Genomic DNA, 540000 nt, shown 5'->3' with positions numbered 1-540000 from the left:
TCCAAATTTTCCCCTCCTTTCCCCCACCCCTTCCCCTAGATGGCAGGTAGTTTAATAAATGTTAAATATATTAAAATATATGTTAAATCTAACATATGTATACATATTTATACAGTCATCTTGCTGCACAAGAAAAATCGGATCAAGAAGGAAAAAAAAACTTGAGAAAGAAAACAAAATACAAGCAAACATGAACAGAAAGTGTGAAAATGCTATGTTGTGTTCCATATTCTGTTCCCATGGTTCTCTCTCTGAGTGAATATGGCTCTCTTCATCACTGAACTATTGGAACTGGTTTGAATCATCTTATTGTTGAAGAGCCACGTCCATCAGAATTGATTGTTGTATAGTCTTGTTATTGTTGTTAAGAATGATCTCCTGGTTCTGCTCACTTCATTCATCATCAGTTCATATAAGTCTCTCCAGGCCTTTCTGAAATCATCCTGCTGGTCATTTCTTACAGAACAATAATATTCCATAACATTCATATACCACAATTTATTCAGCCATTCTCCAGCTGATGGGCATCCACTCAGTTTCCAGTTCCTTCCCACTACAAAGAGGGCTGCCACAGACATTTTTGCACATGGGGGCCCCTTTCCCTCCTTTAAGATCTCTTTGGGACCCTTAATTTTTTGCTTTTAATTTAGTATTTCATTTTTACCCCAGTTATATGTAAAAACAAATTTTAATATGCATTTTTAAAACTTTGAGTTCCAGATTCTCTTCGTTCCTCCCCCTTCATCCTATCACCTATTGAGAATGCAAGCAATTCGATATAGGTTATACATGTGTAGTTGAGCGATGGACCTTGTGATATAATTGGTCTTCTCTGAGAACAAAGGATGGTCCAAAGCAATCTCAATAGACTTTGGACAGAAAATGCCATCTGCATCCAGAAACAGATCTAAAGAGACTAAATATAAATCAGCACACGTGATATTTACTTTTTTCCTAGTTTTTTATCTCTCCCTTAGTTTTTCCCTTTTGCTCTGGTTTTTCTCTCCCAACAGGGTTCATAAAGCAATGTGTATTAAAAATAAATAAATTTACTAGAGAGAACAAAGGATCAACAACAAACAACAATAGCAATAGCACCTTAACATGTGTATAGAAGAACATGAGACGATCCAAAATATGAAACAATAAATGTTCATTTCAAGAAAACCTATGTAATAAATTCTATACATTGGGTTCTGAGCTGCCCATCTTTATTTCCTTGTAGAAAATCTACCTTTTGTTGTCTGATGTACACTTTTTACTTAATTTTTTTCCCCTTTCCTGATGTGATGTCCTATGATGACCACAGCACTGGTTCCCAGCTTTTCCAAGAATGTTAACTGTTTTTCAATGTTAAAAAAAAAAAAGAATTCTTTGGAAGATTCTCACACTATAGTTGTTATTAGTGTTTGTCCTTTATTTTTTTTTTGTTTTTTTGTCATTTATTTTTGAAGAGCACCAATGACATCATTGGGGGATGTCTTGCCTTGCCTATGAATTAGATTTAAGTGAGGAGGAATTGTACAAGGTCATTAGCCTGGCTCTCTTCCAGTCCTTGAGTCTGGTGACAAGACAAACATCAGGACGACCAGTGATGGCCCAATGACCTTGGGGTCTTTTACGTCTGGCCAAGCTCTAAGAGTTCCCCTATGGCAGCTTCAACTGCTCTCATGGCTGTCAGAACAAACTGTTCTCATCTGCTTATTCTGCCAAGAGAAGCCTTCACATGCTTGGGATAGACAGCCACCCTCACTCACCAATGGATTTGAGATCTTTTGGCTACCCTCAACCTTAGTTAGCCTGTCTGCTAAAAGGGTTGATGGGATGTGGCTACTATAAGTTTTGGAATCCCAGGTGAGATTGCCAATTGGACACCAAAGATGAGCAAATAGCCTTATATCCTTTTGAGTACCTAGGGAACACAATGAGAGTTGAGTAGTTTTGCCTTCACTTTAGCATCCTTTATTATTTGATCCACCCTGAGCTGCAAATTTTTTTGTTCTCTCTCTTCTCACCAAAGAGTCATTTCTATTGTCCTTTGGGTTTATTCCCAAGTTCAGCTCATACTGAGCTTTAGCATTCAATGCTTTTCTTACAAGATCGTGTCATTCTTTTGTATTCACTGACCATTATTGCTTTTGCTTCTATGTCTTGTATGTGTCTTTTTAAAAAACTGAAACCAAACTAAACTTGGTGAATGAGTTCCTTTATGAATTCACATCACTCTTTTTTTTAATTGAGGCAATTTAGGTTAAGTGACCAGAATCACATAGCTAGGAAGTGTGAAGTGTCTGAGGTCATATTTGAACTCAGGTCCTCCTGACTTCAGAGTTGGTTCTCTATTCACTGTGCCACCTAGCTGCCTTTCTCAACACAATCATTTATGTTCATATCATTTGAATTTTGTTCTTTTTTATGCCAAAAGAGTTTTTCACTTTTTCCTTTTTAAAAAACATTTATTTTTGTTAAAAATTTTATTATTTTTTATTTTTTCTGTTTATATATGCATATTAATTTTTTTAAATACACATGTTTTCATGAACCATGTTGGGAGAGAAAAATCAGAGCAAAAGGGAAAAAACCACAAGAACAAAAAAATAGGGAAAAAAATGAACATAGTATGTGTTGACTTACTTTCAATCTCCATAGTTCTTTTTCCAGATACAGAAGGCTATTTCTGTCCAGAATTTATTGGGATTGTCTTGGATTGCTGAACTGATGAGAAGAACCAAATCTTTCATAGTTGATCTTGCTATTACTATGTACAATATACTCCTGGTTCTACTTGTTTTGTTCAGCATAAGTTCTTTCCAAGTCTTTCTAAAATCATGTTATTTATCATTTTTAGAACACTAATATCACATTATTTTCATATACCATAACCTATTCAGTTACTCCCCAGATGATGGGCATCTACTCATTTTGCAATTCTTTGCCACCGCAAAAAGAACTGCTATGAATATTTTTACACATGTGGGTCCTTTTCCCTCCTTTATTACTCAAAAACTTATTTAAAACTTAAATAGAAAAAGAAGAAAAAAAACTTACCATGTGTATAGAAAAACATGAGAGGATCCAAAATATGAAACAATAAATGTCCATTTCAAAAAAATCTATATAATAAATACTATACATTGTGTTCCGTGCTGTCCATCTTTTCTTTACTTCCTTGTAGAAAACCTATTTTTTGTAGTCTGATGTACACTTTTTACTTTATTCTTTTTTCCCCTTTCCTCCGTCTCTCCCCAAGAAGGCTACAATTAAGCAGAGATATATTGATATATACATATACATATGTATATATATATATACACATAGATATCTATAATCATATACATGTACATTTATATATATTTATATCTGTATAGGGCTATAGTACCCTAATTTATCTTCTGTTTTTCTGTTTTTTTATCATCCTTCAGAAGTCTACGTTTTTGCATATTTTTATAAATCCACTAACTCATCATTTTCTACCCTACAGTGATATTCCAACCTTATATTGTGTAGTTATTTTAGGTAACTTAAAACAATTTTGATTAATGTGGCTGACATAGAGTGTAGTTTCCCTATTTTTCTCTTTTGGTTAAATCTGTTAGCTTTATCTTTGCCTGAGATCAGTGATTACCACCCCTACTTTTTCCCTAACATATTCTTCTCCTGATCATTATTTTTAGGTTTATGTGTCTCTCTGATTTCCTATCCCTACTAACTGCTCTGCTTTACTCCTACCTACTATCTTGCCTTGCTATTATTTTACCTCCAAGTATTCCTTCCTTATTCTCTCCCCCAACCCTATTCCTCTCTCTTTATCCCATTCTAGAATTTTGTTATTGGAAAATTCCCATTTCTCCTACCTACAGATGTTGAGCAAAAGCTTTCTTTTTGAATTGGGGTGACCTGAACATATTTGCAAGAGGTGGGAGGGAGCCAGTAGAGGAGAAATCAAAAGTTTATAAGCTAGAGGGGAGCCCAGTATGGATAGCATCCAAGATAGTGGGGCAATCTTAGAAAAGACTAGGAATCCTTCTCTTGAGGAATGGAGGGTGGGAGCTGAGACCAGATTGTCACATGATCTCAATCTTCTCCAAGAACTAAGAAAAGTGGTTTTTCTGTTAATCATGGCAGGAAGTAGGGTACAGTTGATGATGGAGAAAAAAGAACAGTCACTCTGAGGAAAGAGATCACTAGGGCACTAATAAGAGTAGCAAAGGAGGACTGATCATTATTTTGGTGGAGAAAATAGAAACAAAATAGAGGCTCTATAATTTTACCTTTTTTCATCATTTGTTGTTATCATCTGAGTCACTCTCAACAGCCTTCCTATCCCTCCTTTAATCTTTCTTCTTTCCTCAATACGGATTTTTTAAAAATACAAAAAATAACCCACTTTTGTTGCTGTTGTTGCTCTGAGTGTTCATTGATAGCTTCAGCTCATCCCGAGTTTAGGAAACTTTTTTTTTTGTATTCATTCCAGTATCTGCTGTTTATGTTTATGTCCTTTTAAAATCTGAGGCTGTTAAGCCCCTCAATCCAGGTACTTCTATTTTGGCTCCTAAAAATCCTCCTTCCCTTTTCTTTTTTCCTATCAGAAGCACAGGATCCTAGAACTAGAACTGGAAGAGATTCTAAGGCCATTAAGTCCAATCCCCCCTCACTTTACACCAGAATCTTAGAGCAAGTGTCTGAGATGGGGTTCAACTCTGGGTCTTCCTACCTCAAGACCCTCAGGATTCCCCCACTCCCTAATAATGCTTAATCTATCATTAAGCTCTCATTGCCCCTGCAGTTGAAGGAGCTGACTCTGGGGCCACTTGCCGAGCCGACCCTTACCTCCTATGTGATATCGAGTAAATTTCTTGGGGTTTATTGACCCTAATTTTCTAGTGGGGCTTAATGGTTCCGAGATCCATGCCAGAGCTGAATCTGTGATGTTTAAAAAACACAAGGTGACTGAGGGGAGTTTCTAGACATTGAGGGGATGAGGAAGGACTTATGTAAAAGGCATTCCTGAGAGGCAGACATAAAGGGGGCACGAGCTGGGCAAAGAAAAGACAAACTGGACTTTCCCCAGCAGGTGAAGATCCCAACACATCCCCCCATCCTGCCCCATTTCAGCTTTGGGGTTTCCATCAAGGCCTTGGTCACTAGCTGGATGGGCATCTGAACATCCTCCCACTAGAAGGTCACCTCAGGAAGGTAGCTCCAGGCACAAAGGTAATTGGCCCTGTGTTCAAATTGACTATGTCACTTTGGGTAAACTGAGTCATCTTTCATGCTTAGAAGGCTAGAAACTTCAGAGTAGATGGTGATCTGAATTGATAGAGGGAATTTCCTCCCCTGGAAGTTTACTATACCAATAAAACTGTCAATTATCAATCCCTCCTCAAAAAACCCCAAAAAAACAAAAAAACAAAAACTACCTCTCTCTTTCTCCTTTAACCCTAACCCTAATATTCTTTTTCTCTGCTTAGAATTATAGATTTTTGACACAAATGCAAATCTTTTTCGTGTAATTTAGCATCCTCGTTGTAATTCCATCCCCTTCCTCTCAAAAACTCTATTCCAGTTTGGAATCCTAACCCACCAGGTCTCAAAGACATCTCTAAGGTTCCTTTTCCCTCCCTGCACTAAGAACTTTTCATTCCCTCAGACTGAAGTAGAGATCTCAGTCTCCAGGGACAGTTTTTCTTCCTGCTTTGCTTCTGGTGGATTACTGAGCCCCATCTCCTGCTATTTTCCCTTCCCAATGTTTTTTCTTGCAACCATTTTAGCAGCTGTGATTTGGCACTGTGACTCCCTCTTGTTTGTCAGTCTGAATCCCTCTCCATCAGCCCCCATAATCTCCATTCTTCCTGGCCTTCCCTAGCTGTGCTCCCTCCTTGGCTGGGAGCCCACCAGTCCTTTATCTCATAACATGGTCCAGGAAGCCAAATCCCATTCTCTGGCATAGCTCATTTCTCATTTCCTACTTTCCCCTTTGAGGGCACTTCCTCTGATCATCAGCAATGTTGAGAAGACCATCTGTGCTCCTTAGGACTGGCAGTCTAAAGGTCTTGGGCCTTGAGGGACCCTTGCTACATCCGAACACTGAGGAGGATTTCACAGAGGGCAGACACAAGGGTATCCTTCAGTTCCTCCCTCTGTGGGTTGAAGCACCAGTGATTTATTTTATTTTTATTTTTATTTCCCCCCACTTAATAGTATTTTGTTTTATTTTTCCCACTACATGTCAAGGTAGTTTTCAACAATCATTTCTGTAAGATTTTAATTTCCCTCTTTTTTTCTCCCTCCCTCTTTTTCTTTCCCCCTCTCTAAGTCAGCAGGCAATCTGATATAAGTTATCTATGTACAATTATTTTAAACATTTCCACGTTATTGATGTCGTGAAAGAAAAATCAGAACAAAAGAGGAAAAGCATGAGAAAGAAAAAAGAACAGAAAAGTAAAAATAATGTGTTTTAATTTGAATTCAGCCTTCATAATTCTTTCTCTGGAGCAGATGGCATTTTCCACCCCAAGTCAATTGGAACTGCCTTGGGAAACTATAGAGCTAAGTCTACCATAGGGGATCATCACATAATCTTGCTGCTGCTGTGTACAATGTTCTCCTAGTTCTGCTCGCTTCACTCAACATCAGTTCATAAAAGTCTTTCTGCAGTGATTTTTCAAAAGAAATGTCAGAATTTACATAATAAAATGCATCCTGTTTCCCTGTATATAACACTCCAGCTTTTCCCTCTAGACATTTACAAGGGATGTGATAAAATTATAGGATTATGGGGAAGGGATCTTAGAGGCATCTGGTTCAAACTCCCCACCTTATGGAGGGAAAACTGAGATCCAGAGAGGATTAGAAGGATCATAGATCTATCTAGAGCTGGAAAAGCTGTTGGAGGTCACCCCCTTCATCTGACAGATGGGGAAATTGAGATCTGGGGAGGGGGAGTGATTTATTGAAGTTCATAACAGCCAACAACTAAGGGGGCAGGAGTTGATCAGTCCAAAGGCTAGCCTGTGGCCATCAGCAGAGGGACCAGGATGATACAGAAGAGGCAGTTGCCTCTTGGCTGTGGTGCTTCCATGGGCTTCTCTCCCAGGTGAGACCCACACCCCATAGAACCAATCTGGAGGCTGACCATCCTGGGAACTGAAGGAGTGGCTGGGAGTGCCTGGGCAGGATACAGTCAACAGAAACTGAGGTCAAGGATATAGGAGATTAGGAACCAATGGCTCAGCCAATGTGTAGAATTAGTTACAGGGATCCAGGAAGAGATCCTTGGGTCAGACTCAAAAAGCCGACTCCCAGAAAGGAAGAAATTGTCCAAGAACCATCAATACCTAGCTTGTACTCTATCAATCTGGGAATGGGTTAGGAGGAAAGAAGCTAGTGAAGGGGGGAAGAAAAGAGAGGAGGGGAGAGTGAAGGAGGATGAAAAAAGGGAAGAGAAGGTGGGAGTAGGAAGAGGAAAAGGAGGAGAAAATGATGGAGAAGAGAGAGAAGGAAAAGATGGAGGAGAAAAAGTGAGGGGGAAGAAAGGCAGAAAGGAAGAAATGATGGAGTAGTATGATAATGGAGTGGGAAAGGAAGAACAGAGAAGAGAAGATGGGAAGGAGGAAGAGAGAGGGAACAAGCATTTGTTAAATGCTTACTATGTTCCAGGCACTGTACAAAGTATTTTACAATTATTATTTCATTTGACAAAGATGAAGGAGGAATGGGTTGGAATCCTAGTTCAAACGGCCCCTGGGTGGCTAAGGGGAAGAACCTCTTAGGGTCTCAGTTTCCTCTTCCACAAATGAAGACAAACAGGATGAACTCTAAGGTCCCTGCCAGTTCTTAATCTGTGAGTCTCTGTCCTAAATCGTATATTATTCTGTGGGATTATTGCATAGAATGTTGATCATGAAAGACAACATAAATGTTTATGGAATGGGGACTTAGCCCCACTTTGGAGCTCGAGGTTGATTACCTGAACTAAGGATTTTTGTGTCTCTCTTTTCCCTCTGGCAAAGGGGAAACTGAGGTCATGGATATAGGAGATTGGGAGCCAATGACTCAGCCAACGTGTAAAGTTACTTACAGTACCTTTATTTCTATTTATTGACCTGACTTCTAAGCCCACTGCTCCTCTGACCCCCAGAATTCTGTGTCTGTGTATCTAAAATACCTTCGAGCTAAGGATGTGTAACCAGGACTGATTGTCAAATTTTCATTGCAAGCATTTATACCTCAAGAAATTGGCAAACAATATAAACCAGGGCTTGATTTATTATTTCTTTTTTTGCTGAGGCAGTCAGAGTTAAGTGACTTGCCCACGGTCACACAGCTAGGAAGCATTAAGTGTCTGAAATCAGATTTGAACTCGGGTCCTCCTGACTTCAGGGCTGGTATTCTATCCACTGCACCAGCTAGCTGCCCTTGATATTTCTTTTTTCTTTTTCTTTTTTTTCTTTTTCTCTTTCTTTTTCTTTCTTTCTTTCTTTTTTCTTTTTTTTTTTGCTGAAGCAGTTAGAGTTAATTAAGTGACTTGCCCAGGGTCACACAGCTAGGAAGCATTAAGTGTCTGAGTTCAAATTTGAATTCAGGTCCTCCTGACTTCTTGATTTATTATTTCAATGATCTATAAACTGAAGAAAGTGGGAGAAAATACTAAAAGTATTGTTAAATGTTTACCTGCACACTTTTGCTTCTTAGTTTAAATCTGAAAGCCTGTGGTTATCAGAACTCAAGCTGAAGAGGGAGGGGAGGCTAATGAGAAGAAGGAAAGAGTTAGGGATGGAGAGAAGATGGAAAATGGAAATGAAAAAGGGGAAGAGAGAAAAGACAGACCGGATGAAAGCCAGGATGCAAATGTCATTTGGCTTGAAGCTGGGGAGGCACTGATGAGCTGGGGAAAGATTAATTTGCTTGCCTGGTTGAGAGCAGCTGAGAGAGAAGAGGGAATCCAAACTTGGCTATGGCACTGAAGTGGAAAATACCTGCCTTTGAATCACTCTCACCCTTTGCTTGCTTTGTAGGTAGTTGGAGAAATTTGGGTGCTAATTGCATTTGGCAAAAGCCTCTCGTGTCCCCTGGTTGGGCGCCGTTTGTTTGTGTGGGCACAGGCACGTGGCCGGGAGGGCTGCTCTCCTCTGCCTTCAGAGTGTGGAGAGCTCCCGTGCAGATGTATGAGCCTGTGTGAGCGCACATGCAAGAATACATGTTTGTCCTTTGTGGGTTTCTGTCACTACATGTGTTCCAGAGTATTAACTCTGATCTATTGAGCTGGTCTATTACTTAACCATAGAGGATGGGAAATCATCATAATTGGCTAAGGATTTGTACAGTACAATGGAAAGTAAATGAGCAGGAACATTGGAATAGAACTGCAAGGGATGCCAGGGCCGAGAACAACTGCCTTGGATTTTATGGATGGAGGAAATGCACAGATTGAGCCATAACCAAGGGCTCCTCCTCCCCCCTCCGTGCTATACTTTGAGAACCATTGAGCTAGAGGAATCAGGAGAAGCCTTAGGAAGAGGGGCCATTTGATCTGAATGAGATGGGAAAAGAAATAGGGCTTCCGAGAGTAGTGAGGAGCGAGGAGTGCACCCTAGGGAGGAGGTACAGCCAGCCTGAAGAAAGGCAGAATCGGGCAATGGAGCATCATGTAAGGGAAGCAGAAAGGGGCGCAAAGAAGGCAAGCGATGGCACAGAATAAACGCCTTGCTTGGTTTACAAGGGAAGGTTTTACAAAATAGCTTGGGAGTGTAATACCAGAGAAACTGAGGCAGACAGAGATTGGTTTTTTAATCTTTAATGTGGAGAGTTTAAGCCAGCCAGACTCATGGGACTCTTGTCCAAAGCATTTGGCACCAATGAACTGAGACAGGGAACTTAAATAGGGTTTTAGCTAACTAGGGTTTGCAAACAATATACACAACCTGAGTATGCCATATTATAAGGGGAAACAAAGGCAGATAAAGGGGGCGAGGATACTGGGAGTATGGACAAGTCATGATTCTGGGAAAGGATCATAAATTAATCCTGACAGGATAGAGGTCAAGATAAGAAGGTCTAGGGCAGGAGACAACGAGGCGAGGGGCAACCCTCAGATGGAGGGTGAATTATCCTAGCAAGGATTGAGATCATTCATCTGGTGTTTATGACACAATAGTATGTAAAGGTGATTGAAGCTCTTATGGAGCTAGGATTCTAGGGTTTCAGGATGATGGGGTCCCGTTTCTGATAATCCGCAAGTTTCAGGGTCACGGATGGTTCCCCGAGGGTCTAGTTCTGGATGCATCAGTTTGCTGCACCCAGGCAGCCTCGGAGCATGAGGGAGGCTCTCTGAGGTCTTTGCCTACACTTAATGTCTTCCCACTCCCACAGCTCAGCTGCCTTAGCCTCCCTCAAAGCCATGTGATGGTAAGAATGCAGGAAGAAGGGGAAGCTAGGTAGTGCAGTGGATAGAACAGCAGCCCTGAAGTCAGGAGGACCTGAGTTCAAATCTGGTCTCAGACACTTAACACTTCTAGCCGTGTGGCCCTGGACAAGTCACTTAACCCCAATTGCCTCAGGGACAGAAAAAAGAATTCAGGAGGAACAGAAGAATTGGACATCATCTTAGACATCATCTTGCCTTGCTCCCTCCTAGTGCCACAGAGTGATTTAGTAAGTATCATGGATTCAGGGTGGCCTTCCCTGGTCCCCAGCTGCTTCCCCTTCTGTGTACTCCATATAAATCTTGCACATGATGAGTTATTGATATACAACTACTGATCGACTATTGATATGATATCGATAAATGACAATATATCAATAACTCCTTTATTCGACTGGGAGCTCCTTGGAGGGAGAGACTGCTTTTCCCTTTCCTTAGATCATTATAAGGTCTTAATAAATGTCTGCCGACCATCTAATCGACTGATCCTGCCATGAAGAACAGAGAATGAATGGGTAGGAAGGGGGTAGGAGGATGCAAAAAAAAAAGGCTTCATTGAAAAGCCCCTTCCTGGTACAATGTTTCCCTCACAGCAATAGCTCATGACAATTGGAAGTAGTAGAGTAGGGAAGGGAGACAGATGGTGGGATCTCCTTGTCCAGTTCCAGCAGATGGCCAATGTACTGTTTAGTGGAATAAACTAAGTAAGGGTTTGCCAATCGTTCCTAGGGTGGAATGGCAGAGGGAATTTGGGGGCACGAATTTTAGTCTTTGCTCTCCATCTCCCCCATGGGTGGAGGGTCCCATGACATCTCACCACATTGGACAGAAGCTAGTATAATGGTGAGTGGTGAGAGCTGTTTAAGTCATGGCTCGTCCACCTGCCCTTGGGATGTTGGCCATGTCTGGGAGTCCGTTTCCTCACTTGAAAAATAAGGCAGCTGGACTGGGTATCACCTAAGGTATCTTCCAGATTTAAATTGATATTTTGGTGATCTAAAGAGCTCCCTATTATTTAAAATGGTCTATACAGCACAGAATGATCAGCTCTCAGGGAGGGATTGCTGCAGTGGGAAGAACATCGATGGCTTCTCGGGTCCCTTCCAAGGCTGTTTCTCAAGATTGGAATATAAGATCTTTAGATTCTAGGATTCCTTAACCATCTTTTTAAGATGGTAGAGTTCTGTGATCTTTCATAAGCTTTTATGGAGCTGAGATTCTAAGATTCCACAAATCTAAGATTTTTAGAAATAACATTTTAAGGTTGTAAAGGAACAATTCCATTGTTCCAAGAATTCTAGGATTCTATGGACTTGCTCCTAAAATTGGACAAATCTGGAATCCTGAGATTCTTTTGTTCCGATTCTAAGATTCTAGGATTCTAGGATTGCGTTTCTAAGATTCTAGGTTTATGTGGCCCTTTCTGATCATTAAGGGATGGAAAGAGTATAGAAATGTACGTCAGTTCAGAGTGGACCATCTACTAGCCGTGGGATCTTGGGCAAATCTCTGAGACTGCCATTTTGGTTTGATTTAAAAATAATAGTAAGCATGACAGTCTTGGTTTCCTCGTTTATGTTTTTGTTTCTTTTAGAGAAAATGCACTTTAAATATATATATATATATATTTAAAGTATATATATATATATATATATATATATATATATAAATATAATATTTTCCCCTCCCTGTGTAACCCAAAACAGACTTCCAGGAATTTCATGACAGCAGCATCGTGGGTGTTGGGTCTCATGATGGCCCGGGGCCAAGCCTGCCTCAGCTCAGTTTCCAGCACAGCTGCTGCCTGGAGGAAGGAGGAAGAGGACTCCATCACTGTCACTGCAAACAGGCTGTGATTGATGGGTACCTATTTTTCTGCATACGAGAAAGAGGCAGGTGGGAGGAAGGAGGAGAAAAGAGGGAGAGACTGAGAGAAGTCAGAAAGGAGGGAGGAGGTGAAAGAAGAGGGGGAGTTTTGGGGTGGGTGGCAGCCACTTTCATCACCTAATTTGTTTTCCAGGGAATAAATGAGGTTTCTGAAGAAATGAACCAGCTCTTCCAGGGAAGAGCTAGTGCTTGGGCTCAATTCCCACTAGTAGATTGAATACCTGAAAAGGAGAGAGACTGCACCATCCCTGGCCTGAACAAATAACTCCTGACAAGTCCTAGAATGTTGGATCTGGGGATGTCAGAGCTGGGAGGGGGCTTAGAACAGGGGGTGTCAGAGCTGGGAGGGGGCTTAGAACAGGGGGTGTCAGGGCTGGGAGGGAGCTTAGAACAGGGAATGTCTGCAGCTAAAGGACCTCAGAGGTGACCTAGGTCAAACACCAGGTTTTGTGAATAAGGAGCGAGTCTCAATGACTAAGTAAAGCTCAGTTAGGGAGCCAAGGATCTGATTCCCTTCCTCCCAGGTCAATGTGATGGAGCTGCTTCCCAGAGCCCTGGGCTGTAGAGCCGATAGTTGGGGTTCCTGAGGGTTTGCTCTGTTCTCTCTCTCTCTCCTCATCCACCTGAGGAGATACCAAAGCTGGAAGACTTAATCTGCCAGAGCTGGTCTAGCTCCACTGTGACATGGACCTCAATGGGCTTCCGTTTCCTTTTAGAATATCCAATTAAGCAAATGACAATATTCCTTTAAAAATCTAGGATTCTATGATCTTGTATAATAAAAACAGCGATAATAACTCTAGCATTTCTATCCCACTTTGAAGTTTGTAAAGAGCTTTACAATTATTATTTCATTTGATCCGGGAGGTAGGGCACTATTATCTCCATTTTACAGATAAGGAAACTGAGGCTCAGTTTAAGTAACTTGTCCAGGGACACAGCTGAGTATGTTAGGTATGATTCATGATCGTGAATCACAGAACTGAAGCTGAGAGGCCTCTTATAAACCCCAACCTTTTCATTTTAGGGAGGAGGAGGGAGAAAAGTTACACAGGTTCATTAAATTCAAATCTAGCCCATTTTCCACCTCTCTGGAGGATAGGATTAATAACTGAGATCCTTTCTACTTTGAGATCTCTCATAGTATGAACCTAAATATCTCAACTCTCAGCCTCAGTTTCCCCATCTGTAAAATGAGGGAGGGGGTTAGACTAGGTAGTCACTGTGGCCCCTTCTAGTTCTAAATCTGTGGTACTAGAATCTTGAATTTATCCTCTAGGCCCAGGGGTCCTCAAACTACGGCCCGTGGGCCAGATGCAGCAGCTGAGCCCTCACCCAGGGCTATGAAGTTTCTTTATTTAAAAGCCCACAAAACACTGTTTTTGTTTTTACTATAGTCCGGCCCTCCAACAGTCTGAAGGACAGTGAACTGGCCCCCTATTTAAAAAGTTTGAGGACCCCTGCCTAGGCTTTCTGAGGCAGTATAGTTTATTGAAAGAGCTCATGGCATTGTACCTCTCTTAAGTCTCAGTTTATCAACTATAAAATGGGAGGAAGAGGACTTGCTATCCGAGGTCCTGACTCCAAAATGCATGCAGAAGGAGGCAATAGGAAAATCCTGAGGTCAAGAATACTGGACTCAAGTTCCAGCTCTAGCTTTACATTCTTGTAATGTATGAACCTTTTATGAACCTCAGTTTCCTCATCTGTAAAAATGGTATTTTCCCTATTCCCCCATAACACAGTAGAGGAAAAAGCTGCTTAAAGCTTAAAGAATTATGTAAGCTATTATTATTCTCTGATTGTCTTACCTTTCTCCTACCCTCTTCAACCTCAAAATTTCCATTGGAAAAGGACCAATAAAATAATTTACACCAAGGTGTTAGTGACTGGTGCTGACAAGGTGTTAAATCTTCTGAGGAGATTTGCATCTTAAAAGAGGACAGCTTCTCTGTGGAAAGAAAAAATCACAAATCCACAGCTGGAAGGACCTTAGAGGCCAGTTCGTCCAACCCCCATGTTTTACCGTGATGGGAAACTGAGGAAGGAAGAATGGAAGTGATTTCGAATCATAGTCTCAAGGAAGACATCTGTTCCAAACTGCCCATTTTACAAAGAAGCAGATTGAGACCTCTAGAAAGCAGAGACGCTGATGGGTCATTCTCAGGCATTAGTGAGGATCCTCTCTAGAATTCACAAATATCTTAGACAAATGGCCTCTGCAAAAAGCAACATTTATTTCTCTTCCTCCTCCTTTCCTTCTTCTTCCTCTTCTTTGTCCTTTTCCTTCTCCCTTTTCTCCTTCGCATCATTAATATCTACTGCACCTGTGTCCTGGAAAAACCTGAGAGGCAGAGGCTCACCCATTGCAATGCAACAAGTCTCTAGGGTGAGGAGACAATATATCAAAACAGGCTGGAGGAGATGGGGGAGGAACTGGAAGGAGACTGGGAAGGGATGGAGAAAATTGATGGGCAGTGTTTGTCCATCCTCCTACCTTCCCCCTCCCCAGGCCCACTGAAATAAGGCCATCCTTTATTAGTGGGGTAAGCGAGGGTGGATCGAACACCGTCAGGGAGCCTCATATCTCACTGCTTCATCATCATGGAGCCATTCTGTTCCATTGACATTTACTGACCTCCAATGTGCCCGAGAGATTTACAGATGAATAAGGGCTTGTCCTGTCTCTGGAGGAACAGGCCTGATAGTAGGGGGAGAAGATGTGTTCATAAACTCCAAATATGGGAAGGACCCAAGGTTTCTTCACTCCTTGTTCAGTTGTAGGAACTCTCTGCTAACATTCATATCCAGTTCATCTATGATTCATTCTGTTTCAAGTCTCTCCCTGCTTCAGATCATCTTCCACTCAGATACCACATCCTTCTCCTCTTCTTCGCTCCTGCTTTTCCTTCTCCTTCTCCTCTTCCTTCTCTTCCTCTTCTCCTGTCTTTATCTCTCTTTTTCTCATTTTTCCTCCTTTTCCTTCTTTTTTCTCATCCTCCTCTTCCTCTTCTTTCTCCTTTTCCTTCTCCCTTTTCTCCTTATCATCATCATTATCTACTGAATCTGTGTAGAGAGCATCAGGTGCACCCTTATTTCTCTTTCTCCTCCTCCTTTCTCCTCCTCCTTTCCCCTCCTTCTTTTCCTCCTCCTCCTCCTCCTCCTCCTTTCTTTTTTCTTCCTCCTCTTCTTCCTTTTTTCCCTTCTCCCTTTTCTCTTTGTCATCATCATTATCTACTGAACCTGTGTAGAGAGTACCAGGTGCACCCTTATTTCTCTTCCTCCTCTTCCTTTCTCCTCCTTCTTTTCCTCCTCTTTCTCTTCTTTCTCATCTTCCTCTTCCTCCTTTTCCTCCTTTCCTTTTTCTTCCTTCTCTTCTTTTTCCTTTTCCTTCTCTCTTTTCTCCTTATCATCATCATCATCATCATCTACTGAATCTGTATAGGGAGCATCAGGTGCACCCTCATTTCTCTTTCTCCTCTTCCTTTCTCCTCCTTCTTTTCCTCCTCCTCCTTTCCTTTTTTTCCCTCCTCTTCTTCCTTCTCTCCCTTGTCCCTTTTCTCCTTATCATCATCATTATCTACTGAACCTGTGTAGGGAGCACCAGGTGCACCTTCCACAGCAGATCCAACACTGGTTCTGAAATGTAGAGACTTAAACAGTTGCCCTTAAAGTTAAATGATTTACCCTTTTGTTGTCACACAGACAATATGGAGGACCACAGATTTTAGAGCTGAAAGGAACATTAAAGGCCATGAAATACAGCTTCCTTATTTTGAAGATGAGGAAACTAAGGTACAAAAAAAGTAAAATGATTTGCAGGGTCACAAAGAGTGATGGGTGAGAACTAGCACTTGAAGCTGTCATTCTAGCTCAGACCAGCTGGATTTCTGCCGGCCCATGTGGCCTCTCTAGGACCCTCATTAAAACAAGTAGAATCAACAGGACTTAGCACACACTTGGCCTTGGGGAAAAAGGAGGTGAAGAGGGGTTTGTCACGTAGGTGAAATAGAAAGTATGACCACTCACAGCCAGTCAACAAACATTTTTAAGTACCTATTTTGTGCTCCCTCTTCTCAAGGAGCTCACAGTCCAGTGGAACTTTTCCCTATCACCAAACACTCTAGAGATCATCCAACCAGCTTGAAGAAGAGGCTTAGAATGGACATCATCATTTGCCCCAACCCTTTCCCCACTATTAATAGCAGAGGAGGGCACTTGCTAAGCATGGAGGAGGGAAGAAGGAGGATGGGCTTAGTGGCAAGGCTGGAAAGAGCTTGGGAGACTGGGAGGAAGGTATTTATAGAAGGGGAAAGAAAACACTGGATTCTAGGTCAGAAGGACGACAGGAAACGAGCCAGTGCAGGAGAGGGGCATTTCTCAGGACGGAGTGGGTTGCTATTTTGATTTTCCCTTTTCAACACCCCCTCCCCTTCTCTAAGCCACCATCCCCCTTTATTTCTAAGCCACAAAAGTGAAGAGAATTTTGTCCTTTGGAGTTCTTGTAACCCTTTTGAAGAGATAGTAGAGTAGAACACAGAGTGAGAAAATAGATGAAAATTTTGATTTGGAAATTTATTAACTGTGTTAATGAGAGCATGGTAGTGTGGAAAGAGTCAAAGGTTGGGTTCAAATTCTATCACTTACTTCCTGGGATAAAATATAAGCGCCTTGAGGGCAGGAACTGTTTTATTTTTGCTTTTGCATCCTTGAGCATAGTACCTGGCATGTGGTAGGTACTTACTAAATGCTTGTTGGATTAAATTGTTTAGGTATGATGGCTAACATACCCAGCTTCCCTTGGGCCTCAGTTTCAAATGATAAAATTTGGGAATTGAATTAGATGACCTCTAAGCTTTCTTCTTTGATGTTAAGATCCCAGTTATTATTCATATGACTTTGAGCAGCTCCCAGCCTCAGTTTCCTATCTGTAAAACGGGGTAGATGATTTCTGAGGACCCAGACCTAAATGAATGACCCTGTGGCCATGGACAAATGTCAGCCTCCCTGACCTTCAAATTTCCTTATCTTAGAAGTACTTGCCAACTCACTCCTTGCGGTTAATACTCCCTAACTAGGATCTCTCAACCTTCTCTACCATACCATGAGCTCTCCAAACTGAATTAATCCTCAGGTCTTCAGTTAGGCAATAGATATCTATTAAGCTCCTACTATGTGCTGGGTACTATGGTAGATGTTCATGTCTGACTGGGGCTGTAAATGTCAACCCCTCCCTGTGGCATTTGAGGGGTCTGGAGTGGGTAAAGCTTCAGTGCCTTAATGTAAAGAGTGAGAGGGAGTTAGGGGAAATTTCCAGCACAGTGACAGTGAGTCCAGTTGGGGGCAGGGGTGGAGAGAGTGGAGGGGGGATATTTTGGGCAAGAACCAATTCTATGCTTCTCCAAATATATTTCTCACACCCTATAAGCAGGTGACTACTCTGCCTTGCCGTAAGGCTCATTTTGTGAACTTCCCCTGTGAAACATCTCCTAGATACGGGGATTGGGCTAGGACTTAAGAGGTGCTCCCCAGTGGGGGAGCAGGAGACCTGTGTCCTTCTTTGTGTTCTGTTCCTGACAGACTGGGCAAATCACTTGTCCTGTCTCTGCCACCGTTGTCAAATGAGGGAGTTGGATCAGGTGCCTTCTAAAGTTCATTCCAGTTTAAGATATGTGATCCTTTGGCCACTCTGTGCCTCAGTTTCCTCATGTGTAAAATGAGATGTTTAGCCCAAGATCGAAGAAGCTTTCAGTTCTAGGGTTACAAGCTTCAGTTTCTTAGATTTCTTAGTCATATGTGCAACGTCTACTTCATAGCATCATCACATAAAGGTCATAGATTTAGAAAAGAAAGGGATTCCGTGTCTATAGATCCCACTTTCCTTATTATATAGATATTTGGTGGTTGATGCAGGAATAAAGAGAACCAGTGTCAAACGTCTTGAAGTTTATTGCATCCATTGACAAGGATGGAGACTCCCCAAAGGAACAAAAGGGCAACGTGCACCTTATATATGCCTTAAGCCACAAAGGAGAAGGGAGATTTCAGCCAAAAGGAGATTGGATTGGGACGGGATGTTGGAAGGCTGATTTGATAAGATACCTTGACCTGAATGACCCAGCCTGAAATTAGGAAATCTTTAGGAATTAATTAGATTAATAAATTAAATCAGGAAGTCTCCCAGCATAGATGTTGACACATAGGATGTTCTTGCAGAGGGGTCATGGCCAGAATGGCAATAGGTCCTTTAATATGTGAGCTAATGCTTAACACAAGATGGAGGGAGTTGTGTTCACCAAGATGGAAGCAGCTGTGCTTATTTCAATAAGATGGAGGCAGTTGTGATTACTTCACCAAGATGGAGGCAGTTGTGCTCAGTTTGTGATTCATGTATCATAGAAGCAAGGTCAAAGGTAGACAGGAAAAGATGGACTTCTGGGTCTTCCCGACTCCACGTCCAATGAGCTAGCCCTATACCAGACTGACTCTCTAGGATCAAAGCTGGTTCACGAGCACGTAAGGTTTGGGAGAAGAGCAGACTTGATCTTTCCATGAGTTGTTAAAAATGAGGGGGTGATAGTGACCCCAGTTCTGGTCATTTATGAAGCAGCCTGGTCTTCTGCAGATTAACTCAACTGGTTTCATCCACATTATAAATTTCTTGGTCTTAACTTCTTTCCATGTCATTTCTACCGCCACTGCGGCTCTCATTTGCCTCTCCTCTCCACTTTGCTGGTAGCTGCATCCTAGGGCAGATTCTCGTCCCTTCTTACCTGGGCTACTGTAATAGCTTCTTAATTAATCTCACTGCTTCAAGTCACTCCCTGCTGTAATCCATCCTCCATTCAGCTGCCAAAGTGATCTTAAATTATCTCCAGGATCAAATATAAAATACTCTGTTTCTCACTTAAAGACTTTCATAATTGCCCCTTCCTATCTTTGTAGTCCATGCACTCTAGGGTGCAGCAACACTGGTCAGTTTGATTCTTGCACTGCAGGCTCCAATTCTCATTTCCATGCCTTTACATTGTCTTTCCCCAAGGCCTGGAGTACGCCTCTTCTGTCCTCCGATCCTTAAAAATAGGAATTCTTCCTTAACTTCCTTCGACCCAGCTTAAATGCTTTCTTTCTCCCAGACTCCTCTTCTTTCAGCTACCAGAGCCTTCCTCTCTATTTACTCTAAATCTATCTTTTTTGGTTTGCCATTTCCTTCTTCAGTTCATTTTATTTTTTAATTAATTAGTTAATTAAATATCTCCCCCAGTTATATTTTAAACAATTTTTACATTTGTTTTTAAAACATTGAAGTTCCACATTTTCTTCCTTATTCCCACCCCCAACCCTTATTAAGAAACCACATGTGAAATTATGCAAAACATTTCCATAAAAGTCATATATTGTAAAAGAAAACATTGATCACCTACTCTAAAAGCAACCTAGAAAAAAAGTGTGTGTGTGAAAGAGGAGGGAAGGGAAGGAGAGAGAGACAGAGACAGAGAGAAAGAAAGACAGAGACAGACAGACAGAGACAGAGACAGAGAATGCTTTAATGTATATTCAGAGACAATCAGTTCCTTCTCTGGGTATGGATAGGACTTTTCATCATGAGTCCTTCAGAGTAGTCATGAATCATTGTATTGCTGGAAATAGCAAAGTCATTTATAGCTAATCATCCCAGACCATTGCTATTACTTTGACCATAGTACATTTCACTTTGCTTGAATTCATGGAGGACTTTCCAAGCTTTTCTGAGAGCATCCTGCTCATCATTTCCCATAGAACAATAATATTCCATCCTAATCACAATTTATTCAGTCATTCCCCAATTAATGGGTATCCCCTCAATTTTCAATTTTTTGCCCTGAGAACTACTATAAATATTTTTTAACACATTGGCCTTTTTACTTTTTTCCCAAATCTCTTTTGGGATTCATGCTTAGTAGTGGTATTCTTTTGATCATTTATCAATTGAGACAAGGCTTTTATTTTTTATAAATTTGACTCAGTTCCCTCTATGTTTGAGAACTCAGGTCTTATCAGAGAAACTTGCTTCAAAATTCTTTTTATAATTACTATTGCTAACTATATTCCCCCCATTTATTCTATTCTCTTTCCTTTCACCCTGTCCTTCCTCAAAGTATTTTATTACTGACCACTCCCTCTCCCAATGTCTTTTTTATCACCCTACCCTCTTCCCATACTCCAATCCTCTCCTACTTTCCTTCAGAGTAAGATGGATTTCTAATCACATATTGAGTATGTATGTTATTTCCTTTTTAAGTCAATTCTCTATTCCCCCTCTAGCTCTCTAGTATAAAAGCTCTTTCTTGCTTCTTTTTGTAGCATATAATTTATGCTCTTCCACTTCTCCCTTGCCTTTTCTCCTATTACATTTTTCCCCTCACCCCTTGCTTTCATCTTTTAAAGGTATTATCGGTAGAGGGCCAGGAGGTAAGAATGCGTTCCAGGTCTTAAATCTTCTCGTAACTTGGCTCACCAATCTCTCTTTTCTTTTTTAATAGCGGAGATGTGCTTGGTTATATTATAAATTGGGATTCTAGTGAGTGAAACAAAATGCAAACACTACTCAACAGACTAAAGGTAAACCTTTGAATTTAGAGCAGGAAAGAATGTCCACAAGGAGACTAAAAGAATTTGGAAGAAGGGTACCTTAGATAATGGAATAATACATTTTACACTGCATCTCAACTATTTACATCTCTAAATAACCAAGATTTGGGGTTTAAGGGATTTAATCATTTACATCATAATAGATTTTGTTAGGTTATGAGAATTTTAATAGAGTGTACTTTGTTTCAAACCTATAAAGCTATAAGCTATAAATCTATAAGCATTTAAGGTATGGTCCTGATCAATAAAAATTGAAGTTTTAATTGAATTATTTTGCCTGGTCTCCTGATTATCACACTCTTCATCTCATACCCATGTCCTCTGTCTATATATAATAGACTTCTAACTGCCATAATAATGACAATGTTCTAATGAGTTAGAACTATCATCCTCCCATGTAAGAATATAAACAGATAAACCTTATTAAGTCCCTTATAATATCACTTTCCTGATTGCTTTCTTACGCTTCACTTGAGTCCTGTATTTGAAAATCAAATTTTCTATTCAGCTCTGGTCTGGTCATCATAAATGCTTAAGAATCCTCTATTTCACTGGATTTCCACCCTTTTAAGATTATACTCAGTTTTTTGGATGCCCATCAGTGGGGGAATGACTGAATAAGTTATGGTATAAAAATGTTATGAAATATTATTATTCAGTAAGAAACGACAAGCAGTATGATTTTAAAGAGTCCTGGAGAGACTGACGTGAACTGATGCTGAGTGAAATGAGAAGAACCAGGAGATTATTGTACGCGACAATATAAATATCATAGGATGATCAATTCTGATGAATGTGACTCTTTCCAACAATGATATGACTGAGGCCAGTTTCAATGATCTTGTGATGAAGAGAGCCAGCTACACCCAGAGAGAGGACTGTGGGAACTAAATGGGAACACAACATTCTCACTCTTTTTCTTGTTATTCACTTGCATTTTGTTTTCTCCTTCATTTACTTTCTTTTTTTATCTGATTTTTCTTGTGCAGCAAGAGAATTGTATAAATATGTTTATACATATTGGATTTAACATATAGTTTAACATATTTAACATATATTGAATTGCTTGTCATCTGGGGTGGGGGGGAGAAAATCTGAAACGCAAGGGTCAATGTTGTCAAATTATCCACGCATGTGTTTTGAAAATAAAAAGCTTTATTAAAATAAATTTTAAAGAATTATACTCAGTTTTGCTGGGTAGGCAATTCTTGGTTGTAATCCTAGGTCCATTGCTCTCCAGAATATCATATTCCAAGCTCTCCGGTCCTTTAATGTAGAAGCTGCTAAATCTTGTGTTATCCTAATTGTGGTTCCACTATAGTTGAATTGTTTCTTTCTGAATGCTTGCAATATTTTCTCCTTAATCTGGGAGTCTGGGAATTTGGCTATAACATTCCTGAGAGTTTTCATTTTGGGATATCTTTCAGAAGGTGATCAATGGATTCATTCAATTTCTATTTTACCTTCTGGTTCTAGATTATCAGGACAGTTTTCCTTGACAAACTTTTGAAGGATGATATCTAGGCTTTTCTTTAATCATGACATTCAGGAAGACCAATAATTTTTAAACTTGAATCAATTTCCAAGTCAGTTGTTTTTCCAATGAGATATTTCATTCATTCCCCCCCCCCCATATTTTTTCATGTCTGTGGTTTTGCTTTGGATGTAGGAGCTTTGACTTTATTGCCTTCTTTTGAGTGTGTTTTGATCTTCCTTGTCACCATAGTAACTTTCTATGATCAGAAACTTTTTATGTTGTCTGCTCATTTCTCTAACCTATTACTTGGATTTTAACCCTTTGTTAAAGTAGGGCTCTGTTTCCAGGAAGGAGGGTGTATGTCCCAAGCTTCAGGGATTTTGTGTGACTTTTTCCAGGGATCCTAACATGAAACTGTTAAGAATGTCCTCCCAACTTTGTAGTTATAAAATCTGGTGTGCTAGGGAAAGATAATGATGAATGCTGGAGGGGATGTGGGAAAACAGGGACACTGATACATTGTTGGTGGAATTGTGAACACATCCAGCCATTCTGGAGAGCGATGTGGAACTATGCTCAAAAAGTTATCAAACTGTGCATACCCTTTGATCCAGCAGTGTTACTACTGGGCTTATATCCCAAAGAGATTTTAAAGAAGGGAAAGGGACCTGTATGTGCACGAATGTTTGTGGCAGCCCTTTTTGTAGTGGCTAGAAACTGGAAACTGAGTGGCTGCCCATCAATTGGAGAATGGCTGAATAAATTGTGGTATAGGAATGTTATGGAATATTATTGTTCGGTAAGAAATGACCAGCGGGAAGATTTCAGAAAGGCCTGGAGAGACCTACATGAACTGATGCTGAATGAAAAGAGCAGGGCCAGGAGATCATTATATACTTCAACAACATTACTATATGAGGATCAATTCTGCTGGACATGGCCCTCTTCAACAATGAGATGAACCAAATCAGTTCCAATGGAGTAGTAATGAACTGAACCAGCTACACCCAGGGAAAGAACTCTGGGAGATGACTATGAACCACTACATAGAATTCCCAATCCCTCTATTTTTGTCCACCTGCATTTTTGATTTCCTTCACAGGCTAATTGTGCACTGTGTCAAAGTCTGATGCTTTTTGTGCAGCATAATAACTGTTTGGACATGTATACTTATTTTGCATTTGATTTATACTTTAACATATTTAACATGTATTGGTCAACCTGCTTTCTGGGGGAAGGAATGGGGAGAAGGAGGGGAAAAATTGGAACAAAAGGTTCAATTGTCAATGCTGTAAAATTACCCATGCATATAACTTGTAAATAAAAAAAAACAATAATTAAAAAAATAAAGTTTACTAAGTGATTTATATTAAAAAAAACAACAATCTAGCATGCTGAAGAAACAGAATTCTTCCTCAATAGTTGCCACCACCTCTACTGTTCACCCCGGTCTTGCTGACAAACCTCTTCTTCTGACCTTCCAAGTCATCTTTGAAGTCTCTGGGCTGACAGGTCTGCAAGTCATCAGTATTAGTGCTGACTCAGAGATCCCAAGGCCAGTTCCTGCTTTGCTAGCCTGAGATCGGGTCCAGGCCTGTTCCAGAACTGCACCCTGGATGCCCACCTTGGTGCCATAGACCTTTCCTGATGGCCCTTGTCTTCAGCTGGAAAATGTTCTACTCCATCTTTGGGGGGGGGGGTTCTGATGCTCTAAAGTTTGTCTAGAGTCGTTATTTAAAGGAATTTGGAGCAATTTGGGGGAGAGGTTGGGCCAGTCCCTGCCTTTACTCTATCATCTTGGCTCTGCCCCTCCAGCTCATTTTATCTGGGTCTTTCTTATATACACTTAATTCATTAAATATAAGTTCACTGAGGGATGAGACAGTTTCCCCTTTTCTTTGTGTTCCCAATGTTTAGCATAGTGCTTGGTACATGCTTGTTATTCAGTCATTTCAGTCCTGTTGACTCTTCATGACTCCATTTGGGGTTTTCTTGGCAAAGACACTGGTTTGCCATTTGCTTCTCTAACTCATTTTACAGATGAGGAAACTGAGGCAAAGAGGGTAAAGTGACTTGCCTAGGTTCCTATTTCCTTCTCAGCTCATTTTACACGTGAGGAAATTGAGGCAGATGGGGTTAAGTGACTTACCTAAGATCACACAGCTCTATCCACTGCACCTGCTTGGTACATAATAAGCCTTTAAGAAATTTCTTTTAATTAAGAACGAGACTTGACTGGTATCGCCCACCTGTCTGGGTACACTCAGATGATACCTCCTTTCCTTCCTTTTATCTCCTCTTCATCATTCCTGGCTGGCTGGGGTGGGGGAAGGGGAGGGAGAGTCATGCTACTGGATCTCCTAGGGAAAGCTCTGATCAGCTCTGGGCTGTCTGCATAGAGATCTGGTTACTACACCTTCTCTGTCATGCTAGCCTGGAACTTGGACCATTAAATCCATCAACAATCCTATCTCTGTCTCCTCTCCCTCTCTCCTTTTCAATCCTCCCTTCCTCCCCCTCCCTTTCTCCTTTTCTCTTCTTTATAATCCTTTCCTCCTTCCCTCCATTTCCCAAGAATGTCTTTTTTCTACTGATATCTTTAAGTACCTTTCAGACTCTTTTTCACCTTATTCACACTGGTCTGCACACTTCACCCTTTATTATTTCCTATATCTGTGACTTTACTCTCCCCTAGCCTCAAATGCACCCTATCTCTCTCCTCTGGTGGAATGGACCCAAGGGAACAATTCGTTCCTGTGACCAAAGAAGGAGGCACTGTGGAATCCTGGGAGCTTGGCCAGCCATTGAGCACGCCGAGCTCACCCACTGCATCCCAGGTCATTGCAATCATCCTGATTTTTGTCATTCTCTTGGGTTTTCATGACTCTGGAGGAGAAAGTGAGACTGACAACTTTGTACACTTCTGAGTCACTTAAATCCAATTTACACTCACATCAAGATGTCACGAGTGATGTCATTGGTCCCCTCCTCATCTCAGCATCTCAGAATCCTTGATGTCTTTCAAGATCTAATCCATCTGCCGCTTTCCATGGAGAGCCTTTTTGATCCCTTTTAGCTGCTGGTGTCCTTTCTCCCCAACCACCATCCATTTATTTTGTACATATTATGCAACATAAGCGTGTTGTCTCTCTGGATATAATGGAAGGTCCTTGAAGGTGGGACTCATTTCACTTTTTATTTTGTTGCTATACCAGACATGCAGTAAGCACTTGGTTAATGATTGCGATTGCTTCTTCCTTCCCTTTTGTGGTAGAGAAGGAGGTGATATGGAGGCAAGAATGGTGGGTTTCAGATTAGGAACCTTGGGTTCCAGGTCAAGCCCTGACACTAATTAGCTATATGACCTTAGACAAGTCACTTCTACTCTCTAGGTTTCATTTTTTCTGTTTTATAAAATGAGGAAATCTTTCCCAAACTAATCCAATCAGGAAATACTTGGTAAATTGAAATATGTATGAAAGGAAATTGTAAATGCTGGCTTAAAAGAAATGACAGTAAAGAATAGCACCCCACTCCCAATTCTACCTTTCTGAACTCCCATGGGACAGATGGAATCAGAAAATATGTAGGTTCAAATCCTACTGTTGGCCTGCAAGTCACTTAAGTTTCTGAGTCTCCATTTATGCATTTGTAAAAGGAGTTGCAAATGACCAAGTTTAGGTCCAAAGAAGAGGAGGGATGTTCCCCCTTTTTTCCCCCTGAGGCAATTGGGGTTAAGTGACTTGCCCAGGGTCACACAGTGAGGAAGTGTCTGAGGCCAAATTTGAACTCAGGTCCTCCTGACTTCAGGGCTGGTGCACTATCCACTGCACCTCCTAACTGCCCCCCCCATTTTCTTTTTAAAGATGAGGGACTATGAGTGTGGAATACTGCATACAACATCAGATTTTTTTTAATATGTTGATTAATTTTGCTGAATTGTTTTCATTCTTTTTTCTTCTTTGTTATAAAGTGAGAAAAGCTAAGACTGGAGGAAGGAGGAGATGTAAAAACAAAAGAAATTACCAAAGCATTAATATTTTTAATGAAGGAGTCAAATTAGGGAAGAGGTCATTTATCTGAACTCACACAGCCAGTTAGTGGCAAGATTAGGAGAACAAATTGGGTCTCCTGACTTGAGGCTCAATACTCTTGCCTCTCTCCCATCTTTTTCCCTTCTGCAAAAGGGTGGATACATCTGTGATCTTCCAAGACTAAAGATGGGAGGAATAGAAGATGGGGTTGGGGAGGGAAAGAGCAGAATAAAGGAAATCAAGTCACATGGCTGGCACTCCTTCCCCAACTGCTGTGTATCGCAAGCCTTTCTGATGGAGGAGATGCTATATTTAAGATTTTCGAAGAGTAAAGATCACTGGTATTGACATCTTCTCACAGAACTGGGAATACCGTGGCTTCTTGGAATACTAGGAATCCTGTGTCATACTAGGGTTTCTTGGAAAGTAAGCTTCAGGAATGCTTTACTCGATGATCTCCCAAGGTCCTTTCTAGTTATTATTGTTCCCCGGAGGGAGAAAAGTTGACAGAGAAATTCTCTTCCGGTGAGTTTGTTATCCTTCCGCAACCCCCTACTCTTTCTTTTCCTTGCTATTGACCTTTAGCTCATTTCCTTGACCTAAACTTTCCAGAAATTTAGAGAAAATCATAGAATCCTGCAATATTCAACAGGGAAGAGACTTGAAAGACCATGCAGTCCAAGATCCTCACTTGGTTCACTGAGACCTAGAGAGAAGAAAAGATTTGCTAAAGATCACTAAGACAAGATTAGAATCCAGGCCTTCTGACAGGATAGGGGTCAAGATAAGAAGGTCGCGGAGAGGATACAGGGAGACAACTCGAGGGGGAATTATCCTAGCAAGGATGAAGATAATGCCCCTGGAGTTTATGACACAGTGGTATGTAAAGATGGTCAGAGAGTCAGGGTTGTTCCTGGGCTCTTTTTTAAAACTCAATTTCCAGTCTAATGGCAAGAAAGTCGCTCCACATCCATAATCTCGGATCGTTCTCTTGATTCGGATGGCATTTTCCATCTGAACTCTATTGGAATTGTCTTGACTTGAGAAGAACTAAGTCCATCATGGTGGGTCATCATCCAATCTACCCATTTCTGTGTATCACATTCTCCTGGTTCTGCTCTCTTCACTCAGAATTAGGCCATGTAAGTCTTCCCTGACTTTTCTGAAACCAGCCGCTCATCGTTTTTTACAGGACCATCTGCCAGAGCGTATTGATTTCTTGATCACTTAAGTCGGTGAGACAGAAGCAGCCGTATGTTCAAAACTGCCACTGTTTTGGGGGAGAGGGGGGGCAGTCATTTTCCCACTTGTTTTTGGGGAGAGAACTGCTTTTTCAAAATTGCAAAGGAAAAGAGAGAGCAACCTACTTCATTCCCACCCAGCAGCCTCTGAGTCATCAGTCCCTTTGGTTTAATAGCAAATTGGAAGACTTTCTGTCATCACATAGTATGGGACTCTGAATCATCTCATGGTATGGGGCCGAAATCAGACATATGCATCTAAGACTGGCTTTCATAATCTATTCCACCCATTCTAAACTCCAATATCTTTCTATTGCCTCTAGGTATAAATGACTTTTTTTTCCCCTTGAGGCAATTGGGGTTAAGTGACTTGCCCAGGGTCACACAGCCAGGAAGTGTCTGAGACCAAATTTGAACTTCAGTCCTCCTGATTTCAGGGCTGGTGCTCTATTCACTGAGCCAACTAGCTGCCCAGTAAATTACTTTTAAAATGATTCACAATCAGTTACAATCTTATTGCCCATTATTTCCTTTTCCGCATACCATAATCCAGCCAAGCTGTTTTTCCTGATTTTTTTTTTTTTTTAACACTTATCAGTTTATTTCCCACCTCCATGCTTTTGACATTCCCCACTCCCTCCTCAGGCCAGGAATTTACTCATTCCTCACCATGGTCTCTTGGAATTCTTTATTTCCTTCAAAACTCTGCCCAAGTGCCATATTTTTTTCCACATGAAATCTTTCCAGATTTTCCTAGAGGTTAGTGTTAAGCCCATAGCCCCAACCCCCAGGAAAACTAGGTTTGAGAATTTAAAATGATTCAGCAATTCCAAACTCCCTTTTGCACACCTGAAAGACCTTTGTTTCCTTCTCTGTCAGAACCCTCCTGCATAATTGCAACAGAAATCTCATAGAAAGGGGCAGCTTGGTGGTGCAGTGGATAGAGCACCAGCCCTGAAGTCAGAAGAACCTGAGTTCGAATCTGTATCAGACACTTAACACCTACTAGCTGTGTGACCCTGGGCAGTCACTTAATCCTAATTTCAAGAAAGGAAGGAAGGAAGGAAAAAGGAAGGAAGGAAGGAAGGAAGAAAGGAAGGAAGGAAGAAAAAAAAAAGGAAGGAAGGAAGGAAGAAAGGAAGGAAGGAAGAAAAAAAGAAGGAAGGAAGGAAGGAAGGAAGGAAAAAGGAAGGAAGGAAAAAGGAAGGAAGGAAGGAAGGAAGGAAGGAAGGAAGGAAGGAAAAAGGAAGGAAGGAAGGAAAGTCTCATAGAAGACTGCTATCTTCTTGCCCTTGTCATCCAACAGGTGCCCTGTCCTTACTTCCCCTAATTGACTTTGTCTTGATCTTGTATATTGCTTTTCCTCCCTATAGCCTTCCAGATAAAATGTGAGCTGTCAAGAGTAGAGATTGCTTTGTTTTTGTTCTCTATACCTGGTATGCAGCAGGTGCTAGATAAATACTTGCTTGGAGAGGCAAGGATGGATGGGAGAGAGATGACATACACAGAATCACCAGGGCTTGGTGACTGATGGTACCCGAGGGAGATAACTTCAGAGACAGCCCCCAGATTGGAAACATGGGATTCTGGGTAATTGCTGAGGTCTCTCTGAATGGAGACATTCTGTGATTCTGACTAAGGCTTGCTGCTTCTACTTAGTCACACCTTGTACACTAAACAGCCTGAGAACATTCCTCCACAGACATGTGCAGGGAGGGACAGGCTGTGCTCAAGGAAAGCTGGAGGTGGGGGGAGGTGGAACTTCGAGGAAGTGGAAGCTGGGGGACTTGGCTAAAGGGAGAAAGGCTGCCCCTTGAGAAGGAACAGGGAGGGGGAGCTCAGAGCCTGTCCCAGGGGAGCTCAGGAAAAGTGCTCCTTGAGGGAACCAAAAACTAAATGTCTGGAGCTAATAGAAATCAGAGGCCCCTAGCTCTGGAGCTGCAGACATATCTCATTTGTAAGAGAGGAAACTAAGGTGTCTTCCCCAGGGTCATGCACTGAGTAAGCACCTTGAAGTTGAATTTAAACTCAGATTTTCCTGACTCCAAGCCCAATCCTTGGCTATATAGATGCCTAAAACACTGGAGAAATAAGACTTGATGTCATATCCCTGATTCACAATCCAGGTGCACTGTGTTCCCAATTGCTGTACCCCTGAGTGAAGAGGTCCTGAGGTTTCTGAGTGCCAGGGGACTTAAATATATTTCTTGGGCACATGGATCTATGTGGGTGAGAGATGTCTACAGGCAGACTCCTCAGCTTGGCATTTCTTTGGCAAGCTTTCTTTCTATTTTCTTTCTTTCCTTCTTTTCTTCCTTCCTTCCTTCCTTCCTCCCTTACTTCCTCCATCCTTTCTTTTTTTCTCTCTCTCTCTTTCTTTCCTTCCTTCCTTCCTTCCTCCCTCCCTCCTCCTTTCTTTTTCTTTCTTTCTTTCTCTTTCTTTCTTTCTTTCTTTCTTTCTTTCTTTCTTTCTTTCTTTCTTTCCTTCCTTCCTTCCTTCCTCCTTCCCTCCCCCCTTTCTTTTTCTTTCTTTCTTTCTTTCTTTCTTTCTTTCTTTCTTTCTTTCTTTCTTTCTTTCTTTCCTTCCTTCCTTCCTCCCTCCCTCCCTCCTTTCTTTTTCTTTCTTTCTCTCTCTTTCTTTCTTTCTTTCCTTCCTTCCTTCCTTTCTCCTTCCTTTCTTTTTCTTTCTTTCTTTCTTTCTTTCTTTCTTTCTTTCTTTCTTTCTTTCTTTCTTTCTTTCTTTTTCTCTCACATCCTCCTGACTTCAGAACTGGTACTCTCTCCCCTGGATCATCTAGCTGCCTCTGACAAGCCCTGTTCTAAGCATCCCCTACCTCTGACATGCTCTATTCTAAGCTCTCTATTAACTGACATTCCATGTTCTAGGACCCCTCCTGGCCATTATGTTACATGTTCTAAGCCTTGTTCCTACTCTTCCATATACAATGTTATCAGGTCCCCTCCCACAATCAGACTTAGTCAAGTCTACTGAGGAAAGGAAATCTTCTGGAAGAAATCCAGAAGTATTTCCAAATCAAACAGGCATGGACTGGTCTTTATCCCGAGTTTTGGATTACTCTAATCATAGCTTCCCTCCATCAGCAGGGAGGGTGGCCTTTTTGTACACAGCACTGGACTTGACCATTAACAAATACAACACCCAAAGCTGCAGGGGCCAGGAACACCCAGGGCTCAGTTTTCACTGCACCAGACCCTTCCACCAGTGTCCCACTTCTACCCGCTTCCTACCCCTGATCTCGCTTTCTGTTCTTGAAAATTCCACCAATGTAGTTCATGTCTGGAATCCATTAACCCAATTCAGATCAGAGCCAAACCCAGAGAGAAGCCAATTTATTAAACTTAGTAAGAAAGACTATGGGGACATCTCCCAGCAAAACTACAAAGTAAGTTTTTATGAAGGCCGACCCATGATAAATCTGGAGCTCCAGAGCTTCAGCTGGTAATGGCTTTGGAGCACGTTCCCTGGTTTTGGGGATGCCCCTTCCTTCGCTTGCAGCCATCTGGTACGTGCTCATTGAGCAGCAGGAAAAAGGATGCTCCTTCTCCCATGGGCACACATTTGAGTCTGTATTTTGACATTTGGCTTGCCTCTTCTCAGTCATGCTCCTTGACTTGACACAGAGAGAATCTGGATTCTGGCAGCAAGAACCACGCTCTTGAAGTCGGAAGAGCTTGTATTCTAGTTCTGGGTCTCAGTTACACCCCTCAATTAGACCAATTATTCTATAAGAACAATGATTAATGTGTTCTCTTCCCAAAATTACTTCATGTTTATGTGGCATTTAGTTCACATTATCTTGAGAGGGAGTTAGCAAAGTGACCTGACCTGAGATCAAGGAAAACCTGGACTTAAGTCCCAACTCTCTGTGGGACCCTGGGTGAGTCACTTAATATCTCACTGCCCCAGGAATTATCTGAGACTAGACATGGAGAAGTAGGTGCCAACCTGTGCTGAAAAAATATGCCAATAAAAGCAATTATGTCCCAGAAAAAAGTGGATTTATCTGCATATATATTGTTTTCTCTATTTTTAAGTTTTTCATTATTATTATTATTATTTTTTATGGAGGCAGTTGGAGTTAAATGACTTGCCCAGGGTCACAAAGCTAGGAAATGTTAAGTGTCTGAGATCAAATTTGAACTCAGGTCCTCCTGATTTCAGGGCTGGTGCTCTATCCACTGCACTATCTAGCTGCCCATATATTTTGTTTTCTCTTAGAAGAATGTAAACTCCATGAAGGCAGGGGTAGTTTCATTTTCTTTTGTAGTCCAGCATCGTCTTAGTGTCTAGCCTAAATCTGCTTGATAAATATGAGACTTACTTGGATTAGGAAAAAAAAATGCTTTGTAAATTTTAAGGCATTATAAAAGCAGGTCATAATATTTGTGATGATTTTCTCTATACTGACAATTCAATTCCACAGACATCCATTAGGCACCCACTGTATACAGTGTTCTTTACAGCTACTGAGAGAAATCTGGAAATTTAAAACAAAGTATAATTCCTACACCCCAGGAACTTCCCCTTTACTGCTAGGAAATAGCAGATAAATAAATGCATTTTTAAAAATAGGGAACATGTAGGATGCTTTATAACAATAAAATCACAGATTTGGTGCCAAAAAAGAATGTGACAAATGTTTTACTAAGCACTGGTAATACAAAGAAAAGGGGAATGGCATCAAGTGGGTAGGGGATGAAGATGTTTAGGGAAGATAGCTGGATGAGATAGGAAGTACAGTCTGCCTTTGAGTTAGCCAGACATGCTGGACTTCATGATGGGCTTGCTAAGTCTCAAGGCAGATGTTCCTAGGAAGAATGGCTCGATTCTGGAGGTCTGGTTCCTAGGGTACAATGCCAAGAAGACAGCTAGGGTAGATGGTTAGGTGGATTATGAAGCACAGTCTAGTCTGGGGCCAGGCAGTAGGAGAGAAAATATCTTTTTTTTCTTTTGAAAAAAAAAACCCAGTATTTTTCCAATTATATGTAAAGGATGTTTTTAACAAGATTTTTGGTTCCAAATTTTTCTCCTTCTCTCCTTTCCCTCCCCTCATCCTAAAAAAAGAAAGCAATGTGATATAGGTTTTATATGTGCAATCATGTAAACCATGTTTTCATATTACTCACTGTTGTGAAAGAAGAAACAAACCAAAAAAAGGGAAAAAAAAACAGGAGAAAGATAAAGCAAATGAAAAAAATACAGTTTCATCTGCATTCAGAGTAGAAGTAGATATCATTTTCCATCATGCGTCCTTTATAATTGTCTTGGATCATTGTGTTGCTGAGAAGAGCTAAATTATTCAAGCTTGATCATCACACAGAGTTGCTACTACTGTGGCCAATGTTTTGGTTCTGGTTCTGCTTGCTTCACTCGGCATCGGTTCATGTAAAACTTTTCAGGCTTTCTGAAGTCTGCTTAATTAATTAATTAATCTTACAATATCTACTAAATTTCTCTAAATTATCTCTAAATTTCTTATAGGACAATTGGATTCCATGACATTCATATACCACAATTTGTTCAGCCATTTCCCTCATTTCAAATATTTTACCACCACAAAAAAAGCTGCTATAAAGACTCTGTAATCAGTTCCAATAAAGCAGCAATGAATTGAACCAGCTACACCCAGGGAAAGAACTCTGGGAGATGACTATGAACCATTACACAGAATTCCCAATCCCTCTATTTTTGTCCACCCGCATTTTTTATTTCCTTCACAGGCTAATTGTACACTATTTCAAAGTCCGATTCTTTTTGTGCAGCAAAATAACTGTATGGACACGTATACATATATTGTATTTGATTTATACTTTAACATATTTAACATGTATTGGTCAACCTGCCATCTGGGGGAAGGAGTGGGGGGAAGGAGGGGAAAAGCTGGAACAAAAGATTTTGCAATTGTCAATGCTGTAAAATAACCCATGCATATAACTTGTAAATAAAAAGCTATAATAATAATAAAAAAAAAGACTTTGTACACGTGGATCCTTTTCCCTTTTTATAATCTCCTTGGGATACAGATCTGATGGCAGTATTGCTGGATCAAATGGTTGCCTTTTGGGCATGGTTGGAGAAAATATCCCAGGGAAAATCAACTTCCAAGGTGGAGCTATCCTTTTACTATGGTTGGATGGGGTATTTCGGGTTGGGGGAGATATGGTTCTTCCATGTCTCCTCTGTTTAGTCTCAATAGTCAGCTTCTGCTCCACCAGAATAATAATTAACATATGTTGTTGTTAATATTGATTCTTGAGCCTCGTTACTTGCTGAGACTCTCCTAAGGGGAGGACAAACATCTGCCGCCAATGAGCGGAGGGAACACTACACAATGGACAGATGGGTAAACACAGCCAAGGCCAGGTGGTCCAGGACTCAGGTATGACTTAGATGCCCTGGTGGGAGGGAGAGTGACTCACATCCAGGAATGCCTCTGGCTTCTTAGTGGACCGAACTCTGTTGCCACAACAACAACAAAAAAATTTACAGGAAAGCACCTTGGCTTGGGGATGACAGAAAAAAAAAATCTCACTAACAAGAGAGCCAGCCAAGAATAGAACAGGTTGTTAGCTTGGGAGGTAGTGAGTACCCTGTGTCTGGCACTCTCCATAAAGAAACTAGATAACCACTTAACCATGATCTTGCAGGAGGGGATCTCTGTTTGGGTTCAATTGAGCAGGGTGGCTTCTGAGATCCTGTCAAGGGAAAGATCATAGAATTATAGATTTAGCAGTGGAAGGTCACTCATTGCAACCCCCCCTCCTCATTATTATGAGGTATGTGACTTAGGATCAGAGATTCAGGGATGGAATCCAATCCCCCCATTTTCTAGATAAGGAAACTGAGGCACAGAAAAGCTAAATGACTTGAGCAGGTTCACACAGTTAATAAATATCTGAAGTATCATTTGAACTCAGCCCTTTATGACTCCAAGTCCAGTATTCTGTATCAGTTCTGCACTCCTTAGCCACATCCTTCTTCCTTCCCCTATTCATGTGTGTTTTCTTTGGCAGATGCTAGACAGCTCCATTGTCCCTCATTATTGTGTGTTTATGTGTGTGGGGGGCTGTTTTCTGAACTTCCTTTGGATCAGAGATTCAGGGATGGAAGAGACCTTAGAGGGCTCTGAATCCAATCCCCCCATTTTCTAGATAAGGAAATTGAGGCAGAGAAAAGCTAAATGACTTGAGCAGGATCACACTGCTAATAAATATCTGAAGTGTCATTTGAACTCAGCTCTTTATGACTTCAAGTCCAATATTCTGCATCACTCCTTAGCCACATCCTTCTTCCTTCCCCTATTCATGTGTGTTTTCTTTGGCAGCTGCTGGACAGCTCCATTGTCCCTCATTATTGTGTGTTTATGTGTTGGGGGTGTTTTCTGAACTTCCTTTCTTTCCCTGGGGAGAATGGAAATAATGTTTATCAACTAAACATTTATCAAGTGCTTCCTATGTGCCAGGCACTACACTAAGTGCTGAAGTCAACCCAAGGGAAAGAGTTCATTTCCTCTTGTTAATTTTGATAGTCCTGAGAACTAGAAAGTTCGGAGAGAGACAAAACAGAACGAGGCATCCATCCATTCTCTTGTTCATTTAACTGAATCAAATGAAGGAATCTGGCATGGTGAATTGGAGAAGAGTAAACTCAAGGTAGTATATGATGACCATCTTCAAGTATCTGGAAGATCATCAAGTGTAGGAGGGATTCATCTGAAGGGCCCAGAATCAGGACCAATGGATTGAAGCTACAATTTAGATGTCAGAAAAATCTTCCCAATAATCAACTGTCCCAGTGTGGAAGGGACCTCCTGAAGAGATAGCCAGAAAAGGGTCGTTAAACAGAGTCTGGATGGCCGTGTGTTGGGTGTACAAGTTGTATAGATTGGGAGAGATGGGTGAGAATGTCTCATATTCTGTGACCATGATTTATTAATCACATATTGCATACAAAGGCATCAGGTTTCTTGCTGAGGGGAATGCAAAAATGAGCAAGATATGGTCCTTGCCTCAGGGATTTTAGAGCCTTCCATTGGATTTGACAGGGACATGAGTAATATTAACATATGTTTGCTTTCTTTTTGTTTTCTTTCTCATTTTTTTTCTTTTTGATCTGATTTTTCTTGTGCAGCACGATAATTGTGGGAATATGTCGAATTGCACATGTTTTACAGATACTGGATTACTTGCAGACTGGGAGAGGGGATGGGGAGAAGGGAGGAAAACAAGCTTTTGCAAGGATGAATGTTGAAAACTAATTAACTTTTGAAAATAAAAAACTTTTAAAAAGTAAAGGAAAAGAAAAAAAAGTAATATTAACATAATCATAGCTGATTTCCCATAGTACTTTAAATCAATCAAGCAACCATCATTTATTAAGGCCTTACTCCGTGTGTGGTCCATGAATATGCACAAAGCAGACCATGGAGAGGAGGGATAGGAAAGATCTGAGACGAGAGAGACCACTTCCCAATATTGGAACCATAGAGGAAATGGCATGTAAACCAATCCTTGAAGGATGAGGAGGATCTGAAGAAGAGGCACTATGGCAAGATGTATTTCAAGCGTAGGGAACAACATGAAAAGGAGATTGGGGGCGGTGGGGAGAAAACAGGCTATGTTTTAGAAGAGGGAAGGACCCAGTCTGGAGCAAGGAGCTCACCTGAAACAGGCTGGAGTGGGGGGTGTGGGTGGAGAAGTATTAGATTAGGAAAGATCTCAAAAGCCAGGCTGAGTAATTAGGGCTTTATTCCATAGGCAGCGAAGAACTATTGTGGATTTTGAGCAGGGGAAGGATGCAATCTGAGCTGGGCATTAGGAAGATTAATCTGGCAATGAGTCTAGGATGGACTAGAGCAGGGAGACTCCAAGAGAGAAGGATACCAGGCAGCCGCCAGGTGATTGCAATCCTCCAGACTCATTAAATGAATGAATGAATGAATGTAACCGAACCCCTCGAGCTCTTGCTGACATTTTGGACCCACTTCTCATCTGCTCACTTTCTTTTTTCTTTTCTCCATCCCTTGTCCCACCTGCTCCCCTTCTGCTCCCCTCTCTCCCTCCTTTCTCTCCCCACCCTTATCTCACCCCTCCCCATTCTCCTTTTTCCAGGAGCACCTCTTTGCTCCCCTCCTCCCACTCTTTCTGCTGAGCTCCCAGGCTTACACCCACCAGTGAATCTCCTTGGTCCTATTGTTCAACCTCTCTGTGTTTGACCCCCGGCCTCAAAGGAGAAGTGATAAAAGGGCCCCTTTAAGCCTTCTCAATCCCTTCCTGCATCTCCACCCAACTAATTAGGGAGGGCCCCTCACCCTTCCAGCCTTGGTGAGCCAGGAGAGCCTCACCTTTCCAAACCTGATTTGGGGTTTTATGAGAATGGAATTGTAAAGCTCTGGGTTGCTATGGTAACTGCCATCCCCGGATCATTCTGTTATTCTCCCACTCTATATGAAAAGTGTGTGTGAGGGGGTGTACATAGTTGGGGGGTGGGGTTGTCAGAGGCTGTTGCTCTGTCCTGGAGCCAGAAGGAAAAGGGGGAAGGGTAGTCCCTTGTTCTGAGAACTGAGCTAAAAAGAAAGAGAGACCGAGGAGTATTGGGAAAAGTACTTGTGCCGGGCATATAATAGGAGCTTAATAAATGCTTTTTGATTGTTGATTGGGGGCTGAAACTGTATTAGCTATAGAACTCTGGGCAGATCCTTTGGCCTAATGAGCTTTGATTTCCCTGTCTAGAAAACAGGGATAATACTGGCACAGCAGTAGGAGTTTAATAAACGCTTGTTGATCAAGTAATTGGATTCTGATGCTTTGTGAGCTGGAATTTCTGAAGGAGTCACTCCTATGCTGAATATCAATTTCTTCATCTGGAAAAGGGGAATAATAATACTAATCCTACCTGTGGAAGAAAGTGCTTTGTAATCCTTAAAATAAAAGAAATAGAAAATGATTTGGGGCCATGGAGAGATGGAGGTGGGGAGGAAATGCTTACAGCTGGGTTTCCCCTTTTGAAAAGCGGGGATGATAATGACACTTATAGTAACTGGTGGTCGTGTCTAGAAAAGTAAGGTTTCACTTCTTATACATCCTGGGTGTGAGAGAGTGGAACAGTCATTTCCAGATTACTCTCTGACTATAGGTCACTCCCTCTCCCAGGGCCAGAGGGAGCTTTATACTAGAGATATCGTAGATATTGTTTAAAAAATTATGGAACCTACCATAGACAGGAATCCTAAAGGGCCAGTGATGGTAGAAAATCTTAAAACTCAGAGATTTCAGAAGTCTTCCAGTCCTTCTTTCTATTTTTATAATTGAGGAAACTGAGACCTAGAGGAAAAAAAAAGTTTCATGAGGGTAGAACCCAGGTTATAAGAACCAAACATCTGACAGAAATAATCTCAGACACCATCCAGATGGGTTTGGAATCAGAATTTGAACCCAAATCCCCAAATCTATGATCAAAAGTGAGTTCTGGATCTTGGGTGGGAGTTGGGGGGTGGGGGTTGAGGCTCAGGAGGCTGGGGCTTGGCAAGCGCCCCAGATGTCACGGTGACCCTAACCGACAGAATCCCTAAGTCAGCAGAGAGCCTGGCTGATGGCACCGGGCAACGTGACTTAACTGAGTGGGGCCCTCATTTCCAACCCTGAAGCCTCTTGACACAGCTAATAGATGTGAAGGGCCATAAAGAGAAGCAGGACCAGCTCAGTCCCTTGGCCCTCTGCTGTGAAAATGGAATAAAGTGCCAGACTTTCCTCTAAAATGAAAAATAAAGGAGGGATGGGAGGAGAAGGGGGACAGGTCTCTTAGCTCCAGCCCCGGGAGGGCACATGCACATCCACGTACTCGGTACTGGGAACAACATCTCTGTTCAGGGGGCTCATGGGTTTTTTAGGGACAAGAAGGAAAACAAGCAATCTTAACTTTGCTGGCAATTTGTTTTTAAAAGCTTTGACATTTTCCAAACTAGGAGATGGCGTTAATCGGTTCCTAAAACCTCCTGGGGGTTGGGGAAGGGAATTAGCTAGGTGGGGAAAAGCTTCTACCAAGGGAAGAAATAAAATGATGGACTTAAACTAAAGGGAGCTGTATATATGTATAAACTATATTGAATTGTTTGCATTCTCAGTACTGGGGGAGGAAGGAGAAGAATCTGGAACTCAAAGTTTTAAAAACAAATATTAAAAATTGTTTAAAATTTAAAATTGTTAAATTTTAAATTTAAATTTAATTTTAAATTTTAAATTGTTTACTGGGGAAAATAAATTACTAAATAAACACCCCCAAAAATAAAACAAGGGGACTTGTACACATGTTTAATCTATATTGAATTACTTGCATTCTCCTTCAGAAGGAAGAACTCAAATTTTAAAAAATGAATATTAATAATTATTTCACATGTACCCTGGGTAAAATATAAGGAGACTTGTACCCATGTATAAGCTATATTGAAATGCTTGTATTCTTAGTACTGGCGGAGGAAGGGGAAGAATCTGGAACTCAAAGTTTTAAAAACAAATGGAACAAATTTGTTTTTACATGTAACTGGGAAAAATAAAATACTAAATAAAAAATAAATTTAAATTTAAAATTTATTTTAAAAATTAAAATAAAATAAGGGGACCCCGATTTTAATTTGACCTCTGAAATTTAATTTCTGGATTCTCTTGGGCATATGATCCAACTTCTCTGAACCTCAGTTTCTTTCTTTTGGCAGCTGGATGGCATAGTGGGTAGAGCATCAGCTTTGGAGACACAAGGATCTGAGTTCAAATTCCCCCCTCGGATATTTACTAGTTATATTGACTTGGGTAAGCCCTTTAATCTTTCAGCCCCAGTTTCCTCATCTGTAAAATGGAGATAATAATAGCAGCTAGTTTACAAGATTAAATGATATATTTCTAAAGTACTCTGCTTTAGAATCTTAGCCTGCTTTATAAATTCAGTGATAATGACGAAAAAGAAGGGATAGAATTAAATTGTCCACATTGTGCTTTTCAATCCTTTATTATTTTGCCTTTATTATAATGCCTTTCAATCAAATTTTGCTGTTAAGGGGGAAATTTGTCACAGGGGTCACTGGGTAGAATACAGAAGCAGCGTGAAGCAGTGGAGACTTATACTAGACTTACTGTCACGAACTACCTGGGTGACATTTGGCCAATCTGAACCTCAGTTTCCTTTGTAAAAGGGAGCAGATTCCCTGAGCCCTAAAGTCTTTCTCACTTCCGATATTCTCTGTTCTATGGCCTCAACCCCCTAATCCTGACATTCTGTGTTCCCAAGGCCCCCAATTCTGATGATATTCTGTGTCCTGAGACCCCCAACTCTGACATTCTGTGTCCTGAAACCCTCCAACTCTAATTGTGTGCTGCTTGAGGAAGGCACCTGCCTTTATCATCTCCTGAATCCTCAGTATCTGGCACATACTAAGTGCCTCATAAATGCTTGGTGGGTGACTTAAGGGGATGAAGTTCCCTCCCAGCTCCACCCACACCACGTTCTAAGGACCTTTCTCGTTCTTAAATTCTGAACCGGCCTCAGCTCCTTGACCTTTCCTCCTGAACCCCCTGCAAAACTAAGGCTTCTCTGCTCTCACATCCAGTGCCACAGAACAAATACAGGATTATCCTTGGGTGGGAGCCACCTTCCAACCTAAGACCAAAGACTAGAGGCTGATGAGAGCCTACCGCTTGGAGGTGGGATCTGGGAGAACTAGGTACTAATGTGATTTCTGCCACTTACTTGATGTGACTCTGTGCAAGAACCTTCTCCTCCATTTGCCTGGGTTTTCCTATCCCTAAAATGGGAATAAAAAGTTTTATTAGCTCCTAGTGTTATTGCATGATCAAATGAGCTAATGTGGGGCTCATAATTGGCAAACTACACAGTACCAGGCAAATGCAAGGGCTGTCTTCATGGGGATCAAGACCCTGCCCCAGACTTTACCAAGTGCATTGTCTTCCTATGATTACCAATGGCAGAATGTTCTCTCTTCCTCCTTTTCTTTCTCTCTTTGCCTCCCCTACCCTGTCTCTCCCTACCCTGTCTGTCTGTCTGTCTGCCTGTCTCTCTCTCTCTCTCTCTCTCTTTCTCTCTCTCTCTCATTCCCTTTTACTCTCTTCTTGTTCTTTTTGTTTTTCTCCTTTTCCTTCTTCTCTTTCTTCTTCCCTTTCCCCTTTCCCTTTCTCTTTCTCTTTTCCCTTCCCCTTTCCCTTTCCACTTCTTCTTCTTTTCCTTTGTTTCTGTCTCCCTCTCTCTCCTTATCTCTTTCTCTCTCTCTTTCTCTGTGTGTTTTTCTGTCTTTCTGTCTCCTGTCTCTGTTTCTCTTTCTGTCTGTCTTTTTCTGTGTATCTCTCTCTGTCTCCTTTGTCTTTGTGCCTGTCTCTCTCTATGTCTCTCTGTGTCTGTCTCTGTGTCTGTCTGTCTGTCTCTCTCTCTCTCTCTCTCTCTCTCTCTCTCTGTGTGTGTGTGTGTGTGTCTTTCTCTCTCTGATTCTCTATCTCATTATTATTTTTGTCTCACACATTCTCTCCTCTCCTCTATATGCCCTCTTCTTTCTACTCTATATTTCTATCTGTCTGTCTCTTCTTCCTAATCATATACATTTCCTACCTCTTTCTCCCTTCTCTTTTTTCTCTCTTTCACCTCAGCTCTTTCTATATTTGTCTGTCTCCTTCTATGCTTCTCTGTCTCTTGTTTCTTTGTCTGTTTCTATCTTGCTCTGTTCCTATCTCAGTCTCTATCTGACCTCTTCCCTTTCATCCATATCTTGTTCCTCTGCCTTTCTCTGTTTCTGTATCTTTCTCCCTGTCTCTCTCTGTCTCTGTCTCTCTATCTCTGCCTATTTGTCTGTCTTTCGGTCTCTCTGTTTTTCCATTTCTCTAACCCTCCTTCTCTTCCTCTCTTTCTCTGTCTCTTTTTCTCTATCTCTGACTGTCTCTCTGTCTCTCTATTTCTCTGTCTCCCCCTCTCCTTACCTTCTTTCCTTAGCTGCCCAAGGGGGTCTTGGGGAGATGTGGGTGGGATTACCCGGCCAGTGCTTAGAGAGCCCGGCTTGGGTTCCTTTCCCGAGTCCTCAATGAACTCAGACAAGCTTAGAGTCCTCATCAGCTTAGAGTCCTCATCACTTTCCCCAGCTGGTCAGGTCAGACTCAACTGGTTTAAATCAGAGGCTTCTTGGGGATTCAAGGGCCAAAGGGCCGGGCTAATGCAATCAGCAGTGAGAGGTGCAGACTAAGAGTGAATTTCCAAGCATGAAGGCATGTCATGTCGGTGAGATCATTTTGTCAAATGAGTGATCAATCAGGCTAGTCCATTACCAGGTCAATTTGACTACAGAGTCAAAGTAATTTCGGCTCTTCTGTTCAGGAAGTCAATGCAAAAGAAAGGCTCTAAAATTGATAATAATGATGATAATTTTTCTCATTTCTCCCAGTGCTTTAAGCTTTGAAAAGCCATTTCCTTATCAGCTTTTGAGAAGTAGATAAGACAGAGATTAATGTCCCCATTTTACAAATAAAGATACTAATACTTCAGAGGAGAAACAATTATGCTGCTGACAAAAAGCATCCTGAGATTTAAAGTAGGCGAGGGTCATCTAATCCATGTCCTCCTGCATGGCCATCAATCCCCATGTTACAGTTGAGGAAACTGAGGCCCAGGAAAGAGAAGTGACTAGAAAGGGTCCTAGATTTGGAGCTAGAGGGGTCTATATTGGATTCCTGGTTCTATGTGATCTTTGGCAAGTACTTTGTTCTCTCTGAACCTCAGTTTCCTTATCTGGAAGAAGCTGGACAAAGTGACCTCTAAGTTCTCTTCCTGAATTGGATCTGTGACAGAAATGTGAGGTCATTTGGCCCATTTTACAGATGGGGAAATTGAGGTCCAGAGATGATAAAGAACTTGTTCAAGATCACACAAGTAGAAAGTGGCAGTTAGACAGCTAAAGGCAAGGCTGACCACATCAACTCTGTTCCCCCCCCTCCCGTTCAACAGGGGTCATACCACCGGCTTCCTCCCGGATGAGAAGAGGCAGCATCAGGAGGGACTTTGAGCTCCTCCTAAGAAAGTGCCTGAAGGACAGAGCAATGTTTATTTCTTTTTCCTAGTCCCTATTTAAATCACTAAATAAAAGAAAATTTTAAATTAATTATTTTTAGAAAGTGCCTGATCTAGCTCCTAGATTATTTATTTAGAGGAAGTAAGACACCAGAGCTCAAGGAATTAGGACTGGAGACCAGTAGTCCTAACTTCTCACTTCAGATCAAAAGCCATCCCCAAATAAAAAGTAAGAAGGAAATCCTCCCAAAGGGAACACCTACAGAAAATGTCTGTGTACCTAAAAGTTAAAGGCAGCATTGGAATAGGGATGGGGAGAGCGGGGAGCAAGTCCTGAGTTGCCAATAGCTGGATATGTGAAGCTGAGTTCAAATCTAGCTTCAGACACCCTGGGCAAGTCCTTGCCCCTCTTTGCCTCAGTTTCCTCATCTGTAAACCAAACTGGAGAAGGAAATGGCAAACCACTCCAGTAATTTTGCCAAGAAAACCCCAACTAGGATCATGAAGAGTTGCACATGACCAAAAATGACTAGCTATGTGAATCTGGATGAGCACCTCTTTGGCCCCTAGTTTTCTATTAAATGGCAGGAAGGGGAGGGGAGAAGGTGTTAAATTATTTTTAAAATATAAAGTCATCTTCATCATTAGCAGTCTGATTTTGAACTCTCTTCTCTCTCTCTCTTCTTTCCCCTCCTCCTCTTCTTCCTCCTCCTCCTGCCACCTACCTAAAGATAAAAAACAAAAGCTTTTCCCATAAGTCAGCTTAATTCAGAAAATATATATCAGCCAGCATCTGTAAATACCTACTATGTGCCAGGCATTGTACTAAGCACGGGTAATATAAAGATAAAAGTGAAATATTTCCTGACCTCAAAAAGCTTCTATTCTAGTAAAAATCCACAACATATAATACCTGTGAAGAGGCAAAGATGAAAAAAAAAGGTGATAAACTCTCTGAGGTCGAGAGAGAATTTTAGCTGAGATTTCATCCCCTCCCCCCCTTCTCTTCTCCCTTGTCTGAACTTCTCTAAACTTTGGGAGGCTGGTTCTCTAATAACAGAATCCCTTTTGCCCCCAGAATTTTAGGTTGATAAGATCGATACAATTCACACTCTGCTAGCATAGCCCAGAGATGCCCAGGGTTACCTCCATACTACAGTGACTTATCAGAGAAAGACATTAGAGAAATCTCTCAATAAGCACTTATTAAGCACCTGCTATATACCAGGCACTGTATTGGGTATTTGGGAAATAAATACAAAGGATGAAACAAACCCTCCTAACAAGGTGGGGTAAGGAAGGACAAAAGGGATTTAAGTGTTGGAATACAGAAGAAATATCAAAAGAAATAAATTGTCATTCAATTGTGTCCAGTTTTTTGTGATCCCCTTTGGGAGTTTCTTGGTAAAGATACTGGAGTGGTTCATCATTTTCTTCTCTAGTTCATTTTACAGGTGAGGAAATTAAGGCAAACAGCTAGGAAGTGTCAGGCTGGATCAGGTCTTTCTGAACACTGGGACCAGCACTCTGTTCACACCTAGAATCCTGGAAGCGACCTTAGAGGTAATCTAATCCAACTTTGAAATCATTACAGAGCATTTCTATCTTACTTGTCTTACAATGAGACTGTTATACTTTGTAACCTCCACATTGTACAGTTATTAATGCACCCTGAAATTGTTTTAGCTCTGTAAGTAGTCATATCACATAGTTGGTTCACATTTAATCGGTGGCCAATTCTATTCCCTAGTTTTCTTTAACATGACTGTTGAAATACCAGTTTTCAATGGTATTCTTAGAAAATTATCTCTATCCAATTGCCTTCATTAAACTCAGGAATTCCTGTAAGTGGTGGAGTGGGAAAGTTGGCATATCATGTCATCATCAACCGTTAAGGAGCATGGAATGATCCTATTGCAGAATTAGACAATCCCAATAGTGGAAGAGGTATTAGAGGAGGTCATTTTGTCTAAATCTTAAATGATATATATATATACACCTCCCTTTAAAATTTGTAAAATTCCCAGAAGAATCCATTTAACTGAAAGAAGCTTTGGAGATCATGATATCCAAACCCATCATTTTACAGATATAGATTCTGAGGCCTAAAGTGACAATATTTTGCCCAAGGCCAAATAGATGTGGCTAGAGACGAAGCCAAATTATAATTTTGCATTTAAGAAATACTTCAAAAGATTACCTTTCCATGTATAAAATATATGAATTCATAGCTTTCCATTGCATGTTGCTTTCTTTTTCAAATGTATATAATAAATTGAACTTGCTTCTTCCCAGCTTGTCTATGCTTCTTTCTGAACTTCTTTTTGAATTCTTCTGGATATTTTAAAAAGAAAAATTCTATTTTATTTTATTTTCAGATTTGTATAGTTTCCCTTCCACTGCTCCTCATATGGAGAAAGCAAGAAAAACAAAACCCCTTACAAGCATAATTAGTCAAGCAGAACAAATTTCTGCATTGTCCATGTCCCCCAAATATACGCTTCATTGTGGAATCACCACTTCTTCATCTGGAGATGGGCAGTTTATTTCATCACAAGTCTTCTGGAATCACGGTTGAACATTTCATTGACCAGAGTTCCCAAGCTTTTCACAGTTCTTTGGCTTTACAACACTATTATGATATAAATAGTTCTTGTTCTCCTCAGTTTATTCTGCATCAACCTATATAGATCTTCTCTATTCTCTGAAATCCTTCTTTTTCATTATTTCTCAGATCACAGTCATGTTTGACTACGGTTTATTTAGCCATTCCCAAATTGATGGTACCCTCCTTCAATTTCCAGTTCTTTTTTTCCTCCCCTTTCATCTCTAGTTCTCTTTCTCTTATATCATCCTGTATCCTTCCCACTCAATGACCACAGCTTCAACTTGAACATCTCTAGTGATGGAAAACTTATTTCTTCCTTAGGCATTCCATTTCATTGATAGGTAGCTATAATTATTAGGAGGCTCTCTCTTCTACTGTCTCCCTTTAACTTCTATCCCTATTTTCCTAGTTTTAGTCACAGATTTAAGTGAGGCTCTGATGTCATGGGGTAATAATAGGGGGAACTAGAGCTGAGGATGAAGAGAGAGAAAGACAGAAACAGTAAGGATGGGGGAAACATGAAACAGAGGAAGTCAAGAAGTATCATCGTAATAATAGGTAAGATCTCATTTAGAATATTGAGCTTACTTCTGGAGGTCATCTTTAGAAAAGACATTGACAAGCTGGAAAGCATCCAGGGAAGCTTGACCAGCCTCAAGTTGGCCCCAGGAGGATGGGCTTGAAGAAAGTGGGATGCTTTACCTAAAAAAGAGAAGACTGGGAAAAATAGCATCATTATTAACTCTATATTTTTGAAAGACTGTTTCATGGAAGAAAGCTTAAAGGATGAAGATGTCCTTGGAGACCATCTAACCCACCATCTCCATTTTTCAGATGAGCAAACTGAGGTCAGAGAAAGAAAAGGATTTGCTCAAGGTCATATATGGCTAGACTGAGGATTTTGAAATCCTCTGACTCCAAAATCATATACCAAATTGCCGCTATAAAAACAAATTTGTTCTGTTTGGCTTTTAAAACATTTTTTGTACTTAATGTTTTTATATCACCTGCATTTTCCAGATTATCCCTTCTTCCTCCACTCCTACATCTTCCAGAGAACCATCCTTTATAACAAAGAATAAAAAAGAGAGGAAGAAAAAACAACAAAACTAGTCAAACCACCAAAAAATCTGAACATTAAAAAGTGTTCCATACCCGTGGTCCTCTACCCTTGCCAGGAAAGGCAGGAAGGGTACACTCATAGCTCATTCTTGAAGCCAAGCTTGGTCATTACTATTGTACAGTGAGGGGAAGGGCATAATAGAAATGGACAGTTGTACATACAAAATGAAAACCCCAAAAGAACCATTTCATGGTAGAATTTTCTTTTTTAAAGAGAGAAAAGAGGAAGGTGGAGGGAGGGAGGGAAAGAGAGACAAAGAGACAGAGACAGAGAGAAGGGGAAGGGAAAGACACAGAGACACAAGAGAGAAAAAGACACAGGGAGGAGAAGAAGGAGAAGGAGGAGGAGGAGGAGGAAGAGAAGAAGAAGGAGAAAAAGGAGGAGAGAAGAAGAAGCAAAAAAAAGAAGCAGAAGAAGCAAAAGAAGAAAAGAAGAAGAAAAGGAGAAAAGAAGAAGAAGAAGAAGAAGAAAAAGAAGAAGAAAAGGAGGAGGAGGAGGAGGAGGAAGAAGAAGAAGAAGAAGAAAAGAACTAACCCCATGAGGAGAGAGACCATAAAACATGAGTGCAGCAAGAGCTAAGCTTTGGCCAGCTTCTTTGACCCCAGTGACTGCTTCCCCTCTAAGTTCTATTTCTGTCCCCATAAAGCTTCCTTTTGCGGGTCCAAGCTTGTCTTGATGTATTGGGCAATGGTGAGGAGGGTAAATATTCACCTTCCCAACCTCAATCTGGGCCCTGGGGCTTGTGTAATCAAAGGGGAAGAAAAGGCCAAGAGGGGCACATGGAAAGGTGAGTCAGGGGATGCAGGATGTTGACATGGCTGGCTGGAGGTCTGGGTCTTGCTTGCCTTGACACTGTCAAATGGAGGCAATAACTCTTGCCCTGACTGTCTCAAAGGGATATTGTCAGGATCAAGTGAGATGATGAATGGGAACAAGCTTGGAAAAGAAGAAAGCTCTCTGCATTATTATTGTTGGGAGTTTTTAGAACAAAGATAAATCATGTTTTAGAGAGACACAAAAAGATAGGGCAGCACAGATAGATGCACCAATAGAAAGACATACCGACAAACAAATGAGGGTCAGACTGGCAGGAGGCAGACAGAACAGCAAAACAAAGACTAAAAAAACAGACAGACAGGCATATTCAGAGACGCAGAAAGATAAACTCACAGACAGACAGACAGACAGACAGAGAAGCAGGACAGATAGGCAAGTATTCAAACAGAAAGACGGCTCTAAATATACCCAAAGACAAATGGACAAATAAAAGTTAAATGACTTGCGTGGAGTCATAGTCGGTCAGTTTCCAAAAAGAATTTTGAACCAAAGTCAATACTTTCCCTATCAAGAGGTATTAATGATGAAAATTATATTTTCTCAAGCACTTTTGTGTCTTGTAATAATGATGATGAATAATTGATGCTATAATAATAGGCATATAATAAAGATGACTATTAATATTAATAGAAGTTCCCAATAGATATTGCTAACCATTCCTTAGTCTAACTCTGTCTCTTCATGCTTCACTCTCCTAAATTTATTCCTTGGTTGTTATTAACTCTCTCCCTCCATAATTTCCCAGACCATTACCCCTGTCCAGACTTTACTTACTTGACTCCCTTCCCAGTTTTGACTCTATAATTTACCAATTCAGCTCTATACTAGTCTCTCTTCTTAACTCCACTGTTTTTGTGTCCCCACTTTCCTGCTCATCCCTTGCCCGATGCCAGACCTAGATTACTCCCATCACCCTCCTCTTTTCCTCATACTCAGACGTTGATGAATGCAGCTGGAAGGGGTCTCACGATTGTCTGACTGCTATATTATAAATTCACATTCTCCAATTTCAACTGGGCACACACTGCAGTAATGCAAGTCTATTTATTCTTCCCTAATTGATTTTCTATTTGACTCCCATAGAAGTTACGCCAAATTTTCCTCTTCCCTTCTCTAGCTTCCCATATTTTGGCAAATTTTTACAGCTATAGATCATTTGGCATATGGCCTCAATTTCTCAGTAAATAAATGAATTAATGAATATAATGAATTATTCTGAAAAACCCTCTCAAAACCTTCATTATCACCCCCCTCAAACTATTATCTTGTATTTCTTCTCCTTTTCTCAACCAAACTCTTAGGAGGGAAAAGATTGTTTGCACTTGTTGCCTCCATTTTCTCATGCTTTTCAGTCCTTTGCAACTTAGCTTCTAACCCCCTCACTCAATTAAATTCACCAATAATATCTTAGCAGCCAAAGCCAAGAAGCCCTCTCTGTTGCTCCTGACACTGTGGACCATCTTTTTTCCTTAGATACTTTCTTTAAATTGGGTTCTCATGACTAAACTCTCCTGGTTCACTGTGAAGTTCGGGCTAGCTCCCTGGAGGCCTCAGGATCAGCCAGAGGCAGGATAAGTAAAATCCTTGGCTTTTAGGGGGATAAGTGAAAGAAGCAGGCAAACTGCCCCGAGACTCACCAAAGATGTATCCTGGATTCTTGAGTCCAAAGTCACCAACTTCTCTCCTCCTCGTCCTGCCGCAAAGTGCCTCTGATCTCTGTCCCTTCACCCTCTAATCCTTGCCTACGATTATCTTATCACCAAACATTGAGCCAGCATCAATTGTGAGAAGAGCCATTTATCCAACATATGCTAATAGAGAGATTGTCTCATATCGAATAGGTAATTAGCCTTGAGTGCTCAGTTGTCTGATTCAAATACACTTATTCAGAGTTTCAGCCCTCTACAATTCACTTTCTACCTATTTGAAGGCTCCTTCTCAGCCTCCGTTATCATGATCCCTTACTTTGAGTGTTCTCCAAGGCTTTCTATCCTGGCCTCTTTTCTCTTCCTTTTTTTTTTTTTTTTTTTTTTTTTTTTTTTTTTAACTATCTCTCTCTTCCTCCCTTTCTCTTTCTCTCTGTCTCTCTCTTTTTCATTCTCTCCCTTTCTTTTTCTTTTTCTTCTTCTTTTTCTCTTCTTCTTTTCTCTATTCTCTCTGTCTCTGTCTCTTTCTTTGGTCTTCTCTCTCTGCCCTAAACTCATTGCTTCCAGAAAAAAGCTCATTCTTCCTTTGAACTTGCTTATTTCTATTGAAGTCACCCTTATCCCACTCTATCTCAGATTCATAATCTCAGCACTGTCCCAATTCCTAATTCTTCTCAGCTCCATATATTGAATCAGTTTTGAATTTGTATCATTTCTCCCTTCATAGACTCTTTCACCTGCCTTCTCTCCTTCCCCATTCTTCCACTCACACAGCTGCCACCTTAGTCCAAGCACTTATCACAGTCTCCTTTTAGTTTCCTTGTCTCAAGGTTTTTTCCACTCAAGTCGAGAAGTATCTGTATGATGAATACTGTTCTAAGCCTGCAGATACAAAGAAAGACAGGAAAACAATACTTGTTCTCAAAGACCTCACACACGACAATGTCCAAACAACACAGATACGAGATCTATTGAAGATGATCTCAGAGGGAAATACAAAGTGATCCAACTGGTTTTGGGTGGGGCTTGTTGAGTTTATAGAGAAAAGCAAGACCTCCATCCCAAACTGCTTTTATCACTTAATGCTTGTTGCTTTATTGTTGCTCAGCACAAAGTAGGCACTCAATAACCTTGGCACAGTACCTGGCACACAGTAGGCATATGGCAATTATTTATAAACTAACAACCTATCTTTTCATTTTTTTTTTGGAATTGCTTAGTCAAATTGCTTAGTACACATGGTTTTACAGTTTTCAGAGAATCATCCCAAAGTGATCTCTAGAATGGTTGAAGCAGTATACATTTCCAGCAGTATACATTTCCACCAATAGAACTACATTAATGTTTTAATTTTTCCTATATCCCCTCCAACATTTGTCATTTTCCTTTTCTTTCATATTACAATCTGACAGGTATGACATAGTAGCTTGGAATTCTTTTAATTTGCATTTCTTTCATCAATAGTGATTTAGAGCATTTTTAAAAATATGATGATAGATAGCTTTGATTACTTTGAAAGCTCCCTGGTCAAATCCTTTGACCACTTATCAATTGAGTAATGGCTCTTATTTCTGTAAATTTGAGTCAGTTTTCTATATGTTTGAGAAATGAAATGTTTATCAGAGAAAATCACTATGAATTTTTTCACAGTAATGATTACCATCTATGTACTTCCCTCCATCCTATTTTTCTCCTTATCCCACTCTCTCCATCTCTTCTTTTATTCTGTCTATTCTCAAAAGTGTTTTGCTTCTGACTTTTACCTCCCCCAGATTGCTCTCCCTTCTATCAGCTTCCTTTTTCTTTTCTTATCCCTTTCCCTTCCTGTACATAAGATAGATTTCTACACCCAACATAATGTATATATTATTGCCACTTTAAGCCAATTCTAATGAGAAGAAAGCTTATGTACTTCCCCACCCTCCCACCCCACCCCCACCAATCTCTTCTTGGTAGTTTAGCTTTGCTACTGGGACAAAATGAGACATTTAAGGTCATTTAACAGAATAGTTAACAAAAGGAGATTTACTTGGTCACAGCAGAAGATACTCAACAAAGATAGACATTGAGAGCTCTTAGAGTTGATTCAACTGAATGAAATTCCATCGCCTGAATGTTCTGTTAACTACACCACCATTTTCCCCATTTCCCCCTTCACTGTAAAATCTTTTTCAGGCCTCTTTTATGTCAGATAATTTATCCCATTCTATCTTTTTTCTTTTTCCTTTTCCCAATGCATTATTCTTTCTCATCCCTTGATTTTATTATTTGTTTATTTGTTCGTTTGGTTTTTTGTGAGGCAATTGGGTTAAGTGATTTGCCCAGGATCAATCATAGCTAGGAAGTGTTAAGTGTCTGAGACCAGATTTGAACTCAGGTCTTCCTGACTTCAGGGCTGGTGCTCTATCCACTGTGCCGACTAGCTGCCCCAATTTTATTTTTTAAGATTATCATGACTTCACTTTCAATTCACACTCTGCTTTCTATTAATATATACTCCTTTTAACTGCCCTAATAATGGGAACATTTTTAGGAGTTATAAATATTTTTCCCATGTAGGAATATAAACAGTTTAATCTTATCAAATCCCACATGATTTCTTTGTTCTGTTTACAAAAGTCAAATTTCCTATTCAGTTCTGATCTTTTCATCAGGAATTCTTGAAAGTCATCTATTTCATTGAATGTGCATTTCCACCTTCTCCAAAGGATTATACTCAGTTTTGCTGGATGGTTGTAATCCTAGCTCTTTCGCTCTCTGAAATATCATATTCCAAGTTCGCTGATCTTTAACGTAGAAGCTGCTAAATTTTGTTATCCTAACTGTGGCTCCATGATATTTGAATTGTTTCTTTTTGATGACTTGTAGTATTTTCTCTTTGATCTGGAAGGTCTGGAATTTGGTTATGGCATCCCTAGGACCTTTCATTTTGGGATCTCTTACAGAAGGTCATTGGCAGCTTTCTCAATCTCATTTTATTTGATTGTTTCCTAATGTCTCAGAAAGTCATTTGCTTCTATTTGCTCAATTCTAACTTGTAAGGAATTTATTTTCAAGGAGCATTTATATCAATTTTTCTATTTGGGCAATTATTCTCTTTAAGAAACTCTCCAGTAAATTTTTGCACATCTTTTTTCCATTTGGCCAATTTGGCTTTTCAAAGCATTCTTCTCTTCACTGGATTTTTGTGCCTCTTTTACTATTTGGCCTATTCTATTTTTTAAGGTGTTATCTTCTTCAGTATTTTTTTTGTGCCTCCTTTACCAAGCTGTTGACTCTTTTTTCATTATTTTCTTATATCATTCTCATTTCTCTTCCCAATTTTTCCTCTATCTCTCTTATTTGATTTTTAAAATCCTTTTTTTATTTGAGATTTTCCATGGCCTGAGGCCAATTCATATTTTTTTTGAGCTTTGGAGGCAGGGATTTTGACTTCGTTGTCTTCTTTTGAGTATGATCTTCCTTGTCATCATATTAATTTTCTATGATCAGAATTTTTTTCTGTTGTTTATTAACTTTCCAGCCTATTTCTTGACTTTTAGGTCTATGCTAAAGTAGGCTTCTGCTTTCCAAGTAGAGAGAGCACTGTCCTAAGCTTCAGGGTTTGTGCATAGCTGTTTCAGAGGTAATTCTGGGGTCCTGAAAGTTTCTGGATCTTCTAAGATATAATGATGTATAATGAGGTGTTTATTACTTTCTGGTACTGCACACTAGTTTGTAAATGATCACAAGCACTCTTTTCAACCCTGCAATTGTGACCAGGATCCCTGCTCCCTTGCAACCCCAAGTTCTATCATGTTAGTGCTCCTTCTTGCACTAGAACTAAGACCCAGGACTGTGAACCTGATCCAAGTACAAGCAATGCAACGGAGTCTTGGTGATGCCAGAAGAGGGATTCCTTTAAATTTACTTCTGAACCATTGTCTGATCTCTTTGCTGTCTGTGAGCTAAGAAGTCTGGAAACCACCAGTGTTTCCACTGATTCATTCACCTGCTCTTGGTTTGCTGGGTCCTTCTGTACTGCTGTGGTCTGCACTAACCTATTTTTCTCTCACCCTGGTGCAACAGACCTCTCTGACTGACCTTCTAATTTATCTTGGACTGGAAATTTTTTTTACTCCATCTTTTTATGGGTTCTGCCACTCTAGAATTTGTTTAGCATCATTATTTTAAAGTATTTGGAGGGGAGTTCAGGTGAGTCCCTGCCTTTACGTCACCACCTTGACTCTACCTCCTCTGAAGAAGACTTTTGAGAGTCCCTTGGATAGCAAGGATATCAAATCAATCAATACTTGAAAAAATCAATTCAGACTATTCATTGGAATGTAAAATATTGAAGCTGAGACTTTGACCAATGAGAAGATGGGACTGACTCATTGGGGGGAAAAAAGCCTGATGTTAAGAAAGATAGAAGGCAAAAGGAAAGGGGGGCAGTAGAGCATGAGATGGATAGAAGTGTCATGGAAACAATGAACATGGACTTGGATAGACTTTGAGAGAGAGTGGAGGATAGAAGGGTCTGCTATGCTGTGATCCAGAGGGTCAAGAAGAATAGGATATGAGTGAATGACTGGACAATGATTTCCTTAAGAGGAGCTGAAACCATCCTGGAGACTTACTTAGCACAGGAAGTAAGGGCCCTAAGTCCCTAGGGAACTTCCTGGTTCAACAAGTACAAAGTAGGTAGAAAATGTCTCCATTCTCTCAGTTGTTTGACAGAACATTCAGGCAATGGAACTTCATTCAGTTGAATCAGCTCTAAGAGCTTTCAATGTCTATCTTTGTTGAGTATCTTCTGCTATGACCAAGTAAATCTCCTTTTGTTAACTATTCTGTTAAATGACCTTAAATGTCTCATTTTGTCCCAGTAGCGAAGCTAAACTACCAAGAAGAGATTGGCCTGGATTAGACCAAGTCAAGATCAGAGGCATTCTTAATAAAGGAAAGGAGAAGACAATCAGAGTGGGGAAAGGATAGTCAGCAAAGATACAGCTTTGATTCAAAGGAGCCTGTTTGTAGCCCATGGTGGTCTGCCAGTGAAGGCTGAGGAGCAGCAAGAGCTCCTCCTCCCTTGGGGTTTTTCTGTTCAGCTGCCGCATGCACCCTTGATCCTCTCAGCTCAATACCTTTCCAGGATTAATATTTTTTAAAGAAAAGAATTAGTAACTCTGGTAGGTAATCCTCTATGACAAGAGAGTTTTTGTTTTATTTGTTGTTTGTTTGTTTGTTTTGTTTATATAAAAGACCTTGCATTTCTACAAACCATCCATAAAATTCTTGCTTCACAAGAGGTCAAATCTGTCTAAGGCACTTGATAGTTTTTTAGTTTTATAGTTGTGTAACTCCAGGCAAATCACTTCATCTCTGTCTGCCTCAGTTTCCTTCTCTATAACTGAGGACACTGGATCCTATCATCTTTCTTCCAAGCACTAAATCTATTATCCTATGAACTGGGTGGGGGTGAGAGGTGGACATCCAGTCCAATTTCACACTTTCTTAAGCAGCAAACCAGGTCCCCTTCTCTGCCTTAAAATTCAAGTCTTCTTGCTCCTCTCTTTACTACTTTGTTTTCTTGGATATGCTTGGATGGGAAAGAAGGAGGAGGGGGAGGTTGTTCCAGGTGGGGAGAAATTGCCATCTGTTTATTTAACACATTTAATTCAAAATTCAACAGACTGAATTATTAAATGTCTAATATGTGTCTGGCTTTGTGCTAGGACATAGGGAATGAAGACAACAATTAAATAGTTCTTGGTCTCAAGGAGCCTACATTGGTTTTGGTGACAAAATAATGTCTAATCCATCAATCCCAGAAGCATTTATGAAGCTCCTTGTTGCATATCAGGCACTGTGTCAAGTGTGGGGAGCATTAAAACAAAAAAGAAAAGCATCTTTGCCTTCAAAATACTTCCATTCCCTCCAATCATATTTGCTTAAGGATGACATAGGCATCCCAGAGTTAACTGGTCCCTTTCCTAGGTCAGAATCAAAGGGTTGAGTTGCAGACAAGGAAGAAATTTCAGAGGCCATCTTGTCCAGTAGTCACAAGAAGCTTGAAGCAATAACCTTGAAGCTGTCCCTGTCATGTCCTTCCAAGGTCTGGGCTCAGCCTCTCATAAGACAGAAAGACCTTGGTCTCATAAGGTCTGTGAAAGGAAGGAGAGAAAGGAAGGGGAAAAGAAGAAAGGAATAGAAAGAGGGCTACAAAAGAAAATAAGGAAGAAAGGGAGGAAAGGAGAGAGGGAAAACAAGCAAGCAAGGAAGAAAATGAGAAAAGAAGGAAGGAAGGAAGGAAAAGAAGAGACAGGACAAAACACTAAATTTGAAGTCTAAGAGAACTGGGTTTAGCAAATGTTTTTGACTGATATGACCTAGGACAATTATTTAGCTTTTCTGAGCCTCAGTTTCCTTCTTTGTGTGATGAGTGTTGGGCTCTATGACCTCAGGGATCCCTTCCAACTCTAAATTTTATATTCCTATGCAGCCAACTCCCATTTCATCTTTTGACAAGCTCCAAAGTGACTTGTTACCTCCTTCCTCTCCTGTTTCCCCGTGAGCCCTTTTACTTTTTCCCTGTGTAACGAATACAAAAACACACTTTGAAATTTCTGAATAGAAGGAAGTCTGGAAGCTAAATGCTTTTTACAAAAAGGACCAGATGAACAGAGAGTTTGCCAGCCAAGCCATCTGTCTCTCTCTCTCTCTAATCTTTTTCTGTTTGGAATCTTTCTGTGTTTCAGAAGTCATAATGTGGTGGTGGCCAAAAACAATGAAACCAAAATCAAAATTCATTAGAAAGCTATCCCTAGTGTTGACATCATTTCTTTTAGGTAGTGGTTCACCTACCCATTTACCACAGCTTCTTTCTCTTTATCCAGAAGTAGGGTCTGGAAAAGTAGAAATGAGCCACATGTTGCTGGAGCTTGTCCTGACATCCCAGGAACAAACTTTTCCCTCTCCCCCACACTCTTTCTCTTCTCTTTTTTATCAGAAAAAAATGTTTTGGATTATTATTATAAGAAGGAAAAGAAAGAAGAGGAGGAAGAAAAAGAGAAAGAAAAAAAGAAGGAAAAAAGAAGAGGAAGAAGAGAAAGAAAAAAGGAGGAAGAAAAAGAAGACTAGAGGGAGGAAGAGGAAGAAGAGGAGAAGAAGCAAAAGATGTTCAGTGGATGATAACAATAATATTGACAAAGAACCTTGAACCAATAGCTGTCATGCAAACTTGTTTACAATCATATTGTTTACAATTCAATACAATAAGCATTCATTAAGTGCCTGCTACTACTAATCACATCTTCAGGAACTTCACCATTCTACTAGACTACATCAGACTTGCTACTCACATCTCATCCCTCAGGCCTCCCTGTCCTTCTGATTGGGGAGCAGAGGGATGAGTTCTTTCCAAAAATTTTCATTTAAAGAAGGTGTCCAGGTCATCTATCTCTTTAATCCCCACTTTGCAGCTCTCCTTTATGCTTTCTCATCAGGTCCTAGTTCCTGATACCTTTCTCCTTTTTAATTTCCTTTTGCGTGTTGTTTTCCCTGGTAAGAGTAAGCTCTTTGAGGGCAGGAGCTATCTGTCTTTTTGTGTTCATATCCCTAACACTCAGCACAGTATCTGGTATACAGTAGGTGCTGAATACGTATTCATTGACTAGCCACATGCCAGGCACAATGTCAAATAATGGGGATACAAGGAAAAAGACAAAAACATAACAGAAATGGGTGATAACAATCTGAGACCAGGCCACTAGAAATTACATATACAAAAGTTACCTATTAAATGAGAAAACATAAAGTACTTTGCAATTAAATAACTCTAAATGCTATTTTTTTTCTAATTACAGAATGGTTATCTTTAAGGAGTCTGAACTTCCTAACTGCTGCTGATTATGAAAGGGAAAAATAGAAACTATGGGAGATATTGTTGCAGTCAATCAGCAAGTGTTTATCAAGCACCTACTCTGTGCCAAGAATTGTGCAAGGCCCTGGAGATACAAAGACAAAAATGAAACTGTTTCCTTCCTGAAGGTGTTATTTTCTCTTGAGGAAGACAATCTGTATATAACAAATACAACCGGGCATTTACCATGGTGCCTTCCTGCTACCAGTCAGCCAGGTGTACTCTTGGGGACTTTGTATATTGAAGCTGCTGGCTGCCACAAGATCTCTAGCTTGAAAAATTAACCATGTATATATTTTGAAAATAAAAAGCTTTTAAGTGAAATGAGAAGAACCAGAAGATCATGTAAATGGCAACAGCAAGATTATATGATGATCAATTCTGATGGATGTGGCTCTTCTCAAGAATGAGACAATTCAGGCCAGTTCCAATGATCCTGTGATGGAGAGAGCCATCTACACCCAGAGAGAGGACTGTGGGCACTGAATATGGACCACAACATAGTATTTTTACTTCTTTTGTTGTTGTTTGCTTGAATTTTATTTTCTTTCTCATTTTTTTTCCTTTATGATCTGATTTTTTTTTTGTGTGCAGCAAGATAATTGTATAAATGCATATGCCTATATTGGATTTACATGTATTTTTTCTTTACCATGTTTAACATATATTGGATCACTTGCCATCTAGAGAAAGGGATGGGGAAAAGGGGGAGGGAAATTGAAACACAAGGTTTTGCAAAGGTCAATGCTGAAAAATTATCCTTGCATATAATTTGAAAATAAAAAGCTTCAATAAAAATGTTTAATTAAAAAAAGAGAAAATAAAAAGCTTTAATTAAAAAAAAAAAAGATGATCAGCTGCGAATGACTTAGCTGTTCTTAGCAATACAATGATCCAAGTCAGCTCTGAAGGACTTATAATGAAAAATGCCATCTATCCCCAGAGAAACAACTGATGGTGTCTGAATACAGATTGAAGTATACTTTGTTTGCTTTCTTTATTTTCCTGGAGGTTTTCTCTTTTGTCTGTTTTCTTCCACATCATGACTAATATGGAAATATTTTGCATGACTAAGAATGTATAACCTATATAAAATTACTTGCCTTCTCAATTACAAGATAAAGTGAAGTTGGGAGGGAAGAAGAAAAAGAATTTGAAGCTCACAGTTTTAAAAAGAAATGTTTAAAAATGTTATCACCTGTAACTGGAGGAAAATAAAATGCAAAATAAATTCAACAAAAAAGAAAAAAAAAAGATATCTACCTTAAGAGGGAGAATGATCCTACCTTGGAGATGAAATGTAACAATGCCCCTTCAACAGTCTTGCAAATTGTTTTTCATTCCAATATTCGAGCTTCAACCTCCTGGGAGAATATAACAGTAGTTAATTACTTACAGCAAGTTTTAAGTCTTTATTAATACACTTTTATAAGAGCCTTTTGTATTAAACATTTCTTTGTAGGTAAGAAATTAATACTTGATTTGTATTGTACATGGAAAACCTTTCTATTCCCCTCATTAGAGAGAGCCTGGACATAAGCCAAACCTAAGTTATAATTAACTCTTTTCCTGAGTTACTGGGATAGGTGTAGATTGAGCTAAAGAAAGTGGAAAGAGAAGTCTCATAAGAAAAGAAGAGAAAGCTTCCATGGACTGAACCCAGTAATCCACTGAGATTAAGTAATTCAGCTGAGAAAGGTCCAGGGAGCATCCCCACTTCATTGGGTCCAGCAGCAGTTATGAAAGTCAAACCAATATAGATAATACATAAACAAAATAAAAAAGGTAAATTGTGCAGGAAATGAGCAACTGAGAGGCTCAGGAAAAGCACCATGTAGAAATTAGTGTTTGAGGAGAATTTCAAAGGAAGTACAAAATTCTAAGAAGCTGCAAATAGAAACTGGGTTCAAACACTGAATACTGGAAGAAGTTTGAAGTTGAAGAGGGGAGAGATTCCAATTAAATTGTAATCTCCTAGAGAGCAAGGGCCTTGGAATATGTTAGGTTAACTCTAGAGAATCTAATTTCTGCCATGATTGTAGATCCCTAAGAAAGTCATTTGACTTTTCAGGGCCTCAGTTTCCTCATCTGTAAAATGAGAATTAGATGGTTTGTAAGGTCCCTTTCAGCTCTCAAAACTATGGTCCTGATCGGGGAATGGAATTGAGACCAGCAGCCTGGAAAGAGCCATTTCCCATCATAGTCAGTCAGTTAACAATAATGGAACTAGGGTCTGAGTATTATTTTCAGGGCTATCTAGGTTGGCTTTAAGCAGTATTTTAAGCATGAGAGTGAATGAGGGTAAACAGATGCAGGCTGGTCTGTAGAATGAGGCAGGAGTACTCCTGATACTGAGGCAGAAAGCTGGGACCTCTGGAAATCTTGACAATTCTAACAGAAACAGATGAACCATCCTTTAAAATTATTTAGACATCAATATAAAAGTGGCATCGAATTTCCCCAAATTTCAGACCACTGCTGTGAAACAATCTTGCACGTACACGTACAATGCTCATATGTACACACAATACCTTTCATGTCCATGTATGCACAATGCTCACGTGTAAATACACAGTGCCCAGGTGGGAACACACGCTGCCCATGCACATATACACAATGCTCGCACATATATACACATATGTGCACATATAACGGCCACACACATACTCACAACGCCCAGCATACACATTCGTTGCCCAGAATCTTCAGACAATAGTCTGAGAAGGGCTTAATCTTATTCTTCTCCTGAGATCTCTCTCCATTCCCCTAAAGATTATGCTGTTATTCCAACAATAACCTTGCCAACTTCCCCAGATTCATAGCTTGAGACCATTAAACCTAGAAGAAAATGTCTCAATCCAGGCGTCACAAGATTGGATTCTATTTTTGGCAAATCCAGGGTAGTTGGCGAGCCTAACAAATGAGCCTTTCTCAGCTCAGAGGAAATGAACCATTATTTTAGGCAACACAAACAGACATTAAAGGTTGAGATCAAGGGAGGTGATAGCCCTGGTTTTCTCGCCTGGGACAAGCAAGAGTAGCGTGCTCAGTTCAGGATATGACCTTTGAGAGGAACACTGATGGCGGCAGCAAAAACTTGACATCTTGACAATTAATCAGGCGATGGGAAGCCATGAACCCGAGACCATCTCATAGGAGGAATGATTGAGGGAACTGGGATGTAAAGCCTAAAGAAGATGTCCTTGACCTCCTGAACAGACTCTTTGATGGGGTTTCACCCTAGGTTCTCCTACCTGTCCTTCTCACTCTTGTTGGATCATCATCAAGCTAAACCTCTTACTTGTGGTGTTCCCCGTTGCTTTACACTGGGCCCTTTTCTTTTTGTGCTCTACACCAAGAATTCTTGACCTGGGGATAAATTTCATTCTGTCTCTGACTTTGGATAGGAAAAAAAAATTCTTGACTTTCATTCCCCTCTAACTAAAATTGACCATTTCCTTTGATTATTTAAAAGCATTTTCTCTGAAGGGATCCCTAAATTTTACTGCCAAAGAGAACCATGACATGAAAATGTTTATAACCCCTATCTCAGCTTCTCTGCCTGTTTCTTTCTGTCTCAGTTCTCACGTATTATCCTCTCTGTATAAATGATTCCCAGATCTATATATCCAGCCTTAGTCTTTCTCCTGAGAGAGACTGCCTTCCCACTTGACTATCAGATATTTTAAACTGGATGTTCTTTAGCCATCTCACACAAAGCATTCAAAATCAAACTCATTATATTCCTGCCCTTCTTTCCCTTTTTCGAAGCATCCCTATTGCTGTCAAGGGCACCACCATTTCTCCAGCCCCATCACATTTGTAAGCTTAACGGCATTCTTGACTCCATAATTTCCCTCCCCTACATATCTAATCAATTGCTAACTCCTAACAATCTTAGTTCCACAGACATTTCTTGCATATGCCCTACCTCTTCTCTCTACTAGCACTAGATTGGGCCACCATCAACTCTCATCTTCTCTCTCTTTCAGTAATCTTCTATTTGGTCTTCCTGACTCAAGCCTTTCCTTCCTCCACAAAACAGCCTAAGTGGTTTTTTTTCTAAAGCAAAGATGTCAAAGACCCAACTTGACCAACAATACTCCCTAGTAGGGCCTAACAAGACTAACTTGTAATTAGAAAATATTTAATAAACTACATAAAAACACACTGACACATACATGATTCTAATTTGTGGGTTTCTAAGTCAATATGTGACTTTTTTTTTATTAGATACCACTGTTATAAAGTACTGTGTTGCTTCAATCAACTCCCACTAGCTCTTGCTTCCTTCCTTCTAGTGTGACCTAAAGACTACTGTGAAGGACTTTGAACTACAGATTACCTGAAGTGTGATCTATGTAATATGAACTACAGACAACTTAAGACCCTGCATGACCTGGATCCAACTTCCCTGTCACCAATTCTGGACAAATTCATCAACTACAGGTTATACTGGATTTTTCATTCACAGAATTTCATTCATTTATTTATTTATTTTTGCTGAGGCAACTGGGGTTAAGACTTGCTCAGGGTCACACAACTAGTTAGTCTTAAGTGTCTGAGACCAGATTTGAACTGGTGCTCTCTCCACTGCGCCATTTAGCTGCCCCATTCACAGAAATTTTTGAAGACTAAGTCACAGAGCGGCTGTGATTTATGCAAAGAATTTCCACAGCAATGAACTCACAAATCCTTGGCTTATTAAAACAGAAATATAAATTATTGATAATAGCTTATGTTTATTTAATATGTATAATGGTTTGCAAATCATTATATATTCATTTTAATGCATATTCATTTCTTTCAAGCCACACAACAAGCCTGTGGGGATAGGACTTAAAGGTATTGTTGTTCATCCTCATTTTACAGATGAAGAAACTGAGATTCAGAGAGGCTAATCTATTTGTCCATACTCACATTTCTAGTAGCTGACAGAGGCAAGATTTCAATCCAGGTCTCAAATCTACCACTTGATCCACAGCACTGTTTCTCAGTTAAATGAACACTGGGGAGAATATATGACTGTACTTTGAAGAACTCTTGTTTCCTTGTCATATTGAACCTGGAAACCAGCACTTCCCTAAGAGTTAGCTACTTGCTTGCTTTACAAGCTCTCAAGTTAACAAGTCTTAAAAATGTGGAATGGCAGAACATAAAGTAGGGAAAATAAAGGCTACAGAGAAGCATTCCAGTGGAGGAAGAAAGGGGGGAGGATAGGGAGTAGGAAGGAAAGGGAAGAAGATGATAAGTACAAAAGAGAGAGAGAGAGGAAGACGATAGCAGAGAAATAAAGAAGAGAGAAATGAGAAGGCAGGCTTATGATTTGTACTTAAAAAAGAATTATAGCTAGTAATTCTGCAACCTGGACAAGAAACCACAAAATGTGCCTAGAGTGAGCTAGAAAGAATAGCCTCCTATTGAATTTTAAAGGCAGATTTCTTTGTGTTTGTTAGGGAAGTATGGGAAGAACCAGAAAGAGAAACCTCAGAATTTGGACTACCAAGAACAGTGGATGGAAAATCCCAGGGATGCTATGAGGCTGCTGCTGGGTGGACCATTAGGGGAGGGAACGAGACAAGGTGCTAGATGTAGGGCATTGATTTATAGTCAAAAATACCTGAATTCAGATGCTATTTTGGATATTTCTTAGCCGTGTGACCTGAAGCAAAGTTAATTCATTTTTCTGGTCTCCTTTTACTTGCCTACAAAATAAAAGAACCGTGTTTAACATACTCCAAGTTCCTTTCCATTCCTAAATTTATGATTTGATGACAGGACTAGGCAGGAAATATTTCACCTAGGGTATAGCAACCAGAGGACAGATGTATATCATCTGTTAGGGATGACTTGCTCCTTGTGAAGCTCCACGGTTCCTACCTTCTGAACAAAAACAATGCCCTTTAAATTTTAGTGCCCTAGAATGAAGCTCTGATTGCCCCACCATAGTTACGGTCCTACCCAAACCTTAATAGTGCAAGTAGAATCATAGATTGGGAGTTAGAAGGGATCTCACAGGTCAATGGCTCCATTTTATAGAGGAAGAAAATGGGCCAGAGTAGTACAGCAACTTGCCCAACTTCACATAGGTAGTAGGTAATAGATGTGGAATTGGAACTCAGGTCCTCCATATCTCCATATTTTACTGTATCGTGTCATTGAATGACAGAGTCAGGACACTTGGTTTGTGATGGGGATATCCTGAAGTCAGTTCACACTGGCTTTGAATAAATTTTCACCGGAAGCATTTATACCTCAGATTTGGCAGATGTTACGTATCAGAATTTGATTTATTACAAATTGTCTAATCTTAAGAAAATTGTGGTTAAAATATGAATAATTCAGATTATACTTAAAAATGAGTCCTTTTCCTCCCCAGAGTCAGTTGCTAAACTTGTGAGCCCTGTACCCCTGATTCTGTTCTCTGTCTTTCTCTATGTGACCTTAGAAAGGTCACTCCCCTTCCTAACTTTCATTTTTCCTACATTGGGAAAGATTGGATTTGATGATCTCTTAGGTCTTTTCCAGCTTGGATATTCTCCAGTTCGATGAGTGCGTATTTCCCTAGCTCATGCCTACTTCAGTCTTCTTTCCCCCTTTACCTCCCTCTGTGCTAAGAGTATGACAAGGGTTCTTACACAGCCACATTATTTCTTCCTCAACATTTATGTAGCATTAAAGTCCTCCATTACTGTCATCTTTCCAACTTTCTGATTAGGGTTTTTTTTAAGTCCTTTCATTACAAAGTAAAATTATGTATGATCCTGTACAATCCTTAAATAGAACCAGTAGGGACAAGATTTCATTGTGGTAAATTTCTCCTTGGCATCTTCCATTTCTATTTTTGTTGTCTTTCTTTTCAAAAGCAGAGGTAACTCAGTTCCTCACTCTGTTCTATAGAACAATGTCTGTGGTCTCTTGGACAATCCCTGCTGCCTAGACCTTGGAGTGCTTTTGGATGGCTTGTCTATGGATCTGAATCAAGAGGATGTATTTCTTGGACCCACCCTGCATGGATCTAATGCACTGAAATAAACTACTTCCTCAACTCTGCCTCTCAAAACCTCCTAACTTCCTTCAGAGCCCAGCTGCCTTTTTTGATTCCCCCTCTATTATATCTATTTATGCATTGTATCCATCCAGGAGAATGGAAGCTCCTGAAGGCAGGGACTTTTTCATTTTTGCCTTTTTATTCTTAGCTCTAGCATTTTAACTGGCACTTAATAAGGGTCAAAAAAGATTTATTGAATTGAATTGTAGTGTACTGAATCATAAATGAACAAGAGGAAGAGAAGGAACTGGCTTGCTTTTGGGAAATGACGGAGGGCACTCCCAACGCACAACACTCCAATATTTTGTCGTAATTTCTCTTCGGAATTTGTTTTCAGACAATAGTCCCTTCCAAAAAGCCCTTAAATAATGTTTCCCCTCCCTGACGCACACATTCCAGGAAAACTGCTAGTTAATTGGAGTGCGTAGGGGGTGGAGAGTGAAGGAGAAGAGGTGCCTTTCATATTGATTGTATGGTGCTAACCTTGAAGCAAGTCCTTGTAAAGTCCCAAATATTATCAAGCAAATCCTCTGTCAAAGATGTCTGAGTGTGAATCTGGGACAGCACACTCTGAAGACTCTGAGAGAAATGAAGGGACATGCCGAGGGCACCAGCAAGCTGCAGCATATTACCATCTTTGACCCTCCCATGAGAATTGGAATAAGGAATAATATGGAGGAAAGTGATGGTCAGATAATGAGTTGTCCAGCCACCCAACAAGGAAGACTGAGAGGTGGATAGCCAGTTGCTGGAGGGTACCCAAGAAACTGAAAGAAACACAGAAGACCTTTAGTGTACTGAGTAGAGATCTATCCACACCTCCAAGTTATGAATGATGTGGGCTTTGTACCATGTAGATCATATCTAATATCATAGATCCATTGGAGTCCTGGGGGAAATGGATGAATCAGTGATGTTAGCAGCACCTTTCAAAAGTAGGTGCTTGTTAAATTTCTTTTTCTAATAAATTTTTACGGGTCTTTTCTGTTCCTTGGTTCCTGTTCGTCTTTTTGTCCTTTTGTCCCAGATGGTTTTCTGGGAAGGGAAGGATAACCATGATTATCCCAAGTATGCCTCATCTTTCCCTTCCTAGAAAACCATCCTACAAGACAAATAGTATTTTTTAGAGAGGACAGGTAACAGTTAGTTAGACGTTGTTAAATGTTGAAAAGAAGGAAGGCGGGAGAGAGAGAATTAAGGACAGAGAAAGAAGATGAAAAGAAGGAGGGAAATAGTGAAGAAAGTAAAGGAAGAGGAAAGGAAAAGGAAGGGAGGCAAAGGGAGGGAAGTTTACTTGGATAAGTCTCTATGTCTCACTTTTATCATCTGTAAAATGAGAACAGAGATTAGAGGACCTTTAAAGTCTCCTTCAGTGCCAAATTTATTTATAGTTTTCTTCTGGGTTTCACCCTCATCTGTATATAGAATTTCTTAATTTCATTCCAGATTTGAGGTTTTGTGATTCAGAATTCATTTTGACTCAGTCTTTTCTAGGAGTCAAAGGTACCGGGGGAGGGAGGGAGCTGTTGCCCATCCTCCAACTCCCCACCCCATCCTGAAACTTCTTTAACTACCAAATTCTCTCAGGAGAGAGCACTTAATAACCACATCAGTATTAATGGCAGCACTTTTATTTGCCAAGGACATTGGAATCATTTTGTAGTTAATTTTGTAGTACATCCCCTCAATCCTCCCCTACTGATATGCCAACTCACACCTCCCTAGAGGAACAGGGCCAGAGGCTAATGACTGGGGACCAAAAGCCCATGGTGACTCACAGGAGCCCTGGGTTCGTGCTGTCTAGTTGCACTACAGCCAGAGTATCCTGAGCAATGGGCAGATGAGAACAATTTGTTCCAATGGCTATGAAGGCAGTCGAAGCAGGCATTATGGAGCACTTAGTGCTTAATCAGACATTGAAGAATCCAAGGTCATTCACTGCATCCTGGCCATCACTAGTCACCCTGACTTTTGTCTTAATGTGGAACATCAAAGATTCTGGAAGAGAGAACAAGGCTGATGACTGAAATCCAATCCATGAGCAAGTTAAGACATGACCCTCCGTTGTCACTGGTCCTCTTGAAGGATGAAGGACAATTAAAAAAAGAAAAAAGATTTATATGTACAAAAAACATGGATAGCAGCTCTCTTCTCAGGGAAAAAAAAGAAATTGAGGGGATGCCCATCAATTGAGGAATGGCTCAATAAACTGTGTTTGTGATTGAATATTGTTGTTCTATGAGAAATGATGAGCAGGATGCTCTCAGAAAAACAAAAACATGGAAAATCCTCTATGAACTTAAGCAAAGTGAAATGTCCAGTATACAAAGTAATAGCCATGTTCTGGGATGACCAGATGTGAATGACTTTGCTATTAACAATAGTACAATCATCCATGACTGTTCTGAAGGACTTATGATGGAAAATCCTATCCATATCCAGGGAAGGAACTGATTGTATTGAATACAGATTGAAGCATTCTCTCTTTTCTCTATTTCTTTTTTTTTTTTACTTAATTTTTTTCTTGAGGGTTTTTATTTTCATTAGAATGAGAGATCTATGTTTTCTTTCACAATTTGACTTTTATGAAAATGTTTTGCATAACTTCACATATGATTTCTTAATTGTGGGTGAAGATAAGAGAGAGAACCTAAAAACTCAAACAAACTTTTTAAAAATGTTTTTTAATGTAACTGAGGACAAATATTAAGTAATTACATGTTTTTTAAATGAAGGATAAATAACAATCACAAGAGTCTGAAAGGGTCATTGACCACAAGGGTCTGAAAAGAAATGAGAGACATGGCTGACAAGCTGAGGAAAGAATAAAGATGGGGGCGGGGGGCGGGAGCAGATTCATAAGAGGCAGTGTTTAGCTTTCAACCTCAGATTTATCACTCACTAGCTGGGTGACCTTGGGAAAGGAACAATGGATAGAGTGTGGAATCTGGACTCAGGAAAACTTGACTTTAAATCTGAATTGACCAAGTGGATCTTAATTTTCTCTTCCAAGGAACCATCCATCAAATACTTGAAGATGCCTTGTCTTCTTCTAAACTCTCATCCATCCATCAATCTACAAATATTTGAGTGTGCTCTTTGTACCAGGCACGATGCTTGGTGCTAGATATTCAAAAACAAAAAATAAGACAGTCTTTGCCTTCGGAGTGTGTACAATTGATTGGCAGGGAAGCAAAATGCCTTTCCAGACATTTCTAAACCATGTCACTTCCTTCCATGGTACTTGTCTGCATCAAAACCTTGGACTCTGTCTCTGGGACCCGGTAGCCCTAGTTTGCAAGGATCTAGGCTTTCACCTCATTTCCTGGCCATTTGCAGACCAGAGTGGGCTTACCTCCTTCCATTCTAGCTCCCTTTTACACATTATCTTCCCTCATTAGATTGTTAAATGCTTTGGGGTTGGGGATTATCTTGGTTTTTTTTGGCAAAAGCTGGGGGATGAGGGGGACAATAACTAGAGTGCTCTGCTCACAATCAGGAAGACCTGAATTCCAGTTCAGCTTCTGACACTTACTATGGATCTTCTATAAGTCACTTAAAATCAGTTCACCTCAATTTCCTCATCTGTAAGATGGGGATAATAATGATTGCTGTGAGGATCAAATAAGATAATAATTGTAAAGTGCTTAGCATAAGTGCTAAGTGAACCCTATATAAATGTTAACTATTTATTTGTACAACGCCTGGCACACAGGAAGTACTTAATAAATGTTCTATCAATAGTTATATCTACCTATGCATATATTAATCAACCACTTTTCATTATTCCAGGTACTGGGAACAACCAAACACAAGTTCAACTGATTCTGTCCTCAAGGAGTTTACATTCTATTGGTGGTTACTTATGTATATGTCGATCAATCAATACCTGAAGCATTTATTAGGCAACTATGTTGTACCAGGCACTAGAGATACAAAGAAAACAAATGAAATCGTTCCTGCCCTCATGGGTCTTCCAATTCTCTTCTAGAGGGTAACATCTCCAGTTCCTTCATCCAATTTGCTTATGGTCTGATCCCTGATTTAACATACATACAGATACCTCAATCAAGCAGTCAATGCTATTGTTTGTCATTTGTTCTTAAAGAGAACCATAGCATCAGGGAGACGATACCTTGACTTACAAACAATTTGGATTGAAGTGAGGAAGGGCGGCGCAAGGTCACCAGCCATAGTGGACTTACCTCCTTCCACTCTAGTTCCCCTTTACACATTATCCTTTACACATTATTTCTTCTCCAGAGCCATCTGGGTCCAGTGGCAAGATAAAGAGCAGGGCAACTGGAGAAAGAAGTATTCAATAAACATTGATTAAGTACCTACTATGTGCCAGGTACTAAAATCCTGGGGATACCAAAGGAGGCAAAAAACAGCCTCTGCCCTCAAGGAGTTTACAATCTAAGAAGGTACAATCAAATCCCATATATTTTAAGAGGATCTTTGAATCCATTTAATGGAGACAAGGGAAAAGAAACAGGAAGGGTGAAGAAAACTGGGAGAGGTATGAGATGGCGGATGTTTGAGTTGACCAATGTTTGAGATGGTAGATGTTTGAAAGGGCTAATGTTTGAGATGCCGGTTGTTGGTTGATGACTCACAGGCTCCAAATGGTTGAAAGATGAAGCTTGTTAAATATTTAACAGCTCTTTCAGTGTCTGTCATGGGTTGAGCCAATTTAATTGCCTTCATTTTGTTCCTGGCTGCTTCTGCTTCTGGGTGGCATTCAGGGAGATAGCCTCCTGTCTCATCTGGCTTCATCTTGCCTCATTGCCTAGAAGTGCTTCTACCAGACAGCTGCCACCTGGCCTGGTTGGGCTCCTACATCTCTGCTTCTTTTCCCCATCCCAAGAGCTCAACTGGGGAAGCGGTGGACTCCCCTCAAACCCACCAAGTAGAGTTGAATTCATTTCATCTGCAGGTCTGTAAGAGGTAGCTACATCTAGTCCCTCTGCTTCAGTAGATCCTCCCAAAGTCGACCCTGTAAGTCAAGTAAAACCTGTTCTTATTCTGGACAGAGCCAGAGTCAGTAAAACTCATTGGACATTGACCCAATGCCCTTAATTTATAGATGAAAAGACCAAGTTCCAGAAAGTGAAACAGAGCCTTTTAAGGGAAGTGAGATTATAAACTCAAGCATTTAGAGATGCAAAGGGCCTTGGATACCTGCCCAGAGATTTTTAATCTTTTTTTGTATCATGTTTCCCTTTCTAATCATGATACAGCCTTGTGAAGCTATGAATCCCTTCTCCAAATAATGTTTTTAAATGCATAAATTTTTTTTCCAATTTTTTAACATTTTAGTTTAAAATTCTGAATTCCAAATTTTATCCCTCTTTCCTTTCCCCTTCCTGTGACAGTTTGCAATTAGTTATAGGTTATACATGTGCAACTATATGGAAAAAATTTCTTTATTAATCATTTTGTACAAGAATACACAAAGAAAAAATGAGAAAAAATGAAAAATAGTATACTTCAGTCTGTGTTCAATCAATATCAGTTCTTTCTCAGGGGATGGATAGTGTGCTTCATCATTAGTCCCATGGGATTATCTCAGATCATTGTATTGATAAGAATAGCTAAACCAAGGGCAGCTAGGTGGTGTAGTGGATAGAGTGCCTGGAGTCAGGAGGACCTGAATTCAAATCTGGACTCAGACACTTAATACTTCCTAGCTGTGTGACTTTGGGCAAGTCACTTAACCCCAATTGCCTCAGCAAAAAAAAAGAAAAAAAAATAGCTAAACCATTCACAATTCTTCTTGAATATTATTACGGTCACTGTGTACAGTGTTCTCCTGATTCTGCTTACTTCACTTTGCATCAATCATGAAAGTCTTTCCAAGTTTTTCTGAAATCATCTTTCTTATCATTTCTTATGACACAATAATAGTCCATCACAATCATATACCACTGCTTGTTTAGCTATTCCCCAAATGATGAACGTCCCTTTAATTTACAATTATTTGCCACCACAAAAAGATCTGGTATAAATAATTTTGGAGAAATAGGTCCTTTCATCTTTTTTTGCATATAGACCTAGTTGGATCAAAGGGTATGTACAGTTTTTAAATGCATAAATTAAACACACAGGATTACAAAACATAGAAAATTATATTAAAAGAGTTATCCAAATTTTTTTTAAGTTCTTGGATCTTGGATTAATCCATCCCTTGTCATTTTACAGAGGAGAAAACTGAGGTCAAGAGAGGAGCAGTAATTTACCCAGAATCACCTGGTTATTCAGTTATTCAGGATCTAAGAAATAAGGGTCTTTCGATTCCAAATTCACAGAACACAAGTTTTTTTTCTATAGCTGTCTTAATTATTATTTAACTTTCCCTGTGCTTTTAGGAATCAATCAGTGTGACCTTGGTTAAACCAGTGACTTCAGTTTGTTCATCTGTGAAATGGGGAGGGGAGGGTCCTGAGATCTCTTTCAGCTCTAGCTCTTGTTTCTTAGGAGTATATGACATGAGTTCAAATGCTGGCTCTATTGCTTATTACCTGTGTGATCAAAACTACCCTGCCTCAGTTTCCTTATCCATAAAGCTTTGTAGATGACTTCTAAGTTTTTCTAGTTCTAAATCAATGAGCTTATGTTCCTTTTCAACATTGAAAAAAAATCCTTGCTGAGGATGGCCTGGTCCATCAGAACTGGTCATCATATAGTATTGTTGTTGAAGTATATAATGATCTCCTGGTCCTGCTCATTTCACTCAGCATCAGTTCGTGTAAGTCTCTCCAGGCCTTTCTGAAATCATCCTGTTGGTCATTTCTTACAGAACAGTAATATTCCATAATATTCATATACCACAATTTATTCAGCCATTCTCCAACTGATGGACATCCATTCAGTTTCCAGTTTTTAGCCACTACAAAAGGGCTGCCACAAACATTCGTGCATACAGGTCCCTTTCCTTCTTTATAATCTCTTTGGGATATAATCCCAGTAGTAACACTGCTGGATCAAAGGGTATGCACAGTTTGATAACTTTTTGAGCATAGTTCCAAACTACTCTCCAAAATGGTTGGATTCGTTCACAGCTCCACCAACAATGCATCAATGTCCCAGTTTTCCCCGCATCCCCTCCAACAATGATCATTATTTTTTCCTGTCATCTTAGCCAATCTGACAGGTGTGTAGTGGTATCTTAGAGTTGTCTTAATTTGCATTTCTCTGATTAGTAATGACTTGGAGCATCTTTTCATATGACTAGAAATAGTTTCAATTTCTTCATCTGAGAATTGTCTGTTCATATCCTTTGACCATTTTTCAATTGGAGAATGGCTTGATTTTTTATAAATTAGAGTTAATTCTCTATATATTTTGGAAATGAGGCCTTTATCAGAACCTTTGACTGTAAAAATATTTTCCCAGTTTATTGCTTCCCTTCTAATCTTGTCTGCATTAGTTTTGTTTGTACAAAAACTTTTCAGTTTGGTATAATCGAAATTTTCTATTTTGTGATCAGTAATGATCTCTAGTTCTTCTTTGGTCATAAAGACCTTCCCCAGGCCATCCTCAGCAACGAGATCAACCAAATCATTTCCAATGGAGCAGTAATGAACTGAACCAGCTATGCCCAGAAAAAGAACTCTGGGAGATGACTATGAACCATTACATTGAATTCCCAATCCCTATATTTATGCACACATGCATTTTTGATTTCCTTCACAAGCTAATTGTACAATATTTCAGAGTCTGATTCTCTTTGTACAGCAAAATAACGTTTTGGTCATGTATACTTATTGTGTATCTAATTTATATTTTAATGTATTTAACATCTACTGGTCATCCTGTCATCTGGGGTAGGGGGGGGGGGGTAAGAGGTGAAAAATTGGAACAAGAGGTTTGGCAATTGTTAATGCTGTAAAGTTACCCATGCATATATCCTGTAAATAAAAAGCTATTAAATAAAAAAAGAAAAAGAAAAAGAAAAAAAATCCTTATGCCTAGAAAACAACTCTTTCTCTTCTACAGTGGACCCAACTCCCCTAAGCAGACTGGGAAAATCTCCAGGATGTCTGGTCCCTGGGTGATTGGGCTGGATTCATTAACTACAATTCCAGGAGACTTGGAACCATAACATGAGGGAGGGAGGGAAAGTGGAGAAAGTAAATTAAATGGTCCCTGCGGGCCAGACAAAGAAACATCCCCACTGCTGCTTTTCTTCTCTTTCCTCAACATTCAGGTCCTTTTCTCCCACCTTCTCAGACCTACAAACACATACTGTTATCACTCTTGGGACTTGTACTGATTCCCCTGTCCCTCCCCCTATGAAAGCACTTGCAACCACCTAACATCCCCAGAGATAACTGTTGGAAGCAACCTCACTTCCCAGTTTCCCTCAGTTGTAATATTTTACTTCCTTAGACTGATACTAATGGCTCTCTTGGGTTCAAGGAAATGGGTTATTGCTGGATAGAGTCTCCCTGGCCAAGCAATAGCGATTTTACATATGGGTCAGAAGGGATACTTCTTTGTTCAACTCACTCCAGCAACTTCTGCTCATCACGGTCCATGAGCAATTTTTTTTCTTTTCTTTAATACTTTTATTTTTCCCGGTTACCATAAAACCATTTTTTTACATTTGTTTTTAAATTTTTGAGTTTCAGATTCCCTCCCTTCCTCCCCACCCTCACCCCCTCATTAAGAAGGCACATGGAAAATTATACAAAACATTTCCATAAAATTGTGACCAATTTTAATATTGCAAGAATGTGCTCTCTCCTCTAGGTAAGCAATCTCTCCACTCACACAGATTTCTATACCCCTTTCCCCTGGTGCCCCAATAGTGCATTTCAACTGTAAGTTGTGTAGCTGAAAAGAAAATCTTTCCCAGTGACCCATGTTGAAGGGCCCCTCTGAACTTATCAAGGCTAATCCTCAGGGGGCAAGCACACAGGACACCTCTAGGCTCCTCCCCAAAGCTGATCCAGCTTGGGGTAAGACCCATCAGACTTCTGCTGTCACGACCTTTTAAAACTTGGGATTGTCCCCACACTGTGAGGAGGCAGAGATATTGGTAAGTGAAGGCACAATCACAGGACCACATGCATTAGAACTGGAAAAAAGTCTTAGAGAAAACTAGGAATCACAGGAGCTGGGTTGGAAATCCCACCTATGTTCCTCACTCTCTGGGTGATTTGGGCAAATCACTCCACCTATCAGCCTCAGTTTTTTCATCTGCAAGATGAGAGAGTTGGGACAGCAAAACTCTTAAATCTCTTCTGGATTTTTATGAACCTATAAATTCTAAACTCATTCTAACTCTCATAGTACAGATGAGAAACTGAGGAACAGAAAGAGATCATGTACCAGTAAGAACCTTTGTATACAACTGGAATCCACTCCCTATTTCTCTTCCATGCAGATTCTCCAGCTTCCTTCAAAGTCCATCTAAATTGCTTCCTTCTCCATCAGACCTTTTCCTCTTGAGTTAACTTTGTATGACTTGCTGTATACTCTGACACAGTATTTACTGATTTCTGTATCTTCCTTGTAGAATATAAGCTGCTGGAGGTAAAAAATAGTCTTTGTTATTTCTAGAATTTAGCAATAAATCTGATACAAAGTAAAGACCTATTTATCTGAACTGAATTGACTCCAGATTCCCTTTCTGCAACCCAAACAAGCAAGCAAACAAACAAAAAATACCAAACTGTTTTCCTGATCCAAGAAAATTTCTTGAGACCAATAAAACTAGAGGGGTGGAGAGGGAGAGAGAGAGAGAAAGAGAGAGAGAGAGACAGAGAGAGACAGAGAGAGAGAGAGAGAGACAGAGAGATGAAAGAGAGAGAGAAAGATGAGAAAGAGAGAGATGAGAGTTAGAGAGAGAAAGGAGAAAGATGAAAGAGAGAGAGAGACAGAGACAGAGACAGACAGAGACAGAGAGAGATGAAAGAGAGAGAAAGATGAGAGAGTGAGAGAAAGAGAGAGAGAGATGAGAGAGAGAGACAGAGACAGAGAGATGAAAGAGAGAGAGAAAGATGAGAAAGAGAGAGATGAGAGTTAGAGAGAGAAAGGAGAAAGATGAGAGAGTGAGAGACAAAGATGAGAGAGAGATGAGAGAGACAGGGAGAGAGAGACAGAGACAGAGAGAGATGAAAGAGAGAGAAAGATGAGAGAGTGAGAGAAAAAAGAGAGAGATGAGAGAGAGACAGAGACAGAGAGATGAAAGAGAGAGACAAAGATGAGAAAGAGAGAAATGAGAGAGAGAGAAAGGAGAAAGATGAAAGAGAGAGTGAGAGAGAGATAGAGAAAGATGAGAGGGAGATGAGAGAGAGAGACAGAGAGAGAGATGAAAGAGAGAGAAAGATGAGAGAGTGAGAGAAAGAGAGAGAGAAAAATGAGAGAGAGAGAGAGAGAGAGAGATGAGACACACAGAAAGATAGACACAGACACAGATAAAAGGACAGAGCTTGACTCAGAAGTCAGGGTGCCTGCCTTTATTTTCAGCCATATGAGAATATCACTGTTTCTTATTGGGAGAGTCACAAGCCCCCTCTGGACTCCCAGTCCTTACTATATAGTTAAATATTTCTGCAAAATCTTCATTCATTCAATCAATAAGTATTTACTAAATGTCCACTGTGTACCTGACACTGTGTTAGGTACCGGGTACACAATGACAAATGATAAAATATTAAAAGGGCTTTTTAAATCTGAGGTTGTTTCATCTTTCAGCTGTTATGAAACATCATGGTAGCTACAGCAGAAATGTGCAAAACATAGACAGGTTTCATTAGATTTCCAGAGGCTGGAAAGATTAGGAGAGAGGAGAGTACAGAGAAAAAGCAGCCAGTGAAGAACAGGGACATCAAATCTCTGATGTCTAAATATAAGGAAGTTGGGTCATGGAGCTCTGTGCTGGTAGGAAGGAGGGGGGAGGCCTGGAGAGAAGGGGCTGGTAATCACGCGCTGAAAATCACGGAATCTTTAAGGACTCCTGAAGCAGAGGAAGAGAGAGAGAGAGAAGGAGTGATGCAATAAAGAAAGGAAAAATATGGCTGCTCTGCTGTGCTCAAGAAGCCCCACTAGCTCCCTGCTGTCTCTGGGACTAAACATAGACGATTGTATTTGCCATTTCAAACCTTCCACATCCTCTCTTCCCAAACTGATTCCATATTACTCCCCTTCAAACCCTTTCTGGTCCCCCTCCTCCCTCCCCAGTTGGGCCAATTATTCCTTAAATATTCCACCCCATCTCCCCCCAGAGACACAGGCCTTTGCAAATGCTGCTTCCTGTGCCTGGAATTCGCTCCCTCCTCATCAGCACCCTTTAGAAACCCGGATTTTCTTCAAAGCTCGGCTCAAAAGCTCCCTCCTACATGTAGCCTTTCATGATTCCTGCCCTTCCTGCCAATGCCATCCAGCTGGCACTGTCTCCCCCTGAAATCTCCCTGTTTCTACTTCATATACATTTTGTGTATCTTCTCATAGGTGCTCAGGCTGTGGCACAGATAGAACGCTAACCTCTTGAGGATGGGGACTGTTTTGTTTTTGTCTTTGCCTAGTGCTGTCTAGGCAAAGCGCCTAGTCCTGAAGCAGATGCTTACAAAATGCTTTGCTGATTGCTTTCACCAAGTCAGTTCTCTCTCTGTCACTCTCCTTTCCCCCAAAATGAGGTCCCAGCAGGAACCCTCCTTTCCAGCTGGACAAGGTTCTGACTAAGTCTTGAGCGCAATCAGATCCCGTTGAACTCCCTACTCTCTCCTGGGAGGGGAAGGTAATAGCTCTGTAAATGCTTGTGGACCTGACTTGATTCTCCCAATCTCCTTGGAGGAAGGATCTATGTTCATGGATCCAGAGCTGGAAAGAATACAAGAATCCTCCCACCCAATACTCCCATTTAATAGTTGGGGAATCTGAGAGCAAGATTCAGTGACTTGGGTCACAATGAGTTGAACACAACTGAAAAATGCCTGAACAACTTGGATTCGAGTCTCCATCTCACTGTATCCTGCTGCCTCAACTTACCTCACGCGTCTCTCGAGCCCAACTCTGAGAAGACATTGGCCACTAGTCTTGGATAAGGGCAACAACCCAAGGGATTTGAAGCTAAAATGGACCATTCTAGAAGATGAAGGAGGAACTTTCCCGTGTCCACAGAACTAGAAGGCTGGGATTCAAATCCAGCTGTCTCCACGTTGTGGGCTCCTCCCATTTTGATCTATCCCCTGTCTCCCAAAAGAAAGCCCCCCCACAGGGACCCAGGGAAGAAGGGGCAGCAACACTAGACATGACTTTTCAGATTTCTTTTTTCACTTTCAAGATGGGTGAGATATTTTCTCCCGGTGCCCATTCCCAAGTGGGGAAACAGAGGCCCAGGAAGGAGACTAAAAACCTTACTCAAAGTCACATAGTTCCTAGCAAAGACAAACCTCGAACTCAGGTTTCTCTGTGGATAATCGAGCATTTTTTTTCTTTATAGCTGAAGATTCTCGGGGTGAGGAAGCAGGAGCACAGAATCCAGGCAGGCAGCAGGATGCCCTGTGGATTTAGATGTGGATTCGAATCCGAGATTTGCCACTTTTTACTTATTAGGCAAGTTCCTTCCTCAGTTTCCTCTTCTGTAAAATAAGGGGTTGGACCGGATGGCTTCCAAGGTCCTTCCCAGCTCTAAAAGGAAGGGCTGGACTAAAGTTTCTCTGCAGCTCTAAATGTGCGTCTCTCTGAACAAGGGGAGCGGGGGTGGGGATGGGAGAAAGGGTGACCGGCCGGCTCGGGCTGCCTCCCCATCCTCTCCAAGCTGAAGCCTGGGAAGGGCTGGCCAAGGTGACCCGGAGCCCCTTCGCAGGAGGCACGTTCCTTGCCATGTGCTCCGCGTGGCGGGCTCGGATATCCGAGACCGGAGTGTGAGCCAGGAGGAGGAGGAAGAGGAGGAAGGCAGAGGCCGCCCGTTTCTCGGAAGACAGTGGGAGACTTTTATTAATTTTTTATTGGGGGGGGGGCGTTTCCCACAGGGCCGGTGGATCTTCCTCCGCAGCTGGGGCGGGGGCAGTGGCTCCGCCGCGACTGCTGGGTCTGGCCCCCGAGGATGCTCCCGACACTCTCCGGGAACAGGTGATGCCCGCGCCGGCTCCATCCTGCGTGTGCGCTCGCCCGCCCCCCCATCCTCACCTGTGCGGGCCCGGGCACGGCAGCCTCGGCGAGCCCCAGTCACGGTGCCTGCGCTGAGGGGCCGCGGAGCCGCCCGTGTCACAGACCCCCCCTCCCCCTCGCCAGCCCCCGCCACACGCCGGGACACGAGGACCACGCTTACTGCGGCGGGCCAGGCGGCCGGGGGCGTGCCTGAGGGGAGGGAGGGGAGGGGGCGGGGCCGAGCTCCGGCCCCGGCCGCTGATTGGAGGAGGCCAGTGCTAGGGGGTGTGGCGCTGGCTCGGGGGAGGGGAGGAGGGCCAGCCGGCTATAGAGACCGCAGTGCCCGGAGCAGCGGCTACAGCCAGAGCTGGGCCAGCGGGCGGAGAGCTTGGGGAAGCTCCGCGGGGCGGACGCACAGACGGGCTGGGATCGCACGGGCCGGGCGGCGGCGCGGGCCCTTCCTGCAGCAGAGACTTTAAAGGCGCGTCCCCCCCACCGGACCCCCGACAGCCGCGTCCGCCGCCCCGGGAGGAGAGTTAGCGGGACAGAGCCCGGCAAAGTTCCCGCGGTGACTCGGGGGCCGGGAGGAAGGGCCAGAAAGAGCCGGGGGGAGAAGGAGCAGCGGCCTGAGACCCAGGCCGGGAGAACTTTGAGCGGGGCAGCCCCCGAGGGGCCTCCTCTCCTCCCCCATCCCCGCAGAGCCTCTGGGACGGCCTCTCCCGCCCCCCGGGGGTCCCGACGTCTGCTCCCGGGCGGCCGGTCCTCCCAGCTGCCCAGCGCTTCGGGCAGTGCCCGAGACCAGCCGGGGGCCGGAGGAAGGAGCCCTCCCGGGGCCGCCGCGGGGTTTCTGGGTCCCGAACCGGTCAGCCCCGACGGGGAGCGCAGAGGACCATAGCTTCCCTTTCCCCCGGGCAGAAGGGAGGAAGGGGGGACCCTTCCGAGAAGAGGGGGTGCAGAAACTGGCCCCGTAGATCCGTCCGTACGAAACGGGAAGAACTGAGGGAGCTGGGAGGGAAACTGTTTACCAGGGCGTCTGTGTCAGCTCCCGGCGTTTTATAACCCCTGACACCTGCCTTGGGTGAGCACACGCTGTTCTCCGCCCCCCCCCCCCCTCGCGGTTAGACTAGAGATCAGCCAGGGCAGACACACCCCCACCTCCGCCCCCCCTCCCCACCCCACCTGCCAGTCCCCGGCTGCCGGCTTTATTCGCTCTGCTTGTTCGAGGAAGAAGCCGACTTGGGGAGGCTTCTCAGAGGCCAGCAGCGCCCTCGGAGCGCGCCCCATGGGGCTCAGGGCTCCGGAGCCTTCGCACCCGTCTCCGTCGATCCAGGCTCGCCCAGCAGCCGAGAGACCCCGGGGCCAGTGACTCGCGACCCGGGCGAGAGCATCCGATCGGTCGCCGGCCGCCCCGCAGCCTCCCACGGGTTTCAGGACAAACCACTGTCGCTGCATCAGGGGGTCGGGACTGCCCCCTCCACACCCAGGTAAGAGACAGGGAGACCCCCCAGTGCAAGGTCGGAAAGGGCCGTCTCCCCTAAGGACGTAGCATCCTAAACTCTGAGTTGAAAGAGAGCTTAGAGATCTCCGATCGCACCCCTCCCCTAGTCTGCAGATGAGGAAACAAACGGTCTAGGGCCGTTGGATTTGCACAGCTCGTATCTGCGGGAGAATCTGACAGCGCTGAGCCCAGTCTTCTCCAGAGCCCTTCCCAATACACTGTCTCTCCTTCTGAGAACCAAAATTAGTGGGGGGAGGTCGGAGGTGGGGGGAGAGAACCGAATCAATCCCCAAGGGTTTCTGTCCTGTCCGAGGTTTTATTGCAAATGTCAGACTCAGAACCTTCGCAGGGAATTTTTACCTCCAAAGGAGACATTTCTGAATGCAAATGCGCTTCTCTCTCTCTCTCTCTCTCTCTCTCTCTCTCTCTCTCTCTCTCTCTCTCTCTCTCTGTATGTGTCTCTGTTTCTCTCTCTCTTTCTTTCTCTTTTTTGTCTGTCTCTCTCTCTGTCTCTCTGTCTCTCTTTTTTGTCTCTCTCTCTCTGTCTCTCTCTTTTTTCTCTCTCTCTCTTCCTCTGTCTCTCTGTCTCTCTCTCTCTCTCTTTCTGTCTCTCTATTCTCTCTCTCTCTCTCTCTCTCTCTCTCTCTCTCTCTCTCTCTCTCTCTGTCTGTCTGTCTCTCGCTTGCTCGCTCGCTTTCTCTCTCTCGATTTTTCTTGGGGTTTTTTGCCTTTTTTTTCTTGCCTTTTCACATTGTAAGGACCATCAAGGAGAGGAAGGAGACTCAGTTTCCTCCTCTGTAAAATGGGGGGGGCTGTACGTTATAAACTCTGGGGTTCCATGTAACTCTAGATCTATATTCCTGTCTTTCTCCAGAAGCTGTGTGGGGCCCCTGGAGTGGACTGGGCTTGGCTCTGGGAGAAAATTCTTATTGGGCTCTTTGAATCTGAGCCAGTTTGCCCTATATAGATAGAGGTTTCAATAGCCTTTAGTTTAACAAAGACTCTCCTTCCTATCATCCCCCTTTAAGGTCTGCAAGGCTCTTTCCTCACAACCATATGAGGTGTGTGTGGCGAGGGGGAGAGGGTTATTATCCTTATTTAACAGATGGGGAAACTGAGGCCCAGAAAAAAGGAAATGACTTTCTCAGGACTGAAGGGCTGGTATATGTCAGAGCAGGAATTTAAACCTAGGTTTGACTAACTTTAAGTCCTTTGCTCATTTCACTGGCCCATGCTGCCTCTCTCATCCTGCCAGGGGTATATACAGCAGCAACGGTAGAGAAGGTTCACTTCAGTTGGAACAGAAACTAAGGTTTCAAGCAGAAGGGTTTCTGGGTGGATCAGAGGTTCATGGGATGAGAGATTTAGGTCTCTGAAGAGACCTCAGAGGCCATTTTCCGAGGCCTTCCTTCCGAGAAGGAAACTGAGGCACAGAATATTGTAGTGATTTGCTCAAGATCATTTTATGAACAGTATTGGAGTTTGAGCTTGAATCTTATGAATTATTTAAAAAGGGTTATGATTTTCCCCCAAGATTTCATAGCAATACAGAGATACAGTAGGGAAAATAGAATAGGGCTGAATTTGAAATCAGATATCCTGGTTTTGAAACTCAGGCCTCCCATTATGTGTCAGAGGTTTCCTTTCCAGGTTTCCATTTTCCCCCTCTGTAAAATAAAATGGCCAGGCTAGACAATCTTCCAGTTTTGTGATCCTACACCTCTTTTCTTCTCTGAGCCTCAGTTTCCTGATCTGTCAAATGACATGCCAATGGCTTTTGAAATTCTGCTTTAAGTCTGTGATCCTATAATTCTGTGAAAAAGGAGTGATCAAGGGAACTTTAAGATAAACAGATAAAGAGGAAGAGACAGGAAGAGACAGGAGGAACGGTTCAAAATGGCCAATCAAGGCAATGCTCCCAAGCCTGCTAATTTAGACATCAGACTCAAGGATGTCATACTGCCCCTTCTAGAAAAATATCTTCTCATGAAGCATCATGGTAGCAGGTGCCATCCCAGCTGTGTGTTATGGAAGAAATGTCACAATGAAGCTCCATGGGACTGTCTGCACCGGGCAAGCTTGTCTGCCCAGTGCAGACAGCCCAAGGAAGGTTCCAAAGTAATATAATAATAGAGTGTCTATTTCAATGATGCTGGATGGCAAAAGTCACCTCAGTTCTCTACCAGGGAACCATCCAGGGTAGGGGGTGTCTGAGGAGACCACTTTCCCAAGAACTGGGGGTCATTTTCACCCATGGATGATCTTGGACTAATAGAAAAGACCCAAGGTTCCAAGAATAATCCTCAAGACATTTCTATTTGATTCTGGAATCAGAAATCATTGAGATGGAAGAGACCTCGGAGGCCATTGTGTCCTATCCTTCCATTTTACAGATGAGGAAACTGAGGCCTAGAGAGGTTATCAGACACTTGTCTCAAGTCACCTAGGTGGTAAGCTTCATAGGGACTTGAACCCAGAACCTCTGACTTCCCAGCCTCCTGCTAACCTTACCCTGGTTACACATTAGCAATGCTTATTTCTTTGCTTGGTCACATTTTAGATCATTAAAAGGTCAGACCCAAATCTGTGATTTTGTTGAACTTTAATATTCTCATGGTCTGGAATCCAGGCAGACTGCTCAGGAAAAAGGGACCACAGTTAATCCCAGGATTTAGTGTTGGAAGAGACTTTTGAAATCTCCAAGCCTTCTTTTGATAGATGAGGAAACTGAGGCCCACAGAGGGAACCTGGCAACTGGATTTGAAGGTAGACTGGTTGCCAATCCCTCAAAATGCACAGGAACCATTCCATTCCTGTCTTTCTATCCCCTCTGCCTAGAACCTTGCTGGACGCATGGGAGGGATTTGTTGAGTGAGTTATTGATTCCTCTGAAAAACCAGTTGTAGATTACTGAGAGCTGATTGAAGCAGGTTCTTAGAAGCTGCCTTTGATGAGAGATGAGGGATGAGAGATGACGGTCACTCTCCTGCAGCTCAGGAGCCTCACCGAGTCATTCTCCCCATAGGATGCTAAGATTGTTTTCATCTAGTCTGGACCTGTTTCTAAATGACTCTAGCAATTGTGTGGGTGTGTGGGTATTTGTGTTTGTGTTGGGGGGGAGAGTGTCTATCATTCTCTTGAGAGAAATTAGGAAAGAAGCTAGTGCTCCATACTACCCCGCTCCCTTACCTTTCCACTGGACAGCAGAATGAAGAAGCAGAAAAAGCTGGGAGCCTGACATTGGTTTCAAGTCCTGATCTTGGACTTGAGCCCCAACATTCTTATGCTAATCAGTGCTGGTCTCATAGTCTTCAGGATAGGGGTCTCCCCAGGAGATATAGGAGGGAGAGGTGGGAAATTTCCCAGACATAGTAGCTTCCCTCCCTTTCTCTTCTTCCCATCTTCTTGCTTCTCCCTGTTTCTTTCTTTAATCTCTCTCCTTTTCTCCCGGTTCTTTCTTTTTCTATTTCATTCTATCTTTCTTTCATCTCCCTCTCCCTCTCATTTGTCTCTCTTCGCTCTCTCTCCTCACTGTCTCTGTCTTTCAGTCTTTTTCTGTCTCTCTACCTGTGTCTGTCTATCTCTCCCTCTCTGTCTCTCTCTCTCTCTGCCTGTCTCCCCTCTCTCTTCCTCTCTTTCCTGCTCTTTCTTTTCTCTTAGCTGGAAGGCATCTTAAATGACCAGAAATGAAATGGACCTTAAAGCAAGAGATGTTTCCTTCTTCCTCCTCTCTTTGCCTTTTTCTTGCTCCCTCATCTTTATCTCTCATTTCTCCCTCTCACATCCCTCTGTCTCTTTTCCTTTCTCTCTGTCTCTCTGTCTCTTTCTCCATTTCTCCCCTCTCCCTCTCCTCTTCTTCCCGCTTTTCCTTTATCTCTTTCTCTACTTTCTGAGTTTCTTTCATCTTACTCCCTTACCCTTCTATTTCTCTTTCTCATTTTATCTCTCATTTGTCTCTTCTCTTTTATTTTATTTTCCTCCCCATCCGAACTTCCTTCCTTCCTTCTTTCCTTCCTTCCTCCCTCCCTTCCTGTCTCTTTCCTTACTTCTTCCTTGTTTCTCTCATCTGTCATTCTATCTTTTCCCCTTCTTTCATAATGAATGATTGTTAACTGATTGACATGCTTCTTCTCACACCTTCCTCCTTTGTATTTATCTCTCTCCTTTCTTATTCTCTCCCTTTCATCATCTATCTTTATCTATTTCTCTTAAATTTTATTCTTTCTAGCTCCTTCCCATCTCTTTTCTTTTACCTTTATCTCTCCCTCTTCTATTTCTTTCCCCTTCCATTTATCTTTTCTCTCCTTTCCCTCTCTACCAGTTCTCCTTCATTTCCTCTTTTATCATCTTGCCTATTGTGCTTTCATAATTCTGGATCCTTGCTGAGGATTAAGAGATGGCACGTGTAGGGTAGGGGTGCTGTTTGGGATTGTTTTCAGGGGATACTACCCAGAGAAATAGCCACCTCTAATTGCCTCAGGTCTTCATTTGTCTCCATTCACCCACTAGCCCCCTAGTCTCAGACCCAAGGTTGAAACATTGGTGAATCTTTGTTGTTCCTTAAATGGAGATGCCCTAAGTGGCAGATTTCTTCCAGCTCCAGGAAGAATCTGAATAGAGATTTATCACCTTAGATAGGGGAGGCATAGAGCCTGGGGAGTGGTTAAATTATAAACCAACCAGAAAACCTACTAGTCCCTACTAGAGATAAAAATGAGACTCTTCCTGACTTCCCAGAAGCTTATATTCTTTTAAGGGAATACAACATATTTGCTGATAACTAAATAAAGAATTGTATAATGATAAAATAAAACTAATATTTTTGGGCGAGTCAAGAAAGAACTAGTAAGTGGGGAAAGTACAAAAGATCTCTTGAATGAGGTGTTCAAGAAAGCACTCGGGCTGGGAGCATTTCATGCCAACCTGTGCAAAGGCTTAAGATGGCAAATGGAGTATGAATGGCAAAGTATGGTGGGAAAAGCACTGAGTTTGTTTTCCTTGGATGTGGGTTTATAGGGTCACAGCATCTTGGTATATAGAATGAAATCATCTAATCCAATCCCCTTAATTTGACAGAGAAGGAAATTGGGGCTAAAAGGAAGGAGGTGACTAGCCAATGTCATCCACTTAGAAAAGCAGAAAAGGGACCCCAACTTTTGACTCCTAATTCCAGTGTCCGGGAATGGGGTCGGGTGAGAATAGAATATCTCTTCTTAGGGAGACAGTAAGTGAGACTTTGGGTCCCTAGAGAAAGCAGATTGTGATTCCTGGGGCAAGGCTATATCAACAAAAATGTCCATTTTCCCAGCTCCCTCCAGCCCAAAGGAAAATTAGCATCAGCCTCAGACCTGCTTGACTGGACCAACCTGTCTGCTGCCCTGAGGGTCAAGGAAGTCTGAGGTCTGGAGTTCATTTAATGAAACCATGGTCTGGTTGAGCCAGGCTGAGCTCAGGGAAAGGGGGAAGGGCAGAGTGGCAAAGACTTTATTGCAACTACTTTGAATTTCTACCTTGACTTTGAATCCTATCTCCCATGTCCTCTCCTCCAGGATGCCTGCCCTGATTGCCTTTTTAAAAAATGGATATAGTATTAATATGTAAAGCTTGTCTTGATTCATCTTCATAAACCTCCTAGTATCAGGAAGAGTGCTCTACCCATGAGGTGCCCCATATCTGACAGTCACACACAGGTGCAGTGCTCAAGGGCACCTCACAGGCTCTGATGCTAACCCCCTTATATTACAGATGAGGTCCACAAAGGGTGTGTCTTGCCAATGATCACACAGCTAATAAGCTTCACGAGCAGTTTCTGGGACTACAAACCCAACGGTCTTTTCGACATATCCCAATGAATGAATTATTAATATGACGAATATTTATCAAAGACCTACAATAAATAACAATAATACTTGCCAGCTTTTATAGAGTGCTTTAGATTGCAAAAGCACTTTGCAAATATATTTTCATTTGATCTTGTCAACACTTCTGTGAAACAGGAGCTATTGTTATCTCCCATTTTATAGAGGAGAAAACTGAGGTTGAGAAAGCTGAAGTTACTCCGCTAGCATCACCCAGGTAATAAGCATCTGAGGCAGGATGGCCCTCTGACAAGAGTGCCAGGCTTTCTTCCCCTGTACACAAATGAATGAATGAAAGATTCCTGGTTTTTTGGGAGACTCAGATGAAATAATGTATGTAAATCACTTTGCAGGCCTTCAAGCACTATAGAAATGCCAGCCATTATTATAATTTTATGCTAATAATCTAGTGGGAGAGAAAGAATAAATATTTCTTCTAACAAGGAGACAAGGAAGGACTCAACAAATTCCATCTACATGTATATGAACCAAAGTACTGTATAAGAAATGCAGGAGAGATGATTCTGACTGGGGGCACAAAGGCAATCAAGGAAGGCTTCCTGAAAGAGGTGACAATTCGAGGGAGGACTTGAAGGTGAGGGAGGATGGGATGGAAGTGGGCTGGCAAAAGAAGCTGGAGAAGCAAATAAGGCAAAATGTTTTAGGAAGAGGGAATGTTAGGAGCTCAAGTTTTGTGGAACGATTCCAGGAATATCAGTTTGTCTATGGGAGATAAGTCTGCAAAGGTAACCTGAGGAGGATTTTGAATGCCAGGATTAAGTGTCTAGACTTGCTCTGGTAGGGAATCAGAAGCCCCTCGAAGGTTTGTTTTCTGTTTCTGGATCTGAGTTCATAAGTATTGATAGAAATGGAGATAATTATAACTTCCATTTATATAATGCTTTATGACCATGGGAGATAAGTCTGAAAAAGTAAACTCTGGAGGGCCTTGAATGTTAGGATTAGGCTCTAGAGTTGTTCTGAATAGGGAATCAGAAGTCCCTGGAAGGTCTGTTTTTTATTTCTGTTTCTGAACACATGAGTACTGACAGGGATGGGGATGATTATAGCTACCATTTGTGTGATGCTTTAATGTTTGCAAAAACATTTTACATTATCTCATTTGATCCTCATAATAAACCTCATAATAAATACTATTATTATCTCCATTTTACAGATGAGGAAACTGAGGTAAACAGAAGTTAAGAGACCCCCAAGATTATACCAGTAACTGAGGCTGAATTTGTACTCAGATCTTTTAAACTTCAAATCAGGCCTTCTCTCCACTGTGATGCCTCCAGATGCTTAGCTTGTTTTTTAAAGACTCCTAGCATAAAGTTTTCCCAGCTGAGCTCATGTGCCCATTCTAGTATTTAATAGTCCCTGGGGAAATTTATTCTTCCTCTCTACCTTTAGTCTCTCCTGATCAGGGAATGAATATGGATCTTCCTGCTCCATTATTTTCCATGGCAAGAGGAAAAACCTGAGTCTTCTTAGCCCAGTTTTAGCCCAGAAAAGAGGCTTAAGGGAGGGGAGGGCAAAGCCTGGGGTTCTTTGGGGTTTGGCAAGGCAGAGGAAGAGGAGGAAAAAGACACCCAAGCCCTGCACCAAAGACTAAACCCTCCCCATTGAGATAGAAGGTTATTTCCTCCCCACCAAACTCCCCTCTTCAAACCCCAGTCTAAATAGAAACAATAGAAAAAGTCCAGAGATGGCAGTCACCCTAAAAACCTCCTTATGTGACTCTGTCTAATAAACTCATTCTTAGGCTTTTTCTATGCCCTGATCCCAGACAGAAGATTAGAGCTAGAGGGGACCTTAGAACATGGAATGTCAGAGCTGGGAGGGAGCTTAGAACAGGGGATGTCACAGCTGGGAGGGGGCTTAGAACAGGAGATGTCAGGGCTGGGAGGGAGCTTAGAACAGGGGCTGTCAGAGCTGGGAGGGAGCTTAGAACAGGGGGTGTCAGAGCTGGGAGGGAGCTTAGAACAGGGGGTGTCAGAGCTGGGAGGGAGCTTAGAACAGGGGGTGTCAGAGCTGGGAAGGGACTCGGAGCAGGGGGTGTCAGAAGCTTAGACCAGAGAGCGTCAGAGCTGGGAAGGACCTTAGAACACAGCATATTCGAACTGAAAAGGAGAAATCACAAAAACCAAAGGGCTAGAATGCATCATAGAAATCATCTAGTTAATTCCTTACCTGAATAGGATTTCTCTCACCAATCTTCTCAATGAAACAATCACTATAAGTAAACCACTGAGCTGGAAGAGGCTACCAAGAGTGTCTCCCCTCTAGAATTTAGGCCTTTTCATTCATGCTTTTCACACTCTTTTTTCCCCACCAGCCCCAAGCTATGATGAAGACGACGTCCAGTGGGAACTGCGCGCTGAGCGTGCCCGCCAAGAATTCCTACCGCATGGTGGTCTTGGGGGCCTCCAGGGTGGGCAAGAGCTCCATCGTCTCGCGGTTCCTCAATGGCCGCTTTGAAGACCAGTACACCCCCACCATCGAGGACTTTCACCGAAAGGTTTACAACATCCGGGGGGACATGTATCAACTGGACATCCTGGACACATCAGGCAACCACCCCTTCCCAGCCATGAGGAGGCTGTCTATCCTCACAGGTGAGGGCCTGGAAGGGAGGAGACAAAGGGTGGTAGACAGTGGGCAGAGGGGGGGGCTACCAAGTACTTTCCCTCTCAGCCTCAGTTTACTCTTCTATAACATGAAGGAGTCATCTTGGTCTTAAGACCACAATCCTCCTTGGCCATCCATATAATGTTGGTGCTCCGGGCTTTGAAGGAATAAGAAATAAGAGACCTCAGAGATCATCTTGTCCTGCTCCATTTTTTTTTTCAGATGGAGAAATTAAGATGGGGGAGGTGGTTCATGGGGAGAGGGATTCATTTGTCTAAAGATACTCTTTTGGTAATTAGAGGAGACAAGATTTGAACCCTGTTCCTCCAACAGTGCTCTTGCTTCTGTCTGGGGTGGTCATGGACTTGAGTTGGATATTTAAGGCTAAGTAGGGTCTGGATGGGGAAAGCAGTGATAGTTTAAGCAGAAGGAAAGAGACAGAAAAACAGAAAGCATGTTAAGCAGTCAGTGAACGAGCATTTATTAGGCACCTGCTATATTCCAAACATTCTGCTGAGCACTGGGGAATTCAGAAAGAGGCAAAACACATGAAAAAAAAATCTTAGAATCCTAATTCTCCAGCCATTCTGGAACAAATCCCTTTCATCAATCCATTAGAGACACAATTCCTGTGTGCCGGACACTGTGGCGGGCACCATTGATCTAAAGACAAAAGGCAAACATTTCCTGCCTTCAAGGAGCTTACAGTCAGCCAAGGCACTGCCTCCTATGGTTTGGCTCAAAATCCATCCATTCCCACTTATCTTGGGTAACTCTGGTCAATCGATCAGTCCTAAAGCATTTATTAAACACCAATTATATGCCAGGCTGGCCCTGGAGATAGAAAAAGGAAAACCAAACAGTCCCTGCCCTCAAGAAGCTTTTATTTAAAGGCTCAGCTTCCTCATGTCCATGTCTCATTTGACCTTGGCTGTAGCAAAGGCAGAAGGGGAACATTTCCATTATTGAGGTACAGAAAGCTTAAGGGACAGGTAGGAGCTGGGGGTGTACCCCAAGTCTCTAGATTCTTTATGAGGGCCCCAAGTAAGGTCACTCGGGACAAACCTATCACCCCAATTTGTTGGGAAAACAACTCCGAGTGCCAGCCCCAAAGTGAGTCAGCGCCAGCGTTTCTGTATGCAGAGGAGAGCACAGTGACTGATGGGTACTCACTGGAGCTCACACGCAGCCTGCGGAATATGCCCCATTAATATTGCATGACGTTGTGGGGGAGGGGGAGAGCTTTCCCTGACACTACAACTCATCTGGGGCTAAGACCCAAATACATCCAATTGAATAAATGAAACATGCATTTCTATACTTAGTGCAGGCAGTTGGGGGGACAGGGAGAAGGGCATAGTGGGGGGAGTGGAAGGAGCCAGATCATTTCCAGTAATTCTCTGGGGCTCAGCCAGGAGGCTGGAAATCATCCCGGGATGAGTCGCTGCCATTTCTCTCAGCCTCAGTTTCCTCCTCGTGTAAAATGCATGAGCCCTGATTCTAATCTCTCTCCAGCCCTGAATTCTGGGAGCTAAAAAAGCTCTGAGAAGGATCATCCTGATCTGAATGAACCTTGATGGGGATAAGGATTCTGAGAAGAAGCCCACACTGTATTATGGGGGATATCTCAGCAAAGGGAAAACAGGCTGAGCATTTGGGCAGAGTGATGGGATTTGGAGTGGGGGAATGAGAGGAAATGGGAGAAAAGGCAGAAAGTCCTCCCTTCCTCCAAGATATGGTGAATCCAGGGGTTCATTCTGAAGGCTTTGCCTTCTCTGCCCTGAGTGGAGACTCGGGCAGAAAGGAGGGCTCCCAAAAAGAGCCAAAAAGAGGCTCCCTTTATTGCCCCTGGTGTCTGACTGCCTCTTCCATCAGACAACCTTTTTTTTTTTTTTTGGAAGGCACTTGTGGTTAAGTGATTTGCCCAGGATCTATCACTCAGCTAGTTCAAATGTCTGAGGTCAAATTTGAATCTTTTTTTTCTGAATCCAGGGCTGGTGCTCTATCCACTATAGAAAGATCTTGAGATCTTTCACTCTGCTGACTCTCCTTGTGACAGTTTTCATTGTCCTTATTAGAGACAGCTAAGGGCTAGGTCTGGCGTCAAGAAGCAGGCATTGACTACCTCCATAATCTGTTTACCTTAATTTCCTCACCTGTAAAATGGGGTTAATAATAGCAGCTACTACTCAGGCTTGTTGTAAAGATCAAATTAAAAAGAATTAGCACATAGTGACCCTATGTTCGAGCCCTACTTATTATACATTGGAGTATATTATTATTAACTATTTATTCATTATTAACTATTTCTTTCTTTTTTTCTTAAATTCTGGTGCCTTTTGCTCACTGGGATAGAGAATGAAAACTTAAACTTTCCTAGCCCCTGGGCATTATGTTTCTCATAATGTGACTGGTGTTTTCTACTGTTCAATCCCCTAAAACTCCCAAATCTTTTTGTGAAAGAATTCTGTCCTTTCATGCTTCTCATAGTTTGTTTCCATGAAATTGATTTTTTGGACCCCAAGAGATATACTTTACATTAATCCCTATTGTATTTTAGCCCAATGATCAAGCTAGATCTGGGGGGGATCTCGAACTTGTCATCCAGGTGCAAACTTTTCCTTCCAGCTTTGTGTCCTTTGAAAAGCAGAAGGGCTCGAGTCACTGACACAAATCTTAAATCAGATGGGGCCAAGAATAGATCCCCGGGACATTTCACTGGAGACCTCCTTCTGAGATGAAATATAGCCATACACGGATTCTTGGAGGCTAGCCATTCAACCTGTTCCAGATCCAGCTAATTGTACTAGCGGTTCTCAAACTGTGTGGTCTCATGATCCCTTTATACTCTTAAAAATTACCAAAGACCCCTTTCAATAACTTAACGACTCACCTCAAAGAGCTTTTGTCTAAGTGGGTCATATCTACCAACATTTGCCACATTAGAAATTAAAACATTTTTGTTGTTGAGTCATTTCATTCATGTCCAACTTTTTATGACCCTGTTTGGGATTTTCTTGGCAAAGATTCTGAAGTGGTTTGCTCATTCTTTCTCAGCTCATTTTACAGATGAGGAAACTGAGGTAAATAGGGTTAAGTCGCTTGCCCAGAGTCACACAGCCAAGAAGTATCTGAGGTTAGATTTGAACTAAGAAAAATGAATCTTCCTGATTCCAGGTCTGACACTATCCACTGTACCACCTAGCTTCCCTAATTTTATTAATACAAAATGAGTTTTGTTCTTGCAGATCCTCTGAAAGGGTCTCAGAACGCACTGTGGGTACTACTAGACTGGACCCTATGGCATCATAGATTTACAATTAACTGAAAGAGCCCTCAGAGGCCAGATAGTCTAACCTTGTCATTTTACAGATAGGGAAACTGAGGCAAGATATCTTGGGATTATAAAATCTCAAAATGGGAGCTAGACAGGATCTCAAAATCTGTGTAGCTCAACTCCATCATTTATAGAGGAGGAAACTCAAAGCCTGCATGGGGGCCCAAAGGCACACAGCTAAGCAGGAATTTGAACCTAGGTGTCCTAACCGCAAATCCAGCTCTCTTTCTTTCATCTCTCCATCTTTCCAGAAGAAGAGTCAAATATTTTGCTCCAATTTAAACAAAACTTAAACAGAGCCCTGATCTAACCACTTAGTGACCCTGTTACTAAAGAAAATGAGATTTATCTTGCATGATCTGTTCTTTATGATTCCTTCCACTTCCCTTAGGGACAAGCTTGGGAACAAAGAAAACCCTGAAATTATTTCAGGGCAGGGGACAGCCGGGTGGTGCAGTGGGTAGAACCCTGATCCTGGAGACAGGAGGACTTGAGTTCAAATACATCTTCAGCTACTTGACAAGTGACCAGAGGCAAGTCACTTAATCCCGTTTGCCTCAGTTTCCTCATCTGTAAAATGCAATGGCCTTGAAGGAGCCTTCCCCCTCTGATTTTTCTCTGAGCCCACGATTCTCTGTTAGGGAAAACAGTTGCAGAACAACAGCTGGAGAGAGAGAAAAGGGAAGGACTGGGGAGCCAAAGTGTGTCTAAAGCAATTCTGCATTCAGCACCACATCCAGCGTGCCATTGGTTTGCAGGAAACGCTAAAAAGAAATCAATTCAATAGCATTGTTCTCCCCAGCTGCGAGGCAGGGCTCCATTTTGGAAGGCCAGAATGTGGTGAGAGGCGGTAGCATCCTCGGGGGTGTGGAATTATCACAATAGGACACGGCCTGGCAGCCCGAGTGGAAAATACTGCCAGGCTGACATTGCCCACAGCTCCTCTGAGAAAAAGCCATGGTAACCACAGTAAAACCGGGGAATTATTAACAATAACAATTGCTTTTTATAGCACTTTCTTCCTTAACAATCTTGTGAGCAAGGCGGTGAAAGTTTTATTATCCCCATTTTATGGATGAGAACAGTGAGACTCACCTATAACATCAGAGAGAGCAGGAAGGAAGCTTAGAGGTCATTGGGCAACTTGCTCATTTTCCGAGTAAACCCATTGGGTTTTCTTGTAAATGTCCCCGAGGGAAAGGTGGACAGATGAGGAAGCTGAATGTTCAAACACAGATCCCCGTTTTACAGATGAGGAAGCTGAGACCGGCAGGAGACTCCTCCAGGATCACAAACTAGGAAGTGTCTGAGGCTGGAGTCAAGAAGACCCAAATGAAAATCCCAACTTAGAAATTTACTAACTGTGTGATCCTGAGTGAGCTTTTTAATCTCTGACTGCCTCATTTTCCTCAATTGTAAAATGAGGATTAGAGTAGTCTGTACCTCCTATGGTTGTCATGAAGGTCAAATCAGATAATATTTGTAAGGTACTTAGTACAGCCTGGCACATAGTAGATACTTAATCAATGCTTATTTCCTTTCTCCCCTCTTTTCTCCCTTCCTTCCCTTTTCCCTCCTTCCTTCCTTCCTTCCCTCCTTCCTTCTTTCCTACCTTCCTTCTTTTCTTTTCCTTTCTTTCTCCCTTCCTCCTTCCTTCCTTCCTTCCTTTTCTTCCTTCTTTCTTTCCTTTTTTCTTTCTTTCTCCCTCCTTCCTCCCTCCCTTCCTTTTCTTCCTTTTTTCCTCTCTTTTCTTCATCTCTTCCTCCCTCTTTCCCTTCCTTTCTTTTTCTCTCTTCCTTCCTTCCTTCCTCCTTCCTTCCTTTCTTTTTCTCTTTTCTTTCATCCCTTCTCCCTCCTTTTCTTCCTTCCTCCTTCCCTCCAAACCTCCCTTCCTTCCTTTCAGCCTTCCTGCCTTCCTGCCTTCCTGCCTTCCTCCTTCTCTCCCTCCATCCTTTGCACCCTCTATCCCTTCCTTTCTTCCTTCCGAGTGCCCTATCCACCACAAGCTAAATCAGAAAAGTAAGCACCTTGTTTCATACCACACATCCAAAAAATGGGTGGAGACAGTGTTCAAAAATAGATCCGGTGCCTTTTCCCAGGATCCTACCGTCCACTTAGACCAGCCTTCCTCTCTGCTCTCTCCCGCAGGAGACGTCTTCATCCTGGTGTTCAGTCTGGATAACCGAGAGTCCTTTGACGAAGTCAAACGTCTCCAGAAGCAGATCCTCGAAGTCAAATCCTGCCTAAAGAACAAGACCAAGGAGACGGCCGACCTGCCCATGGTGATCTGCGGCAACAAGAACGATCACGGCGAGCTCTACCGCCAGGTGCCCACCACCGAGGCGGAGCTGCTCGTCTCAGGGGATGAGAACTGTGCCTATTTCGAGGTGTCGGCCAAAAAGAACACCAATGTGGATGAGATGTTCTACGTGCTCTTCAGCATGGCCAAGCTCCCTCACGAGATGAGCCCCGCCTTGCACCGCAAAATCTCGGTCCAGTACGGAGACGCCTTCCACCAGAAACCCTTCTGCATGCGCCGGGTGAAGGAGATGGATGCCTACGGGATGATCTCCCCGTTCGCCCGCCGGCCCAGCGTCAACAGCGACCTCAAATACATCAAGTCCAAAGTCTTGCGGGAGGGCCAAGCCCGGGAGAGGGAGAAATGCACCATTCAGTAGGAAGAGAGGTGTCAGGAGGGCAGCCCACCCAAGCAGTGCCTTAAGGGAGATGGCTCTGGAGGATGCCCCCAGCCGTGCCAGGAGGAAGTGAGGGGAGTGGGCAGCCAGACTGCCCTCTCTCCCCTTGCAGTTGGGAACCCAACTGCACTGGCCACAAGGGCAGCAGCCCCCTGGGCTCTGTAAATATTTCTGGGTCTTCTCTGTCGCCTCCCCTCCCCCTCCGATTCTCCTTTTTTTCTTCCTGGGATCTCCGACTCCCTTCACCTGGCAGAAGAGGGTCTCTCTGGCAAGGAGGAAACAGGAGAGATCTCAGCTGGGAAGAGGTGGATGCTCACTCTCCGCTCCTACAGGAGGCTACCTTGTCACACACAATTCCCACGGGCCTTTCTCCAGAACTCAATCCAACTGAGCCTCTGAACTGGATTTCTCTCTGGGTCTGGGGACGTTTGGGCTGTCGAGGTCGAAGTCCTCAGCTTTGAGGAGGGGTGCTCTCCGCAGGAGAGAGGTGACCCCTCCCCACAAATTTGTGATCTTATTTTCTGCTGTTGATTTTTTTCTCTCCTGATGATCCCCCTTCCCCACCCCCCAACCAAAGTAGTCATGTTTGTGTGTTTGCTATGAAGTGTGTTTGATGTACCAAGAACATTTATCTTCTGAAGCTTCTTGTTTTTAATCATTTGTCCTTATTCCTGTGGCTGTTGCCCCTTGGATGAGGATAGAAATGGACTCCCACATCATCGAACTGGACCACCATCCTTAGCCAGGCCATCTGCCACCTGTTCCCTTGGGGAGCAGGGGACGCCCTCCCCAACAGCCCCACAAACCACCTGCCCCTTCCACAAACCGGGCCCCTCCCCCAGGTCCTTGCAGAAGCAGCTCATCCTAACTTCTCTTCCCAGTGGCGGTGGTCTTGGACAGTCTTTCTCTGCTAACTTACCTGATTCATAAAAGGGGTTCCTTTCCTTTTTAGACACAGATTTGTAAAGATTCCCAAGAGAGGTTCCATGGAAAAGTCAGGGGATTTGGAGGCAGGGAAATCTCAGCTGGATTCCAGCTTTCCCACTTATTGATCATTATGACCTAGGGCTAGTAGTCATGTTTACTCTGTATACCTCAGTTTCCTCATTTGTAAAATGATGAGATGAGTCTGGATGCCCTCAAAAGCCCTTTCCAACTAGGATTTAAAAAAAAACAAACAACTGCCCATCCAATAGTGATTTATTGTTTGCTAAGTGTTTTCCTCGTGAGGGAAAAGGATGGGAAGTAAGTGTAAGAATCCCCCATTTTCCAGATTAGAAAGTCGATACTTAGAATGGGCAACTGACTTGACTGGGGTCATATTGCAAAGTGGAGAATTGAACTGAAATCTTCTGATCACAATCCCGGGGGTTCTTTCCAGAGCACCATCCCAAGAACCCCCATCTTATCCCGATGGGAGTGGCCCATGTGGACACAAGGGGTAGGATCCACCCATGAGTTTGTGGCAAAGGGAGGTGCTTTATGATTGAATTTGATTATATTCCTAAATTTGAAGCTCCGGAGATCACAGATTTAGAGAACCGTGGAGTTGGAAGAGACTTTAGGGATCATCTAAGCCAATCCTTTCATTTACAGATGGAGAAACTGAGGCTGACAAAATCCTTCTTTCTCCTGCATTTTAAGGTTTACAAAGCACTTTCCTGCTGATGACTCAGGAAGACTGTGCAAGCATTAAACAAAAACTTCATCTTATAGATGAGAAAACAGAGATTCATGTGGCAGCTGAGATTTGAACCCAAGTGTCCTGACTCCCAGCAAAGAGAATCAAGATTCTAGCTCAAGTCCTCTGATTTCAGAGGAAAAGGGACTGGATTTGGAATCACAGGACTTGGTTTCAAATCCTAGTTTGAAACTTACATGGGCATGGAGGATTAATTTAACTGCTCTGAGACTCAGTTTCCCCAAATGTAAAATGAGGGAATTGAACTAGAGGGATCTTTAAATCTGTGCTCTTACGATTCAAATACAACGTTCTTTCCATTTCCCTCTGCTTTCTGGCTAAGACCAGAGGACTGTGGGGTGGGAGGGAATGACTGACCCAGCATCCCACCTTGTGCTTTCAGCCAGCTCTGGCCCCTTTGCCCACCCACCTGCCTACCCAGGTGCACAAAGCCAGTAAATTGCAGAGCGGAGATTTGAACCCGGGTCTTCTGGCCACAAGCTTTTCGGCTCAAGAACCTGCATCATGTCCTAAGAGGACTGTAGACTTAGAGCTAATCCATTTTACAGATGAGGAAACTGAGCCCCAGAGAAGTTTCCCCTATTTACAAGCATTAGTTATAGGATGTGAAACTCTCCTGAATCCAAAGCGCTCAGGTTCATAGAATTTCAAGTTAGAAAGGACCTTAGAGAGTACATTTTATATTAGTCCCATTTTACAGCTAAGGAAACTGAGGTACAGTGGTTTGACCAAAGTCACAAAGATAAGAAGTAGTGAAACCAGATCTTTTGACTCCAAATTGGAAGTCTTTCCCAAGCTTAAGGTTCCCCCCTTCACATTCGAGTTGTCTGTATATGGTGTAAGCACAGATTCAAGTGGAGAGACACATGCACACTTCAGCCCCAATCCTATGTATATTTTGCTCATGTTGGGGATCTCTTCTCCTGTCCCTGGGCACTGCCCCTGGGTGCTACCCCTGGGCATCTTCTGCTCTTGGGCACTGCCCCTGGGTGTCTCCGACTCTTGGGCATCTCCTGCCCCTGGGCATCTCCCTGATTCAGGCAGGTGAGTTCGCTGAGACACAAATGCCCTCTCCATTGGGCTTTCACCCATTTGGATCCGAGGGACTAAGGCCGGGGACATTCCCACTCTTCCCCCCAGCCTCCTTTTTTTCATGCAGTCCTGGCTGGCAGGGGCACATGCCCATCCAGTAACAGGACTGGGGGCTGATTATCGAGTTATCAGCTGAGCCAAGGGGTCTCTCACTGCACCTCATTATCCCAAGGGAGAGCCGATGGGGGTGAGCACCGGGATCACACAGGAGGCAGGCAGTGAGCCCAGATCTGACTCAGAGCCAGGGAGCTCTTCCTACGATCCCGAGGGAGCAGCGCCAACCTAGTCTCGATGTCCCCGCGTGAGGGTCTTTTGGAGACTTCACTGTCACAGAATAAATGCCGGCTCCCCTGGAGTACAGATTTCTAAGCAATTACAACAACAACAACAATAACGGCCGTGTCCATAGCCGTGTCAGCTGGGCACATCTATTTCCTCAGAAAAAATTCACAGATACCAGTGTGAGTGTTATATTCCCATTTTACACATGAGGAAATGGAGGCTCACAGAGGTCAAGATGTACATTCTCATACATAACCAGGAGAAACTGGACCTGCATTTGGGGATCTTCACCATAGGTCTGGCTCTGCCCACCACGCTGTCCTGTCTCTGGGGTACGATACAAAAAGTGCCCCTGTTTGCCCCCCAGCCCACCGCCCACTTTGCCCCAAGGAGGCCCCTGGGGCTTTCTAACTGCCTCCCTTCCCCCACCTCTCCATCTCCCCCAATGTAAATATATACTGTGGATAATTAAAGCTGACTTATTTATAAACCTCTCCCTTGCCTTGTATTTCCTCTCCTCCCCAGACCAGACTTCTCATCTGGGTCTCAAACACAGTACAGGTCAGGGAAGCTGGGAAGATATTGTTAATGATAAAAATAACACTATTGAGAATATTAATATTGTTTAAAGTAATATTATCCAGGATATTCTTAATGTATTTGAATGTTGTTAATGATTAAGGATGCTCTTAATTGTTATTAATATTATTCATCAGTATTGAGAATATTTTTAATATTTATAACTCTTGTTAATATTCTTAATACTAAGGATTTTTCTCAGGCTGGGTCTTAATCGCCAATAGCCTGAGAATTGGAGGGGACCTCAGAGGGCATCTTCACCCCTTTTTACAAATGGGGAAACTGAGGCCCAGGGAAATGAAGAGGTTCGTTTAAGACCATAGAGCATTAGAAGGTTGCTCCTCTGACCTCGGAACCCGTGCTTTTTCTTTGTCCCACTCTTCTTCCTCATGACCTTCCCACATCCTGCTGGTGATGCTCTTTTCTCTAGCTCTCCCATTGTGACAATCTCAAGCAGACCAGACGTTGGGATCCCATCGAGCTTTTGGCTTTCGGCTCCCGATGTCGGTGGCGGCCAGAGGGGACACTGAGCTAGTTCTCTGTCGTATGTGCGATATAATACAGTGTGATATGTCACGGCCTGGGTGTACCACCACTTAGACTGTCAGCCCTCTGAGGGCAGGGAGCCAGTCTATCTGTGTGCTCTGTATAGCGTCTAGCCCTACTGTGAGGAGCTCAATAAATATTGAACTGCAAGACCATCTTCTTTGTCTCTGAAATAAGAAGCAACGTGGGTTTGGGGCAGAAGTCCAGTTGCATCGTTTGGAAGGAGAATCCTCCAATAGTTAAGAAAAGAGTTTCTTGGTGGCTGAAAAAATAACAGCGCTACATCAAGTCTATTTCCATGCTAACTTGAACTTGGGAAGCCCCAAGTTCAAATTCCATCTCAGACACATACTGGTTCTATAAATCAAGACAAATCACTTCATTTCTCTCTTCTGTAAAATGGAAATCATAATTGCTGAGTTGCTGTGAGAAGCAAATGAGATCATCTTTGTAAAGTGCCTTATAAAGCTCAAAATATCATATAAGTGAATTATGAATCAGTTGATTAATTATTAAATTAAGTTTGGGGAGACTAGTGACTTAATTTCTCCAGGTCTATTTTATTTTCTAAAAAAGAAAGAGAACAGCATTAGGCCTCTCTGCCTAACCTGCAGAGGTGTTTTGAATCTAAAAGTAGACAATTCATGTGCGGGTTTCATTTCAAAATATAAAAAAGGATGTCTATGAGATCATAGCTCAAAGATTTAAACTAGAAGAGACCTTAGATGCCATCCAGTTATTTTTACAGATGAGGAAACTGAGGCTCAGGGAGATTCAGTGACCCAGATCACTCGGCTAGTAAGGAACAGAGCTAAGATTCGATTATTATTAATAAGTTATATAGACATGTCTTGGAATCTTCCTACCTCTGCTTCCCTTGACAACCTTAGAATGTGAATGTCAGGACCCAGTCTGCTGGCTTTCCACAAATAGACAACATGACGTGAGGAGAGGGGGAAGCACGGGACTCCAGATAATGCAACTGGGACTCTAATTATTCATCCAGCTCTGCTGCTTCTTTGCTGAGTGACCTCGGACCAAATCCCTAACCTCTCTGAGTTCCATTTCCCTCATTAATAAAGTACAGGGGTTGGAAGAGTCACTTTCATCTTTTAAAAAAAGAGTCAATGGGCTTCTTAGGATTTAGAGGGAGAAAGAATCTCAGAGATCAGCTGATCCAGGGATCCTTAACCTTTTTGTTTGTTTCGGATCCTTCCTTCATGTAGGATCCTTCGTATAGTCTTGCTCAGAATAATAATTTTAAGTGATTAAAATAAAATACATAGGATTGCAAGGGAAATTAAATTATGCTGAAAAATTGTTATTCAAATATTTTTAATATTAAAAATTAAAATTAAATTAAAATATTTAAAAAAGAAGATCACAGATACCATGCTCTGGTTCAAACTCTTCATTTTGCTTCTCTGAACACAAGTCCGGGCTCTTTCTGGTACCCCAGCACTGCCTCTGGATAAAGGGCCACCGAGTGCCCAATCCATGAGAAGGGGAAGATTTATAAGAGAAAGAATCTCAGGATGATGGCAAGGACAGGATGAGAGAGGGAGGGAAAGCTTCCATCACCATGAACGTCAGTGACTCAGGCACTTTCCAAGATGAGCGATCCTCAATGGCCAGAACTTTTTCAGATCCTCTCTCATGTAACAGATCATTTTCACAAGGGAAGGATTGGGCTGTTTATCATGGTTTGGAGAGAGAACACTCAGCACATCACAGGGCCCGTTCCCACCTCTCCGTCTCAGAAGGACCAAGCAGAGCTTCGCCTTCCACTGATCAGCCCCTTCTCTGAGGACAAGGTCACCTCCACACCATGCTGAGACATCCTTGATGAGGACAGGGGAAGATAACGGGGCTATTAGGAAGGACACGAAATTAAGCAGAGCAAAGGAAAGCTGGAGTAGAAGTAGCATTGATTGTGATACAGTCACATAGAGGAGGGAGGGGGAAATTTCCATATGATGATGCAAATGCACAAGCAAGGGAACTAGAAGGGGATCCAAAGGGAATCTGTTGTTTTTGTTGTGAGTGAGTTAATGTATGTTTTTTATTCTAAATGCAATATGATTATGATTATAGTAGAGAACAGAGTAGGGATAAAATTGTATATAAAAATAATTTAAGAATAAAATTCAATAAAGTAAAAAGGTGTAAGCGAGATGATCACAAAAGTCCCTCCCAGCTCTGACACTGCCTATTCTAAGGGTCGTCCCAAGTCTAATATTACATGTTCTAAGGCCCTTCCTATCATTGACATCCCTGTTCTAAGCTCCCTCCCAGCTCTGACATCCCTTGTTCTAAGCTCCCTCCCAGCTTTGACCTTCTATGTCCTAGATTCCCTCCCAGCTCTGACACTCCATATCTGATATTCTATCACCCACCAGAACAAAATCAGAGCTCCAAGGACAAGCTTCAAGGTGAGCATAAATGGTTTCTGTCTTTCCCCTACTGAGTTTAGACACTTCTCCCTATTTGCTGATTCCTACAGAATGGTAAAAGACTGAGGCAATTGATTTTAACAGGATTTTATTACAGAAAAAGTGCTGAAGGCCCGTTAGGCTGGTAATCCCTGGGTCTGTCTACCTATCATTGTATCTCACAACTCTGTTGACCTGACTCGGCATTGGTTGAAAGGGACCTGAGAGGTCACGGGGTCCCAGATTTGTAACCAGAACTTAAAGGCCATCCCCTCATTGTCCAGATTAGGATACTCAGGCCCAGAGAGTAGAAGGTCCCCGATCTTGGAAGTAATATAGGACAGAGCTGGGATTTGAATCCAGGTCTCTTAATTTCTCCTAGTTCAAGCCTATGTAGCATCCCCCAGATACAGTATCAACGGCACATGTTTTTTTCACCTGTGCTCAATTGAAGCCCTCCATCACCTCTCAAGACAGCCCAGTTCCTTTTTCGGACAGCTCTAACTTAACCAATTGTTCCTTAATTTGAACCCCAACTGCCTCTTATTTGATATAGTGGAAAGAGCATTGATTCTGGAGTTCAAAGATCTGAATTCAAATCCCACTTACTATCCAGTGGAAGATGAAGTAAATAGGAAAATGGCTGAGCCCTGTCTCTATAAAGAAAAGAAACTGCCTTCTAGTCTTCCAGCCTTGGAGGAAAGGGACCTGAGGATGCCAAGGAGAGATTGAATATCAAAATTCGATTAGTCTCCATGTTGATGAGACTTCAGGGGATGAGCTTATCCTGGGGAAGAGATGAAGTAACTGAGGTTGAAACCAAGCAAAGCAACTGATGAGACATGACTCTGGATGGCTTCTGCGATCCCTCCCAGTCCTGAATCTATGATGCCGTAAACTTCTACCCATGGATCTGCCACTTGTGGCCAAGGAAAAAAAACCACATTATAATTTCTCATCCAAATGTTTACAGATAGTTATTACCTTCCTTCCTAACACCATGTTCTCTTCTCCCAGTAAATCATCATTCCTTCAACAGTCCTTCCATAGACAAGTTCTTGGCTCCCTCATTCTTTTGGCCACCTTTCAGGTTGCCTGGGAAGGGTACTCTTAATTGAAGCAGAAATTGGATCAAATGGAGAGCTGAGAAATTAAGCTGCTAGGGGAGCTGGAATCAGAAAGACTCTTAGTAGCTAAGGCATTGGGCAAGTCATTTAACTTTACCTATTTACCTCCATTTCCTCATCTGCAAGATGGAAATAATAATAGCACCTACTTTCCAGGATGGTTGGGAGATCAAAGGAGATAATATTTATAAAAATGCTTTGCAAACCTTAAAGTACTATGTGAAGAATAGCTATTTACCTCAATTTCCTCATCTGCAAAATGGAAATAATAATAGCACCTACTTTCCAAAGTTGTTTGGGAGATCAAAGGAGACAATATTTGTAAAAATGCTTTACAAACCTTAAGCGCTACAGGAATAATAGCTATTTACCTTATTTTTTTCTTCTGCAAAATGGAAATAATACTAGCATCTACTTTCCAGAATTGTTGGGAAATCAAAGGACACAATATTTGTAAAAATGCTTTACAAACTTTAAGTGCTATAGGAATAATAACTATTTACCTTAATTTTTTCATCTGCAAAATGGAAATAATACTAACACCTACTTCCAGGATTGTTGAGAGATCAAAGGAGATAATATTTGTAGAAATGCTTTACAAACTTTAAGTGTTACATGAATAATAGCTATATAAAGAACTTCTTTTCTTCAAAGAGTTGTGTTTCATTCCACCTCTGGTAAAGATCAGTCCTGCATATTTTCTGAGTTTCTATACTTTCCCTTATCCCTGCTCCAAATCATCCCCCTTGTATTCGACCTTTTGGTGATGATTTCCTCCAAACTAAAATACTCTGCTCCTCAAAAAAGTCATGTGGCTAGAAGGTCCTAGAAGCTATAAATGCAACCTCAGGGGCCATCTTGTTTTACAGAGGGAGAAACTGAGGCTTAGGGAGATAAATCAAATGATACCCAAAGTCACACGGTCAAGTATTTGAAAGGCATTCCAAAGTAATCTGATCCCACTTTGTCATTTACAGATAAGGAAAATGAGGCAGAAAAAAATAAATATTTTGTCAAAAATCACATATTTGGAGCTGAAAGGCGCCTGGTTCAATGCCTTCATTTTACAGATGAGAAAGCTCAGGCACACTCAAGTCTGAGAAATCTGGCCAGTCATCCCAGTAGGCACCGGCTGACTCAGGATTTGACTCCAGGTCCACAGCTTCCGGGTGAGTTGTTCTTTTCACTAATCCTTCTTATCTCTTGGCTCATCACTGGACTTGCACTCTAAGTCTTTCCCACTTGGAAGGACTTGGCAGTTTGTGTCCTGCTGGCTTAGCCTTCAAAACTGACAAAGTAATAATTTTATACAGATCTTGTGACTCAGCTCTCTGTTTTTATATATGAGCAAACTGAGGGCAAGGGAAGCTAAAGTATATAACGCATATACCCAGCCATAATATACCAACCCATGGCCAGATGAGCCATCAAAGAAGGAACTTAATAGAAGGAAGTTTTTTCAGAACCTCATAAACCTCTAGTTAAGAGCAGAGTAGATCTGGATGAGACGAGTTGGAAAGAACCTCAAGTCTAGCCCAGTTGTATCAAACAGAAAGAGAAAGAGCTTGCTGACCACATATTGACTTAGGAAACCACAAATTAGTATTATTTATGTTGTATTGTATTTTTATTTATTTTGTCAAACATTCCCCAGTGACATGGCTTTTACATCTCTGACCAGCTCGATCCCCTTATTTTAGGGATAAGGAAGTTGAGGACCAGAGAGATGGAGCCATTTGGCTGAAGTCAAACAGAGTCCTAGTATCAACAAATGAGGTGGTGAGAAACCATGATTGAGAAATCATGTGACAAAACGAATGGCACATTGGCCCATAGATGGAAAAGACCTTAGGGTTCAAGCTTATTTTTCCATATGAGGAAGACATTGGGTTCAAATTTATTTTTCCTTATGAGGAAAATGAGCTTTAGGAAATATTTTATCCAATACCACAAGTAGTAAATATCATCTGTAGGATTTGAATCTACTTTCCGGGGTTGTTAGGAGATCAAAGGAGATAATATTTATAAAAATGCTTTACAAAATGAATAATAGCTATATAAAAAACTTTTATTCATCAAAGATCTGCGTTTCATTCCACCCCTGGTAAATGATACCTAGGTCTTCTGATTCCAGAGCCTACACTTGTGATGGTATCATAATGGCATCATCAATCAATTTATTAAGTGCCTACTGTGTGTCAAGCTTGGTTCTAGGCACTGGCAACCATAACAAATTTATCAACAAATATTTTTTAAAGCACTTTCTTTGAGACACAATTCTAAGCATTTGGTTTATAAATAAGATTATAAAACTATCCCTGCCCTCAGGAAGCTTCCTTTTTAGAACAATAGCTAGCATTTGCTGACACTTTCACTTCAGGTTGGTGAAGTACTTATTCTTCACAACAACCCTGTGAGGCAGGTGCTATTATTGGCATCCCCATTTTAGAGATGAGGAAACAGAGGTTTAAGTGACTTGCTCAGGATCATACAGCTAGGAAGTATATGAAAAGGCTTTGCATTTTCCTGACTCCATGTCCAATACTTCACAACCCAGCATATGCATATGGAAGTGTCCAAAAAGTCTCGGTGCAATTTGAAGCCTTAATAACCCAATAAGCACCAGCCCTGAATTCAAATCCAGCCTTAGATACTTAACATTCACTAGCTGAACACATCACTTCATCCCTAGTGCCTCGCCAAAAAAAAAATCATAGTAAGACTTGGGCATTTATAGGTACATACAAAAGAGATCCTCTTATTAGTCAGTGTGAGAGAGAGTGTTTGAACCCAGAGCCTCAGTCTCCCCACTCAGTCTCTTTTCACTATGGAGCCACTCATGGGAATTAGGACCGAACTTTTCTTTGCTGGACCAGTTGTCAACAAATGTTGAAAGGAAATGTTTGATGTCAGTCATCTCTCCCCCTCACTGCTTCTCCTGAGGGCAGGATGCACTGGCTGCAGAGAGGAGCCAGGTGTTTTAGGTTATTAGCACTTTGCTTTCAAATGAGCTCACCAGCAGGACCTGGAGGCAGGGGGACCATGGAGTCCATCAAAGAAGCCAATAGACTGAAGCCCCCTCCCGATCCGAAAAGCTCCTTGCAGGCAGAAGGCTGTAAGTGGGTATTATCCTCTGGTTTCCATAGTAACCCTCTCCTCTCTCCTCAAGGCTGACAATGGAAACCTTGTCACCAGTCAGGCGGTTGGCGACATCTGAGTTGCGTAGCCCCTGATGCACCCCAGCCGCAATCCACTTGATGGCAGAAACGAGAACTCAACCGTGACAGCTGTCAGTGGTTCTTGAGGGGTGGGAGGTAGTGGGACGCGCCGAGAACCAGGATGATTGCAGAACTCCTAAGGGGCTCCGGACTTTGCCCAAAGCAGTATCCATCCGCCAGACGGGTGAGGTAGGTGGGAAAGAGCATTGTCAGCCCCATTTTAGTGGATGAGGTCATGGTGAGCTGATGTGGGCTCCAGAGCTAAGAAATGAGAGCCAACCCTTGAACTCAGCTCTCCTGGCTCCAAATCTAGACCTCCTTCGCCTCATCATACTCACCCCGGCCATCACCAACAGGACGGTGGACATCTGTCAACCCCAAGGACGCTGCAGAACCCATCCTCCCAGTTCCTAGGACAACATCTTTCTGCTAAATCCAAACTTTCTTAGTCTGTCATTGAATGATCTCCCAACAACTCTGTAAAGTAGTTAGAGTAATCCTCAACTCCATTTTAGATATGAGGCTTAAAGACATCTACACTGACACAATCAGTAAATATAATCACCAGTAGTTGAATCCAAACCTTATGTCTTTCACCACATATCCCATGATTCTCTGTAGATCCAACTCCAAACCTTTTCATTTTACAGATGGGGAAACTGAGACCCAGACGGCTCTTCCAAACAGTACTAGCTCACTATATAGATCTTTCATGTAAAGTGCTTTAACTCATATATTCCTCACAATAATCCCACGAGGTAGGTGTTATTATTATCCCCATTTTAAAGATGGGAAAACTGAAGCTTAAGGAAATCTAGTGACTTGTCCAAAGTCACATAGCTAGTATGGGAGAAAGGATCAACTTTCTTCCCACCAGCTCTAAAGGCAAGTTTCAGAGAGACTGAGAAAATGGCAGTCTCTGAAAGGGACTATTTTGAAAGGTACAATTCCCACCCATTAATGTCTATTCATAAGATCATAGAAGAATGGACTTATAAGGGATGTCCCAACCCCCTTCACTTTACCCATGAGAAAGCTGAGGTCTAAAGGTCTTGCCCAGGGTCACACAGGAAGTAAGTGGAAGAGCCAGAATTTGAATTCAGGTCCTATGACACCAAAATGAACACTTTTCCCATTGCATCACAGAGTTCTGATGTATGTACTAAAAAAAAAAAAAAATCAATGTCATTAATTCATCTCCTGGGCCTGTATGCAGGAAAATTGTCCAAATGGAGCTCCAGAAATAGCTACAGGACATGGAAAGAGGGAATTCAGAACTCTGCCCACAGAACCACAATCCAATCCAAATATCTCCCAGTGATCTCTAAGCCAGGCTTAGATGATGGTATATATATATATATATATATATATATATATATATATATATATATATATATATATATATACACATATAGTCTTAGAGATGAAAGATACTTTTAAAAGCATCATACCGAAATAGAAACTGCCCCTGTAACATCCCACAAAATGATCTTCCAACTTCTCCTTGAAGAGATGAGGTGATGAGGAACTCATTACCTCATGAGACAATCCATTCTGTTGTTCAATAGCTCTCTTTGTCAGTTAAAATCAACTTCTCTGAAAACTTTAAATATGGCTCTTAGTCCTGTTGTCTGTGATCACTTTGATTCACTAAAGGCAAGAAAGGTGACTGAGGGGAAAAAAAACCGCTCAGATTTAGCAATTAAGAGATCACTGTAATCTTTTTCTTTCTTTTCCTTTCTTTTCTTTCTTTCTTTTTTACTTTTCTTTCTTTCTTTCTTTCTTTTCTTTTTTTTCTTTCTTTTCTTTCTTTCTTTCTTTCTGCTGAGACAATTGGAATTGAGTAACTAGCCCAGGGTCACACAGCTAGTAAAAGTTAAGTGTCTGAGGCCAGATTTGAACTCAGATCCTCCTGACTTCAGGGCTGATGCTCTATCCACTGTGCTTCCTAGCTGCCCTGAGATCACTGTAATTTTATAGAGAACAATTTTCAACTGAGAATCAGTCATGAAAGCCTTTGCCCAATGCTTTGCTGAAATACAACTATGTTGTATCTATTCTATGATTTAATAGAATCATATTCTTGCCAGAAAAATGAAAGGCTCCTAGACCCTTGCTTCTTAAAGAGAGGAGGTAGAGAGGGTTTTCTTGGGCATCTCAATTCCAGATTCTAGACTTCTTGGAAGATAAAGGGGAGGCGGGAGAATTCTTGGGCAACACCAGTTTCTGGGGTTATTTCACCAGCAGCCCCAGTTCTAGAGCTCAGGATCCATCACCCTTCTATTGAAAGAAAGTCAATTTTTTGAGCAGTGTGCCTCTTGATGAGAGAACAAGGTCATGTGGGAAGACCGGCAAAGAACTCCAGCTTCAATATGGTAGAACAAGAGACTTGAACTTTATGGTTCTTATTAGTTGAGTTATTGGGATGCTACAAGTCATTTGGGAAGGGAATTACCTATCTAGGACACTGAGGTAATTCTTCCCTTCTGGGGGAATCTAAGACACAGGGCAATGTTATGAATCTGGATGACTTTAGTTCCCTAGGAAAAGTGGGACTTTTTGGAGTGGGAGGAGAATTATATTGATTGCTTATAGACTATTCCAAGTATTTTTTGTGTTTTGCTGCATTTCAAATAATAATAGACATCTAGGTGGCACAGTGGATAGAGCAGTGGCCCTGAAATCAGCAAGGTCTGAGTTCAAATAAGGTCTTAGACACTTAAAAATTGTGTGACCCTTTGGGCAAATCACTTAACTCCAATTACCTTCAAAAAAACCTAACATTTACATAATATTTTATAAATATCTCATTTGAGTCTTCATAATTTTGGAAGGTAGGTGCTATTACGATCTCCATTTTAAAGATGAGGAAATGGTGATAAAGATTAAAAGACTTGCTTAGAGTCATCTAGCTAGTAATTATCTAAAGCAGGATTTGAATTAGGGTCTTCTTGATTTTAAATCAAACATTTTATCTATAGCACTACTTAACTGAATCCTCTTCTGTGTATTTATATTTTTTGTGGGGTAGAATATAAAATGTCCTGCCCTCTGTATATGAGTTATTATTCTGAGTGCTTCTATGGGATCCAATGACCCTTTCCCCCATGTCTGTGGAGTCCCAGATACAAACTGTATTCTGCAAGATCACCCCAGAATGCACTCTGGTTGGGGACATAATAATCCTAAAAAAGATAGGATTATTTGAGAGAAACTTCTCCCCCCAAAGTGAGCCTACTCCAATAATCCCAGTGCTTGGGACCTGGGGCCATGGATTTCTCTCCCAAGTCATGATCCTAGCTGTGCTTTAGAAGAATTAATCTTCAAACTATTTTGAGCATTAGCTCCAGGCTCTGCTCCCTTTCACCTCCTCCCCTTCGGAGCATTTTTCAAGGAGCAATCTTGGATTGACGTGCATGTCACGCATTCTCTCACTGACTCTCATTTCTCTCTCAGAGCTGCTAATGAACAATTTGATCTTCCAAGAGAAAAAAAAATCATTAGCCCGTGAGGAATTAGGAGAGTTGGATCAGAGGAATTAGAGGAAAAGGAGATCTCAAAGGTCATTTAGACTAACCCCTTCATTTTAACAGGCCTGGTCATTGAAGCCGAGAGAGCCTCAGAGCAGAAAATGGACTTTTCCAGCTCCGTGATAAATGAAAGCACCATGAATTCAAATAATGCCTTCTTGCTGCCAACCCATGGGTCTTTCTACCACACCCCGTGCCAATTCCTGAGGCTTAACCCATTTACCAAGACGTATATCTATCTTTAGTCTTGATATTGGAGCAATAGGGAGGCAGAGAAGACTCCAGAGCATGAGAGAAACATTAGTAGACATACAAGATTCTTTGAAAGATACATCAGTAACTAGTCATCATTAAGTACCTCCTATGTACAAGACATTGTGCTAAACACCAGGGCAGAGAAGATGACATCTTTTCGAGTAGTTGGCAATAAAGAAGATGAAGAAGGGACAAAGACAGAGGGACATGGACTTTCTGATGGAAAATGATGAAAATTAATATTCTCAACAACATGGCTCAAAAGAAGTAAGGTCTGCATTTGAAAAGGGGCAGCTAGGTGGTACAGTGGATAGAGCATTAGGCTTGGAATCAAGAAGTCTCATCTTCCTGAGTTCAAATCTGGCCTCAGAAACTGTGTGACCCTGGGTAAATCCATCAACCCTACTTACCTCAGTTACCATCTGTAAAATGAGCTGGAGAAAGTAGTGGAAAGAACTCCAGTGACTTCACCAAGAAATCTCCAAATGGGATCACAAAGCATCACACATGATTCAAAAATGACTCAATGGTTAGTGTCTCAAGCTATTGATGTGACAAATCTTGTTGGTCCCAAGAGATAAGTTCTGAAGATACCTGAAAAAAGAAAAGACTCCAAATGATCCCCAGCATCATAGACATTATTGTCACTTAAAATCCCAAAAAAAGTGACGAAGAAAATATTAGTCAGTAATTCCCTGTACAGGGACAGAGTTGGAAATGAAGGTAATGCAAAAAAAGACATTTTTTAAAGACTAAATAAGAGAAAATATTAGTAACTCCTGACCCTTATCTCTATTTTCTCATCTCCGTTAGAAAAAAAACCTTTATGAAAATAATTTGCACATATAGAAAGGCATCCTTGATGAAAAAGGCAACAGGTAGGTAGGTTTTCACAAAAAATTATTTTCTAGCAGCTCATGACAGCCACCCAATTACACTGCCAGTTAGAAAGAAAGCAAAATCCCCCTTGAGCCTATTGTTTATTGACTATAAAAATGTCTTTTACTCAGGAGAGCAAAATGATTCCCCAGAGGTTCTCCTCCAACAAAGTGTGTCCCATGCCTATAGCAACATCATACAAGATTCTTTGAAAGACACATCAGAACTAGTCAAGTCATCAGGTATCTATTAAGCACCTCCTATGTACAAGACATTGTGCCAAACACCAGGACTTCAAAAAAGATGGGAAAGGGCTAAGAAACAATCCCTGGTCTTAAAGGGCTCACAGCTAATGGAGGAACTAGCTTGAGCAAATGCCTAGAGACAGGATTTTAGAATTTCAGGCTTGAGGAACAACAAGAAATCCGGTTTAGCCGGAATGAGTATGTGAAAAGGATGTTGGAGAGGTAGCTTGGATTCGGGCTGGAGAGCACATTGAATCCAAGTTTAAATGCCCCTCAAGAGCATATTTTTTTGGCCGGGAACCAACCACACCCTATCCTCACGTGATCAAAGATCTCAAAGGAGCCTTAGATATTTTGCAACCCAACCCCCTCATTTTATAAAAAAGAAAGCTGAGGTCCAAAGAAGGGCTTTAACCTTCCTATGCACATGTTCCTGTGACTTCTCAAGCCCGAGGGCCAGGACAAGAAATGAAGTCATCTGACTCACAGCCCAATCAGAGGTCCCACTAAAGTTGGACTGAAGAGCCTCTTAGTAAAACTCCCAGCACCAGAACTACCCTTAAGAGTTTCCACAGATGCCTCCTCCCTTCATGCCCTACTTTCCCACTGCAGTGATTTATCCTTTTCTTTCTTTTTTTTTTTATTATAACTTTTTATTTACAAGTTATATGCATGGGTAATTTTCCAACACTGACAATTGCCAAACCTTTTGTTCCAGTTTTTCCCCTCCTTTTCCCCACCCTCTCCCCAAGATGGTAAGTTGACCAACCCATGAAAAATGTGTTAAAGTGATTTATCCTTTTCTTAAACTAACACAGCTCTCTCTTCCAAGATGTTCCAGCTCGTGGCTGAAAGTTTCCAGCTTTCTCCCAGAAATTATTTTACCAAAATTTCTAGGCTGTGTCATATACATACATACATACATACATACATATACACACACATGTATATATACAATACACATATACATATGTACACATACACATATATGTATGTATGTATGTGAATATGTGTGAATACATGTATATATATATATATATATATATATATATATATATATACAAGCTGAAACAAGAATAACAACTGCAGCTATTTCCCACTCCCCAAATTAATGCACTACAGTGCCAAGGTGTAAGTGGGCTACCTATCCCCACTGGATTCCTCCACTGCTCCTCACTGTCTTCCTAATGGCCTTGGAGTGCTCTGTATTCAATAATAATAGAAACAATAATAACAAACTAATGAGTAAATAATAATCATACACAAGGGTTGTCTGGTGCTTAGGAGCTTGGACTGGCAGGTGAGAAACTCAGCTCGTAGCCCTCTAACCATCAAACACTTGAAATATGGCCATAAATAGAACCAGAAGAAACTTGAGCATATAGAATGTCAGAGCTGGAGGGACCTTAGAACAAGAAATGTCAGAGCTGGGAGGAAGCTTAGAACAGGGAATATCAGAACTGGGAGGGAGCTTAGCACAGACAATGTAAAAATTTGGAGGATCCTTAGAACAGGAAATGTCAGAGCTGGGAGGGGCTTTAGAACAAGAAAGGCCTGAGCTAGGAGGGAGCTTAGAACAGGAAAGGTTAGAGCTGGAAGAGATCTTAGAATAGAGAATGCCTTAGAACAGGGGTCCTCAAACTACGACCAGCAGGCCAGATGCAGCAACTGAGGACATTTATCCCCTTCACCCAGGGCTATGAAGTTTCTTTATTTAAAGGCCCACAAAATAAAGTGTTTGTTTTTACTCTAGTCTGGCCCTCCAACAGTCTGAGGGACAGTGAACTGGCCCCCTATTTTAAAAGTTTGAGGACCCATGTCTTAGAACAAGAAAGGTCTGAGCTGGGAGGGAGCTTAAAAGAGGAAAGGTTAGAGCTGAGAGAGATCTTAGAATAGGGAATATCAGAGGTAGATAGGGGCTTAGAACAAGGAATGTGAGAACTGGGAGGTAATCCATAACCAAAGGCCAAGAATCAAGATTATTGGTTCACACAGACCAGGTTCAATCCCTGAGGCTGACTCCAGGAGTGTCACTTTCTCTCTTTGACTAATTTCCCCCATCTGTAGGTATTCCAGGAAATCTCTCAAACAAGTATGAGTGTATTGTATCTAGAATTCTCCAAATGTGAGTAAAAGTGCTTCTCAGGCTCTGACCAAGCCCACTGGATGATGCAAACAAATTCAGTACGTATCAACCTTTATTTTACCTTTATTCTATTTCAAGAGCACAAAAAACTCACCAGACACTTAAATAAAGAAAACACAATGCATTTCAAGAGCCAACACCTCCCTTCAGAAAGAGCTAAACTTTGGGTGGTAAGCAAGGCAATCCTTTGCCAATCTGGTGAATCTTTCTTTCCCACAAAGTACTACAAAATCGATCCTCCCCATCCAAGATTCATAATGCCATCCTAAAGTTAAGATTATCCTCTGGTAGGTATGCATTTTTGATGGCTGCTGAATAAGCAATCCCATTTATCCTCCTAGGTCAGGGGTCCTCACACTTTTTAAATAGGGGGCCAGTTTACTGTCCCTCAGACTGTTGGAGGGCTGGACTATAGGAAAAACAAAAACTTTGTTTTGTGGGCCTTTAAATAAAGAAACTTCATACCTCTGGGTGAGGGGGATAAACGTCCTCAGCTGCTGCATCTGACCCACTGGCCATAGTTTGAGGACCCCTGTCCTAGGTCTTTCCATGGATCTGTATGACCTTACTCTCTTAGTAGTAGGTAGGACGTTGTTCAGAAATAAGGTAGCTCATCATGCCGATCATCTCTCTCCAAGGTACATGCTACACTGTGGGAGGGAGAGAGAAATTCCCTACTCAATCCAGAAAGTCTTAAACTTGAAATCTTTTAGCCCATAAAGTAATTATAATAGGCACTAATAAAACATTTTATTATTTCAAACCACTTTGATTCACATTGTTTCATCTGATCCTCATAATAGTCCCATAAGGCAGCTAATACAGGCATTTTTATTCCCATTTTACAGATGGGTAGTATGGGAGCCTGTGTGGTACTGAGAGCTGGCTTTGGAGCCAAGAAGACTTGGTAGTTTAAGTCTGGCTTTCCTGGTTGTGTGACTCTGGGCACGTCACTTTTCAATGTCCTAGGCAAAGCTCTCAGATAATAAACTTTCAGGATGTTGCTGCTTTGCATTTAAAAAAGATACTCTCTCACCAGAAGGCAAAATCACAGTTTGAGAAGAGAAATAAAATCTTACAGATAAGGAAACTGATACCAAGACAAATGAAGATCCCATAGCTAGTAAGGGGCAGACCCAAAACTACCTGAGGTGTTCTGACCCTGGTAGTTCTGACCCCAAGTCCAGCACTTCCCCACCAAACCCCAAAATATTCCTCTTTGGTAGAGAGCCTAGGAACCGGCCAAAGACTTGCAATAGAGACAAATTCTGCTACAGGTAAGGCACTCTGGAGGTGTGGAGAGTAGGGAGGCACAGTGGTTGGCACCTCAAAAGGGACAAGAAAGGGACTGATGGATACAATCCTGCTCCAGGCTCAAGGATCCTTAGGTATAAGCAAGCCTGACAATTTAGTGTTTTCTAATTCTTGGAAACTTTGCTCATGCAGGAAAGATTCCAGGTGTAAGTCCGAGTTTCACCACTTACTAGCTTCAGACAAGTCATTTCTGCTTACAAATCCCATTTATAAAATGAGGATAATGATCCATGCATCAAACATCAGGTAATATACGTGAGACCCTCCTTGTAACCTGAGGGTATTATTGGGTGCCAGTAATTTCATGGTATCTACACCCTAACCACCAGTCCACCCAGAGAAAAACACTTAGTCCAATTATTAGTGTCCTTTCTCCTTCCTCCAATTAATGTGAATTTATTTCACATCCTAGTCTATATTTAATTATCTCCATTCATGAGCCTTGCCCAAAATAAGTTTTTGTAAATGCTTTTTCATTTATTTATTCAGTAGACTATAAGCTTCTGGACGGTCAAGAAAGGTCTCACTTTTAAAATTTGTATCAGCAGCACCTTGGACAGTACCCAGTGTAGAGTAGGCACTTTAATACAAAGTAGTTGAGAGTGCTGACTTTGAGGTTTCCATGTTGGTGTTCAAATCTTTCCTTCTACTTTTTAAATCCCTATAACACCAAGTCTTTGTGAAATCAGGGAGGATTGGTCTAAATGTCCCCCCAGCTCTAAATCTACGAGCCTACAAATAAAATGCTTGTCCATTGATGGATTATGCTACAGAATTGACGATTCTCAGAGAAAAAGACTCATAGGTTGTGGTCTGTATGTGAGACAGATCTAGAGGAAGAGAGAGAGGGGAGGAGATAGAAATATATGAAAAAAAATTGCCCTAAATCATTATTGATTAGAGCAGTGCAAATTAAGACAATCCGAGATATCACCTCATACCTCCCAAATTGACTAAGATGACAGGAAAAGATAAGGATAATTGTTGGAAAAGATGTGGAAAAAAATGGTACCCTTATGCATTGTTAGTGGAGTTGTGAAATGATCCAACCATCCTGGAGAGCAATTTGGAACTATGCCCAAAGAGCATTAAAATTATGCATGCCCTTTGATCCAGCAGTCTCACTATAGGTCTGTATGCCAAAGAGATTATTTTTTTAAAAGAAGAAAGGACCCATATGTGCAAAAATATTTATAATAGCTCTTTTTGTCGTGATGAAGAACTGGAAATTGAGTGGATGCTCATCAGTGGGGACTGGATGAATAAGTTATGGTATATGAAGGTAATGCAATGTTATTGTTCTATAAAAAATGATCAGCAGGCAGATTTCAGAAACATCTGGAAAGATCCACATGAACTGATGCTAAGTGAAATGAGCAGAACCAGGAGATCATTGTAACCGGAAACAAGATTATGTGATGATCAACTCTGATGGACCTGGCTCTTTTCAACAATGCATTGATTCAAGGCAATTCCAATAGACTTGGGATGAAAAATATCATCCCCATCCAGAGAGAGAATTGTGGAGAATGAATGTGGATGGAAGCATAGTACTTTCATCTTTTTTTCCTTATTGTATTTTTTCCCTTTTGGTCTGATTTTTCTTGCACAATATGGCAAATATGGAAATAGCTTTTAAAGAATCACATGTATTTAATCTATATCAGATTGCTTGCTGTCTTGGGGAGGAGAGAGGGAAGAGAGAAAGGAAGAAAAATTTAGAACACAAAGTTTTACAAAAATGAATGTTGAAAACGATCTTAATGTATATTTGGAAAGACTATAGGGAAAAAGGAGATAGAGATAGAGACAGTGAGAGGGAGAAATGGATGGGGGGAAGACAAAGATGATTTGTATGTGTATATATATATATATATGTATGTATGTAAGAGAAATAAAGCCAGAGAAGAGAAAGGGAAATAGAGACAGAAACTTGGATTACTAGATCTGGAAAGGACCCCAAAATTTATTATAATCCATTGTAAAAAAATATTTTTCTGATGTTTAAGCTAAAAATGTATTGTTTCTATTATGCTAATAATTTCTGGAAATGCCATCCCCTCCTAATTAACTCCTTCATTTCATACATGATAAAGCTAAGACCCAGAGGAAGGTGGTTCCTGATGTTGGCCACAGACTTAGACCAGAGAGGAGGCTGAAAGGCTGGACCTAGAGGAGTGGGTGGCCAGTGGTTGTTGTTTTTGTTTTCATGGCTGTGACAAAGGCAGGCTTCACAGCTGCTATGAAATCCTTTTTCCAGGAGGCCACCACGTGGGAGACATTCAAAGGCTGGCCACCGCTCAAGGCCGTGGCTTCCTGCCCAATCTGAGCACTAGAAAGCTGGATGTTCTTCTCATAGACTATTCTTAATCAACTTCTGGGGAGATGAGAAAGGGCTGCTTCTAGCATCTCGCTGTCCACTCCATCCGTGGCATCTATCTGTTCCTGCATTCATTCTACACACAAGTCTCTCCACTCCATCCACAGATGGGAAAGTGGAAGGTTTGTCTGTATCCAGCAGCTGGGAAGGATTGGTCCCATCTTCTGCTTTTCAGAGCCAAGTTTCCTTTGAGGAATATACAAACCTTAAAGGATACTGATCTATCCACACTTGGGAAATGAGTGGAAACTTTGCCAAATCACAGAAGACAGTGATAGGACCTCTGGGATGGATCTGGAATCAAAGAACCTCCCTCTTTGTTTGCTGCTTATCGCCCTTGTGACTTTAGACACTCTGGACCTCAGTTTCCACATCTGTAAACTTCAGGCTAAATGGTCTTTGAGGTCCCTGCTTTAAATCTATGACCTTGTAGACTTTTAAATATTGTGTTAAGATTTAGAAAGCAATCATTTGATCCTCAGCAGCTGAAGGGCAGGTGAAGATGGAATTTACACACACATACACACACACACACACACACACACACACACACACACACACCAAACATAGTGACTTATAGGGCAATCCATTGAGGTGTGGAAGTGGGCAATTTGAATTGGTGAAGAGAGTACTTAAACTGAAGAAATTACAGCTCTTTCAAGTATCAAAAGGAGGTAGAATGGTGTATGTATAATAATAACTAGTATTTATAGAGAGTTTTAGTGTTTGCAGAGCTCTGTACAAGTTATCTCATTAGGTCTTCACAACAACCCCAGGAAATAAGTGCTATTACTATTATTCCCATTTGACAGATGAGCAAACTGAGGCTGAGCAAGTTCAAATGACTCGCCTAGAGGCCGACAACACAAAAAGGCCAGCTTGAAGTGGTGAAAGGGAGAAAGGAGTCCTTGGTTAGGAAGATCCCTTGGAAGGGATCAGGGTAGCTTGTGAAGAGGAGGTAGAAAAAAGGATGTAGACTGTAAAGGAAGATGAGCTTTGTGTGGGAGCCAGCTCCAAGTGGAGAAAGATGGTTAAATTTTCAGTTTGAATATTTATACCTTTGAAATCAGCAGATGCTACAAATAATTTATTGATATTTTTTGTTTTGTTTTGTTGATTTCTAGGCTTAAGAAAGTGTTGGAGAAAATGTTAATGCAAATGAAAAGTGTGCTCTCAGGGCTCTGACATTCTATGTTCTAAGGCCCCTCCCAGCTCTGACATCCCTGTTCTAAGCCCCCTCCCAATTCTGACATCCCCTGTTCTAAGCTCCCTCCCAGCCCTGACATCCCCCGTTCTAAGCTCCCTCCCACCTTTGACATCCCCATTCTAAGCTCCCTCCCAGCCCTGATATCCCCTGTTCTAAGTTTCCTCCCAGCTCTGACATCCCCTGTTCTAAGTTCCCTCCCAGCCCTGACATTCCCTGTTCTAAGCTCCCTCCCAGCTCTGACATCCCCTGTTCTAAGTTCCCTCCCAGCCCTGACATCCCCTGTTCTAAGGCCCTCCCAGCTCTGACATCCCCTGTTCTAAGTTCCCTCACCCCTGACATCCCCTGTTCTAAGGCCCTCCCAGCCCTGACATCCCTGATCAAAGGCCCTCCCAGCTCTGACATCCCTGTCTAAGTTCCTCCCAGCCCTGACATCCCTGTTCTAAGTTCCTCCCAGCCCTGACATTCCCTGTTCTAAGGCCCTCCCAGCCCTGACATTCCCTGTTCTAAGGCCCTCCCAGCTCTGACTTTCTACAATAATTATACCCTTCTATGAGGCTGGGTCACTTACAGACTGAAAGGGAATCTCACTCACAAAAAGTCAGCCGGCACAGCCAGACTCACCTCATTTCTCTTTTGATAGAGTTGTTAGGCTTAGCGGGTCAGGGAAACAAGGTAAATAGAATTTGCTTAGGTTTTCAGCAAAAGGATTTACAGTCTCATAAATATTTGTGGATAAAAGGAAGCTATTCGGATGAACTCGACCAGAGGTGTCAGAACTCACAGGCTATGAGCCAGCAAAACTCCCCAGTGCCGTTTGGCCCAGATTGAAATGTCATTGAGAAATGTTTAACAAAATAAATAAAAATACAATATAGATAGTGTTAATTTGTGGTTCTCTAAGTCAACATATAGCTGCAGATGTCACTTTCTATTTGAGTGTGACTTACTGGGATAGTATAGATTAGTAGGTAACTGAACAATCAGACTCAAATGACTCCCGATGATTAATTAATAAAGCAACGTCAGTAGGGTAGGTCTATAATGGGGGCTCCAGGGAGCTGTGATTGGCCCTTTGAAATTTTATATTTTGGTTGGTTTTGGGATATTCTCAGAGGATCAGTGAAATCACCATATTAACACACAGTATGTCTGACAGTGGCTGACTAGACCAGTCCAAGCTCCAAAGGCTTCGCCACACATTGGGCCTAAATATGAACATTTGGAATTTTAAAGGCAGGGTGGGACCCCCACTTGCCATAGGAAGTAGTCCAGGGTCGGGTAAGCAGATAATTTGGGGGGGCACCTTTTCTAGCTCCTTCCTCACACCAGGAGGTGACGAGTGAGGTCCTTAAAAAGCTACTGAGACATTCAGGGGACTGCCGTATCCCCCTGCTGCTTCTGTCTGGCAAAGAGATGGCCCCTCAGCCTGGACTGTTCAGGGTTGCGACTATAGCGTTTTGCCGCTTTGTCAGTTGCCCATTACCACAGGACTCCGAGGTAGGCAAAAAATGGTAAAATGGTATGGGTTCTATTTTTCGATTTGCACATAAATTGGATTTAAGTGAAGCAGAGTGTTAGTTATCAGGCTCGCTTTTGCTTCCAAAGACATCATCCTCCAGCGGCAGGAAAAAAAGTCAGGATGGCTGGTACCAGTCGGGTGGCAGCGGATGATCTTGGCGATTGCAATGTCTAACTAAGCTGTGAGCGCTCCACGGCTTCTGCTTCTGCCTTTGTGGCAGCTGGAACAAATTACTCCCATCTGCCCAGTTCGTGGCGGGAAGTCTTTCTGTGCTGGGGGTGGATACCCCTCTAACTCCCTGACCCCTTGGCTACCCGCAACCCGGGTTAGCCCACTTGCCAAGACGGTTTTCCCGTGTTGGAGTTGTGGTGAGAATGGGGTGACAAGTGGGGTGAAGCAGCCCTGAAAATTGCTTCACAGCCTGAAGATGCTAGTCATTCCTCCCCAGTTTTACATTTAATAAAATGATCTGAATATGCTCGTAGATAGAGTGCTCTAACCGGAGGAAAGCGGAATGAGTTAACTTAGACATTAAATGATGAAGTTAGGGTCCAGTTTTAGCCTCCTAGAATGGTGGGCCTGGGATCATTCCTGTTGGAAGTTCACCATTATTGTCCATCTTCCCGGCTGGAGAGCGTTGTCAAGGATGTTGGAGAAGGTAGAGCCAGATCAGGTGGTCGCCAATGTTCTATCATGGTGGCCCCTCTCCCCAATTCTCCATTTTTTTCCCTAGGAGTAATTTCTCTCCATCTGGTGGATCCCTGCCTTATTCCACTAGAATTATTAGAGGTATGTGGAACACTGGAATTCATACAGGTTTTGAGCAAACTTAGATGATGCCCCTTCCCTGTGCCTCAGTTTCCTCATCTGTTAATGAGGGGAGGGTAGTTGGAGGGACCCGTCAGCTTCAGATTGATGGTCGTAGGATACCCTAATAGAAGCCGAAGACATTTTCAGGGCTTTGTATCAGCTCAGCTTGGCGTTCCTGCCCCTGTGGGACTAGGAGTACAAGAGGTCAGGACATTCAGGAAGGAGTCCAGAGAATGCTGTGCTTCTTGGGGTCACGTTCCCAAAATCTCAAAGAACTCTCTCCCATCTGCAGCCCCGAGCTGGAAAGAAAACAGCCAGCTGCAGGGTGAGGCTTCTCACCTCCCAGCAACCCCACGCTCCAGCTCCCATCGCTCCCTCCCCTCCGGACCACCCGCAAGGCCCAGACCCCTGACCAAGCTGTGTCTCTCCCCAGGAAAGGGTCAGAGCCGACCTCCCCCAGATCAGACCTTGCGGCCACGCTGGAAGAAGCGGGCTCGACCGAGGGACCCTACTGTGTCCTGGTTCCACCCATGATCCCTTTCCTACGTGAATCCTGTCAATCACCAGGGAGCTGCTCTTCTCCCTCCCACCTTCAGTTTCCATCCCACAGCATGGGGAGCCAAGAGCATCTCCAGACATTGAGGGAGGAGGGAACAGGGAGAGCTGGGCTCATAACACAGTGCTGCCATTTATACCCCAAAGGGTCCTGAGTGAGCTTATCCCGGCTGAGCTCCCGATAGAGAGAGGGTTGGGCGAGGTGGCTCCTGAGGCTCCTTCAGATTCAAAATCTAACATTCTGGGCCTTGAGACTAAGCTTTGCATGGCGGGGGGAGAAGAAGGAGCCATTCCTTGTCTTTCATATACCCTAACAGGTCCTCAGGGAACCCTGATCCCTAGTGATGTCGCTATAGAACTCTAGGAGGAAACTGAAATCCAGAGAGACCATGGGACTTAGTCCTAGCTCTGGCCAAATCAGGCGCCAGAACACAAAAATCCTCACCTTGACAGACGCTTTTCCTGGCAGTATCAGAGATTTAAAGGTAAAAGGTACGCGACTGAAGCCCAATCTACTAAATTTACAGATGGCTGAGGCTGAGAGGAGGTAAGTGACTTGCCCCAGAACACAGAGAGAATGAATGGCAAAGATGGGACTCAGATCCAGAAATTCTGAATCCAGGCTCTTCCCTGTACAGTGACAGAATAAGGGATCTTAGGGGTCCATTTACTTCATCCTTTCCCATTCCACCATTTTACAGATGAGAAAACTAAGGCTCAGAAAGGGATTAGAAGATTCTGGTTCTGGAGCTCTAAGGGATTCTCCATCTTACAGGAAGGAAAGCTAAGGCCCAGAAAGTCATTCCCTCTACCCAAAGTCACAGAGAGAAGTAACACAATAGGATTTAAACTCAGGTCACCTGGCTCCAAAGAAGAGAAATCATAGAAATATTGAGTTGGACGTGATTTTCAGAGATCATCCAAAACACTCCAAGATGGAGAAACTGAAGAAGAGAGAGGGCAAATTATTTGTGGAAAGTCACAGAGCGAGTTAGTGGCAGGGCCAAGGTTCTCACTGGGGTCTCTGCCACTGGTCCTTCAATTATATTATAATGAAGAGGAAGGAAGAAGAGGAGAAAGCAGAGAAAGAAGAGAAGAAAAAAAGGGGGAAAGAAAGAAGTAAGAAGAGAATGAGAAGAGAGGGAAGGGAAGTCCCAGAGGAGGAGGGGAGAAGAGGAAGCTGTCTAGGAGGAGAAGGGGAAAAGGAAGGAGAAAGGGGAGAAGGGAAGGGCACAGGAAGAGGAAGGGAGATGGGGAGAATGAAAGAAAGAGGAAGAGGAGGACTAAAGGATTTGGGGATGAGGGGACAAACAGAGATGCCAATTCCAATAGTGTTCAGGGCTCCCTAAAGCACAGCCTTTCTGCCTGACACGGCCCCAGCTGGGAGGCAGAGAGGGGAGTCTGAGCAAACAAATCCAGTTTGCTCCCCTGTGATTTCTTTGCGCCAGAAGCACAAAATGTCCTTCTTGCTGAAAAGCCATTGATGGGGGCTGGGTGGAGAACCTGGTATGTGTATAGGGGGAGGTAGTGTGGAAGGCAAGTTCATCGATCACAGAATCCTAGAACTGAGATTATCCAAGCCAGTCCATTTTACAGAGGAGGAAACTGAGGCCAGGGAGATGAGATGATTTGGTCACTCAAAATGTCATGGCAAAATCAGACTTTGAATCCGGATCCCAGTTTCAAATATCCCTTCAGTATAGAGATACGGGGATGTCCCTTCTCACCACTGGTTACCCCTAAACGTCAACCTAGAATCCAACATCAGAAGTCAAGAGGGACAAGGGTAAGAAGACTTACCCTTCTTGGGGTCCGTTAACAAAATCTCAAAGAATTCTCTCCCATCCACAGCCCTGAGCTGGAAAGAAAACAACTTTTCTGTTTGAGTCTAAGAATGAAATCGAAAGCAAAACGCAGAACTCCTGGCTGCTGGGCTGAGGTTCTTCCCAAGAGGTTCATAGATTGAGAGTTGGGGGACCTTAGATGTCATAAAGTCAGCTGCCCCCTTCACCCATTTTACAGATTTGTAGATAAGAAAACTATAACTGACCGTCAAAAACTGAGAAATGAATGAGAAAAACAACACGTGATCAACTGAGTGAACCATGGTCAAGTGGTAAAGAAAAAGATGGCGGGAGAAAACACAAAGGAAGGACAAATAGGGCTGCTCGTGCCTTTCTCACCCTGGAAAGTTTACAGACAACCCTATGGGTTGTCATTCTTCCAGATGAAGACCCCAAGCTCCTCAGGATCATGGAGCTCGTTAGTAGCTAAAAGACTTGAACCCACATTCAGACCCAGGGTTCCAAGTCCACAGCTCTCTCCACAAGCCCAATCGGACCCAGGCTTATGAGGTCACCAAGCCTCTCTGCAAAGTTTCTCCAGTCCCTTGAGGGAGGAGGTAGAGATCCAGGAGAGACATGCAAAGCGGAAACAATGAATGAATGATTCATGGATCTTCCCCAAGCATAATGGACGGCACGTCTCTGGAGTTTCATTAGAACACTGGAGAGAACTGAACGGAACCCTGTGAGCTAAAAATCATATGGGAAAATATCGGAAACCAGAAAGTGGAAGCCGGCTCAACTTCTTCCTTTTACAGAGAAACTGAGGAACTCACCGAGGGTCACATGGCTGCTATTTCTAAGGCTCTGACATTCTGTGTTCTATGTTCTGATCTTTGGGAATGTCCAAGGGCATTCTGTGTTCTAAGGTCCCTTCCAGTTCCAACATTCTATGTTCTAAAGTTCCTTCCAGCTCTGCTATTCTGCATTCTAAGGTCCCTCTCACCTTTAATATTTTATTCTAAGTACCATTCTAAGATACTTCCCCACTCTGATATTTTATGTGCTGAGGATCCTCTCAGTTCCAACATTTCATGTTCTAAGGTCCCTTCTAGTTCCAACATTCTATGTTCTAAGGTTCCTTCTAGCTCTGACATCCTCTCTTGACTAAGGGCTCCCTCAGCTAGAAACACATTATGTGTCCTAGAGTCTCATCCATTTTTGACATGCTCTATATTAAGTTTGCTTGGAGTTTTGTTCTAAGGTCACTACAAGGAACATTATATGTTCTAAGACACTTCCCAGGTCTGGCATTCTAAATACTAAGATTTTTTTTCCAGCTCTGACTTTCTATGAATTAGAGAGCCTCTTAGCTCCAAAGTTCTGTGTTCTAAGATTCTTTCTAGCTCTGACTTTCTATATTCTAAGGGTCCCCTCAAGTTTGATATTCTATGTCTTAAGGTCTCTTCCATTTTTGATATTCTCTCTTCTACCTTTCCTTCAAGTTCTAAGGTCCCTGACGTTCTAGGTGCTCAGGTCCTTCCGTGTTCTGGTACTCTATGTTCCAAGATCCTTTCCATCTTTAATATGCTGTGATTCTTCACCAGTAAAAAGATGACAACTCGGAGAAATTTGAGGAGTTCGGTTTCCAGGGTTATACTAGGAGCCCGTGTCCCTAAATCGAGAGGCCCAACAAAGGCTAGCAGCTGTCCAGAGTTGAGACAGCCTGTAAGATCGAGGGGAGGGGCAGGGACAGGAAGGGGCAGTATTTTTCCCAGGGTTGCTTAGCCAAGAGAGACTTTCTCACATTCTTCAGCCACAGCTGGGGTCTGGGCTCCTCATGTGGCTTTCCCAGACCCCTCCTTGCCCTGCCTGCGGAGGAGTAAACAGCAAGGATGCTCCCTCAATTAGGGAAGGACAAGGCAAGAGTTAGGAAGGGAGGGCTTTTATGCTCCATCCTTCTATTTCCCAGCCCGGGCTCACAGCTCCCTCCTGTGGCAGGGCTATTTCCCCTCTCCCAAACCTAGCTTCCTCATTTATAAATCAAAAGCTAATGAATGAGAATCATACGTTCATAGCCTTATAGAATAGGCGAATTTAAAGTTCCATAAGGGACCTCACAAGTTCATTTTGTCCAGTCCCCTGTATTTAGGCACATCGTAGAAAGAGTCAGTCTCAAACTTAGAAGACCTGAATTTATTTTCTGGTTCTATTGTTCACTGATTTTGGGCCTGTCAATGAGATCTGTGTGAGATCTATAAAATAAATAAAATTGGGCAAGATCTGTGTGAGATCTATAAAATAAATAAAATTGGCCAAGAACTGGCCCCTCCTGCAGTGAGTCTAGTGAAGTCTATGGACACTTCCCAGAAGCATGTTTTAACATGGATAAAATAAAATAGAGGATTACAAAGTGAGGGACTATTCTCTTAAATATTCTTTTAAATTAAATTATTCTATTCTATTAAAATATAGTTACTTTAAAAAAAATCATGGTCCATCCAGGTTAAGAACTCCTGACTAAATGTTCCCTGACACCCTACTTAGCTCTAAATCTATGTCTATGACTTTGAGTAAATCATAGTATCATGGAACTAGAGATGGGAAGAGACCTTTGAGGTTAGCACATCCAATCCTTCCATTTTACAACTGAGGAAGCTGAGACCCAGCTAGGTTTAGTGACGAGACTAATTCAAACCAAGTTTCCTTGAGTCCAAAAGCAGCATTCTTACCATAGTACCATTCTGTCTCAACCTTTCTGAGTTCCATCCACTCATCTGTCAGATGGGGATGATGTCATCTGTATTGCCCAATTCCCATAAGCCCATTTCAAAAATCAAAAAGTGAAAAAGATAAAAATACAAAATGGCCCCAAGTTCTGGGTGGCTACTTTCTGGTTTTATAGGTTTGGGGAAAATTGGCAGCAAAAGTATAGAAATAATATGAGGTTTAGATTAACTACAAAAATTAATTGGAACTCTCTCACAAATATACAGTTTTTACCTAAAGATCATGGCTGGCCAGGAGCTTAGTGAAGATGCTTCAGATAAGAGTATTGGAAGCACATGAAAGTTGTCTTCAGAAACTGAGGATCCCAGATCTAGAGCTTTGGGGTCATTTAGGCCAACTGCCTCTTATTACAGGGGAGGAAACTGAGGCTCAAGTAAGTGAAGTGACTTGCCCAGGTTGTAGGCAAAGCCAAGATCTGAACCCAAAACTCCTGATTCTAAATCCAAAGCTTGCTTCACTATCTGAGGACGAGGGACTAGCCTGATTCTGATCCCAGAAATAATGGTGGAAGGTACAAATCTTCACATTTAGTCTTAGAACTTCCAAACAATTAAAACTTTCCAGGTGTAGAATGGACTGCCTCTGGGGAAAGTGGGTTTCTCTTCAAAGGAAGTCTTTAAGCAAAGTCTGCAGGACCAGGAGCTTCTATTTTCATCATGGGTAGAACTGGATGGCCTCTGACCCTTTTGCCAATTCTAAGACTTTTCCATCAAGTAAATCCCATTCCCCTTCACCAACTCTATATTCCAGTCAAAGTGACCTATTAGCTGTTCCCCAAGTACATTTCTCCACCTCCTATGTCCATATATCTTTAGAAACCCTTTCCCCTGCTTAGAGCACACAGCTTTCTCATCTCCATCTTTCAAAGTCCTGGTCTTCCTTTAAAGTTCACCTTCACCTCCTCAATGAAACTTTCCTGGTCCCCACAGTTTTTCATGTTCCCTTTCCTAAATTTTCCTTAGCATTATACTTTTTATGGACTTATCAATAAAATGAAAGCTACTTGGGGGCAGGGACTATTTTATTTATCTCCTTGTATCCTCAGTGTCTCGTACATAGTAGGTGCTTAACCAATCATAAACCTATAGCTGGAAAGGATCATAGAGATCATTGAATCCAAACTCTTCATTTTACAGATGAGGAAACTGAGGGGCAGTGATTTCCCTAGAGGCAAATAGCCAGGGAGCATCCGAAGCACAGTTGAACCTTTCTTGGAACTACTGTCTTAGACTGAACTGAATTAAGTTGACTTAAATTGGGACACCTGAAACACAGTTGAACCTGGTCTTTGGGATTTCAAGTTTAGGCCATATCTACTTTCTTGGAATGAAGTGAATGAAGTTGGCCTAAATGTTAAGTCATGAGGGCTTGCAAAGAGTTGGTGATTAATAAATGTTTGTTGAATTGATTTAAATCCTCCACATTATTTAACAGGTACCTCCGTAATCAGCGATTTTAGCACAAAGATAGATTTGCAGAAAAACCAAGAGTGATTAGAAATCAGAATCACAGCATCACAGAATTTAAGATTTAGGAGGAAGTTCAGGGGTCATATAATACCATCCATTCAAAAAAGGAATCCCCTCTGATGCATGGATAGCCAGTCTCCTCTTGAAGACTTCCAAGGAAGGACAGCTCCTGAGGAAGCTCATTCCACTTAGGACAGCTCTCATCACTAAGAAGGTTTTCTTGACACTAGATTAATTTTGTCTATTTGTAGCTTGTGCCCATTGCTTCTGCCTTGTCCTCCAAGACCGACTAGAACAAGTCCAATCTCTCTTCCATGTCATAGTTCTTCACAGTTAGTGTGTTCCTTCCCAAAATTCTTCTCCAGGCTAAATAACCCCAGTGCCTTCCACTGATGCTTAACATCAGGGTCTCAGGGCCCTTTAGCATCCTGCTTACCTTTCCCTGGATGCTTTGCAATAAATCAACCTCCTACCCAAACTATAGTCAAGCAAATGCAAATCAACAAGCATGTATTAACAGTGATCCAAGATAATTCCCATAGACTTTGTATGGAAATTGCCCCCCATATCCAGAGAAAGAGCAACTAGACTGAAAGCAGATCAAAACATACTTTTTGTGGTCATTGTTTTCTTATGGGTTTTTCCTTTTTTCTTTCCCAACATGATTCATAGGGAAATATTAAAAATTAATTGTACAGGTATAACCTATATCAATTTGCTTGTTTTGGGGAAGAGGGGAGGGAAGGAAAAATTGGAATTCAAAAAATCTTACAAAAATCAATGTTAAAAAATCATCTTTATTTGTAAGTGGAAAAAAGATATACCATTAAAATAATTTTTAAAAACAAGCATGTATTAAGTGCCTACTATATATCAGGCACCATGCTAAGTGTTAAGAATGCAAAAAAAAAAAGCTAACATAATAAAAAACACAAAGTAAACACAATTCCCTAGGTGCAATCTGACCAGGTCAGGTTATAAAACAGAAAGCTTCCCAAAGCTTGTAAACTCAGAAGCATAACACTTATAAATAAGGAATCCTTCCTCTAAAAAGAGTCTAAAGGTACATGGGAAAAGCACTGGACAAGTGTCCGATGACATCAGAATGAATGAAACTGATTATATATTAATAAGCAGGAAATTACTGGCCATAGATCCTGAGATCATTAGAATTGGCAGTCTAGCTGCAATCAGATTAACCATCAATCAGGCCAAAGACCAAAATGAATGCCAAATTAGAAAGAAAAATAAAGGGATTCTGGAAGGGGACAAGCATGTTGATATCTAACTGAACTAGTGGAACAAGAGACTGAATATACAACTGGGAAATGGACAAACAAAAATATATTGATTCTTATTCTTATTTCTTAGAAAAGTTCTTAGGATCATAGGTTTATAGCTCTAAGGAACTTAAAAGTCATCAAATCTAATCCCTTTATTTTTCCTTGGAGGAATCTGAGTTTCACAGACTTTTGTAGAATAACACAGATCCAGATCTTCCTGATTCTAAAGTGAGAGAGAGACTGGCTCACATCAAAAACACACAGAAGTCCACACCAAAGGCAACAGTCTTAAGGGTTCTTGGAGACTCATTTTTAAGATTTTTTTTTAAAAAGGTCACCAAGAATTAACCCAAATAGGTGATTTCTCTTGGGCCAAATATGAAAATTTGTTTGTAAGAATTTAATTTATATTAGATTAATTGCAGTCTGGAAGGGGAAAGGGAGGGAGAAAAATTTGGAACATGTGATTTTGCAAAGGTGAATGTTGAAAAATATCTTTGCATGTATTTAGAAAAACAAAATAGTATAAAACTGAAAAAAAAACCATAAATACTTTTGCCAAGGGAAAAAAAAGAATTCACCAAATACTCATTTTCTCAGCTCCATAAAATCTTTATAGAAGAATTCTAAGCATAAATTAAAAGTATCCTTGATGCAAACATAAGGAAGGAACAGGCAGTCTTTCTCAGGTGACTTTCTATAGCAGCCCAGATCTTCACAATAACACAATTGAGATGAATAAAAAAGAGACAACCCGATGTGAATGGCGTTGGTTGACTTCCCACAAAGGAGTTTGACTTGATATAAATAAAATGGAATCGCAGATAAATCCTTATCTTTTAACCCACATGTGCAAAAATGTTTGTGGCAGCCTTTTCTGTAGTGGCAAGGAACAGGAAACTGAGTGGATGCCCATCAGCTGGAGAATGGCTGAATAAATATGGTATATGAATGTAATCGAATATTATAGTTCTATAAGAAACAATCAGCAGGATGATTTTGGAAAGGCCTGGAGAGATTTACAAAAATTGGTGCTGAGTGAAGTAAGTAGAACCAGGAGAACATCATACAAGGCAACAAGTAGAATATGTGATGATCAAAGTGATGGACGTGGCTCTTTTCAACAATGAGGTGATTCAGGGCAATTCCAATAGACTTGGGATGGAAAATGCCATCCACATCCAGAGAGAGAATATGGAAACTGGATGTGACTCGAAGCAGCGTATTTTCACCTTTGTTGTTGTTTTTGTTTGCTCACTTTCTTTTTCCTTTCTCATTTCTTTCCCCTTTGATCGATTTATCTTGTATAGCGTAGTAAATGTCAAAATGTTTAGAAGAATTGCACATTTTTTTGTTTTTAATTAAAGCTTTTTCTTTTCAAAATAAATACATAGATAATTTTCAACATTCACCTAATATAAAATATATTTTAATTAATATATATCACATATATATGTGATATATATTAATTAAAAAATATATATATATTAAATTTTTCCCTTCTTTCCCCCCAACCCTACCCTAGACAGCAAGTAATCCAATATATGTCAAACATGAGAATTGCATATATTTAACCCATATTGCTATGGGTTAGTATAACTTGCTATCTAGGGGAGAAGGATGAGAAGGAGGACGGGAGAAAAATTTGGAACACAAGATTTTGCAAGGGTGAATGTTGAAAACTATCTTTGTGTGTATTTTGAAAAATAAAAAGCTATTATTTAAAAAAAATAAAATTTTGGAAAAAAGAATAAATAAATGAAATCCTATTTTCACGGCCCTCTTAATTATAGTATCTTCCCTCTGTTAATTATTTCCTATTTATTTTGCACATGGTTTGCTTTGTATATATTTGCTTGGATCCCATTAGTTTGTAAGCTCCTTAAGGGTGAAAACTGTCTTTCGCCTCTTTTTGCATCCCCAGGGCTTAGCACAGTGCCTGGCACATAATAGGTGCTTAATAAATGTTGATTGATTGATTGTATCCTCCAGTTTTTAAACATAGGATCTGGTACCCCATATTAGCCGGCTTGAGTGAACCCCAGTTCTTGAGACACCCAGAACTTCTTCCATAACAGTCCCTGGCCAGAGTTCCTACACGAAATTCTCCAATAGCCAATCACCTGCCCTGATGCCGGAGGGGAGGGGAGGGCCTCTCAGTCCGGCTCCCGGGGACCTCTGTCCACATTCACTCAGGACTTTTTAAGAGGATGTCACAAGGATGTTTGACGCAAAGTCGCCATCTAGTGGTAGCATCTTTCCCCAGTGATTTTTCAAGGCAAGATGGAGTTCTTTAAGAAAGAAAACCCAAATGGGGCCAGGATGTAGAGAGAGAGAACGGTACAGAGTCCCTGAAACTTGAGAAGGAACCCTGAGAATACTAAGTATTGACGCCATTATCGCCTGGAGGGGCTCCCCTTGTATTTGGGCTCCTACAATCTGACTCATAGAATGATGGGACAGATCGTGACAAAACTAGGAGGAGCTTTTGAACAGGGAAAGTTGGCTCAGGAAGGACGCAGAACAAACTTAAAAGTCATTTAGCTCAACCTCCCATCTTATGGTTAGCGGAAAATAAGTCTCAAGGTGATGTTTATTTGCCCAAGATCGCACACGATTGGTTAATCTCTATCCTGTAGGCAATGGGGAGCCATTGAAGGTTTAAGAGCAGAAAAAACGATGTGGTAAAAGAGGAAGCTTCTTTCAGAACTAGGACAATGCTTTCCCTTCCTTTCGTATGTCCCTAGAGTACCTAGAACTGGGCTGACCTTACCATAAATAAATGAAATATGATTTTTTTTACCAGAAGTCTCCCCCAACCCCTCTTCATTCTAGTATCTTCCCTCTAGTAATTATTTCCTATTTATTGGTTTTTGTTTTGTTTTGTGCTGAGGCAATTGGGGTCAAGTGATTTACCCAGGATCACACAGCCAGGAATTTTATCTGAGGCCAGATTTGAACCACTGCTCTAATCAGTTCACCATCTAGCTGCCCTGGATTTATTTTGTGTGTAGCTTGCTTTGTTTGGCTGGGAATGAGCCTCCTCATCTCCATCTGCTAAAATCTTCTTCTTTCTTTCTTTTTAAAAAATTAATTAATTGATTTTAAATAGCTTTTATTGACAATCTTCTTCTTTCGAGGTCAGGACTTAGTCTTGGGACAGCAGTTGCTCAGATGACCCTTGCAGTCTTTTTAGCTTGATAGAATCTGCCAGCGTTTGAGGGTTGCTTTTGAAAGAGAAGCTTCACCTCTCCACATCAGAGGAGGATGTCAGGGGAAGATTAGTGCTGATGAATAATTAATAATAATACCTGTCATTTAACAGCTCTTTAAAGTTTATAAAGGTCTTTCCCTCTCAACAGCCCTATAGGGAAGGAAGGTATGACTCATTATTCCTATTTTACAGGTGAGAAAATTGAGGCTCAGAGGAGTGAAGTAATTTCCTTCTACTCCCTCAGCTAATGAGGGCTGAAACAGGCTCTTCTGGGTCCTCAGACTATGAAGAGGTCACAGTCAAGTTCAAGGGACCACCCGAATGTAAGTGGAAAAACAGCCAACAGTACAGCCAACAACAACAAGCCAAGTGCTAATTACGGGGGCAGATCAATGAATCAGAGACTTTGCTGGCAGTGTGCCCGGGAGGTAAGTAGCATGGCAGCCGGAGGACTGTCTGTCTGGGTGGTACTTCCTGACAGCCAGGGGAATGGAGTATAAAGAACACAGACTTGGAAGAAAGCTCTGCTCCTTTTCTGGATCCCAACACTTAAGAGCTGTGTTGTTCTAGACAGGTGGTTTGCCTTCTCTGAGCTTTGGCTTCCTGGTCCATAAGTTTGGGGAAATAGAGTCAAAGAGACCTCAGATCTCCCGTGATAGAATCTGTCTCATTTTACAGATGAGGAAACTGAGACCCAGACCGGGGGGAGGGGTGTGTGATTCTCTCGAATGTGAATTATTATTTTGGAGATGTTCATGATGGGAGTGGGGAGACCTACAATTTCAGCCAAGCTAGCTCATTGACTTCCTGTGTCAATAAGGACTTATGTTTTCTGACACTAAAGAGCATCAGAATGGTCTTGGACCCTAAGACTGGTTGGATGCTTCCTCCTCAACTTCAAAAGTCAACCCATGACCAAAATGGGCCAAAGAAAATGGAAGGAGTTGAGCCTTTGATCAGCCTTGGGCAAGTCGGGTCGGGAATTATGGGAAAGATGGAAAAATAGGAAGGTGTTTGTTCTTTATATGCATTTGATTTTTCTACAGGGGACTCATGGAAGGCAAGAGGGAACTGAGGCTCCCTCAGGGGAAGTGATTTGTCTTGGTTTATAGGGGTAGAAAGCCATGAATCCAGCTCCTTCTACATTATCCTGATTCCCACATCAGTAACAAGTGCTATGGGAATACAAAGGAGGTGAGGGTGGGCAGGAGCCATCGAGGAAGACCTCATGATGAAATGAGACTTGAATGGGATCTTAAGGGATGAGCAACAATTTGAATCACAAAGGCAGGATGGCGTATTCCACTCACTTCTAGGGCTAGCAAGGTTTAGGGTCTTCTTGCTCAGAAAAGATAAATGTCTCTTTTCCCAGATTTGTGGACGTGTGGACTCAGGTGGTACAATGGTTGGTGTACTGGTGCTGAAATCAAGAAGACTCATCATCCCGAGTTCAAATCTGGCCTCAGATATTTGTTAGCTGTGTGATCCTAGGCAAGTCACTTAACCTTGCCTCTGTTTCCTCATCTATAAAATAATCTGGAGAATGAAAAGACAAACAATTCAAGAATCTCTGCTTTAAAAAAAAAAAAAAAAAACACTGAACAGGATTGTGGACCATTGAATATGATTGAAAAATAACTTAACAGTGTATCAGAAATCTACTGGATAATGAGTGGCCTGACTTTTGGTCCTGAACTTCAATCCTGGCTGTGATTCCTCTTCTTTCTCGCTGAACTGGCTGATTACATGCATAAATGTTGTTTCCTCTTACATGAATTGATGCTAAGTGAAACAAGCAGAACCAGGAATGCATTGTACACAGTAATAGCAAGAACGTGCTATGAGCTATGAACTATGAAAGGCCTGGTTCTTCTCAGTGGTTCACTGATCCAAAGCAATCCCAAAAGACCTTGGACAGAAAAGGCTATTTGCATCAGAAAAAGATCTATGGGGATTGAATATAAATCAATATATTATGATCACTTCTCTTTTTCGTTTTTTTTTCCTTTTCCGTGGTTTTCCATTTTTGTTCCGATTTTTCTCTCCCAACATGATTCATAAAGAAAAGTGTATTTTTAAACAATTAAGTTAAACTTTTAAAAATGTTGATGAATTATAAACTCCTTGAGGGCAAGAACAATTTTTAAAAATCTTTTATCTCTAACACCTAGCGTAGTTCCAAGCAGATAGAGGAAAGAGAGATAAATATGGATGGAATGAATGGGGAGATAAATGATTGGGTGGATAGATAGATAATAGATAGCTCTAAATATTTGTTTATTGGTTGATTAGAGACAAATAGGTCAGGGATTTAAGAAGGAAGGAGAAGGAAAGAGAAAGATACCATTTCTTTTTTAAAAATGTATTTATTTTTAATATACATTACTTTATGAATCATGTTGGGAGAAAAGAATCAGAGCAAAAGGGAAAAACATGGGAGAAAAAGAGAAGAAGAAGAAGAAGAAGAAGAAGAAGAAGAAGAAGAAGAAGAAGAAGAAGAAGAAGAAGAAGAAGAAGAAGAAAGAAAGAAAGAAAGAAAGAAAGAAAGAAAGAAAGAAAGAAAGAAAGAAAGAAAGAAAGAAAGAAAGAAAGAAATGAACAAAGCACATGTTGATCTACATTCAATCTCCATAATTCTTTCTCTGGTTGCAGATGTCATGTTCTGTCCAAAGTCTATCGGGATTGTCTTGGATCACTGAACCATTGAGAAGAACCAAGTGTTTCATAAGCTGATCATCACACATTCTTGCTGTTACTGTATACAATGTTTTCCTGATTCTGCTTATTTCCCTCAGCATCAGTTCATGCAAATCTTTCCAGGCCTTTCTAAAATCAGTTTATTCATCATTTTTTATAGAATAATATTCCATTACCTTCATGTACCACAGCTTGTTCAGCCATTCCTCAACTGATGGACATTCACTCTTTTTCCAGTTCTTTGCCACCACAAAAAGGGCTGCTACAAACATTTTTGCACATGTGGATCCCTTTTCCTCCTTTAAGATCTCCTTGGGATGAAGACCCACTAATGGCACTGCTGGGTCAAAGGGGTATGCATAGTTGGATGGCCTTTGAGCATAGTTCCAGATTGCTCTCCAGAACGGTTGGATCATTTCACAACTCCACCGACAATGCATTAGTCTCCCAGTTTTCCCACATCCCCTCCAACATTTATCATTATTTTTTCCTGTCTGAGAAGTGTGAGGTGGGGAAAATACTGTTTCTATGGGATCAGGTACAATTAAAATCATTTCACTGAAGGAATGGAAGGCAGGGAGAAATCAGCTTTCAGTAGAAAAAAATCGAAGGGGACAATTGAGCAAAATAACAAGAGATTTAAGAATAGGGAGAGGGTGAGTGATGGCCCAGAGGACAATCACTTTAACAGCTGCCAAACAAGCAAATAATCAACTTAAGGGAGGGAAGTGATACTGTGTCTAATATTAAGCCTTGCAAAGGTTGGGATAGAAGAGACTGGTGACCCGCTGAGGAGTGACCCAAAATACCACAAGATAAGGCTCACTCATGGAGTGATTTGGCAGGGCTTCTTTAGATATTTGTTTGACTGTTTGACTTTGGCTGGGATCTGACAGATCAATTGAGCTTTTGGAAGCCATTTTCCCTGGGCTAGTTATGGTTCCAGCTAGCTAGAGTTTCAGAATGATGCACAGAGCTGATGTCTGAAAACCTTCAGTCTCAAATCCCTTTACCTTTCAGGAAAGTAAAGATGGGATAGCCATTCTTCTAAGGAGCTCAAAGCACTTAGCTCATTATTCCTCCCAGAAGAGCAAAAAGGAGTCAAATGTGCCCATTTTACAGATAATAGAATTGAGGTAGAGAGAGAATGGATTTACTCAGGTTCATTCAGCCTTTAGAGGGAAGAACTCAGAAAAAATCCCACAATTCTTTGTACAGAGCTCTTTATTAAGTAACCAGCCTGGGAAAGATACAAAGGAAGGCAAAAGAAGGACTCTTGACCCCATAGCGCGTTCACTCTATCAATAAAGAGAAAAAGGATGGAATAAAATCATATTGTGTGGAGACAACCACAGTCCTAGACTCGGTTTCAGACAATGGGTTCAATTATTGTCTCTCCCTGCTTATGATTCTTGGCGAGTAGAACTTCCTCTCCATCTTCCTTATTTGTGAAAATGGGGATTAATAATGTTTATGCTGCAAAACTCTTGGTGGAAAACAAATGAAATAATGCGTAGGAAGTACAGCAGTTTTCTTTGCTGGGGAGAAGTAGGACAGAAGTTGCCAGCTCCACAGTGAGGCAAGTTGGGGATTAGGGGGAGGAGGGTAAAGGTCTCTAGCTTTACCAGCCCAATCAGGCCATTTTTCTAGTCTTCCTCCTAAGGGTGATTTGTATGATGACTGGGACTATAATGGTTTGAATCTCCACCCAACTCCTTTAACAATTTGTTCAGTGAAAGTACCAGGATGATTTGCAGTGACTCAGGCTGCAAATTCAGGCAATGATACAAATGAAAAGGACTTTCTTGCTGTAAGTTTAGTCTGAAGGAGTCTGAGTGACAGCAGGGGGAATTCAGTTTAAATTCAGTTTAAAAGTCAGACAAAAAGCTTTCCTAGAAGCACGCTGACTGACTGCATATGGCTGGGGTCTGAAAGGAGAAAGAGCTAAATAACCCTGGGGCTATTGATCAAGGAGAGTGATCCACCCTTGCCCTTAAGGGGGAAGGGGCCACCCAGCTGTTGAAAACCAGCAGATGGCAATAAAGAATAATAGAAAGACCTAGCAGAGATATTATCCAGGAGTAGTGGGTTAGAGCAGATCTGAAAAAGGCAGCTGCATCAGAGACAAATAAAAGGGTGATATTGTGCTGGATCGTGGCAGGAAAATTGTTTTAACAGTATGAATTCTCCCAGCTTTATGTTTTCTCTGGTTTCCTTCTCATGCGCTCCCTCCTTGAGTAACACACCCATGGTGAGAGAGAGATTTCTATCATGGGAGATGGGAACCTTAAATTGCATATAATCTGCAAGGATTTTTTGCTCAGAAGTATCACCACATCCATGGACAGATTTGGAGGAGAATTGGGTTTAAAGGGAAGGTTTGAAAAGGGGGGGGGGGGGGAAATGGAATTGGAAGGTTGGGTGTAATGAACTAAAATGGAGAATGGGGAAAAATTCGGTTTTTTTTTTTATTTTCAAAATTGAGATTTTTAAAAAAAGAAACAGGAAAAAAAAAAAAAAAAAGGAGGGAGGGGTAAAGTTAAAAAAAAATAAAACGGTTTTGAGAAATAAAATAGGTAGCTTAAAAATTGTGATTCCATGAAGAATACAGACACTAAAGAAGAAGTAAATAAGGCTATAAATCAAAGATAAAAGTCCAAAATAAACAGATAAGAGAACTAACATAGAAAAGAAGGGAAAGAAATCCTTTTCACTTGTAATAAAAATTTTAAGTATAATAAACAGGAAGGAGAAGAGGGATTGTACTTGACTCCTTAACGGAGAGAAAAAAGAAGAAGAAATTGATAATTAGATAATTAGATTAGATAGAAAGGAAGAAAGAAAAATAAATAATAAATTGAGCAAAATCCATTTTATATCTTATTTTATTTTAATTAAGTCCCCTTTATAAATGTTCCTTGGCCACTTCTCTTCCACTGGTGGTATGGAAACCTGAGGGAAGGTATGCATGTGTTGGTTTTTGAGGGTTTTTTTTAAACTTAGTCTTATTTTATTAAATAAACCTATTTATTTTTGATTAAGGATCTTTTGCTTTGAAATAATGATTTCTGTTATGGCAAAAGAAAAATTGGTGGGGCTTGAAGTTAATTTGAAGGATGTTTATACGACGAGTAGTTTGAGAAATGCAATGATGAAAATAATAAATATAACATATGTGTTTTGGATGTTTTATGGAATGGATTTTTTTTTAATTAGACATAAACAAAGAATATGAATGGACAGATTTGAATGGGAAATTTTGCTTTTTTTAGAGTCTTTTTTTTCAGCTACAAAATCAGAGAATCAGAGTAAATGATTTTTTTTTTCAGTTTTAAATGTAAGAAAAATTTTAATAAATATGGGAGGGAAAGGGGGGAAAGGAAAAATGATTTTTGTTTTTTGAAAGGATGGAGAAGAGATTTTAATTTCAGCCTTTTTTTAAGAGGAGGGAAAAGGGGAATTTTGGTAAATGGGGCAAAAAATGGTTTTTAGGAAAATTTTTGGTTTTTTTTTTTTATGGGTTTTCCCTTTCCCAATTTCTATTTGGGAATTTTTTTCCTTTTTTACTTTTTTTTTCCCCCTTTCGGGGCCCAAGGTTTTTTGTTTTTGGGGTTTTTTTTTGGGGTCCCTTTGCTGTTTTTTAATTTGGTTAAATTGTGGGGGTTTTTTCCCATGCCGGGTTTTTGTTTTTAGGAGATTGGTGAGTTTTCTTAGGGGGGGGGTTTTGGGGGGGTTTAAAGGGTTTCCCTGTTAAAGTTAAGAAATTTTGGGTTTTGTTTTAAAAGGGGTGGTTTTTGAAAATAGTTTCCCCGTTTTTCCCCAAATTGGCTCTTTTTCCGGGGTTTCTTTTTTTTTTTTAAAAGGGGTTTTTTTTTTTAAGGGTTTTTGTGGGGTTTTGAAATAAAAGGGGGGGGTTTTTCCGGGGGGGGGTTTTTGGGGGGAAGGGGGGTGGGTGGAAGGGGGTATTTTGGGTTTTGGTTTTTTTTTTGTAAAATTTGGGGTTTTTTTTTTTTTTGGGGGGTTTTTTTTTTTTTTTATTTTTTTTTTGGGTTTTTGGGGGGGGTTTTTGGGGTTTTTTTTTTTTTTTTTTTTTGGGTTTTTGGGGGTTTTTTGATTTTTTTTTTTTTTTTGGGGGGGGTTTTTTTTGGGGGGGGGGTTTTTTTATTTTTTTGTTTTGGGGGGAAAAGGGTGGGTGAAATTTGAATGTTTTGGAGTTGGGGGTTTTGGCCCCGATTTTGTGGGCTTTTGTGGGGAGGATTTCTTTTTTTGGGTTTTTTTTTGGGGGTGGGTGTTTGGTGGGGTTTGTTTTTTTTTTCTTATTTTTTTGGGGTTTTTTTAGTTTGTTTTTTTTTTTTCCCTTTTTTTTTTTGGGTTTTTTTTTTTTGTTTTTTTTTTTTTTTTTTCCCTTTTTTTTTTTTTTTTCCCCCCCCTTTTTTTTTTTTTTTTTTTCCCTTTTTTTTTTTCCCCCCCCTTTCCTTTTTTTTATTTTTTCTTTTTTTTTTTTGTTTTATTTTGTTTTTCCTGTTTCTTTTTCTTTTTTTTTTTCCCCCTTTTCCTTTTTTGTTTAAAATTTTTCCCGGGGATTTTTGTTTCCCTTTTCTTTTTTTTTTCCCCCCCTTTTTTTCTTTTTCTTTTTTTTTTCTTTTTTTTTTTTTTTTTTTTGTTTTTTTTTTTTTCCTTTTTTTTCCTTTTTTTTTCCCCTTTTTCCTTTTAATTTTTTTTCCCCCCTTCCCCTTTCCCCTTTGTTTCTTTCAGGTTGGGCAAGGACCCAAGGGGGGGTTTCTTTTTCCCTAAGGGGTGGGCCCGTTTTGGAGGGGGGTTTTTTTTTTTTTTTTTCCCCCGGTTTTTTTCCTGTTAGTTTTGTTTTTCCCTCCCCCTTTTTTAGGGCCCCCCTTTAGAGGGCCATCCGCCCCAAAGGGGAGGTCTTCCCGGGTTTTAGATTTGCCCAAGGGGAAAGAAAAGGAGTTTACAAAAAAAAAAAACAAGGGAATTCCAAAATGGGAAAAGGGGAGGAGGAGAAAGGGGGAAAAACAACTAGGGGGGGAAATTTTTGGGGGGAAAGGGGGGCCAGGGGGAAAAAAAATGATTTGGGCTCCCAAGCCAGAAGGGGGGAACCTGAGGATTGGTGGGGAGGAGGGGAGGGAGGGGAACAAGGAGGAAAGGAGGGGAAGGAAGGGAAGAAAGGGGAGGAGGGGAAGGGAAAAAAGGTGGAGAAAAAGGAAAGGGGGAGCCAAAGATGGGTGCAAGGTGGGGACCTGAGACCCCCCCGAAAGGGAGGAAAGAAAAAGGAGGGGGGAAAAGGGAAAAGGGAAAAGGGGGAAGCAGAGAAAAGAGACAAAAAGGCCAGAAAGCAAAGCAGAAGGAAAAAAAGGACAAGAAAGAGAGGACAAAGGGGAAAAAGGGGAGGGAGAGCCAAGGAGGGAGGGAAAGGGAAAAAAAGGGCGGACAAAGAAAGAGAGAGAAGAGGAAAAGGGCCCCGGGGGGAATATAGGAAAAAAAAAAGGGGGTTCCAGGGCCATCTGTCTCCTCTCTCTCCCCCTCTCCCTCCTCCACGACACCCCACCCCCTCCAGCATCTTGTTATCTTCAGCTTCAGACGAGCTTTGTTTTGTCGAGGATCCTCTCCCCACGATGAGCTTTAGCATCTCTGTCGTTGGCTGAAATTGGAAAGAAAAAAAGGTAGAATAATAACCCTAAACACACACACACACACACACACACACACAAGCACAGATGTTCACACGTGCCACAGGAGTGTCGGGCAGGAGAGAACGTTATTAAGCCTTGGAGAATCTCACTAAGGGAAATCGCTGAATTGTTTAAAAATGGGATAAAGAAGCTGGGCACCAGAACGCTTCTAGACACAATCCTGCCTGAGAGTGGGAGCTCCCTGAAGGTCCAGAACGGGGACCGGGAGGGGGAAGGACTTGAACATGGGATGTCAGAGCTGGGAGTGAGGAAGGAGGGGGAAAAAGGAACAAAAGAAGGGGGAAAGGAGAGAAGGAAGGAAGGAAGGAGAAAGAGAAAGGGGGAAGAGAGAAAAAAAAAACACGTTTATTAAACACAATGGCCTACTCACTCAGTGGAGATAAACCCTGACCTTATTTCTGTTCATTTGCAAAGGATGGTGACAGGAGGCTGACAGACTGATTGAACACTTCTGATGTCCCAGAATGCCCCAGTGGCCAGGGGGGGAACAGGATCACTATCACGTAGCCCCTGGGCCCACATAGGTCATCTTGACATCCCTGCCAGGCAGAGAGTTCCAGCAGTCACTCTCTGTACCCAGTGTGCCCAGAATAGCAGGTGCAGAGATAGGAACCTATTTAAGGGACAGGAGGTACAAGCCAGGAAGACCCTAGGGAAGGAGATAGCAGGCAAGGCATCAGCGGTCAGATAAAAAGCTCTGGACCCATAGTCAGGAGATCAAGAATCTGGTCCCAGTGCTGCCCCTCTTGGGTTCGATGACCTTGAGCAAATTAATTACTCTTGGGGGCTCAGCTTGCCCATTTGAGGTGGTGAGGTGGCAAATGATAAGACCCAGCAGAGTGTTTGGCTGGAGTCAGGGAGACCTGAGCTAAAATATGGCCTCAGACTCTTATTGGCTGGACAAGTCACTTAACCTCTGTTTGCCTCAGTTTCCTCAACTGTAAAATGGAGGTAATGAAAGCATCTACCTCATAGGGTTGTTGGGACTATCAAATGAGATATAATTGTACAGTAGTACAGTGTTGGCACATGGCAGCTCCTATTTAAATACTTAATCCCTTCCTGATCCTTTCCCCCTCTCCCATCTGTAAAAGAAGGAAATGAATGAAATGAAAGGAAAGGAGGAAGGAGGAAGGAAGAAAAGAGGAAGAAAAGAAGGAAGGAAAAGAAAGAGAAGGATGAAAGGAGGGAGGGAGGAGGATATAAGGAAGGAAGAAGGAAGAAGGAAGGAAGGAAGGAAGGAAGGAAGGAAGGAAGGAAGGAAGGAAGGAAGGAAGGAAGGAAGGAAGGAAGGAAGGAAGGAAGGAAGGACTTATTAAGCATGTATTACAGTCTGGCACTGGGCTGAGTGATGGGACTGACTTGAGGAGACAGCTAGTGTCCCTCTGGGTATGACTGTAGGTCCTGCAGCCCCAGCTGCCCGGAAGCTGGGGCTGAGCCCAAGAGCTCTGGGCTACAGCCGGGGAAGCCCGTCGGGAGTCCGCACCAATCTGGCACCAACATGGCGAGCTCCCAGAAGAGAGGACCACCAGTCTCTAAGGAGGGGAAAGCCACCAGGTGTGTCTCCCATGCTGCTTAGCAGTGGGATCGGGCCCATGAGTAGCTGTTGTCAGGGCGAGAGGAGGAGAGCTAGTCTCCCAAGCCGATAACCAGCCCTTCTGCTCGTGGCAAGTCCTGTGGGCCGGGCAGACTGAAGGCAAGGAGCCCAGCAGAGGATCATGGTGGTACAAATGGTAACAGCTTCTCCTTACCAGAAATACTGTCATGGGTGACTCCATCCTCCTTCAGGAGACTGGCCTAGGAGAGCCCTGCGGTCGGTGACCCTCCGACCCCAGCCGTGAGCCTGACATTTACTCTGAGCGCATGAGATGACTGGCTTTGGGCTGGCATCTTGACTTCTGGGAGGTCGGGGTCTGCACCAGACAAGGGGCGGGGGAGTCTTATTTTATAATTTACTGTAATATATTTCATTGTTTATTGTTTATTTTATAATCCCATTTTCTTGATGGACCCATAGGAAGGTTGAGGGAAGGGGCTTGGAAACACTGGAGGGAGGGGGATTACCATCCTTGTCCTGGGCTTTTGTGACCCATTCGGCCCTTGGGTGGGGCGCACTGGGAAGGAGAGAATGGGGCAGGGAGGATAAACGCCCAAGGTGCTTTCTCCCTCTGGGACCGCTTCCCTCCCGGCCGACACCGGGACCCTCCGGGGCCCACGCCGCTATTTCGAGCTCTTCTCCGCCTTCTCCGGCCGTGAGCCGCTTCCCAGCGGGCTCCAGATGGGGCTGGGACCAGAGAGCTTAAAGCTGAGCTTCCCCAAGCACAACGTTCCCGGTGTCTCAGGGACACGTAGGAGCCGGAGGGGCCGGGGGAGGACGCGGGGCTGGAGCTGCCCGGGCCGTTGGAAACAGGGTTTCCCTCCCTCCACACGAAGGGTTAAATCTGACCCCCAGCCCGGCCGGGTGGGACGCCGGGGGTGGGGGGATGGGAATCATAGCGCCTCTCAGGCCTCAGTTTTCTCATCTGGAAAATGGGTTAACAAGAACAGCGATCGCTGGATCATTGTATCGATGACTGGCGGGGGGCTCCCGGCCCTGGGGGACACCTCTGTCTGCCCCAGCTTCCAGAATAAGGCCCCTTCCGGCTCCGAGATCACAGTCAGGAGGGGAGTACAGCTCGGACATCCCTGTCTCCTGAGAGGGAGCAAAGGGGAAACGGAGGCGCAGACCACCGGCGGCCGGGCCGGGGCCCCGCGCGCGCGCCTCCTCAGGCGGCCCGGCCCGGGGGGAGGTGCTGGAGGGGACCGGGCGGCCCCGGGCCCAAGCCCCCCTCTCCCCGGGCGGACCGCCGAGCTGCGATGGGCCGGGCCGCCACGCGGGGGCGCGGGCAGCCCGGGGAGCTCTCCTGGCCGCCCGCTCCCGCCCGGGCCTGCACGGACCCACGGGAGCAGCTGCCGGCCGGCGGGGCCCGCCTCCCGGCCTGGCGAAATGGGGCCGGGGCCGCTTTGTCCTCCGTGGCGGGGGCTGCCGGGCCCACCCACCGAGCCTGCGCGCCGCTCCGAGGCCCGAGCCGGAGCCCGCGGGGGCGGCCCCGTCCGGCCAGAGCAGCCCCGGGGGGTGGGCTGGAAGGGGCAGGGCCGGGCCCGGGGGGGAGGGAAAGGGGGAGAGGGAGGAATGGAGAAGAGGAAGAGGAAGGAAGAAAAGGAAGAGGAGGAGGAGAGAGGGGGAGGGAAAGGAGAGGAAGAGAAAGGGAAAAAAGGAGGAGATGGAGGGAAAAGGGAGGGAAGAGAAAAGAGGGGAGAAGAGGAGGAGATGGAGAATTTGGCAGCTGCTCTGGTGGCCAACCTGAGGAGCAGCTGAATAGAAGGAGAAGGAATGGTCTAGAAGGCTTCAAGGACATTCAGATGCTACGGTTTCTTCAGATAACACGCCCTGTTCTAAGGCTCCTCCCAGCTCTGACAGCTCCGATCTAACTCTCACATCCTTTGTTCTAAGGTCTTTCTCTGTCAAATTTCATACCTTCTAAGGTCCCGTCTATCTTTGACTTTCTCTAATTGTTTTCAAAGAATTGCACCAGATCCCACTGCTTCCCATTCCTGAGCCCTTTCTGTCTCAAAAACCTCCAGCCTAAGCCAGAAATCTGGGATTGGAGAGGTCAGTGAAGGTTTTTATTCCTCTGCCTTTTCCTCTCTGTCTTATGTTCCTGATATCCCAGTTGTTATTCTCTATTTCCAGGCTATTGGGTAATAAATGACCTTTTTCCACTGGACCTCCCATAGGCCTTTGATTCACCCCCCCCCTTCACTCCCCCCCTCCCCCCAGCCAACATCACAACCTGGTATCTATTATAAGCTGTCAGTGCATCTTGTCTTCCTCCCCTGAGAGCTCCACAAGGACAGAGGCTCTGTCTTACAAATTTTGTATCTCTCGGGTCAGATCCTGGTATACAGCAGGTGCATAATATGTTTGTTGTTACTGTAACCTGCCTGGCCCAGCCCTTCCTGAGAAGAACACACTTCCTTAAAGACATTTCCCAACGCTTCTTCCATGGGGATCCCAATCAGATGCCTCCTAGTCCATAAAGCTTGACTTCCCCCCACAGAAAGTGATTTGCCCTTGAATTTTCTGAAAGCGTGTTGTTTGTGTCTCCTTTGTCCATATCTCATTCTCCCTACTATAATGGTTATTTATATACTTGGAGTATCTTTTCATTAGATGATCAACTCCCTGAGGACAGGGACTGGGACGCTTTTTGTCAGTTGAATCATCGGTGTTTCACACTCAAAGGTGAATGGTCCTTTGGGTCCAGAAGTCAAAGACTTCCATTTCTGCCATTAACAGCCCTTGGGATTGTTATAACTGGAATCCCAAGGTCTGTCTCGGGCCTGTTTCCTCAGAAACTGTGCCCGGTGATCCAGTGTTATGGGAATTTGTTCAGTCTCCTTAGTAGGGGGAGATCCCATACTGGCCTTGGCTCACAGCCCTGGAGAGCAGCCCAATGCTGGGGTCACTAGAAAATCCAGTTAGATTCCAGACCAGTTCATGTCATCCCAGCTGGAGTTATCCAGGAAATTCCAATTTGGGAAGCCTTTGAATGAAGCCGAAGGCCCAGGGGGTTCCCAGAGGCAGGACCTCTGGCGAGAGCCAGCTCAGGACTGGAATAAATCTAGGTAGCTCAGTCATGGAAAGAGGATATGGGATCAGACACAGGGGTGGCTGAATTTGTCCAGGCTTCTGTATTTGTTATAATTCATCAAATAACAGTTTCATATCTCCGAAACTGGAAAGTCCTTAGCAGTCATTTAATGCAAACCCTATATTTAACAGATAAGGAAACTGAGGCTCAGGTGAGGAAAAAGGTCACATGGTTACATAAGTGAATAAGTGTCAGAGCTAGGATTCGAATTCAGGTTACACGACTGAGGGTAAATGTCTTTCCATAGCTCCACCCTGCCTCCAATTTGGAAGTTGACTAGCAACAGGCCGCAGCCAACCAGTATCTTATAAAGAATGGAACTTTGGCCAATGACTTACTGATCATGACTTCATAAGACCCATGATTTTATGGGTTTCTTAGGAAACAAGGGAAGAAAGAAAGGGAAGGGAAGGAAGGAAGGAAGGAAGAGAGGAAAGAAGGAAGATAGAAAGAGAGGGAAAGGAAGAGAGGAAAGAAGGAAGGAAGGAAGAAAGGAAAGAAAGAAAGAAAAGAAGGAAAGAAAGAAGGAAAGAAGGAAAGAAGGAAAGAAAGAAAGAAAGAAAGAAAGAAAGAAAGAAAGAAAAGAAAGAAAGAAAGAAAGAAAGAAAGAAAGAAAGAAAGAAAGGAAGGAAGGAAGGAAGGAAGGAAGGAAGGAAGGAAGGAAGGAAGGAAGGAAGAAGAGAAAGAAAGAAAGAAAGGAAAGAAGAAGGGAAGAAAGGAAGGAGGGAAGGAGGGAGGGAGAGAGAATGTTGGATTTGTCAGAATCTCCAAACTTGAATTCTTACTCTACCACTTTTGTATAATATTGGACAATTAATTACTCCATCCTGGGTCATAGTTTCTTCATCTGTAAAATGAGGGGATTAGATCCAGGAACTTCCAGCTCCTGCCCCAGAATCCTACACATCCACCCACCCACATAATCCCCCCACCCCGAGTCTCCACTCTGGACTCTGGGATTGAGGGCAAGGGAAGCCTGGAGGAGTGAGACCTGATTTATAAGGAAACCCTCCCCAGCCTGGGGACCTGTAACCCCCAACATACAAGCACGTCTCCTTTGCCCAGCTGCCAAGCACCATCTTGGCCCCTAGTTGGTCTGGACCCTTCTCAGGCACACAGGTTTCAAACGTGTTTGTTCCTTTTAAGAGGCAACCTGCTTTACACTGACTTTTCTACCCACACACAAGGTTCTCTGGGACTGACATCAATGGTACTGCCTGCCCACCAGCTCCAGCCTTGTCCATAGCTCTGTCATGTCTCTCCTCCCAGATCTCATCCATCTTCTCTGAGGGGAGGAAAGCACCAGGTCCAGACAGACAAATTGGTTGCAGGTCCTTTATTAAGATCAGGAGAGTCACACCCATTAACTGAGAACAATCCCTTTTCCTTCTCCCTCTTCTGTTCATTCTCTCTCTCTCTCTCTCTCTCTCTCTCTCTCTCTCTCTCTCCCCTCCTCCCCTCCCACCCCCGGTGTCTCAAGTGTCTCGAGCTCTTTCAGGAACCATCTGTCAGAGCCGCCATTCCCCAAGGAATTCTGGGGGCACTGCCTCTGACAGCCTTGGGGGAGAGAAAGAAAAGGAGGAAAGGAAAGACTCTACAGTTGAAGGGCTAATCAAAGGCAGGATGGAAGCCATTAGGAACCCAGATGGTGGGAAGAAGGAAGGCTGAACCGCATTACTGTACTCCTTCCCCCATTCTCTCTCCAGCCCTTCCTTCTCTCTGCCCAGTAAGGAGAAAACTACCCTGGCTTCCCAGAAAGGAAGCCAAGAGTTATATCCACAAAAGCGCCTCCTGGAAAGATGGCCAGTTACTTGTTTCCAAGCGCTTACGGAGGCCAAGGAGAAAATGAAAACTAAGGACCTTGGCGGAATTACCCTGGCCAGTTAGTGCAGATGAGAAGTGTCCCCTGACGGCCTCCCTCTGCCCTTCCATTGCCATGTCTCAGTCACATGGGGTATCCCCAAACCCAAAACTAGGTACTACTTTGACAAGAGCTAACTACTTGACCTGGGGGGTGGGCAGGAGAGGGGGACAGCCAGCGGAGGAGTCTGCCCACCATCCGGCTCAACGCAAAACCTGCTCTAACCCTGGAACCCAAGCTCCTTGTATTTGGCCGCCATGTCGTTGCGGAAAAGTTCCAGGGCCTTGCGCATGGCAGCTTGGGCATCCCCGCCGAAGTCTGCAGAGTGCTTGCTCTGGATCACTTGGATAATGGCCTCTGAGATGAACTGCCAAGGTGGAAAAAGAGAGGGAGAAAGGAGGGGGGAGGGGAGAGAGAGAAAAGGAAAGCAGGGTCATTGAAGGCACAGGGCCAGCCAGCGCCGGCGTGGAAGCCGTTAGAGATCCAGGGGGGAGGAGGAGGAGGAGGAGGGAGGTCGGTGGCGAGACCAGCGGAATTCAGAGGGGAGGGAGGGGGGACGGGACCAGATGCTTGTATTCAAACTGTGGAGGGAAAGCTGAGGGTTGGAGGACAGAAGCAGGAGCGGGGAGAGGCCTCCTGGGCAGGGTTCTCGGGTTTCAGGCGGAACATATGGAACCAATTTTGCCCAGAGGAAATGGAAGGGAAGCTACAAGCTGTATAACCAGACTGAAATAGCGGCTCCGTCGAGTCCTGGAACCGTGAAAGAAAAGGGGGCGAAGCAAGAGCAACGGATTGAGGGCCAGGCCTGGGTTCGAGAAACCTGGCACGTAGTAGGAGCTTATGTAAGCTCCTACTAATAGGAGCGTAATAGTTATACACATGTTAACTATTATTATTATTATTACTACTAGTTGGATGGTCCTAAGCAAGTCGATCGGCCTCTCTAAGCCTCAGGCTTCTCGGCTGTACAATGGGAATGACAACATTAGCCCCTACTTTTCAGGGTTGACGGGATGAATTACAGATATAAAAGCGCTTTGCCAATCTTGTGACACAATATTTGCTAGCTCCTGTTAGACTTGGGAGCCTGGGGGATTTGGTGGGATCCCCACTGCTGGGCAGATAGGCAGGGAAGGTAGTTTTTTCCCTCATTTTACAGATGGAGAAATTGAGGCACAGATGAGTGACGGACCACTTTGGGACAAAAAAGGCACTCCGATTGTACTTGGCCGATTAATATTGTTATTATGTAGTGAGACGAGCTCAACCTGGACCAAGGAGGAGTGAGTTCACATCCCACCCCTGCATCTTGCTAGCTCTGTGATCCCGTCAAATGATGGCCTTTCAATACAATGTAGGGAAAGCACTGGATTTACAGGCAGAAGGACCTGGATTCAAAATCAAGACTACAGGTATGACCTTAGACGGGGCGTTCACTTTCTTTGCTTCTGAGTTTCCTCATCTACAAAGTGAAAAGTTGGATTAGATGTCCTTTAAGGTCCTTTCTGGTTCTAAGTCTCACGTCTCCATGCCTCAGTTTCTCCATTTGTAAAATGGCAGAAATAATATCTGCCTCCCAGGTAAGTCGCTCAGTGGATAATATTGGACTCGGAATAAGGAATACTTGATTCCAATCCTGTCTCATCCTCTCATCAGCTTTGTCACCTTAACTAGACAAGTCACTTAACACCTCTCTACCTCAGTTTTCTCATCTATAAAATGGGTATTATCGTGCCCATATCCAAGTTGTGAGGATTAAAGGAGATAATATCCAAACCCCCCTTTGCAACCATTAAATCTTGGTGTAAATGCAAGCTATTATTACTTCATGACATCACACTAGACCAGGATTCAGGACACCTGGGTCCAGTGGCCAGTCCTACCACTACTATCTATGCAACCTTAGGCAAACCCCGCCCTTTGTCTCATTTTCCTTAACTGTGGAAGGGGAAAGTTGGGCCACGTAACTTCTGCCGTCTCTATACAGCTCCAAATTCTAGGTTTCTAAATATGTGACAAACCCAAACAGCTGACTGATCCAGTAGCCCTAATTTAGGGGAGCATAACTGGAAGAGCTCTTGTCTTCCTTTCACGCTCATGAGTCCAGAAAATTAATTACATCTGCTAAAAGCCGGAAATTAAATAATGTTCTTCGATACTTATAAAACCTCTCCGCTTATCAGGATCCATTGGTGGAATACATGGGTGGATGGATGGGATTGGATATAGCTAGAAATATATATGTGAATATATATATGTGTGTGTGTGTGTGTGTGTGTGTGTGTGTGTGTATTCACATATACACATGTATATGTCCCTCTGTGTATACGTATATTCATGTATGTGACATTTCTATTTTTATTTTACGTAGAGTACTCCCATTGAGGAAAGTCAATACATCAATAAACACGTCCTCTGAAATTTAAGCTCAGAGAGTGGATTGGGGACATTGAAAGATTAACTGGGGTCACCTGATCCATATGGGTCGCATATGAGACTTGAACCCAGATCTTCCCGATTCTGTGGCCACTGTAATCTCTCTTCGGGTAGATATAAGCAAACTTAGCTTATAGGCGAGGAAACAGGAGTTCAGGAAAGGGCACTGATAGCCTAAAATCAGTCACCACGCCCCTTTTTAAGGCATAAGGTTTATAAAGTACTTCCCTTCACAACAACCCTGTGAAACACTTAGTGAGACTATCATCACCATTTCTACTTTGACAGATGAGGAAACTGAGGCTCAAAGAGCAGTGACTTGTCTGGGATCACGCAGTGGTTAAGTGTTTGAGGCAGGGTTCCTGACCCACTGCTTGTTCTATTATGGTGGATGGCTTTCAGAAGGGGACTTGGGGCTTCTGGGAAGAATCACTGTAGAGAATGAACAGATGGGCAGAATTCACAGGGGTTGTCCACAAGTTGGTCCCTTCATTAAAAATTAAAAACAAACCCTCTGGAAACAGGAGGCAAGGAGAAGTAGCCGCACTCACCAGCCTTCCTGTCATGTCCCTTGGGAGATTACTCTTGCCCCACAGTCCATTTCATCTCCAGCCCAAGGGCCCCCACTTGTCCAACAGGTTTCTAGCAATAAAATACTTATGGCTCGCCGTGCTATCTAGCTTCGCAGGTGACCTCACGAGACTAGTATCGATTGCTTGTGTTGGAGTCTGTGAGAGCCTCGCTGCCTCTCATTTGTGAAAACATCAGGACTATTGGGTTAAGAAATCTAGCTCCACTCAACTGGACCTCAAATCGTGAGAGATCTAAGTGTGTTGGAAGTGAGAAGAGGCAGCAGGAAATATTGGGGTGATTGCTGGACCTGAAGTCAAAGGACCCGAGTTCAAATAGGGCAAGTTGCTTCACCTCCCTGTGTCTCATTTTCCTCACCTGTAAAATAAGGAAGGGTGGACTCAGTAGCCCCTAAAACTCCGGCTAGTTTTAATTCTATGATCCTGCAGAATTCTGGTTCTGTCACTTGCTACCTAGGCGACCTTGGGTAAGATATTTGTTTCCCCATCTGTTATACAAGGGGATTGGTCTAAATAATCTTTAAGAGGAAAGAACACATTGGAAAGAGTGTCAGACTTGCGGCCAGAGAAAAATCTAACACTTCTTTCTTCTTTGACATTGGGCATTTCTCTCTGTGCCTCAGTTTCCTCATCTGTAAAATGAGGGGGTTATCCTAGATGACCCATAAGACCCTTTACAACTTGAAGTTAATTGTCCCAACACTAAGGGCTTGTGTCGTGTAGGATTGGCCCGGCCCTTCCCTCCCGCCCCACTCCCAGTACTCTTTTCTCCATCCCTACAAGTTGGCCCCTGCTCTGACCTCCAGGAACTGGACGGAGATTTTGTGCTTGGTGGCGTGGGACTGGGCCAGAGGCTGCAGCTCTGCTTCATGCTGGCCCTTCTTCTTCAGGATGTTCCCCAGGGCGGTGAGCACTGTTGAGCCGTGTTTCTTAAGGTCTTCAGATGCCTTCATCTCATCCTCAGACTTGAGGTGCTTAAATTTGTCAAACTTCTCCAGAGTCTCAGGATGGCCCTTAAAGAGTCTGGGAACCAAAGGAGAGACGTGGTTCAGGGAGGAACAGGGAGGGCCGTGGAGTTTGGGAAAGGCCAGGGGGTGGGGATCATGGGACTTAAGGCACTTTGGCTATCTTGGAATGTGAGTTCAGGGCCCAGCTCTGCTACATGAGCACTGTGAACTTTACAAGTCACCCCCTCTTTTTATGATCTATTTTTTCCAGAGCAGCTAGGCAGCACAGCCCTAGAGTTAGGAGGGCTTTTAAATCTAACCTCAGTCACTTGATACTTACTAGCTGTATTACCTTGGGCAAGTGATTTAACCCCAATTGGAGAGAGAGAGAGAGAGAGAGAGAGAGAGAGAGAGAGAGAGAGAGAGAGAGAGAGAGAGAGAGAGAAGGTGGGGAAGGGGGGAAAGATAAGGAGAAAGACAGGAAGAAAGAAAAAAAGAAGGAAAAAGAAATAGAAAGAAAGAAAGAAGAAAGGGGGGAGGAAGGAAAGAAAGAAAGAAAGAAAGAAAGAAAGAAAGAAAGAAAGAAAGAAAGAAAGAAAGAAAGAAAGAAAGAAAGAAAGAAAGAAAGAAAAAGAGAGAGAGAGAGGAAGGAAGGAAGGAAGGAAGGAAGGAAGGAAGGAAGGAAGGAAGGAAGGAAAGAAGGAAGGAAGGAAAGAAGGAAGGAAGGAAGGAAAGAGAGAGAAAAGAAAAAGAAAGAAAGGGAAAAAAGAAGGAAAAAAAAGAAAGGAAAGAAGAAAGGGAGGGAGGGAAGAAAGAAGTAAAATGGGCTGGCAATAGACTATATGTGTATATGGTACATAATTTTATATACTGTATTTAATTTTCTATTAAATTAATTAAGCACTTAATAATGCTTCTTGATTATATTTAATATGTATAGCTGTTTATGTGTGTATTATATATACACATACATACATATACACACATGATTTTATATATTATATTTAATTTTCTATTAAATAAACTAGGCATTCAAATGTTTGCTGATTGTATTTAATGTGTGTGTATATATATTTATATTGTATTCCATTTTCTATTAAATTAACTAGACACTTAAATGTATATAATGTGTGTATATATATAGTATGTATATCTATATTTGTACATTTATATTATATTTCATTTTCTATTAAATAAAACTAGCCACTCAAATGTTTGCTGATTGTATTTAATGCATGTATGTATATACATACATACAAGTATATATACATACATACATACGTATGTGCATGAAATGTATCTTTGTACATGTTCACGTTAAGCTCCATACAAATGCAAGCTTGCTGCTGCTGTTGCCGGTCATCGTGGGCACGGAAAGCACTGGCCAGCCCCGAGCGGCTGTTGGCACACTATGGGTTCTCCATGTTCTCTTTGCGCCACTTTAGTGCAACGACCAAGTGAGTAGGTGTTTGTCGAGGGGAATGCAAGGACGTGTTCCGCGTCACTCCTGACAGTCCAGCGGAGGTGTCCTCATGCTAAGATAGGCCTGCAGACGAGTCCCTCATAAAGCTGGCCTGGAGAAGTTTTATTGTCCCTGCGATTTGTTAACTTTAGTATTTATGAAAGGGCAGTCAGGAGCCTGGAGCCGGGCTGAGTCGGGTTCCCCCCCAGCAGATGGCCATCCCTCCGACCAGACCTGCCGCAGAGTCACTCCGGCCAAGAATGCCACCAGTCTGGTTCTAATCTCCATTGGCATGTTGGGAGCCGTCCTGGGACTAGCTTGACTACGTTCTTAAGATAACAGAAGGAGAACAGAGGGGGAAATGGGGATAAGGAGGATTCGAGATCGGGGCTCTGTCCACCTTGGGGCCCACATGGAGCTATAACTAAAAATATTCTCACATGGGTGGGGGAGTGTGGTGACAGGGGCATTCTGGCCAGTGTCAGCCTAGAAATTGGCTGGGTCCCTGATGACAGGACCTTGGAAGCATCGGAATCAGAAAGCGAGGGGACAGGAGTCTCTGAATCGCCCTGAGGAGAAAGCTGTCCCCCCGAGGCAAAGATCCAGTTACTGTCCTATTTACTGGCTCAGATCCAACATACCCACATAAGATACATATTATATATGTGTTGACACACAGGTAAACAGAGCAACACTAACACACCGAGACCCCAGACAATAAGTTACATTTACTTTTATACAGATAACAAAGTACTTTAGATGAGTGATCTCATTTGATGCAATGGAGGCAAGAATTGACTTCATCTCCATGCATATGTTTTGAAAATAAAAAACTTTTTTTAAAAAAAATTGACTCCATCTCTTGCACCATTAGTTACTAGCTGTATGATTTCCCTTCTTTGGGATTTAGATGCTTCATCTATCAAGTGAGACTATGAACTCGTTAAAATGTAAGCTCCAAGGAGCAGCTAGCTGGTACAATGGATAGAGCACCAGTCCTGAAGTCGGGAGGACCTGAGTTCAAATTTGACCTTAGATACTTAACATTTAACACTTCCTGGCTGTGTGACCTTGGGGAAGTCACTTAACCCCAATTGCCTCAACAAAAACAAGCAAACAAACAAATAAATAAATAAAATGTAAGCTCCTTGAGAATTTCCTATTCCTGTTACTTAGTACCATAACTGAAACAAATGAGGTCCCTAGAAAGTCCTTGCTGCATAAAATTAGATTGAGGATAATACTTGTTTTGGGATCACAAGAACTCAACACAATACCTGGGACACAGAAGGTATTTAATAATTGCTGGTTGATTGATTATTGGTATCATCTCTGGTATTCATGGAGTTGTCAGGAAGAAAGGTAAATTGTGAAGGGCTCTAGAGCTGTGAACAGCCATGATTATCTCAGGCCCACTTCAGAGAAGGAAAACTGAGGTTCAGAGCTGAAACGATATGCCTCAGATCATTTAGCAGACAAGAAATAGAGTAGTAAGTTAGTTGAAATCTTGGTTATTCCAAATCCAGTCCCCCCCACATCTCCCATCGTCCCCTCTCACCGAGTCTTCTCTTTTCCAAGCTCCCAAGCTTTGGTCTCAGACATAAATATTCCCACGCCATGATTATTAGTATCAGAACAGATGCATCATTATTATTCACTCATCTAATTAAAAACACTATCCTACACTTTTAAAGTAGCCATCCCGGGGAAAGTCCAAGATTTGGATTTCAAATCCTGCTGCTTTTTTATGCTACCGGAGGTAAAGCCCTTCTCCTGGGGCTGCCTCTTGCTGTACAGGTTTAACTGGATGATTTATAAAGTCTGCTCTAGGACTTCCTCGAGCCTGGAGAAACAGCAGGAGAGCTTCTTTAAGGACAGACCACTCTGGGGGAGGGCTTCCGCCGGCTCTGCTCGGCCCCAGAAGGCAGGATCAAGTGGAAGCCGCCCAGTCGCCGGATTTCAACTCTGCGTGAGGACAAACGTCTGAACTGTCCAGCAGTGGAACGGGCTGGCTCAGGAGGCCGGGTATTCTTACCCAATGCAGAGCCTTAAGCTTCGTCTGTCAGCAAGCGCCACTCCATTATATCTGAACACATGTTGCCGCCCTCCCAAGGAGAGTTTAAGGTTAAGGAATATTAGAGGCTTGGGTTCCATGCTTCTAGCGGTTAACAGTGACCAGCGCTTTCCTCAGCCCACCTAAATGTGACTCTATCAATGTACGGAACCCCGAGCATGGAAACTCCTACCAAATTAGCAAGTCATCCCTAGTTTACTGCCTAGCGGCTTGAGATGTTAAGATTTCCTGAAATCAGGAGAACCTGAGTTCAAATGTGACCTCAGACATTTAATACTTCCTATCTGTGTGACCTGGGCAAGTCACTTAACCCCAATTGCCTCAACAAAAAAAGAAGAACAAGAACAAGAAGAAAAGAAAAGAAAAAGAACAAGAATGGAAATAACAACAACAAGAAGAAGAAAAGAAGAAGAACAAGAAAAACAAGAAGTTAAGATTTCCCCAGGTCTAACAATTTGTGTACAAGTCCTGGAACGCAGGACTTTCTGATTCTGGTCTCTGAACACACAGTAGATGTTTAATAACTGCTTGTAGAAGGAATGAATAAATGGATAGACAGATGTAAAATGGGTCCTTGTTCAGATATCCCTTGGACTACATGGCACTGGAGGACCCTGTATTTTGGAGCTTCTCTGAGTCTATTATTAGACACCCACATACAGTTATAATTAGACACCAAGATACAGAGATACACAATTATCATTAGAGTGGCAGCGAGACAGCCACACAGCTATTGTTCATACGTGCATGCACACACACACACACACACACACACACCAGAATCCTGAACTTTTCCGCAATCTTCTGCTTTTGGCACCGAGCCTCTGCTTCGGGCCAGACAAGACCTCCCGGCAACTGTGTCCAATGTTAGATGATTCCAATGGAGCCCCCATCCAAAGGCCACATGCGTCACTGCCTGCTTTCATCCTGTACCTTTCACCCAAGGGTCTCGAGCTCATTACTAATATTATCAGGCAGCCACTATTCTTATCCTGCTCTTCTGACAGTGGGAGAAGCCAGAGCTGAAGGAGGGGAAGGGATTAGGTCTCTCATTCCAGAGGGAGCCTGGTCCAAAAATAATAGGACAAGGGCCTAGGGCACCTCCTGGCGAGGGCAGAGGGAGGCAAGACAAATAATTAGGGAACTTTATGGGTTTTTGTCTGTTTTGTCATGCCTCCTGTTTCCCTTGGAAACAAAAACCACAAAAAAAGACAAAACCCAATCCCATTTCTCTCTTAGTTGGCCTCTCTTTGTCTCTCTCTGTACCTTTGTATTTCTCTTTCTCTCTATCTCACAGCCTTCCTCTTTATCTCTTTTCCTATCTTTTTGTCTCTCTCCTTATCTTTCTCTCCTTGTCTCACTCTCTTTCTTTCTCTTTCTCTCTGCTTCTTTGTCTGCCTCTCTCTGTTTCTTTGTGTGTGTCTCTGTGTCTTTCTCTTATTTTTCTCCATCTCTGTATATGTCTCTGTCTCTCTTTCTTTCTGTGTGTCTCTGTCTCTTTCTCTGTCTCCCTGTGTGTCTCTTTCTCTTTGTCTGTCTCTGTCTCTGTCTCTCTGTGTTTATATGTCTGTCTGTCCCTTTCTGTCTCTTTGTCTCTCTGCTTCTGTCTCCCTGCCTCTTTCTGTCTCTGTCTCTATATCTCTGTGTTTCTGTCTCTCTGCCTCGCTCTTTGTCTCTGTCTCTATATCTCTCTATGTCTCTTGGTCTTTCTGTCTCTTCCTCTCTTACACACACACTATAAAAGTCTAAGGGATCTCCATTCCAGACTCAGCTTATCCACTAGGTCCCCAGGGGATCATGGGCAAATCTCAATGGCTTTCTGAGCCTCCATTTCCTAACTGGACAAAGGAAAGGGCTGGTGGACCTCGGAGATGAAAGGACCTCACAGCCCATTTCATCCAAGCTGTCTCTATGCAGGAGTCCTCTCTAGAATTTATAGGCAAGAGGGCCACCCATGCCTCCGGCTTCTAGCCGCCCTCTAAGGTCCCTTTCAGGCCTCCCATTCCAGGATTCTCAAGCCTTTCACCCTGTTCATGTTCAGGCCCCATTCAGCCCCTCCCCAGCCCACTCCACCCCATCCTGGGAGGGCTCAGGCCTATTTTTGAAGATGTGCTGGAAGGACTTGGCTAATAAGAGCACCTGCTTCCCTGCCTGCTGAATGATCCCGGCATAAACACAGCTGCCTCCCTGTCACCCCTCACCCCACAGCTGGTGCCTCTGAGACATAACAAGGTAATGTGAGGCTGGCACGGACCACGGGCTGCGGACCCGGGAGGGCGCTTGCTGGCCGGGAGGGGAGCCTCTAGCCGGAGCGGAATCCAACCATCCTCGTCTCAGTAAATGGAACTTCAAAGATTTTTCAATCCCAGATCATTTTTTTCTGTTATTTATCCCCATTCTCCCTGGCAGTTGGCAAGAAAGTCCTTCTGACGAGCCAGTGTGGGGGAGTCAGCTTCCCAGCCACCCATGAAACAAAGACAGGCAAGACAGGAGGCAGCAGAGAGACACCCCCCACCCCCATTCCCGAGAAATTTCTAGCCTTCTACCGACACAGAAAAGAAAGCCTTTCAAGGGATCTGGTGGAAATACAATGACTCAGGGTCCTTACCTGTAAAATGGGAGCACTGGACTAGATGGCCTTGGAGGTCCCCACCAGCCCTGTATCTATGGTCCTACATGTGGCCTTGGATAAGCAAATTCCTTTTCCCAGGCCTCAGTTGCCTGCTCTATAAAATAATTCAATGACTTCTCAGGTCACTTCCCTCTTGAAATCTACCATCCCACGTTCATCATAGGGACAGAAAGTAGGGGGAGGACAGGATCAACAACCCCTATATTCATTGAAGGGTTGGGGGAAAGAGGGAGGGCTGGACCGAGAGGCACCAAACGTTCCAATCTTGTTTCTCCCCACCGGCTCGCTAACTTTGGCCGTGTTATTTAACTTGTCTCCCCTACAAAATGAGATTGAATGAAGTGATGTATCTGAGGTCCCTTTGAGCTCCATTATTGAATATAGAATATTGAGGGTGGAATGGAAATGTTAAAATATGGCAATAGTACCATCCTCATCATTCTCGTCATCATCGTGACATCTCTACAGTGCAAAGTGCTTTCCATTCATTATCTCCTAAGACCCTCCTAACAGCTTCTGTGAGATAAAGATTCCAGTGGTACTGGAAATTGGTGATTTTCCTTCTCCAGGCCCCAGTGGCCTTGCATCTGATGAGGAAACTGCAAGACTCAGACTAGTTGATCTCTGAGGTCATCCTCAACTCCCAAATTCTAGGACCTTGGGTCTTTTAGCCAGGTTTCTAAAACACAAAAAAAGCAATAAACCTGTTTTTCAAATGAGGAAAACTGAGGCAAGTGAATGGACAAATAGAGACAACTGGTCATTTTCCTTGTATCCGATGAGGAAACTGCAAGATGACTGAGGTCATCCTCAACTCCCAAATTCTAGGGCCTTGGGTCTTTTAACCAGATTTCTAAAGCATGAAACAAACAACAAACTTGTTTTTCAAATGAGGAAAACTGAGGCAAGTGAATGGGCAAGTAGAGACAACTGGTCATTTTCCTTCTCCAGACCTCAGTATCCTTGCATCTGATGAGGAAACTGTAAGACTCAGACTAGTTGATCTCTGAGTCATCCTCAACTCCCAAATTCTAGGACCTTGGGTCTTTTAGCCAGGTTTCTGAAAAACAAAACAATAATCTTGTTTTCCAAACGAGGGAAACTGAGGCAAGTGAAATAGACATGGTTTAGAGGGAGGAAGCCTGGATTTGGAATCCAATGAGTTGGGTCAGAAATTCTCACCGTTACTTACTCCCCGCATGACCAGGCAAGTGACTTTTCCTATCTGAAGTCTGCGTCCTGTTTCAGACATTCACTAGCTGGGTGACTAAAATGAGACGTTGGAGTAGATGGTCTGGCAGGTCTATTATCTTCTGGCCTCTCTTGGCTTCCATTTTCCCATCTAGAACACAGAGGGTTAGATCGGATGGCTCCTCAGATTCCCTCCAGCTTGATCTCTAAAATCAGTCAAATAAAAGGATCTGAAATCTAGATTCTTTGCTCCTATGATCTGTCCAAAGTCCAGAAGCAAGACCAGAGGCCGAGACCGGAATAAGCCTAGAATGGATATTGTCAAGGTTCAAAAGCTATGCTTATGTGAATACCGAGCTGTCTCCTCTCTTTACTTCTGACCCCAAGAAACGCAAATAGCCACTCTCAAAGAGAAGACACACTTGAACTTGGTTCCACCAGAGCCAGAGCCAGGGTATCATTCCCAATGACTCCTTTGCCATTATAATCTGAGACATAGAACAAACAAATGATACCCCAGCAACTCGGCGGTCTTCCAGAGCTGTCCTCTCCTGGGCTTTGCATGGACTTTTAAGCCCTTTGGAAAGCCTCCTGCCTCTTGTGTTCAATATGATCCCAGGGAGAAGAAAATGTTTCCAAGAAGACAGCAATCCCTGGGTCCCCGGTTTGGGCGCCAAAGCCATGTCCTTTCAGAAGGCACAGTCTCTTCGGGTAAGGGAGGAGATTCCAGACCTCTACCAAAAAAGAGCAGTTCAAAGACTCCCCTATTCCATCCCCCACACTCACCAGGACTAGAGATTCATAGACTATCAGAGTTATAAGGGAACTTAAAACAGTATAAGAGTTGGGGGGAGAGGAGGAGAAACCTTAGAATCTAGAATATTGGAATCTCAGAGGTAGGAGAGACGTTAGACAGAAAATATAAGAGTTAGAGGAACATTAGAATGAGGAATATCAGAGCTGAGAGGGACACAAAATGTTCTAACTAAAAGAAACACGAGAAATCATTTAATCCAAGGCTCTTATTTCTCAGAAGAGGAAACAGACTTAGAGAGGAGAATGACCATCAGCTTGGGAGCTCCATGAAACCAAGAACTAAGAACCTTCACTAAGGTGCGGGAGATTGGCTGGTGGTCCTCACATTTCTGCACAGCCCCCATGTGTGGCTTCCTTGTTTGCCCCACCACAATATGACTTTTGTCTCTCTCTCTCTCTCTCTGTCTCTGTCTCTGTCTCTCTGTCTCTCTCTCTCTCTCTCTCTCTCCCCTCTTCTCTTTCACACACACACACACATACACACATACACACACCTATTTGCTTAAAGGATATTTCATATATTAATATATTAAACTATTTGCTTAAGACATATATATGCCATAATATATCACATATCTCATATATATTAGTATATTAAATTATTTCATTAAGGCATATATATCATATATAAATGTACTAAACTATTTGCTTGAGGGATTATTTCATATATTTATATATTAAACTATTTCTTTAAGGCATATATATGCCATTATATATCACATACATCAACTATAAGCATATTAAACTATTTGCTTAAGGCATATGTATATAATATATTAACCCACTAAATTATTTGCTTATGGCATATAGATATCATATGTTAATATATCAAACTAATTGCTTAAGGCATTTAAATATGTAATATTTAAACATATTAAACTATCTGTTTAAGGTATATATAATATTATATACTCATGTTATATTATAATAATATAGATGTGTTATAATAAATGTCATAATAGAAGCCTTAGAATATATATATATATAAAAATATATATATAAATTTTAACTAATGAAATGGGAAATCAGACCACTCCTACTCACTCTAATAGTATTAATAATTCCCATGTCTAAAGAGCATGAATGTTTATAGCTGAGTGATTGTCGACTAGATCCCAAGCTGGCCCACAGAGGATCTGGTTGGGAATAAGGAAAGGGAAGGAAAACTCCAACTTTGAAAGCTAATGTGGTTCCAGTTACAGATTAGTGAAGACCAACCACGAAGACAAGACAAGGTTAATTAGAAGCAAAAGACAAATGAAGTCCAATCGGGAGCCAAGTCAAAGTGTCCCTGCCATTATAATGAGAAAAGAATCTGACCCTTGACACTGGCTTTACAGAAAGGGAAGATGAGACCCAGGGAATGGAAGTAACTTGCTCCAAATCACCCAATGAGAGACTCAAGAACCTGGAAACTAAATTACAAAAGGCTGAGGTCGCTCACCGTTTTTTCAGGGGCTTATCAACTGAGAAGTAAAATACAAAATGGAAGAGGAAGAAGAATCGCTTTTCCAACCGCTCTGGAGATCAGATAAATCACAGTAATTCCCACCTGCACATCATACTTTTTCAGACTTGGGTCTTTGTGAGGGTCTGCCCGGAGGACAGCCTCCAATCTCTCTTCCCATTAGGCTATTTGTAGAGTTCGATGGCTGGGGAGCTAAGACTCCTGGCTCTGGCCCCCAGTCCTACCTATGATTTCCTGACATATTGCATTGGAAAACATTTCAACCAGACCTGGTTCTGCCAGATTTCTGTGTGATTTGGGGCCAGCTGGAGCCTCATTTTTTCTCTCTGTTAAATGGAGTTCTAAATGATCTTGAAAGGGTCTAGAAACTCTGCATTTGGAGACTGAGGATAAGTGTTAGAATCTAGACCCTACGACTGAATGGTTGCTACTCCCCTATCTGGGCTTTTATTTCCTCTGTCTGCCAAGGGTGGGGTAGGGAGATGCACAAGATGCTATCTTAAGCCTCCTTCCAGTTCTCAATTATCCCTCGATTCTGGGTGCAGACCCCCTTTCTTCTCACCAATCCTTGACCCAATGGCAAGAAAGGGTAGGAAGCTGCTTGGAGACCCTCACTCAAGGCGGTGGGACTTGATCAGCCAGTCTGTGGGTGGGTGGGTGGCCACGGTCCGCCCTTCCCTTTACCTGATCAGCACCTCCTGTCCGTGGCCAGGGATATCTGCCTCCACCTTCCCCCAGACGGTCAGTACCAGTTGCCACTCTCCATCACTGAGCCCCATGGCGCTGTCCAAAGAAAATGAGCAAGAAGTGTCAGTTGTCCCCAAGCCTCGAGTTTATGTTTGGGACAGCTCTGGCCTGCGGGGGCCTTTATACCCTCCCTTGGGTTCTGGCCACTCCTATCAATTGACAGCCCCAGCCTTGCTTTCCCTGTCATCCCAGTCTGGGTTATAATCTCTTTCTTTCTTGCTCACATGGAAGTTATTTTGGGGCAGGTGCCATTGTGGGAGCGCCCTGAGCTCGGGCCACGGGCTGGGAGGAGGGGGGCAGGGAATCTGGGGCTAACGCCCTTCTGAGGCAGGCAGAAAGGGCACCGGCCAGTCCCCTGCCAGAAACCTGTAACCCAACTCTCCCCCCGACCAGGGGACTAGAAAAGGCCCCCACCACGTCTCCGAGCTCAGAATTCCAGCTTCTTGGCCCTGACTTTGGGGCCACAAGACCTGCTTACCTTATTTAGAACCTCTTCACTGACCTTCCTGAAGTGGTTTTAAAACTCTGAAGGGGACAGGGGGAGGAAGGTTCCCCCCCCCCCCAAAAAAAAAACCCAGCCATTTCTCTTCACCCGGCCGTTCTAAAAACTTTGTTAAGCACCTACTATGTGCGAGCAAGAGTGTTTAGCATGGAAGAGATCCATATGTTATAGGATCATAGAATGGAGCTAAAAAGGTCTTTGGACATCATCTAATCCAATCTCCCACCGATTTCACAAATAAGGAAACTGAGGCTGAGAAAGAAAAGAATGCAAGAGTCCTGCGGGTGAAAAAAATAGCAGGTCCAAATTCAAATCCAGGTTTATTACTCTAAATAGAGGACTTTCCACCATTCCTCTGGCCCCTCCAATATATAAGAACACAGAGGAGAACCAAATAATTAACAAGCATTTAAGTGACTATTTCGCTGTCTTTTGGGCTGGGCTGGGAAGACCTGAATTCAATTCCTACCTCTGATACTAGCTCTATGACTCTAGGCAAGTCACTTAACTTCAGCCTCAGTTTCCTCACCTGTAAAATGGGGAGAAATAATAGCACCTCAACTCATAGGGTCGACATGAGGATCAAACAGGACATTAAGGCATTTATCAGAATGTTAACTATTATGATTGTCACCACGATGCAGGTACCGGTTCAAGGCCCTGGGCGGGAAGTTAAGCTGAGTCACCGAACATTTATCAAATGCTTATTTATTACCTGCCAAGAACTGGGCATTCAAAGAAAGGCAAAAAGCCAGTTATAGGTACGGGTTCCAGTCCTGACTTCTCGCATTTGCTAGCTGATGGCTTTGAGCAAGTCACCCAAACCAGAGCTGTGGGTCTTTGAGCTAAAGATCAGTAGCTTTGTCTAAGATCTATATTTATCTCAGTGTGTGCTATCTCCCCGTGGCCTTGGGAGAATGATAACTGGATGGAGCCAAGGCAGCTGGTGATGAATGGGAGGTGGCCAGAGAGGGGAGGGGAGCCCGGAGTGAGGCAAGTGTGGCTGGGCCCCCGGGAAATGGGGGTCTTCCCTAGGAATTCACTAGTCACGAGAACGGGGTCTCAAAACAGAGGTTTTGCCAGAATGGGCAGTCCGGAGAAGGACATAGGAGGGGCTTTGGAAGTTACTGGGTCCAGTTCCTTTATTTCACAGCCTGGGAGAGGAGAGGAAAGAAAAAGAAAGAGGGACCTCTGAGGTCCCAACCACTACTGAATCCGGACGCCATAATTTTCTATGTCTGTTTCTTCCTCTCTCAACGGCAGGGGAACAAAGTGGATAACTTTTGGGGACCCTCTTAGCTTTAACTCCAAGAAGGATCATTAGGGGAATAAAGGGGAAATGGAGGGCTCCTTCCGGCACGGGACAGAGAGAGACAGGGATGGATGGGCCAAGCCGAGCCCAGGAACCCCAGGAGGAAATTTAATAACATCTGGTGATATCTGCTCCTCCAGATTCCAGAGGATCCAGGAGGCTGCCGGGATATCTGGAGCCTCCAGGGCCCGTCCCAGCCGTGAATGTGTTTAACAAAGAGCTGGCTCAATGCCCACTGCTTCCTGGCTCCCGAGCCCCCCAACCGGGAAGCCCGTCACCCCTGAGCACGGCTCGACAACTTTTTACCATTTAAGCAAATGGAAAGACCCTGAAACCTGGTTCTATTTCTCCATCTCCACAACAGAGCGGCCTTGCCCAGCGGTTGCCATAGAGACCCAGAGCCTCCCGCTCTGTTTTTATCATATAATTACCAGAATGACAGCTCTCAGTATGCCAGGATCAGGCATGTGGGGGGAGAGAGGTTCTGGAAAAGTGGATGGAATTGCAGGGAAAAAAATCTCCCCTCCCCCTCTGCCTCTTACACAGCCTTTTATTTTCCACCGATGGTTTATTAATTAGGTGGGTTTCTAACCGAGAGAAGCACAGTACAGAGAATCTTGGTTCTGGATTCGTAGGACCTGGGTTTAAATTCCACCAATCCCATGACTAGTCTGAGCTGGACAAGCTATTTAACTCCTTTTGTTCTGTTTCCTTCTCTATAAAATGAGGGGGTTGGACCAGATGGCCTCCAAGGTTCCTTCCAGCCTATAATCCTATGAAGTCATTTAACTTTTCTGTGCCTCTGTTTCCCCTTCTGTAAAATGAGGGGGTTGGACCAGATGGCCTCCAAGGTTCCTTCCAGCCTATAATCCTATGAAATCATTTAGCTTTTCTGTGCCTCAGTTTCCCTCTCTGTAACATGACAGGGTTGGACCAGATGGCCTCCAGGGTTCCTTCTAGCCTATAATCCCACAAAGTCATTTAGCTTTTCTGTGCCTCGGTTTCCCTCTCTGTAACATGACGGGGTTGGAGTAGATGGCCTCCAACATCTTTTCCAGCTCTAGAGCTAAGCCCTTCAAAGCCACATGGCACAATGGATGGGGTCAGAAAGATCTAGATTCAGATCCCACCTCTAAAACTAGCTCCGTGATCAAGGGTAGGTCACATAACCTCTTTGAGACTCAGTTTACTTATCTATAAAACGGAGACAGGGCTGTCGTGAGGCTCAAATGAAGCAATAAAAAGAATCCTGAAAGAGTGTAGTATTAATTCAGCCTCTGCCACGTTTGCTACCTGTGTAATATTAGGTGAGCCAGTTCATTTTTCTGGGACTCGGTTTCCTTATCTAGAAAATGAGGAGGCTTAATGATCTCCAAACTTGCTCCCACTTATAATCTAAGCTGATTAAATTGTAGATGGGGATGTCTAGTTGAAGTCCAGAGGGAGCTAAGTAAGTGACAGGGTCAAAGCTCAAACCCAGCTCCTATTGCCTTAGTTTTTCACTGAACACCATGTACTTTCTAGGCTCGTTACAGGAGGGAAGGACCCATTTTCTGGTCACTTTACGTTTTGTCCCTCCTTGTTCTGGGCAATCATGGCAAGGGATTAGTTTCCACTCCCTCCTTCCCCTCCCCATGGGCCCCTCCAGTGATCTCTGGGAGGGGGACAGGAGGGGAAAGGTCAGAGAAGGGAGTGTCTTCCCAGAAGGTCTGGCTGGTAGCTCCAGCCATAATTACAGCCCTCTCTCATCCTCAGCCTCGGCGACCTTGAGAAGTCATGGAACACTGAACAATGTCCGAATTGGGAGGAACCTTAGAATATCTTAGGGATTTATCAATTCAAGCCACTCTTTTTGCAAGTGGAGAACCAATCCACGAGAGCTCCAGAGTAAATTCTCCAGGCTCACACAATTTAATGACACAGGTGACACTAAATCCAAGCTTTTTTTTTTTTTTTTTTACTTCCAAAAATCTCAGAATGGGAATATCCCATCATTCTTGGGACTCCCCTAAATTGGTGATGAGGAAAATGTCTGGGGAATCGTCCACCTGGAGAGGTGGGGTTCAGAGACAGGGACAGAAAGGCAGAGAAAGGGAGGCAGGGACAAGGAACAGGAAGATGCCTCCTGATCTCAGCCACTCCATTTAGGGCCAAGATATCAGGGACAGGCGAAGGTCATTTTTCCCTTTATTTTTCAGATGAAAGGGGTCCCATATGAAGTCCCCTCTGGGGCAAAATTTTAGGGGAAGGGATTTTTTTTTGTTGATTAGAAGTTAAACTGATGATGGAATCCCGGGTTTGAAGGGTTGGAAGCCAGGGATCGGGTTTTCCCTGGTGTTTGTTTTTTTACCCATTGTTTTCCCATTTCTTAGGAAATTTGAGTAGTATGGTTTTTTTTTTAGTTTAAAGAATTTGTTTCCTCACTTTTTCCTCTTAGGATTTTAATTTTCAAAATTTTTTTATTTATAGAGTCATGGGTATTTTTTCCTTTCTTTCCTCCTGTCCTCCTTCCTCCTTCTTCTTTCCCTTCTTCTTTTTCTTTCCTCCTTCTTCTTTTGGGTTTTGGTTTGTTTTTTTTCTTTTTTTTGTTATGTTCTTTGGTTTTTTCTTTTCTTGTTTTTGTTTTTTTTTTTCTTTTTTTTCTTGTTTTTGCTTTTTGTCCCTGTTTGTCTTGTGTGGTTTCTGTGATTCTTGGTTTTCTTGTTTTCTTTTTCCTTGTTTTTTTTTTTTCTTTCTTTCCTTCCTCCTCCCTTCTCCTTCCCAGTATTTTTTTCCCCCACAAAGAATTATTAAAATCAGAAAAAAAGATTTGGGTCCTTTTTTTTAATTGTGTTAAAAGAAAGGGTTTTTAGTTGTGGAATGTATTTCAAATTTCCATACCTGTAAGATTATTTTCGGGCCTTTTTCTTATTTGAAAATGCAGGGTTGGACCGAGGGCCTTTCGTGGTTGGGATCCTTGGGGGTTTTAAAAAGACAATGGAGTTTTCTTTTCGGGAAAGGGTCCACCTTGAGGAAAGTGAGGAAGGGGGGAGGAAGGGGAGGGAAGGAGAGGGGACAGGGGGAGGTAAGAAAAGGGAGGAGAGGGAGGGGAAGAAGGGGAAAAGAAGAAGGGGAGAAAGGGGGAGAAGGGAGGTAGGTGGGAGATAGGGGAGGGGGAGGGGAGGAGGAAGGAAATGGAAGGAGGGGGGGGAGGAGGGAGGAAAGGAGAGGAATGAGAGTGGGACACAGGGAACCCCCAAGTGATGTTTCCCCTTGGGGTCCCCGGCACTCCCTTTGTCCTCCCCCGTTTAGGTTCTGGGGGCTGGGCCTTTTTCCTTCCCCCCCAATTTGGGCAAAGGAGCCGGGGGGGGCCAGGGGTGTTTCCAAAAGGTGGGGGAAAATTGGGTTTTAGTTAGACCCAGGGTGGAGGGTGGTTGCCCTGCCAGTTCCTTGACAAAATCCTGCCAAAAAAGGCTGTCCTTACCCGCCTCCCAAATTTGGAAAAGTGGGGATGGGAGAGGTGTCCCAGCCTAGGAGGGGGGGGGGGGGGGGGAGAAATACAGAGAATAAAATAAAGTTTTAAATGAAATTTTTGGGCTGGTGGGGAATGGGGCCCCGGTGGGGTGGAGTGGGGGTTTTTTCCACAGAGGGAAATGAATGGAGGAAAGGGACCCCGCCGGGGTGAGGAGAGGGGTGGGAAAAGCCCTTTGGGTTCACGGTGGGGATGATGGAGAAAGGTGGTTTTTTTTCCATCCCGGGTGGTAGTCCCCCCTGGCCTGGGAATGGGGCAAGCCCCGGGGGCCCTATTGTTGTAAAGCCAGGGGGAAACCAGGATAGCCACCCCAAGGCCCAGAAGGCTGGGGGGGTGGGGCCAGAGAGAAAAACTTGTGGGTTTACTGGAGGGGCCCAAAGTGTGAGGGGAAGGTCCCTGCCTGGGAGAAGGGAGAGGCGGGGGGTTGCTCCATTGGGTGGGGTGGTGGTGGGGTGGTTGTGAGGGGGAAGGACAGACGGACAGAAGGTACAGAGACAGGGGATGGGGAGGGGAAGGAGAGAGAGAAAGAGACAGAGAGGGAGAGGCAGAGAGACATACGGGGAGACAGAGAGAAGGACAGAGTCAGAGAGAGAGAAAGAGAGAGACAGAGAGGGAGAGACAGAGAGAGAGACAGAGAGAGGGAAAGGGAGAGGTAAAGAGAGAGAGAGAGAGAGAGAGAGAGAGAGAGAGAGAGAGAGAGAGAGAGACAGGCAGACTGACAGAAAGACAGGCAAATAGAGAGAGGCAGACAGACAGACAGAGACAGACAGAGAGACAGATAAACAGAGAGAACCAAGCAGACTGACAGAGACAAACAGACAGACCAATAGGCAGACAGACAGAGAGACTGACAGACAGACAGAGTCAGGCAAACAGACAGGAAGGCAGACAGGCAGACAGCAGAGAGACCATAGTGTCATAGAGCTGAAGTGAAGAGAGAGAACTTGGGGAGTCCATGGGGCAGGAAAGGAGAAAGGCAGTGTCAGGGAGAGGGGCATTGTAAGGAAAGGCAGGTGGGGGGGTAACCGCAGGGCCTGTTTAGGGGGTGACAGACAGGAACCCCGCTGGCTGCAGCAGAGCGTGAGCGCAGGGAAGGCAGAAGGTCATGGGTCACCGTGGCAGAAGGGGCAACCCTTGAACACTACTAAAGAAACGTGAGCTTTGTTCCGAAGGCAGCAGGAGGACGAGAGGGAAGAGCTTACCTGGGAGTGAAGAAGATCTGGGCCCGGGTCTAACCCCTGGGCCTGCACTGGTTATGTGACCTTGAGCAAATCCTGCACCTTCGGGGGCTAAAATTGAAGAACAACCGCTAATCTGTGCTGGTGAAAGGGCTTGCTCAGGGGCAGCTGCCAATGAAAGGGGAGGTCTGACCCCTATCTCTGTAACTTTCCCAGCCAGACTAGGATGAAAGTTCTTATCTATGTAATATTTTCTAGTTTGTTAAATGCGTCTTTCTCCCCTGTAGGAGCCATGGGGTTATTGGGTCCATTTTGTGATGAAGAAAGACTCAGTTTGTCCAGGGCCCCCAGGAGACAGACAGAGAGAGAGGAAGAGAGAGAGAAGGAGGAAGGGAGGCAGCCAGCTCGTCTACACAAAGATCTGGCAGAGGCAGCCAGGACCAGAACCCAGGTCTCTTCCTTCCAAGTCAATGGCACCCCCTGGGACAGCACAGCTCCCGAGTCACGGCTCAATTACAATAGGACTTCTAGTTTACAATCCCCTTCCCCTAGAACCTCTGTGAGGAGGACTATAAAGAGGAGACGGGCGGTGATGTTGGGAGAAAACTGGATTTGGTGCAGAGCGTGTTTGCTACTTGGGGTGATATCTTACAGGTGGGGAAACTAAGGCCCAGAAAAGTGCAGAACTGCACACAATGGAAGCAGCATTTGAATCCAGGTTCTACAGGGTCAAAGGCAAGTAAAAATAGACAGAAGGAAGCAGAGACAGAGAGAGAGAGAGAGAGAGAGAATAAAATACTGATCTGGAGTCAGGAAGGCTCATCAAAATTCATCTTTTTGAGTTCAAATCTGACCTCAGATACTTAACCAGCTGTGTGATCCTGGGTAAGTCATTTTATCATATTTGCCTCAGTTTCCTCATCTGTAAAATGGCCAACCACTCCAGTATCTCTGCCAAGAAAACTCCAAAATGGAGCCATGAAGTAAACAACCACAACAGCTGTCTGGTCTTGGACAAGTCACTCAAATTCTGTGAAACTTCTCTTCTTATGCAAAATGAATGGGTGAGTCTCCATGGCTTCAGAGGTTAAACCCATAATCACAGAGCCCATCTCTGACACTTCTATCGCAATCCCTGCCCACACTAGTACATTGGGTTCCGAGAGCCGAGTGCTACTTCTTCTCCTCTCAGAGCCCAGAGGCAGCCCCGAAGCATCAGAGCCATCTTTCTCTAATGTCATAGAGCTCATGAGCCCCCATCGGTGTGCTACGGTTTTCAGTTGCTAGCGAGCAGCCAGACTTCATTAAGTTTTAGAAAGAAGTATTTTATTATGTTTCTATGATTGCTTTATTTTTAAATCCTTAAGTCAGGGAACACTCTCCTATGAATATACTGTTGGAAAGATAGAGAGTGGACTCAAGTACAGGTGGTAAAGCAATAACTCACAGCTGCTGGGAGTCTTTTTGCTGGAGTTCTCAAGATGTTTCCCCTTAGGCAGGTTGTCTCCTTTTTTTTTTTTTTTTTTGGCTGGGCTATTTGTAGTCTTGAATTTCCATTAAATCTGTCCTTGGCCACCGATGCAGACAGTGCAAACAGCTATTCTGGGGCTGCTACTAGGACAAAAGCCTAAATCCTCCGGATCTCCAAAGTTCACCAAAGCTTTCCGGTGCCATTAGTGGTGAGACTGAAGCCCTCCCCTCCCAAGGGGAGAAGCTTGGGGCTCCCTTCTCTGTCACCACATCTGATTCCAATCAGTTTGCAGTTTTCTACAGGACTCAGAGGGCAAGACCAAGTCCTTTAGCCAATTCAAACAGATTTCTTGGGACACCCAAGGCGGTGCCCGAGCTTCTTTCACCCTTAGCAGACAAAGGAGACGGGTTCTCCCCTGATAAATGGAATGGGGCAGAGCATTTATATGCTTACTTCAAGTGGAATGGGTTAATTGATTTACCAACTCTAACTTTCCATATATAAATAGAGTGATCTTCACTTTACTCATAAGAAATTAGACTCTGAAGGGTCTTGCCAAGGGAACTTCGTTCTAGTGATTCCATATCTGGAGGATCTTTGCAATATGCTTAAGCTCCCTTTCCTAGGAGGGATTGATCTTCCCAACTCAGCAAAGAAATCAATTTGGAAATCCCTTTCTCATTGGCTGGGCGATGTCCAAGTCAGATCTTCCCAAGCAGACTTCAAGCTCAGGTACAGGTGGAAAGCCTGGCCACCTACCCTGAGCAGGATACAGTTTCTCTTCCTGAGCCAAGGTTGGAACTCTTGGATCTGTTTTGATGCATCACCAAGGTGCCCCTGGCAAGCACCTTCCCTGCTTCAGGTCACAGTCCTTACTTGGTATTTGCTCTGAATTGCCTTAAGTGATGTGAGTCATTGTTCATTCCTGTCTCCCTTTTGTAGACAGGGGTCGCCTGGGGTGCCAAGTGAAGGACAGAACAGCACCTGAAGGCCATGCTGACCCACCCCTCCAGACTGGGGAAGGGGTAGGCTAGATAAGGGCTTTTAGCTTCTTTGGGGACATAGTCTCCTTTGGTGGATTGAGAAAGCCTATGAATCCCTTCTTAGAATTTTGTTTGTTAATGTATATAGAATAAGTTTAGCTTTCTTTGCATGTATTTTGAAAATAAAAAGTTATTATTTTAAAAAGAAAGAAAGGAAGGAAGAGAGAAAGAAAGAAAGGAAAGAAGGAAGGAAGGAAGAGAGAAAGAAAGAAAGAGAGAGAAAGCAAGAAAGAAAGAAAGAAAGAAAGAAAGAAAGAAAGAAAGAAAGAAAGGAAGGAAGGAAGGAAGGAAGGAAGGAAGGAAGGAAGGAAGGAAGGAAGGAAGGAAGGAAGGAAGAAAGAAAGAAAGAAAGAAAGAAAGAAAGAAAGAAAGAAAGAAAGAAAGAAAGAAAGAAAGAAAGAAAGAAAGAAAGGAAGGAAGGAAGAAAGAAAGAGAAATAGATACGATTACTTTGAAATTTATTCCAACTCTGAGAATCTAAAACTTCATGGAAACTGGTACCTCAGGCTGATGACTTGGTTATACTCAGGATGATTCACACATAGGATAATTGATTTAGAGCTGGAAATAATATTAGAATTTTTAAAAGAAGAATGAGTTTATAGTGAAATTGCTATAATTTGTTTGAATTTCACGGGTCTCAGGTTAAGATTGTCTGATGTAGACTCTCTCTCCTATTTTACAAATGAACAAACGGAGGCTTAGACAAGAAAATGGCCTGCCCGCACTCACACAGGTGATCCCAGATTCAGTGGTGAATGCTCAGTTGACCTTCAGTCCTAGGCCCGGGAGGCCAGCCAGCTTTCCTGAACAGTGTTTCCCAATGAGAACAAAGGAGGTTTCTTCTCAGGCAATGAAGCTACAACATTAGGGGGTCACTCAGCTGACTCCTTGCCTCTAGTCTTCATCTGGCTTAGGATTTCTCTTTGTCCCACAGAAATAAACTCTCACTGGAACCTGCCCTGAGCCCAGGATGGTATTCAGAGGGAACACAAAAGCTTCTTAAGTCCTGGCCCGCCTCTGTCCTCCCCACTTCCTACAGTCACTTCTTAACCTGCCATCCCTGGCCAGCCCTGGGCAATGCTTGAAATGGGCCAAGTGCTTTTGGCCCCCAAACTCCTCTTTCTGGGCCCTCTCCCAACTTTTTAGCACCTCCTTCCAATCAGGCACCCACTGTGCCTCTGGCTGTTCTTTTTGTCAGAGAAGCAGCCCCCTAGAGTGGAAAAATACTAGTCTGGGAATCCAGAAATCCCCGTTCCAGTCCTAGCTCTGAAATTACTCTCTGTGACTCAGCCAACCTGCTCCCTTTCTCAAGGTCCTCATCTTCTTAATCTGTAAAATGTATTCCCCACTGACATCCCCTGTTCTAAGCCCCTCCCAGCTCTGACATCTCCTGTTCTAAACCCCCTTCCAGCTCTGACATCCCCTGTTCTAAGCTCCCCACCAGTTCTTACATCCCTTTTCTAAATCCCCTGCCAACTCTGACATTCCCTGTTCTAAGCTCCCCACCAGCTCTTACATCCCTTTTCTAAGCCCCCTCCCAACTCTGACCTGGCTGGGACCGGTCACAGTTCCAAGATCAAGAGGACTGCTAATGCTTAAATCTCTAGGGGAACAGGGACTGTTCCTGGATAAAGTCCAGAGCATAAACCAGACAGCAGCAACCACATCTGTCCCAGTATGATTGATCCTAGGTCAATGGAATGATCCTGATCATGGAAGCACTGAAAACTTCTTGCAGCCTCTGAATTAGCTCTGAAAACCACATAACCTAAAGCCTAAAGCTTGGGACAATGTCTCCTCTACCCAAGGTGAGCAGATTCTAACTTTAACATAAAGTTCAAAGTCAAGAAATAGGCTAAAAAATGAAGAAACAATGATGATAATAACTAAACAACAACTAAAAAAAAAAACTACAACGTGTCAGGAAAGATCAAGACACAAACTCTGACAAAGACAGAAATGTGAAAATAACTACAACCAAAGCCTCAAAGCTAACTGCTAACTGGAAATGAGAATTCCTGGAAGAACTAAAAGAAAAAAAAATAGAGTGGTAGAGGGAAAACTGAGAAAGGAAATGAGAGCAATGTATTTCCTAACTGGTACAATAGAACAATGAAGTAATATTTGAAAATTATAGAAAATGTCTCTGATAAAGTCCTCATTTCTCAAATAAATAGGGAACTGAATCAAATTTATAAAAATAAGAGCCATTTCCCAATTGATAAATAGTCAAAGGAAATAAACAGTTTTCAGAAGAAATCAAAGCTATCAATAGTTATATGGAAAAATACACTAAATTACTAGTGATTAGAGAAATGAAAATTAAAACTTCACCGCATACTTAGCAGAAATGATAAATGCTGGGGGATATATGGAGAAATAGGGACACTAATTCACTGTTGGTGAAGTGATAACCTAGTCCAATCATTCTGGAGAACAATTTGAAACTATGCCCAAATGGTTATAAAACTATATTTTTTTATTATAGCTTTTTATTGACAAAACATATGCATGGGTAATTTTTCAATATTGACCCATGCAAAGACTTTTGTTCCAACTTTTCCCATCTTTCCCCCCTTCCCCTAGATGGCAGGTAATCCAATACATGTTAAATATGTTAAAATATATGTTAAATACAATATATGTATACATATTTATCCAAACACTATACCTTTTGACCCGAAAATACTACTTGGCATGTATCCTAAAGAGATCAAAGAAAAAAAGGAAGATGACCTTTAAGTACAAAAATATTTATAGCAGCTTTTTGTGATATCAATGAATTGGGAATCAAGGGATTGCCCGTTAATTGGAGAATGATTGATTGAACAAGTTGTAGTATGTGACTGCGATGAAATATTATTGTTCTATAAGAAATGATGAGCAGGCTGATTTCAGAAGAACCTGGAAAATTTCAAATGAACTGATGCTAAATAAAGTGAGCAGAACCAAAAGAACATTGTACACAGTAACAAGATTATATGATGGTCAACTGTGATGGACTTGGCTCTTTTCAGCAATGCAGTGACTCAAGGCAATTTCCATAGAATTGTGGTGGAAAAAGCCATCCACATGCAGAGAGAGAACCATGGAGACTGAATGTAAATGAAAACTTAATATTCTCACCCTTCTTTTGTTGTTGTTGTTTGTTTGTTTTTTTCCTTTCTTGTGTCTTTTTTTTTCTTTTGATTTGGTTTTTCTTGCACAGCATGATGAATATGGAAATATGTTTAGAAGAATTGCACGTTTAACCTATATCAGATTGCTTGGGAGAGGGAGGAAAGAGAGAGAAAGAAGTTTGGAACATAAGGTCTTGCAAAGGTGAATGTTAAAAACTATCCATACAAGTATTTGGAAAATAAAATACTATTTAAAAAAGACCTTGTAACTCTGATCAATACATTCAGTCACCCAAGACAATTTCAAAGAACTCATGAAAAAGAGGACAGATGAGCTCTAGATGAAAATGTCAATCTAGTTTTCTCAGTTTTTTTTTTTTTGGCTTTCTTTCTTGAAATATGGAAATATGTTTTGCTTGTTTTCACGTGTGTAATTGCTTTCTCAGTGAGTGGGGGAGAATGGAAAGAAGGGAGATAATTTGGAACTCATTTTTTTTAAATATTAAAAATGAAATAAAATTTCAAAAATGTTAAAAACAAATAAATAATTTCAGCAGATTGCGATTTTTTTTAAAGAAAGAAGGAAAAGCGTCTGGTAAATTTACACACTTTGAAATGTCAAGGATGACATCAGAACATCTTGAGGGAAAGACAGAAGGAGTTTGTACCAGGCAAGTCAAACCACCTTCCCCTAAGACCCAAGGGGATATAACTCAAGCCCTTCAATTCCAGAACTTTGGGAATAACAAATTCCAGACTCAGTTCTACTTCCAGCCCAGGGCCTGCAGCCGTCACTAAGAAGAGCAATCACTAGGGGGAAATCCCACCCCATCCCTAACACTTGCCCACCAATGGACAATGGACAAGGGCAAGAGCCCTTGGGAGGGGCAGTGCCAAATTAATGGTCTTGCTTCCAGTCCAAGCTGTTAGAGGAAACAGCCCCTCTCCTGTTTTCCAGAGAAGTACCCGCCATTGCTCCTGTAGCCATTATGGCCACAGCTCTGAAGACACAAAAAGAAACTTTTGGGTCACTAAAATCCTTGGCTCTGTCAAATGATTAAAAAACTTAACCTGATAGAATTTTATCAATGGAAATTATATTAATGAAGCCTCATTCCCATCTTAAGGACCAACAGACTTGCCCTAAAACCTCCCAAAGTTGTTCTCTCTCTGTTAGAATCTAAACTCATGGAGGCAGGGACTGACTCTTCTATTGTTATTGAGATTGTTCTATTACTGAGATCTTTCTCTGTCCAGAGATCTCTGCCATTGAATTGTAATGTCTAAATTATAAACTTAATAATTGTCTACCAACTTGTGAACTGATCCAACCATTCTGGAGAGCAATTTGAAACTATACCCAAAGAGCTATAAAATTGTGCATACCCTTTGACCCAGAAAGGTCATTACCGGATCTGTATCCCATAGAGATCATCAAAAAGGGGAAAAGGACTCACATGGGCAAAAATGTTTGTAGCAGCCCTTTTTGTGGTGGCAAAGAATTAAAAATGAGTAGATGCCCATCAATTGGGGACTGGTTGAACAAGTTATGGCATATGGACATAATAGAATATTATTGTTTTATAAGAAATGATGCAGAACCAGGAAAACATGGCACACAACAACAGCAAAGTGTGTGATGATCAACCATGGAATAGGTCTTCTCAGCAATTCAGTAATTCAAAGCAATTCCAATAAACTTTGGATGGAAAATGCCATCTGTGTTTCAGTGAGAGAACTATGGAGACTGAATGTCGGTTGAAACATACTGTTTTATTGTTTTTTCCCTTCCAATTTGTTTCCTTTCTTGTAGATTTTCCGTTTTGTTCTGATTTTTTTTTCTCTCAACATGATTCATATAGAAATACATTTAAAAAAATGAATGTACATGTATAATCTGAAAAAATAAATAAAATAATTAACCACCCAAAAAAAGAAACAAATTATCAAATAGAATTTAAAATAATATTCTGTATAGGGAGAGAGAGGTTTTATACTATGAGAATAAAATACCAAAGTTTGTTAGTCATTCTCTAAATTATGAAACAGGCAAGAAAGTGGATCAAAGAAGGAAAGCCAGTGATCTCTTCTGTTTAGTATTGGTTCTTACTCAATTTCCTTTCCAAGCAAACTTAAAAGATCATCTGAGCAAAGTAGATTTCATAGCCTCAGCCTCTACTATGTTTCTGGGAACAAGAGAGGTTTTATACCATGAGAATAAAATACCAAAGTCATAGGTTTGATTGTCAGTCATTCTCTAAACTATGAAACAGGCAAGAAAGTGGATCAAAGAAGGAAAGCAAATGATCTCTTATGTTTAGTATTGGTTCTTACTCAATTTCCTTTCCAAGTGAACCTCTGGGGTCATCTGAGCAAAGTGGACTTCATAACCTCTCCCATGTTTCTGGGAGCAAAAAAACCCTAAGCAGGTTTGGGGGTGGGACATAAGATCACCATAAGAGGTTAAATGAAATTCACAAGAAATTTCTTTTTAAAAATCGATTCCCATGGATTTTTCATTGTTGTTTTTACATCGCCTCGATCTGCCCCTTGTAAGACATTTCCTCTCTTTCTCCCCTTTCAGAGTCAATCTTTGTAGGGAAAAAAAAATTAAAGGAGGAAGAAGAGAAAAGAGTCCAGCAAAACTAATTGATATATTAAAAATTCCAAATTACTCTTCATGACTTTATCATTTTTTTTTATTTCAGGGGTGGTGGTAGCCATTTTGTATTTTGTTTTCCTGGCTCTACTTAACCTTGCATCAGTTCATGTTAAATCTTCCCAGGTTTCTCTATTTTCTTACAGCACAGTAAGATTTCCATAACAATCATACACCACAACTTGTTTAGCTATTCCCTAGTCAATGATCATTGACTTTGTTTTTCATTCTTTGCTATCACACAGGGTGGGAAAGGTGTTATATAAATATTTTGCTGTATAAGGGGCTTTCTTTTGGACAATGACTTCATGGTGGGGGGAGCAGGGATAGTGAATATATTTATAAGTGAAATCTCCAGGTCAAAAGTTAAGGACATTTCAGTCCCTTTATTTGCATAATTCCAAAACAAGGAATTTCTAACCCTACATCAGATAAATGCCCTGGACCACTGATTCTGAATTCAAACCAGAATCAAATTAACAGATTTAGTCAACCCCAGGGGAGCTCTGTTTAGCATTTGGGGTTTTTTCAGCCGCCCTATTCTAGGTGGTGTGACTTGTAAACTTAGAAGAATTCAGGCCCAGAAGATGGTAGCAGAGAGAACTTTAGCCTCCACGTGCTAAGCAGAGACAATAAGACAGAAAGAAGAAACACAATAGTCTGTAGGGAACAGGTACCTGACACCTGACAGAGATGGAACCTTTCACAAAGAGGCCACACCCATCAATGTGACTCACAGAGAGTAAGGTGAGCCGCTCACCGGGGAGCAGCAGGGCATTGCCAGCAGCCTGAGACATCAGCAGATTTTAAAGTTCATTAGAGTCTGAATCATCTTGGCCGTACACGGACCCTTAAGTGAGAGCTCCTTCACACGTATTCCCCAGTTAGAAAAGTTCTCAATGTGAGTGCCCTCCTTCAACTGTGATGAGATAACCTGTAGGACAGATAGAACGCTACCTCGGATGTTTTACTGTCACTTTCATCAATACCAGTTTGATTTCTTCTAGTTTATTATATGTTATTTTTGTATGTTTCTTCTGTTTTGAATGTGTATATATCCCCCAGATTGTTGTTCGGTCTTGTATGATTTTTCTTAACCCATATAGGGTTTTCTTGGCAAAGAATACTGGACTGGTTCACCATTTCCTTCTTCAGTGGATCAAAAGTCTTGGTCAGGCTCATACGGCTTACTAGCTGAGGCTAAATTTGAACTTCCCAGTCCTAGGATATTGCTCTATCCATTGAGCCATCTAGCTGCTTTTTTCTTCAGTTAGCAGATAAAAAGTATAGACATCTGTGAGGGCTTGTGAGTTATGGGGACTGACCCATAGAGAACCTCAGATCTGAGGGCCTACATGTGAGAGATACAAATCGCAAGTACCCAAATATCACACTAGACTGTGTTATATATATAAATATATATTATATAAATATTATTTCATTTTATATGATCATAAATATGAATATATATAATAAAATTATTTTACCAAGTTATCTTTGCATGCATTTGGAAAAATTAAAAGCTATTATTAAAAAAATAATTATTTTATTTGCTCCGTCTCCTGGTTCCCTGCTTTTGAAACAGGATCTTTCGCCAGTGGAATAAATTACAAATTGTAAATTTTGAGTTTTTAGGGGGAAAGGTAGACAGAGCTACCCAAATATGATCTAGAGCTGGAAAAGCCATCGGAAATTATTCCCAGTGCTCCCTGCACAACATATACCAACCTTCAACCAAAGTCAGCTCTGCTGCATGGACCAAATGTGTGCTCAGGCTCGGTGCCCAATTCTGAGGCTCCCAGAATTGGAAGAACAGCCAAGACTTAAGCGTGTGTCCATCAGGCAAAAGAACCGAGTTGTTATTACAGTTCTGCCGGCTGTTTATTCCCCTCTGCTGTGGGGGCTCATAGGACTGACCACAACAGTTGAAGTACCTCCCTGGCAGAACTGTTTGTAACTCCATATGTGTGGGCTGCCCAGGAGCCTCGAGAGGAAGACTCGAGAAAGGGAGCGTGAGATAAGATCGGAGCTCACTTTACTGACCAATACCTAGTTTTTCTTGAAGGTTACCATGACACATTTCTTTGTTCACAAAGCCAGATCTTTATAACCACTGGGCAAGTAGTCTTAAGGCCGTCCCAGAAATGAGCAAAATATCTCTCCGAGAGCGCCAACTGACCTTGATGGGTGTGACTGCACAAACATTGCAGTTCCCTGTGGACTGGGGGAAAAAACGAAAAGACAACCGATATTCTTTCTTTGCTCTTCGTCCCTTTTTCTGAGGCAGTCCCAGATCTGTAAACTCTCCCACTGACTGGTGAGCAGCCCCTGAAGAGGTAAGAACATGTGTCTGATATCAGGGGTCCTTGGGTTTGTTAACTGGGAAGCCTGGACCCCCTACCACTAGTATGAGCAGGGGTCTGTGGGGAAAGTATGAGCAAGAGGGAGAGGGTGGCTGGTAAAGCAGTGAGAGGCTGCTCTAGGGGAGCGAGTTAAGAAAAGTTCTCAGCCCTAAGAATTTCTAAGAAAGCTGGACAGCACCCAAGCTACACCCCCTGCTAGAGGGAAAGAAATTTATAGGAGTCAGGGCTTGATTAGCCCAGTGCGGGAGCCAGTTGGTGACTGGTAAATGCTCTTTCCATTTCTGTCCTCTCCCCTGGCTAAGAATACCTTCCTCCCTCTGGAAAAGTTTTACAGCGTATCTCACTTTTCGGAACAGATGTGCTCTTTATTGAAACTGTTGGTAAAATGGAAAGCTACAGAGGCATCCCCCTTGGAAAATATTTTTGGTTCCCAAAGATGTAATTAATATTGCATTTTAGTAAACCATTCACAGAGAGGGAAAAGTCCATTTTGGGATTACTTATTAATACGAGTCACACTGTACAACGGCCCAGTGAAATGTGAGATGGTAAGGTTGGAGTCACAGGGAAAGGCAGGTCCATTGTGTTATGTGATCTTGGGAGTCAGTCCCCATTCTCTATATTTACTTTTCTGGATAAAATTAATATTATTTGTAACAACTAATTTTTACATAGCTCCTTTAAGTCCAGCAAAGCTCTTTACAAGTATTATCTCATTTGTTTTTCATAATAATCAAGAAAGGCTGGGCTATTGTTGTTGTTCAGTCAGGAATGATTCTTTGCTCCGCCATTTGGGGTTTTCTTGGCAGAGATGCTGGAGTGGTTGGCTGTTTCCTACTCCAGTTCATTTTGCAGATGAGGAAACTGAGGCAGACAGGGTGAAGTAACTTCCCCAGGGTCACACAGCTAAGTGTTTAAGTCACTTTTTCAGTTCAGGAAAGGGAAGAGAAGAAGCATTTCTTAAGGCCCTACTATGTGCCCAGCACCATGCTAAGTACCTTACAAATGTTATTTCATCTGATCTTCACAACACTGTGAAATAGGTGCCATTATTAATGCCGTTTGACAATTGAGGAAACTGAGGCAGACAGAAAATAAGTGACCCAGCTAATGAGCGTCCGTGGTCAAGTTTGAACTCAGGTTTTTCTGACTCCAGGCCCAGACCTTGATGGGCCACGGTGCTCCCTAGAGACCCCTTTGGAAGCTACAACCTAGGTTTTTTTGGCTTTTATTCTAGAAAAGGAGTCCTCAATTTAAAAAGCATCTAATAAAGGAGAAACTATCTTCCAGGATACAAGGGTTTGTCTGTCATGATAACAATGATAAAAAATAATATAAATAAAGACAACTGAGATTTTTAATCTATGAATTCTGGATGTGGAAAGTCCTTTCACTAGTACTGATTACAACCCTCCAGTCACTTCGTAGATTAGTCTCTGGGAGATGCTTGAGACACAAAATTAAGTATCTCTGGAAAGCCAAGGTTACCACTCCAGTTACTTACTAGGTATTTAATCTCCATGGGTCTCAGTTTCTTCATTTGTAGAATGGGAGTTTAGTGTTCTCAGTTATATCCAATCAATCCAATTGGGGTGCGGGGGGGGGAGGCTGTGTGTAGTCGAGAATAGAGGAAAGTACAAATACAAGAGGATGATGAAGGGGTCATCCTAGTTTGAGAAAGCTTGACTGGACCTAGGACCGACCTCCAGCACTCAGTATAGGAAAGCTGCTGAGTGAAAAGGAACATTGAAATTTGATTTGTACTAATTAAAAGAGATAAGGAAGGAAATTACGTCTTGCTTTTTAAACCTTTTTAAAAGGGTGCCATATGTAATAAAGTAATATCAATACTAAACATATACGCACTGAGTGGAATAGCATCCAAATTCCTAGAGGAGAAGTTAAAAGAGCTGCAAGAAGAAATAAACTGTAAAACTATAATAGTGGGAGATCCCAACCTTGCTCTATCAGAACTAGATAAATCAAACAACAAAAATAAATAAGAAAGGAGGGGGTAAATAGAATTTTAGAAAAGTCAGGTGTGATAGACCTTTGGAGAAAAGTGAATAGAGACAGAAAGGAATATACTTTTTTCTTGGCATTTTCTTGTATAGCATGGTAATTGTGGAAATATATATAGAAGAATCGCACAATGTTTAACATATATTGGATTACTTGCTGTCTAAAGAAGGGGGTGGGAGGAAGGGAGGGAGAAAAAATAGCAATGCAAGGTTTTGCAAGGGTGAATGTTGGAAACTATGCATGTTTTGAAAATAAAAAGTTTTTAAAAAAGAAAAAAATTTGATTTATAATTAATAAGATTTATAACATGAAGATAATGATAACATAAATAATGAATTATAACAATATTGTTGATAATAATGATGTGCAATCATTTGGCCTGATAGAATTCTATATTTATATAATAAATATCCTTATTAAAACTATTAATTATAATATGACATTAACATTTAGAGCAGATACTTAAGATTGTAACATTCTCAAAATATACTAGTTCTTAATTTTATTTTGCAAATAATTAGCTTACAGATAAATGTGATTTCTTTCCTTCTAAATAAAACATAAAGCAAATTCCCAATCTAATTTAATAATGAAAGGTTGATGTAAAGTCTAAACTTTACTGAGAAACAGCATTAAATGTTTAGATATAAAAATGTCATTACTATTTGTCATACTCCATAAACTGAGGAAGGATTTTTACAAAGACTTCTCAGGTCACGTTTTTGAGGAATGCGTTCATCTGACATAGAGATCAGTGACCATAAAGATGTCATTTCTCTCCCATTTAAAATCACTGAAATCTATCCAAGGATTCCTCGGAGGGCGGGGGGGATTCTGGATTAAGGGACCCCTGTTGAAAAGGAGTGTAGATTTTGAACTGAAAGAGATGTCTGGCCCAAGCATCTCATTCTAAAATGAGAAAACTGGAATTCAGACAGGGAGAGTCATTTGCCTGAAGTCACAGAGGATTAGGGAGCAGAGGCTGAATAATCCTGGATCCTCTGCCTGAATTCAGTGCTTTTTCCAGCCCCTCCTCCTCATAAAGAGGCTGAGATGAGAATTACTTGCTCCAAGTCAAGGATGATAGCACTGGGTTCAGAATCTGAACCTCATCCCTCCCATGCTGGGGAACCCTCCCACTGCTCCCCATTGTCCCCCTCAGAAGAAGGCTCAGGGTCCAGCTCTCTCAGCCACTCAGGGCCTGAGCCAGCTTTTTGGTGGGGGCGGAGAAAGTAACTGGCTCTCGGGTCCCGATGAACTCTGGCCTTGTTCTGCTGCAGTTATATTTAGAAAGGACCCAGCCTGCCTGCCTGACCACCTGCCCGTCGGCCTGCCCGCTCCTCGGAGACAGCATTCCAGCCAGCTGCCACTTGACTCCAAATATATTTAGAAGGCTCTAAGGAGGGGCAGAGCTAAAAGCAACTGGCTGTGGGGGGCTTTCCTGGGGGGCTTCCAGAGCTCCCCTTAATACCAATAGAGGCAAGGGAGAATGCATAGAACTCTGGATTTGTGGTCAGGAAGTCTTGGGTTCAAATTCTACTAGCTTTGCAATCCTGGGCCAATCACTCTCTCAAATACACTCACAAATAGCATGGAACTAACAACGCCTGCGCAGGAGCAGAGTGAGGTCTGAATCCCCTGGGCATGGCATGTGTGCACCTAAGTCCCGACTCTGACATTTATGGTCTGGGTGACCTCAGGCAAGTGCTTGACCCTTTAGGGGGCCAGACAACTCTCTGACGCTAAAACCGAACCAAAAACTAACCACAAAACCGCCTAGAACTCTGGATTCAGAATAATTTGCTGTCATTATGTCATTATCTCAGTCAACGGCTGAAGATAGGCCCTCTGGCATAGTGGGCAGCCTGGCAGTCAGGAAGACTAGGTTCAAACTTGCAGAGAGCCAGAACTTGGAGACATATACCTGAAACAGGGTGGTAACTCAGTGGAACTGATGAGATGATGGTTCTCTAGTTCCCATGTGTACTTAGTACTCAGCGTGGTGATGTCATGGTTCTCTAGTTCCCATGTATTCAGTGCTCAACGTGGTGATGTCATGGTTCTCTAGTTCCCATGTACTCAGTGTTCAGCGTGGTGATGTCATGGTTCTCTAGTTCCCATGTACTCAGTACTCAGCGTGGTGATGTCATGGTTCTCTAGTTCCCATGTACTCAGTGTTCAGCGTGGTGATGTCATGGTTCTCTATTCCCATGTACTCAGTGCTCAGCGTGGGTGATGTCATGGTTCTCTAGTTCCCATGTACTCAGTGCTCAGCGTGGTGATGTCATGGTTCTCTAGTTCCCATGTACTCAGTGTGCCGTAATGATGTAATTACAATAAGGTATATAAGGACTGGGAGGACTAGAAATGAGTCATTCCATCTTCGACCATCCTCCTGGTGGCTCTGCTGCCTCCTGCCCTCCTCCACCAAGACCAGGGCTGGTCCCGCCATCCTCCAGAGAGCTAGCCCGGACATTACACAAACCGAGTTCCTGGGTAGGTCACTCCTCCTTTCTCAGTCTGTTTCCTTGCTGTAAAATGGAGATAATAGCCAGGAGTATTGGGAGCCTCAGATATGAACCTGATGAAAGCACTTTGCTGACTTTAAATCAGAAGATAATTCTTAGCTATTATTATTACTATTATAGCAAGGAAAGCATGGTTGTGACCCACCCCGATTCCTATTTATTTATAGATGGGCCTGTTGTCTCCCCCAGGGGCATGAAAGCTCCTTGAAGGCAGAGATTGTTGAGTTTCTGTCTTTGTGTCCCAATGCAGCACACAGTGCTGGGTGCACACAGTAGGTGCTTATTCAATGCTTGCTAATTGATTGAATTATAGACATAGAGCTGATAGGGCTCAGATGCTGTCTAGCCCAACCCCTTAGAATGTTCCTGACCTTGAGCTCAGAGCCCTGTGGGAAGCCAGATGTTAGCAGACTGTGGAAGGCCCTTGGAAATCAGGAAGGGCAGAAACTGCTGCTGTTGCGGTGGGGAGGGGAGCCTATGGAGCTTACCGTTTCAGATGCAATTTATCCTGGTGCCTGAACACAAACCATCTGGACTTCCTGGGTCAGCCCCAGCCCCAGATCCATTCCAGAGGCATCCCCAGGGGGCTGAGGCTCTGCCTGTCTGTCTCTGTTTCTCTCTCTGTCTCTGTATCCCTCCATCCCTCTCTGTGTCTCTCTTTCTCTGCATCTCTGTCTTTCTGTCTCCATCTGTTTCTCTGTCTCTTTTTCTGTCTGTCTCTGTCTCTGTATCTCTCCATCTCTCTCTATCTCCCTTTCTCTGTCTCTGTGTCTCTCCTCTCTGTCTTTCTCTATTTCTCTGTCTCTGTTTATCTTTCTGTCTCTCTGTCTCTGTCTCTGTCCATCTCTCTCTCTGTGTCCCTCTGTCTCTGTGTCTCTCTTTCTCTGTCTATTTCTGTCTCTGTCTCTTTCTCTCTCTCTCTCTCTCTCTCTCTCTCTCTCTCTCTCTCTCTCTCTCTCTCTCTCTCTCCCTCCCTCCCTCCCTCCATCTCTGTCTCTCTCCATCTTTCTGTTACTTCATCTCTGTCTTCCTCCACTGTAAAATGTAGATAATAATCTCCGGCATCTAGAGTATGCAGTGACTTGAGTGCCTGATTTGGAGATAATAAGACCTAGCCTTGAATCCTTCTCTTATAGAGCTCCCATTTTAATTGGGAAAATAAGACTCAGAGGCTCAGTTACAACTAGGCCAACTGTCTATCTTTGTTGCAAGAGAGGGTTCGTTTTGGAGCTAGGGTGAAGGGAAATACTTCAGAAATGACTGGGTTTTCAAAACAAGAGGCATCAATAAAGTCGTTTAAAATAAAATCCAATGAAATATCTGGACTAGAAATTGCAGGGCTTCTTAAACTTTTCTCAGTCACAACCCCTTTTCACTCAGTCTAGCACTCTAACCACTACATCACCTAGGTGTTATGTTTCTGTACATCTGTGTACTATGTTTTTTAACTCTCTCTTGTTAGAGTATTCTTTCTATGGAATAGATCATAACTCCTTAGCGTAGCATTATTCCTTCTTCATGAGTTACTGGGATGCAAGGGGGCTAACCTGACCATGAGCCTCTGCAAATTTGGGCTGTTCAGTGAATGATGGCAATATCTACTTTCTGTCAAATCAGTAACTGGACCAGACCTGATTTTACGTTCCACTGGAAGAGCCTTTGTTTACCCAATGTCACCTATAATCTATGATAATATATTGGAAAAAGACCAGTTATTTGGATTTGGGAGTGGGTCTAGTCTGGGAATCTAACCACTGTAATAATACTTCTAAAGGAAAATGTCCCTCAAAAATTCCAAACAACTGCCTTACAAATCAATTTTTGTGCCATACCTGCTCATAAATTAGAGAATTTGCTGATTTAAAATGTTTTCTTTTTTTAAGGGAGAAATATCATATCTTCCACCCTCAATTTCCCTAATCAAGCCTCATCAGGAAAAAAAAAATGATGGAACGTTTTCTTCAGGCCATTATTCCAAAGTTCTGGAAATGCAAACAAGGTACCATTTTCTTTTTCCCTCCGTTGGCACAACATTATCCAGAGCAGGGATAACTCAGCATTATCGGAACTTGAATAGTTGAACATTATCCAGACTTGAAATAATTTAACATTATCCATAATTGAGATGATTCAACATTATCCAGACCTGGAATGATGCAGTCTTCTCCAGATCTGGAGTAATTCAATATTACTCAGACCTGGTTTGATTCCACATTATCCAGAGCTGGGATAGCTCAACATTATCCAGATTTGAAATAACTCAACATTTCTCGGACTCAAGATAATTCAATACCATCTAGACTTGGAATAGTTCATCATTATCCAAATCTAGAATGATTCAACATTATCGAGTCCTGGAAATGAAGGCTATCATCTGTTAATCCTGGGTTTATCTTTTTTTTTGTGAGAGCAAGACCCCAATGAACCGAAAAACTGGCAGGAGGGTTTGGAGTGGGGGGAAGGAGATGGTGTCTGAACGTCAGTGTTGAACCCATATTCATTTCAATTAATTCAATTCAACAGCATGTGATGAAACAGCTTAAATAAGGCACTGTGCAAGATGCTAAGGCTACAAAAACAAAATGAATTATTTCCTGCCCTCAAGAGGCTTGTAATTTTCTTTGGAGACACAATATGTATCCAGCCCTAGACAAAAAAATAGAATTCTCAACCTATTTATCAAGCGCTCCAAAGTTCTCTTCCTGCCCCTTTTCCTGGATCGGAGGAGTGTCTATCATAGTCAGAAATGGGGTAGCTTATCCATCTTTCTTAGTCAGAAATGGGCTAGTTTGTCCATATGGCCTCTCACCCACCTAAGAAAACTTAGTACGATGGTTCTCAAACTTTTTGATCTCACGACCCCTTTACATTCTCAAAAATTATTGAGAACTCTGGCCCAGATTTTTTTATGTGAGTTTTAACTAGAGATATTTGCTGTGTTGGAAACTGTAACACCTATGTGGGTGTGGGTATGTATGTATGTATATGTATACACACATATATATATATATATATTTATATACATACACACATACATATATATGCATATATATATATATGTTTTTTTAAAGTCTTGATCTCGAAGATCCTATCCTTAAGGGCCTCAGAATGGAGGGATCTGTGAGATCAAGACTTCAAAAAAATATATATATATATAAAATTTATATTATATTTATTATAATTATTATATTTACATTTATTATAATAATCCATCTAATTTAATCCAAATTAGATCAAATCCATTAATTATATTTATATATAATATATTTACATATATATTTATAATTTATATATAATATTTTATATATATTTATATGTAATATAGTTTTATATTGTTATATATTTTGCATAATGTATATATTATATAATGTATGATATATAACATATACACTATATATAAATGTGTGCGTATATATAAAACATATACATGTTTGTGTGTATACACATACATATATACATACATACACACTCAAGGATGGAATATATTTAGGTAAGAGTCTCCTATGAGCTCAGGATGTGTGAAGCTCCAACAGATCAGGCCAGTAAGCGGTGCCGAGGCAAGGTTGTGGGGCGAGCACTCGGCAGAACTAGTGCCCCGAGGAAGGCCATTGGAGGTACCAGGAGGATGGAGAAGGAGCTGTCCAAAGACCGGCTTCACATCCTAGGCCATCTAAGCCAACCTCATTTTTACAGATGGGCACACTAAAGCCCAGGTATTATGTGATGGATGGATGTCAATTGTGCTAGTTACCGTCACTCTTCACTCAAACAAAATCCTCAAGCCCCCAATACTTCCTTTTTCTATATTAACAAGGTTTTTAGGGCCTTAAATTATCATTTAAATTTCTTGTCTGACAGATGTGACCCAGAGATGTCAAGTCACAAAGATCCCACAAGTGGTCCTCCTGGACCCCAGTACCACCATCACTCAGTAGATGTCAAAGTGGCAGAAAGAACTCTGGGAACATGGATTTGAATCCTAGCTCTGATGCCCGCCAGCCAAATGGTCCTGGAACAGTCACCGCACGTGTCCAGATCAGGTTTTCCTATTGTAAAACCAGGGGAAATAATGTTTGTTCTCTCTCCTTCCCAGAGTTGTGAGGCAATTGTTTTGTGAACCTTGGGACACTAGAGGAATGAGAGCTATTATTCTGAGTGTCCCCTGGAGACCGTGATCTCATTTCTCAGAGCTCCAAGTTCTAAAACTCTTGCCTCACAACATCGCTGGGAGGGAGAGAGAACAAACATTTCCCCTGGTTTATACATTAGGAAAGCCAGATCTGGACACATACGGTGACCGTTCCAGAGCCACGTGGCTGGCAGGCGTCAGAGCTAGGATTCAAATCCATGTTTCCTGTATTTTTTAGAGAGTCCATAATACCCACCCTGGGAGGTACCACTCTGGATGCAGAGTCACAGAATTACAGAATGTCGGAGGTGGGAGGGACCCTCAGAGCATGGAATTTTAGAACTGGGAGAAAATCTTAGAACAGGGAATGTAGAGCTGAAAGGGAGTCAGAACAGGGAATGTTACAAATGGGAGTGACCCTTAGAACAAGGAACGTTAGAACTAGGAGGGATCTTAGAACAGGAAATGTCAGGATGTCAGAACACAGAATGTAAAAATTGGGAAGGACTCTTAGAACATGGAATATTAGAAGTGGGAGAGATCCTTAGACCATGGCATGTCAGAGGTGGGAGGGACCCTTAGAACATGGAATTTTAGAGCTGGAAGGAAATCTTAGAACAGGGGGTGTTAGAGTAGGGAGGGATCTTTAGAACATGGAACGTCAGAGGTGGGAGGGATCTTTAGAACATGGAACGTCAGAGGTGGGAGGGAGCTTTAGAACCTGGAACGTCAGAGGTGGGAGGGACCTTTAGAACATGGAATGTTAGAGCTGGAAGGAAATTTTAGCCCAGGGAGTGTTAGAAATGGGAAGCACCCTTAGAATAAGGAATGGCAGAGGGAGAATGATCCCTTAGAACATGGAAAGTTAGAGCTGGTGGGATCTTAGAACATGGAACATTTGAACTGGGAGGGACCTGAGAACAGAGAATGTCAGTGGTGGAATGGGCTTTGGAGACCATTCAGTCCGACTCCCTCATTCAGTGTGGGTAACTGAGATCCTGCAGGAGTAAATGAGGGGTGGTAAGAACAGCTTAAACTGCTCTAGCTCTCTAGGGTTCACTGAGCGCTTTCCTCACAACATTGCGGGGAGATACAAGCAGTTATTGGGAGTACGTGGTCCCATTTCACAGCTGGAGACACAGGTTCAGACAGATGTTGGCCAAAGTCACCGAGAGAGTGGCTGGGAGAGGAGAGATGGAGGAGGGAGAACGCTAACCATCGCTTTCCTCCTCCATTAGAAAACAACTACTTTCCATCTGCGACCCCTGAGGATCCGGCAGACTCCCGAAGCCTGAGAGAACTGAGCCTGAAGGAGAACGCTGAAGATGAGGCTCTGGAGAAGTTCTTGGTGAATCCTGCCTCAGAGAGGTGACTGGCCCAGAGCCCTGGCGTCCATGAGGAAGCTCACTGGGGAGGTCCCTTCTCCTGTTAGACAGAAATCCCCACTAGAAGCACACTGGCTCTAGTCAGAGGAATCCTTGCTTCCTAGGGACTGGTTACTCAATGGCCTCATTTGTGAAAGGGGGTGATGGACCAGAGGAGTGCTTAAAGTTCCTTCAGCACTAGGTCTTACAGCCTTCAGGAGGGACTGTGACTTATTCACTTTTAGAGTTTCCTTAAGACTTAGTTAGGACTGTGCCCATACATTGTAGGTAGAATGAACAAGTCCTCTGATTGTAATGAACAAAACTGACCCGGCACTCAAACCTGACACACGTTTGGTGCTTCGTTAAGGATCGGCCCAGTTACTGAAGGGTCAAAATTGGATTTTCAGAACCTGAATCAATGTCCTTTCCCTTGTTCCATGGTGCTTCCAAGCACTCGGGAGGATCCCCATTTCTGAGAGACTTCTTTCAGGCTCGGAAATTCCGAGATCTGGGTAAAGAAAACCAATATGTTTTAGTATTTGGGCAGCGAGGCAGCTCCCGGTAGGTCATGTGCCAGGCCTGAAAGTGGAAAACCTTCAAGCTCAGATACTTACCAGCTGGGCAAGCCACTTAATTACTATTTGTCTCAGTTTCCATATCTGTAAAACGGGGATCACAATTTATCCCTCAGGGTTGTAGTGAGGATAAAATGAGAAAATAATAGCAAAGTGCTTAGCATAACACCTGACACATGGGAGAGGCTATATAAATGCACGCTATTGTTATTATTAATTATAATCAATTATAACTATATAATCTATATTGTTATAGTCCTGTTATAGTATATTATATTATTTATTGCATAATATATATTATATAATTTATATAATATTTATAGCATATAATAACATAGAATATAGATTAATTATATATAATTGTAAATTAATAAAATATTCATTGCATAATATAATATATTATATAATTTATATAATATTTATAGTCTATAATAACATACAGAATATAGATTAATTATATGTAATTGTAAATTAATAAAATATTTATTGCATAATATAATATGTTATATAAGTTATATAATATTTATAGTCTATAATAACATATAGAATATAGATTAATTATATATAATTGTAAATTAATAAAATATTGGTTTCAATTACAGTACATACTTATAAATGATAAAATATATTAATTATAACAATATATAAAGGTAAATCAATAAAATATTGGCTTTCAATCATAGTACATAATTGTAAAATTATAAAATATATTATTTATAATAATATATAAATGTAAATTAATAAAATATTGGTTTTCAATTCTAGCACATTAGAAAATTATAAACTATATTAATTCTAACAATTTATAACTGTGAATTAATAAAATAGTGGTTTTCAATTATAGTACATAATTATAAGATGATGAAATATATTAATTATAACAATATATAAATATAAATTAACAAAATACTGGTTTTCAATTATAGCACATAATTAGAAAATGATAAAATATATTAATTATAATCATATACAACTGTAAATTAATAAAACATTATTGGTTTTCAATTCTAGAACATAATTATAAATGATGACATATATAACTGACTATTATTAATGTAATGATATTAAGTGCTCCTCAATCATTTAACTCCCCTTGTTCACAGGGAAGAGGCCCTCGAGCTCCGCGAGGCCCTGTACGGGTTGTACAGGGACAAACTGTCTGACTCTGACACCGACCTGCAAGGTGACGGCCTCTCGCTGGAGGACATCGTCATTTTTCTGAAAGAGTTTCCCGACAGGAAGATGAAGCTGGAGGAGCGCATCCAAGGCCTGCACGCCGTGGCGGACCAAATAGAGAAGACCCACAAGAAATGCGCCATCACCAACGTGGTGGCCGGCTCCACTAGCATCGTCTCTGGCGTGATGACCATCCTGGGGCTGGCGCTAGCGCCCGTGACGGTGGGAGGAAGCCTGATCCTCTCGGCTTCTGGGATCGGCTTGGGGGCCCTGGCCACCGTCACCAGCCTGTCCTCGAATGTCATCGAACACGCCAGCAATCTGGCAGCGAGAGAGCGAGTGAGCAACCACGAGGGGACCAAGGCCCGGGTGGCCGTGGAGGTCTTGTGTAAGGAGGCGCCCCACCTGCTTTCTGCCGCGCAGAAGTGTGTTACTGTGGGCAACCAGGTCATGGAGGAAATCAACAAGAACATCCGGGCCTTCCGCTTGGCCAAAGCCAACCCTCGCTTAACTGCCAACGCCAAGAAGTTCATGGGGGCCGGGTACCTCTCCACCTGGAGATCCCAAAAGGTGGAGAAGGCCTTCAGCGGCACGGCTCTAGCCATGACCAAAGGCTCCAGGGTGATGAGTGCCATGACGGCCGGGGCCTTGGTTCTGGTGGACATGATTACCTTCATGCACGATCTGAGCCATTTATTGAAGGGGGCAGAGGCCGAAATGGCAGGAGAACTCAGGGAGCAGGCTCAGGAGCTGGAAAATAAACTTAAGGAGCTTTCCCAGGCTTATAATAATCTGCTGGATATCATCACTACGCATAGTCAAGGAGAAGGGGAGGCTGGGGACGATACAGCAGGATCAGCTCAATAGGGACACAAAAGTACCTTCTTTCCTGTCTGTCTCTGTCTGTCTGTCTGTCTCTCTCCCTGTCTCTCTGTTTCTGTCTCTGTCTCTCTCTTATTCTCTGTCTCTCTGTGTCTCTGTCTCTGTCCAGATTTTCTCCAGATTGGTGGGATGTTAAGCCTGCAGAGGACAGCTTCAAGCTCAGACACTGTCTTAGGAGAGATAAAGCAAGTGTTTGGACCAGGGACAGACATATTGGCCCTTGTACCTGGTTAAGAAATGACTGATGAATTTTTATTGGTATTATTGGTTTCCATGTCTCTCTCTTTCTCTGTCTCTTTTTCTCTCTCTGTCTCTCCATCTGTCTGTCTCCACACATGCATTACCCACATATGCACACATATGTTTATATATACACACTTATACACCTACATACACATATTTGTATATTTCCCAATTCTTTACAGCTTATTCCCTCTGTTTTTGTCTCTGTCTCTGTCTCTTTCTTTTCCTCTTGGTCTTTGTCTTCCTTTCTGGCTCTTTACTGTCCCTCTTTCTGTTTCTCCTCTATCTTGTTCTCTCTTCCTCCTCCATTGCCATATACATGTACACAATGAAAATGTGTATGTAAATACATCTATATGCACGTGTGTTCATATGTATGGTATATGGATGCATATATGTACATACATAGGATTGTTCAGTAACTGTGATGTTTTAAAATAGCACCATTTACAACTTTTGTGTATGTTTATCTGGCTGCCCAGAACAACATGGGGAAGAAATCTGCTTTTTCTCATTGGTCTAGGAACTGTTATACATACAGGGCACAGGGCTGCTCTGGTTGGAATCAGCACAAGGGCCACAACCTTACCTGGGAGGCCCCTTGTAACCTTGTCCGGTGGGTACTTCTAGTGAGGTGACGTTTAGAGAAGACATCCAAGGGAGCTTGGGCCACCCTGTTCCAACCTTTGACCTTAAAGGCAGAGCCCTTCTTGTTGGTACCTCCAATGGGACTCACAGTGGAGACTCCTGGTTCCGGAGAGAGCTACATGACCCTCTGCATGGTCCTCCTTGGTGACCTTTGTCTCAGCCTTTTTTGTGAATGTGCCAAATACTTCCTTTCCCTGAACCTCCTCTATCGGGGCTTAAACACCATCACCAATTTACTTAGTGTTTGTGGTGGTGCTGGGGATGATGGGAATGATGGGTGGTGATGATGATAATGATGATGATGATGATGATGATGATGATGATGATAGTGATGATAACTTCTGGAGCAAAGGGGCTGCTTGTTTTTTTTCTTTGTATCTCTGAGCACAGCACCGGCATAGAATAGGTGCATAATAAATGCTGCTTGTTGATTGCTTAAATAACATAAGTGAACATTTATCAAATACATAAACCACTTAATTTAATTTGATCATGGCAGGTGTTGGAAGTATAGTGCTAAAATAGATAAAGCTTTTGTCTTGGGAGTCTGGGGACTCGGGCTATAATCCAAATTCCGACATTTATGAGCTTTGTGAATTTGACCGAGTCACCTCTTCTCTGGATCATTTTCTTCTTTGATGTGAAAGGAAGGGATTGATTGTTAAGGTCCCTTTCAGCTTTAACTTCTTGCATTTTCTGTTATATTCATTTAAAAAAAATTTAATTGCATAACTTTATGGGGAGGGGAGAAGGAAAAGAATAAGCACTTATATAGTGCCTACTATGTGCTAGGAACCTTATAAATATGCTCTCATTTGGTCCTCACAACAACCAGAGAGGTAGGTACTATTATGATCCCCATTTTACTGTGAGGAAACTGAGAAAAAACATAGAGTGACTTATTCAGGGTCACACAGCTAATAAGTGTCTATGGCCAGATTTGAACTCAGGTTTTGCTGACTTTGGGATCAGTGGTCTACCTACTTAACCATCCAACTACCTATAATGGCGTCACTTGAATCAATATTTATTACCCATCTGCAGACATGAAATCCCTGATATCTTGGTTGTCTTTGAGAACAAAGGGCCAACAACAACTATCACTAAGCACCTCCTAAGTATCTGGGATTGGAAAGGCAAAGACAACACAATCCTGCCCTCCTGGAGGTTACGGTCTACTGGTGTATACCTTGACACAGATAAGTACTGTACAAAATACATGCAACAGAAAGAGAAATACTTTGATGTTGTGGGGGAAGATCAGTAATTCAGGGGAGACAACATCTCCCCAAGGTATCTTATCATGAGGGCAAACACAAAAATGTGGTAAAGATGAACTAGAGATTATAACGCAAGGAGGTAAATTCCACACCATTGTATGAGACTTGGTGGGACGTGGGACTGAAGCATGGATGGGAAAAAGATTACATTACAAAGGAATAAAATAGACAAAAGAGGCAGGGGGTAACATCTGTTACCAAAAAAAAAATATATATATATATATATAAGAAATCCAGACACCTGAGGGGAGAAATACAGGGGAGATCATTTAGGTGAGAATCAAAGGAAAGAGAAACAGAAATAGTACATATACAGCACTGGGCCAGATAGAAGAAAAGGGAATTTGGGAATCTGAGGCCCTCCCAATAAAAAGGTCACAAATAAAATAAAAAAATTTTAATGACAATTTCACTTTTCAAAGGATAGAAGGAAGCTCCCAAGGTCTGAAGCTAATCCTAGACAATAAGGAGAAATTCACTAATGAAGTAGAAATTTTGATAGGTAGAAGATAGGTTTGAAGAAGAGGCTTGAATAGGTATAGAGGAAAGCAGGCACTTTTGATCATAGGAGAATAGATTTAAAAGAGTTTAAAGAAAGGAGATGGAGAATACAGTCACCTGCAATTCTACAGAGGAAGTTGGTCCAAGAAGGATGGGAGACTCTTTAGAATGAAACCTTGGACACCCAAAGGGAAACAATGCCAATGAGGAACAATTGAGGAGTCTTATAGAGAATAATGACCATTAACATCTATCAAGAAAGATGCAGAAGATGGAAGCAAAGATATGCAAAAGAAGATTGCAAAAGCAAGGTTAAGATCCTGTAAGAATAGTCTAATGAGTGCTAAAGTTCAGAATGAGCTAAAAGAGACTGATGAATTTGAGCTCTGCTAATAGCAAGAGAATTATTAAAAGGGAACATTTGCAAAGGGTAGATGGAATAATGATAAAAGGATAAAAGAGAGAAGTTATATTAAATTCATGTTTTCATCACTGAGTTTGATTTCTGGAAAAATACAGGAATGAATTATTAAAAGGACGATCTATGTACATTTAGAAAAGGAAAAAGTATGGGGGTTAATCAAGATTGAGTTGTGCCCCAGAAATCCCACTGCTAGGTATATGCTCTAAGCAGTCAGAGAGAGAGAGGAAAGCCCTGCATAAAACAAAATATTTGTAGCAACACTTTTTTGTAGTAGCAAAACTTAGAAATAAATGCTCATCACTTGGGGAATGAATAAACTGTGGTATGTGAACATAGATTGTCACTATTCCTGAAAAATTCAGAGAAGTATGGGAAGATTAATACAAACTGATGCAGAGTGAAGTCAGCAAAACCAAGAAAACAATGCCTATAAAAATGCAAATGAAAACTATCACCACTGCCATCAGCACCACCACCAAAACTCTTGAACTTGTCCCTAAAGAGGAAAGGAGAAAATGAATTCTTTCCTTTCATTGCCTAGGCGCAGCATTATGGGTGGGGAACAATTTACTTACTAGGTGATTTCAGTTGATGAATTGTTTAGTTTTATTGAACTGAATGAACTGCTCCCCCAACTCCTACCTATTTTTTTTTTCTTTCTAAAAAAAAATTGACACTCTGGAGAGGGTGTAGGAAAGAATATTTTTGGAAATGAAGGTAATATAAAAGATGATATAAAAACAAGATACCAATAAAAAGGTTTTTAAAAATTAAAAATGGATTAGTGTAAGTAATATAAAACACCTGGGAATCTACCTACCAAGACAGAAACTATATAAATACAATTTCAAAACATTTTTTACACAAAGGCAGATCTAAACAATTGTAAAAATATCAGCTGCTCATGGGTGGCCAAAACAATACATAAAAAAATGATTACTCTGCCTAAATTAATTTACTTATTAGTGCTATGCCAATCAAACTACTAAAATTATTTTATAGAGCTAGAAAAAATAACAAAATTCATCTGGTAGAACAAAAGGTCAAGTATATCAAAAGATTTTTAAAAAATGAAAAAGGTGACCTAGACATCTAGGTGACCTAGATCTCAAACTATATTACAAAGTAGTAATCAACAAACAATCTGCTATGGGCTAAGAAATAGAGTGGTTGATTAGTAGAAGAGAATAGGCACACATGATACGGGAGAATGACCAGAGTAATATAGTGTTTGATAAACCCAGAGACCCTAGCTTCTGGGATAAGGACTCAATATTTGACAAAACTGCTGGGAAAACTGGAAATTAGTATGGCAGACACTAGGTATAGAACAACATCTTACGCCCTGTGTACCAAGATAAGGTACATGGGTACATGATTTAGAGGATAACACCATAAATTAGGAGAGCAAGGAATAGTGTTCCTGTTAGACCTATGGGGAAGGAAAGAATTTATGACCAAACGAGATGTTTTTAATGAGATATAAGATGGATAATTTTGATTATATTAAAAAGGTTTTGCACAAATAAAACCACTGCAACCAAGATTAGAAGGAAAGAAGAAAGCTAGGAAATAATTTCTTACAGCAAGTATCTCTGATAAAGGTCTCATTTCTCAAATATATAGAGTTCTGAGTCAGATTTATCAGAATCATTCCTCAATTGATAAATGGTCAAAGCATAAGTAAGTTTGAAAAGTAGTTTTCAGATCAATAAATCAAGGCTATCTATTGTCATATGAAAAAAAATGCTCTAAATCACTATCGATTAGAGAAATGCAAATTAAAACATCCAGGAGGTACTACTTCATATTCATCAAGTTAGCTAACTTAACCAAAAGGAAAAATAATAAATATTGGAGAAGATATGGGAAAAGTGAGACTAACAACACTGTTGATGAAGTAGCAGTGATTCAACTGTTCTAGAGAGCAATTTGGAACTATTCCCAATGGGCAAACTGCACATACACATTCATCCAGTGATACCATTACAAAGTCTGGGTCCCAAAGAGATTTTTTTTTTTTTAAAGAAAAAGGATCTACTTATATAAAAATATGACAGCCCTTTTGTGTTGGCAAAGAATCGAAAACTGAGATCAATTAGGAAATGACTGAATAATCATGGCATGTGACTGTGATTATTGTGATGGAATATAATTGTGTTATAAAAAATGATCATCGGGATGATTTCAAAAAAACCTGGAAGGAACTGATGCGAAGTAAAGCGAGCTGAACCAGCAGAATGTCATACATAGTAACAGCAACATTGTAAAATGACCAACTTTGAATGACTTAGCTCTTCTCAGCAATACAGTGAATCCAAGACAATGCCACAAAACTCATGAAGAAAAAAGTTACCCACATCCAGAGAAAGAACTGATGGAGCCTAAAGGAAGAATGAAAAATATCATCTTGACATTTTCATTTTTTTCTCTTTTTTCACAACATGACTATTATGGAAATATGTTTCTATAAAATTGTTTGCCATTTTAGGTAGGGGAAGGGAGAAAATTTGGAACTGCAATTTTTAAAAAAATAAAGTTAAAATTTGTCTTTACATGTAATTGCAAAAAATTCTTATTAAATAAATGGGTTATGCTAAAAATAACTTGCGTTCTTCTTTGGACTAAATAACTAGATGATGGGCAGTAATTAGAGAAGTAGCTGATGATGGGTGGTGAACTGGCTTTATAGTCAGCAAGTCTTGGATTCAAGTCCTGCTTCTAACACATGATGAAGGATTCATATAACCTCTCAGTGCTCCTTCTCTCCCTCTATCCCTAAAACTATAAGTTGCAGATCAGTTGTTGGTCTGCACTAGTAGAGAGAGTTTTTTCCCTGGAAGTTCCTTGCACTGGTAAAATCATAGGATGAATCCAAAAGTGATCAGACTAGATTTGTGGAATAGAGAAATGTTTTGGATAATTTTTTTTAACTGTAGATTTCAGTAAAACATGGAAGAATGTCTCTAGTGTAATCCATATGGACCAGATGGAGAGATGCAGATTAGACATGGCATAGAATGAATCACTGTTAACATGGGGGAAAGTCTTGAGAGGAGGACGGGGATCTGTCCTTGTTGCTATGCTGTTTGACATTCTAGTCCTTGCCTTGGATGATGGCATAGGATGAATTTAACAGATTCCAGATTGCTATCAGTGGTGATTGTCTCAGGAGCCGTAAAATTTCACTCAAAAGGATAGAATGATAAGCTTGATTTCACAAAATGAAATGGAATAGAAATAAATGATCTATGCAAGGGTTCAGCTTCCCAAGCATAAGAAGGAAGCAATATAGCTAGAAATCAATTCATCTGAGGGAAAAATGATCGAGAGAGTTTAATGATCGAGGAGCTCCAATGGAGCCAAAGAAATGGCGCAGCAGTCAAGAAAAGCTAATGGAAACCTCATGCTGCTCTAGGGGAAGGACGAGATGTCATTTAGCACGAGAACTGATGCTTCCATCGTAATCTCGCTTGGACAGAGCTACATTTTAGAAAAGATAGTAACAATCTCAAGTAGATTCAGATGTCTTTTGGTGCTGTCTTTTGATTCGTGCGTAAATTGGATTTAAGTGAAGCAGAATTGAACAAAATTGTCCACCTCGTTCTCTCTTCTAAAGCCATCACAGTCCAGTGGCAAGACAGAGACAAACCGACCCGAGATGCGGCGGATGACCTTGTATCATCAAGCTCTCTAACACCTTCAAAGGAAGGCAGACAGGATGGGGGAGAGACTGAAGGATGAGTTACAAGATTTGGGATGTTCAGCTTGAAGAAGAGAACAGAGGGAGATGGGGAGAAGATAATAATTGGTCTTCCAGACTTTGAAGGGCTGTCATATGAACTTATCTTGGTTGGTCGGGTCTGAAGAGGTAGAATTTGCAAAGAGACAGACTGATATTTAACATGTCCTAATAAAATAGTCTCTAATCAATAGTCAAATCTGTTAAATTCTTGGATTTCCAAATCTCTGTAAATAGTTTCCTCCTTGATTGGATTTAGAACCAAGAAGGTGAAAGTCACAGGTCTGGAATACATCGAGAGAGCTTCACAAATAGAGTTCTCCCAAAGAACAATGGACTGCCTCCTGGAGAAGTGAGCTCCCCATTAGTAGACGTCTGCAAGCAGAGTCTGTATGTATTTACAAGGGAAGTCATACAGGGGACTTCTATTCTGTAATGAATTGAACTAGGTAGGTTGAAGGCTTTTTAGGTTCCAAGATTCTCTGATCCTAGGAAACAGGGCTAGGACTTAAATTAAGTTGTGTTTAAATTACAAACGCCCTGCAGTGAGAAACTAGTGGATTTGAAAAAGCCTAAGATGACAAGAGAGAATTCTGGCTTCAATGCTGAGCCTGCAGTTACTGAATTTTACAACAACAAAAACTCCACGGTAATAATAATAGGGTGGAATCGCAGTGGGGACTGTTGCCGCTTTTACTATAGAAACCCATTTCTTTGTGGTGAACGATGTCAGTGCCCAGTGGTAAGAAATCATGGGAAGTTTAAGAAGCACTCAAAAAGATTTCAATGTAACGGCACAAATGAAGTTGGCAGCTATGAGTCAGCTAATTATCGGAGCAGATCTGCTTGGAAAGTGTTTCTTTTCTTAAAATATGGACAAAAGAAACCAACAGATATGTGTGATGAATTCTTCCGTTAATCAGTTTGGTCAGAGAATGAAATCTTCAGATGAACTGAATTTTCTGAGTTAATGATTATAAATCCACCAGAAACACAACTCGGTAAAAATGATCATCCACTTCAACAACTCCATGAGTTACGAGTACTTCCTGTTGAAGGTAGAAGATGTGATTTCCCCAAATCCCACTCGCCAAAAAATGGAGTCAGTTTCTTTTTATTTGGAAATGGGGAACATGTTTATACATGAGCTCCAAAGGTAACATTTTTAGCATTTCATATAATGAATTGTGACAACGTTCGCTCTCTCTCTTATCCTGAGGTGCTGTCTTTTCACACTCACAGCACACATATGCACAAACACATCCTCAGCAGGATCAGAAAAATAAATTAGGTCTATGATTCACAGGTGTTTTCACACAGCTTGAAGTTCTAATCTTTGACTTGCAAGTTAGGAAGAGTCTGTCAACGTGGCCCCAGAAGCTTCCCTCCGCCCTCCCTCCCATTTGTCTGATGGTTTGGGAAAGGCAATTTCTAACCGTGGAAATGGAGATGTGAAGCTCTCTCGATATATTCCAGACCTGTGACTTTCACATTCTTGGTTCCAAATCCAGTCAAGGGGGAAACTATTACAGAGTCTGGAAATCCAAGAATTTACAGATTTGACTATTGATTAGAGAAATGCAAATGAACTCTGAGGTTTGCACTTCTCAGATTGGCTAAGATGACTGGAAAAGATGATAAATATTGGAGGGGATGTGGGAAAACTGGGGCACTAATGCTGATGAAGGTGTGAACCGATCCATCATAGAGAGCAGTTTGGAACTATGCCCAAAGGATTATAAAACTGTGTTTTCTCTAAATCCAGCAGTGTCTCTAGAGTCTATAAGCCAAGGAGAGCATAAAAGAAAAAAGGAGCCACATGTGCACAAATGTTTGTAGCAGCCCTTTTTGTAGTGGCAAAGAACTGGAAAGTGAGGGGATGCCCATCAATTGGGGAATGGCCGAATAAGTTATGGTATATGAGTGTTATGGGATATTATTGTTCTATAAGAAATGAACAGGCTGATTTCAAAAAATCCTGGAAAGATATACATGAACTGACACTGAGGGAAGTGAGCAGAACCAAGAAAACATTATATACAAGAGAACATTACATATAAGCAAGAGAACATTATATACAAGACATATATATGAGATGATCAGCTGGGATGGACTTGGCTTTTCTCAACAATGCAGTGATTCAAGGCACTTCCAACAGACTTGGGATGGAAAATGCCATCCACATCCAGGGAGAGAAACATGGAGACTGAATGTGGATCAAAGCAGAATATTTTTACCTTCCTTCTTTCCTTTCTTCTTCCCTCCCTCCTTCTCTCTCTCCCTCCTTTCCTTCCTTCCTTCCTTCTTCCCTCCCTCCTTCTCTCCTCCTTTCCTTCCTTCCTTCCTTCCTTCCTTCCTTCCTTCCTCCTCTCTCTCCTCCCTTCCTTTCCTTCCTTCCTTCCTTCCTTGCATTCTTTCTTGTTTGATTTTTTTCTCATGTTTTTTCTTTTGGTCTGATTTCTTCTTGCACAACATGTCAACAAATATAGAAATATGTTTAAAAGGATTGTACATATTTAATCTATATTAGATTGCTTGCTACCTTGGGAAGGAGGAAAGCAAAGGAGAGAGGGAGAGAGATTTGGAACACAAAAGTCTTACAAAAATGAATGCTGGAAACTATCTTTATGTATATTTGGAAAAATAAAAAATAGGGGCAGCTGAGTGGTGCAATGGATAGAGCACCAGCCCCGAAGTCTGGAGGACCTGAGTTCAAATCTGGCCTCAGACACTTAATACTTCCTAGCTGTGTGACCCTGGGCAAGTCACTTAACCCCAATTGCCTCAGCAAAAAAAGTAAAAATAAAATACAATTGAGAAAATTTTCTTATAGATTTGGAAACTGAGGTCTGAATTGACCAAGTGATCTATCCAAGCTCATAGAGGGAGTTATCAGCAGAGCCACCAACATTTTCTTACTTCCAATCTCATGCTTTTCCCATAATGACTTGGGAACCCTGGGGAAAAAAGAATTTATTGACCTATCAATAATTAAGGGCTTTCTCTGTGCCAGGTATTGTGCTAGGTGCTGGAGCTACAAAGACAAAAGTGAAACAGTTATGCCCTCAAGAGGGTTGGAGTCTATTAAGGAAGCCACCTTGAGCATATATGTAAGTATATACAAGTATATGTATAAAATATAGCCAGCCAAATCAGAGCTGCTTGGGGAGAGCAGGGCTCATTCATTCTCATCCCTCTGTTCCCATTGAATGCCTTTCCTCTAAAATGGATGTCAAAAGGCCTTTGAACTTGGCAAACAAACAAACAAACAAATCTGCTTTGCTCAAGATTCTTGTTTCTTTTGTAATTAGAATTAAATATGTCTCCCTTCTTATTAAAGAAAGATTAGGACTACTATTTGTGAGCCCATAAGAAATCATGGATCTCGGGGAGAAGGTGGTATTGTGGTGATTGCTGTTGAATTGTTTTCAGTCAAGTATCCATGACCCCATTTGGAGTTTTCTTGGCAAAACTTCTGGAGTGGTTTGCCATTTCGTTCTCCAATTCATTTTACAAATAAGGAAACTGAGGCAAGGTGTTAAACAACTTATCTGGGGTCACATGGCTAATAGGTGCCTAAGGTCCAGTTTGAATTCAGCTCTTCCTAACTCCAGGCCCAAACAAAGATGGTTTCTCAGGCTTAGACTTGAGTAAATACGATTCTGATTTTAACAAAGGGTAAGTGTCCATACTAGAAGGTTTCTCCCAAGGTTGCTATGAGAACCAAATGAGATAATAATTATAAAGCTCAGGACAGCTAGATGGTGCAGTGGATACAGCACCAGCCCTAAAGTCAGGAGGACCTGAGTTCAAATATGGCCTCAGACACTTAACACTTCCTGGCTGTGTGACCCTGGGCAAGTCACTTAACTCCACTTATCTCAGCACATAATAATAATAATACAGCTCTTAGCCCAGTGCTTGAAGGCCTATATAAGCCTTATAGGACATAAGTACTATATAAACACCGCTGCATCATCATCATCATCATTTGCCCAATGTCACACAGCCGGTTAAGCATCAGAACTGGGATTCAAATCTAGGCATTCTAACTCCAAAAGCCATGTGCTGTCCCTCAGTCCTGCCCTCATGGAGCTTAATCGGTCACCCCTTTCTTTGTGGCCAAGTCAAAGGTCACCCCTTTGCTCCCTTACTTAGCAGAAACTAAGTAAGGGATAGCTGCTTCCCTCTTTCCTGGAAAGATTCTGCCCTTTGAGGAGGCTACAATAAGCTCCAAGCCAGATGCCTGTGGCTTAATCACACGGCCGCCAAAAGCCATCTGTGAATTTGCGGACGAGGCACTGGACGGCACCGGTGGTCAGGAGCGACCCCCCCCCCCCCCGGATCGTTCGGCCACAGGGGAGGTCGCCACCCTGCACGGACACCACGAAACCTTAACGCCTTTCCAAGGTCCGTTTCTCCAACTCAGGGGAACGACGGGGGTGATGGGTAGTGGGGAAACGCCATCAGTCCCAAAGTCCAGAAGACAGAGTTGTTTGGGCTGAAGTCAAAGCCTTATTTTTCAACTGCTGCTGCCCAGCAGCTCTTGAGGCAAGAGCAAAATGGAATTCTGTGGTTTTGAAGAGCATTATGAGAGGTGTGCCTGCTTTTGTTGGAAGGATATTTAGGCTATGCTGGCTTAAAACATGGCTCCATCCAGTACAAAATAGCGTCCTTTTCTTTAACACTCTGACCTCCCGCAGAAGCCTATTCCCTTCACAAGGCATCAGATAGAGCATTAAGTTCTCTGAAGGCAGCTGCTTATTAAGTGCCTTAGAGTCTCCACTAAACTGGCACAAGAAGCCCTCCTTCTGCCCATTCTCTCCGATTTATCTCGTCTCCTGCTCATTTATAACCAGCTGTTTGCATGTTGTGTGGGCTTTTTGAAGGCAAGGACTGCAGTCTTTCTCCGTATCCCTGCCCCCTCAGAGTAGGCACGTAATAAATGTTTCTAGACCTTAGAGGTCACTGAGTTGAAAATATTAGCCCTTTGAAGGCAGAGTCTATGTGATTTTGAAAAAACAATCTTTAGATACCAGGTGCTTGCTTAGCACTTAATGATGATTGACTTTTGAAAGGGACCCCTAGGACATCCAGCTCACATCCTCTTTAAGAGATGAAGGGACCAGAAGCCCCAAGAGTGAGTCCTCCGAGGTCATACAGAAAACTCAGGACAAAATTGGGAATAGATTTCCAGGCTTATTGATTCTCTGGCCAGTGGATGTTAATTTGATCCACCCTTCGCAACTGTATTATTTTTTTTCAATCAATTAACCAATCACAAAGTTTTAAGTCCATCCTCTGTACCAGATACAGTGTTAGAGGATACCAAAAAAAATGAATGAAACAGTCCCTACTTGCAAGCAACTTAAATTCTAATGATGGGAGATAAAAAAAGATCTCTATAAAGCCTAGAGGGGATTGTATGAGGGCTGCAATAATTACTAGTCTTATATGACTGACAGAGGAGTATGCTATAAGTGATTTAAGGGCTGTTTGTGGTAGGCAGATAGAGCTTGTTATGATTATACCTCAAAGAGATAGGATTATAAATGAGTACCATAAAGTTGTTGGGGCTGGTTCGGTGAAAGTCGTGATCTTCCTCTATCTATCCATCCACCCGGCCTTCCACTCACTCTACTCATCCACCCATCTATCAATCTTCTACCCATCCAAGTCACTATTCATCCACCCATCTCTGTGTACTTACTTTACATCTATCTTTCTAAACATGTAATCACTATCCACCTATCCATGTACCCACCCACCCATAATTTATCTAGATCTATATGTCCATATATATTTATGTGTATGTATATATATGTGTGTGTATTTGTATTGTGTATATATAAGTTCTTAAAAATACAAAGACTATCAAGAAAATACAAATGAAGATTATGAGATTAAATAAAATTAAGAATAAATCTAAATAGGAGTTTGGGAGGAAGGGCACAAGGAGTTGGGGAATCAGGAAATGCTTGCTTGAAGCGTGTCTTGAAGGAAAAGAGTGATTCTGAGATAGAGGAGAATTAGTCAACACAAAAAAAAGGGTAAAAAGGACAGTCCCTGTCCTCCAGGACTCACATTCTAATGAGGGGAGACAGCATGTCAAACAATGGTCCATGTAAGATAGATACGCTGTCAAGGGACCGTGACCTTGGATGGGAGGGGCTGGTGGAGTGGAGGACTGAGAAGGGTCTTGGAAGCTGAGACTTGTGGGAAGTCAGGGAAGCTGAGCTGGGGGGAGGTGGTCACAGTGTGGACAAGGCAGATGACCAGTGCAAAAAGCATGAAGGTAAAGAAAGCTCTGCAGGTGTGAGGAAGAGATTGGTTAGACTGAATCAGAGGAAATAATGTACAATGAGGTAGGAAAGCTAGGTCGGGGAAGGCTGCAGAGATTTAAAAGTAAAATAGAGGAGGAGGCGTTTGCAGCTATCCACGGGAGGCAGAGGGCCTGAGCTACTCGCTGTGCCATTCAGTGCTTGTGGTCTGGGGCCAGAACTCCATCTCTCGGCTCCCAATAAATAATCTGGGCAGAATGGATCGATTCGGGTATTTATTGAACATTTGGGAAATTTAGCAGTCTGACTCTCAAAAGACCTTATAGCCAATGACAAAGTCTGGGCAAAGACCAGAATGAGCAACAGTGGAACTGATGCTCAGACTGTTCTATTCGAGGTCGCCAATGGCTGACCCAAAGCTAAATCCCATGGGCTTTTCGCCGTGGAACATTTGTGATCTAAAAACATAGAGAAAGCAGTTCAATAAGTCTGATCTATGAGCAGGCCTAATGACACATGCTTGGGGGCCTTCTTTTCAGGCTCGGCCTTTGCTCATCTCCTGGTTCTGCAGAACCGGTTCCACATGGATCCCTGATTAGAACATGAGCTCCTTGAGGGACAGGAAGGGTCCTGCCCATATCTGCCATGTTCAGCACAGTGCCAGGCTCGTAGTAGGTGCTTAATAATAGTTGTCTTGTAGGGATAAGAACAAGTGAGTTGGACTCCCTGGAGCTGAATCACCTGGGTTCAAATTGTGCTGTGGTACTTGACTGGTTTTGCTTATCACCTTCCTAGGGTCGAGATCTAGTCCCGAGGACTGGCCACTTTCAAAATGAAGGTGTTTAACTCGATCATCTCTGGAGCCCCTTTTCTAAGGCCTAAAATCTTACAAATTCTACCTCAATCTGCTGCCAACCCTTGCAAATCTTGAAGGGCTTCATAAACGTGACTCTGTATGCTCTATGCAAATGTAAGCCAGGTGAGGGCAGGACAATCTCTGCCAGCCTCGGTTTCCTCAACTCTAACGACAATCAGAGCAGCCATCTTGTAGGGCTGTGAGGATCAAATAAGACTGAATGGAAGGTGCACAAAATGAGATGTGGACACTGTCATTACTTGAGCTCTTCTAGCTCTTAAGCCCCTTCTTCCTCCCTCTCCACATCCCTCCCTCCCTCCCCCCAGTGCCCCATCCAGGTGCCCAATCAATGAGGCAATGACCTGGGGGAGGGCACTATTTGTCAGGGTGTCCCTTCCTTGTGGAGAGGGCACACTGCGCCAGCTTGGGTGACGAGTGGGTGAGTTTGCTGCACCCTTCATCTTTGCCCTTTTATTCTGTTAGAGGGCGAGGCTCTCTAATTAAGGGAGTGAGAGGGTCAAATTCAGAAATGAAGGTGATTAAAAACAAAAATCAAACATCGAGTTTGATGATTTCTTTTTAATGCTAGCAGGCTGCCCCAGCATATAGATCCATATGAATTGTGTGTGATTATGTGAAGGTGCAGTTTCCAGTGGTGGGAATACACAAGGAGGTCACAATTTCCAGACAGCTCCTGAAGTAACGGGATGAGACACGTTGGATCTGGGCAGCCATTATATGTTCCCAGACAACTTCCCTCTCACCAGCCCTCTGCCCTTTACTGTTAATTCTCCCCCCTCTTCATTTCAATACTTATTTCCTTTAGTCCGCTGGGGCTCCTCGAGGTGGGATAGTTTCCTCCTAGAATTCCCTGACCGTCCTCTAGGAGCTCCCAGGCCTGGCCCCAGGAGCCCAGAGTGCAGCCTGGCCTCCTCCCAGCCCCTGGCTGCATTAGCTAGTTCTACCCAAGTGTGAGCTCTTTCAGCCCTTTCACCCATGAAACGGGGATCTAGATTAACACTTGAACGACTTCACCTCACAGGATTGTTAGATCCTGTGCTTAAATTTGAAAGCTTTCCAGAAATCTCATTTCTGAACCTGACTTTCTGATGCAGCTACTCATTCATCCCTTTCTCATTTGTACAGAAGGGTCCACTAAGTGAAGGGGATTCAGTCCCCGGCTTCTTAATCTGGGGCCCACAAACTTATGTTTTCTTTTAAGTTTGTAATTTCACGATATCAAAACTTTTGAGAACGATTCAATTTTATAAATGCATTTGGAAAAGCATGACGCTTGACTGAACATATATGATCTACATCAAATTGCTTACTGTCTCAAGGAAGGGGGTGATGGAGGAAGAGGGAAAATTTGGAACTCAAAAAAATTTTTTACATGTCAAAAATTGCCTTTACATTTAACCAGGGTAAAATAAAATCTTTTACAAATAAAATAACAATTTTTTTTTAAAGCACGATGCTCTGAAGGAGCTGTGGCTCCAGTTAATGGAAGGGGAAGAGCCCCCGCTCAGCAATCTCCCCTCACACCTTCCAAACATGGCTCCATCCAGCTTCCCCCTGAAGATCTCAGGTGAGACGCTACTTTCCTGTTTCCAAGAGCACCAGAGCTCAGCAAAAGCCCAGGAGTTTCCTGTTTCTCTGGCCTGAGTTTAGCAGTGGCTCTATAGCTCTAGCTCCTTATGTCAACTATTCATCTTTAAGACCAGAAAAAAAAAAAAAAAAAGGTTTTTTTTTCTCGTCCAAATGAAATCCATTGTGGAGCTCCTGAGCCTGGAAGGACTTGAGACAGAGGCAAGCCAGAAATTGGTGTTTCTCTCTTTTATTTAAAAACAGTGCTTCATTACCATTTGCAAAGGTTAAGGCAGCGCCCCTCCCTTGCGAAGAGTTTATAAAAGCCAGCAACATGATCAATAATTTATACACATGGATAGTAATACAAAAAAAAAATAAGGAGTAAAAGCTAAAGATCTAACTACTCCGACCTTCACAATTCCAGCTACTTGATAATAATAGGAGTAACCCAATGAATACTGTATGGTCTGAAAGCTACTATACATTATGATACTTAACAAGAAGAGGGAGGTGGGGGGGGATAGAGGCTGTCACAAAGCCCTGGGTGCTTCTCTGGGATTAGCAGGGAAACAGGACCCTGGGCAGCAGCTCTGGCGTCCTAGGAAGTGATGGGGGAAAGGAAGGGGAAAAGGGGAATGGAAGGAAGGAAGGGAGAGAGGGAGGGAAGCAGGAAAGAAGAGAGGGAAGGAAGAGAAGAAAGAGAAAGAAGGAAGGAAAGGAGGGAGGGGGAGAGGGAGAAAAGTAGGAAGAAAGAGAGGGGGGAAGAAAGGAAGGAAGGAAGAAAGGAGGGAAGGAAGGATAGAGGGGATGGAAGAAGGAAGGATTGCAGGGATGGAGGAAGGATGGAGAGAAGGAAGAAAGGAATGGAAAGATGGAGAGAAGGAGGGAAGGCCAGGTGGTTAAATATACAAGCATCCTATTTGATGCACCCTATGCCCCAAAGGTACCGGTTTTGCCATGGCAATGAGAGGGGGCAGGAAGAACTGCACAGAGGGGTGATTCAGTCACTGCCATGGGGGGCTGGAGGGAGAGGAAAGGGGGGCAGCTCGGTGGCATTTTTAGTCTTGCAATGATTTGAACTGAAAAGCCCAGAGTCTCAGGTAGGTCAGCCTGGGGGGTGCAAGTGACCTCTACACTGGCTGTTCTCATTCAGCAGCCCTAACTTATGTGTGCCATCAGCCCCAGGATTCACTCCAGCTATTCACAAGCAGAAGTATAATGACAGAAAGAGAGACAGACAGATGGGCAGATGGGGGGTAGGGGAGAGAGGAGGAGGAAGAGAGAGAGAAACAACTTATATCCCTTAGGGGAAAAAAGGAGGATTAATTTATCACTCAATATATAATACAGCCAAACTGAGCTGCCAAAACACACGTGTGCACACACGCACGGGCACATGTACACACACACACACACACACACACACACACACACAAATACTGTGAACAGAAAAAAAAATCCCAAAACCGAGAGACAGACTGAAGCTGGGAGTCTTGATGGGGGATTGGCATTCCTCAAAGCACATTAGGCCCCAGGGCACCAAATAGAAAAAAGTACAAAATAAAACCCCAAAATCCCCAACACGGAGCCCCTCCTGGGAAGCTAACGGGGAGGGAAGAGAGAGGATGCCCCTTCCTGCCTTTCAGTGCCAGTCTCACCTGAACCCTTCTAGCACTGGCACTCAGACTACCCGCTGGGCGCCGGGGCCACTCCTCCGGGCTGGCTGCTTCCTTAAAAGCAAGGTTTGGGTTTTGGCCGGTGGGCAAGTTCTCCGTGAGTTACCAAATCCCTGCCAACCAGCACTACCATGGCTGAATTGATCGACCGTTTTCCTGAGTAAACTTTAACTGGCTACAGTTGTGGTAACGTGGAGGAGAACTCAACGGCAACAGCCAATTATACAGCTCGGGGAACCCCTCTCCTCACCCCCATTCCTAGTGTACTGGGTTTGGGAAGTGAACCACTTGTTGCTGTCTGGTGTGGGGACCCCCTCCCCAGGCCCAGCACCCAAATCAAAACGTCTCAAGGACTTCAGCGAACTTGCGGGCAGACCCTGGCCCAGAGGACGCCCCGGCAGTCTCTGCACTTCCTTTCGACAAGTGCCGAGGACAGAGGGCTTGCAAGGAAGGGGGGGAGGGGGCGGTAAAGAGAGGGGCTTTTGGACAGTAACAGAGCCAAAAAATAGTGTTTTATGCAATCGAGAATCAAGTTTCACTGGTGTATACTACAAATGGTCAACATTTTCAAGAGCATGACAGAAAAATAAAGACATACAGAAGTTTACATTTGACGTTTACCTTGTCCACTATTTTTTGTCCTATTTTAAAACAGTGCAAACAGGTAACATACGCTTTAAAACCACCACTACCCAACCCCCCCCGCCCCCTCCCCCCCAACTTCCTTTCCTCCAGCATCCAGGGGCGAACCCTGTCCTCCAAGGGTGCTGTGCTAGAGGGGCTGCCAAAAGCAGCGAGTGGCCCAGCTCCCCCTCTTTGGAGCTGGGCCTGGCAAAAGGGGAGAAGCTCCGGACACCCCCCAGACCGTCTCCCACCGGTCTCTTCACCCAGGGCAGAGGGAAGGGGAATTTATGATGCCCTATTTGCATATTCTTGGGAATTATATGTTCCAAGCCCCATTTTTACGCCCCTTGCTTTCAGAGGCTGCTTAGTATAACTAATAATAGGATGTCCCTAATGAACTTTGACTCAATCACTTCCTCTGACTCACTGAGCGCAGCAGACCCCGGAGGGAAGAGGCGTGAAGATACCGCTGACTTCCCCTCCCCAGATCCCTCAGCCCAGGTGCTGCCCGTCTCAAGAACCGAAGCCCCCAAAGTTGGCTCGGTCGGCCTAGTCATGGTTGCCAGCCAGAACACTTTCAATGCTTTTGCCTTTGGATTCTGACACCACCACCAGCTCCGCAAAGGCTGGACCCTAATGGCTAAACCCAGGCAAATCTGAGCGGCCCAATGTCCTGCAGGGAGTTTGGGGAGGACCGGGAGCGGGAAGCGAAGGCTCTCATGAGATCTGTCCCAGGTTTTGTGGGAGGAACCCTATGCAATCACCCAGCTGCCAGAGCAAACAGCGGAGGGAAGTCTGACTTACAGAGTCTGGACTCAGAGCTAAGCAGGGAGGCCGTCCCGCTCTCAGGTAGAGCCGGTCCGCAAGGGCTTGGGGCCTGCCACTGACCTCCTCGGACAAGCTTCGACTTGGCTGTTTTGTAAAAATCAAATGACAAGAGAAAAGAGGATGTACCACGAGCGTCTGAGGAACCTGCCTCTAGAAAGCCCAGGTCTGCACTGGATGCCAGCCTCTCTCGGGCCCTTGAGGGAGAAGAGCCTCAGTCCTCAGCCTCTACAGGAGCCAAGCTCCCCAGGGTCCTTCTGGGGAACACCGCCCACAGCCACTGGGGACACGGAGCCTGGCCTTCTGGGGCCCACAGCCAGAACCAGCTGAACTGAGAGGCTGAGAGGAGATGACACAAGCGGCCATCCCCAGCAACTAGCTTCTCTCCCCCCATCGCGTCTCTCCTCTTCCCGGGCATGAAATGCCAGCGAGAAGCATCTCTATTCCCTGCCCTTTCAGGCTGCTACTGGAGATCTTAGCCTAGTCTCAGCTCCAAAGGGCATCTTGTGGAAATCACACTGGACCGAATATGACACTAGACTGCACTCAGATATCTGCTTTCATCAGTAAATGCTCCCCTTCAAAAAAGAAAAAAAGTCAAAAGAACAAAACCCACTTCCCCATTTTCTAGAGTTTGTGAAAGCCCCCACCCCCCTCCCAATTTTCAGTCTAACTAAAAGATTTATATACACACAACAAAAATTGTCTTAAGAGCAAACCAAACTTTGGCTTGGGGAAAAAAGCCCAACAACAAATCAACAAACCTTAAAAAAAAAAAAAAAAAAAAAAAAAAGCGGTTGATGGACTGGCAGTCTGGTGTCCCCGAATGAGGTCCCCAAGGCCTCTGCTGCCCTTCTAGGATGGGTGAGCGTCTGAAGGAGAACCGAGGCCCGTGTCGGGCTCTGGATGGCCAGAGGACCACTGGATAACTGCCCATCTGGAGTGCCTGACCTCGCAGCAGCCCGGGCTGACTTCGAGGACGTGGTTAGCTAACAGCCTGTGCCGGAGCAGGAGTCAAAACCCAAACCAAAAAGCTCCACCTTGGTCCCCACTCCCCAGTGTGGCCCTGGCCACCCGAGTGCCGATGGGGAGGTTGGGGAGCCCCCGAAGGACCACCAATGCCTTCTATTTGGAAAGCACTGCAGAGCACTGAACTTGCCTGGCAGTTAGCTAGCAGCTGAAAGGGAACCTCTCTCACCTGACAGAATTTATCCAACTGAGACCAGATATCGAGACCCTCACCTCGCTGTCAACAGTCACTGGCCTTCTCTTCTGGCGACACGCAAGATCCCTGCTCTTCCAAGTCCTTCCTCCCCACTGGGGGTTAAAAAGCAAGCCCGGGGGCCACACCTGACATCCTGTAGCGTTAACTCACCAAGCAGCCCGGGGCTCAGTTCTGTGTCTTTGGGGGATACTGAAAGGCCAGGGGAATGGCCACCAAGACTTGAGACTGTGAATACAAGTGACTCACTCAGAAAGGCTCTGGAAGATGGAAATTCCTATGGCTTTAGAACCTACACAAAGTGCCCTGGCCTGCCCTTCGCAGGCCCCAGTGACTGGAGCTGGCTCCAGGGACAGTTGTGTTGGCCCGCGATATCTTGTGCTTCAGCTTTTCCAACAGACTACCGGACTGACTTAACAGAAGAAGGGGTGAGGGCGGCGGGTTCTCTCTGAATCAGAGCACTCTGCTGTCCTTTCCTTCTAGCTTTCCCCCTGCCGCCCCTTTTTGAAGGCAGTCATTAAGCAATATTCCTGGATCTACAAACACAGAGGCCAACGTCTAGTCCTTTGTCCCCGGGTCCTCAATTCCTGGTATTTGTGGATATGGAAGCAAGGGTTTATGAGAAAGGAGATGGATGAGCCAAACAGAGGCAAAAGTAAAAAGCAGAATCAGCCCAGCAGCACTGCTGGGATTACAGGAAAGGAAAAAGAAAAAGAACAGTTTCCACACTCCAGACTTCATTCTAAGATCTGTTTCCTAATGAAGGCTTTTTTTTTTTTTTTTTAATTATCCACAGTCTAGGACAGGTTTGGTGATCTCGGTGCCAATCAGCCTGTCTGTGCATTATTAACAATGGGTATGGTTATCACTGGAGGGATATCAGCAATGAATGGGGAAACGGGAGAAGGGAAGAGGAGAGAGGAAAGCATCTGTTAGTCTCCGGCTACGCGAACCCCCAATCCTTCCCGCTGCCCCTCCACGTGGGGATCCCAGCCACAGTCCATCAGGATTGCCCACCAAAGAAACATAAAAGGCAAAGAGTTGGAGAAAGGAGAGAATGGAGCCCCTTTCCCCTGTTGGCCAGTCCCACAACTGCTTGCCGCGCCACTCACTTCGGTCATTCTGCCTGTTCACTTCTGATTCACTGAATGGGTCACTTTCTAAAGTCTTTCCTTCCTCATTAACTGCCTCTTCCGTGATTGGCAGAATAAGCTACGCACGGACATACAGACATGGAAATGCATCGTTTTTTTTTTTACCACAGTTAAAAAAAAAAAAAAAGAAAAATGCACAATCTTTGGAACAAAAGAATTAAAGGCAGAAATTTAAAGGAAAAATACATATTCAAAGAACATAGTGAGGTATAAAAAAGTATTTTCTCTTTTTTTGTGTTTTTTTTGTGTGTTTTTGTTTTTTTTGTTTTTCCTCTTCATCTTGCTATAGAGTTCCTCTAGGAGTAAATATTGCAATAGCCAGGCCTCATGAATGGGGGGCTGTCCCATCTGCAGGGGGTCACGTCACTTCAGTAGGGGGCAAATCGGCTGTAGCCACCTCGGTATAAACTCGCCTGTAGAAATTAAAGGGAGACAAAAAAAAAAAAAAAAAAAAAAAACAGTTGAGAGGGGGCCTCAGGAGAGAATTTGGAAAAGGGGTTGTTAAAAAAAAAGGATGGCTTCCTACGGAACCCAAAGTCAGCAGATCACACTTGGCTTCTGCTGACAAGGTCAGGAAGCCTTTACACTACAATGCTGAAACCAAAGTCCTGTTAATTCATTGCTGAGTCAATGTTCTCAAGGAAAATAGGAGAGGGAACACTTACCTGTTTAGTTAGGAAAGCTCCTGCCATCCTTCATCACCTGATGCCCTCTCACACTCCTCTCATTTCTCCGAGATACCAATGCTCCCATCCGGGAGGGCTGGTGCCATGGGCACCTTTCTCCCTTACTTGACTCCAGATCCTAAACTTCGGGCTACCAGCACCAAGTGAGGTGCTCTGCCTCGGTCAGAACAGGGCTACGTGTCTGTTCTGTGACACTCTCTCACTCTTTGTTCACTCAACCCTCCTGAATTCAACACCTCAGGAAGCATATCTTGGGAAGACCTCCGAGTCCAAGCAGGGCTCTGGAAGCTTCTGACGCCACATGAAGCCTCCTGACTGCCTCCTTGCCCAGATGGATCGAGGGCCTCTCGAGGACCCCTCTTCTCCTCAGACATATTCCAGGCCCCCTGCATCATGCATCCCTGTTAACCTAAGCCTAAGTGGGCAAACATAGCTTCCCGGACTCTAAGGATCCCACAATGGTCTTTTAAAGTCTTTCAGTTTGCTCATCATTCTTATTTCATTTTAAATAGCTCACAAGGAACACAATCTCCCAGATGCAGAGACTATCGCCACATCTTAGGTGACGATTCAGTGATGGGGGTTCAAGGCCTTACTTGGTTTCTAGGATGTGCCAAAGCCCTTCCCTATTAAAAATCTCAAAGAGCTCAGTCAGTTCAATGTCACAGCGAGGCTCTACAGGTGGCCCTATATTCCTGCTCACAAGGAAACCTGTTGCCACCTGCCCATTTCTGCTAACTCTGTGCTTTCCAAGGAGCAACCTGGTTTTACTTTGGTCACTGATTAAAATGTTGCGCTCCATTACAACGAGGAAGTGCCATTACACTGCTTAACTCTGGGCCTCGGACATTGCTCACTCTGACTCAGAAAGCCCCTGAACCCAGAGGACCCTTGGTGATAACCTCCTAGTGGGCACAGAAAGCCTAGACACCACCAGCAATGGTAAGAATGCCGTACGGATGCCTATGAGCAACATGGGAAGCAACAAAAACGTGTTTTTTTTTCCTTCCTCACAATGACGCACCCTCCTTATCCCCTCCTGCCGCATCTATGTGGCCCGCTAGGCTCACCCTCCCACGGGCACAAAGGGGCGGCAGGAGGTAGTTCTAATACTTTGCTGGGGAAGGTTTCGCCTGTTACCCATTGAATCTTTTACCACCCTGGATCTTTTGTAATCTATGAAAGGAAGAGAAGACGGGAAAAGCCTAAAAGAAGGAAAACCTACTTACCACAGCGCCAACTCCGTAGCTAGCGGCAGGGGCAAGGGCATGGTAGGGGTCTGCTGTATAAACCCTGCCATAACTGAGAAAGAGAAAAACAGTCAGTCTCTTTATGGAATGGGAGAGATCTGGGTGAGGACCTGAAAAGTGGGTTTGGGTCTTATAAATATGAGACTGGCTGGTCTGAGATGGCCACGCCAGACGGTCCTGACTGGGAGAAGCTACAGATGCGGCCCCATTCTCATATGTGTTAGAGGGAATGCTGGGATGCTGTCAAAGAGACACAGACTTGGGGTTCAGGATCAAAAGGGGAAGTAGCAAGTTGGAAGGGAGGGACTCCATGGCCCAGAGGCTGGGGTGCAGCAGAAGCCACAAGGACCGAAGCCTTTTCCGGAGGCACCGAGGAGAAGGCTGGCCCGCTCGGCACCACCTTTGAGGGGGTGGCCCAGCCCTCACTACATACCCGTCGCTGTAAGCGGCTGCGGCGGCGGCAGCGGCTGTGGCTGCTGTCGCAGTAGCAGGTTGTGCATATCTGTAGGCTGCATATCCACCCTAAAGGAAAGAAAAGAACTGACTTTACAGAGACCTCTCCCCACTAAGGGGCAGACGCATCCACACACACACGCGCGCACTCACACCCATCCATGTTACCACACACACCAAGGAAAGGAAGTGTTTCAAACTGCATTCGTTCCCATGTTTTTCTTTTAGAAGAAAAGTCAGCTTCACTCTCTGTCCAGCTTTGCTCTCCATGCTACTTTCCTGACAGAAACAATTCCTGAAATTAACATGGTCCATGCAGGGGTGGCGTTATCTCATTGTCCTTGTTCCCAATTTGGGGAGGGGGATATTGGTGAGAAGCTCAAGTTCTCCATAGGAAAAGTCAGGGGTGTGTGTGTGTGTGTCTGTGTGTGTGTGTATCAGAGAGAGAGACAAGGAGGAATCAGATGAAGGAGAGAGATGGCAACCATTTTATTTTATTATTAAAAAAAACTTTGAACAGGTTTTTTTGAGAGAGACAAAGAGAGAGAGAGAGAGAGAGAGAGAGAGAGAGAGAGAGAGAGAAACAGAGATAGAGAGAGAGAGACACTTTTCTCCTTCCAAACAAAAGGAGGCAGGAAGATGTTTAAAGTGTATTTACAGTAGGCACAGAGGTGATGGTTGCAGTTCCTGCTCTGTCTACAGTGATTTTATGTTCTGTAGAAGCAATGTGGACCCTCTAGTAAATAACAAACCTTCAAAGAATGGGCTCTATCATAGCAATCTCCAAACTGGGGCCGAGTTTCCCAAAAGCTGACAACCATCTGACCACCCCCGGGGCAGAGCTCTGTTAGCCTGATGGCACTGCACCGAATTCCCAGCGGCTCACCAGGGGATCTTGGCCTACGTTATCATTCGCTACTGATTTCCAAAGGGCGGGGAAAACGGACACCCTGGAACTGGGAGGAATTGGAAGGACAAATGATGTCTGCTGCCCTTGTTGAATTACACTGTTAATCGGCACATTGGTGACAGAGAGTAGATTCGGACTCATTCTCTCTCTGAGCCTCCAGTGAATGTTTCAGGTCTGAAGAGGCAGAGACAGTTTCCCCCAACATTCACTAGCAAATTCTACTGAGCAAATATCAAGGTTTTCATAGAACATGAGAACAAAATGCAGTTTGAAACAAAAAGCTTCTTATCATCATCTCTTAACTGAGGTTTATCTTCAAAAGGAAAAGGGGTAAAGACTGGGTTCAGGCGTGGGAGGGAGTATGGCACCACGTTTATTAATCACATTAAGAACTAAGCATGCTGACATCTGGAGCTAAAACAACCAGCAAAATCACCACGTTCAGACTGTATTGGCTAGACTATCTATCCCAGCATTCTCTTGGGACAGCCGTTTGCCCTAGGCGCTACCACAAGCTTGGTGAAGTCACAGCCTCGATTACTAGAGCGTGCAGCCACAACGACCTGGTATTACGGAGACAGTCAGTCACCACTTGAGTTAACATTCCATCCCCTAACAACTGGCCCCCCCCAGCCCAAGGAGAGGAAGTCCTGCCCACCCTAGCCCCTGGTCCCACACCACGATGTTAATAATTATAACAAGCAATAACCCATCTGTTATATCAGAGAAGGGAACAGAGACTCCACTGAGAGATTTAGAGTGAGGTGCTAACATGTTTTCAGCTGACTGCACAAACAAACAAACAAAAAGAGGAGAAATAATCCATTGGATATATGGAGTCATGAAATAGCTGATGTGTATTGCTTTGAACCATGCACTGATGCAAAAATGAAGCAACCATTAATAAAAATTAAAAAGGACATATGTATTTACACACAATCAGACCTGTCCGATCTGAAGCTGTTTGCAGAGTCTATCTGTGTATGATTTGAAATAAAACAAAGAGTGGGAATTAGCATGGCCCAATCAAGTTTCCAATGGAGTGGAACATGTGGACAGCTTCAGGGAACTTGTGGGATCCGAATAAAATGGGCCTGGCTGAGCCCAAGCCAAAGAGAAACTGCCTCCTAAAAAGGGACGGCTTCCTCAATCCTCCGTCTGTCTTTCTGTATGCCTGTGGCCGTTCCGCTTGGGAACCAACCCTGCCCTCTCGCACTGCTGCCTTGGCCCAAGCTCTTAGTTCTGACACGGTGGGATGCTGTCCTGTAGAATTCCCAGGTAACTGCGAGCTCTGCCAAACCTGCCTACAGCTCCTTCCTGATCCTCTCTTTGGTAATTGCGGCAAACTCTGCTCCTACATTAACTTCTGTGCTTGTTGGAGAACCATATTTTCCCACCATCCCCTCTTGTCCTTGTTCCAGGCAGAGGCGGCCCCCAAGCTCCCGCGAGGTCTCTCTCTCGTCCTAGCTCAGCCTTTGTCTCCGGTTTTGTCAGAGGCAAGAGGAGTGGTGTGGGAGCAATGCGGAAGGGGCCTGACAAAAAGCCACTCTGCCTCACCTCTGCCAAGTGAGGAAGGCTCTCGGAGACTGCCATCCTGCTTCTCTCAGAGTTCCTAGCCATAAAGACCTCTGAGGCTGGGAATACCGATCACAGTTCACATTTCTTTTCTGTCTAATGACTGCTGATCTCTGAATCATTGATTAACTGTCTCTTGCAGCACAATGTCACACAGATCTGACCAGAGTGAATACCATACATAGGGCCCAATTTTCACCAAAGCAGAAGCTTCCCGATATAATCAGTTTCTGACTATCCCCTCCGTGAGCCCAGCTGATGTGCTCTCCCTTGCTTCTGTTTTTCTCCAATCTCCAAAGTAAATGAACTTTCTATTTGCTCTTAGGTCTGCAGTGAAACAGGGCTTTGGCAAAGATGTGGTATCAAGACACTCTTCCCTCCTTCTCCCTGAAGTGAGAGGCCTGGGCAAAGAGGTGGCTGTTTGGAGGTCTACAAACAGATCACGTCCAGGCTACATTGGGAGGACAGGGGGTCAGAAGGCGAAGGGGAAAAAAAGAAAAGAGCCTAGGGAAGAGGAGCTTCCAGCAGCGGCAGGATTTATTCTGGGTGTCTGGGAGTCACTTCTCTTGCGAGCTAAACATGCACAAAAGGCTTCTGGGGTCGGTGCCGGGATTATGGAGTCACATGTTGATTTTCTGTAGCATGTGAACAGCACCCACTGGAAATGGACAGTGTAGCCCTTAATGGAAGCTGAAACAGTTCTCCCAAACCAGAGGAATCAAGACAGTCTGGTATGGACCAGTTTATCCAAAAACCTTGGCTAAAACCCAAATAAATCATCTCAGAGAAAGGTCTGGCTACGACCCACTTGGTCTATGATGTTTCTTATATTTAAGATCATGGCAGGAGAGGACACCCGAGAGGTAGGGTAGTCTGCTGGAAAGGGTGTCAGACCTGGGATAGAGGAAACCTGGGCTAGAATCCTGGCCCTGGCTCTGACACAATACTGATATGAGCAGAGGTAAGGCAGGTCCCTTCCTCGGGGACTCAGTGTCCTTCTCTGTAAAACGGGGACAATAAGTCTTCTACTCTCTGTCCCATGGGGCCCCAACAATGGGAATCGTTCTTTCCTATCACTTCTGAGCCTACTGGCATACCCACAGAGTCAGTAGACTCTTCCATTTCCAGCTTCCTATGCTACGAACAGACCTTTTTTTTTTTTTTTAAAAGCTCATTATTGCACACTAATTTCTCTGTCCTTCCTGAGAGATAAGAGGAAGAATAGGGAGGAATAGGGTACGAGGGTCCCGGCGCACCTACACCGCCCCCACGCCCTCTGCATCCTCCTTACGTGTGCTGATTCGGGGGCTTGGGACCCCAATTCTGGTTTCTCCCCACTGGAGGGAGCCCATTCTCCCCACTAAGAAGAGGACAATCAAGACTCTGATCTGATGTGCTAAAGCGCCAAACAAAAGGGCAGGCTCTAAAACACTGTGGATAGAGGTGAGTGATGAACGGAAAGGGGTGGCAGCTATGGGAGCGGGGCCTTTGGGCTGCCTGGGGTCAGGACGAGAAGACAGGTCTAGAAGCAGGCCCGTTTTGTGGATGAGACACGGCTCTGTGCAGTGCAGAGGCAGGGGGCCTTTGGCCACATGCTCACAAGTCTCCACTGTCCAAAAAAAGCCTCTGTTCCCATCTCTAATGTGGAGCTGGAATGGTTAGTAGAATTCAATTTTTCCACTGCAATCCACAATCTGATTGGTTGGCAGGTCACACTGGCACTCCTACCTGAGGTATTTTAGCGCTAATGATTGGTTCCTGTAAGACTATTCTATAACAGAACACAGGGAGAGCAGTTCAAAAAAACACAGCTGTGGAAGGAAACAATCATACAAGCGGCCGCAAAGGGCCCAGCCAGCCTTTTCTTTTCTTTGGATGCAAGCATGCTTTTCACGAACAGAGCTGAGTCTCCGGAGCAGTTTGTGGTCCCCGTTGTGTGTGAATCAGGGGCTGCTGCTCCTGCCCTCGTGGCCTAAGGAGAGGAGCCGCCTGCCTGCCTCCCTCCTGCCCACCCCAGGGAAGGCCTTCACAAAATGCAGGCACAAAAAATAGCTTGACTGGCCTCCAAAGGAAAAGGAATTGTGAGGGAAATGCGAGGCCTTTCAAAGGAAAAAACATGGTTGGCAGAGATGACTGCCCCAGGATAGAAAGAAAGAAGGAAAAGCAGGTCCGTAACTCCTATCCTAACTTTACAACAAAGGGAAGCTGAAACAACTACAGGCAGAAAGAAAACAGCCTCCCTGGCCTTCCCCCAACCTCCTCATGGGTCTTTTCTGTGACTTCTAGCAGTCTGCCTTGTTCTCTCTTCTAGGCTTCCCCCTCAAGAAGGTGGCCAGAAGGTCCCCAAGAAAAGCTTCTACAGAGGGATCAGGACCCTTAAGGCGAGGTCACACTTTAAATGCACCCCTTGCTTCTCCTGTCCAGGGCAAATTTAAAAGGCTACAGTATCTCGCTGACCTTGAGCCCACCAGGTCTGGCTTTTTTCTCAGGGTTCAAGCCTATTCTAGGATTTGCACACACAGAGGGGCTCTTAATCAGGGTTATATGAACTTTCAAAAAAATATTTTGATGCCTTTGAAATCCTGTTTTATCTATTTTATGTTCTGAAACACTCTCCTCTGAAAGAGCACCTATCAGTTCCACCAGACTGCCTGCCCACAACTGAGATCAAGGAGGCCCAAAGGCTCAGCAATACCCATGGGGTCACTGATTGAGGGGAGGCGAGGAACAGTAGCACCTGGTACCAAGGGCAGCTGGGTTAGATTTAGGGAATGGCCCCTTTCTCAGTCCCAGAAGGTAGGACATGTCCAAGGTGAGAGCCCTCCTCACAGTTTTTACACAGCAGGGTTATTAATACAATGTGTGCAGGATCATTTGCAGAATGAGAGACCCTAAAGGCCACCGATTGCAATCTCTTCATTTTACAGAGGAGGAAATTGAAGGCCTGTGAGATAAAGGGACTTTAAGCAAATAATTTATAGTATTTTAAGGAAATATGTGTAGCAACTAAAAAATCTTGAAGTTAAAAAAAAAAAAAAAAAGGTGAAAGAGAAAATCAAATCATTTATATTTATGTTTTACCCAAATATCCAAATGTGAGATATTTGTCTCAACAAAACAATTCTGGGGAACTATATTTGGGAACAAATATAGGTGTTTCATGAAAATGAATATGGGAAAATGGAAGAAGTCTTATGCAAATACACAGTGAACTGAGCAATTTGGTGTAAGGAAGAATTCACGTTCTTTAACCTCAAGCTTCACTGTGAAAAAAAAAAAAGAAAAAAGACTTTTCTCAGTGCTTTTTTTGCTGAGATGAACCAAACACACAGAAAAGTGTGAACTTTGAGTAAGTCTGTATACATAAATTCTCTGTGTATAGCCTACTCAGGTCTGTCTCTGAAGGCCATTCTGTAAGCAGGAAAGCTGTGGTCCACCAACAATCAGAAACAACTGTCTCAGTCTCTAACTCTAACTTAAGCCCATCCTCCCAGTATTTTTAGTTAGGCTATTTTGGAAGTTCGCAGCTTTTGATATTCCATGTGTCTTCTTGAAGGACTGGGGAAAGGCTTTCTTGTTCAAGTATCTTGATTTCCAAAAGAGCCCAACAACTTATTCTTACTGAGTAATTTCCTACAGTCAATTTGGGGGACTCTAAGCACCTCGTCAGGTAAGGGCCTAAGGCCTCAGGGAGACAAGATGACACCGAGGGGGCACTTTTCCTACCTTGATCGATTATGACCCTGTCACCACAATTTCAATTCTCTACAGTAAGAGAGTGGATCGGGAAGTCCTGTGGATAAAGGATTCAAGCTAAGAGCTGAGGTCAAACAATTCATGTCCAGAAAAGACATCTCTCAGCTGAACTGTCTCTTCATGGCCAAATGTTTGCAAGGAAGGGAGGTGCTGGTTCTGTCACATTCAGGTTCTCACTGTTAACACTTCTTCTGGAGGACTCTAAAGGAAAGGGACAACCCAGGGCAGGGCTGGACTTCCTCTGGTAAAGTTGAAGGTCTCCAGTGTATAGCACTCTGACTCATCATGACTCCTTCAATAGGGTAATGACTTGCTCTCTTAAACTTAGGGGAACATAAGGGTCTAAGACCTGAGTAGTGAGGATCTACTGCACAAATCAAGACTGAAAAGGGAGAGAAACAGAAAAGAAAGGAAAGAAATGGGAAGCAGAAAAGGGTAAAGAGGGGGAGCAAGGCTGAACCAATCCTGTTATTTATGTAAGGTACATAGGGGAAGATAAGATAATTTCTCAATCATCTCTCAGGTAGCTTAGTGAACCCAGAGAATGCCTGTGCATGAGGAAGGGAGAAGAAAATGTTCAGTCAACTGACCCTGGCAGTTAATGATCAGGAAACCCAAAGGCTCAGGTCTTTCTTGCACCCGGGGGGCAAGCGCAGGGACAGAGAAGCATGCTTGCATTCTTAACTATATAAATATTGATGTCTTATGTCCACAAAAAGGAGGAAAAATCAAAGTAAATAAATTATATTCCAAAAAAACCAAACCAAACCAAACCAACAGAAAAAAAAAGGCTGGCTCATCAGGGGTTGGGGTGAGAAGGCCCCAGTGTGTGTACTTACATAGAGGTCAGCACCGTAAAATCCGTCCTGGTAAACCACACTGCAGAAAATCCACACAAAAACAAGACCAAAAAAACAAAAGAACAGAAACACGTTCCGGTTATTGAGGACGGCAGCATGCACATGCGCTGTACACAGGCAGGTGATGTATGAATCCACACCCTGGGCTCCGGGATCAAAGGGGACACCTCTGTGGGCTCGCACCCGGGAGGCGGGGGGCCTTAGGAGCTTCTCTGGGACATGCAAGGAGAAGGGGGATGTCTATAAAGCTGGGAATAAATAAGTAAGCTGAATGTTCTTCAGAGAAAATAAGGATCAGACTCCGGGGAGGACCCCATCACAGAGGAGGCAAAGAAGAAACATTTTTATATAAGTCTGAAATATTTTGAATAAATATAATGCTAAATAAAGAACAAAACAGAATAATACTAATAAAGGCCTTTGAGAAAAGGGGTTCATGTGAGGGGAAAAAGCTCAAAAGCCCCTAAAGGGCTGTGCTTATATGCAAAACAAAGTTCAAAATAATATTTAGGATTCTGTTTTCTGTTTTGTAGCTACATTTAAAAAAAAAATCTTTTAATATCCATACATCACCTGCTTTTACCCTGCACATTAGACATGCGATAAGATTTGGCTGATCACACAAGCATGCAAAGTATTATTATTCAGCTTTTAAAGAACCAATGCAACACCTCAGAAAAACAAGTCAATCAATTCTGACCAAAGTAAATAGAGGAATGTAATTAAAAACAAAACAAAACACAACCAAAAATACCCACAATGCATTGCTTTCACAAGCAGAGGTAATGAGCTAAAAAGGTTAAGGTGATTTGGCCCAAGGTCCAAGAATTGAAAGGTGCAGCAGGATCCCGGCTAGTAACAACAGAATCCAAGGTGGGGAGGAGCCCCTGCAAGGCCTGCAGGACAGCGCCCTGGAGACAGGCTGGAGGTGGCAAGGTTTCCAAGCCTGGGATTCGCTTCTCTTGTTAGAAAAGGAATTTGCAATGATGGATGGCACTGGTTTGGTTTCTGGGAAACGTAAGACTTGTGCTTGTGAAAACCGAGCCTTTTAAGGTGTCTGTGTGTGTGCACGGAGACTGGCCAGCAGGGAGATGCAAGCCGGGCCCCTCTCTTCTTCGGGCCTCCAACACAAGCACTGCTAGAGCTCAGGTAAAACAAGAGAAGGAGGGAAGAGCCCCTGAGGCAGCTGGAGGGAAGATCCCCTGGGGCAGCCGGAGGCAAGGCCGGGCGCAGCAGGCCAGGCTGGCCCTGTGAAGAAAGCAGGCCGGGCTCAATTCCCCGGCACGACTCGAGCTCCAGCACTCAGAACTTTTGCTGGGGAAACAGAGAAGAAGAGGACTTGGCGGTCACGACAGAGAGAAAGTTCCACAAGCCTCTGCGTGTCTGATCTCTGCGTCCGCCTTTGGCCACAAGGACCTCAGCTTCTGGGCTCTGCTCACCTCTTCCATGTTAGTCTACGGTCGCTCAGTTTCACAAGTCAGTTCAAGGTTTAAAGTGACAAGGCAATGTGAATCTAAGTGGCTTTATAGGCAAATTGCCTGCAAACAGAAGGCTAAGAAATTCACTGCAAGGGAGTCAGACTTGACAGAAGCATCTTTGGCTATTTTTATGAAGGGGATTAAGGAAAGCCTTCCGAATTTTCTTTTTTCAGAGAAAGCTGGTGGAGCCCAAACCGTGTCCAGAATACGGCATGGCCTCCACTCCATCACTCCTTGGGAAATCTAATAAATAAAATTCCAATATTCTGTTTGGAAAGCCACTAAGCATGATAAAATTTGTCATTCAGCTCTTCAAATAAATATAGGCCATTGTAATCTTTCTAATGTAGAAAGACTATTTCATAAAAGAAAAACAGGAAATCAGTGTCTGATGTGAGGCACTCTGGTCAGTGGGATGAGACCCAAGGACAACATCCCACAAGAGAAGAAGGACGTCTGTGAGACCTCAGGCTTTCAAGTTTTGTCAGCCTACTGAAATCACCTATTTAATGGACTAAAAATGAACTATCCATCTAAGAGAGTTAACTCAGAGGATCATTAAGCTAAAATGTTTCTAGCAAGCTCCAGGTGGGAAGCTTCATTCTGGAAACACAGTGATGATGACTCTCTTAGACTGACATAAGAGATAGTCCATAAACCAATTCTCTAGGTAGTAACATATCTAAAAGACTTCTTGGGTTTCCTTTGAGTGCTTCCTGGCAAATCACTCTGCCTGTTTTATTAGTTTTTTTGGAAAGAGAGGCTGTCAGAGGGCAGAGGTTAGAGAACCAAGTTTAGAGAACCAAAGAGAAAAAATCAAGTTAGTAGCAGCAAAGGATGGAGATGGTGAAATGCGTGGGAACAGAACCCTGGGAAGCGGTAAAGAAAAGGTCACTCTGGTGACTCTGCAAAGTAGCTTCTTTCAGATGGCTACTGGGCCTGCCCACATCAAGGTGCACAACCGCCTCGTCCAGCACTGGGCAGAGAATATGCTCCTTGTCAAGAAAGTAAAACTCTAGGCTTGTAGAAGACAGACCACAATGGTGACTTCCCCTTGGCCGCCATCCTTTTGGAGAGACTATAGGCTACTAAGTGGATGCCTCAGTAAGAACTGGAAGGACTGTCCCTTTGCAGGCTGGGACAGGATGAGAACCGTAGGTACTGCCTGAATCCAAAAGAGGAAGCCCTTGGAATAACCTGCCTCACAGAAAAGCACACTCCACCAAAAACCCTGTGCTCTTTAAGCTTGGCATCAAGAACCAACCCCAACAGAACCTGCTGCCTTCACTCCTTTCTCCCAGCTTAGAAACAATGGATCTGTTTGTTGCTAGGGAGACCTTCCACTGCACAAGGCACCCTCCGTACCCAAAAATCAAAGGGCGAAGGATGTTCAGCCACGTCAATAATTTTACCATCGTTCGGAAGGCAAGTGCAGTGTAATTCCTCCTACTTCTCCCTCTCTCCCTTCATTCAAATGGACTTGGTTCATCTTTGAATTAACCTCTTTTAATCCGTTTCCTACAAAGAAAGCAAACCCATTGTGGGTAACTGGCTCTGCCACTTCCCACGCAGGCAGCACAACCCAAGGGGATGGCATGGAACAGGCTCAGCCCCAGGACGGAGTGGGGGAAAGAATGGAGGTAGCAGAGGCAACTGTGGTCTGTGGCCTGGAGCACTTCCTTTTTTCTTCAGAAAGAAACGTTATTCCGTGTTTGTGCGATGCTAAGTGAACACCATGCTAACACACCACTCCTAAACGCCAGAGGACACTGGCTACGGTCATAAGCCACCCCCAAGATGGCTTAAGGCTATCCAAATGAAGACTTAACCCAACGACAGTGAATTTAGGTTTGGGTTTTGATGATGTCACATTCTGGTTGAAACTATCCAAGCAAATTTTGCTGGGTACAAGGCACTGTGCAAGAAGGGTACAATTCATGTCCGGTTGCCTACAGGGGGGTCCATTTGATTGTGAAAGCCAGTGCTTACCCTGGATAGGCAGGGATGGCTGTTGGAGGTACCGCTCTGACTGCACCGTACACCGTCCGCCCTCGGCCCCTTAGGTGGGCTCCTCTGAATGCGGCTGCTGTGGTGGCTGCAGTGGGGTAAGGGAAGCCAGGAACTGCAGGGAAGATAAGGAAAAAGATGAGAGATCTCCCACCTTTTCTCTTCAGCAGAACATCTGTCCATCCTGGAGGAAGGCCCAGGCACGGCTCAGGGCTTCTCTGAAGAGACTCTGTGGACAAAGCGTATTCTCTTGTGTCACTATGGGGTTCTTCAGGAGATGGAAAGAGATGCTTGGCATGGGGTGGGGGACAAGAAGAATATTTCCATGCTCAAAGAATCAAAAATGGTTATCGCCTCCACCCTGGCATAGTCCAGACCAGGAGGCAGGAGGTCTCCCTGCAACCATCATACCAGGAGAGGATTTGGGGAGGTCTCTGAAAGCAGGCTTCAGAGGGGACTGGTGAAGGACGGTGTTTCTCAACATTTGCCATGTCACATATATGGTGACAAGTTCTTATCAAAGGACCTTTTAGTGTGTGACTAAATACAGACCGCACCTGAATTTTCTCTCATTAAGGCTCACAATATTCCCTCTGAGGTAGGCAGGGGTCAGAAACCTTATTTTCACTTCTTAGAATTAGTTCAAACTCAGAAGAGTGGAGGACACAGGATGCCATCCCCTGCCCCTACTCATTTACCCTTGCGAGAGGCAGAAATGCATGCAGGGAAATTCATGGGAAGCTAACCTTCTTCTAGCAAAACATGTACAGATCTGAGATTCGGAGGCCCCAGGCCCCATCTGATCACGCTGTGTGCTGGAGAAAGTTGGCTTAGGACAAAATGACATTTAAGTTCCAACATAACTGTGATCGATAGCTCCAGAAAGTCATCGTGGAGACAAGCAGCAGACCTAGGGAGTTGAGGGCTGCGGATTGGGGGTGGGGAACAGTTTGAGGAGTGGATGTGAGCTACTTGGAGGATCACAGCCATGCTAACCCCTCACCACCCCACCTCCCCAAGGCTTCTCCCTTGACTGGCCCCAAGGCCCCTGGCTGCACGCACATCACAGGTGTGCATGGGGCCAGGAGCTCATGGGGCTGGGGGGACTACTTACTGATGAGCGGAATGTAAGTGTTGATCCCCCCCCTTCCCGACAGGGGCACTGCCGCATCATTGCCTAGCGAGACGTCTGCTTGAAAACTGGAGGCTGCTTTTGGGTTTCAAAGAACAAAGGAGAAAGAAGACAGAAACATGAGGAAAAATAAGCAGGTCCACAGCCAACGAACACCAATTCAGGCAAGGAACTGAAAGGGCAGAGTGGAAGCACTACCTGCATATAACTCAGGGCCATAGACCGCTCCAACCACTGGGCTCAGCTTCCAACCTGAAATGGCAAAAGGGAGAGCAATCACAACAATGCCCGCTTATGGAAGGCTTATGGCCCACCACCTCACCTGAACCCGTACAGGAAGCAGGACCATTGCAGAGACGACCCCAAGAAAGAAGTAGTGAGCAATGAGAAGGCCCAGGAGCGTGGGGAGGGAGGTTCCTGCTGCCCTGAACACTACTCTGGTTTCCGGCCTGAATCAGTGCCAGCAGCAGTGTGCCTCTTCGTTGGGGTGACCAAAGGATACTTAACCTAACTGGCTGTGCCTGCTGGGGTGCCTTCCTAAGGCTGGCCCAACAGAGCGAGCGGGCAAAGGCCCCCCCCTTAGCATGAGGAGGAAGGCGGCGGGTGCCCTGCCACCTCGCCTGCCTGCCTTCCTGCCTGCGTGTCCGACGCTCCCTCCAAACGGGGACGGCTTCATTTCAGCCAGACTTGCTGGCCCAACCACATGAAGAGCGGTAAGTGGGGTGCACTCTATGGATACTTAGACTAAAGGCTGTGATTTGCACAGCATCAATAAGGGCATTGCCCAAAGCATGATCTTGTTCAAACAAGAAGCCACTCAACCAGAAGTCTCCCCAATTTCTACTTGGACAGATTCTGGATTCCTACCCATGACATGGCAATTCAATAGATGTTCCCTAAATGCCCATCACATGCAAGTTCTTTGAAGAGTAGACACAGTCTCTGCCTTCAATGAATTTACAGTTTAATGGGAAAATAAGATACGCCCACAAAGGTGTAATAAAAAGTAGGATTGTTTCAGCAACAAAGGGGTCTGGACAAAAAATGTCCTGGAACACAGAAATCATTTCTGGGGGAGTTTGGAGCTCTAAAAAAGAGGGAATCTGGGAAGGATCGACTGAAGAAGTGTTGCTTGAGGTGGGCATCCCAACAAGAAGAGCCACTGTGTTCTCAGCATGGGGCTCAGTTTGTGCGAGTGCATGAAGATAAGACAAGTGAGCTCAAGGAAAGGGGGCACAAAGAAGACAAAAGACAACAGGAAAGGCTTGCTAGTGCTAGACAGGGAGCGCCACCTTTTTTGTGGCAGTCATTCTGGAGAAGTCTTTGGCCCTCTGATTTAGAATTGTGTTTTTAAAAACATGAAAACTGACTACAAAGGAAGCCAAATGGGTCGAAATACAGTCACTAAAATATTTTTAGAGAACTCTAACAAGTTCACAGAGCAACTGAGCTAAACTCTATTGGTCCTCAAATAGTGGGTTCAGGAGCCTGCATTCTGTCCCACCTGCAGTGAGCAGTCACGGAAGGCTTTTGAACAGCAGAGGAACAGAAATGGAGTTATGCAGGAAGATAATTTTGGCAACTGTGAAGGAAAAAGTAGAGTAGGACGGTCTCCTTGGAGGAGGCCATCAGATCAGAGAGGAGGGGGAGGCTTGAGAACTTCCTACTGGTGGGATGGAAGCAAGGATAGGAGGGGAGAGATGGGACAGGGAAGACAACTGTGGGAAGCAAGAGAGAGCCAAAGATGCGTGCAGGGCTCTAGTCCATCTTCCTGACTCAAGGATCCTCATCTTTCTCATTCTGTTTCATTTCTTAATTGAGGGGTGGAGACTTGACAACTTCTGAGGTCTCTTCCAGCAATTAGAGCATGTAATATAAGTAATATTTCCCTAAATTCTGACAGAAATTATGATGCTTTCCTGCCATTCACAAGTGTAAAATTTCCCTGAAAAACTCAAAGGGTATATACAAATTTTTGTTATATCAGAGTGTCATCACATAAATGGGCCAAACCCTGGGTTGTATAAGTTCTTTGCTTTAAAGAGACCATTCCCATGTTCTCTTTTCCTTATAGAACCACAGAGGAACACCAAAGCTAGCTTCTTTCTGGCTTCAATATCTCCTCAGCTTGAATATCAAAGACTTTTTTTCTTTCAAATGTTCCAATCCAAGTCTCAACAATGACTAGAAATCAAGAAATGCACTTACTAGGAGCCAATGGGCCCAGCAGGCTTGAGTTCTAGTTCTGCCTTTTCTACTGGGCTACTTAGGCAATCTTAACTTTCCTGGGCCTCTGCTCTCCCTTTTGGCTAAGCAGGGGGGCTGGGTGGGATAGCCTCCAAGTTCCCCCACACCTTGGAAGTGCTGATCTTGTAAGGCATAAGCTAAGGAGCTGTCATTAAGTTACCGTGGCACAATGGTCATGTCGCTGACATCCCCTGGGGATATAACTTCTCCATCCATAAAATATGAAGGCTGCACTGGCTTCAGTTAAATTAGAGAAGCATTTATGAAGCACTTAATACTGGTGGAGGGTAACGTGGAAGTCCATAAATTAGGTAGGAGAAGCAGCCCAAAAGCTCCCACCAGAGAGGAGAACAAGAAAGGCAGGTGAGCCATTCACAGAGGGAAGAGAAGACTACAGAATGGTTCCCCCAAGCTGAAGCAGTTCCAGGGAGGCTGACTTCCTATGGACACTTTATGAGAGGACAAGGACACTACGAGAGAGAGTGGATGCTTATTGTTGGGATGATGTTACTTGTGCACAAATAAGTTCGAGATAATCTGAGAAAGGAAAGACCAGAAACAATTTGGGGGAGATCAGGAAAGGTTTTCTGGAGGAGGAGGCATTTGACAGAGCCTTAAGGGAAGCTGAATATTTTAAGAAGTATTAGTAAGATATATTTCAGGCACAGAAGATGTACACAGAGCTACAGTGGAGCTGGGATATTAAAGAAATGGAGGGAATAATATAAAATTAGGCTGGCAAGAGGATTGGAAAGAGACCATGGAGAAAACAGAGTTGGGCGGACAGACTATTCTGACTTCTGTGACGCTGATTGCTTTGTAGCTAAGGACACAGAAACTCCAGAAAAGTCTGGGGAAAGCTTATGGTAACAGAAGGGACAGTGAAAGGTCTCAGAAGAGCCCTTGGAAAAAAGGCTCACCACCAAATCTCTCCCTTCCACATTAATCCTACCGTATATAGAAAACTTTAACATTCAAAATTTGTTATATACGTTATTACAATTCATCTTATTTTTTGTTAATGTACATTTTATTCCATGGCCTTGTGGGCCTGGCCACCACTATACAGAAGCACCTTACGAGTCCTACTGCTGGACTTCCATTTGTTCTCCCCTCCTATTATATTTGGAGCTCCTTGAGAGCCTTTTCTGTTTGAATCCTCAGTGTTTAGCAGAGTGCTCAAATGCTCATTTATTTATCTGACTGCAAATCAGTTTTTAAAACAGATATTGCCAAATCCTCGTTCCCCTTTTACAAATGAAGGAACTGTAGTCTGGAGAGTTAAGTGACTTGACAACAGAACTATCTTAAAATAAGCCTTTGTCATCTCATGTGTAAATTTCTAATTTAAAAAGGCATCCCAATGACTGCAGTTCCTCTGGAGATTCTTTTTCAAGAGGCTTATGTCCAGAAGCAGGCCAGTTGAAGGGTTTCAACTTTACTGACAGGTCTGAAGCTTCCCCATTTTAAATGCATATAATAAAGATGGAAGTTTATCATAAGGCTGATAGATAACAGAAATTCTGTGGATAAACAGTGACATTTATCAGGGAGCTGGCTCTTGTTTCACATCCATCTTTAAACCTCATTCCTGCTTTCCAGCCTGGGTCCTTGGGTTCCTGATTAGAGAAGCTCGATCATTTCTAGACCCAAATATTTCCTGACCATCTCAACACTATGAAACTGTGCCCCATGCTTTTCACCTGTAGTGTGGAAAATCAACATGAATATTCCTGGAAAGATTAAGGCAATGAACTACTGCATATACTACTGCGAGTACTGCTCGCCATTCTCTTCACTTACCTGACCAAAAGATATCCCTCTCCTATACGAATTGTCTGACTCATTAGGATCTAAGATCTTTGTGGGTATGATATGGACTGTCTTCAGTGCCCTTGTTAACACTGTGATATATATAAAATGCTCTAGGTTCAATTTATAGACTCATTCCTTCCTTCTCATTCTTTTTCACTCTCCCAGAGGCAGAAAGGTGAAAGGAGAGGTCAACTGAAAAAAAACCCTAGAGCAGAGACTGACTGCAGGATTGGGCTCAATCATCTTACTGTGGACCATATGGCCTGAGTCTTCAAAGGCCAAACAGGTCTTTTCAGGTTCTAGGTTCTCAGATGATTTAGGATCACTGTCCAGAAAATCTCCAACACAGATACTCTCTTTGATCCTCTACATGTGATGGAAGGAGAAGTGAATGGGGTAAACAACTTTTAGGTTAAAGCCAGGAAGGCTCATTTATCAGTCAGCTAAAAAGGAAAGGAGTCCATGAGACAACATCAGCTTTTCAGATGTACGTGATGATTAGATCACTGGGTTTTTACCGTTTTGATGCTACTAGCAGCCCATAACCCACAGATGTTAATAACCCCACGGCCATAAACCGCAACCACGGCCTCGAATGAGGGCATTGTGGCACCTGCCCTGGCTGACTCCAGCTTTAGCAAAGGTCGACCAACAAGAATTTATCAAATACACACTGTGGGCCGGCCCAGGGGGTACAATGACAAAGAGCGAAGCAGGCCCTGCCTATAAGGAGCTCCCATGCTGCTGCAGCCGTATGCGCACACACAGACACAGGCACATCACACACATGTAACCTCGTGTGTGTGGAAGGGGATGCTAGTGCTGCTTCCCGAAGGAGAGCAGGGATTCCCTGGCAGCAGGGAAGGAGCGCACTCCTGGGAGATGACAGGCCCAAGGAGAGGGGACAAGAATTGGGCTTCCATGGGAAGGATGTCTGTCTGTCTGTTTGGATGAGCACGAGAGGAGTCACTGCCTGATAAGGCTGGAAAGCCAGGATGGGACCAAATCCTCCCCCCCCCCCCCCTCCCTGCAGAGCTCAGATCTGTCCCTAGAAGGAAGGATGACCTGGAGGATGGGATGAGGGGGATGAGACCCAGGCGGCTCCTGCCATGATCTCTGGGAGGGAGCACAGGCAGAGGAAAGAGTCCAGGAGTTGGTAGGAGATGGAAGGATGATGGTACCTCTGGGAGAACAGGAACATTTTGGAGGTAAGGATGTGGTAGCAAAGAACTGGGCTCTGCTGCCCACGGGATCCTCCAGAGATGGCCCCGGGGGAACAGTTGTGGGATTGAATACGAGAGACCCTACGATCAGCAGCAGAAATAGTAACTGAAGCCTGGAGCCTATGAGGTCACCAAGAGAGAATGTAAAGGGACGGAAGAACTCTGGGGAGCAGGTGAGTGAGAGGAGTCACCATTGGCCAGGGGAAGCAAGGCTGTCCTGCTCTGGTCCAGTAGGGCCTGGACAGGGACTTGTGGATCACAGTCAGATGGAGGAGTGCTGAGGGCTTGAAGGAAGATGCTGGACACAGTGAGGAAGGGTAGAATCAGGGTCCTGGTCAGTTAGAAGAAATCAGGGTTTAAGGGCTGAGGAACAAGGAGGCCCAGATCGGGGGGTTGGAACCCCCAGTGTGAGGCCAGGAGCTGGGGCAGAGGGAGACAGCGAGCCAGGCCTAAGAGTATTTAAGAGGTTAATGCCCTTATGGTCTCCTCAGGCTCTAAATCTGTGATCTTTGGAGGTCCCAGTTCAACTCCCATTTACAGATCAGGAAACTGAGACCCAAAGAGGGGCACAGATTTGCTCAGTCTCACTGTTAAGTATCAGAATTTGAACCCAAGTTCTCTGAATACAAAGCCAAGGACCTTTCATTCACATCACGCATGGCACAGTGGCTGTTTAGCCACAACAAAAACGATTTTTTCCCCCCACAGAAAAAGTGCATGAAAGGGAGACTATATTTGTCCCTTTGGATCACACTTCACTGAAAGAAACCGTGGAGGCCTAGTGATAGAGGAGCCCAGTTTAGCCATACAAATACTTAACTGGCCACCAAATTCTACACCTGCTCTGCTGAGTGAGAAGTATTTGGGAAGGGAGGTGGCAGAGAGGAAGAAATAAGCATTTATATAGTGCCTACTATGTACCGAGAACTGTGTTGGACATTTTTTTAATCTTATCTCATTTGACCCTCAGAGCAACCCTGTAAAACAGGCACTATTATCACCCCCATTTTATGGGTGAGGAAACAAAGTGCCTAGGGATGAATTTGAACTCAGATCTTCCTGACTTTGGGCCCAGCAGCCCAGCCATTGTACCACTGGCTGTCAGGTGGTTGTTAGGTCTGATGAGCATGGAAGAGTGTATAAAGTATGCAGATGATGAGAAAGATGGGATAAATGCTTCTACTAATGGAGGAAACAAAAGCAACTAGAAGTATAAGGTGCTCACTGCATATGCTTGCCTATGTGTGTAAGAGTGTCATAAGACCATGGCACATGGATAAAGTCTGGAATAATCTTAAAGACTATATTAATAATAATAAAATAATATTATCATACCATGTAATAATAATAATAAAAATAATACTTAGTATTACTCACTAAGGTACAGTTACATGCTAAAAGGAAACACTGCAAGTCCAGCAATGGTTTAGAACTATTTGGGAGTCTATGAAAAGATCCCTTATTTGCCCAGGAAATACATGCCATCTTCCCAAATCCAAGTGGTAGACTCTTACCATTTGCATATGGTGTGACCATCTTCTTATTGGTCATTACACGTGCTGTTGCATTATTCACCTATAAATAAAAAAAGGGAAGGGGAGGGGGGAAGGAAGCAGACCATATTAGGAAAAATGAAGGTCCCTTGATCCACAGTCATAATAAAATACTTTACATAAAGAAGCAAAGAGCTCTTTATAAAAATGTAAATTAATTAGTTATAATCATAATTTTTATAATTAAAGTAGTAATAAAAGTAAATATATATCTACATTTGATATTTTAATCAAATTACTCATTAAACAAGGCCAACAAGAGTAAAATGTAGTTTCTCTAGCTCCAAATGGCATGTTTAGTATCCTTTTTTGCACCCTAACAAACGTGTGCTAATTCTCATAGGACTGACTGAAGTGGAAAAACGACTTTGAGGGAAGAATGGAAGGGTAACAGGAGAGGCCACTGTATTTTTCAAAATTCTTCATTTAAAAAGTGGCAGGTCACACGAATCACTGAAATAGACTTTCAAAAAGGACAGAAAAGTAACCTATTCAGATTTATTAGCAGGCTCTTTTCCAGTCCATCAGCAGAGGTAGAAGGCTCATTGTATACAAAACCCATTGTGATTTGAAGCTGGTTGGGAAAAATCAAGGACTTTTCATCCCTGTCAACTGATGGGGTAATTTCCAACTTTGTAAGGTCCAATAGCTAATTCGTATCATGTAATACACACAAACTATTTTCCCGATACCTACAAAATGCATGTATTTTTGTGACAGGTGAAAATTTACCGCTCACATCTCTGCTTCACAGTGCTCTCCACCCTCTTTACAGAGCTCTGTATAATTTCAAGCATTCTCAGTGCCACAGCAAGTGGGTGTTACAGAAATGGTGCTGATAAAGAAAAGATGAATGGGGTTTGGAAGCCAAGAAACTGCAGCCCGTGTCAGAATCAGCCTCAAAGCTACTGCAAGGAGGGTGAAGCCTCATCACAGAACTCAATAACTGGTTGGGTTGTCAGGTCAGAATGGATCTAGAAGCCATAAAAAGGCCTTTTTAAAGTAGAAGACAAACAAAAAAATAATAATAATAATAACTTAATTCTTTCCCTTGTGGTTATAGAGTTGAAAATCGGTGCAAGGAAAAGAGCTGAAACTACATTTACTCTAGTTTGACCCACCAAACAATATAAACATTTTACATTTAAAAAGAAAGAATGGGATACAACAATGATGAGACTTGAAGCATGCAAGTTAAAAAACACACACACAGAGATAAAAGAAAGAAAAAAAAACAATCAATTTGGGAGAGGAAGGGGAAAGGAGGGAAGAATGGGTCTCACAGACAACCACTAAGATGGCGCAAGAGCCTGAAATCAGCTGCTACAGCAGAGGGCAGCACAAGCACTTAAAGGAAAAATGGCCAAAACCCATCAGAGACCACCAGTCAGCAAAGGGAGACCAACAGCGGCATGGGAGGGCAGGGCAGAGGAGGGGAGGAGGTGAGGAAGGAAAAAGAGAGAGGGGGAGGAGAAAGAGGGCAGCCAGGAGATAGAGGGAGAAGTGGAGGCAAGACAGGAGAGGGAGAGGAAAGAAAACAGAAAAAGAATGGATAGAGAGGGAGGAAGATGGAGGAGAAAGAAGAGAAGCAGAGAGAGGAGAGTGGATGGAGCCCAAGAAAAGGCAGGAGAGAACACAGAAGGGGGCGAAGGGGGGGAGAAAGGCAAGGAGCCGAGGGCTCCAGAGAAGACAAGAAGGCAGGAGAGGAACCAAAGAACACACTCAGAGCCACATTCGGAAGGCTTGGAAGAGAGCGAGAATAGGGGAGGGGGGGAGGGTGCATTAATAAAACCAGCCAAACTGGAGTTCAGTAACTCTGAGTAAGATGTGCAGGGAAAAATCACCATGAAGTCAGTAATCAAACAGCTCAGACTGCTACAAAACGATATGGACATCCAAAATCCAGGCGGCATTACTCAACAGCATTGAAAATAAAAGGGGGAAAGGGAAAAGGAGGGGGGAAACAACAAGTCAAATCACATTTTGTAGTGTTAATGTGAGATGGCAGATGGATTTTTCTTTCTTATTTAATTGTTTTGTAATTAAATTTGTTTTTTTTTTTTAAGCTTCTTCTCTAGCGCTTTTATTTCACTTACCGCCAACTCGTACCATCGCCAGCTTTGTGTATAGTTACCATGGAAAGAGTGAGTCAAGTGAAGGGCCCTAAACGCTAAACCATTGAAAAAGGAAATAAAAAAAAAAAAGCAAAATATGCAGACATCTTACTCAAAACAGCGGCTTTTATATTTAATACTTTTTTTTTTTCCTTTTTAGAGGCGGGCAGAGGAGAAGGGGCCAGTTAACCTTCACCATGGTGTAAAAGAAAAGCTAGTGAGCACCAGGTGGTGGCCTGGATCACAACAGTCCTTTATGAGCTGGCCCCAGCCAAATCTTAGATTGCAGGGTTTTATGGTAATAATTTTCAGAACTGTTGAAATCTGATTTTTTTTTTTTTTAGCAGACCGGTGAAGTATTTTTTAGAAGCCCATTGTGAGCTTGGTCCCTCTTCCCTTCACCATACCCTGCCCCCCACCCCCCAATCAAACTCTATCAAAAACAATCTCCTCCCCCTTTCTAGCACCTCACACTCATATGGAGGAGAACTGGCCTCTAAAGAGAGAGAGGATACTGGCTGGCACCCTGCTTCATTCTAGGACACAGAGTTAGAAACTGGATAGTCTTTTTTTTTTCTAGTTAGTTTTTTTTCAGGTCTGATTATCAGAAATTCGGAGCCTCGCAAACTGAAGCAAAGGAAAATCAAGACAGCAGAAGGGTGAAAATTTTGGAGAAGGGGGGAAAAGAAACAAACAAAAAAAAATCAAAACTTTAAACTCAAAATCCCCAAACAACCAAAAACTTTGGGAGGTGTAGGGGTGTCACTTTTATACATGTCAGTGCAGGAAGGTGATAGACATAGAGACACAAACACACACACGCACACACACACGAGACAGGGTTCCAAATGTGAAATAAGGGAGGCAAGACACAAAAAAAGAAATAAAAAGAATAGAAAGAAGAAATTGAATTATTGAAGACATGCACCTCGATTTTACGGCCCTCTACCACGGTGCCGTGTAATTTCTCCCTGGCCCTGTCTGCATCAGCACTATTCTCGAAAGTTACGAACCCGAATCCCTGCATGCAGCGGGAGAAGGGGGGAAAACATGCACATCGTTATATTGAAGTACTGATCTCTAGGTAAATAGAGAAAAAATATCACAGTATGAAATCGACATCAGCACAACTCAGCAATACTCTCCTAGAGTCACATCTTCGGTTCATGCATGTTTCATAAAAGGAAATTAAATCCAATAAAAGAATAAAGAATTATAATCAGAACAATAGTAATAATAATAATAATAATATAAATAACAGTAATAATAAAATAAAACATAAAGCAATTGAGGCCAGACCAAAATGAAGGTATAAAGTTACTCGGATCCTACCATTAAAAGGTAATTTACAATGAGAAACTATCATGGGGCCAGCAAGGCTGTTTATTCGAAACTTCTTTCTCACTTCTTTGATGCCCAACATTTCAATCTTCGTAAGGGAATAACTTTAGAACTAGAAAAATTACAACTGCAAAGGCCTCCTAATGTCTCAGGTCCTTTCTTGGCCTAGAGGTTCCCTGATCAAATTCATACAGCCTTTGTCGTGCGCCGTCCTCTCCTCTGAGTTGATCTCTGACATGCTCCTAACAGGAATCATTTTCTCCTTCTCCACAAAAATATAGAATCACATCTTGAAGAGGGATTCCCTGGATGGCAGAGACAGCCCAGAAAGAGAAGGGCCACCTTTTCAGGGAAGCACAGCCCGAGTGCAGCTGCATTTGAGCCACAGACTGGGGTCTTCCTGAAAACTCATGCATTTAAATGGCAGAAGAGAAGGTGCCTGGGCTGCGAACTTGGGACTCACTGTCAAACTTACCGGCACGGTTCCAGAAATAAATGAAAACAAGTTAAAGACGATGGAGAGATGAAATGGGTTTGTGGTACCAGAGGAGGATCTGCAAAAGCAAGGCTGAGGCCATGGCCATGCATCTCCAGGAGCCCCACTGGTAGATGGGCAGGTGAAAACGAACGAGCTTGCTGCCACAACCCAGGTCCACCCTGTGGATTCCCTTCCCTGGCAGGGCTGCTCCCGTGCTGTGAGCCATTTCTCCATACAGATGGGAAGGGGGCGGAACATCGGCATCCAAGATGGCCTCAGCGGTGCCACTGGCCACAGCAGACGGCAAGTGACTGGTCAGCCTCAGGTCGGCGCTGCTTTCTTTGGACATCCTGGTCCTTCTCTCTCCTCCCGGGTGCTGCAAGGGCCTCCAAACGTTATTGGGGTCCAGTCAGCCCACCTCTCCTACAATGGGAGAGTCTCAGGATTTCCCAATGAAAGCTTTCATGTGGCACCCACAGCCACATCCTCCTCTCCAGCATTCTCTTGTCAGTTCTTGGGAGGTGAGCTACAAATTTACTGAAACGGTCAGCAGTGGACAGAAGTAACCAGATTCCTCCTAGGAATGATACGCCATTCTGGGCATGGAGGGAGACTCCTTTTTTAGGTGCATGCAGCTACTATATAAAGTCCTCTTTTTTACTGGACGATCCCCCGTCACAAAGAACCCTTAGAATTAAGAAACCAACTCGATTCAGAGAGGACCACAAAGCAATGGGACCAGCAGAGTTACAGAGAGAGTGGCGGGGCTCAGGACTCTTTGGAGGTGAGTTTGTAAACTAGGATAGAATTTCAAAGGCAAATTCCCACCCCAAAGTGTGTCAGGGCAATTCACAAGTGAATCAGCCTGTTATCAGACAGTTATCTGAACAAGCTTTTACCACAGAAAAGAAGAGCCAGATTAATTATCACCACAGTGGCTACTATCTTGGGAATAAAGAACCTTCCAATGGGACTTAAACTTTGAGGAAAGCCACTCACTCACAATGGGGAGGTTCTTCCAGCACTTGTAAAGGTCGCATTTGTGTCTGTTTCCATAATGCCATAATCTTCTTGTCATCATCTACCACAGAACAAAATGTGTCTCAAGGAAGTATTCAATAACTAATTATTTATAACAATAAGAACCAAAATTCTTCCAAAAAGTATCAATCAGGAGCGGGAGCACCTAGAGCTATGGCAGTGGGGTGCCAACCCTGATAGGCCACACTGGCTGCTCAAGCCTTGCCTTTTGCCAGAGATCAGAGAGGTTCATCCCAGGGCTGGCCTGGGAATGAAAGACCTTTTGGTCACCATTCACCAAGTCCTGTGGGAGCTGTGACCCACGCTGTGGAGAACAACTGCAGTGACATGGTCGGAGAAGCGAAGGAGGAAGCAAGGTCCTTTTCAGACTCTCATAGAGGACTATCATTCTGACTATCATTTGGAGGGAGAAGCCACAGGTACAAGTTAAAATAAACACAGCTACACAGTCAGCAGGAGTGGGAGCCAGGGCAAAAATCCATTTCGCTGAAAGCCTCCTTGCCTCTTCAGTCATTAGGCTACTTTTTTCTATCTTGGGGCTCCTGAAAGCCCACTTTTCTATAATCTTTCTTCTGTTCCACAGCCTCTGTGAGATTGCACATGCCCCCAAAAGAAGGAATGGTGGGGCCACAAATTAAATTCTGACAATGGTCAAAAAACACTGGAAATTTAATAGTCAGCAAGTATAAAATACTAACATCTCCGTTTGCTTGCTTAACATCTACACAATAATGATCTCATACTCTAAAGCTGGAGTCCAGCTTAAAAATGCTTCATGAACAGAAGCATCTGTATCGTGCAGAAAATACAAAGAAAACTCCGTTTTATTAGGTTCTGGGCTTTCAAAGACAAACTCCTTTATGTTTATTTATGTAAAGAAATCATCTTAACTGATACCAAAACTACAGATAGTTTGGGGGCGTGGCGGGGAGAGAGAAGAGAAGCCTCTTTGTTCTAATGGGAACTCCTGAAATGAAGAAAGATTTCAGCATTCTGAGTGAAGCAAGGAGGGCTGAGAATGGCGCACTTAAAAAAGGAACAGTGCTTGTCCAGGACAAGAAAGAAAGGGATAATCATTCATTTGGTACACTATGTAGTTGCTGGTAGCTTAGAAAGTTAAAAACTTTGAAACATGAAGTTATAGCAAATTATTTTTAAACCTTTATTTTCTTTTTAGAAATATAATTTGCATGCAAAAAGGCACTGCTGATTGCTGACTTTGCAGACAATTAGTTGGGTCCCATGGCCAAGAAATTGATATTTTAAAAACTGAGAATAGCTTCAACTCATATTAAAAAACAAATCAAGGCTAGATGACCTCTAAGGTGTTCCCAGTCCTGCCAATCAACGATTCTATGAAATATGAATCAATTAGACTAAGTGAGTAAAATTCCAAACAGCAGATGAAAGACTTTCTACAAAGAATCAGAGAGCACTTGGTATCGAAACTCTATTTAAAGAAATGAAATTTTTCTTCCCTCAAATATTCTGAAGTAACAACATTTGTCCTAAGGATAGTTTCCCAGTTTCTTGATTAGCCACAAAATATTACAATGGAAGATCTAACCACTAAGAAAAAAAAAATGCATTTTTACAAGACTGAGAGGTTCTGCATGCTTCCGTATCTTATTGGTCATTATTGCTGTCGTTAACTTAGGTCTCCTACAGAAGGTTCTTAATTGTCAGTTATATAGCTTGTAGTCATTTTTGCCCCTTGTTCTGGCACCATTTCCAATTAAGGGTGCTTGGGGAACCGAGTAACTGTCACCTTTTTAGTCTGGCCTCCGACTCTGCAATAAATAACAAGCAACAGGATGAGCAGTGTAAAAAGAAAAAAAAATGTAGATAAATATATCGAGATAATCTTTGAATGTTTCCATCTCTGAAGAATGAGAAAGAAAATTTACCATGTAACTTTTAAGGGAGAAATCAAAAGCAGACGGTTCTCCTGGGTATGGCCAGAACACAGAAATTAAAAAATATAAAATAAATAAAATAAACAAAAATCAAACCAAAGTAAACAAAAAGCCCCAAACCCAGAAAAGTGAAAACAAAAGGAAAGTAAACGAAGCCCTCTAAAAATCCATGCATTGTTAACTCTTAGTTTTAAGCATAGTGAAAAAATATTTGCCTTTACAGCGTTATTTATCCCAAGATGCCAAATACCAACCAAGCCTTATTTGCTATTACATTCCAAAATCCATCTTGCACATATTTCAAAATAAATTCCTTTTGTGGTCAATCAAGGCTCAAAGCCCCGGGGACATAGCCAGGCAAGCCCAGCACCAGTGTGTCTTGCATCTGAGGCTTGGGGGTCCGAGGCTACTGCAGCCTTCTCCCTGTGACCTTGGGAAGAACACACCTGAGATAAGTGATGAGTATATACTAGCTGAAGTGGGCCTGGCTCAAGATCACAACAGGAGCTATTTTACTCCATGTTGGGCTCTATGGGGTTTGTGCCACCTGAAGCTTCCCCATTTTCAGTGTGATTTTTCAGTCAGCTTTGAATCTATCAAGGGTGGGAATTGAGTCATCTTCCAGATTCCCAGAGACAAGGACACCAACAATGCTTCAAGTGTTCCAAACATTAATTTTAAAAAACTGGGAAGAATACTTAGAATTTTATATTTCTTCACAGACAATGTGATTATCCAATATTGTGTACATTGTTTTAGATGCAATACTCTCATTTCTTCCTGATGGTGATGAGAGAAGGGAATTATTCTAAGAACATTATAAGCTATCCTATGTCAGGTGGCAAGCCAATATGTTCTAATATTTTAGTTACTTTATTTTTCTGGAAGGATGAATTAACCCCATTTATATATGGAGTTTTTAGAGGATCACTAACTGGTTGGAATGTATCCAGGAGGTAGAGTAGATTGGTGAGAGGCTAGGAAGCTGCTACTGAGGAACTGGGGCTATGGAGCTGGGGAAGAGATAGACTTAACTATCTGAAGGTAATGGTGTAGAAATGTGACTGTAGAGGCCAGAATCAGAACAAATGGACAATAGTGACAGAGGGGCAACTTTTAGCTCAAAATAAGGAGCAACTTTCTAATAATTAACAGTGTCCAATAAAATCAAATGCCTTGAAAAGTGTCAAGCTCTCCTTTTTTAGAGAGGGGCAAACAGAATCTAGAAAGGAGGCTGGACAGACTTACACTGGGGGTAGGACCTTGAGCCGGTCAATCCCTTAAATCCTTTTCAATTTTAAGGCTTTTTTCCCCCTCCGAAAAAAATTGTGGAGTAACCTCTAAAATGATTTTCTCACTTGTGTAATATTTCAGTTAGACTTTAAAGGATATCTCTCTCCCAATAATGCCAGGGTCAATTTAAAAAAAAAAAAACAAACAAATACTTCAACATACAGAGATAAATATCCAGTCATGTTCCTTATTCCATCTGTGAGGCTTTTATCAGGGAAAACAATTCATGTATAATTTCTCATCATAGTTTTAATGTTATGTTTTCAAAAAGATGAAAGGATATTCTACCCTTATTTTACTTAGTCTGAGAAAATTAGACAGTGAATTTATTTCTTTTGGGGGGGGGAGGGAAGTTAAAGGAAGTGATGAGGTAAAGATATAAAATGATAGGGCAAGAGAATTAACAAGCCATCTAAAAAAAATCTGGATAAAAAATTTAGAACTTTCAAAGCAAAATGAGGAAAAAAACCCAGTTTCCTTAAAAACAATCAAAAATGCCCCATATGAGGGAAAACAGTCACTCTTTATAGGCAACTTGAAAAAATAGAAATTAGTACACAGGAGGCTGCATACCATTGCTCTGTGCTTTCAAAGGGATTAGCAGCTGGCAGCCTTAGAGACGCGGGAGGGGGACAGGGACAAGAAAGAGAAGATTTAGGTGAAAACAATCCTGGTCTGCTCCTTGCTACCTGTGTGACTCTGAGCAAGTCCAATCACTTCTCTGGACCTCAATTTCCTCATCTATAAAATATGGAAGCTGGACAAGATGGTCCCGAAGAGAGCCTTTGAAACAAACAGTGCCCAATAATATTGTTTTTAAAAACCCTAGAATTTTGTGAATTGAAGATTTCAGGACAGGACAAAGAGGTCTCTCCAAGATTTGGTGCAGTTCCTACCTGTTCAGTGCACACAGTTTTACAGATACTCTGGCTCAGTAGGACCTCATGACTAATTTTCCTGTTCCCACTGCAGGAGGATCAGGATGGTCATTTTCTAAATATAAACACTCCTGCAGAATGAGTGACTGGTTTATACAACAGGTCATTCCTGGGAGAAGTTGTCTTTCTTTCAGGCTCTCCAAAACCACATGCTCACCTTATATACGAGCCCTCACTAAGTTGAATGTGTTACCAACATATACAGAAGTGCTTAGTGTCATGGGGAATTCAGCTCAATCACTGAGAGAAAAGACTCATCAGCTTATCTCAGGTGATCCCTAAAGACAAGACTCTAGTGTTTGGCTATTTCAGTTTACCTCCATCACCCTCCTCAGAGCAATCTCAGGGGCTCATTTCAGCCAAGAACTTTGGACAGAGTCAAGAATGTACAAAGAGCCACAGCCCGAACCCATGGATGGATTTCCCATCAGTGCTGGAAGGCAGATCCAGGGCTATTTCAGGGCTGAATGCTATGCTTTAAAAACATTTTCCCCCAACATAAGGTATATCTTTTAGGAACTCAGGGAGAAGAAAGGGGCAGTGAGGAACACAAGACAAAGCTGACAGCAGCAGCACTTGGTTTTAGACTCCTCCAAAAAGAGAGAGAGAGAGAAAAAGAAGGCTTCTATCATGAGTTTAGAAAGAAAGTTACAGGGCAGCAGAAATTCCATCAGGTGAATTTACCATGTTTTGGTGGAGTGAACACCCCAGAAGTGAGAAAAAGAAGCCGTAAGAAAGATTCATTTCCTTTGCTTCACCAGAATTTCATTAACTTATTTTCCCACTAAGGAGCAGGTCCTCAGTGCCCAGAGCACCTACATCCCATGAAATCACATTGGGCTTCCAAAGGTTTCCAGACTTTAGCATCATGAAGCAAGTACTTAAAGCCAAAACCCAGTCGGGCCGCTCCTTTGGGCGCAGCTCTGCAGCCGGTGCTCATCCCGGACGTGGCTGCTCCCCTCCCCTCGGAGCCTGGGCCATCAGTCTGGTACCTGCTTGTTGCGGAGACATCGACAACAAGCAATGGGCACCTGTGCCCCAGAGGAGCAGAGGTTCAGCGTGCAGAGACCTCTGATTCACATCCCCTTTAAAAATACTTACCAAGGATATTCCTGGGGAAAATTCTGTAGGGCTAGCAGCAGCCAATCTTTTTTTGTGTGTTTTAACTGAAAACTGGAAGCCTGGAGCATAATTACCTTCTTACACAGTTAAAACAAAAGCTGACATTCACAATTCAATACTCTTAAAAGACATGCCACTTGAAGTCCTCAGGGCTGAAGTTTCTCATCAAGGAGGCAAAGGTGTATGTGCTTTGGGGAGTGCTTTAAACTGCCTGGCCTGTGGCTAATTACAGAAGCAGAAGTTCTCAAATAGGGGTGGTCGTGGGTATAAATGTAGAGGGCACAAGAAAGGGGGGAGGGGTGGGAGGACACACACACAGGATTTTAGGCAAAACTATCCTGGGTATAGGTTGAAACTGCATCAAGAACCATGCAGATGGGGACAGGGAAAAGAAGGTAAATGAACTCACTCCTCGGATGACACTCCAACTGGCCTTCTTTTTCTTTTCTGATCACCTTCTGAAGTGATGACATTTGGCTGCAGCCAAATACTCTTGCCAAATTTGAGCAGAAATGACTGAATGAAAATTAGGTCAACAAGTAGAGCCTGGACTAGTGTTGGCAAGGCTGGTGAGTGACAATGGTGTGTGTCATATGGTAGGGATGGACACATTTTCAAATCATTCTTTATAAATGTCCTATTTTTTATGCTAGAAAATTCTGTCTTCCATGGTACAGTATTTATTTTGGAATAAGGGGATTTGCATGTATTACAGTGACAGAGCATCATAGTGTATGCCCCAGGAGGAAGGAGCAGAGCATAATGTTCAAGTGAACTGGGGGGAAGGTACATGTTTCATGCCTGGCTTAAGGAATATGCACAAAGTGCTTTGTGCTTCAGCTCTGCTAATGGATTTTTAGGTACGTACGTCAAGACAAATGAAGAGAGCAAAGTAAAATTTAGCAATTTAGCCATGGCCGAGTGGGAGTTATTTAATTTGCCAATAGGAAAAACATTTGCAAAATTAACAAATCTGTTTCTTAAAAATTTGCTCATAACACTTATCTGATACGCTTATAAACTTATCCACTCATAATTTTTCCTTTCATTTTTCTAAGTGCATAGATTTTCTTAATCACACAAGTCAGGTATAGAGGATGCTAAATAAGTTAGTGGAATACAGGAAACAATTACTGTAATTAATGTATTAAATTTAGCATGGGTGAAGTCAAACATTCCTTGCCTATTTTGTTGTAGGTCTGATATTAAATTTCCTTGGAAGGAGTCAAATCTATTGTTAACCCTGCACTGTGAATTTTGATGAAAAACCATCACCAGTTTTTGCCTTTGGGAAAAGAGGGACATTTATCGAGGGGCCTCCTGGTGGCCAAAACCTTATTCTATGATATCTAAAAGATGGAAAAAAATCAGTTCCTGGTGAAAATTTGGGCTGCTGAGGTTTGCTTTAATTGAGGCCATGAAAACCTGCTTTTGTTATGTTTAGAGGGCAGCTAAGATTGCTTTAAAAAGGGGATCAATTCCCTAAGTTCAGTATTAAATGGATTCCAAAGCCTTGACTGCAGGTCTCATCTGAAGGCCAGAGTGAAGGCCGAGGGGTGACTGACCCCAACTTTCCAATGTCAATGGAGGATGAGCAAGAGCAGGCGTTACTGGGTCTGTTGCCACAGCAAACTGGAAAGACCATTCGGGGCCCTCACTGACAAAATAATGGCATAAAAAGGGAAGAGGGGTTTCTAAAAGGCCAATGGAAGAGTCTCTGCTTCCAATCCTCTTCTTAAAGAGAAGCTTAAGAGACACGTGCACAAAGGATGATTCTCTCCTACTTCTCACTGACTTCCCTGCATGCTAGAGAGGAAAACTCCAGTCTGGTGCTTTTGTAACTTGGGACATTTGCCCTGAACTATTCAGGCTTTAGAGACTTATTGTCAAGTTCAGGAAAGAGCTTGTGCATTTTTCAAATATAGATATGTTCCTACTGATCACTGAAGAGTAACTGAATTACTATAACAACTCAAGGGCCATGAACATTGAAACAGGACTTACCTTGGAGCCACGTTCATTAAAGATTATTTCTACATCAAGGATTTTGCCAAACTGCTGCAGAGATTGAAAAAAAAAAACAAAAAACAAAAAACATTTATTCCCGAACATTTAACTTGAAAGTATTCCTCTTTCAATTCAGGAAAAAGAAATTTAATTTTCAAAATTTAACGTTTACATTTTTACTTCTTTTTTTCCTGAGGCAACTGAGGTAAGTGACTTGCCCAGGGTCACACAACCAGGAAGCATTAAGTGCCTGAGACCAGATTTGAACTCAGGTCCTTCTGACTTCCAGGGCTGATGCTCTATCCACTGCATCACCTAGCTACCCCCCATTTTTGCTGCTTCTTAACCTATTTTCTTTCCTCCCTTCCCCAAATCATCTTCGACTTTTTTAAATTAATGCCAAGAATTTTGGGGGAATATTCTTCTTATAAATCATTAATGCCAAAAATGATCATGGAGTACCAGCAGTGGATTAAGGCAGTTAAAGAAATACAAAGAATAAAATACATTCTCTGCCTTCCTGGCCCCATCCAATAAATCAGGCATGAAAAAACAAACTTGACTACTATCAATAAGGGTCATATTGCACCAAGGACTCTAAAAGAACCTATTAAATTCTGTTCTTGTTTTCAGTCTTGAGAGCATTAATAATCCTGAGTGGGAGGTGGGGAGAGGAGAGGGGAAGCAATCAGGGTTATCAGGGTCACACAGCTAGTAACATCTGACTCCAGGTCCTCCTGATTCTCTATCTATCGTATCACTACGGTGTCCTTAAGTCTTTAATTTCCTCAACAAAGTTGCATCACGTAAGAACACTATGCATTATTTTTCTGAGAAGTGATCCATCTAGATGTAGGAAGTTCTTCCAGGCCACAGCAGTAAGTTGGACAGCCCAAGATGACACACTGAGTTTAACTTTGTTATCAGAGATTAAAATCTGAGACTGGCTGCTTCCTCAGGCCTTCTGGAAAAGCCTATTTTTAAAGGGTTCTTCCAATCACACAGAGATGATTACCTTTTTTTTTTTTTTTAAACCCTTTTGTGTAAGGAACAAATCTCACTTAGCAAAAATTAATTCTTAAAAGAAAGTTTTGGATAAGTTCTTAGTAATAACTTTTAGATATTTATCATATAGAAAAATGAAGTTGGGATACAAAGATATACCAATCTCTCAGAAACCACACAAATGGTTAAAAGGTCACATTCAAAACCTAGTTTGTACTACTGGGGAATCCTGTGTTAATTAATGCATTTAATCAATGATTTGGATGAATGGATTGATGGAGTGCTCATGGATCTTCAGGCAACACTGAGTTTGACAATTTAGATAAATAGCCTATCAAAAATAAAATGTCTCAAAGTTCAAATAAAGAAAGCCATTTAAAGGAAATGATAATTCAAACTCAAGATAGGAAATTTTATATATATATATATATATATATATATATATATATGTATGTATGTATGTATACACCATACACATGCAAATATATATAAAACAAACAACCTAGTGGGTTTCCTAAAATTTCTAGGATTGAGCACACCCACACTCATACACACTCATACCATCCTTTCTATTCCCGCTATTTTTCTTTTTTTTTCTTATCATTTTAATGCCTTAGGGATATACTGTGGAGAAAGCAATAATACTTCCAGCAGAGGCAGGACTAGTTAGTTCGTTATGAACACTGGAAGGGTATACATAAGGGCAAATAAAATGAGGGAAAAGATGAAAATAGCTCCTATATGAAAGGCTAAAAGAGTTGATACAATGGTCCAAAAGGGATACACCAATCTTGAGACAGTCCCAAGCTTATATACCATCCAAGAGAATTGGTTAGTTGTGTGTGTGTGTGTGTGTTGTTAATCACCACCAAAAACACAATAATCCCAGAACTACAACAAATGGGCTCCAAGTAAAAGCAGTTTAGATGACAAAAATCTAAATGATGGTTATTACTAATAAAGCCTAGAATTGACTGCTACAAGAGTGGGGCACCATGGTTTAGTAGATACAGAATCAGAAGACCTGAGTTTGAATCTCAGTTCTGATATGGATTGGTGATGTTTCTTGGGGTCTTCAAAGAATCAAGGTCACCATTTTATTCATCTGTGTAAAACGGGGAGAACAGTATTTGTGCTACCAGCCTCCCCAGGCTACTGGGGGAAAACACTACATAAATGCAAGTCTAGACAACTTTTGGGGGAGAGGGCTCAGTCTTGTCTGGAAAAAAAAGTACTGAACTAGATCAGCTAGAAATTCTAGGACTCTATAAAAACCTTTAGGGGAAAAGAATATAGTTAGAAAATTGTTCATATTTTTGTTTTTTTTAACCATCTCATTAGGATTAATTCCTTTCATTTTTAGAATCACTGACTCATGTACAATTCACCTGCTCCAAACCAGCACAGAGACCCTCTGGAGACAGGAGCCCTAGGTTGGAATCCCAGCTGGTCTCCCTGGATGGCACTGGGCAAGGCCTCCTGAGGAGGGGAGACCACATGGTCGCTATGATCTCTCTTCCAACTCTAGACTCTGTCATTCTGTGCGCTGCTGGGTGTGAGACAGATGACCTTCAGGTTTCTCTGCTGCTCTTGGCAAACCTGGTTCTCTCCTTCCTCTGTCCTTTCCGCTCATGTCTTTTCTTAAAATCTTTCTCCTGTTAATACTATCTTGGGAAAAGTTTTGATTTTCTCGCTTTTGGATGGAAGTGAAGAAATCAGTACACATCCAAATGACAGAGAAGTCCAGAAGAACCTTCTAACTAGTGCTGTTCTACTGAAATCTTTTTTCAGCAAATTAAGGATTCATTTCTGTGAAACTGTTCAATGGAATCACAGATTCATATTATTGCTCTAGGCATTCTGAAATATGATCTAAAGGAAATAACGCTAAGAGAAAAGTGGGAAACCCCTTGGCTGAAGGTTATTCTAACATGTTGAGAGGTTCTCACGACTTCTGTGAAATGATGAGCAATAAAAGGTAAACTCACTGTCATGGTGCCAAGGGAGTTTATGTGTCTTTAAGTGGCCAAGTGGCAAAACCAAGCAGGCCAAAATCAACAGATACAGATAACAAATTCTCTGTTTTCATCTGGGTCATAAAATGGGCTGCTAGTCACTCTAGTGGGAAGCATTCATTTGAATAATTTCAAAGAGCCAACAGAGACTGAAAATTAAAATTGGACCATGAGATTTTAGAGCTAGAAAGATGTGACAGATGGTCCACTCCTACCCTCATTTTACAGATGAGGACATGGAGACCAAGAGAAGTTGAAATTTACCAAAGTTCTCCCATAGCCAGCAAGGTCATTTAAGTCTAAGCTCTTCACAGACAAGAATTTAGACTTTTGATTTTCTGAACACAATGTGTTGCTTTCACCATGAGGAGTATGGGACTCCAGTAAATGAGCTTTGGGGAGGGATCAGTAGAGGGGAAAAAAGGGCAAATTTTTGTTTTCTAAACCAAGGAATCAAACCACAGTTGAGGAAGAAAATGCCATCTTCTCTGCTTCTTTTAAGGTGTCTAAGCCAGGGGCAGAAACCATATGTCCCTTTATGGACCAAAGCTGAGCAAGCAGAAACTCCCACAGCCAAGGACCAGCTCTTGCTCAAGGAGGTCAACAGGACTCTGACCCTCCTGGATTCCACCTTGCTCTGCTCACCACTGTAAAAAAGGTGGATTGCAGACAAGGTTAACTGAGCACTTTCCCTTCCCCATTCTCTCCTACATTGTAAACAATATTATCCAAAAGTCCAGAGGTCTGTGGGCTTAAAGGAGATACTAATATGGCCATGAAAAGGTTCCTTCCACTGTCTTTTCTACTGTGATTCCTAAGGGTTTTTCCTTGCTTAATTAAGAAACTGTTGGTTTTCTGTTGTTCATCACTTGACTCAGATCACTGAGAAAAGAGAAAAATACTGAATCCCTGTACTTTTTTTGTTTTTGTTTTTCCCCCTCAGTAAATTTATTTATTTCTAATACACATTGCTTTATGAATTATGTTGGGAGAGAAAAATCAGACCAAAAGGTAAAAACCATGGGAGAAAAAAAAAAAAAAAAAAAAAAAAAGGAAAAGAAAAAAAGAAGTGAACCTAGCATGTGTTGATTTACATTCAGTCTCTTTAGTTCTCTTTCTGGAAGCAGATGGCATTTTCTGTCCAAAGTCTATTGGGATTGCTTTGGATCATTGAACCCCTGAGAAGAACCAATCCTTTTATAGCTGATCATCACACAATCTTCATGTTATTGTGTATAACGTATTCCTAGTTCTGCTTGTTTCTCGAGGAATCAGTTCATGTAAATATTTGGAGGCCTTTCTATAATCAGCTTGTTCGTTATTTTTTATAGAACAATAATATTCCATCTTCATGTGCCACAACTTATTCAGCCATTCCCCAACTGATGGGCATCCATTCCTTTTACAATTCTCTGCTACCACAAAAAGGGCTGCTACAAACATTTTTGGCACATTTTAATGATCTCTGTGGGATCCAAACCCAGCTGGATCAAAGGACAGTTTGATAGCCCTTTGGGCATAGTTCCCAATTCTCGCCAAAATGGTTGGATCATTTCACAACTCCACAAACGATGCATTAGAGTCCCAGTTTCCCCACATTATAACCATCATTTTTATCATTTTCCTGTCATCTTAGCCAATCTGAGAGGTATGAGATGGTATCTATCCCTGAGTGTTTTAAAAATGATTTCTACTACCAGAAAATCTTTCATTCCTGATTCCAGGTCTACTTACTTTATTTTAAGAGCTGCTTTGCTCATTCTTGTTTTATACCGCAGCATTAAAATAAAGATTCACTTTCTTTGAACATACAGGTAATTTTGACCATAATGATTTGTAAATGGCAGAAGTATTTGATGCTTAGTTGATGAGATTGTTTTCCACTGGAGATTTAAGACCTCACCAGTCAGTCACAAAGGTGTCTCAACCCTCTTACATTTTTGACTGTCACACCAACTTTTCTTGTCAAGAAAAGTGATCAGAAGAGAGGGAGTTTCTGCAATAAGTAAGTGGATACCTTACTTTATTTCCTGCATGTCTTCTAAGATCTAGGCAGTAGCAAGAGCAATCTAGGTGTTACTAAAAAATTTTTTCTTTTGTACCCAAGATACATTTCAAAGAATAGAATTACTGGGAAGTGGAATCCTTAAATATACCTCTACTTTTGGTTTTTCAGGCTGATGGAATTTTTTGAGGCCTAAGGATCTTATTCAGTCTACCTGTGAGGCCATTTCTTCATGAGAGATTCACACGACAACTGTAAAATCTTTTAAAATGACATGAGATTCAACTAATCTTGATTCAATAAGCATTTATTAAGCACTCATGCACACCAGAGACTTACCCCAAACATCTGCCGGAGATCAGGGTCCCGGAATCGGAAGGGGATATTGGAGACATGCAATCGTTTTGGGGTAGATTTACTCTCAGTATTCTCACTACTCTGTGTCTGTGACTGCTGTCCATCTGTCTGTGCCCCTCCTTCTGTCTGCTGGAATAAAAGAAACAGGAGACACTGGCTAAAAAAAAAAAAGCACCATTCATAAACATCACATAGTAATTAAAGTTCTGGATCCAAATGCAACTTATTCTTGGTACTACAGTCAGTACTCTGAGTAAAACGATGGATGCTACTTTTTATTAACTGACAAAACCAAAGGTAAGTAAATAAATAAATAGTAAGTTGATGCTTAAAAACACTTGTACCTGATAGGAAAACCTTTTGTTTTCTGAACAACCTAGTACCATTTGGAGACAAGTGGCAATCATATACGAAGACATATATGAAGTCCCTTCCTGGACATTTCCCTCATTCTCAGGCTTGCTCTCTTTTCAAGGCCACAATCCTTCTAAAATGATTCGCCTGCTTATTTATGGCAATTGCTGCATTTCTAACTGCCCTTTTCCAGCCCTTGCTAAAAATGAAGGAAAAAAATTTTTTTTCCAACTCTCGTTTGTAATTTGAACAAACTCAGAGGAGCTGTGAATCGTAGACCTTTTGGGCTCAGAAACAGAGCACCATCTTTAAAAAGGTGCTAAAACTTGAAATTTTAAAAGACTATCTGGAATGCATTAAGAACACATGAAGGAGTATCCAGCTTAATGATGATGGCTTTCTGTTTTGTTCCATTCAGACTGTGCAGATGGCAGAAATGGATGTGGTCTATTTGAATTAAAAAATAGTGAGAGGAAGAACTATGAAATTCTGCTAGGCAAAAATATCAGATTTTCAATCATCAAATTAAGCATAGTATAGACTAAACAGAACAAAATCCTTTCAGACAGGAAACAAAATAATTAAAACAGCATTAAGTAGTTTAAGATGCAACTCAATCTATCTCTAAGTAAATACATTCTGATTTGCCTCAAGCTCTTTTCTCATCTGTTGAAAAATTATCATTTCATTCAAACCTAAAAACATTAAACATAATTTCCTGAACTTTGACTAGACTTGTCTATGAATATGAAAAGTATGGCTACAAAGGAAAAGAGAAGAGTCTGTTAAGCCCAATCTTGTTTCTTTAGGGACTTGTACTCTACATGACATGTAATCTGGGACATTTGTATCTAAAGCAGCAATGGAGATCATTGATTTTTCCACCACACATCATCACAACAGCTATTTCTAGAATTTATTTGTTGGCTTCAACTGCATTCTTTGCTGTCTAGGTCACTTAAAAAAAAAAGTCACAGAACCAGATTGATTCAGATGAAGATGATGATAATTAACATTTATATAACACTTTACAGTTGGCAAAATGCTTTATATATATTTTTTCATTTGATCTTACAACCACCCTCAGAGGTAGGTGCTATCCTCATTTTATAGATGAGGAAACCAAGGCTAAGAAAACTTAAGTGACTGTTTAGGGTCACAGTTAGAAAGTGTCTAAGGCTGGATTTGAATTCAGTTCTTCTTGACTCTAGGTCTAGTCCTACATCAACTGTATAACTTGCAGCCTAATCTATTAAAAATACCAGAATATAAATTTCTAAAAGTCTCTCAGTTTTGCCATCTATGTGAATACAGGGCTGTCTGATGCTTGGTTTCCTCGTGTGCAAAACAGAAGAAAGAATATTTGAACCGTTACTTATAATTAGATGTGGATGTGCACCTCAAGATAAGAAAGTAGGAATGGGTTGTGCTTTGTGCCACTGGACATTGAGGAGGCTTGCACGCCCTCCTGAGCAATTGTAAAGGGAGATAATGATCATGAGGTACTTGGCAAATCTAAAAGTTTGGTCATAAATGTGAGCTCTGAAGGTCGTGAAACTCTTGGTTCTCTGGGAACTGTGAAGCATAAAGAAGGATTATTTTTGTTGGAAGGCCTCATGACTCCCTAGAAGTCTGTAGATTCTCCCAACACTATATAACCATCCACTATCTACCTGCAAGCACAGCAAGGATCCCCACCCCATTTTCAACGTGAAGAAACTAAATAGTATTTGCTGGATTCTCAATCTGCTGCTAGAATGATTTTTAGGAAATGTGAACCAACTAAGGCTAGAATTCTAACCTCACTCAAGGAGAGATAAAAGAATGAATGTATCTAAGAAAACACATGAATTTACAACTAAAGCAGTAATACAATGCACTGGACACCGGACACTTGCACAGATACAGAAAGAGAAATTTCATGTCCTGGGCAAGGCTGTGTTGAATTTAATACTATAAACTGGATGAGTCTTAGATTCCCCATTTAATAAAAGAATCCCTTGCAACTCATTCTAATTAGAGACTGCCTTAACTGCAAGAATAGCTCTTGCTGCTCAAGCAGAGATGGGAAACAAATGAGAGCATTCAGGCTTTTGGTCTTTGTAAACACAGATATTAACCATTTTTAGGAAAATATCAGTCAGGGCATGACTGGTTTGGGGCTAGTCTTCTATTGTTAGCTGCTGAGCAACTTTACTGGTTGCAGAAACAACCTCCTAAGGTCTTGTTTTTCCTTTTGTGGTAATTGTTTGACCTAATTTATTCACTGGGCAGAAGATGAAACAGAATAGGCTGGAGTCTGTTTACTGGAAGTGTGGAATGAGGATTGGCAGCAGCTACCCTGACGAAATCACGTGGCTAAAGCATGTACGTCTGCCCTTCGCCCAACCCCTCAAGCTGAGCAAGGCCCAGTGGAATCTTCTGTGTACTGATCCAGGCTAAAAATGGCTCTCCCCCTCAACCTGGAAAGGGCTTTTAAAGATTTCTTTGGTAGCAGTACCTTCAAATTTCGCAAAAACTGGACTTTTTCATCTGACCCAAGCCTCTCTGTTGATAATCAATATTGTGCGTGTGTATGTATGTATGTATGTATATGTGTGTGTATACACACACACATATATATGCATGTGTCCACATGCATACACACACACACACAGGAAACGCCAACCATTTATAACATTCTGTACTAGTAACTGGACAGTGGACCACGGCACTCCTCCCAGGGGAGGTTACAGAATTCTGTTCTGCCTCAAGATCTGTTTACAGAAACTCCTGATATTTCATGCTGACTACCAAAGATGCGCTCCATTACTCAGGGCAACAATTTTGCTTTGTGCATCATCTACCACATCAGCCCTTCACTGTTCTCCCGTCTTTCTCAATGACTTCCCGGTGAATAACATTTTTTTTTTCCCCTAGAGGAGGGCCTTACAAGTTCAGGGAGCACAATCTTCACATTTCTGTGGGGACGTTAAGTTTATTATCCTGGGAGCGGGGCGAGGAAAGGAGAAAAGAGGAATAAGGGAGAAGGACATAAAGGGGAAGGAAAGGGAAGAATAGGGGAAGAGAGGAGAAGGAAAGAGAGAAAAGCAAAAGACAGTGGAAGCAAGGCAAGAACATGAAGTTTATTGTTCAATCATTTCACTTATGTCTGGCCCCATTTGGGGTCTTCTTTGCAGAGAACTGAAGTGGTTTTCCATTTCCTTCTCCAGTTTATTGTACAGATGAGGAAACTGAGGCAAGCAGAGTGAAGTGACTTCCTCAGGGTTACACAGTTAAGTGTCTCAGGCCAGATTTGAATGTAAGAAAATAACTCTTAGACCCAGCATTCTATCCACTATAAAATGAAATAATTGTGTTAATTCAATTCTTATATAAACTAAGTATAGGACTATAGCAAGAATTAAAATGAGTTACTTGTAGAGATTTAAAAATTAGCAAACTACTAATAACATAACAAAAGACTTAAGAGGATTAAAAAAAAAAAAAAAAAAAAAAAAAAGGACTTGTTTATCCATTCCCCAACTGATGGGCATTCCTTCAGTTTCCAGTTCTTTGCCACTATGAATATAAGTTCTTTGCCTTTTTCCTTTATCATTTTGGAAAACAAATCTAATAGTGGTATTGCTGATTCCAAAGGTATACACTGCTTTATAAATCTTTGGGCATTTAAGTCCAAATTGCTCTCCAAAATGGATCAGTTCATTGTGCCACCAACAGTGTATTAGTGTTTCAATTTTTCCACATCTCCAGCATTTGTCATTTGCCTCTTCTATTATTTTAGCTGATCTAACAGGTGCATGATGACATCTCAAAGTTGTTTTAGTTGTATTTCTCTAAACAACAATGATTTAGAACATCTTTTTATATGATTCTATATAGTTTTGATTTCTTCATTGAAAAATTGTCTATTTGTATCTGATAAACATTTACCATCTGGGGAATGACTCAAATTCTTTATATATTTGAGATATAAGACCTTTATCTGAGGAACTGTATAAAAGAATCTGTTCCCCCATCCCCGAATTTCTGTTTTTCTTCTAATCCTGGCTACACTGTTTTATTGTACAAAATCCTTTTAATTTTACATAATCAAAATTATCCACTTTATATCTCACAATGCTTTCTACCTCTTATTTATTCATAAGTTCTTTTGCTATCCGTAAGTCTGACAGGTCATATGTTGCACGTTCTTTTAAATTTCTTATATCAGTTTGTATCTAGGTCATCTATCCATTTTAACCTTAAATTGATAAATGGTGTAAGATATTAGAATATACCCAATTTCTACCACACTCCATTGCAGTTTCCTCAACAATTTTTACCAAATAGTAATTCTTATGCTAAAAGTTTAAATCTTTACATTTGTCAAACATAAGTTTTCTGTACTCATTTATTACTATTTACACTGTCTACTCTGTTCCACTGATCCATCTTTCTATTCCTTGATCAATACCAAATGGTTTTGTAATTATTGCTTTATATTATAGTTCAATATGATATTATTATTATATATTATAGTTTGCTTATCCTCCCTTGTTTATATTTTTCATTAATTTATTTAACATTTTTTACATCTTTTGTTCTTTCAGATAAATAATGCTATTTTTTTCTAGCTCAATAAAATAAATTTTTGGTAATTTAATTGGGATGGTTTTGAATAAGCAAATTAATTTAATAGAACTGTCATTTTTATTATATTGGCTCTGCCTACCCATGAACAATAATTTGCCAATTATTTACATGTCCATATATGTATAAAAAATGTTTTATAATTATGTTCATGACAATCAGGAGGATGACTTCAGAGAGGCTTGGAATGAAATGATGCTAAGTGAAGTGTGCAGAACCAGGAGATCATCGTATATGGCAACAGCAAGATTTTACGATGATGAACACTCTCTTCAACAGTGAGATAATTCAGGCCAGCTCCAATGGTCTTGTGATGGAAACTTCTGCACCCAGAGACAGTACTGTGGGGACTGAGTATGATCACAACATAGTATTTCCACTCATTTTTCTGTTGTTTGCTTGCTTTTTGTTTTCTTTCACATTTTTTCTCCTTTTTGATCTGATTTTTCTTGTGCAGCACGGTAACTGTGGAAATATGTATAGAAGAATTGAACATGTTTAACTATATATTGGACTGGGGACAGCTAGGTGGTGCAGTGAATAGAGTACCAGTCCTGAAGTCAGGAGGACCTAGCAATTGTCTCAGCAAAAAAACAAAAAACATATATTGGATTACTTGCTGTCTAGGGGAGAGGATGGGGGAAGGGAGGGAAAAATTTGGAACAAGGTTTTACAAGAATGAATGTCAAAAATTATTCATGTATGTATGTATGTATATATATATATATATATATATATATAGAGAGAGAGAGAGAGAGAGAGAGAGAGAGAGAGAGAGAAAATAAAAGGCTATAAAAAGAAAATTATAATAATTATGTTCATGTAGTTCTACTTCAACTCCTTTATTTTTACTGTGTATCTCTCATTTTTAAATGTATTTCTTATGAACAACATATTGCTGGATTCTAGTTTTTAATCTATTCTGCTACATGTCTGTTTTGGGAGTTCATCCCATTTACAATCAAGTTACTGTTACCAGTTCTGCCTATCCTTACATACTATTTTTCTTCACTGTTTATTCTTCTCTCTCTTTTTTCCCATATACCTCCATCTAATTTACTTCAAACCACTGCCTCCCTGATCTGCACCCATTCTAAGAATCCTGACTTTTTCCTTTACCCACCTACCTTCTAAGAGTCCCTCCCTTGTCCTTCAAGGGTTTCCCTAAGGGGAAACCCTTATCCTTCAATTTCTTGATCTACATACTTTTCTAAAAGTCCCTCTCCTATTCTCTCACCTCCTTATTCCTTTATAAACTAAGAAATCTTTTATGCCCTTCTAGATGTCTGTTAACCACTTGCTCTCCTAATTCTTAATCCACTTATCCTTCTAAAAGAACCTCCCTTATTCCATCACCCTATTTCCATGTAAGTTAATAAGACTTTTATAATCTCCTAGATGTATATTACTCCCTCTGATGTAGGGGAAAATATATTTCCCTTACTACCTGCTCTCTACCTAATCCACTCCTCCACAGTAAACATCTCTTCAACTGACATCTCTTTAGTATGAGATAATTTTTGCCATTTTACCTCTCCCTATAGGCTTCTGTTTTTTTAGGATGAACCCATCATAATCAACTCAACACCAACTCTTCTATCTATATATATTTTTTCAAACTATCTTAGTAAAAAAAAATTTTTTTTAAAGTTACAAATAACATTTTCCCACATAAGTAAACAGTTTGATTCCAATAAGCTTTGGAAAGAAAATATCATCTGTATCCAGAAAGAGAACTATGGAGATTGGATGTAATTCGCATGTAGAATACATGCTATGTTCATTTTTTTCCTGTTTTTTTCCCCTCTTATGGTCTTTCCCTTTTGTTCTGATTTTTCTCTCAACATGATTCATAAAGAAACATGTACTTAAAAAGTTAATAAACATCTATAACCAAAAAAACCAATAATTTTTTAAAAAAGGTAAACAGTTTAACCACCTTAAATTTCTTTTTGGTCTTTAATGCTTACCTCATGTTTCTTCTGATTTTTGTAGGTAAAATTTCCCATTTAGTTCTGGTTTTTTCCTCATGAATACCTGAAAGTCCTTTAATTCATTAAATCTCAATTTTTTTTTTCATGCACAATTACACTCATCTTTGCTGGTTGCAAACCCAGCTCCTTTGTTCTTCAGAATATAATATTCCATGCCCTTTAGTTTTTTAATGTGGAAGCTGCTAAATTTTGTGTTATACTGATTATAGCTCTACAGTATTTAGAATGATTTTTTTCTCTTGCTCGTAGCACTTTCTCCATAACCTGGCTATGATGTTCCTGTGAATTTTCATCTTGGTATCTCTTGCAGGCAGTGATCAGTGGGCTTTCTCCTTCTCCCTCAATTTCTATTTCTTCCTTTAGTTTTAAAACTTCAGGGCAAATTTCCTTAATAATTTCTTGAAGTATAGTTTTCAGACTCTTTCTGAACATGATTTTTAGTTAGTCCAACAATTCTTATATTGTCTCTCCTCGATCAGGTCAATTGTTTTTCTAATGAAATATTTCACATTCTCTTCTATTTTTCATAATTCTGATTGTTTTATTATATTGTTTTGATATTTTCAGGTGTCTTAAGAAGTCATTATACTTCTTTTTTAAGGAGTCACTTTCTTCTATATTTTTCTGGACCACTTTTTCCAATTGGTTGATTTTCTTTTCATAATTTTCACTACCCTCCCCTCCCCCCATTTTTCCCTTAACCTCTCTTATTCAAAGCCTTTTGGGGGCTTGTGATGACTTTATATTTTTCTCTGAAGTAGAGACAGCTGTTTTAATGTTGCTATCTTCTTCCAAGTTTGAACCCACATCTGAACCCCTGATTCTCTGTGACTACTCATCAGGCTTGTCATGGTTTTTATTCAGTGAACTTGGGCCCTGTATTTAGCACCAATAAAGGTTCTTTTAATATTCCCTCGATCAGCATTTGACACTACAATGTAGGGCAAAAGTTCCTGGAGCTGAGGTTGCCACCCAGCACAACTGCTTCTAGGACTTATCTGAGGATGCAGCAAAATCTGCACTTTAGTCAAGTCAGACCACCCCTCTATGGAGGTCAGATTTTTTCTAATGTTCTCCCAAGTGGTCTTAGTCTGAACAAGTACTTTATCTGACTTATAATTATTTTGCATTGAGAGAAATTTTATTTTTATTAAAAGCATTTTTTAGCTGTCAAGTCACACTGTTAACTTACACTGAACTTGAAGTCTACTTGTTCTTGAAGAATCCTTGAAAGTTTACAGTAATCACTATTGCCCTTTCTGAGTGCTCAGAAAACAATGCTCTATAAATGTGTCCAAGAATTTCAACCTGAATTAAAGTCAAGGCTATTGGCCTATAATTTGAAGTAGTCCATGGAACATCATGCCTTCTTCAGCATAAGCTGATCACTTGAAAGCTCATCACTATACAGACTGTCATTTTTACTTAAGCAACCAGTTTCCCCTTTCTGATCAGAATCAGGGACTGGGCAGCTGTTCTGATCATCTCTTCCTCTAATCTCTAGACAAATCAACAATTCCTCTAAAACACCTAGGGAGTTTGTTCCTTATTAAGCAGAGACATTCAGAGAGCTAGCTGTCACTACCGTCTCCTGCTCACCCCATGTCAGCTTTGGGATCTTCTTTTGGAGTTGCATCTCCTTCAGAGGCCTGACTCTCCATTTTCCCAAATATAGCACCAAATAGTTATGGCAAAAGAAATGTTCTAATCTGGATTGGGGGCGGGGGGGAACACTGGGATAAATTATTAAGGATGTGGCACAGGGATCCTGTCCTCATTTGTGGAAGAAGAAAAGGGTAGGAATGATCACTCTTCTGAGGAGGGGCAAACGTGTATCTGAGAACACAGAAGAGAGGGTAGAAGATGTAGCTGAATCAAGCAAAGATGTGTTTAACGGTTTTTCCCTTCATCCCCACAGGGGCATGAATTTTAAAATAAGTTCAGTTTGGCAAGGAAATGGGAGGGGACATAGAGGAGGAGTCTTGCTATGATCAATATGGGAATGCTAGGATCACAGATCCAGACTAAAAAAATAAACCAAACACTAAAATGTGAATGTTTTTTCTATCCCATGCCATCAACTTGAGATGCCCTTCCATCTAGGACTGAGTCATATTTGGTATCCAATCCCTTAGAAAATAGAAACAAATATTTATATCAAGATTTTCTCTCTGTGTCTGTATGGGGCTATTCCCCCTCTAAGACTACAGGTCAGATCTGCTTTTGTAGTAACTTCAAGTTTTAATAAAATGTACAACAGAGAGAAGGAAATGTAACCTTACTTATTATTCTTAGGGGGAGCCTGTATAGAATTAAATAAGACCATGAGAATCAAGTTTCACTTACCACTATATAAGCTCTCCTCTAATTCACTCAAGTTACATCTAATTTGGAAAAGTTCCGTATTGACCAACAGCTGATTAAACAGAGCTTCCCACCCTCTGCTAAGCTACTAAGGGAAGCAAGCCCAAACTGTGGCTAGCTACACAGCATTGAACACTAAAGCAGAATGCTTTAGGTCTACAACTGTCAACCCAAATTCAATGTCAGAACTTAGATTTTCTTCGGATTAATTCTCAACAAGACAACAAACACGGGGAAAGTAATGTACGATCATAGCCACAAAATTTTGAAGCCTACTTTAAGGTTTGAATAAGTTAATGTATCAGAAATTATTTTGGAAAAGCTAATTAAGCCAAATGAGCCTTTTAAAGCAGCAGTAACAAAGAACTGCAAAGAAAGCTGGTAGGCATCCATCAAATGGGAAATGGCTAAATAGTGAGGCATGACAGTAATGGACTATGGGCTGAAAGACAGGACAAATAAAAAGAATCCAGAGAAACATGGGAAGATACATGAGGCACAACCAGAAAAACAAGAGACACAATGACCAAAAAAAAAAAAAAAAAAAAAAGAATAATAAAGTGAAACTCAGATTCTGAAATAGAATTCTGTGTGATTAATTATTATAACCAAGTTTGGCCCAGGAGAGAAACATGGATCTCTCCTTTCCTTTCACTGAAGAAATGGGGGGACCATGATTTGGGGATATTATATACACTATACGGATATGTTGGGGGGGAGACTTTGGAGAACTGTGCCCCCCGGTCCCCTTTTAGCTTCTGTTACAAGGGAAGAATTGTTGGACTGTGGGAGGAGCATATTCAGGAATGAATATGATCATGTACAAACAAAGGTCTCAATAAAAATAAAAACAAAAAGAAAAGGATCAAGGACAACACAAATGCAAAATAATATTAAAGATTCAATATAATATCCTATATAGTATACCAAATTTAATTTTCTTAACATATTGAATTTGATAAACATTTATGTATAAACAAAATGTTTATCAAATACTAACTAAATAAAGGTTCAATTATTCTCATCCTCTAAAGGATTTGTTCAAATTGGTGTTTTCTAAAGAAATTCCCTAGGATTTTATATATCAAAGAATTTCAATCAGAAACAAAATCAAGGTATCTTAACATTTTAATATGAAACAAGGAAAGAAATAACTCAATTTTTAGAAGTTTAATTTAAATAGAACCTTTCTGGAACAAATCTATTAGGTAAAGATCTGTATAAAGCAAGAATTTTTCATGTGTGGAACACTGGCTGAAGTTAACGATGAATTAATTAATAACAATACACATCTAAAGACATGCACAGAAAGCTGTCTTAAAAGTCTAGTAATCTACTTGGATGGTTACAGTGTTAACTTCATTTTCAACTGGCGGATGTCTATTTTTTTCCTTCCATGTCATTCTATCCACTACATCTGTTAGCATTTTAAGCATTTGTATCAGGTTTCTACAATGACATATGGTTAAGTTGAAAAGCATGAGGGTAGATGGTACAGAACGCTTTTTTCAAAAAGGAAAAATTTCCTATGCTAACAAAATTGTTTTCTCTCTTTTTCTCAAACTAAAAATCTCAGAAGAGATTTTTATTTTCTTAAGATGTTATTTTCTTAAGAGCAGTCAGTTTCAGAATTGAAATATCATACTGAGAGAACATAGTAGTTCTCTCAGTAAAACTTTTTCATCTAATTCCAGCAAGGGATGGATTATAAGGCTCCTGAGGGATAGTCCCTATTTCTGTAGTACAATGGATGACCACTGGACCAAGAGGCAAAAGGCCTAGATTTCAGTTCTAGTTCAGTTCTTTATTCATTGTATGACGTTGGGTAAGTCACTTTGTTGGCTTGACATCCCTCCTCAGTAACATGAGCTGCCTGGAGCAGACAACTGGACTTTATGATCCTGTTGAGCTCCTATGTTAGGATTCATGGATTAGGACGTTCCTGAGACCAGAGGTTCAGCCCTGCATGTTTGTGATCACATATTGCTCCTCCAAGGGCAGGTTTTATTTTTATCTTTGAGCACAGTTGCTTCATAAATGCTTTCTTACTGAGTGACAGAAAGCTAGCCTTTCTATGATAAGTGTAAATAAGAATTTTACAAAAAACTAGTGAATATCAATGTTCATTTAAAGTTGTCTGACAATATTGCTAATAGGTGACAATGATATGATTTGGCCTTTAGTAGTTTACTGGGAACACAAACTTCTACCATTTTACACAGCTTACAAATTCACACCAGGTACATGATGGAACAAAATAGTACAAATACCCACTGAGATATACACAGGTCTACTTTATTTCTTTCCCTTTCCTTTTGTTTTAAATGCCTTTTTATAGATAGCTCCATTACACTAAAATATTCTTAGAAACCTTCTATTGAAGTATAAAGAATGGGAATCAGAAAGATTGAAGGGTTCTCAAAGATGCCTTTTCTCTTGGTCAAGAACGAGCATTCAGGAAGCCTAGTTATCAGGGTAGCTTGGTCTAATGTTTTAGATTTTCTCAATTCTCCGTTTCCTAATATGTAACTGATGAAGTTAGCCTGGGAAAGGAACTCAGAGGGCATTAATCCAATCCCCTTATTTTACAGATGAAGAAACAGGCCCAGCCAAGGAAGTGAGGTGCCCATGGACACATAGGTAAGTGATTAATTCTGCTGAACTTTCTCCTCTTACTTTCTATTCTTTGTTACAAGGGATGACTTGCTAAGGATATATTTAGAAGTGGAAGTTATTCAAAATTAATGAATAATTAATAAGAATTTTCTAAAAGTTAAAAGGAAAATAAGCAGATGAAAAATGGTTCTCTCAGCAGAATGAGTCCTGTGCAGCAGTAGGTTAGGAAAGAATGGTGCACATCAAGTTTCTCCATTGCTAAGTTAGGAACCAAAGAGAAATAAGGTCTTATATTCTAAGAGTATCTCAATCCTCTAACAGAGTTGAGATCACTTATATTACAAGAGCAGTGATTATACTTGTGATTTCACTAGTAAAGAGAGCTACTGCATAAGGTCATTCTCACCACCTTCTGGGCACTTAAGCAACACTGAGAGGTTGGCTGATTTACCTAAGGTCACATACCTTCTTGGGGGGGTGGGGGAAGAGGAGTGCTGGGAATCAGGTTTTCATGGCTCCAAGGCCAACAAGATCCATTACTCCATGAACTTAGGACCAGACTCGCTTACTGCATGGGGCTGAAAACTCCTAATTGTGACTGATGTGCTGCTGCTGCTGCTGCTGCTACTAATCTTTAGGGAATGATGGAGAATGTGAGAGATGACCCAGGACTGGAAATAATCAAATGTCCTAATTTTTAAAAAGGGAAAAAGGTCGAATTACATAAACTAAAGATAGATGAGCGTGTCAGTCACCTCAAACATATCTACAATGGTTAAATTAATATTTTATTGGTGTTAGGGAAGTAATAATTACAAGGTACAGATTCACCAAAAACAAAGTTATTAAACAAAGTCTACAAGGTAGATCATTGCTTTTGACACAGTGATCTGAATTTGATTTGACATGTATGTACAAAATAGAGAAAAGTATGGTAAAAAGATGTGGATTAATGGATTCACACTCAACTGAATCCACAGGGTATTGGTGTCATTAATGAATTTATGTTGTTTTGAAGAAAGATTTCTAACAACCTGATAGTTTTCTACTTTTTTTTCCCAACTTTTTTATTGATGAGATGGATGAAGAAATAGATGGAAAGTTCATAAAGTTTTGTTAGCTAGTTGGAATGATGGGGGCTGCAAAGGGGGCACTAGTTTGCGCTTTAGTTGAGCATTGTGCTAGAATCAGAGATTCTTAACTTTTTTTGCTTCATGGATTCCTCAATCAGTCTTGTTAAATCTATGAACCCTTTCTCAGAATCATGTTTTCGAATACATGAAATGAAATATACAGGATTATAGAGGAAGCTACATATATATTGAAATGCAGTTATTTTTTAAAACATTTATGGAAACCCAGACTAAGAACTTTTGAATTTGATGGTCCCTTCTCATTCCAATATGAACAAGAAAGGATACACTTGATTTTATATTAAATATATTGGAAACATTCAGGTCTAGGGAGAGTATTAAAACATTTTATTAGCGATACACATCCTTAGGGCCATAAATTAGCCCGATAGTTTTGTGTTTTTTAAGTTTATCTCCATGTCCAAAATAAATAGCATAAAGGATTACTAAGGTTACTAAGGTAAGGTTACTAAGATCATATATTTTGAACTGAAAGGATCTTGGAGGTCATCCAGTCTAACACCCTTATTTCACAGGTAAGGAAACAGATATCCAGAAAGGTTTCTTTTCCTCTAACTCTCCTTTTAACTCTATACACTCAGGATGCAAGTCTCATGATTCAACCCAAACTGTTGTCTCCAAAGTGATTTGTTGATCCGTTAATTGCCAAATCCAAAGGCCCTTTCTCAATGCTCAATCTTCTGCACGTTATTGCAGCCTTGGACATTGCTGAACACCCTTTTTTCAGCAATACTCTCTTCATTCTAGGTTTTCAAGACAGTGCTCTTTCCTGGTTCTCCTCCTATCGCTCTCATTGATTGCTGGTTTGTCATCCAGGTCAGACTCTCTATCCAACGTCCCAGAGCGCTCTATTAAGGGTCTTTTTCTTTACTCCCTTTATGCTATTTCATCTGTAGATCTTATCAATTCTCATGGATACAATTATCATCTCTATGCTAGTAAAATTCCCATCTACTTATCCAGGTCTAACTTCTCTACTGACCTCCAGTCTTGTACCTCCAACTGTCCACTGGACATCTCAAAGGAGAAGTCCCCTATATCTTAAACTCAATATGCCTGAAACCTTATTTACAAATCCCTCCTCTACCTTTCCCCCTCCTTCCAAACTTCCATGTTTTCATCAAGGCAGCCAGCATCCTTCTAGTCCCTTAAGCTTCCAACTGCTCACTATCTCTTACATTCCATGTCCAATTTCCAAGGCCTATTTGATTTCACCTATGCAATCTCTCAAATACACACCCTTCTCTCTACTGACACTGGCCCCAACATGGTCGAGTCCTTTCTGCTTGGGCTCTTGGACTAGCTTCTGGTGGGTCTGCCTGCCTCAAGCTTCTCCTCCCTGGAGTCCTCCCTCCACTCAACTGTCGAAGTGATCTTCCTAAAGGGCAGGTTTCATCTCTTCTCTAGGGCCATCTCTACTTATTATAATATCACGCTATTTATTTCTGTTGTTTGTTCCTATTTTGGTCATCATTATATAGTTTTATATATATTCTGGTTCTGCCTGTTTTGTTTGTACCAGTTTATTTAAGTCTTCCTGTGTTTCTCTGAGTTCTTCAAAAATTCTTTTTTTCTTTTATCATGCAGTAATATCTCAATTCATCTGTGTGCCAAAATTCCTTGATCAATACGTATCTATCTATGTTTCCAGGTCTTTGCTACTATAGAACTGTGTGCTCCTTTCTTGGCACTTACCTCCCAAGGTTGTTGTCAGGATCAAATGAAAATTCTGTAACAGTACCTAGTACTAGTACAATGCCTGGCATACAGTAGGTGCTGTATCAGTGTTTATTTTCTGCCCTTCCCATTTTGACCTTTTTGAATTACGAAATGCCACAATTAGATAATGATATTTCTTCAGGTACCAAGAACTATCAATATATTCCCTAGGTAGAATCTCACATCTTCTTCAGCTTTCATCCTCTTTTTGTGCCTTGATTTATAACACCCTGCAGCAGGTGACCAACCCTACCTCTCTTTTATTCCCAGGTCACCTCATTTATTAGAACCTGTATCCATGATGGCTGTCAAGCTAGGGTTCTGCAAAGAGGTACAACTCCAAATATTAGGGATAACCCTGATAGGCAGCTACTCTTTTACTTATATACTGTAGTTCCTAAGTCCACACCTGTGTTTCAGATGTAACAAATCAGCCAGGTGATTCCATTAATGCAATTAAAACATTTACCAAATAGAAGGAAAGACAAGATTGTAGCATAACATCCCACTCACAATTCTGAGGTACTCACTTCCACCAATAATGTCTATCAGGGTACAGTACTACATTAGTAAGGCACCTGGATAGAGATCATACTTCTTGGTATGCTCAGAGGTTTTTTCTTAGACCTGCTTTCCTGTGGCTGAGCCCCTTTTGTGAAAGATCTCACTTCTAGTTCACAATTATTAACACAAGCCTTAAATTTCCCACTAACTGTCCGGTTTGGTTATAACTCCACCATCATATCTCTGAATAAAGCACCTACATCTCCTCCCCACCTTTTTAACTTCTTCTTGGGTGCTATCTTCTCCCATTAGATTATAAGCTCCTTGAAGGCAGGAACTGTCTTATTCTTACTTATATGCCCAGTGCTTAACACAGTGGGAGCTCAATAAATGTACTAATGTATTATATTTATGCTGACTATGTTCCAGTAATGTCCAATAACCTCAAATAGTTCTGTGGTTCAAAGTTCTCTAGTTTTTAATTTCAAAGTTCTTCTGCCAGTTCTATGTAAATCAGACAACGAACAACAGGACACTGGGGCCATTTTTCCCCTGAATTAAATGTTTTGTCTCTGGAGATTACTTTCTTAGTGTTTTCCCCCCCAATAATAAACTTTTGAAGCCATGAAAGTAGATGAAACCTGGAGAACATTGAGAAAGGGCAGGAGCCTGCTTCTAAATTCTAAAAAAACAAAACTAATTTGTTTTTGTTTCTGTCTTTTTTTAATCTGCAAGTTTGTCAAACTGAAGAATGAGAGCTGGATTACATAATTTCTAAAATCCCTCCCAGCTCAAAATCTATGGTTTCTTTTTGACAACCTTCAAATCTAACTCCCTGCATTTCTGTACAACTTATTTGCCACCTCAAATTCAACTATCTAAAAGGGAAATAATTATATTTTCCCCTAACTCTTACTCACCTATTAAGATGGCTTTAAGATGGGTAGTAATGAAACAAATAACTGGCCAGTTAGATTTCTATGAAAGGCCTTTTGGGAAACAACAGCAGAGAGCAAGTATTGTTTCCATAAGGGGGTGAGCAGCAATCTAATAATTGCAGATCAAATGTACCTGAATAAGTAGAATCAGTTATTAGGTGAAAAGGCAAGAAAACATTATTTTAAAAGTCTTACTTAAGTGCCCTCTGTGCATAAATAAAATAATTCAACCAATTCAGCCAAGAGTTAGCAAGCATGACAAGAAACTAAGGATCTTAGTTTTATCACAAAGGAAAACATCTTAGTGATTTGTAAAGACTATATTACATGCTTTTTTTTCCTGCCAATTAGCTGAATTAACTACTACTAAAAGTGCACAAAATACAGACTGATTTATAATTTGAAGAAAAGGTAAAAGGAATAGAAGAATGTTTTTTCATCCTCTTGCTTATCAGAGAGAATAAATCTTGAAAGAGTACATGCCCTTAATGAAGAAAACAAAGAGGAAAAATAATTCCAAATGAATCTATACCTAATGTTACAAAGAAATTAGAAAGTAAAAATATGTTCCAGAGGAGGCATGTAACTTTCTCAAAGATGCTTCTGGGGCATGGTAGGGACCCTTGTAAGATTTGCCACACCCGAGGACTACTTCTGAAGACATGACAGCACCAAACAATGCTGTAAAAAGGAACCTAGAAAATACTGCTAGAGATTATAAAGTATTAGAAAACTGATGAACTGAGGGATAAATGTCTCCTATTCTAACTGCTAATTAAAGGGAAGGGCATTTAAAAGGGAAATGAAGAACTGGTTTAAAAGGTTATCATTTGAGAAAGCAATTTAACTTGGACAAGTGCATGTGTTATAGGCTCTTTGTCAAGCATTTATTACATCAAATAGAGGTCTGTAAAAAATACTTGAGGAGGGGCAGCTAGGTGGTACAGTGGACAGAGCACCAGCCCTGAAGTCAGGAGGACCTGAGTTCAAATTTGACCTCAGACACAACACTTCCTAGCTATGTAACCCTGGGCAAGTCACTTAACCCCAATCGCCTCGGCAAAAAAACAAGACAAAACAAAAAACCACCTTGAGGAGCTGATCAAGAGAGCTTTAAGTTGTAAATGGCTGGCGAGAGAGGAAGAATCAACTACAAAACTAAATTATTAATTTAAAAGACTTCAATAAAATGAACGTTTTCATATATTTACCTGAACAGAAAAAGAAGACTGTTCATGAAACTGCAGATTTCTATCATGTACAAATTTTTAAGTTCAATTTGACATTTTCGAAGCTATCCAGCTTCTCTGTGCTTCTTTCTGTTTTCTACATTTTTTTCAAAAACAGATGCCTTTATGCCCTCATTCTTTTTATCCTTTCTTTCCCTATTCTTATTCACCTCTCACCTTCCTACTCATTTCTACTAGAAAAAATAAAAGAAAAATGAAGTCCTTGAAGCAAATATGCATTAAGCAAAAGAAATTCCCACACTGTGTCTTAGTCTAGAACCTAGATCTATTAAATCTATTCCTTGTCTGTTTCAAGGAAGGTAGCGTGCTTCACCATCAGTCCTCTGGTATCATAGCTTGTTAATAATTGGAGTTCTCATATCTTTCAAAATGATTTTCCTTTGAATTACAGTTGTTATATAAATTGTGCTGACTATTTCACCCATATCAAATCAAATAAATTTTCCCAATATTTTCTAGAGCCTTCTGTTTTGTCATTTCTAATGGCTCAATAATATCCTACTAATATCCTCTAATATCCAGGATCCTCTTAGTTCCTAATTCTTTGTTATATCAAAAAGAGCTAATATAACTGCTTTTATACATGGCTTGTCCTTTTCCTCTCTGGGACACAGATTTCAGTGGTTTTGTGCAAAGGGGACAATTTAGTGACTTTGAAGGTGCGAGCCTAAACAGTTTTCAAGAACAACTATACCAGTTTACATCTCCATCAATGATACATTGATCTCTATCAATGTTTTTTCCAATGACCTCCAACAATTATCATTCTGTTTTTTGGTTGTCTTCACTAATCTGATGGGTATGAGATGGAGCCTCAGAATTCTCAGTTCTGCTAGGTAAGATAGTACAAAACACAAGAAGGACTTCAGAGAAAAGACTCACTAATTAGTCAGAAATAATATCCAGAGAGAAATAGGAATGATGCACATACATTCTATCTCCATAAACAAAAGTGTACTGAACAGTATGTAAAGAAAATTTACATTTCATAGGTTTGTTTGTTTGTTTTTATACTTTAATAAGATTGACTACAAAGACATAATATATTTAGTGGCATGTAAATTTGTTACTAAAACATGGGCAATGGAAGCATGTGACATAATTTAAGGCAACAGAGTAGGTAAACGGAGTAGTCAAACAGCACTGAAAATCAAGGAGCTATATTCCCAGCAGGAAAACCAGAAATAGAAGGCAGGAAGCAGGGGAGAGGGTGGAGAACAGAAGCAATGTTCTGGTGGAAGAATATTGTAGACTACCAAACCCGAACAAAGACTGGTGCCAAGTTCTAGAAATTGGCTCAGAGGTAGGATATTACAGCAACTGTGTGTAGGTGGGCGGTTGGTGGCCCTTCAACAATACCGAGATCTGCAGTAGTTCTTGGCTCTGCTAAAATCACAGAGAATGATAAATGCTTTACCTCCTTTAAGACTAATTTTACTCTTTAAGGCAAAGGAAGTAACAAAGACCTGGTTCCGTTTTTTAAAATTAGAATCCTCCACCCCCCCCAAAAAAAAACAAACCCCAAACTCCTGTCTCCCTCCATCTCCTACTTTGAGAAATGAAGACAAAAACACAACACCGTTATAAACATGCATAATTAAGGAAAATTCCCACATTCACCATGTCATTCATAGACACAGATATGTATATATGTGTGTCTCAATCTACCCTGAGGATCACCCATCAGCAGGTGGAGAGCATGTTTCATCATGAGTGGCTGGCCCTGCTTACCTTGTTTCCCTATTATAACCTCCTTCTGGCTGGCCCCCTGGTGTCCTGGCCTAAAGCCGTTCTCTTTATCTGTCCCTGATGCCCAGTGACCCTCTGCTCAGGAAGCTTCAATGGCTCTCTGCTGCCTTCTGCTGCCTAGTTCTAACCTCTAGGTACGTCACACTGCTCCCTGCACCCTAGGACACTTTCTCTGCTACCCCCAAAGACAGCCTCTAGAGTACTGTATTCAGGTCAGGGCACTGTTTTAGGAAGACCTTTAACAAGCTGAAGAATGTCCAAAGCAGTGATGGGTCCTGCCTGGTAGCTCCTCATAGGAGCACTGACTGAAGGACTTGAGGTGGGGAATTAGGGAGGAATCTATTTTCAAATACCTAAAGGGTTTTCATGTAGAAAACAGATCAGACTAGCCTTGCTTAGCCAAAAACTACTGAAAATAATGCGTGGAAGTTGCCGAGAGAGGTTTCAGCTTCACATATAAAAAGGAAAACTTCCTAATGAAAAGAACCATTCCAAAAGCAGAAAGAACTGTATAGAAGGATCATGAAGGCGTGGGCTAAATAATTGCTTCATGAAGGCTGCTGGAGAAGTGGTGTCTGCTTAGGTATAGGTTGGATTAGATGACCTCTGATGTGCCCTCCAACTTGGATCCTATGATTCCATGGTAACAGCATTTATTCAAAAGATAATTATTTATTAAATGCTTATATACAATGAGTCATGCAAAACCCTAAGGGAGCTGCAAAGATGATTAAGACAGTACTTTGCCTCTAAGAACTTACACCAAACCAAGGGAGATGATCTGTACAAAAATTAATATAATACCAAGCACAATGGGATAAATCCATAAAAGAAGTATCCCTAGGAGAGTGTGGAGGGAGAATGGACCATCTCTCCTTGCTCAAGAAGTAGATGACCTTGTAGTTGCACCATGTGAGAAGAATAGGAAAGGATTTCAATAAGGGAATAAGACAATTCACACGGATCTATTTTCTTGACACCCACAGGATGGGAAGACAAACAAGAGCGGGGGCGGGGGAAGCAGACGATCCAACATTAATGCATCCAGCAGAGACAAAGTAATACAACTCAGTTCCTATTGCTTCCTTTTTAACAAAAAATTGAAGGAGAATGGTTTTCCCACATGGTTAAAAAGCCTTGAAGGAGACCACTTGAATACTCTAATGCTCTAAATGAGCTTAAGTCCTCTGGCTAGAAAAAAGTACATCCCCGGCTCCAGAGAGAATCTGCAAGTATGATTGCTGAGTCACAGAGTAAAGAATTCTTAATAATCATGGCAAGTTTCCACTGGGTTCAAGATGAGCTTTTAACTCATATTGCAGCTGGTAGTACAATGAATAGAACATTGGGTCTGAAATCAGGAAAATCTGAGTTCAAATTTGACCCCAGACACCTACTACTTGTGTGACTTTCAGCAAGTCATTGAAGATATATTAACTCAACTGTAAATGGGGATAACATCTCTTCCTTGATGAATTGTTGTGTTGATCAAATGAGCTATTTATAAAAAGTACTTAGCATTCTGCCAGCACATAGTAGGCACTATATAACTGTTTATTCTCCCCCTCTTGCCTAGAACCAGGTCTCTATAATATCACCTGGCCACTTCTGTACCACAGTGCCAGCCCTCTAGTTGTGATGTTCTTTGCCTTCCCCCCAGTGGAACCTTGAATTCTATTCCTAGTACCTTAACCTCTTCTAGGAAGATTTTATTTTGTCTTCTCTGAAATGAGGCTTCCATGACATTTCTGAGCCACTGTCATATCAAATTGCTGTGCATGTCCATCCTAGAAAAAATTCTAAAATGCAAGATTAAGCTTGTAGTTGGTGGGCACTTTAGCCCAAGAATCAGTGGAAGAGTTGACTTTATTTCTCTTTGTCCACTGGTTCCTACACCGCCCCTCATAATGGAGCTGAAGAAAATAATACAGACGTGCTCACTGTGTTCATTAGACATTCAAGTGATTGTACTTCATTTGGTCCCCACTTCAGTTAGGTAATCTTCTTATGCTCCTCTGAACCAAGCCAAAGGCTTTCTGAATCCTTTTCTCCTTAAGACTTCCCTATCTCTACCTCCCTCAAAAGCTGGAAAACTGAACATGTTCATATACAGAAGGAATGAAGTTAGTGAAAGGACCGATTATTCAAGAAGAAAGCACTTAAGACAATGAGGTTTTGGAGAAAGAGAAAGAATAATGTGATGTGAAGGAATTAGATTTTATAAAAAATTAAAACAAACAAAAAACTTCCTCTTCTACCACCAAAAAAAAAAAAAAAAAAAAAAAGGGAAAAGGCATCAAGCTCTAGAGAGGTTCTGCTGAGGGACCTTATGTCAAACAGTCATCAAGTAGAGGGCACAGTAATTTGCTGAGAATGAGAGGATAGGTGAGATCAGGAGCTTGTAGGACATAGAGAATGTGGTAAGGATGGCCCAGCACATACTGCTGAGGGGGTTTGGTACAATCGAGTGTATCTGAGGATGGAAAACCAAGATTAGTTGCAGCTAAGGATAGGGAGAACTGGCATAAAGATTAGGGATTAATTATTTGTGTTCTGGATGCCTTTGGCAATCTGGGGAATCTTACACACCTCTTGTCAGAATATATTTACACACTTGAAACACAGAGGATTACAAAGGAAACTAATTATTAAAAAAAAAAAAAAAAAGTTTGTAGATTCCAGGCTCAAAACTCTGGATCCAGAGGGAGTGCCCGAAGACATGTCACTCTTTAAGATAGTGTATTTGTATCAGAGTACAAAGGACATGGCCTTGGTCACTTCTACTTCTGGGAGAAGAACAAGAGCAAGAATGGCTAGCACTTATATGGCATTTTGAAGCTTGACCTGTGTCTTCTCATTAGAAACCCACCACAACCCTGTAAAGTCTTATTAACGCTATTTTACAGATGAGGAAACTGAGGCCAAGGAAGGTGAGGTGAGTTGAGTTACCAGGGTCACCTGAGAGAGAAGGGTCTGAGGCAAGATTCCTAACTGAGCCTAGGGCTCTAGGAGGAGAGGGTTCAAAGGGAGACCTGGGCCCCAGGCCCAAGAAGCTGAGGCAGAAGCAGCAAGGAACCTGCTCGTCTCCCCCGGTGTGAGCTTTGTCGCTCTTGTTTCTGGGGTCTCTCCTCTGCGGAAGGTCCTGGCTCTCAACACTGGGATGGCCAAAGGACTTACGAAGCTTGGCTGTGGATCCCTAAGGGGGATTCCCCTGGGAGGCAGAGAACTCACATTCAATTTCTGGAAGTAGTGGGTTAATGTGCATGTGTGCATGCGGATGTGTATCAGTGAGCATCCCTCACATCTCAGAAACCTCCCCACGAAGCTGCATCATCACAAGCATCTGACATGATTCGGGACAGGGGGGAACCCTGGCTCTGCAGCAAGAAGACCAAGGTCTGATCTTTGCTTCTTGCACCTCCTAGCTCTATGAACATGGCAACATCACCTCTGGGAGCAAGGGGAAGAGGGGGGGCTACGGTACTCACCAAATTACTGTACCAAGAACATGACCTGCTTTGTACCCTCTAAAACAGATTACTATTGCCAGAGCTGCTTTCTGGGAAGAGAGAAGGTCCTGAGGAAGCCTTTCACCCAGTGTTTGGGGCTATACGGCCTGAAAACCTGGTGCTCGGGGATGCGCAAACCCCCTATAGGGTCTGGGAACCAGCTACCAAGCAAGGAAGGGCTCCTCCGCAGCTCGCTGTCTGCACAGGAAGAGCTTCCTCCTAGGGTACCAAAATAAACTCCTGCAGTGTTGCTTAGAACGAACCACTCAATTCTGGCTTTCCCCTCATGGAAAATGAATAGAGCAGGCAGGACTTCATGCAGCAGGAAAAGGCAGATGTGAGAGAAAAGAACCACCCAATCTCATGCAGGGGCTTTCATTGAGGACACAGCTGTGGCTCAGCAGTGTCAGAAGAGACGGGACTGACCAAATATACTGCATCAGCTTTTTGGATTTCCCCAAACACTTCACTTACAAGGTGTCTCAGTTACCCTGATCCCAACCATCCTGGGAGGCGGCTTGCCTGATTTGGTGAAGGAACACGAAGGAAGTAAAGGCAACTGCTCAAAAGGATGTGAAGGAATGGCAACAAAGATGCACAGGAACAAGAAGGACTGCCTGGCACATGCTTGTGGAGAACCAGCCCATGTTGGAATAAAGAGGGCACATGGGACAGTGCCTTTTAAAGCATTCTCTAGCTTTGCAGCGAGGCACTCTGCAGCCACCAAAGATCCACAAAACAGCTTTGTGAACCCCAAAAGTCTTCTCAGTGCAACGTGGGCAAGCTGAAATGCTATCTGCTATAGCACACCGCCCACTGTCCATTTTGTGAGGTTGGGATAGTTTTAATGACTTCAAAGCCTTAAGATTCTGTTCAGGGGAAGTGATAAGGATGAAAGGGCTGTCCCAGCTGATCTAGCCTGGAGCCCTTGGAAGCCCCTCATACTACCTACGACATGAGGAAATGTACTTCCTCTCCTGCCACACTGTGGAACAAGGAAGGATGGCCAAAAGGAGCAGAAAAAAGTTCGAAAGGGGCCACTGTGTAAATGCCTCAATGTTAACTGATTCAAATTCAATGAGTATTTATTTTTCCCTATCTGGAAATGACCGTTATTATAATACCTAGGGCTTTCATGTCTCACTTCCACTGCCTGACATAAACCTGGCCATTTCCCCATGGAAGCACTCATCTTCATGGCTGCTTCTCAGAATCTGTACTATCTTTCCAAACGGCAGCTTCGGTATTATCTTGTTGTGAAACTCTGCTACTATGTTCCTGGTGTTTAATGATCTATACCTCCTCAGATTTCCTTCAGTTTCTTTCTTCCTGCACATATTCTATCCCTTCCCTCCCTCCTGACAAAAGCTTCTTGAAGATAGGATCTGCTTGTTTCTTTGTCTTAAAGTCCCTGATATAAGCACACACACTAAGTGCTTTAAAATGTCATTGAATTGAACTATTAAGCACTTACTCTATAAAAAGTGCTAGAAAAACAATCAGAGAAAAAAAAAAAAAAAAAAAAAAAAACAACAACAACAACCCGTCCCTGCTTCAAGGAGCCAATATTCTACTAGAACAACAACAAATACAATGGATTTGAAATCTCAAATCCATCCAGCTAACACTTGGGATAATAATCAAACTGCTTTCCAGTTCTAGGCAAATTCCATAAAATGAGTGCAATCTCTCCAGATTTCACAAAGCAGACAAAGAGTCCAAAGAGGAAGCATTATCTGCAGCTATCTTTTTATAGTCTTGTCTAACAAGGTACAAACTGTTTCTATAAAATATAAGTATTTCGTTTCATTATTACTTATTATTAATATTATTTTATTTTTACTTAAACATTATTTATCTAAAGGAGAAATGAAAAGTCTCTGCTGTCCTCTTATTTGGAGTGAGACAGAGATAAGTTTAATATTCTTTAGATGATTTTAGACATTGATCACAAGAATTATTTATCTGCATTTTATATCTGTAACATGAGAGACTGAAAACTTAACTGATTTACTCAAATCAGTAATTAGATAAACAAAATGCAGGTCTCCTAACCCTGATTTCAATTCCCAGGCAGACAACATATTGATGGGGAATCTAATATCATCATAGCTAATATGAAGAAAATACTTTTATGTATTTTAAAGCACTTTATGTACATGACCTTACAAGATCCTCACAACAACCTTCTACATAAGGTAGGTACTTAAGGTATTATTTCACAGATAAAGGAACTGAGATTCATCTCCTTCTGTGACTTGTCCAGTGTCAGAAAGCTAATGGAGGTCAGAGGTGGTGCCGAACCCAGGTTTTCTTGATTCCAAGTCCACCACTTTAGTCACTCTCTGATGAAAAAGAGTCTTCAACTCAAGTGTCTCAATGACTCCCTCTAACAGTTTCTGTGGTTTCCCAATAATACCTAACTTTCAAATTAGAGCAGCTATGCTACCTTTCTCTTTAAGGTCTCATCACATGGGCTTTCATTTTCTCCTGAGCTATTCCCATAACCATCAAAACCTCAGGGTCCAAGTACATACATTCCTATTCTTATTCAAGTGGCTTCTTTAAAGAGCTGCAATTGCTTGACTTAGCAGAGCTTCTTGACAGAGCTCAAGGAGATGTCTCCTAATATGGAAGATAATCAGAAGGCTTGGCAGAAGGTTTCCATCAAGGGTCAAAGCTTATTATATTCACTACTATCAGAAACATACATAATGGGTAGATATCTTAGTCACAATGCAATAATGCGAATTAGGAAAGAAATGGAGAAATGGAGAAGAGAAGCAGTGGGCAAATTCATGAAGGGATGAACAATCTCTTCTAAGAGAGCCTCAGAATTTATTTTAGATTTTATCATTTTTTTTTCTGCTGAAATGGAAATAAGGATTAGCTTGTGGTTAATGACCACTGGGCAATTTTGAATCTCAACTCCTAAAGATATTCTGGTAATTCTAGAGTTATAATAAAAATTTACCAATAGATTTGTCTTCTTTATAAAAAGATATGGCTTCAAGATTTTTTAATGTTCAAAATCCCAAGCCTGATTCTAGACAGGGAGGATGTGCCTCTTTGAGAGCAGGGACTGTTTTTTGGGGGGTGGGAGGGTGGGAAGGAGATGGTTTTTGTCACTCCAGTACCTAACAGTACCTGGCATGTAGGAGGCTCTTAATAAATCAATCTTCTTTGAAGATGTATGGAAAACAGAGGATGAGAAAAGTCTGGAAGGAAGTCTTAGATTCATCTCCTTTGTAAGTTGAAATATTATTAGCCAAAGGAAAAAGGCACAATATTAAGCATTTTTATGTTAAAAAAAAAATTCCTATTATGTCCCCAACATTAAGTAAAAAGAAAATTGAAAGTATGAGCTGATTAAATTCATCCCCATGCAACAGAAGCTTCCAATGTAGGTTCTTTATTAGGAATCTAAATCTTAACAAGTAGCTTAAGAAGTGGATAAAAGCTTTCACTGGGATAATCTGTTAGTGGGCAATCCATGCTATAGAGAAGGTAATAAAAAAGGTTTTCAATAAGAATTAAGTCTATGGCAGCTACATAATATGTCTTCATCTCTTGTATTACACTACAGAAGAACAAACTCATACAGTTTTAAGTATAACAACAGACTGTCATATACTTTCAAGTATAATGATACATAACTTCCTGCTACTAACCTTACTTGAGTCAAACAACATTCAGAAATGCTTGATCCATCCAGGGTTACGATTACTTATATTTTCTTTTTAAAGTTATAAATGCAGAAAATGTCAATAGTTTTAAGAAAAATAGGTAATGATGACCCCCAGATTGCACTCCTAGGACTCTAAACTGTTTATTTCTAAGACTAAAGTCCTAACCACAGAGGTGGCTCTCGTTAAATGGGCAGAATGCTGGCTATGGGAGGATAGACATGAGTTCACATTCCAGTTCTCCCCTACCAACTGTCTGACTTAGAGCCAAGTCACCTAAGTCTCTCTGTGCCTCAGTTTCCTCATCTGAAGATGCATAACTAGCACAGAAAAAATTTTGAGAAAAGCACTTATAAAGCTCAAGGCTTCTAGAAATGAGATGTCAGCCATATCCAGGGTCACACTCACTGTGGAAACAGTGTGCTTATTTCCTTAGAGCTACATAAAGAATATTTTGGTATTTTCCTGAAACAGATATACTAAGAAGGCAAATAACCTGGGGTGCTTTGTGAAGACAATCTAACTTGCTATTCATGCATATGAACAGAAGAATGAGGAATGTGTGAGGTTCCAGGGTTACATGTGAGAGCAATGAAGTGAACTGCACACGATGATTCACCCCACGCCATTCATTCTCTGCCTTCTAAGTCACATACCGTCAGAGCTCCATTCTGCGTGCTGGCTGTGTTAGTACTCTGCTCTCCATGCGTTTGTGTACCTCCGTAAAGCGTCAGGTTATGCTCACTGGTCTGGCCTGCGTAGTCCTGAGTGTGTGGCACCCCATACTCTGTGGGAATTCCATTCTGTGGAGGTGGTGGAAACGGGATGGTGGTAAATGGCTGAACCATGGCGTCAGGAGTGGCTGTTGGCTCCTGGTTACCCTATAAGAGAAAGTGAGAAAGAAGGGAAAAGGAAAAAAAAAAAAAGGGAAAGGTGATTTAAAATGGTATAAAAAAATCAAAACCCTAATTTGATAATATCTACAATGAGCCCCAGAACCCTCAAACATTCTCTTGATAAATTAGACCAATCAAAATACCACAAAATTCCATTGCTCTAGTAGAACAGAACATTTCTAAGTTTCACATGTGTTTTTGCCAATTTTGTACTAGAAAGACTTGGAACCAGGTTAAGATTAATAAGTATCTGAAGGCCAAATAATTATACCCTCTAAAGAAACCCTTTCTCCCCAAATATTTCACTGATGTCAAGCTGGAGAAGCATTTCTGAGTTGAAATGAAGTATGAGAAAACATTGCCCTAATTTTTTCTGAGCCTACTTTATATTGGCCTTTTTCAAAGGAAGCCAAAAGGACACTAATCTGCTAATAAATATTTGTTAAGGGCCCACTATGTGCCAGGTACTGAAGATACAAATATGGGAATGTGGGGGAAGAGTAGAGAGAGAAAGAAGGATAATCCCTGCCCCCTAGGAACTTCCAGTCTAAGTGAGGAAGATGATCTATGAGAAGAAACAGAAGAGGGGGCGAAGTGGAGGAGTATGGCAGAGAAGACCCAGAGTGTAGCAGAGCAGCCAGTGAGTGATGAGACTCTAAGCTGTTCGGAGCTGGGCATCCTCCAGGAACCCATGGCTCCCCTCTTCAATCAGAGGGACAGATGATAGTGGGAGTTGACTTCACTTCTTAGTTAATGCCAGTATTTCCATCCTTGCAGTTCACAAATACTGAAAGGAGAATGTTCTTAGGTGCCTATCAGTTTCATTCTGCAACTTGTCCTAATGGATGCTAGAATACACCAGGTTAAAAAGCAAAAGAGTGCACAGGAATCCAGCAGGAGGACACAGGCAAGCAGGTTCTTTCTCCTGGGCAGTCACTCTATCCTAAATGAACAAAAATCCCCAAGAAGGGAAGGAGTGGCTGTGGAGGGCAGCCACAAACACAAAGCAGGCAAAGAACAAGTACGGTTACCATAGCAATTGCAGCACAAGACAGCCCCACCTTTATCAGATGGGTTATTTTCCTTTTGGATGAAATACAATCAGGAAAAGTTTGTTGTCTTCCTCTCTTCCCATTTATGTCTACTTGTCTACATGCTCATTCATGTTCATCTCACTCCTCTCTTTAATTCAATTCTATGGCATTTAGGTTTTTTTTCCCCTTCCCATAGAGTACAACTTCAGGTCCTTAAAGATCATCAAATCCAATTCCTTCATTTTCCAGATGAGAAAAGAGAGGCCCAAAGGAATCAAATTACTTACTTAAAGTCATACAGAGAGTACATGGAAGAGCTGAGACTTGAACTCAAGACTTTTAGCTCCTAATTCAAATATGGTATTCAAGTAATATGAAAGATTAAAATATGGTAAGAATTTTGGAGCAAAAAGGGAAAACAAAACTCTTTAAAAATTGTCAATGAGGATCCCATGCCTTTTAGGAACAGAGTTCAAGAAAGAAAAACACATCTAGCTTTAAAAATTTCAAGATGGTGACTTAACTGAAGTTTTATATTAGATTAATTAAAAAGTCAAAAAGAAATCGGAATCTTTCTTCTAAAATTTATTTGTAGGACAGGAATGTTGAGAATAAATATCCCTTACTAGCAGACAGTGGAGAGTATTGTTGAAATACTTTCATTATCACAGGGCAGATAAGTGCTCATCCATAGCCAGCTGTGTGCCTCTGAGGACATCACTTTTTCCTCAGCCACCACCTCTCTCACTACAAAAATGAGGAGGTGGAACTGAATCTCTAAAGTCCCTTCCAATCCCAGACTTCTACAACCCTAAAAGAGAAGCTTTTCCTAATCCCCAATGCAAAGCTCCACATGGCTCATTTCTCAACATATGAGTTCTGGACAATTTCTTGTGGTATATGTAAAATGGACAGAGCTTCCTAGAGGTAGGAATGATGAAGAATTTCAAAATACTTTTTCTTCCATCATCCCCACTCGAACCTTTTGCTCTTGCTCACTCAACTGACTGTCTTCAGGTTGGGGTTTTGAGTCTGGTAGAACCCACTTACTGAAATTCCCCTTTTCACAGTTGTGCGTCTCATCAAACTACTCTCCAAACAAGGCAAAGCTGTGTTTTGCTCAAGGCTCAAGTCTTTGTGATTTCTGCATAGTTTTTAAGACATTTTCTTTTTGTCTTTAGATGGTAGAGAAGGTCAAAGACTTTTAAAATATTAGCAAATCTTGTTCTGCTTCTAAATTGAGGAGTTAGGGGAAATAATGCATCGAGACCCTGAGTATATATCACTTGGTTTTCTCCCAATCATGAGCATAATTTCTTTCAGACAAGACACTAATTATCCTCTTCTCTCTCAGCCCTAATTATCCTTCTCTCTCAACCCATGGCATCCCACCGAGAGCACCAGGACAATGGATTTGGAGCAGGACTCTCTAAACAGCACCATTGGCTTTCAACACTAACTTGATGCTCATTAAACTGATACCCCCCCCCCCCAAACAAAAAGCTTCACAGAAGGGGAATGAACTCCCTGGGATCTTGGGGAGGGAGGGAAGGCTTCTATCCTATTACAGCCTTTCTGCAAATATGTATCTTGTGCTTCCAAAAAATTCAGTGGAAAATTATCAAAAAGAGCCAGAGTAAATAGCAAAGAACACTGTACCCTCATACTAATGCTAGATTTAATCCTATTCTTTCTCCTACCCATGCCACTCAAGCAATAAAGTAGAGGTGATTCTGAGTGAATAAAAATGGAGCCTTTAATGACCTACAGTTCTCCCATTACAATCCTCATAATTTGCCACTGCTAACATCATATTATGGAGTGACTTTAATCTTCAAAGCATTTTACAAGAAAATTAATTCTCATTATCCCACCCTGTGAAGGAGATAAATATTATCTTCACTTTATACAAGGGTAAAGTTTTGGTAGAGAGATCAGCAATAACTCTCTATAGCTTCTAGCACATATCTGCTATCACTGAAGTTTCTCTCCTTTCAAAGCCCCGTGTTATTATATACACTAGTCCTATCATATTCTTATTCTCCAGCACAGCCCAAACCGAAGAGTTTTAAACAAATTCCCAAGATTCATTAACTGGGATTTATCACAGGATAACTCTGACTACACAAAAATGATGGTAAAAACTCTTGAGAGTTTTTTTTTTTTTTTGGGGGGGGGGGGAAGTCTTGGGGGAAAGGAGCCAAACATTCCTCTCTTTTGTCCAGGTGCCTGTGGCCCCTGCTTGTATACCAGATACATGCCAGCCAACATCAGGTGAATCGATACTGGCAAAATGATGGGCTGAGAGACACTGACCCTCACTTTGAAACCCCTAGTCCTCAGTCTCCTCATCTGTAAAACAAAGGACCTGATGATCTCTATAAGGTCCCTTCTAGTTCCAGATTTATGGTTTTAGGAATTTGCAGCTCCAGCGACACAAGACTTTCTGATTTGTAAACTGGAAGGGCCTCTGGCCCACATAGGCCATGTCCACAGCAAGTGATCTAGGTGCTCTGGCAGAGCTTATCTGTTTCACATGAATGTAAGGACATTTTATTGTCATCAAAAGCTGAGCAACTCACAGGCAATAGTGGATAATTGGCATGGGCAGGAATCTTCTACTAATTCCTGCTGAGGACTGGACCAAGAGTCACCCTGCCTCATGACCTCGGTGACCTTGGGTAGTTCCCATGATTGAACTGCAAGGTCCTTGTTAGGTCTGGTTCCCCAGGGCTGACCATTTATCCAGATCTGAAAGCAGCTTCCCTCTCACTCATCCTTCATCAACCAAAGGGCCACAGCTCCCAAAGGAACCAGGGACCTGGTTTTTCATGTCCACTCCAACCCTCCATTCTCAAACTTTAAGCTTTAGGTTGCTTTGTAGTATCTTTACTTCTGCCTAAAAGTAATGTAAAGCAGCAAAAAAAAAAAAAAAAAAAAAAAAAAAAAAAGGTAATCAAACTAAAGTACATAGAGAGAAAGGTAACTATTTTGATTGTTTTATATAAACAAGTTTATCAACATCCATAAAATCTTATTCACTGAATAGAAATCAAGTCTGGCATCTATCTGGCAATCTACTCTGCAACAAACAGAAAATTGAGAGTCCATTCTCAGATCTAGCTTTAAGTATCTTATGTAACCTTAAAACAAAACATCTCTGTCAAGCTGGACTTTCTTTACCTATACTCCTGATATTACAGCATTAGGTTTTCCAAGAACATTTTAAAATTTAATTTAAATCTTAATCTTAAAAATGCCCAGAGACAAAAGATGAGAAGAACAAAAATAACCTCATTGAAGTTTTCTTAAGAGACTTAAAAACATTGAACTGAGAAAAAGAAATAATCAGTAAAACTCAATTCCATTGACCTTCTACAGGCAACATAAAACAAATAGCATCTATCCACCTCTTCAATCCCGTCTATGAATTGCTCCCAACTACCCTCAGGGTTTCAATTAAAATGGGTGAAAAGTTATTACTTCTGAACATATGATCCTGGCTGAGAAGAGGCTTGTGTATGTACGCCCTTCTAACTATAATACCCTTTAACTCCTGTTGGTTTGGGAGTTACTTCAGGTTTTTTTCATTGGCCTTAATAGGGAGTGAGGGTAGGGGGAGTAATTATAGTGTTTAGATGCATAAAAATCTGTCATGTTGCACACATTTTCTTCAGAAAACTCATTTTCCGTATACCGGCATTTTTTTCCCCATTCGTTTATAATGAAAACTGATCTGATTAAAAAAAAAAAAAAAAAATCCTCTCACGTATAGCACATAAAAACATGTATGAATGTACAATCTGTTTATACAAGGTACAATCCACATTTCTGTATCTCTTTTTACTTAACTGAGAGCATCTCTCTCAACAAGGACGTTAGATGAGATTGTGGTCAAAGCTGAAAGGCAAGTCAGAAACCTAAGCTTTGAAATCATTTTGCAGGTGACTAGGTCCCTAATAACTCCAATTAAATTCCTTTTTCAGATTACCCAAGCATAATTTCCTTAGTGAAGGTACATGCTTAGTGAAATGACATTATTAAACACAGACTATAGGAATGTTTTTTTTTTGTTTTAATAAAAAAAGTTTTGTACTAAAAATAGAAATTTATAGAATTACAAACTTTTTAAATGTCTTTAATTGATCTATAGTCTAGGAACAAAGTCATAGCCATGCACAATTTAGGTAAAATAATAACTTTGTCTATTAAATTTATTAAATTTAAAAGTGGAGTGTTCATAAAATACACTTAATAAACTGTTGTTGCAAATTAAATTGCAGAATGTTGCATTCTAATGTATAGATAACTTTTGGTTTTTGCCAATTTATGAAAAAGTAGGGCAAAAACAAAGAGGCAAAATATAAACATTTCTTAAAAAAGGAAGACCTTACATTTCCTTGTGAATTCCACAATGTACCACAGACACAGAAAACATTCGTTTTCAAAAAGAAGTGTGAGAAAATCCCCAGCTCTCTTACTATCACATTTGCTACATCTAGCTCTGTCTGGCCCACCCCATGCTCTAACTGGAGGCTCTTAGAGTTGCCTGTTCTAAGCTAATGAGCAAGGTGGTCAGAAGCTTCTCTGGGTGTTCATATTTATAGGTTGGAGCCAATCCAATTAATTTCATTTATTGAGTTTACTTGTTAACTTGTTACTTTATGTGCAAAATCACTTTTATTCTTTCTGGTCAAGTCAGGAGAGGAGGAAAATCTCTACCAAGCTCTAGATTAAAAGTCAGAAATTTACCAGGAGACAGGGGGGAATCCTTTCTCTGGTGAACATGACAGTTACTACTGGAAGCTCAAAGTGTAATCTTCCTCTCACAAATGAAGAATTACTTAGTACAGTTCTGTTTGTCCTTAGCATGCAGAAATTAGAATGATGTGATCCCATAAATTAGTTTTCAGTTAAAACCTTTCTTTTGCATGCTTAAAAAAAAATTGACAGGAAGAGATTGAAGGAAAGAGGAGGAAAAAACTGCTGACACATTAACACTTTAAGCCCAAACCTTTCAAAAAAAAAAAGAAAGAAAGAAAAAGAAAGAAAAAAAGAAAAAGTAGTCAGGGAAAAAAGTGTTTTGTTTTTAAATACCCCTAAATCCCATCTCATCCCCCAGTCTGTGTCTAATTTTTTTCTACCTATTATTTATTCAGCACTTGTTTGATGACTTGGAATTGCTGTTGCATTAGCCCAATTCAGTGCTGAGCTTGGGGTTTGCTGGCCATGAGAGATGGAGAAAGAGGAAGGAACTCCAATCCTAGGCTCTGCAGATGACCAATACTCGGTATCAGTAGCAACTTAGCTCTCTAAGCAAATAACATTTACTCAGAGGAGATTCCTAAATAATGAAGAATGACCAAAGATCCTGTTATCTGGCCTTCATTTAGGGTTAAAATATACAGATTTGTCCTCCTATATAACTCAGCCCCTAGGAGGCTCATCTCTTTCATAAAAGCCTCAGTTCTGTGCCTCTGTCCTTCTGGGAATGGTCCTGCTCTCCCTCACCCCCTCCTCCCCCACGAGCACAATATTCCCTCTCCCACAGGGAAAGTCTTGACAGAGCTTGCTCATTGAACTGAACAAACACCTCAATTAGCAAAGGGAGCTGGGGGAAGGGTGGCAAGACATTACACAATCTACTGGTAGCCCAGCAATATATGCTCTATAGGAATGGAACATAGGCAGATACTTGTCTGTCTCTTTCAAAGAAAGGAGATTAAAATGTCCCCTCCACACCCTGCAAGGGAGTCAACACAGGAGCTTCAAAGAAAAATGCTTTGGATTTTTTTCTAAGAAAAATACAAAGATAAATATATCTTTCTAGGCCATAAAATGCCCACAATAGGTCAGAATAATTCATCCCATCTATAACATGTCGTTCCCTAGAAATAAGAACAGGAACTGGAAAAGATGTTTCACTGGCAAAGGAAATTCCTTTTCCAATGCCGGATGCCAGTTTCTCTTTACCATAATTGAGAGGTGCCTAAAAGGAGAGGTTAGGTGATTAGATTGGCTGGAATCAGAGAGCCCTATCTGTCAAGAGGTCAAACTTGGCACCAGATCTCCCTGGCTTTCAGGCTGGCTCTACACTCACCAGACTGCCCTCTTGGAATAGACATGATTGATCACATAAGCTACCTGTCTCCAACTCTTCCCAGAGGAGGGAAATGCTCCCCAGCAAGAGCAGCTTTCCTACCACAAGTGAGTGATTGCTTTTCTTTTGAGCAAAATGAACCACTCCCTTTTGCAGCAGATGTAGTCTAGCAAAAAAAAAAAAAAAACGTTTTCCCCAAACAAGGTTAACAGACTGTGTCTATGAAATCATCTACCTCAACTTAGAAACATCAATTAAGAGTCAGATAAGGCTCTTGTCTTCCCGAGACATGTAAAAGAGGATTCTAATTTCAAATAGAATAAATATTACAAGAAATTGTTCCACAATTAATACAGGATGTATGGCACATAACTTGGCCATTTCTAGAGCATTTCAAGGACAGAAGAGCAGAAACTATATAGATGAGGAAGTCATTTCCCATGTGAAGATTACTCTTATTTCAGGTTTATGAAACCAGCATAACCAGCTAGCTCCAGGGAAAAGACAGGATGCTGGTAAACAAAAGAAATCTAAGACTAATCACCTCTTTCTCAATCCATAACAAAATCCATAGCTCTGGGAGGTCCTCAAATCATGGCCCTTCCTCATATGGAAAAGGGCACACCAGAAAATGTGGGATAAGGAAGTACCAGAGAGCAGTAGCTCCTCTGAGAAAGCTATCACAATTCTAGACACTGCTGGACAGAAGGCTCTCCTTTGCAAAGCCACATTCACATCCAGCTCTTCTTGGTCAACTCCATTCATCCATTCAACTGCAAGGAGTTTGGTGGAGGGAAAACAGCTGCCTTTGGGATCAGGAGTGAAGTTCATTCTCTGGTTCTCTGCTTGCCCTCTCCCTGGGGCCTGGGGCCCTTTCTGGATTTGAGGGGGTTGAACACCATGGCCTTGGAGGCCCAGGCCAGTTGGAAAGCCAGGAACCTAATTCCTCACCCATGTCTTTGTGCACATGTAAGTAAGAGAGTGTTTGTGTGGGTGTGTAAACGGCTAAGTTTATCCAACAGAATAGAGTGGTGACCACATGAGTCAGGACAATACTCAGTTCCTATTGTGAGTCGATGAATGCCTCTCACAAATTCATGACATCCCTGTGAGTAGCTATAGGTTCGGAAAAACTGATAAAAGGAATCAGGAATGTGTTTACTTTGTAATTACAGACAGCTAGCAAATATCTGAGTTTTATAGGTACTTTAGAAATCATGTAACCCAACCCCCTCATTTTATAGATAAGAAAATTGAGTTCCAGAGAGGGAAAATAACCTAACCCATGATCACACAGTAGTTAAGTAGAGGTTATCCTAATACTTAGTCACTGATCACATTTATTTACCATTTTAAGGTTAATAAAGGGCTTCTATATGTATTCTCTTACTTGATCCTTGAGAACAGGATTTGACTTTTGTTTTGTCTGGTTTTTTGGATGTCCTCAGCATTGGCACAATGCTGGCCTGGCACCCAGTAGGCACTTAATAAATGCTTACAGACTGACTATGGGGAAACCAAAAAGTTATTATCAGTTGACCACATGGGTTACGACATCATCAGCATTTCTTGCTTATAGATAACCAAAAAACTGCCCTTACTCAGCCAGAAGCTCAGGCAACAATGACTATGATAAATGGAGTAAAATAGATGTGGCTTCACAATTCAGGTGGTATCACTACAGTATGTCTTGGGGGGGAAAGGGAGAGAGTTCAAAAAAGCAAAGCAATTCGCCTCAAGTAATTTTATGGGGAAATATAAGTGAAAAATATATGGAAGCGAAATCTGTAGAAGTCTAGGTGTACAGATATTATTCACCCGTTTTTTCATTCAAACACTCTACAGCGGTGAGGAAGCCCACATTGTTGGGAATCAGGAAAACACAAGTTCAGATGCTGCCTCAGACACTTAACTAGCTTTGTGATCTTGGGCAAACCATTCAACCTTTCTCTGCCTCAGTATTCTCAACTGAAAATGGGAAGAGAAACAGCACCAATCTTCCAGCGTTGTGAGAATCAAACAAGATACCTGTAACGTGTATTGCAAATCTTAAAAAAAAAAAAGTCACTATAGAAATGCAAGCTAATATTTTTATTATTATCATATGCTAGGCATTGTGATGAGTACAGTGAAGCTCATGGGAACATATAAGACACATGCCAAGGAGGTAAGGTGATCAGAAGATCAAAGCAATTCCACAAAGTACTGCTCCAAGAAATTCAGAGTAAGATCTGCCTGGGCAGAAGGGACTTCAGGGAAGTTTTCACAAAGGATGCCAGGCAAGAAGGCACTTTGCTTAAAGGGTCAGCCTGATGCACACCCATTCACTGCTGGCACTGAGCAGGATCTTCAGGACCTTCGGCTTCTGGAGGCAGTTCAATCCATTGTGGAGAAGCTCTAATTATTCACAAGTTCTTCCTGGTGCAGAACAAACTTATTTTCCATGATTCTCTAAGTAGGAGGATCTACCATGTAAAAGCACCAGGTGAGGTGCTCTAGCCACCCAAAGAGAAGACAGCTAGGAGCTCCCTGAGCTTCCCTTCCGGCTAGGCTAAACACGGGCTAAAAGGGCGGTTTACAGAGTAAGTGCTCAGGATGTTCAGAAGAAAAAGGAGGAAACCCAACAATCCCGAATTAAACAGCTGCCTGCTGCATGCTAGGCCTTGGAGACAGCTTCTTTGATCATCCCCCACGGCTCTCAGCTGCCCAAGGACCCGCAGCCACTAAGTCTGAACTTGGGTCCTTGCCGCCAGTTCACTTCTCTAACCAGAGCACCCCCTTGTAGAGGGCTTAGGCTTGGGAGGCCAAAGAAAGCTTATTGGGAAAACTGGGTCAGAAGGGTGGCCTTCAAGGCCAGGCAGGATTCAGATAAGAAAGGAGGGAGGGAACACGCGAGGTAGAGGTGACCAAATGAAGCCAGAAGCAGGAACAGGAGAGGCAGCAAAGCAGCCTTGGAGGCAAGAAGACCTGAATTCGAATGTGATCTCAAACATTTACTAGCTATGTGACCCTGGGCAAACCATTTAACCTCTGTCTGCCTCAGTTTCCTCATCTGTGAAATGGGGATAATAACAGTAGCTACTTCTCAGTGGTGCTGAGGATTAAACGAGATAATGACTGCAAAGGGCACACTTATAAGCACTATAGAAATGTTAGCTATTATTATCTTTAAGGAGAATCTGCCTCTGGCTTGGGATAATATCAAGTGATAAGAACAATGGGTAGAGGACTCTTAGGAAATACATATCTCTAAGATTCAGGATTTCTGGTGAAAGGAAATTGAGAGATGAAATAAGTTTTTTTAAAAAGGCAGGTATGAAATTACCTGGAGGCAAGAACATAAGGACTGATAAGAATCAAGCCACTTCACCTGAGCCATTCAGGGACTGATTCCGAAAACAAGCTGCAACTCTTTCCCGGACCTTAATTCCGCCAACACTCTCATAATAGAGTAATTTTGCACCTACTAAGTGCAGGGAGTTTTAGAAGACTTTGCTTTACAAGTGTCTACATATATTACCAATACAGATCATGTGTTTGAAAAGCTGCTAAAACCCCAGAATATTTCAGAAGCATTTCAGTTTTTTTTAATTTTTTAAAAAACTTTTCTTCTTATTGAGAAGCAGAGGGAAAATGAATACAAACGACAGTTTTAAAGCAACAAATTTGGTTAGTGCCCTTGATGAAATTTAGAGCCAGAATATGCTTTAGTATCCCAATAGGCATACAGCAAAAAGCATTTACTAAACATCTAAAAGGGGAAAGAAATAAAAATCTCCGTTTGGAACACAAAGATGTTTCAATTTAAGGACTTTAAGTTTGTTACCCTATTCCCCAACCTTGTTAAAGGCAGAAACCAAAGAGTTTTGTCTAAGTGTCTTCTGTTGGAAACATTTAACAGACACAATTTCAACTTCAAGTCCCTTCTCTCTGCAAAGGGCATTATGTCCTGGTAAAAAGCCAATCGCATACTTGTTTGAATTGACCCAGCTTCAATAGCCTTAGGAATAAGAAAGTGCCATACTGGAGAAAACAGAAAGACTATCTGTAATCAGTGAAGAAAAATGTTTTTCATCTTCAAAAGGAACTACAAACTGAAAAGGGAGAGAGGCAGAAGGGAGGGATGGGAGAAATGGGACACAATACAATTTCCACTACTTCGAAAGATTCTAAAAATCTTGCAAGTCCCAACCATCCTGGAGTCTCAGTTTCCACTTTTGTATTAGATTAGGGGATTAGATTAACCTGACTTCTAAATTTTCTTCTAGCTCTCAATCTTTGAATCTGAGGAGAGTGATGAGCATAAAGGATTCTCTGGGTTTTTTCCTTACTCACAGTTGCACATTTTGAATATTCATTGTATAAAGTATGTTTCTCTCTTGGTCTATGCCATCAAAAGTTATGTTTGTGACAGTCTGAAGTTCAAGATGAAATTAAGAAAAACAACGTCCTCCTATTTCTTTATATCTTACTTTACAGTTTAGAAAGCACTTCAGAAAACTTGTAAAGATCCTACAAATAAGGAACAGTCTGGGGGGGGGGGGGGCACACAGCCTCAGGAAATGGCAGGGTCAGAATGTGGAACTAAGCCCAATGTAGTAACAAACAAAATACCATTCGGAAGGTTCGCTTTTAAGTTGGTTATCTGAAACAATACATTTTTCCATTTAAACAACATTACAGAGAAGGATTAGATTCTCTGGTCAGATCAAGAAAAGATTCTTTAACCCTTGATAGTGATAATCTATGGCACTAATAATATTACAAACCCAAGAGGAAAATGCATTCCAAGCTCCGTATGGGGATCATAGGGCCATATCTCTTCCATCTGCAGTCCTAGTATGAAATATGTACATTCTATCCTACATGGCATGACTCCCCTTTCTATATTTCACCCTTACTGGGTTTCCTTGAGGAATGGAGTATAGATAAGAGAAAACAAAGATACTTCCTGGTCGGAGGATTGAGAAAAAAGGCTTCCAAGAGAGCCAAGAGCTCCCACATGGAGCAGTGACAAGCAAAGAAGAGCCCTGTGAGAAAGCCACTTCAGGGTCTATTCCCACTAAGTGTAACATGGGGCTAAGAGGTGAGAGAGGGAAGGAGGGTCTGCTGAAATCTGGGAATCCTAGGGTGCCAATGGATCTCACAGATGGAGGGCAGTGTTAGCTCCCTTAGAAAGAGGACAACAGAGGTTCTCAAATAGGAGAGTGGCTGCCTGAACATCTAAAAGGAAGAGCTTTTCTGTTTAGAGAGAAAGAAAAACAACAAAAAGCAGCCATCTTAAAAAAGTGCCTTGAACAAAATAAGTGGTTAATCACTCTTTATTGAACTGTATTGACTTAATAAAAATATAGGCTTTTAGAAAATTAAAGCCAATGCATTTTGTTTCCTTTCTCATTTTTGATCTGATTTTTCTTGTGCGGCATAAATGTGACATTTTTATTTTAATATATATTGGATTACTTGCCTTCTAGGGGAAGGGACTGGGGAGAAGGAAAAAAGGGAGAAAAAAACTTGAAACATATGGTTTTACAAAAGTGAATACTGAAAATTATCTATACATATGTTTTGAAAATAAAAAGCTTTAATTAAAAAAAAGAAAGAACGAAAGTTAAAGCCAAAAACAAGTTACTGCTGTGGCAGGTAGAAGAGAACTAAGGGCACTTTCTACTGTGCTACCTACTGTCCATGGTCTACAAGAAATTAGGGGGAACAGAGAGGGTTATCGCATGTCCAAGAAAAGGGTAAATGTGAGTCATCTCCTCAGGAAGGATGAGCTACTGACTGATGAGCTTAATCGAAGTTTCTGGCCAGAGCCTCTTAAATGCAAGGAAAGGAAGAGTTTGGAACTCCTGAGAGGAAAACAGTGACCAGGAAGACCCAGCCCAAGTTCATGAAGAACCACCCAGGCCACGTTACCTCATGCTAGGGGGAAGACAAGAGCCTTCTGGACTGGCAGATCAGGGGATGCCACAAACATGGCAGATTTGAATTTCAAGAAGGTGTCAGAGTCCTCTAAGGTATTCCTGTGCTGAGATGCAAAACAATCAGGTTTATTAGAACCCAGTTATATGCCTGGTACTGAGGTGGCAATAAACACTCCGGTCACCAATCCCTTACCGTGGGCCCTGCTCTTTTTCAGACAAATAACTAGCTTACCAAGCTTGCAGAGAGCTGGAAAGGATGAGGGGATTGGGATGCAAGAGGTCTTAGTGGCCAGAAGGATAGAAAATATATTAAAAGAAGAATAGTATCTATAAAGGCAGAGGCAATAGGCTGCCTGGGCCCAGAAGAAAGGACTTCAAGAAAACTGTATCCAGTTCTAGCTACCACATAAGGAAGGGCCCTGACAAGCTGCAATGTGTTCTGGGGAAGGCAAACAGGACAGTGAAGGGGATGGAAAGCGTGCCATATAAAGATCAGCTGAAAGAAATTATTTAGTCTGGCAAAGAGAAGACTTCAGGACCCAAGAACGAGTGGCACGGAGAAGAAAGATGATGCTGATTTATTTGGCCACAGTGGGCAGAACTACAGCAATGGGGGGAAGCTGCAGACAAGCCCATTTGGGCTCTATATAAGGAAACTCCCATCCATGAAGTGCTGGCCAAAAACAAAAGAGGCCGCCATAGGAGGCAGGGAGGTCTGGCCTCCCTCTGGAGGACTCCATCAGCCCTTGGGGAGTGGGGGATGGGGATTGAGGGTGGAGGGGCTGCAGAAGAGATTCCTTTGACCTAACTCAAAGATTCCAGAATGCTGACTTCTCCCTGCAGGCGAGTTCTGCCATCAGCCACTCATGAATATTTAAACTGGAAAATAAATATTTCAAAGCAAAGACATCCAAATCCATAATCCTTTAGGATAAAATAGGTGACAAACATTGCCAGAACCTTAAAAACTCCTAAGAGTGTTCCTTCTGTTTCTTCAAGAAATATTTAGAACGCCCTCTATTTGAATCACAGACAAAATCAAGTCGCTAAAAGGGACGTTAAGAAACATTCTGTTTCAGGATCCTGCTCCTAAGTAGGTGAAAATTTAAGCCAGCTATCACCAAAGGCTAGCAAAATGATTGTTAAAAGCATGTCCTATCAGGGGTCACCTCCCCGAGCAGCCTCTTCTTCCCCACTCACTGATGGCCTCTTATTTATCCTTCTGGGGCAAACCAAGCTTCAACCTTCCCATAAAGACCCTGAGAATGTTCTTTGATTACAAAGTCCTACCATGGGTGGGTCAGTTTACAAAACCCAGCTAAGATGAAAGGCTTGATTTTAACCCTTTTCTTGGAGTTCCCTGTAATCACACCAGTCTGCAATAAGCATTTCTGGCTCTTCTTTGCCCTGTCTAGGTTCTTCACGATCTCTTGAAAATGGAATCCCAGACTGGACACGATATTCTGCTTGGCATCCAACAAATTACCGATGCAGCAGAGCTAGCCTGATTAAAGGGTCTAAAATGGGAACATTATTTTAAAACGAATTTAACAGGGAAATAACACTACGAGTTTATGAAACTCTACTTCTGACTCAAAGATAGTTAACTTTGGTTTTTAAAAAATAGGTCACTGTTCTAAGAAGGAAAAAAAAAAAAAAGCTTCAGGTGTTTCCCTAGTTGATTATCAATGTTCTTACACATGCCCTCTACAAAGAACTCCAGTGTATGCAAAATCTAAAGATCAGAAAGCTCAAAAGAATACCGACAGCTGCAGATCCCATGCCAGAAAAACATGTGTATGTTCTGTGTTCTTCAATAAATAAACATGTCACATGGAACCTCCCCAAAGCTCAAGACAGATGCATTTTATTCTCTGTTGCTCTAGTCCAATCTTGCTGTAACAGATGCTTCCAAAAATGTCCTGGTCTTCAGGCCTGCACTGGGGCTGTCTCCAACATTGGGCCTTTCCCAAGTCTCTCCTCCTTCCTCCCCCCAGGACTATGAGGAACAAAGTCACCCTGAATAGTAGCAGCTCCCGGTGTCCGTGCCACATCTCAGGGCTGCCATAACCAGTGTCTATTCTCACACCTATTGTCTTTAAACCCTTCTCTGTTCACTTTTTAAAAATCCAATTATTTTCCCCAGTTCCAAATTGTCTCTCTGCCCCACCCACTGAGATAACCAGACATGGGACACTCAGCACACACATGAAGTCTTACAAAAGCTATAGGCAGGCTGGCCACTCTCTCTCTTCAGAACAGCTGCTGTGTCCCTCCAAGACTGCAATTCCTCTTAACCGGATTCTGGCCACACCCTACCAATGGATCCCTGAATTCACCTACTCAGTAGGTCCAGGGACTTCCTTTCCAGTTAAAAAATAAATCCTCTCTTTAGTTTTTAAAGACCCACACGACTTGGGCAGCTAGATAGTGTATTCCATAAAGCACCAGGCCAGGAGTGGGGAGGACCTGAGTTCCAATGCAGCCTCAGCCCCTTCCCAACTAGGTGACCCTGGGCAAGCACTTCTGCCTCTGTTTTCTCATCTGTAAAATGAGCAGAAGATAATGGCGACCTGCTCCAGGTTTGAACACCACCACTTGGTGCCGGGCTCCATGTCCAGCCTTGTTGGACGTTGCGCTCTGCCTTCTACTTGAGGACTCTTTGTCTAGGTGTGTTGCTGTGTTGTTCAGTCCCATCCCGCACTCCTTCGGACCACAGTGTGCCAGCACCACCCGCAGGTTTCTCCTGGCAAAGTCACTGGAGGAGTTCACCATTTCTTTCTCCAGTGCATGAAAGCAACCGAGGGAGTGGCTGGTGCAGGGTCCCACAGCTGGGGCGTGTCCGAGTCTAGGCCCGAGCTCTAGCCCTGTGCCACGCTGCTTACATAGGCACCCATGTGTTCATAACCAGATACACATGTAGCTGGAGGTACACACAGTGTGTTTGTATTTGTTGTCTCCCACACTTCCGAGTCCCATAGTTTCCCTTCTTCATCTTTTTCCGCAGGGAAGGCACTCAGTGCTGGTCAGACGCCCGACTGCTCCAGACTCAGGTAAGGCCGGCAAGGCCTCGGGTGGCTCTGGGTTCGGCAGGGTGCACTTCTCCCCCGAAGGTAGGAGGTTCTATGACATCACCCCTGTCTCCAGTGCTGGGCTAGCTAACCTTGACCTTTCTATGCCTCATAGTCATGGGGAGATCGGCCAGCAGTCTACTGGAGGGAAGGCATTTCCAGTTACCCTATTGATCTGTAGCATACAGATCGATAAGACAGGCCACTGGACTCTGGGTCCATTATAAGCCTGATGTCGTGAATGAGGACTGCAATAGAGAACAGTGGGAGGGTCAGGATTTAACCCTTTAACACAATGAAAATGAGTGAAGCAAACCAATTCAGGATAGCCCTGGCGTTCAGGCAGACAGAGCTGATATGGTGAGGTCTGCACTGCCGCGAGGGCAGAACGCCTGCTGCGGGCCCTCCTCTCCCATTCCCCCAGCCTGTGGCTGAGCTCCAGGGCCGCCTCCACTCGGCCATCCAATGGCCTGTCCTAAAACTCAGGTGTCACCTTATCACCTCCACCTCCGACCCTCTGCTTTCCTGCTTTCCTGCTTCCCTGGTCACCACCTCCCATGCAGGCACCTCACTCCTGCCTCTCCCATGGTCCCATGAGGCTCGGACCCCTTCAACCGCTCCTCAGGTTGTCTCCCAGGTCTGGGATGTACTTTCTCTGCTCATTTCTGCCTCCTGGCTTCCTTCAGGTTTTAGCTGCAGTCCCACTTTTTCCACAAGAAGCCTTTCTCCACCCTCCTTAACCGTAGTGCTGCTCTCTTGAAGGGACCCCCAGTTGCTCCTGCATGTGGCTGCTTTGTACATTGTTGCCTACATGTGATATCTTCCATAAGACTGGAAGCTTCTTGAGGGCAGGGACTGGGTTTGCCTTTTTTGTATCCCTAGACTTTAGCACAGTGCCTGGCACACAGTAGGGGCTTAATAAATGCTGGTTGGCTGTCTGATTGGAGTGAAGAGACACTTGCAGAGTAAATGTCTTTTAGGTGCTGGGAACACAAACACACAAATGAAACAATCCCAATTCACAATGAGCTAATCTTCGAAGAGGAGAATACAAAGTACGTGGAAAAATGAATGAAATACAAATCATACCAGGTAGTATGGAAGGAATGGGGAGTTCAAGAAAGGTTTCAGGCAGAAGATGGTGCCTGAGTTGCATCTCAGAGAAAGAACAAAACTCCCCATGGTAGAGAGAAGGGGGAAGAGCCCTGCAAGCCCTGGGGAGAGCCAAAGCCAGAGTCAGAAAGAGGGAGCCACGGTGAGAACAAGGGGTTTGGGTGGGCGTATGGCAGAATCCAAAAGTCTTTGCTGGGCACTTCTCTGTCCCAAGGAATGTGCGGGGTCCTTGTGCTAGAAAGGGAACAGGGACAACCCCTAAGATCAATGAGTTTATATAATCTGAGAACAGCACAACATGCAGCATGTGCCAAATACCGGACAGAGGGCGCTAACGGCCGGCCGGGGAGACTAAGGAAGGTTATGCTTGGTTTGAATCTTAAAGTTAGGGTTGAGATGAGGAGGGGCTGCATCTCAGACATGGAGCCAGCCAGGGCAAAGGCAAGGAGATGGGGGACAGAAAGCTACACATAAAGAATACCAAGTCAAACCTTGACTGGCCCATAGTGTAAGGGAAGGTGAGCAATGTGTAGTTAGTTTGGTATGGTCGGAAGGCTGCAGGTGGTGGAGAGCTTTATGTGCCAAAAGGATGAATCTGCATCTATGTTTATTCCTATAGGCAAAAGGGAGCCATTTGAGATTATTGAGTAGGGGAGTGACAAGGTCAGATAAGTTGTCTGAAGGATGAATTGGAATGGGGAGAAACTTGAAATAAGGAGACCAATAAAGAAGTTATCATAGTAACACTGATAAGAGAGAACCAGAAAAGCATTTTAAATGCAATTACCATATGCCAGACACTGTGTCTTACAAAGAACATCACATTTTATAATGTAATACATAATGTAACAACATCATAATTGATCCAGAGGTGATGAGGCCTGATTTAGGCTGGCCCCATGAATAGAGAGAAGGGAATGAATTCAAGAGATGCTATGGAGGTAGAACTGCTATCCACTGAAGACCAGTGAAGGCTACTGAAGGAGATGAATTAGAGATTTAGACCCAGCTCCCTTACAGCACAAACACACCTTAATTCAGGCAGTCCCTTTGTCAGTAAATACTCTCCTAGATTATCTCCAGATTATACTCAACTCTTTTGTTTCAATGCAACATTTTACATTTTTTTTCAAAAGACAAAAATAAAAGGATGCAACCAATTTTCATTTTCTATTAAGTTTTCCCCTCTACTTTATAATTTTCCTTCTACCAGAATCTATAGTATCAGCATTCACAAAGAATAGGTATTCAGTTTCACTAAAGGATCATTTTCCAGCAACAGATAGAAGTCCAACATAGATATCTACTCATTTCTACTAAGTCCATTTCTTGAATTTAAGAATATTCCCTTCAAGAATGAGAGCGGCAAAACTAATCTTGAAACCATTTCCTCTAAAACATGAATTTTCCAAATGTGACCCTGATGGAAGGCCACTAATTCTAAGAGTATTTTCTGTTAGAGCAGCCCTAAGAAACACTTTATTAGACAGGAAATACCATCATATGAAATCCTGTTATTTTCTTTTCTCCCAGAAAGTAGATGAGTACAACTCTGTAAGATAGAGAGGCAATTCCATTTTAATAATGAAGTATGTCATCCCTTCTTTTTCTCTCTTAACCAGAATGAATTGGCTTCCGGATGTAATACTGAGCAATCAAACTCTTCCAAACTCTCCCAAGTTAGAATTTCAAGGAAATGAAGGTATATACAGAAAAGTCTGATCAATCTCTTGCTGCCTCTATCCTGAACGAACCTGAGGCTGCAAGGAAGGTGAGCAATCATCTCTTAAAACTCTAGCTAGGAATAGTTGAGGGTGAAAGAGGGTCAAGAACTAAGTTGGTTAATTCCTCTATTATAACTTAAAGTATACAATGAAGTAATTCCAAGGGCATTAACCATTTGCTACTCCTATTGTCTTATTCAATAGAAATAGAAAAATAGAAAGGTATAAAAATATGTGCCATTAAGATTTTTTTTTTCAAAGAAGGAAAACTGGATCCTTAACTACTCTAAAAAGATGTGCATTGTTACACAGTTACAGAGTTTATCTCTGCCAGCAGAGATCACTTCCTTTTTTTGTATTTTTTGTCCTCAGCATTTGGAACAGTGTTTGTCACAGAGAAGGCAATGTATGAATGATACCTGACTGTTACTTGATTTAGTTAAATCACAACTGAGGTTGGTCCTCTTCAAGTACCTTGTCACAGAAAGAAAAAATTCATTACTAAAAAGCTAAGAGTTGTACCCTGAGCCTCGGAGCAGGAAGAGTCCTTCAGCTATCATGGGGTTCAATCTCTCTCACTGATGTCACAGAGTGATCTTGTGAATCATCCCTAAGAAATTCCTCTTGCTAAATTTCTCTACAGAAGCCCAATAGAATTATGGCCTTTGACATGGAAGAAATTCTGGAGATCATCCAGTCCAATGAAGATCCTGAGGTACAAAGAGATCAAGTGGTCGTGATACCACTTGCCTGTTTCTGAAGTCAGGGCTTCTTCTCTCAGCCTTCTCTCAAAATTAAGTTGGTTCGCTCTGACTTGGATGGAATACAACAGGTACAAGGAAGCCCATAATGAATGAAGCAAACAGTCAGAAAAAGCATCTTCTGGTCTGCTGCCCAAACTGGATCTCTCTAATCGCTGGTTTAATCCACTTTCTGTCTCACTATATAATGTATATGTGTATGTATACACACTAGTTTCTCTATGGGATTTCCAGATTTATGGGGCTAAAGCAGGTCTGTCTCCTTACCATGCCACTTTAGACTGGGTCCTTCTTTGCTTCTCAAGAAAAATAACTCTTCAGGCTAGCTGGAAAATCAAGTCAAAGGGCAGAGGGAGGAATTCTTTTTTCTTTATAATCTGTCACACATCAGTTGTGTCATTTACAAATATGAAGGACATGTTATTTAATATCTTGCATATATAATAGTACCTGTTCAAACATGCAATTTAACTCACACTTAGGGCTTAAAACAGCCTGCGGGTTATCATCGAGATCAAATCACATTATCTTTGAAAGAAAAATTCTCTGAATGTCAATAAAATGGACAAAGGAAAAAACAATTAGAAATTTTACCAAGTACTGTGGTATAGTAGAGAGAAGACTAGGTTTGGAGTGAAAAAAACTCAGGAAAAGAAGCAAAGCATATAGGGAAAACTCTGGATAAAATCAGCAGAGAGCTGGTTTCACTTCTTGGCTTTGTCACTTACTGGATCATAAGAGATCACAGGACTGAGCACTGGAGGAAACTTCAGAGCCCCCACCACAACCCTGTTCCCGACCATCCTAGTCCACCCCTGCCTGGGGTCTGGAGCAATCCACTTGGAAACACAATAACATAAACTGCTCCAGACCTACACCACAAATTCTTCTCTTATAACAGTTTTGCAAATGACATGCAAGTTAGGAAAGTTAACTCTCTCCTACCTCCTAAATACAAAGGATGGCTCTAGCTATCGATACAGGGCCCAGCACCTATCTCAAATCTCTACTGAATTTTCTAGTCTATCACACTGAATTATATAATATCAGAAGAAACATTTCCTTCAGCTCTGAAGGGTTGGGATATAGTCAGAAATGAAGGTGATATAAAAAGAAAAATAATCAGCTGAAACTTAAAAACAGGAGAGAAAGAGAGACAAAAGATTGAGAAGGCACAAAGAAAGAGAGAGGAGAGAGAGAGGAGAGAGGGAGAAAGAGATGGAGGGAGGGAGGAGGGAAAATAAGAGTGAATGATGAAAGGAGAGAGGGAGGGAGCTAGGAGGTAATGATGAGAAAGGAGAGGCATGGAGGACAACCAGTGAAAATATCCAATCAGGAGATGGAGTGTCTTGTTTGAGGGACGACGAAGAAATCGGTATTACTGAAGATTACACAGTAGGTGATATAAAAAAAAAAAAAAAAAAATAGGAGAGGTGAGAAGTGGTCTCAGTTACAAAAGGCTTTGAATGTCAAACAGAGAATTTTATTTTTGATCCAGAAGAGATGATAGGGAGCCATTGAAAACTTTTGAGGAAGTGGGAAAAATGGCTAGACCAACAGTTTAAGAAAATCATTCTAGCAGCTGAGTGAAGGATGAACTGAAGTGGTTAGAGACTTGCAGTAGGCTACTACAATAGTGCAAGTGGGAGGAAATGAGGACCTGCACCAGGGTGGTACCATGAGAAAGAAGAGAAGAAGGTACATGGGAGAGATGCTAAAAAGGTAAAATTGAAAGGACCTGGCAACTGATTGCATATGGGAGTTCAATATGACACTTAGATTGCAAGCCGTGGGACTGAGAGGATGTTAGAACTCTTAACCATATGTGATAAAGAAACTTAGAAGGAGGAAGGGTTTCAGGAGAAAGATGACAACTCAGTTTTGGACAAGTTGAATTTAAGATGTCTACAAGACACAAAATAAATATCTAAAAACTAAGTCACCCACTCCAATGGGCTTGGCTCTTTTCAACAATGAGGTGATTCAGGCCAATTCCAATAGACTGTGATGGAGAGAGCCATTTGTATCCAGAGTTGGCACTGTGGAGACTGAATATGGATCAGAACAGCATTTTCACCTTTTTTGTTGTTATTGTTTGCTGATTGTTTTTTTTTCTCCTTTTGATCTGATTTTTCTTGTGCAGCATGATAAATATGGAAATATGTTTAGACGAATTGCATTGTTTAATCTATATATTGGAGGGGGAAGTAGAAAAGGGAGGGAAAAATATGGAGCACAAGATTTTGCAAGGGTGAATGCTGAAAACCTCTATTGCATGTATTTTGAAAAATAAAAAAACTATTAAAAAGAAGAGAAAAATATAAAGAGAATAAATCAGTTAAAAAAATAAAATAAAAACTAAGTAACATTAGTAAAGGATGTGACTTTCCCCAGTATAGATCCCAGTTAATTAAAAAAGAAAAAACCCCAAACCCATCATATTCAAGTTCTGCAAAAGAATAACAATAATTTTAGAAACTGTTCATTTCATTCTAAGTACCATGATATTTCTAGGTGGCTCCAAACCAAATGTGCACACTAAGTCCAGGCTTTCACTTTAACAATGGATTGCTTATCTGTACTCTGTAATGGATGGCAAAGAACATTTCCCAAAGTCAATGTATAAGAAAAGTTATCACAGCAAGTCATGGATGGTTTTCTAAGGGCAGACTCTTGACTAAAATGGCCTGACAAACCTATGTAAAGGCTATACATTTTGGTGCAGTTATGAACTGATCCACGCATTCTTGAAACTCTGCACAAAGGGCAACCAAACCGTGCATACCCTTTAATACAGCAATATCATTATCAGGTCTGTATCCCAAAAAGAACATAAAAAAAGGAAAAAAAAACCTACATGTTCAAAAATATTCACAGCGGTCCTTTTCATGGTGGTAAAATATTGAAAAGTAAGGAGATAACCTATCAATTGGGGAATGGCAAAATAAGCTGCAGTATATGAACATAATAGGATACTATGGTTCAATGAGATATGATAAACAGGTAGATCCTAGAAAAACCTGGAAAGATTTATATGAACTGATGCAAAATGAAATGAGCAGAATCAAGAAGACAGTGTTCACAGTACCAGCAACACTGTGTGATGATGATCAACTACAAATGACTTAGCTCTTCTCAGCAACACAACACTCTAAGACAAATACAAAGAACTCATGAAGGAAAATGTTATCTATATCCAGATAAAGAGCCAATGAACTCTGAATATAGATCAAAGTATGCTTTTTAAACTTACTTTATTCTTTTTTCATGCTTTTTTTTTTCCTTTTGGTTTGTTTCTTCTTTCACAACTGTGACTGATATGGAAATAAGGTTTACATGATAGCACATGCATAATCTTTATCAAATTGCCTACCATTTCAGGAAAAAGGGAGTAGAGGGAAAGAGATAAATCTGGAATTCAGAATCTTGTAAAAGTGAATACTAAAAATTGTCTTGACATGTAATTGGAAAAAAAATACACTATTTTAAAATAAAATAAAATTAGCTCAGCATTAAAGGCAGCAAGGTACTGTGGAAAGAAAGGCAGACAGATAGAAAATGATTACATTCAAATCTGACCTATGGCATCTTAGAGCTTTGAGATCATGGTCAAGTCACTTAACATCTCAAAGCCTCAGTTTTTTCAAAAGTTTTCTGCTAAATGAGAATAAAGACTGTAGTATTAAGTTCCCCAGGTGGCCGAGAGACTCCAAATCTGCAAACCTTAGAGAAGTAGGGACAAATCCTGCCTCTTCTCAATATCCCAGAGCTAATGGCCAAATCTCCAAATTGTGTGATTTTGCAACCATTTAGATGGAGTGTGAAAAGTCTTCTACTGCAGTGCAGATCACAACAAGTTTGAGGAACCCAAGATTTGCCTCAAATCTTTAGTTAAGAATTTGGGTGGAGATAATCAAATTAGGAAGAAGTCCAGTTTGAATCTACCCCAGGCAGACAGTGGAGACATTTTATAGATCCTCTCTTAAGTTTCTATTGGATTTTCTAGTCCAAATCACCAAACTGAGAATCTAATAAAACCACATCTTGCCACTGAATTATGTTACAGCAAAAGAATTGCCTCATTTAATCCTGGGTTACCTGATGGAATTTCCAGTGGGAAAATAAAAACATTCTTTTATTGCCTTCTCTTCCCTTCCTTTGCTCCCAGGTCCCTTTCCTCATAGGGCTTATATTTCGGGAGAAAAACAACATGTTCACAGATTAAGTAAATGCAAAATAATTTGAAGAGAGAAAGAGCATCAATCACTGGAGGAATCACAGAAAGACTTCCTATAGGATGTAAGAGCCTTCCAGGAATCGGTGACCTGGGCAGACACCGAGGTGGGAGATGGAATGCTAAGGAGCTAGAAGTCACCTTGACCTTTGAGAGGGATATAAGTTGGAGAGAAGCAACACAAAATCATTCTGGAAAGCTAACTGGATCATGAGAAGCCCAATGACTTGACAATTCACAGAATCAAAACTATATGATCCCTAAACCAGAAATCATAGGTAGTCCTCATCCTCTGAGCAAAGGTGTGCATGAAGCCCATAGAAACATGAAGACCAGTGAAACAGCAAGTAGAGTCTCCTACAAGATATGCAGCTGAATGCAAAGTCCCTATTTGTCCCCTGCTAAGGATGGAGCAGATGAGGTTGCAGAGCAGTGATTAGAATTCACAGCCCTCTGTAACAGTTTGATTAACTGAATCCAATTGCATTCTAACTGAATCATTCTACATTAGTCACACAAGTAACAAGGAAACTCACTTCAGACTGATTTCAAGGGAAGGCCAGTCTGAATTAGAGATTATTTTAATGCTATTTTATTACTATAATTAAAGTATATAACAGTAACTTGACCTAGGTCTGATTGAAGTCCTTAGGGGAATTCTTTTAATGAATAGACTATTTTCAATTAGAACATCAATTATTGGTATGTACATGTCTGCTTTTCTAGGCTTGGTGGAAGTTTATTCTCTTAGGCTAATTAAGCATAGCAGCTCATATATGGCCCTATCCCAAACTTAAAAAAACAAAAACAAAAACGGAAAACCTTGCTTATGCCAATTATTTGCACAGCAACAAATTCCTTTTTTGACAGAGCCAGAAAAGGTAACTTCTAACTACTAATTAGCAAAAACTCCCATCGTGGGGACACTGAATTAATAAGCTTTTATGTTATTCACTCTGAAAATATTATTTGTACTTGTTCTTTGTTGAGGCGTGAGCACTTAAATCTAACATATCACTCTGATCAAGAGCAAGTTAAAAAAAAAAAAAAAGGAGGGGGGGAAGGACTAGAAACATTATATGTCCCATTTACAAAAAAAGAAATAATAAGTATCAAAAAGCATCCATAAAGATTTTTTTTGGAAGACTGTATTACTAATAAGAATGCAAAATACTTGGTTACCATGGCAATAAGCACTCTAAATAGTGACTATAATGGAGTGTAACTCTTACTTCCCTACTTGGTGCATGATTTGAGGCTCCATTTGCCAAAAGGATACTAGTGACTGAAATCTAACATGGTGCCTTGCATCACTATTAGGTGCTTTGGAGCACTGCTACGTTTTGGATTTCTTCCTACTGAAATGAATTAATTTCCTGTCCTTTTGCTGTTCGCTTTTTCACTTGCCAGGCAAAGGGAGAATTATCTTCAGAGATAGCAAACTGGAAAAATCTACTCCTCAACCTATATTTCATATTGTAGTTGTTTTCATTCAAATTGCAGGTAGTAAAAAAGGGAAAGAACATGGTTTATATATAAAAAAAACAAATAAACAAACAAACAAAAAACCCTGTATCCCTAGAGAATTCTAAGACAAAGAAAAATCGTTTAGATGTTCCTATTTTGATCCATAGTATAAGTTGGTCATTGAAAATGAAACTAAAATGGTGATAGATTTATCCATGTGTCCTGCAACAGATATAACTGTACCTTGGTATGTATATCAACGTGCCCCATTCCCAATTTAGGGAAAGGCAGCATGGCCAGACATCCTCCTAACTTCAACCGTAGCATAAAATCTGTTCTTAAATTGTTTTCTCAGGAAAGTGACGGATCAGTTTTCAAGACAATCAGAAAGCGAAGATATTAAAGACTTTGTCCTCTTTGCAATATTTATCAACAATCTAGAACCACTCCCTGAGGAGATAAATAGGTAGTGAAGAGAGGAAAATTAGACACCCTACCCCACCAGAGCTTTATTCTCTGTTTCTCCACTGTGACCCTGGGAAACACAGGTCAGTCTCCCTATGCCTTGGTTTATTGTTCTGAAGTAAAGTTTAGATCATTCTAAAATGTGAAAACATTATCATCAATCACCAAATAAAGATATAGCTTTCGGAACTTAACATCAACCAAAAAAATGTGATAACTGAAATTGAAATATAAAACTTAAAAAGTTAACAGTGATTGATAGTGGATGTCACTGATTGATATGGCTAATTTGACTTTGTTTTGTTTTTGTTTTGTCTTTTGAAAACCAAGAACAAGTAGATAGAATATAGATGGAAAAATAACACAGATACACATTAGGAACCACAGATGAAAGGTCTGACCATAAATTCAAAGTATTCTTATTCATAAGGAGACTCACTAAAGTAAAAAAAAAAAAAAAAAAAAAAAAAAGAAACAAAATAGCATGCTAATTTCTAAATTTTGAGGATCATACAAAAATGAAAATAATGAAATGAATTGCTATTCAAATTATATTGGGAAATTTCTATATAAATTTTAACTATCCTGAAAAGAACATATTGATTACGTCTGTTCCTTTTTTTAAATATCATACTATAAAAACTAAAAAGATGCAAGAAAAGGGAAAGAAAATAAATTACTCTGATTAAAAAAAAAAAAAAAACACTGTGCTTACCTATCTACTAACTATGAAAGGATGTTCATTCTCTAACCCCTAGTCCATATCCAAGGTGACTAGCATGGATTACATTAACTTTGATCCCAATTTTAAGAAAGTGCTCTCTCTCTTTTTTGAGTCAGAGAGATTAATTCCCTTTTAAGAATGTCATAGTAGACCCTTTTCTTCAAAATGCATAGGAAGTATTTCCGTGGGTCCCTCTAAACTGGACAGTGTCCAGCGCACCATCTTCCATATGTATACCAAGATTTTACAATGACTTTTATTTAAAGCGCTGAATTCTTATTTTACTTTTCTTCTTGAAAGCCTGTTAAGTTAAAATCAAGGTTCTTTTCAAAGCCCTTGGCATATATGACTCCTGTTAACAGAAAGATCCTTCCCTTTAACCTCTTGATGTTAGAATCTGATCCATCCTTCAAACTCAAATCCCACCTTGTTGAAAGAATCAGACAAGCACAGAATCTCAAAACTGGAAAGGACCTCAAAAATTATTCAGTCCAGGATTTTGTAAACTTTTCCCACTCGTGACCCCTTTTTGCCGGAAAAATTTTTATGTTACTGGGCATATAGGCATCTAAAATAGGCATACAAATTAAACTTTTACTGATAAGCAGTTGTAATTTTGTTGACTCCCATGTTGTTATGAGACCCCATATAGTGTCATGATCCACAGCTGGGATCTAGGATCTAATACAACTTGGGAGAATTCCCTGAATATCATTCCCAATAATCAGTCATTCAGCTTCCATTTAAGGACTTTTATGTGGCCCCTTACAGGTCTGGATTTTGCCTATGAAGACTTCTCGTACTGCCCAAAACATTCTGAACATGGCCAATGTGGAAATTTGCTTTGCTTGACTTTACATTTTTGTTATAAGGATTTTCTTTCTTTCTTTTTGGTTCAACTGGGGAAGAAAAAATAGACATGTGTTAATTTTTTAAAAATTAAATGAAAATTAAAGTAAGGGGGTTATTATATTGCAATGGGTATTTGATATATTTATGGATCACTTTATTTAAGATGGCCAAAGGAATTGTGGATGATCTCAAGAAAGGAGGGCTAAAAGAAGCTTAGCTAATGGGTTTTATTTTTGTATTTTGTGAACATACAATTAAAATCTTATGGAATATATGGACATACAAATGGCAGTTATAAGAAAAGTAACCAGATTCTCTAATTAGGAAGAAATTAGCATTTTTTCTAATAATGTTGTTAAACAATTTTGTGAACTAAGTACCCCTAGAAAACTGAGTATGTCTTGATTATTTAAAGAATGAATTAATAAAAACTTGTCTGAATAAATTTAATTGTAAAATGGCAAGGAAATACATTTTTTTGCCCAGTGGTCTAGAGTAGAGATATCAAAACCTATGTCTCTTAGTCACAATCATCCAGAAAAGTGCTCAAGTCCATAGAAAAGGTGCTTAACAATTATCGTGCCCTTCGTGACAGATCTAAGACAGTCAATTCCAGGGGAAAAAAATTAAGCAGCAAGATGCACTAAAGCAACCATTAAAATACATTCAATATATAGACATTTTTCTTAGAGATGTTGTCTTCAACTTGTTAATAAGGACAAGAGGTTAAATGTTAAAGGAAAGAAAACCAGTTTGGGAATCAGAAGGCTTGATTTTGAATCTTAACTTCTAATTCCTAAAAGTGTGACCTGGGCAAGTCACATCTCCTTTCCAGGCCTCCAAGTTTATATACTAAAGAAAGTCCTTTCAACTAGAAACCCAATGAGAATTACAAAGTTATTTCAATATTTCTTCCAGCGCTTTGCATAATGCTGAGCACATTACAAGCCTTTAATAAATGTTTGCTAACTGAATACATAAATACAAATAAGTGTAAAAAAAGAACGAAAAGTGTAGAAAAGAATGAAAAAGAATATATTTATAAAGAAGAAGTTGAGTTTATTTCAGCAGCACAACACTAAAAACAAGCAGATAGAGAGACTGGTGTAGCTAATGCATGCCACATGAATCCACAAAACGTACCACATTTTTTAGGGCCAAGCTCAGAATATGTTTTGTGTGATTCCTTACAAATAGTTTAGTTTTCTTTCTTTTTTCAAAGACAGGGGAAGAGGTAGAGAGAATTTTTGTTCATTGGAAAAAAATTTAAAAATAAAGACAATGAAAGATGCTAATTTATAATTCAGAACTAATTTTTGATACAGTTATTAACTTCATTAGAGTATTTGATATTTGAATATCATATTCATTTTACCCCTGGAATGGGCAGGCATGGATGTATTACAACCTGCCATATTGGAGGAAATCATGATTCTACTCACATATTACAGCATTAAAATGAAATAAGGGTAGAATCACAGGTCCCTGTCTCTCAATTTCCCACAGATTCAGTGATTCCCATCACATAATGCCACAGGCTCTTTCATGAAGCTATCCCCTATAGAATCAGAGAAAATCATTAGACAGAGTTAAGGAGTCTGTTTCCTTTGATTTTCTAAAAGCTGGAAGTAGACAACCATATAAGCAATGATTACTTTTGAAAATTGAACATACATGAAGAAAATTTAATATTGTAAAAACAGAATTGATCTGATCTATACAGAATAATAAACAATCTTTGCTTGGTGTAATTAGTTTACAGAAATTATTCTTTTTCACTATTAATATGTTTAGGGCAGTAAGAGCTCTCAAAACCCCATTACATGAAGAATGACTGATAGAATTGAAAATATATTAATACAAAGAAGATCCGGGGAGACCTGGACAGCTCTTTTCTGATATATAAAGGATTGTTTTATACTCTTTCAATTTTGTGAATGCAAAAGGCAAAGCTAGGAACAAAAAGAAAAAGCTATAGAATACGTTTCCACTGAATGTAAAAAAACTTTTTAGCAGAAAATCTCAAAATGAAAGGAGCTGCTTCAGTCACTAAAAGCCTTCATGCAAATGTCAGATATAAGAAACCGCATTAAATTACCTTTAATATCTTTTCTAACTCTAGGATTCTATAAGTCTAAGTTTCTAGTTCTAGGATTCTTCACCTTTTTTAAAAAAAAATTCAGGCTACCCCCTGACAGAAGGTATGATGAAGTCAATGAACCCTCTCTCAGAATGTTTTTAGATGCATAAAATAAAACCTACTAGATCATAAAGAAAGTCAATTTCTTGAAATAGATATATTTTTGAAAGTTCATAAATCCCAAGTTAAGAATCCCTCTTCTAGATGGTAATGGAAGTCCAAGTGAGGATCTGGAAAAACAGACCCACTGAATGGCAAGAATAACATTATTGACTATTGAGGCAATAGATAGTCACTATAATCAAAAATAATTACTGATTATAAGAGTCAAAAAAGTATTTACTACAGTAAGATACTAATGTATTACTTTAGCATCTGGATTATGTCATTGTCCCAATTAAAAATGAAGATTGTGATTCGATAGAAAATAGCTTGGGGAGAACAAACAGCAAGGAAATGATGGGTTCAGAATGTGGAGAAAGGGTGGATGGCAAGGGGAGCTCAAAAATTCTGCCCAGCTATAAGATTCAGAGAGAAGGGGTGGAATGCCTCCCACAGCAAGAAAGAATATTTGCAAAGGGATAGAAAACAGAAGAACTTGAGGAGAAAAATCAGGCCTTCTGATTTCTCTCCTCAAATCAATCTGTTGACTAAAAAAGAAGAGTGTCCAAGAAAGGGCTAAAGTGCTTCACAAAAGAAAGCTAAGGGAGTATTCTCTATAGAAAACTGCTCATCAAAACAAGCAATGGACTTACCTTTCACAAATGAGACTCTGGACATGGCAGTTCTTCAGGGAAAGGCGAGAAACTAAGATTAAAAACTTTAGTTACGTTCAGTGACCAGGAAGGAGGAGGAGTAGGGTGGATATTGTCCTCAGTATCATCAAACCTATCACTCATGAGTCAGTCCATAAAATTTTAAGTGGCACCTACTAAGTGCCAGGCAACTCTGTTTAAGCACTGAGGATACAAAGCAAGCCAAGACAGCCCCTGTCCTGGAGGAGGGCACAAAAGGAGGAAAACAACAGGCAAACAACTACATACTAACAAGCTCCAGACAGCATGAAAAGGAAACCATCAACAGAGAAAAGGCATGAGAATGAAGAGGGATTGTGAAAGGGTTCCTGCAGAGGGCAACATGTTAGTTGTGACTTGAAGGAAGCCACAGGCAAGAGATGAGGAAGGAGAGCGTTCCAGGAATGGGGGACAGCCAGTGAAAATGCCTGGAGCCAACAAAGTATCTTGTTGGAGGAACTCAAGGAGGAGGGCGGTGGAAAGGGGGTTGAAGGTCCTGTAATTCTAGGCTACGGAGGGTTTCTATTTGATTCTGGAGCTGACAGAGTTTGTTGAGAATGCAGCTGACGTGGACGGATCTGTACTTTAAGAAAATGACTTTGTTGGCTGAGTGAATAATGGTCTGGAATGGAGAGGGACATGGCAAGGAGACTAAAGAGCGTGAACCATAAGGTACTGAGTGCCTGTACATGGGAGGAGGAACTATCAGGAGAGAAGCACTGAATATGCAAGAGATGTTACAGAGGTAAAACCAAAAGGTCTTGTCAACAACTTGACTGATGGCAGGGGGTGAGGAGGGTTGGGGGAGAATGAGGAATCGAGGGTGACAGATAAGTTTGGAGTCTGGGGGGAATGGAATGGTGGTACCCCTAACAGTAAGGAAAAATTATGGAAGGAGGGAGTTGGCAGGGGGAGAGAGTCTGAGCTCCGTTTCAGTCATATTTTAGTCACGTTTCGTCAAAATGTCTACTAGGCAGCTGGATGTGAGACTTGAGGTCAGCAGAGAGGTTAGGGCTAGAGAAAGAGATCTGAAAATCATCAGCACAGAGATGATAATTGAATCCATGGGAACTAATGAGATCACCGAGTAAAACAGCCTAACAAGAGTAGAGAGGAGGGCCTAGGACAAAGGCCTCCGGGACACCCACAGTTGCAGCCTGACCAGGAGACACAGCCCAGGAGATGGAGCAACAGCCATAGAGAGGAAACAGGAGCGAGGGGAGTCCTGAAAACCAGAAGAGAGTACACCAAGGAAAAAAGGGTGGAACAGCTCAAAGTCAGAGGAGGTCACGCAGGATGAGCACTGAGAGAGGGCTGTAAGATGTGACATTGAGAGACTCGGAAGGTGGGCTACCGAGAGCTATGAGGAGAAGCAGATGACCTTCTTGAGGAGTTTGGCCACCAAAGGTAGGAGAGAGAACGGGATGGCTGGATCAAGCAAGGGTTTTTTTTTACAAAGTGTGGGGGAGCCACGGGCAGGTTCGTAAGCAGGAGGCAAGTGGCCAAAGAATGACAACAAATGAAAGCGTGGGGATGATGGAGAGGCCCATTTGTTGGAGATGGATGGAATGGAACGGGATCCACCCCAAACGTGAACAATAGTTGCAAAGAGGGTTCCCAGTTTACCTGTTCTCTACTGTAAATGCAGAAGAGATACAGGAAAGACATAGGGAAAGGGAGAAGAGAAATCTTTAATGAATTGAAGAACAGACTGAGTTAATCAGTTTGCCATTTGTGGAATTCTGAACTTCTCTTCAGGAAAGATGAAGAGACCTTCAGCAGAGGCTGTGTTTTTAAGTCCCCAGCAAAGAAACGGTTATCCCAGAAGATGTGGGGCAGTGGAGGAGAATACAGAAAGAAATTGAATTTCTGGAAAAAATGAGGTGGCTTTTGGTTCATCCTAAAGGACATAAATTCGTCTCCAGCCCACAAACTCCACCACCTTCCCCAGGCCTGAGCGGCAGTGCCAAGATAAACGGAGCTGACTGCAGCTTCCAAGAGGAGGGGGCCAAGGGAGGCGGGCTTCAGAGAAAAGAGAGGAGGCCTGGGATCACTTTGGAGGCAGGGACACAAAATGGAGACTGCTCGGATCGCTGGAGGAGCCCCAGAACCAATGGAAGGGAGGATGCCAGGAACCTGAAAGGATAAGGAGAGCCTCACAGCACACCACTCCTGATTTCTAACCAAACAAAAATGGAGGAGAGGTGGGAGGAGACAGGAAATAAATGGGGAGGGGTCTCTGCTTTCGACTACCAGGCTGGAAGAGGGAAGGGCGGCCGTTCAGGTGAAAGACCTGAGCCCTGCCAGCTCCAAAGGGGGACGGAGGGAACAATGGACCCGGCGATTCCTCACAAAAGCGCACACTCCAGAGCTGCCTCCCACCACATGGACTTCCTCAGCCAGCTGCTTAAAGAGACAGCGACCCCTTGTCCATTCTCATATTCGGAACACCTTCTCCCCTCCCCCTTCCCCCACCAGTCCTGATGGGAAACAGATTCCTAAGAAAATGCCAGCACGGCACTAGACTGTCCAAGAAAGGGAGGGCTTTGTGTTCCACAGAAACCAGCGAGCTTACTCTCCATTAGAGGACAGAAAAAAAAAAATCCATAACACATCCTGTATATATTTTTTCCTTTCTGCCCAGCACTCTCCCTTTTATCTGCAATTAGCACACACCACACGGAGCCAGGCTTCTCATTCATTTTCACTGATTTGGGATTGAGGAGATGAGGTCAGGGCATTTTCCACTAATGGATCAGAGCTCAAGTTCTCATTAACTATTTTGTATTTTCTATTTTTACTTTAACTCAGCTATGAGAAGACCTTTCGCTCTTGCCCATCCTTCTGATAGACCTGAAGAGGTTTGATACGGTTTGTATTTTCAGAATAGGGGAAAGGAGAAATGCTTCCTATAGAACTTACCAGATGGAAAAAGATGAGTGACTGATGATCTCTAAGGTTCCCAGCTCTGACATTCTGTGACCATCCAATCAATAGAAAACTTAGCCCGAAAGTCACATTGAAACTGCCAGGGGTCAGACATCTGTCTTGCCAGGTGAGCTCAGATAACCTTTTCCATTCAATGATCATTACTTAAATATATTTATTGATCTTTTGTTTTTAGATCACTTACACTGACTATCTCTTTCCACCCTCCAGAAAGTCATTCTTGAATCATTTGAAAGGGGAAGTTGGAGAAGGAAGAGAGGGAGCTTGACAAAATGAGCAAAAGAGTCTAACATTACTCATTATGTCCCATGTCCCCTAGCCCCCCAATACTGAGAAAGTAATATTTAAAAACCACATGTTGTTGGAAAGTACTGCATAATCATAAGAACTTATAGGACAGTCTTTACTTTAAAAGAACAGGCCTTGTTCGCTGCTGGCTTTGCATGAGACCACGGCCACCCTGTCACAAGTCGAAAATACTATACCATATACTGTGGAAATCTATTTGAACCCCTTCTTCCATTGAGAAACTTGGGGAAACTAAGGACTCCTAAAATTATAGAATCTGTAAATGCAAAGGTTTATTAGTCTGGCTATGCAGTAAAACCGTACCTTGAGAATGAAAAACACCAGGCCACACAAGACCCCAATGGACACAATGACAAGCCTTAACTGGACAATACAGATCCCCTGCCCTGGGTCTGGCAGGCCGGGATCTGTGAATGACCTCCTGTCCCCAAGAAGGGTACCTCCTACAAGGAAGAAGAATCCACATTCGGCCCATCTTGTGTAGAATGTAAAAACGTGCATAAACTATGCGTACACACAAAACACAAATACCAACATGATCGGGCTTCAAGGTCAACTAAGGCACGGGATCCACCAGCTTCTCATTTCCAATGCGTAAATTGGGGATGAACAAAGTTTCTCAGTCTGTTCTCCAGCCAGGGTCCAAAGAAACCTATAGTCACTGGAATTCTTTAATGTGGAGGTTCCTAACCTGGAGCCCATGTTTCCTTTGTAATCCTGCATTCTGAGAAGGGGTCCAGAAAAGCCCTCCAGACAGCCAAATACAAAAAAAGTTAAGAAACCCTCAACGAAGGCCCCTTTTTGGGTTCCACTGTCTCCTCTGCCTTCATTCCCCATCTTTGGTGGTGGGTTTTTTTTTTTTTTTTAAGCTTACTGATGGTTAGAGTCGTAACAATCTACAACAGACATTGTTCTAGCTAAGGCCTATACTAGCCTACAACACTATTTTACTGTGTGTGTGTGTGTGTGTGTGTACACACCTCTTAGTTTGGATGAAAAGTCCTTAGTAATGAAAGCAATGAGGCAGAAGTACCCCAGAGTCAGGAAGCCTTCAGTAATACCTGAGAAAGGAGAAGGCTGTTACCATATCTACCACAAAGACAGCTAATGAAAATTAAATGAGGCTCCAGTGTTAAGCAGGTAGTACATTTTCCAGCAAAGGAGTATTCAAAAATAGGTTTCCTCTTTTGTAGGGGGATTTTTAAAAGGTAGCAATGAACTAGAATGAATTAAGATTCAAGAAAAGGGGATGTGGACAAGAAAGATGAACATATTCCAAGGGCTCTCCTTTCTATGCTGAGAATATTCCCCAAAGGTTCTCTCTTTCCAAACAGCACTGCGGGGCATTATATAACATTTAACGGAACAGGATTCCAGCCCCTACAACTACCCGGCTATATCCTCCCTCCCACCATTCCCCCCCCCCTCGCCCTCCGGTGGTGACTTGGCGAAGAGGGGGAAAAGAGAAAGAGGGAAAAGAATCCCCCAAAACACAGTCATCTCCTTAAAAGGCGAGTATTGTCCAACGGTGAAATTTTCCTACAAAGCAGAACTGGAGAGGAGACCTGTGCCGAAACGGGCACCGAAGGCCATCTGTCTCTCATTTATGCTGCAAATGATTTCCTCCCTAATAAAGCGCAACCCACTGCTAAAATTCTATAGAATGAAAGAGAAAGGCTCGGCCTTTCGGGTGCCAGCAGGAGGAGGGGAGGCAGAGGCGGGAGCAGGGAGGGCGCGGGGGTGCCATCCGCTTGGGGGTCCGTCTGTCCGGGATGCTCCGCTCGGATTCCAGTTCCCGACAAGCTGGCGGGGGCTGCGGGCCGGCGGGCTTCTTCCGTCTCCGCACGCCTTCTAACGCCGAGGTGATTGTCACAGAGACAGAGACACCTGTTCTCAGGTTAGGGAAGGGAGGCTGCGGGGCCTGGCTAACACCTAGGTATCCCGGCAGCGCCCATTGAGAGATCTAGCCCGTAACAGCATTATGAAAATGAAAGCGCTTCCTCTCCAAGCCTGCCTTTCAATAGGCTGCTCGGAGGGAAGGCAGCCTAATTCCACTCCACACAATCTGATTTCCCCATCATGCAAATTCCGCCGTGATTCTGGCAATGCAATCTCTCCCTTTTCCCGGCTCCCGGCAGCCTCCAAGAATCCCTCCATACCTCTGCAGTCCCGCTCTCCCTCCCTCTCAGAACCAAGACAAAGAGGTAGACAAATCCCCACAGGGTCTTTCCTGAGCTGCAGCTGCACAGCACAGGAAACAGGAATCTGCTATGGAGCAGAGGGAAGGGGGAGAAAGATGGATGCACGCGCGTGTGCACACTCACACACACAAATGTGCACATGCACTCACCACCGACACACTCATTCACACACACACACACACACACACACACACACACACACTCGGTGCAGCTTGGTCCACCCAAAGTAGCCTCATGGAAGAGGGGAAAAACTAGCAGCAGCCTCCACCCACTGGGCTCCGTGTGGGCCCCCATGCCTGTCGGACAGGGGCGAGAGGGAGCCAGCCGCTCCGGGAGGAAGCAGGGCTTACCTGAGTTACCATTTTCTTTTTCTCCATAAACCAAACGGGGCAGAGGACCAGGAAGAAAACAAGCCTCCCGAGCAGCCGGGGCCGGCGCCGAGCACCACCTCGGATTTTCCTGTGGCCCCCCCACCCCCTCCCCCCCCAGCTTGGATGCGTGAGGCTGGGTAGTTTCTATCCCTTTATTCTGCTTTCCTTTCTTTTTCTCGCTAGTGTTTCTTCCTTTCTTTTCTCTTCCTCTCTGGCAGTCTCTCCCCCTCCTTCTTTCTCCAGCTCCCTCCCATATCTCAGGCAGATGGCTGAAGGAAGCCCCACCCCCGAATGCCTAAGGTAATTAATCAGAGCAGGGCCCCACCTCCTTCTCCTCCCCCCTCCTCCTCCTCCTCCTGGCAGGCTGACATCTCCAACTCCAACACACAGAGGGGCCTGCTCCAGAATGGCAGTCTGGAGAGAGAAGGGAGAGACAGAGAGAAAGGGGAGAGAGAGGGAGAGTCAAAGAGAGACGCAGAGACAGAGAGAGAGAGACTCAAAGAAAGAGATGGGGGGGGGGGGTTAGAGAGGAAAGGGGAGAGAGAGAAGAGATAAAGACAGACAGACAGAGGGGGGGAAGAGGGAGAGGGAGAGACAGAGAAAGAGACAGAGATGGGGGGGAAGAGAGGGAGAGGGAGGGAGAGGGAGAGAGTGGGGAAGAGGGAAAGACAGAGATACAGAGAGAAACTCAGAGAAAGAGACAAGAGACAAAGGGGGGAGAGGGAGAAAGAGACAGAGACAGAGAGGGGGGAGAGAAAAAGAGACAAGAGACAAAGAGGGGGAAGGGAGGGAGAGACAGAGAGACACACAGAGAGACAGACAAAGGCAGACAGAGAGACAGAGAGAAAAAGAAACACAAGAGAGAGTGAACACACATATGAGCATTTTCCATGCACAGAAGTATTTCCTTATGTGTGTATGTCTGTGCAGAGGAATAAATTACACAGCACTGGAAGCATACATAACAGCTTATACTACAGTAATAAATACAGATTAGAAGGATCTTAGGATTGAATAGTGGACCATACAAATTTAACAAAATGAGAAAATACATTTTCACTGAGATTGAGCTTGTAGATCTGGTGGATTTCATTCAAGACAAGAACTGAGCTTGAATGATTGTTAACTGGGAGGTTATTCAAGGTATGAGGGAGGTGCACAGAGACAACATTTGAGACAGGAGAGAAAAAAAAAGACTAAAAATTCCCCAAGAGGGAATACAGGAAAAGGGGGCATGATTTAAGTCCATTCTTCCCCACTGTTCAAAAAAAAAAAAAAAAAAATCTAACAAGTGTGGGAGGAGGGGCGACAAGGAGGAAAAGAACTTATGTATAATAGTGATATTAAAACCCTAAACTAAGCAAACCCCTAGACGTTCCATCCAGAAGACTACCTCTTCTATCATCCCCAGTCCCTTCCTGTTTCTCCTTAGACCTGCAGTAGCAGGTTTCCCAGCTGCCTAAAATCAGTCAGTAAATATTTATTAAGCACCAACTCTGTACCAGGCACTGTGCTAAGTGTTGGAGGTACAAACAGAGGCAAAGGAGAATCCTTGCCTGCAAGGAGCCTACGATCTAATAGGAGAGACAACATGCAAACAGATATGTGAGAGGACAGATGGGAAATAATTAACAGAGGAATACACTGGAATGAAGAGGGCTTGGGGAAGGTTTCTTTTAGAAAGTGAGAGAAAGACAGAGAGATCAGTGGTCAAAATGGAGTAGAGCATTCCAGGCATGAGGGAGAGCCAAGAGAAAATGCTAGAGCTAGAGATGGAGTTTCTTGTTAATGGATCAGCCAGGAGCGTGTTGTTGCTGAATTAGAGAAATGAAACTGCTTTGTCCAAAAGTCACCTGTGATCTCTCACTTACCAAATCTTTTTTTTTTTTTTTTTTTTTTTGGGCTGAGGCAATTGGGGTTAAGTGACTTGCCCAGAGTCACACAGCCAGGAAGTGTTAAGTGTCTTAGTCCGGATTTGAACTCAGGTCCTCCTGACTGCAGGGGCTGGTGCTCTACTCACTGAGCCACCTAGCTGCTCCTCACCAAATCTAATGGTTCTTTCTTATCCCTCATCCTGCTGGACCTCTGAGCAACCTTTGACCCTGCTGATATTCTGTTCTCTCTTGATTTTTATGACACCACTCTGGCCTGGTCTCTTTCTACTTTGCTGAATGCTCCTTCTTAGTCTCCCCAGTTGGATCCTCATTCAAGTCCTGGGTGTCGGTTCTGGTTCCAATCTTTCATTTATTTGGTGATCTCATCAGATCCCATGCATTCAATCAGCATCTCCATGCTGACTCTCAGACTTGTTTATCTAGCCATAACCTCTCTGATCTCATCTGGCATAGCCAACTGTCCACTGGACATTTCTAAATGACTCACAGACATCTAAAAACTCAATACATGCAAAACTGAACTCACAGTCTTTCTCCCAAAATCTTCCTCTTTTTATCTTCCCTATCATTATGGCAGGCAACACCATCCTTGCAGTTTCCTAGATTGAAACCTAGATATCAGCCTCGACTCTTTTCTCTCTCTCTCTCTCTCTCACTCCCCAAAGTCAATCTGAAGTCAGGTCAACAATTCTACCATTATTCTATTTCATGGATATACTCACTTCTCTTCTATCATACCGCCACCACTCAAACGTGCATTATTGCAATAACCAGCTGGTTGGTCTCTCTTCTACGAGTTCCTCCCCACTATATTCCTTTCTCCACTCAGCTCTTGTTTTCCTAAAACACAAGTCTACCATACTAGCCCATTTAATAATTTCTACTAGCTCTCTATTACCTCCAAGTTCAAATATAAAATTCTTTGCTTTTAAAACCTTCAATAATCTTAATAACTTGCCCCCTTTCTTTTCCCAGTCTTTCCTGCCATCCATATACTTCTACGAACCAGCAATACTGTCGTCTTTGTTGTTCCTCCCAGAAGACACTATCTCTCCTCCATGCCATTTAGTGTTCAGAGCAGTGCTCAGCAAAAGTAGACTCTATGTAAATGCTTATTCCTTTCCCTTCCTCTCACTACTTCCTCCCACTTTTCACTAGTTGTCCCCCATGCCTGGAGCTTATCCTCTGGCTTCCTTGAAAGTTCCAGCTAAAACTCTACTACCTATAAGAAGCTTTTCCCTTCTTTTTTGGTAATAATTTCTCATTTATATTGTCCTCATCTTGTACATATGTACATAGCTGTTGGCGTGTTGCCTACCCAATTAGAATGGAAGGTGCAACTCTGCCTAGTGGGACAGCCTGTAAGCTTAGTTCCTTAGGGAGACAAAGGCCGATGGGCTTTTGTGGGCCCCAGAGATTGGAGGTACAGAGGACTGATAAGGTGCCCCTCCCTGAGTAGGCCAGCACCAGCATGGGTGAACCCCCAGGAGTAGGCCAAATGCCCCTGCCAACTGGAAGTACAGCTTGTGTACTGGTGCACTTCCTGCTGGTGAAAAGAGGGAGACTCAAAACTGAGCTCTCAGGGGGCCTTTCTTTGTATCTTCAGAGATTGGCAAATTTTAGAAATGTTTGTTGTTTTTGTCCCATCTCCTTATCTACTGCTTCTAAAGGAAAAACTGCTGGAGAAAACCTCTATATCTCAATGTTTGGGGAAAGAGTTCTCTTGTTTACCTGAAATTTGGAGTTAGCTGAGGATTCACAAAGTTCTAATCAATCAGTCAATGAACTACTTTTTTGTACCAGTCAGTATGCTAACTGCTAGGGATACAAGACAAAAGTGAAAACAATCCTTGCCACTAAAGATTCTCAGGACTTTGACAGGCTTGGGAATATCATTTTAAGGATTACTTTTCATTGAATAGAATACTGGAGATACATAATGTATAGGGACTTGAGTTGACCATCCTGTAAGTCACCTTTAAAAAATAAATCCATGACACTGGCAAATCTATCATTTATTGTTCATTTCCTCCATAAGCCAAAAAAAAAAAAAAAAGTGGTTATTTGAGGATTTCAAGGAGGTGGATTCATTCCATTTAATCAGGCTTTTTTGTGTTCAATTTCTAAGCAGAGCAGATGAATGAGCAGATTCAATTGCAAGTTGCCAAATAATATTAAAAAAAAAAAAAAAAAACAACCTTGTTCTAATTCATTGTTATAATACATGAAGTTCTTTATGTCCTCCTGGATAACTGCTGAACAAAACCTATAATCTGACATTTCCAATGGGTTTTGCACACAAACTATATAGTTATTGAGTTAGAAGGGACTTCAGAAAGCATCTAATTCAGACTCCTTCCATTGTGAAGCTGAAAAATCTCAACTTTTAAATTTTTAAATTAGGAATTTAATTTAAATTAGGAAATTAAAGTGATCTGTCCAAAGTTACACAGGGGAACTTTGAACTGGAATCCATCTATGAATCTAGAACCAGTAGATTTAAGGTCACACAGTTAAGTGTCTGAGGCTAGATTTGAACTTAGGTTTTGCTGACTGGCTCAAGGGACTGTGATGGTAAAGGAATAAGCATTTATTATGCTTCCACTATATGTAAAACATTGTGCAAATATCCCATCTGATCCTCACAGCAACCTTGTGAAGTGGGCCCTATCATCCCCATTTTATAGCTGAGGTAACTAAGGCAGATAAAGGTTACAGGATTTCTTCAGGGTCACACAGTTGGCAAGTTGTTAGAAGTCAAACTTGGACTCAGATTTCACATACACAAACACACACACACAATAATAATTGTTAATTAACACTTATATGGCACCTACCATATGCCAGACATTGTGCTACATTCTTCATAATCACTGTCATTTGATTCTCACAGCAACCCAAAAAGGAAGGTGTTACCATTCTCTCCATTTCACAGAAGTGACTTGCCCAGGGTCTCACAGCCAATAAATGCCTGAGGCTGGATTTAAAGTCATGGTTTTCTGAGTCCAGGCCTAGGTATACAATTCTCCCTAGCTGCCTCTGTATGGGTATACATGTATAGAAATACATTAAGAATATGATTTTGCTTAAAAGAATCTTTTAGAAACAATATGATTCCATATTAAAATTACTGAACTTAATTGGAATTTTATTTCTCTGAAGCTCTGTGTGTGTGTGTGTGTGTGTGTGTGTGTATACAATTTTTTTCCCATGAAAACTTTTAGTGTAATTTCCAGCTACATTATTCCCACATAAAACAATCCATCAACTGGATTCCGGTTGTTTGTGAACACATAACTGGTCTGGCCAATTAAATTATAGAATGATGTGTCTGTTTTTTTCAAATAAATTAACTAATACAGTCCTGTGACTGAGGCAGTTATATGTGTATGTAGATACAGCAGAAGAGAAATAAATAATCCTGTATGCTGATATACTATCAGGATACTGTTGTATTTTTATTTATTTTGTTAATTATTTCCCAATGACATTTTAATCTGGCTCTGGTATACTAAAGTACTTCAAGAGGATAGATAAGCATATGGATGTAGGGAAACTAGTGAATGTAATCAATCCACTGCATTAAGCCTTCCAACATGTAAATGTCCACCCCAAAACTGAATTATCAAGAAACTGGAAGATCAAGAGTCTTAGATAAGGAATTAAATCAGAAAAAGAAAATAAAAGATAACGATAAGCAGGTACTTATGGCAATCACTACTGCCATATAAACAATAAACGATGTGCTTCCTAAGATGTCAGGACTAGAACTGGCATTATTTACCATTTTTATAAGTAATTTAACATTTCTGCAAGTGGAAGAGGGAACACACAGTGAAATCTCCAATTCTGCAGATGGCATGAAAACTCTTCTGGGTGAAAGAAAATCAAGCAGATGGGATAAAATGAAGGAAGAGCTTTGAAAGCTGGGAGAGTGGGCAGGAAAGAGGCAGACACGTTTCCATGTGCACAAGTGCAAAGTAATGCACTTACAGGAAAAGAATCTAAAATACAGGATGAACTGTCATCCAAAAGCCTATCATAGGATTCAGAGCTGGAAATGACCTCAGACATCATCTAGTTCAACTAGCTCATTTTACCGATAGGGAAAATGATAGTCATGGAAGGACTTAAGGTCATAAATGAACCAACCAAAGAGCATTTATAAAGTACCTGCCCCATACTAGGTGCTGGGGATACAAAGACAAAAGTGAATGAAGAGCATTTCTTCAAGAAGTTCATATTCTAAAAAGGAAGGCAAGATATATACATACAAATGAATACAAAATAAATACAACATAATTTTTTAAGGGGGAAAAGGAGATGCTACCAGGGAGGGCATCTGGAAAAGCCTCATGGAGGTAGCATCCGATATGAACACTGAAGGAATTGAGTGAAGAAAAGAGACAGAGGTGGGAAAGAAGTATATCCCTCTCATGGGGGACAGACTATGCAAAAGCACAAAGATTGGAGAAGTAGTAGAACGTGTACAGAATAGGAAGACAACCAGATTGGCTGGACCATAGAGTGCATGCCAGAGGATAATGTAGAATAATGAGAAAAGGGAAGGCTGGGGCTAGAATGTTAAACAAGTCACAGGCCCAAGGCTTCAATGATCAATTCTACGCAGATGACTCTCAAATCTATATATCTGCCACCTATCTCTTCTAGCCACTGATTTCCTATTTGCCTGCTGGACATCTCCATCTAAATGTTCCACTGCCATTTTAACTCGATGTGTCCAAAGCTGAACTCATCATTTTTTCCAAAGACCTGCTTCTCTTCCCAATTACCCTATCTCAGTTGACCATCCTTCAAGTCACCCAGAATGAAAAATGCAGAGTCATTTTAAATTGTTTTCTTTCCCTCAACCCCTTACTCCATTACATGAGTTGCTATTATATCAATTCTACCTCAATATTTCTCCAAATTCACACCCTTCTCTTCACTTATATCGTCACTATTCTCAGACACACATCCCTGCTCCCTTAATATCACAAAAGCTTCAGGCAAATTTTAGTACTAGTTACTCCCTGAAAATGTCGTCATAGTCTTCACTGCCTCACCATCATGATGCTTCAGGGCAGCTAGAAGGTAGCACAATGGATGGAGTGCTGGAACTGAAGTCAAGAAGACCAGGGTTCAAATCTGGCCTCAAACATTTACTAGTTCAGTGATCCTAAGCCAGTCACTTAATCTGTCTGCCTCAATCTCCTTATCTGTTAAAAAAAAAAAAATGGGGCTAATAATAAATAGCATTCACCTCCCAAGATTATTGTGAGGATAAAATAGAATAACATTCGCAATGTGCTTCGCACATTCCCCAACACACTATAAGTGCTATTCACCTTCATTATCATTAATATTCATACTGTTCTCATCTTTTATGATGACACTTAGACAGAAATATTGTTCAGACTAGCCTTCTTTTATATTTAATGTTCTTGAAGACTTTTGAACAGATGAGTAAAAGTATTAGAATGCATCCTCATCTCCTGTTGCTCTATGAAAGCATCCTTGGAACAACTTCAGTTGCGGATAGGTTGACGGCACTGATATGTATCTCACATGTTCCCCATATGACTTTCAGTTCTTCTGATTGATAGATCTCTGAATTTTGAAGCCTCTTGCTTCCTGTGAGCATTTGGAATAGCGACATCTATAAAAAATACTGTTCTTAAGTTTTTATGGATCAATGTTACATCCTGGTAACTGTAGGCAGCAGTTGGGATAATGGTTTCATTCCAGCAAAGTGCTCTGAGGTTTATACTTGAAGTTTAGGGACCTACTCCACTCAAATCCATGAAAGACAGGGAACTAACTTCTGGTCACCAGATGACTTGTTTGTTGTAGTTATGTCACCCTGTCTCTACTGTTTCTTTACAGAGTTTACATTGCTCCATACTCCCAAGCTCGGTACAGATAATTATGTTTTTATAATTTCAGGGACCTGGTTATGAGTTCTCCTCACAGACCCTTCTTCCATTTCTAAACCAAGTCTGCCGGCAGCCAGCACTACACTTCTTTGTTGACGTATCGCTGGCTGAGTTCATGTGGTTGCCATCCATAGAAGATCTTTGGATTCCACTTTTGGATCCAAGTCATTTCATAGGCTCCTTCCAGAAGTAAGCCACTATAGGTTATACCTGACAAATCTAATGGTGTGTACCTCCGATCAGTCTTTTCTACTGCTTAATGAAATGGTATCTGCATGTTTCAAAGGTATTTCTGTAGGATTTTTTACTTGTCTGATAAAATAGCTATAAAAACAGCTATTAATTTTCTTCTTCATTTTGGCATGGACATACCTTTCTATAGCTGCCTTATAATGTACCGGGCCCTTTGTTTTAAATACTGTAGAAGTTTTGTTGTTTTCTAAATCTGTTAAGGTCAATTTCACAATTTTCAAAGTATAAATTACAAATTATTCCTAATCAGTTTTCATTGCTGAATTCCAATAAGTTTCTTAAAGTATTTGGTCATAGCTTTTCCTCCTGATATCCTTATACCCTCTAGGAGAGAGGTCTTGCCTTCATCCATTGGTCAGACAATACCTCCAGATTCAAGTTCTATCTGGAGCTTAATATCACTAGAGAAAGATTCCACATAAATCTGACAGAAGGAGCTATTTGTTATAAAGGGGAGCCATCTCTATAGCTTGATAACAGTTCATATACAGCAAGCAGTTAAGAAGTTGTTCTGATTCAACTCTAATATGGCAGCTGCACAGAGATGATCATGAATGTAAGGCTAGAAAGAACAGTAATAGGCACAAATTTCCCTCCTGGAAAATGCCATTTTTTATGTTCACTGCTCTAGACAGCACTGTTGGAAGAATGTTTACAATAAAGAACAATCTTTCATGTGGACACCAAATATTCTAGACTTCTCATTATGACTGAGTCTACCTTCCATATTTACATTATTCAAATAAGCCATGAGAGAAGAACTGAATCAGAAACTTTGCGTGGACCAACAAAGGAAGTATATATTGAGTAGCCCTTTCAGAGAGCTTATTTAATTATTATCAAGTGAGTAAGTTGACCTTTATCACCCCTGGGTCTTTTGGGTCTACCTCTGAGTCCTCAACTAAAATACTATTTTCTTGTCAGTATGCATCATTTTTTTCCCATGACATAAACTGTGAATATTTTGTTTAAAGGACAAAAACATGTAACTGGCCTCCACCTGGAGGGCTCTCCAATGTCTTTCTTTAAGAAAAATGGATTTATGTTAAACTGGAGAGGAAACTGGCAGCATGCTTTGCTTTGCTACTAATTTATATACCATTATGGAGTCTTTGAGTCAATAATTAGCATTCTTATCTGGCCTATGGCTTTCCATTTTTGCAAAAAGGCTAGAGTTTCAGTGAAATCTCTTGGCAAGAGTTCCACTGCTTGGGGTATTAAAGCTATACAAGCTTTCTGTTTTTCATTTGCTACAACTTGCATTTTTGTTGTGTTTGCCTTTTTGCAACCATATGGACGACCCAAAATAACAACAATTATCATCATCATGATGTCTGCCTGCTCAAATCTTTATCTTGTCCAAGGATCAGCTGAAGTGGCACCTCCCTCCTCTGGAAATCTTTCATGCCCTAAGCTGAAGAGAGAGCATCCACTCCACAATACTTCTACAGTATCTTCAGAATAGTTTTGATCTCTTTTTTGCATATCCTACCTTACATATCCTTATTTCTTTATGTATAGACAAGTTTTTCCTATTAAATTATAATCAAGTGCAAGAACTATATCGTGTATATGTCCTTGACAACTAGCACAATACACACAGTAGGTATTTAATAAAGGTTTGCTGAAGAGAATTAAATTAATAGTTATTTCTGTAACTCTTAGATCCCCTAATAAGCTAAACTAAGCTTCTCAAGGACAGAATGTCTGTCATTCATCTAGGTTCCATAATCCTCTGCTTTCAATGAATACTCAATAATGTTGATTAAATTTAACTGAATAGAGCATGAACTCAAATATCCTTATTCATTTTCTAGGACTCTGGGAATAGTCCTTCTTACCAAATACAGAACACCAATATTTAATGGGATGGAGAAAGAAGTCAGTCTCAGGTTTAAGACAGCTGTAACACATTCCTGCTGAATGACACCTAGGGATGAAGCATTTATATGTCAAAGCAGCTGTGCATCAGGCCATTTTTAGCTGGGCCTGCCTCAGCTTCCCTCCCAGCCACCAACTACCAAACACCTCCATTGTCATATCTGAGTCTTGGAATAGAGCGCCCAGTTTCCTCATATGGAGAACTTTCCCAGACGTGCAAATAGGTACCAACATGAAAGAAATGGCATTTCCTGCATAATAAAAACTAGCCAGTATAAAAGCTCTTCAAACCACTTGGCCTTTCCCTAAACTCTAGCCCAGGGTAATGATAGGTTGTACAACACAGACATTAAATATCCTCCCAGAAGAATATCTAGTATAATATCACTTTGCCATACAGGGCCCCAACTTCACATTAACGTATAGGAAGCCAAATTATTAGCAACACCTATCATTTTCATAGCTTCTCATCCTTAAATTAGAACTCTACTACTCAGAACACCTCCTAGAAAAACAATGTGAGAGTAGAATAAGATAACAGCTTTAATCCCTTTCTGATAAACAGAGCTCCAGAAAGGAATCCTTCAGTATCTAGTTCTTGCTGAAGACAGAGAAGTTCAAGTCACTTCAATATTCTTCCTACAATTCAAAAAACAGAGAACTGAAGAAAAAAATTTTTTAAATTGACTTTAGAGCCAGAAGCCAACAGTCCACCCCATCAGAGTTTCTTAACCTGGGATCCATGAATTTTTAAATATATACTTTGGTAACTATTTCAATGTAACTATTCTCTTTGCAATCCTGTATATTTTATTTAAGCTAGGAGTATAAAACATCCTTAGAAGGGGTCCAGAGGTTTCATCAGACTGACTGGCAAAAGAGCTTCGGGACACAAAACAGTTAAAGAAATTTTAATGGAGTGTAACCTCATTTTGTTGATAAAGAAATCAAGATCCAGAAAAGGAAAGGCCGCACAGGCAATAAGACAGGATTCAAAAACAGAACTTCTGCATCTGAGTCCAGTGTTCTTTCCACTATCTCCCACTAGCTCTATTCCTTCCAACATTAAAATTTGATTGTAATACTTAATCTTTGAGAACTATCAAGACTGATCAAAGTGGGAGGAATCTGATCTCACTTCTCTATAAGAAGAAAGAAAGGGTTTCTTTTCTTTAATGAAGAACAGATTTATAATAATTTGAATAAATCATCAATAGCAAATACTAAACAACCCATTGTTTACCTGTATGGCCCCTAGCATGCCACACCTCCATCTTCAACAGAAAAGGAAATTAAAAGAACAAATCTATCTCCAGTGCAGCCAAGCCAGCCTCCCACACAGTCATCAAGGACCAGCTTTTCTTCTGGGGACTGCAGGATGCAGAACCAGGCTGACACATCTCCCTCAAAGCCATTAACTGGTTTTAAGCAAGATGCCATCCTCCCCTCGCAGCATAATTGTCCAGAGGCTCAATACTTTCAATTGGCCTCCTAAATGCCTTAGACTGTGCCCTTCCCTGTTTCCTTTCCTCCTCTTGCCAGGCTCCACTATTTACCTGCCCCATTCTCCCTCCAATCAAAATGCATACTTTCTAAATCAAATCCTATTCCTGTAGGGCTCTGCTAGCTAATAAGATAAAGTAATACAAGACAGATGAATCTAATCAACATTTATTAAGTGCCTACCCTATACCAGGTACTGTTTAAGCTCAAGAGAAGTAAATGGCTGGAGTAAATTGCTAAGAGCTCACAACCACCCTCTCTCTTAGGGTACTAGGTCCTTATAGATACAGAAGCGAAGGATTGTTTTCATTTTCCTCAAATCATCCAGTCGGCACCTGGAAGGCTATTCTGCTCCCATCTGAGTCTGAAGCACACTAGAGAAGAAAATGCCGATGAGGTGATGACACTTGGGAAAACTGGATCTGAATCCAGTTTTGCTCCTTCTGGGGCATGACCTAGGGGACTCGGGCAAATGTCTCTGCTGAGCTCCGGTTTGCTCCTTCAGAAAAAAAAAAAGATTTTCTGGGTCTCCTGACTCTCCATCTAGGAGCCAGTCACTTGCTGCCCCAGCAAGTAGGCCCCATGCCTGGTACACAGAAAGCCCCCGACTGACTCCATTCCTGGTCCTCTCTGAGGCTTTACAGGGCCGGGGTCAGGTAAATGCACTGGAAAACTGTAAATGACCCAGGACTAGGAATCACAGAGCCCCAAAAGGACAAATTCACCTTCTCCTGAGGACAGACAGTGAATGGAGTGTGGAGTGTGGAAGAGAAGCCAATTTCTCTGCTCACATTAGGTGGCACTTCAAAATTGGCAAAGGCATTTTCCAGCCATCTTGAGGGCTTGGGAGGAAGGTCCTACTGCTGTCCCTGTTCGGCGACATGACCACCAAGCTTGGCTCTGCCTCTACGACATGGGAAGCTCAGCCAACTATCTCCCCTTGGTTTTCTCAGCTCTAAACATATGAAAGGTCCTGACCTGACTGGTAATATTCTCTCACCTCAAAACCCCTGTATCTGTAAGTATCTCACACAATAAACTCCAGCAAAAAAGGGGCTGTCCTTTAAATTTCTTTATATTTTCTCTGCTTAAAGGCACAGGGCCTGGCAACCAGTAGGTGCTTGATAAATGCTAGATGACAAATATGGCTGAAAAGGAAATAATAACAATAATAAGAACTAGTATTTAGAAAGTTATTTTAGGGCTAGTAAAGTGCTTGCCATATATCACGGTGCTTGGTTCACAATAACCCTGGGAGAGAGATGTCCCGATTGTTCCCTTGCTAATAATCCCTGTAGTACTTACCTTCCAAGGCTGTTAAGGCTCAAATGAGATAACACATGAAAGTCTTATCTAAACACAGCCTAGTATTCCTTCTAATGTGTCTTTCAGTCCTGTGCCCCAGAATGTCCACTTCCCAGGTTACTTGGGAATGATGATAATAGCAGCTTCAGTCTCAGAAACCCTTTTCCCTTCAATCATCAGCTGCTCAGACACCTCAACTGAACTGTCCTCGTCCTTCATGCTCAGGACCCTTTCCCATATTTGTTCAGATCCCTCAGTGTTGAGCAGAGTCCGAGGACCCTGGAGCAGAGACCTCTCCATGGCGTCAGATTTGCCCAGCCCAGCTCTAGTGGCGTGTATGGTCACACATTTGATACATAGGGTCAACAATTCTTTGATTTTCTCAAAAGATTCCATTTCCTTCTCTCTAAAATGTGGATACTTGAGATTAACATGATCTACCTTAAAAGAGTCAAAGTACGTACTTCAAGTAGCATGGACTTTAGTACACCTTAAAGGACAATGTAAATGACTGTGACTATGACTACCTGGGGTATTGGGAATGGGAGTTATCAAAGATAAAGGAAATTCCCAGACGACCCCAAATCTCTCTTATCTAGCAAAATAAATTTCATTTCAGCTTATTCATGCTAACTGAAAAGCACACTTATAAAGCACAAAACACAAAATTGTTTTTTTCGAATGCACCACAAGAAAAACACTCAGACATATTACAACCAATTTTCCACTTTTTATCCCATGTATGACTGGCCCTTCTCTTGGGTGACCTAGCATCTTGATTCAGAGAAATGCAGGCCCAGGCTTACTTAGGATATTCCACAAATTAATCCATTCACAGATACTGAGAAAGGTCTGGTCTATGTGGCATTCCCTTCTTCCTTCCCCATTAACACTCTAGAAAAACTAACTGATGAGAGCTTCATTTCCATCTGTCCCATCTGTCCTCAAAAGACAGTGCCATGAGGGAAGCAGCCATCTGAGAGACAAGGGAAGCAGGAGAAACCATAAAGGAGGCCATCTTTACTCTTCGAGTGTCAATGCTTTGTTATTTTGAGCACAATAAGAATTTTAGAAAATACGTGATCCAATCCCCTCATTTCAAGAAATGAACGTGTCTTGTCTCTGCTCAGAAATCAGCAGCCTGGACATGGCTGAAGCTCAAACCCCGGGCTTCTGACTCTCAGGCTAAGGGCTCTTTCCACCACCTTACAGCAGCCCCCCTTATTTAAATGCAAACAAGGATCCTATAACCACTAGTTTGAGATCATGAGCTAACCTGGTCTCAATTTAGATTGCTATAGATTAATAATTCAGTTTCCTTTCATCCAATTGCAAACCAGGATAAAATTCTCTAGTAGATATGGAGATGGTGCCCTCTACTGAATGTTACTTTTATGAGCACGCCTTTATCCACCCAATAACATGCCTGCCTAAAGTAATAAACCTCGTTTTCTAGAAAGTAGTGGTCTGAGTTTCTTTATATACCCACATTACTGTTACATCCCTTTAAAAAAATGCAGGAATCTCTGTGAAGTCTCAGAATTTTGAGAGTTAAATGCCAAATGCTCTACAGGGGGCTCCTGGGTGATAAAACTCAGACTCTGCTGAATCAGATAGCAAAAAAATCTCAAGATCTATGGCCTGATCTATAGCAAGCCAAGAGTGAGCTTGGAGGGATTTCATGCCTCCATAAAATCAACATGTAGGCCTACAAAATTTGGAAGACATGAAAAGGCTAGTCACTTATAACTCTTACTTTGCTTACCTGGACAACTGGATATTGATAATCCATACAATACACACCATACATAGCAAAAAAATTTCTTCTGCTAAAAGACCAACCGGAAAGAATTAAAAGCTTCAAGTTTTCGTCTTTCTTGTTCTGTATGTCCTGTAAAGAGGAACTGGATGACACCAAAAAAAAAAGATGGTTCAGATCTCCAGTCTACTCCAGCAGAGAGGCTAACTCTATGGAAGAGCCTGATGATGGGTGGTTTTAGGCCAGGCTACTCCTCGCAGTGGAATCCAGCACCGTCCAGAAGAAAGTTGTTCAAAAAAAATCAAAAAAGTCCTGCCAACTTACAATTTATAGAATGAAGATGACAGCTTTTTAATGGACAAATGCCTGCAAGTTGAAAAAGCTGAGCCTGAAGGCCCCGGAATGGCACACAGGCTCTTGGCAGAAGCGGCCTGAAATAGCAAGAGGCAAACAGCATCCAGGAGCGAGGATGGCCTCTAAATTCTGGGCCTTAGGTGCGTCAGAGGGAGTGCTCCCAATCCCGGACAAGGAGGGAAATAGGTCTATTTCTCTATTCCTCCTTGGGAATTCATAGCCCCTGTCCTTCTCAGTGTCCAAGGCAGAGACAGGTGCGAGGATTAACAGGGCAAAGCCCTTTTGCCATGCAAAGGAAAGAGAAGTCGCATTGACACATGCAGTAAAGGGATCTCTCTCATGACATTGTATGTGCTTGGATCATTTAACACCTCTCTTGCTCTGCTTTAACCCAGGCAAGGACAGCTGGCAGGATCAGCACAACAGGGGGAGGAAGGCGGCCCCAACTCAGAGGCAACATGAAGCCCCTGGGAGGCCTCCAGATATGCAGGGTGCCCTCTGACAGCTGTTCTAGTCAAACTTAGTAGGATTAACTCTGGCTGCCTGCAAAAAGAGGGGGGTGGAGAAATCTTTTCATAAAGGGCAGTTGCTATTCCCCTTTTAGGGGCTGCTGTATTCACCCTACCACCATATACAAACACACTTGTGCACACATTCCTATAATAGACATTAGAGCTATAACAAACACAGACAGGTGTGGAGTTGGTCTGACTGAGAGTAGCAGGTTCAAGAGTTGGTTTTTAGTGTCCTGGAGACCATATCTGTAACTGGAGAAGCACCGAGCAATTCTTAAAAGATAGGACAAGGAATGAGCAAAAAAGAGAGAATAAATGCTTCGTAACAATATACCAGGCCAAACTAGTAAGCCGAAGAGATCGTCTACTTGGAGCAAGAATTCAAATTACCCTCAGGAACTCTGCCCTCCCCTACTTTTAGAGGTCTAACAGTAATGTTACACCATGTGCTATCCTCTGAATAAGATTAAAGTGTGAAGATCAAATGGAGACAGCAAGGGGCCAGGGTCCTGATCCTCACTTACCTCCTTCCTGCTGAGAGAGGCCCCTTCAAGGGGTTAGGGGAGGCCTTCAGAGGTTTCTTATTTTAGAGCTGCTCTGTTTAGAGTTTGTTTCTTACAGTTCCAATAGGGTTTACCCTTAAAATGGTCATTTTATCCAATCTCTTGGGTAGAGCGCTAAAGTTTAATCAGTTCTAATATGACAGGAGCCTTCTCTGAAGAAGAGAAGATGCTGGTTTGCTCCTAGGAAGCACAGCAATGAAGAGATCTGGAGTCACAGAGTCCTCAACTTAATCCCCATCTTCGTCCTTCGTCACTGTTTGACCTTGGGCACATCATCACTCTAATAGCTGACGTTTCTATAGCATTTACTATGTGTCAGGCACTATGCTAAGCACTTTACAATTATTATCTCATGTTATTGTCACAACCACCTTGGGAGGTAGGTGCTATTGTGACTAACAATTGAGGAAAAAAACCCGAGGCAGAGATTTAATGAGTAGCCCCGCGGCACACAGCTAGGAAGTTTCGGAAGCTGGATTTGAAGTTCGGTTTTCTTGACCCAGATCCAGTGCTCTTCAGGCAGTGCCCTAACTGCCCCTAACCTTTCTGAGCTCCAATCCTCCCATGGAAAATAAGGATAATTATCCTTATCCAGCCTCCTTTACAAAGGCTGTGCTAAAGATTAATTTTAAAAGGTCCCAAGCAAGGTTTTTATGACCAAAGCAGAGAGATCATTACTGATCACAAAATAGAAAATTTCGATTATACCAAACTGAAAAGTTTTTGTACAAACAAAACTAATGCAGACAAGATTAGAAGGGAAGCAATAAACTGGGAAAATATTTTTACAGTCAAAGGTTCTGATAAAGGCCTCATTTCCAAAATATATAGAGAATTAACTCTAATTTATAAAAAATCAAGCCATTCTCCAATTGAAAAATGGTCAAAGGATATGAACAGACAATTCTCAGATGAAGAAATTGAAACTATTTCTAGTCATATGAAAAGATGCTCCAAGTCATTATTAATCAGAGAAATGCAAATTAAGACAACTCTAAGATACCACTACACACCTGTCAGATTGGCTAAGATGACAGGAAAAAATAATGATGATTGTTGGAGGGGATGCGGGAAAACTGGGACATTGATGCATTGCTGGTGAAGTTGTGAACGAATCCAACCATTTTGGAGAGTAGTTTGGAACTATGCTCAAAAAGTTATCAAACTGTGCAGACCCCCTGATCCAGCAGTGTTACTACTGGGATTATATCCCAAAGAGATTATAAAGAAGGGAAAGGGACCTGTATGTGCACGAATGTTTGTGGCAGCCCTTTTTGTAGTGGCTAGAAACTGGAAACTGAATGGATGTCCATCAGTTGGAGAATGGCTGAATAAATTGTGGTATATGAAAATTATGGAATATTACTGTTCTGTAAGAAATGACCAACAGGATGATTTCAGAAAGGCCTGGAGAGACTTACACGAACTGATGCTAAGTGAAATGAGCAGGACCAGGAGATCATTATATACTTCAACAACAATACTAGATGATGACCAGTTCTGATGGATCAGGCCATCCTCAGCAACGAGATCAACCAAATCATTTCTAATGGAGCAGTAATGAACTGAGCTAGCTATGCCCAGAAAAATAACTCTGGGAGATGACTAAAAACCATTACATTAAATTACCAATCCCTACATTTATGCACACATGCATTTTTGATTTCCTTCACAAGCTAATTGTACACTAATTCAGAGCCTGATTCTTTTTGTACAGCAAAATAATGTTTTGGTCATGTATACTTATTGTGTATCTAAGTTATATTTTAATATATTTAACATCTACTGGTCATCCTGCCATCTAGGGGAGGGGGAGGGGGAGGGGGAGGGGTAAGAGGTGAAAAATTGGAACAAGAGGTTTGGCAATTGTTAATGCTGTAAAGTTACCCATGTATATATCCTGTAAATAAAAGGCTATTAAATAAAAAAATAAAATAAAATAAAATAAAAAAATAAAAGGTCCCAAGCACAGCTACTGGCTAAGGATCTAAATATGCTCAGTTTAGAAAGGTTCATCGCCAGCATGGCTACAGGAAGAACCTACTACTACCTGTAAACCCGAAGCCATCCCTTCTTCCAAAGTTCCCTATTTCCATTAAAGGCAACAAAATCCTCTCTGTCATTCAGATTTGCTGGTATCATTCTCACTCTCACTCACCACAATTGTTTGTCTACTCTTGTTGCTTTTATCTCTATAAACTATCTCCACTCACAAAGCCACTACATCATCTCTTTCCTGAAATATCTCCTCATTAGTATTCCAGACTCAAGGCTTTTGGGTGTTTTTTCTTCTCCTTCCCTCCCATATCTATCCTCTGAACAACTGCCAAAGGGGATGTTTTCTAAATCCCAGATATGATGATGTCACACACCCCCTTCTCAATAAACTCCAGTGGCTCCCTATTACCCCTGAGATCAATGATAAAACTCTGGCACTTAGAGCTCATCACATTCCTCTCCCCATTCTAGCTTTCGCCAACATTATGCTCCTTCATGCCCTCAACCCCACAGTCCTACCTACTAGTTGTCACAATGTCCCCTAAAATGCACCCCTGAAGTCCTCCAAAACTCAACTCAGGAGATGCCTTCTACATACATAGAGCCCTTCCTGATGTCCTCAGCCTCCAGTGTCATCCCTCCCAAAATGACCATGTATTCACTTAGTATATGCTATATTTGTATTTTTATGTTGTCTCCACCTTCAGAAATAAGCTCCTTGAGGACAGGAAGTGTTTCACTTCTGATTTGGTATACTTACTACTTAACACAGAGAAGCGTTAATATTTCCCCCATTAGACATTTAGGGAAGTTTCTGGAGAACGAGGACTGTTTTTTGCCCTTCTCTGTACTCCCAAGCTCCCAGCATACTGCCTGGAACATAATGACTGCTTAAATACTACTTACTATTAATAGTAGATTGCTTATATAAGAAGAATTTGAAACAGTGAACAGACTTTAAATCCAATTCATCAACCAATAAGCATTTATTAAGCACTTACTATGTGCCAGACACTGGCACAATAAGAAAAATTTTTAAAAATTTAGAAATTTACATGGGGAATAAGGGAGGCTATATACTTGAGAGGACTAGAATGAAGGCAGATTTCTGGTGAACCTTGGGAATAACAAAAGGCCTCGTGAGAGAGGAGGCACTGAAGCTAAGTTTTGAAGAGAATTAGTCAAAAGGCAGAAATCAGGAAGCAAGACTTCCAGGCACCAGCACTAGGCTATGTAACATGCACAGGTGTGAAAAATGAAATAAGTACAGGGAACCATAAGTAGCCTAGTTCTTCAGGAACAAAGAGTGATATGTATCCACCCTGCAAAGCCTGACTGAAGCCAGGTTTTGGAAAGGATTTAAGTGCCCAAAAAAGCAGCGCTTATATTTGATCTTAGAGGCTAAACAGGAAGCCATCAAAATTTCCTGAACTGGAGATAAATATGGTCAGGAGTGTATTTGAACCAATGCAAATAAAAATTATTTCTCTTGGGAACATTTATGTTTATGAAAAATGCCAGGTAAGTTAAGTACTATAAAAATATAAGATGGTGGCACTATTGTTAATATTGTGAATGATGGGTAGAAGAAATAATTTTAATTTTTTAACCAGGCAAATCATTCACAATAGAGATCTTGATCCTATTTTCCCCAAATACTGCTGGAACTAAGAGACTTGGCTCAGCTCCTCATAGGAATCATCACATTTTAGAGCTAGAAAACACCATATGGGAGTGATTCCAATCCCCTCATTTTACAGATTAGATGGAAAAGAAATACTTTATCCATGCTTTAAAAGTGAATAACAGTCACTAAGCTGTTTTAAACATTTGACCTAGCAGCACTACTACTTGGCTTATACTCCTAACTGATAAGACAGGGAAAAAAATAAAAAGCACCTAATATAAACAAAAATATTTATAAATAAAATTAAAGGGAGAAGAAAGGGAGGGAGGGAGGAAGTAATGGGGAAAAAAAGGGAAAGAGGGAGGGGGAAGGAAGAATAGAGGGAGAGAAAGGAAGGGAGGGAAAAGGGTTAAAAGTAGGGTCCCCTCTGAGACCCCCAAAACAATGAAGCATTTTTTAAAAGTACACAGAAGGCGGCAGAGAGACTTAAGATGACAGAGGGAAAGGAAGTGATGTGGTAAGCTCCTGTCCACAAATTAACTCCTCTAAACATTTGGCACTACCTCCAATCATGTGAGCTTCTCACTAGGTAGATGCTACAAACATAACCTGTACCCTTTGGGAAGTACTTTTGCACTTTGGAAAAGCATCTGGCAATGTCTATAATTATATTTTTCTTGAAAATTTTTTTTTTAATTTTCACAAAGATTCATTTTTTTCTCATTCTCCAAAACCCTGACCATATTACCAGAACTCCCACCATTGTGGTAGCAAGAAAAATAAAACATATTTTTACAAAATTACATGTTACAAAACATATATAGTGTCAAGCAAAACAAATTCTGACATTACTTTTGTCCAAGAAAAAGAAAAAACCTCATTTTGTACCCTGAGTCCTTCACCTCTTTCTGAGGAGATAGGCAACATGTTTCATCTTGATTCCTCTGTAATCATGTTGATCAGAAGTCTTAAGTCTTTTCAAGTTGTTTGTCATTACAGAATTGTTATTGTACGTACTTGTTCTCTTCATTCTGCTTCCTTCACTATTTCATTATATTCTCATGGAAAAGATGGGGAAAATCAACTAAATGACAGTACAATTCAGTGAATTCAAAGCTGGTTAAATAACTCTAAAATGTTCATGGAAGGCAGAATCAAGATGGTGGGGTAAGAGTTAGTATTTTTGCCCAGATCACTTTCCATGATAACTTAGAAAAATAAGCCAGACCAAATTTTGAACAAGAAAACCAAGAAAAAGTCACCATGAGTTAATTTTTCCACCCCAGCATAGCTTAGGAAGATAGGGATGTCTCTGGACTGGGGGAGGGGACATAGGAGCATTCTAGCACCCAGGGACAGGAAAAGGGCTGAGACCAAAGAGCAGAGCAGGAATACTGGGTCTGAAAGAAATCCCAAGAATATACTTTCTGAAAGCAGAAATGAATGGCAGCTGACATCTTTATTACTCACTACTCAGTAGGGTCATCATCCTAAAGTGAAGAGGAGCAAATTTTAAAGCAAAGAACAATTTCCAGAGATGCTGCTGTGTGGCTAAGAGCCCAAGGATGGGAAGTAAGAGATGGGAGGACTAACATAGGATTCAGTGCTAAACTTAAGCCTAGCACATAAGCCTGCAGTAGAATCACAAAGGCAAAACAAAACAAAGGGAAGCAAACAGCTGAGTCCCTCTGAATCTGCAGAATTTCTCAGTGAGCTAACAGTGACTTGAGTCCCACAACATTCAACTAAAATTCAATAGACTCCAACCTGGGTCAGGGACTTGCTGAGCTCCAACCAGGAGGGCAGTGAACAGACCGCTTCCTAAATCATACCACTATAAAAGCACTAAAAACTTGCTGAGAAAATAGCCATAAGACAATAAAAGGGTCTTTAGGTCAGATATTTCCCCATCTCTCACCACCCCCAGAAGTGATTAGAGCTCAAAACTAATATGAAGTTCAAAATCAAAAAATAGGCTGAAAAAGTGCAAATAAAACAAAAATGATTATAATGAGCTTAGACTATGACAACAGTGAAGTCCAACACACAAACATCGAATATAATGATTTGAAAATATCTACAAGCAAAAACTTCAAAAAAAAATGCAAATTAGTCACAGGCCCAACACAATTCTCTGGGAGAGTCCAAGAGACAAAAGAGAATTTAAAAAAACAAAACAAAACAAGAGTAATAGAGGCAACTGGTGAAAGAAATGAGATCAATACCAGAAACTTATTATGAGATAATTAACCACCTGGTGGAAGTAACAGAAAACCCTAATGAAGAAAATAACTCCTTAAAAATTTGACCTGAGTCAACCCCAATTGCCTCAGGGCACATGCACGCACACACATACATGTATATACATTGCCATGAGAGAAAACAAAATGATCATGAGGCATTAAATAATGAAAAGAAGTCTAGGGGTAACTAGGTGGGCAGTGGATAGAGCACCAGTCCTGAAGTCAGGAGGACCTAAGTTCAAATCTGACCTCAGATCACTTGACCCGTCCTAGCTATATGACCTCGGTCAAGTCACTTAACCCCAATTAAATAAATTAGAAGACAATGTGAAATATCAAAAGGCCTGAGAAATAGAGAAATTAAGAGTGATTGGATTATGTAAAAATCACAAACAACAACCACAAAAAGAATCTAGACATATTTCAAGAAAGCACAAAACCACTCTGTTATCTCTGCCAAGAAAATGTCAAATTGGGTCACAAAAAATTGGACTTGACTGAAACAATGTACAACCACAAAGAAATGATCACATCACCAATATCAAAAATGAAAAAGTTGAACTCACAATGAAGAGGAAATAAAAGCAATTATTAGTTTTTTTTTTTTTTTTTTTGGGGGGGGGCCTATCTACATGTCAAAAAAAATTCCTGATGATCTGCTTGAGTATATATTAAAATATTAATTGTTTTGATTAACAGAAGAAAAAACATAATACTTAAATAACACTTCCTTAGGAAAAAAAAATTGAACAAGTTACATGAGCTCCCTAAAAAACTGGTAAAACTAGATAGATTTACAGCAAATTCTACCAAACACTAATTCCAAAACTGTATAAACTGTTTGAAAAAAAAAATATGTTCTACCAATTCTTCCTATATCACAAATACATCTCTAGGGATGAGCCAAAACAGAGGAAAAAAAAAATTATAGGCTAACTTCCCTAATGAATACTTTTACAAAAAAATAATTTTAAATAAAAAACCAGCAAAGAGATTACATTAATATATCACAAATTCCAGATACTTATGACCAGATTGGATCTATACCAGAAATGTGGGGCTGGTTCAATATCAATATCAGGAAAACAATAACAATAATTGAACACACCGATGATAAAAACAAATTTATTATTATTTCAACAAATGCAGAAAGAGCTTTTGGGCAAAATACAACACTCATTCTATTTTTAAAACAATTAGAGTGCCCAAGAATAAATGGAACTTTTCTTAAAATGATAAGTAGAATATATCTACCCAGAGCAAGCATTATCCATAATTGAGATAAGTTAAAAGCCTTTTCAATTAGAGGTAAAGCAAAGTCCATTATCAACATTATTATCCAACATTGCCCTAGAAATGCAATAAGAAGGAAAGAGAAGAAAAAGAAATTAGAGAAATAAAAAAAAGGAAATGAAAAAACAAAACCATTACTTTTTGAGGATGATGTGATAGGTTACTTAGAGAACTTTAGAAAGACAACTAAAAAACTAGTGGAAACAATTAAAAACTTCAGCAAAAGTTGTACAATATTAAATAAATCAACATACCACTAGCATTTTACATATTACCAACAAATTAGGAGGAAGACAGAAAAAGAAATTACATTTAAAATAACTACAGACAGTATAAAATTCCTGGGAGCTGACCTGCCAAAACATACAAAGGAACTTTATGAGCACAATTATAAAACACTTCACACAAATATAGATAGATCTAAAAAAAACTGGAGAAATACTAATTACTCCTGGGTAGGCAGAGCCAATATAATAAAAATGACAATATTACTTTAACTAATTTGCTTATTTAATACTATGTCAATCACACCGCTAACTGATCAACATAATGATTCCCCACATTTCCAAAGAAATAATGAAACACTCTATCCACTTCCAGAGATAACTGGTGTTCTTAAGAGTACAGATTGAAGAATATATTTTTCTTTTTCTTTTTTCTGAACATGACTAATGTGGAAATTTCTTTTGCTTATTTATAAGGTACATATTTATAATGGATTTTCCTTTTCTTGCCTTTTTAATTGGGGGGAAGGAGATAAAGAGGGAATCTGGAACTGCAAAGTTAAGAATACAAAATTTAGGCATGGAAGCATAAGCTTTTTATGTCATACAGAAAATAATTTCACATATTTTACTGCGGAAAAAATTTTTACTCAGTTGTTTTCAGTTGTGTCTAACTTTCTGTAACCCTATATGGGACTGTCAAGGCAAAAAACGTGGAGCTTTTTGCCATTTCCTTCAGTTCATTTTACAGAAGAAATTGAAGCAAACAGGATGAAGTGACTTGCTCAGGATGACACAACTAGTAAATGCCTGAGACTGTATTTAAATTCACAAACTGTATTTAAATTCACAAAGATGAATCTTCTTGACTCCTGGTCAGGCATTCTATTAAGTAACCTAGTTGCTCAGAAAAAAAAAAAAAATGTTGAATTACAATTAGCAAATTAGAAGAGCAAGGGATAATTTACCTATCAGATCTTTGGAAAAAGAAGGAATTTATGACCAAAGAAGAACTAGAGAACATTCTAAAAGGCAAAACGGACAACTTTCATTATATTAAATTGAAATTTTTTTACACAAACAAAACCAACAGAAAAAAGATTAAAAGGAAAGTACAAAGCTGAGGGGGAAAAAAATCAGTGTTTCTGATAAAAGTCTCATTTCTAAAATATATAAAGAACTATTAAATTTATAACAGAAGTCATTTCTTAATAAATAATCAAAGGATATGAACAAAATTTTCAGATTATGAAATTAAAGCCATCTATATTCTAAAGAAATGCAAATTAAAACAACTCTGAGGTACTACACCACACCACTCAGATTGGCTAAGATGACAGGAAAAGATAATGATAAATGATGGAGGGAATATGGAAAAACTGGGACACTAATGCATTGTTGGTGGAGTTGTGAAATGAGACTCAACCATTCTGGAGAGCAATTTGGAACTATGTTCAAACGGCTATCAAACTGTGCATACCCTTTGACCCAGGAGTGACACTATAGGGTCTCTATCCCAAGGAAATCATAAAGAAGTAAAAAGGACCATGAGGAGAACCAGGAGATCATTACATACTTCAACAACGATCCTGTATGAGGATGTATTCTGATGATCAATGATGGACACAAGCAGCTACACCCAAAGAAAGAACACTGGGAAATGAATGTAAACTGTTTACATTTTTGTTTTTCTTCCCAGGTTATTTTTACCTTCTGAATCCAATTCAGAACTGTGCAACAAGAGAACTGTTCAGTTCTGCACACATATATGGTATCTAGGATATACTGTGACATATTCAACATGTATAGGACTGCTTGCCATCTGGGGGTGGGGGTGGGGGTGGGAGGGAAGGAGGGAAAAAGCCGGAACAAAAGTGAGTGCAAGGGATAATGTTGTAAAAAAATTACCCAGGCATGGGTTCTGTCAATAAAAAGTTATAATTATTTAAAAATAAATAAATAAATAATAAGAAGAAAAAGGACCCACATGCAAAACTTGTTTGTAGCAACCCTTTTTGTGGTAGCAAAGTACTGGAAAATGAGTAGATGCCCATCAACTGGGGAATGGCTGAACAAGCTATGGTATATGAAAGTAATAGAATATTACTGTTTTATAAAAGATGATGAACAAACTGATTTTTGAAAGGCTTGGAAAGATTTCCATGAACTGATGCTGAGCAAAACAAACAGAACCAGGAATACACTCCTCAGTCACAATAGGAATGTACAATGATCAACTTTTAAACACTTGATTCTTCTTGGTGGTTTAGAGATCCAAGATGCAATCCCAATAGACTTTGAACAGAAAATGCCAGATGCATTCAGAAAAAGAACTAAGGAGAATGAATATAAATCAATACATGCTATGTTCACTTCTTTTTTCTGTTTCTTTTTTCTCTTCCATGGTTTTCCCTTTTGTTCTGATTTTTCTCTCCCAACATGATTCATAAAGCATGTAGATTAAAAATAAATAAATGAATAAAAACAAAATAGAAATAAAAATGTTGGCTATTTTTTAAATGCCATTTTGCTTCATGAGAGTAAGCACTGTCAATATGGAGAATCGGTATAGTGACCCAAGGCTCTTGGCCTTGTAGTATTCGATGGATTTACTGGTAACTTGGAGGAAGGCAAATTTATAGATGACAAAGCTGTAAAGGATAACTAACATAGTGGGTGACAAAGACAGGATCCCAAAAGATTGAGAACAGGAAAGAACAATGGGTTGATTCTAATAAGAAGCAAATTATTAGAGATAAATTTAAATAAAGAATTTTTCTTTAGTTTAAGAAACTGTACAAATACAGGATGAGAAAAATAAACAGGCAACTGTTGGTATAAAAACAATCAAGTTGGTTTTATTAAATGGCAACCTCAATATGAATAAATATAGTTTACAAAACTTTTTTCCATAGCTTAAAAAGGTAACGAAATTTTAGAATGCATCTCTCTAGAAACAGCCTCAAAGTTTGGGAAGTACTTTTCTCAACTTCAGTCAGACTATATCTAGAGTTTTCCATTCATTTCAGGAGAGAGTCTGATAAACTGAAACACATCCAGGGGAAGACAGCCATATAATACAAATATGTTCAGAAAATCTATGGTAAATTTCACTTGTAAAAGATTGAATAACTGAATAACTGAATTGCAGTCATGTGAGAAAAGAACCATACTTGTACCCCAAGGAGAGAACCTAGTAGTGATGGAAAGAAAGCTGCAGAAATACAGATTTCAATTTAATATAAGAGAAATCTTGGAGATGCACAGAAGTGGAATGAATGGATTGCCTCAGGAGGTGGTGGGCTCTCCATCACAGGAAGTCTTAAATTAGATGTTAGATCACAAGGGATCTTCAAGAAGTGATTACTCTTTAGATTAGACCAGACCACCTGTGATTCTGTAAGCATGGCCTATTCCACTTTATCTAGTCAAATTGAGCAAGTTATACCTAGAATTCAGGAAACTCTTCAATTTGCATTGTAACCTCTCCCATCACTTTGTCAATCAACAAACATTTAATTAAGTGTTTATGGGGTCTCTGTTCTCAAAATCCCTTGTACTTAAAAGAAACCTCAGAACCCATTCCTCAGTCTCTTATCTGATAATATCCTTTTAGTCCCACAGGGACCAGATCAGGTACTAATTTTTCCTCAAAGAGATGTTTCTCTTCTAGAATTTATCAAAGGAGTTTATGTGGACTACTCCTTCGCACCTATGATATAATTGTGCACATATCAGAAGTCCCCTTGCTTTTTATTGTAAATCCCTAGAAAGCAAGGACTACAATCTATTTCTTCTCTATATCCTCAGTATAGTCATAATGCCTCATACATAATAAGCACTTAAATTTCCTAAAAGCACGGATGGTCAGAAGAGTGACAATATTTAAAATGGTATTTTGTGGAGATTAGTATAGTTGCATATTGGCCTGGAAGAGATGAAGCTTTACTGAAGAAATCTAGGTGGGGGTAAGAGATTAGTAGTAGAGGAAATGATAAAGAAATCAAGAATAGAAGAGAAGTGAAAAAAGAAAGCTCTGACAGGACTCAGGGACTGGATGTGAAAGGCAAGAAAGAGCTGAAATTCCAAATAAGGGCCTATGGATGAATAGCCAAGGAAATGATCGCACCACAGATAATAAACTGGGAATTACAAGAGCAAACTAATTGTGAAAGAATACCGGGGACTTTTAAACATACCAAGTGTGAAGTGATGAAGGGATAAGACTGATAGAAAATGATCTGTAGGCAACTAGAGATAGAGGTAGCAACTTAGGAAGTCAGAGCTTAAAGATGGAAGTGATAGCTGAAAGTCCACAGGGGCCGAAAGCTCCCACAAGTCCAGGCCCGGTCCTCAACTCTATCTCCATATAACAATAAATAGTAGAAATAGAGAACTGGGCTTGGAGTCTGGAAAACCTGAATTCAAAGCTGGCCCCAGACACTTCCTAACTGTGTGACCCTGAACAAGTCACTTAACCCCCTCAGTTTTTTCACCTATATAAGAGTATTTAATAGCTCCCATTTACCCCACATTGTTGGGAGGATCAAAATGAGATATTTATAAAGCTCTTTAAAAACCTTAAAGCATTCTATAAATGTTATTATCATATTTCTTGCAACTTTTGATGATTTTTTTTCTGTCGTGTCCGTCCCCCCCCCCCCTAAAAACCAAAGAATCTATTTTCCTACTTCTACACACAATTGGTATATTTGTATATATATTTACAAATGTAAAAGAAATTTGTCCTCCTCCTTACCCCTAAGGCAATTCGTTCAGCTTCAGAAGCACCATCCTGGGGCTAAACTTCTTTCAAACTCCCAAAAACCACTACTTATAGCTCTCTCCAGGACACTCTACACTTTACATCCCATCCAGCCTCCTATCCAGACCATCCTGTCATTTTGTCCCACTTCCCTGAATGTAGCTTTCTTTGCTCACCCATCCTCTCTCCACTTCCTCCTCTGGACACAATAATAAAAACAATACTTCCCTTACTGCATCTATATCACTTTCACCATTTGGCTACTGATAGATAAAATCATCATACTTGTTACTCCCCAGACCAAAAGCCCCTTCCCTGACCAATCACTCAATAAACACTTATAAAGTACCTACTATATGCCTAACACTATGCTAAAAGCTAGGGATTAAAAAAAAAAAAATTGGCAAAAGACATTCCCTGCCTTCCCACTCCCCTATATTTGTTAACTTCTCATTAGAATGTAGTTTCCCATAGGGAAGGGCCTTTCTCTATTTTATATTTGTATTCCCATGCTCAGCATAGTGCCAGACATTAAGCAATTAATTATTAGTAAATAACATTTCATTCATTCATTTGAAAAATGTCTCCCTTTCTTCAAGCTAAATGCCCACAATCTTTTTAACCTTCTAAAAAAGTTGAAGATTATACAAGAAATCAACAACTATTGCTGAACCCCTAACATATCTGAACGTTATTCCAGGCTGTCCTGTATTTAAGCCTTCTTCTCACGGATCTAGGCATATAAGGACATATATGAAAAGAAGAATTTGTGTTGTGATGGCTGAGCAACTAAACTTGAATTTAAATTATGTCTCAGATACACCAGTTGTAAGACCAAGGGCAAATCACTTAATTCCTCTGTAACTCAGTTTTCTCATCTGTAGAATTAGGGAGTTGGACTCAATGACCATAAGGTCTCTTTCATCTATGTCTCTAAGTTTCTGATCTTATAATCCTATAACATAAGCAATAACGCTGAGGATGATCCTTTTTTGTTTATATAATTCTGCACATTTTTTTAATGTTATATGTTTTTCAAAATAGATCAATGCCAAATGACTGAAGCAGGCAATAAAAGCTACAGGAATTCAAAGAGATAACTTTAGCTTAGTCCAATTAGTAAGACTCTACCCTACCCCCCAAAAAAAATCACTTCAGATGGCACTGAGGTCTTCAAGTAGATAACTAGGCATTGGTCAGGGATGCTATAAAACATATTTCTATTAAGAGATTGATCAAGCAAGACAGCCTCTTGTCCCTCACAATTCTTGCACTTTTCTACTCTCCAAATATTCATTTTAACCTTCATCGTCATTTTAACCATGAAGTTATGGCCAAGTTTTTATTTCACAATCCCTTGGAACTGCCCATATTCTTGCACTGCAAAATGCCCTTTCTGGACCATAACCTTTTGTTTTTAACAGGTATAGTAATTCCATTTCATCTTTGCCATGGAAATCATGTCCAAATTATGACCTTAACTCTTGCTTTTTCTATCACCCTCCTGATCTCACTTACTACGCTATCTAATTTTAGAACCTGTGACCAGTCATCTCAAAGACATAGATATGGAATTCCTCACCTACCTTTGTGTGCTTCTACTGCTTTCCAAACTCCTAATCTAATCCCTAAATCCCAAGTGTTTCACTATCTGCTTCCTTTGTCGCTGTTGGGAAAAGGGGGGAAAATTGCATCCCAATGATATTGAGCAAGCTTTTGATTGATTGAGCCCACCTACAAATACAGGTTTCAAAAAGCTACATACAAGAGATGGAAAATAATATAGATAATTGAGGATTAATAAAAGCTACTGTCAATATTCTGTTTTTCTAAAAGAATAAAAAATGATCAAGTTTAGTAATAGTTGAGGTTTTTGATAAATGCTAATGGCTAAAAAGAGATGTATATATGTGGGGGTGGAAGGCATGGCAGAACACCTGTAGCAAAGGTGTGTTAAAAAAAAATAAATAAGACCAAGAAACAATAGCTAGAGAGCAGCTAGATGGTGCAGTATCTACAAAGCACTGGGCCTGTGTTCAAATCCACTCTCAGACACTTAACACATCCCCTTTTCCCCAAAAGAATGAAAATAATAGCTGATATTAATCCAGCACTTCAGGGTTTGTAAAGTCCTTTCTATATGTTAACTATTTCAGAAAAGGAGTTCATTCTGGTCAGAACAAGGGAGATAGAACTCAACTTGGTTGGCTTCTTCTTCTTCTTTTTTTAAACTAAAGTAAAAATTGACCTGAAATGGTTACCAAGGAGTTAAAAGTTTTAATAAGAAAAATTAAATGAGAATACTTAGCTTCTTCTTTCAAGAAAGGCATTTTTTCTGGCCTGATGAACCTGAATTCATGAACTAGAATATGTAGATCATGGCAAATGGCAGATTTGCCATGAGACAGAAAAATAATGAATGTGCTCAATTGTCAAACCAAAAGGAATTAAAAATGATGGGCTTGTGAAGAGGGTGTCAATCCCAGGAAAAATGGCATACAACTGAATGAGGTCAATTCTGAATCTTCCCACAGGGAAGCAGTAATCACTGAGAGCCAGTTTGAGCTTATCAGTAACAAGCCAGACTAACTTCATTTTCCTTTTTGACAAAGTTTCTAAACAAATAGACTGAGGAATGCTACAGATATAGTATGTTCAGATATCAACAAAGGATCTACAAAAAAGGTACTGAGATACAATGACAGAAAGTTGAGTTTGAAATCAGGAAACTGGGGTTCAAATTTGGACTCTGCTCTTTACTAGCAATGACATTTAGCTTCTTTGGGCTTTAGTTCCTCATCTGTAAAATGAGTGGATTAGAGGAGATGACTTCTATAGGTAGCATGGGAGAGTGGAATGAGTGTAGGATCTGGAGGCAGGAAAAATTTGAGTTCAAATCCTACCTGTCTGACACTTATCTAACTCTGTGAGTTTGAGCAAATCAATATTCCTCAATATACTTTGGTTTCTTCCTCTTTTAAAAGGTTATAATAATAGCACCTACACCTCAGAAGGTTGTTGTAAGATTCAAATAAACAATGGAGGTAAAGAACCTTAAAATGTCACCTCCATGTCCATTATTCCTCTTATGTAAAACTCTCATGATGCCATTTGGAATGATAGAGAAATGGACTAAGTAAACTGCCAAATCAACCAACGGATTATTATCTTAAATCAAGTAAGGTAAATTTCTGTCTTGAGTCCTACCCTCAACAATATTGTTATCAATTGCTTAAAATAAAGTACAGATACTCTATTGATAAAATCTGCAGATGACAAAACACAGAGGATGGAATTGAAACCCCAAAACAGGTTTTGGGCCATAAAACCCATGGCCATAAAGATGAGATGAGATGTAATAAGCCCAAATAAAATATGAAGTGAAAAGTGAAAGACTTGTAAAAGAAACCTAAAATTTTCATGAATATCAAGCTCAATGAGTTAGCTGATGGATGTGATAGCCCGCCTAAAAGTCTTAAGAGTAGGATCCAGAGCAAAGGAAGTGGCAATTCTACTTTATTCTGTCCTAATCAAACCACATTTTGGAAGATGCTCATGTCCAAAAGCCACGTTTTTTAAGGGGCACTGCCACAAGCTGGAGTGGGACCAAGAAAGGAGGCAAAGAGTTGTTAAAGGAACCAGAAGTGTTTGGCCTAGAGAGAGAAGACTCAGGGAGGTCATAAGAGATCCTTTCTAATAGCCAATGTCCACCATGTTAAGTTTGTTCTGATTTGACCCTAAAAGACACAACTAGAAGCAACAAGTGGGAGATTAAGAAAGACAGAGTAAATTTTTTATAATGTAATAGAGATGTTCTAAAGAAACTAGGCTGCCTAGAGAAGGAACCAAGAAATAAGCTACTGGCAATCTTCAAGTTTTTGTCAAGCAAGTTGTGGAAGGAAGGTTTGCTTTGCCAGGTTGTCACTTTTCACTCACTTTCCTCTAATCCTAATATCCTGCTCCTGGAAGAGGAGTTGGAGTCTTCCTTGCTCCCCATTGTCACTCTCCCTTCACCATCACTCAGAAATTTTCCCTCTTTTGACATCCACTCCATCCAAAATTTCTACCTCATTCACACAGTAGCTTAGGAGGTTAACTTCCCTTTTCCAAGGCATTTTTTCTCCTTTTTCCAGTAGATTTGTGATCCAGTAGATCACCATTTGGTTCATTATCTATTTCTCTTTCCCAACTTCTTCCCTTGGATTAGAAGACATTACTATATATAGACATTCTCTCAAATCTCCTAAACTCCCAATTCCTCTACCTTTTAAAATTACATGACTTACTCCGTCATTCTACCTCAACCTCCCCTAAGGGTGGTCACAGAGTAGGTGCCCATTACTCACAAGTGTTCCATTTCCCTAATTTGAAACTCTGGTATATCCTTATCTGGCTAATTCCAGTTCTTCTACTTCTTTGCTAAACATATTCCATAAAGGTCACTGAGACCACTAATCCCTCTACCCTCAATACTTCATCAGGCTTTTATCCTGCTCCTGATTTTTCTCCCTCTCTAATCTCACCCAACAGTTACCCATTTCATCTCTACACTCTCCTGGCCCTGTCTTAACAGTCATTCTTCTCTAGCCAAACTTCTATCTACCCACTTTTTCATTCCTATTCATGAGTATGAATATACGATATTACTACTAGTATCTTTCCAGATTCATTAGACATACTCCAGGGCCAAGTGCCCTTTCTCTCTGCTCCTCAGAAAGCTAACTCCATCTATAATCAAAGTTTGTTATAAAGTATCTAAAGTAGGATTCAAACCTAGGCTTTTTCCAACTTCCAAATTTTCCCAGCTTTTCCAACTCTCCTCCCCAATATGTTTATATATTTTACTCCAATTAATAATGGAATCATCCTTGGTGCTTATATCTAATCACTGCCTCTGCTGGAGCCATGAGGTCCAAAATCTCCATTTAAAGAAGAGGCCTGGAACAGCCCTCTCCTCATTTCATATCTGATTGTACTCATCTGAGCATATTTGACCATCTTCACCACACCATCCCACTGAGTATCTTCTTTCCCTCCTCCCCAGCTTCCTTCTGATGTATTCTCTTTCCCCACTAGATTACAGACTTCTTGAGAGTAGAAATTGAGAAACTGATGTTTCCTTTAGATAAGATTTTCAATCTACTAAGATCCAGGCAATACAGGGTCAAAGGCCATTGAAGTCCAGTAGCATAATGCTATCCAATGGAATAAAGCTAAATCTAATAAATCTCTGCACAACACTTTACTATTGAGATGAGAAGGGGAAGTGACACACAGCAAAGAATATGGGAAAATGTCAAGCTGCCTTCATAAAACTATAGACAGTAACAGCTGAACGTCTTACTGAAAAAAATTAAGAATGCAGATGTAAGAACTAGTTATGAGAGCTAAAGAAAGGGTTTCAGAAAAGCCCTTTCTTCAATCTCAGTAGTTTTTGTATGTCTGATTAGGTTTAGTTTAGGAAATTTAAAAGAATCAAGGAAAAGGTCAGAGCTTCACCACAGGGAATTTAAGAATTCCAATTAAAATGGGAGAAAGTATTGTTGTGAGATATACTAAAGGGATAAAGGCAAAAGCAACAAAAAGATGCTCTACTGGGGCATGTCAATAGAGGGATAGGAACTCCAGCTACTATGAAAGAAAATGCCCCCGAAGGAAGTTGTATGGTACTGGAGGAGAACATGCTGGACTTGAAGTCAGAAGATATTGGTTCTGATCCTGGGAGTAGGAGGTCTCTCATGACTGCCAATTACTACTTATATGGACTTGGCCAAGTTTACTTCTTTAAACCTTTGTTGCTTGTCTATAACACTGGATTAGATCTTTTCTCTTCCAGCTATGATCTTAGTGGAATATAATAAAGCTTTCTAGTAAATGAAGAAATCTCAAATTAGAGAAGAGGATCACAGATTGATAAGGAGAGGACTAGAGACAGACAAGACACAGAGAAAAGGGGTCATATCTTTGAAAACAGGTATGCATTAGCAGAAAATAAAAGGTCAGTGACATGTTCTCTCCTTTCTACTAGTAGAAAAGGAAAAGAATAAGAATGAAGCCCAAAATAAAGGAAGCCGCTACTGAAAGGCTCGCTCTACAGAGTCTCTTTCTGGACAGTGCTGACCACGCACCTGCCACAGAGATGAGCTGTCAGGTCTTCGACTGCTACCTCACCTGACATTTACTCCTTACTTACTTGCATTCACTATCATTGATGCAGCCGGGTGGCATTCCCTGTGTTGGCATCAGCGCATACCTGATTCAGGCCTGTAATCTTCTCTGACTTTGATTTAATGCAGCAATTACTGGTAATGTGGTTCGAAGGAGATAAATGCCCAATACACTGTTGGATGGCTGGTTAAAGCTTACACTGCTCACGATGTGAGGACATTTTTAATTAAAATCCCTTTTATGATAAAGGACCTGCTTCACTGAATGTTTCTGTGCTTCTGTGATATGGAGCTTCATCCAAAGAGGATTAAAAATCAAAATTCCCCCCTTTCCTCACTATTGGCAAGACTTGTGCCCACACAATCACTGTATCACCCAGAATGTGATTCTTTAACCCTGAAACTTCCATAATTAGGCTAGCAAATCCTGACCATGAGTCCTTTTACTTTTCAGAACCACAAAAATTGGATAGCCAAAGATGAGAGAAAGACATTCAATCTTTCCATCATCAGTTTCTGGGGGAATGCTTTTTATTATCTCATTATGCCAAAATAAATATGCATCATATTAGTCATAAGGAAATTTGTATGTGACTATAGTACCTTGGCATGAAGTGAGCACCTAATAAATGCTTTTTTCTGTCTATAAGCATTTCACTTGGCCAAAATTGCAACTTGCTAGAATCTAAGAGATCAGTTAACACTCCAAGAGAGGCTAATTTAGCCTTCACCTATGATATTACAGGGCACTGTTCCTTTTTCTTCTTTGAGGTCCGTGATTCTGTGACATGTTAAATCAATTCCAAAGAATTAGAGCTTTTGTCTAAAAAGCAAAATCATCACACAAGTAAAAAAAAATCTGGAGGCACAGAATAAAAGTAAAGAAGGGAAAAAAAAGATGACACTTCTAAACAGAACTGGGTCACTGTAGCAAACTTTTTAAAAGGAACTAGACTGGAAAAGTTAGTAAAGACTAAGGTCACTACAGGTGAAGAGTAAAATGAAGTATTCTTGGCCCAGCTCCAAAGGTCCAGAGACAAAGTTGTCAAAAGTATCAAAGCCCAATGGAAAGAATATTTTATGTGGAAACAAAAGAATAGGCTTACATCCTGACTATTCTATTTACTAGAGACATATCTTTGGAAACAATCTCAGGGCCCTCAGTTTTTGAATCTTAAGAGATTTACCTTCAAAGGCCCCTCTCAGACAAAAATCTTTTGATCCTATTCAAAAAAGTTATTATGAGATTGTGAGCCCCTAGAGGGCAGGAACTACTATCTTTTGCTTCCTTTGGAATTCCTAGAATATAGCACAGTGCCTGGCTCATACTTGGTCCTTAATAAATACTGATTGAATAACTTATCTCAGGTACAGAAAGTCCCATCTCCCAAGCAGAAATTTAAGGGGGGGTGGGGGGGTGGGAGGGGTAACAGGAAAGACCAGTTGGATTCTACTACCCAGAATTCTGAGAAGATTTTGCTCAGAAGGAAACTGTTCTTCACTATCCAAAACATGAGGTCTAGAACTGCTGAAATATGATGATGAGAAGCCCCAAGAGTAAATAAATACTGTTCTAAATTTGTACATATCCAGAGGCCCACAATACAATTCCAAAGTCAAGGGTATTATTTAACTTATTTCTTGTGTTTCCTCTGACCTTCCCTTTACACTCTAGAGAACAGGGGCTCTTATTATATTTCATTATAACTGGATTTTTTTGGTAATCCTATATATTTGATTCTATGAATTTAAAAACACAATTCTCAGTAAGGATCCATAGGTTTCATTAAACTGATTGCCAGGACATAAAAAAAGGTGAAGTCTGACAACAGAATGTGTTTTTTTTTTTTACCACCGAAATTCAAAATGCATTTCTTCTTCTCAGAAGGTTCAACTCCTACAATAACTGAAATTTATTAAAATATTTATACATTATACTCATCATACATTATACTCATATGATGACTCCATTAAATAGGTATTAAAAAGTAGTGATAGTCTCATTTGATTGATGAGAAAAGTGAGGCTCAGAGAAATTAAGTGACTTGCCCATAGACATGTGGCTAGCTAGTATGAATGTCAAAGCCAGGCCTCTTCTTTCTGAATCCTAGGCACTGTGCCAATAATTGATGAGGAAATACTACACTATGTGAGAGGCGACAGTTCAATTGGCATCTTTACAGTATGAAAATGCTACTGCACGCAAGGGAGGAGTCGTGGCTTTTTGGCACACAGTGACAATGTTAGACTAGCAACCAAACTGGCCTTCTGAAACCATAATTTGTTCCCAAAAAGCAAAGCGAGGAATTCTTTTCTGGGCAAGGGAGGTAAGCATGAAGGTATAATGTGGTTTACCCCTAGTCCTTAGGAAAATGGCCTGGCATAATTAAGAAGATTAAAGAGGGATTTAGGCTCAAGACAGAGAAACCCACAGGCTAGTCTGATCTTTTACAGGATTAAAGCCAGAATCCTACTATGAGTCCAGTGATTTTAAATTCAACACCAAGTAATGGGATTATATCAATAGCAGTTTGTGTTTTTATATTGGAAAGGACCACAATTGGCAAATCCAATCCCCATAATACCCCCTGTGCGACTGAGATTGAGATGTAGGCCAAAAAAGAATAAAAACAAGAACTTCTATTTTGACTTAGCATCTTAGTTGACCCACCTAGACTGACTCTCAGGAAACTGTGGCCCTTTTAGGGCAGAGGTAGCTATGATGTGAGTAATGCTAAACCAGAAAAACATATGGACCCATTTGCCAGGTGAACTGCTAGAATAACAGCCAATCAGACATTTTGCTGCCACCCATGTGATTGAACTCTCCTCTCCATCTCCTTGGGCTGTCAGACAAACTAGGGAAAAGAGCCCTAGCATGCCCACTACAGACCAATCCTGAGCATTAGCAAACAGGGCACAGTATACCAAAGAACACCTTGTGTCCTAACCCAGGTAAAAGAACCTGATGAAGAAAAATGATGACTGAGGCTCTCCTACAAGTTCTTCCAGAGCAAAGGCTCTTCTGGAGCCCACAAACTTCACAAACAATCTGGATTGTTGCTTTTCAATATAATTGTTTTTCTTTTTAGGCTTTTGTGTTTTATTATATGCATTTGCATAGAGAGGGGTTCTAAAAGCTTCCCCTGCCCAAGGAAAGGATTTCAGATACCCTGGGTAAGGGTGAATCAAAGAGGGCTGGAATCTGTTTTTCTAAAACTTTAAAGTCATATATAATGGCTTTTAAAACAACAGAGAAGGAGCAGCCACATCTTGAGGCTAAAAATGAAGATAAAGGAGAAATGGCAGGTTGTTTGTTTCTTTTGAGACTTTGGTGTTTTGGGGATAGAATTTTCAAAATGAAAAAAAAGAAACACCTGCCTCTTTTTGATAGATTGCAATATTAATGAAAACACAACTATCTGCCGAGGCAGCAGATATGGGGCAATATGAGAGAAAGCATATTTGTTTCTAGGGGCCAAGCAGCTTGTCTCATTCGAATATCACTGCCTTTCTCCAAATTGCAAGGAGAATCAATATGCATGATGTTCATATTTGTATTCTTTCTTTTAAAAATTCACCAAAACAATTGCAGACTTTCACAAAGCACTCTATGTTCAATATAAGTATACAAAAATATACATTTGCTGACCTTGGAATACATTTGGAACCATCTCCAGTCCTCCTGATCAAATGGTTCTGGATCCAGATGGTTCTGGAGGACAAAGTGAGGCTGATGACTTTGCACAGCCTCCCTCACTTCAATCCAATTCACTTGCAAGTCATGGTGATGACCTTCCTGTTGTCATGATCCACTTCAAGAATGAAGGACAAAAGAACGACAACAACTTTCTCATACTGGCATCTTCGACAGTGTCTTGACTATTTTAATAAAACTATGTCACAAAGGTTAAAGATGCTAACCTTTTTAAAAGAGTTTGCTTCCACTGATGTGTGACATTTTTAAAAATTGGCTAACGAAAATAATTTATGGAAGCTGGTAGAAAACCTGAGTGAAAGGAATCACTCTGATAGTACTTCCACAAAAATTGAATACTAAAATGCATTTCTTCTACATAAGATAAATGAGATCAAACCTTAAAGTATTCCGTGTGTGTGTGTGTGTGTATGGAGCACTTTAAGGTTTGATCTATATCTATCTATCTATATCTATATCTATATCTATATCTATATCTATATATTTGCTACTTTTCACAATTATTATGCCAAAGAAAATCATTTATACACTTGCCATACGCAAAACAAATATTAGTTGCTAATATATTTAGTCACACAGGGAAAATATAAATGTATAAACATATATAATTATGTTCACATGTCAATTTTGCAATCCCTTTCTTAGGTTCAAGAATGTAATCTCCAATGGAATAGGTTAGATACACATGACACAATAATCAATCATTATAGTAATCTAATATTTGATAACCCCCAAACTCCAGGTTCTGAGATATCTAAGAACACACTATTTCACAAAATTGCTGAGAAACTGGAAAATAACATGCCAGAGATTCAGCCTAGACCTACATCTCATACCCCAAACCAAAACAAAGTCAAAATGAGTACATGATTTGGGCTTAAAGAGTAGTCTTATAAGCAAGTTAGGAGAGCAAAGGATAGTGTATTTATCAGATCTTTGGGGAAGGGAGGCATTTATGACCAAAAAAGAACTAGAGAACATTATGAAAAGGAACAACTTTGATTCATTAAATTGAAAAGGTTTTACACAAACAAAACCAACAGAAACAATATTAAGAGGGAAGTACAACTGAGGGGGAAAAAAATCAGTGTTTCTGATAAAGGCTTCATTTCTAAAATATATAAATAATAATGTCAAACATAGGAATACAAGTCATTTCCCAATTGATAAATGGTCACAGGATATATAAACAGATAATTTTCAGAGAATGAAATTAAAGGCATCTATAATTACATGAAAAAGTCCTCTTTATCACTACTGATTAGAGAAATGCAAATTAAAACTCTGAGGGACACCTCACAGCTCAGATTGGCTAAGATGACAGGAAAAGATCATGATTAATGTTGGAGAGGATGTGGAAAAATGATACCCTAATGTATAGGTGGTGGAGTTGTGAAATGATCCAACTATTCTGGAGAACAATTTGGACCTATGTCCAAAGAACTATCAAACCATGCATACCTTTTGACCCAGCAGTGCCATTACTGGGTCTGTATCCCAAGGAAATCATAATGGAGAGAAAAAGACACACATGTGCAAAAATGTTTGTAGCAGCCCCTTTTGTAGTGGCAAAGAATTGGGGAAAAAAAAAAAAAAAAAACGAGTAGATGACCATCAATTGAGGAATGACAATAAATTATGGTGTATGGAAAATAATAGAATATTATATTCTATTAAAAAATGATGAACAAGCTGATTTTAGAAAAGCCTGGAAAAATTTACATGAACTGATGCTGAGTGAAACAAGCAGAACCAGGAATACATTGTACACAGCAACAGCAAGATAGTATGGTGATCAACTATTCTCGGTGGTTCAGTGATCCAAGGCAATCTCAATAAACTTGGACAGAAACCGCCATCTGCATCCAGAAAGAGAACTAGAAAATTGAATGTAAATCAACACATGCTATATTTACTTTTTCTTTTTTTTTTCTTGTGGTTTCTCCCTTTTGTTCAAAGTTTTCTCTCCCAATATAATTCATAAAGAAATGTGTATTTTAAAAGTTAATAATATACACATGTAACCAGAAAATTTTTTTTAAAGGATGTGATCCCAACACCACTAAAAATATTGAAAAAATTCTCACAATCATCTAAAATTTTGTTTTTATGATGTTCAAGTTAACTACCAAGATAATAAAAAGACAGGAGAACATAAAGACGGAACTGTTAGTCACATAGAGTATTTTTCTAGAAACTTTGACTATAACTACTAAATTATAAGTATTAGTAAGTCCATTTAACAAATGAAGAAAAATGCTATATAGAGAAATGCAGTCTACTGATTAGAAAGTGCTAGAGGCATACTTGCAGCCCAAGTTTCCAGTGTTCAGACCCAGCTCTCTTTCTAGTATACCATGCTCCCTCTCAGAAGACTTAGAGTAGAGGGGGCCCTTCTTAGTCATTTAAAACTATTAGGAATCCACTTGAAAAATTATCGGAAAGAACAAACCAGATAATTCTGGTCTTCTTTTTAAAAAGGCATCCCATGCATGCATAGCACTCAGATAAAGCTATTTATGTTCCAGTAAAATCCCACTTAGAATCACATCCCTAGAACCTCAAGATTTTAATGGATCTGTGATCCCATTAGTAAGGACTCACTCGTTCCAAAAGAGAACACAACCCACCTTCCCCATAATTGCTCCATAAGGCTTTCCTCTAGCGCCTTCAAATCAGTTCTCCTCCCATCAAAGAGATGCCATGAGGTTAAGCACATGAACTTAAGCAATTATAAAGTCACAACTTTTCAAATATAACTAGATTTTTCCAAGTGATGAGATTTGCATGGCAGGAATTGCAAAGTACCTAAGAGAACAAAGGAGTCTAGATGAAGATACAGGGAAAAGGGAAGTTCAAAATTTGGTCCAAAGACAAATTTCAAAATGATTGTTACATTGATGTTAGTAAATAACACAACTGGTAAGAAAAATAAATGATGCCTTTGGAAATAAGAAGAAAAAAAATCACAAGGATGAAATAAAGGACTTTAGCTGTTAGTCCATTGGTATTTAAGTGCCTATTATATGACACTTAGTTTTCAAAGCTGAGACAGACAAGCAAGTAATGTATTACTATATTGTGACAAAACTAGCTAAATCTTTTATAATCAAACACCTTCTTTCTCCATTTTCTATGAACCAATCAAGTGAAGCAGCCAGACTGCACTCCTTTTTGCACCTGTCCTGTCTTTTACAATCAAATGTAAGCCCCAGTAGAAAAGGAACAGTGATTGTATTGTATTGTATTGTGGAGACAGGAGAGAGACAGAGAACAGATTTATTATGCATTTAACTATCAGACAGGCATTGTGCTAAGCTCTGAAGATACAACTACAAGGGAAAAAAGCTTGTCCCCACCTTTAAGGTGTGTGCACTATAATGGGAGAAGATGACTCATAAAGGGGAGCTGCTGCAAAGGGAGAAAGGGCATCCAGTGCCCTCAAAAGAAGGCTAGAGAATGAGCTGAGGAGGCACAAATAATGATGAGTAATAAAATAACAAGAGCACTGAGAAAAGAAGTATTTTCATATAAGTTTAAAGTGTGCAAAGTGCTTTGACAAAATGATCTCAGTTGATGCTCATGACAGTCCTGAGAGGTCATACAAATGAAAACATTAAAGCCAAAAAGGATTAATTGGTTAGCCCTGGATCACCTACTCAGAAGTATGTGAAGGTGAATTTGAACTTAGATCTTCCTGATTCCAGGTCCAAAATTGTATTGGCAAAACACTGAATACGGTGCCTGGCACACTGTAGGTACATAATAAAAACTTGTTTCTTCCACTCTGAAAGTTCTGAAAACTTGTAAGACCCAACTAGAGTTGTGAAAGAAGCAGAAAAACAAAGAAAATAGACATTCTACCCAGATGTCTTCCACTACCCCCTGAAAAAATGTGAACCCCAGCACTAAAATGAAATCCAAAGTCAAGAAGTAGGCAAACAAAAAACAAAACAAAACTAAACTAAACTAAACTAAACAAAACAAAACTAAACTAAACTAAACTAAACTACACTAAACAAACAAAAAAAGGACCAAATCATAAAGAACTACTATGGTGACAGAAAGGCTCAAGATGCAGAGAAGACAATGAACTGAAAACATCTACAAACAAAACCTTAAAGAAAAGTGCAGAATGGACACAAACTCAACAAGAATTCCTAGAAAAAGTTAGAGAAGGGTGTGTGTGTATATTGCGTTGTGTTTAAAAGGAGCAAAAGAATTATTTTAAAAACCAAATAAAAGAAACTGAGGAATAAAATGGGAAATGAAATGATTTATACCAAAAAAAAAAAAAAAAAAAGAAAGAAAATAACTGCTTTGTAAAACAAACCAAAAAATCTATAAAAATTTTATCAAAGAAAATAACTCCTTGAAAAACAGAATTGAACAAATAGAAGCTAATGACTCCCAAAGACATTAAAAAAATAAAAATAAAACTAAGTCCAAAGATTGGAAAAATAGAATGTAAAATGTTTTATAAAAAAAGCAATTGACTTAGAAAAAAAATTGTCCAGCTTTAGCAAAACCAAAGGGCAAAACAGAAACCCTATGCTGAAAAATCTTAAAAATATTACAGCCAAAATCCAGGGTCCCTAGGTCAAAGGAAAAACATTGCCAAAATTTAAATATGTATATAATTCTCACTTTATATACTAAACTATTCTGCAGATCTCTACTTAAAAACAATCTTTATATAATATAAAGTTGGGGTGGGGTTTGAAATGCAAATTTCTTTCAGAATTCTTTACAAAAAGTTGAATTTGAGTAACACAGAATTGCATAAAGTTAAATCTATCATTCAACTCTCTACAGTAGCAATTTCAAAATAGATTTAATATCCAGTTCTACTCTCTTTCACTCTCCTTTTCTCTTCTTCTCTTCCCCCCCCCCCAAAAAAAAAAAGAAAAAAAAAGATACTAAAGAAAAAGGAAAGAAGTAAAAAATACAGAAATTGTCCGGATCTTTTAAAAATCTGTCAACATGGCTATTATTGCTGGTTGGCCTTTGCCAAATTCTGGTGATAAAGCACTGAATGACACAGTTTTTGTTTTTTAAGTATACAGGTGTCTTTGCCAAAGACTATTTCTAAAAATAACATCCATTAAATTTCCAGATCAATATTAAAATAGTAGTCAGAGCTTTCCTTACCCAGATCTCATTCACTACTCAAAGACTTAATGGTATAATTTCTAATTTAATCCTAAAAATATTAGCCTATAAACATTATCTCAAAACTTTTGTTACCCTACTCCCCTATAATTAATGACATGAATGCCCAGTTAATTATTAATACTGACAAGACAATCATAAAAACTCATAATGTTAAAGAACCTTAAGATTTATGGAAGTTCCTTCACAACAATCCTTTAAGGTAGGTGGGAACAGTAATATTATTCCAGTTTTACAGATAAGGAAAGCTGAGGATGAAGTTACATGACAAAAGGCAGAGACCACTTATACTTCAAGTTCTTGACAACTCTGGGCTCCAGCTATTCACAGTTTAAAAACCAAAATTCTGATAACAATGGTAAGGAATAGGATAAGGAATAGATTTAGTCTGTAGGAATTCTCACTAATCAGAAAACCAGGGCTCAAGAGAAAGAGATGAAGCCCAGAGAGGAAAGAGGTGAAGTCTAGAGTTCAGGAACAATACCAATTCATATTTACAGAATATGTAAACATAATATTCCACAATAAACTAGACACTACACTGAAAGCTAAAGAAAACATACAGAAAATAAAATCCTTATATGCCACAGACTATATTCTAAGAATAAGACCTATCAATCCAACAAAGAATTATCACTTGCCTCCTACTGTAATATATCCGTTTAAGTACATTTAAGGTAAACATCTGACAGTTTTCAGTCAGGGTGAAGTACTAGCAGCAGCACTCTGTAGGAGGAGTTGTTTGAGTTGCCAAGGAAGCAGAGATCCCAAGAACACAGTTTAGGAGGTGGAACATGATGTATGCAAGGCCAATAATGTCTACTAAACCTCAAAGGAAAAGGTGAAGCAAGGTTGACTTTCACATAAGAGTCTAAATTTAATCCCAGAGGGAATTAAAAGGAGTCACTAGTGATTATTTAGCAGGGAAGTGCCAAGATCATACATATATACATACATCATGATCAAGAGTGGAAGCCCTTTTTTTCTTATAAAGGAATGGTCAAGTGGAAAAAATATCATTAAGACCAATTTAACCATTTAAGTAAATGGTACCAAAAAATATTTAACTCATATATATTTTTGATTTCCATCTGGCTACTCTCCTACACTTTATCACTTTATTACTGTCTCCAGACATTTTATATGAATAAGGGAGTAAAATGAAACCCAGATGGGCACCAATGCAATCATCTATGCCAAAGTAGTTTGTAAATGGTATACATATCTAAGAACAGTTACTATGATGAGCAACATGTACTAAATTGGGAGTCAGGAGACCTGGGATCCAGTTCTAGCTCCTCTATGTATACTAGATATGTCACAAGTCATTTATAAATCTCAGTTTCTTCAGCTGCAAAATGGGAATAATAATACCTTCATTACCAATATCAAAGAACTGTCATGGATAGAATAGTAATATGAATGGTAGTTAAGGATAATTAAAGATAGAGGCAAATTCTGAGTTAATATCCAGCAAATGTACTCTTTTAATTCTATTCCACTCCACCCCACTCCCAAAAAAGATGTTGTAGCAATCAAACAGGTGGCCTTTGGGAGCAGTCTGTTGGAACTAAGCTATCTCCTCCTTAGATAATAAAGAGCAGGAGAGAATGGGGTACTGACTGATTAAGTTTATATGAAAACAGACAAAATATTCCCCCCCCAAAAGACAAAAATTAATTCTGCACTCACTGTCAGCTATGATGTAATAAAATCGTTTGTCCAGTTGCCAGAACTCATCACCAACAATAACAACTGACAAATCTAAATGATTTTACAGGCTTTGCTGCAAATAAAAGTGCCCCAACAACTATTTTAAGAATTTGATCAAGGCTCTATTTTTTTCTGCAAGTAAACCACAGTATGTGCACCATCTTAACATCAAAGCAAAAACCATTCCCAATACTGGTTTGTAAATGTCACTTAAAAATCTGCTTTCCATAGAGTAGGCACATAAATAAATGTTTAAGCAACTTCTACAATGAAAATTAAGATGTGATTATCAATTCAAAGTTGTTCTGAAATCGAGTTTCAATCAAATTCACATTATCAATTTGTGACATTACTTTTCTGTGAATTACTTTTTAAAAAAAGAAAAGACAAAAAAATTTTGTTCTTTTAGACAGTCATACTCAAGAAGTTGTAGATGCTCTTCCACACACAGTGTGTTCTGATACCCATCCCACCCCCCATCGTTAGTACTACTCTACTTTGAAATTATGACATGTTTTTTGTGCTAACTTATCTGAATTCTTCTCATTTCCCATATGTAAGCTGCTTGAAGGCAGGAACTCTTGTGCATAGCATGATGCTTGCCAATGCCAACTGAATAACTAGCACATGACAAAACCCAAAATCATACAAATGGATAGCATCATACAAAGGAAGGCAACCGTCAACATAAGAGGAATTGTGGGAAAGCAGTACTTTGTTGGTAAAACTGAAAATCAGTATAATCTTCCTGAGAAATGATTTGAAATGATGTGAAGAAAATGACTAACATATCTATACCTTTTTGACCTAGAGAGATCATTAATAAGCTTATAACCCAAAGAGGTCATGGATAAGACAATCATACAACACTTGCATAGAGCAGCAAAAAATCAAAAATAACTTCAATGCTATCGATAGGAGAAAGGCCCTAGAAGATGTCATACATGAATATAATGGGATATTACTATGCTATAAGAAATAATAAATATGAGTGCAGAAGATATGACTATAAGATCACATAGTCTGATGCAGAGCCAAGAAATCAATAAGCATAATTACTACAATAATGTAAATGGAAAGAACAATCAAAAATTAATGGTGCAAAATTAGAAAGAACAAATTGGGTCCCAAAGAAGAAGTGACTCACCTTACCTACTCCTCTGCAGTGGTAGGCAGTCCATGGTTACAGAACATTGATATTGCATATATTTCCCAACTATTTCAATGTATCGACTGACTTTAGCTGTTTTCTTTTTCTTTAAATATAAAAGTGACAGTGTTGCGAGGAAAGCACTTGTAAACAATTTCAAAGCACTGCTTAAACATAAATTACTCCAGTACTGAAATGGTTTCAAACTTACAAACTAATTGTATCAGTATTTGTAACATGTTTGTAAGGAACTCAACATGCACTTCCCTACAGAACAATGTTATAAATGGCAGTAAGTTTCCCAACTTAGCCTATCAAATTTAGCCTACAGGAATCACATTGTAGCGGAAGTAGCTGACATCTGCTACCCTAAATAATAATAAAAAGAAATACTGAAATACTAGTGATAAAAGTAACAACAAGGTTGTAATCTGATTTTTGAGGTTTAGTGCTTGGGAAAAATCAAATTAAATTCAAAAGCAGAAGAAAAGAATGGGGATTTCTCAAGATCCAGGACATTTATGTATGTATGTAGGTAGGGAGGCAGGCAGACAGGCAGGCAGGCAGGCAGGTAGATAAGTAGATGGGTGTGTGGGTAGGTGCATCACCATATGATGTCCCAAGGAGGAAGGGCACAAAGATGTTCTTGGAAGTAACTGGTTAAGAGTTTACAAGAACAGGGAGTGAAGGAAAGGTGAAAGAGGCTTTTGTCTAACGTAGAACTAACTGACCCGAGGGAGAAGAGAGGAAAATCTAGAGATGCTCGCTGCCCGCCACATAACTAGTTTTCCTAAAAAGGAAGCAACAGCAAAGAAGAGAAGCTGGTCTCAGCAGGTTCCCCATGAAAGGCCCCATCTCTGAATGCTTGTCAATTCATTTTAGAGCATGCCCTTATTTAACTAGAGAAAGTTTATTCACATTTCTGGCCACCTTTTCCTTTAACTTCTCCCAGCTCTCTGGAGTGTCTACACTGTTCTACTTAGAGCTAGAGCTAAACTGACCAGGAAGGGATCCAGATGTCCACCACCAACAAGAACAGTACCTTGCCCACAGGAATCCACAAAGAATGTCAGAACTGAATTATGGATTTCTAAGTGACAAATCAAAACATTTAACCCTTTCCAATGAGCTCATGCTCCAAATGTCACTTTGTCTTGGATCTAGAAGTATTGCCAACAAAATGACTATCTCTGTCCACTGTCATGTACTTTATTTTATTTATTTACTTTGCTGAGGCAATTGGGGTTAAGTGACTTGCCCAGGGTCACCTAGCTAGGAAGTGTTAAGTGTCTGAGGCCAAGTTTGAACTCTGGTCCTCCTGAATTCCGGGCTGGTGCTCTATCCACTGCACCACCTAATTGCCCCATACTTTATCTTAATATATAATTGGCAGTAACTCTTTACAGTTGAATTGCATTTCTCAAACCTCCTGACTTTGACAAACAATTCATGATCCTTAAAGTTCAAAGGGATCAACTCTGTCCCAAGATTGTTGTGGGAGAAAAGCTTTAAGAATATGGAAATATAAACTCTTATTATAATTAGTGTGGCTTAAAAAAGACGGAGGTCTTATTCCAAGTCACTGCACTTCAGGGAAGCTAGTTTGTGTTAAAGAGCCAATTATGGTACCTTTTCCCTTTTGAGGTAATTCATGAATTCTTATTAAATGCCATCCTTTTAGCTCCTGATTTCTCTAAGGAATTTTAAGTACCAGCAAACTGAAACTGTCCCCTTCTCTCTTCTATATACTCTTTTCTTTGTTTAGAAACAGATCTGGTTTCTGAATAGGTGAATTTAATTTCTATATACTAAACTGCACCCCTCTCCATCTACAGTAGGATCTCAAACAGACTTTGTCTTTATTTTTAATTTGACTTCATTTGGCAGAGCCTCCTAAAACTTGACCTTTGTATTTCTCTATCTGCTATACCATCATGGAATCTGCTAATAAGAATTAGCCAATCTCAGAAGTCATCTTATTCACTCTTTGTCCAAATTACAAATCATATTTACAGCTTGTCTAACAAGTGATCGAGTCACTGACTGAACAAAAAATGAATCATAAATTGAATACTTAAATATATTAGAGGAGATAATTATTTCAGTAAAGCTATAGGGAATTTAAAAGGCCATGTGGTGACCTGCCAAAATGCTAAGCACAATGTATGCTTAGCCTTTATTTATCATGGCTAATGATGTCTCTTTAAAAAATTATCTATGATACACACAGTATCCTTAAAAAGATTAATAGCATCAAGGCATACACAATATACTAATCTGCTGACAGAACCACTGAGATCAAGCAATTATTATTTTGAGTGTACAAAGCCCATTTCTCACAACAATCATGCACAATACAAAGTGAACATTATTATTAATCTCCATTTTGCAGATGAAAAAACTAAAGCCCAGTGGGATGAACTTAAATGAACCCTAACTACAGATTACTACTCTAAGAAGTACAACTAAGTGTTGAAAAATGGCATTTTGTCTGAGCTAGAGAAATGTCTGAATTAAAAAATGTCTTAAAAGAAATATAATTGTATTATTCTCTAAATACAATAATAAAAATCAACAGCTAAGAAGAAAAATGCAATCCACTAAAAGTGCTTCTAGAACTATTTTAATTTACATGATTGCAAAAGGACAATTTAATTAAAATATAATTCATATGCAAACTGATTGTAAGATGCTTGAAAATAGTCCTCTTAACAGGGCTACATGACTATCAGCCCTACAATATCATACCTTATCCTAGGAATAAACTTTTTATTGGTGCTCCCACTGAAAATTCTAACTATTAGCTTTCCAATAGTTAGAAGTAGTTTCCAATAGTTTCCAATCAACTGAACTGGGTTTCCAAGCTGCAGTGGGTCCTTTGGAGTTTGATGGAGACCCAGCTACCCATTTATATGCTGTCTTTGGAGGCTTTAGAGCAGGGGTCGTCAAACTACCCAGATGCAGCAGCTGAGGACGATTATCCCCCTCACCCAGGGCTGTGAAATTTCTTTATTTAAAGGCCCACAAAACAAAGTTTTTGTTTTTACTATAATCTGGCCTTCCAAAAGTCTGAGGGACAGTGAACTGGCCCCCTATTTAAAAAGTTTGATGACCCCTGCTTTAGAGTGATCTCTAGGCAGGTCCAAGTATCCCCCCAAAAAAGCATTCAGTTCTAATATTAGAACCCAGTCGATGGGGTCCAAAAATAACAGAGTCAAAGTGGGATCTGTTTCTCATAAATGAACAGTTGTTTTGTTTGTATGGGTTATAACTATTGTTATATCAATATCAATAAATATCAACAGTACTATATTAGAAATTAAGATTTCTTAGTATTATTCTGAAAATAGGACTTACATACTTCCTGAAAAGGTCTCAGGGATGCCCTGGGTTCCTCAAACTATGCTTTGAAAATTAATGGTTTAGTCAAACAATTGTGGTATTATAAAGTAGAGAACTAAAATATAGGTATAGGGATAGCATAGTACAATATTAGTATAATGCAGTATAAACACAGGACAAAACATAGTATAGGATAGATTAGTACTGTAGTTTTCCTAAGGTATACATAACCCACTCTAGCTTTTAGATTTGAGGTGAAAGTTTCAATTTAATTCAATTCAATAAATATTTATTAAATGCCTACTGCCAGGTATTATGCTAAACAATGGGGATAAAAAAAGAGGTAAAAGATATTGTCTGCCCTCAAGAAGCTTAAAATCTTAACATGCAAACAAACACATACAAAGCAAGATATATATATATATATATAGAATAGGAAACAATTAACAGAGGGAGGGGTTGGGGAAAACTTTCTGTAGAAGGTAGCACTTTAGCTAGGGCTTAAAGGAAGCCGAGAGGTCAGCAATCCAGGAGAAGAAGAAGCATTGTAGGTATGAGGGCAAGCCAGAGGGAATTCCCAGAGCCAAGAGATGGAGTGTCTTGTTCAAGGAACAGCCAAGTCAGTGTCAATGAACTGAAGAGTACACATTGGGGTGTAAATAAGACTAGAAAAATCTGAGAGGGTCAGGTTAGGAAGGGCTTTAAATGTAATTTCATATTTGCTCCTAAAGACGATAGGAAGCCAGTGGAGTTTATTGAGTAGGGAATAACAGACTTGCATTTTAGGAAAAATCACTTGAATGGCTGAATGGAGAACAGACTGAAGTGGGGAAGAGATCTGTGACAGGCAGACCCATCAGAAGGCTAATGTAATAGTCCATATATGAGGTGATGAGGGCCTCACAGGATGGATGCAGGGCATTTCCTAGAGATGTTACAAAGATGAAATCATCAGCCCTTAGCAACAGCTTAAACAAGGGGGGAAGGGGAGATGGTGAGAAATAAAGAGCAATCCAGGACAATTCCTGGGTTGGGAGCCTAAGGAGCTAGGAGAATAGTGTGGCCTTCTATAGTAAAAAGGAAGGTTTAGGGAGAAAGATAATGAGTTCTGGTTTGCACATGTCGAGTTAAGATGCCCACTAGGCCTTCTAAGCTTTTTCCCACTTGCAACTCCTTTTCACCTGAGAAATTCTTACACAACCCTGTCCTGAATCTGAGCTAGAGTGTTTCTGGCAGCATTGGTACATACACAATGCAAAATGTACACACAGTGTGTTCAGGGTGCACAAAGGTACAGTGAAGTGCTGCCAGAAACACCTCAGATTCATTACATGTTTGATTTTGACTTAAGTTTTGGTCCCTGATTTCAGAAACCTTTTACTGTTGCCAAATTTTTCATATCCCCACATTCAGGCACATGACCCCATGTGCAGTTGCAACCCCCAGTTTATGAAGCTTGGTATAATACATCCAGTTTGAGGTGTCTGAAAGGCAGCTGGAGATGCAAGGCTAGAGATCAGCAGAGAAGTTAGGGTTAGAGAAGTAAAACAGAGTTGTGGACATAAAGAGGGCAACTACATCAAAGGAGCTGAGGAGATCACCAAGGGAAAGAGCATGGAGGGAAAGGAGAAGAGGCCTGAGAACAGAATCCCTAGACACCCCCAATTAGAGGCATGGCCTGGAGGATAATTCAGCACAACAGAGAGAAGGATCCTTGCATGGATAAGAAGAGAACCAGGAGAACCTAAAAAGAAATGTCCAGGAGGACAGGTTGATCTACAGTGTCGGGGTGAGGAGAGGCCAAGGAGAATAATGACTGAGAAAAGGTGACTGGATTTGGCCACAAATCATCTCTTACTTCTTCAGGGTGGATTTAGGAGGAGTTAAAACTCTGGTTACTCATTAAGACAAGCCAGCTGCCCAGTGGAAGCTCCATCCACAAGAGTCCTAAGGAGATATGGACTTAGCAGGCCGGATGGGGAAAACTGGAAGTTCCTCTCACAAAAGCAACTGGTGGACACCATCCAAGTATGAGAAGCTAATTTGTAAGAGGTAAAATTACAGGAAATGGTTTACAATTTGTAAGTTAGAAGATGGAAGAGTAAGAATGATATCAACAAACCAGACAGAGGTACCAGTGAGATTTAAATCCTGGGGAAATCGAACTGGCAGGACACAGAGTCCAGGCTTAAGCAGGCAATAGTGGAAGAGAATGCTGGTGCATTTGAATTTGAGCTAGGTGACCTTGTTCCTTTTATAGATAGTTAAGATACACAGTGGAACTTTAATTTACTTAGAAAATGGAAAAAAAAAATAACTATATGTAAGGAAGTGATGCATGGGATAAACTGGAAATAATCAACAGAGGGAAAGAACCAGTATTAAGAGGAACTTCAATTCCAGGAAAGGAGAACAATACTGAGATTTCACAATTCACAGAATTGGAGAGAGAAGTGTTTTGAGCAGGGACCATTCAGAGAGCTAGAGTATATGGAGCTGGGAGAGAGTGGAAGAGAAGAAGGCATAAGAAGACTGGACAGGTAGGAATGTGACAAGTGGGAGGGGAAAGGGAGCTTTAAATGCAAGAGAATGTTCTATTTTATCCTGGAGGTGCTAGGGAGTCACTGGAGCTTATTAAGTAAAGGGGAAGAAAAGAAGATAACCTAGTCAGTCACTGATCTGACTACTGAGGGAAGAAGGAAAACTCAGGAAAACTGCAGACAGGCAGCGATAGTCAAAGGTAAGATGACATAGGTCTATACTAAGGTTGTGGCACTGGCAAGAGAGAAAAGGACACCCAAGATATGTTACCAGAACAGATCAAAACAAATAGAACTTGGCAAAAAATTAAATGGGAAAGGGGGAAGATAGTGTAAGAATGATACCAAGGTTATGAGCATGGGTGACTGGGAGGATGATAACAACATCAACAGTAATAATGAAGTTTTCAGCAACAGGGAAGGTTTGGGGGAGAAAATAAAAGAATTCTGTTTTGGTTACAAGGAACTGAAGGCATCTCTGGAACTTTGAGTTCAAGATATGCAACATATAGTTAAAGAAGTAAGAATAGAGGTCAGGAGAGCATTAGGGCTAGATAAGTTCCGATGAAGATCATCAGCATAAAGATAATTTAACTGGCTTTCACTCCAAGAGTAATTTGTTTATCCTGCTTATTCTATACTGAAAACTTTATTCTTGCTTCCAAGAAGTTAAAATGTTTTTCTTCATTTAGGCTGGCCCATTCCACCTATTTTCAGGAGTCCATATGATGCAGGAGAATTGTCGGCTTTGGAATCAATAGACCTCCCTCTAAATCTTGTGTCTTCTTATTACTTATGTGACTGATAGTCACTCTGACTGCTTCCTTAGCTGTAAAATGAAATTGAACTATCCAACCTCAAAGGTGTCTTAGAGCTGCAAAGCTATAATCCTGTGAGCCTAACAGGGCAGTTTCCATATACACAGTGGCCACAAGCAATACTATTTTACAACTCCTATTTTGTAAATATAATAATAATAGCCAGCATTTATATAGCACCTAGTATGTACTAGGGCACTGTGCTAAGAGCATTACAATTATTATTTCATGTGATCCTAAGAACATTTCTGGGAGGGAGATGCTATTATTATCCTTTTTTTTTTTTAACCAAAGAAGAAACTGAGGCAAACCGGGTTAAATGACTTTGCCCAGAGTTATGTAACTAGTAAGTGTCAGAGGCTAGATTTGAACTCAGGTTGTCCTGACTATAGCTCTAATATTCTCCCCACTGCAGTAAAAATTAAGATTTTTGTCAAGATTCTACCTAATCTAACACTCTCTCTCTAGAAATCATTAAGTACAATTTCAAGAGGGAGATATTCAGATAACACTACAAATAATTATAAAAGTTGATAATGACAGAGGGAGAAAAAAGTACCTACAAGTAAGAGAGAAACGGGAAGTTTATAAATCAGATCTGGGAAGCACAAATTTATGACAGGTCTGGGAGGCGGTGGCTCACTGTAGTATTTATTTTTAACAGGTATTTTATATTATGGACTTCTCCTAAATGGCAGAATTCCACTGCTTTCTACACAATAAACTTTTCGGTCAAGGGGAATAAATAAAAAGATTAACAAGAAGACATTCTTGTTATCTTATATGGGGATAAATCACCCATCTTATCTGAAGATAAATGGTTAATTAATGGTACCTGGCAAGTCCATAGGATCCTCCCTTTACAGATGAGTATGCTGGAGGAGGCGGGGGAGAAGGAGGTGAGAGTGGAGGTGATGCTCCGTGATTATGTGTATAGAGGTCTCTGCATGCCCTGACTAGGACAACCCTTACATAATTAAAATGTAATTGGGAATATTTCACAAAATAAATAACAAAACAAAAATATAGATAACATTATATTTTAAATCTGAGTCACTATGTAACCTAAAGGAATCTTTTATGTAGAGACTGGTGCACAGAATACTGGGGGGAGGACACAGTATAGTGATAGATCATGAAGATGCCTAAATTTATACAAAGCAAAGGAGACCAAACTTGCCAACATTTAATGTAATAGACTAAATCTTCCTTAAACAATGAGTTCAGAGTTTCAAGGCAATGAACATATCTAAGTGAATGGAAAACTGGCTAAAGGCCTGTTTAATAAAGGGTTTGCCTCACACTCAATAAAAATGTCTTGGATGTTCTCTGCAAGAATTAATGCTAGGCCCGGTTTTACTTAACCCCTGAATTAATTATCTAGAAGAGAAAGTAAACACCAAGTGAGACACCATATAAATTAAAAATCTCATGTGGTCTTGATGATACATGAAAACCTGCAGAGCTGGAAATCTTCATGGTAATATGAACAAGTGCTGACTCTGTAGCTGAGTGAAAGCTGGGTGAAATACCAGCATTTTAGAGCAGCTGCTAGAAAGCCACTGTTGTGGCCGATCAGTCATTCCTTGCCCTGAAAGATGAAGGAATCCAAAAATCAAATGATCCTCTGTGTGCTGATCACCTTCGGACATAGATTTAAGTAATCAACACAAAATTAATCACATGTGCCCTCCTCCTCAACGCTCAGCAGCCACAGATGAGGAACCCCTGGAAAAGAAAGGTCTTCCACAAAAGTCCTCAGCACTCTCTGATGGTGCCACATCAGAAACAAATAAGAGTTCTAGCAATCAAAATGATACTAAAGAAGTGGTATTATTACCATCTGCTTCTGGCTAGACCCCAAGCACAACCAGTCATTTCCATTTGATTTAGAGCTCCATCCTCTGCTAGAAGTCTCTGATGTAGAGGGACTCCTTAGAGCAGGGACACATCGTCAAAGCTTAGCACAGGTTCTCCTGTGTCACTGCAAGTCCTTAGCCAATGTGCATTCACACAGCAATCTTTCAGTGGCCCCCTTGGGATTTCTCTCAAATTTCCCAAATGTGCTCAAGCCTGGACTATTCTCCCTCTTCACTGTCACTTCTTAAAATTCCGGACTTCCTTTAAACATTCAAGAGCCTGTGGTTCCTAATCAGCCACTAGTTTTCCCTTCTAAACATAATTTTTGTCAACTCCTTTTACATATGCTTATTTACTTGTTATCTTCCCCATTAAAATGTAAACTCCATGAAGAGAGGGACTATTGTCTTTTGTATATCCCTAGAGGTTACCAAAGTGCCAGAGCTGAATAGCACCAAAGGTGAATGCCCCAAGATACTTACAGCAGAGATTTTTTTATTATTTTTTTTATTATAGCTTTTTATTTACAAGATATATGCATGGGTAATTTTTCAGTATTGACCCTTGCAAAATCTTCTGTTCCAACTTTTCCCCTCCTCCCCCCACCCTCTCTCCTAGATGGCAGGTAGCCCCATACATGTTAAATATGTTAAAGTATATGTTAAATACAATATATGTATACAGGTCCATACAGTTATTTTGCTGCACAAGAAAAATCAGACTTAGAAATAAGGTAAAAATAACCTGAGGAGGAAATCAAAAATGCAGACGGACCAAAAAAACAGAGGGAGTAGAAATGCTATGTTGTGAGTCATACTCATTTCCCATAGTTCTTTTGCTGGGTGTAACTGGTTCTTTTCATTATTGAACAAATGGAACTGATTTGGTTCATCTTATTGATCTCCTGGTCCTGCTCATTTCACTCAGCATGTAAGTCTCTCCAGGCCTTTCTGAAATCATCCTGTAAATTTAAAGCTCTTTGCATAAGGCCCAGAGCCTCCCAACTCAGCCCCACTGCTGTGCGCCCCCTCTCCCCCCCACTTCCTCAGTCAGAAGAAAAGGAAATTTAATTATCTTGGGTCATCTGCCCCCATCCACCTAGAAAAATCAGGAACTTGTCAAGTTATCTCAGGTCCAGGTTATCAACCTTTCACTACACAGATACAGCTGGGACAGAAATCAACATTAACATAATAAAAAGTTTCAATGGCATTTCCCAAGATAGGAACTGACAGAAGGAAGGGAAAGAGTACAGGCCTCCTCAGTTGGGACAGGGAAAAACTTCACCAAACCCATCTCATAGACAGAGTCCTAGGGAAAAGGGGAGTACAGAAAGGAGGAAAAAGCCACAAACAGGCCAGCTCTGAGCTGCTGACTACACAGATAGACCCGATTTCACTCCATCCTCATAATAACCTTGTGAGACAAGTATGAGTAGTTCCATTTTACAGATGAGGAAAGTGAGATTTACTCCACAGACAGAAGACTAAGACATTGGCCTTGGATTGTTTCTTCATTTCACCCACCGTGCCTGTGCTGCAGCCAACCAAAGAGGCTGCTGGGATGAGGTGGAAATCACTGGTGAGAAATATCCATGGAATACCCCCCTCCCCTCCCCCAAGTGTCAGGAAACCAGGATCTAGCTCCGAGTTTCCAAAAAAAAAAAAAAAAAAGTGTCCATTGACACTTTACTTTTACTGAGGTGGAAATCACTGGTGAGAAATATCCATGGAATACCCCCCTCCCCTCCCCCAAGTGTCAGGAAACCAGGATCTAGCTCCGAGTTTCCAAAAAAAAAAAAAAAAAGTGTCCATTGACACTTTACTAGAAATATTCAGATTAATCCACATGCCTGATTCCTCCCCATTCTGTCGAGGCAATTGGGGTTAAGTGACTTACCCAGTCACACAGCTAGAAAGTGTTAAGTGTCTGAGACCAGATTTGAACTCAGATCCTTCTGACTTCAAAGCTGGTGCTCTATCCACTGCACCACTTAGCTACCCCTTCTAATGACCTCTTTTAAAGATCCCACAATGAATTTTATAATGCCCAATACTCTTCTGACCTTCAAAAGAAAACTTGCATTAAGTTCAAAGGTAGTGAACAAAATATACACAAATCAGAGAAATCCCATGATACGATATCGATGTGCTACAAAATACTTATAAAGCAATATTCTGCATAATAACGTTTTTGCATTCTATTTTAGAGAGCAAGATTCCCACAGGATAAACTTTTCAATTTTTATAATTGAGAATTCAAATACAGCAAAAGCCACTGAGAAAATATCTATGAAAAACAGAAAAACTAAAGAAAGGAACAATTCTAGACAGTCTTAAATCAACTCCAATTCTAAAAAGCAACCCAAGATTCAAGAACTGTAGAAGGAAAAGGAAGAGAAGGGAAGAAACAGGGACTAAAAGGTCTAGAAGCCTTGAGCGCCAAAGATACAAGGAGAATCAGGAATTTGGATACGTCTTTTTCATTCTGTCTCCTTCCACTTCTGGTTGGAAAGAAAATCTCCCAAGAAGGTCATTAGTGCATCTCCTTATACCAGGGTAGTTTTTTGCTCTAAAATTTCTACAAACATAAAAAAGACCCCAAGAGATCAAATTCCAAAGGGAACAAGATGAGGTGCAAGACATTTTTGCAGCTATGTCTGCTACCAAATTGTGCCAAAGATACTTTTGGTGAGTCTGAGGATGTCTCTAACAATAATATTTTTTACAAAAAGTAGTAATTGGATCAACTTTCACAACAATCCTCTGAACATTAAAATTTAAGGAGAATGGCATGACAGCTACTAGTCCAGTAATATTTCTTCTACCTGAACCAAATGAAAAAGATAAGACAAACTGATAAGAACAGATGCTCACATTAAAAACAGGACTTTAAGTGCTTACAAGCACTTTACATAGTTGATCCTCCCAAAACCCATTTTCTGGATAAAGAAATCAAGACTCACAAAGGTTGTACTAGATTTGCACAGGATCACATCGGTAATAAAAGTGAGAGAAAGAATATGAACTCAAATTTTCCAGACTCAACCTACCTCTTCGTCTTTACAACTACTCCAGGTACCTATTCACCCACTCTAGTCCTACCTGCAAACATGCTCAGATTTCCCTAACTCTTAAAAATCTCCAACAATCATCACCTCTCTCTCCCTCCTCTCCTAACCAAGCTCCCAGGAAAATCAACCAAGTCTACACCACTTGATGGCTCTACAGCAGTGGTGTCAAACTCAAAGAGAAATGTTGGCTGCTGATCCATATAGAAAGATTCTTGCTGGCCATATGGTAACTTAGCTTTCAACATGTAATATTACCTTTGTTTTTCTGTATTGTTATGTATTTTGTTAAATAATTCCCAACTACATTTTAATCTGGTTTCAGCCAAACCTGGGAGTGCTATGTGCCTGGGTCAGGTGTTTGACCCCTCTACTCTAACCTTGCTCACCTCCCACAAAGAGGGAAGTAACCTCTGCAATCTGGCACCACTAGCACCTGACTGAAACTTGGCTTTTCAATGCTCAAAAAGAGCAAGTGACAGAGATTTCTTTTAATTTGATTGGCCCCAGAATATGTGACAGAAAATAAAAACAAAGCTGAATAGAGAGATGGGAGGGAGCCTCCTTTGAAAACCACATTTCCAGTATTGTATAAGCAACAGAAAAATGTTAAATAAAGGCCACTGAGAGGCCTTACGACTTCTCTGTCAGAGATGTGAAGGATGGAATGAAAAGGGGATACATACCAGAGGGGAAAAAAAACCGTCAAAAGGCTATGACAAGAGTTTAGGTGATAAGTGATGAGTGCCAGATCTCAGGAAGTAAAAAGAAGAATCCAAATAGTAGAAATGCTATGGCAATCCAAATCAGGCTTGAGAACACTTATGAAGTGAGAAGAAGGGAAGAGTCAAAGATAATTCAAAAACTATGAGCCTAGAACAATAGTGGTGCCCTTAACAGAAAGAGAGAAGTTAAAAAGAGGGACAGTTTGTGGTAGAACAAAGAGTGCTATTTTAAATATGCTAAATGCTAGGGGCGTACAAGAACTGAGAACAGGAGGAAAGAGAGTGCTGCAATTCTGGGGAAATCCAGGAGTTGAGCATGCAGATATACTATCAGGAGTCATGCAGAAGTCAGAGAAGCAGGTAAGATCACCAAAAGAAAAGGTGAAAAAAAGGGCAGGAGGAAAAAAGATAAATGACTTGATGATAAGGAAAGGATCATAAGACTTTAGAAGTGGAAGAGAACTACTTCGAAATAATTTCATCTAAACCCCAGATTTTGTAGATGAGGAAAAGAAAGGCCTAAAAAAAGCATCACCATGATTCAAACCCTTGACAACAGAATTCCTCCATCTATTATTTAAAAACTTCTCTTTGGATTGGATGTTCCCTGTTCTTCACTTTCCCCAGACTCTGTAGACCTTGCGTCAGGCCAAGGGGAGATCCACAAACACTTCTCAACCCCCACTCCCATTTTCAGATATTCTTCCTTTGCCAAGATTAACTCAGCAATCTTGGTTCCTTTGAGAGTCCTTCCATTTGTCTGAAATGCTCCCCAGATCTTGAATGCCATTATCTATCAGTGCCCAAATCATTTCTTCTCCCCTTTCAAAGAGTTTTCAGCAACTGGTTCCACAGTCTTCCTCTCTTGCCCCCAGGTATTTGGAGACTTCTGTTTACATGCTGATGAGCCCTCAAATAGCTTGGTTTCCAAATTCGTCAGCTTCATCACTTCCCATTATGTGCACCTTCACTCCATCACAGTGACACAGAAGGATTGTCATACAAGTGACTTTATCATTTCCTTTTATCTCAATGTCCTGATAAAGAAGTCTGAAATCCTCCCTTATCGAAATTTCCTATCCTTTCATCTCTACCTCTATCTCACAGCTACACCACCTTATTTTTGTCCTCCCCAAGACCTGGAGTAACTCCACTCTTTCCTGGATTTCTGGTCCATCACCACTGCTCCACCTACACTTTCCTAGTCAGCAATCTCCACTTTAAAATTAACCAACTCACTCTCTCTTCTCCCCAATATCTAGCTCTCCTATTCTAGCATTACCCATATTTGGCCACAACCCAATCCTGAATTAACCCCATCTCCTCCACTTCTATTGGCAGGTGGGTAAAAAGTACAAAAGGAAGTTACACAACTGTGATGACCGGATCCCTATAAAAATACATAATCTAACCTCAACAGGGCCTTCACTATTGTATGCAATCTTTTTATACTTTACTGATTCTTCTCTATCACAGTTCTCAAATGTCTTCCCTTCTCTTTTTAAAATCTATCTACACAACCAATCAACTCAGAGGAAATCTCCCCTTCTACTATACTGAAAAAAATTGAGATCAACTGTCCTGAACTTCACTTTCTTCCAATTCTGTATTTCATAATGTCTTGCCAATACCCTGGGCCCCCAAACATATACTCCATGCTCTTGTCCTCTAAAACAGTTTCTGACAGAAGTGATCCTTCTAATTGCCAAGGTCAACCTTCTCTTTTTACTTTTGGTCACTTACTCCTCCAGCATCTCTAGGTGCCTGCGCACTCCTTCCTCGGGGTCGTCAATCTACACACACACACACACACACACACACACACACACACGCAGCTTTACTACTGCCTCACACACATTCAGACTTCCTCTGTTCTTTAAAATCCCTCCTCCCTCTCAAAGCCAATCTCTCAGGAAAATCAACCAAGCAATCATTTTTACACTTAGAGACTTTTTCACCTTCCACAAAAGTGGAGGTAGCCCTGGCAATCTGGCTTTCAGAATGAAACCTGACTGAAATTTGCCTTCTCTTCACTTACTAACAATCTTTTACTCACTCATTTCAATGGTCTTTTTTTTAGTCTTTATTAGTAACTTTTTAACCTTGGCAATTTTTGACACTATCAGCTAGTCACCCCCTCCATCTTTGGATTTCCTAAGAAGGCTTCTCTTGTTGATCCACCCTCCTTTAAAGATGGTTTTATCTTACCCTTTAAGCATCAATGTACCATGGGATTCCACCAGGGGTCTGTCTCTGTCCATTGTCTCAGTGATCCTATAGCTTCCATGTTATCATCCCAATGTAGATGATTCACAAACTGATATATCCAATTCCTCGTTTCTCTTCTAAGCTCCTGGGCAATGTCACTAATCTAGACTACTGGACATTTCACTTGGATGTAGTTCATCAAACTCAAACTGTCCAAAACAAAACTCCTTATCCTCACCAAGCCCACGTGTCCTAATTTTCTGATTTCTGTCAAAAGTACCAGCATCCTTCCAGGCTTCAAACTCACTTCTCCCTCACCTCCCATATTCAGTCAACTGTCAACTCTTATCACTTCTACTTCCATGACATCTCTCTCAGTAATCCTCTTCTTGACTCTTAGTTACCACACTAATTCACCACACTCATCCCATTCCACCTGGTAAATTATTACAACAGACTCTGTGTTTCCAGTATTCCCTTTCTCCAAGCCATTCTCCATGCAGCTAACAAAATGATCTTCCTAATGCATAAATCTGATCATGCAATTCTCTATTCAAGCTTCAGTGGATGCTGAATTCAGCGAGGGTAACATACCCGTATAAATAAAATCTATCCAATGCACTGATTTCAGCCTCTGCTTTCAAAACTAACATCATTCTACTTCCCCCTTACACATTCTATGTTCTAGTCATATTGATTTATTTCGTATTCCCCATTTTTCCTTCTCTACATTTTTGATTCTTTTCCTTTCACCTTTACTTTTTGGAATCTCTAGAGACAATTGGGCAAGTTTATATTCCATGGAGATTGCCCAAAAGGACAGATTAAAGATGCCTGAAAACAAAGTAATGATTATCAGAGAAAGTTGGAGGGGAAAGAATCCAAGACATAGCCAGCCGGTACAATAGATTTTAGCAGAGGGAAGTTACTTCTTCCTCAAACTAAAAGCAAGGAAGAAAGAAGAGGTAAAATCATTGAGAAAATTAGAAGAATAAATGAAGGAAGCTGAAGTTCATATAGAATGACCCAATATTATTAGTATCATTTGCTAAAAGCAATTAGAGTTGAGAGTTAGAATGTCTGGAAAGGAAAAAAGAAAAAGGTTCAAAATGGCAAATGGGGAAACTGCATCAACTAATAGCACATCGAATTAATGTGATTTTGAGAAATTCTACAAGTTACCAAGATCTCAATGTTAGCTATGTAGAAAGGATAAAAGTGTCCCGTTATGCTGTTCTTTACAATTTTAGGTCTGAGGCCTATCTCTATGGTTCGATTACAATCCTTTTGAGGTCAGGTACCAGGTCTTGGATACTTATATTACTTAGCATTTTGCACTATGTACTGTCACAAGAGGAAGTCAATCCTTACTGCTGATGGTGAGAGCTATTTGTATTGTTCTCTCCCAGCAAATTATAGTATACCCTGCCTCAAAGGGTCAAACACTTAATGATTAAGACACCTTATTTATGTCCCAAATGTCTCTTCAAATGGAACGGAACCTTCTAGCATGCAAGGACTAGTTTGCTTATGTGATTAGAGAGTGTGAGAGTGACTCAAAGGCTTCCATTTCTGACAAGTTAGATGTATCCTTTCTGTCAGCAAAAAGCCCTAAATCCTCTGGTATTGAAGAGCTACAGGATGGGTCAACATATGACACCCTGCTTGGTTTCCTAACCATTCTCAAGTCTTTTTCCAACCCTCCATAACAAGGTAAGTGAACTAAGTACAGAACTATTAGTATTCAAGATTAGTACTAAACACAATAAGTGTTAATGAAGGTCGAATCCAATCAGCAAAATGAATACAATTTGTAATTGGAGATGATCTTAACTCTGAATTTCCGCAACTGGGGATCCCACCAAATGAAAACTTTGCTCTCTATGAACCCCTTTGGATTTATCCACAGACTCAGTTACAATGCCTTAAACGACAATAATAAAAGTAACACTCCAAGATATTGGTTATCTTGGCCAATATAAAGTGTTTTCCGATATCTACCTGTTAATTATTCTTTTAGCCACCACTGAGTGGTTCCCTCGCTGTGGGCAAGTCCCTTTAAACTCATCACAGCTGAATGACTTCCCTCGTAAAATTAGAATTAACACTGACTTCCTTCACAAGACAGTTTGAGGAATAATAAAATTTTACAGTTGTACGTTAGTCTATTACGGTTCTAAGTAATATGAAAATAAGGCTAGTTACAAAGTTTTTACCTGTACCCCAAAGGAAACCAGGCCTGAGAAAGGAAACACTTCTTTCTCAAAAGTAAAACCAGCCAGAGTCACTTCAAAACACGTTACCTGCCCTGCCCTACCTTCTCAGCCAGTAACTTATAAACTCCAAACCCAAAGGGATTATGCAGTTCTGTGAGCTCTACCCTTGGGCCTGACTTCAAAAAGATAAACAATAATAATTTCTGAAAGAATCCAAGCCCGGCTCCAGGATTAGTTTTCCTTAAACTACCACCTGCGTGTGGAAGAGGAGGTACAGTCTGGGCTGCTGGGAAAGGCCGCTTGTGCAAGCGCAGAATTCCTCAGCTTTCCACTCCTTATATGTGCAAAGTGCAAGCCCTCACCCACAGCATTCTGTACTCACCCAGAGGTACATCATGTCAGACTGGCCCGTTCAAACTCAGCGGTCAATCGAGCCGGGACAGCAAAAGGCACTTCAGTGAACAGTGGAGACAAGAAAGGGGTGGGAACGGAGGACATGGGGGGGAGAAAAGTCTCCCCCCCCCCCTTTGTTTGAGAATCCTACCACCAGCAGTGCCTTTCCACCCCCCGGCCCCAACCTCCTCCTCTCTGGCTGGCTGTTCTGTTGTTCTCTCTCCACTCGCACACACACACTCTCTCTCTCTGGGAGTTCCCAGCCCCAAGTGTCTGAACTGGCGAGTATCTGTACAGGCGTACAGCACACTCTGCATTTGCCTTCAGGGAATCTCTCTGTCATTCTACTTGGGGAAACAATCACCACCTCCCGAAGATTATTGCAAAAGGCAGGATGGGTGGAGTTAGCAATAAACCTGTACCAGCTCCTGATGGCAGACACGGCCTCGAGTGGAGAATGGGCCTTTTAAACATGAACGAAGCAACTGGAAAAATGCGCCCTCCAAAGTCAAGGGCATAAACCAAGTTTCCCCCCACCCCCAGCCCCCCGGGCTTCAGTCCGCCGAGGGCAGAGCAAGCTCAGGGATGTACTAGCCACCTCTCCCTCCTCCTGCACCGGCAAGTCTCTCTCCCAGCACTGAATTTCCCTCCCCTTCCAGACTGTGGATCGTCGGTAACTGAACCTGAAGGAGAGGTGCGGGGAGAGCTGTGACCCCGAAGGCAGCACGTCAGTCAGTCCCGTGCCCCAAACATAGCCCGCCCTCCCACTCAAGGTGGAAAAGCAGCTCCAGTTGACTGCGATTTTTCATAAGACTGTGTATGTATAGACTACTTCACTCTTTTTAATCTTAACCAAAAGAGAGGGACAGGAGGCCCGCCCGCTCCTCCTGGGAGGAGAGGCCGGGATTCTAGGCGCCTCGGGCTCGGGCAGGTAGAGACAGCTCCCGCCCGCACAATCCCCTCCCCTCTTAATCCCCAAGTCAGTTTTCCCGGTCTGAGCCCCGGTGCAGGTAAGCGGTATGAACCCAGTGAGCTGCACCAGCGGCCATGTTCTGCACGCACGCCAAAGCCGGAGCCGTGCCCGCCCCCGGCCCCACCGGGAGCATCCAGCCGGCCCGTCTTCGGCCCCCAGAACTCCGCCCAGCCCACGGCAATTTGTTAAGCCCGCCCCAACGGCCAGTCCGGCCAACCCACGGGGCAGGGCTCTGCTTGTGCTGCCCTAGAGCCCGAGCTGCCTCCATTTCTAAGGCTCCCCTCCGGCTCCCCCGCCCCCCGGTCTCGAGAGGTGCGGCTAGCATTCTTCCAGGCCCCACCCAAACCTCTCCTTCTCCTTTACTCAGCAGAGGGTAAGATCACCTCCAAGGAGCCCGCTGGGCTGCCAGCTTCCCCGGTTTTCCCTTCTCTCCCTCCACTTCCCGGCTTCCCCGAGGCCTTCTCCCATGCCTTCTTGTACTGATAAAGAGTCCTTTGTTTCTCTCCTCCGATCCCCTGCCTGCACGCTGGGGCATCTGTTCTCCGGGCCCTTCATCCTCTCCCCAAACTCCCAGAAAGGCTGGCCCTCCTCTGCACCTCTCCAAACCCTGGGCCTAGCACAAGATCCGGGACAAAGGAGCTTAGAAAATGTCTGCTGAATTTAAAGCCCCTGCTCCCCACGACAAGGGAAAATATCCTTTTCAGCCCAGTAACGGCATCCTTCCTTCCAAAACGGGCCAGAAAGATCGATTCTCAAGTGAGAGCTGAGAGTTAAATCACTTCCCGGGGTGTTTTGCAATGTTCCTGGAGGGTTATCTTTTCTCTCAATGTACCAGAGACATGGCAACCAGAGAAAAGCAAATTTACAGGTTTTGGTGGACTTTCAAAAATCTCCAATTTATTTTAGGACAAAATAGCCCGATTTATATACTTTAAATATCCTGTATATCTCTTTTCTAGGATCCCCCATTCGTTTATTTTCAAAGTGAATAGGATTTTAAGGGTCAGAAAGGATTCTTAGTGATCATCTAGTCTCCATTATTTTTACAGGTAAAAAAAAAAAATTCATTCTCAAAGAGGTAGCAGTGGGACAGAGGAAAACTAAATTCAGATTTCAGGAGGCTTGGCTTCAAAAGATTTTACCATCACACAAGATGTATGATGGCCCAGGGTCCTAAGAACCTCGGATAAACCACTTTATTTTTCGATGTCTCCATTTCCTCATTAGAAAATGAGGATAAAGGGGGCAGCAAGATGGCACAGTGGCTAGAGTCAAATCCCACCTCATACACTTAACAATTCCTAGCTGTGTGATCCTGAGCAAGTCACTTAATCCCAATTGCCTCAGCTAAAAAAAGAAAATAAAAGAAAATGGAGATAATAATGCCTGAATTATCTGTCGCCTCAGTGTCTAGCAGTTGAAATCCTATGCAAATCTTAATACACTTTGAAAACCAGAAAGCACAATAGGAAATTAGCTATTGATTATTTTTACCCCATTGTTGATATCTTCTTGCCACTCGCATTCCCCAAAGGTTTCCCTTTTCTCTATCTTTTCACCAGTCTTTGGGGGAGGAAGTGGTGACGGTGGTGGTGAAGATATCTCAACTCACTCTGGATTCTTACTTTTGCTCAATAGCAGCAGGCCCACCTAATAGGAATTCTTAGTATTTCTTCTGCTAAACTATGTTCTTTGTCTTTCACTGACTTCCAAAATGTCAAAAACATCTTATGCATTTGGATTATTTTGCTTTTTCTTAAAAATTACAATTCTCAAGTGAGAGCTGAGAGTTAAATCACTTCCCGGGGTGTTTTGCAATGTTCCTGGAGGGTTATCTTTTCTCTCAATGTACCAGAGACATGGCAACCAGAGAAAAGCAAATTTACAGGTTTTGGTGGACTTTCAAAAATCTCCAATTTATTTTAGGACAAAATAGCCCGATTTATATACTTTAAATATCCTGTATATCTCTTTTCTAAACTATGTTCTTTGTCTTTCACTGACTTCCAAAATGTCAAAAACATCTTATGCCTTTGGATTATTTTGCTTTTTCTTAAAAATTACAAGATTAGGAAGTCATTGTTATGGAAATAAAGGTACAGGAATCAAGGGCTTTTTCTAATTGCTAGTTTCTCCCCCCACACCCGTCCCACAACTAAGATTCCTATCAATTATGTTCACCAAGCATAAAGATAGAGGGGAGAATGAGAGATGAAAAATGAGGAGGAGCAGAAGCAGAAGAGTCCCTTAGAATTCATTTCCCATAAACTGTCCTCCCTAGGACTTCTCAAAATCCCAGGAACCTCATCATCTTGCAAGATCCAATCAGCTTTAGATCCCAGAGCTACCTAGTGCCTCCTGGTCCTCTGATTGGAGAGTATAGTAAAAGGCTCCTCCTCCAAGCCTCCTGGCTGCCCTCCTCTGGGACTTTCCCATCAAGGCCCAGGGGCCAGCTGTGTATCTTCTTCCCCCTTTCAACAACCTTTTGTATGCTAGTCTTCCCATCAGGTAGTTATTTTCAAAACAGTTATATTGGTGGGTTGTTGTTTGTTTAATTTCTAAAGTCTTGGCAAGATGTCAAAAAATATTATCTAGTCCAGACATGTGATTTCATTAATGTAGGAATTCCCAGTATAGAAAACTTCCTCTGTGCAGATGAGGAACTTGTCCATAACCAACAGGACTAGTTGCTGGGGATAGGGGGTGGGTAGTTAAGTGCGTGTCCTACAGTCTCCCACATTGATTTTGTATCGGAAACAGGACCTGAACATAGGCAGGGATCAGCTCTTTATATACTCTCTGGTGTGTAACAGAGCCCGAATAATATCATGCACACACACACACAAAGCAAAGATAAAGGACATGTATATCCAGAAAAAGATCAGTCACTGAGAATCAATGAGAATGAGAAGATGGGCAGCAGGAGCATGACACTGCTATCTCTGAAATGTTAAAAGGCCCATGGGAAGCCCTTTGAGCTAGATGGTGAGGAGACTAGAGCACTGGACTTGGAGCCAGGAAGGCATGCTTCTGCCACTTATTGGCTCTAATCCTGGCCAAGTCAGTCTCATCCTGTCAGTCTCAATTTTCTTATCCATAAAATGGAAACAATAATAGCACTCACCTTACAAAGTTTTTTGGAAGAACCAAATAAAATAACATGTTCAAAGCACTTGCAAACCTTATAGAACTATAAGACTATTATTGCTATCCAGTCTATTTGGTAGATTCTCTTGATGAATTTCTGTATGTATCTGGACAAGATTCAGACGGGCAGGGAAGAAATGAGGGCCCCAAGATCTGTATTACATCCTCCCCAACTTCATCACCCCCTGCTTTCCATATTTGCAAGCTTAGCATCACCCAGGATTCTTCCTTTTTTCTCCCACATCCCACAATCCTGTCCCCTTCTCTCCCATCACACACTTCCCTAGGTCAGCCCCCTCACCCAGTAGGCTCCTAATTGGCTTCATTACCTTCAATCTCTCCCTTTCCTAATCCTCCACCCAGCTGCCAAACTGATGATATCCCTAAAAGAGATCCCAGGATAATAAGATGATAGCTCTCAATCTAATCCCTCCATGATCCTGCCTCCTAGCTACTGCTCAAACAGGACCCTCCATCTTCAAACTCTACAAATTTTCTGTGGCTGTTCTTCATGCCTGGAACTCCCTGTCTTTTCAACTCCCTCTCCAGACTTCCCTAGCTTCTTTCAAAAAGTCTCCTCTTTCCCAGCCTTCCATCTGAAACTGCCCCCAATTTATACTGTCTATGTTTGTATATAATTGCATGTGGCTTCGCAGTGAGCTCCATGACAGCTGGGATGGGGTTTGATTTTTTGTTGTTTGGTTTTGTTTTTTTCCTTTCATAGCCTTAGAGCCTACCCCACAGTAGGCACTTTATAAATGTTTGTTGACCTGACTAAATCCAGAAGAACTCAGAGGCCATCTTGTCCAGCCCCCTTAACTTTACCAAGGAGCACTCTGAGGTCTAGAAAGATTAAGAGACTTGCCCAGAGTCCCACAGGCAAGAATCTGACCCTGATCTGACTATTCAGGGATCTTTAGCAGAGTCCTCTTGTCTCCAAGGGGTGAGGCTTCAAGTTCTCCATAGTCTGGATTTCACCTCCCTATATTTCACATTGTTCCCCTTGCCCAGCTAAGGTCCTACCTGCTCCACAAGACATTTCTGGAGCCTCGAACATGCTGTCATTCTCTCCCTTCTGAAATTACTTTGTATGTATTTAGGTTGTATACATATACACATATACATAATATGCACATGTGCAAGGAGGGAAAGGCTTTTATTTTTTTCATTCCCTTAATGTTTTTCCTGTCATAAGAACTGAGTCATAGTCATCAGTCAATTAACATTTGCTAAGCCCATTTGCTAAGCCCCTACTAAGTGCCAGGCACTGTGCTAAGTGTTAGGGATCTAAAGAATGGCAAACGACAGTCCCTGTTCTCAGGAAGTGCCTAATCTAATGTATGCCCACACACTGAGAAATAACACAAATGCCAAAATTATCCAGTGCCCCCGTATCAAAAGCAGATTGAGAAGAAGCCCACCATTAACAACATAACAGGCTGTGGATCTAGGTGACCTCAGGGGAATGCCAACAACCTTCTCCTGGGCGCCATGATGCTGGAGAGAAAATCCTTGGAGGATCACGCGAAATTTTACAGGTCAGACTAAAATGCAGACAAGTTTAGACGTTGTCAAAGGGATATTTTCTAAGCACCAAGCTTATCAAAGTCTGTCATTCATGTCATTTCACATTCATAAAAGAATGTGTGAATCTAAGGATTAGAAAAGAAACCTTTTGGAGGAAGAACCAAAGATAAAGTCTCTGGAATGTTTATATCTTAGAACACACGGATCATCTTTGACAATAATTTGGGAGTTGCCAGTAATTCTAACTTTATAATAATAAATAGATATTGTGCATGCAACCTGAATTCTTGTTTCTAGAATCTTAGATTTCTATATTGATAAGGGGAAGTGGATGACTATTTACAGTCCCATTTTAAACTCTTGTCCTAAAAGTCTAATTACACATAAGGCAGTTTATTTTACATCAGTCTGGTTATGGGTGGAAACAGAGAAGGAATAAATTAAGAAAGGTAGCATGGTTTCTTAATGACTTTTGAGAAATCAGCTAAACATTGGAAAGATCCAAGAGAAAGTCTCAGCCTTCTAGCCATGTTTTTTATTCTCTTATTGGAATGACCCCGATTACAGGCAGCATAACCTCATTCAGACTCTAATAGAATTACTTAAATGGGTTATAGAAAATTCCAACGTAATTAAACTTTTAAAATTTCTGAGAGTGATGTACTTGCAATTAAAAAAAAAAAAGATATAATTTAGTATTAAGTCAGTTTAGAAAAATAGCAGATAATCCCAGGGCCCTAATTCTAAGGGAAGAATAGAGGAAAAACATACTGGCACACTAGGACTAATTGAAGGCAAGAGCTGTGCACCATTCTCTCCCCATTACCTCAATGACTAGCCTAGAACCTAAGACACATCACCCATTGATTTATTTGAACTACAAAAAGCACATGATGCTCCAAGGTGCTCTCCTGGAGCACAAACTAAGACTAATTTGGAAAAAAGACAAAATCAAAACTGCTCAACCATTTATTAGTGCTCATTAAGCAGAGCCAAGAGGCTTCTTGCCCAATTCCAACCACAGCAGTATCAGGGTTAGTGCTGCCCATCTTTAGGGAATCTCTAGGTGATTCAGCACCTCATGCCTCCTCTTCTATCAGCCTCCCTGCTAAAACTGCCCTTTGTGCTGGAGGCTATCTGAATTTCATGCAGTATTTAAAGCAAGATGAAGGGTAAGGCTTTTAAGAGCCTGACTAGGTTTCCCCAAGTTTCATTGGGCATCATGACCACAGTATATTTATTGAGCCACACCACCAACCCTTAGATAGTATCTTTAGATAAATAAGTCAGAGGGAAAGGGTTCCAAATATGCACCTCTATATATCAAAGGAAATATAGAACATGAAGTAACTTCTTCTCTGGGAGGCACAGTCTGAATATATCACTAATGTGCTCAAACCCTTACATCCCCATCTTTTCAGTCCGACACTGAAAGCTTTCCACAATCTAGTACCAACCTGACTTTCCAATCTTATCCTGCATCACGTCCCAGTTCTTGCCAAACTGCCTCCTGAACTCAACACTCACTCTCCCCATTCTCTTGTATTTGTACATCTCTACCTATCCACTCCCAACATGAAATGTACTGATTCCTTCCCCTTCTTGGCCTCCCAGAATGCCATTCTTCCTACAAGGCTCAGGGGAGCCAGTGCTGCTCTGACTCTCCAATTCTTTGATAGGGCTGCCTCCCTGTTATTTTGTGTTTATTATTTGTGTGCATACTAGATCCCTCTGGGTGGAATGAAAGGTGCTTGTGGGAAGAGGTTACTTTTGATCATTGTATCAATACAAAATATATATTTTGTGTATTGTATACATTGAATGTACCAAACATACACTGTATATACATTGAATCCAGGGACATATCCCTGAAATATTAACATGTGATGGATATTCCAGTAGTCCTATTGAGATTCATGAGCAACTGTCTCCAGTTAGGTTTCTTTGGATGCAACCATCCAGATGTTTTCATTTTAAGCTGGATCTCCTCCAGAACTGCCCTGCTGCGACAATGCCTCAATCTTGAGTGTTTGACATCTACTGGGACTCAGTGACATTATAAAATGACATTTCTGTATCCACTGTTTCTTTCCAGACAAATGAAGCTTATTTCTCAAGAATTTCTACTACTAAAGAAATCAATAATGATGTTGATCTCTTTGCAGTCGCCAAGAAGACTAATAATACTACATTATAGCTATAAATCAAGACCTCCCCCTCATAAATGTCAAAGGCAAGTCCCTCCCTCCCCCTGCCCCAGGTTGTCACAACAATCCTAGGTGAGCTTGTTTTAGACACAACTCTTAACAAGAAGGAATGCATATGAACCACAGTAAGAAGTAGCAGATAAAAATGAGGACAATAGGAATAACATTAGCTGATGGAGCAATTGAAAAACCCTAGAAAGCACAAGTCCACACCAAAAACAAGAGATGACACCATTGAACATGTACAATTTCTAATGTACAGCATGAGAAGCACAAATCATTAAGTACAGGTTACCTTTTGTTGGGTTTGAGAAGGGAAGAAAGCTATCCCCAAATGGTAAGAGAAAACCAAAAGGACAGTGGTAATTGACAATGTAAACAGCCACTACATGGAATAATTAGTTATCCAGAAAGATGCATTCCTCCAGCAATTCTAGAGCAACTTACAAAATTTCCTACCTTTTCCTTCATAGATAGCCAGATGATTCCTTAAATTTAATCAAAAGCAAGTCATCTTATGACCTTTCAAGTAAAATTCCTAAACTACTTTTTCAAAACTGTCTATTTTTAATGCCTTATCATCCAGGAGTTTAAGAGAAATGTCAGAAAAATATCCTCTTATAATGCTTTTCCCAGAAGCTCAATGCCCACATCCCCAAACTGCCAAAGGGGCATCTTTACAAGGCGGGAAAGACCTGGACTAGGTGTCTGCTAATATGCCTTGGAATTTTCAATTGTACTTCTATATCCATACTATATTTTACACACACACAATTTCATGTGAAAGTACAGACATCTTTGAAAAGGCAGAGAACCTCCAAAGCTTAACCATCAAAACCCCCAATGATACTGGCCTACTGGATATTCCATAAACAAGACACTCCATCCCTAGGCTCCAGGTATCTTCTTTGGATGTCTCCCAAGACTGGAATTCTCTCTCGCCTCATCTCCACCTCTGATTTATTCAGCTCCCCACTAAAATCCCACCTTCTACAAGAAGCTTCCTCCAACTTCTCTTAGTTCAATGTCTTTTTTCTGTTAATTATTTCCTATTTCTCCTACACACAGCTTCTTTATACATAATTGTTTGCCTGGCATCTCCCACAGAAGAATGTGAGTTCCTTGGGGGCAGGGATGTCTTTTGCCTCTTTTTAAATCCCCAACATCTTTTATATAGTAGTAGTTATTTAATAGCTGTTTATTGACTGACTAGCATTCTTAAACTTTATATGCTTGGTTTTAAAGAGTTAACTGCAATTCATTCCCATTAGTGGTTTCTAAAACTTTCTAATAGGATCTCTGGAATCAACATCATCTCTTCTTCTTATTTCACTCTTGGGACACTCTTGGAAAACAAACTATCCAGGGATGTCAATGACTAGCTGACAGTCAAACATAAGTCAAGAATTTCTTGAATGGTTTAAATGATCATATCAGGATAAACAAAAAAGTGTGAGAAACAGATTCAGGTAAAGCACGAGGGCTTTGTGTGTAGAAGATGTAATACAGATTTTTTAGCAACCTGTACCACAAATAGCTTATAATCTCTGGGTGAACTAGACAAGTAGCCCAATGGCGTTGTGGAACGTCAAAAATAACAGTATTTCTTCTTTGGACCTAAGCTTCCTCAATTGGAATAATTAGGTCACACTTTTCCTATCTCATCTTTACTATCAGAAGATTTGTAGGAAAAATCATGTGTGAGCAGTAAGCCAGTAATGTGGATTTGCTATCTCCCCTGGTTTGCAAGACTAAACTCATATTTGGTCATTAATGTTTTGGTGAATAACACAAGCCAGCCTGGATTTGAAATTACACCCTCGTGTCCTACATATCAATGTTCATGTTCAGAATAACTAACACCTTAATAACAGCAATGAATTAAGTTAGACAAACTTGAGTCACTCCAAAAGTGTAGCTTATTTATTTCTCCAAAACTTACTTGCCCCACAAATGGGAAGCTACAAGTATGGGAGAGATTTTCTACAGGGAAAGATAAGGCCCTATTTATAGGCCTGTCAGGTGTTCCATACTTGAGCCATAACACAGTTTCTACTTTAAGCATGATTTGACCTTGCCTGACTCCTTCTGTTTCTAATGCCCCTTTAAAGCACACGTTTCTCATTTATCTTCATTTTCAGAGCCCTATCACTGCTATACTTACACACTTTAGCACAGCCATACCACTATAACCAAAAGAAAATAAAACAATAAAAGGAAAGGAAAATCCCTTCCCTCCCCTCATTCTCGGCCCAGAGTAGACTGTGAAAGAAGCTTCTGAGGGAATAGCTAGCTATCTCTGCACAGTGGAGCTTAGGAAAGGAAATGGAAGAGGATTATACTTTCTTAAAAGAAAAGTTCAAATGTAAATACTCTTATCTATCCCAATGGCGTTGTGGAACATCAAAAATAACAGTATTTCTTCTTTGGACCTAAGCTTCCTCAATCCTAAAATAAGAGCATCAACTAGATGGCTTTTATGTTCCCCTCTCAAGGAGGAAAGGCAGTTAGGTGGAACAATAAATAAAGCACTGAGTCTGGAGCTGGAAAGATCTAAATTCACATTTGACCTCAGACACTAGCTATTTTGACCCTGAGAAAATCACTTAATTTGTAAAATTCATTAAAATGGGGGTCATAATAACACCTACATCCCAAAAGTAGTTACGACTATCAAATGAGAAATACTATTTGTAAAGCACTCAGCACAGTTACTGGCACACAAGATGTGTTCAGTGAAAGCCAGTTTCCTTCCTTGTAGCTATCTATTATTATATTTAATCTGTCAAGATCTTTAAATTTAAAAGCAAAAACCAAAGTTTCAAGTCCTTTTTGCATAAAAGGAAATGAAAAAAGTATTCCCTCTTTCTGCTACTTGCCCCAGCTGTTGTCCTTAAAGATTGAATTCTTGACCCTAGCAGCTGATATCTCCATAGCCCCTCCTAAAAAAACAAACAATAGAGAATCTTTTTCCAGTCGACAGTCCCTTTGGTTATAAGTCCCTCAATAAATGTAATAGACAAGCTATCAACACCTCACCCACAACCCAAAGCATGACTCTAACGACTTCTACCTAGGTAAAATATAACAGTTCCACATCCCTTACTACTGTGCCATCACTACCTACCATCTATCTTTGGTTCTTTTTAGAACTAGGCAGAAATTTAGGCCTATAACAACAAATACTTATTAAGCACTCACTTACTGTGTGTAGGACCCTGCTAGATGCTAAGGGAGATAGACAGCTTAAATAAAATTTAGTCCCAAACCAAGAGATACTTACTGTCCAGTGTGGAATACAAAAACACAGATAGTTATAATTCAAACTGATGGCAAATTAACTAGAGAAGATCAAAGAATTATCTGAAGTGTGAAGGTGGAAGTTACTATCAAGCTTCCCGGAGGAAGCTTTGGACTTAGAAGCAGGGGTAGGAATTCAACAGATGAATAAGAGGAAGTAAAATAATCTGAGCATAGGAAGTTGTATGAGCCAAGGCATAAAAACATATTCAAGGATCTAGCTAGGCTAAAAGCACCTAGTATATGAAAGGAAGTAACTTGGACTAAGTCTGGAAAAGCAAAATGGTACATAGTTATGGAAAGCCTTGAACACTATGCAAAAAGATAATAACTGGGGAGCTCTAAGAAGACACTGGTGGTTTCTATACAGGAAGACCACTGACCAGATCTATGTCTCAGAAAACTTATTGACTGTATCCCTAAAGAAAGGATTAAGAGAAAGTGAATGCTGATGAGCAGGTTGACTTTAGAAAAAACATGGAAAGATTTGAATAAAATAATAGAGTAAAATGAGCAGAACCACAAAAATGATGGATATAGTAATCACAGTATTATTTAAAGAAAAAGTGAGAATGACTACGATATTCTGAGCATTATAGATATTTAAATTAACTACAAATAACATATGAAGGAAGATGCTATCCACCTCCAGAGAAAGAACTGATGAACAGAAGCACACATGGAATTGTTTTACATGTATGTACATATGTAGATATGTATGTCAAATGGTGGCCTTCTCTAGTACAGGATAAGGAGGGAGGCAAACAGTTTGGAACTTAAAATGTAACCAAAAAATAAATTTAATTTTTAAAAAGTAAAAAAAAAAATTAATTAAAAACAAAGGCTCTAGTTATATATTTATTCAAAATATTTATGCTAACCAAGGGCATCTCCATTATCAGAGAAGATCTTCCTAAAATAATTAGAAGTATTAGGGAAAATAGAATCAAATTTGTGGTTCTTCAGGATCCACAATACATGATCAGCTTAACTGTTCAATTGTTTTCATTGAGTTGAAAGAATGGGCTTAGTATTAAAGAAACAACTAAGTGCTGATGCATCAAAAGCAGGGATATGAACTCTATGATCTTCTGGGGTCTCTTATTAAGTTCTGCCTCATCACCTTTCTCAGTCCATCTCGATCTCTTCTTCCACAATAGAGAAAAGGCTCTATCCCTGCTTCTTTGGGACAACAGGGTCGTACAAAAAGCAGCAGAGAGTCATATATTGAGAAAGAGCTGACCCCAAAGCCAAGGAGGCCTGCATTCCAGTCCTGCCTCTGACTCATGGTGACTATGTGACCCTAGAAAAAAACATTTTGATCTCTCAGTGCTCCACGCAATTCTCTAAGCCTACAAATTTCAGAGAAAGTACAAATTTCTATTGATAGATGGAATTAGCTTCCCTGGAAGCTCCCTATACTAGTTAAACCCATCTCCACACTGAAATCAAAAAGGATCTTTCTTTTTTAATTTTGTTAATGAAGGTTTGAGAGTTTCCAGGTGAAACAGGGGAATGAAGAGATTAAATATTGCTTTACTCCAGCCTGATTATCTGGTGATGTTGAGGGGCCATACATGGACAAGACATGTGTCCAACATCACCGATAAGAGTCTTCCACAAAAAGCAAAATTCTCCCCTTGCCTAGTACTTCACAGGCTACTAAGATAATCAATACCCACAGGAGACTACTCTGACTGAGTGGCAGCTCTTCCTTCTGCCCTAGAGAACCAAGAGTTTAAGAAATCTCCATTTCTCAACTTATGGTAGTGGTCATGGCAACCAGTAGGGCCATAATTCCCTGTCCTTGGTTGGTTCAGCAAAGGAGAAAAACAAAGGGAAGATCACTACATCTGTCCCCACCCTGGTACATAAGTGCAGTGGCCAGCTTTTTAAAGCAGACTTTCACCTAAATCTGTCAGCTAATACACACACACACACACACACACACACACACACACACACACACAGAGTGATCTTTGACCTCCTACAAAAAGAGAATTCTTGTTCTGAAATTACTGATTTCTTAATCCAAGGAAGCAAATATTAAAGGACAACTTAATTTTATCTAATGCTAGGTCATTAGTTCTGGGCCACCTCATAAGAAAAAGAAATGAATGAGCCTGCAACAATCAGATTTTTACCTCTTCATCTTTTCTCTTCTACTCAGTAGGCTTTCACTTCAACTGTTAAGAAACATGCGCAAAGAGTGAGGCTCCAGAGAGAAGAGGAGATAATAAGGGAGAGAAACACAGTATAATTCCAAACCTATTGGGAAGCCCACCCATGTGATTAATATAGGCTGAAACCACTTAACAGAATTAGTTATGATAAAACCCTTCCATCCTAGCTGGATTTTCCCCCCAAGGACAAGCTCCAGGAAATGCATTTCTGCCCAGGGTCCCATTACCAACAAATTCCCCTTTCTTTATCACTCTTCTAGGGAGGACAGAAATGATCCCCAACCAAAGGATACTCTCAATTCTGAGCAGGTATAGGAAAGAAAGTTTGTTCCAAGGCAAAGATACCTCCACCTTCCATGAAAATTCATGATATAAATATAAAACTCACAATAAAATTCAAAACTGCAAAAAGCTACGTAGTAATCAATGTTCATTCATTTTGTTGCTGGTATTTAAATGTAACTGAATTAAAAGGCCCAAGTTTAGTCTAAGACCAGGAGTCCAGAACACAAATAAATTAATGAATATGAGTTAGGGTGTCAGAAGCAATGACCATACCCAAGAATTCTCTATGCAACTTTTCCAAGTGGTCATTTATCTTACTTCCTCTTGATGCCCTCCCATGAATATAAAAATATATTTTCACAGATCTCTGATTAAGAGAGTTTTCAATAGGTCTACCCAAGATCAGCTTCTCTGCAATGCCCATTCGATGTCCCATAGAACTTAGCAGAATCCTGCTTCCTTGGAATCATGCTGTTTACTAAGAGTTGTGGATATTTAATGTTAGCTAAGGTTCTATGCGTAAACATTACTGAATATCCATGATACCCTCAGGAAGATTACAGAGTACACAGGATCACAGTAATTATGCAAAGGGTGGAGTAGATCATGGCTAGAGAAATGGCAGGTTTACAAATCAGTCACTGGTCCTGAATTTACAAAATAGTGAGTAATTTTTACACACACCTGCTACCCCCAGAAATCTCTCCTCTTCATCTCAATTTACTCTCATCCTCTCATTTCAATAATCAACCCTACTTCTGAAGGGAGTCCTTCTGTCTGAAGGACTCCCCAGACATGAAAACAGACCATCTCTCACAAGGTCTGGGGATGCCAAGGCAAGGAGATGGTCACTTCAATTCAAAAAAACACTTACTGAGCACCTACTTCTGTAAGGTAAAGAATCAGAGCTCTGACTCTCAGATTAGGGCATGTAACTTTTAGAGTAGCTGGGAAGTAGATATAAGGTTTTATATATCATTATTCCAACCAGAATCAAAGAGCCCAATCACAGGCAAAAAGTCAGCAACTAAATTTTATAAGGGTACTCCCCTAGAAGATTTCTAGAGTTACCCTTCTAGCCCAGACCATAAAATTTAAGAAGGCTGGCCCTTGTCCCCAGGCTATTAAGCACCAAGTAACAAGTAGGAGGGAAGGGGGCAGCTGTCACTGAAGGCACCTGGCATCTAAAGTATGTACCATTTGTCTACTACAGGCACACTCTGATAGTATAGCTAAGAAAGACACATAATAACCTTATATTTGGTTTTCACTCCTGAGTCTACAGGAAATGGTTGTTACCAGTGTGAGATCAGAGTGGCCAGGGAACATGGTGCTGAGTCTGGAGTCAGGAAAACTCATCTTTCTGAGTTTAAATCCAGTTTCACAAACTCATTAATTGTGTGATCCTGGTGAAGTCACTTCACCCTGTTAGCCTCAGTTTTCTCATCTGTAAAATGAGCTAGAGAAATAAATAGCAAGCCACTCCAGTATCTTTGCCAAGAAAAACCCAAAAAGAATCATCAAGAGTTGGATGTGGCTGAAAATAGCTAAAAAGAAAAAAATTGTCAGACCACTGGAGCAGAACCTGAAAGGCAGAGAGAATCTCAATCTCCCTCCTTCTAGCCAGATAAACTACCTAGTCAAAACTAATCTGTAGGCACTAAACAAACTGGCAGCTCTCTAGAAAAGGGTCTCTGGGGGAAAACTGCTGCAGTAACCAAGGGAAATGTACTGAGATTAGATCAACAAATGCTTCTCCCATTCCATGTGATGTATTGTGAATCAGAATGGTGCTGGCCAACAAACAGCCCAGCACACAATAAGGTCCTGAATGCTGCACATGCTCAGGCTGGAAGAGCAGGCTGCTCTTCTTTCAGAATGCTGAATATCACCACCTCTCCTCTTTGTCTATCCTTCCTTTCCTCTTTCCAAGTCCCTCAAAGAGACCTCCTGAGTTTCTCACAGCACCTGTATCTTCCCTATTGTACCTAACACCCTTATTCCACTTTAAAGGTTAAAAGAAACTGCTCCTTTTTAAAACCTAGCCCTCTCAATCTTCTTGATATCAAGGGCAAAATAGTTGGAGTTAACCCTGTTGCAAAAGTCTCTTTTCCCAAAGCTCACTCTAATTCATTTTTGTCCACCACATCCCATAACCATCAGTCTCATAACCAAGAATTCAGCCAGGGCCAGGTCAAACTTGTACCTTCCCCAATTAGAGTGGCTGAGTTTCCTGGAGAAACCTCTTGTTAGCCCTCCCCAACTTCAGCTCATCCTTCCCATACAACTCAACCTTAAGAGACTCTAGAAGAGCAAAATCCTTAGCTATTGGTAAAGATACCTTCTTTCCACAGACAGTCATGTTGGAAGAATCTTAGAGAATAATTCCCTTATCTACTCCCTCCCCACATCTTCTTTGGGTACAGAAAAGAAGCCTGGTCTAGAGCCAAAGAACTGATGCCTAAGTCCCTGATCTAATCCTTGTATGAATCACTTTGGGAAAGTCAAGTCACTCACCTCAGTTTGTTTCTTGATCCATAAAAATGAGAGAACTGGGCCAGTTCAGGAGTCTTTTTATCTTGGGGGGGGGGGGGGGGGGGGGGGTGGGGGGGTAGGATTACTGATAAGGCCTAATGATCCCTTTACAAAATAATTTATTTCAAAATTTATAATTGAAAGAAATGCTAAGTTTTAGGCAGATTAGTGAAATATATATATTCCCATTCAAGTTCACAGTCTCTAAAATCTATCCATAACGTCTTTGGGGTTGACGGGACAGAAGAGATAGGGCTTTGTACCCTAGATTAAGAACTCTTAAATTAGAAGATCTCTGCAGTCCCTTCTAAATCTCAACCTATGATCTTAAATCTTTTCAAAACTGTAACCCCAAGGTAAGGTTAGTTCGGTAGTTTAAAGTCTATCTTCTTGAACTGCACATATTTAACCTATATCGATTTGTTTCCTGTCTTGGGGAGAGATGAGCGTGGGAGGGGAGAAAAATTTGAACGCAAAATTTTGCAAAGGTGAATGCTGGAAACTATCTTTGCATGTATTTGGGGAAAAAAACACTATTAATTAAAAAAGAAAGAAAGAAAAAATAAAGTCTGTCTTCTTGCAATTTACTATATTGATTCAGCCCTTTGTAAAGGGATTCACAGACATCTCTTATAACCTTGCAACAATCCTGTGAGGTAAAAGAGCCTACTAATATTGTTGTCCTTACCTGACACATAAGGAAACAAACGCTAAGAAAGGAACTGGCTTTCCAGTTGTGGCACACTAATGTCAGTGGTGAGACAAAAATGGAGGTCTTTTTCCAACTATGAACACTGCACTCTATCCTCTACATGAAGCTACTGCTTTACAATAACTGGAGAATGGAGTTTATAAAGGGCTTTGCAAACCTAAAAGTGCTATAAACATATTAGTAATAGGAGGGGTGTGTGTGTGTGTGTGTGTGTGTGTGTGTGTGTGTCTTATAGACACCATGGCCACCTGAAAGCCTGGATTTGACTTGACAAGTGAACATTTATAGGAAGCTATAAGGAAGCAGCTTTTTCCAAGTGTAGATAGGCAAAAAGCAGTAACTAAAAAAACCCCAAAGGGACTGAATTCATGAGATTCAAATTTCAGTGACATCACAAGAACATGGGAACAGATCACAGAATCTGAGAGTTTAAAAGAGCCTCTACACCTCAGCGGCCATCTAGTCCAACTCAGACCCAAGAGGAATCCCCACTCCAATCTACTTCCCAAGTAGGCATTTAGCCTCCACAGGGAGGACCTACAAGCACAGGTCTCCCAATATGGACTTTCTGGAACCCTGAAACTGTTAGGAAATTGTGCGGACAAAGGAAAATAAAATACTACAATGTAATTTCACAAAAGGACTATGTTCATCCATTCTGAAAAGCTCATACTGCCTCCAGAGAATAAACCAAACATTTGCTTTGGGCTGGGCGCCCTCTGCCGACAAGAAACAGAACGTCATCACTTCAGCTGTTCCTCTCTCTCTTCCTCTAACAGAACGAACCCCTGACTCTACTTAGACTTAGGGAAAGTTTCTAATTATGTAATAATCCCAAATTCATAGGGGTCAACAAATCCCAAATTCTACTAGAAAGCCCTTCTTTCTCAGGATTTTTCACTCCCCCTTTTTTTTGTATTTGTAATGAATCCCTCTTCTTCAAATAAGAAACTGTAGGAGATCATAGTATCACAGAAATCAAGTCCCACATGCATTTCAGGGAAACTAGTAGCTAGCTTTAGGAGAAAATAAAGAAAATGCTTATGTGATATAAATGAAATCCTACAGGTATTAAGTGATATGGACTGTAATTGGTATAGGGAATACCCTGATGAGGAAACCCTCTTTGCCAATTTAAGCTGATATCTTATTGCCTTGGGGTACTCGGGAGCTAAGTGACTTGCTCCAGCTCATAGAGATAATGTATGTTAGATCAAGAACTAGAACCCAAGTTTTTCTGGCCCCAAGGCTAGCTCTTTAACCATTCTTCTACAATGCCTTTCTGCATTAGCAACATTTGCTGATAAAGTATTTAGAGTTTTCTTAAATGAAAACCGGGAGTACTTCCCGGCTTCCATATGTCAGCCCTTTGAAAGATGAAAGGAAAAAGGAATGCCATTCTCATCTCCCATTCCTGGAGACAGATTCAATTCCAGGACTGCCTTGGAAATAAGGAGGAGATAAGTAAGCTATACCCCATTAACAAAAGGATCAACATCAGCCTGGTCCTATGTGATCCTCAGTTCCAAAGCCCCCAAGGATCACGTAATTCATGAACTTCTTTATGGAGAGCTCATAAATATTCAAAGCCACCTAGCCTACACTCTTGATTTTCTGATGAAGAAATTGAAATTCTGAGAGATTAAGTGATGTGACCAGGGTCACATAAGAGAGTAAGCAGTGTTTCACAATGATCTCGTTTAGAGATATACATGTTACACACGATTTGGTCTACTACCTCACTACCGAAGCAAATATGTGAAAATGTCAATGGTTTTTGAGAAATCAGAAAAAAGCGCTGAAATTAACTAAAAACATTTAGAAGAATGGATACCAGAGATAAATTTGGGGGGCATTCAAAGAATCAAATTTTCAAGATATCTCAGGGAAAGATTTTTTTCTTAATGGAAAAGATAACAGAGATTACTCCTATCAAATATAAGCTGTCATGGAAGACAATAGCCAAGTGCCAATCCATCTGCCTTTCTCATCTTTATGAAAATGGTCTGTGTACATAAAAAAGATATACCTCTGATTAAAAAGACAAAAAGGAAACAAAGTAGGTTTCTGCATTAGATTTCCTAAGCTATTTGACAGTTTTATAAAAGACTTCCTGCATACAAGCAAAAGAAAGATTTCCTATCACTTGCAATGGTCTTGAAATGCTCCAGTTCAAAAATGACAACGTAATGAGCCCCAGCATGCTACAATGCTTCCTCAGTGAAATGCATCACAGTGCAAGAATGACTGGTCTAACCCTGTTGTACCAGAAAAACAAAACAGATTTTATCGAAACACATACCCAGAATAAGTTTTGAGGCTAAACTGGCAGTTTGTCATTTTAGTGTGTCTCTCTACTCATTCCCTACACCCCTAATGTACTCACAAGGCAGCGTCCTAGATAAAGACATGTCAGTGAATTTGGCTTGCTTCCTAATGGGTGTGTATTTCATGACAAGCACAGGTAGCATGATCTGCCTGGTTTCTTGTTCAAACTTCCCTATCCCCAAAGGGACAGGCAAGGCAAGGAGGAAGAGTGGGAAAGGAAGGTTACATTAGGCAAGCACAAAACTAATACAAATATCCCAGTCTCCCTTGGAGCAGTCATGAGGCCCAGACAACCAAATGAATGTTTTTACAATGCCTGGTATGGATTAAGTTATGTGTCCTTAATAGTGGCAGAAAACACCTGAAATTAAGGTGTCGATTGCAAAAGAATCCTTCAAAAATGAAAAACTTAAGAAGAAAAAGTCAGGGGAGTGTGATCCCCGAGTGAACTCTGTCATCCAGTCTATCTGAGAAGGTGAGGATAATAACATTTAGTAAGGAAGCATGGACCAATGTTACTTCATTCTATTGTTCTGTTTCTAAGGCTAAAGAACTCAAATATCATAAGAAATCGAGAAAACATGCATATGATAACAAATCTTAGCTCAATATTAGTATGAAAGAGCAAATGTGCAGAATCTTAACTCTTATCTACAATGGTATAAATATTCTAAGTTATACAATTCCCTCAAAATATACTCATTCTTTTGTTAACTATACTGTGTCTATAAATTGACAGACATATCTAATGTCTAGAAAACAGATTTGCCCATATGTTTTTGCAATCATTCTTGTCATCCTATGTATTTGAATGCCACTTTAAAAACAAGTCAACTAACTGATGGAGAAAGGACTGGTATAAACTGCCAAGGAATGAAAAAATCTACAACACAAGCAGTATAGCAAGAAAGAAATGGGGCACTAGGTGGCCAGTGACTCTGCAGACTGTTTCTTCCACTAGGGGGTGGAATAACAACACTGCTCCCGGAAAGGCTCCCGCCCTCCTGTCTAAAAGAGGGGGGGAAAAAAAAACACAAGATATTTGAGCAAGTCTTGCACAAGAGCTGAAGCATAAAGTAAGAAATGTATTTCAAAAAATATTTTTCTAAACATTTTTCACTAACATGTCAAAAAAAACATTGCCAAATCAGGAAGAAAAGAGACAATGTTGTTGTACTTTTAGAACAGAGGGAACACTCCAAATTATTTTTATTCAATTTTATTCTTAGTCCCAAATTCCTTCTTTCCCCCCCCCACCCACTGTGAAGACAAGAAAAACTAAACCCATTACAAAAATTGATCAAAACAATTTTCAGCATTTAGAGGGAGGAAGGTGGGGAAAAGGGGAGGGTGAGAGGGAGGGAGGGAGGAAAAAAAATCAGCTTCAATCAGTATTCTAAGTCCATAAGTTCTACATCTGTAGTGAATAACTATAAATCAAAGTTACCTATCAAGTAAGTAGGTAAGCTTTTCATAATTGATCATTTTTACAAAACTGTTGTCACTATGTAAATTGTTCTCTTGGTTCTTCTGTTTACTTTACATCAGTTCATCTAAGTCTTCCCAGATTTTGTCAAAACTATCCTCTCTATCTTGTCATTTCTTATTACACAACAGTATTTTATCACAATCCTAAATCACAACTTGTTCAGCCATTCCTCAGTTGATAGGAATAAGAATATTTTTGTATACATGGGTCATTTTCTTCCTTCTTTGATCTCTTTGGAGTATAGATTTAATAGTGGTACAGTGGTATGATTAGTTTTATAGCTTTTTAGGCCCAGTTCCAAATTGTTTTACAGAATGGTCATACTTGTTCACAGCTCCAACAATGCATTACTGTTTTCCCACATCCCCTCCAGCATTTGCCATTTTCCTTTTATGACATTTTAGCCAAACTGATAGATATGAGGTGGTACCTTGAGAATTGTTTTAATTTGCATTTTTCTAATTAATAGTCATTTAGACCATTTTTATACGACTAATGATAGCTTTCATTTTTTCCTCTGAGGACTGCCTGTTGATTATTTGTAGACTGAAAAAAAAAAAAAAATGGATCTTACTCTAATATATTTGGCTTAATTCTCTATATATTTGAGAAAGGAGAACTTTATCAGAGAAAGAATTCTTTCTACAAAGAATTTTCCCCCAGTTTCCTGTTTTTCATCTAATTTCAGCTGTATTAGGGATTTTTTGTATAAAGACTTTCTCATTTTATGCAATCAAAATTATCCATTTTATCTTCTGTGATACAATGTATTTAGTCATGAACTCTTCCTCTATCCACAAAAACTTGACCATTTCTTCCATTCCCCATTACACTGCTTATAGTACCTTTATGTCTAAACCATATATCCATTCTGAATTTATCTTGAGTTAAGTGTGAGATGTTAGCCCATACCCAGTTTCTGCCAGACTACTTTCCAGTTTTCCCAGCAATTTTTGTCAAATACCGAGTTCTTGCCCCAGTAGCTGGAATCTTTGGGCTTAATATCAAATTGTCTAGTCTGTCCCATTAATCTATCACTTACTTTTATGTATTCTATATCTAATCTGTTTCATTCTCAATCTATTTCTTTTTTTTTTCTGGTTATACATGTACATTAATTTTAAAAAAAAAGTTCCTTATGAATTATGTTGGGGGAAAAAATCAGAACAAAAGGGAAAAATCTTGATGGAAAGAAAAAAAAAGAAAGAAAGAAAATGAACATAGCATGTGTTGATTTATATTCAGTCACCACAGTTCTCTCTCTGAATGTAGATGGCATTTCCATCCAAAGTTTATTGGGAATGCCTTAGATCACTGAAACGCTGAGAAGGACCAAATCTTTCATAGTTAATCATCACACAATCTTGCTGTTATTCCTGGTTCTGCTTGTTTTGTTCAACATCAGTTCATGTAAATACTTCCAGGTCCTTCTAAAATCAGTTTGTTCATCATTTTTGAAAGAACAATAATATTCCATTACTTCCATATACCATAACTTACTCAGCAATTTTCCAATTGATAGGTATCTACTAATTTTCCAATTCTATGCCATCACAAAAAGAGCTGCTACAAACATTTTTGTCCATGTGGGTCTTTTTCCCACCTTTATGACTTCTTTGGATACAGATCCAGTAGTGGTACTGCTGGGTCAGAGGGCATGTATGTACAGTTTGATAGCCCTTTGGGCATAGTTCCAGATTACTCTCCAGAATGGTTGAATTATCTCACAACTCCACCAACAATGCATTAGTGTCCCAGTTTTCCCATATCCCCTCCAACATTTATCATTATCTTTCCCTGTCATCTTAGCTCCATCTGACATTTCATCAAGCTTACAAGAATCTGTTTTCACCTTCTCAATATAAGAAAACCTTGGAAATAGTCATTTACCTATGGCAAACAGCATTTGGTGATATTAATAAATAAGCAAAGGGTCAAATATTAACCAAATGCAAAATATAATATGTATGGAGAGAGGGGAAGGAATATGGGTTACATAAAGATGAGACAACAGTTCAAAAGGGAGAAACTTGAGGACTGTGAACTGCATAGGTCATTGGTTGAAGAAGCCAACCCAAATGATTAATGAAATGTTATTTTATTAATAGCCATGACATACAAGTAAACTGTTGCACTGATCTAGCAGACAAAGCACTAGGCCTACAGTGAGAAAGACCTGAGTTCAAAACCTACCTCAGACATTTGTTAGCTATCTGATTCTGGTCAAGTCACTTAATCTTTGTTTGCCTCAGTTTCTTCAACTGTAAAGTGAGAATAATTATAGCAGCTACTGCATAGAGTTGTTGTGAGTATCAAATGAGATCATATTTACTCAAGTGTCCAGCACAGTGCCTGGCAAAAAAAAAAAAGGTGCTTTTTTTTTTTAAAGGCTTATCCCCTTCCTTTTCTCACCTTTTCCCCTGCCCCCTCCCAACCCCACTCAATTCTGTACACTTACTTGATGTGATATCTGGCAAGTGATTTAATATTTCTGAGCCTATTTCATCATCTGACTTGGACTGCCTACTCCTCAATAGTTTACTGGGAAGAAAATACTATGAAAGTTTTAAAGTCCAATGACGAGAATTCTTCTCACCTGAAATGTAATATGCTCAAAAGGGCAAGAGCATTACCTCTGAAGAACAGTTGGGTTTGTATTCGGTCCCAACAATGTGGATTTAAGAGTGAGGCAAGCCAAAGGAACATATTGTTCTAGAATGGTTCTGATGACCAACACCAATATGAATTCTCCACCCCCCAACAGACCTAAAAAATGCCCCAAACTAAATCCTGAAAAAGTCACCCATAATTCTTTTTCCAGAACAGCACAACATAAACTAACAGACAGAAAGATCTGTGGACATTAGGGATCTATCAGGCCCGAAGCATGTCACTCTGTGGGGCACTCCAGTGCTTCAGAAAAGGCTGTGCTCGAACACCACAGGAGGCCCTAGGCCTATAACTGAGCACCTGCAGATCAATACCAAGATACTGCAATGGGAACAGATAGGAGCTAACAGTTCAGTCACCCACTTGGCGGTGGAGTTTATGGCAAGGAGGTGCTGGACTGCATATACAAAGACAGGAGGAAATCCAGAAGCTGCTTGCCAGTAGCAGCAGAGGTATGGCTCAGACTTCACACAAAGCAAGGTCTCTTGTCTAGCTAGAGAGCTTGGTTGGTAGGGGCAGAGTCCAGCAGCATCTGCTCTTTCAAGGGAAAGAAGAGGAAGTGGAGGATCAGAGCAAATATCTAAACACATAGGAATCAGATCCCTTTACATCTCCAGCCTCTCCCTGAGATCCTAAAATTCTCCAAGAAAGCAGCAAGAGGACCAGTCAGGAAGCCTGGAAGAATGGGGAGTACACAGCATCCCCACACACATAATGACTATTATGGTAGCAAAAACAGAAAAGAATGACTCTAGTTTGAGCATAAATTCAAACAAAATTTCTGGAAAAAACAGAACACAAGAGTTTAAATGTGATTTTACAAATGGAATAAGGGTGCTTAAGGAAAAATCTGGATAAGAAATGAAAGCTATGGAAGAATTGAAAAGGAAATTAATAGGCTGACACAAAGCCTTGTACCTTGTTAAGCAATAAAAATCTGAATGTATCAAATAGAAGCAATGACTTCAAGAGAGAACTGTAAATATTAAAACAAACTCAAATGACTTTAAAAAAAAAAAAGATGTAACTATATTACTTACAGTAAAACAACTGACCTGAAAAACAGGAGAAAAAAATTAATAATCACTAGATTATAATGAATGCTATAACCAAGGGGGAAAAAAGCCTAATCATCACATGTCAAGAAATCTTACAAGAAAACTGCCCAAATCTCAGTGAACCAGAGAATACAGGGAAACAGAAAAAATCCACTGATCACCTCCTGAAAGAAACCACAAAATGAAAAATCCCAGGAACATTTTGGTTAAAATCCAGTGTTCAGGTCAAAGAAATGATCCTGCAAGCAGCCAGAAAGAAAAAAATTCAGATACTGAGGAGCCACAGCTACTACAAAAGAGCAGAGAACTTGGACTATGATATTCCAGAAAGCAAAGGATATACATAAGCTTAGGGGCAAGAATAAATTACCCAGAAAAATTGAGTTTAATCTAATAGGGGTGGGAATGAACCTTTAATGAAACAGAAAATTCTCAAGCATTCCCAATGAAAAGACCTGAGCTGCATAGAAACTCTGAAGTTCAATCACTGGAGTGAAGAGAAAACATAAAAAGGTAAACACACATAAATAAACCTGAGGAATTAAAACAAGGATAAACTGTTACATTTAAATATGGGGAGAGGACCCATGTGCCCTGCTCCTTTTGGTCTGATTGGCCACAGTTAGACTGATGTCACTTTAGTCTTCTAGAAGAAAGGACAACAACAATAATGCTAGATCCTGGGGAGGTCACAGAGGGAGTCCAATTAAATAAAGTGTTTCTTTAAGATTTTGATGATCTTGAGAGAAAAATGTTAAGAAAGGGGAGGAGGACTATGGGGAAGAGGGGGAATTCTCTCCCATAATCAGGGTGCAGAAAGAGTCTATACAAACAAGGAGTTGTGGGAAGCAGCTGATACTTGAATCTCACTCTCCTCTGAATGAATCAGAGGAGAAAAGACAGAATAGGCTACAGAAAGTCGTTTCACTCAACAAGTAAATAGGGGAAAGGGGAAAAGGGAGGATTAGAAGGAGGGTGGATCAAGGGAGGGATTAGTTCCTTAAGCAATATAAACTCTACCTAAAGATGAACAAAAATATTCATAACTTTTTGAGATAACAAAGAATAGGAATAGGGGTGGGTGGGTCCTTCAATGGGGGAAAAGATGAACAAGTTATGGTAAATAAATATGATCGAATATTATTGTTTGAACTTTTAAGCAACATGATGACCAACCAGAATTCCAGGGGACTAAGGTTAAGATGTGTTTTCACCTTCTGGTAGAAGTGAAAGCATGCATGATACAATTTTTTGTGTGAAATTTAAAAATGGGAGGGCAGCATTTAATGGACTGTTTGTCCTTGTTTGTAATGGGCTTTGGGTTTTTTGTATTCTCAATGGAATGGAAAGGGGGAGAGAGAAAGTAAGATGGTGGAAGGAAGGAAGGAAAGAAGGAAGGGAGGGAGGGAGAAAAGAAAGGAGGGAGGGAAGGAAAGTATGGAGGGAAGAAAGAAAGGAAGGAGGGGAGAGGGGGAGGGAGGGGAGAGAGGAAGGGAGGGAGGGAGAGAGGGAGAAAATCTGACTAACAATAAGCAATCATAATGTTTAAGGATTCCACACCCCATCCACCTCATTAAGAGCCCTTATCATGAAGACTGCAAGAGCCTCTTGGATTCTTTGGGGGTCTCTGAATTCTAATCCATCTTCCATAAAGCTGCTAAAGAGATTTCCTTAAACCTATGGGTCCGATATTGTCATTTCCCTGTTCAATAAAAGCTAATGGCTCCTTATTACCTCCCAATGCAAAATCCCATTTGGTACAGAAGGTCTTTCACAGTCTAGTTTGAATTTTCTTTTCCATGGCTATTAAATATTATTCCCCTTCATAAACTCCAGGTAAATCGGCCTTTTATACTTCCTTCTTCCCTCCACTTTTTAGAATTCCTAGTTTATTTCAAAATTCAGCTCAAATACCATTTTTAATCTAAATGAAAACTGTCCTGATCCCCCTAGTTGCTAATGCTTCTCCTACCAAAAATTATCTTGTATTTATTTTGTATGTACTTATAAATGTTTTTCTCTCTAATAAAATATAAGCTCTTTCTGAAGCAGGATAGTTTTACATCCTTCTATGCTGCCAGCATAGCATATTGTAAGCACTTAATAAATGTTTGATGGCATGTTTACTAAGTGCTTATATAAATGCTTGTTGATTGACTGAAAAAAAGTCCTTAACTTCATCCATCCATTTAGCACTCATTCAACTGCTACAAAGCCTATAAAAGAATCTATGAGGGCAACTAGTTGGCGCAATGGATAGAACACCAGCCCTGAAATCAGGAGGACCCGAGTTCAAATCTGGTCTCAGACACTTAATACTTCCTTCCTGGCTGTGTGACTCTGGGCAAGTCACTTAACCCCAACTGCCTCAGCCCCCCCCCCCCAAGATCTATGAAAAAAGCAAGCCAACTAGTGGTGGCAGGCTTGGCAGCCTATGCCACCTACCCCATCCCCCCTTTCACCACCCTTCCCTATCCAAAGGAAGCTGGCAGAACTTGTCCCACATCACATTTCCATGCATGCAATGTGCTGAAATCTCCAAGAAGGAGAATCCTCAAATACAACTCTGAATAGAAATAAAGACTGGAGGGTCAAGAAAATTTGTGTGAGAACTTGAGGTATGTTTGGATCAATAAAATATTGGAAAACTGAAGTCAGGAAATTATGAGGGAAGTTAAAAAAAAAAGTGGAAAATGTATTATATTCAACTCTCAGTACCATACTTCCTAGGTACAGCCATTTCTTACATATCCCCACGGTAAAATCAGAAAAAAAGAATATTTCATTTGCAGCACTCCAAGCGTCTGCCTTGAGAAATGAGCCACAGCACTCTCAAAAATAAAAATTCATGTCAGTAAATGCCCTCTGCCCCAGCATCCATGGATCTCACAAACACATTCATTTACACCCCCTCCTCCCCCCACTCTGGAGACAAAATAAGAGATTCCTACCTGGCTGTCCCTCGATGGGAATCCATGATAACCTGGGGTCAGTGACTCGTTCTAAAAGAAAAGGATTTTTTACATGGTAAATGAGAAGGAACAATGTTTTAATATTCTAAAATCACAGTTGCTCTGTCACCCAAAAAATCCGATACAAAATCCCATCCCTGGTGCCTAGGCAAGACCATCACCTTGCACCACTCTAATTAACTACAAGACACATATCTTGTAATAAATCCTCTACGCTGACCAAAAAACTTACTTTCTTGTAGAATTCTCCAAAAACACACTTGAAAAAAAAAATCTGCCCTTTCCCTCTAATTCTTCATCACATTAATCCTTTCAAAGTACATTACAGTTTTAGTCCCTGTAGAAAACTCTAACTGACCCAGAGATGCTGGTTATCTTTATATTCAATACAAACAAATAATCCTCTTTTCCTTATTATCCATACAAATATGGACTTAGTCAGATATATATTGAGCACTTACTACATGCCAAATACTGTGCTGAGCAGTGAGGATACAAAAGAAAATAAAAATATGGTCATTACAAACTCAAAGAGCCCCCATTCCAATGAGGGAAAACAACATTCAAGTGATTATATCCATACAAGATACAGACAATATAAATCTTGAGTGATCCTAGAGAAAAGATTAGGAGGAAAAAGGACTTGGGGAAAGCCCTCCCCAAGAAGGTAAGAAATAAACTGAATCTTGAAGATTAAGTGACTTGCCTTTATTGCTCTAACAAGAACTGAGTATGAAATTATTTTACAAAGACAGTGTGAAATGTATTCAAACACTGAAATTGAAAGATTATTTTCTAATTAGCAACCAGGAATCCTGAAGTCTGTGTTCCACAATAGGCAATTCTTAGAGACTTCAGAAATTAATATTTTCAAAATCCAGGAGGTGACAGTATACCTACAACTATAAATGAAAGTTATAGTTCTCATCAAATGCTTTAGTTCTCTCTTCTGCATCTCAGGGGAAAAGGGCACAGCACCCTGCAATCTGAAAAATCCACATAATTTTTGGCCCTCCATCCTTACTAGAAAATTAATCTGAATTATTATGGTATGAAAAGATAAAATATGTTGATGTTGTATAATACTATACATATATTCTATGCATTTCTAAGTTTCTGAACTTTTTCTGTCTTATCTGCTGTTTCTGTGAAACTCTACAAAAATTTCTATTTAATTTCTTACATCAACTTGTAATATATACATATCAAAACCACAAGAGGGAAAGTCACGATGTGGAAGGAATAACTGAACCACTAAAAATTGTACTTGCTCCAAAAATGAAGGCAGATCCCAAAAAAATCTCTCCTCAGCCCTCTAATCTTGACTCATTCCTTTCTAAATTCATTCTCCCAGAGGGCACAGCCAAGATAGCCAACGCAGAGACTTGCATGAACTCACAAATTCCTCCCCCCCAAAACCATTTAAATAATGCTTCAAAACAAATTCTGGAGGAGCAGAACCAACAAAAGGATGGAGTGAAATAATTTTTCAGCACAAGACAACTTAGAAGGTTGGCAGGAAAGTTCTGTCTCAGTGGAGACAGAGTAGAGAGTACAATCTAACATAGGCCCTGCCAAGTAAGCCCCACTCTGGCAAACCAACCGCAGACCTTGGGATTAACAATAAACTGAGGTGGCCTTCAGAACTCTCAATCCATACAATAAAAGGGTCCAATATCAATCAAAAAGAGATTACTGGGGACCCTTTGCTGTCATTGAAAACAGGATTCTATTATATCATTCAGTTCCAGGTTGTAGTCCCAGGATGAAAAGAAGCACTAGCAGGAACAAGGACCTTGGTTACAATTCCCGGGCAGAAAAGAGTATTTGTGGTTGCTCACAGACCAAAACACAGGATAGGAGGAGATCAGGAACCACACTTCTCCTTAGATTATACCATCTTGGAAGAACTAAAAATGAGCAAATAACAACAACAACAAAAAAGTACCAAACCATAGAAAGATACTATGGTACTGGGAAAATCAAAATACAAACTTGGAAGAAAACAACAAAATTAAAGCAACAACATACAAAACACAAATACAATCGTGAGTTGATTTCAGACTCCTGAAGAGTTGAAAAAAGACTTTTAAAATCAAATAAGAGAGGTAGATGGAAAATAAGGAGGGAGAAAATAGAGTGATGGAAGAAAATCATGAAAAAAGGCTCAACCACTTAGTAAAGGAGACACCAAAAATACTGATGAAAACAACACCTTAAAAAACAGAACAGGTCAAATGGCAAAAGAAGCACAAAAATCCACAGAAGAGAAGAACTCCTTAAAAAACAGAATTGCCCAAATGCTAAGATTATATTCAAGAATCTCTTATCCTGCAAAATTGAATGTAATGTGAAGGTGAAAAATTTCAATTTTTAATGAAATGGAGAACTTTCAAGCATTCTTGATAAAAAGAACAAAAATCACTTACGAAACCTGACTTTCAAATACAAGACTCAAGAAGCACAAAAAGGAAACAGTACAGAGAAATCATAAGATTAAACAGTTTACATTCCTACATAGAAAGACAATACTTGTATCTTCTAAGAATTCTGTTAGAATTAGAAACATACATAGAAAGAGGGCACAGGTGTAAATGAACTATAATGGGATGATATTTTTTTTTTAAATTAAAATAAGACAAAGGGTTGCACTTGGAAAAGGGAGAAGGGAGAGGTAGAATATGGTAATTTTTCTTACATAAAAGAGGCACAGAAGAGATTTTATAGTAGAAGAAAATGAGGGAAGGAGATAGAGGGAAACACTTAAACTTAAGTCTCATTGGAAGTGGTTCAAAGAGGAAATAACCCATTTTTCAAAACCCAGTTCATATACTGTTCCTGATAAGTTTAGGAGATATTAGATTCTACCTTGTGTCATACTTGCTATATATATATATATATATATATATATATATATATATATATATATACATATACATATACATACACACACACACATACATATATACATATATATATATATATACACACACATACATAGATATATATACACATACATATATAGAATATATATATATATATACACACACACACTGAATTTTTCCTCATTATCCTACAAATTCCTTTAGAGCAGGGATAGTGGGGATTTTTTTATGAGGCAATCAGGATTAAGTAATTTGCCCAGGGTGATGAATGTCAAGTGTCTGAAGTCACATTTGAACTCAGATTCCCCTGACTCCAGAGTGGTGCTGTATCCATTGTACCATCTAGCTGTTCTGATTAACTACATTATTTTTTTTAAGAAAAAAGAAAACCAAATTATCAGTATCAAAAAATGAAAAGGATGAATTCACCACCAATAATCTGCAATTATACAAATAATCTGCAATTATACACAGAGAGTTACAAAACTGTATATACCTTTTGACACTATTAGGTCTGTTTCTCAAGATGATCAGGAAAAAAGGGAAAGAACCCATACATTCTAAAATATTTATAGCAGCTCTCTTTTTGGTAGCAAAAATTAAGGCAATACCTATCAATTGGTTAACTGATAGCATATGATTGAGATGGAATACTATTGTGATGCAAAAAAAGATGAGCAAGCAAACTTTAGAAAAACATGGAAAGGCTTGCATAAAATAATGCAGAATAAAATGAACAGAACCAAAGAAACATTGGATACCGTAATAGTCACATGAATGCTGAATAAAATGCTGGGTTCAATCCCCACCTCCAATACCTACTGGCTCCATAACCATGTTTGTTACTTCAACTTAAGCATTCTAGCCTATTCTGCAAGATAGTAAGATAATATGAAAAGTGGCCATCTGTGATGACCACACTAGCACCCTGGATACCTTAGAATCAGCCAGAGTCAGGATAAGCAAAAGTCCTTGGTCTTTATTCTTGGTCTTTAGAGGTAGGATTAAATTGGATGGACGCAGAATCTCCACGACCTTCTTCTTCCTCTTCTACTGCCAAAGTGACCCTGGCTAGTCTTACTCCTCCCCCTAGTCCCTCCTACAATTCTCTGTATACACCAAACAGAATAGTAGGAAGGGCTATTTCTCAAGTATATGCTTATAGAATATTGTCCAATCGGTAATTAGTCTTAAGTGCTCGGTTGTCCAGACCTCAGTGCATAAACTTAAGAGTTTCAGCCCTTTACATCCATCTGTGCTGGTAGAAGCACTTTCCTCCCCTGGGAGTTCCCCATTCTAATGAAAACCCAGGTTCAGCTCCCATCCCCTATCTAATACTATTGTGACCATCTAAATACCTATAAGAAAACCTTAGTTAGAAAATCTCCCTTTTCTCCTTTGTACAAGTCTCAGAAGAGGAGGAGGTTTGCAAACATTACCCTTTCTTCTGGTCCCCTCCTGCATCTCTTCAGTGATGGTCTCTAGGTTCTATTAGTCACTCTACAAGCATGTACTAAGTGCTCAGTACTGTGCCAGGGGCTAAGCTGGGTACAAAGAAAAAAAAAAAGAAAAGCTTGGTCTTGACTGCAAGGAGAAATAACATGCATATCTGGGAATATAGAGAACACATACACAAGGAATAAATATTAATACAGGGTCAAAGGTTACAAAGAAAGGCCATTAGCAATGGGGAGGAATGAAGCGAGTTTGCTGTAGATGGGGCTTTTTGTTTCTGTTGTTGCTTGTCCTTCATTCTCTAAGAAGACCATGACATCAGGAAATTGATGACATGACTTGCAAGTGAACTGGCTGTAAGGAGGCAGGACTGTGCAGGGTCACCAGTCTCATTCTCTCCTCCACAGTCCTCTGAGTCCAGTGGCAAGACAGAGATCAGAACAACTGGAGATGGCCCCCCTCTCCAGTGCTTGAGATATAACTGAAGAGAGTAAGATTCAATGAGTCAGAGAGGGAGGTGCTGAAGGCAAGGGAGAGGGACAGTGCAAAGAAACAGAGTCTCAGGAGGTAAGAGTATCACCTATGAGGAATAGAAAGAAAGGCCACTTCAGCCCTTTTTGTAGTGGCTAAAAACTGGAAACTGAATGGATGTCCATCAGTTGGAGAATGGTTGAATAAACTGTGGTATATGAAAATTATGGAATATTACTGTTCTGTAAGAAATGACCAACAGGATAATTTCAGAAGACTTACATGAACTGATGCTGAGGAAATGAGCAGGACCAGGAGATCATTATATACTTCAACAACAATACTATATGATGACCAGTTCTGATGGATCAGGCCATCCTCAGCAACGAGATCAACCAAATCATTTCTAATGGAGCAGTAATGAACTGAACTAGCTATGCCCAGAAAAGAACTCTGGGAGATGACTAAAACCATTACATTGAATTCTAATCCCTATATTTATGCACACCTGCATTTTTGATTTCCTTCACAAGCTAATTGTACAATATTTCAGAGTCTGATTCTTTTCTACAGCAAAATAGCTTTGGTCAGGTATACTTATTGTGTATCTAATTTATATTTTAATATATTTAACATCTACTGGTCATCCTGCCATCTGGGGGTAAGAGGTGAAAAATTGGAACAAGAGGTTTGGCAATTGTTAATGCTGTAAAGTTACCCATGTATATATCCTGTAAATAAAAGGCTATTAAATTTAAAAAAAAAAAAAAAAGAAAGAAAGAAAGAAAGGCCACTTGGCTAGTCTATACAGTGCAAGAAAGGGAGTAACCCATAGCAAGACTGGAAAGAAAGTCTGGGACAAAGTGGTGAAGGGCTTTAAAAATGATCACAAGGTCAATAGGGAACCGCTGAAGTTTACTGAGTAATAGAGTGACAAGGTCACTCCTCAAGTAAGGAAAAGCAGCTATAAGGAAGACAGACTGGACTGGGAAGAGACTTGAGATTGGGAAGTTAAGGAAAAGGCAATTGCAGCAGTCCAGGTAAGAGATGATGAAGAGCTGAAATAAAAAGGGGTAGTGTGATCAAATGGAATAAAATGAGAAATGTTCTAGTTACCAGTCTACCAGTAAGACTGAACAACTAACAGATTAAATTAGATGAAAGAGAGGATTAGAGGTGAAGAGACTTTTAAGAATGGTGATACCTTCAGAAGAAAGTTTTGAAACATCTCTAGAGGAATGGACTTGGGAAGAAAGCCAATTCTTTTTTGGAACACAAAGGCTGAGATGAGTCTGGGTTGCCCAGTTTGGAACACACAGTAAAAGATTGAGGCTGGGTGTGTTGATAGGTGAGTCATCTGCACAGAAACAATAACTAAGCCCTTGGATGCGGATGATCAACTTTAACCTTTCCTTACTCATTGGTTCCTTTACTACTGCCAAGAACAGCCCAGACCACCTCCAATCTTAAGAGTTTCATTTCACCCTATCCCTTCAAGCTCTGGCTCTATAGCTTCCTCTCTCAGATAACCAAAGGAGTCCAACTCAAATATAAACAGATCCCTTTTGGCCATATATTGACTTAGAAAGCTCCAAACTACTGTTAGATAATGGTGTCCAAAAGTCCCAATTTCTGACTCAGAATCAAATATTCTTTTTCATTGTATCATGCCATTCTTTCAGTTTCTCATCTAATATTCCTTCATGTGCCATTTTTTTTAGCAGAAGAATCAACATCCTGTTTCCATTTGAGATGAAAAATAAATAGATACTATCATTCTCCTGCTCATCCAAAGAAAGGTTTTATTTGCTTCTCCTAAAAACAAGAATGACAGATCCCACTTCTGTACAATAAAGAAACTTTAATTGAAGTTTTGTTTTGAGGCAGTGAGAACATATAATAAGGGCTCATGTTATGATCTTTCTCACATTCCCTTTTTCGGTTCATAAAGAATTAGGCTCATTAAAGGCACTTGGAGTTAGGACACCTGGGTTCCAAACAGAATTCTTGATCTAGGGCTCAATGAAATGTAAATTCAATTTGGTCCCAAACGCTCACTTTACAAATGAAGAAATAAAGGCTCAGAGAGCTGAAATGCTTGTCTGAAGTCATCCAGGCATACTATGGCAGAGCCAAGCAAGATTCAAGCCTTGCTCAGCCGCCACACTTCAGAGCAAAGCAACTTCCCAAACAAGTTCCTCCTTTACAAGGCCATTGAAGGTACAAGTACTTCATAAATCTTAAAGTGCCATAAAAACGTAACAAAATGTGGAGGTCACTAACACTTGTATGGAGATGGGTTTTCCAAAAGCATCCACTTTATTAGGGAAGAGAAGTCTGACCCCTCACACTGATCAATGACCCCTACCAGTTCATTCAAGGGGATTTCCACAGAGGGAGCTTTTTTCAAGTATGACTTGGGAAAAGTTTGGCCTCAGGATTGTCATTGCTCTTCTGCAAGCTCTTTGTTTCACTGCAAATAAAAAGATTACAGCATCATCCATAGCAAGACAAAATCCAGCTTTGTAATAAAGCAGTTAGAAGTACTCGACTAGAAATATATGTATAATGCTGCTCTACATTTATATTGCTTTCCTCACTACATTGAGAGCTAGGTAGCTATCAGCCCCATTTTACAGATGAGCAAATTCAGGCTGAATGAAGTGATTTCCCATATTCAGAAAGCTATTAAATGGCTGCCTTTTTTGTGGTGACCAGGAACTGGGGACCGAGTGTTGCCCATCAGTTGGGGAATGGATAAATAAATTATGATCTATGAATGTTATGGAATATTATTGTTCTATAAGAAATGATCAGCAGGATGATTTCAGAGAAACCTGGAGAGACTTATATGAACTGAGGCCAAGTAAAATGAGCAGAAGCAGGAGATCATTGTATACTACAGCAAGATTATACGATGACCAATTCTGGCAGATGTGAATATTCAAAAATGAGGAGATTCAGGCCAGTTCCAATGGTCTTGTGATGGGAGAGAGCCAATGCATTGGGGGGACTAAATGTAAATCACAACATAGTATTTTCATCTTTTTTGTTGTTTGCTTGCTTTTTGTCTTCTTTCTCATTTTTTTTTCCTTTCTGATCTGATTTTTCTTAGAATTGCATATGTTTAACATATATTCAATTACTTGCTGTCTAGAGGAGGAAGAAAAACTTTGGAACACAAGGTTTTGCAAGACGGGTGAATGTTAAAAACTATCTTTGTGTGTATTTTGAAAACAAAAAGCAAAAAAGCAAGAAGGAAGAAAGGGAGAGAGGGAGGGAGGGAAAGAGGGAAGAAGGAAGAGAAAGAAGAAAAGAAGAAAGAAAAGGGAGGGAGGGAGGGAGGAAAGGAATGGCAGCAGGTTCCCAGCATACAGACTTAAGAGTTGAAGGAGCCTTGTACTCAGATGTCTTGCAATCCTTCTGGAGATAAAACAGTCCAGAAGGGGAAATGACTTGCCTGTGTTCATGTGTGGAGAGAGCTGGGATCCAAACTCAGAATAGGTCTCATGAAAGGCTCAAGTCAAGGGCCTAAAGCAGGGGTCCTTAACTCTTGGGGTGTCACTGATCCCTGTGGCAATCTGGAGAAGCCTATGGACTAATCAGGATGTTTTTAAAATCATAAAATAAAATGCAGAAAATTACTGAAGGATCAATTATAGTAAATACATTTATCAAAGAAAATGTCTGATAAGAGTTTGAAAAAATCTTTGAAAAAAGTTCACGGACCCAAGGTCTACCCCGACCCTAACAGGTGAATTCTCCTCTTTTCCATTGTCCAGATTACCTCATTCTTTTTGCACTTAACATTTGTGAGAACTTCAAATACTCAAGTAACTAAGCAGAATTACAGATCAAGGATGATACTCAAATTCATTTACTATTTTTGTATTACAATGGTGAAAAGGTTTACTGGAAAAAGGAATCAAAGGGAGTCTCAGAAACACTGGAGATGCTTTACTGACAGACGATGGACCTGGATGAAGACTCAGTGAAAGAGAGTGAGCAACTGGAAAAGAAGGAAAACCAGAAGAACGTAGGGTCAGGACAACCTTGACCGCCGAAAGTATCCTGGAGCAGAAGAACATAACCAACAGTGGTGAAGGCTGCACAGAGGTCAGGAAGGAGGAGGTCAAAGAAAAGGCCATTCGAATTGACAAGTAAGAGACCACTGGGGACTTTGGAGAGAGCAGCTTCAGCGGAATGAGGCCGGAAGCTGGATTGAAGAGGTTTTCAATAAATGTTGCTGAATTGAATTAAATATTTCAGAGAGCTTACAAAGGACAGGAATGAAGAAACATTGCTGTGCAAGTCCCGGCAAGTCACTGCATCACTTTTAACTTCAATTTCCTGAGCTGTAAAATGGTAATGTTAGTGTTCATAGTAGCTCTTTCATAGGGTTGCGGCAGAGAGCATTTTGTGAACTCTAAAGTGTTACCATCTGAATGGTAATTCAATATGTATCAGTGCTAAAGAAAATGCTTAGAAATTAGCTGGTCACTTTCCCTGTTTTACAGGAAAATACTTTGTAACTTGTAACAACTTGTAAAGCAAAAGGAAAAAAAAACCCAGTTACAAAGTGACAGATATCTAAAGTATAAAGGAGACAATGTATATAGTTAATTGCCGATGGCTGCAAAAGTCCTTACTCCTGAACTTGAAATTTACAATGTAATCAAATTTGAAAGGGTATAGTCCAACCTATCACATGGAAGAATTTCTTACAAAACTCTGTGCCAGATTTTCATTCATATTCACTCAAATTGACCAACTCTACCAAAGTAATCTTCCTTCTACGAGAGTGTTATTCCTCTGCTCAAAATCCTTAAACTTAGATTTAGAAAGCATAAAAGATGGGGGGAGGGAGGGTAATTCTGTTCCAATAATCAACATGCTAAGCCCCCAAGCATAGTACTGGGAAGAGTAAGGGCTATAACACAACTAAAAGAAAGCAGTAGCCCTCCTCTTTTTTTGAACAGCTGGAGGGGCTATTTCTATGCTCTTAGACAGAATAATAAAAAGGTCATGGGGAGGGAAACATAATCCTGAGTCATATTAAAACTTACGGAACTAGACAAAAACGAAGAAATAACATCCACCCAACCCAGCAATCTCCACCAAGGTCTAAAGGGCAGACCAGGTTAAACATTATTAATTAATCTCCAAAGGGAACCTTATTCAAAGGCAGAAGAACACACTGCAGATGACCAACAGAAACAATAATCCATTTCATTTTATATCATATTAGCAAACATTTAATAAGTACCTATGTGAAGAGTACAAAATTTAATTTGCATAGCTATTATTGCTATTAGTGATTCGGAGCATTTTTCATGCGGTAATTTATACTTTGCCATCTTTTTGGGGAAGACTTTATTTTTTATCACTTGAATACTTATCTAATAGGGAGTGGGTCTTAATGTTATATATTTGTATCAATTCCTTAGCCATTTTAGACACCAGAATTGTATTAGCAATGCTCAATTAAAAAAAAAAAATAACAAATCTGGGAAGACTTTTATGAAATGATGCAGAGTGAAATGAACATAAGGGAAAATTTTATATAATAATAATATTGTTAAAAAAAAAAAAAAAAAAACTTTCCTCCTGACTTCAGGGGTGGTGCTCTATCCACTGCACCACCTAGCTGCCCCCCACCCCCAAGCCATACATTTTTAACATGACCAACGTGGGAAAGTTTTGACATTGCATATTTATTATGTTCCCCAGCCCAAGGCAAAAGGAAGGGAGAGGGAGAGAGGGAGGGAAAGAGAAAAGAAAAGGGAGGGAGGAGGAAAAAGAGAAGAGAGAAAGAGAGGAGGGGAAGAGGGAGGTCACAGAGTCCCTTGCTAGGGACTTGCCAGGAATACTGGTGGTTATTTGAGTTAGAGAGTTTGGCCTAGAGCAGGAAAAAAAGTCAATACAAAATCCAAAATAATCTGGCATTTAGAGCCCCTGGGAGGCAGGGGACACTAGACAGTTTAAGGAGGAGCAAACAAGCCCAGATTGGAAATAGAACAGATCAAAACATTTATGCCAGTCAATAGTGGAATCTAACCCATGAGTGATCACTGCCCTTCTAATCTGAGTGAGAAAGGGAGACCCAATCTTCCCCACTCTACCTCCCCAAAAAGCATAGAATAAAACAGAGGGTCAGAAAAAAATCACAGATAAATAGCAAAGCTTTGAGAGTTACATCTTGAATTACATATTTAAAAATAAAAAAGTCACAGTTTCACATGCAGATCTTTTTCTGTTCTCCATATGAAAACACTCATTTTATTTGGTGTTAAAGATGAAAAAAAATTTTTTTTCTTTAATTCTTTCCTAAAAATGGCTGTGAAAGCACTAATGTATTTCTGCTTTAATTTTATAGTATGACCATTTATGTTCAGAACACACACCCATTTTAAAGTTATTACGAGGCATAATACATTGGGTTAAATTTAACTTTGCTAAATTTTCACTTTCTACTTGCCAGCTTTTTCAGTAATTATTATCAAAAAGAAATTATTTCTCTCATCATTTATGTTCTTAAGATTATCAAATCCTAGGCTATTATTTTCAATTCAGTTGTTCTACTCATCTTCTTTTCTTATTTATAAGCAATATTTGCTATCTGTATAAGCAAGTCCTGATTACTGTTATTTTATAATATAGTTTGAGATCTGGTACATCTAAGCTTCTTTCACTCATACTTTTTTCATTATTTTCCTGGAACTGCAAGATATTTTATAATTCTAAATGAAGTTTATTATGTTGTCTGGTTTTAATAACTTGACACATGACCAAAATGATAATTACTTTAGGCACAATTGTCATTTTTACTGTATTAGTATAACTCAACTATGAGAACGGAATATCTCTCCAATTAAGTTTATCTTTATTTCTGCAAAAACTGTTGAGTAGTTGTTTGTTTAAATCGCACGCGCACGCATGTGCATGTGAGGGTGTGTGTGTGTGTGTGTGTGTGTGTGCATGTGTATCTGTCTGTCTGTGTGTGTCTGTGTGTATGAATTAGATCTGAAAACGTGATTCTCCAATGGGCTAGTTCAGGCTCTGGTGGGCTCTCTCTAAAGATCTGCAATTACATCACTGCCTCCTTATCCTCCTCCCACAGTCCCTTACATTAATGATAGCAATTTGTTTAGGAAAGAACTTCCCACCTAAGCTCCATCCAGTTGTTGTTTTTAAAGAAAAAGCCTTGTTTCTAAAAGATCTGTAACCCAAGAGCTCATAGCAAATATTTATTTTCCTTGTTGTTTTTCTTTTTTAATTATTGACGTTTCTATGCCCAAAGGGCTATCTGACTGTGCATGTCCTTTGATCCAGCAGTATCTGAGTCTGTACCCCAAAGAGATCATTAAAAAGGGAAAAGGACACACATGTGCAAAATGTTTGTAGCAGCCCTTTTTTGTAGTGGCACAGAACTGGAAACTGAGTAGATGCTTATGAGTTAAGAGAATGACTGAATAAGTAATGGTATATGAATGTTACTGGAATATTATTGTTCTATAAGAAATGAAGAACAGGCTGATTTAAGAAAAGCCTGGACCAGCCCTGTTTGTAGTGGCCAGAAGCTGGAAAATGAATGGATGCCCATCAATTGGAGAATGGTTGAGTAAATTGTGGTATATGAATGTTATGGAATATTATTGTTCTGTAAGAAATGACCAGCAGGACGAATACAGAGAGGATTGGCGAGACTTACATGAACTGATGCTGAGCGAAATGAGCAGAACCAGGAAATCCTTATATACCCTCAACAGCGATACTGTATGAGGATGTATTCTGATGGAAATGGATTTCTTCAACAAAGACAAGATCTAACTTAGTTTCAATTGATCAAGGATGGACAGAAGCAGCTACACCCAAAGAAAGAACACTAGGAAATGAATGTAAACTGCTTCCATTTTTGTTCTTCTTCCCAGGTTATTTATACCTTCTAAATCCAATTCTCCCTGAGCAACAAGAAAACTATTCGGTTCTGCACACATATATTGTATCCAAGATCTACTGTAATCTATTTAACATGTATAGGACTGCTTGCCATCTTTGGGGAGAGGGAGGAAGGAGGGAGGGAGGGGAAAAATCGGAACAGAAGTGAGTGCAAGGGATAATGTTGTAAAAAATTACCCTGGCATAGGTTCTGTCAATAAAAAGTTATTTAATAAAATAAATAAATAAATAAACAAACAAACAAACAAACAAACAAATAAATAAATAAAATAAAAGCCTGGAAAGATATACATGAATTAATGCTGAGTGAAGTGAGTAGAACCAAGAGAACATTGTACATGGATGGCAACAAGAAGATTATATGACAATCACTGTGACGGATGTGACTCTTTTCAGCAATGAGGTGATTCAGGCCAATTCCAATGGACTTGTGATGGAGAGAGTCATCTGCATCCAGAGGGGACTGTGAGGACAGAAGGTGAATCACAACCTAGTATTTTCACTTTTTTTTGTTGTTTGCTTGCCTTTTTTTCCCTCAATTTTTTTTTTCCTTTTTGATCTGATTTTTCTTGTGCAGCATGATAAATGTGTAAATATGTATAGGAGAACTGCACATGTATTAACATATTTTGGATTATTTGCTATCTAGGGGAGGGGAGTAGAGAGAAGGAAGGAAGAAAAACTTGGAATACAAGAGTGAATGCTAAAAACTATCTTTGCATGTATTTTAAAAATAAAAAAGTTATTAATAAAAAATAACAAATTATTTTTCTTTCTCTGTTCTTTTCAGACCTGTTACCTCTTAGTAGCAATGAATCCTTTTTCCTGATACCAATTAGACAAAAAGTTTCCTAGAATCACATTCCAGACTCAGAAGAGAACCTCTAGATTATTTAGTACAATTTGTACATGAATAAGAATTGTTCCTTCCATCCCAGTCAAGTGAATGTGCATGAGCAATGTCCTCTCTTTCCAGCAACTCCTGCCACTCTGGAACAGCTTTCCCCAACATCTACAACTTTCACTCATCGCTCACTGTTGGATCTGTTGTCTGGGGTCAAGGACAATCAATCCAATTTCTCTTCCACATGACATCCTTTATTTTAAAGATTTCTGATTCTTATCCCACCCAAGTCTTCTGAATAACATCAGTTCCTCAAACCCATCCCCATAAGGATCTGTCTCCAGTACTGTCATCAACCTGGTTTACCCAAGTTAGTCAATGCCATTCTTAAAATGTGGTGTCCAAAAGAGAATTCAATAGTCTTTTAAAGCTAGCTAAAATTGCATCATTTCACGTTTTTGTTAACAAACACTTTAAAAATCTTCCAAAGAGCAATGAATTTGGAGTCAAAGGATTCAGGACTGAATTTCAGGTCCCCATTTACTAGTTACATGACTAGTTATGTAACTAGATGGCCAGCTGGCTAGTACAGTTAGTACTGGACTAGTTAGGTAGCTGCTGTTCGGTTGTACCTGATTCTTTGTGTTCCTCTTGAGAATTTTCTTGGCAAAGTTACTAGAGTAAGTTGCAATCTCCTCTGCTACATCATTTTACAGATAAGTGAACTGAGACAAACAGGGTTAAGTGAATTGCCCAGGGTCATACAGTGAGTATCAAAGACCAAATCCGAACTCGGGTCTTCCTGACTTCAACTCAGTGTTCTAATCAATGAATTACGCAGTTGCTTGGAGGCAGGTAGACTTCAGACACTTACTACCTCTTAACATCCTCAACCATAAAATGAGATAATATTTGTAAAGTACTTTGCAAACCTTTAAGACTATGGAAATGCTAGTTTTTATTGCTATTATTTAACCTCTCCAGGTGTGGACCAGATATCATTAAAGGGTCATTCCTTCCAAAGCTAAATCCTATGATTCAAACCTCCAAGCACATGAAATTGATGATCTCCTCTCAGGGTTAGTGATGCTATGGACTATTACTGCTGCTGTTATTTTCTTCCTTCCTTCCTTTCTTTCTTTTTTTTTTAAACTTCTACTTCTATGACTGCTATCGTTACTAGTAGTCATAATCCTTATCACCTTCAATACTGAAGCAGCCAGGTGGCACAGGAGAGAGGGCACTGACCTGAGAATCAGGAAGGTCCAACTCTGAATCCTGCCCCTTGCCTCCAACACTTAGCAACTGTGTGACCCTAGATAGGTCACTTAATCTGCTCTCATCTTCACTTTCCTCTGCCAAATGGGGACAATAAAAGCATATACTACATGGTGATGGTATGAAGATCAATGAAATAACATGTAAAGCACTTAGCAAGACTTCAATCACTATATCAATTATAGTCATTATTATTATTGACAGTAATAACAGCTGCAACAACAGAGCTGATTTAGAGGTGAGGTTTACAAAGTACTTCCCTCAGAAGAACCCTGTGAGGTACATAATGCAAGTATTATCATTCCCACTTTATAGGTAAGGAACCCAAGGCTCTTGCCCCCAACCAGCAGATAAGAAACCAATCAAACTAGTCTGTTATGAACCAGCTCTCATCTCTTACCTGCTCCCCCTCTGAGGCCACTGTCACAAATTTCAAAATATCGAACTTGCATTTCTGAGAAGCTAATTAACCTATATTGGGATGAAATGTATGTCGCGTTTCATTAGCATCATACAGCAACTGAACTAACCAATAATATTACTTATATTACATAACTTATTTATATTACAGTAAGTAAAAGTGAGCATTACCTCTCCATATTCAGAATTACCACAAGGGTATCTCTCTTCCTAACTTAACCAACAATGGTCCTCATCCTTGCCCTCCAGAATGGATACTTGTGCCTTTGAGCTTTCTAGCAAAAGCCAAAAGCTGAATAATAATATTTTGTCTTTGAAAGTCCAGGCATTTGCTGTCCTACTATGTAGGACAACTATGTAACAACTTTGAATGATAAAAAGAGTTGTTTCTGATTATATGCCACTCACATCCCCCTTCCCCCACCTTCCCCAGCCAAGAACTATTTCTTGTACACTTCCTTCACTCTAAAGCACAGCAGTAAGGGCCTGATGATTCATTCCTCTTAGAAAAAGGAGGTGAGGATCCTAATTAGGAACTGATCTTGACAGTAATGCTGTCCTTGGAGAAGATCCAATGAACCTTAACATTTCCTGGACCAGCACAAGAACCCTTAATGTACCAGAGAATCTCAAAATTTAAAGAGCTCTCAGGGGGCCTCCAAGGTCAGCCCCTATTTCACCCAGAGCCCCTCCCACAACATTCCCACCAAGGGAGCATCCCACCTCTCGCTGAAGACCTCCAGAGAAGAAAAACCCACAACTCTCCAAGGCCATCCCTTCTATTTTGGAGAGGTCAAACTGTTACCAAGTTTTTCTTTACATCCAGTCACTATCTATCTCTCTACAACTCCTACCTAGTTCTGCCTTTTGAAGCCAAAAAGAAATAGTCAAATCAAAACCCATTTTGTAAGCACCAAGAACTATACCCAGCACTGTGGATAAAGATTGAGTCCCTGCCATAAGGAACTTATACCTCTATCAGGGTTGAAAATGTGTACAAATTAAATACAAGGTAACTTAGAGAGAAATAGTAAATGTCTTGATGTTCCTTCAAATACCTGAAGATTGCTAGGCTTCTCCAGATCAAACATACACTATCTTCAAAGAAACAAACACCGTCTACCTTGAGGCTCTATGAAAAAATACTCCAAATCACTACTAATTAGAGAAATGAAGATTAAAGTGATTCAAATTCCTCAAACTCATCACAGTAACAAAAATGACAAAAAAGAAAAATGACGAATGCTGGAGAGACTGTGAGAAATCAGGCACACTGATGCGCTGCTGGAAGAGACACATGACCATATACACTCATTCTGGAAAGAAACTGGAATACTATGCAGAAGGGTCCTAAATTGTGTTGGACAGACTATTCTACTGCCAAGCCTATACCAAAGAATTGGGAAAAGGTACTGGAGAAAAGAACACAGTTTGAAAACTCAAACTGAAAACCCGACAGAGGAGAATTCGAATGAGGAAGTAGAGAAACACTGGAAAGGACCACTAATTATTCAAAGAACATCCTACCAATTAGAGCTATCCTAAAACAAGACAGGTTGCCTGGAAAACTAGAGTGTTTCCTATCACCTGAAAGCATCTGAACTGAGGTTTTAGAGGAGTGTGACACGAGTTTCATGCTTCAGATAAAGGTTCAATAAGAGGACCTCTAAGATCCTTTAAAATTTATGATTTTAACTTAAATTTAAGATTTTAAAATAGAACCAACAGATGGACCTAAGTGGGCAAAGCTACCAGATGGTGGAATACCTACAAGCAATGACCAAAATGCACTGCAGTACAGATTACAAGGCTCTGTAATGGGCAGAACAGTACAAGTTCCACTGAGACAAGATGAAGGATGCTGGAGGTCTAGCCAAACTCCTTCTTGTAAGACGAAATCCCAGAGGTTCAGGAGACCAGGCCCTCTCTGACTCCAAATTCAGGACCCTTGCCACACCACCATCATATAACAGGAAATAGACCATGTCTGCTGAGGAGAGAGCGAACCATTTAGAATAGAGGATCATGAAGCCCATAAATCAGGGTGCAAGGTGAAAAAGCCACATGCCTAATAAGTAGAAGGAAGATGGCCTCTGAGAACAGGATAAAAGAAACACTGTTCTTTAAAGACGTCTCCAGTACAGTGACATTCACTGGCGGATTTTCTATTAAAGATACATCTTTGTGCCAAGTAAAAGTTACCTAGTGTTCCTACAACTAAGGTCAATGAGGTAGATAGGGCTATTTTCCTCAAGGGGTTTTGAAAAAGAAAGAAGTATTTTTAAAATAATGAAGAGTTCTATTTTTCTGTGCAAAAGTAGAGCTGTGATGTAAGGATACTAATCACAGATCCTATACCATGGCCACTAGAGTCGAAACTGAAATTCAGTCTGTGAAAAGATGGTCCATAGGGAAGACTTCCTTGACAATATTCTGTAACAATAATCAGAATTTACATTTTTACAGAACTTTAGGCATATAAAGCAGTACCCCTCTAACGGAGGACACCCAATGCCAGGGTCACCATTTTATAGATGATGACCCTCCAAATCTTTGCTGTACCTTCTCCCCCCACCCCCCCCCGGGGGGGGGGGGTCCCTCCATGTCTGCAATGCTCTCTCTCTTCACTTCTGCCTTTCCCAGGCTTCCATTAAGGTGCAGATCTAATCCCAAAATCTGCATGAGGTCATTTCTAGTCCTGTCTCTGTCCTCTCCCTAGCTCCAGTGCCTTCCCTCTGAGATTACCTCCTACTTAAACTGTTTATATCTTTTTTGGTATGGTCTCTATTAAAACTGAAGCTCTTTGAGAGCAGGAATCCTTTTTGCCTGCCTTTGTATCCCTGGTGCTTAGCACAGTGCCTAGCACCTAGAAAGCTCCAAATAACTGATGGCTGACTAAGAATCACGGGATGAAAAACATGACCTTGAACCTAGGCTTTTTCACTGATTAGCAGGGGCTCCTTCTACTGATGCCTCTCAGGCACTGGCTAAGAATTTGTCTCCCAATTACTTCTAGCTGTCTTTGCTATTGGTGAGGCTCGAAAGAGGCAGCGAGCAAAGGGTTAGATGCTTGGATCTTGAAAAGGCACTAGCTAGCTAAACAAAGAAGTTTAAAAAAATCTCTTTTTGGCAGCAGAAGCTCTAAAAGGGGAGAAAAGCAAACTCCATCACGTGTTCAAAAATCAATCACTAAAAGGGACCTCCGAGATCCTCCACCTGCTACAGATCCCCTGCTACAGATGAGGAAAATTCATTACAAGTAAGGAAGCTCACACAATCCATCAAGGTAAAAGGAGGACTAGAACTCGGGCTCCCTGACTCCCCAAGCCAGGACTCATTCCAGAATCTGCCTCATCTGCTAAGCCAAGCAAAGCCCAGGGCAATTTTCCAACCACCCACAAAATTATCGGACAGAGAGAAGAAAAGGAGGCAAAAGAAGATAAATAATGAAGCTGGCTCATACAAATGCCACTCTCTCTTTAGCTGACAACCTTCCACTTGCCTTTGCATGCATGCAAGCAAGCTATTAAAGGAAATGCTGAAGATAACCAAGCTCCCCGAGCCATGTGGTCTCCCTTCCTTGCTGCTGAAGAAAAGCATTTCCCAGTGCTGAAGAAGCCTACTTTTGTTTGGGGAAGACAAAGACAAAGAGAAGGAGCCTGTGCTACCAACACTATCACATGCAGAAACTCACACTGTGCATGGTTCCCATCATGTATCATATGGCTCTGGAAAAGAAGGACAACAAAAAGCATCTCAGCCATTTGAGCTTAACAGCAGTGTGGGTAGCTAGAGAGAGTATAAACACAAGCCAACATGGCGAACCTCTACTGCAGCTGTTCCCAACCTTGAAACACAAGGATTAATTTTTAATATAAAAAAGCCACAGATCTCAAACATATACTAGCAACAGTATGATTAGCATCCATTAGCTGAGAAAACATACAATAACTTTGTAGGAATGCAATGTTTTACTAAATTTGTATTATTAATAACAGATTTGAAAATAGTGATAAATCCATTTGTGACACAAGTATCTAGGGCCGGCATATCCCTTGAAATATCCCACAGCCCACCACTCAGACAGCAGCTGGCAACACTTGAAGTCCCACATGTACTGGGGATGAGGCCTATTAGGTGAAGCAATAAAGTGGCAACGAAGAAAAAGAACTTTTAATGATTTGGAAAAGTAAATATACCAGATTCCACTTGTCATCAGGATTCCTTTTACTAAACATTAAAAAAAAAAAAAAAAAAAAAAAATCTTTAAAAGGCAACCTAACACTGTATCTTAAAAATACAACTCTGATCCCCTCAAAAGAGAACTCGTCAAAAAATATGGACAAGTAGTTTTTTCAAAAGAAGAAATCCAAGCTATCAATAATCATATTTAAAAAAAAGTTCAAAATCACTAATACTTAGAGAAATACAAATTTAAGCAACTTTGGGGGTTTTACCTCATACTTATCATATGAGAAAATTAAAAGGTTAAAGGAACTGTAGGGGAAAACTGGCATAAGAGCATAGTGATGATGATGCTGTGAACTGGATCTGCCATTCTGGAGAATAATGGGAAGGATGCTTAGAAAGTCACCAAACTGTTCTTTGACCTATTATGCCACTACAAGTTCAAAACCCTTCCCCTCCCAAAAAAAAAAAATTAAAAAAGAAGAAAAAGGTTTGTGTGTAAAAAAATATTTATAGTAGCTCTTTCTATGATAGCCAAAAGCTGGAATCTAACTCAACTATCTTTCAACTGGTGAATGGCTAAACAAACTGTGGCATATGAATAGAATGGCATATTTTTCCACCATAATAAATGATAAAATGGACAAATTTGGAGTAAAATGAAAAGGGAAAACTGATGTAGAAAGGAGAGAGTAGAATTAAGAGAACAACTTCTATAATGAAATAATAGGGAAAAAAAACTTTGAAAGACTTCAGAACTCCAATCAAAGCAATTTTTAAACCACAAGTCCAAAAAATAAAAAATAAAGCTAAAGATTGAGAATCAGCCCAGTCACCTCTAAACAGAGGTGATGAAATTAAAATGCAGGAGACAAATAAATTCTGGTGTGAAAAATATGGGAATCTGTTTTGCCAAATCATATAGCTATACAATGTTGAAGAAGCCACTTTTCTTTTGAGAAGACAAAGACAAAGAAAAGGAATGCTTGTGCTACCAACACTATCACTTGCTGAAATTCACACTGTGGGATTTTTAAAATCTTAATTTGTTTAAATTGGGGGGTGGGGGGGAAGAGAGAGAGAAAGAGAGAGAAAGAGAGAGAGAGAGAGAAAGAGAGAGAGAGAGAGAGAGAGAGAGAGAGAGAGAGAGAATGAATATTAAAACTTTATATTTGAAAATTTTTTTAATAATTTGAATTTTTTTTTAAATGTGCCCCAACTCTATTCCCAATGAAGACTGCTGGGGTCTTCTAGGTCTGCCCCTTCCTAATCTAGAAGCTAAAATCTCCTGCTTTTCAATAGGAAATCACAGAAGCTGGCACCTTAAAACTTTTTCCAAGACATCTTTTTAATAACCATATCCTTTCAATATTTTGAATACTCTAAAATAAGGAGATCTTCACCTGCCAAAATCTAACTTAACTAGCTTTATAAAACACAAGGATTTTTCAGGGATAAACAGATAATAAAGCCTCACTGAAGTGAGCAAACATTATTGTAGGGTAGATTCTAGCTTTGGATAGGAGGCTGGCTGTTCCTTCCCAGTCTACAATTCACAAGTCTATGCTTCTACAGTAAAAACTTCATTTATAAATGGATTGTAAGATAAAAAAACTGGTTGCTTGTATCTTGGACTATGTTTTCATATAGAAACAAAGTCAAATAATGGCTTGGCTCCTATAAAAAGCCTATTTAACTCATAGTATAACAAAATTCAAACAAATATTACTATAGAACCTAAGACCTATTTATTCCATTGTTCTTGTATTAAAAACTATTATGATCTAGCTTAAGCCAACAGAAAAAAAAATGTGTCAAGAGCAACTCAGAACAAATACTTCCCACCATACATCTCCCATAATTTTTCCTAAACTATATATAAAAGAGAAGATTCCAGCAGCAACATAAAGGGGATCAATGAGAGAAAAGGAATCTCTGGTGTCCCCAACACTGGTGCGCAGAGAAGAGTTCCTGTGGCTGGCATGAGAAGGGCATTAGAGTCTCAATTAGAGCATGCTGGGAACTGTCTCTTTAACCTACCCATGTCACAGACTCAAGGATGTGGCACAAAGTTAAATCCTATCACAGACTGAAAGAACCAAATGATTAATCCTCCTTTCAAAGTCAGTCATCTTCATAAAAAATGATATCATAAACAAATTAGGAGAACATAGGATAGTTTACCTCTCAGATCTGTGGAAGAGGAAGGAATCTGTGACCAAAGAAGAACTAGAGATCATTGTTGATCACAAAATAGATAATTTTGTTTATATAAGTTAAAAAGTTTTGTACCAACAAAACTAATGCAGATAAGATTAGAAGGGAAACAATAAACTGGAAAAAAAAAATTACATTCAAAGGTTCTGATAAAGGCTTCATTTCTAAAATATAAAGAGAATTGAATCTAATTTATAAGAATTCAAGTCATTCTCCAGTTGATAAATGGTCAAAGGATATGAACAGACAATTTTCAGATGAAGAAATTGAAATTATTTCTAGTAATATGAAAAGGTGCTCTAAATCACCATTGATCAGAGAAATTCAAATTAAGACAACTCTGAGATACCACTACACACCTCTCAGATTGGCTAAGATGACAGGAAAAGATAATGATGAATGTTGGAGGGGATGTGGGAAAACTGGGACCCTAATACATTGTTGGTGGACCTGTGAATGGAGCCAACCATTCTCGAGAGCAATTTGGAACTATGCTCACATGAACTGATGCTAAGTGAAATGAGCACAACCAGGAGATCATTGTACACAGCAAGGAAGATTATACGATGATCAATTCTAATGGACGTGGCTCTCTTCAACAATGAGATGATTCAAACCAGTTCCAATTGTTCAGCAATGAAGAGAGCCATCTACACCCAGAGGACCGTGAGAACTGAATGTGGTTCACAACATAGCATTTTTACTCTTTTTGTTGTTTGCTTGCATTTTTTTTTGCTTCTCTTTTTTTTCTGGTTTGATGTGATTTTTCTTGTGAGGCACGATAATTGTATATAAATATGTGTGTGTGTATATATATATATATATATATTTTTTTTTAAACATATATTTCTACAATGTTTAACATATATTGGACTACTTGCCATCTAGGGGAGGGGATGGGGAAAGGAGAGGGAAATTGAAAGATTTTGCAAGGGCTAATGTTGAAGAATTGTCCATGCATATGTTTTGAAAAATAAAAAGCTTTAATAAATGGAAATAAATAAATAAAAATCATAAACAACAACAATGTAAGTCATTTTTCTCTGAATTGGGACAACCTTTCTAGAAAACAATCTGAAATCGTATCCCAAACCTCACTAAACTGTGCATAACCTTTGACCCACTAATATCACAACTAAGCACAAAACCCAAAGTTAGCAAATACTAAGGGAATGAACTCATGTGTACAAAAATATTTATTACAGCATGATTTTCTATTGTACCAAACACGTGGATACAAAGGAACAAGCTCAACTGAGGGAAATGGATGACCAAAAAGTGGTATGTGGATATAATATTGGAATATTATCTCATCATAAGAATTAACAAATATAACCGATTCAGAAAAATCTGGGATGATTTGTCTAAGTTCATGTGAGGTCAAATGAACATATGTAAATAAGTTTTACAATAATCACAAAAAGAAATAAGAGAATTAACTCTGAGGGAGTACAGAACTCTTGACTAGTGGGGATGAGCAATGACAACTTCAAGAGAAAGCTCTCTTAGCAGAGAGATGACAGATTTTCATTCAGAAGGAAACATAACATTTTCAGATCTGGCCACTATAGTGATTAGTCTGCCTGAGTATAGTGATTTTTTATGGTGATGTCTTCCTCTTCCAAGAGCATGCAAAGAGTAAGTTTACTCACAGTGACAGAAATATAGAAAGAAAGGGACATCAATTAAACATTAAAAAAGAAAAAGTTAGGAGCAACTAGGTAGCACAGTGGCTAGAAAACAACCCCTAAAGTCAGGAGGACCTGAGTTCAGATCTGTTCTCAGACACTTAACACTTCCTAGTTGTGTGACCCTGAGCAAGTCACTTAACCCTAACTGTCTCAAAGGAGAAAAAAAAAAGATAAAGTTCACAAAGAGACACAAGCAGATGGTATTACTGAATACTGTTAAGTTTATAATTAAGAGAATCTAAGTTTAAAAATATGGAGTTCCATTAGGAATTTCCTTTAATTCCATTTCATTCCTAGGTCTCAGCTTCCCAGAAACAAATATATTCTAGAGAGTAAATCAATACATGGAATGGAATAGCTCCTTTGATTATAAACATTTTGAAGATCTCCCATATCATCCTTACTAACTTGTAATTCTTTTAGCACTCTCCTTTCTTAAAATATCTTCTCTTCCATTCTTTTGATCTTCATTTATGAGTTACACTAAGTACTGCTCACCTTAGCTAGACACATTTTCTTCCACCTGAATTTCATTCCCTTAAAGCTGACATCAAACTAGATAAATTTTAATAGCATACTTTAAGTATATTACAGTCCAAAATCTAATTATATAAAGGCTTCAACAAAATCAAAAGATGCATTTCCATGTATTATCAGCATGTCCTCCTGAATTTCTCAGTCACCAAAAGTCTACACCCTAAATTTACACCAATAAGAGAATTGCTGAATTGGATGTAATGTTATCATTATCATGACTGAGATTATGTGGGACTACCAAAATTCTCCAATACTAAAAATGGAGCATCATTACAGATAAAACTTTTGCCCCCCAAAAAAGCTCTACCTTCATCCCAACAGCCTTCTGAGATGCTTTTCCTCTAATCCGTGAGTTCCTGCCAAGGCCATCCATGCCCTTGTTTTTTCAAGATTTTCCTATCCTAAACCACTAGGCTGGGATCCTATGTTCTCAAAACACACAACTCCCTTTTATGTACAGTATTATCTTCCCTAGTAGAATGCAAGTCCTGGTGTTTGGATTCCCAGACCTTAAAAACAATTCCTGACACCTAGTAAATAAATGATTTATTTACTCATCAAAATCTAATAACTAACATCTTTAACAAATGTTAGCATAACAAATACTCATACCCTCAAATCTACATAGAAATCAGAGTCAAAATGTAAAGACCTGAAGGAAAATATCAAATCCATGCGCACACAGAACGAAGTACACATTGTACCCATTTGTTCTGTTTGCCACAAAGATTGCCACTCAGGCAACAAGTATTTATTGTGTTTTATGACTCAGCACTTATCACAGTGCTTGGAGAAAGGCAATAACCCAGCCCTCTCCCTCAGGAAGCTCACATTCTAATGGGGGAGCTTTGTAATACCTTGATTGTATCTATGGGCCTGAAATCTCCACTCTGTTACTCCTTGTCTGCCATCCAGAATCAAACAAAGCACATTTAATCCTTCTCCTATGGAGCAATCCTGCCTAAATCTCCCCCTCTACTCAATCCTGGCATCCAACTGCCAAATTTCTTCAGCTCTACATCCATCATCACGGCCCTCCATCAGTGCCTTCCCATAGCCTATAGAAACAAACCCAGCTCTTGGATTTCAGTAGCCAGCTCCCAACTACAACGCGACTGTTCTCATCTATCTAACCTCTCCCACTATTCCGGCCCAAAATCTTCCAGTTCCAATCTGGTCTGTTTTAATACCCACAAATTACAGTCTTCTTCCTGCAGTTCCATCTTTGCTTGAGCTTCTACAGCTCTCCATCCACTCCCACAATTCTTGCTTAATCATAGAAGTCCAGTTCAAGGCTGCCTTCCTTCATAAAAGTTTCTATGCAATTCTAGTCCATATTGATCCCTCCCTTTTTTCAACTTCTTTAACTTCTACTTATTAAGTAATAAATGCTAAAGATGAAGTATATTTTGTGTGTATCTTAACTCCCCACTAGACTTGTAAGCTTCCTAAAAACAGACTAAGCTTCTTTAATATCTCCATTTTTTTCAAAGATGTTGCTGACTAAATCACAGGTACTCAATAAACAACAGGAAAATTTAATTCACTTTGGAACACCAAATGTGTCAGCCATAAACCACAGTGGTTTAAAGAGATTATAAGGTTTGCATAATGCTTCTGGGGCACATAAATATTTTCTACCACTAACTACAGGGCTGGAGTAGATGATCTCAAAGATTCATTTCTGTTCTGAATTGATGATCCCTATGGTACAGGTAAATAGATCATATTTATTTGTCACAGAATGGAAAAACCAACATAACTGTAGGATCAAGGGAAACTGGGAACCAGCTGGTAGCCATCAGCTAATATCTCTATTTTTGAGACTCAAACAAATAAATGACTGGTTCACTTCACTGAAGACTGTAGTTCTCGATATGACACTTAGTAGATCAAAAGGACTAAAACAGGAAGAAAAAAAAGTTAAACACTAGCAGAATTAATCATTTTTCCAAGCTCAATATCACTTTTGTTCAAGTGCTGAGAAAAGCTAGCAGTTAAGAAAACAATTCCAATGACAGCACAACTATCTATAGGGACAAGATCAAATCATCTCCCCACCACTGATGAATATGAGCAGTTTCACTGAATGGCTAAGTGGAAGCTATTAATCCAGTCAATAAACTGGGTCAACCAATCTAGATTAAAATGTTTTAAGTTTTTTTAAAAATACAAAAATAACTAGCAGATACATGTATATAAATGGTTAACGCTTCAGATGGCTACCTTCAGATCCTTCACAAAAGTCCTGCTCAGAACCCTTACAATGGTATAAAAGAAGATCCTGAGTGCCCCAAGACACAGAAGTGGTAACTATGCTCATACTGTGAGCCCTGGAAGGACCTCATAGAGTTTGTGTTCCAATGTCATGGGTCCAGATGCCAACCACTCCTGAGAGCAGGGACTGTCAACATTAGGTGGTTCTCATGGAGATGATGGTAAATTTTTCAGTCACAGCAGTTCTCAAAGACTCTGTCCCACATTATAGAGCATTAGCATCAATGCCAGTGAAGAAAACACACTCACAAAATCAAAGTCATCTGAAGCATTAAAATATCTCTATTTTTGATCATTCAAAACTTTGTCATTTAGATAACTCTCTGACCTTATTAATGTGGCTACTGCTTCCAATGGTGGATAGGGCTCCATCCCTGCCTTTTTTCTTTATTTTCTGGAACTCTTGTCCATGTTCTCCTATAAATCTTTCCCAATAACCCAGTGAATTATATCTTGGAGATAAATGCATGTATATTCTTGCATCAGACCATTCCCCCCGCCCTTTTAAAAAATATATATCAAACTTGCTTATGGATGCAAAAGTCCACTTTTTCAACTGCGTAAGGACTCCTGTTTCTCTAGCCTGACACTGTTCTTGTCTCAATCTGTATATAGCTCATCAATTTCCTGCGTCTGCTGTTCAATTCTAGTGCAACAGAAGCTTGTCTAAATGTTCCCAGTCTTCCGTGAGAAGCTGATCTAACCAACAAAGAAAAGGCATCAGAATTCCTAGATTCAGCCTCAAACTCTACTACTGCGCCATTCCTTATTCAAGAAGAAATCAATGATACTTTTCCCACTCCATCCCCCTACTCTGGTATTCAATTCCTTGGATAGAAGAAAGAGGTGGAAATCATAAAACATTTCACAATAATCGTCCAATAATTAACAAATCAGTGCTTTCCCAAATACTTGGGAAGGTTACTGCAGATAGACAGCGTGTTGAGTCCAAAACAGAGGAATAATAGAAAGAAAGAGCTAAATTGCATCTGAGAAACTGCACAGTACTTTCAGTGATTCCAAGCTGCAACCTGGTACAAAGGCCCGCCATTTCAACATAAATGTCCTACCAGAAACAACTGTATAGGATTCCAAATCTTGAAACATCACAATGTCCAAAAAGAGAGATAAAGGAGATTCAAAGGGATATATGGTTGGCACAAGTAGACTGAAATCTATTTCCAAGGATGACCTGTACATGCAAGAAGGGCATAATGACTATTGACAAGAAGATGTCTGATAAGAAAAAGTGAATCTTTCATGAATGAGGTAAGCCAATATACAGATTGAGAAGTTCCCTGGTACCCAGAAGATGGGGGTAAAAAAGGACTAAATGAAAGTTTCTAACATATTCGATGGCTCTTCTGGGGAGAGTCTATGGATGGATGAACATACACAAGAATGAAAAGAAAAGTGGAAGGTACCTGCAAAGAACATTCAGAATAAGTACATTTGTGAATCTAGGACCTCTTATTGTTCAAGGCAGAAGTAAGACCTTCAGGTGAAGTCATGATTTTTAAAGTTATAAAGATTTTAATAGTAGGTTTTTTTTTTTAATTTATCTCTTTTAACTACACCAAAATGTATCTGAATTATTATTTTGTGGAAGTTAACTCTAAAATTTGCAGAGGTAAAATACCAACAAGAGGTCATTACTTCTGCCTAGATTTCTGCATTAGCTCATTAACCCTCTCTAACCAGTATTTCAGTGTTTCCTAACTACTACCATCTTTCAAGCAAAAAAAATTCTCCAAGAAGATATATAGAAAGAAACAGTTTGCTAAGAGCCCTGCTAGCCAACCAAGTTAGGTGAGAGGCTAAGGGACAGTCTACAGACAAAGACTGAGCTTAAGCCTTATCTAGAAACCTATAAGAATTCTGTGTCCTTCAAGACAATAATTCTTCACATGACAGAAATGAACATTCTCTTTTATAAATGTAGGGAGTTACCTTAAGATGATGTTACTTTGTTTAAAAGTACCAGGATTAAGATATCCAAAGGAGTGCTGTTGCCATCAAAGCAATCTTCTTGGAATATTCCGTTCATTCACATAGCCTTTGCTCAAAACAGATGTGGAATTCCTCTTTGGAATGAAATGCCTTCAGAGGCAGTAGTCTATTTTTTCTAATATTTAAAAGGTAGCAAACTAGTAGATTTGATTTTGAGTAAACTGCCAAATTCAGTGAGTCTGATGGGTGAATCGAGGTGGCCAAAACTGAAAGATATGACTGTAAAGTAATAAGATTGGTTTTCTTATCTGGCTCATGGACCAGTATTGAAGGCAATTCCAATGTTTTGATCAGTAATGGCAGTATCAATTGATTAGTAGTATAGTCACTCAAGCCCCTGCAAAGTCGGTATTCCTATGGCTGCATATATTCTGATATACTACAAAATCCATTTCATTATTTTAGTTATCCCATATATTTACAAGAGCAGATAAGCCCTCCACCCTTAATTTTCTCTTTCTTTCTCTCTCCCTTTCTCTCTTCTTTCTCTCTTCTCCCCTCCCCCCTACTCCCCCCCCCAAACACACACACACATACACAGTGATGCAAGATTAACGGTTAAATTTCTGCAGGAAGGAAAACTGTTTTGATTTCTAAATTAGTGGTATGGTGGTACCTGGATGTTTTCATAATAAGTTTGTTTTATTTCCACGCATACCATATGTAAAGATAGCATCATCATAAAAAGGGATTTACAAAGCACCTCAGTAGAGCATCATAACAGTTGTTCTACAAAGGCAGCTATAACCAAAATATATGCACACATACCCATATAAAAGAAACAGAGAGCCAGAGAGATACCTTATATCTAAATTTACATCGTTATTAAGCAAGAAAGCAGAGTATTTTTAGGTGGGAAAAAAACAAAAACAAAAACACAGGCAGTACTGCAGATGAGCACAATGCTATGCAAACGACCTTTTTTGCTCCAACTAAAATTCCTAAACCTGAATTCCCCTGGTCCCCCCGTCCTGCACCACCACCACCACCCCCCACGCACACCCAACTCCCCACCAACCTCACAGGGGTTCCTGGGCTGGTCCATGGAATCTGATGACATCACTCCCTCTTCCTTCCTGGAATTCTAAACCCTGCTGCTCTCCCCTTGCACACAGCTCCCATCTCCATAGCAACCTCACCTCCTCCTGCTTCCCTATTGGCCTCATGGAGCAGGATACACAAAAAGGTTTTCCGTTCTCCTTAGAAAAAAAATGATGCTTTCAACAGGAACTCAAGCTAAATTTAGGCACTTCAGATTCAGAGTCCTATGACTAAGGAAATGCAGCGAAATGTCCTCCTTCCCACAGGGCACTCTCCACTCACCCCCACCCAAAACTAGCTATTTCATCTCATTCCATCTGCCTGTCACTCATTCCAAAAAACTGAAACATCCACTGAGCTTTAAAGCAACTGAACTGTCTGTCCCACATAGGTCAGTCTGCAGAAAACTCGCTTATCTCTTCCCTGTCAAAGGTGAATAAGCAAATGACTGGGTTGTCTGGAAAACACAGGGAACGTCTGCTTGCTCTTCTCCAAGCCAGGCCCAAAGGGAGAGCCCTTCTAATGATTCAGTGAATCATATCCTCTCTGCTATTCACTGGAGAACACTTTCACCTTCACAAGGAGAACAAGTAGCACAGCATCCAAAAGAACTAAGTTGGGCCATAAGATCTGTGTTTTATTTCCACCTTGCTCACTGTGGGTGACCTTGAGCAATTATCTAGAAAGAATCTCCTTTACAGGGATATTTTAAGGACTTCAAGACAAACTAATAGAGTAAGCTCGGAGATTCATAAAGAGGTTCTAACATAAATATAGGGATAGTTAATTGTCATTAATGAAATTTTTCTTTAAGAAAATAAAACTATCTTTGCATATACTGGAAAAATAAAATGCTACTTACTTAAAAAAAAAAAAAAAAGACTAGTTAGCATTTATATAATAGATCTCAATTAAGCCTCCTAAGATCCCTATGAGGAAGGTGCTATTTTTATCTCTATTTTACAGATGAAGAAACAGAGGCACAGTTTAGTGATCTGTCCAGGATCACACAGCTACATAAATATCTGCAACAAGTCCCACCTACTATTCATTGCACCACCTAACTGCCCTGGTATCTTCAATCTTAATAACAACAATCTCCCAGCAGAAACATGACTTCTACAGGCTAGAATACCAAAATGTAAGAGTTGAAAAGAACATCTAGCCACCTAGAGCAAGGCATAAAAGGAATCCCTACTATCAAGAGCTTCAAGGAGAGGGAGCCCACTACCTCCCAAGGCAGCTCATTTCACTCCTGGACAGCTCCCATTCTAGTCTCAGAAAGCTTTTCCTGACAAATCCATACTGGCTTCTTTACAATTTCAAACTGCTGATCCTGATTCTACCCTCAAAGACCAAAACAAACAGCTCTACCCCCTCCCCCATAAGATGTCCCCTGAATCTTCTCTTCTTCAGACAATACAGGATTCCTTCAAATAATCTTCAGCACATAGTTTCAATCAGGCCTTTACCATCCTGGTCATCATACTCTATTTTATCAATTGGCGGGGAGGGAGACGGGAAGGAAGGTGCATGTGTAATTTTTTTATTCACTTGAAATTTAAACAAAATAAGAAAAATAAAGAACATTTCCATGTATATAGCAGAACTTAAGATAGCATTCAATATAAAACAATAAATTTGCATTTCAAGATAACCTATGAAATAAACACTACACATTGCTTTCAAAAGTCAGCTTTTTGTGTTTCCTTCTAGATGATTTTCTTTTGTTCTCTGCTGTGCACTTTTTACTTTATTTTTTTTCCCTCCTTCCCATTCCTGGCCTTGTAGAAAGCGACAATTAAGCATGGGTATTTATTTGTTTATTTGTACCTCTGTGTGTATTTGTAAGCGCATATATGCATACTTCTAATTTGTCATTTCTTTCTCTAGTGGTAGCATTTTCCTTCCAATAAAGTTCACGTCATTCCATGTTTTTCTAAATCAACCACTCACCTTTTCTTCTATCAACAATAGTATTCCAACATAATCATATCCTATCTGAGAGATGGTCTATGAAAGACTTTTCCCCCAGTTTTGTTTCCCTTCTATTCTTGGCCACATTGGTTTTATGAAAGAAACTCTTAATTTAAAATAATCAAATTTTTCCTTTTATGCTTCAACAATATTATCACATATCAATGTCCTTCTTAAACCATGGTACCCCAAACTGAACACAATAATCCAAATGAGTCTGCTGATAGCAAAATCATAAAAGTGTGGCTATCACTACCTTATTTCTATACACCATCTAGGTATCCTTTAATACAGTTCAAAATCTCTTTAGCTTTTTTGACTGCCATATCACACTGTGACTTATACTGAATTTACAATCCACTAAAATCCAAAGATCTTTTTTCAGAATAAGTACTATCCAGCCATGTTTCCCGTAAGTGCAAGATTTTACATATATTCCTACTGAATTTAATTTCATTACTTACTACTGATGATTTTACATTTATTCCTCTTGAATTAGAATTGCTCTAATGCTTTAACCAGTCCAAATCCTTTTGAATCCTTTGGCAATTCTTGTTTAACTGTCTCTACCAACTTTGTATCATTTACAAATGGTACGAGCATATTGTCTATATCTTTACCTAAATCATTCATTAAAATGTAAAATAGCACAGATTCTGGAACACTCCACTGGAGACTTCTGCTACACTGACGCTGCACCAATAACTCTGAGCGTAACCATCTAACCAGTTCCGAAACCATCTAATCTCTGTCTGCTTCTCCACAAGAATAGTATGATGTATATGCTTTACTTAAAAAAAAAAAAAAAAAAAAAAAAAAAAAAAAAATGGGGCTAAAACTTAGGCAAAGGATATCCATTCATATGATTCCTCTCAATTTGTCTAGTTATCCTGCCAAAAAATGAAATCAAGTTAACATGACCTGGCCTTAGAATGCCCAATTTCCCATCTAGATAATCGTCAATGACCTCAGTTAGTTGGTTAATGAGTTAAAGTCTTCTAGAATCTTTCCAGAGAATCAAAGTCAAGCTCACTGGCCAGGAATACATAGATTCTGTTCTCTTTCCTTTTTTTGAAAATTGGGACATTTGCCATTCTCCATTCCTGTGGCACCCCTCTCATTCTTTCAGAATACTTCAAATATCATTGACAATAGGTTGATAATTACACCTGCCGATTCTTTTAGGATATGAGACTGTACTTCATCCAATCGAGGAGACTTGAATTCATAAAGATCTGCAAGGGTACTCTCTTCTCCGCATCTTATCTTACATAACAAATACCTGCCAGTCATTTTTATCTTATCATTTCCAGAAAAGTCATTCTCCTTTCTTTGATTGTCAGTTACCATCACGCCATCTACTCCATGAGAAGGTCTTAGCTCTTTCCTAATCATTTTCTCTACAAATATAAATTCATTTTTTTGTCCTTACCTTTCATTACTAGTTTCAGCTTATTCTGAATTTTAGCATAGCTGAAACTATTTTTACAAAATTTTATTCAGTTTTTTACCTCTGTTACCTTGATTCTACCTTCTGTATGCCTTTTTCTTTCTTTAATTCAAAGTTGGATGGCAAATTTACTGGACATTCACGTTGGTCTCTTCAAATAAATCCCATTTTTTCCACCTCACCAAAATTATTTCCCTGTGTATCTTCAGAAATTCCTTCTTGAGCAATTCCTATCTCTTCAATCCTGTTGCACTTTGATTTAGAAGCATTTTAATTCATAGAAATTCTACCTATGTTCCTTCTAAATTCATTGAAATCTGCTTTCCAAAAATCTAGGGTATATGTTAGACCCTAGATTTCCTTTCCTCTATGATCAGCTTCAGAATGGAGTGACCCCCCTTGCCCCCAAAGTTACCATCATTTCCACTCTATCAACCTTGTTGGTGAGAATGAGATTAAATTTCAAGATGAAAAGGGAAGCACAAAGCTGAGGAAAAAAATTTACAATCAGTATTTCTATTTTTTCCCCCATGTATGATAGTCTTTTTTTTTTTTTTAATTATAGCTTTTTATTTACAAGATATATGCATGGGTAATTTTTCAGCATTGACAATTGCAAAACCTTTTGTTCCAACTTTTCCCCTCCTTCCCCCCACCCCCTCCCCCAGATGGCAGGTTGACCAATACATGTTAAATATGTTAAAGTATAAATTAAATAAAACATATGTACATATGTCCAAACAGTTATTTTGCTGTACAAAAAGAGTCAGACTTTGAAATAGTGTACAATTAGCTTGTGAAGGAAATAAAAAAATGCAGGCAGACAAAAATATAGGGATTGGGAATTCTATATAGTGGTTCATAGTCATCTCCCAGAGTTCTTTCGCTGGGAAATACAACCAATATTTCTGAAAAGGCTTCATTTCTAAAATACACAAAGAACTATGTCAAATTTATAAGAATAAAAGTCATTTCCCAATTGATACATGATCAAAGGTTATGAAGAAATTAAAGCCATCTAAAATCATGAGAAAATGCTCTAAATCACTATTGATTAGAAAAATGCAGATTAAAACAACTCTGAGGTACCACCTCACACCTCTCTGATTGGCTAAGATGACAGAAAAAAATAATAATAAATGTTGGTGGGGATGTGGGAAAACTGAGACACTAATGCATAGTAATAATGCAGAGTAGGAAAATGATCCAAACACTCTGGAGAGCAGTTTGGAACTACACCCAATGGGCTATACAACTGTGCATACCCTTTGATCCAGCAGTGTCTCTACTGGGTCTATCCCAAGGAAATCATAAAAGGGAAATGACATACATATGCAAAAAAGTTTGTAGCAGCTCTTTTTATAGTAGTACAGAACTGGAAAAAGAGTAGATGCCCATCAACTGAAAAATGGCTGAATAAGTTGTGTTATATGAAAGTAATGAAATATTATTGTTCTATCAAAAATAATGAATAAGCTGATTTTAGAAAGGCTTGGAAAGATTTACACAAACTGATGTTGAGCAAAACAAACAAAACTAGGAATACATTATATAAACACTAACAAGCAAGATTGTGTGATGATCAATTATGAAAGACTTAGTTCTTCTCAGTAGTTCATTGATCCAAGGCAATTCCAATAAACTTTGGATGGAAAACATCATCTGCATCCAGAGAGGGAACTATGGAGAATGAATGTTAATCAACACATATTATAGTCACTTTTTTTCCTTTTTCTTCTTTTTTTTTCTTTTTGTCATGATTTTTCCCTTTTGTTCTGATTTTTCTCTTCCAACATGATTCATAAGGAAATGTGGTTTTTTAAAATTAATGTGCATGAATAATCAAAAAAAATAAATGAATGAATAAACAAAACAAACAAATAAAGATAAAATTTCTCCTTATTGGTTCCTCTAACTTTTGCAGACTGAAATCCTAAGTTATTAGTTACTACTCTGCTTTTTAGAACTCTAGCAGATGTCTGAACAAGTCTAGTCCTCCATCATTATTCAATCATCCCTCTGTGCCAGGCTTTTGATCTTTTCCCCAAACTCTTCATCTATTTGGTCTTTCTGTCCAGATGGTCTCTTGTATACTACAAAGACAAAATCACCCTCTCTGTCTCTTCCTCATTTTGCCTCCCCCCTGGGTTCCTGAATTTTCTATCAACTATACTTTATTGATATTCAATGTTATCCTACTTCCTTTTACTTATCCTTTTTGTCTTGACAAAGGCATACTCACCCAGTCATGGGTTTTACCCTACCCAAGTCTAAGTGACACCTACGGGATCAAAATTGATCTATTTATAATATAATCTCCGATTTCCTTTGTTTCTTAAACTCTGGGAATTTGTGTCCAAAATCTAACAATTTGAGTTTTCCCAGTAGCTCTTTTCTTAGACTTTGTCTTCTGCCAACTTCTGGCTGTCTCAGCTGCGATTATTCCTTATGGATCTTCTCTATGACATCCAACTTGGAGATAGATGGATAGTCTTATGCCTAACCCTAGATTTTTTTAAAAACCCTTTTGATTAAATTTGCAAGAAACCTGAAAAACTATACTCCACCTCACCTTTATTAGGTCTACTCCTTTTCTAGTGACAAATCTAATACCTTTACATTATAAGTTATATCCCAGAAATCCTATTCTTAGACACCACATCATTACACTCCTCTTCTTTGCCCATATTCATATTTCTTAATTTCTTAATGGGAGCTGGTCCAGGTAGGTGACATAAGGGATAAAGCATTAGGTCTGTAGTCAGAAAGACCTGAGTTCAAATGCAGCCTCACACCTTTACTAGCTGTGTGATATAGGCAAGTCACTGTTTGCCTCAGTTTCTTCAATGGAAATAATAACATCTACCTCCCTCCCAAGGTTGTTGTGAGAAGCAAAGGAGATAATATCTGTAAATCACTTAGCATAATGCCTGGCACATAGTATGTGCTATATGAATGTTAGCTATTATTAACTACTAATAGATAGTAGGGAAGAAAATAAACACTCTGTCTACTGTCAGTCTTTAGTTTCTTAGTCAAGACTTTATAATTATTGACAATCAATCCCTCCTAGTTTCCTTCGGAAAGGGTCACTGGTATCCACGTGAATCATGAGAAGTGGTGGGTTGTGCATTTTCCTAAACCTTGGAAGATTCTTTCTTATGGATCCATACCCCCAAAGACAACAGACCCTTCTATCGCTGTAAAAAGGACCAAAAATAGCTGTTTCACAATCTCTAAGCAAGACATCACCAACTGCTACTTCTTTCCTCCTCTGGTCTTTCCAAGATCATTTCTCACCTGAGGGTGGTGACTCTACTCTATTATTTTGGAGAGGACAAGCAGCTTCTTCCCCCTCTAGCTTTCCCATTTGCCACCATCCTGAGAAGGGTCAAATCTCTACTGTTCACAGTATGAAAGGTAAGAAAGTGATAGAAGGGAAGGGGGAGAGGAGATGTCAACAGCACAACAAGACAGCCCCAAAAGACTTTCAAACTATATTTATCGAAGTATAGAGTCCAAAATGAGAGGTAGTAATGTTTTCACTAAATTCTGTCCTATTAATACTACATCAAGAATACCACACTCAGTTCTGTGCACCACACTAGCAAAGAGACATATTGTTCACTAGAAGATAAACTAGATAGAGAAGGATTCAAATCTCTGATATCCTGCTTTCTCACAAGATAACTTAAACCACCTAGGCCTGAAAACCTGGTCCTACTGAATGCCCTCCCAGAATGAGGCCTGAAGAAGAGGCAGGATTCCAGTATTCAGTCCCATGGTTCAATGTGGGAAGAATGCTTTCCTATGGTCATGTCTGAGAGATAAACACTGATTGAGCCCAATGGCTCTGTTCTAAGTAATAATTCTGAAGGACAAGGCATCAATTGTAACCGAGTAGGAAAAGCTCCAAGCAGGTCAGAGCCTTGTTGTGTGGAAAGGGAGTAGATTAAAATAAGACACGAGGGAAAAGAGTATATTTTCAGTTTGCAGAGCAGAATCCCGGCTCCAGGGCACTAATGGTCTAAGTGAGAAAACAAACTTGAAGGGAAAATGATGTCAGAAAAGAATAAAAATAGCCATGTTCCAAACAGAATTTAAATAATCTGGAACATTTAGCAAAGCCAAAATGCCTCATGAGTTAAAATACAGGCATCTAGGGTGGATCTGACAATTTGTAGAAAATGCAAGAAATGGTATAGTATATATCATCACTGGCTACACTAAGCCTCTCACATTTTACATGTCCAAGAGGATCTGGTTTCCAAAGATCTGATATGATCCCATCTTTGAAGATCTTCCTTCCAATCTCATTCAGTTTTGTATTAGCAGCTCCTTTTGTGTTATTAGGTCACACTTGTGTCACACCCCTCTCTAAAAGTACCAATACTCCCTAATTACTATGAGCACACAGTTAAACAAACTCTAGATTGAGCCCATGTACTGGGAAACAGGTAGTTGCTGCTTTCTTTTCTACACATGGGGAAGTATAGGCATCTAAATGGGTTAAACCACTTGCCCAAAACATCACAGTTCATCAGCTTGACAACATTTCCACTACTGTATACAAACACCATATTCCTTTCATATGGCAGCTACCTTCTTACTTGCCTGAGCATCTAGAAACCAAAAGTAGAGCATGTTGGCTCTGCCACTTCAATATAACCTTTAGGAGGTCACTTTACACCTCTAAATATATTTTCTTAATTGAAAAATGGTAAAATTGGATCTACTGATCTTCAAGATATTATGGAAGAAATCATATCTGAACAAGTTCCTGAAAGAAGAGAAAGGATTTCAACAAGCAGAGTCCCAAACATGGAAGACAGCCTGACAAAATTCATTATTAAAAGAGGCAGAGTCAATATAGTAGAGTAATAAAAAGCAGAACAAATAAGAATCTCCTCACCGAAAACCCTCCTAACAGATCTAAAAAGTGCACTAGATTGAATCCTGAGAGGGAAATCAAAAAAAGGTCACAAGAGTCCCATTATCTAGCCCTGTTTGGCCTAGAGCAACATACAAGAAAGATTTGTGAACACTGTGGGTAGAGTCTGGTCAGCACCCAATGAAGTGAATAAGAGGATACCCCTGACCCATTCGGGGCTTGGCAACAGAAACACGAGCCATGTGACAGCTTGGCTGCATACTACCCATTTCTAGGATCCAGGATGGACCTATTCCCAGGAGTGGCAGCTTCAGGAGCAGCAACAAGCCTTAGGCAGTTCATTTGAGAAGGGCAAGTGCAGAAGCAAATAGTGGCAGCAAAGCTCAAACCCCAGGAGTAGAACAGGACCTCACCTCCAGTTTCTAGCCCAGTTTTGAAACCTACAGATGAATAACCAGAGCAGAACTCCCAGACCAAAAGGGGAGCCTATGGTACTGTCACTCAGAATCAGCAGAACTTCCCAAAAGATTGATAGGGGCTGTATATTGTCCACTATTGCTCAGATCTAAAACTAGATCAGAAATTTGCAGAGCTGAGATCTGGGGAGCAGTAATCAGATCAATGGATGAGATTATTTTGGGAGCATTGAAAGCTTATTGGTTTCTAACCTAGGCTTATGGGCCTGGAAAAACAATACTCAATAACCGAAGAAAGAAGTAAAGTCCATATCTTCCCTCAGATCCCTCCGAAGTACACAGAGCCCAGCTGTAACATCAGCCCTACAGTCAAGAAAGTAAGTGGGAAAGAGGGAAAAAAAAAAAAAAAAAAAAACCTCACCAGAAATAGCAACAGGAATACTAAAAATTCAAACCCAAAAGAAGAAATCAACTCAAACATCCAAAAGCAAATCTTGGATGCAAATCTAACTAGAATTCCTTGAAGAGGTAAAGCAAGAAATTTTAAGTTTAAAATGTTTTTATAGTAAAATGAGGGCACTGGAAGAAAATGGGTAAGAAATGAGAGGTATGGAAGAAAAAATTGGAAAGGAAATTAAAAGGGTGGCACAAAAGGTATAACACCTTGTCTAAGAAACAAACCCCCTGAAACTTCAAATGGACCAAATCAAAGCCAATGATTCCAAGAGATCACTATAAATATTTTTAAAAAGTCAAAAGGCTTTAAAAAAAAGAAAGAAAAAGACCTACAAAATAGTACAAGGAGAAAAAAAAGAATTAAGAGTCACCAGATTATGTGAATACTATGACCAAGAAAAGAAAAAAGAAAAACACCTAGCTATCACACATCAAGAAATCTTAGAAGAAACTTGTTCAGATCACATGGAACCAAAGAGTAAAGTGGAAATAGAAAGAATCCACTGGTAACCTCCTGAAAGAAAGCACAAAATGAAAAATCCCAGGGTAATTATGGTTAAAATCCAGTGTTTAAGTCAAATAAATGATCCTACAAGCAGTCAGAAAGAACAAAATTCAGATACTGAGGAGCCACAGCTACTACAAAGGAGCAGAGAACTTGGACTATGATATTCAAGAAGGCAGAGGATATATATAGGCTTAGGGATATATATCCAGCAAAATGGAATCTAGTGAGGGTAGATGGGAGGAAGAGAGGGGGCAGGGGGCAGGCTTTATTGAAATAGAAGACTCCCAAGCATTCCTACTGAAAAGACACTGAGTTGCATAGAAACAAAGAAGTTCAATCACTGGGATGAAAAATAAAAAGGTGACCACATATAAACAATTTTAAGTGACTAACAAGGATAAACTGCTTACATTTAAATATGGGAAGAGAATCTATGTGCCCCCTCTGAACCCTATCATCCTCAGAACCATTCCTTATTGGTTCTGTCCAACTGGACAGGAGTCCAATTAAATAAGGTGTTTCTGTAAGATTTTGATGATCTCAAGAGAGAAAAATGTTAAGAAAGGGGAAGAGGACTATGGGGAAGAAGGAGAATTTTCTCACATAATCAGGGAGCAGAAAGAGTCTATACAAACAAGGAGTAGTGGGGAGCAGCTGACACTTGAATCTCACTCTCCTCTGAATGAATCAAAGGAGAAAAGAAGACAGAAAATAGGCTACAGAAATTCATTTCATTCAACAAGGAAATAGGGGAAAGAGGAAAAAGGAGGTTTAGAAGGAGGGTGGATCAAGGGAGGGATTAGTTCCCCAAGCAATATAAACTCTAGCTAAAAATAAACAAAAATATTTATAACTTTTTGAGATAACAAAGAATAGGAATGGGGGGAGGGTCCTTCAACTGGGAAGAAGATGATTAAGTTAGAGCATCTAAATGTGCAATGGTAGTTCAGAAATTAAGGAGAGGGTTCAGAGAACTTTAGGAAGACAAGTTTGACCAAGTGAAATGAGCAAACTCAGAGGACAGTTTCTACAACATAAAAACTAACAACTACCAAAGACTTAGGAATTCTGATTAACCCAGGACCAAGAACAATTCCAGTAAGACGCATGATGATGAAACTTGTGGACCATTCCAGAGAGAGATGTAACCTCAGAGGGCAGACTGAGGCCCAGATAGCTTTGGGGGACACAGCAAAGGCATAATTTGCTTTGCTTGATTATGCATGCCTGTAATAGGTTTTAGTTTTCTTACTCCCTTGATGTGAGGGAGGGAAAGAATTTGGAGCAGAAAAAAAAAAAAAAAAAGTAAAATAAGAGGGTTTTGTTTTATTTTAAGAAATGATGAAATTGATGGTTTCAAAGAAATCCTGGAAGAATGAAATGATATAAAGAGAAGAGGGGGGAAAAACACAGGAGAATAACTTGTAAGATGAAAACATTATGGCAAAATCAAAACTTTTGAAAGACTAAGAAATTCTGATCAGCATGATAACCAACTATATATCTAGAGAACTGATGATGAAATATGCTACCTACTTCAGAAAAAGAGGAGCAGAATGGGATGTATGCATTTGCATTTATACAGCATGTATTACATGTATTAGCATGTGTGTGTCCACATACATGTATATGTATATGTTTGTGTATCATGTGTGATGTCTATACCTATATATTTTCCCTCTTCTGGACACATCTAATATGGAAATGACTTGTGTGACTCTATTTATTTGTATTAAGGATTTTGTTTTTCTTTCATTCTCTACCGGAGGCACTAGATGACTAGGAAAGAAGGAGGATTTCTGTTGATTGAAAAAAAATGAAATTTAATTAAAAGAACCAGTAACCAACTACTTCCTTGGGAATCTTTCCTCCAATATCATCCTATTTCATCATCATCATGAGTTAAACCAAATGTGATGTGATCCTTCAGAAATATGAAGAAATTCCCTGAACAAGCATCTTCACTCCAAAAGGCAAGAGTCTGAAATCAATTTCCACCATGAGTTCAGCCAAGCTAGTGCTTCTTGACCTATAACGCGGCAGAAGGAAGGTTTGCTTTTTCTTCCTGGGAAATCAGTCTTAAAAGTTAGCTCATCAGTGGAGTTCTTTCACTGATTGTCTTCCCTTCACGGGTTTATAAATATTAATCTCACCACCTGGGTTGAGTTATTTCATAAACATATTTTGATTAATGAAAAGCTCCTTCATCTTCCCAGAGTGCATGCACACATCATTTGATCTGGCAAGAAAAGTTTGCCAAAATTTATCTCCTGCAACCACCATCCTAGGGCTAAAACCCAGAGGGGCCCAGTGAAAATGAAACTCCTGGGCAAGGAGGTGCTACCCTCCCAGAGAGTACAAGTATATCAAAGGCCTCCATTCCTATTTTATTAAACAAGGTGGATCACAAATGTACTACTTAATTCTACAAAGATTTACTCCCTTTTCTGGCCCAGCTGGACTCTACAAAGAGATACAAGAAAATAAGGCACGATTAATGACTCCTCTCAAGGTGCTTACAAGTCCAGATGACTGATCACAAAACAAGAATCTTTGTTTTCTGAATAATATGTTTCTGTCCAAATGAGCCTCTTCTGCTAACAGCACAGACGAAAAATGTTTTCCGCTCTCCTCTCCCACCTTCTCTTCAAAAAAAAAAAACCAAATAAACAACTGTTTCAATAAAACCTAGCAGCACCTAAGCAGAATGATTTCCATTATTATTGTGACCGATTTCCCAAAACTCCCATCTGGGAGGAAGGGGCAGGAAGCCTAACACCAGATTCATTTCCCTATACCAAAGACTGTTACCACTAAATTCATAGTTCTTATTTCATTCTCAATAATGGCATCAGAAATTCTAATCCACCAGCAATAGTTCTGAATCTTTTTGGAGAGTCTCTCTGCCCAATACCTTCTGTCTCAGTCTCTCTTGCTTGAAAGTAAAATGGAACACACAAAAAGATACAAAATCTCTGTTTAGGAAAAGAAAAATCACAAAATGACGGAGCTTAGCCTCAAAGACATCCTCAACAAAGAGTCCGATACAATTTATGTCTGGATACTTCTAGAGAAGGGAATGCACTAGTTCTCCAACTGTCCACTTCACTTTTGCAAAAGCCTCCTAATTAAGAAGTTTTCCTTCCAATAAGGACAATTCTCCACAAGCTCCAGCTACAGCTGTCTCATAGGACCACGCAGAGTAAGTGGCCTCCTCTTCCACAGGTCAGCCCTTTGAACACTTGAAGACAGATAATCTGTCCCTTTCTCCTCCCCTCATTAAGTATCCTCTTTTCCACTGTCCAATTCCTGTACTCAAAGTGACTTTTCACCTTCAGTTTAGCAGATCAGAGGCAAGGAAAGGGAGAGGAACAATTAAGAGAGGGAAAATGACTTGTCCAAGGTTCCTCAGGTAATAAGCAGCAAAACCCAGGATTGAAACCCCAATTCTTTGAGCTGTGTATATAATGTACCCTAATGCCCACCATGTGGACTGATACGTGGAATTTCAGAAGAGCAGAAACAAATGAGAAAGTGTAATGTGATACCTCTTACATTATGGCATATGGTGTACAGACCTCCGAAAGGTGGCAGCTATAATCTAAAGATTGACTCAAGTAGTAAAAGCAAAAGAGGGGTGTGTGTGTGTGTGTGTGTGTGTGTGTGTGTGTGTGTGTGTTATCTAAGCAGAAGAGATGGTTACTGGAAAAAGGTTATTCAACAAGTACTATAAAAAATTAACTATTTCAAAAGATAATACAATTCTTCCAACAGAGAAGATTTTTTTGTGAGAAGGGCTTAGCTCCTGCTTAGAATTAAGTATTTAAAAAGGGAGGTTATCCTATGACTACATAACACTTCCAATTTCACTAGCAAGCATTTATCAGAGACAATCTCAGTTTCCAACCTAGCCTCACACGCGCATAGTTCTAAAGCTGGGGAGGATCCTCAAGGTCATCTAGTACAAACTCCTCATCTCACAAATGAGGACACTGATGACATGGAAGGTTGACTAGCCCAAGCTCACACAAGCAGTAAACTTGTCAGGGACAGAATTTGAATGCGGATTCTCTGGAGAGTACTTACTCCCTTGAAAAATGAATTTCCAGCCCCTCTATCGGGAAAAACACATTAAATAGAACAATGTCAAGAATATAGGTTAAGAAGTTATGGGTACGTCAACATCATCAGTTTGTGGTCTGCCACTGGATATCTCTGCTATCAGGCTGCTACTGTCCCCTGCTACTTACAAAAGCAACAGACAGAAAGAGGGCTATGGGAGAAAAATCAAAGGATGACTTAATCTTTAGGGATGATAACTAACTATGGTGTTTAAGAACAAGGACAAAAGCCTCTGCGCCTCAATCCCATACTACCTAAATCACCTATAAAAGGAAGCAACCAAGGCTGGCAAGATTTAGGTGGGTCAGAGAAGCAAAACAGTTTGCTGAGAACCTTGACTTACAAACTATGTTTGCATATGTTCAATCCACATCTTACATGTGCTTAGCCACCAGTCAATTTGAGATAAGATGGATAAGAATGAAATTTTCAGTGTCCTAGAAGGGCCAAAGGCAACAGCCTCTGCAATTACTTGTTGGGTCCAGGGAAAGTAAGAGTCCATCATCAAACCTATTCTCAGCTTAAGCAGCATCTGAACCAGATCAGTCAAATCAGGATTTACAAATAAAATATAGGACAGAGTTCAAGAGTCCCAAAAGAGAAACTAGCCACAGCCATCACACGTGAACCTGGACACCAAAATCCCCTTTAACTTGTGCAAAGCAGCCCTAGGGCAGCAGATGTGACACAAGTAGAAATTCAAGGGCCAGGCCAGAAACCTGCTAAAAAAAGCTAGTCTCCAATCCCCAAGATCTCAGGGTGCACAATGCCCTCCTCTCACTTCTAGATGGTTAAAATCCATCAGGCCCCAGAAGGGATGGTGATGGTCACTCCCCCAGATAACTTAACCACCCCTCATGCAATGCAGGGAACTACTATTTGGAGATACCACCCTGGAGAATAAAGAAGCAGGGGGTTTGACCTCTGCTTCACACACTAAACAGTCTCCCCAACTCCAAAAAGGAATTTTCCAAAACCATTCAGATGTCCTCAATATCTTCTCCCTGACCACCATAAAGTGTAGAGCCCAAATAAGATTAGAGGGGACTTTGGGATTAAAGGAGCTCACAGGAGGAAAAGAATCCTTTTAAAGAGCAGAGAGGAAGAGAAAAGAAAACACTGGAGGGTGGCTGGGGAGCTGCAGGAGGGAAGGCTGGTTCTGATTAGGTCTGTACAACAGCAAAGCTACACAGGAAGTACTTGGGGGCCTCTTGGTCAGCCCCATTCCAAATACACTGACGACCTTTGTGTTACAAGGCACCATCTGGAATCAGTTAGAACCAAGCCCTTCCCAAAGGAAGTCCTTCTTCGCTCTCTCCCAAACCTCGTGGCTGGGCCCGTCCAACCTGGCAGCCTCTTGTCCCCGACCCCTAAGAGCACTATCTCATAAGCCCAGATCACCCCACACCATCCTCCCACAATGGCCTCTTTCCACTGTTGGGCAAACAAAAGATTTACAGGAGATCTGGAAACCTTCAGCAAAGCATGCCAGTGTCCTCTGAAGTTATGAGGCCCCCACAGAATTACAACTTACACTGAATGAACTAAATTAAAATGCCCTTTTTTACACAATCCTGCTTTAAATAGGAAAGCCAGTTTTGTGTAATCAAAGTCACCTACTGGGTTACTTTTTTTTTTTTTTAAACATCCGAATGATTCTTTATAAGCCTTTTTTTTTTTTTTTTTTAAATGCAAGGATGTTTCCCCTTTGGCCACTATGGGAATGATTCTGTTTGACTTGGGAGTCAGAAAGACCCCGAGTCCAAATTCTGCTTCAAGATAGATGTGTGGTATAGATAAGTCACTTAATCTCTGCTTGCCTCTATTTCCTCATCTGTCATATTTAGATAATACTAACACTGACCTCCCAGGATTGTGGTGAAGACCAAATGAGAAAACACATGTAAAACTCCTTGTAAGCTTTAAAACACTAACTATAGAAATGGTAGCTATAATTAAACTCTATTATTAAAAAAAGATATTCTTTTTACCAAAGGTAAAATGCCAAGATTTATTTTTCCTAAAAAGATCTGTTTTTACTTAAAAAAAAAAAAAAAACTTAAGTGCTGGTGCTTTTGTGAGCGAGACAGCAGTGCAAAATGTGTTATTCAAGTCATGTCCAATTCTTTGTGACCTCATGAACTATTTTTTCCATGGGGTTTTCTTTGCAAAGGTACTCTTAGAGGGCTTTGCCATTTCCTTCTCCAGTGGATGACCTTTTTTTTTTGGTCCAAGCTCTCTGCTATGACCTGTCTATCCTGGGTAACCATGCACAGCATGGCTCATAGTTTCACTGAGTGGCACATGTCCCTCTGCCACAACAAGGCAGTGATCCAAGAGAGGCTTTTCAAGCAAATGAGGCTTGAAAATGACTTTCTTAGAGTCTTATAGCTAATAATTATTGAGTCTGGATTTGAACTCATGTATCTTTCTCCGGGAAGCACTCTATTTCCCTTGACTGAGGAAAGAAAGACTCCAAAAATACTAGTCTGCTGCTGATTGACCTGCCTCCCTGCCCCAAGTGTCTACCTTCTCCAGCCTATCTTCCTCATTTCTCTCTATTCAGGTAACTCCATGGGCCCCCTTCGGCCTTCCTCCCCCTCCCTGGCCAGACCTTTCAGTCCAATGACACTGGCCTCCAGGCTATTCCAGGAACACTCCCTGATTCTCCCCTCTAGACATTTTTGTCAGCCTGTTTCCCATGCCTGGAATGCCTTCTCTCCCATCTCTGCTTCCCCAGCCTCCAAGTCTCAACTGAAATTCCACTTTCTACAGGAAGCCTTTCCTTGTTCCTCTTTATTCTAATGACCTCCCTCTCTTCATTATTTCTGGTTTGTCGAGCCCATAGCTGGTTTTTTGTCCATATTTGCCTGTTTTCTTTACTGTTAGATTGTAAACTCCTTGAAGGCAGGGGCTGTCTTTTGCCTTTCTTTGCATCTCCAGGGTTTAGAATAGGACCTGGCACATAGTAGATGCTTAATAAAAACTTTTAGACTCCAGGTTTTCTGATCCTCCACTCAGTAGGCTTTCTTTTAGACAACGTGGGCTTCTATAGAAATTCACAAGTATTTATGACCTGCACACTTTGTACCAGGTACTAATTGGGTGTGAAGGGATAGAGACCAGAAAGCCAAATAATCCCTACTTTCAGTGCTGAGGAACAAGAGCAGACTAGAGCAAATATCCAGATAAGTAGATTCCAAATACATAAAACACAATACAAAAAATACATTAAAATTAAATGCAAAATAATTGGGAGTGGGAAAGCATGAACCATTTAAGAAAGTCTTATGAGCCTAGCTCCTAAAAATGAGGTCCTTTCATTCCAAATCCAGTGAAAGCACAGTGGTGAGAGCAAACAGTCAGGAAGAGTGGAGTTCAAATCAGTTTCAGACCTTTAATTATTTGATGGACGTGTCACTTAGCCTCTCTCTGCTTCAGTTTCCTAATTAGTAAAATAGGGATAATATTAACACCTAATTCCAAAGGTTGCTGAGGATCAAACAAGATAATATTTATTTTAAAAATCACTTTGCATAGTGCTTGACCCCCAAAAGGCACTAAATAAATGTTTGGGCCTTTCCTCCCTTCCACTTCCCTCTTTCTACTACATCCCTAGTAAGAACCCCTTTCCTGAGGCCACAGCACACAAAAGATTGACCAGAGAACTGTAACAGAACAGCACAGCAGTGGGTAGAGCACCAGGCCTGGAGGTAAGAAGATCCCTTTTCCTGAGTACAAATCCAGCCTCAGACATTTATAGGTTGTGTGGCCCCAGGCAAATCACTCTGTTTACCTCAGTTTCCTCACCTGTAGAACAGGGATCTTTCATTTCAGTATCTTGCCAAGAAAACCCCAATTGAGATCACAAAGAGTCAGACATAATTGAAATACGACAACAATGGAAAGCTTCATCAAAGCATTCAGAGAACAAGAGTAAGAATGACACATAATCCACATACTTATAAACTGTAAACTAAGTCTTTGTGCTTAATTGAGAAGCTTGTTCCACATCACAGGACTAGGTTTCTGAGACACCAAGAACCCTCTTTACTGCTCCTGTTTCTATGGGGAAGGGTCAAATGACTGACAGATACTCAGAAATCAACTTCCTCCTGAGAAAGGGAAGACAACCTGGGAATTAGGATCTTGGAGGCAGAAGGCTGGCCCAGCCCACAAATCCTGCTCCAGCTGCCTCTCTGGCCCCTCTTCACCTCTCCTTCCTCAGCAGTGAGAGTACTCTACAAGCAGTGTGCCATGATCTGCAAACCTGTAGAGCACAGAAGGCCAACGATCTGACCAAGGTCACACAGCTAGCAAAAGCCCAAGTTCTGCGGCCCAAAGTCAGAATTCCTTGCACAATGTCTAGTTGTCTCTACTAAGAGTACAAAAAAAGTTTAAAAAAAAAAAAAAGGAAGGGGTAGCTAAATGACCAGCAGATCAGGGCACTGGCCCTGGAGTCAAGAGGATCTGAATTTGAATCTGGGCTCAGACATTTAACACTTCTAGCTGTGTGACCCCTGACAAGTCACTATATCCCAATTGCCTTGACAAAAACAAGGAGAGGAGGGATGCATGTCTCAGACTGTGCAGTCCAGTGGTTCTGGAAGAAAAACACCCCTAGCCGAGTTCCCAGGGCTTCTGCCAGCCTACATCTTTACCCAGTCCAGGCCTTTGTCTGTCATTTCCTTCTTTCTACTTGTTTGTTTTTATTTTGCTTCATATACTGTTAAAACACTTATACAAACATCTGAGAAACACACTGACTGCAAAGCTAGAAAGACTGGCATTGCCAGGGCGTGATATTTAAGTCAACGAATTAAATGCTTAGTTAAGGCCCCAAAGAGCAGGGACAGGGCTCACCACAAACTGCTCTCCAGGACCACAACTGCCATGGGCCGGGCAACAGATACAAAGAATGCTGTGACCAAAGACACCAAAGTATGTGTGGGGTGGGTCAGAACCAAGCTTGGCCTGCAACGCTCTGGGGAATCAGAAACTGGAAAAGCCAGAGGATAGGCACTGGGACACCCAAAACTGGCCCCAGCTAACAACAGGAATGACAGCATTTATTCTTGGCCAAAATGAATTCTTTTGGGGACTTGCCCTCATCCCCAAAGCCAGTGGAAGCCATTCTTCCCATGCTCAGTGGAAGAAGCTTGTTCATCCTTCTTCTGTTCTGATCTTTCTGATCTCAGTGTTCCAAACAAAAAGAGCTTCACCCCCGAAAAGCACAATTTCTAATAACTGATCTGATTGACGATTCCCCAATTTCAGCCCTGCTGTCTCTTAAACTAACCAAACTAAGAGTGGGGAAGAACCTCTCTGTATTGTAAATGGAGAGAATAATGGATCTGAAGTCAGAAGATCTGGATTCAAATCAGACCATGCCACTTAAAAGCAGAATGAGGCAAGTCTCATCTCAGGGGACCTCTGTTCCAGCATCTTTAAAAGGTCCCTTTCAACTCGGAAATCTACGGTCTTCTTAAAGTTCGTTAACCTGGCTAGGGAGGAAATAGCCTCAGAAAGAACAGAGAAGCAGGGGCATGGAGTCCCAGAAACAGTGTCCCACCCTGCTGAGGGAAGGAAAGCTCATTTGTAGAAGATACACACAAGGCACAAAAGGGATCCATCTACCCTCCCTAAACACTAATCCATCTCAAATTAAGGACGAGGAAGTTGGCATTTGGACCAACTCCCAACTCAGCTCTGAACCAAGGCTGAAGCAGCCAGGAGTCTTTGTGGCAAACAGCGGCAGGCAGGTCAATCAAAACTCCATAGCAAGCCAAGGAATCACGGCTTCTTTCTTAAAGAGATCATTCTCTATTAATGTATTCAAATTTAACATTTGTGTATATGTGCTTGTGAGTTTCTGGGAAGAATAGGCTCCCTCTTATTACTCCTCCATAGCAGTGATTACAAATGTGAGGAGTAACATAACAAAAAGGCATGTGGAAAGAACATAGACTGCTGGCTTGTGTCTGGCTGATCTTTAGTTCAAGTCCTAATCTCAAACATTTCCCTGATATTTTTCCTTTTTGTTTATTGCTTATTTTTAAAATTTTTTTTATATAATAGCTTTTTATTTTCAAAATATAGTTTCAAAAGATAGTTTTCAACATTCACCCCTGCAAAACCTTGTATTCCAAATTTTTTTCTCCCTCTCTTCCTTGCACCCCTTCCCCTAGACAGCAAGTAATTCAACATGTTAAACGTGTATTTCTTCTATATATATTTCCACATTCATCATGTTGCACAAAAAAAATCAGATCAAAAAGAAAAAAAGTGAGAAAGAATAAAAAGTAAGCAAACAACAAAAAAGGTGAAAATACTATGTTGTGATCTACATTCACTTCTCATAGTATGGGTGAAGGTGGCTATTTTCATTAGAACTGGCCTGAATCACCTCATTGTTGAAAGGAGCCACAACCATCAAAATTGATCATCACATAATTTTGCTGTTGCTGTGAAAAATGTTCTCTTGGTTCTACTTAATCATTTAGCATCAGTTCACGTATGTCTCTCCAGGCCTTTCTGAAATCATCCTGCTGGTCATTTCTTCTAGAACAATAATATTCCATAATATTCATATACCAGAAGCAGGGGATTAACACTGTGATGCACAAAACTGGCCCCAGCTAACAACAGGAATGACAACATTTATTCTTGGCCAAAATGAATTTTTGGGGGGACTTTTGTCCCCAACTTAAAACAAAAAAGTTTCTGTAAAACAAAACCAATGCAGACAAAATTAAAAGGGAAGCAGAAAACTGGGGAAAAAATTGTTACATCCAAGGATTATGGATATGTCTCACTTCTAAAATATATAGAGAACTGACAAGCTATTCTCCAATTGATAAATGGCCAAAAGATATGAACAGACAATTTTCAGATGAAGAAATTAAAACTATTTCAAGTCATATGAAAAAATGCTCTAAATCTTTCACTATTGGTCAGAGAAATATGCAAATTAAGACAACTCTGAGGTACCACTCCATAGCTCTCCGATTGGCTAAGATGACAGGAAAAAATAATGATGAATGTTGGAGGGGATGTGTGAAAACTGGGACACTGATACATTGTTGGTAGAGTTGTGAACTGATCCAGCCATTCTGGAGAACAATTTGGAACTATGCCCAAATGGCTATCAAACTGTGCACACTCTTTGACCCAGCAGTATTTCTACTGGGCCTGTACTCCAAAGAGATCTTAAAGGAGAGAAAGGGACCCACATGTGCAAAAATGTTTGTGGCAGCCCTTTTTGTAATGGCAAGGAACTGGAAACTGAGTGAATGCCCATCAACTGGCGAATGGCTGAATAAGTTATGGTGTGTGAATGTTAATGGAATATTATTGTTCTGTAAGAAACGATCAGCAAGATGATTTCAGAGAGAAGCCTGGAGAGATTTACATGAACTGATGCTGAGTGAAGTGAGTAGAACCAAGAGAACATTGTACACAGCAACAAGATTATGTGATGATCAATTGTGATGGATTTGGCTCTTCTGAACAATTGTGGGGAGCTGGCACTAATCTACAGCCACATAAGGCCAACCTTGAATAGGTTGAATCTCCTAATTACATTATACCAAAGACTTCCTGAATAGGAATCTCCTAATTACATCCTAACTTTGAATAGGCAGATATCTAGGCATCCCCTAATCACATCATAGAGCTTCCTGCCACCAGAAACATCTGAGCAGCTCATCCTTGGGCGGGATACCAACCCTTTGTCTAGGACCCCCACCCTGTACTGTGTTTGAACAACCCTGCCTTCTTTTCTACTGCTATATATATCTGTACTATTGCACCCATTAAAATGAGGCTTGATCAGATGGATTTGACTTGCCTCCATTTTGCGGTCCCCTCTCTCTTGCCCTTATCTCTTTTCTTCCAGGTGCCACACACTCTGCCTCGCGGGCCGAGGCAAATGGCGCCCAACGTGGGGCCCAGAAGATTTTGGAGAAAGGAGTAGCCATTGCTAGATCGAACCTCTCAAGACTGCTCAGTCCCGGAGAATTTAGAGAATAAGGTCGCCACGGGTCGCAAACAATGAGGTGATTCAGGCCAATTCCAATAGACTAGTGATAGAGAGAGCTATCTCAACCAGAGATGGGGACTGGGTGTGGATCACAACATAGTATTTTTACCTTTTTTGTTGTTTGCTTGCTTTTTGTTTTCTCATTTTCTTTTCCCTTTTTGATCTGATTTTTCTTTTGCAGTATGATAATTGTAGAAATCTGTATCGAAGAATTACACATGTTTAACATATATTGGATTACTTGCTGTATACAGGAGGGGATAGGAGGAAAAAAATTGGAACAAAAAGTTTTTCATATACAATGTTGAAAATTATCTATGCATGTTTTGAAAATAAAAAAGCTTCATAAAAATATAAAAAATGAAAAATATTTAACTTAATATAATCAAAATTATCATTTTACATTTTATAACACCCTCTAGTTCTTTTTTGGCCATGAATTCCTTCCTTCTCAACAGATCTGAGAGGTAGACTATCCTATGTTTTTCCAATCTGCTTATAGTATCACTCTTTATGTCTAGATAATGAATCCATTTCAACCTTATCTTGATATAGGATGTTAAGATAGAGATCATTGCTTGGTTTCTGCCATACTATCTTTTAATTTTCTTAGCAATTTTTGTCAAATAGTGAGTTCTTATCCCAAAAGCTGGGGTCTCTGGGCTTATCAAACACTAGATTACTATAATCATTGACTAATGTGTCTTGTGAACCTAACCTATTTCACTAGTCAACTACTCTATTTCTTAATCAGTACCAAATGGTTTTGATGACTGCTGTTTTACAATACAATTTTAAGTCTGGTACAGCTTCCCTAGTACTTTTTCTCCTTATTTTGGGCTTTCAGGTTCACTCCAGTGCTTGAAATTCCTTCCCCCTCCTTGCCTCTTTCAAGTCTCAGCTCCAACTCAGCATCCACAAGAACCCCTTTCCAATCACCCTTGATGCCAGTGCCTTCCCTCTGGTACCTCCAATTGACCCTGTAGATATTTTGTTTGTTGGTGGTTGTTTTCATGGCATCTACCCCACGAGACTGAGGACTTTTACTTTTCTTTGTATTTATTTGTAGCACTTTGCACAGTGACTGGCACACAGCTGGCACTTAAATAAATGCTTACTGATCATTTTCCCAACCATATGACTCCTTCATTTACGTTAAAGACAGCGCCATCCCATCCATCCATTTGCCCACATTCGTGTAGGTTCTTGGATACCTCCCTCTGTCAGGGGTATGTATGTTCTGTCCATAACATCATTCCAGTGCCACCAATCTTATGCAGGTCCCCCTTATTTCTTGCCTGGCCAATGGCAAAGGCATAGCATTTGGAATCCTGAGAGACTCTTACTAACTCTTATGACTTAAGTCACTTGACTTCCCCTGAGCCTCAGGTTGCACACATTAAAATGGATTCTGAAGAAAGTATATAAAACAAAAAAAGTATCACCTAAGAAAGAGTTCATAACCACAATAACTTTCTCAACAATCTTCCTGAATCTTCCTGCCTCTCATCTCTTCTCTTCTCCAAATCATCTTGTTAAAAAACTGCCAGATGGTCTACATCCTACAGTGCAAAACCTTGGAGTCAGGAGACCTGAGTGTGAAGCCCATTTCACTCTATCTTGGCTGTGTAATCATGGACAAGTCACAATCTCTCAACTCTCAGTTTCTTAATCTGTAAAATGGAGATGAGAATAACAGAAGAATGTACTTCCTACAGTGGCTGCAACATAGAAGAAGCACTATATAAATGTTCCTTATCATTAGCAGCATGATTTCAGTGGATCTGACCACATCATTTTTTGCCTTGAAAACCTTCAAATGTTCTCCAATTACGACCAAACAACAACAACATTATTCAAAGACTTCAAAAAGTTGCCTCGAACCTCTCTTCCTGGCCTTGTCTCTTCCTCCTTCCTCCTCCTGGGGCATTTGCTCCTTCCCTATCCCCTCGACACATTTTACACTTTCTCCTCTCTGTCCCTTGGTTCATGACACTACCTACATTTATAATGTCCTCTGCCCCATCTTCACAATTACCACTTGGTGAAATCCAAGCCAGTTTAATTGAACAGCTCCCAACATTCCTCATCCCTCATTTACTCCTCATTCCTCAGAATTCTCCCAACAATTTGCTCCAAACGTATGCATTCATCAATTCTATTGTATTATAACCATTTCTATTTAATCCTTCCTACAGACATCATGCAGGCATCCCATCCTTTTTTGTGTCTGCACCTGCAGAATTTCTAACACAGCTTCTTACACACAAGAGGTATTAATATCTGTCAAATGAACCAGTGGCTTCTGAGCTGCCCAACTTCAGACACCATAGCATCTGGTACAGTGGAAAGAATACAGGTTAATATTTCAGCTCTGCCACATTCAGCTCATTATTGCCTCAAACTTCCTTGGGCTTGACTGTGCTCCTGTAAAATGAGGAGGTTGGACTTCTCTTTCAAATCTGTCTCAGCTCTCGATCTAGAGCCTCCCTTCAGCCTGATGTTCTTAGATCCCTTCTTTCCAAACAACTTCCAGAAGCCTCATTTTAAGGTCCAGTTTTGCTGTATACTCTTAGACAAAGCTGTGTACCAGCTCATGAGTCCAATGAGCAGCTCTGTCTAATCTAAAAAGTGCCTTTCGGGCAGAGGAGTCAACTCTATCTAGTCTCTGCACTCTTGATTTGCCAAAGACATGCCTGCTGCCTTTCCCTCTCTCTCTGGGGAGTCTTCAGTCACTGTGGCAAGTTCTATCCTATCCAGGATCGATTTTCTGGAGACATTCTGAATTCTCTCCCTACAGGCCAGGTTGAGTCTCCTCTGTAGCCCTGGGCCCCATCTTCTGATTGTTCTTTTGTCTTCCTTATTTGCCATAAGGACATCTGTAACTCCAACCCTTCAGGGTCACACTTAGGAGGAGCCTTATCACCTTCCTTCCTCAGAAACCATAAATTCCATGATTGAAGGTGACTGAGTTTACTCTTTGGCTTTCCTTTAAGACTGAAAATCTTTGGGACTCTTTCCAACAATAAGATGATTGAGAACAGTTCCAATGGTCTTGTGGTGAAGAGAGCCATCTACCCCCAGAGAGAGAACTATGGGAATTAAAGGTGGATCACAACATAACATTCTCACTCTTTTTGTTGTTGTATTTTGTTTTCTTAGTCATTTTATTTCCTTTTTGATCTGATTTTTCTTGTGAAGCAAGAAAACTATATAAATATGTATGCATATATTGAATTTAACATTAAAAAAAAAAAGACCGATGAGAGCCTGTGATTCTTTGATTCAAACAGGATCTACCATGTTCCAATAATGCCAATATATATTGGTATAAACATCCCCATATGTTTCATTCGGAAGAAGGGAACGCAAAACAGGCAACAGATTTCCCTCAGGTCACTTTGAACAGAATAGAAAGAAAGAAGGATAGAAAGCATTCACTATCTTGACCATAGCCCCACAGATATTGCATGTTTTGTGCAGAACCTTGGCTCAATTATTTTGAGAGTTAAATTCATCCCAGAGGAAGTAGGCCTCATCATCAATTAAATTCAAGCAGCTTCAGACAGTTTTCTGCTGATTCACCAATCATTTTAAATCTAAAGGGAATGGTGGTATTCAATATGGCTCAAATTTTTATAAACAACAGACATATATACCCACACTGGTTCCAGTAAAAAGTGCTACTGGGATACAATGTAATAAATCGAATGACCCATCAAATTTGTTCCCAGGTGGCCCACCCATTATAGGAGACTTAAATCTTCAGACTGGCCCAAGAACCAACAAACCATCACCCTAACTTCAGGGATTCTGATAAGCCAGATGGCTCCCCCCCAAACTAAATTCTAGATCAAGTATTGAACACAATAACTCAGTGAACATTACAGTCTTGCCAGTTCTTCTTAATTTACCATATATTAAGAAGAACCCAAACTGATCTAAAATAGCCTATGTTTAGACTGCTAAGCTTGTTAGATTTGAAAATGACAAATATGAGAAACATTCAAAAGTGGCAGCACTTTGCAACTTTCCCAGTTTCCTCTGTGTGAGAGCCATTTGCTTCTGGAGTCCAGTCCCAGCATAGGTATGATTAACCCTCAGGCTCTCTTAGCATTCAACAACCAGCTATTAAGGATCTATTTGTCATGCATCTGAGATGCTGGGTCCTGGGTTTTACAGGTTAACACACCTGATCCAAAGACATTTCTGCCTCACTTTCGTACTCAGTCACTCAGTGGCAAATGACTTCCTTCCTGGCCTTCACCTTTTCATTTCAGCCACCAATTTGGATTTGAATTAGAAAACTGAACATCGGGGCAACTAGATGGAGTAGTGGATGGAACAGCCCTGAAGTCAGGAGGACCTGAATTCAAATTTGACCTCAGACACCTAACACTTTCTAGCTGTGTGACCCTGGGCAAGTCACTTAATCCTAATTGCCTCAGGGGGGGAAAAAAAAAGAAAGAAAGAAAAAACTGAACATCGTTTTCCTCTACACCCCAGGGGACCCTAAAAACCATAAGGCAACAGTAAGAGGGCTGGCCACACAGTTATACTTCTACTGCTAACAGAGAAATCACTGGCACTCAGTCACACATAAAGACACCAGCATCTATTTTATCTAGCAACAGGGGAAGTTATCCCTGGAGAGTGGCAAGTAAAAGCAAGCAAGACAACAGCCCCAATAATGGTAAACTAAAATAAGCACCCAAACTTCCTCCAAACACACTTCCCACATCCTCCTGCACAGATACCTTTCTCTTTCTCTTCCTAAGGTGGGTTTGTCCCTCCCCCCCCAGCTAATATTTCTCCCAGAATAAGGCTCATCCACTATGGCACTTTATCCTCTCTGCCCTATTGGCTTTGGGGATAAAAATTTGGAGAGTGCCCACTTACATAGGGTTTCTCTTCTACTTCAGAATGGATTAGGGGGAAGGAGGAGTACACATGCACACAAATTTAAAATACAAAATAATTAGAAAAGCAAGAAAGTGCTAAAGAAAGAGTTGTGGGGAACAGGAGAAAGAATCAGAAGAGGCCTGAATTAAGATGGAAGAAAAGGTTTTTTAAAAGGGGAAGATGAGGTGTGAATGCACTCCAGAAATGGGGGGGAGGGGAGGGCTGATTTAAATGAATGCAAGGAGGCAGGAGACAGAAGGTCTAATTCAGAGATCCAATTTTGCTAAAATATAGAATATGTAAGAGAGTAGTGTGAAAAAAAAATGTTGGAAAATTTGGATATTGTGAAAGGTTTGAAGTGCCAGACTGAGAAGTTTGCATTTTATCTAAAATTCTGATACAAATCAAACTAAACCTACTCCTAAGGGGCTGGCTTCTCTTAGTCCAATTTCCTTGGCCAGCCATTCTTCTAAGAACTTCCCTGAGATCCAAGTACAGGGCAAGCTCACCCTCAAGGTTATAGTTTCTATTGGTTCCATGGTGAAGAATCAGATGCCAGAGCTAAGAGAGCCTTCTAGATATCTAGTCCAACCCTTTATTGTACAGATGAGGACCCAAAGATTTCAGAAAAGTCACCTCATGAGTCCAAGGAGGACTAGAAAGGGTCCTGTGTACTTGCCACTGGGTACACCTGGGCAGCCACTCTCCTGGAACTCCCCCCTCCCCACTCAGCCTTCTAAGCAGCTAACCCTTCCTCATATTTTACTGAAGACACTGAAGTTATCTATTTAAACTAGGAGTTCATCTCTCTTCCAGACCTCAAAGCCTTTCTCTATGCTTACTCATCAACCCCCTCTTCTTCCTATACTCTCAGGAGACCCTCATATCTCTCTGAAGGAACATTCTTCACACAAACCAAAGGAGCAAGAACTTATTTCACCCTATTTCAAAACCCAGACCCGAACAGGAAGCATTTAGTTTCTACTTACTTGTACTAAACAAACACACATCCCAAACAAACACATATGGAGAGGGAGAGGGAGAGGGAGAAGAAAGGAGGAGAGAAATAGAGAGGTGGAGAGAGGGAGAGGGGAATTGGCTTCTTTAGGACACAAAGCAAAAGAATCACTGAAAGTGGGATCAGGTAATATATCCCAATGACACCGTGGAAATCTGTTATCAACAGCAGGCAAGGAGGGACAGTGAATACTTCAGTGTGTTGGTCACTCAACACTGGGCCCCGAAGCAAACGGAGACTCAGCTTGTTGAGGCCGGGGGTAGGGAGGCAATTCTGGAGGTGGTGGAAGCAGTGACTTGGCCTCTGGAAAGGCACCGCCTTTTCCTGGAAGGGCAGTAGGGAACAGAAGCATCAAAGCCCAAACTTAGAAAAGAACATGTTTTCATACTAAGTCCTGAGCAAATAAAAAACACAGAGCCTTATTCAGAAAGGTCTTCCCCACAAAAACCCCTGCTGCATTAAGGCTTCAGTGACCACCAGAGGAGATGGGAAGAACACAATCAGAGGTCACAACATTCAGGCCCGTCACAGCCTGCACACACATTCTTGTTCCCCAAACTCAATACAATGGTTAACAAGGCAACAATTTAGAACAAGTTCTAACTTACCAAACATGAAGGCAGATCAGAGAGAGATCTGTGATTCAAAAATCCAATTTTCATATCATTTGTGTTTCAAACCATCCTGAAAAAGGGCCTTAAAAAGTTCCCCTCTAGGATTATCAGAAAGATGGGTCATTTAAAAGTCTAATACTCCATTCTCCCCTTCACCAACAACTCTTCTAAATTTTTCATCCCTCTACAAAGAGCCCAAGGCTTCCCTTCCCCCACCTTTTCAATGGAGAAATTTCACTGAAAAACAGCCCAAAAGCTCCTGCCTCAGCCCTCCTCCTCTCCCTGAAATACCATCCCTTCATCTTATCTTTCACCCCAGTCTCCCATAAAGAGGTGACCCTTCTCCTAGCCAAGGCAAAAGTGATCTCATTCTAGTCTGTCTCTTCCAACACACTGCCTCCTAGAATCCTATCAGGCATCTTCAATCCTTCCTCACCTGCCGACTGCTTCCCTATTGCCTACCAACACATCCCTGTCTCCTCATCCTCAAAAACCCTCACCCGATCCACATGGCCCACATCTCTCCTCTTTATGACTAACTCCTTAAGAAGGAACTTTCTAAATGATTTGTCTGACAAACTTTTCCCTATATATAAGGACTAAGAATAGATAGTGCAGGTTTTTATCTCCTTTGGGGAGAAAGAGGGATTTGGAGCTCTTTGATCTCCTTAGAGCACACCTGAACTTTGTGATATGGAGATTAATGAAGATAATCTCCTGAGTTGAAATTAACTCCATAGTTTGGGAAAACCTCATATTGTTTTTTAACTAGGTAAAAGAGGCCATTCTTTGATTCATTCCTTACCAAGCCTTAATCACTGACTGGGCATTTAACCTCAGTTAAAATGAGCCCTGGAAAAGACCTTAGGTAAAAAAAAAAGTTATATACAATCTCCCAATGCATCCAGGGCCATCTCCAGTCATCCTAATCTAGGTCTGGCCACTGGAGCCTTGATGGCTCTGGAGGAGACAGTGAGGCTGGTGACCTGCATCACCTCCCCGATATCATGAACCTTTTGGAGAAGGAAGGACAACCAAATAACTAAAAAACAATGGACATCTCCACTCCCACTGTCCACTCTTAACTCTCTCCAATCGGCTTCACACATTCAGCATTCAGTAGACAGTGCTCTCCAAAATTATTAACACTCTTAATTGTCAAGTCTAATGGCCTCTGGCACTACTAACAGCACTTTCCTCCCCCTAGACTTTTGGGATGCCAGTTTCTCTTGGTTCTCTGCCTCTAACCATTCCTTCTCGGTCCCCTTACTGGACCTTCATCCAGATCTCACCTACTAGCCAGAGATATCCTACAAGGTTCAGCCCTTAGCGTTTGTCTCCCTCTATGCTATTTTACATGGTGATCTCATAAGCTTGAAGGAATTAGCATCATCTTTATCTAATGATCTTCAAATCTACTTATTTAGCCCTAACTTCTTTGCTGACCACTTGTCTCACATCTCCAACTGTCTAATGGACATCTTAGCTTGCACATCCTGGAAACAAACCCTTCATGTCTAACACTGAGCTCATTATCCTTCCCTAAAGCCTCTCCTTTTATGAGTTTTCCTATGGGAAGGTACCTACCACCCTCCCAGTCCTTACAATGTAGGTATTATCCTGGATTCTCACCCTCTCTCACCCTCCAGGTCTAATCTGTTGCCAAGTTCTGTCCATTTGACCTTCATCCCCTCTCCAGAAACATCCCCTTCTTTTCTGACACCATCGCCATCCTGATGCAGCCTCATTCCCTCCTGTCTGGACCACTGCAACAGACAGCTGGCTACTCCATCCACGAGTCTCTCTATTCTAGGCCTTCCTCCACTCAGCTGTCAAAATGGTCTTCCTAAAGTGCAAGTAACTCCTCTGGTTCCCTCCCCACTCCAGAGCAAACAAAAAATTCCCTGCCCCGGCTTCACTCTTTTGCCTTTTCCCCTCCAGTGACATCAGACTCCTGACTCTATCTTCATCTGCAGACGCCAAGCACTGGCACTGGCTATTCTCCATTGTAGTCTCATCTCTGCCTCTATCTCCTGGAAATCTTAGGCTAAAGTCCTACCTTCTACAAGAAGCCTTTCCTAGTTCTCCTTATTCTTAATGCCTTCTCTCTGATTGACCCAGTTTATCTGCTACATGTTTGATGTATACATAGTATATGTTATCTACCCTGTGAGGGCCTTGGGAGCAAAGATTTGTTTTTTCTCTCTCTTTGGAACCCCAGCACTTAGCACAATACCTGGCACATAGGAGGTGCTCAATAAAATGTCTGGTGACTGATTAACATCCTCATTCCTTGGAAGACAAACAACTGCACTCCTACCCATGGGGGCCCAAGTCCCCATTCTGCATTTATCTATTACTTAACTCTAAATGTTTAATGTCCTTTCTTTCCTTTCTCTTCAGGGTCACATTCTCTAGCTTTTGATCTCCTGATTCAGGATGCCTCTTCAGATACATTTTCTCTTTTTTCATTCTGATGCCCTTCTTCCATTTTTTTTTTCTTTAAAAGATCACTTTATCCCTGTAATAGCCTAGAGATTAAAAAGACTGGTCCTCAACTCACATTACTATCTCTTCCAGAAAAGAGAACAGCCTGAACTTGGAGCAGAATGCAGTGATTTACAATAGCTTTTTATTTTTCTAAATACATACAAAGATAGTTTTCAAGTCTCCTTTGCAAAACCTTGTGTTTCAAATATTTTTCCCTCTCCCCTTACCCTCACCCCTTGACAGCACGAAGTCCAATACAGGTTAAACACGTGCAATTTATATTTCCATATTCATTAAGCTGAGCAAGAAAAATACAATCAAAAGGGAAAAAAATGAGAAAGAAAAACAAACCATCACCACCAAAAAAAATATGAAAATACAATGCTTTGATCCACAGTCAATCTCCATGGTTCTCTTTCTGGAAGTGAATGGCTTTTTCCATCACAAGTCTATTGGAATAAGAAACAATCGTTTTTTGGAACTTCTCCTTTGTATATAATCTTTGTATATAATCTACTTTGTATTATAGTTTTGAATATCTCATCTTATTTCTCCTATTAAATAATAGGCAAAGATTGTACCATTTCATCTTTGTGCCCTGCATCTATCATAGTATGTGGTACATAGTAGGATGGTAATAAGTTCAATTCAATTCTGCAGTAAATATGGAAATTTGTTTTTCTCGATTATACAAATTTCTTAAGGGTATTTTTTCCTTTTCTTGGAGAGAGAGTAGTCAATAAAAAAGAAAAGTTGATTAATAAAGCATTTTTTTAAAATATATACAGTAGAAACAAGAATATCAGAAAGAATCACAGATAAGGAGAATAGTTTTCTAATTATATTTTTAATTAATGATATTTAAAAAGGAAAGCAAGCTGTACACAACAAATTTGCAGATTCACATACAATTGTCTTTTTAGTCTACTTAGTGTACGTACAGGTATGTGTAAATGTCCATTTTATTTGATGTTTAAGTTCAGAATTTAAATAACAGATTTTGAAAATTAGATTCAATTCAACAAACATTTTGGTTTGTTGTTAACTTGTATAAGTTACCATGTCTATGGAAACAAAAGAAAAAAAAAAAAAAAAAAAAACTACTATCCCTGTCCTAAAGAGATTTATAATCTAATATGGGAAAATCCAATATGTATATCAACAACTATGATACAAGGTAGAATCTAATTTTTTTTTTTAAAAAGAAGTCAAGTAACTTGCTTTAAGAAAATTGAGAGGGAGATAATTTCTCCTATAATCATCAGGAACAGCTTCATAGAAGTAACATCTGAATAGAGTCTTCAAAAATAGGGGGAAATTTGGTAGGCAGAAAAGGAAGGCAAAGAATTTATTTCAGGCAAAGAGATCAAATCAAGAACAAGGGTCAGAAAGTATACCATTTTGCTGAGAAAGAAACTTTCAAAGAGAAAAAGTATGAGAAAAGGCGACTTAGGTAAATATTTGTCGAATTAAATACGCAATGAATAATTCTCTCTATAATAAACATTTATGCTATAATTGTACATTTAGTTCATTAATTACCCATCCGTAATTGCCTTTCCAATTTTCCCATACCACAGAAAAGAGTTCACAAGTTCAAAATCGTTACCAAATAAATTCATTTCCCAAATTCATCAGAAGAACCAACAACAATTTGAGGAAATTCAACCCAATAAACAGGCAACAACTCCATTCCTATGAGTGATAAAAGGATGTCATGAAAATTCAAAGGCAATTAATTATATATACAAATAGTTTCTTCTTATGCTTAACAACCAGTTCATCATGAATGGGTATAAAAGTATAGAAGCAACTCAAACCCAAATTCCTCATGGACATGGACACAACTCTGCCACTTTTGCCTTCTGCAAATCTGGATCTGTGAATTCAAAATCCTCAGAAGGAAGAACACAGTTTTATTCTGCTTTCAAGACAAGAAAATTTATGAAAGAGATACTCCAAAAAGGACAACACAACTGCAGTTGATCACTTTGCAAAGACTGAAAAATAAGTGATAACTTGATAAGACTGGACCTAAGAAATCTTTTCTTTGGAAGCCTTTATGAAACCCAACCATCCCTTTGTTTTTCAAAAAGAAGTAAAAATCATGTGCTAAAAAGAACACTTTGGATTGCAAATTCAACTTCTTGAAATGGTTCTCTCAAGGAAAGTATCAAACATCCCGACAATCACTCAACCCAAACCCTAGGACCAAATGACAAAGCTAGAGAATGGTGCCCCATTTTGGTTTATGTAATGATTTAAGTAATATAGGAAATTTCTAGTGAAGCAGCTCTCTTCTACTATGGCAGATCAGCAGCTCTCTTGAAATTGATAAGTCTTAGTGACTTTCTGAGAACACAAATGCTGCTTTGCCCAGCATCCCACAGGTAGCACACGTGAGACTTCAGAGGCCTACACTTGAACCCTGGGCTTCCTGATCTTTTTTTTTTTTTAATTAAGGCTTTTTTTTTTTCAAAACTTATGCGTGGACAATTCTTCCACATTAGCCCTTCCAAAACCTTGTGTTCCAATTTTCCCTCCCTTCCTCCACACCCATCCCCAGATGCCAATATATGTTAAATATATCCAATATACGTTAAACATGGTAGAAATATGTTAAATCTAATTTATACATACATATTTATACAATTATTGTGCTGCACAAGAAAAAGCTAATCAAAACAGTTTTTTAAAAAAGAAGCAAAATAAAATGCAAGCAAGCAACAACAAAAAGAGTGAAAACACTGTGTTGCGGTCCACACAGTCCTCTCTGTGGGTATAGGTAGCTCTCTTCTTCACTGCGCAAGTAGAACTGGTCATCTCTTTATTGAAGAGCCACATTCATCAGAATTGATCGTCATATAATCTTGTTGTTGCTGTGTATAATATGATTTCCTGGTTCTGCTCATTTCACTCAGCATCAGTTCACGTAAGTCTCTCCAGGCCTCTCTGAAGCCATCGGGCTGATCATTTCTTATATAACAGTAATATTCTATAACATTCATATACTATAACTTATTCAGCTATTCCCTAATTGATGGGCATCCACTCAGTTTCCAGTTTCTTGCCACTATAAAAAGGGCTGCCACAAACATTTTTGCACACGTGGGTCCCTTTCCCTCCTTTAAGATCTCTTTGAGATATATGGGCTTCCTGATCTTAAAGATGCCTGTCCATCCACAATGTCAAGCCCCCACTCAAGGGCCCTTTCTAGCTTTAAAACTGATTCTAAAAAGAGATAACTATATCAACACATGCCATTCATGTGTGTTCAAAGAAGTTCCTAACAATGATTTGCACCTCTGGCATAATTTGGAATAAATGACCTGCTGGGTCCCGCTTTGGATAAGAGATAACTATGATACAATTGTGGAACAACCTATCCCTTAAAGCAGCCTTGCTCTAGACCAGATTCTGAACTTCCTAGATGTCCTACAGTCCTTTGGCCATCATGGTTCATTGGCTGGTGCAGCATGTTTTTAAATATATAAAGTAAACTATAGAAGATGACAAAGGAAACCAATCATAATGAAAGTGATCCAAATCTTTATTGAAAACAACTTCACAAACTCCAGACTAAGAAGTCTTGGTTCAGATCGATCACTCTGGGTCTAATCTGAATATGGACATGGAGCTCACAGACTGATTCTTCATGTTAGAGGTCTCATGTCTATGTCAACTGTGATATGGGACATCATCCTCTCTTGTGCGAGACAATATATGTCTTCTGCAATGTGTGTACTGCAGTTATCCAAGTGTATCATATAGCTGTCTTATGGGACAGTAATATGTCTGTGAAACAGGGATCATGTCTTTTTTTTTTTTTCATTTTTATAACTTCTTTTAAAATCACATTCTGTGACATATATAGTAAACATTCAACAAATGTTTGTCAAATATATGTTTCTCTGTTTCCTAAGTGGTAAAGCAGAAAATATAAATTCTATCTTCCATTCCCCTAGCAGAATGAGGGTTAGACTGCAGATCTAAAGTACCTTGAATCTTTACTATAAAATATAGGACATTCTATTCCTTCAAAAAAGATCTCAGTGGAGAGATGAGATACAGCCTCCATTTTAGAGGACAGCTAATATCACTTAATCTTTCTGAGACTCCATTCTTTCATCTGTAAAAAGAAGATAAGGTAATGAAACTCAAACAAATTAATGTGTACAAAATAGTTTACTAATGTCAAAACGTTTTATAAATATCTATTGGTACTATTGCCACTGCTATCGTATAATGTACCAGCTTTCAGCCTAGGGATCAATAGTATCAACTCAAATTTATATTGTGTTTTACATGATCCCAGAGCTGGAAAGGCCCTCAGCAACCATCTGGCTTAATATTGATTCCTACCAATGAGGAAACTGAGGCCCAAGAAAGTTCAATGACTTGCCCAAGTTCACACCATCGGGAAGCATTAGCAGTGGGAGTTAAACCCAAAATCGCTGATGCAAAGTCAGCGCTTTTTATACTACAACATATTGCTTCTCCTGGCAAAATATCATGATACAATATTGTTCGCAAAATATCATAATGATACAATATTGTTCCAACATATAGATGAGGAACACATAAGTTCAAAAAGTGTGATTAATTTGTTCAGTTACCCAGTTAAAAAAAGACCTCAGTAACTTAAACCCAAACTTTCGAGCTTCCTTCTGACATACTACCCGGTAATTCAACTAAGGCCCAGAATACATCTGAAAATCCATACCCCAAAGCCAGTGCCCAGATACTTTCAAAGAGACAGAACAGAGGCCTCTTGAGGTCTTATTTAAGCTGCAATCACATCAGCCATCTGGGTCATCCCATCTTCTAGGCAGCATTTAGACCAGGTGTCTCAGAAGTAGCCCAGGAGCCCATGAAGCTGAAAACCTCCTTCCCCACCCACATCACTTGCCCCATCATCACTATCAATAGCACAAGGGTGGGCCAACTCTTACATGCTGTAAGAACAGAAGATGGGTTACAGCTGAATGAAAGTGGGAAGGAAAGGGATGGCCAGGAAGAATGGTCCCTGGCAACTTCAAGGCCTAAAGATTACTTTCACAAATCCAAAAGGACATTTTAGGAGACTTCTACTGACCTGCCTAGTATTTTCTTCAAGGTATATAAAGATCATGAAAATGCAATGCTGTCAGAAAAAAGGTAACTGATAACTGTCCTGAGAGATTGAAAAGTTTGTTCTTCCCACAAAATCTCATCAACATGAGGGACCAGAGCAGGCAAAAAGCACATAATATGAGTTGTCCAAACTGGAAGCTTTCATACCTACATCTTTCCAATAATTTGGAAAACGGTAAAGAGCATTTCCTCTACTAAAAAGTGAAGAAGGCAAGAGTGTGTAAAGGGGCTGAGGGGAAACGGAACTAGGAAGAGTTAATGCATTTAGCTAAGTAAAGGAAACACTTTCTCCAATTCCCACAAAATTCCCATCTCCCTTCTTCTCCTCTCTTTACCTACTGCCCTTAGAATATCCATCTCATTCCATCCCCCAGCAACGATATTTTTCTTTAGAATCACTTCTCAGATAAATGATTAACTAAATCAAAGCCAAAATCATTTTAGTAAAATAATGATATGAGGAAACCCATTCCAGTGCAATCAAATATGTCCTTTTCTTTCTGCTGCCTTCCCCAAACTAGCTTTGAGAAGCCAGATTCAGACCATCAAGGAAACCAAGCCAGGCATGAGTCACTACAGTCATTCCCTGGGAGCTGGGCAGATGCCAAAAGGCAGCTGGAAACAGCTGTTATGAGATCAACTGAAACTGGGAGAGAGGAAAAAGATGATGAATTCATGTTTCATTACACAAGATTCCATTTTGGCCTCATTTGGAAAGCTGGTTTTAGAGTCCATTTGTTAGGAAGTGTCTTTTCTTACTATACATCAAACAAAATTTTTCAAAAGAACAAAGCAGAATCACTACATAAAAACTAAAGATAGCAAAGAGTTATCACTTGCACTGTCCATAATTACATTCAGACCTGCAAAACTGAGATGTGTAACAAAAGGAGCTGGAAAGAGTTAAGAAGCTACTATAAAGACAAAATACTTTTAAAGAAGATGACAACAGGCCTGCCTATTGTTGCCTCATACTTCCATGTCTTTGCCCAGCCTGTCTCCCAAGTCTAGAAAGCATTTCATCCTTACCACCATTTAGTTCACAGTTCTCATCCCCAAGTTTCCTGCAAAGTTAAACCCGTGTCATTTCCTTTAGGAAACTTACCCACTTCCAAGTGGCCCCCACAAAATATCTCTATTTCTCTCTCTTTCCTCCCCCCGACACTTCTTGGGCTGATTCTGCTTTGTACTCATATAGCCTGACACATAGTCCATTCTTTAAAAATGCTTCCTGAATGAATGAGCAGGGTCCATAGGGAAGCCAAGTTGGCAAGAAATTAGCACCCTATCTATGCTCTTGGGAGAAGTCTCCTACTACACCAATTCACAGCCCCAACACACTGGTCCTGGAAAACGAGGAAGAGGGGAGGCACAAGGGAAGGCTGTGGTGCTACATGCATCCAGCCTGAAGGATATGCAAGCTCAATGGACTGACATCAGGTAATGAAAACCTAGGGATTCTCTGTTTGTTTGACAAGAGAAGTGCCAGCTACTTGGTAGGCACAGAAGAAAACAATCAGGGATTTTGGTAACCTCTGGGCCCTGTTGATTTTGATGTAGCAGACTCTGATTACCTAAGCGCTAGACAACTAATAAGTAGTTGGTCCTCTAGCCAGGCCCAATATGGATTCATTTCCTCTCTGTTTTAGAGCTCAGATGACTATCATTGCTTGTTAGGTGCTCAGTTAGTCTAGTTTTTCCCTTGTCATTTTTGTTGTTCAAAAGCATAAAAACATCATACAGTCTTCAAGTGAAGGGTGAAGCTTTAACAAGGAAAAGTGTCTTTACCAGCAACACTCTGAAGGTCTGAAACAAACCAAAAACTACTTCAGCCCTTCTAGCATCATGTGGTCCTATCACTAATGATTCTGGATGCCCCAGAGCCTGCAATAGAATGTGAACATATCTGCATGAGCCTCTTTCATAAGTTCACAGGATTTTAAACTGAAAGAATCTTTAAAAAGCATCTAATCAAACTACAACCCTCCCCTCACTGTACTGATAAGAAAACTGGGGTCCAGACAGAACCTTGCCCAAAGTCACATACATATAAATTACAGAAGTGGGATTTAAATTAAGGTTATTGGACTCTAAATCTACACCACAAAGACCAATGTTCTCATTTTAATTTTCCTATCATTAGTTTTTCCCCTCCACAAATTATTTATTGATTATCTACCAGTCAGCTAGACTATTCAGTAGATAGAGTGCTACACTTAAGAGTCAGAAAGACCCAGGTTCAAATCGTGCTAAAGATTCTAGGCAAAGCATTTAGCAATTAATTTACAAAATGAGGCTACAAATAGCAGGGTTTGGAGCCAGAGCCTGGCAGGGTTGTTCTAATTATTACGATCACAGATTCAAGATATTTTGTAAATATGATCTAAGTGCTAGCTAATATTACCACTACCATTACTATATGCATGACAGTAGGCATTCACACAACTAATGTTGTGTGAATGAGTAGCCCTAGATGAACCAGAGGTACCCCCATTCCATACAAAGTAACCAGGAATAAGCATCTGGAGGATGGAAGGGCTACCATAAGATATTGGACTAATAATTTAAAATCTTTAAATGATTTGTCTTGTTAACTGTTCACTATATTTCTGTCTCATCTACCCATCAGAAGCGTTCCTTGTAGATACTTCTTTTGTCTGATTTGTCCTACACCTAAGTATTTCTTCAATGCTTCCAGAATCCCACATTTCCTAGTTTAAGTCCTCTCCTCCCCTGAAGATCCACAAACATCCTCGATATCACAGAAGGTAGTTTCATTCACTACTTGAGGCCGCATAAGCCCCTCCTGGTGGCCACTCTCCTGCAGGATCCCAACACCAACTACTCAGGCCACCTGCCCAATCTGGGGCTGGATCAGCGTTGAAGCCTTCCCTGTTCTAGGCTCTGGCTCCAAGAACTCTCAACTGAAGGCTCTCAACTATCTTCTCCCCCCCCAACCCCCCTTAATTTTAACTGAAATATTCATAGGATTAAGTGACATGGAAAATGCAGGATTTAAGATAAACAAAAAGAAGAAGGGAGGAATTGGATTCAATAATCATTTATTGAACACCCACCACGTGCACTGCGCTAAACTGGGGGAGGGGAGAAAGGGGAGGAGGAGAAAAGAAAAACAGAAAGCTCTTGGCCAATCCTTAAGAGATCTGGCCCCACCACAGCCAATCCATCAGCCACCTAGTTAATCAGCAGCAGCCACCTGCCCTTTCTCCCCACCCCCACCCCCTTCATTTATATGCTTCTGATACCCAGCAAGAATTGCCTTTCCTATTAGTCCACAGTGACAGCCGTTGCCGTGGTAACCAGCAATGATTTTAATAAGTCTCTTCGTCTGTTTTCAAGGGCACCATGCACAAGCCAGCAGATGAGAGAGTTTCAGACCTGCCCAGGGAGATCGCCAGGTGGAGATGAGCAGGTATGGGGGAAGGGAAGTAGGGAACTCGACTTGCTTTCAGTGCAAGGTCAGACTTTACAACTCAAAGGCAAACAGCCCAACAATCAAGTCACAGGATGAACACAAAAAAACTGCCTCAGTTACAAGCGGGAGTGAAGGGAGTAAAAGCACCCAAAATCACAAATGAAGTCTGAAAGCTAAGGAAGTCCGTTAAGAGAAGCTATATTTCCCCCACCAACCTCATGGCTTACATCAAACTTGGTTTAAGAATTTCAGAGAACGGTCTGCATACAGATTAACGGCAACTACACCTATCCACAAGCTTGAAAGTCAGTGGTTCAGAGGAGGCAGGGACAGTGTGTCTCAGCTCCCCCTTCCATAGCCAAAGGTGCAGCCAGACTTGATGTGAGGAAGAAAAGCCTCAGAGAGAAAATGGGGTTGCCTTTCAACATGGGATATGGATGCAATAATCATTTTATACATCTCGATGTCCCAAAGCAGGAAATGCCCAAACGAGGGCTCCAGGATGCTAATGCTGTACATCTTACAGGACAATCGATCCCCCCACTTGAAAGCCTGTCTCATAAAAGCACTGCCAAAGCACTTTTGTCCACAGAGCTTCCAGCACTTAACCATAAATGCTACATATGTGTTCTCAGCATGAGTTAGGCTGACAACCTAAGCTTTTGCTTTTCTTCATTTGTAGGTGATTCATAACTTTTGGAGAACACTAAATTTCCTTCTTTTTTTAACAAACAAACATGTGCAAGACCAATAGCACCTAGAAAGACATCTTTCATTTCTGACACTACTGTGTGTGTGTGTCTCCTTTGACAACCCCCTTCTCTCTCTTTCTCATCATACTCTTTCACTGCCTTCCTTTCGATTTCTCTGTGATCTTCCTTCTCTGTACCTGTCACCAAATCTACACCACAGGGCAATGTCAAATGACCCTACTCGATTCTCTTTCTGAAGAAGGAATGGAAAGGTCCATTTCCTACAAATGTAATGATCCTTCTCCCCTTTCACTCCATTCTATTTTTAAAGCTGAAACAGATAGCACAAAGTACCTCAAGAATAGATCTAATAGATGCATTACAATCAATCAAAAAGCACTTGAGTACCTAGAACAGTGCAAGGTACTGTAATAGATTCTGGGGATACAAATACAAAGAAATAATTCCTACTCTCAAGGATCTCACATCCTCTCCACAGTGAAGTATATTTAAACAGAAAAAGAGAGAAACATCCCACATTCATGTTAATCATATGTAAAAGGATATTTCTTTCTCTAAGAGGCATAGTGCCAACTGAATTCTAATTCATCTCACTTACTTAAAGTGCAACGTTAGAAAAATCAATCTCTCAGCTTCTCCATCTATAAAGTGAAGTAACTATTCCCGCCCATAATGCCCACATTTGTCTACTTCATTGGGATGTCAGGTAATATTAATTGAAAGCTTTACAGAATGCCCACATATGTAAAACACTATGAGGCATACAGAAAAAACTAAGATAGTCTTTTCTTTCATATAACTTTTATGTCAGTAAAAGGATTCTGAGCTATTTCAAACTGAAATAGAAATTTAATAATTTTAATGATGTACAGAAAACATAGAGAAAATACAAATTACTGATTTTAGTTTAATCATTAATAATCGATAGTTATAGAATTTATAATACACATTATATCCATTCATCCTTACCTTAGGAGGTAGTTAATACTATTTTATAGATAAGAAAACTAAATTTTAGAAAGGTTGACAAATACATAATAGAAAATAATTAGAAGAGTCAGGAAGGTTTCCTGTAGGAGATTTTAGCTGGGACTTGAAGGAAGCCAGGGAGGTTAACAGACAGAGATGAGGAGCGGGAGCATTCCTGGCATGGAGGAAAGCCAGAGAGAATGTCCAGAGCCAAGACACATCTTGTTCCTGGAAAAACCAGAGATCAGTGTTACTGTACCAAAGAGTATATAGAGGGGAGTAAAATATTGTCAGACAAGATCAGAATAGTGTCTTAGAAGGGGCAGGTAAAGATAAAAGCTTTCTGTGAATGTCAAAGCATTTTGTATTTGCCACAGGGAACCACTGGAGCTTAATGGGGGGAAGAGACTTAGAGCAGGATTTTTCCCAAAATCCCACTGATGACTGAATATAGGAGCAATGAGAGCCCTGAAGCAGGCAGATTCTTTTCCCATTCCTCCCCAAACAACTACTGCAACAGTCCAGCCTGAGATGATAAGGGCCAACACTTATCTAATACATGATTTCCCCGCACTAGTCTTCATTTCATGAGGTAATTTAAGGAATCAGAACTCCAGACCATCTTCACCCAGACAAAGCCAATCAAGTATCAAAGGTTCTTTTCCAACATCTTTTTCCTGAGCTTTCAGGCTTAAACATACCATTCAAAAGCATTTCTAGTCAGCCATTTTTGGTTAACTTGTGAGCAAAATTATTTTTAGCTGGAAAAAAGTTTATTTTAGACACTTTCCCATAACTCAGAAACATCTGACCAGATTGGGTTCAAACTTTCCAGAACAATTTGCCTTTGAGTGCATTCAAAGCACAAATATTTCAGCTCCAAGGAGGAATTCTCTCCTTACAAGTCACAAGCATCTCAAATAGGAGGTGATAAACTGAAAGGTTCTACACAATTTAAAAAATACCTCCCTCCACCTCTTAAAGGGGTAAAGGTCAAAGATTTACATCCAGAAAGCATTCTGAACCCCACTGAAGAGCCTCAGTATTTCTATGCTGTGCTCCCACTTATGAGCACCCTATGTATGGGCAGCAGTGAAATAAGCACTTAGTGAGATCACTGAACACCGGGATCAGCCTGTTTCATTACAAAAGTACAGCACGCAGACCAAAATTCCAATGAGAAGAAAGTACTTTCTGAAGTGAAATCAGCTGTAAGGAGGGGGAAAAAATTATGTGAGAGGCCAAAGTACCTCCATACAAGATGACATTTTTTTCCCTTCTGCTCTGCAGAAGATGAATTGTACAGATTTCTCTGTTCATAATCCAATCATAAACTTAGACTTCATCTGCCTAGTGCATACAGAAGAAAAACAGCTGCCCAAGGCCAAAAGTTCAGTTCATCCCCAGCCATTAAAGAGTCATCTAACTGGCCCACACATACCCCCTTAGCAGAAAATAAACTCAAAAGAACACGGATTTAAACTACAACACCAGAGGTGAAGGCTGGGTATGAAGGAGAACTTTCTTGCAGGCAATAAAAGGGTTAAACACTAGGAATGTTTTCTTTCGAAGAGTATTAAAATTAGGTAAAATTCCCACCTGTCTGAGACAATTTAAGAATCGTCCCAGATTGCTTTTCTAGACCTTTTCCTGCCTATGGCTCTGAAGTTAAAGAAAAAAAGTAGACAGCAGGGCATGGGTTGAACAGTGGCCTCAAAAGCAGAAGCCCTCAATTGTCATCATGGCTCTACTTCAAATTTTCTATTGGGACTTGGGCAAGTTAAATCCCTTTTCCAGAGCCAATTTCCCCATCAATAAAATTATTCTTCAAATACCTTCCAGCTTTACATCAGAATGAGTCTCAGTATGTTCAAGACTTCCTTCTATTCTTATTCCACAAAGACCCAAATCTTGTCTAAAATCTCTGTGACCAGAGCAGACCTAGCTTTCTCCCATATCTCATACATCCTTCTTTAATTTTCAGAGAATTGCTTCTTATGTTGTGAGCATATGTGCACTTAGCCAACAACCTATGAAGAAATAGTTCTTGCTAAGAATAATGTTAAGATAGTATTTTTGTATTTATACATTCTGTGCATATTGACACATACATATATAAATATATGTAAATACATTATGTGTGTATATACACATCTGCATGTATATGTATATGTATATGTATATGTATATGTATATGTATATGTATATGTATATGTATATGTATGAGAAAACTTCGGTTCCTGAGACTTCCACCTCTGGTGTCTCATATCTTGCTATCTCTTTCTGGAAGTAGATATGGGATGCTCATAAATCCTTCACTTAGGAACCAGTTCCCCTAGAATTATCAGCATTATGTCCCTACAATGCAAACTGATGAGACCTCCCTCACCAGCTGCCTTTAACCTGCTATTTCCCAGGAAATACACCACCACAGGGCCCCAGCATCAGGCCTGACATGCAGAGCCTCTGGCAGCACACCTCAAACCTCCAGGAGCATCTGGACCAGCTCCTCTTGGCAGGGGGCACAGATGGATTAATCAGGGTCATTTGCCAAACTCTCTCCCAGATTCTCCAGCAAGGCAGGTGTTTTTGGCTATCAGGCTTCTTGAGGACACAGTATCTTGAATCTGATCTGCTACTATTCCCAATATGGCAAAAGAGTATAAGATTGCCAATAATTTGGGCCATATTATCTGCACAAGGCCAACACATTCATCTTTGAACTCTGGGACTATGAAAAATGTTCAGTCACATATACTGGGGTGGAGGGAACTGAATGGGAAGGTTATCAATTGTCTTTCTTGCTGTTGTTGGTCCTTCGTTTTCAAAGAGTACCACTGACATCATGGGGTCTTTTGTCTTTTTTTTTTTTTATTAAAGTTGTTTATTTTTAAAACATATGGATACTTTTCAATATTCACTTTTGCAAAACCTTGTATTCTAAATTTTTCTCCCTCTCTTTCCCCCCCACTCCCTCCCACTTCACAACTCTCACAATGTAGTAGGTCCTAGGTTTCCCACATCATGGGATCTAGTCTTGACCTGCTCATAAATTAGATTTGTAGAGCTGCACAAAGTCATCAGCCTTACAAAGTCCAGTGGTAAGATAAAAGTCAAGATGACTTGCAGCAGTGGATAACCTCAGCATATCTGGTGTTTGACTAAGCTCTAAGCCAGGGGTCCTCAGCCTACGGCCTGCAGGCCAGATGTGGCAGCGGAGGACAATTATCCCCCTCACCCAAGGCTATGAAGTTTCTTTATATAAAGGCCCACAAACCAAAGTTTTTGTTTTTCCTATAGTCCTGCCCTCAAACAGTCTGAGGGACAGTGAACTGGCCCCCTATTTAAAAAGTTTGAGGACCCCTGTGTTATAGCTTCTTGGAGCCACCAGTGAGAGCTGAACAAAAGTTGGACACCAAAGGCAGAACAGCCCCCAAAAGGGCTTGGCAACCCTCACACCAGAGGTGCTCGACTTCTCTGAACATCCCCATACAACCCAACTGTCTTTCTATACTGCCAACAACATAACCTGTAGACTCACAGCATATTCTGGAAGGCTGGAGTTACTCATCATACAATGTTATAATAAAAATAATTATCAATTCCATGGCCATCTTCTTTAAAAAAAATAATAAAATCTTGATTACATAAATGTTAAACAAAGTGAGATTCAGAGTCTTGACCTAAAATCCTCCACTGAGCACTAGAATGCCTTACTCTGAACGTGAACAGAAAAAGTCACCAATGCCCCCAGATTTGGGCAGCCTGGAAGACTTAAGAGAGGAAGGAGGGAATCCATCCAATCTCGAACCTCCTTATAAACGTAAGAATAAAATAGGAAGAATGATAAATGAGTCTCCTGAGAAAAAGGACATCTATTGGTGAGGAAAGCTTTGTTCCTCACCTTTCAGCCCCAAAACTCATTTCACAGACCACTCAACAGCCTCCGGCAACAATGGGAGTGGATCAGAATAGCTGTGGGTATGTCCATATATCTGGTGTGAAAGGTGTCACAATGAAGAAAATCCTACTGTGCTTATTTTTTAATATGAGCCAACACAGGGGAAATCCTAGGTTTTTAAATCCACTCAATGATAGGCATCTTCCACCACCTCTGAGCTGCTCATGAGCACACAGTTTATGGTTAATTCTCATTTTTAAAAATCCAACATCAACTCCAATGCCATGATGAAATCTGAATTGGATTTGAGAAGGAGCAAGAGTTCCCTCTCAGAATCAAGAAATTAGGTGACAAATGTTTATTTATCATGAATATTTTTTTTTTTTAAGAAAAACAATTAACTAATTACAAGTCATTTCCAAAACAGGTGATTTTTGAACTATGTAGTTGCAGTAAGTCCCCATATAACATACCCAGATTCACAGAGTTCAGCAAAAGAAAAGAGAGAAAAATAATTCAAATACTGTACAATACACGACACTTTCAGACACATACATGATTATACAGGCTTGCAAACACAAAAGTGTCCTGCAGCACCAAAGAGTGAGCTATATGCCACCTTTTTTGCAGGCTCAATGCCACTGCAGTTCAAGCCAACAGTGAGAAGGATCTGGGTGACATTCAGAGTTGCTACTGCAAACTCCCAACAAGTTACCACTCCCCTGAAGTCTCACAAATCTTCAAGGAAGCTAAAAGGTGGAAGATTAAAGGGGAACCAGCACTTTGTCCAGCCCTAAGGCTGGTTGTTTAAGTCCCACTTTATGGCTCTAGGCCGGCCAACAAAACCCTAGAAGTTTTGTTTCTCCTTATCTCTGGTTTCCATTATTCTAGCATGTCAGATGATGCTGTCCTTGGACAGCTTCTTTGGTTATATGGAAGCCTGGACAAGATTGGACCTTCTTCAGAGTTTTTAAGTGGGCTGAAAAGGCTGCCCAGACACCATGAGCACATGGAGACCTCTCTAGGTTCTGCTACTTCCCTTTGTGACTCTAGGCAAACCCAATCCTGAAAAACCACAATGGAGTAGTAGAGATAACTACTCCAGATTCACCACTCTAGATTCAATTCCCTTTCAATTGTCCAAGGATATAACCAGGTATACTTCATCTTATAAGTGATGTCAGAGATCTGGGAGAAGGAATAATTTTTACATATGACTTTCCCACTTTATACTAACTTTCATATCTATTCCATTTATACAAACTACTGACTTGTTAGAGCAAAGATCAAAATAAGTACCAAATTAAAAGACTACGAACTAAAAGAACTATTCAACTAAAAGCACTCCAACATGAACTATTTAAATAATTATTTCCTATTAAAAAATAGGAAACAGATATAGGAATAGATGTAATCACAGACTATTATCATCTCCTAAAGAAATTTAATCTCTGTAAATTAATTACCAAAAAGAAATAGTCAAAAGAACCTAGAAACCAATTTAGCAACAGCAAATTCATAGCAAAATGATTTCCCTGCCAAACAGAGAACAGCAAGCCAAGGGTTTGAAAATAAATGTGTTCGTAAAATCTCATGGAAGGTACATTATAATGAGCAGACACACTTTATAAGACAGTGAGAAGCAATTAAAGGGAAAAGAAGTTAATGGAAAGCTTGGTAAGCCCAATTACACCAGATAATCCCAGAATATTTATGGGTGAATTTGGAAGGGCCTCGATAAGATTAAAAATAGAAAAAAAAGCACTTAAAATGTTTATAATCAATCATTTTCTCCCTCAAGGACAGTGATACCACTCTTTTGACTTTAGCATTGTAGACCCTGAGATGACAACACAATAAGTTAAAATTATGAATAGAGAAATATGGAGGAAAAACATTGAGACAAGACTAAATATATACAGTCAAGTCAACCCGCATTTATTTTTGCTAAGTACTGGAAGCAGTTGCTGATGTGGATAATAATGGAGCATGGAGAGATGCTCCTCAAGATGTGTGAAAGAGGACAAAAATCTAATGCTGAGAAAAATCACGGCCAAAATAGTAATCAAAATCTTTATGAATATGATATATACTCATATATTGAGGATACCATTTAGATATGGGAAGGATCTTGGTTAGCAATCATAATCCTGAGCTGCAGGGAACTCAGTAACCTTAGAATCCAACTATATCTCATTTCATAAAATAAGAAATCAAGGCCCAGAGAAGTGAAGAGCCTTTCCCAAAGTCACCTAGACTGGAAGGTGCAGAAAGGAACAGTCAATGACACTCCTGAACTGACGATGCCTTCACAGTCATACAATTGGCCAAAAGCAACAGAATTCACAAGCTACCCTTCTAGAAAGCATCTGATTCAGCAGAGGAGCCTGTTGGAGCCTCCTCCAACAAGGTATCTTGGATGTCTGTGCCAAAATCATACAAGATTCCTTCAAAGAGGCAACAGAAACAACTGCTGAGTGACACCAATTGTTCCAATTAAGCAAGACATAGAACAGAAAAGCAATCTCAACAAAGGAGTCTGCCCAGTCACAGCGCACAGGCAAACTCCTGGATTAACCCTTAACCCAGGGTGCAGTACTTAACCAATGACTGCAGGCAGAAGATGTTCCAAGCTAATCCAAAGGGAGGAAGAATTGCTCAAATATGGTAAAGTCTCCAAGATGGACCTGTTTACAGATGATATCTTACCAACCATATCAAGTCCCAGAATGTTGCGGAACCTTCTACAAACACCCATCCATAATCACTCAAGAAAATTCAGCCCAACACATGAATGACAAATATTGTCCAGATTGATCTGTAAGTGGATGGGTGGACCAAAGAGCTAGTGAGCACATCTTAGATCTTACAGAGGCAAAATAGACTGGGCCCCAAGTCAGAAAGAACAAAGTAATCAGTGCTACATTTAGAAAATCATTCAGATTTTCAGCCCAAACTTTTCCCTTAAATAAAATCTCTAATTTTCATAAGACTCATTTTTGGGAGATGTTCTACAGAGCTGTGAACAAAATGACATCCTTTCTAAAGAAGCAAAACCTGGGGTCCCCCCAAAAATGGAGAGACACAAGTAAATAGAAATCATTCAAAGCATTTTACTAACCAAGACTCATCATAAAACATAGGAATGAACAGCGATGAGCCGGGAAAAAAATTGTGGGCTAGTCATAGAGTGAGAGTGAAGATTAATAGTCAGCCCATGGATTTCACTGGTACCTATATAATGTTAAGAGAGCTACATAAAGCCCATCAGTATACTGAGAAATCATCCATGACCCACCCCGAGAGAATTTGTAGAAAAATATATACATGAGTAACACAAAATAGAGGAGGAAACAGGGAATGGGGTGGGGTACAATTTAATCATCAGAATGTCCACAGAGATGAGATCACAAATCCAAAACAATGAATTATGTTCTCTATCCATGAAAAATAAGAAGAAAGGAGCTTACACTAAATCCAGCAAAACCACTGAAGTTTTCCAATTTTCTGAATCATGGTAAAAACAGCCTAAATAAACTCTGTGATCCTCCTACTAAGGGGAATGGCATTAAGCAGGGGTTGGAGATGCATCACTCTATCACCCTAGGACCTGTTTCATTAAGAAGCTTAGCACAAAGGCTGGATAGGAGAAGGGTTTTTCAATCACAGCATTTCTAAAATTCTTAAATTTCCAAAATTAATACTAAGACCTATCAATATTACAATCAACCACCTAAACTTGCACAAGAGAAATCATATAGCTTTGTAACAATGACATCTCAGATTGTGTTTGAACAAAGAATTTTCTAATTGTAGAACTGGTAAAGACATAAATTCCCAAGATTCTTCACCCAAGGTTCATGAACTTGTGGTTTTTAAAAATATTTTTATAACTATATTTCAATTTATTTCCTTGATGGTCAAACAAAAATTGCTGGGAAAACTGGAAAATAATGTCAGAAACTTGGCATAGACCTACATTTCACACCCCATACCTAAATAAGGTCAAAATGGATACATGATTTGGGTATAAAGGATGATATCATAAACAAATTAGGAGAACAAAGGATAATTTACCCATCAGATCTTTGGAGAAGGGAGGAATTTCTGACCAGAAAAGAACTAGGATTATGAAAGACAAAATGGACAATTTTGATTACATTAAATTAAAATTTTGCACAAACAAAACCAACAGAAACAAGATTAAAAGGGAAGTATAAAACTAGAAAAAAAAATCTTTACAGCCAGTATTTCTGATAAAGGTCTCATTTCAAAAATATATAAAGAACAGTGTCAAATTTGTATGAATACACATCATTTCCCAAGTGATAAATGGTCAAAGGATATCAACAAACAATTTTCAGATGATGAAATTAAAGTCATTTATAGTTATATAAAAATACTCTAAATCACTATTGATTAGAGAAATACAAATTAAAACAACTCTGAGGTACCATCTCACACCTCTCAGATTGGTTAAAATGATAGGAAAGGATAATGATAAATGTTGGAGGGGGTGTGGGAAAGCCAGTACACCAATGCATTGTTGGTGGAGTTGTGAAATGATCCTGGAGAACAATCTGGAACTATGCTCAATATGTAAAACTATACATACCCTTTGATCCAACAATCCCATTACTGAGTCTGTATTCCAAGGAAATCCTAAAGGAGGGAAAAGGATCCAAATGTGCAAAAATGTTTGCAGCAGCTATTTTTGTGGTAGCAATAAATTGGAAAAAGAGTGAATGCCCATCAACTGGGGAATGGCTGAACAAGCTGTGATACATGAAGGTAATGAAATATTATTGTTCTATTAAAAATGATGAAAAAACTGATTATAGAAAGGCATGGAAAGATTTACATGAACTGATGTTGAGCAAAACAAGCAAAACCAGGAATACACTGCACAGTAACAGCAAGAATGTGCGATGATCAATTGTGAATGGATTGGTTTTTCTCAGTGATTCAATGATCCAAAGGAATCCCAGTAGACTGACTAGAAAATGCTATCTACATCCAGAAAAAGAACTAAGTAGACTGAATGTAAATCAACACATGCTATGTTCACTTCTTTTTTCTGTTTTTTAAATCTCTCCCATGGTTTTTCCCATTTACTCTGATTTTTCTCTCCCAACATAATAACAATGTGTATTAAAAATAAACTAAGAGAGCTGAAAAAATAACTATTTCAATTTATTTCCTTGGTGGTCTCATTTTTTTAATTTTTATTTTATGCATTCAAAAATCATGTTTCTGAGAAGTGATCCACAGACTTGAATGGACTATCTGTTAAAGGGGTCCAGCATGCAAAAAAAATTAACCTTCAAGAACCACTGGTTGAAAATGGGTGTTTACACCTGTCAGATTGGCTAAGATGATAGGAAAAAATAATGATGATTGTTGGAGGGGATGTGGGAAAACTGGGACATTGATGCATTGTTGGTGGAGTTGTGAACGAATCCAACCATTCTGGAGAGTAGTTTGGAAATGCTCAAAAAGTTATCAAACTGTGCATACCCTTTGATCCAGCAGTGTTACTACTGGGATTATATCCCAAAGAGATTATAAAGAAGGGAAAGGGACCTGTATGTGCACGAATGTTTGTGGCAGCCCTTTTTGTAGTGGCTAGAAACTGGAAACTGAATGGATGTCCATCAGTTGGAGAATGGCTGAATAAATTGTGGTATATGAAAATTATGGAATATTACTGTTCTGTAAGAAATGACCAACAGGATGATTTCAGAAAGGCCTGGAGAGACTTACACGAACTGATGCTGAGTGAAATGAGCAGGACCAGGAGATCATTATATACTTCAACAACAATATTATATGATGACCAGTTCTGATGGACCTGGCCATCCTCAGCAAGGAGATCAACCAAATCATTTCCTTTTTTTTTTTTTTAAATTTAATAGCTTTTTATTTACAGGTTATATGCATGGGTAACTTTACAGCATTAACAATTGCCAAACCTCTTGTTCCAATTTTTCACCTCTTACCCCCCCACCCCCTCCCCTAGATGGCAGGATGACCAGTAGATGTTAAATACATTAAAATATAAATTAGATACACAATAAGTATTCATGACCAAAACGTTATTTTGCTGTACAAAAAGAATCAGACTCTGAAATATTGTACAATTAGCTTGTGAAGGAAATCAAAAATGCATGTGGGCATAAATATAGGGATTGGGAATTCAATGTAATGGTTTTTAGTCATCTCCCAGAGTTCTTTCTCTGGGCGTAACTGATTCAGTTCATTACTGCTCCACTGGAAATGGTTAGTAGCTGTGTGACCCTAGGCAAATCATTTAAAACTCTTAGCCTCAGTTTCTTCATCTGTAAAATGATCTGGAGAAGTTAATGGCAAACTATTCTAGCATCTTTGCCAAGAAAACCTCAAAAGGAGTCACAGAGAATTGGACACAACTGAAACTAAACAACTAAAACATCAAGTAAAGGGAGAAAAAACACACAACACAAAATCATAAAAGAACAGTTAAATTCTATATCCTATTCAATGAAACTAGAAACATAAGTCTTGAAAAAGGTTTCAAAAGGCAGAAAAAGCAAGTCCACAAGGAACATCTATTCCAAATTGCTGCGAGAAAGATAAACAAAGATAACTGTGCTCTTTTTCTTACACAAAGAACTGGAAATGGAGGGGATGCTCATCAACTGTAGAATGGCTAAAGAAGTCCTGGTATATGATTATGCAGAAATATTATTGTACTATAAGAAATATAAAAATGATGAGGGGAGTGTTTGGAAAAACTGAGGAGCAAAGTGAAATGAGCAGAACCAAGGGACCACTAAACACTGTTAGAGCAAACTATATGATAATCACCTGGTTTAGCTCTTCTCAACAATACAATAATCTAAATTGATTCAATTTGGATTCAAATTGATTCAATACCAAAAGAATCATGAAGAATGGTACCTACCTCCAGCACAAGAACTGATGAACTAAGTGTACAATTAAGCATATTTTTCTACTTTATTTTTCTTGGTTTTTTTTTTCTTCTAAGCAACATGGTTAATGTGGAAACATGTTTTGTGTGACTTGAGACATATAACTGATATCATATGCTTGCCTTCTCAATAGGTAGGGGAGAGATTGGAGGGAGAAAGAATTTGGAACTCAAAATTTTTTAAAAGAATTTTTTTAAAAATTTATTTTAAAAAAGAAAAGAAAACTGCATACCACCCACCTTTTAATCTCAGCATTTTCCAAAATACAGCTAACCAAAATCACCACTCTGAAGCACGTCTGAGAGAATGAAGCATGCATGTATATATGTGTTAATACTAGCCAAAGTTTGAAGCTAGCTATTATTCAGACTAATCAGTTAATCATCAATCCTAACTACTACAAGAAATCCTTGCTGGAAGCAAGGGAGGAATCTGTCAATAAGAGCTACTATTAATCCTATTTTCATTTACCTAACATTTAGTTTAAGTTTACAATGTGTTTTCAGGTCAAGTATATCACTTCACAAGGCCAGTATTACCACTGTCATCCGACAAAGGAGAAAACTGAATTGAGATTAGTTCACTGGCTACCTAAAGTCCACATAGGGGTAAAAGTGGTAAAACCAAGGTGTTCTGATTCTGAACCCAATATTCCTCCTGACATCATCCCATGTGGTCAGAATAAGCCACTCACTAAGCATGACAAAAAAGACTGTAATGAGATAAAGAGTGAAAAATTAGAAATCAGTGGGGGTAAAGAGGGCTGGCAGAACGAGGGAGGTGAAAGTAGAGAAGTCTCTTCAATTCCAAATCCTTAATATCAACCCAAAGAAACACTGACTTTTCCAGTCATAAAATTGATGTCAGCCAAAAGATATGAAATTATAAAATTCTAGATATGGAAGGGGTCTTTTACTTCTGAGAAAATGAATCCCAAAGAGATACTGTGCATATTCAAAGCCATAGAAATAATAAGCACCCAGAAGAACTCTGACCTCAAAGTCCATGGATCTCTACAATCAACAAGAATTTATTACACACCTCTTCTGTGTGCCAGTCACTGTGCATCTCCTAAAATATGCTCCCCCTCTCCAGTGGACATTAAAAGTAGATCAACCCGGTATTAGTTGTGACTGAGGCTTTTGGCCTCTAACAGATAAACTCTCAAAAACTTACAGTAAATTTATGTGCAAAACAACGAACACAACAGAAGACACTCACATCATACTACTCTAACAAGCCCTTCAAACATTTCAACTTGGCAGCCTGTCTCTGTATGTACCTGCCTCTCTATCTCTGTCTCATATACACACACACTGTCTGTCTGTCTGCCTCTCTCTCTCACACACACACACACACACACACACACACACACACACACATCCCAGCAAGCATAAGGCAAGGGACTAATACTACTAACTTCCCAGAAATCTTTGCCAAAGCCACCCCTCCCCCCTCCAGGAAGCAACCATTGTAGGACTTCCTGAGGTTGCAGAAGAATCTCCAATCCTATGTGCCAGGCACTGACAGCAACAAAGCCCTTTCACAGGTTCCGGGCAATGAAGGAGGTTTTGTGGGAACTCGGGACCACCAAGGAGCCTCCTACAGTACTGCCAAGCCCAACTCAGAAATCATCCGATCCTGTTCTCTCCTATCCCCTGGGAATAGACCAACAGCAGGTGGAAGCTGTTGAACGACATGCTCAAACTGACCGAGGACCAGGAAGTCTCACTGTTGAGGGGAAAGATGGGGTCCAATGCTCAATTCCACAACTACAGGCCCCTTTTCTTCTATGACATCCAGGATAGCTAAAGGACACTTCACAGCTCCAGGGTCCAGAGCATGCATGCTGAGACCAAGAGCTAGAGGGGGCTTGTGCTGTCACCCACTCCAACCCCCCCACCCCACCCTGATCTCACACCGGAAAGATTAGTGACTTGCTTAAAGTTACTCAAGTAGTATTTGGCAGAGCTGAGATTTGAATTCAAGTTCTCTGATTCCAAATCCCATCCTCTTTCCAACATACTGTAACAGAGCAGAAAATCACTATGACTGAGTGAACGAAGCTATTTTGTACATAATTACAACTACTCATGTTTCTGTAGCACAAGAATGACTAAACACTTTCCTTACAGATACCTCACCATTTACTACTTGTACGATACTTAACAGTTAATTCCCATTACTTCCCTGGGTTTCAGTATCTTCATCTGTAAAATGAGAGGGTTAGACTGGATGCCTTCTGAGGTCCTTTCCATCTCTATTCTATAATCCTATGGGGCAAATAATGAAAGCATCAGCACTCTCATTTTACAGATGAGAAAACTGAGGCTCGGAGCAGTTCTGTGTACAGCATTACATAGTAGCTAATGAGCAGCAGAAGTGAGATTTGAACTAGATCTTCTGACTTCATAGTCAGTGTTCATTTCATTACTCCACAGCTGTCTCTAAATCATGGCAGGAGGGCTACCTATGCTGTGGCATCTCTCTTTGTTTGAAGAATCCAAAACAAACAGAGCAGGCCCATTAAAAAGTCCCAACAATTTCCAAGAAAAGTGGCCCCAAAGCCCTAGTGTCTCATGACAGCCCACACACTCCTGAGTTGAGCTCCTTAAATGACATCTTTGTAAGAATACTGCAAGACATCATTACAGCCGAGAGCAATTACTATCCCTCCCCCAGGACAGCTGCCAATTTCCAGTGGCAAAAGTTTCCCAAAATAAAGCAATAAGAACAACTTCCCATGAGCCTCAGCACTGGGGCTCAAGAGCAGCAGGATCACCAGTTAGTTCCCAGAGCCCAAAGTTGGCCTAGTCTGGCAATACCCAACTTCTGGGCTTGCCTCTAGAAATATAACTTTGCCGTTGACCCTTCCCTACCCACCACCACCCCAAAAGTTGGGCCGAGTGTATTAAAATCATTCTACCGCCCACTTTCCACCTCACATAGTTACTAACTTTTTCCATCCATTCCCCAAATTAAAAAGTACTTTGATTGTAGCAGAAGCAATTATGACGTGACACAACCAATATAGCCAGAAAGTGAAATAAACCATGTGCCTCTCCAAAAACCACATCCCTGGAAGAAAGTTTCCAATTACCTGATACAGACACAATTTTTTTTCCCTTTTTAGAGGAGAAACTTAGGAGACGGCATCAAAAAAAGATTTGTTTTTTTTTTTTTTTAACCATCCAGAAAGCCACATTTGAGACTTTGAATTAACTAAGGAATGAGGTTTTATTAACCAGGAATTCACCTTATGTGAAAATCCTAAACTTCCATTATTATTTTCTACCCTGAAGAAAACAAGGTTTATTAGCATTTATTTGGTAATTCAAGAATGTCAACTGCTTCCTAAGTGACAGAGATCAATATTCTTGGTGCTTTGGGCTTTCCAGCTGCAGCAGCTGGATGTCATGTATGTTTATAAAAAGCGAGAAGAGAATTTCTCTTGTACCCTCCAGAGAGCCTAGCTTTATTCATCACAGTGCAAGAAATTTCCCAGGAGAGACTCTTCCCCAGATCGGCAGGGCCAGCAAGGCAGGACAAAGGATACCCAAGTGATAGAAGGAGCTGACCTGGGGCAGAAGTGAACAAAGATTTAGGCCAGGAAGGCCAAAGATAAAAAAGCCGGTACATACATACACTCGAATATGCCTAAGCATTTTCTGTAGTAACAAAAAGAGTCAAGGTACATGGTACATGGAATCCATCTTCTCCACCCCTTCTCTCTCATCACACGGTCACCAGCTCATTCAGTCTCATTGCTTCTCACCTCAACCAGAACTAGGCCAGCCTTCTCTCTGGGATCCTCTCCAGCCTCCTCCCCAAAGCCATCTACCAGCTCAATCAACTCCAGCAGCCTTTTACTATAATTACCTTTGGGAGAAAATGTAATCTCTTCCCACACCAGCTCCCTATCCCACTCTCTGCTCTGTCTACCCGAAACTTCCCTCCATCAGCCATACTGGTTTACCTGCTGTTAGAAACATTAAACTCCACCTCCCATCCCTGAGCTTTACACAGGCTTCAAGGCCCCTGGGCTTGGCTCTCCTCCTTCTCTTCCCCCTCCTCCTTCTCCCTACCCCTAGGCCTGGAGCCCCACATTCCCTCCTCACCTCCACTTCTAGGAATCCCTCACTTCCTTCAAGACTCAGTCCAAAGACTACCTTCAACAAGAAAACAAAGGCCCTTCCCTCATCTCCACAGCCACTAGTTGGCTTGCTTCCAATACCACCTTGTAGTCATTCTGTAAATTCTCTGCAGAGAAGCGTGGTATCCACATATGTAAGGTGTGTGTGTGTGTATATTAGAAGGGAAGCTTCTTGAAGGGACAGTTTCAAGTTTACTCAATGAACAGCTCCTGGCACATAACTGACTTATGTAAGAATCAAAAGCCACAGAAACTTGAGTCTTCCCTGGCAATATCACAGCTAATCCTCACTTGCGCTAGTATCTGTGAAGTAGGTACTATCCCCAGTTTAGAGACAAAAACAGGAAAAGCATATATATTACCAGTGGGCTGTTTGCCTGGAAATAAATTTTATGGGGGAAGAAAGGGAAATGTCATGGCAATCCAGGCAATCGTGATAGCTAGATAACACTGTGGAAAGAGCATTGGATCTGGATTCGGAAAGACTCCTCTTCCCGAGTTCAAAACTGGCCTCAGACATTTACTAACTATGTGACCTTGGACAAGTGACTTAACCCTATTTGCCTCAGTTTCCTCATCCTTAAAATGAGCTGGAGAAGAACATGGGGAACCACTCTGGTATCTTTGCCAAGAAAACTCCAAATAGGATCACAATGAGTCAAACATGATTGAGAAACATATACACACGACCTATAAAATAAAATGACCCTCAGCCCTTGTAGCTCCCTTCTTTGTCAGCAGTGACTATAACAGAATAGCAGAAAGAATGTAGAAGATGTGAAGGATGACAGATTTTTTTTAATTGTCAACAAACATTAAGCTGACTGCTGGGTCCCCTGACCAATGAACAACAGGACAGACATCTCAAAAAGCCAAAACGTGTCAGTCTTGATATTCAAATTTTCAAAGAAATCAGGAAGAAGATGGGGATTACAGATAGATGGAAAAATCAGCTCAATCAGAGATTCTCCCTGGAGGGGTAACAGCTACAAAAAATATCATTTCCTGTGGTTATCTTAGCCTGCAAGGAGAGGAAGTCTTTGCCAAAAGACCACCATGAAAAGTACAACTTACGTATCAAAATTGGCTGCTACCCACACCAAGCAGTCAAGTTATTGTATAAAGAAGATTATACTGGTTGACAGACCCCTTTAGTGACCCCTCAGTCTCCTTCCCCCCTAACAATGAGAGATAAAGGAAATATATAAAATACTTCTTTAGAATGGATATTTGGGCAGTTATGGTACTGAGGGCTTTATTTTGCAGGCTTTTTTTTTTCTTTTGCTTAGTTAACAAACATTTATTAATGCTCAACAGTGGGTGCAAGATGTCTAGAAGGAGGTCAAATTATGAAATGCATAAATGATTTTTTTTTAACTAGCAAAAAAGGGAAACATTTAGCAGCCGGGCAGGAAAGGGGTCAAGGAGGAGGAGCTAGGAAGGGAGGTTCCTATCATGACTCTATCATATCTACTTTCAAAACAGATTCAACTACTCAAGGTATCTCACTTTTTCAAACATGAAAAGAAATCGGAAAAAAATTTACGTTAACATGTGTAAAAGCTACAAGCTTTATATTTTTCAAGTGAGAGATGTCAAATTATATAAGTATCATAAGAGCAACAGAGGGTTAGGGCTACAGTTTAGCAAAGCGGTTCTCATTCCAAGTACAAGGATCATCTCAGGATAGCCATAAACCAAAATCACAGCAGTAGCACAAATGTCAACAGAAAACTGGGTCCTCTGACTCTTCCTCTTCTGCATATTCTTCTTTTAACCAAAATATCACAAAAGAGTCATTATACACAAGGAGATTGTGACTATGCCATGAGAAGAGGACTCCAAGTAGAATCATTGCTATGGATGATTAAAGGTATTGGCCTTCACTGTGGGTTCCAGTCTCCTTGGCCGATGTGTGAAGGCAAGAAAGTTAGAGATTTTATTTTAAAGAAATCTGACCCAGGCCTCCAGCTTGGAGTACCTGGCGCAGCATTTCACCCATCATTCTCACAGGGTAAACAGGGATTTTCCTGGTAATTCTCCAACTTGATGTCACAGGTATTAATGATTTCCAGAACTCACAAAGGCACAACAGTGACTTTAGCAAGCAGGTTTGTTCAATGTTGTCGTTTACACGTATGAAGGAAGTTCTACTCTGGTTATAAGGCTTAGCTGCCTTTCTTTGAATACCAACTTGGGCCCAAAAGAAAGTAGCACAGAGGATGGAAGGCAAATGGAATTTGAGAACTGAGCACGTCCTAATGGTTAGGGTAGGCCCTATAGAAGCACTTTGGTCTCATACCAGCAGGCAGCTCACTTGGCTAAGGTTGCATTATCTAATCCATCTCTGATCAGTTTGGATAATCCCCTTTGAGTGGTGCTGATCCTGTTAGGAAGGTTGTGCAAAGCTGCTTGGGCCAGGATTGGGACAAATCCCATCAGGTCTGCCATATGAATCTGGGACATATTTCAATAATTTGAGGTTGATAAAGTGGGCTGGGAAGTTAGCTGCAGGTGCGAGGTCTGATCCCTGATGTTTATTTATGAAATCACCCCATTAGTTTCCATGAAGAAAAGTCCGCCTTAGTAAAGAATCCTGAGAATTAACCTACTTTTGAGGTTTGGATCTGAGTGGGGCCTGAGCCTAAGTTCTTCAGCACTTCCATTTTCTGATTACTTAGGTCGGCAAGTGAGTGTGATGTTGTGGAAAGCAGACTGGCGGTGAAGTCAGAAGAGCTCAGTTTGAGACCTGGCTTGTGTGACTTTGGGCAAGTCAGTTGGGTTCTATGTCCCTTACTTTCTCTATCCATAAAATGGGAATCATACTTCTACCTCATACTGGTCGAGATAATTTGTTTAAACTTTAAAATGCTTTATAAACTTGAACTATCATTTTGTCCATTAATGAGCTTATTCAGCAAAGTTTTAAAAATCAAGTTATTCAAAGAATGAGAGATGGGAGGGACCTTGAAAGTCAGTGAATTAATGGAAAATCAAAAGGTAAGTGACCTGCCCAAGGTAATTCAGGTAAAAAGTGGTAGAATTAAGACTCAAACTTGTCAGGCTCTTTACAACTCTGCTCTGCTGTTTGAAGTTTTTTTATTTATTAGGTGGGGGAATAGCCTGAATCTTTTCTTCCTGCAGGTGCCCAAGTTCTCTTCCCCCAACCCCATTTTCCCAGTTCCAAAGTATCATGGTTTTTAGTATATCTCTGTTGATAACACATTAGTCCACCCTGAGCCTCACTGGATATACTTAGTAGTCTGTCAGGCAAACTTCAGAGCTTCCCGTCCAAATCTTCTACCTCGAACAAGTTCACTGATCCAGGGCCCCAACGAGAGGGCTGGACATGAGCAGAGGGCTCAGCAGGAGAGTCTCTGTTTGCTGGCAGGTCGGAGGAGAAGGAGGAGGAGATAGTGGGCTGCTGAAGGCTAGTCACATCCAATTTCTTTTGCCAGTGGCAGGGTAGCAGACATTCCTTTCAGGGGAAAAAAATCAGAAAGCTATAATGACTGTTTCCAGATTTGGAGCATAAGATCCCCAAAGATTCCTGCTTGGAGGAGCTGCTCTGGTCCTGGAGGCCAATGCAGTGCTGGGGCCTCTCTTCAGCAGCTTTCGTGAAGGCTATGTCGTTGAGCCAGGATTTCTAGACAGCCTCATGATAGAAAGGGTCATTAGACTTTTTTATGATTCTTAGGCCATTCTTCAGATTCTTCTCAAGGATGCTTGATCTTTGGGTCTGCTTTACAGATTCATACGGAGACCAGAACCCAGAGGTCCTATATAATATTTTAAGACTGTACCAGCTCTCCACTGATGTCAGAGTTAAAAGTAAGGGAAGGCTCTCTGAAAACAGAAACAGAGGTGAAGAAGAAAGGTGACTGGGATGGGGGTGAGGGACAAGGCAATCTGATCCTTGATTTCCTGTGCTCAAATATTAATTGATTGCAGGTGTGTGAATATTCATAAAATCCCTGTTTACCTTGTAGAGAATGAGGAGTGGAACGATGCTCTCAGTACTCCAAGCTGGAGGTCTGGGCCAGCTTTCTTCATAATATGATAAATGTCAAAGCTAGCTAACCTCTGTTGCCTTCACATGTCAGCCAAGCTGACCAGACCTCTACCAGGGGAGACACACTTCAGTGAAGGCCAACACCTGGAATCACTGGAGCAATAATTTTATTTATATATTCACAACATACCTGCATTCAGGTTATATGGGGGCACTTATCATCTCTCCTACTAGAAGGAAACTTCTATGAGGGGGTGACAAAAACAAGCTAAGGTGGTAGAAGTATGTCCAAACTTACTCCCCACTCCCAAAAAAGCTAGGAGTCATCATACATTCATATGGTCTCCACACCATTGTATGGGAGTCAGGAGGTACAAATTTGTTCAGTGTGGTGCTGTCACAAGAACACTATAATCTCCTTACCTCTCAAAAAATTTGATCCAAAGAAACAGCACAATTTGTGCTACTCCAGAGTAGTTAAATTAAAGCGGTTAAAAACTCTGGACATTGTTATATGTCTTTGTACCCCCATTTTAACTAATATTTAATAAGTATTCACACTAAAGGAATTAATTTAAAACCTACTTTGATTCTCATACAGCCTCTATCCCACATTCATCATCTTCCCTGTGAAATCTGATATCACTTCTACTTCACAATGCCTGTTTCTCCACTTACAAAACAATGTTTATTCCCCTCTGAATCAAAGGTCCATAAAGTTTAACAAGATGTCATTCGTGTTATTTATAAGGAAAATCATGAAAATATGTTGTTTTAAGCCCAGTCACCAAAGACAAAAACCAAAAGCTGTATCAGTCAAACCCAGGAAGAAGGAAAGACCTCCCACGAGAAAGGAAATGGAACAGCTCTCTCCAGAGAGAAAGCGCACCTCCCTTCCTCCCTTCTTTGTCTAGGCAGGGGGAGAAGAGTGGAGGAGAGCTGAGGTGTTACTTAGTTTTGCTGAAATACTTTCTTTCTGTTTCCTGTTACCCGGGATGGCTAGTTAGGGAAAGGATGGTGATCTCTAAAGCACAAAGACATCCATCTGTTAAAGATGCAGCCAATTCTAGGCTGAATTGTTCTTCCCCATCACACCACCCAAGTTTTCCCTAAAAGCTCTAACACCATAGGTGTGGTACACCTTCACTAGAAGTGGCATTAGCTTTTCATAAATCAAATTTTCAATTTCCCTGGGAAGATCCATTTTTATAAAAGAAACAATCGCCTAAAAATCTTTCTGAAGTTTCCCTAAATTAGGTTTCTAGTTTGCCTGGTTTATATTGAATTCAATAAATATTTCTTAAGTATCTGCTGGATGGAAGACACCATTCTGCTCATGAAAAATGAAAAATTGGGAGGCAGGATGGAAAGGTACCCCACAGATCACTGTATTAAAAGAAGGAATTTATGACTATCCTGTGCTATAGATCAAGTTTAAAGTAAATGACATTGCTAATGAATTATTTTAAAAAATACTTTCCAGGTACTTTTCCCCTTTAACAACCGATTCCATTTCCCCAGACACATTTCAGTAGTTAAAGGTGTCTTCTTCCCTTACACAACACGGTTCTGCTATAGAATATCACATGGTGCCAAGAGAACTGCTCTTATTCCCTCTTTCATTCGTTTCTCTTTCGGATGCTTTCACATATTGGAGACTAGATCTGCTATGATTCTAATCAACTGGCTCTCTTATAGGAATATATTCTGAACTCCAAGATTAAAACATAAACAATATGGATTTTTCTCAACTCTCCTAAATTACATACTATAAACTAGTGATTTACTGCAAAGGGACAGTAAATCCAATTTCCTAGATACCCCAGCACAACCTGGCTAAAGATACGATCTCCAGCTCTTAGAAACTAGACCTCTGAATTCTGTGACTCCACTCACTACTTTCTTAATCTGTGAAATGGATGTGTCCATAGTATCTCAGAAAGAGCACTGCCTCTGGAGTCAGAATACCAGGTCTGAATCTCACCTGTATTACTTATCTTGAGAGACCTTGGTCCAATCACTTCCGCCTTCTAGAAAGGCCTCAGTTTCCTCATCAGCTGAACCAGATGGCCTCTGAGATTCCTTCCAGCTCTAAATCCTACGATCAGCATTGTTCAGAAGGCTGGGGAATTTCATCAAGGGGCCTTCATCTTAGGATTTCTCCGTAGATTTCACTGCAGTGTTCCATAATCAACTAAGATAAAATACAATCAACTCAATTCACTTCAAAAACCCTTTAGTGTACATTGGCCAAAAATGTTCTACATGACGATACCAAAGGACCGTCCCATACCAGCCCCCAAAAGGCCAATTTCCTTAGGAAAGAACACCCAGAAGCAAGCAAGACTGAAAAAACATTCAGAAGAGTGGCTGAGAGATGACAGAGGATATGGGGCCCAAGCAGGTTGTACTCTCGTACCTGAACCAATCACTGAGCACTCAAGCTTCTAGGACACATTTCAGGAAGGAACGTGAGCTACCCAGGCTACCAGCAGCAGCGTCTTACTGCCCACCAGCACGTCCACATGGAGTGGAAAGAAGAGGAGTTCGAGTGACCCACCAGAGGTCTGGGTTCGAAGTCCATCTCCAACACTAACTGTGTGACCAAAGATAAGTCATTGCAAGTCTCTGAAGCCCAGCTTCTTCTTCTGTAAAACAGGGACAAACACATCTGTAATCCCACATTCCCTCAGGGCAAATGTAACATTCAAATGAATTAATAATGTATTTGAAGAGCTCTGTAATCCTTAAATTGTATTGTATAAATGTCAGCTTGCATAACTTGAGAACCAGAGTGGAGAGTGAGCTGGCCTCTCAGCCAGGAATCCCTGACCCCAAAACATGCCGGCTCTATGAACTAGGCAACTTACTTAAGCTCTCAGGGCTCCAGACACTCTCTCAGATAAGTGACCAAAGAAAAGATGCCTTCCAGATCAGGCAGAACTAATGTCCTCATCTTCCTCTCTGCCTCCGGGGTTCCCTGACTGCCTCCAAGTCCCAGTTCTGTACTGTCTCTAGGAAGGTTTCCCCTTCCCTCTGTTCACTATCTCCTGTTTCTTCTGCCTAGAATTTCTCTGCACTTGGCTGTTTGCATGTTGTCTCCCCCATCAGACAGGGAGCTGTCTTTTATCTGTCTTTGTATCTCCAGTCCTTGGCATAGTGCCTGGCACATAGCAGGCATAATAATAATAATAATGTAAATAATAAATAAGTGATAATATATGTGCAGTGACTGAATGGCCTGCCTTGGTAGATGGAATTTCCTCCTCCAGGAGTTCCCTATATAAATGAAATCCTAGGACCATATGTTATCATGTAAAATTAGTATTATTCAAGATGGTAAAGTGAATAAAGTACTAGGATCGGAGTCAGGGAGACTTAAGTCCTGTCTCAAGATGCATCTGAGAAAGTCACTTAACCTCTGTTAGTTTCAATTTCTTCATCTGTAAAAAGAGGGAGTTGGAGAGGAAGATCTCTGAGGTCCTCTTCCAGCTCCGTTCCTTTGATGCTACCTACTCACATACAAAAAGCTTGATCCATGAAGACTAGTGGGCCTACAAGGTGGATTCCCCAACACTGCCAGAGTCATTCATGCTCTAAAACAGAGGTATTCAGAGTGAAGTCTGAAGGCCACCCACAGTACTACCAGAACCAGATTAAAATATGCTTGGGATATGTTTAACAAAATAAATAAAAACACAATAGAAAAGAGAGAAGGTGAATCCATGGCTTACTATGTCAATATGCAGACTATGGGATCCTTATGTATGGTTAATAGCCCCATTTCTATTTGAGTAGATATCACTGCTCTCAGTCAAAGATTAATTGAAAGGAACCTTAGAAATCAACTAGTCCAAGCACCTCATTTTGCAGATGAAAAAACTGAGGCCCAGAAGAATTAACTGGCATACTTACAGCCACAGAACTAATAGTACAGCTAGAATCTGAAATCATGTCTCTGCTTGCAAACATTGGGTTCATCACATCCTTACTCCATGCAATCTCCCCTCTATGAGAGAAGGCAATGAACTACACAAATATACGTGTATAAATATACATAAAGATAATTATTAGCATTGTTATTAGAATAAAAAGTAAGAACCTAGAAGAGCCACAGGGGGTTAAGTATAATTGTTGAGTGATTTCCTGTTGGCTCCTTTGAACATAACTCAAATTCTGCTTCCTCCATAAAACTTTTCTAAACCACCTGAGGCTCAAGAGACACCTATCTAGCCCACCACTCAGCTTCAGTATCTCTGGACAGACAGACCCTCTAGGAGCTTCAACAAAGAGAAACATCTGCTTTCCCCACAGTACCTACTACCAAGTTTGACACTGGCAAAAACTCAATTACTGACATGCCTCTAGGCTGCAATAACTAGAGCACTTAGGAACTAAAAAATAAGTAAATGAGCATCATCTGAATATACAGTAGGAAAAAAAGATGAGACTGAAAATTGCTACTTAAACTGTTCAATCTATTTCCTCTCCTATACCCATCCCCCTTCCCCAAAGTCCCAGAACATTGGGACTTTTGATTTTAAGATCTTCAATCAATCTGGAAAGAGATTATTCTATGGGGCTAAAGGGGAGGGGGAAAAGTTTTTCAAGTGACCAAAGAAACCATGTCCTAAAGAAATTAACAATTAAGCCCCAAAAGTTTCATGCATTCAATATACAACTTTCACATTAACAATAGGACTCCTCTGCCATAGGACTGATATGCAATTGCAATCTTTCTAGTTTCTTTCCAGGATCCTTAGATTACGACTCCCTGTAGTAATTCTCCCTGCTAAAGGTCAAAGCCAGAGCAAAACAGGTAAATCAAGCAAAAGAATCCAGTAAGAAGAAATGCCCTCAATCTGGGGACTCCTGGGACCCTCGGCACTATAGGAGACAAGTGGGTCACCTCCCTTAAATCAACACATAATAGAACAAGATAACCTTTTCTAGAAGAGATTTTGTCTTTAAAAGGAGAGCAAAGAATCCTACAGAAAAATACCATGCATGGGCATAGCCATTTATGTAGCCCAGGAAGCCTGTAAGGGCTCTGAAAATCAGGAAGCAAAACAGAGAAAATGAAAGGTTTGCCAAAACTTCTAAGGAATATTGGCCAGGTTGAATAGCTTCTGATGGCACCACCAGGAAGAAAAGCCACAATAAGCAGCACCCCCTCAACTTCTCACACTAAATGAGGCTTTTCCAGTCTGAGTTCATACCCCCCTCCCCAACCACAAAGTGCTCTGGCTCTGACCTCAGACCACGACCTCCCTGAAGCTACTGCCACAGACCAAACATCACATCCCCACTCTTTCCACCCCTAATTTCTCCTCTCAGAATCCCCAAGTTCCAAAAACTTCCTTTCAGGCTTGAGGTCCAGGAAGTGGGAAAGGAGTTTCTGAGAAGCCTGGCTGTAGGTCCAAAGGGAATGGCTGCAACCAAGCCCGGCACAAGGAGGATGCTTTTGGGTCCTGGATGCCGCTTCAGCAGATGTGCTACCCCAAGTTGAGGAGGCTCGGTGAGCTGTAACCACATCACTAACCTCTTCTGTTGTTAAAAGTCCCACAACTGATTTAACCTAAGCCACATCCCCTTTCTACTCCCTACGAGTCACTTCTCCATCCCTCTCTTCTCTTGCCTCATTTCCCTGATTCCATCTCTTCCACTTGTATGTAGACCCTCTGGTCCAGGTACCCAGGCCCTTAAAATCACAACAGCCCCCTCCTTTCCCTTCCCCTTCCCCTCTTGTTTGGTTCTCTGCTCACTCCCAAGCACCAAAACCAAGTTTTCTCCCGTTCCCTTCTCAACAGGAGAGGAGGGGGATGACCAAAGGGGGACTCCCACCCCCACCGGCCCCATTCTCTCCTCTTCCATCCTCTATACAGCCATACAGACCTCTCTCTCTAGCCCTCAACACCTCTCCCACTCTTCAGAACAGGTGCCCTTAAACAAAATGAGAATTCCCCTCTTGAAAACATCCATCTCCCTTTCAAACCAGATAACCCACTCAAAACTAAATTCTCCTCAGCCACTCACTTCCAAAACTGAGTTCCCCATCACCAGACTGGCAACTCCCTCCCCAAAGGTTCCACCATTCGTGTTCCCTCCCCCAAAATTAGCACCTCCTACGCTACCTCCAAAATGCCCCTCTTCAAGAATCAGGACCACCAAAACCAAACATCCCCTCTTCCGAAAACAGCTGTTCCCCTAAAAAACTCTGGATGCCCCAGCTCAAAAATCTAGATGTTCCCTTCATCAAACAGGTGTCACCGTCACTGCCCCAAAACGAGTAACCCTCAAATCTAACCCAGCTCTCCCCCAAACCTCAAAATCTGGGTGCTGTATCTCCAGAGCAGGATATCCCCCTTTCCCCAAAACCAGAGAGCATTCCCCCCATAATCTAAGAACCCCATTCCATTTCCCCCCAAATCAGATGCCCCTTAACAAAGGGGCGATATTCTAAATGAATATTTTCCTTCCCCAAAACGAGCATTCCCCCCAAATCTCAAGATTCCACTTTTCAAACCAGGTGCTTCTTTCCCCCAAACCGAGTAGCTATCCCCCAGAATGAGTGCCCCCCACTCCCTGGGCTAGCACCTCCTCCTCCAGAGCTACCTGGCTTTCCCGCTGCCAGACCCAGCGTTCCTCTCCCCCAAACGCGACCTCCCTGCAGAACCAGGGGTCCCCTCCCCTGCACCAGGTACGCTTTTAAAAGTTGGGCACGCTCAGTCTGCTCTTCCCAGAGTGCCCTCAAAGGCGGGCATCGCCTCCCCCAGACAGCTGGGGCCCTAAAGTCTCCTCGCCCCCAAACCCACCACCCCCTTCTCAAGGCCGGAGTCCGGCTGCCTAGGAAGACGGCCCAAGATGCCTCCGCAGGCGTCCCCACGGGTGGCCCGCTTCCCGGCCGGCCCCTGCCCCGCCAGGAGACGCCATCTCCCCGGGAGCACCCCTCCCCCCCGCTACCGGGGTGTCCCCCCGCCCCAGCTGTTCTCCCCCCACCGGGTCTCCCTCCCACCAGGTGCCCCTCCCCCTCTAGGTGTCCCGTTTCTCCCAAGCGCCCCCCCCGCCCCCGCCCCCGCCCGGCGCTGCCGCCGGCCCCGCCCCCCGCGAGCGTGCCCCGGCGGCCCCGCCCCGCTCACCTGCATGCCGCTGCCTCCAGCTCCGGCCGCCGCTCCGGCTCCGGCTCCCGCTCCGGCCGTGGCCGCGGCCCCCTCGTCGGGCCGCGCTTGGGCCGGCGTCCCCACGCCCTCCGCCCCCTCGGGTGCGCTGCCGCTTGCCCGGGCCGGGATCGGCGGGGCCGGGGGCCGCGGGCGGCAGGGGCGGCGGCGGCGGGGGCGGCGGCTCCAGCTCGGGCTCCCGCTTGACGCCCCGCGCGGGGCCAATGACGCCCCGCGCGGGGCCGGGCTGCGCGGGGGGCTGCGGGGGCGGCGGCGGCGGCGGCCGCGGCTGAGCCTGGGCCCCTTCCGCCATCCGCCCGCCCGCCAGCCCCGCCTCGCCTCCTCCGCCGCTCCGGGCCACACGCGACAGGCCGCCGCCTCTCGCGCCCTCACACACGCTCACCGCGCCGCGCCCCGCCACCGGCCGCGCGACTGTCGCGACTCTCGGGCTCCCGGCGGCCCCGCCCCCCGCGCGCGCGCGCGAGCGACTCCCCAAGGCGGGCGGGCGGGCGGGCGGGGGCGCGTGCGCGTGCGCGGCGGGCCGGCCCCTGGCGCTCTCGCCTCGCTCGGCCGGGCTCCGCTCGGCCGGCTCCCGGCAGCCTCGGTCTCAGCCTCGCTGTGAGTCTGGGCCTCGGGGTCTCGCGGCTCGCTGCGGAGAACGAGAGTGCACGCGCCCCCACTGATGCCGCCGCGCGCGCGCACGCGGCCCCCTCGTCGGCTATCCGCCCGCGCGCTCCGGCTCCGGCTCCCGCGCTCTCGGTGTCTCACACGCTCAACCCTCGCAGCCGGGGAGCCAGACACAGACACACCTCTCGAAGGCTGTAGACCGGAGGAAAGGAACGGGGCGGGCCCGGGATCCCCGGGGGGCGGATGTTTATTTGGGGGAGGGGCTCGAGGCCCGGAGCGAGCTGACTGGCCCGGAGCTGCGGAGCCGCCGTCGTAGCAGCCCGGCAGGGGCGGGCCCGAAGGGAGGAGGCGGGGCCCGAGCCCTTCGGCAATCTCCGTCGCCTCCGGCCAGGAGGGCCCGAGCCCGAGCCGACCCGGGCGGCAGGGAAGGAATCGGCAAAGTTCGGGAATCTCCGGGAGGCGAGGCGGGAGAGGTGAGCCGAGAGGGCGCAGAGGAGCCGGAGAGCGGGTCCCGAGGGGCGGGGCCGAGAGGAGAGGAGGCGGAGTCAGAGGTGGGCGTGGCTTGGGGGCGGGACCCGAAGGGGGAATCTCTGTAGGGTATGGGGGTGTGATTTGTCGTCCAGGGGCGGGGTCGTTGGTCTAAGGCGAGCCACTCTAAAAGGAAGAATGGGCGGGGCGGAATTTGTCCCGTGTGGGCGTGGCTACCGAGCGAGGGGCGGGGCTTCGCCAAGCCCCACCCCCAGGCTGAAGCCCACACAACCAGGGGTCCAACGGGGGAGCCCAACGCCTCTTTGGACGGATTACGAAGCTGAGACTTCCCCCGGGTGACGCTAGCTAGCTAGTAAGCGTCCGCGCTGGGATTTGAATGCTCCCGTAATTACGCCTACTTTGTCCTGTCCACATCGTGCCTACCTGGCCCTGGTTTTGGAGGCTGGAGATCCGAGTTCAAATCCAGGCTCAGACATTTGCTAGCTGTGGGACCCTGGACAAGGCGCTGGTTTCCTCAGCTGCCAGGAGGGGCTTGGTAACAGCACCAGCCTCCCTGAGCTGTGAGGATCGAATGAGATAGGATAGAGCGCTTAGCCCACTCGGTAGGCGATGAATAAATTCTTGTGCAACATTTGAACCCGAGTCCTTTGCCTCCAAGGAAGAGGCTCAGGGCACTGCCCTCGGGGCAATTTAAGCTGGTGAAAGGGTGAGCTGTTGTTTGTGGGGCGGAGCCCGGGAGAAGCCCGTTACTCCTCCGGGCAGGTGAAGGGGCGGGGCCTGTTACCTGGCCAGGTAAGGGGCGGGGCCTGTTCGCCCGGAGCTAGGCTTCCTTCTCCGGGCTGGAGAGGTGCCTGGTGGGTAAGTGCTTATCTGAGCAGTGAGAGTGATGGGCCGGGAGCCCAGGAGGAGGGGGAGGAGCTGCGGGGCGGAGTGACCCGGCTGTGCGAGACGTAGAGGACGGAAACCCTTATGGCTCGAGTTCCTCCGTGTGGGAGCCAGGAGCCTGAGTGCAAAGCTTTGCGGGAGTAGGAGAGAGATTGCCGGGCCCTCTCTGCGTGTCCAGTTTCACTTGCAAAAAAAAAAAAAGAAAAAAAAAAAAGCCCCCTTGCAATAATAAAAAAATCGCCTACATTTTTATAAAGCACCTACTGTGTGCCGGCCCTGTGCTTAGCGCTTTACAACGATCCGTGCCAGCCACTCGGAGGGGGAGGGCTCTTGTTCCCGTTTTACAGATGAGGCAGAAATTGAATGACTTGTTTAAGGTTATACAGCTAGTAGCTGGGCCTAATTTGGGCTCGAGTCTTCCTGCCTCCATCCTGAAACGGCGCTCTGGGTCCGTTCGTTTATTCCATAAGCATTTATTAATTGCCCACTCCGTGTGTGCAAAGCATTGTGGGGATGCGAGGGAAAACCAACAGTTCCTCCCAGCAACCCTGGGCGTTCTACGGCCCCGCTGGGGGGAGGGGGAGCCTTGGGTTTCACTGACTTGTGATTTAGTGAGGCTGACCATTTTTCCTGTTTAAAGGCTTGGGGGGAGGGGATCCTATTCCCTAGCTTCTTAAACTGCGGGTCATGATCCCATATGGGTTCTCTTGGCCGAATGTTCGGATTGCAAAACCATGCCTGTTTTATATACCTACATGCCTGGGGTAACCTAAAAATTTCCCAGGGGAAAAGGGCTCACGAGTGTGAAAAGTTTAAGGAGCCTGGGCTTAGATATAGTGTTGAAATGGATCTAATTCATCTCTCCCCTTCTCCTGCTTTACAGGAGAGAAAATTGGGCCCCAAAGAGGTAAATGGCAGAGTCAGACTTGGAACTCAAGCCCTCTGACCCCAAATGCAGCCAACTTTCCACTTTAACGTCCTGCCCTCCATCTTCTGCCACTGCCTTTCCAGCAGTCCCAGATTGGAAGGCCAAAGTGCCTCCCAACTGGAGCCTGAAGTGGACTGGTCTAAGAACCAAATGAGTCCAGCAAAGTGGGAAGAACTTTGGGCTTAGAATAAAATGAGTTTATCTTCAAGCCCCGACTCTTCCATTGACTGGATGATCTTGGGCAAATCCTATCCCTCTTAGGTGTGCAGAATTGCCTGCTCTGTAAATAGAGGAGATGGGAAGAGATAATTTTTCTCAGGTCTCCTCCTCCCAACCGACTGGAGCTGCTGGAACCCCCTTCCGGCAATGTTCCAAAGGTAGATGAGTATCTGCCCTGGCTTGGAAGTGGGAGAGGGATAGGTCAAAGGTAATCTGAAAATATGGTGATTTTCTGACAGCTTCCAACTTCAACCTCCCAGAATAAGGTTTGGGGCCAAGGCTGCCCAATGCCTCTCTTTGTCCTTTGTTTTAGCCCGCCATGTTAATCCAGAGTCCCTCAGAAAAACAGAGAGGTGTCAGAGGGATTTTGAATGGAAAAGCTGAACAAAGAGAAACCAGATCCTGCTGGATAAATCAGCATGTATGGAATACCTACAGAGCCCCCGGGAAGTGGGGGAGGGGGCAGCAAAGCTAGAAATAGGTGATGGGAAGGACTCCAGTTCCCAAAGACACTATCTAACTCTAGTATGTTCCTATGAATCCAAATGTTCTGGAGCAGTGGGAAGTATATGTGAGTATGTGAGGGGGGGGGGGGGGCAAATAATTTGCTTGTGAAGCAGAGATTGGAAGGGGAGAAAAAGAAAATATTAGGGAAAGGGAGGAAAAAGCCTATTCCTTTAGAACTGGTGGTCTTCACCTTGTATGTGTCCTGAGTGCCATTAGGAGTCTGGTGAAGTCTGTGAACTCCGCCCCAGAATCATGTTTTTAGATATTTGAAGAAGGAAAGGCTCATTTTAATTAGATTTCTAAAAGGAAAGATGCAATTTTTCCCCTATCCAAATTCACAAGCCCCTAGAAACTTTCTACAGACTTGTAGATCTCAGGTTAACAGGGGAAGAAGGGGAAAGGACAGAAATAAACATTTGTATAGTGTCTACCAGGTACTAAATTAAACATTTTTTACAATCATTATCTCATTTGATTCCCTGCTGTAGTGAAAGGAAAGGAAGGATGTTTAAGCCAAAATTCATTGTGAATCCTGGGGAAGGGAAAAGGAAAGGAATAAGCATTTAAGCCAAAATTCAAATTGTGAATCCTGGGAAAGAGGAAAGGAAAGGAATAAGCATTTCTACAGAGCCTACTATGTGCCAAGTATTAAACTAAACATTTTTTAAAATCATTATCTCATTTGATTCCCTGCTGTAGTAAAAGGAAAGGAAGGATATTTAAGCCTCAAAATTCATTGTGATTCCCGGGGAAGGGAAAGGAAAAGAATAAGCATTTCTACAGAACCTACTATGTGCCAAGTACTAAACTAAACATTTTTTACAATCATTTATCTCATTTGATTCCCTGCTGTAGTAAAAGGAAAGGAAGGATGTTTAACCCTCAAAATCCCTGACATCTGGAACTAAAAACCTGCTTCAGCTGGGTGTCTGGAAGCACCAAATGGTGTCCAAGAAGTCACTGCTGCTCTGCACCACTGGAACTCAACACTCCAGATCTCAGGCAGGAGGCAAAGGGGGACACTGAGCCTGGGAACCACTCAGATCCGGGGCTCCTGCTCCGTGAAGTCACCTCTTTGCAGGAAAAACAATTACAGGCCTTGGATGGAAGGGGGGTAGCAGTGATTCAGAGCTGCCCCCAGGATCCCGCCTTTGAACTGACACAAACCAAGGAACTTCTGGGAAATGGCCAAAGCAAACAGGCTTGCCTCCCTCCCTCCAACAAAAGACCAGAGGTACTCAGAAGCTTGGACTCCCCTGAGCTCCCTCTAAATAACAAGAAAAAGAATAGACAGGCTGTTCCTACTCAGCCATGGCTTGCATTTTACAAAGGCGAGAGAAACATCCCATCACACTTAGGGTGAGGAGAAAGAGGAAGCAAGAGCAGACTCCTGCCATGTGGCAGACTGATCCCAGAGCAGATACCCACCCTAATGAGAAACTGGATTCCAGCTAAGACAAATACGGGTTTTTTAAAGCTCATTCCACCACCAAAGCGGCCCCAGTAGACAGCAGTGTGGCCTTCTGACATTGGCATCCCTCATCCCCTTTGAGCCTGGACTTTATTGAACATGGTTCTGCCTGTGGGCTAAAGAGCTCGCCCTAGCCTTAGCATTCTCCACATAATGAGTGTGTCTCGTTTCTATTTCTGTAGAATTTGATGAGGGATGATAACAGGGTAATTGAATTCGTTTTTTTTCTTTCGGTGCCAGCCTCCCTGCCCTCTGGCTCTGAGGTTTCATGCATTGTCCTCCTGGCTTTTTAAATTTCCTTTCTTACAGTTGGCATGGGAGGGGAGGGAAACTTTCTTACATTTTATCTTCCTGGGGAATAATATCTAATATGTCCGTAGTAAATGTGTGGACCATGGGATTTTATAACTGGAAGGATTCCAAAGATAGTCTCCTTGTGCCATAGATTAGGAAATTGTAGGCTCAGAAGATGTAAGAAACTTCCTCAAAGTTTTGCTTCCCCACCCAGAATTGGGAAAAGGGGTCATTTGAGGGAGCAAAATGAATGAGGTCCTTAAAAAAGACAATTCTTTTTCCCCTAAATGTCACTAAACACAGTGACATCACATAGTCAATGCTTACTAAAGGCTTGGCGACTGATCTACCCAGGATACCAGAGTGGTGCAGCAGAGAGAGCCCAGTAGTACTTACTACAAGCCAGCCACTGTGCCAAGCGCATTACAAATATTATCTGACTTGATCCTCACAACAGCCCAGCAAAGTTTTATGGTTGAGGAGCCTGAATCACTTGGCCAGAGTCATGCATCTAGGAACTGTCTGAGGCCAGATTTGAACTTTGGTTTTTCTGACTCCACGTTCAGTGTTCTATCCATGGAGCTACTTATTTACGTTGAACATCACATTGTCAATCGAGAGCTAGAGGAAACCTCCTAGGTCCTCTCATCCAACTTGGGGAGATCCATAAAGGTGAAGTAATTTGCCCAGTGTCCCACAGGCAGTGTTACAGGTGAGAGTTGAACACTGTCACCCTCTGGCTTCCCACACTGTTCCTTCTGCTTCCAGATCCCATGAATAAGTCTCTACTGACCCAGTCTTCAGGCACTTGGGACCCTGCTGCCTCTGTGTGGTTCTAGATAAATGCCATCAAGAAAGGAAATATGAGGAGAGAAAGCCAAACTTAAAGGGATCAACACATCTAGACCTGATGAGAGTCAGGATCTTTGAGATTCATTTTGGGGAGAGGAAAGAGAACTAGAGTGCATTTCACCAAAAGCCCTTACCTCACCAGCCTTGACCATATCTACAAGGAAACGTGGAAGGAAAGAGGGAAAGAGATAAGAAATATTTTACAAAGTTATAACTCTTCCTGTGTCCCCACCCCCCTTGAAGAACTGGGAGACCAGGATTTTAATGTCAGAAGGCCCAAGGATCTATGCCAGTTCCCCCCCTCCCCAATTCAAGTTAATAAAACATGTCTAAGCACCTACTGTGTGCAACAGAGTAGAGTCAATTTCTGTTTCTCAGGGAACACAGCTTAAAAGCCTGGCAGTATCTTCAGTAGAAATCGAAAGATGATCAGCTCAGTTTTGGATATTTATTGATTGACCGAGATCCCTACAGGACCTCTGTGAGGAGATCCAAGCTTTTATAGTTACAACTAGAAGGTAGGATATCATGGGAGAGGGTATAATAGAAAGAGGTAATTCATTCCACTCCCTTATTCCTCCAGATGATGTAAAGCACCATTTATTTATTTCTATATATTTATAGGACCATAGATTTAGAACTGGAAGGGACCAGAGATGTTATTTTGACCGACCTTTTCATTTTATAGCAGAAAAAAAACTATAGCTTAGAGGGGTCGAGGGCTTGTTTACTCTCACAGGTAATAAGTGTCTCGGGATTTATTAGGTCCTCCTGATTTCCAAGTCGAGTTCTCTCCAGAGTACATACAAAATATGAGGCTATCAATAAGAATAACATTGGGTCTAGATTATATAAATATGGGAAGCCATTTGTATAGAAATGCTATATATGAGAATTGATACCCAGATGAGAGAGGGAGAGAAGGAAGGGGAATGAGAGGGGAACAAAGAAGGTAGAAGAGAGGAAGGGGAGAAGAGAAAGAAAGAAGAGAAAAGGGAGGCAAGTCTGGTCCTTGGGAGGACCTGAGTTTAGAGATTCACAATCCAGCAAAGCAAACTTGGAAGAAAAAAAAAAAAAAAAAGCAGTCTAAAAGTGGGGAAAAGGACACATAAGAGAATTAGAAAAGATTTGTATCTTAGAAGCAGAGGAAGAAAGGACCATCCAAGAAGACAGGGTAGTCAGCTGTGTTAAATGTTACAACAGATCAAAAAGGGTGAGGACCCAGAAAAAAAAAAATCTGATTTAACAGTTGAGATTATTGGCCCCCTGCAAGCTGGGTGACAGCCTTTTCTCTGGAGTGGTGAAGTCTGAAGCCAAATTGCCAGGTGATGAGAAGTGAGTGGGTGGTTAGGAAGTGGAGGCAACCACTGCAGGCAATTCTTTCTAGGAGTCTGGCAACCGAAGGGAGGAGAACAACAGAGGGATGCAGGGTCAAAAGTCTTCAGGTTTTTATGGGATGGGGTGGGTATCCATAGATAAAGCCCCAACTCCACAGAATGACATTCTCCATCTTCTCTTCCCCCTCCTCCACTTATTTTTTCTCATATATACAAATGCCAGCCCACAAAAAAAATAAAAGTATAGTGATGACTAGTGGGGTTTTTTGATCAAAGTCGGGATTCCTAAAATAGCCTTCCCAATAATGGAATATCCTAGAAAGAAGGTTGTGACCAGTTTGGAAAGGCCCTTCTCCCCAGTTGGCTGTCACATAAGAAATCTCTGTTAAACTCATAATTTCCTCCTCTAAGGACAAGGATTCCACCCTACTTGACTCACCTAACCCCTTCTCCTCTCCTCTTCATTTGGAAACTCCTTTTACATATCATGCTGCAAGAGCCCAGGCAGCTCTAATTGAATTGAGCACTGGATCTGGAATCAGGAAGATCTGAGTTCAAATCCAGTCTCTCCTATGTACTAGCTGCTGTGTGATTCTGGGCAAGTAACTTAACCTCCATCCCTCAGTTTCCTTATCTATAAAATAGGGCTATGCCATCTGCCTCCCAGGGTTATTGTGAGGCCACAAATAAGATAATTGAAAAGACAAAACCTTTCACATCCTAGGCACTTAATAAATTATTGTTTCCTTCATTCTCCCTGTAACTGAGCCATTGGTCCTAGTTTTAGTTTTTTTAAAGAAATATAAAGAGATTTAGTAAACTCGTAGGATTTTATATGGAAGGGAATGTAAATCTCAAATAATTCTACCCTTTCACTTTACAGATAAGGAAACTGAGGCCCAGAAAAGGAAATAACTCACTGAAAGACATAGAAGTAGCTGAAATCCAACCAGGTCTTGAAACCTGATTCTTTTCTAATTCACCTTTTGCAAAAAGAAGTTGTATTAATGTCCCATCTTTTTAACATGACAGGAGATATCCTTGACACCCCTCCCACTGAGTCCTCCCTTGTAAACAAAAACAATTTTAAAAAACAACCAGCACAGTGACTATGAATGGCATAAAACATGTTTCATACTCATAACTTAGGGTCACTCATCTGAATTCATCTGCTTTTGAATTTTGTTTTCATTTACATTTTTGTAGTTATTGAATTCATAATTTCTTCTGGTGAAAAATAATCCATTCTACTTTTATGCCCCATTTTGTTCAGTCATTCTCCAATCAGTGTACATTGTTTCCTATTTATAAAAAGTGATAGTAAGTACTTAATAAATGCTTGTTGACTTATTATAGATAGAACCTTGTATTCTGCCTCTGAGCTCTTTACACTAGAAATAGAGTAAGAGATTGCTAAATCAACAATTTAGTAAGTTGATAAAGAGCACGGAACCTGAAGTTAGGAAAATCTGAATCCAAATCCCTAGTTTGAGTCTTCCTGGCCAGATGACTATGGGAAAGTCACATCTCAGAGCCTAAATTTCCTCATCTCTAAAATGAGGATATTGGACTAAGGTTCATTCCAAACTAAAGTGAAAACTGTGGTCCTGACTCAAGCAAATTCTCTCTTCACCACATAAGACTGGCTATCCCAGAGTTTGTTCAATTAAGATATACAGGCATGGGGTAGCTAGGTGGTGCAGTGGATAAAGCACCAGCCCTGAAGTCAGGAGTTCAAATCTGTTCTCAGACACTTAACACTTTCTAGCTGTGTAAAAAAAAAAAATACACAGGCATGCACATACATATTCTACCACATATACATACACCCCAGAGTTGGGGAAGTATGAAGGAAAGGAAGGAAGCCAAAAAGAAAGAAAGAAAAGGAGGGAGAAAAAAAGATGGATGGAGAAGGAAGAAAGGAACAGATGGAAGGAAGAAGAAAAGGAAAGAAAAAAGGAAGGGATGGAGGAGGAAGAGCAGAATAAAGGAGAGAGAAGAAAGAAAGGGAGGAAAGGTTTATTGATGAGGGTTTACCAAGCATGATGCTAAAAATACAAATACAAACAAAGGAAAGATAGTTCCTACCCTCAAGAAGCTTACATTCTAATGTAAATGTAACACTGAAAAGGGAAGGAAACTGGGATAGAAGGAAGAGAAGGGAACAAAAAGATATTAGATACTACAGCATTATTTTAAAGTCCAGAAAACCAGGAAGATGGTCTGGAGCAGAGTGAAGGGAGATGGGCGTGGGCCTTTCTCAAAAGAAAGCTCTCAGAGGAACGTTGCAATGGGAGGAGGGGTGAGTAGAAACTTCCTAAAGGCTTGACTTCATGAGAATTTGTCTGCCTCATGCTGCCCCAGCCCTATCAGACTTGTTCTAAAAGCAACACCTTTAAGCTTGGTTGAGATTGGGTTTCAGCTGAAGCGTTGTACTTTGGGATTTGGTTCCTTTCTTGCATCACGTGACTCCAGAGATTCCTGTAGCTCTGAGAGGTTCTGGGTAGGAGATCAAGTGTCACTCTCTGAGTCAGGTTAATTTCCACAGGTGTCTCAGGTGCATTTATGTAATGGTTCAGTAACTCACTCCTAGGCCTTTGAAGTCATTTTGCTTGGCTGTTACTGTCAATAGAGTTGATCATCACTCTGATGATCCTGAGAATTCTGTCCCCTGAGAATTCTGTCTCTGGGTTGCCTTGTTGCTTTCTCCTTATCCGATGTGGGATATTTTGGGTGACCAATGATTTTCATCTCAGTCCAACCTCCCATTAGTGCAATGCTTTCCATCTACAAGCCTTGCAGATTCCACTTAGCCAACAGTAAAAGCCTTTAATCAGGACATAAAAGCTATATATATAATCAGAAGGAGTCAAGTAGCAGCAGCAGCAGCATGCTCTATCTTTTCATCCGGATAGTCACAACCTCTCAGATCAGCCCAAGTGTTGGGTTGGGATGAAATTTCCAGAGGAAGGGTCCTGAGGGAACAGGAGGAAACTGTCAGTTATTGCCCCATTTTTTCAGAAGCAAGGAGAAAAGTAGGAATGATGGAAGGAAAAAGGGAGGGAGGGAAGCAGGAAGGAGGAGAAAGGAAGGGAGGAAGGAGAAAGGAGGAATGAAGGAGGGAAGAAGAAAGGAAAGAGGAACATAGGAATAAAGAGAGGAATGGAGGGAGCAAGGAAGAAAGGGAAAGAGGAAAGAACGGAAGGGAGAGAAAAAGGAAGAAAGGATTAAAAAGGGAAGAATTAAGAAGGAAGGAAGGAGGAAAAAAAGGAAGCCCTTACGGACCAAATTTCTCTTGGCTCTGGCTCTGGCCAACTCTATTTCTTAGGGTTCCATCTGCCAGTCTCCAGAAGTTAAATGGGATAATCCTATCCCATTACCCAAGCAATTTTTTATATTATGTATAAAGCTCTTGGGTTAGGCAGGTTTGGGCACTTATGTTTTCCAGAGGGATACACATGTAAACAGAGGGCTAGGGGCTAAGTGAGGAAAGTGAGGAAATTCCCTAGCCACCGAAATTGTATCGGTAACTTAGAATCTTAGAGAGTTGCCTAAGCACTGAGAGACCAGGTGATCTGCCTAGGGTCACAGTCATAATAATAGTTTGCAATTATCTATTTCTTTAAGGTTTGCAAAGCACTTTACAAACATCTCATTTGACACTCAACCCTACCTGGTAGGTGCTTTTATAATTCCCATTTTCTGGTTGAGGAAACTGAGGCAGGGAACTGTTAAGTGACTTGTCTAAGTTTACATAGCTACTAAGTGTCTGAGGCTAAATTTGAACTCAGGTCTTCTTGACTCCAGGCTCTTTGCTCTATCCAGTTCCCTCTGGTTTTTTCCTACCACACTCTAGTCATACATAAGTGGGATGTATTTGGTGGGATTTGAACTCAGGTCCTCCTATCTTTAAATCTGATTCTCTGTCCACTTTGTCATACAGCCTTTCTCAGAGAAGGGAGAGCATGCTAACCAATTGAGGGATCAAGGATAAGCTTCTTGTAGAAGGTCGCCCAGTATAATTGCAGAACCTTCATCTCCTTGGGCATCTGGGGGTGCCATAGTGCATAGAGTCCTGAATTCAAATCTGCCCTCAGACACGTAGTAGCTATGTAACCTTGAGCATTTAACCCTGTTTTCCTGAGTCGATTGAATCACCCCAAATTAGATCCAGTTCAGCTTTCTACTCATTGACACTTTGCAACAACACCTCAAAACCCCCTTTTCACTTTTCCAAATTCATATCTCATGACCTCATTTCTTTCTCGGGAAGAGCTTCCCCCCCAAGGAGTAGTCATTTTCTTGCCTCATGATTGCTGTGACATGAAGGCAAATTATTCAGTATCATCTATGGACCTTTGTGAGGAATACTTAACAAATGGATGAATCAAACCAGATTGGCGGTTGGGGAGGCTGAAGGCAATGGTTTCCTAAACAGATTTCTCAGAGAACCACCAGCTGGGCTCAACGAAAACTACAACGATGAGGAGTTGCCACAATGGCAGGGACAGGGCAGTGAGCTGTAGGAACTACAACTATTGCCTGCCAGGATAAGGCAACCAACCCCCTCCTCTGAGGCTACCGATATCTGGATGGTCTAGGCAGACTTCTAGGCAGATTTTTCTGAAGTGTCCCTCATTATGGAGTGTGGACCACATACACAGAATCTCAGAGTTGGAAAGAACCTCAGGTTCCTTCCAGTAAAATCTAAACTTAAACTTTATTCTCATAACTTACATAAGTGCTCATCTAGGCTTTGTTTGAAGACCACTAATGAGAAGAAATCCACTTCCTCCTAAGGCAATCCAGTCCATTTTTGGACAGCTCCAATAAAATAGCAAACCTAAATGTGCCTCTTTTCCATCTCCTCCATTGTTCACAGCAAAGCTCTTTGGGACCATGAAGAACAAAGCTCATCCCACTTCCATATAACACCTGTTCAGTTAGTTGAAGATACGCTTCATGCCCCCAAGTCTTTTCTTCACCAGTCTAAATAATCTTTCCAAATGTTACTCATATGGTATGATTTTGAAATCCTTTTCTCCTCTAAACACAACACTGCAGCTTATTTTGCTGTTCTTCCTAAATGCAGCCCTCAAAATTGAACCTGGTACTCCTAGATCTTACTAGGACAGAGTATATGCTACTATCTAATTCTACTCTCAAACTTTGAAATTCACCCAGGGTTTATCTATTTAAAACATTTTTAGGGTGTTGCTGATTTTTGGGCCCAGGATATCCCATTAACTTTTTTTCTTTATCAATGACAAGTTTTTTTTTTTTATTTTTTAAAGCTTTTTATTTTCAAAACATATACATAGATAATTTTTCAACATTGACCCTTAAAAAACCTTGTGTTCCAAATTTTCCCCTCCTACCTCCCACCCTCTCCTCATGATGGCAAGCAATCCAATATACGTTATATGTCTTAAAATATATGTTAAACCCAATATGTGTAAACACATTTATACAATTCTCTTGCTGCACAAGAAAAATCAGATCAAAAAGGGAAAGAAAATGAGTAAGAAAACAAAATGCAAGCAAACCACAAAAAGAGTGAGAATGTTATGTTGTGATCTACATTCAGTTCCCACAGTCCTCTCTGAGTATAGATGATTCTCATTATCGCAAAACCATTGGGACTAGCATCAATCATTTCAATGACAAGTTTATAATTCTTTTAAAGATATTTCTTTAAAACTAAAAACAGTAAGAAAAAACAAAATAGAAAAAGAAAGAAAAAGGATAATTTTTTTTAATTGTCATGCACTTGTTGGTGGAGTTGTGAACAGATCCAACCTTTCTGGAGAACAATTTGGAACTATGCTCAAAAAGTTATCAAACTGTGCATACCGTTTGATCCGGCAGTGTTACTACTGGGCTTATATTCCAAAAAGACATTAAAGAAGGGAAAGGGACCCGTATGTGCAAAAATGTTTGTGGCAGCCCTTTTAGTAGTGGCTAGAAGCTGGAAACTGAGTGGATGCCCATCAATTGGAGAATGACTGAGTAAATTATGGTATATGAATGTTATGGAATATTATTGTTCTGTAAGAAATGACCAGCAGGATGATTTCAGAAAGGCCTGGAGAGACTTACACGAACTGATGCTGAGTGAAATGAGCAGGACCAGGAGATCATTATACACTATATGAGGATGTATTCTGATGGAAATGGCTCTCTTCAACAATGAGAGGATCCAATTCAGTTCCAATCGATCAGTGATGAACAGAACCAGCTACACCCAGCAAAAGAATACTGGGAAACGAGTATGGACTGCTTGCATTTTTGTTTTTCTTCCCAGATTATTTTTACCTTTCTAAATTCAATCTTGTGCAATAAGAGAACTGTATAAATATGTACACATATATTGTATTTAAGATATACTTTAACATGTTTAACATATATGAGACTGCCTGCCATCTAAGAGAGGGGCTGGAGGGAAGGAAGGGAAAAGTTGGAACAGAAGTGATTGCAAGGGTCAATGTTGAAAAATTACCCAAGCATATGTTCTGTCAATAAAAAGCTATAATAAAAATTTAAAAAGAAAAAAAAAAGCTATAATAATAAAAAAAAATTGTCATGCACCCAGCAGAGCATTAGGGAGAACTCAAAATATGTAACAATAAATTTCCATTTCAAGAAAGCATAGATAATAATAGTAGACATTGTATTCATGACACTATTCATCTTTTCTTTGCTTCCTTGTAGGTTACTCTTTTGTTCTCTGCTGTTTTTTACAAGTTTATAATTCTTGAAGGATTCAGGACAGTAGGGGAATCGATGGCTTTCTCAGTGAAGCCCAAATCTCTGGAATTTTTTTGGATAACCAAACATGCTATTGTCTTGTATCAAATTTAAATTATTACAAAACCCCTCAGCTCTTTTTCAGAGAGATTATTGTCCAAACAGGCCTCCCCCAACTTCTGCTTCTAATAATAATTAGCACTTAAATAGTGCTTTAAGATTTACAAATATTAATCTCATTTGATTTTTATGACAATCCTGTAAGGCGATATTATTATCCTAATTTACTTCTCAGAAAACTGAGCAATAACAAATAAATAGATTTAAGACTTAATACTACCTTTGACTCAGTCCCATACTCATGGCTTATTCATGCATAGCACAAATACATAAAACAGATTCAAGATTAGTGAGAACATCCTAAATATTTGATGTCTGTGTGTAGGGAAGAGACAAGGATGAGAAATGAAATTTTGGAATGATTTTATATAAATTGTAAGTACCGTGAAGGAAGACAAGGACTGGTTTTTGCCATTTCTTTATGTGCCTACCACTTGCCACAGTGTCTGGAGCATAGTGGGTACATAATTGACTTGAACAAGTTCTCAGCCAGTTCTAGGGGAGTGAATAGTGTCTAAATACAGTCAGTATTATTATTAAATTACTATATACCCAGATAGTGACCACTCCCTGAATGTGGCCAAAGGAAATCCTGCCTCCACCCCCACAATGGTAGAACTTTAGGTGTTGAACCATTGGGCAACTATTTGTGTGAACCTCTAGATTGCATACTGAAGAACTATCTAAATAAAGGGAACCCCTCTTATTGGTTGGTGAGGTTTCCATCTCTTTTGAGCCTGTGATGCCAGAAGTTCCCTTGCAGGACCACCTCAGGACTTCTTTCAGGATTCTCTCTCTTCCCTCCCACATCTAGTTCATCTTTATCACTTTTAGTAAGATGCTCTTTGCTTTCATCTTGTGATTCTTATTGTCTTGGTGTTCCTGGGATTCAAAACCAGATCTTCTGACAATGATAATATGGAAAAACTGTTCTCTATTCGTGTAACACTCCCTTTGGACTAGTCTTCAATCCCATCCTTGCAGATTGATTCCCCAGAGAATGACTTCTACTTTGGGTTATAGTAGTATTTCTGTGGTGACTACTTTTATGGTCATAGCTTATGAATCCCCACTGTAGATCTTCCCCAAAACAGTCAGACAATAGATGCAATTATCTCCTAGCAAAGACATTTATTGAGATGGCATAATAAAAACAATGTTGTTGTTCAGTCATTTCAGTTATGTCTCACTCTTTGTCTTCCCATTTGGGGTTTTCTTGGCAAAGATATTGGAGTGGTTTGCCAAACCCTTCTCCAAATAAAAGCAGTAATTATAAGCTATTTCTCCCAACAAACTTGTAGTATGATCTCTCACAAATACATGACATGCATGGAAAGATTGAGCTCAACTTGCGGGACACATGTAGATACACATGTGGCAAAAAGCAATTTACTTCTTTTGATATTGCAAGGAAGTCCTTTCTCACTTTATAGAGGCTTAATGCAGCTACCCTTGGGTGCAAGTATTTCTGTTGGGCAGGTTCTGCTGATTTCCCATGGTTTGCTTCCCTTTATTAGCCTTCTTTTCACTGTAGCCATTCCTGGAAGCTGTTTTTTTCCTTGAATGACAATCCCTCTGTATCTATATCCATCTCCTTGAACTGTTTACAATGTTGGCTACCCATTGAATAGATGCCTTCAAAGCTACATGGTCAATAGTAAAGAATGAAGAGGAAGGAGAAGAAAGAAATTCCCTCCTCTCCTTCTTCCAGGGGTTTTTCCATAGATAATTCTTATATCACAAAGTATCCCCCTCTGAAGTTCCAAAATGTTTCCATATCTAAAGCTTTTACATGCATGGCTAATTTCTTTGGTTAATTTATCGTTCCCTTTATATTCAGTCAGAAAGATGGTCCCACTTCACAAAGGGTTTAGGGCATAGAAACCCTTTCAGGTTTATCGTCTCAGTAACCTTTTATGACCACATTCTGGTCTTCTGTGACAACATCAACTGAAGAGAGAGCAAACTGCTCCCTTAAATCTGAAATAATCCACTGACCTAATAATGTTGTGAAACACTGATTTTTTTTTAAAGTGGCATTTTTCATGGAGACACTTTAAATCCATTATGGTTCTGTCTAGCCTTAAATCTATTATAGTTTCTCTTAAAGAGAATTAAGGAGGTCTTCCAAATCAAAGGAGGGAATCAAGCCAAATTTCTCATAGAAATCACTTGATACCAAACTCTGTTGATACACTGTGTCCCTTCATCTTGTGCAATCTTCCCCAAAAGGTATCAGAATTCTTTTGGACTAATAATTATAATCAATAATAATAATGAATAAAATGTTATATAGACAAGGAAAGATAGAGATGGAGGGCTTCTAGCTTGAATGCCAAAGTCTCTTGAACCAATAGGTGGGTGAAATCCCCATCCACTCCCAGACAAGACCCATCAAGCAGAAGAGGAGAAGGAGAAGGTTGTGGCTGAATATATTAAGAGACTTCCTGGCATTCTGAAATCAAAATTGAATGGAAAGAACACATTTGAAGCAATTAACACCTATACAACAGTCAATGTACCCTTTCAGGACAGCAAGATGGATCATGACAGATTAGAAAAGTATCCTAATAAGATCCCATATAATATTGATGAAAGACAACGTCCATTACTTTAATGCAGCCCTAACAATATGAACACTTACTCACCAAAAAAGAGGATGAAGATTAATAGACATTCTTACAGCACACATCAAACAATTCCAAAAGCTGTGAACATCCTTTCAGAATAAGCAGATGTTACCTCACTGAGCAAAAGACAAGGTTGATTACAAATACAGCCATTGGATTTGTCAAACTTCACTCAAAAATGGGTTATCTCTGAACAGTGTCATGAAATGGTCATAATCCTAGAATAGAATCAAAATGCCAATTCAAAAATGGCAACGGTTGTATTAACTTAGCTGACAACATGTCGTGACTGTGACTGAGTCTATGGAAATAGAAAAGCTTATATAAGTTCAAGATCATTGGAAATTACAGAAGGGTTATCGTTTTTTTTTTAATTATAGCTTTTTATTTTCAAAATATATGCAAGGATAGTTTTCAACATTTTTTTTTGAAAAACAACTCCTTTAAAAAAATGAAAAAATAAAAATAAAATTAAAAAAATAAAAACTCCTTTTTATTCAGGTTTAGAAAAGACAGCTGCCCTGAGCTGATTTTCCTCCTTAGACTTTTCATTCCAATGCAAAAATTCCCATTATGACCTTATCCCCACCCTTATTCAACCCCTCCCATGTTAAAAAAAAAAAAAAGGTTGACTACCTTGTTCAATTGCTACTGAACAAAAAAATTCTTCCTTCCCCATACATTCCCCAAATAGATGAAATCTAACCACTATTTAAAAATGAGCAAGGGAGTTGTGTAAAACAAGGAATTTGTTGTGTAATATATGTAATCGAACAACTTAAAGGTCCAAAACATCTAAAACACCGACTTTTCACAAACATCTAGATTGTGACAGTCTCCGCAAATTAAAAAAATTCCCCATAGGAATGAAGATTATAAGAGAAAGTATGCTCTCTGGCCTGAGACACAGCCATTAATGATGAAGAAGGTAGGACACCTTCTCTTGTAATGCCTTGCCATTTTCCTCCCAGTCCTGTTGAGGTTTCCTTAGTTCAGAAAGGTTTGGGTTTAGCTGCCCATTGAGGTTGCACTCTTTGTACTACTGGTGTTGGCAAAATGGCCAGATTCTTCCATATCATTGGACGCTTGGCAGGCTGGTGTGGTACATATCCCAGGAGACCAGGTCCTTTAGAGGGTACTGCTAGAAGGGGGGGAGGTTTATCCTTGGGCCCAGAATGTCCTATATTGGAAGGAGTCCTGCAGGCCTATCACTTAATGAAAGAGGTTTACCTGAAGGAAGGAGAGAATGGCCCTACCAGGGCTTGGAAGAAGATGAGGTGGTTTGCTCATAGTATGAGATCTCGGCATTAAATTAGCTTCAATCAAAATAATCACAACTGCAGTTGTGTCTGGTGCCTCAACAAAACCTTCCAGTTCTTCATTTCTGGTCTTCAGGTAATTACTGATGGCATTCAGCTCCTCCTGATATAAATGCTTCCCCTCATTTAACAGGAAGAGGCACAGAGTAGCTTTAACAGAGGTCCCGTTCTAAGTAGTCATCTGCCAGGTCAGCTGCTTTTTGTGAAATCCCAGCACCTTCTTGCTGTTCCAGATCAGCCAAAATAGTCCTAATAGAGCTGCTAGAGCTAATGCATCCTCCAGGGGCATATGGCCATGAATTGTGATAGACTTATGAAGTGAAATTACAGTGCAAGAGGAGAGTGCTACATTGGACTGTTGGACAAGACTACAAAAAGGAGAACTGTCATTTTTCACTTCCTGGAGGACCCAGGTGAGACTTGCCTCTGATATCAGGTAAATCATTTCGACCGCAAGGCCATGATCTTGCAAATGATGACCTATGCTTACCAAATAGTCCCTTTGGTCTTGGTTGATGGAAACAGTAGTGCAATCTGAAGGTCTTTCTTTGTCATATTCTATATTTCTTGGTGAAACTGTTGATAAAGCTTCTCTTTTTGATGGTCCTTCCAGTGGTCCTCAAATTTTTTAAATAGGGAGCCAGTTCACTGTCCCTCAGACTGTTGGAGGGCCGGACTAGAGTAAAAACAGAAACTTTGTTTTGTGGGCCTTTAAATAAAGAAACTTCATAGCTCTGAGTGAGGGGGATAAACATCCTCAGCTGCCGCATCTGGCCCACGGGCGTAGTTTGAGGATCCCTGGTCTTTACTGTGATCATCATCTTTATGGGAACACTGGTATCTCATAGTTATCTTCACTTCCTTTAGAACAATCATACTCTTTCCCAAATAATTCTTCAAAGTTACTTTTAGTAACTTTACTTTGCTTTATATGACCATCTCCAGAAGAAATGATCAGATGAGGTTTATAAGGATTTATGCTTTTATCTGCAGCACATCTTTGAGTTTGTCCTCTATTAACCTTGACCCACGAAGACATTTTTAGATCCTTTTGTTCCTGGAGATGCTGCTGCTGGATTTCTCTCCTCCCTTTTGGTAAGAAAGCAAGTAGAAGTCTCCCTTCACTCTTGTCTTTCAAGCAAACTCAGAGCTGAAAAGTGGCACTGCACCGACCTCCACTCACACCAATAATTTTCAACATTCTTGCAAAACCTTGTGTTCCAATTTTTTCTCCCTCCTTTATCCCCACTCCCTCCTCCAGATAGCAAGTAATCCAATATATGTTAAACATGTGCAATGCTTATCTATATATATATATATATATATTTCTACATTTATCATGCTGCACAAGAAAAGTCAGATTAAAAAGGGAAAAAAAGAAAGCAAGCAACAAAAAGGTGAAAATGCTATGTTGTGATCCACAGTCAGTCCCCATGGTCCTCTCTCTGGATGCAGAGGCCCCTCTCCATCACTAGTCTATTGAAATTGGCCTGAGTCACATCAGTGTTGAAGAGCCAAGTCCACCACAGTTGATCGTCACATAATCTTGTTGCTGTGTACCATGTTCTGTCGGTTCTCCTCATTTCACTCAGCATCAGTTCCTGTAAGTCTCTGCAGGCTTTTCTGAAATCATCCTGCTGGACGTTTCTTATAGAACAATAATATTCCATAATATTCATAACCATAACTTATTCAGCCATTCCCCAACTGCTGGGCATCCACTCAGTTTCCAGTTTCTTGCCACTACAAAAAGGGCTGCCACAAACATTTTTGTATATGTGGTTCCTTTTCCTTCTTTTATGGTCTCTTTGGGATACAGGCTCAGTGGACACACTATTGGATCAAAGGGTATCCACAGTTTGATAGCCTTTTGGGTATAGTTCCAAATTGTTCTCCAGAATGGTTGGATCAGTTCACAACTCCACCAAAAATGTATTAGTGTCCCAGTTTTCCCACATCCCCTTCAACATTTAGTATTATCTTTTCTTTTATCTTAGCCAATCTGAGCGGTGTGTAGTGGTACTTCAAAGTTGTCTTAATTTGCATTTCTCTGATCAATAATGATTTAGAGCATTTTTTCATATGACTAGAAATGGTTTTAATTTCTTCATCTGAAAATTGTCCATATCCTTTGGCCATTTATCAATTGGAAAATGGCTTATATTCTTATAAATCTGAGTCAGTTCTCTATATATTTTAGAAATGAGTCCTTTACATCTAAGGGAGGGAGTGGAGGAAAGGAGGGGAAAATTTGGAACAGAAGGTTTTGCAAAGGTCAATGTTGAAAAAAAACTACACATATGTTTTGTAAATGAAAATCTATAATAAAAAAATAAAAATTTTAATGGAAAAAAAGAGAAATGAGGCCTTTATCAGAATCCTAGGATGTAAATTCCCCACCCCCAGTTTTCTGCTTCTCTTCTAATCTTGTCTGCATTACTTTTGTTTGTACAAAAACTGTTTAATTTTATATAATTCAAATTATCCATTTTGCATTTCATAATGTTGTCTAATTCTTCTTTGGCCATAAATTCCTTCCTTCTCCATAGATCTGAGAGGTAGGCTATCCCTTGTTCTTCTGATTTTCTGGTAGTATCACCCTTTATGTCTAAATCATGAACCCGTTTTGAACTTATCTTAGTATAGGGTGTTAGGTGTTAAGTCAATGCCTAGTTTCTGCCATACTATTTTCCAATTTTCCCAGCAATTTTTGTTAAATAGTGAGTTCTTAAATCAGAAGCTGGGGTCATTGGGTTTATCAAACACTAGATTACTATAGTCATTGACTATTGTGTCTTGTGAACCCTAATTTGTTCCACTGATCTCTGTTTCTTAGCCAATATCAAATGGTGTTGATGACCGCTGCTTTATATTATAATTTTAGGTCTGGTACAGTTAAGTCACCTTCATTTGCATTTTTTTCCATTAATTCCCTTGAAATTCTTGACCTTTTGTTCTTTTCAGATGTTATTGTTTTTTCTAGCTCTGTAAAGTAATTTCTTGGCAGTTTGATTGGTATAGCAGTGAATAAGTAGATTAATTTAAATAGATTTGTTATTTTTATTATATTAGCTCAACCTGCCTATGAGCACTTGATATTCCAGAAGGGTCATCCTTAATGAATCCATTCTTAACAATCATGTAGATTGTACAAAGAAACAATAGAAGCTGTGCTACACATCAATGAAGGCTGTAAAAATGTAACACTTACTGAATACCTACCAAGATAAGACCTAGTGTCTAGAATTAAACATCACAAGCTTTCTATCTTTCACAGATTGACAGATAACAAATTCCCAAACTAAAAATCCAAACCTCAAAGTATCCTGGACAACTCAGCCAGTAAAATATTCTGAGACTAGACAAAGTTGTTGCTCACAATCATCCACCCATAATATTGATCCTTGTAATAGAACTAATATCCAACAGCATGGGTCAGATTCATACTTCTTCCTTTCCTCCTGCAAGAGGGATTAGATTTCCCCAAAAAGAGAAAAGTTGTCTTCAAGATATGATTGGCCCCTGCTTCCCTGATCCAGTTTTCTGGTTACCTAAGTGTATAAAAATTCCCAATCATTAGCGTCTAGGGATTTGATGGGTACCTGAGACCGGGTACTCAAATATACAGGTAGATAGAATGCTAGGCCCAGAGTAAGGAAGATCTCAATTCCATCTCTTCTCTTTTAAAAAATAAAATTATATATTTTACTTTTACAAATATATGCTAGGATAATTTTCATTTGCTAAACTCCAGTTTTTCTCCCTCTTTCCCCACCTTCCCTCCCCCCAAGACAGCAAACAATCTGATATAGGCTAAATATGTGCAGTTCTTCTAAACATAATTCCATATTTGTCATGCTGTGTAAGTAAATCAGATCAAAAAGGAAAAAAAAACCAAGCAAACAAACAACAACATTGAAAAAACGGTGAAGATACTATGTTTTGATCCACATTCAGACTCTATAGTTCTCTCTCTGGAGTATGGACAGGACTTTCCATCCCAAGACTATTGGAGTTGCCTTGAATTACTTCATTATTGAAAAGAGCCACGTCCATCAGAATTGATCTTCATGTAATTTTGTTGTTGCCGTGTACACTGTTCTCTTGGTTCTGCTCACTTCACTCAGCATCAGTTCATGTAAGTGTCTCCAGGCTTTTCTGAAATTGGCCTACTCATCATATCCCATTATATTCATACTCCATAACTTATTCAGCCATTCCCCAACTGATGGGCATCCACTCAGTTTCCAATTTCTTGCACTCCCCAGGCTACACAAAATGAAATATGCATAGTGAAATGAAAAACTTTCATAATATGGAGGTTTAAATCAAAAGCACGTGGGAATAGGATGAAGGAAGTGCCATCCCTGTTATCCTGGCTGCAGCTGGAATTGACTTGGAGATGGCATCAGGGAGGCAAGAAAGGGACTCCTAACCAATACATAATACATGCGTGAGTCCTGATAATGCGGAAGCCCCAGTCACCCAGGTGACTAGCTAGGTTGGGGGGAGATGTGTCAGCATTAGGAAGAAAAATCCTAGGGAGCTGGCAAAGGCTTCTCCTCTGATTACATTGTTTAAGGAATAATGAACCTGTCTGGACCATATAATACCTTCATTGATTCTGGAGCCTCCGGAAAATGCCCCTACAATTTAGTGATGAAGGTGAGCATGCTCCCTACAGAGGAAGGTGTTGATGGAGGGAGGGATCCCAGCAGAAAAGGGACTTCTGGGTATCAGACCCATGGGGGTGAGGTTACCCAGAGGAAACGGTCCTGGTTTCAGCAGGGGATCTGGAATCCAGTGGTTCAGGGAACACGACTTTGGCTTCAACAGGAGCTTAGATTCAGAACCTTTCCTAGACCTGGTGTCAGGAGTCCCTAGGGTCTGGGTCAGCCGTGGAGAGGGGTTAACTAACAGCCTTGTCTTATTAATCTCACCATAGCACCTCCAGCACGGTGACATATCACCTTTTTTTCTCTTCATCACAGCTCAATCACTGTAGTATGCCCCCTCTTCTCCTCTCTCCTGGACTACTGCAACAGTCTTTTGATAAACTGGCTTTTCTGCATTGAGCTCTCCTCAACCCTCACCCCCAATCCATCTTCCAAAGCACAAATTTGACTGTGCTTTCTCAAAACTATGTCTACCTCATGCTCAAGAAGTTTCAGAGGTTTCTTATTGCCTCAGATCCAGGGTTTCTTAACCTGTGTGTATGTGTTAGTAGGTCTTTCCCATGTATCTGGTAGGAGTTGTCTTTCCTCCCCTCAATACATTCTCCAGCTACCAGTGATTTTCCTGAAGGGCTGGTCTGACCCTGTCATTCCCCAACTCAAATTCATTAGCTCCCTATTGCCTCCAGAATGAAATACACATTCAGAGTCCATCGTAACATTGTCCCCGTTTCCAGTTTTCTTACATTTTACTCCTAGTTTCCTTGCTATTCCATAAACAAGACATTTCATCTCTTGGCTTTGGAAATTTTCTCTAGCTGTTCCCCAATGCCTGAAATTCTCTCGTCTTCCTCATCTCTGCCTGCTGACTTCTCTGATTTCCTTTTAAGTGTGTGTGTGTGTGTGTGTGTGTGTATGTTAGACTACTGTTTTTCAAACTTATGTTCTCACTATCCTTTTATACTATTAAAAATTATTTAACTTTAAAAATTTAAATTTAATTTAAAATTTCTTAAAAATCATTGAGGATCTGTCCAAAAAGTTTCTGTTTATGTGGATGATATTCCATTAGAAATAAAAATTAATTTTGAATTTGTAGATTTTTTGAAAGGATTTCAGACAGTCCCAGAATTCTCTGGACTACACTTTCAGGACCACTGACTGTCCTAGATCATATTAGCAGTCTGGTGAAATCTGTGCACCATTTCTCAGAATAATATTCTTAAATGCATAAGGTAAAATACAAAGAATTATTTTTTAAAGAAAATTTATGTTGAATTTAATTTAAAAATTAAAAAAAACACATTTTTAGAAATTTATGCAGACTTCAGGATAAAAACTACTGTTCTAGGGTCAAAATTCCTCTATTTGGCATTTAAAACTGTCTAGTCTACTTCTCTTGTCAGTCATTTACACAGTACTCTCCTTCACATATTCTTCCATAACATCCAAACTGTTTTATCTGCTGTTTCAAATCAATAAATCCATCAATAAGCATTGATTAAGTACCCACAGTATGTCAGGCACTGTGCCAACTACTCAAAATGCAAGGGAAGATGAAATATTCCCTATTCTCTGTCTCTGTCTCTGTCTCTGTCTCTGTCTCTGTCTCTCTCTCTCTCTCTCTCTCTCTCTCTCTTTTTCTTCTTCTTCTTTTTTTTTTTTTTGGAGAGGTAATTGAGGTTAAGTGATTTGCACAGGATCACACACAAACCAATAACTATTAAGTATTTGAGGCCAGACTTAGGTGCTCCTGACTTCAAGGCTAGTGCTCCATCCACTTTGCCATCATCTAGCTACCCAATATTCCCTATTCTCAAGCAGTACACAGATACCCACACAGAGATGCATATGTGTGCATGGGTATATGTATATATATTATATTATATATATATATATATATATATATATATGTGCATAAATAAGTAAACATGCACAAATAAAATAAATACAATATATTTGGGGATGGATGGGAGAGAGAGCAGTACTTTCTTGTAGAAGGTAGTGAGTGACCTGAATCTTGAAGGAAACGAAGAATTTTAAGATGTGGAGTTGAGTAGGGGAGTAAATCCTAGTCATGGGTTCTGTCTCTTACCTTCCTGCCTTTGTACTGGCTGACCCTCAATGCCTAGAAAGCTCTCCTTCCTCACCTTTGTTTCTGGCAACCCCTTATTCCCTTCTAAGTGGCTCTAATGCCACTTCCTACAAGAGGCCTTTCTTTATTTCCCAAGCTGTTAATGCCTCCTTTCCACTCAGTAAAATTACTGTGTAATTAGTCTGCATATACTTGGTAGATCTTCGTATCTGTATACCCATAGATTAATTCCTTTGTTATTATTGAGTCAGTCATGTCCAACTCTTGGTGACCACATTGAGGGTTTTCTTAGCAAAGATATTAGAGTGGTTTGCCAGTTCCTTCTCCAACTCAGGATCTCTCGGCTAATAAAGGTCTGAGGTCAGATTTGAACTCATAAACTTGAGGTTTCCTGACTCCAGGCCCAGTGCTCTATCCACTGTGATGCTACCTAGCTGCCTTTGATGTATTCTTTTTTTCCATCTTTGAACATTCAAAGGCAGGGATTGTTTCATTTCTGTTTTTGTTTCTCCAGAGCTTAGCCCAATGCTTTGTACTTTAAAAAATCCACATGCCCTGGGTTAGTAATATCTAAGGGGAGTAGATAGATATGATTCTAATCTGGTATCCCTTTATGCTAAGGGGAGTAGAATAGCCTCAGTCTCTAGTTCCCAGCTCCCCATTCCCTTCATGGAAGGAATCAAAGTCTTTCTTGGGGAAGGGACTCTAGCGATGTGTACCTGAGAGCTTTTTCTAGACAGACCTATGTGGGTATTATTAATCTACTTGGGCATGAACCACATACACACCCTTAAGGCAGCCATGGTTCAGATGAATTCAATAGAAGATAGTCTTAGGTATCTTGTTTAAAAGGGCAAAGAGGAATCACTGTTTGCTTGCTCTCCCTCCCCAACCCAGACTGGGCAGAAGGCAAGCATGGTGTGCCCTTCTTGCTAATACTCTGAAGTTACAAAGGGTGGAGAAGGAAATGACTAGAGTGGTTTTCAGCACTGCTGGGTCCTTCAGGAGAAGGTAGATGAGGAAAAATTGAGAAAAGGGAGCACAGGATACAGAGCCCTGCCTTGTGAGGTAATGAACTTTCATCTCGTGGGACAGCCAACACCAGGGCAGGTAGCCAGCCAACTGCAGACCTTGGCAACCACGAGGCTTGCCAAGAAATACAGGAAGGAGGGCCAGACCCTCTCTGGGGGAGGCCATTCTCCCCCAGGCATAAGTAAGCAGGCCAAGTAACTCTCCTGTTCCTGGGAGGGGCAATGGGGATGTGTGAAAAGGGATCAGTGTGACCACAGTTTGGAAGTCTGGGCTCTGGAGCAGACTGGCCAGGAACCCTGATTCTTTCTCCTGAAGCTGCCTATAATCAGGAGCCCATAAAAATGGAAATCTCCTATGTTACTGAGAGCATTGACTATGAATGGATCTTCACACGACAAGAAGAACTATTTTGTCAGGAGGGAAAAGAGGATTGTGTGGTTATGGACAGAAATAGAGCAGCTTTGGGGAGTCTGATGAACTTCTGTGTTCTAAGGCCCTTCCCAGCTGTTCTAAAGTTTCCCCACCCCCTCCACCTTGGACATTCCATGTTCTTAGCTCCAGTATCCCATTTTCAGGGCCTTTCTATAACTGACACCCTATATTTAAGGGCCATCTTTCCCAGGAAGCTCCCCACACTCAAAAACTCTCTCTTGAGTCTTTTCCCAGCTACAGAACTGATAAGTAGCTTGTCATACCAACAGATTGCTACTTATTCTCCCCTTTTGCAGGCCAGCTTGAAGCAAAGGAAGAAGATAAAGGAGGGCTGGAGGGGAAGGGGAATTGAGGCTTTGGGTAAAAATTTTGCTTAAATACAGAGGAGAAAATAACAGGTTAGAAATCCAGTTACCAGGCGAGTCAGACTAGGACCTGGAGGGGAGGGATGGATTCAGAGCCCATAAGCATTTAATAGACACTTGCTGTGTGCCAGGCTTTATCCTAAATACTGGGAATACAGCAGAGTCAAGATTCAAATGGAGAAAAAAAATCACATAAAAGGGAACTGAAAGGGGAGGAGAGTGTAGGGAAGATAACCCCTCAGGAGCCAGGGCTAAAGTTAGAGAGTTGATTTCAGAGCCATTAGAGAAATGAAGCATTATTGACTCAGGTGTCTGCCCAAAATGGAAGCCTCCCAGGAAGAAACCTCCCAAAGGGGAGAAGGGAGATGCAGGGTGGAGGGATCTTCAAGGGTTAGAAAGCCCCAGGTGAGGAGGGAGTACTAATCTGTGCACAGGGATAGGAGTGGAACACTTCCTTGCAAGAAAAAGAACCCTGGGAAGTCTTCTTGATACCCTAGTATATTCCAAGGCTTCTTCAACACTTAAAAATTCCTAGTGATTCCACCAATTTTTGTAATTCCCAGAATATTTTAAATAAATAAAGTAAAATACATAGAATCACAAAGGAAACCAATTATATTGAAATACAGTATCACAACATAAAAGTTTTTCCTTGCAATTACCTGGATTAGAGAGGCAGCCTTGGGATGGGGAAAGGCTCCTGGATTGGGAGACCATGATTTTAGCAGAGTCCCTTCCCTTCCCTTCTTTGGATTTAATTTATTCCTTATAAGTAGTTCAAATATCAGAGCCCCCTGGCAGCATCCTGAACTTCCTTCTAAGCTCCCTTAGTTCAGATGTTCAAGGGCTCTCCTTGTCCCTTTAGTTTTTGGAGCTTCCCTCTTAGGAGCTTATTCTGTATTTTCATGGTGCAGGGATTTGTGATTTCATCACTCTGGTAAAGTCCTGAAGATCATCTTTACCCATGCTTCTTGTACCTTAGGGCCTTAGAGGGCTGACTGGGGCATCGAGATCAATCTCTTGCCCACATTCAGGATGAGTCAAAGGCAGCACTTGAATTCAGAACTTCCTGAATCTGAGACTGTTTCTCTATTATCAGTTTGACTTTTCTGCGTCGCAGGAGTTCACCACCACCATCACCCTTGTTTTTTTTTTTTTGTTTGTTTGTTTTTAAGTCATGAATCCCTCTGTCATTTTGGAGAAACCTTTAGGTCCCTTCTCAGAACAGTGCTTTTAAATACATAAAATAAATTACATAGGATTATATTGAAATAGTTATCACAATATTAAAAAAGAAAGAAATTAACAGCTTCTGTATTAAGAACATCTGATCTAATACAAGCTCTTTTTGTTTTTGTTTTTGTTTTTTACAAGGCAATTAGGGTTAAGTGACTTGCCTGGTGTCACACAGCTAATAAATTATTAAGATCGGATCTGAACTCAGGTCCTCTTGACTCCAGAGCTGGTGCTTTATCCATTCTGCCATCTAGTGGCCTTACCTCATTTTAAAAATAGAACTGAATTTTAAGGAGGGAAGGAATTATTCAAGGACACACAGGTCACAAGATCAACAATAATTGGACCTCATAAACCAAGTCCAGAAACCTCAGTTTCCAAATGAGGAAAGTGTGGCCCTAAGAGGGAAGTAATCCATTCAAGATCATGAAGATAATCTTGATCATAGATTTAGAGGCAGAAGGGACTTGAGACTACCTTTTTTTTTAGCTCTCACCTTCATTTTTATAGATGGGGAAACTGAGACCCAAGTAGATTAAGCACCTTGCCCAGTGTCCTAGTGTTAGGATTCAAACACCCTTTCGTTCACTCTAAATCAATTGCTATTGATCTTTTTCTTTGCTATTTAAAGCAAAACAAAATATATAGATAATAATAAATATATATTGTAGCACAATTCCCAAGCCCTCCTGGTGTTTCTGTGCAGAGCAAAAGGCTTGCCTGGCTTTGCATGGGCAGCATTGGTGGATGTTGGCCAATATTTTAAATCTTTCTTCACAATATATATGTGTGTATATATATATATATATATATATATGTAAATAGAATAAAGAATAAAGAATAGATATGAACAAAAGAATCTCTTTATAAAATGAGTCACTATCCCTTCTAGTAATATATACATTAATTTATTTTCATATAGTCTGCTTAATGCAAGGATGACCTGCTGTATGATAGCGGGTGAAGGTTCTTTCTTTGCTGGAGCTGCAGTGCCTCCTGTGGGAGACTGTGCCGGCTTCCCCACCAAGCTTTGTTCTGTATGTCTTGGCCAAAGAACACCAGTAGGTGCCAGCAGTCATGCAGACTGTTCACTCCTTTTTCTTATCCTCCCTCTTAGGGATCCTGAGCATCCTCAACCAAGGAATAGAAAAAAGGGCTCAGATCTTTTTCCAGTACCTCAGATCACATCCGGTACCTCATCGCCAGGTGCTCCCCAGCAATTAAGCAAGCATCAAATATTTATGAGGCTTTACTTCATGCCAGCTGTTCTCTCTGTTCTTCATATTCAAAACTCCATCTCCCATCTCTGTACTTTGTGTTGACACCTGGAATGCCCTCCCTTCTTACCTCCACTTCCCAGAATCCTTTTCCTTAAAGATGCATCTTAAGCACTATCTTCTTCAGGAAGTCTTTACCATTATGTTATGTCTGCAGAACCATTGAGAACCAGTTGCTTTTCTAGAATTTGATGGTTATCACAAATTGATTAAGAACCCGATTGGTTAAGAACTACTGGATGACTTCAGTGATAAATATATGATGAGAATAAATGGAGCCCAAAAGCAAAAGGGCAAGAAATGGTTACTTGTCTTGAAAACCCTACAAAGCTCTTCAGAGATGGATGATGGATGAGCAAATGTGAAGAAAGATTAAACTATTGGCTAATACGCACCACTGTTGCCTATGCAAAGCCTTTTGCTCTGTACAGAAATACCAGCCTGAAGGACTTGGAATTGTGCTACATTAAGAGAGTGAAAGACCAAGGGTATTTGCCTTTGACTGCCTTTGACACTCCTTACCCTTTTCACAAACTAGAGTTCCTTTCTTGGAAGTGGGTTCTTACTCAGTGCTTGAGAAATTAAACATATGGAACAAATCTCCAAGTATGGACATGCTGAAATATTTTGGCTAGTTCAGGGTGGGACGCTACGTGCCAGAGATGGGGAGCAGCACTAACTATGAGTTCAATATACTGTAGCCCAAGGAAAACTAACATGGACGCAGATGTTCTGTCCCAAAAGCCACGTGACAATGAAACTTTGTTTTCGTTCCATTGTGTCCAACTCTTTGTGACCCTATTTGGAGTTTCTTGGCAAACAAACGGGAATGGTTTGCCATTTTCTTCTCCAGCTCATTTTATAGATGAGGAAAATCAGGTAAGTGTGTAAAGTGATTTGCCCAGAATCATATAGCTAGTAAATGTCTGAGATCAGATTTGAACTCGGGAAGATAAAGTCTTCTTACCTCTAGGTCCAGTTCTATCAATTGCATCATCTAGTTATGGCAAGCCAAATGAAGACTGAGCACTCTGTGTGATAGTTAGGGAGCTGAGGCACAAGGCAATCCCTACTCCCACAGGAAGTCTTTCCCAATCTCAGTTAATTTTTTTTAAGGAATGTTTTTGGGAGGCAATCAGGGTTAAGTGACTTGCCCAGGATCATACAGCTAGTGTCTGAAGCTGGATTTGAACCTCCTGACTCCAGGGCTGGTGCTCTCCCCACTGCATCTCCCTTAAATTCTAGTGCTTATCCTCTGTCGATAATTCCCAGTTTCTCCTGTATCCATCTTATTTATCTATCTATCTCTTTGTCTTATCTATCTATCCCCTAGTAGAATGGGAGCTCTGTGAGGCCTGGGCCTGCCTTTTGACTTTATATCTCTAGCCTTATCCCAGCGATTGGTCCAAAATAGACACGGCTTAAACGTTTAACTGACTGAGAGCTTGTCAGGCGTGAGGGGCACACTTGTTTCCTTGAACCCAATTTGTCTTTGTCTCAGTTGCTTACACATGACTGGCAGTGAGAGCAGATAACTGAGGAAAGACTGAGAAAAGGGATCAAAACAAGCTGCAAAGCAAGTAATGATAAAAGGCTCAAGCTTCCCTGAAAGAATCTGAGGGATGAGACAATGGAGGAGTCTCTTTGTCTTCCAAGCAGAGCTACTCAGACTGGGTGGGAGCTCAGAGCTAATGGACTATTCTTGTATCTTAGCCATTTCATAGGTGCATCTGGTGGCAGATCACTTGGTTGCATCAGACAAGTCTAGAGATCAGGGATCACTATCGCTCATGTCTCTTTTTGCTCAGGAAATATTCTTCTATTAGCTGTAGCCCAAGGTGGGTACTTCTTCCTACAGAGGGTCTGACTCTGCGCTCAAAATGGCCAGGTTCAGTCATAGGAGAATCTGACTTCAAAGGGAGGGAGAAGAGAGGAATTAGGCTTTTCAATCACTCTTTGGTTCGTTATGCTCCCACCTTAAGTTATTCCAGGAAAACTTCCTTAAACAAAACGGGAATGACCCCTGCCTAGGGTGTCTACAAAAGGGATCTCATCTAGAAAGATTCTTGCTTATCCCTCGCTCTGGAAGAGGACCCTGGCATCATGGAAGTAATGTCATGACATGCAAGTGAATTGGATTTAGGTGAGGGAGGATCACCACTCTCACTTTCTCTTCCAGAGTCATGTGGGTCCAGTGTCAAGATATAGATCAGGCTGGCCAGAGATGCCCTGGATGCAGTGGGAGACGTTGACCTTTTAAGCAAAGAGCTTGGGCAGTGCTCATTCATTGATTAAGGCTAGGTAAGAAATGAGGCAAAGAATGACCTCTTTTATCTAGTCAAAAATCCCAATCAGGGATCAAATGAGCAGTCAGCAACCACTAGTTTTGTCACTGGAAGTGGTTTGAGCAAGGGCTCACCAAAAGGGACAAAGGTGAAGACTCAGGATATACCCCAGCTTAGAATACCAGAGGAAATTCTCCAATTACTCCCTTTGGAGCTGTACATTTTAAACCAGTTTATCTGGTTTAAAATGCTGAAGTGTTAGCCTTTCTAAAATGACATTATTATTATTGATATTAATTTTTAAATCTTATTCTTCTTATTTGAGCTTATCAGAGTTCAGACAAAACGGTCCGAAACAAGTTATTCCCCAGCTATTATATCTCTTTCATGAATGTCCCATGGACCATTGCCCATGTGGGCAAAAGAATCCCTTTTTTGTAATGGAATAAAAGCATTAGAATGTATACTCGTGGTCTAGGGGCTCACCGAAATCATCTGTAGGAACGTTTGCAGTAGCAGAGAGGGTGGCAGGGATGGCTTCAGGTTTAGATGACTTCTCTGGTGCCCTTTTAAATTTATTATTTATTAATAATATTATATTAATATAAATATATCATATATAATATGCATATAATATATAATAATTAAATATTATTTAATATTTTATTTTTCTTCAGTTACATGTAAAGACAATGATAAACATTTGTTTTTAAACCTTTGAGTTCCAAATTCTCTCTCTTCCTTCCCACCTCCACCTCTGATTGAAAAGGCAAGTAATTTGATAGAGGTTATACCTGTGTAGTCATGCAAAATATTTCCATAACTGACTTCTAAGTCTTGAGAAAAGCACAGGACTTCAAATCAGGAATAAAAGTTTAAACCTGGCCTGAGACACTTCAATGGCTGTGTGACTCTGGACAAACCAACTAATTCTGGTTTTGTCCCTTTCTTCTCCTGTAAAATGAGCTGGAGAAGAAAATGGCAAGCCAGTATCTTTGCCAAGAAAGCACCAAATGGAGTGACAGAGAGTTGAACATGAAGGAAATGACTGAACAGCACAGATCTGGAAAACAAGGACTGTTAATTTTTTTTTTTTGGGGGGGGGGGGAAGAGGGTTGCCTCTTTTTGAATCCTTGGCTCTTGGCACATAGTAGGTGATTAATAGTTGCTAGCTGACTGACTTCCTGTGATTCCAGTGTGTACTTCTTTCTTCTAGATTTTTAAAAAAACCCCCAAGAGAAAAAAAATCTAGTCACAATGATTTTCCCAAATGTTGTTCTGACCTGTGGCACCAGGTGGCAGCAGTGACAAGGGAGCAGGAAAAAGTCGCTTTTATAACCGGAAGAGACCTGAAATTCAATCCTCTGTGATGTCAAACTTAAAAAGAGATGGGGGGAGTCACAAAATTGTACAGAAGGATCCTTGACCCTGGGCAAGTCATTTAACCCCAATTGCCTCAGAGAAAGAAAGAGAGAGAGAGAGAGAGAGAGAGAGAGAGAGAGAGAGAGAGAGAAAGAAAGAAAGAAAGAAAGAAAGAAAGAAAGAAAGAAAGAAAGAAAGAAAGAAAGAAAGAAAGAAAGAAAGAAAGAAAGAAAGAAAGAAAGAAAGAAAGGAAAGAAAGAAAAAAAGGAAGGAAGGAAGGAAGGAAGGAAGAAAGAAAGAAAGAAAGAAAGAAAGAAAGAAAGAAAGAAAGAAAGAAAGAAAGAAAGAAAGAAGAGACATAATAAAAATAATACTGAGACCTCTAAATAGCCGCTTACTACTGATTTTCCTGCAGGCAAAGATTTACTGGCACTGGATAGCCTATTGTTAAAATTTCAGTATAAGCATTTACACTTCAGAAATTAAAGGCTATATTATATTGGATTTGATGAGTATTCCAACATTCCAAAATGTATTAAATTTAAAGGTCAGAGTAAACATTGTTGTGTTTACAGATTCTGTAACATGCATGTTTTCCCTGGAAAAGAAAAAAATTCAAATAAAAAGAAAGTACTATATATAAAAAAAGGAAAGAAATAAAATGCTGCAAATTGGGGCTTTTATTGTTTTGATGATTGTCTAGATTTAAGAAGTGATGGAGAAAATGTCAACAATGAAGATCAAACTTTAAAATGTGTCACGTACACTTTTTTTTTTTTTTTTTTGGAGATCTGGTTGTTAAACACTAAGGAGAGGAGAAGAAAAGAGAAGAGCATTTACATTTACTGTACTCAAATCAAAGGAACCTCCCAAACTGCCAAGATCTGGTCTGGACTCTTCCTTTCCCTCAACACCAAATGAGGCAATCCAGAGACCATTCTCCTCCTCATGAGTCCCTCAGTCATCCAACCCTACATAGTATCCAGATAAATCTGGGTTTAGAGTCATTGTGTTAAGTTCCCTCATTTTATACACATGAGGAAACCGAGGTCCAAGGTCACTTAGCTAATAAAGGCAGATTTTGAATCTAGGTCTCACTGATTCCTATCTCAGAACAGTTTCTAGTGTGCATGCTACTTTTCTTGACAAAACATTATTTTCATTAGATCACTCCCCTTTTCTTTGTTTCCCTGAGCTTTAAAGCAGAAAGAAGCTCAGAGATTATCTGGTCCAAGCTCCTTATTACATAGATATGAAAACAGGTCGAAAGAGCTTCATTAACCTAAACAGGAAGTAAACATTAGTGATAGGATTTGAACCCATTTTTTTTCTGACTGTAGAGTTGGTCTTCCTTTTGCTGTTCACTTCCTGTTGACTTTAGATAAAAGTCTACCTCATTAGCCCATCATTCAAGGCTCTGGTTTCCATTTAACTTTCTACTTTTTTCTCTCGTGATTCTCCTCTTCAACATCTGATTTAGCCATACTATGTTTCCTTTTTGTCAGACAGAAATTAGAATAGGAAGAATTAGAACTGGAAATTAGAATTAAGAAATCCTCCATTCCTATTCACTTTATTTCACATATGTGGGCTTACTGGAGGCAGAATTTGAACCCTTGACTCTCCTGACCAGGCACAGGGATCTTTTTACCAAGCCATCCTCTCGCTTCAGGAAGTTGAGAGACTCACTTTTGGGGAGAACTTGTCTTATTCCATTGCAGGAGAGTGAGTCCAGCTCTCTTTCTCCAAAAAGTATCAACAGCTCCTCCTCTTATTTTAGTTTCCTAAAGGAGAGTGAGGACAGTTATATGGCACAGTGGATAGAACCAGACATTTACTGGTTGTGTGACCTTGGGTAAGTCACTTAATCCTGTTTACCTCAGTTTCTTCATCTGTAAAGTGAACTAGAGAAGAGAATGTCAAATGACTTTAGTATCTTTGCCAAGAAAATTCCAAACAAGGTTACAGAGTCAGAGCTCACTGAAAACAATTGAACAACAAAAGGGAGAAAGAATGGCAAGAATGAACTAAAGAATGGCAAGGATGAACTGTAGTTTATTTAGAAAGGAAAACCTACAAACTTTTTCAGAACTTCTTGGGGTCTATCTCAGAATGTTTTGGGGTCTATCTCAGAACCTTTTGGGTCTATCTCAGAAGCTCTTTTGCAGACAAAGAAGTCCAGTGGCCAAAACTTGTGTTTGAAAAAGACTAAAGTAATGTTGTCAGGATAAACTAGGTAACAGGAGCTCAGAAATAGGTTCTAAGATTGGATCAGAGCATCACAAAAAAGAGAATGGAGTGCATCAGACTTCTGAGTCCAAGAGGTATAAATGATTTCCAGGGATTAAGGAAAGTTTAGTTACTCCAGCACCTAGAAAGCGGTGAAAGGGAAAATGAAAACAGGCAAATGTGTGGAGGTTGAATCCTAAAAGTAGGCCCTGGACAGATTTATATGAATTGGTACTGAGCAAAACAAGCAGAACCAGGAATATATTGTACACAGCAACAGTAAGATTGTGCGATGATCAGCTATGAAAGATTTTTTTTTTTCTCAGTGGTCCAGTGATCCAAGGCAATCCTAATAGACTTGGGACAGAAAAATGCCATCTATATTCAGAGAAAGAACTAAGGAAATTGAATGTAAATCATCCTATCTTCACTTCTTTTCTGGGTTTTTTTTTCTTCTCCCGTGGTTTTTCCCTTTTGTCCTGATTTTTTTTTTCTCCTAACATGATTCATAAAGCAATGTGTATTAAAAAGAAATCAACTAATTAAAAAATAAAGAATGTCTAGACTGGACCACCATTACTCTCCTTCACACTGAGATCTGGGAACCCTTCCTTATTTTTGGTGGCATCCAGGAACCAGAAGATCACAAGACAGGGGCATCCCATAGGGGTGGTACCTTGACACTAAGCTTTCAATTACCATTGAGGTCACTAGCATAAACTTACTGATGAGAGATGGGTACAATGCAAAGGTGGATTTACTCTAGACTCCTCCTAGGGGTAGCCTTGGCCTGTGGGTCTTAATCATTGCCAACTCTCTTTTCCTGAGCGTGTCAGACACAAGGCCAGATGAGGGGGCTCAGGGTAAGAACTGGATTCAGCTAACAACCAAGCTCTTTTCTCTGATTTCAGAAATGAAGTGCTTTTCTTCCAAAGATACCAATTTTATTTGTTGTTTTGTTTGTCAGCACATCCAGTTGGGCACTCCTCCACGAATACGTGGCAGTCTCAGCTGTTCCTCAGTTGTCCTGGTCCAGGTGGCGGCTCCATTCATCCAGGTCACACATAAACATGTTTTTCCCTAAAAGCTTCATCATTATTGCCTCATTGTTTCACCACTTGAAAGAAAATGGGGACAGCAGAAGCCCAGGCTCATTCATCACTGAGTTAGCACTTTACAAATTCTCAAGCAATTTACAGACATTGATTTCTCATGATACAGTGGAGGGGGTTGGCAGTCTTACATTATCTTTTGTGTTTTATAGCTGATAGGAGGCAGCTTGCACATGATCACACAGAAAGCTGGCTGAAGAAAAACAATAATAAAATCCTGTGTTTCCATAGCCCTTGGAGGTTTATAAAGCACTTTCTTGAAACAATATAATGAGGCAGCTAAGGACAAATGTTTTTTCTTCCCATTTTACAAATCCAGAAACTAGGGGTTGAGAAAGATTCTATGATTTAGTCAGTCACCAATTGAGGAAGATCTCATTTCTAGAACTCTGAAAGGTTTCCTTGTAACAACTGCCTTCTAAGGAGGAAAGAGTGTGCCATTATCATTTGATATTTTACAGAGAGGAAAAAAAAAGGACAAATCACTGGCATAAAAGGCATGTTCATTCAATTATAAAAATCAATTATATTATCAATCTGGGCATTCATTTGATGAGCACTAGGTAAAAAAAAAAATCAGCAGTATAGTGACTTGTCCAGGGAGTCAATCTGAGCTCCATCAACCAAAAAGATGAAAAAAAAAAAAAATAAAAGAAAGAAAGAAAGGCTAATAATAAATCCACTTCTATTGCCCATTAAGGTTTACATTATGAAACACTTTCCTCTTAATCCTGCAAGGTAAGTAGTTCTATGATTATGGTTCCCATTCTAGTGATCATGAAACTGAGGCTTTGAGAAATTCAACGACTTGTCCAATTAATTGATCAGCAAGCACTTGTTAAGCAGTGACGATGCTAAATGTTGTGCTGCTGCTGTTCTTCAGTAATTTCAGTTCTATATGACTTCTCATGACCCCATTAGGATTTTCTTGGCAAAGATACTGGACTGGTTTGCCATTTCCTTCTCTAACTCATTTAACAGATGAGAAAATGGGGAGAAACAAGGTGAAGTGACATACCCAGGGTCACACAGTAAGTGTCTGAAGCTAAATTTGAACTCAAGAAGATGCGTTCTTCCATCTTCAGGTCCAGTACTTTATTCACTATGGTGCCACCAAGCTGCCCTAAATATTGTGGAAATGAGGAGACAAAGTAAAAACTCCCTGTCCCAAGTTCTGATAAAGGCCTCATTTTCAAAATATATAGAGAATTGACTCTAATTTATAAGAATTCAAATCATTCTTCAATTGATAAATGGTCAAAGGATATGAACAGACAATTTTCAGATGAAGAAATTGAAACCATTTCTAGGCATATGAAAAGGTTCTTCCAAATCACTATTGATCAGAGAAATTCAAATTAAGACGACTCAGATACCACTACACACCTGTCAGAATGGCTAAGATGACAGGAAAAGACAATGATGAATGTTGGAGGGGATATGGGGAAACTGGGACACTGATAGATACATTGTTGGTGGAGTTGTGAATAGATTCAACCATTCTGGAGAACAATTTGGAAATATGCTCAAAAAGTTATCAAACTGTGCAAACCCTTTGATCCAGCAGTGTTACTACTGGGTCTGTGTCCTAAGGAAATCATAAAAGAGGAAAAAGGACACATATGTACAGAAATGTTTTTGGCAATCCTTTTTGTAGTGGCAAGGAAATGGAAACTGAGTGGATGCCCATCAGTTGGGGAATGGCTGAATAAGTTGTGGTATATGAATGTTATGGAATATTATTGTTCTGTAAGAAATGACCAACAGGATAATTTCAGAAAGGCCTGGAGAGACTTATATGAACTGATGCTGAGTGAAGTGAGTAGAACCAAGAGATCATGTACATGGCAACAAGAAGATTATAGGATGATCAATTCTGATGCTCGTGGCTCTCTTCAACAATGAGATGATCCAGGCCTGTTCCAATGATCTTGTGATGGAGAGAACTATTTACACCCAGAGAGAGGGCTGTGGGAACTGAATGTGGATTACAACATAGTATTTTTCACTCTTTTTTATTGTGGTTTTCTTGAATTTTATTTTCTTCCTCACTTTTTTAAACTTTTTGATCTAATTTTTCTTATGCAGCAAGATAATTGTATAAATATGAATGCCAAAAAAAAAAAAAAAAGAAAAAGAAAAAGAAAACCCCCAAATGGAATCACAGAGCATCAGACAGTGACTAAAAAACAACTATCCAGGTATCCATCTTGGTAACTTCACCTACCACCCATTTAATTTAAATGAAAGTTGATTCAAATGAAAGGTTTTTTTCCCAGACTATACTCATGTCTGCAGACTAATCTTACCACCTGAGGATGTAATGTAATTGAGAAGGAGATAAGGTAAATCTTAATCCAATTTCTAACTAAAATGTCTGCCAATGGGGATTGTCTCACCTTTGCCAAGAAAGGTGCCAATGATGTACCGTTAAACCAATCAGAAAGAAGATACCCCTAGATTTAAAAGACCCTGTTGGTCTTCAATGAGGGATCTTTGGTCACTGAGAGAAACCAATGACCTAATTTGTCGGTTACTGCTAGTCTAATTAATGTGAGCAACCTATAGAGTTGTATTTCTATGTAGAGACCTTTCTATTAGAGAAAGGTCACATCAGCTGAGTGAGTTAATTTTACAAAACAATATATTGAACCACTGAACTGATAAAAAAAAAAATCACCAAAAAAGAAGTGGGTTAAAAGTAACTACAAGCACTGAGTGCGCTTCCTTAATGAGTTAATTAATATTAATTTCTCCCCCCCACCCCAAGGAAGAGTTTTCTGCCATTTTTAAACATGGGTTATATGAAGAGGGAGGAGGAACATATCAAGGACACACAATGGGAGGACCAAGAAATCTATTAATTTCACATCCTCAACCAAATTGGAACCTTGAACTTCAGGATAGGAAATAAAAGGTCTGTTCTAGCAAGTATAAGCAGAGATCCCCTCAGGGACTGTCCCTAGAGAGATTGTCTGTTTCTTCTAAGAACCATAAATAAACAACCATATTTCATTTTTTTTATCTTTGTAGCATATTTATAACTCTAATAAATTGATCGTGCTCAGAATCTTGTCCCTCAGTTAACCTGAATTTTCAAATGTAAAAACTTGGACCTATGATCTCTATTCACTATGCCCTAATAGTTTTAAAAAACAAAATAGTTTAAAAATGGGGTTGAAGGAATCAGGAAAGGCTTGTTGAAGGCCGATCCCAAATCTGCTACCGTTTGCTACCTCCCCTAGATGCTAGCCATTACATTAGTTTACACCTGTTACCTTTTCATGATAGTCAGAGCCCCAGAAGTTCATCTGTTAAGAGAAGTCACGGGGCTAGGGGGTCTCTAAGAATAATCTACAGGATTAGATTCGAAAAATCCATGAATCTGCAGCCACTGCTGCTGGGGGTGAAGGTGGAGCAGGCTGGGTACCTCTACTGACACAACCTATCAGCAGTCACATCCCCTCGGGTCCCAATCTTCTTACATATCTGACTCATGGCGATGTCAGAAAAACTTGGAAAGACTTACCCGAACTGATGCTGAGTGAAGTGAGCAGAATGAGAACATTGTGCACCGTAACAGCGAGATTATGTGATCAACTTTGATAGATGTAGCTCTTTTCAGCACTCTAGTGATCCAAGGCAATTCCAATAGACTTATGATGGAAAGTTCCATCCACATCCAGAGAAAGGACTATGGAGTCTGAATGCAGATCAAAATATATGACCTTACCTTTTTTTCCCCTGTTTTTCTTTCTTATGATTTTTCCATGTTGTTTGGATTTCTCTTTTACAACATGACTAATATGGAAATAAGTTTAACATTTTATATATATATATATATATATATATAAATATATATATTTAACATTATATAGAGAGAGAAATATTTTATATAGAAATATAAAAATAAATTTACATATATAATATATAAATTTATATATAAATATAAAAATTTATATATTTAAAATGTTAACCTTATATATGTGCATATATAAACATTTAACATTATAGATATAATGTTAAATATATATATATATACATATATATAATGTTAAATATATATATATAACCTATCTCAGAAAGATGGGCGAGGGAAGGAAGAAAGGGAGAAAAATTGGAATTCCCAATCTCACAAAAATGAATGTTAAGAAAAAGAAATCTGCATTGATTGGGGTTAAGATAGTAAGCTTATAGAGGAGGTGGGGTTGGGGGAGGGTGGAGGGAACAATGATGTTCTTGCCTTCATTTCCCACCCCTTCCCTACCCCCTCTGCTTTCTTGGAGATCTCAAGCTGAAACCCTAAATCATTCCAGAAAGTGCCTCCCAACCCACCAAACCCCAGCTCATTTTTCCATAGCTTGCTATAAATACCGCTCCATTTCCTATCTCCAATACTCCCTCCACCCTTCTCCACACTCTGAGCCAAAGTGACAGCTCCCATCTGTTTCCTA

General features: G+C 40.9%; 4 protein-coding genes, 1 long non-coding RNA gene and 1 pseudogene across 23 annotated transcripts; 3 read left to right on the top strand and 3 right to left on the bottom strand.

Annotated features, from left to right (window-relative positions):
- The first annotated feature begins 78173 nt into the window (after positions 1-78173).
- Positions 78174-97420, top strand: RASD2 (RASD family member 2). The gene is made up of 3 exons (XM_031937715.1): positions 78174-78525; positions 86739-87018; positions 92517-97420. The coding sequence occupies exons 2-3, from the start codon at positions 86748-86750 to the stop codon at positions 93044-93046; spliced, it is 801 nt and encodes a 266-aa protein (XP_031793575.1). The 5' UTR covers positions 78174-78525; positions 86739-86747; the 3' UTR covers positions 93047-97420.
- A 46422-nt stretch (positions 97421-143842) lies between these two features.
- On the bottom strand, positions 143843-158856 carry MB (myoglobin). Its single transcript, XM_031938098.1, has 3 exons — positions 158683-158856; positions 148209-148431; positions 143843-144749 (listed from the first exon to the last, which is right to left on the bottom strand). The coding sequence occupies exons 1-3, from the start codon at positions 158775-158777 to the stop codon at positions 144603-144605; spliced, it is 465 nt and encodes a 154-aa protein (XP_031793958.1). The 5' UTR covers positions 158778-158856; the 3' UTR covers positions 143843-144602.
- A 15434-nt stretch (positions 158857-174290) lies between these two features.
- On the top strand, positions 174291-188934 carry LOC100932895 (apolipoprotein L6). 2 transcript variants are annotated; one of them, XM_023504465.2, is made up of 4 exons: positions 174291-174444; positions 182340-182455; positions 185824-185953; positions 187631-188934. In XM_023504465.2, exons 2-4 carry the CDS (start codon positions 182401-182403, stop codon positions 188568-188570), a joined length of 1125 nt encoding a protein of 374 aa, XP_023360233.1. In that variant the 5' UTR covers positions 174291-174444; positions 182340-182400; the 3' UTR covers positions 188571-188934. The 2 variants fall into 2 exon arrangements, with proteins under 2 accessions (XP_023360233.1, XP_031794166.1); XM_031938306.1 differs by lacking the exon at positions 174291-174444 and adding an exon at positions 175409-175879.
- Positions 188935-209240: 20306 nt separating this feature from the next.
- On the bottom strand, positions 209241-499240 carry RBFOX2 (RNA binding fox-1 homolog 2). 17 transcript variants are annotated; one of them, XM_031938956.1, is made up of 15 exons: positions 499006-499240; positions 402400-402450; positions 275354-275578; positions 248211-248357; positions 242844-242897; positions 233639-233731; positions 230558-230618; positions 223957-224010; positions 223741-223836; positions 222609-222741; positions 219121-219160; positions 213896-213927; positions 212021-212109; positions 211567-211639; positions 209241-210064 (listed from the first exon to the last, which is right to left on the bottom strand). In XM_031938956.1, the coding sequence occupies exons 1-15, from the start codon at positions 499009-499011 to the stop codon at positions 210010-210012; spliced, it is 1209 nt and encodes a 402-aa protein (XP_031794816.1). In that variant the 5' UTR covers positions 499012-499240; the 3' UTR covers positions 209241-210009. The 17 variants fall into 17 exon arrangements, with proteins under 17 accessions (XP_031794816.1, XP_031794814.1, XP_031794813.1 ...); XM_031938954.1 differs by lacking the exon at positions 499006-499240 and adding an exon at positions 431671-431835 and having other exon boundaries at positions 223741-223833; positions 248211-248354; XM_031938953.1 differs by lacking the exon at positions 499006-499240 and adding an exon at positions 431671-431832 and having other exon boundaries at positions 223741-223833.
- A 983-nt stretch (positions 499241-500223) lies between these two features.
- Positions 500224-504844, top strand: LOC116419364. Of its 2 annotated transcripts, XR_004229653.1 has the most exons (3): positions 500224-500491; positions 502485-502592; positions 503534-504844. It is a non-coding gene; the product is annotated as an uncharacterized LOC116419364 (long non-coding RNA). The 2 variants fall into 2 exon arrangements; XR_004229652.1 differs by lacking the exon at positions 502485-502592 and having other exon boundaries at positions 500278-500491.
- Positions 504845-517059: 12215 nt separating this feature from the next.
- Positions 517060-518294, bottom strand: LOC111721060 (annotated as a pseudogene).
- Between the last annotated feature and the right edge of the window lie 21706 nt (positions 518295-540000).

This window comes from Sarcophilus harrisii, chromosome 5 (genome assembly GCF_902635505.1).
Source record: "Sarcophilus harrisii chromosome 5, mSarHar1.11, whole genome shotgun sequence".
Lineage (NCBI taxonomy): Eukaryota > Metazoa > Chordata > Mammalia > Dasyuromorphia > Dasyuridae > Sarcophilus > Sarcophilus harrisii.
Note: the sequence above shows the minus strand (reverse complement) of the source record. Positions and strands in the feature narration are given on the sequence as shown.

Bases quoted from the DNA above. Each gene is read 5' to 3' on its own strand.
- RASD2 (XM_031937715.1), top strand. From the start codon at position 86,748: ATGATGAAGACGACGTCCAGTGGGAACTGCGCGCTGAGCGTGCCCGCC. The intron at 87,019-92,516 runs GTGAGGGCCTGG...TCTCTCCCGCAG, and splicing joins GAGGCTGTCTATCCTCACAG to GAGACGTCTTCATCCTGGTG.
- MB (XM_031938098.1), bottom strand. From the start codon at position 158,777: ATGGGGCTCAGTGATGGAGAGTGGCAACTGGTACTGACCGTCTGGGGG. The intron at 148,432-158,682 runs GTAAAGGGAAGG...TTTGGTTCCCAG, and splicing joins GGACAGGAGGTGCTGATCAG to ACTCTTTAAGGGCCATCCTG. The intron at 144,750-148,208 runs GTCAGAGCAGGG...CCACCTTGGCAG, and splicing joins TCTCCGTCCAGTTCCTGGAG to TTCATCTCAGAGGCCATTAT.
- LOC100932895 (XM_023504465.2), top strand. From the start codon at position 182,401: ATGATGGAACGTTTTCTTCAGGCCATTATTCCAAAGTTCTGGAAATGC. The intron at 182,456-185,823 runs GTACCATTTTCT...CTCCTCCATTAG, and splicing joins GTTCTGGAAATGCAAACAAG to AAAACAACTACTTTCCATCT. The intron at 185,954-187,630 runs GTGACTGGCCCA...CCTTGTTCACAG, and splicing joins GTGAATCCTGCCTCAGAGAG to GGAAGAGGCCCTCGAGCTCC.
- RBFOX2 (XM_031938951.1), bottom strand. From the start codon at position 431,712: ATGTCATCAGATTCCATGGACCAGCCCAGGAACCCCTGTGAG. The intron at 248,358-275,353 runs GTATGTGACTTA...CTTTTATTCCAG, and splicing joins CGCAGAATGGAGCTCTGACG to CAGACAGAAGGAGGGGCACA. The intron at 212,110-213,895 runs GTCTGATTGTGT...TCTTTCCTTTAG, and splicing joins AACAGCTTCAGATCGGACAG to GGTGGATATGCAGCCTACAG.